Source organism: Dysidea avara, chromosome 4 (genome assembly GCF_963678975.1).
Source record: "Dysidea avara chromosome 4, odDysAvar1.4, whole genome shotgun sequence".
Lineage (NCBI taxonomy): Eukaryota > Metazoa > Porifera > Demospongiae > Dictyoceratida > Dysideidae > Dysidea > Dysidea avara.
Window position 1 is genome coordinate 2,441,118 of NC_089275.1, and position 531,062 is coordinate 2,972,179.

At 37.7% G+C, this 531,062-nt stretch overlaps 20 protein-coding genes, 6 long non-coding RNA genes and 1 other non-coding gene across 37 annotated transcripts; 14 read left to right on the plus strand and 13 right to left on the minus strand.

Moving 5' to 3' along the window:
* Positions 1-2,363: 2,363 nt before the first annotated feature.
* Positions 2,364-12,865, minus strand: LOC136252877 (protein XRP2-like). The gene is made up of 9 exons (XM_066045458.1): positions 12,703-12,865; positions 12,528-12,645; positions 12,380-12,471; positions 11,812-11,984; positions 10,063-10,166; positions 9,897-10,013; positions 8,690-8,773; positions 6,808-6,907; positions 2,364-2,604 (listed from the first exon to the last, which is right to left on the minus strand). Exons 1-9 carry the CDS (start codon positions 12,777-12,779, stop codon positions 2,432-2,434), a joined length of 1,038 nt encoding a protein of 345 aa, XP_065901530.1. The 5' UTR covers positions 12,780-12,865; the 3' UTR covers positions 2,364-2,431.
* Positions 12,844-37,535, plus strand: LOC136252875 (splicing factor 45-like). Its single transcript, XM_066045457.1, has 13 exons — positions 12,844-13,062; positions 13,117-13,190; positions 13,249-13,308; positions 14,529-14,707; positions 15,735-15,808; positions 16,266-16,409; positions 16,701-16,776; positions 34,407-34,462; positions 34,517-34,612; positions 35,911-36,005; positions 36,921-37,019; positions 37,081-37,153; positions 37,367-37,535. The coding sequence occupies exons 1-13, from the start codon at positions 12,900-12,902 to the stop codon at positions 37,462-37,464; spliced, it is 1,287 nt and encodes a 428-aa protein (XP_065901529.1). The 5' UTR covers positions 12,844-12,899; the 3' UTR covers positions 37,465-37,535.
* A 23,776-nt stretch (positions 37,536-61,311) lies between these two features.
* LOC136252610 (TNF receptor-associated factor 4-like) lies at positions 61,312-63,097 on the minus strand. The gene has a single exon (XM_066045108.1). The coding sequence runs from the start codon at positions 62,846-62,848 to the stop codon at positions 61,433-61,435; it is 1,416 nt and encodes a 471-aa protein (XP_065901180.1). The 5' UTR covers positions 62,849-63,097; the 3' UTR covers positions 61,312-61,432.
* LOC136252609 (rab11 family-interacting protein 3-like) lies at positions 62,943-80,458 on the plus strand. 2 transcript variants are annotated; one of them, XM_066045106.1, is made up of 16 exons: positions 62,943-63,202; positions 66,133-66,365; positions 70,142-70,235; positions 70,285-70,385; positions 71,055-71,263; positions 71,471-71,539; positions 71,591-71,684; positions 72,865-72,968; positions 73,607-73,697; positions 74,250-74,299; positions 74,354-74,435; positions 77,372-77,509; positions 78,650-78,769; positions 78,829-78,912; positions 79,874-79,912; positions 80,052-80,458. In XM_066045106.1, the coding sequence occupies exons 2-16, from the start codon at positions 66,192-66,194 to the stop codon at positions 80,163-80,165; spliced, it is 1,563 nt and encodes a 520-aa protein (XP_065901178.1). In that variant the 5' UTR covers positions 62,943-63,202; positions 66,133-66,191; the 3' UTR covers positions 80,166-80,458. The 2 variants fall into 2 exon arrangements, with proteins under 2 accessions (XP_065901178.1, XP_065901179.1); XM_066045107.1 differs by lacking the exons at positions 62,943-63,202; positions 66,133-66,365 and adding exons at positions 68,057-69,970; positions 70,015-70,096.
* A 30,838-nt stretch (positions 80,459-111,296) lies between these two features.
* On the minus strand, positions 111,297-283,341 carry LOC136253260 (leucine-rich repeat serine/threonine-protein kinase 1-like). The gene is made up of 9 exons (XM_066045898.1): positions 283,069-283,341; positions 282,946-283,020; positions 281,093-281,255; positions 280,741-280,832; positions 280,567-280,687; positions 280,262-280,383; positions 278,960-279,104; positions 277,180-277,583; positions 111,297-111,410 (listed from the first exon to the last, which is right to left on the minus strand). Exons 2-5 carry the CDS (start codon positions 282,980-282,982, stop codon positions 280,620-280,622), a joined length of 360 nt encoding a protein of 119 aa, XP_065901970.1. The 5' UTR covers positions 282,983-283,020; positions 283,069-283,341; the 3' UTR covers positions 111,297-111,410; positions 277,180-277,583; positions 278,960-279,104; positions 280,262-280,383; positions 280,567-280,619.
* Positions 116,711-119,108, minus strand: LOC136253258 (serine/threonine-protein phosphatase 6 regulatory ankyrin repeat subunit B-like). The gene is made up of 12 exons (XM_066045896.1): positions 119,014-119,108; positions 118,828-118,926; positions 118,671-118,769; positions 118,520-118,621; positions 118,371-118,469; positions 118,224-118,322; positions 118,067-118,165; positions 117,380-117,478; positions 117,222-117,323; positions 117,066-117,147; positions 116,915-116,974; positions 116,711-116,867 (listed from the first exon to the last, which is right to left on the minus strand). The coding sequence occupies exons 2-12, from the start codon at positions 118,879-118,881 to the stop codon at positions 116,857-116,859; spliced, it is 906 nt and encodes a 301-aa protein (XP_065901968.1). The 5' UTR covers positions 118,882-118,926; positions 119,014-119,108; the 3' UTR covers positions 116,711-116,856.
* LOC136253263 (uncharacterized) lies at positions 140,308-143,353 on the plus strand. The gene is made up of 5 exons (XR_010700037.1): positions 140,308-140,944; positions 140,993-141,053; positions 142,767-142,856; positions 142,908-142,976; positions 143,034-143,353. It is a non-coding gene; the product is annotated as an uncharacterized lncRNA (long non-coding RNA).
* LOC136252787 (serine/threonine-protein phosphatase 6 regulatory ankyrin repeat subunit B-like) lies at positions 146,498-187,119 on the minus strand. Its single transcript, XM_066045354.1, has 16 exons — positions 187,078-187,119; positions 162,182-162,280; positions 155,670-155,768; positions 150,682-150,780; positions 148,818-148,916; positions 148,637-148,735; positions 148,480-148,578; positions 148,329-148,430; positions 148,180-148,278; positions 148,033-148,131; positions 147,876-147,974; positions 147,186-147,284; positions 147,028-147,129; positions 146,869-146,950; positions 146,719-146,778; positions 146,498-146,670 (listed from the first exon to the last, which is right to left on the minus strand). Exons 1-16 carry the CDS (start codon positions 187,117-187,119, stop codon positions 146,657-146,659), a joined length of 1,392 nt encoding a protein of 463 aa, XP_065901426.1. The 3' UTR covers positions 146,498-146,656.
* Positions 187,903-190,099, plus strand: LOC136253266 (uncharacterized). Of its 2 annotated transcripts, XR_010700042.1 has the most exons (4): positions 187,903-188,001; positions 189,746-189,829; positions 189,876-189,969; positions 190,020-190,099. It is a non-coding gene; the product is annotated as an uncharacterized lncRNA (long non-coding RNA). The 2 variants fall into 2 exon arrangements; XR_010700041.1 differs by lacking the exon at positions 187,903-188,001 and having other exon boundaries at positions 189,648-189,829.
* On the plus strand, positions 190,111-191,409 carry LOC136253264 (uncharacterized). Of its 2 annotated transcripts, none has more exons than XR_010700039.1 (3): positions 190,111-190,216; positions 190,268-190,465; positions 191,170-191,409. It is a non-coding gene; the product is annotated as an uncharacterized lncRNA (long non-coding RNA). The 2 variants fall into 2 exon arrangements; XR_010700038.1 differs by having other exon boundaries at positions 190,145-190,212.
* LOC136253265 (uncharacterized) lies at positions 197,581-198,065 on the plus strand. The gene is made up of 4 exons (XR_010700040.1): positions 197,581-197,662; positions 197,709-197,759; positions 197,820-197,904; positions 197,959-198,065. It is a non-coding gene; the product is annotated as an uncharacterized lncRNA (long non-coding RNA).
* On the minus strand, positions 269,702-274,295 carry LOC136253259 (uncharacterized). The gene is made up of 3 exons (XM_066045897.1): positions 273,827-274,295; positions 272,711-272,868; positions 269,702-269,915 (listed from the first exon to the last, which is right to left on the minus strand). The coding sequence occupies exons 1-2, from the start codon at positions 274,293-274,295 to the stop codon at positions 272,735-272,737; spliced, it is 603 nt and encodes a 200-aa protein (XP_065901969.1). The 3' UTR covers positions 269,702-269,915; positions 272,711-272,734.
* On the minus strand, positions 274,523-277,079 carry LOC136253257 (leucine-rich repeat serine/threonine-protein kinase 1-like). Its single transcript, XM_066045895.1, has 5 exons — positions 276,949-277,079; positions 276,388-276,786; positions 275,075-275,335; positions 274,896-275,024; positions 274,523-274,732 (listed from the first exon to the last, which is right to left on the minus strand). Exons 2-5 carry the CDS (start codon positions 276,778-276,780, stop codon positions 274,523-274,525), a joined length of 993 nt encoding a protein of 330 aa, XP_065901967.1. The 5' UTR covers positions 276,781-276,786; positions 276,949-277,079.
* Positions 283,330-298,892, plus strand: LOC136253262 (uncharacterized). 4 transcript variants are annotated; one of them, XR_010700034.1, is made up of 8 exons: positions 283,330-283,532; positions 288,958-289,592; positions 289,639-289,775; positions 293,980-294,116; positions 295,193-295,312; positions 295,372-295,454; positions 298,326-298,364; positions 298,489-298,892. It is a non-coding gene; the product is annotated as an uncharacterized lncRNA (long non-coding RNA). The 4 variants fall into 4 exon arrangements; XR_010700033.1 differs by having other exon boundaries at positions 288,969-289,592; XR_010700035.1 differs by having other exon boundaries at positions 288,969-289,587.
* Trnaq-uug (transfer RNA glutamine (anticodon UUG)) lies at positions 292,975-293,046 on the minus strand. The gene has a single exon. It is a non-coding gene; the product is annotated as a tRNA-Gln (tRNA).
* Positions 298,893-309,745: 10,853 nt separating the features above from the next.
* Positions 309,746-387,737, minus strand: LOC136253268 (CARD- and ANK-domain containing inflammasome adapter protein-like). Of its 3 annotated transcripts, none has more exons than XM_066045904.1 (22): positions 387,623-387,737; positions 375,492-375,593; positions 367,324-367,617; positions 364,724-365,475; positions 353,102-353,206; positions 349,777-349,875; positions 345,774-345,872; positions 341,678-341,776; positions 340,439-340,537; positions 315,405-315,503; positions 312,434-312,532; positions 312,252-312,350; positions 312,100-312,198; positions 311,948-312,049; positions 311,798-311,896; positions 311,651-311,749; positions 311,495-311,593; positions 310,498-310,596; positions 310,340-310,441; positions 310,181-310,262; positions 310,013-310,072; positions 309,746-309,961 (listed from the first exon to the last, which is right to left on the minus strand). In XM_066045904.1, exons 2-22 carry the CDS (start codon positions 375,556-375,558, stop codon positions 309,954-309,956), a joined length of 2,760 nt encoding a protein of 919 aa, XP_065901976.1. In that variant the 5' UTR covers positions 375,559-375,593; positions 387,623-387,737; the 3' UTR covers positions 309,746-309,953. The 3 variants fall into 3 exon arrangements, with proteins under 3 accessions (XP_065901976.1, XP_065901974.1, XP_065901975.1); XM_066045902.1 differs by having other exon boundaries at positions 364,724-365,484; XM_066045903.1 differs by having other exon boundaries at positions 364,724-365,484; positions 387,619-387,674.
* Positions 387,738-387,846: 109 nt separating this feature from the next.
* On the minus strand, positions 387,847-421,169 carry LOC136253267 (leucine-rich repeat serine/threonine-protein kinase 1-like). Its single transcript, XM_066045901.1, has 24 exons — positions 420,872-421,169; positions 417,487-417,518; positions 415,482-415,647; positions 414,813-414,975; positions 411,977-414,460; positions 410,921-411,182; positions 410,547-410,669; positions 409,837-409,966; positions 409,334-409,444; positions 408,556-408,721; positions 408,226-408,317; positions 408,050-408,172; positions 407,707-407,900; positions 405,242-405,386; positions 403,564-404,491; positions 399,047-399,461; positions 398,820-398,939; positions 398,262-398,660; positions 393,961-394,221; positions 393,782-393,910; positions 393,085-393,618; positions 390,551-391,256; positions 389,434-389,591; positions 387,847-388,083 (listed from the first exon to the last, which is right to left on the minus strand). The coding sequence occupies exons 1-24, from the start codon at positions 421,089-421,091 to the stop codon at positions 387,928-387,930; spliced, it is 8,217 nt and encodes a 2,738-aa protein (XP_065901973.1). The 5' UTR covers positions 421,092-421,169; the 3' UTR covers positions 387,847-387,927.
* A 3-nt stretch (positions 421,170-421,172) lies between these two features.
* Positions 421,173-422,484, minus strand: LOC136253269 (ornithine lipid ester-linked acyl 2-hydroxylase-like). The gene has a single exon (XM_066045905.1). The coding sequence runs from the start codon at positions 422,468-422,470 to the stop codon at positions 421,235-421,237; it is 1,236 nt and encodes a 411-aa protein (XP_065901977.1). The 5' UTR covers positions 422,471-422,484; the 3' UTR covers positions 421,173-421,234.
* A 56-nt stretch (positions 422,485-422,540) lies between these two features.
* Positions 422,541-427,040, plus strand: LOC136253270 (AN1-type zinc finger protein 2A-like). The gene is made up of 5 exons (XM_066045906.1): positions 422,541-422,797; positions 422,890-422,944; positions 423,023-423,094; positions 424,451-424,605; positions 426,873-427,040. The coding sequence occupies exons 1-5, from the start codon at positions 422,685-422,687 to the stop codon at positions 426,943-426,945; spliced, it is 468 nt and encodes a 155-aa protein (XP_065901978.1). The 5' UTR covers positions 422,541-422,684; the 3' UTR covers positions 426,946-427,040.
* Positions 427,041-427,581: 541 nt separating this feature from the next.
* Positions 427,582-429,209, minus strand: LOC136252255 (SPRY domain-containing protein 3-like). The gene has a single exon (XM_066044655.1). The coding sequence runs from the start codon at positions 428,991-428,993 to the stop codon at positions 427,755-427,757; it is 1,239 nt and encodes a 412-aa protein (XP_065900727.1). The 5' UTR covers positions 428,994-429,209; the 3' UTR covers positions 427,582-427,754.
* LOC136252254 (membrane-associated tyrosine- and threonine-specific cdc2-inhibitory kinase-like) lies at positions 429,177-439,249 on the plus strand. Its single transcript, XM_066044654.1, has 17 exons — positions 429,177-429,310; positions 429,419-429,681; positions 429,732-429,784; positions 429,832-429,959; positions 430,124-430,249; positions 430,613-430,688; positions 430,739-430,864; positions 431,367-431,458; positions 431,510-431,616; positions 431,680-431,740; positions 431,792-431,834; positions 432,006-432,047; positions 432,099-432,186; positions 435,638-435,779; positions 437,089-437,202; positions 438,720-438,882; positions 439,028-439,249. The coding sequence occupies exons 2-17, from the start codon at positions 429,474-429,476 to the stop codon at positions 439,052-439,054; spliced, it is 1,596 nt and encodes a 531-aa protein (XP_065900726.1). The 5' UTR covers positions 429,177-429,310; positions 429,419-429,473; the 3' UTR covers positions 439,055-439,249.
* A 6,859-nt stretch (positions 439,250-446,108) lies between these two features.
* On the plus strand, positions 446,109-457,171 carry LOC136252252 (protein NLRC3-like). Of its 2 annotated transcripts, XR_010699432.1 has the most exons (6): positions 446,109-446,816; positions 446,866-448,347; positions 450,855-450,992; positions 451,058-451,434; positions 451,487-451,621; positions 457,046-457,171. XR_010699432.1 is itself a non-coding variant. In XM_066044653.1 (5 exons), exons 1-5 carry the CDS (start codon positions 446,183-446,185, stop codon positions 451,529-451,531), a joined length of 2,676 nt encoding a protein of 891 aa, XP_065900725.1. In that variant the 5' UTR covers positions 446,109-446,182; the 3' UTR covers positions 451,532-451,622. The 2 variants fall into 2 exon arrangements, 1 of the variants encoding a protein (XP_065900725.1); XM_066044653.1 differs by lacking the exon at positions 457,046-457,171 and having other exon boundaries at positions 451,487-451,622.
* Positions 457,172-457,633: 462 nt separating this feature from the next.
* LOC136252256 (membrane-associated tyrosine- and threonine-specific cdc2-inhibitory kinase-like) lies at positions 457,634-463,664 on the plus strand. 2 transcript variants are annotated; one of them, XM_066044658.1, is made up of 11 exons: positions 457,634-457,758; positions 458,275-458,366; positions 458,418-458,524; positions 458,587-458,647; positions 458,699-458,740; positions 458,874-458,935; positions 458,985-459,072; positions 460,354-460,527; positions 460,733-460,846; positions 463,135-463,297; positions 463,443-463,664. In XM_066044658.1, the coding sequence occupies exons 2-7, from the start codon at positions 458,314-458,316 to the stop codon at positions 459,008-459,010; spliced, it is 351 nt and encodes a 116-aa protein (XP_065900730.1). In that variant the 5' UTR covers positions 457,634-457,758; positions 458,275-458,313; the 3' UTR covers positions 459,011-459,072; positions 460,354-460,527; positions 460,733-460,846; positions 463,135-463,297; positions 463,443-463,664. The 2 variants fall into 2 exon arrangements, with proteins under 2 accessions (XP_065900730.1, XP_065900728.1); XM_066044656.1 differs by having other exon boundaries at positions 458,894-458,935.
* A 3,910-nt stretch (positions 463,665-467,574) lies between these two features.
* Positions 467,575-487,354, plus strand: LOC136252843 (CD5 antigen-like). Its single transcript, XM_066045420.1, has 6 exons — positions 467,575-467,710; positions 471,431-471,769; positions 481,664-482,026; positions 484,361-484,534; positions 486,476-486,625; positions 487,118-487,354. The coding sequence occupies exons 1-6, from the start codon at positions 467,650-467,652 to the stop codon at positions 487,204-487,206; spliced, it is 1,176 nt and encodes a 391-aa protein (XP_065901492.1). The 5' UTR covers positions 467,575-467,649; the 3' UTR covers positions 487,207-487,354.
* On the minus strand, positions 473,519-475,973 carry LOC136253170 (uncharacterized). The gene is made up of 3 exons (XR_010699985.1): positions 475,637-475,973; positions 474,264-474,335; positions 473,519-473,749 (listed from the first exon to the last, which is right to left on the minus strand). It is a non-coding gene; the product is annotated as an uncharacterized lncRNA (long non-coding RNA).
* An 11,094-nt stretch (positions 487,355-498,448) lies between the features above and the next one.
* Positions 498,449-501,243, plus strand: LOC136253302 (uncharacterized). The gene is made up of 2 exons (XM_066045945.1): positions 498,449-498,691; positions 498,744-501,243. Exon 2 carries the CDS (start codon positions 498,785-498,787, stop codon positions 501,239-501,241), a length of 2,457 nt encoding a protein of 818 aa, XP_065902017.1. The 5' UTR covers positions 498,449-498,691; positions 498,744-498,784; the 3' UTR covers positions 501,242-501,243.
* A 217-nt stretch (positions 501,244-501,460) lies between these two features.
* LOC136252790 (uncharacterized) lies at positions 501,461-504,289 on the plus strand. Its single transcript, XM_066045357.1, has one exon. The coding sequence runs from the start codon at positions 501,461-501,463 to the stop codon at positions 504,287-504,289; it is 2,829 nt and encodes a 942-aa protein (XP_065901429.1).
* The last annotated feature ends 26,773 nt before the right edge of the window (positions 504,290-531,062 follow it).

Here is a 531,062-nt window from a genome sequence, read left to right on the forward strand (position 1 = left end):
CCAAGCTGTAAGTTGAAGACCAAAAAAAAAAAAAAAAAAAAAGGTCACAACCTGCTGACAATGACAATAACTACCCATCATATCTCCTTATCTATAAGCCTGCTATACTGCTCCTCTGAAGAATACTGTGACTGCTCTATTAGAGTATTTAGATCTGACTGTTCTATTAGAGTATATCGATCTTTTAAATAGGTATTCAGGGGCCCCTTTCAGGCTGGGGCCCGGGGAAAAATGCCCCAGTTGCCCCCCCTGTGGGCGGCCCTGCTTATAAGTGCTGAAGGCGCGCCTTCGGCGCTTATAAGCTCCTGGTATTTCATATCCTCCTTCTTCATCCTGATATTTTACACATTTCCTTTGACCTTTTGTGCATTTCCTTTCATTCTTCTAGACCTGGCATATAAAATGAGTTAAGGATAGGACTTGAAATAGTAAACAGATACAAAGAAAGAACATAATTTAGTCACAAAATAGATCAGTATTACCAGTCCTCCATGGAGATGTAAGCGTCAGCTCAGTGAAAGAATGGCTAAAGCCAGAGATGCTAAGCTCCAACACTTTGAAGATGAAACAGAAGATGACATCCCAGAGGCAATTGCAAGTGATTAAATGAATCATGACAGCTGCCACATTTGCTAACTGAGTTAATTCAAACTTATTGCCAAATAGCCATTTGCCTCCTGGGTATCCTGAGTCTATTGCTCCTCGCACTGCTAGAAGATGGCTGCACAATCTTGGATTCTCTCCTCAATCATCCAAGAAAGGTCTATACTTTGAAAGGGAAGATGTTGTAGAATACAGACGAATCTATCTCAACAAAATTGTGGCTCTTCAATCTACCCATTTGCCTCCATCAACTTGTATAAGTGGCTGAACTGAAGAGTTGATAGGAAATGATCAATATGAAAAATGATTGGTCATGATGTATCATGATGAATCAAGCTTTCATGCAAATGAGGGGCAGTCATGGCAGTGGGCTGAAGAAGATAAACAAATGCTTCACCCCAAGAATCAAGGTCGTGGACTCATGATCAGCGATTTTATTGAAGAACATGGAGGATACATGCAACTAGCTCCAGATGAACATGAAATTGCAAAAGTATCTATGCCTGATCTTCCTCAGAAAGCTCATGTGATATTTAAATTTGGTGCACAGGGAGATGGCTATTGGAATAATGAACTGTTTATAAAACAAGTAAAGGTTGCAATGAACATTGCAGAGTATAAATATCCTAAAAATCAGAACTTTTTCTTTTTGACCAAAGTTCTGGGCACTGTGCATATACTGATGATGTATTGATAGTTAGTGATGAATGTTTCAGATGGGGGGAAGCAGCTATTTATGAGAAGCACCAGGTGGGATGGAGAGGATAAACCAATGATTACTTCTGCAGGACTTCAAAAAGGATTAAAAGTTTGTTGGAGGATCGACGAATAGACACAACTGGAATGAGACGGGAAGAAATGATCAAAGTAGTTTCAGAAATGAGGGATTTTAAGTACCAAAAAACTAGAGTGGAAGAGCTAATTTTAAGTAGAGGTCATAGAGTGATGTTCATTCCTAAATTTCATTGTCAGTTAACTAAATCCCATCAAACGTGTATGGTGTCATACAAAACATTATACTTGCAGTCACTGTGATTACAGTTTTCCCCATTTGGAGAAAATCATTGATGAGGTTTTGGATTCTGTCAGTCTAGAATTGATCAGAAATTACTTTAGAAAAATTAGAGAATACCACAGGGCATATAGTGAGGGAAACCACACTGGGAAAAGAAATGCAAACAATTTTAAAAACAAATTTAAAAGTCATTGCAGAGTGCCAGGATTCACAACGTCATAAATTGAGAAATTTAAAAATCCGGTAAACAGTTTTTTAGTTATCTTATGTACTATATATGTGTGCAATATGAACATGATGAATTATTGATTAAACCTCAAATGTCTATTTGAATACAAGCATGTAAAAACGAAAAACTGCCCATAACTTCTGAACGAAACAAAAATTGCAAAATGTGGTAAACAGTTTTGTTGCAGTTGTAAATGTGATGCAGTGTATAAAATTTCAGCTTCATATGATAAGGGATAATGTAGAAATGTCTATTGAAGTAATATCACTGGTTTTACTTTAATACCATATAGCATATGCCACTATCATTTACATGGCTTCACCACTAATTTGTTATCGTAACCATATATCAAAGATGGCTGGAGTATGATGCCAAGTGGGTGTTGCATATTGTGTGGGAATGGTGTAATTTTAAAAATTATGCGTAAATGTGGAAGTTTATGGTGGCCTGCACTATACAGCTATAAGCTACCTGTATAAATTTTGTCCTTCCACCCTATACACAATATTAACAACATTCATTCACACACTATAAAATTAAATTTAGATCAAGTGACCAGGTAGCCTCCTACACAATAGTCATTACTACAGTGTTAAATTGTTTTGAGCTGCATTGAAGAATAGTTCAATTTCCTTGCTGGTCTGTTCTGGATCACATGAGACAAAGATGTCTTCTCTTGTGGGACACACTTCATCTAGGATTGCCATCACAACAGTTTTGCAGTCATCGTGAACCACTTCTAGACCGATCAGCTTAACTACAAAATGAAATATATCTCAGCTGAACATATGAAATTAAGTGGAAGGAGGGCCCAAACAAATACGGTCAAATCTGAACATTAGTTCATGTAATTGGATTCTCTGATTATAAGTGTTTGTAAGAGGCCTACGTTCACAAACTAGGGCTGTAGTGAGTATCAAGCAGATGCCATTATTACCTGTTTATTTTAAAGTATCTGATCACATGTGAAAGTGATACCAGCCTACCACTAATTTTATAATTATAATGCTAACACAACATTTTTCTATGGTGAACTAGCTATTCTGTGAAAACACATGTCAGAGAAAAGATTGGCACTCTAGTAAAACAGTCAATATTTCCAGTAACAATACCATAATGCTACCAACAAAATGTGTTAGCTACATAGGAAGTATGTAGCTGGCTGATACTGACACTTGTATTCCTAAGGAAATACAGTACTCGGTATGTACATAAGTACTGGTAACACGTACATAGGTGAATTAGTGCAGCCCAAAAATGATGGTGGGTAAAGGGACATACATAAATGTGACTGGGTCTGCCAGAATCCCACATGGTTGCCAGGCCTCCAGGTCCCCATTGTAAAGTGGAACAATGTAAGTGAAGCTCTTGCTCAAGGAAACAGCAATAGCAATTTGGCAGAACCAGGCATCAACCTGGAACCTTCGATTACCAGGCCACTTGGCTATGCTGCCTCACACATGTATATCACTTTCCATAGTAGTACAAAATCACACACTACACGTAAGGTTGGACAATAATTTCATGGAAACATTGCATGTAATTCAACAAATTTGACCAATCAAAACATAATATTTACATACAAACACTCCAGAGGTATCTCAGTTGTGTCATTTCATGAACACTATAATCACCATGACTACGGCACATACTAGGTACATCAGCAATATAACGGGTTATATTAATAATGAATACATTCATTAGGGCCCAACCCTATTAAATCAGTAAACACAATAACTCAAAGCATCATTAGACTGTTAGTGTGTAGTGTGTGCAAACACACATAGACTACACACAATATGTGACCGAATCTGCAAAAACCCGACACAATTACGCATTTTTCAAATTCCTGTTTATTAAATATTTATAATCTACTTAGTCAAGTGTACCCTCTGGTAAAGTTTCAGCCTCATATGCCAATAACTTTGGGAGTTACAGCCCTACAAAGTAGTAACAACAGAAAAATTGATTTGTACAGCAAGTATACGGAAAATAAATCACAGGTTCTTACAAAAATGGTTGTAACTTACTAACAGATTGAGGTACAGAGCTAAAATTTTTACCATCGCGTTCGCCATGAACAGAGGAATCAATTACTGGGTAAGTTGTTCCTTTACTCACCCTTTTTCACTGCATACAAAGGTGAAATTCGTGAAGAAAAATCGATCGCGTACGATCGCTTTGACGTGACATAAACAAACACTCATAACTTACATATCCTTGGGTCTACTACAATGAAACAAAGATTTTCCAACTCCTCTTGAGCAGGCGAATAAGCTGAAATCCAGGGCTTTATTGTTAGTCATTTCCTTCACTAAGAAAGAGGCGTTCAGGAATTTTTTCAATAATACACAAGTATTTCACCCAACGTATTCAATGCTTTATACTGTAAATTTAGGCTTGTGCGATTGTGTCGGGTTTTTGTAGATCCAGTCACATATAATTATAACTTTCCATTCATATTGAAAGTGCTATAAATATTGTGCTGTGGTGTGATGATTAAAATAACACACACTCTGACACCTATTTGTCCATACTGTATTAGTCAGTGGCGGATCCAGAGGGGGCACATGCTCCCCCCCTTCATCAATTGCATACAAGATCGAGATACTCTAATAGAGCAGCCAATCACTCTAATAAAGCAATCACGGCGTTCATGAGGCAGTGTAGCTTAACTATGAAGTTATAATAATATACATTTGGTAAAGGACAGCCATTATTGCCGTGACATTTTTTTTTGCTCTTCAACTTTTCAGCAATGTACACCCCCTCTTTCCAAACTCTGGATCCGCCCATGCTAGTGTACACATTTAGACCACTGAAATCAGGACACCTCACTAATAAGGACACCTTGATAATCAGGACACTTGTCCATACTGTACCATTTATATTAGTGTACAGTCCTGTATGTACTAGTATATTAAAAATTTTGAATTTAAAAATGAAGTAGGGATCCAAGCGATAAAAAGTAGTGAAACAAGAGATGAACAATGGTAGTTATTACAGCATAGCTCAGTGGGAAATCCCTACTTTGGCAATGAACACAAAATAATTGTTATACCATGCCAAAGTAGGGATTTCCCACTGAGCTATGCTGTAATAACTACCATTGTTCATCTCTTGTTTCACTACTTTTTATCGTTTGGATCCCTACTTCATTTCTAAATTCAAAATTTTTACTATACTAGTTTGTTTAGTTTTTTGTTAAAGCATACAGCTAGCTATAAATGTGTGACTGTTCTATTAGGGTGACTGCTGTATTAGAGTATCTCGAGTCAGCTTGCAAAAGATGTGTGCTTGTCCAAAAGGGCTCGAAAAAGGGTGTGTTCATCGTGGTTTTGACCACACACCTTCAAGTTAGTAGGCTGATTCGAGATACTCTAGTCTAATAATCGATCGAAACCACGATGAACACACCCTTTTCCGAGCCCTTTTTGGACAAGCACACAGCTAGCATAAAAGGGGCGTGGTCTCGATCCATAGATCGATATACGTAGAATAAAGAATGGGCGTGATCTTGTGGCCTATCGTGGAGTACTGGTACCTCCGTAGCTACAGTAGCGTATTCTAAGCACCTTAAATAATTTTGTGGCGTCTATTATGCTGCTTAAAGAAAGTGTTGATATGGAAAATTAACGCCTCGATATGGTTTCGTTGGATGAAGAAGAAGACAAGCAGTCTGATCGAAGATAAAAGAAAAGACAAGGCGCACAGGGCGTACACTCGTCGGAACCCCAAAAGGCACATCCCACCGGTGAGCTTGTTGTAGTAGCGTAAAATGGTGACCGTGCGCTGCTTCGTTTGGGCTCTAGGCTTGCAAATGTGGTCAGTGAGTGAGGCAGTTGTACTAAATTTGGAGATTTTGGCGATTTTTAAAAATTTTATATCTGGCCACCTGTAAGTGTTTTGTTGTATTTAATGCTGTTTTATGTATTATATGGACTAGTACTATTCCGTAAAGGTGGCTTTCGTCTCGTAAGATATCTCTAGGGTGATTTTTAAAGGCGGAAAATTTGGCGGCGCGCGAAACATTCACCACGATCCCTACTTAAACGGTACGACCATACCGTTTGATATATGACTTTACATAACACACACTACACATCACGCATTCTACAGATGCACACACGTGTACTATAGACACACACACACAACATGCAACACACATAACACACACACACACACCCACACTACACACACACACACACACACATATATACATACACACACTATACACACTATACACACACACACACCACACACACACACACACTACACGTACACGTACACACACTACACGCACACAGTACACGCACGCACACACACACTACACACACACTACACACGCACACTACACACACACACACACGCACACACTACACATACACACACTACACACTACACACGCACACTACACACGCACACTACACACACATATATACACACACACACTACGCACACACACGCACACATACTACACACACACTCACACCACACACTCACACCACACACGCACACTACACACACACTCACACTCACACCACACACTCACACCACACACGCACACTCACACCACACACGCACACTACACACATGCACACTACACACATGCACACTACACACACTACACACTACACACACACACACACCACACACACACATACTACACACGACACACACACACTACACACACACACCACGCACACACACACCACACTACACACACTACACTACACCCCACACTACACACTACACACACACTACACTACACACACCACACACTACACTACACACACACACTACACTACACACACACACACACACAGACACACACTACACACACACACACACACAGACACACACACACTACACTACACTACACACACACACACACACACACACACACACACACCACACACACACATGTAACATGTGCATGTTATGTACATACTATACACACCTCCAGAAGCTTTCTGAGCAATTTTATCATCAGATGAGAATAGATCACTGGTAGCTTGTTTGGTTAATGTCTGCTCTTGTATCTGAACCAAGACTAGCCCCTGTGGGGAGGTACAAACACCATATAAGGATCACATGTCTGTATGTAGATGTAAATGTGCAAACAATTTAAAACCTCACAAGTACAAGATGTATTATATTGGGTACAATACATGTGTGTATTAATAACTGTATAGGGGGAATGGGTGAAAGTTTCGCAGTCCTTAGAGGACAAACTGACTTGTTTGCAGTTAAACTTTCACGGTATACGAAAATATCGTGCGCCCACTCAAAGTGCTAAGCCGTGCACGCACATTTGTTGATAAGTGGGCGTAGCTCATGATGATTATGATGTGTACATACTGATGATCAATTAAAGTGAGCATTGGGAATACACACTACAATGCACATGCCTTCATGCATGCCTTCAGACTGCTGCAACACACCTTACTAAATGGGTGTGGTTCCACATATGTCTAGCTGCAGACAGTGATGCACAATCCCAATACGTGGGCGTGGTTCACTGGGCTGCTGCACGTTGTTAAGCAAATTAACTTATTTCACATGTCGATTCTCATCACAGCTAGCAGCAGCATTCATGGGGAAACTTTTGACTAACCGCAAAATCTGTGAAGATTTTGCCCATTGAAACTTTCCCTTATATGGTACTATGCTTCTCAATGAATGTTGCTAATACCACCAGCCTGAGTAGCTTTAAAGAATAAGGCCAGTGAGTATGAACACTTTCCCCATTTTCAAGCACAAATGATACAAATGTGCATCAACTATTATGCTGAAACATATACAGGTAAGCTATGGTCTTCTGTCTTTGCTATTGAAACTTGAAGAACTGATACATGTAAAACCTTCTCATCAGGGGATTCACCTAAAAAATTAATAGTTCTCTCTGTGGTCGCTCTAGCTACTGATACATTGGTCTGTTTTATAGCTCTTACAGTACAGCTAGTGCACAAAAAAGGTAACAAAGAAATCGCGAAGGGTTTGCGATTGTTCGTGAAGTCTGTTAGGTTGTTAACAGATTTTGAAATAGGTATGCGAAAGGATCACGGAAGGCTTATGAAGTGCTTGCATGTAAATTGTGTGTTTTGGTAGGGTTCACGAAGCCACACATATAGAACTTCTAATAAGAACAGGATCAATTAGTAGTCATTTATTGCAGGCTGTTTGTCTGTTGCTAGGTTACCCTCAGCACCTTTAGGAGCAAAGCATAACCTCATATCAGTAGATTATGATTTACAGACTAATTCAATTAGTAAATACAACACAACAGCAGTTAGCAATTAGCTCACATAGTGTTCGTAAAGCCTATGCGACCAGCTTGCAAACCTCGCATCTAACGAACATACAAACTATCGCGATTACTTCGTTACTCTTTGTGTAGTGTACCGTACCCCCAAATTTTCTCAGTTTGGTATTTGGTAAGACACTTTAGCCAATTGATTGCCTCACATCATAAAAACATATGAAGAAATAAACGTGGACTTTTGCAAACGATCTGGTTGCTAGAAATGTTCAAGGGATGAAGTCCAAAAGTATTTCTACACATAAAGGGTAACAGATTAATGTGACAATTTTTTTGCTGTTTTTGTAACATTTAATGATCTGTTCTAATGGCAGAGACCTGAACTTTGCAAAACTCTTTGCTCACAAAATTCACTGGATTGTTACACCAACCAGATCAAGAAGTGTTCCCATGATCAAGAACATTATTTGATCATTTTCATTTGATTGACACATAGTTTAAATGGAAACAATTTAACTATCGCAGATGATGCATTTGAAGCTTACAAAAACAATTTAATGTCTAACATGTAAAACCACACCTTCTTATGAGCATGTCTGCAAACTTGTACGGCTTGATTGACATTGATCACATGATCCTTGTTGATGAACACCAGTAGACAACACTGTAGAAAACACAACACCAAAAGAAATGTAACAGTGACACAACAAAATAATATACAATTTACTATACACACTACAGTGTGACCTTGACATCATTAAACTGACTGTTCTATTACAGCATTTTGTTAACTGTGTACAATTTGTTAGAGTAAGTGTATGTTCTATTAGAGTAGTTGAAGAGAACTCTGTGTTAAACAAATTATCTAGACACCTTTCTGATCAAAACTGGCACACAAGTGTGGAAATAATGCAGGCCTCACTGTAGCTCACAAGCCAGCTGGTTTTTTTCTTTGCGTATGTGGAAAAAACCCGTCTGGCAACATTTGCAACTTTTTGTCGACACGGCCAAATTTTGGCAGGACCAAAATGACACTTGGGATAGAACAACTGTTGTTGAGGACACGCGATAAATTCTGCTGGTAGAAACATCATAAAATTATGTTGTGCCTGCCAACAAAATACTGGCAAAAGTTACCAGACATTTTCCTCCACGTCCACATACTCTTAAAATGTCTGGCTGTACTGTATGTCAATGTACACATGTTCATAGAACTACTGGTATGAGCCCTGGTCATCTCCCAAAGTAGGATGGTGACTGGTATTCAGTCCAGTTTCTTAAGTGCCACAGTGACTTGATACTGCATAAAACTGCATAAGATATAGTAGAGTGTGCTGTGAGTAGCTACGCTTAATGCATGTGTTACTGTTCTGTAGTGGATCCCAGTTCTATTGTAGTTTTTTGTGATGTGGCTTAGTACGTCACAATTTGATAATTTTAAGCAGTGACTTTTCTATACAGGTGGTAAGATGCTTGAGGACTGACTTTCTTCAGGGGGTTGGTGATGTACGCATTACACAACCAAAGCAATTACAAAGCATTAGGAGTGTTGCATTGCCACCAGAACAGGCTGTACAGTCTGTGGACACTACTTGTTAGTGCTCCTTGGACAGAAGTTGTACCATGCTTGTAAACATAAGTCACAATGGCAGTGACGCTCTTAAAATATAAAGTATATACTGCATATCAGTGTTTGCATGAACAAGGTAATACGTATGCATAAGAGGTCATAAGCTCCAGCCTTCCAATAGGTAGTGTAAACATTACTATAATGGTGTACAGCTCACCTGACCAACAGGTCGTTGATTCACACCCACTGTGACTGGGGTGACACTGTTCTCTGCTACGATACTCAGCCCCACCTCCAACAGTTCTGCACTTCCATTGGGTAGATCAAAACTTGCCTTAATAAGTGACAATTATGATGATCATGTGATCCATTGAACAGCTCACATGATCCAGAAGGGTCCAGTTTATTTCACCAGATGCAGGTGTGAAGTCATGAATGTTACTCCAATTATTGTTCACCAAACTCACACCAGCCTTGTTGAACTGATCTGCATTACGGAGAAACTAATCATGTATCATGATTGGGAAGTGCAGCAACAACTTATACCTGCTTAATATAGCTACCACCGTAATAAGGTCACTGTGTATTAAGATCACCTGTCTAGACCAGTAAACTTGAACATCTACAAATGCATCATTTGTGTACAAGCTTGGCGCTTATAAACTCCCAGTACAAGTGACCTAGTGAATAAAGTTGGCCCACGGTTCTATCTACTTCAATATCCATACCACACATAGTGTGTACATCATGGGCGATGGAGACAGGGGGGCGGGGGGGCCATGGTCCCCCCCCCCCCCCCCCCCCCCCCAACTTTTATGGGACACTGTTTTGCAAGAAAAGATCAAGATACTCTAATAGAACAGTCAGGATCTGGATACTCTAATACTCTAATAGAGCAGTCACAGTGTTCAGAGAAGCAGTGTAGTAAGTTACTCAGCTACGTATGTGTAGATAAGGAGATATAATTGGTGGAGAGCAGCTATATATTGTCAGCAGGCTGTGACCTTTTTTTTGTTTGTTTTTTGGTCTTCAACTTACAGCTGGCCTGGCCCCCTCACTCTTTGGCCTGCTCCACCGCCCCTGGTGTACATACATATTGTATAGCCTTTTGGAGAGGATTTTTTTTCAATTCCACCCTCAAAATTTGTAGCTCAATCAAATAGCATTGTTTGAGTATTATAAATGCATAAACCTGAAGAATCATTCCCACTTGAAATTTTGGATAGTGGGATCTGTGAAAAATTTTCCCTTGAAAAATCCTGCTATTTGGAAATTATCGTGAATGCCTGAATACCTGATGACACCTTTAAAGTCCCAAAGTATGAATTCCTTAGGACATAAACTGACCTGTAAATAAGGACACCTTGATAATCAGGACACTATTGGTGTGTCCATATTACACTGGTGCCAAGGTGTCCATATTACACTGGTCCCAAGGTGTCCATATTACACTGGTCCCAAGGTATCCATATTACACTGGTCCCAAGGTGTCCATATTACACTGGTCCCAAGATGTCCATATAACACTGGTGCCAAGGTGTCCATATTACACTGGTCCCAAGGTGTCCATATTACACTGGTCCCCAGGTGTCCATGTAACACTGGTCCCAAGGTGTCCATATTACACTGGTGCCAAGGTGTCCATATTACACTGGTGCCAAGGTGTCCATATTACACTGGTCCCAAGATGTCCATATAACACTGGTGCCAAGGTGCCCATATTACACTGGTCCCAAGGTGTCCATATTACACTGGTCCCCAGGTGTCCATGTAACACTGGTCCCAAGGTGTCCATATTACACTGGTGCCAAGGTGTCCATATTACACTGGTGCCAAGGTGTCCATGTAACACTGGTCCCAAGGTGTCCATATTACACTGGTGCCAAGGTGTCCATGTAACACTGGTCCCAAGGTGTCCATATTACACTGGTCCCAAGGTGTCCATATTACACTGGTCCCAAGGTGTCCATATTACACTGGTCCCAAGGTGTCCATATTACACTGGTCCCAAGGTGTCCATATTACACTGGTCCCAAGGTGTCCATATAACACTGGTCCCAAGGTGTCCATATTACACTGGTCCCAAGGTGTCCATATTACACTGGTCCCAGTATACACACATACAGCTATACCTTCCAGTTGAGGGTAAGAAGCCGTGAAACATCCAAACTTCATTTTAGTACATGACTCAATGACTGGTTGGGAAGAACAATGTAGCAACACTTCCATCTTGCTGCAGTCTCTACTACGGAATTGTTGACAGGCCACCATCACTCGACACTGACTACAATCTCTTAGGAATATACTAGACAGAGAACAACAAACTGTTATGGAATGTCAAGAAATATTTTCATGAGCAATACCTGTGTGATTTTTGAACCAGTTTGCAAGATAGTTTCAGGTTACCTTAATTTGTATATCACAAATAATGTACTTTGTCCAGCTTGCAAAGAGATTTTACAGTAGGGGCCTTCTGAATCTATTCAGTCTATAGGTCCCCACATAAAACACACACACATATCCCATTATAGTACCAGGGACCTGATCATTATCACAGTCCAGACAAAGCTAAGCGGAGTCAGAATATTGACATAGAAACTTTGTCAAATGCAGAGTAAAATTCCCAGAACTTGCAGTTCCCGGGGAGTCACAACTGAAGATGTAAATTATCTAGCTACAAAGATTTATCAAATATCACACCTTCCTTTGACTGGTCCAACAAATATTTGACAGCTAACACAGTCATCAACAGTTATAGCAGCAGAATGGTCAAACAAAAATATGGAACAATCCTGTAGTAACAATGAAGTACTATCAAACATGTTGATGTATACAAACAAAAACACACCTTGCAGTTCTGTATCAAGAATTGTTGACCATTAACAGTGCCAGGAATTTTGCCCACTGTAACACCTTCAAGATCACTGTACATGTAGTCCTTTGGGTCAGGCCTGTCTGCCCGCTCCCTAATGACACAATGATAAAACGTGGTGTGCATTATTTAGATTAACATATAGCTTTACCAACTGTATGGCTTTCTCGCCGGCTCCTGTGGTGTATCTTCCCGCCGCCGGGATTGCCTGGAGAACCATTTTCCCATCTTCACGTCGGTTCGATTTGTTTATCTGTTACAATGGCAACATCATGTACTGACTATAAGCGCAATATACCAATTGGCGCTTTAATTTTCAATTATTTTCTACGCGCCAACTGGTCCAAGATGTCGCTCTACGACGGTATAGAAGTGGAGACAGCCCCGATATCACCCATCAATATACCACAAGCGATGGAAGTTGATCGGGAAAGTGAGAAGCCGCCAGCAACATCAGCACCAATTGTAACCACTGGCAACAGCAATGTTACAACCAGTAATACAAGCAGCAGTAAGTGTACACGTGTTGATATGAGGTGTTGTATAACGTTGACTGGTTGTTAAGGTGGTTTAGCTAGTAGTTTAAAGTTTATGGCACCTCAGCTACAGAGGAGGAAGGCCCCCACTAAAGCAAGTCAGGTGACCCCAATATATACTGGAGTGTATGACTTGTAAATATCATGTATAATTGTTACAGAGAATTAAAGCTCAGCCGTCCACTGCTGTATTGGGTGGGAAATCATCTACTGTCATACAAGTATGTTTAGTGTTGTGGTATGTAATTTAATTTATAGATGTGTCTAACAAAGGTGTGGTCATAAAAATGCACCACATACACAAATTACCAAACATTTTTGTTGGGCAAAAGAAATACAATGTAAACTAGAACTTATCAATCAAGCAACGATAAAAACGGGTAGTTTGAGGACTAAAAACCATTAGGCGTGGTAAAATAAGTTACTTTTCTGACGTTAAAGTGAGGTAGTTTAAATTTCATGTTCATAAACCACCTGTACAGAAAAGTGACCCCGTTATTGCTTTTCAGCAAATCCCGAGTATTAATAAAGTATGATTACAAGGTTTGTGTTCAGGTAGTGATTACTTGATGCGGTATTGTAGTGCGCAGAAACACTTCGAAAGCGTTTGCCGTACATTGATTTTCCAGATCTTTTTGCCCTACCTAAATGGGGATTGCGATATGCAAGAATGATGTAATAGAGTGCCACACCTTCTTGTTAAACCCATTTATAATGGGTATACAGTGTTTTCAGCAAACCGTCTCTGTGATATTTCGAAAATCTTGATAAGTGAAATGAGGAGTATCAAAGCGCTTTATTCATCTAGGGTGCAGCACTCTGTAACATCACTTGTGCACGGTAAGATTTAATTTTTCAAGGCCAAGAACATATGTGTTGTATGCTTGGAAAATTTTATAAATGCGAATGCAAATGAATTGTACTAGAAGTCAGTGTATTGTTATGTTGCCTGGTAAAAGTATACTACATACTTGTTCCATGGAGAGTCATTTTGCTTAGGAACAGTTTTTGCAATAGGATGCTCTTTTGTCCTCCCTTTCCCTCGTAAAGTATCATGAAATCCAAAGCCATAGCAGCTTTTTGCAAGACTTGGCTAGGACAAAATCTGGCAACAAAAAATATATTTAACAAGATTTTCATTTTTATAGAAGATTATCGAGTCTGTCTAAGCAATTGAGCAATATTATCACATATGATCAGACCTTCACATTTCTGTGATCATGCAATTGAAATAGTTATGCACAAACATGCATGCATGGGGTTTGTGAAGAAGTACTTTTCTCACAGCTTGCATGCCAGCAAACAATGTAATAAATTTTGACTCTTTGCAATAATCAGGTTTCTATTTTTGTGTAGCCAAATATGGTACTATGTAACTTCGTGCATGGAAAATTTCAGACAGTCTAAAGGATACCTTTTCCGATATGTTACTACCTTATAGACTAACATTACACACAGTCAACCATCAGAGTTGGTCGAAGATGAGTTTGCGATGGGTGTGGTCGATGAATATGACCCATTCAACCCCAATGATTACGACCTCATTGTAAAGGATCGACGCAAGAGGGATGATGATGAAGGTGATGATGATGACTTTAGAAGGAGAGGAGATGATAGGAGGTTTGTACTGCTACAATATAGCTAAAACACTACCTGAGGGGTTCATAACTCAGCTACAGTGTGCTAGAAATTTTAAAATGGGAGATCTTATCTGATATTTGTAATGCTTTTGGAATAGTAAAATTATAAATCTCTAGTATCTCTAGTACTGGCACCAGCGAGTTTGTGGCCTGTATCCCCAGTTTCACTGTCCAATGATTTGCAAGATTTTTGTTCTAAAATCTTGCCCAAAAACTCCTCAAGATTTGAAATCTCGCACAAGATTTTTCCAAGTTGTGGATCCATCAATACTATACCTAGTCTAACTGGAATAGGTTAATCTCTTGCTTATGTAGTAGTCTAACTAGATCCTTGCTAACTAGCACTATATATACTTCCAGAATACTTGATGTTTACGATGTAGAAATATGCAGAAATTTTACAGTGTGAAAGTTAACATCTGGCAAAGCATTTTCAAGTGCAGTATTCTGTTATTGATCTTCGTTGTTTTTATGCATTCTTTATCCATTTTGAGCTAGTAGTGAACTATGTGCTGTAAGCTTATCTGGTGCTCTTCAGTGAAGAGACTACAATTCATACTCAGCCGATACAAAAATTAGCAGTACAATCTGAGAGATTCTAAAAATATGAAGATTTCCTGGGGGCATTCCCCCACTACCTTAAGATGTTGTGTGCAATAACACACACCACTGCCCCCCTTAGTGGTCCTTACTCTATATTTTAACTAAATCTCAATGTTACTTAGCTCTCATTAAGAATGCACAGTTTAACCATGGGCCTCAGAGTTACGTAGTTCTGGTTAGAAGGGTCCAGCTATGTTATGGAATAAAGTTACAGTGAAAGATCATTTAATATGTACGTAACTCTCTGAAATAAAGGGCTTACATTACTCCTTAGAACAAAGGTTTTAGCCTCAGGTTCTATACATTTTCATCTCTTGAAAGGATAACATGCCTAATTCTCTTAGTCCCTATGCACGTAAAGTCCAGGGTAGCAATGTTATGATACTGTGTGGTTTTGCTGTTAGACGTGAAAGGAAACGACGTCATTCTAGTGATTCTGAAGATGAGGAGGAACGTCGCAAAGAATCACGACGTAAAGGTCAGCCAATTGTTAGCAGTAAGTGTTGAGTAGAGCATATGTACATATTGAGTGTGTTAGTGCAAAGAATCTGGTGATGTCATTTTGAATGTATCCTCAAGGAAAGCTAACATTTTGAAAATAATCCAATTACACACTGCCTATGTGTCTGATTGTCTGATACACCATTGGTATAAAATGTTATGTATTGTAGTTTTTTATCTTTGTTGTCCACGTTTTACTGTTCCTCTGTTATCCATGTTGTTTTTTGCTAAGCCAACAGATATGTGTAATTTATTGATAGCATGATTGCATGCTAGTGTTATCATCACCATGACGATAATTGATTGATAGCCGGTATCACCCGGCTCTAATGTGTACATAAACTCTGTACATACTTAAGACAACCCCTCAAGTGTTCAGATTGTATTTTTTTCGAAGTTTGCAAAGTTGTGTTATGAGTGCTGTACTACTACAGAAATGGCAGCCATTCCACCACCAGCAGCATTGTCATCCAGTGAAGAGCCACCACCACCAGCAGCTACAGCAGCTAATAACAGCAGTAATAGCTCTGCCCCAGCTACTACTACTAGTACTGATAACAGCAGTAGTAGTGAGGATGGTATGTGTTGATGTAGTACTTGGGGGGGGGGGGGGGGGGGGGTGTAGCACTCTTGATTTATTCTATACAACCTTGTATAGGAATTGTTCATTGTAAATGTACTGTATGCATTATTAGAATATTTAAATAAGCTCAGTAAATTGAACACTTTTGTCATTGCCTTGAGACCATTGAGGTTCAGGTAACTAAGGCTTTGCTCTGTACAGTATATAAGAATTGAGCAAAGTGTATGTAGTTAGCCACACCCTCCTTGCATGTGCATCCAACCACACCCACTTTATCTTCATGTAGTAATGCCAACCATATCCAGTGCTTTGCTGAAGAAGGCTCCCAAGAAGATCACGCCATTTTCAGGCAGTGGAAAATTGTAAGAACTTGTTTATTTAAAATGTGTGGTACAGTGTGTATGTATGTATGTTGGTACTGCATGTGTAGTGTGTAATGCAGACCATAGGTAAGGCTGCAGTTTTAGTTTTCCAATTTGATGAGAGTCTCTGATCATTATATTAGAGTGTTTGACTGCTCTATTAGAGTATTCAAATGTTGAGATGTAATCTCATTGCATCATCTAATCTGTATAGCTAGGGAAAATGAAAGCAACTGTTGGGTTAACAGTTGTTAGTGCTAAACACAATAGTAATATCAATATGCTTTCACCGAAGTTTAGATAATACAATTATTGTTTCATTGTTATACCCTGTATTGTGGTTTTAGCACTGAGTACTGCCCAGCCTTAACCATAGGTTAATTTTATAAGGGAAAATATAAGAGATTGTCCAGGGCTAACAATATACTGTATGCAGCTGCAGAGGAGGTTGGATACGCTTTAAAACAAACATACACTTTGTAAAACAAAGTATATCTCCTTAAAGCTCACGTGAAGAGTGATCTGAATATCGATTCTGCTCCGATCTATCCCACTGTTTGCTTATTTTGTATTGCAACTATTGAGGGTCACATACAAATAAAACCATGTAATTAAGGGTAACATACATGTATTTAAAGCATCCTCTGATGTGGATACGCCTGTAGATTTTGTACAGTTGTTATTGAAATTAGTATTCATAAAATACAGACTGTATCTCATCACTTCATGTAAAGGTGGCTGTAGTTGTTCCAGGTCATACACATGTTGTTTTATTTGTAATCATTTAGTATTGCTCCACATGAGTGCACATGTGTGCATGTGTATAGTAGATCAGTTTCAATTGTTAATAAAGGTTGGAGAGTTTTGAATCATTGAGTATAGAGTAATGAATCCAAATGTATGCAACATGTCAAGAGGTATGCATACTGGCATATGTATATCCCTGTACATAATCTACCTCTTCACCTGTCATCTGTTTGTATATCTACGTCCCACTCAACACCTGGAAGTGGTCACTGTACCTAAAGAAGTAGTCGTCATCTCACTACACCTAGAAGTAGTTTCTAACCACACGTTGACTACAGTGTGTCAAATACAAGGAGAACAAATGAAAAGTTGGGCTGAATTCCTGTCAGGCATACAACTCTGGTGTTAGCATATTGTACTCCCGCATCATACCCTGACCACATACCATACACCCTTATACCCATGCATACTACACCCTTTTCCTCATGACCACATGGGGTTGCGCCACCAAAGTGGTTGGCTATTAATACACATAGAGGGGTTGCGCCACCAAAGTGGTTAGCTATTAATACTGATTACAATGATACATACACATCACACACAAACACATAAATCACCAGCAATACAACGAAACAGCTTGAGTGGTAGAGTGGGGGCTAGCAAACTAATAATAAACTCAACAAAAAAATTTAGAACTACTCAGCCCAAGCAGCCCTGGGGAAAACCTGATGGTGTCCATTTTTTTTAACCACCAGGGAAAAACCCTAAACAGTTCCACTTCACCAGTACAGTTCAGTAAATCCAATCCACTTCATGTCCATTTTATGTAGAATACAGCTAAGGAAAATAGGGAGAGTGGGTGGGAGCCAACCCGTATTACACACGTGGCGTAGAATGAATTAATGCACACTATCCCACCCTTATATACCATGCGTCATGTGGGGACGTGACACATACGATATTCACGTGGGAGCTTATTTTCTGTCTAATTCACTGCGTTCAACTGCCAGAAAATACATCTACTGTAATATGTTATCCAGTACTTACCAACACTTGGTGGCATATAGCTTTTTTGTGTGAAATGTGTGTAAGGTTTATATTCACAATACTTACCACCTGGTTATCACATGTATCAATACATTAAAGTAAAGCACTCGAAGCATATACTGTACATGCTTAAATGCTGTTCTTGTGTATGCAACACAAACCAAGTGATTCCATTATACATTCTTGTTATATGTAGCAGTCCAGTACAGTATGTTGCTGAAGCCACAATGCTGTGATTGCTGTGTGTTTAATTACATCCATGTGATCATTTGTGGCTGTGGGGCAACTGCGTTCACCTTGTTCATCTGCAAATACCTCTTCAGATGCTTAATCATGGACCTGTCTGGCCATATGTAATCAGATTCCAGAGATGTACATGATAACATACGTAACTTGAAAAACTCCTCGTACTCAGTAAAATTCTTCCCAAGAAGGACAAGTTATGAAAAAAACAACGTACCTAATACGTTATAAAGGATGACTAGAGTGATAATAGGTTTCATGTTTCATCTGATGTTGCTCTGTTTCTTCTTCAAGGCTGTAGCTTTTGCAGATTCTCCTGATAGCCTCGTCTCCTTCTCTATCTGCTTGTGTACCTGGATGGCTATTTTGGCTAGATAGACGTTGAGGGATATTGTGAGAAAGTTTATTGTTCATACAGCAAAGCATACGTGAGTTATGGTGCATATTTACGATGCAGCAGAAATAACGTTTACCGTCATTGTCGTTTCTTTGTTGGAATGACCTTCTTTGTCAACACGGAGGAGTACAGGGAAAACACTATACCTTGATAGATTTGCCAGTTCATTATGCACAGATTGAGCCAAGTCCCATCTTTGTAGCTTGTTTCAGTTGTGAGTTGTGAGTACCTGTAATTCATTTGCTGTATTGTTGCTATACAAATTGAGTTTATTGCTGTTCCAAATATAACTCCAAACCATTCATCATAAAAGGCTGAAACTTTGGCTGTCCACTCCTTTGTTGCTATAGATAACAGAGATTCAATAAAGTGTAATTCAGGGAAAGTGCGAAAACGGTTGGTTTTTGTCCAGCCGGTCATATATATTATATTACAGGTGATAATATTTTTACAGTAGCACACGATAAGCACTACTACTCTGTTATGTACAGTAACGTGCTAGTAGTTTGTTAGGTAGTTACTGCATAAAGTAACGCATTATGCCCAACACTTCATTCATGCTTGAAGTGTAAGCACTCATCACTAGTGCTGAAATGAATAACAACTTTTACTATTCGAATGGTTGTAAACAAAATGACCGATTATTCAATTATTCATTAAGCATGAATAAACACTGATATCTTTGTTGGGCAGTAAGGTAAAGCCTGAGAGCTATTTCTATCTCTTCTAGAATGGATTTCTTCAATATAGATGTGCCACTTTGTTCATAATATCAGGCTTCATCTGATCATAGCTTACTACAGTGCTAATGAATATTCGAATGTTGTGTGAATAAAATTGAATAATGTTGTGCCAACTGAATAGATGAATATCTGAGTAATTGTTTCACTACTCATCACCTGACTACCTTAACATTTTTATTATATAAGTGTACTGTCAGTAGCATATATACATTGTGTGCTTACAACATAAGGGATTACATGTGCTCTTTTATAAGCAGTCCAGTTCAGTAGTTGGCAAAACTACATTGCTATGTATACAGTCACATCCATGCTGTCCTTCGTGGCTGTGGAGCAACTGCATTAGCCTTGTTCATCTTCGTAAATCTCTTCAGACACTTCATCATCGGTTCACGGACCTGTCTGAAGTACAGGCCATATGTAATCGGGTTCAAGAGGTGTGCCAAGTACGGGCCATTGATAATGATTACGTAATACAGAAACTCTCGATACTCCATGAAGACTCTTCCCAAAAAGAACAGCACCACAGAAAACAGAAAACCCAATATGTTAGTAAGAGTGACCACGAGTAGAGTAATGATTGGCTTCATGTTTCGTCTGATGTTGTGCTGTTTCCTTTTCAAGGTAGTAACTTTTTCAGACTCTCCTGATAACTCCGTCTCCTTCTCAATCTGCTTGCGTACCTGGATGGCTATTTTGGCTAGGTAGACGTTAAGGGATATCGTGCAAGCAGATTGCACTGTGAGGGGGACTGCGATGGCTAAGACATATCCTGTGTAAGCATCATCTACTAGAACACAGACCCCAAACTCTGGCACACCAGTGAAGCCATTTTTATTTACAGTGGTGGCAATACTGAGAATAGTAGGAACAAGAGCAGATAGCCATGAACCAGTGATAATGGCAGCTACAACTCTAGGCTTCATCCATCTTCTGTACTTGTAAGGGGAAGTGATAGCAAGCGCCTTGTCAGCTGCTATTATCAACAATGACATGCGATTTACCTGAACTGGGAGTATCATAGAGCTGTTCATGGCACAGCTAACAACAGACTCAACCCCCAACTGGTAGCTGATCATCATAGTGCACGAAATCAAGGTATACATCAGAGTAGCAATCATGCCGGATACCAGTAGATTAGCCACAAATATATTGTGAGGTTTGTGTAGACTTCTTGTGGTCTTGATGGTGTAGACCACCCAGCCAGACAGCAGCAAGATGACTATTGTAGTAACCAGCCTGAACACCAAGGATAGGTAGGGAAGGTATCCTGGAAGAGCAGAACCTTGATCATCTATCTCCTGGTTGGTTCCTGACCCAGAGTAACTCATCCCACTCATGTCACTGTCTGTGTGAAGACTGACTAACAGAGTGATGTGATGGTACACACACTAGACTGTGTGTATTAACACTATGTTGTGTTGTTTTGTTGACAGTAGAGGAAACCTGTATAGTTATAACACAAGAAATGTGATTAACACAATACTATTGATGGACCCAAGTGACTTGATTCACATACAGGTGTACACATGTACATACGTATGTTTTGGTACATACTGTATGGTATACAAGTAAAATATTAGAGTTGTTTATTTTATCTCTAGATTTTATTTTGAAATATAGAATGAAATGGACATAGTGATAACAACCCACTGTGTAAACACAGTGGGTGGGCAGATCAAAGGAACTGCAGACCCGGTCCACGTTTGCAGTTGTAGCCCAACTAGGTATTACCATTGTAACTTTTGATTTATCGTAGAGTTGCTTGGCAGTAGTAATAGTGGATTGCTTGTAAAATTTCATGCTAGGACGCGCGCAATAATCTATGATGGTGTAGACGAGATTAAGCCATGCAGTGGTGGTCCACTATTTTAATGTTACCATACAGCTAACACTATTCCATAAAAGCTTTAATCTGAAGAAGATTGTGTACTACAGCAGAACTAAAGATATGCTGATAATGCATTTTTCAGGTTGTACCGACAGAGAGACAATACCAATTACACTGATCTGATATTTCTGACTGTATACGTACGTGACCTAATTTTAGAAAACTGTTGATATCCGAAAATTCAGTTCTTTGTTGCATGTAGGGACAGAGGAATGGACTGGCTAAGGTTCAGCTTCATAAGTTCAACAGTGTGGGAAATACAGCACTAGACAGCCAGACAAGCAAATAAATTGATATGTACAGAAGCCATTGAGAAAATAATCTACAGGAACATACATAAGCTATCATAGCTTACTGATACAATTGTGTATGGTGTTGACTCTTGGCTCTTTCTGTTCAGGAATTTGTGAGTCCACCAAGGTAGAGTTTTTTTGTCCAAGCTATGCTTCTGTGTTCAAGAAGGAAGGTGAATTCACTGAAGAAAGTTTGTTGGTAAATTCTGTTGTCACCGCAGCATAAACTAACGTCTGTAACTCAAACAAAGTTTCACATTTTTATGGATTACGATGAAGCTGCCAGCAAACAGCCCACAGATGAATACTATCTAAGTCCTGCTGCAACTGATCACAATCACTTATGGATTTATACAGTGCTACATCATCAGTGAAGAGCTTAGCAGTAGAATGTTACACAACTTCCTGAATGTCATTTCAAGAACTGTTCTCACTTGCACACTTCCAACCTCTTCTGCTCACTATTGATGGTTTTTTGTCTTAGTAGGCATTATAAGGAAAGTGCTTCATTGTTTAGACAGTGTTTATGTCTTGTGGCCTTTAGCATGCAGTAGTGTTATCCTCTTGGTTCAATACAATTGTAGTATCCAACCTGCATGTAAAAATCAAAGTTAATTGATGCTGGGCATTGGATGATAGTTTTTGTGGAGCATTGCGTCACAAAATTTTAATTGGTTACCAGTTATTTATGGCAAAATGTTGACAGCCAAGAACAACTCATCACAGTAGCAATTTTCCTATTTGCATATTGTGCCATAATCATACAGTACGGTAGTACTGAATGACGTGATCGATTGATTGCAAATGGGCATGTCTGCTATACTGCAGTCATGCATAGGTAAACACCAACTAATGGCTAATAGGACGTTTTCCGTGCAGTTGCAATAAAGACAACAACGTTTATTTGTGATTCTTTCGTAGACTATGAGTGCATTACAAAGCTTCAAAGGATACTTTTATAATTTGAAGTTTACTTAACCTTCAAACCCACGAAACATTCGAAACTTCATCCCAACCCTATTTTTAATACTTGTACATATATATACAGACATTGATTTTGTGCAGTTGCAATTGTAAGTGTTCATAGAGTACAGAGTGTATTCACTTGATGTATACTCTATAGTTATTCCAGGTCATACACATGTTGTTTATTTGTTTATTTGTAATCATTTTAGCATTGCTCCACATGAGTGCATATGTGTGTGTGTATACAATAGATCATTGTCAATTGTTAATAATAGGTGGAGAGTTTTGAATTAAGTATTGAGATATATTAATTGAAAGTATGCAACGTGTCGCATACTACTTATCTGAGTGTGATGTACGTAGATTAATTGAATGGCTGCAGGTTCAAGGTCTAGTCACGGATTTTTTCTCCTTTCTCCACCTTTTTCAAACATACTCAATTTTACACAGGCTGTAGGACCAGGAGTCCTACAGACCTGAAGTCACCACTTGTGCTGGAAAGTCTTAAGTAAACAAACAGACAGTATAGGGATATACATAATTATGATAGTATGCATATCTTTTGTTAAGAAGCAGTCGTCACCTGAAGCTCTATAACCACACGTCGACTACAATTAATGTGACGAATGCAAGGAGAACAAATGAATAGTTGCCTGTCAGGCATAAAGCTCTGGTGCTAGCATATTGTACTACTGTAATATCTTATCCAGTACTTACCAACTCTTTGGTGGCATATAGCTTTTTTACGTGAAAAGTGTGCAAGTTTTATATTTACGATACTTACCACCTGATTATCACATGTATCAATACAAGCACTCGAAGCACATGCTGTATATACTGTACATTTTATATGTTGTTCTTGTGTGCGCACAACACAAACCAAGTGATCCCATTGCATACATTCTTGTTATATGTAGTAGTCCAGTGCAGTACATGGCTGAAGCCACAATGCTGTGATTGCTGTGTGTTTAGTTACATCCATGTGATCGTTCGTAGCTATGGGGCAACTGCATTCACCTTGTTCATCTGCAAATACCTCTTCAGATGCTTCATCACTGACCTGTCTGGCTATATGTAATCAGATTCCAGAGGTGTACATGATAACATAACTTGAAAAACTCCTTGTGCCCAGTAAAATTCTTCTCAAGAAGGACAAGGTTATGGAATGCCTAATATGTTACCAAGGATGACTAGAGTGATGATCGTCTTCATATTTCATCTGATGTTGTTCTGTTTCTTCTTCAATGCTGTAGCTTTTGCAGATTCTCCCGATAACCTTGTCTCCTTCCCAATCTGCTTGCGTACCTGGAAGGTGGTTATTGTGGCTAGGTAGATGTTGAGAGATATTGTGAGGAAAGATTGCACAGTGAGGGGCATATCCCATGCAAGCATTGTCTACAGGAACACAGGCTTCATTCTCTGGCACACTGACAATGACATCTTCATGTAAGCTGATGATGCTGAAAGTATAGCTATAGTAGTAATATGTGACCCGCTGGAAAAAAATTTGGCTGTTTTCGCAAAATTCTGTTTTGCTATAAAACACATTGAAATACACTGGATAAAACTATGTGTGCTACATGGAAATTTACACACATTTTAATCACTTTGGTATGCACTGAAATGAAGCTCAAATCAAGTAAACCTTGATTGCCTGTCCATGGAGAGTAAGAAAATCTTTTGTACAGCAAAGCATGCGTGAGTTATGGGTGAATGGTGTGTGATTAAAATTGAATAGTGTCGTGCCAACCAAATAGATAAATATCTGAATAATTGTTTCACTACTCATCACCTGACTACCTTAACAATTTTATTATATATTATATAAGTGTACCGTCAATAGCGTGTATTATATAGTTATACAACGGGCACGAGTGCATTTATACAGGCAGAGTGCAAGTGCACGTTGTATAACTGTTATGTACCACTCACCTAATAGGTGGAAAGATCCTAGGCTGCAACTACATTTCTTTTATAAGGTAGAATGCTGATATCGATTGTGGCACTCTAAATCTAATGACATTATTACTTATCAAGCATGGCCTTGACCATACAATCACATGGCAATGCCACAATCGATTGTTGTGGTGAGTATCAATTAGAATAACATTATTTTAAAAAGCGATTTGTTAAGGTGGAAGCTTCAATCAAACTAGTAAGGTATGTAACTATGTTTATATATATGTAAATAGAGTTTTATCTGCCGTGTTTGCCTCTTTGATCGCCATTGGCTGCTTTTAGATCGCATGTATAACGTAGTAGTGACGTTCCCTGTATGGCCCCACAATCGAATTTCGCATGTTAGGCTATATAAGAATTCGAGTAAACAGTGTAGCATCTTGTCACCTATTAGGTGAGGTGTCGTAGCGGCCTTAGCCGCCGGCACTTGTGCAATGTAGCACAAAACCGCAGCCAGTGCAATATAAATGTATTGCACTGTAAGTTAATAATTCAGGGCTCAACCCAGAATATTAATCTAGAGGGGGTGAAGTAAGTCGCTTCGGATTCTAGGGGGGTCTGGGGGCATGCTCCCTCAGGAAAATTTAGAAAATTTAGGTGAAATATACTCAATTTTGGTGAAATTTTACTGTGATTCCATTGAATATTGACCATTGGATTATACAACTTTGGGATCAATTAAACCTTTCCATTTCTCTAGGCTTTAGGTATAAACCTAGGGGGGGGGGCAATAGCTAACCCAGGGGGGGGGGGGGGGGGGGGGCTGTGCCCCCTCCCCCTAGATTAACCCCTGGTTATATTGCACTCAATGCGGTTAGTGCAACAGTGCTATATACGAAGTATAGCACTCGTGGCGCCTTTGAACTGCCCACGCAGAGTGATACATACATTGTGTGCCTACAACATAAGGGATTACATGTGCTTTTTTATAAGCAGTCCAGTTCAGTATATGGCAAAACTACATTGCTATGCATACAGTCACATCCATGCAGTCCTTTGTAGCTGTGGAGCAACTGCATTAGCCTTGTTAAACCTCTTCAAACACTTCATCATTGGCTCACGGACCTGTTTGAAGTACAGGCCATATGTAATTGGGTTCAAGAGATGTGACAAGTACAGGCCATTGCTAATGATTATGTAATACAGAAACTCTCGGTACTCCATGAAGACTCTTCCCATAAGGATCAGCGCCACGAAAAACAGAGAACCCAATATGTTAGAAAGGGTGACCACGAGTAGAGTAATGATTGGCTTCATGTTTCGTTTGATGTTGCGCTGTTTCTTCTTCAAGGTAGTAACTTTTTCAGACTCTCCTGATAACCTTGTCTCCTTCTCAATCTGTTTGCGTACCTGGATGGCTATTTTGACTAGGTAGACATTGAGGGATATTGTGAGAGCAGATTGCACAGTGGCGGGAGATGCAAGAGCTATGACATATCCTGTACTATCACCTTCTGCAGGAATACAGGTCCCAAACTCTGGCACACTGGTGTAGCCATTTTTATTTACAGTGGTGGCAATACTGAGAATAGTAGGAATAAGAGCAGATAGCCATGAACTAGTGATAATGGCAGCTACAACTCGAGGCTTCATCCATCTTCTGTACTTGTAAGGGGAAGTGATAGCTAGTGCCTTATCAGCTGCTATTATCAACAGTGACATGCGATTTACCTGAACTGGGAGTATCATAGAGCTGTTCATGGCACAGCTAACAACAGACTCAACCCCCAACTGGTAGCTGATCATCATAGTGCACGAAATCAAGGTATACATCAGAGTAGCAATCATGCCGGATACCAGTAGATTAGCCACAAATATATTGTGAGGTTTGTGTAGACTTCTTGTGGTCTTGATGGTGTAGACTTCTTGTGGTCTTGATGGTGTAGACCACCCAGCCAGACAGCAGCAAGATGACTATTGTAGTAACCAGCCTGAACACCAAGGATAGGTAGGGAACATATCCTGGAAGAGCAGAACCTTGATCATCTATCTCCTGGTTGGTTCCTGACCCAGAGTAACTCATCCCACTCATGTCACTGTCTGTGTGAAGACTGACTAACAGAGTGATGTTGTGATGGTACACACACTAGACTGTGTGTATTACCACTATGTTGTGTTGTTTTGTTGACAGTAGAGGAAACCTGTATAGTTATAACACAAGAAATGTGATTGTTAACACATCTCTATTGGGTCTGTCATAATGTCACATGATTTACATGTGCACTGTGTGCATTGTAAATTACCTGAAGTATTAGAGCTATCTACTAAGTCTTAAATATCCTGGTATAAACTTATTATCTGTGGTCCTTGGTTCTAATTAATTAGTAAAATTCATTGGTCAGTTAAAATGGCTCCTACATCCAGTGGGTGGGTACAGTATTTCCAAGGCATTGCCCATTTTTGTGAAAAGTCTTTGTAGGGTCCCAGGAGATTTTGTAGCATGTAATTGTTTAGCGAGCGCTAATTCTACACTTTCACTACCATTCCTATACAATACATTTTAAGCGGAAAAACCGACACTGATGCAATACTGATACTTTGTACATACAGTAGGCATTACAGCTGACAGCATTAAAAAAATGAAATTATGCCAGCTCACTCTAAACACTTTTGCTAATCTCATAAACTTCAGTTCACTGATTTTGTGGGCATCTACAGCTAAGGAATGATTGTTCTTTATGGCTTTCAATGAATCTTATTGTGGTTTACTCCCTTTCCCACTGTACAAATAGCAGTGCAGTGAAACCTGTCTAATCAGACTGTATAAAGAGGTCACCTGTCTAAACTGGCCATTATAAAAATCCCCACATGTGCCAACTGTGTACAAAGTGACCTGCTCAATGCAGCCACCTCCTCAGAAATTTTGTCCCAATGATTACTGGAATAGACAGATTTTACTGTACTTGTATAGTTTTACTTACTGTAGCTGTCACTCAACTCCTTCAACTTGCTATATATATATAATTAAGTGATGTCATACAAAGTATCAGTTGCCATCAAGGTTTGTAGTTTTACTGATATTTTGTTGATACCAATGCTAGTATCGGTATAGGTGCATCACTAATCTACTATATAAAGCTGAAAAGCTGTCTGTCCGTGATCCAGTTAACTCCTGAACTATAGCATTGATTCACTCCTGATTTGCTGCATATTAATCGCCATCCAGCTGGCACCAGTATGTTTATTTGCAGAATTTTCTAGCATGTTCCATTCACTGTACAGAGGCAAAAAAAAATTTCTAATTTTGTAAACGGGTTTTTTGAGCACAGCTACTTCACACTACAGCTGTGCACATAATGGTGATTGTAGCCCTAAACTGTTGGTTAATGTTCACCCTTTGGTGGTAGTTACATGGTGATTTCTACCACTAAGTGGCACTATAGAATAGAAATATTGAGTGTTTTCTGAAATGGCACACTCACATTTCATCAGAAGTTAATTTCAAACTCCACAAGCCCACTTTCTATCCCAAATAGTGTATCCTATGATGGGATTCATGTCTATCTACTATATAAAGCTGTCTGTCTGTCCACGATCCAGCTATCTCCCGTACTGTAGAACTGATTGACCACATATTAATCTCCATCAAGCTGGCACCAATAAGTTTATTAATAGCAATTTCTAGCATGTTCCGTTAGCTGTATAGTGCCAAAAAAATTGCTACTATCTCAAGTTCATAAGCAAATTTTTCTAGCACAGCTACTTCCCACTACATGGAATGGCAATTGCAACCCTATGCCATTGATCTGTGTTATAATGAGCACCTTTTGGTGTTAGTTACAAGGTGATTTCTACTGCTAGGATTTCACTATGGAATAGCAGTCTTCAACATTTTCTGACAAATGCCGTGCCCATGTTTCGTCAGTATTTAACTCCAAACTCTTCAAGGTAGAGGTGGGCAACATGATACCAAAAGTATCGATACCACCGATACGATGCAATTCAAATTGAGTATCGATACTGGATACCAAAAGAGTTGATACTAACATACACGTAGCTCACATCATCAATTAGTAAGATTTCATTGTAAATGGGAAGTGACTGCCATTTAGTACATCTTCAGATGGCAGCACTTTTTAATGCTATTTAAGACACTGTTTATACTTATAACCAGCAAAAAATGTGTACCAAGATAGCTTCATTTCAGCAGCTTTTGAATCACGCTGGTATCATATTGTATCGTATTGATACTTTACAAGAAAGTATTGAATATTGGATCAAATCAAATATCGTAGTATTGCTAATCCTTACCAAAGGTGGAATCCATACCTATAGCTAGTAAAGTACCCTTACAATTCAGCAAGAAGGCAAACAGACAAAAAATAAATTTAAGGTTGATGTTATGCTACTTCTAAAAACCAGGTGCCTATTCAGTTAATACTATCCTATTGAGCTAAGTAGATACTTGTAATGTTGTTGTTTACGTGTAAGGCGGCCTCTGGCTCTTCTGTAGTCACTCCCCTGACGTTTACTAATCTTCTCCTTCGAGCAATCTGTAATTAAACAAGGGTGTGGTGCCAGGCGTTATATAGAATTACATGTACGGTAAAGTCATCAGCACAAACAGGCGTACTTATTATACGGTTGTACCTTCATTCACAGGCGAATCTATCCCCGCTTAGTTCATGTCTCTAGGCCTCGTAGTTTGCTCAAACATTATTTATTTATTATTTATTTATTTATTTATGTATTCATTCATTATTAATGACGTAATTTTAACCGCATTTCGTATTATTCTTAGTACTTGGTTGTATAATTACTTTAGCTAGATATTTAAATTTGTAAATACTGTAATTTAGCATATTTCATAATTCATGAATTATTTTGTAGTAATTCGGTAATTACGTTACTATGCACTGCTAAGGAAGCATAACTTGAACAAACGCAATTTAAAGCCATACATTATGTACAGAACTATCTTCTCAAGTGTCTCTATCGTGTTTTCTCATAAGAATGTTCAGAGAAAGCCTTGAGGCTGCACTTCATTTTTTGCATAAGTATGGAACATGTCCCCTTTTTCCTTAAAGGAACTTGTTCCTTCTAGTAGTCTACAAAACCAGATGCTTTGTTTTTCGGTTGTTTTATGCCCATATACCCATTGTGAAAGTCATTCATAGTGTCTTCAGAAACTCACTTCATCCGTTTTTCAAGCTGGCACGAATAAACCGTCTCAAAGTGAAAGCATGAGGCATCTCTGCCTGGAGGACGTCTGTTTTAAGACATCCATGTCAACAACACAAACTCATGACTGAAGAGGCTAGATAACTTTGGCCACCTGGATATGAACTCTGGAGAAGCACAGGCCAGAACTGGATTGGATAGTAACACAGCTTTGAGTGAGTCAAAGACAAACGGAAACAATGTAGCTTTGAAAATTGACAAGTCCCTACCTACTGGGGCTAAGGGTGAGTAGAGCTGGAACTACGTATGGTAGAAACTTATAAACTTCCAAGAGAATTACAACTGTAGGATGGAATTTCAAAGCCAAAAGTTCACAAATTGGTGTAGCAGAATAAGAACTCTGGAGAGGGGCAAGAACAGCACAGTGTAGAACTGAAGGGGATAGGAACACAGCTTTGAGTGAGCCAAAGGCAAAAGAATCCATCATACATAGCTTCAAATATTGACAAGTAGCTACTTGAAGTGATGGAGGCTAGGAGCGAGGGGAACTGGAATGACTACACATGCTAGAACTTGTAAACTCCCAAGAGAATTACAGCTGGCATGATGGAAGTTCAAGGTCAATAGTTCAACAGATGGATAACAGTGGAAAACAACAGTTATTTGCAGGCCCTTAGTCTAGCTTTAATTCCCTAAATCACATCATCAGTATGGTTACTTTACTTCAACTTCACTCAGGTTCACTGTATATTCAACTGATCAAATCATATGAGTGCACAAACTATCTCTATATGTTACTTATGTTCTCTTGTAGTACAAATACAGATACGCGTGCATGTGTAAAATCAATGTAAAGATGGTATACATAAACTTGAATAATACGTCAATCAGTGTTACAGTTGTTGAGTTAATTGAATTACAGACATGGACACTGGAATGTATTTTGCTTAAATATAAATGTGTGGTTTAGTACAAAATATATATGTAGGACAACAAGTCAATGCTCATCATATGCATGAAAGGCAGGCACAATATTATATCCTACACAAAGGGCAGGCACCGCAGCTAGTAACTAACAAAGCAATGTTACAATTCAGCAAGAAGACAAACTGATAGAAATAATTGAAGCATAATATAGCATGAATTTACGTAAATATGGTCATCTTGAAGTACCATTGCCAAGTCAATAGTAATGATGTCAGACACGTGTGACGTTGAACTATTCTAAACAATACACTGTGAAGGTTTTTGTGCTTCTAGACTAGGAAATAGAGGATCACAAGCAAAACAACAATGACAAGAACTTATAAATTAACAAGAGAATTATAGCACAGTACAATTAAATCCAATAGTTCACACATGGGTACAACAGATGGGTGAGAGTGGTACACAACAGGTATTTCAGACCCTTTGAATGATCAACATAGTAACTTCAACTTCACTGTGTATTCTACTGATCATTCATATTGATGCACAAACTAATTATGTTACACACTTGCAATTTTTATTTTTACAACAACTGAAGTCAAGACACAAAGTTACAGGGTTGTCCTGGCTTCTTAGTCACTGATGTGCAGTAGAATCAACACAGAAAATGTTTGGCTAACTGTATAGGCCATCCACTAGTGCACCACTTATTCTTGTCACAAGATCAGAGATTGCCATTAGAACTTGCCACACCACCCAGAAAAGATAGCTCTTAAAACCAGCCTCGAGTAGCTTGAGAAGGGTTATATGGATACATCACCATATTGCGATATGCAAGAGAGTGATACAGGTATTAATACAATTTTTAATACATTGATACATCATGTGTTGCAATATATCAGGTGTATCAACTTGAACATTACATACATGTAGCTATGTTTGGTGTAAATAATATCCAAATGTAGATGCTAGTTTATAACTGAATTATAGAGTTTGTATTGCCACAGAGTTAGACTAGAGAAGATATTCTCTGTGTTTTTAAAGAAAATTTAACATACATTTGTTCAATGCCAAAGTAGGAATTTTTCCACACAATATTGTCCCTTGTTTCAATACTTTTTATCCCTAGCATAAGGAACAAAAAGTTGTACACCACAATACATAAGCCATGCAGTGTCCACTTTTATATGATACGTACATACCATCAAAATATATTGATTGACATATGCTGCCTACTGTCTTCTGGTCCTGTTTAATGGCTAGTACATAAGTTGCATGAAACATGCAATCTCATGATGAAAAATGGCACAGGACCTAAATTAGTGAGGTGTTTTGCTATGTGAGACACGATTGGTTCCTGAGTTACAAGATGTACTGACAATGAGGTTTGGAGAGATGATGGTGGGGTACAATCCCCAGGGTAACTAAACCACTCTTTACATACAGTGTATTTACCAACTGTCTTCCTAACCCTGATGGGAGTGGTCATTATGCTAAAGAATGGGGTGCTATTTTACGTAAAGTTGAAACCATAGGCAAACAGCTCTGATTGAGCCAATATCCTTTGTTGGGTTCCCAGTAATGGTTTCACTCTTACCGACACGTTTTGTAATGTACAGGTACTTTTTGTGTGCTACAGTGTTAATGATATTTGTAATATGCTTTCTCACTGTTCTTTGCACTTGAATGAAGTGTCCATTGTTTGATATCACTAGATTTTTTATTGTATGCTTCTACGTGCCCTGTATATGTGTATTTATATTCACAACACAAATCAAGGTATTATATATGAAGCATTGCTACATGGTACAGTACATAGTCAAAAACCACAATGCTGTAATAGTTAAGTATTCTGTCACATCCATGCTATCCTTCGTGGCTGTGGGGCAACTGCATTAGCCTTGTTCATCCTCGTAAATCTCTTCAGATACTTCATCATCGGCTCACGGACCTGTTTGAAGTACAGGCCATATATAATCGGATTCATAAGATGTACCAAGTTTGTGCTGTTGCCAATGATTATGTAATGCAGAAACTGTGGGTAGTGTACGAGGACTCTTCCCAAAAAGAACAGCACTACAAAGATCAGAAAACGTAGTGTGTTAGCAATAGTGACCACAAGTAGAGTGATGATTGGCTTCATATTTCGTCTGATATTGCGCTGTTTCTTCTTCAAGGCAGTAACCTTTTCAGACTCTCCCGATAGCCTTGTCTCCTTCTCAATCTGCTTGCGTACCTGGATGGCTATTTTTGCTAGGTAGACGTTGAGGGATATCGTGCAAGCAGATTGCACGGTGAGGGGGACTGCAACGGCTAAGACGTATCCGGAGTAAGCATCTTCTACTAGAACACAGACCCCATACTTGGGAACGTTGGTGACAACATCTTCATGTATGGTGACAATGCCGAATACAGTAGGAACAACAGCTACCAGCCATACACCACTGATAATGACAGCTACAATGCGGGAAGTCATCATCCTTTTGTGCTTGAAAGGAGAAGTTATCGCTAGTGCCTTATCAGCTGCTATTAACACGGTTGACATATTGTTGACATGGACTGGCAGCAACATACAGATGAACATTGTACAGCTAGCAATAGACTCAACCCCCAACTGGTAACTGATTATCATGGTACACACGATCAAGCTGAACCCCAGAGTAGCAATTGCACCAGATACCAGTAGATTAGCCACAAATATATTGTGAGGTTTGTGTAGACTTCTTGTGGTCTTGATGGTGTAGACCACCCAGCCAGACAGCAGCAAGATGACTATTGTAGTAACCAGCCTGAACACCAAGGATAGGTAGGGAAGGTATCCTGGAAGAGCAGAGTCTTGATCATCCATCTCCTGGTTGGTTCCTGACCCAGAGTAACTCATCCCACTCATGTCACTGTCTGTGTGAAGACTGACTAACAGAGTGATGTTGTGATGGTACACACACTAAACTGTGTGTATTACCACTATGTTGTGTTGTTTTGTTGACAGTAGAGGAAACCTGTCTAGAAATCTGACTGTTAACACAATACTACTGATGGGCTTATGTAGTATAAAGTAGCACAATTCAATTCATACTGTGTACATTGAAGAATCCTATACAGTGTAGGTACACCTTATTTGCTAATCCAGTCACAATTACATATACAAGTATGTATACAGTACATACATACGCAGCTATTGTTATGTGATTTTGAAAGATTTTATTCCCATTTGAAAGGGTGATTATCTTGTCTTTCTAGCGTTAGAAATGATCGTGTCATTGTAATTATGTTACGGTGTATACTAATATCACTTCTAGTGGTTCAAAGGTGGCCTCTCAGATCATGAACAAGTATGGATGGAAGGAAGGACAGGGTGAGCATCAATTAGAAGGATATTTGAAACATGTACCCTACTAATCATTCACAGGTCTCGGCAAGTCAGAACAAGGTATCAGTACTGCACTATCTGTTGAGAAGACGAGCAAGAGAGGAGGAAAGATCATCAACCTGGCTGCTGAGCAAGGTCAGTTAGCACTGTAGCTTGTGAACATGTGTATATGTAGCTTTTGTAAAAGACTATACTTTATTTACTTGGTTGAACACTGTGCCTTCAATAGTAGCTACACTCGATGATCGATTTAGAAAATAAGGGCTTCACATCATTTTTGAGCATTGGGTGGTGGTCAAATTCAAAAAGTTGCTGCATTGACTTTTAGAACTAATGCTGTGTCGTTTAACCAAGTAACTATGGTATTTACAAAGACTGCATGTAACTTTAACCAATATCAGTTATGCTTGTCTGAAGGCATCTTTAAGTGTGTCAGTCTGGTCAGTCAGTAGAAAATTCCACTGAATAAAACAGAGTATCACCTATTAGATTGTACTGAATGAAGGCACTTGGTTATACCTAACCAATACTGCCAAGACACCAAGGTATAATTGTGAGGCTGGTTTCTAGTTAACTTTTTTGTTAGAAAGTCCAAACTTCCCTGATCCCTAACATACTGTACAGTACTACATGCAGTACTCTATGATTTTGATTGTAGGTGTATGTAGGCGGTGGACTATAATCCAAACATTTTTCTTTTTTATATGTTTATTTTTCTAAGTTTTGCGCTACCAGTGAACGTTGTCAATTGTCCTGGCCTTTACATTAAAGTCAGTGTTAATATTCACCTTGTAATCTCCACTCAGGTTTACTCAACTTTTTGGCTTTTTCACTGGAACTGTAGGTAAAGCCCATTCTGAAGTCCCCACTTGAGTGATGACTCCAGAATTGATCAGCTCTTCTTCTGTCTTTTCTCTCATTGCCAATGGTATAGGTGTTGCTCCATAAAATATAGGAGGTTTGACATGGAGCTCTGTCTTGTAATTGCATTGGCCCAACTCATCACGAAGTAGTTAATGTTTGCAACCTCTATCCCTGGCCAGTTCCATCCTAGGAGTGGAGCACAATGTGGAGTCTGACTCCAATACTATCATGTACAGTACTGTATTTTGAACAAAGCTATGCACTCATATTTGAGATAAACAATTTATTTATCTGAACCCTTTTGTCATTCCTAATCAGGTCACCTGTCTAAACCAGTCAGCTTGATAATTCCCACATGTGTCATTTGTGTACAAAGTAACTTGTCTAATGTAGCTACCTGGTCACTATGTAATGAGGTCACCTGTCTAAACCAGCCGATGCCCAAACGTGTCATTTGAGTTCAAATATAATGCAGCAGTTGATTGTTATTTCTGATCAAAGTGACCAGAAGATATATACACGTTTCATTGCATTGACTTGTTACTATTGTTCACTCTATCACACTGTAGCTCAAGCTATAGAACAAGAAGAAGCTCAGGAGGAACAGAGGGTACAGAGCATCACTGAGATCATGAAGAATCCCAGTAAAGTGATCCTGTTAAAGGTATAGTGAACTGTTAGCCACAAGAAGTGTTTGTATTTGCTGTATGTGCTACTGAGGATGACATATCAGTAGGTACTGGCCAACAACAAACAAACTAACTAACTAACAAACAAACAAACAAACTAACTAACTAACTAAACAAAAAAACAGTAACCATAGTAGTAGTAGACACATAGTTTGTCCTTGACCATCTTATAGCTTAAATACTTTTGTTATGTAGGACATTACAATTAAGATTTAGGCTGAGAAACTAATTATTGATATGAAAGATGTAAAGTGTCATAGTTTACTATTTGTTAAGTTCACCACACTCTTTTGTATGCTCTAGTGAAGTGACACTTGTGAAGTTCACTGTACATTTTCCGCCATCACAAATTTTTTATTCGACTTAATGCATTTTGTTGGACAACACTTACACTACAGGCAAATGATCTGTCTCATTAGTCTGGCAGCGCCCACCCATTCACATAGAGTAAGGATCTGGTGACTCTAGTATACTATACTTGTGAGACTGGAATGCAACTGTGGTTTCAAATTGCATGTGATGTGACATATTACTACCATATTCGGTCTTCCTCTATAATGCAAAGGGGCGGGCTAATGGCTCACACATTCTGCAAGCCACCACAGTGTTCCCACTACCTTTAATATATTCCAACACTTTATCCGGATTGTCAGTTGCCAGTGTGCGTTCTCTCACATACATATATATCTCAACACTTGTCAACCTTTAGTCCTGATTACAGATTCTACTGTACTGAAAATGTATGCTTTAAATGCGTCATTTCTCACTGCAATATCAAAAGTTCTGTTTGATAAACAATTCTGGAATTTAAAGGCTTCACAACACTTATTTGAAGTCATTACAGAATAGCCAATGAGTATATAGATAAGTGTCGTTTTTCTTTGTTACAGAACATGGTTGGACCAGGAGAGGTTGATGATGACCTTCAACCAGAGGTCACTGAGGAGTGTTCCAAATATGGAGAGGTCGTCAAGTGTCTTGTTTATGAGGTGAGCTTGTGTCGGGATTTTCATTGGATGCATTTATACATATGTTGTCTTAACCAATCAGATTCCATCATTGCCTGACCACGAAGCAGTTAGGATATTTGTAGAATTCAACCGTGTTGAGTCAGCAATAAAAGGTGTGCTGAATAATTTTACACAGAAACCTGTTAATGTGGACACTTGAGGACATAATCCAGACACTTAGTTAAGGTCCCAAAGTATCCCTTAGTACGTAAAGTGACCTGGACAATCAGGACACCTTGATAATCAGGACAATATTGGTTGGTCCCAAAGTGTCCACATTAGATAGTACCACAAACATTTCATTTAACTTGTACATTCCTCCTCAGCTGTTGTTGATCTCAATGGACGTTTCTTTGGTGGCAGAACAGTCAGTGGAAATTTCTTTGATCACAAACGTTTTGCTAACTATGACCTTGCACCTTAATACATATCCACATATAATATAGAATTGTACAATATACCTTATGTAATAACAAAGTTATAGCTTTTATCCTACGTGATAAGTCTTTTATGTTTCAGCAAGTTATGTAGTGAAACTAGTTAGCATTTCATTCTGACAAAAGGTCTGTTAACCAAAACTTTTGTCTATAATATGGAGGGTTTTTTCTTTGATATCTTTGATTCAGGGAATTTGATATAGTAAGAGAGATTCCATTACAGCGTAGTAGTACAGTCAGTGCTCAAAATAGTGTCACAATATTGTACAGTCAAATTGCCTGGACAAAGTCATCAATGACCTGTCATTAGTTGTGGTTGTCCAGTCACATTCAAAGTGTATTTCCAGCATGTAAAGCATGCTCATTCTAGGGGGGGTATCCCCCCCCCACATGCATACATGGAGATATTCATGATGCCTGCTCACCAATTTTTATACATATTGATGCTAAGTGTAGGGCTGCACCGATTCTAGCATTGGTATCAGGCCGATACTGCTGTTTTCATGAAGTACCGGAATCGGCCATTATATTGTTGCAGACACCGATTCTTATCACGTGCGAGAATAAAATAACGTTCATTTGTACTTGCTTATTTTACTAGCACAGTGGATGCCTAAAAGCATCAAGTATAACACTAATAGCTAACTACCAGCAAAATTACTGACTATGCTGAAACCTACCTGTGATAACGCTTTACTGAGAAAAAATCGATATACTCTAATAGAACAGTCAATAACTCTAATAGAGCAATCAGGTAGAAGTGACTGTTTCAGTATTAGAATATTTTGTGTTTTAGTTATGATATTATCTACACTTCTCCAGAAGAATACTGGAATATCCGCTGGTTTTGCATTTCAGTGACTTCTTTCTTAGTGAATCTTGATTGGCTACTTCATTATAAACATGAACCATACTGAAAACATGTACAAGAATACCATGAAATGCACTATATAATAAATGTGTGCACTATTGAAGTAGCTACTTTAAGGTACTTGGTATCGGTACTTGTACTTGCAGATATATACTTCCCAGCTGAATACTTGGTATTTGAAGTATTGGCAAAAAGTGGAATCGGTGCAGCCCTAGCTAAGTGATCACCATTTACTATTTTTGTATGCTTCTATCTATGTATGGTCATACTGCCGCAATTTGCTTTTTTTTGTTTGTTGCAAAATAATTTTTGTATGCAAAACTTGTACAAAAATTTCTTGTATGGGTCATTCCATACCAAATCAACAAAAAAAAAATCCGGACCCCTTTCGATTTTCATGAAATTTGGCACAAACATGGACCCTTTCAAGAAACTTTCTCGCACCAAAATTTGGCTCATTTCATCGGTCTCCCTTTAGTTATGACCACTCAAAGTTTCTGCTGAAATTTTTATTTTGCTTACATGTCTTCAATAAAGTGGCCATAACTTTGCTTGTGATTCACGTAGAAACTTCTGGTTTAGATTTTTGAAATCCTTATTAAATTCTCTTTCAGGTAATATATAATGTTTTATAATTGCTCAAAGGAAAAAATCAAACCACAAAAATGCAGCTTTTTCCTTTGATCTTAATTTTCAAAAATATATTCTTTAATTACATTTAATTTTGGTTTACATGTTGCTCTAATACCTATCATTCATCACTGTGAGTTTATAGTTGGGACCAATAGTAGATCATGAGTTATAAGTGTTAATGTGTAGCCTTGTAATCACTGTTGTTTGTATGGTTCAAGTATGCAAAGATGCGATACCAATTGTAAATAACTTTATATAATACTATGTCACAATCATTTTATACATTGTTGATTTATTAATTTGTTTATGTTGTGTAAGAAAACCCAGTAAAAGCTATAGTAGTGAAATATTGAACTTGATGACATTTTCACTAGCTACAGTAACTGCTACTGTTAGTATCTAATGCTGATTGTTGATATACAAGTATTGTGACATATTTTGATACACAAATGTATATCTATAGTGGAAACTGTCTAAGCTAGTCAGGGCCAAATTTTTTGGCCTTAATATTCGGGTGGCTATTTATATAGTTTGATGTGTATAAATGTCTTACTAGAACAATTTAAAGTTGGCTCTTAATAGAAAGGTGGCCTTTCGTTACAGGTGATCACTAAGAAAGTTCCAAAATTTGAAACACTTACAAACAAAACATAATATTATGTAGCTGCATTCTTTGTTCTTAACACAGGCATGAAAGTCTGTTCAACTTAAATTCTATTGTGTACTGATATCAACGTATCAGATTTCATTGCATGTCAAAGTTACATGTGAATGATTGTAGAGACCGTCATGCAATATGCACCACTTTCAGTCTCAACCTTTACTATAACACTCTGATTTAATTTTGAAGTTACTTGCCTTGACCCTTTCTTTAATCGATTGTTGATGTATTTCACTTAAAGCTATAGATATGTATCGTGTGCAATTGCTGTAGTGAACCTTTGTACAATGTAATTTCTATGGAACATTTCTATGATTCTCAATTATAGAATCAAATTATGAGCTACATTGCAATTTTTATCATGATACAGTTGATGTATGGAGTTTAAGCCAGTTACCTTAGTGCCAAAATTTCTGGGCTTTAATGTGCAGGTAGCTGCTTAATACATTTGCATAACTGTATAACAACAATAATTTAAAATTGGCCCTTATGGAGTGGTGGCCTTTCTATACAGGTGGCCACTTTCCACTCAATTCCATCAAATTTTGATGAGTAAGACAATGTATAGTGGTTTTAGAAGTGTACATTTTTCCAGCAAAGGCATTGTTTATAGGTACAAACATGTAAAGGTGGCCTTTAAGCAGTGTTGGGCAAGTTACTTTGTAAAAGTAACTAGTTACATATTACATATTACTTGCAACAGAACTATTTAGTTACAGTTACATATTACCCATAAAATAAAGTAACTGTAATAATATTACATATTATATTACTTTGTGCCCACAGCCTTAAGCTGTCACGTGTGAAACTACCACCTTATCACGTGACATGATTGCGTTGTTGGACAATGTGCAAACCTTGGTTATAAGTAAGAAGCTAGTGAATAAGCTTCATTCAGTAGGCCTTGTTACTTCGTTGTGGTTAGGCGTTACTCAGAGGATTACTAACGAGATTAGTAACTTCGTTACTTTTAATAATAATATTACGTCATATTAGACTCGTTACAGTAATTATATTACTTAGGTAACGTGTTACGTTTGTAAGTAAAGTATCTTGCGTTATGTTACCTGTTTTCATAGCGTATTTCGTTATATTACTTTGTTACCACAAAAGTAATAATATTACGTAACGCGTTACATAAGTAGCGCGTTACTCCCAACACTGCCTTTAAGTGGTCAGTAGTAGACTTGCCCTTTCAAAGTATGATTCAAAAGTGATATACAGTGTAACATACCGTATTTTATTGGTTAATAGCCATGGGTACTATAACTTTCAGCAAGGAAAATGATGCAGGTACTATGTGAAGGTGGCTACTATGTGCTTGTGTGGCAGTAGCTGTGGAATATGGCTGGCCTTGTGTAACCATGCATCCTTTAACACTGTTAATCCACTTGGCTCCTCTCAGAAATGCTATTTCCAGGCTTAAAACAACTCCTTTGCTTAGTTTCTCATTCAAATGTGTGTCATCAACACTTGTATCAGCATATTCAGATACAAACCGCGGCTCTTATTTGAGGGCGGCTCTTATGACAGTAATTCAAGGTTGTGCTGCAGCTACTATCCGGGGGAAACTATTATGTGAGCTGCGGCTATTAACGGGTCAAATACAGTATCTTAGCAACTACCTTAAAGGCCACCTTTTTATAAGGGCCAACTTAAAATAGAATATTTCTACTATAATGCAACTATATGAAGCAGCTATCTAGGTATTAAGGCCAAGAAGCTTTGGATATCACTAAGACATGGCATTTCGATTCCACTTTACATGTACATAAGTATGAATAACTGTGTCGTTTGCATCCACTATACACACGTATAAGATTGGAAACTACAGTATCATCATAATCTGTGGCCGAATATTATTATTATATAGTAAGTAAAATTGAAAGAATAGATTGGAATATCATTAGTTGTACAGTAAATCCTTTATAAATATAGCTACCTCTATAATAAGACCACCTTGTTATAGTGGCCCTATTTTATAGGGTACAGCAAAAACATAATCAGTGATTCCTTTATTAGGCAGCCTTATTATTGCTCCAACTTTCTTAGCTTTAAAAGTGGCTCTGTTAGTATGGTTTCACTGTAGTGAACCCTTGTCAATACAAACCCTAACTATTTTAATGCATAAAATGATTTTTGACATACTAATACACTGTATAAGGTTACTTGCAATTGGTATTGGAAATTACACTAAAAATACCATACAAACAACAGTGATTACAAGGCTACACATTAATACTTATAACTCATGATCTACTATTGGTCCCAACTTTAAACTCACAGTGATGAATGATAGGTATTAGAGCAACATGTAACCAAAAATAAATTTAATTAAAGAATATCTATTTTTGGAAATTAAGATCAAAGGAAAAAGCTACATGTTTGTGGTATGACCTTTTCCTTTGAGTAATTATAAAACAGTATATATCACCTGAAAGAGAATTTAATAAGGATTTCAAAAATTTAAACCAGAAGTTTCTACGTCAATCACAAGCAAAGTTATGGCCATTTTATTGAAGACATGTAAGCAAAATAAAATTATCAGCAGAAACTTTGAGTGGTCATAACTTAAAGGGAGACCAATGAAATGAGCCAAATTTTCGTGTAAGAAAATTTCTTGATAGGGTCTACGTTTGTGCCAAATTTCATGAAAATCAAAAGGGGTCCGGATTTTTTTTTGTTGATTTGGTATGGAATGACCCGTATGAAAAATCTTACATAAGATCAAACTACTCTAATGGAGCAGTCATTCACGTAAATCATATGAAAATATTTTTGTACTAAAATTTTTATCATGAAAGTTTTTTTTTTTTGCATGATAAAATGAATTACGGTATATTACATGTGTTGTTGTACTTCCAACTCAAAGTGATTGATTACATACATTCACAGTCTGGCTTCCATTTAAGTTTCTGGTTCAGCATCACAGCTTGTGTGCTATGCATAACTTGTTTTAAGTTCCAGCGTATGTAATTAGAACCACCTGTTGTGTTTGGGCAGAAACACAAGATCATCTGTTATTTGTTCAGCCAGTTCGTTGCCATCTTTCCTTACTCAGAGATTTTTTCATTTCAAGACCACTCAATAGTGGAACAGTCTTCCTGAGGACATCTTGATGGCACAGGATTTCTCCTCCACTTTATTTTCATATTTATTAATCAACTGATTATGTGTATAATTATAATAATATTATATGGTTGTAAGTGTATGTATTTGTGTTTTGTCACATGCTTGTAGTGTATGTATGTTCCCTCGACCAGGGAAGAGCGGCTATGCTGACTGGTTTGAGTTTAAATTACAAATCAAATCAAATTAAGCCCAGTGCAGTACATGGCCAAAACCATAATATTGCTATGTATATAGTGACATCTATGCAAGCTTTCATAGCTGTGGAGCAACTGCGTCAAACCTTGTTCATCCTTGTAAATCTTCATCATTGGCTCATGGACCTGTCTGGCCATATGCATTATAGATTTAAGATCAGAGATGCAACACATAATGAGCTGTTGGCAAAGATTATGAATAGCACAAACTCCTGGTAATCCACGAAGACTCTTCCCATCAAAGACAGTACAACAAGGAACAGAATACCTGATATGTTAGTAAGAGTGAACACAAGTAAGATGATAATAGGCTTCATAGTTCGTCTGATATTGTGCTGTTTTTTTTTTCAAGGCTGTAGATTCTCCTGATAGCCTCATCTCTTTCTCAATTTAATTTGCTTGGTGGCTAGGTGGATGTTGAGGGATATGACAATAACATGTTGCACTGTAAATGTGATGGGAACTGCGATGGTCAAGATGTATCTGATGTAATTATCGTCTGCAACAGCACAGGCCCCATACCCTGGTTTACTGGTGAAAGCATCTTCATGTATGGTGACAAAACTGTAAACAATAAGAATGCCAGGTAACAGCCATGAACCAGTGACAATGGTAGCTACAACTTGAGGCTTCATCCATTGTTTTTACTGGTAAGTTATAGCTAGTATCTTATCAGTTGCTGTTACCACGATTCACCTGAACTGGCAACAACATAATATTTGAACATAGCACTGACTCAACCCCTATCTGGTAGCTGATTGTTATGCTACACACAATTAATTATAAGTGCATTGTGCTGGATATCAGTAGATGAGACTTGTGTAGACTTCTTGTGGTCTTGATGGTGTAGACCACCCAGCCAGATAGCAGCAAGATGACTGGTGCAGTGATCAGCCTGAACACCAAGGATAGGTAGGGAACATACCCTGGAAGAGCAGAACCTTGATCATCTATCTCCTGGTTGGTTCCTGACCCAGAGTAACTCATCCCACTCATGTCACTATCTGTATGAAGACTGTCTAACAGAGTGATGTTGTGATGGTGCACACTCATAATTATATTACTCACTCATTTTGTCTTGCCACACTAAAGTCCTTCTTTGTAAATGGTAGCTAATATTGATAAGATACAAACATGTACTATATTTTATGCGAGCCTTGATTTCATGACTCATAGAAAGGAGTCAATGTCTTCTTCACTCAAGTAATCTGGCTATTTGTTTTGCTTAGTTTGTACCAGAATGTGTCATATAAAAATAGTCCATGCAAGTGAAAAACGAGGTCTCATAAGGAGATGATTACCTTAAGAGCCTAGCATTTTTAGCTGTTTTGATAAAGCCAATAAATAGATGTTTGGAACTGAGCTATTATTACAATTTTGAAAAGCTGGTCTTTGTAAAGAGGGTTATAAAAGGTGACCATGAAGAGAGGGGTCTGCAACTCCCTTGAAATCTTGTACAGCCCTCTTTGAAATCTGAAATTTCTGAAAATTGTTGCAAAGTTCTGTAATACTTCCATATTTGTAGCGTCACATATTTTACATCCAGCATCCCCACAAGTTTGCAGAGAACTCGAGAACAAATTCCACGTATTTCCATATACCACGTATCACATGATGCTACTATTGCGGATATCTAAGATTTAAATGCTTTGAAATCTTGCCATAAATTGCTTGAAATCTTGCCATATCACAAAGATTTTGAAATCTCGTACAGGATTTTTCAGAATTGCGGACCCCCACCATGAAGTGATCTGGTCATTAAGTATGTCTTAGCTATTTTGAAATGTAATTGTAATGTAGTTTTTGTATGGAGGTGGTCTTTGTAAAAAGGTGGTCTTTAAGAGGTGGCCACTAAACAAGGGTTTTACTCTGGGTACATTTAGGCCCCTATTCGGTGATTATTAGTTTCTCATCCAGCCTTTCTGATTATTATGATGCGGGCGGGAGGGTATTACCATTATGCCATTATTTTATAATATTAACACACTGATGTACAGACCTTGTCCAAATTGTCTTTCTTTCTTACTACAAACATTTCCTTCACCAGCTGATTCTACTTTTCGTGATCGCCAACTGTTTTTCGACAGTCAGCTGAAAGCCTGCTTTGATGAAGTCGATAGAGCACGATTGCAACTGGCACTGCAGCAATTTGCTAAGGAAAACAACAGTTCTCCTGGTGATATATAGCGCATTGTAGCGTTCATCAACAAAAATTATAACAGTTTGGTATCACGTGTTCTTCTGAGCATGCGCAGAGTAAATAATGGCTTACCATGCGGTAGCTTAAGAAGGATGCGGGCGGTGGATGAGAAACTAATAATCACCAAATAGGGGCCTTATATGACGATCTCACCATTTCCAATTACCCACTGTAATCGCCATATCCTATTACAGGTTGTGACCTCACTTGTGAATATGATTAAGCTAACCAGTCAGAATGGTAAGAAGCCACAATCAAAGTAGAGAAATCTTATCAGTTTTGAATCTGATTTGGTAACTGCATCATTTCTTGCAAGGTTGTAGTATTTATACAGAACAGGCTAGCCAACAACACACACTTGAACTGCAGCCAGCTAGCTGAGCATCTCATCTCTTTCAGTGGTGGCAGTACACTTGTACCTTAGGTCAGATTCATTGTTTCCAACTTCATTGCATGACCTCAAAAATGCATTTATGTGGGCAGTTCATACTAAAACCTATGGCCCACACAACAGCTCTAGGAGGCATGAAAATGTAGAATGAATAGCTACAGTAAAGGCTAGTGATTTTGAATAAAGTTGTTGCTGAAAAGTAGTATCTGTGTGCAACGTGATTATGCAATCACATGATAAAGCATGAAAAAAAATTAATGTTAACAGCAAAATGAATAAAACCATGCACTACTTTTAGTGGCCTTACTTGCTTCCATACAAAGCATTGGCAGGTGGCACCATTATATGCTGGCATGGTCCTTCATTACAATTCATATTCATTATTCTATAAAAGTTTGTGTATATTAAGCTCTCTCATGCACACTTCTTCAAATATTCTGGCAGGCTTTTCCTGTCAGTTAAAGAAGCTAAAAGGTCTGGTCCAGGATGCTCCCGTGTGAGCCAGCCAAACAACAGCTCTGCAGGTCTCCACATACACACATTATCAGTAATGCAACATTGAAGTTTTTCACACCTACATGATTAATAAAATTAATGGTAGTTACTAAACCATAAAAATTAATAGTTTATAACTGCCTAATAAAGTTTAAGGTTTATATATGGAGATAATGAGCTTTGCTTTTTCAGTATTTGTCATAAACCCTTGTGCTTTGAAACCATCCATTAGTTGATACTCGTACCGATTGTTATCTCCTTTATAAGGTGCTGGTGTACTGTAATACAAATCTTTATACATATCTTTTGAAGCACCGCTGTTGAACGCCATATTTCTCTGAACTTCATGTTTTGTATATATTTTGACATTCCACCAGTTACTAAAAAGTAGGGATACAAAGGGAACACTAAACATTATCGCAAGCTTAGCACCATCAGCATTGTTGTTAGAGTGATTAATGATATCATAGCAAATGCACCCAACAACTCCAGTAGGAAAACCAAGAGCCCGAAAACCATTCAGTCTTTGAGCAGTATATAGCATAACAGTTTCCGTATTAAGAGTATCAGGCAGGCAGGATTCAGATGTTCCACTGAAAAAGTAAATTGTTGCATTTTTAAGCTGAAGTTCTTTTGTTTCATTTGCCACTGCTATAGCAACTCCACGACTTGTTAAAATTGACCGGCGATTGTTTTCTAATATTCTGTCTGCGGCAGACGCAGTAAAATCTATCACTTTCATTGTATTTCCTACAGAACTACATACAGTTCTGTGCGAGACCGGAAGAGATGAGAGCCGGCGTCGCGAGACACCCACATTGACTCTCGGCGGTTCGTTGATTCTTGGAAAATGGAGATACTCACTGTCCGCTTCATCTAGTACTACTTCATGTATACGGCTGTATTGGTCACTTTCTAATTCATCTATTATACTGTTTAGGTCACCTTCCAGTGATCCATCTACATCTAGGCCTACCATACTATCATGGTCACCTTCCAATTCGGCATATTCACATTCTGCCATTTAACTACTGCATAACGGGTTATTTTGGAAGAAGGGATAGGTACTACACCGGATTTCCCGGGATTTCAAGTCCGTTGTCCTGTTTAAACTCGCGCGTATGGCGCGAGCATTTGAATGACTGCAGGGAAAACGGGAACGGGAACGACTCACGGAAAACGCCTGATAGAGGTCATCATGCAATTATATAGGTTGGACAGGTAGAATTTTACAGCACAATATTTCTTTGCAGCATTATTTGGATCCTTTCGCTATAATGATCGAAACACTCTAATAAAGCAGTCACCTGCATTAAAATACTCTAATAGAGCAGCCAAATATGTTTTGCTAACTATCCCACCAGGGACCCATATTGATGGCCTGTGAATTGATGGGCTATAGTTGTCATAGATTAGGTATCTAGACTAACTAAGTCATCACCATTGAAAGTTAGCTACTCCTTTGAAACCATATTTTTGTAAAAAAAAAATAAAAATCAGATCGAATATTAAAATTTGAAACTGAGATTCACAAAATACTGTTGGGAGTATGCATGCAGCACTGGTATGCTTGTCAAGCTGAAGTGGCTCCATGAGGAGTCCCCATGACTGCTCATATAGTCTTTAGTCTCTTCATTGGAGCCATGCACCTACAATACTTCAGCTGCCACATGCCCATCATGCTATAATGGTTTAAATTTTATGATTTCAAGGGAGTAGCTAATTTCTAACTTTCAATATTGACGACTTAGTTAGTCTATATACCTAATCTATGACAGCTATAGTCCATCAATTCACAGACCATCAATGTGGGTTTCTGGTGGGATCATAGGTAGCAAAACATTTTTTGACTGCTCTATTAGAATATTTTACTATAGGTGACTGCTCTATTAGAGTGTTTCAATCGGAAGAATCCAACAATGCTGCAAAGAAAGAAGCATTGTACTGTAAATCAGGCATTTCCCGCTGGTTGTTCCCGTCTCCGCTTTCCGTTCCCGTTTTCCTAGAATTCTACTTACCCTTTTGGCATTGGTATGCTCAGTAATTTGAGCCAGAGTCTGTATGTTCTTGACAGTGAGTGTGTACATGTGTAAGCGTGTGTAGTGCCACTGCTGTAAACTCTCCATTTAGATGACTCTTGTTGAGTAGTAGTGCACATTTAACACTATAGTTAGAGTTTCTCATTGATCACATGTATCTTGTTCCTCAACTCTTGCCAGTAATACTTCTTTGTGTATGCTCTTACGAATTGTAAGGTGTCCATTGACTGTCAAGTCTTTAGTCTGTACATAATTATCTATGGTCTTTGACATTATCATCATGGCAAGTATATAGCAAAGTAGCTACCATCAGCACTTGTTCAGCACGCAAGCCACAGCCATATTTAATATATACTGTATTGCTGACATTGCTATTGTTAGTGGTGAACTGTCCTATTAGGATGTGACCATGTGGGTTATGATATATAGTATGTGTGTGCTTGTGTATAAAGATGACAACAGCTAGCTAGTGCTAAGGTTTCTGTTAACTCATTCTGTGTATTGTGGATCTGCGAAGCATTCACGTCTATACAACGTAAGTAACACTCGTATTCATATCATTTACCAATATAGTTCCAACTTTCCATTAGTCCTCTCCTTCCTGATGCAGATCTTAAATACAGTCACAAGAACCATAAACAACTTTTATGCACTATTTTCTCTATTGTAAAAGGTATAGCTAGTGGCGTTTCTTGTTATGAGACATGTACTATAGCTACTTTACATGCAAACATTTTCTTTCCTCCATTACAATTATTATGGCATATTATTTATGTAGCAATGATCTTCTCCAGTGTCTAACATGATGCATGGTAACCTGTAGCTATACACTTTTACAAGCTGTCTCCATCTCAGAATGAAGTGCCCATTGAACTGTCCATGCATGTCTTAGTCATTAACATCTCATCTGAAATATCTGATATTACTCATGACATGACAAGTACTATTAGTAATAGCAAGAGTAATTATGTACTCTTGGTAATAGTTATATTACAACTGTTTGATGTAATCCATTGTGGATTCTTAAAAAGTAAATAAATTTGATAAATTAAAAATTGTAAAATTTAATAAGGGGAAATAGAGATCGCAACAAAACAATAAGGGTGGTAATGTAAACCACAAATCTCTATTTTGATGTTACTCTCCCTTATTATGTCTTTGAAAGCTTTGTCAAGTCAAAATAGGGATTTGTGGTTTACATTACCACCCCAGTGATCCCTTCTTGTTTTGTTGCTTTTTTTAGCGATCTCTATTTCCCCTTTTTAAATTTTAAATTTTTTTGTTTATCTAGTATTTATATGTATTTAGTTGCCAGTGTACGTTCTATTGCAGTAATTAAACTGGCTTGTTCACTCACATACGTACCTGAACACTTATGTCAATCTTTAGTCCTGATAATGGGTTCTACTGTACTGTAAATGAGCATCACTTCTCACTGCAATATCAAAAGTTCTGTTTGATAAACAGTTCTGCCATTTAAAGGGCTTCACATCGCTTATTTGAAGTCATTACGGAATAACAAATGATCAGTTCAAGTACATAATTTCAGAACATGGTTGGACCAGGAGAGGTTGACGATGACCTTCAGCCAGAGGTCACTGAGGAGTGTTCCAAATATGGAGAGGTTGTCAAGTGCCTTGGTTATGAGTGTCAAGTGCCTTGGTTATGAGGTTATCAAGTGCCGTGTTGAATCAGCAATAAAAAGTGCACTAAATAATATTACCCTGGAACCTGTTAATGTGGACACTTGAGGACACTTACATAATCCAGACACTTAGTTAAGGTCCCAAAGTATCCCTTAGTACATTAACTGACCTGGACAATCAGGACACCTTGATAATCAGAACAATATTGGTTAGTCCCAAAGTGTCCAAATTAAGATAGTACCACAAACATTTCATTTAACTTGTACACTCCTCCTCAGCTGTTGCTGATCTCAATGGACGCTTCTTTGGTGGCAGAACAGTCAGTGGAAATTTCTTTTTTGATCACAAATGTTTTGCTAACTATGACCTTGCACCTTAACACATATCCACATATAATATAGAATTGTACAATATACCTTATGTAATAACAAAGTTATAGCTTTTATCCTATGTGATAAGTCTATTACGCAATGAAGTGAAACTAGTTAGTGTTTTATTCTGACAAGCAGCTACATTAGGCAGTACACTTCATATACCAATAAAACATTTAAGGATTACTGAGTTGGCTGGCTTAAGACAGCTGACCTTAAAGTAAGGAGTGTGTTACAACTAGGAGAATTCAGAATTGTTGTTTTTGCAAGTACGCTTTTCAGGCACTTTATGATGAAATGTAAAACCTATCATGATGCATGGCATACATATTATCCAGTTTGAATAACGTTACAGTATGATACAGTGCGATAGTTACCATGGTTATAGATACACAATTACAGGTAATTATAATTACATGAATATAATTAAAATTCTGGCATTGAAAAATAAATGATAATTTTTAATAATAAAGTTATGTATGCTGTCATAAACACATTATTTTGTGTAAACTATACAATACGTTAAAAAATCTATTAGGCTACCTGTATGGCAATTGAATGTAATAACAAATTTGTTGCGAAGTAACAGGAAGTTAGTGGGGCTGGTGATGACATTGCTTCCCCTCTAACAGTTGACGTAGTCTATCCAGTTAATTATTATATAGCAACTATTTTAGTAAAATCCCTTAATATAAAGCTTTAGTCTTTCATTGATGTCTTCACAATCTGAGTGCTACCATGCATGATCTGTGGGGTAGACAGTTAAGCGGAGGCATCGTTTAATCTAATACTAAGTAGCTATAGTGAATATTTGAAATGATAAAATACTTTGAGAAAACTAGAGCCCACAATCACTTGTCATAATTTGTCTATTATAACAAGTAATGATACAAATAATTAAAGTTGTGAAAAGAATTAGTCAATTTTTTGGCAGCCGATAAGCCAAAAAATTGAGTATAATTATGAGCACAATAGGCAAGCTGGTGCCTAGTCAGTCGCATAAGTCTTGCGGCCATTATCATACACATTTTGCTAATCAATTTGTACTATAGTATACGTACGACAAACAATATTGACAATAGAAAAAATTTTGACATTAAATATTAGATCTTTAGGAGTAATTGACGAAATTAAAATTTATAATTAACTGATTAGTCAATTTCTTTTCGTAAAAGTTTGCTAAACTGAAGATATTTAATAATGTTGCCCTTGGAATTATTTGGCAGCCTTAGATTAATCTGCTCTGACAGCCACAACAGTTACCTGATTGCATCATCCCACAGCTAGGGCATCCTTCATGATGGACTTGATGCTCTCTTGAATCTTTCCATATGTCAGTACAGATGTCCTTTACACATAAAGTAAGGCATTAAGGGTGAATATATGTCCTGCATGCAACCTGCGATGGAAGTAATTTTACATCTTTCACATGTCTTATATTTGTGGGTGTAGAAAAAGAAGGACGTGTAACTCATTAAAATAGTGTGGTCTACAGTGGCCCAATCTCCAGATACATTCTCTACTTCTGTGGCAAATTAAGCAGTTTAATTTATAATTAACCATTGTAGCTACGTACATGTTATGTATAGGCTTGTACCAATTATGCTGGCATACTTTCGGGCATAATAGGTTAGCAAAAGCATCAAGCATTATGCCAGCACATCAGAACAATTTTTAAGAATTTTGTGCAGTGCGCGTGCCAAAAATACTGCAGTAATATGAACACAGTGCACATTATTACTGCATTTCATGCCAAAAATCATTGAAATGTAATAATTTTTACTATTTCTTGGCTGATTATTAACACTTCATGGAAGTAAGATCGAGATACTCTAATACTGCAGTCACTTACTCCAATACAACATAGGAAATCCTGATATACTCTAATAAAACAGTCAGTTCTCGAGCATAATGTTGATTTTGGGAGCATAATTTTGAGCATAATAGGCAGATTTCAAAGCATAATTGGCTCAAGCCTAGTTATGTATAATATTTTGCTTTTTCACTATACAAGATTCCTGATGTTGCCTTACACTATATTACTGATTGTTATTTCAGTGTATTAGTACAGACTTTGTTTAATTAAAGTAATACGTTAAACATCTGTGGCTTCACAAAGCACATACACAGTTCTTTGTACTCCTACACCTCCCTTGTCAATGATCACTTGGATCCATCCTTTGCTTGATAGTTGTACTGTCAATAAAGATGCCTAGGTAGTTTTAGCATATCCGCATTCATTTTTGTGTTGATTTTAATGGCACATACTATGAAGTGAAATAGATTGAACAAATTAACCACCAAGTTGGGTGTATATCAAAAATGAACTGAACTCCTTCGCACCATCATACTCACTATCCTCCAACACTTTAATAAGATCATCAAAACTTCTACCAACACCAGTCATCACTGATGGCTTGATCACATGATCCAGGAGGTGTGTTGCCTTGTCTGCTCATGTGCTCATTGACTTCACTTAATCTTTGACATTACCAGGAAGAAGGTTGACTGAGAACAATTTTGATCAGAAAGTGACATCATTAATTGGTAGCATCTCTACTAGTTGAGGGTAGAAGTGTTGAAACACCTTAATAGCTGACATTTCTCCCACTATACGTAGTTCACCTGTAATGATGTTGGTGTGTAGTGTATACCATGTCACTCCACTAACCTGATGGTGTCTGTTGTACTGGACTATTCTGGTTGTTGGAAGGTGCCAGATTGAGGTAAAGTGACCCCATCAGATTTCTTACTATAAAACTGCTCTCCATAATGGACACCGGTGGTATTTTTGGACAGAAAAACTCAAACCTTCGTGGTCCCTACAATATAGTTTTACTGTATTATAATGATGCAATGAAATGTCTCTGTACACCTATTAGCAGTTTAATAAGAGCACTAAGTGACAAAATCATTTACTTCATGATTAAAGCATGAGTATATAAGCATTATGATTAGCGATACAGTACCACGTATATCAAAATCAAATGCATTAGAGCAGTTTTGGAAACTTATAACTAGCTAGCTATACAAGTGCATTCAAAATTGTCTGTTTGTCTTACATACCATAAAATTAATAATATGTTTTGGAAAATCACCCATATTGGTACATTTGGCATGTAAAATATTAGTACACTTCTTGGTGTAAATCCACTTGTTAATGATTTTAATCAATTCTCAACTAATTCCTTAAATTACAAAAAAGTTTTTGAAGTATTTTTAAAACTGGACCCTGCACTAATCAGCATCACTACACATTAAAATTATAATTATTTCATGCGTGACAATATGGTGATTTTCCAAATTTGTTCACATATTTATTTTAGTGTTACAGGTCCGGTAATGGTAATATAAACTGTTTTAACTCTTCTAAAGGTGCCAATATTAAATTCAGTGTAAAAGTACAGGCACTATCCAATAGAAATAATACGTCACACATCTATAGCTTCATCCTCTACACTTACAACCTAATGACCTGGATGGACACCTCTCTTGATAAGTATTTGGATCTGATCATCCCTTGCTTGTCTATGAAGATACAAAGTTTCAGCACATTTTATTATTGAACGTAGTTTTATGTATTTCATAAACATCTTGTATTGGTTTTATGAGATACACTAATTGAACAGTCACTCAAACGAAAAGGTGTACAAAACTCTAAAATAGTGTAGACTGTATATTAAACCAGGACCATAACCAACTTCCAGTATGCCGCTTGCTTAATTTTCTCCCTCATGAGCCATGAAAGATAAATTACTCCCCAACTGCTGTATTAGAGTGTGTTAGAGTAAATAATGTCAATTAGAGTAACAGACTATCATTTCAAAAAGCTAAAGAAGCTGTCTTGAATAGCATGTACATAGAATGTAGTTTGAGTACTGCAAACATTCTACTTGCCAGGAAATGCACATCATTTTCGACTATTAAGCCTTATTCATTTGGTTCTAGCAATGTGGTTAAGTTTAGTGGGAATTTGTCTGCACATCATTGGGGAATAAAAGTTTATGAAAACCCTGACAGCAATGATAGACACTGCTTTTATAATTTGTGATCAAGACTGCGAAAATAGGGCATGTGGTTTTCAAACTTTAATAATTCATAACTTTTAGCATCATTATGCTTTGGCCACACAATTTTCAAGACCCATTAAACATGTTGGCTTATAATTCAAGTTATAGAATTCTCGGTATCAAGATATAAACTATTTATGATGGAGTATATTTTGTGCCCACATCTCCTATTTGTGAAGGCCTGGTTGTATCATTAATAAGACATTATTGTGGGCCTATAGTATTCAACTCTAATGGCAGCACAAGTTGCTGTCAGACCTTCAGTGTTTCTGGGTACAGCTTTCTAATGTTTGTGTCAATCCTGTAGTCACTGCAAAGCACTAATAACACAATTTCTCTCTTAGCAATTATACAGAAAATGCAATAATATTGCACAAATGGTATTGCGGTATTTTCAAAAAAGCTGCGGTACTCAGTATTGCACATAATGATATTGCATTCAGGCTATAATATTGAAATATTGCCCAACCTTAGTAGGGTTGCAAATGAAATCTGTAAATGACATCCACTTTTAGATGAAATGTGTACCTTTTCCATTACAGTTGATGGTATGTAGCTGCTTGCAGGATTCAGATGTACAGGAAGTTTCATCTAATCTCACTCCAGTAACGTAAGAGCATGCTTCATCTACACCAGCCATGGATTTACAGTGAGCACAGATAATTGTTCCATCTGGTTGCTATAGTCATAGTGGTGGACTGTTTATAAGCTTAACATGTAAGTGTAAAAAGTATATAGTTATGGCTAGATGTACACAGCTTTTGAGCAGCATGCAAATGATTAATAAACACACATGTGATGCAACACATGCACCAAGGAACTGGAATTTATCAGGTTTCCAGAAATAGGTCAAGCATTTGAATTAATGATCAAGCATGCAATAGAACAACTAGTTCATCTGGCAGGCATACTGAATTTACAGCTCTATAACTAGGTTGTTTGGTTGCATGATAACTTTTGAAATTCGTACAGGAAGCTTTAATTCAGGAATGAAGGTACCGTACATTGTGCAACGTAATGATTTTAATATGGCTATAGCTGTGGATGCTGAGGGAGGGTTCACTCAGTATCATTTCACAGCAGCACTCATTGTAAACTCTAGTTAGCTACTTGTCATAAGGAATGGATCCTCATTAACTTTTAATTAGCAACAAGTATATCGGTAATGAATCCAGCCATAATCTTTTTTGCTGGTGATGCGTTAGCATCCAAGGCATTCCTCTAGTCTTTTGTAAGTGGAGTATTTGCATTGCATTTTGTGAATCACAAATATAACAGGAAATTTTTGTACACATACTTTATCACGCACGTGGAGGTGAATAATTTATTTACAATACTTATACTCACTGGCATTTGTATGTATTGATTCTGCTTGAAAAAAAGTGCTTATTGTCTGATATTATCTTATTACATGCTCCTACAGCATGTGTGCTCTTATGTATATGTACTGTATATGTCAATGGCGGATCCAGGATGGGGCATTTGGGGCAAATGCCCCCCCCTCTCCACCTTGTGGAGGAGCCAGCCATGCTTCTGATTAAAACAGCTAGTAAATTTTATGTCAGGCCAACCGAGATCAGTTTAAAACTTATGAAAATATGCACAGTTTACTAGCATTTATTACAAATTCACCTGAGACCAAAGCGAACCGAAGTCAAACTAACTGTAAAATAATCACTCAGCACCTTCGTGCGTACTAAGCGCCTCTAAAATAATTATCGTGTTGCTGTTATTTAAGACATTCAGAGCCTTTTAAACAGTTTTAAGACTTCACAACCATCTGAAAAGGCCAAAATGGCAAATATCAACAGTGAGACACCACTAAGAGGTGATTATTTGCTGCTTTAAAAAAGCAGCACTGAACTATAGAGAATATGGTTCTCCCCATGCATGCAACCACCTACAACTTACCCTATTTGTGCCCCTCCCCTAGCCAGCTCCTGGATCCGCCCCTGTATGTGTATTTACAATATGTTCTCACAAAACCAAGGCATAACATATGAAGCATTCCTGTGTGGTACATAATTGAAAACCACAATGCTGTTATAGTACTTTGTCACATCCATGTAGTCCTTTGCGGCTGTGGAGCAACTGCGTTAACCTTGTTTATCCTCGTAAATCTCTTCAGGCATTTCAACATTGGCTCATGGACCTGTCTAAAGTACAGGCTATATGTGATTGGATTCAAGAGATGTACCAAATAAGGGCCGTTGTCGTGATCAATGTCAATGATCCACAAGTAGAGTGATGATCGACTCCATATTTCTTCTGATATTGTGCTGTTTCTTCTTCAAGATGGTAACCTTTTCAGACTCTCCCGATAGCCTTGTCTCTTTCTCAATCTGCTTGCGTACCTGGATGGCTATTTTGGCTAGGTAGACGTTGAGGGATATTGCAAGAATAGATTGGGTGAATCAAAGGAACTGTTGGGGTCTATATTTACAGTGTATCTTAGCTATACAACTAATCACCTGGATTGAATTGTAGCCTGAACTACAGTACATAGCATATAAGTGCTGTATTACTGTCAATTGTAGCTTTTGATCAGAATTAATATGGTTGCATGATATTAGATGTCTGTAATTGAATTAGATAAAAGATTTGTTTAAGCATAATTATATTCAATAATCTTGTAGTGATTTATGTACAGCTGTAGTAGGCAGAGTAATGCCATGCAGTGGTGTTCCATGTACTATTGTAATGTGGTCTTAGTGTTTGAACATTAATTTGGTATTTGAATAATGATTTTGTTAATTCCTTGTTTCCCATTGCCTATCCCATACCACTTTCCTCTATTACATTGGTAATTATAAATGGATGCTCTTAAGGTGATGGAAAACAAGGAATCCTATTGTGTTGGCCTAAGAAGCTGTACATCACACCACAATGGTACTGTACTTTCAGAGCTCTTTGTATTGGCTGGCTATTGAGACTAGTACATAAGTGTTGCACACTAGACTCTGTGACTTGTGTGATATTTATCTCTTTGGGTTACCTCTCTATAAAGGCCATTTCACAACCTTTAAATTTATACATCATCAAAATCATAGAAATCAAACCCAGGACACTGTGATTACCAATTACGTATTTACTAGGGCTGGGACAGATAGTTTGAAAATTCAACTATTCAATTGATTTCTTACTATTTGTATGCCTGAACCACTATTGAAACATACGTTCTTCTGTTGGTAAGCTGTGTTTCATTTACTTAACTGCTGAACCTATATCCATCCAGGATTAAGGTTTTAAACCCTGTACCTAATTCCTGCTCTTGAATTGGTTTAACCAATGCAAGAGTGGGAATTGATATTTGGTTTGTTATTTGGACTGTTATATTGTTTTCTGTGACTAGAACACCAACTAAGATACAATTCTGTCTTTCGATTTGTTACTTTTTGAATGCTAAAGAATGTTGAAAACTTTGTTCGTTTGTATTGAAAATATTTGGATATTAAGAATCAATATTCGTCCCCAGCCCTAGCTTTAAACCACATAACATGCTATATTAGGTAACATCAGCTCGAGGGTCACACTAAGTTTGTATGCTATAAAATCCCAAACTTCTTGTGAAGTCAGTACAGCAATTTTATGTAGCTAAATTCAGAATATGTAACTAGATTTGCAAACAACAATGCTATCACACATACATCCGTATGTATGCTCTCAACTTGTGCATCGACAAATTAGAGGAAATGATGATTGAATTACAGAAGATGGAGAAAATGTTTTAGAGAAAATGAATGTGTGTGTGTGGAAAGACAATTTGCAATCCACCTGTATTGCATGTAAACGTTTATCATTTACAGCAGATAATTGATAATTAGTTGTTATATTATTTTCACCTCTAGCAAAGGCTGCCTCTCAGATCATGAACAAGTGTGGATCAGACTGAGGAGGGACAGGGTAAGCATCATTTGAATGTCGTCATTTGAAACATGTACCCCACTAATCATACTCAGGTCTCGGTAAGTCAGAACAAGGTATCAGTACTGCATTATCTGTTGAGAAGACCATGAGGAGGAAAGATCATCAACCTGGCTGCTGAGCAGCTATTGGTGGTAGCAATTAGGCAAACTAATCCAAGGGAATTAGCTATTTAGTCAACTGCAAGACACTCTCTCCTGTTAGCGTACTTGACGTAATATTAGTCTCTGACTTAAATATTAACCAATCCAACAGTAACTGTTTAGCACTACCTCATTCAGTACAATGTTAATGGATAGCACCATTAATGTCAATACATACAGCAATTGGTATAATTGGTAAGAACATTATGATCAAAACATAATTATCAATAATTTCAGTTAAAAGGTCCACAATTTTAGTGAAAAGGTCTGACAATTTTAGTATAATAGTCCAAATTTTCAGTAGCAAAAGTCCATTAGCACAATTTACTAAATACCACTAATAAGAATCTAAATTAAGTGCTCTGAGTAGCTCATTCAGTGCTTGTATTAAATGCAATGCAAGATTGAGATACTCTAATAGACCAGTCAACCACTCTAATAGAACAGTCACAATACATTTTTCTTTATGTAACTGCCTAATTTATTTACAAAAACATATTGAGTGGACAACCCCCCCCCCATGCAGAGCCCAGGAGTAGCATCCATGCTTCAACTCCATGCAGTGACATTCCAATATATTATATTTAGACACATGCATGTACAGACAGTATAGCAGTAGAGATACTCATCTATATAGCTGCAAGTTTACCTAAAATATTGTTATTTTCATTGACTAAAATGCCACCTTCTAGTATCCATTTTCAAAAAATTTCCTTGGGGGGGGATGCCCTCAGACCCCCTAGTTTTGGCATGCTGGGTGTGCGTTTCACACCATAATAATTATAACCTGCATCATGCCATATTAAAAGGTCCACTTTTCTGAACCTACCCAGATAAAAGTCTGGCTACAGCCCTGACTGGGTGATGCATGCTATCATCAATCTAGTTTAACAACAATACAACAAAATCTACAGATCTCCCCTCAGTGGCCGTGTTAGCTCATCATCATCATGTGAACCCTTCAAGGTGAGTATCTTGACCATCACCAGTACTAGCAGCATCAACAAGTAGTTGTATCCCTCATCATGAGTGTAGAAGAGAATACTGTACCATTCAGTGTACATGTGCCTGTTACTAAACTGTGGCATCTTCAAGATAACAGGGTAATGAACAGATGCTAAGTGAATGGACCACTTTGTTGAGGTGTAAATTCTTTAGTGCTGACTATAATAATTTACTCTAAATTCTGCATGTTGATTGAAGCTATGGACACTGGGCAAGAGCCAAGAGATAATATCCAACTCCCTCCCAAGGAGGTATGCTAGATGTACTATAGCATGGAGCACGGAGAATTTTCTGTCCATTCGAACATTGTGTACTGTGTGCTCCATGGATAATAATGCTGTATGCAATGCACATTGTTCAAATGGACAGAAATTCTTCAGTAGCTACTCCTACTTATTGCTGGCCCCATGTACATCTATAACTACTCCAATAGAACATTCAATTATTTTCAATAAATTACATTACTTGAATGCTTTAAATGTTACATAATAATGAAACAAATTAACCATGGCCATATTATTGATGAACCATAGCAGAATAATACTATTAATAGAGTGGCTAAGTATAAAAATTGTTTACTTTTTGATAAAAGCACCAAACTTGGTACAACATTTGCTTAATTGCTATTTCATATTAGATATAGTGCCATTAAAATTACCGATCATATCATGCTCAAAGAACCTGAAAAATAAAATCAGTAGAAAGTGTATTGGGGAAGCCGTAAAAGTGCTCTGAGCTTGCTCAATAGTAAATATAGTGAAACTTTGCATCTCAACAGACAGTGTTGGGACAGTTACTTTTAAAATGTAACTTGTTACATATTATTTACAACTGTACTATTTAGTTACAGTTACATATTACCCATATAATAAAGTAACTGCATATTATATTACTTTGTGTCCACAGCTCTAAGCTGTCACATGTGAAACTACCACTTTATCACGTGACATGATTGTGTTGTTGGATAATGTGCAAATCTTGGTATAAGCAAGAAGCTGGTGAATAAGCTTCATTCAGTACACTTTGTTACTTCGTAGTGGCTAGGCGTTACTCAGTGGATTACTAACGAGATTAGTAACTTCGTTAAGTAACGTAAATAACGAAGTTACTAATCTCGTTTGTAACGCCTAGCCACTGAATGAAGCTTATTCAGCAGTTTCTTGCTTATAACAACATTTTTGCACATTGATATTTTCAGTTGTCCAGCACACTTGCTCCTTGGTACTGGGGGTGGTAGGCAAGGGCAGTACATCTAGCCCGGGAAAAAAAAATTACGTAATGTTAGACCCATTACAGTAATTTTATTACTTAGGTACCGCGTTACATTTGCAAGTGAGTTATATTACCTGTTTTTGCAGATATTACTTCATTACCACAGAAATAATTATTACGTAATGCGTTACCCCCAACACTATCAACAGACAAGCAAGGGATGGTCATATCCAAAACCTGAACAGGTCATTAGCTTGCCATGTTAAGAAGCACGGAGGATCATGGTATATGAAGCCATATATGTACAATACATTATTTCTATTGGTAATTGGATCATACCAGTGTACTTTTAACACTGAAATATTGGCTGCATTAGAAGTGATTAAAAACAGGATATTTTACCACATTTAGAAAGATCTTCTGATTACACCTGAGATACATTCATGCTATTTAAACAAAAACAAAGATTTTGGATGCACTTCTATGGTTTCTTGAGTAGCTAGAAATGGGCTAGTTTAAAAGTGATTTTGACGTGGCACCATATCTCAAATGATTTAGTATACCTTACTTGACTTCCACAGAAAATTAGGTGCTACGATTTCATCAAAATTTGTTGCTTTGCCGTAGTATAGCCTCATGATCTAGATCTACTTTCAGGTACAGTACTTTGTTAAATTATATTAGCATGTTTTTTTTTGCCTTGGTTAGGGTTTTTGGCCCCATAATCATGACAGATATAATATTTTATGGTTATAACATACCAGACAATCAAAAGTTCACGCTTCAATGAAAAGTCAAAATCACCCCATCCCTGCTATGTGAGCTATCTGATGTTCCAAACTACAAGTTTAGTCCAGTACAAATTTGATAGTAATCACTATGTAAAACAAGTACAACACTACATATGACACAAATTTGCAAAATATTCATGTACCTTACACTTTGTAATATAATATTATTTTAAACTGTCACAATTTACGTATTTGGAAAAATACACAGTCACTTTTAAGGTACTGGCGATCAGGGGTATTCTTGGAGAGGTCATCAATAGTAATAAACTTTGGGTATCCCCAACCCACTTCAGCTCTACTAGCACTGATAACTCTACCGGAGATGCTAGAAGGGACCGTATCATCAAAATTACAAGTCAACACACGGTGGTCACCATCACAGACTTGATTTAGTAACTTGATTTCAAACTGCTCTCTCAACGGCCATGACAGTTCATCATCATGTGGGCCCTTCATGACAAATATGAATGCTGACATATGACTGTCCTTACCTGCTCCACAACCAGATGCATTAATACCAAAACATAACTTGTATCCTCCACTATGAGAGTAGAAAGGCTCGCTAAACCACTCATAAGCATTATTCTTGTAGCTAGAAAACTCCACCATTTTAACAATGACTGGACAAATTTGTGTGCCTGACACAAGCAGTGATGCTGTTGAAGTGATGTGTATCACCCACTTTGCTGATAAGATAAGCCTATCACCTGACCCTGCACTACTAGTCATCAAATGTTGTACCATCGTGTCCAATAAAGACGTGACCCTGTTTTCAGTGGACATCAGCCTGCTCTCTGTAACTTGTAGTTTGTCTTTGGTAGTTGTTAGTTCGTCTTCAGTTTCCACCAATCTTCGTTTAACCATATGCAGGTGGTCTTCCATGTGATCATCATCATGTTTCTTGCGTTTTCTACGTATCATTGTCTCCTCACAACCCACATTGCGATAATCACATTGGACCATCTCAAGAGGACAGTCCTTCTTGTGCGCTTCCATGTCTTCACGAGGGACACCTCTAACTTTACACTTGTTAGGACAACGTAATGGAAACCTGGGGCACTGATCCTTGTGTTGAGAACTAGTAATAAACTGGTGTTCACCAGAATCATGACAATATTGACAGTCAACCTTACGACGCCGACACTCGGTATTGACATGACTGGTATAACTTTCCGAGCTTAGCATCTTCCCACATTCATTGGGACACTTAACTTCCCCAAAACGGCAACTGTTGCTATCTCCAAGGTGACTCTTAACATCATTCAGTTCACCCTGCCACTCACAACCCCTCTCCTTATTAGTACAGAACACATGAAGACTCCTCACTTCTCGATCAATCTGTTTGTTGGAGAAAGTGACAAACTCCACCTCTTTACACATGGGACAAGCACTGTATCCTAACGCTTTGGTCTCGTCCAGACAAGACTTACAGAACACGTGTCCACAGCACTCACTCAGCCTACAATCTCGACTGGGAAGATGACATATTACACATACAACTCGATCTGGTGGGGTGTTCACAAATCGGTACCCGTAACCTCCTTGGGTAGCGTCACTACTGGCTCCCGGTGCTGACGTGTTATTCACTGCCATAGTCAGTCACTGTGGTTGTCCCTAGAAATAAGTTTGGGTGGTAAGGCCTTTCTTCTTCCTGTTTCTCACGTGATTTCTTGTGGAATTCTTAGCGCGGGTTGTCAGGATGCGCGCTCCCTCCGTTCAAGTGTAGCAGTAATGGATAAAGGCAAGATATTGACCATGGAGAGGAACCTCTATAAATTCAACAATCTTGAGGGGAACAAGTCTCCTTGAATGCCTACAACTTCAACGATATCACGTGATTATTGTGGGTATGACGTTGCCATGTTATCCGGACGTTATTGTAAGTATACGACATTTTGGAAGTTCAAAGCAATGGAGAGGTTGAGAAGGAATGGCTAGCAACAGATTGTAAGTTGATATTTGGTTGTGTGTGATATACATTGTACAGTAATTGTTAATTCCTTAAACGACACTGTCGCTAACTGAGGTGGCAAACACTATAGTACGCAGCGCCATGTTCATATGATTTGCTTTATTCTTGCTGTCTCACGTTCTCAGTCCTGCTTCTCTTTGTGTTAACTACTGTATTTAGTTGCTATAGTCACGGAATAAATGTCAATTGCTTCGCGTTTGTCGGCTAGTTAAGTCCACCACGCCCCCCTCCCCTGTCAGCGAACTTCACAACCATGTGTAACATAAGCAGCATTGATTAGTCCTTTGTTCTCCAGAGCAGTTTAGGTGCTACTAGGGGGTTAGGTGGATTATTTAATGTTTGGGTGATGGAGTGTCTTTGTTTTTTAACAAATTTTAATTAGAGCACATTTCATTCTCTCAATTTATCACCTATCTCACTAACAACACGGAGTAGTCTTGTTAACACTGTATTGTCACCATGTGTAGGGTGGATTGTAGGGGTGCTGTGGTACGTCAGCTGTCTTCTGTTTTTACTGCAGTTATCTTTGTGCAATGCAAACTGGTGTGGGGCTTGTAATCTGGTAGTTATTGTTTTGTAGTAGTGCCGGTTATGTAGTATTTTTATTTTAACAAATAAAACCCTAGGAGTTTATTGCTATATTAAACCATCTCTTGTTTGTGGATGTTTAAAGCAAGATTTGTATGGCTTTTTTGGTGTTCTGTTTTCACTCCTGAATTGTGGACTTTAATGGGTGTGTGTAGTACAATGCTGTGCAAGCAGAATTGTATGAATGAGCTTCCTAGAAGTATTGTGACCAGTGGGTGTTCCAGGATGAGGAAATTGTTATATAGAAGGTGTCCATCACTGTACTCTATTTGTATGTGTTGTATATATGGAGGAATTCCTTCTTAAGAAATGAAGAGTATATGGTAAAACAGGAAAATCCTTTTTAATAACAGCACATTGTAATATAATATGCATTTTCCTCACAACGCAGCAAAATGCAGTAAAGATTTCTCACGGTGTGTGTAATAGTTATACCATGGCTGTGAGGGATTTTGCTGATATATACACCTAAAGCCTTAGGGCTGCAGGTGTATATGTCTGCAAAATCCCAAGCAGCCATGGTATAAGTGATATATATCACTTGGGGCGCACTCACCTAATAGGTGAAAGAACTAACGAGAACTCTTCCCATTTGTTTTATACAGTAGCATCTGAAGATCGATCATGGTTTTAATAGCGTGGGCTAATAGCCATCAAAACGTTGTCCATACGTTAAAACGTCATTAATACGTTACTATGCTTCAACATGCAATGTTAGATAACTTGCGATTGTGGGATGGAATTTATATTGTTATCATTTTTGTACTGAGTTAAGCCAACTAACTTCGTTATTGGGACAGTAAGTAAGTTATTATATTAAGTTAAGTACTTAGGACTGTAAGTTACTAACCTATTTCAACGTAGCAGTAGTAGCTTTGCTGTTCCGTGGTCTGTTCAAAGGCTGATATGCGGTGGGTAGAAATATGCATCCACGATCGCCCAAACAATTATTTTGTGCCTTCATTATTCTTTAGTAACAACTAACTAGTCCATCTTAGCAAATGTGCTAAGCTTAGCAACTACTACAAAAATGAGTCCCACAATACAAAGCCCTATGTCGCTCAATATAACGAGTCAAAGCGCATTGATTCTTTAAACTGGCTGTGTATCAAAGTCATTGGCAAACCGTTTTCCCATGATATTGCCCGGGCAATATGCTAGTTAAACACGGAGCGGTACCTTTGAATGCCCACGCTAAAGTGGTGTATATACCTGCATAGTACAGTGTTTATACAATGGATGTATTGTTCATGGTGTGTTGGGAAACTTATTGTGTTTGTATTGGTACACGTCATGGCTGGTTGACTACACATCAACATTCACTGTTAATGGTGATGATGTGTTGTGGTGATAAATATTATATAGTACTGTACTTGATCATCCCTCATGTTTAGAATACTCTGAATATTGGTAATAAAATAATTAATGTGTCACATAATAAAATGTACCACCTGTACAGCATGTGTCTTACCATCATAAAGTCATTGCATGATATGTGTTTGTGCTACTGTCTACTGACACAAAGGTGATAATTGTTTCAAGGTGATAATTGTTTCAGGGTAATTAAAATGTGATTATGATATTTCTCAGTGTGTATTTCACATTTTTGTTAGAGCACAGATTGATTTTGATTTTGAAAATAATCCTCAACATTGACACAGAATGGCCTAAGACACAACATACATAGAGTAGGGAACGTACATGTAATTGAAGAGGGACTAGGTGATCCATAAATAGCTTTTTTTCTCCCAAATTTTATGCAAGATGTAGTGTTCACACGTACAGGATATCCATAGTGTATTCTGTACAATAGAGACACTGAAAGTCCCAACCATGTTACAACATCACATGTGCAGCCTTATCAAGTAGTAACAGTACCTTACCATATTAGGACATGTCTTTAGTGTGGTAAAGGATGCCAGCTGGGGATTGACCAGTAGAGTGTGTGACATCATTACAATGTAATTAGATTACCTTATTACATGATGGTGTAAAAATATTGTTCTGTCGCTTGAACATCTGTGTAGACACGTATGTATGTACCATAAGATGCATGGATGTATGTGGTATCATTCAACGTGTATCATGATATCCACTTTCTGAAAATTACATGACAGCCTATCCATGCACATGCATAATCTACTCATATCGCTCCACATAAACTATAGAAAAGTTTCAGTTTAAAATTCCTAACAACAGTTACATATAAAGAATTGATTCCCCAATAACACAACGTCTTGATATTGAAACAATTACATATTGTGTCATTTCTGTTAGTCATAAAAGAGTTCATTTCTGTTATTTTACCACATTACAGGACGTTGATAAGACTTACTATACTATTACACTAGTACACTACACACAACAGCTGGTGGTATGGACAGAGAGAGGTCCCCTCCATCTTGCTCTCCCACATGTTCACCACTACACAGTGCTGTCAACCCAATGGAGTACATGCAGTCAGTGTTCAGTATGTGTGATAGTGATGGAGATGGGATTATTAGTGTGGAGGAACTGAAGAGTATTGGACTACAGATTGGCTGGGATGGGGTGAGTGTGTGTACGTGCATGCATGTGTATATGTTTGTGCGTGTGCGGGTGTGTGTGTAGTGTGTAACCAACCGTGTGTATGTTGTGCAAAGTGCACACACATGCACACACACACACTCATTAGAGTACAGTAATTTTCCTGGCGATTAACACTGGTTGGTGATAATATGGCTTTGTTATTTGGTTGTCAAGTATGTTTGGAGGTATTCATTGGCTAAATGTAGCACATCATTTTGTAGTGAATGTACTTATGGAAGTACGTTATAAAGAGTATTTAGTGTGAACCGCCGAACGAAACTAGCTGTTTTTGAGAACTTTATCATAAAAACGTATTGAGTAAAATGTGCATGCTTGATGAAAAAATTACATACATTTTAATCCCTTTGGTATACACTGATCATGAAACAAAGCTCTAATGGATTCTCCTGTTCATGGAGAGTAAGAAAATCTTTGTTTTGTGTTTGTACAGGAAAAGGTTCATGAATTATGGGCACTTATGTCTGTGGTAGAAATAACATTTACCGTCATTGTTTCTTTGTTAGAAAGATCTTCTTTGTCCACGTGAAAAAGTACTGGGAAAACACTACCCAGTTCATGGTGAACAGATAGAGCCAAGTCCCATCTTCATACCTTGTTTCAGCCATGAGTTATGATCGATGAAATAAGCACCTGTAATTTATTTACTGTATCGTTGCTGTACAAATTGAATTGATTGCTGTTTCAACTGTCTAACGTTATAACTCCAAGACCATTTATCACAAAAGGCTGAAACTTTGGCTGTCAACTCTTTTTGTTACTATAGATAATAGAGAAGCAGTAAAATGGATTTGAGGAATGTGCTAAAGCAACCAGGGTTTGATCAGTTTGCTCAGCCGGTCACAAATATATTAACCACTGTATAGCATGAGTGTTTACATTCAACATAAAGCTCTTTATTATTGCCCAGATACATGATACATAGTTATGTGTTAGTGTTATATAAGTGATTGCTATCTGTTTACTGGCTTATGATTAATTAGCCTCCTTCGGCTGGTATCCTAGGAACCTGCTCAAGGCTTCATACCATAACAGACTTGTATGTTGTGATGGCTTACTAATCCAGTTATAGTAGGGTGGTGCATCTCTACATACCTGGTGGTATGGTTTTAACTAATAATTTTGCTGTGATGTTTATCAGTGTCCATATTACTAACTGGATCTTCTGCTGGTGGCTCCTTGAGTATACTGCAAGTTGTCCAGGATCATTGGTCTGGAAATTTTCTGTACCACAGTGTTTCAATACTAATACTACTCTACAGTCAGGGGGGTAGGTCATGATACGTGCATGACGTATGTACGCGTAATGAATGTGCAAGTACTAAAAATATTTCACGTGAGCTGAATAGTCTGTCTCTGTAAAAAAAGTAGAGGAAAAGGCACAATGGGGCGTGATACATATTTCGATTCTACTCAGTTTGCTGTTTACAATGCTGTTGTTATGGAGTAATTAGAATTACAGTGATGACAATGTGTGGTGGTCATGACTTTCACATCAACAGTAGCAGTGATCATCAGACAATCGTTGTTGTGTGATTTATTACTTTCAACAGATAGTATGATTATGTTTAATAAAAATATTTTTGTTAGCGCTTCGTAGTGTGCGTGGTCTTGTCCTACCCCCTCTCCCCCCCCCTGCTCTACAATAACTTTCTGTTGTACAGTAGCGTTCTTGTGGGTCACCTGTAGCTAATAAGTGATTTACAAAATTCAAGTATCATTGAATGGTGATATGCTGTAACTGTTTAATTACGGTATACTAATGTTGGTAGTCTAGGCCTAGGGTTGTCAATATAGAATTGACACCATTTCTATAGCTTTACATATATACATACAGTGCTATGTGTAGTGAATTGTTTTCATCAATTTACCAATTATCATTCATCAATTTTGAACAACGTAATGTAAGAGAGAAGAGAGTATGCAACTACCATATACCATATCAAAAATGTGTGTGCATTACAGGTTGAATTTGTCACCTTTGCAATTGACTTCATCCTGTTTGCAGTAGAGTTCATCGCCTTTGCAGTAGAATTCGTCCCGTTTGCAATTGAATTCATCAGTTTTGCAATTGATTTTGTCGCTTTTGCATATACATTGACTGCAAGAAACCAGCCGCTCATCACAAGGTGAATCATTTTTGCCATCGAGAATACCTTGAGACACTAGAGAGTAATTGAAGCTGGTTATGCGTGAAGCCATTAGCTGTCTGCCAAGTTAATTAGCTTGTTCGCAAGTGACCACACCCATTGCCAATGGCACGACTGTTGAAGAATCATGAATTATTTACAACAGTTGTACTCAACAAGATCACGGAGCAGCTGCTACATCTTGTTTTCATGTTTACTGCAGCTGCCTATCTTGTTATGGATGAATTCTTGTGCAAATGTGATGAATTCTAATGCAAAACCAATGAAATCAATTGCAAACAGGACGAATTCTACTGCATAGGCGACGAACTCCACTGCAAACAGGACGAAGTCAATTGCAAACGCGACGAATTCAGTTGCAAAAATCTGTACTAAAATCATAGATGTGTTGACAACTACCAATTATCACTTTAAACACTAAGGTGCCTGTGTGTATACCACTTGTTAATAGACTAATTTAGCACCTTCTTTAACAAGCAAAGTGCTGCTGGCTCATTGTTGACAAGGTGTAGTGGTAGTCTCTCCCATTATACCTTCACCCGTTATGTTATTTATACTAGACAGATGCAAACAGCATCGTGGGGCGAGCCTGAACATATTTAATGGGAGTATGCATAGCAGCAATAGTGGTCATATACAAATCTGATAACACAACGTAAAACATAAGCAAGCAAACAAAATTATTATGTAGATAAATCAATGTTATTGTTGTGTGACTGATTCATTATTTTACATACTAATTCTGCCTTCTCTGCTGCAAGATTGTGTCCCTTTGCCGAGCATATCTTGTTCTGGAGTATTCTCTGTTTCTCCTTTGTCTTTCTTCAGCTTCTTCTGGTGTTTCTCGGTCCCTTCTCAATCTGTACAGCTGTCTCCTTCTTCTGAGCCGTTCTTCTGCATTCATTTAGCCAACCTTAGGTGATTTTCATATTCACGCGCTGATACACGTGTTTCATACGCTGTAATCTACGTCGTATATTTCTCCGTGACATGGTCGATGAGACGAACATGTATGGAAGTGCTGTAATCTACTTCGTATATTTCTCCGTGACATGGTCGATGAGACAAACATATATGGAAGTGCTGTAATGTACGTCGTATATTTCTCCGTGACATGGCCAATGAGACGAACATATATGGAAGTGCTGTAATCTACGTCGTATATTTCTCTGTGACATGGTCGATGAGACGAACATATATGGAAGTGCTGTAATCTACGTCGTATATTTCTCCGTGGCATGGTCGATGAGACGAACATATATGGAAGTGCTGTAATTTACGTCGTATATTTCTCCGTGACATGGTCGATGAGACAAACATATATGGAAGTGCTGTAATCTACATCGTATATTTCTCCGTGGCATGGTTGATGAGATGAACATATATGGAAGTGCTGTGATTTACGCCGTTTATTTCACGGTAAGTCCGTTTATTTCAGGGTCTCTTTCTGATTTCTTCTGTAGTTTTTTGGGCATGGTCGCTGAGACGAAAGTTACGTGGGCGACTCGCTAGTGTGGGGCTCGCTCAGGCTCGCCCCAATTACAAGTAAACGAAATAAATTTGTTGATTAAATATGTTTGTTACCTCCAGCAAATGGATGACTTGGTACAAGCCATGGACCCTGATGGTACTGGCACTGTGTCGTTTGACTCTTTCCACAAGGGAGTGGCATCCTTTCTGTTGGGTATGTACCTGGGAAACCTCATTGCTGTGAACTATTATTTCTTTATTAGGTAATACATCTGGTGATGATGATGAAGACAAGGACATGCCTGATACTAACAACACCAATGGTTTCCATGACGATTGTAATTCAAATGCTAGTGGAGATGAGGTAAGAGGGATCATGTTGTTTAGTGTATGTCTCCCAGTAATTATTAACTGCTGTCTGAAGACATACTATAAAGTGCAAAATGTTGACAGTGTAAAATTGCTTTAAAAATGTACCACTATCAATCTTGTTGGAAGTGTAATGATCATCATTTGCTAAATTGTGACTTATTTGGCTAACCTGTTGAATACGAAGAATCTGAACTCACTGAATTTGTATATGATGCAACTCTTACTTCTTATGTGGTACAACTTTTGAGGATAAAACATTAACAATTGGAAGCACAATTTGCCAACATTTTTCCACCGCCAACATTTTGCTCTATGTGGTACAGCATAGTTTTCTTATATGTGTACAGTATGAATAATACATGATTAATGTTAAGTTTCTAACACCCTACTATGTAGCCTTGTATAGCCCATGGCCAGAGCAATCAGTAAGGCCAATCTCTGACTGTTTTAGAGCTTGAAATAGATAGGGTTTAGATGCTCAGTCTTATATATAACAATCAGGTGCTGTATTACAGTTCTCTGCATGAATAAATAGGAAGATTGTAATGCCTGGTTAAATGCATAGACACTTATTTACTATCTAACTGGTATAGCCCAAGATTTGCATGTATCTGTTTCTCTATGACAGGGATACACTATTCATTGTTTATTTCAATTACAGGTCAGTTCGGCTGGAGATACGGACAGTGCCTTCTCCACAGAAGCTGAGGTGTACCCTTTAGCCAGTTCCCCTTCACCGCAGCCAGTTGTTAACTGTTACCATGAATATGTTGCCAATGGTGAAGGTGTTAGTGGTCATGAAGAAGAGGTGGACTTTAATAACAAGAGTACCAGTGGTCCGCCATTTGCCAGTCCAACAAATTCTAAAAGGTTTGTGTATACAGAAACTCTTTTTGATTTCTTTTGTGTTTATTTCTTACAATTCACTGATGGACTAGCTTAGCAGTCTGATTGCTACAACATCTTTGAAATTTTTTTTGAAGCGATTAGCAATTTAACTTATGTCACTTTTCGTGGTCCATCTTTTGTAAGATTCTCTGTTTGCTGTTTAAGAGGTATTGCTTTTGTGTCTTCTAGTGGGAAGAAAGACTCACTATCGAAGAGTATCAGTTTTACTCTGGGTTCCACCTCATCCCCCAGACTCAGGTATGCTATCCCATATATGGTATACAGGATTAGAACACTACTGGTTAATAGGCATAGTCCTCGACTGGCCAAACATAATAATGCTGTAGTGTTGGAGTCACTGAATGGATCAGTGGAAGAGTCCTTACAACAACTGACAGCTCAAGTGAGTGGTGTGGTGTGGCTAGTGTGTATGTGACCTTGGTTGCCAGAATTTTGATTTTAGGCATATCATAAATAATGAAAGCTTGGTGAATTCACCTGTAGAAAATATAAAGTACAGTGTAACTAAATGACAATTAAGTTTGGTGAATTCCGCTTGATTCGTCAAACCCTAGCCTCATCAAACTTCCGTTGTTTATGATAACAAGAATTGTTATTGGTTTTTCTAACAGAATTACAGTAAAATATACATTACTGGCTGTAGTAATTCAAAAGTACTCTGATTAAATAGAATGAGGTGATCAGCCTAAGTGTTAAATGATAACAATTAATTCTCATATCTACATGAGCCAGCGAAGGAGCATGAAACTCGGTTCCATCACAATCCAAATTACGTCCCGTTTTTTTGAATAAATTGCTACGAGTGTCGTGCACAATTAGTATACGGCGTCTATTAATGAGATTTTACTTCCCTTATATGGAAACTAATTGCTAATGAATTTGGATTTTGATGGCACCCAGTAGGCTATGTAAGTTTCATGCTCCTTCGCCGCCTTCGGCGACTCATAAGCTCCTGACGTAATATATACATGTAGTATATGCAACTTCTTCAATGGTCATAAATTTTACAGCTGCTTGGGGTGTCTGTGAACATGTCTTCCTCAGGATGTTCTCTTTTACAGGGAAGCCAGTGATCCTTTAAAAATTTTTGTTTACCCGTACCCTCGTTTCAATCTGAAATTGAAAACGACTGTTCTATTAGGGTATTTTGAGTACAAGTGTATGTTCTATTAGAGCATTTCAACAGAACTCTGTATTTATTTATTACTTATTAAGGCTTTACAACATAAGTGCTGAAGGTCTATACGACATGTGTATGGGCTTCAGTTATATGAACAATTCACTTACACGTATCTGAACACTTTTACCTTTGCCTGAGACACATTAAGGTTCGGATAACTGAGGGTTCACTGTACATAAAATTTGCTCACTCTATTTATACCATACAGATTTTCAACCCTTTTTAAATTAGTCAAGTTATAGAATACAGATATTCTATTCGAATACTGAGATATGACCTGTTTTGTGATGGAGTGTAGTTTGTACAGTACCCTCATGCCCTGTATTCACAATCCCCGTCACATACAGACTATACTACATAATGTACACTCTGCCACTAATAGCTGATCAGTGTGTCATCAGAGAGGGATCAGGCTTGTGAGGAGAAGGAGGTTACAGCAGCTCGTAGTAACCAACTAAAGGAGGACAATAAGAGATTGATGCACAGGTCAGTGACCCTTATCCCTTTTACACCTCTATGTGAACACCTTTATGTTCTTTTGTTTTGTATGTGTCCTTTGAAAAAAAAAAACATCCTTAGATAAGGAGTACAAGTAATGTTGATTTAGAGATGTCTTATATGTATTTTTGCATAGTTAAAATATAAACATACAGCTATAGCAAAGTGTAGGAGCCAGTACTGCAGTGCACACCCTAATAACCATCAATTAATCAAATCTACCACCAGACAGCACAGCTCGTACAATTATGACATGTTCTCAAAATGATTTCATGGTCTGGAGTTCTTTGTTACTAATGTTGTGTCAAATAATGAATAGAGAGAGAACCATCATTGTTAAATTTGATGAAACAGGTACAATAGATTAATCCTTGGTCTCGTGTGACCACAATCAGATCACACTAAAGGAAAATCTGTGGGAACGGCAAAGAGTGTAATTGTATACAAATTTGAAACATGCTATTTAGAAAAAAAAAACAAAAACAAACAAACAAAAACAAACAAACAAAAACAAACAAAAAAACGGTTAGTTTGGGCTGTCAGTTGTCCACTCAGCAGTTGTTATATCCAGGGGTTCTACTCTGCCAGCTAACTGTATGCAGTTACCTCACGATATTGTGTTGTAGGGTGTTGTCGTTTGAGGAGAAGCTGAAGGACACTGCTACCAGTTATGAGGACAATCTACAAGTTGCAGAGAAGAAGCATACAGATGCCATAGTATGTTTTGTGTAGTGTACATACATCATGACTGTGTGTTGTGTTGTGTATTGTGAGTAAAGTTTCTAATGTTGCTCTAGTTGATTTAATGGGTACGTGGTCTTAATTGGAGAAGCAAACGCTCAACTGCTGATACTATGGCTAGAACGAATGTATAAATACACCCTTGCCCGAGTTGCTCAGTTTTAGGATGTAAAAAGCTTACCACCATATACTGTGTGTGACCAGACCTGCAATAACAGGACACGTGGGCACATAAAATTTTGTAAACGTAAATTAATGTCATCATGCTACAGGTGTATGGTGATGAAATATTTAACACTTGTTACAAAATTACATAATACAAGTTACAGAATTCAAAAGTTCTATTCCAGTACTGAGAGACATATGTGCAGTTGTCTGATGGGGTGTAGTTCAGCACTTATAAGCTCCTGTGTCAGCTTATACCTTGTTTTCACAAGTTCAGTCACATGTCATATCACTTTCAGCTCACTTATGTGTTTAGTTATTACAAACTGTGTTATGACATATTCTGCCCCACCCACTCTACAGGTAAAACTATCCAATGAGTATGAGTTAAAGTTAGATGATCTGAAGAGCAGGTGGGTGTGGCTGGTGTATAATGTGATCATGTGATGCTGTACCACACTTGTTAGGTTGAGTACTACACAGTTAGAGGTAAAGTCACTACAATCCAGTAATTATAATATGACGGAACAACTGGAGTCATTAGATAAGGTGTGTAGTATACACTATGTGTAGTTTAGTGTAGTCTGTGTGTGTACGTACGTATATGTGTGTGGTTTGTGTAATGGTGTAGGTGTTTGTATGTACGTATGTACGGTGGGTCATACAAGTTATTTACTGAGTGACAGCTTCAACACTATTATCACGTACCTTATAATTTTCTTAGATATCTAAAGAGGCTTAGTTCATTAATGAGGTTATTAAGGTGGAAACCTGTTGTGTGGGTTACCAACTAGTAGCTCATGTTTGTTCAGGAAGAAATTGGCAAAGCAAATGATGAAATCTGTAGGCTTACTGCTAGCTTACTTTGTGGTACAAGACAAGTAGGTGCCATTTGCATTACAATATGGATGGGGACACAATGCTGCCACAGGTAAAGTTAAAAGCTGTATGTATAGCTCATTCCTCTTGCCCTTTCCTCATCTATTTTGCTCAGAAATCATCTAAACCATGTTGACAATGTTCTATGCAATTTAGAGACAATTAGCAAATTAATAAAATATAAACAAGTTGATGTTGTGCTACTTCTAAAAACCAGGCGCCATGCAGCTAGCTAACTCATCTGGAATAACCATAGACAGTATATACTACTATGAATTAACCAACTATGTATTACTACTTTACAATGGGTTGTGCAATAATATAATTAGCTATTTCTCGTATTTCGTAATTCATGAAATATTCGTAATTCGTTCAATTACGTTGCTATGCACTGCTAAGGAAGCGTTTGTTAAATAAACCGCTTTTACCAACATATTACGCACAAAACTATGTTCTAAACTGTTTTATAGTGTGACTAACGTGTTTTTTCCCACAAATTCTCTCGACAAAGCCTCAAGGCTGCTCTTCATTTTCGTTCGCATACGTAAGGGATACGCCCCTTTTCAACTCGAAGCGATAGGCTATTCCTGGCAGTGTACGAGGCCTGCACCATTGTTTTTCAGTTGCTAAATGCCTGAAAACCTCAAGGGGAAGGTAGTCTGAGGAAAGTCACCACACCCGTATTTCAGTCCGCCGAAAAGAAACCACCTCAGAGCAAAGTTCACCTGTGCAGAAGTTTAATACAGACTTCATTTCACTTTTACTTCTTACGTAAAAGCTGCTTTTATCGTTATTAAACGATTTTGCTCACGTGGGTGCGTACGGACAAACATAGGTAGATAGGTAGATAGGTAGATAGATAGATAGGTACACACACACACTTTTACGAAAACAATTTCAGTAAACCAGGCGCACGCCCACAGCCGGCCTTCAGCCGGCTGTGGGCGTGCGCCTGGTTTAAAAATGAAGTCCTACCGAGATTTGAACCTGGATCTTTGGATTCAAAGTCCACTGTGCTAACCATTACACTATAGGACTACTGTTGTATGGCCATAGAAATTTTACTGTAAAAATATCTTGTGTTTAACTCTGCATTACAAAAACATTCAGACATTATATTGGTCTATTTGGTCAAGTAAGGGGTTTCGGTGATTGGTCTATTTGAAATAATGGTGATTATAGCAATAAAATGTATCGTTTTTACAATTTGTGGTTCAAAGAATTTGTCAAGTTTATACCACATGTAGCAGTGAAAGGGAGCTTCTCTCTTTACTGCAGCAACTCTGATTTTTAGGTCTTTTGTTAGCTAAACTTCTCTTATAGTTCAGTGTTTTAGTGCATTCATAAATTGTAGTAAAAATCAGTCTTATTCCAAATTGTACAGCATGTTGTAGAGAAGTTTATGTACGTATACATGTGTACATTACGCAATACATGTACATTGTACTGTACACTGTACTGTACTGTACTGTACTGTACTGTACTGTACTGTACTGTACTGTACTGTATGTATTTGATAAAGCACTACCGCGAGTGCTATACAGGAAATATAGCACAACAAGAGTGGGCTATATTTCATCTCGAGACCACTCTTTGAGTGCTATATTTCCTGTATAGCACGAGCGAAGGCATAGCTTTATCTGGTATAGAGAACTGTCAACTTTAGGTACACACAAGACACATGAAACAATTAGAAACTCACGGAGTAGTGTTATCATCAGTAGAATAGGCATTACACCTGTGTTGCACTGTGCTGCGCCTTCATTAGTTGTTTTGTGAACCTAATCCGTCTTCTCAACTACTAAAAGTTTTCGATTGTGGTACTTTAATAAGCATATTCCTGTGATATTCCTAGAACTCATCCGTTTATGTGAACAAAATGTAGTAAGAACGTTCATTGCTGCTGACCACAAGCAACCATCATTGAAATCTTCAAGTGTGTCTATAAATTAAATCCAGTGGATTTGCTCTTACTGATTAGGTTGACTGGTCAGCCAGCGCAGTCAGGCTATCAGCCTACACTGGCTTGGTTGATTGGTTGTACTGGCCTGATTACTCACTCAAAGTAGGCTATCAGCCTGCAAAATAGAACTGGCAGTTCTATAACTACCTGATATAGAACTGTGGTCTATTAAAGTGTTCTATAACTGCCCAATATAGAACACTTGTGCTTGTATGGCGAACATAAAACACTTTTTTGCTTTGATCCTCCCACACAAAGTTCTTTATGTTATAGTTAAAGCATTTATGCAATGTATTTGTAACTGTAGAATGAACTGGTAGGATTAGTTTGGCTGATTTTAATGATTTACATTGTGTTGTTTTCGTAACATTCCTTAAATAAGGTCCCCGCGTAACTGTACTATATTTTCCCAAGTGTGCTGTTTTTGTCCAATTAGCTGCATAACTGTTCTGTATGACTCATACAGTACAGTTATGCTGCTAATTAGTACTGTATGGACAATGCGATACGCGGCATCGTTTTGATCCTCCCACGCAAAGTACAATATATAGTATTAGCAGGTCTGTGAGGACTTGTAATTCATTAGTGTAGAGCAGTTAGTGTACATGTACTTCACATTCATGTTGTATGTTTGTACTCACAGCAAAAGTTAGACCTAGAGGATCAGCTGGCAGAGAAGGAGTTACAATGTACACAACAACACAAGGAGACACAGAGATTGACTGAAATGTTACGACGAAACAATGAAGCTTGGGCCGATGAGAAAGAAGCCTTAAATCAAGTGAGAGCCACAACTGTAGTGCAAGTAGATAACTAATAGTGTTATGTACTTTAGTTAACCTCTTAAGGGATATAGAACTGTTTGGCTTGGCTAGAGATATGGTAGATGTTGTATATAGATATGGTTCCTGGTCCATTAGATTAGTACTATTGTACATAAAATGGCATTGACATCAAAACACTAACTCTTGCCTCATTTTGTTTCTAAACATTCTCTACTTTGTAACAGATTATTCAAGGTACAGACATTGTTGTTAAGCCACTACTGAAGTAGTTAATGCATACTGAAGTTTTATGCAATAAAAATCTATACAATTATTATTTGCACTACAGTGGCTATAATTTCACTAAAAACTATTTCAAATCTTATAATGCAGTGGTAGGTAATTTGGCAAAGAATGCTTGTCAATTTGTGGTCAGCACTGTATGTTATAGTTAAAGCGCCGCCGCGCGTTCACCTCGTGCTGTATTAGCCTCTCGACATGCCCTCTCGTGTTGTATTTTTTGTACACACAAGTATAGGTGGTGCTTTAAGTGCTATATTGTACTTCCTGGTCGTCTGGCTTGGAGCAACTTTCTCTAGTACTCAAACTGCTCTGATTTTTGGTGATCAGGATATCAGTAAGTGTTTATGTAACCTATTTCTAGTCGTAGAACGAACTAATAGGATTAGTTTGGCTAAGTTTAGCGATGTACAATGTCACGCACATGATCAATCATGTTGTCTTAGTGGAATCTCTTCGTGATCAGATGATCAGTAAGTATTTATACAATCTATTTCTAGCCGTAGAACGAACTAGTAGGATTAGTTTGGCTGGTTTTGGCGATTTACAGTGTGTTGTTTATGTAACATTCCTTAAATAAACTCTCCGCATAACTGTACTGTATTTTCCCAATTAGCTGCATAACTGTTCTGTATGACTCATACAGTACAGTTATGCAGCTAATTAGTACTGTATGGACAATACGACATGCAACATTGCTTTGATCCTCCCACACAAAGTACAATATATTACATGGAGGAATTAGGAGGGCTGCTGGTTTTAAAGGGTATATATACTGTGCACTGTAACTCCCTGACATGCTGTCCAGTATACAGTATGAAATGTATAAATTTACCACCATCACTACTATACTATAGGAATTATCAGAGCAACTCAATAAGGTACAACTACTACAATTTGAATGTGATGAAGCACAGTGCAAACGTGTATCCATGTCAACGTTGGACATTGGTGGGGAAATCACCTCACTAAATAAGGTAACAACTTAACCGAGGGGGTTTGTGTGGTTTACATCTCATGAACTTCACCATTTTAGGAAATAGATCGGTTGAAGGAAGAGAATGCTGATCTGAGGGCTCAGTTTCTTCAACATGGCAAGAGCCTCATCACACAGGGACCTGTGAGTCAATATGTTGCTTTATTTGGAGTGGTATTTATACTTTGTACACTGGAACTTGTAAATGTGGACAGTTGAGGACACCTACATAATCCAGACACTTAGTTAAGGTCCCAAAGTATACCTTAGTACATAAACTGACCTGGAAAATCAGGACACCTTGATAATCAGGACACCTTGATAATCAGGACACCTTGATAATCAGGACACTGGGAGCATTGGGAAATAGTGCAATGGGTGATATCCACAATGATTTTTTTTTACAAATTGTTTACATCAACAAAAAATAGGCATGTTAGTGTGGGGACTTTGTACAGAAAGATATTGTGTGAGGAACAGTAGCATGTATTTATAGGGGTAAAGGTGAGGCATATAGAATATATTGCAATATAAATGTGAATATTTGTGTATGCATATTTCAAGAATTTCATCCTGCTTTCCTTGTGTTTTGCATTGTCACAATACTTCTGTTACTTCTTTCTTTTATTATTTCCTGGTTCCATGTGTAAAAACTACAACATTATTCACTTACATGTACATTCCAAAATCTATGCACTTGTACCACCATTTTGTCAACTATGATATCACATTTTGTCATTGTATGTATCGTCAATTAGACATGCTTCAAGATCTCTATTGTTCAATGGGACCTTGCCAAAAATTATTTTCTTTTTACAAGATTGGTCATGGAGTAAAGATTTGGTCATTCCTTGTTTATATATAGACCAGGTTATAACAAGTGATTGTGGGTTCTAGTTTTTCTCAAATTTTATCACTATGCAATGAGATTATCAATACCTCAAGTGTGTATAGGTGAAGTGATCTTTAAAACCAGCACAATATCACTTTTACACTATGTAGATCAATCTGTGATTTTGCTGCAGCCAGCATCACATGCACAGCTAAAATTCATAGGGTTTCAGGTTTAGTCCATTCAAATATTATGTGATTTTTTTCACTTCAGTCAATTGCATCAGAACTAGAAAGTGCTTCTAAGGATAAGGTGAGGATGAGATTAGCTACGTACTGTGTGTTTGTGTATTTACTTGAATAGTGCCAGTGTGATGAAGGGATAGTTAGGCACAAGTACCCTACAACATAGTCAATAAAGTTCATCATGACCACATGTGCTATTACTACAGGTAATGGCGGCACTCAGAGATTGTGAAGACACCAATCAAAGACTAAAGTTATACATTGAAGGGTTACTAGTAACTATTCTGGATAGACATCCTGAACTATTGGAGAGGAAGTGATGTCATGACCAGCCCCATCCAAGCCCTGTTTTTGCAACAAATCCTCGCTTATCTTTTTTATTCAATTGCCATACAGGTAGCCTAATGGAATTTTTAACATATTGTATTGTTTAAATAAAAATAAGGTGTTTATGACAGCATTCCTAAATTATTGTTTATTTTCAGTACAATAATTGTAATTATATGTAATTATCTGTATTTGTTGTAATTTGTATTTGTAACCATGGTAACTGTTGTACTGTGTCATTAACATTCTGTACAAAATATTATAAAATCTTATTTGCCAAATTTAATACGAAGTGGACAAAACATACCTGCATCATGAAAAACTTTACACTTTACCATAAACAGTATGTAGCTACTTATAGCAACAATCCTATTATATAGTTTATTAGATACAGGCAAGAAGGTGTAGCCTGTCAATAAGGCCACCTGTCTAAACCAGCTAACTTGAAAGTTGTGTTATTTGTGTATGGAGTGTCCTGCGTAATGTAGCCACTTTGTCAGAATACCAACCGTACAGTTGGGTAGGAAACTTTCTTGCAGATTGACAGTATCCGTTGCCCATTAAAAATTTGCAGGTTAATCAAAATGGCATTGTTTACTACTATAATTGCCCTGAAAAAGGGAAAAAATTGGATGGTGGCGTTCTGTGAAAAAATTCTTCCTCGGAAAAAAACCTTGCTCAACCTCACAAATTTTGCCCTTGAAATATTTAGGCTATACAGTATAGAGCTGTACATCAAGTAATACGTGCTATAAAGGGAAACTTGTTAGCAACGTATATAGCTAAAAAATAAAAGTTTCATGGATTTGCAAACAATTCCTAAATGTATTAGACTATATGGAGGTCTAGGATAACATTTTTGCTGTCAAGCCCCAAAACCTCAAAATCTGAAAATTTTATCCCTTGAAATAATTATTTAGGCTATAGCTTTTTTTACAGTAATACAATTATCATATTTTCCACTGCCAATTCCAATTATAACTTATTTTGGTGTTTCTTGTCTGACCTTTAGAAAGTACGGAATTCCGGAATCACAAGACTGTAATAACATACTATAATGAAATTAGGATAAGAACCAATTTTACCAAAAATAAAAGCCTAATGACACAAATGTCATTTAAATTATTATCATCATCAAAACTGATAAGAGTTAAGTGAGGAAGCTTGAACATAGATCTAGTGGTTGATGTGATCAGAGAAAGTCTAAGTGTCATTTTAATGAACAATGTTGTATTTTGTTCCCTTGCATCTGGTATATCACATAGATATATACCTCAACTGAACTGGATCACAAACTTCGAAAAATGGCACAATATCTACTGGATACTGCCTTAAGGGGACATGCTACTAGTTCCTATGGCTTCACATGCAAAATGATTCTGTGAATGCTAACCTGTGAGAAGGCTTAAAGCCTGTCAATACAGGGAGTCAGAAACATGTACCTGAAATGTGAAGAATGCAGAAAAAATCCCAGACCCAGTGGTGACTTGATCCCCCACAACATGCAGTCTAGGCATGCACCAGAGGAGCCACACATGCGTGGTTTTCATTGATCTCAGCACTCTTTCCACTCCCTTTTCTATCAGATGTGCTTGTGGTACTTAAAAAATCATCATCTCCAGTTAGAAGTACTGATATTAACACTCGGTTTTAGTGTTTTAGACCAAAAGTATGGAATTCTACCAATTTTTTAGTTATGTGTTTCTTAAACTTTGTCCTCTTCTACCGAAGTATATTTGTAACAAAAATATGGAAGAAATGTTTTGAAATATTTGTTCAAATGAGTTATTGAATTCTCTAAAATTAATTTTTTAATGAAAAACAGTAATCTCCTTTTTAAAGCCATAGTAGTCACAACCAAAGATCTGTTTCCATACTTTTAAAGATAGTAACCACTACAAGAATTTTTGGGGAGTTTCACAATTAGCTGTAGAGGAAGAATCAATTTCAGTGTAAAATTACAGTGGTTTGTAACAGGAGCTTATAAGTGCCTTCAACTCCTGTTTGTATACACATCATAATTTGTACGTGCTTCTGAGGATTTCACTCAGATTTGCACTAAACAGAAATTCAATATCTCAACTAAGGCATGTGTTATTTATAAGGTGGGGAACAGTATTATATATATATCTATGTTGGGTTTACAACTTCATATATACCACTTTGACACTTCAGATCAAAGGAAATCACAGGGTTATATATCACATATTTCCCTGACCACAGGGCAATATCTAGATATTGCCCTGTGGTTAGGGCAATATCATGATATAGCCCTGACCACAACTGCCTTTGATGCTGAGGCAGCTACAAAGCATCAGTTCCCTTTGATTATTTATATAGAGATGCTTAAAGTTTGCATTTTGGGTTTGAATTAGAGCTGCTTAAAGTTTTGCATTGTGGGTTTGAATTAAACATGTTGATTTAGTCAGGGGCATTGTTGTGAAGTAAAAAGAATGAGTGAGTCAGCATTGCATAGTTCAGTTACTAAGCATCACCAAATAATCATTTTTGTAATGTGGATCGTTTTTCAACAGAGTACATTTCAACTGTACGAAAAGATGCCTCAAACATTCACAACCTATATGTCTAAGTGTTTATTTTAGCACCTTAGGTAACTTTATTCATCCACAAAGTGATTATTTGGTTTAAAATGGTATCACTACAACCAGTGAAACCCACAATCATTTCTTTTTTGTGCCCACAATTTAAACCCACAATCGATTTTTGCAAACCTCTGTATAAAAGTAATGTGGTGAATGCAGGTTTGTCTTCCTTCACCTATTAGGTGAGCATGCCAGAGTGGTATATATTACTATATTACTTATACCATGGCCACTCTGGATTTGCCTGATATATATGCCCGCGCCCTTGGGCCTGCGGCCCTCGGGCCTGGGCATATATATCAGGCAAATCCCTCTTGGCCATGGTATAACTATTAAATAACACATAATTTTATTCACGGAAGCCATAGGACATAGTTGCTTGCCCCCAGAACTTTACAATGTTTGCAGCAGTTTTATGATAGCAAAGAAGAAAAACATGCATTTATTGACTTGAGCATTAGCTGAGCTGGTGTGTTATATTATTGATAATAATACAAGAATAATTATATGTGATCAGGTCTGCTGCAAATAGGGTATGTAGGCACAAACTACATAACAGATCATCATGAGCCACGGTAGTGGTTCATAATAGAGATCACCTATATGTTTTCTGCCAAAATCCTAATAGAAAACATACCTAAACACTAGTTACACTACCTTAGTAAGCTCCCTCAACCACAAAAGAAGCCTTAGAATTTGGAAGAAGTATAGGTCCACTGGAAAATATGAAGTCAAATGGAACCAATTTAAGTATTTTTTAAAATTACTGAAATATGCCATTTTGTTCATCGTCTTCTTATTATTAATTTTTTTCCCACTGGGCTAGAACAAAATGTGAGTATTTTTGGGATAAAAACTACATAACTTAATTTCCTATATCAAACAGTATGGTAGTACTGCTTAAGTAGGGGTCCCCCGAAAATGATGCGAACGCCTAAACTACCGCATTTAAAAATCATGCTAGAGACATCTTACGCCACGAAACTCACCTTTATGGAATAATATTAGTCCATCTAACTCGATCTAACATGAAGTACAGCATTAAAAACAAGAAAACAATTACTGGTGACCGGATATAGAATTTAAAAAAAAATCTCCAAAACTTGAAAGTTTGTCTCACCCACTCACTGACCACAGCCGCAAGCTTAGAGCCGAAACAAAGCAGCGCATGGTCACTATTTTACACCACAACAACAAACATACCAGTGGGATGTGCCTTTTGGGGTTCTGACGAGTTTGCGCCCTGTGTGCATTGTCTTTCCTTTTATATATCTTCGATCAGGTTAGTTGTCTTCTGCTTCAAGCATCAAAACCATACCAAGGCATTAATTTTCTATATCAACACTTCTCTGTAGGCACTACAAAATTATTTCAGAAAGCACTTATGTTGCTGAAAGAGCGGGGCACAAGTGTTGCACGTGAATCAGTGATGCTGCTGAGTTGTCACTTCGACTTTTGCCAATGCCTGGACTGCAATCGACGAAGAGATTTGTTACTTAATAGATGGACTGATACTTGTTCCTCTGAACACACTGACTCAGCCACCCAGTGCCGGACAGCGAGACTGTCGGCAGCAAGTGATTGGATAGTACTTGAGTAGAAATCATTGTATTACTTCATCCTGTTAGTTGAAACTAAGCTCCAGACAACTGAAAGGGCCTGTTCGTTCGAATAACTTCTGGCCCATGTGAATAGAACGCGGACCATCGTATACTGAGACAGGTCATAGATCTGAGCGCCACTGCTACTACGATCAAAGGTAAGCTATGCACGCTACTATGGGCCTATGTACTTCCAATTTTGGCACCGCCACAGTTCATACTTTAATAAGCTGCTGTACAGGGACTTAACAGCTAGCTCACAAGTTACACTGCTACAACAAAAGCTAAAGAAACTAGTATTTTTTATTAATTTTAACAATGAAGTATAGATCTATGCAATAAAAAGTAGTGAAACAAGAGATGAATGATGGTATAGCTCAATGGGAAAGTCCCTACTTTGACACATTAGCTATAATTTTGCTCAATGCCAAAGTAGGGACTTTCCCATCGAGCTATGCTGTAATACCATCATTCATCTCTTGTTTCACTACTTTTTATTGCATAGATCCCTACTTCATTTTTAAATTAACAATTTTTAAAAAATACTGTATGTCTTTCTTTGTGTCCATGACCTATTTTTAAATGCGTATTACAATGATAACACCCATTCTCAAGCAAATTTGCTTCTTGTAGTTTCACTTTTCCACTGACCTAATGTTGTTGTGTATCACTGTGTACTTGACTTACTGTGATCACATCCACAGCATGCTGTACACTGCCTATAGTTGGATATGTCAAAGCTGTATTATATAGTTAACAATACACTGGTGTTTGCTAACTCTGACTGACTACTTTACAGCTACTGTACATGATGAATGACTTAGATATAGCTACATGTTTAGTACTGTGTAAATCAAGCACCACCAACACCTCTTATTATCGATTTATAAAAAGTAAACAAACTATAATTTAAAAAATTAAGACATGGGAATAGAGATCGCTAAGGGTTAATCCATGGGGAATTGCCTGCAGGGGTGGTTCTGTTTTTTGTTAACAAAGCGACACTTTGTGGAATGACACTACATTGAAGAAGGTGGCATTATCAAGAGTGAATGTGGTAGTCCTTAATTAAAATTATTCACACAAAGTGATGAAATGAAAGTGGCAAAGTGTGATATCTACAGTAACACAAGTTGAATAACCAATTTTGTGACCAGCACAAGTACGTACATTTACAGTTTTTAATTATTAGAGCCAATTAGCTATTATGGAACAATATTCATAGGATATGCTGAACATGAACTATACAATACATCACTCTGTTGGCTCTAAAATTAGTACACATGGCTGTGCTTGCAGCCGGCTGTGTTGTGTTAATTTTCAAAACACTATTATATTAGGTGAATGTGTGTGTGTGTGTGTGTGTGTGTGTGTGTGTGTGTGTGTAGTGTGTGTGTGTGTGTGTGTGTGTGTATGTGCACATGTGTAGCTTATGCAAAAAGTAAAGAAACAAGAGTCAAACAAGCCAGTATGTTAAACACACAGAGGTCTCTATTTGGACTCAATGGATATGGTAGAAACTAAGGAAAAAACAGTAGTTTCTCCATAAATCAGGGGTAGATAAGTACTGAGAATGCTTCTGTATAAATGTTTATTTGAGTCCAAATAGAGATCTCTGTGTGTTTATAGTTTTGTGATACTACATGCAAAGAGATTATGTAACAATAATAATTATCTTTACAATACCTAGTCAGGTCACACATTTGCAATGTCAGCTAGATATAAAAAGAAGTAATAAATGACCTTGTCCATGTAAAGGTGCATGCAAAATAACTTCCTTATTCTTAATATTTCTTTGTGATAACATGCTGGCTTCTTTGACTCTTGCTTCTTACTTTTTGTAGCAATCTCTATTCCCATGTTTTAATTTTTAAAATTATTTTTACACTATAGTAATTGATTCTGTACCAGGATGAAATAATTTTTATGTGCATTCGGTATCCTTCAATTATAAAGCTGATTAATTGCTAAGTAAGTGCTAGAATTGCTTGGCAATACCAAAATGTCTAAAGAGACAATTATGAGTCATGAAAGTTTGAAATAGTAGGCAAATTTTATGTGCCCACATGTCCTATTTTTTGCAGGCCCAGTCACATACAAGCTGATACAAGAATAAGAATATGTTTACATATCAATGATGCTCTTGTATAGGGGACTCAGTATGTACATATGTAACATATCAATCACAATGGATACAGACATGATTGCAATCTATATGTGGGATTTGGAACTGGTAATCATTTTAGACATTATGTAATTAACTAAGTCAGCCAAAGTGTTGATGAACAAGCAAGTCAAGCCCTACATGCTTTTGTGGACCACCTCACAGTTCCTTGATAATGGGAATCCTCGAAATACGGTTCAGGAATTATGCCTGAATGATTTTGAGCATATAGTGATGAGGAAAAGGAATTGTGCATAATCACATAAGTTGAGATCAGTCAGAACAGTCAGCAGAATAATTTTTATTCTATTGCAACAGTGACTAAGCATCTATATACATATAATAAATTATATTAAAAGACAACCTTCTTGTGTAACAGAACAACATTATTACTGCTTGCTATACATTATAAACTGTGAAAGTCAAGTATTTTTTGTTAATTTGATTTTTTGACAATTTGTTAGTATACATTTTTGAAAATAGTAGGAACATAATAAAAACTTTCTGTTTTGCAAAAGAGCCAGGTCATTCTTCTAACACAGGTAAAAACTAATGTTTAGGCTCATCCCTGCCCGCATTGCCATTTTTCAAGGATTTTTTGCACCACTGGTGGATAAGGGAGGCCAATTAGCACCTTATATAGTTGGTACCTTGCTAGAGCAGTCTAAGTCATTTTAGCTGGCTAATTCAGCTAACTAGTTAGTAAAAAGTAAAATAAAAATCCTCCCTCCCGCACTGTCTTTTTGAGTAAAAGAGGATGAGAAACTAATAATTACAATAAGTTTATGTGGCCTTATTTTCTTTTCTTTAGTGCGCTCTTCTACAATGCACTACTATAACTGAACATTATACCAGACAAGTATATTGTGACAACATGTTTGCAATCCAGTGGAAAAGTATAAGGATTTGGGTGGAAAGGAGATGACATTTCTTGAGTACTAGTATGGGGACCACTTTCAGAAGTGACAGAATTGATTCAATGTGGATGACTGGATGCAAAGTTGAGCCTTGTGCTCAAGGAATTGCAAATGCCATGAAGTATGATGGGTGTGTTGATGTTTCTAAACTAATTACCAGAGATCATGGATACTACAATAATAATAATCGGTACATAATAGCAATACTTATATGCTTAGGGAAAATTGAACAGTGTTTGCCATAAATATAGTGGCTTTTATTTTCACTGTCAAACAAGTTTTAGGCTGCAGATTCGTGTAGAACCAAGTGATTTGAGAGTGGCACCTGTTCTATAATCGCATCAAAACGAATCAGTGTACTAAATTGGTGCTTTGGACCACAATCAAACCTGTTACAGATCTGTCAAACCAGACTACTGGGCTAGCAGCCATGGAAAAGTTTTGCCCTTATGTTGGAGTATTGGTAGATGGGAAACAAATAATAATGTGGCCTTAGCTATAGCTATATGGTACTTACTCGTCACTTTGAGAATTGTGTATATATATATAATATTATTCTAAGAATTTCCTTCCCACTGTACCGCATAACTAAGTTTTTCATTGTTGATGCATGGAAAGGATCAGAATTTTTCACTTTTGGATCATAAACCTATTACTATTAGCGAACACGTTTAGGACACTAACCACAGATAGCTATGCATTTTGTATCAATTTTATTTTTATTGTTCACAGGGTCACCAACACGCCTAAGATGTTACAAGTGCTAGACAAAAACTGGAATCAATTAATGTAAATCAATGAGCAGGAACTAGTACAAAGTCAAGTTGCTCCTAGTGAAAGTTGACAGCCCTGAAGATGCCATGCATTAATACGTTAATAAAACTCTCTCAAATATTTGAATGCACTATCCACACTAGGCTTGCATGCATCAAATACACCACTATATGATAGAAAGCATAACAGGCTGGAGTGCTATGCCAGCATATTAGGTGGATATTTCAAACTATGCTTAATCCCATACAAATGAATTGATACTCCCTAATAGAGCAGTCATGGAAACTATTGTACACAGTTCCTTAGATTGATACTCTCTAATAGAACAGTCACCTTGTAGTGAAATACTGTTTATAGAGTATTCACTAGTTAAAATGTTCCTAATTAATGTCACTAACCTAGGAGCATAATGCACTGAAGAGCATAATAGGTGAAAATTTTGGGAAATTTCTGAAAGCATCTTTGGGCAAAAATTAATTTAGAGCATACGTATTTGCCTAATCAACACTACATGGAAATCTCACCTCTGTAGCAGCAATCAGTTGCAGTGCAATTTAATTTGAGACTACGAATGGTGACTGGTGTACATGTGTATTAGGATTAATTTTTATGACGTATACAAATTTGATGAGTGTAGAGAGGTCAAGCAACTGCCAGAACTGTATATTCTTAAAGTCTTTTTTAAGTACAAGTATATTATTATTGTTGTTTTTAATGTACATACCTTGTATTGAAGTACATGATTAAATGATTATACTATTCATTAATTGTTTAAAGTTTCTAAACTGTCTGATTCAATCACATCATCAGGTAGATGATTCCATAGCCTATATTGCTCTGGGAATTCTTGAAAGATCAATTCTTGATTGTAAATGTACAAATTTATTCTGACCATGGGTGGAGTACAGCGCAGAGCATAGAAAAGTGTGAGGGATGTCAACAATATCATTAACAATATTAAAGAATATAATATTATTAAGAAGGCTGATCCAGGGTTTGGAATGGAGGGAGCGTCAGGGTAGTAGGTAAATGGTCACCCACCCTCCCCCCAGGAAACTACGCTATTTGTTTCAGACTGAAAATTTTGATGTAGAGTGGTTTTATGCACATTGCTGGCACAAATGTCTAAATCATGTTGCTTTGTAAGGGATAAGTGACAGGCATCAAGACACACGGTAGTGTGTCATGCGGCCCAAGAAGCCGGCGCGCCACACCCGTGAGTATATTGACAGGAAGAACGAAAACGTCATTTTCCCATGCACCTTTGTATCTCAGTGATCACTTATCCGATTGGAACCAAATTTGCTACACAGTTGCCCGCCAGCCAGGGGAGGCTACATTCCAAATTTGAAGGAAATCGCTCCAGCCATTTCCGAGATACGAGCTGCCAATGTTTCGTTTTTTTTCTTCGTCTTTTCGCACACTTGCAAAAATTGCTATAACAAGCAAACGCGTACTCCGATCGCCATGAAATTTGGCACACAGAAAGGGAGTCCAACGGCGAATCCTAGCATCAAATTTGGTACAAATCCGATGAATGGTTCAGGAGTTATGACCGATTAGGCCCCTATATGGTGATTATTAGTTTCTCATCCAGCCTTTCTAATTATTATGATGCGGGATAGAGGGTATTACCATTATGCCATTATTTTCACACTGATGTACAGACCTTGTCCATTCTTTCTTACTACAAACATTTCCTTCACCAGCTGATTCTACTTTTCGTGATCGCCAACTGTTTTTCGACAGACAACTGAAAGCGAAGTCGATAGAACACGATTGCAACTGGCACTGCAGCAATTTGCTAAGGAAAACAACAGTTCTCCTGGCGATATATAGCGCATTGTAGCGTTCATCAACAAAAAATTATAAGAGTTTGGCATCACGTGTTCTTCTGAGCATTCACAGAGTACTTACCATGTGGTAGCTTAAGAAGGATGCGGGCGGTGGATGAGAAACTAATAATCACCGAATAGGGGCCTTATTCGCGTAAAACAAGATCGATTTGTTGTCACGCCTACAGGGTAAACCGCTTCATGGAATGAGTTGAAAATTGCTATGTAGATGGTGTAACTGTTCTATACCATATGCGTATTTTGTACCATACGCGTATGGTACATACCATATGCGTATACGCGTACGGTACAACCATACGCGTATGGTACGGAAAATCGTACCATCTGAGTAAAGCTAACCTGGTATGCGTATAATATCAAGCAGGAGGTTTTTGCACTGCCGTACCTATTGACTACACCTGATGGCACTCTGCTGTTCGGGGAAGAGGGAGGGGGGAGGAGCTAGTCTTTCTGTTCAGTGAAGATCGAGATATAGAGCAATCATATATTATTTTATTATTATTATATAATTGCAAGACCTCGCACAGCGAGTATAAATGCAATATTCAAATCAAAATATATAGCTACAGCTAACTAATTACAATTTTACAGTTCACTTATAAGAAGGTTGTTAAACACGGTGATAGATGAAGCTTCAAAAGTCTCTGGTTGCGGCAAGTTGTTCCATATAGCAGTGGAAGGAAAGAAGCTGAATTTATATGTGTCAATTCTAGTGAATGGCAGGGTAAGTTGATCTGATTACTGCGATTAAGATATAATTTACTTTACCGCATGATGCAAACCTATTTAAAATAAAGCATTCCTTAAAATAAAAGATTACCATGATATCTCACATGACTATATATAAGTGATGAAACTGACATCTTGATTTAGGACAATATATGATAAAAACAATCATGAATTCATCACAGTGTTGGCAGATCCAGTCTTGAATTGTGTTAAGTCCTGCTGATCTGGTAGGATCTGATGAAATTCTACATTGTCAAAACTAATAAAGGTCAATCATCTGGGTTGGAAGCTTTACAAAAAACATGATATCATCTAGCTGCATACAGTATAAGTCTGAAAAGTATAATCAAAGGAAGGGGATTAAATATAATATGTCTAGATTTATACGTAGTCATTGGTGTATATCTAGCTATAACAATGTATCTCGTTGTCTGTTTAACATTTCATTTCATCAAAGCATCTGACAGTTCCACAAAATACATGCAATAGAGCCATCACCCATATAATTATGATGGTTTATGTAAGCACCTGTGGATTATTTTCTTGATGTCTTCTGACTTTTGTACATATTGATTTATTGCCTCGTCCTGCTGTCTACTGCCTTATTTGTCATGGATTTCCATCTTGCATTTTTAAAATAAATGACTTCATTTATCCACAGTGTAATTGATTTGAAAGTACACAAGCTGGTATACTGTATATGTTCTTTAGAATAGTTGAGTTAAAATGACCAGATTTGTGAAAAGGTACCTTTTCCACACATTTTACATACCAGCAAACAAAATGGCGTAACACTTGACTCCTTACACTGATAAACTTGCTCATATAGTATCAAAATGCAGATAGATACTAGTAGCTACTGTACACTCATGGATAATTGCATACAGGCAATTATAAGGTATATGTTCAAAAACTTATGAAACTCCGAAGTTCAAAATATACATGGGTCAAATTTTGTCTGTGAAAAAGGTACCTTTTTGCAAATCTGGTCACAAATTATCTAGCTGTTGCATAGCAACTGCACACACTGTATGGTAAATTTTAATTTTTGTTTCTTCTTCCACACAGTACATTGTGGCTGCAATTGCTACACATATATTGCTTCTTATTGGATTCATGATCCGTTGTTGATACAATGAAAATTCAAAAACTAGGCCATTATTACAAATGCTACTCCTCCTTCATATCTATAATAGAGTTAATGATGTAATGTAATGATGTGACATGATGTAATATAATGTAATTTATGCATACCCGCAAATATTGTGTACTGTAGTTGTAAGAGTTAGTTGTTATTGTGTACTTTCAGTTATTGATTAATAATATTATATACAGTAGCCTGTTTTGCCTATAAATGGTCTGCCTACACTTCCCTACAATTAGAACAATACCCACACATAATATTTATGTGTTTACAAATACTCCTGAAGATAGTCAAAGATTAGTACAATAATTAAAAGCTATATAGAGTGATATTACCCAAAACTCTACTAGGGGTTTCTCTATACTTATATATATGAACTTTGTAAAAATGTGTTTGGGTTTAAAGGTGCCCAATTATCCCTTCAACATAAAACAAGAGCAGTATGCTCCTTGTCTTACTCAGAAACTGAAATTTGAAGTTTGATCTTCTAAAGCATTATTTAGGACAAAAGACATTGATTTCTTTTAGGCTGTAGAATTGTGCCAGCATATTGATATTCACGATTTTTCAATGAATATAACTGGAATGCATAGTGATATAAACGCTAAGCCAGTAGAGGTAGCATTGTAGCTAAATATAAACATAAGATTTTGATATAATTATCCATATATTACATTCTGATTGGTTACAACATAGCAACCATATTAAATAATTTGCATCCATTGGCAAATGGAGCCAATTTTTTCAGGCATATATATATATTATTTCATTAAATATTATATTCTATTGTTGCTACATATAATCTATTGTTTACCTTTAATTTGTTAGTACACTATAGCTTCCACTTAAAAATGGATATTTATGCCTGGTGGCACTAAAGGTGTGTCACAGTTGAGCAGACAATTTTAATCAGATGAGCTCGAGAAGTACAATGTATAATGATTGCTCAAACACAGGAAGACCTGGAGAATGCTGATACAATAACATTGAGGGAGGTAGCTAAGAGATATAACTATAGAGAAAGTAATGTTTTTAGTTTGCTAATTAATGTAAATCTGCATGGCTGTATAGCTTATAGCAATATTAGACATGCTATACTCTAAGACTGCATGATGCGCATTATAATTAATTGTGCAATAAATTTTTTTAAAACTGTAGTTCGCTGAATCTTTGCTATTGAATGAGGCATGTGTATTGCCTGCTAGGAAAACATAACATGGCAGAGATTTTATGGTGAGTTTGTGAGTTCTAATGTATAGTTCAGTAACGAATGTATATTAAGTAGCATTGTTTTATTATTGTTAAGTGCGTTGTATAGCTACTCGCTACTTACTGTATGGGAAGACAATGTGTTTAGCTACTCTTATCTGAATGTACTCTTTAAAGTTAACAACATCCACATTAATTTGGGCTGTAGGTCCAGTGTGATGAATATACTATTTACAGTATATATAAACAAGAAAAGTATACGTAAACAAGAAATTGGATCCTCAAAAGAAGAAGAGTGTACATAGTATATAAAAATGCAAATACAGTGAGGAGCCATGTTGCACAACTGATGACATTTACGAAGTTCATTTTTCCAGTCAGTTATAATTATGTATAATTCATTTAGAACTTACTAGCTACCATGCATGTTGTAATTGCTCTCCTTGCTTATTTACCCAATTCTGTTGTAAATTGTCAGTTATCCACACTTATAATTGAGTATATTATAAGACCATCTGCATGCTTCTGACAGCTACTGTATAAAGTAGCATACATGCACAGTACCATTTATGTAAAGTTCTGCAGACAAAGTGACATAAGATTTAGGTACATTAGTATAGGACTATAGTGGGTATTGCATGGGCACGGCAAGGGTAAAATGCATGTGTGCATGCATGTGCTGATGAATAAATTTATAGTTACAGCTCAGTAGTAAGCAGATTATTGTGTTGAGTTCTAAGTTTGCTCAGCTAGAATTGTATGCTTGTAAAGACAGCCCATTGTAGCTAGGTGATGGCAAGGCTAGAGAAAAGGCATAATACGCATATGGTACGTACCATACGCGTATGTCTATACCGTATGCGTATGGTACGGAAAATCGTACCGTACGCGTATGGTACGTACCATACGCGTATGGTACATACCATACGCGTACGGTACAAAATACGCATATGGTATAGAACAGCTACACTACAAAGGAAACAAGTATGGTGACAAGCTGAATCAACTCAGTCTAAGCAGAATCTAAAGGAATTTTGTGCAGTGTGTGAGGAGCAAACATTCAGATACCTCAAGGAGGCTATATTGTGTGAACATCAATGATTCATTAAAAGAGTAGTGGACTATTGTCAGATATCTCAGCCTGAGTACTGAGTTGAATTCTGGATGGGGTCTATTTTACAGAATGGAATGCTTTCTGAATCAACTTGCAGCTTGGCTAACTGCTATCATTGCTGAAATTGCATTTTATCAGTGGAACCTCCAGGAAAATGGAATGGGATAATTATAAAACATTAATTAAGTGATTGTTTAGGTAATCATTACAAATTCTTCATAATGAAATTGATATCCCATTTTGATTTGTACTTCCACTTTGCAACATATTCAAGAACAAGAAGCTACCACACTTAATTTCCAATCACTGTCATTAATTAACCAAGATCTCACTAGTCTGTAATTCACCTTACTGTAGTGATTTTATTGATTCATCTGTATGTTTTCTTCATTTTCCTTTGAAGTTGTACCAAGAGTTCATAATAAGGTGGAGAGTGTCTAACTTGAATGCATTCACCAAACACCCTGCTTAAAGTAACACCTCGGCCTTATTTCAGAACAAAGGCTTTACCTTCTTCAGCAACACTAATCAACAGTTTTCTATCCCCCAGTAAAGGTGTTGATTTGATGAAAGGTAAACTTTACGCAGGGTGTTTGTACAGGCCATACTGAGAGTTAGACACTCCCCCCCATACAAATCAGTATTACGAACTATTGGTTGTACAGTATAGGTAAACAAAGATAATTTTCTCTCCCATCTTATTCTAGGATTTCTATTGACAAGGAAAATTCAATTATTTGTATACAGGCTCAAAATTGACAAAATATAAAGAAAGTGAATTAATATTATACAGTCAGTTTGCTTTTGGATATTTAATGTCTCCAACCACAACAAAAATTTGATGAATCCATGCATCTCATCACTGGTCGTCTGAACATTCTGAAAGTGATACCTCACTCAATCAACCATATATTCTGTTTATTAGACTGAATAAAGTCTACATAAATAATCTAGCATTACTTGTCCTCCACTTAAACATGCTACAACAGTACTAGTAGTCCAGTAGTCAAATGCAAAAAAAGCCATGTACCCGGAAAAAAATGGTATAAAAGAAGTTTTGGTATCATTCTGTGTGAAATTTAATGGAGAATAACATATTCAAAATCCCAAAAAATCCATCTTGGGGAATTTTTTTTACTGTTGTTTAAATGTTTGCATGTAATTTCTGTAAGAAACGGTTGACAGCTGGTGTTTAATAGAATAGTAATCACCAGCTACAGCTTACTTGTTGAGTTGATATTTGAGGAAAAATGGATCACAAGCACAGTGCTATGGTTGTGCATATGCATTAGTTTGGAATTGGCAAGTCTAAGTGATAGCTGGTGAAAATAAGTTTGTACATGTACATGCAGTGCTTAAAGGACCCTCTGTGTAAAGTACACTCTACATTTAACCTACTTATGAAGGACAGTTTCTGAAGTTCCTGTGAACCTCTATGATTACAATTTTACCTCTAAAAAGGAATAACAGTAAAATTTCAATCCTCTTGCTTCCTCCAACAACTTCATCTCTTATATTTTGTCTTAAAGAAACATGACAATATCAAATCTCATGTAGATGGCCAGCACATTTGTGAGGTTGAACATGCCACTTTTAGATGCACCCATCACAATTAGCTCACGAAGCCATTATCTTTTATAAACTTTAGGGTTTTCTTTTGTCCACTAAGTGAGGGATGAGTATTTGGTAGTTTTAGGTTTGCTTCATAGTTGCATGTCTTGGATTTTCATTGCTTTGATCAGCTATCCACTGTATTTGTAGGGCATGTTCTTCTATTGGTGTATACACTAGGGCTCCACTGTTAGTGGATTTAGTGAGTACGGAGTCCCTTGTCTTAGTAATGTTTGGATGTTGTCTCTTTGATGGTCCTTATGAATATTTTAATATCAGTATCACGATTATGGTAAATTTTATATCGATACATCTGTATAATCATGTACATTCCTACTGGAAAACTGAACAAAGTATATTGTGATAGCTGTACATGGCAGATGACATAAATTATTTTAATGCAAAAATGGCTGGCACAAAGTTTGTCAACAGTAGTGTGAGTACCTCTCCGACACTGGATGTCTCAAGGTAAATACCCACCCATGCCTCTAAGTGCACATCTTTCAAATGTGTTACTGTAAATGCATGATCAGCTTCACCTCCCAGAAACCATAGTAAGGGATTTGACTATTATACAATCAGATTCCCTACGCACATTGCATCATTTGCCATCATATCCCCATGCACTTATATACTTGGGCTACTGTAGGGGCATTGTTTGAATACAGTAGAACACGATAACGAGATTATCACTATGACCATAATATGTACATAGGCTCAGAAGCCATGGCTAGCTACTATCACCCTCTATTATTCTTGTAAGGGGAGAGGAGGGGAATAATATTGATAAGTACATCAATGTACAGATATTCACTTCCTGTTACGAATAAGTGAATGATTGCATTAAACTTTAGCCTGTGTGAGATGCATTCATAAAAAATGTAGTTATGTATGTAACCATAAGCACTGATCTTGTTATAGCTACACAATGATCAAAATATTGATCATGCTTTTTTTGTCATTTTCAAATAAAACTGCAGAGCAAGGGTGTGTAATATTTCTCAAGATCGGAGTATGTAAGTGAGACTCAGTACATATTCAATATCAAATGACCAGAATGATTTTATGGCAAAAGATGGCACCATAGGACCTGTGATTTAAATCAGTCTTTAGAGGCAAACTGTGAGCAATATAAAGGATGAAGGCACATACTGTAGCATCAAACCCTTTAAAGAGAGTGTCGCAGTTTTGAAAGTGTTTTCGTAATCCTGATACTGATAACGACACAGCTGTTGTAAAGAAAGCTGCAGGTAATTAGCTTTTGCTACGTAGTTTAAAAGCTGATGGCACCAGGGAAGGCTGAGATACATATACTCTGAATAACCAAACACCTGTACTACATCTCAGTATGCATTGATCTCAGAGATCCAAGTAAGGTTTGTGAAACCAAAATTTCTATGATTAACTAATGCACAGTTCAAGTAATCAGGAGGATGTGAGATTAGGAGCTAGCATCTGTATTGAGCTAGCAGTAGCTTCTTATCATTGAATGGGAGGCGGAGGCATAAACTGTCTAACTTACACATACATAACATGTTAGCTTGCAGGATTACCTATGTATGTAATGTGCAGCTTTTCTTTGTTGCTGGTATAGTGAAGGAGAACTGTGCACAATGCTATCATTTTGAAAAACAGCTTTCCAATTATCACTATACTAAGAAGTCTTAGCTAATGTTTTCCCTGTAACTTTGCAGAATAAAATCAACCATAATTACAGTATGTCTTTTAGCATCTAATAGACAGGAGTTGTTTCCAAATGAAAAGGTGCAAGAAAGCTTGCAACTGATAGGTGACTACCTATATCTGGTGTAAATGACAACAGCAGAGTGAGGCATCCTATTGAGTAAAACTATTAGCCAGCCACACCATGTCCACATCAGTTTGCTAGTTAAAAGATCAGAATTTTCTTTAGCTGCTTTTTCATAGGAGCCAGATGCTTCAGTAGTATCCTTAGCCACCAATCCAGCTGCAGCAGCCACCCCATGGGCAACACAGGAAGCAGAGAAGGAAAATATATGCAGACTGAGTAGTACTTCAGACAGAGACACCAAAATAGGCAGGATAGCCATGTTGATAATCAGGATCAAATATAACTCCTGCATTCTATAGGTAGCTACTGTAAAATTAGGTTTACACTAACATGTAGGATTCTTGCAGATTCGGTCACAATTTGTCAACACAATTACTACAATCATTTGTGAACAAGTCTCTGCTATTGAACTCAGTGTTTAGAGTAATATATATAGCTTTTAAAAGGAGGTCATTTCATTCCACTAGTTGTGGAATCTTTTGGGGTAAGGACACCTTTTGCACCATTAATTCTGAGATCAATTCTTATACCCATTACTGATTGTAGTTCCATTCAAAGAGGCTAGGAGAAACTTACATCAACAACTTTCAGTGTGTTAATGCTGAACAAACAATGCCAGGATTATTTTTATGATTTCGGGCTCACAAGGTTTGGATGATGACTTCTCCTTTTCCCCATAATTGTACTCTCGTTGTTATATTCATATCATAGTTGTTATACATGTAGCTATAGTTTATAGTCACAATTTGTAGCTTCATGTGTAATCATGAAAATAGCCGCGATTTCCCCCTGATTTATGAACGCAATGCCATTGGGTGAAATATTTGGAATTTTGTGAGCGCTTCTTTCTCAATGAAGGAAGGTGCTAACAGCAAAAACCTTGATAGCATCGTGATCCCCAAAGCAATAGGAGTTTGTAAATCTTTGTTTCATGTCTGTACCCCCAAGGAGACAGAAAGTATGAGCATTAGTCTACCTTGTGTTGAACAAATGGATCACCATAGTTTTGTTCTCACATTGTCAATTTTGCCTGGCGATGGTTGTAGGAAGGGCCTGGAAGACAAAACTTACCCAGCAATGGATTCGCCTGTTCATGGAGAATCTGATGATGCAGTTGCATCTTGATAGAGTACTGCTATCGTAAGTTGTGACCGTTTAAGTAAGTGCCTGTAGTTTATATTCTTTATTGTCACTGTACAAATTGATTTTAGTTCTGTTATTACCACTTTGCAGCACTGTCACTTCAAAAGTGCTTGGCTTCTAGAGCTGAAACTTCAGTTTACCATTCCTTGGCTATCTAAAGAAAATGTAAATACAAAAAAATTAACTAGTACTGACATGTGGGGTTCTTGCAGATCCAGTCACAATTGTTAGCAGCTGCTTGTTCTTTGCACATACTGATTGAAAACACCTGGAAGTTTTAAACTGATATAAAATAAATTCCCCAAGGGGGATTTTTTGGGACTTTGGATATGTTGTTCTATGAGAAAAGAGCTTTTAAATGATACCAAACTTTCTTTTATACCATTTTTTTCCGGGTTACAAGTTTTATCTACTGGACTATAGTGTCAGTACATTGGCAGTCTACCTTGAAATTTCAACTCTAGAGTAGATCCAACACAGGACAGCCCGCACTGTAACAAATACATGTGATCCCATTGTAATTTCATGGACCAGCTGGACTGGGAATCACTTGAAAATAGACGAACAAATTTAACCTGTTTTGTTTGAAGTGAAGCATGTGAAATGTTACACTTAAGAAATCCTAGGATTCTTAGGTGGTATGTAATTAATGTGAGTGTTCCATTTCAGGTCTGACTAGATACATTGAAATTACACACACATCCTGGTCCAAATCACGTTTGCCTGGTGGCTACGGGCATGGTTTCACATGCGGCTTATAATAGAGATTTGGCTGATCTTGGAGTTTTGGCATTTAGCCTGATTCAAGGGTAGTAGTCAGACACATCCTTGAATTGTGCAACAGATAAAATCAGCTCACTATTGAATACGGCATTAGTCCACTGCACCAGCTGTTAATATATAAATAACTCCATGCATACATTTCAGTGATGTTTGCAGAATATACCCTCCTTGCGGTCTGCCAAAATATTTACTCCTCACACACTGCACAAAATTCTTCAAGTTTTAATTCAGCTGGCTCTTTCCTGTTTTTTTTTTTTTTTTTTTGTTTTTTCTTTGTTTTTTTTTTAATTGTTTTTTTTCCCGGGGTAACCAGTACCCCTAGCACTAGGTGTTGAAGTGCTAGACAAAAATTGGACTGAGATTAAAGGGAGCAATTTAAATAATTAGGGGGAAGGCACCCGACCCTCTGATAGTACAAGGTCAAGTGCCCTATGGCTGATGGGACAACCACTGTGGGAGCGCGCCCCCCTAAGGCACGCAATCGCTGAGCGGAGCAACGAGAAGCTGATGCGACAACGTAGCCAAGACATCGCGCTGCTGTAGGGAACTTCTCTCTTCAGGGACAGTAAGTAGGCTAGACGTTTGTAAAAGATGCTGGTACATCCACTGATTCCACCAAACGTTGAAAAGACTAATGGGGTAAATGAACCCATCTCAACCTCCCTAATCCTCTGCTCATATTTCCTACGTTTCTCCTTTTTCCTGTTACCAGTATCTTCCTGCTTGCTTTATTTATACACTGACTTATGACTTGAAAGACCGGCCCAGACTGTTTTCTAAAGCCTAAATAAGAAAAACAGCTCACATAAAGTTCCCTTCCGTATGGATGAACATCACTGATACAGCTCATCCCACAATAATACTTCGTTACTAATGACAACCAACAAAAACCCACAATCGATCCGTTAATTCTTTTTATCTTATGTTTAATCACCCACTGGAGATGCCACTGCTAACTTATAAGGGAAGTTTCAGCAATGGTAAGTTGCAAGATTCAATTTGAGAAAGCGTTCCGTTCCGTGGTTTAGTCCATCATTTCGCTCCGTGCGAATTTTTTTTTTGGGCACACTTTGGACTTAGAAAATTTTCACGAAATATCTTTTCCGGATAATGTTGTGTACGTATCCCGGATACTGACATGTTGAAGACTAGTTAGCCTTGTAGTTAGCAGGGCCATAGATAATAGAGTAAAGGGATAGGAAACGCAATAACGTGACGTCACAAAATACGTACATTTCTATTGGAATTCCGTGTAGTACGTCACGAACATACTCGTTACGCTTGCTGCGCTTGTATCAAAGAGAAACAAATTGTTGTAACGACAGAATTTTGTAACCAACGACTGTGAAACTTCGCTACAGTGAACTCAAGTAAGTAATCGAGGGAATTAGGATGGTACCAACCCTCAAGGAAGTTATACGCAAAAGTAAAGGAGATTGAAAGTGAAAAAAACGGCCCAAAAATTACTTTAAACCACTTTACTTTCTTCGTAAATATATTCTATCCTTTTAACTGTGATAAACCTATTCCTTACCATTTAACAGAGGGAACCAGAGGAAATATCGGAGCAAAACAGGAACTGTTGCTTGAAGAAACGACTAAGTATCTTCCATTTTTAACCAAAAGTTTTAACCACCTTGCAGTACAACGCAACGGTAAAAGACTGTGTTGGTGACACGCCTAGCTTACCACAAGATTCGAAAGTGGAACCGGCTATAAAAGAAGCGGTATGGACGAGGCATGAAGGTACGATGAGCGAAAGTGTGACAGCGTGTAACAATCACGGTTAATGCGATACGCTTTGTTACAAAATCTACGGTCTGAATTCTCTCGCCAAAATCTCTCACATAGGCCTAAATACTTACTGTAGTCTGTTGGATTACTATTTACGCTGCTTAGAACACTAATTCTCACAAAACTGTCTTGTCCTTTCAAGTCACGCGTAACGGAAATCAAACCGGAAATCGCTTGCGTTTCCTATCCCTTTACTCTATTATCTATGGCAGGGCCAACAACGTCGTGTTCTCCGCCAGGCTGGCAGCCGCTAGAAAAGAAGGGCGAAAAAATTGAGCCAGTTTAGAAAAACTCTTTTCTCCTGCCGTTTTTTCAGAAGCACTGTTCTTACTTTGTTTCTCTCACTGGCTCAGCCGTGCCTCACTCATCACTATGAACTGATTTGTCAGTGACGTCTCACATTACCTGGCAGCACAAGGCTATTCACAGCTATTGGCGAAACTGATCATGTGAGTGCACGTGTGAAGCAGCTTGTGGTTTATTCTTGTGACACCACTGTGTGTGTGTGTGTGTGTGTGTGTGTGTGTGTGTGTGTGTGTGTGTGTGTGTGTGTGTGTGTGTGTGTGTGTGTGTGTGTGTGTGTGTGTGTGTGTGTGTGTGTGTGTGTGTGTGTGTGTGTGTGTGTGTGTGTGTGTGTGTGTGTGTGTGTGTGTGTGTGTGTGTGTGTGTGTGTGTGTGTGTGTGTGTGTGTGTGTGTGTGTGTGTGTGTGTGTGTGTGTGTGTGTGTGTGTGTGTGTGTGTGTGTGTGTGTGTGTGTGTGTGTGTGTGTGTGTGTGTGTGTGTGTGTGTGTGTGTGTGTGTGTGTGTGTGTGTGTGTGTGTGTGTGTGTGTGTGTGTGTGTGTGTGTGTGTGTGTGTGTGTGTGTGTGTGTGTGTGTGTGTGTGTGTGTGTGTGTGTGTGTGTGTGTGTGTGTGTGTGTGTGTGTGTGTGTGTGTGTGTGTGTGTGTGTGTGTGTGTGTGTGTGTGTGTGTGTGTGTGTGTGTGTGTGTGTGTGTGTGTGTGTGTGTGTGTGTGTGTGTGTGTGTGTGTGTGTGTGTGTGTGTGTGTGTGTGTGTGTGTGTGTGTGTGTGTGTGTGTGTGTGTGTGTGTGTGTGTGTGTGTGTGTGTGTGTGTGTGTGTGTGTGTGTGTGTGTGTGTGTGTGTGTGTGTGTGTGTGTGTGTGTGTGTGTGTGTGTGTGTGTGTGTGTGTGTGTGTGTGTGTGTGTGTGTGTGTGTGTGTGTGTGTGTGTGTGTGTGTGTGTGTGTGTGTGTGTGTGTGTGTGTGTGTGTGTGTGTGTGTGTGTGTGTGTGTGTGTGTGTGTGTGTGTGTGTGTGTGTGTGTGTGTGTGTGTGTGTGTGTGTGTGTGTGTGTGTGTGTCTCTCGTTTTGTGCTATCTAACTGTTTGTACCTCCTGCAAGGAAGAACAGCTTAAGCCGATTGCATTGAGTTTAAACAATAAATCAAATCTGTGTGTGTCTATAGGTGTTATGAATTCTCTCATGGAAGAATGGCTCTGCCGAATGTGTTGAGTTTAAAATTTTAAAAATTCTGACATTAGATAACTTGTTTGTTTTTATCTGCTTTACCAGTTATAACTGAACAAGGGATGGTCACTACCTATGTGTGGTCCTGTAAAACCATCTGTGACTGTGATAAAGATATTTGATCAACCTTGATTTCATCTCAGGAAAAGGGGACAAAGCTAATACAAGCCACTTGATTGCCTCTTTTAAGTCAGTAGAAACTAACGTCACAGTGTTGATCTCTTGGTTGATCACTGTCGTGGATAGTTTTACTGGAGTATTATATATGTGTGAACAAGCAGTTGTGCTTTTAATGGGTTTAATAAAGAGATGTTTTGGTCCTTGGATGCTATGATATTTGTTGTGTTGGAGATAACTTTGATTCAACCAGTTCTACGACTATGCTGCTGTAGTCTATGGGCCTCATTATTAGGGTGATATTAACAGAGTTGAATCACTTAAACACAGAGCTTCAAAACCAGTTAGTGACTTTCATCGTTATGAAAGACTCCATTGTGTACAACCACCCACCGTAGTATACAGAAAATATAGAGAAGACATGATCACCACATATCAGATGTTTCATGGTAATATGTACCAATCCTTGCAGCTTACTAGATCAACCATTTCCCATTGACATTCAATTGTACAAACATGCAGTGCATGAAAATTTGTGAAGATATTTTCTAAAGAATACTAATTGAACATTGGAATGCTCTACCGAAACATGTTGTAATGGTTGACAATTTTAAGCGAGATTACTATAAAAATAAGTATTAAAGGAAGACATACAAAAGCATGATAATTATGTTTGTTATTTTATTGTTGCAATATCAAGTGACTACAAGTTTAAAGACTGAATTACATCACAATTCACAATATAAAGTAATATTCTTCCCTAATTTTCCACTCAGATGTTCCTTGTACTACAGAAATGTTGCTGTTTTTATGTACGTTATAGGTATATTGTATTAGGTAATGATTCACTACTTTATTATGTGGTGATGATTTTGTGTGATGATCTATGATTAAGTGTGATGTTCTTAATTTATAGGTGGATTCACATTGTTATTGTGAAGCTACGTCTCGTCTAAATGAGGTGTGGAACAATGAGTCCGTATTATGGTGATCTTGTGAGATGACTGATCTATGTTTAATGATGAACAATTTGACTGTGAGCATACAAGGGTAATGGCAACAACAAAAGACATGATTGAAGTTTTGCATTTAGGTGTATAGTACAATAGCACAAGTGTGTGTATTGTAAAGCACCTTTACACAACTAATTTTTGTTGATGGCTGCTACATGTTATTGATATCACCCTCTTTAAGAAAATGGTATATTCTTTGTGCTGGAGTGTAGCCAATCGTATTTTGCTGTACATAGAGTGTATGCTCACCTCAATATGCTAGCTATATCCTCACACCTGAAGGCTGCATTAGTGTTAGTGTAGTAGATTTAGTGCAAGTTATTTGCTATTTTATCCAATGGTAAATTTGCAGAAGTACTTTTATTACTCCATGATTTATAAGGTAGTTGTACTTGAAAAGTTATCGTTCTTTAGTGTCTAGATAATGCCGGCATGGCTGACGGCTGTAAAGAAATATACAGAGTTACTCTAATGGAATGCATGCCTTAAACGAAATACTCTAATACAACAGACACATCTGTGTTGATAGTCAAAGGTCAGATAATCAAGTATTCACTTCTATTAGGTGTGATATATTTAATCTATTGTTGTGACAGCTATACTAATTGTGTCACCATTTCATCTCTTGTACAACTAATGATAGCCTAAAGAATTAAGGGGATAAAAAACGAAGTTGTGAAATTTACTCTCTCCCATAGCCATATACTACTGGTATCAGTTCTCAGGTACTATAATATAAGAGCAAAATTTCCACAATAAAAATCAATGTATACTCGTCAATTTTATAGAGTACATCTACTGTACTTCTTTATGCAATATGCATGTGTGAACTTGAAGTGCTATTGTTATTAACACTTTACAGTGGCCAGCACTGAAGGTCTATTGGTCTATTAGTGCGATAGTGTCAGGTCATTTGGGTTGCATTTCAAGGGACTTAATGTGGAGCCATACTCATGCACCATTTGAGAATGTTTTTGGTGTTTTAAGTGATATATGGAGCCACACCCACATCCTCTATGGTATTATGCCCACTTATTGGGTTTGTGTTATTGTAGGAAATAAGTCTGCATGGCATCAAGAAAAGTGCTATGCCTGCTTATGGGAGCCTGTAGACTATCATGGAGCCACACCCACTTATCGATCATTGGATATGTGTGTTTTGATACCTGTAGCTACTTGTTCATTTTCTTTTGCATACAATTCTTCCCGTTGGTCGACAACCTTGACTTGCACCATGTAGCTCTTACTCCTGAATTTAAAAAGCATTGATGGATTATCTAACTGTAGAACCTCTCTTAAAGTACCCTCCACTATATAGAAACATTTCTGTGGTTCCTATAGAATACAATTTAAAGGACAACCTCTCAGTAAGATTTCATCAGTTGGTCTCAAACTGTTCATTACATACGTACGTAGTGGTTCGGTACATAGTGGTTCCAATAAATAAGTTTATATATATGTACATAATTATACCATACATGCACTAGGTCATTCAACAGTTCAAGTATGCTTGACTCATACTGTGCGGGAGCAGTTCTAATTACCATTAATATTAGAAATGTTCCTGTAAAAGAATCTGTATAAGAGATAGCACTGAGAATTTACAAATTTTTCTATAATGAAACCTCTTAAAGATTGGTAATTTTTGTCCTTTATGAAAAAGATGTACCTTAACTGTATGGTTGAGTCATATACGTAGAACTATGTACTACATCAGCCAGCAAGTAGACTGTCAGTCACTCAATTAAATAGTTAACAGTATAATCACATCTGTGGATCACAATTCTTGCACAGTATGTAACATATTACTACAGTGAGTTTCTTTTCTGTTTTCATCAGCTCCCACATATTTACCCATTATTGCAGATTTAACAATTATTTTGTCTGAATAACAACAAACTTGAATATACAGCCATTTAAAAAAATTTGTAACATTTGTTTTTAGGTACCTAACTAGTCTCACGTGCCGGACAGTTTGTGTGGGGGCAGGAAATAAACTGTCTGGTCACTGTTGTACACTTTCCATGAATAAACTGACATGCAATTAGATTACATCACGCTATTGTTTTGTGGCAAGGATGAATCGTGCCAGTCACGTCTGAGCAAGCTGAGGCGAAAATTGTACTGGTAATGTCATGATGTATTTGAAACATTGCTGAAGATCTTCCTCGACAATTCCACTACTTCACATATCCATAGCGAACCAATGATTATAAGAGCTCAGTACAAGGGGAACAAATATCCTAAGCCTATGGCATTGTTAAGCTTCAGTCCTTTATTACAGTAAGAATTTGAATAATTAGTGTTTGTTTTATCATAGAGTGCGCAAGGCAATCTGATTGGCTCTGCCAACATCCCACAGTGGTCACAGAATGTGTGCAACAATGACTAGAAGGCTTATTTGCCACCCCCACACAAACCGTCTGGCATGGAGACTAGTTGGAACAATGAGTCCTTATTCTCACAGTGATTGCATAAAGATGAGATGACTTCGATCCAGTAAACATTTCTTGGCATTCTGTAGTGTGTTAGGTTACCTCATTAGACGTTAAATTCCCTAGCCAACTAGTTGCTTGCAATATCTGAGTTTCCACCTACAAATAAGAACATCATACCCAATACACACAAAATCATGACCACATTACCACATAATAAAGTGGTGGTGAAAATTATAATATCTATAATGCACCTATCGATGTATTTACAGGGAGAATTGACACAAAACTGTTACCGCACTATAGGGCATTAATTTTGATAAACATTCATTAAGCACACAAGTACTTTTTCTTGTAACTTGTCATATCCCTGTGTGGATAAGTGAGGATTTGAGACAATAGGTTTGCCCTTCTATGGGTCATTTGACATTCAGCTGTTTGAAATCCCCATATATGCCCAAGGGCGGGATAGTGGAGTAATACATTGATAGGTGAATTAACGTATATAAACAGTAGCATCTCTATAGGGCAAGGAACATCTCTAAGTAGCGAAATGTTATTTTCTATTGGGACTTAATGTCACTACAAATATCAGTCACTTAATTGTTACTACAATAGAATAGCAAATAATTTTTCATATTTCTTTCTGAGAAAGTAGAATTTGGTAATACTAATAAGACGACAAAAACCACAACTGATGTTCAGCAACATAATATAGTTCCAATACTCCTGTAGGACCATCTGCACAGCCGTAGATGGTTTTACAGAACCACACATAGGTAGTGACCATCCGTTGTTCAGTTATAACTGGTACAACAGATAAAAACAAACAAGTCATTTAATGTCAGAAAAAATTTAAACTCAACACATTCGGCAGAGCCGTTCTTCCGTGAGAGAATTCATAACGCCTATAGTGACACATACGCACACACACAGATTTGATTTATTGTTTAAACTCAATGCAATTGGCTTAAGCTGTTCTTCCTTGCAGGAGGTACAAACAGTTATATAGCACAAAACGAGACACACACACACACACACAGTGGTGTCACAAGAATAAACCACAAGCTGCTTCACACTCACATGATCAGTTTCGCCAATAGCTGTGAATAGCCCTGTGCTGCCAGGTATAATGCGAGACGTCACTGACAAATCAGTTCATAGTGATGAGTGAGGCACGGCTGAGCCAGTGAGAGAAACAAAGTAAGAACAGTGCTTCTGAAAAAACGGCAGGAGAAAAGAGTTCTTCTAAACTGGCTCAATTTTTTCGCCCTTCTTTTCTAGGGGCTGCCAGCCTGGCGGAGAACACGACGTTGTTGGCCCTGCTAACTACAAGGCAAACTAGTCTTCAACATGTCAGTATCCGGGATACGTACACAACATTATCCGGAAAAAATATTTCGTGAAAATTTTCTAAGTCCAAAGTGTGCCCAAAAAAAAAATTCGCCCGTTCCGTTCCGTTCTGTTCCGTAGAATAGTCCCCACCGTATAAATGCAATATACAAATAAAAATATATAGCTACAGCTAACTAATTACGATTTTATAGTTCATTTATAAGAAGGTTATATATTACAATTACATATTACAATTACAAGGTTGTTAAACACGGTGATATATAGATGAAGCTTCAAAAGTCTCTGGTTGCAAGTTGTTCCATATAGCAGTGGAAGGAAAGAAGCTGAATTTATATGTGTCAATTCTAGTGAATGGCAGGGTAAGTTGATCTGATTATAGCTATTCTATTCTCTAGAGCTAAGATCAATTTAGCTTTACTGTGATTGAGATATAATTTACTTTACAGCATGATGCAAACCTATTTAAAATAAAGCATTCCTTAAAATAAAAGAATAACATGATATCTCGCATGACTATTATATATATATATATAAGTGATGAAACTGACATCATGATTTAGGACAATATATGATAAAAACAATCATGAATTGATCACACTGTTGGCAGATCCAGTCTTGAATTGTGTTAAGTCCTGCTGATCTGGTAGGATCTGATGGAATTCTACATTGTCAAAACTAATAAAGGTCAATCAGCTGGGTTGGAAGCTTTACGAAACATGATAACACCTAGCTACATATAGTATAAGTCTGAAAAGTATAAGTCTGAAAAGTATAAATCAAAGGAAGGGGATTAAATATAATATGTCTTGATTTATACATAGTTGTTGGTGTATAATCTATAGCAATGTATCTCGTTGTCTGTTTAACATTTCATTTCATCAAAGTATCTGACAGTTCCACAAAATACATGCAATAGAGCCATCACCCATATAATTATGATGGTTTATGTAAGCACCTGTGGATTATTTTCTTGATGTCTTCTGACTTTTGTACATATTGATTTATTGCCTCGTCCGCCTTATTTGTCATGGATTTCCATCTTGCATTTTTATAATAAATGACTTCATTTATCCACAGTGTAATTGATTTGAAAGTACACAAGCTGGTATACTGTATGCGTTCTTTAGAATAGTTGAGTTAAAATGACCAGATTTGTGAAAAGGTACCTTTTCCACACATTTTACATGCCAGCAAACAAAATGATGTAACACTTGACTCCTTACACTGATAAACTTGCTCTTAGTATCAAAATGCAGATAGATACTAGTAGCTACTGTACATGCACTCATGGATAGTTGCATGCAGACAATTATAAGGTATATGTTCAAAAACTTATGAAACCCCGAATTTCAAAATATGCATGGGTCAAATGTTGTCTGTGAAAAAGGTACCTTTTTGCAAATCCAGTCACAAATTATCTAGCTGTTGCATAGCAACTGCACACACTGACAATGTATGGTAAATTTTAATTTTTGTTTCTTCTTCCACACAGTACATTGTGGCTGCAATTGCTACACATATATTGCTTCTTATTGGATTCATGATCCATTGTTGATACAATGAAAATTCAAAAACTAGGCCATGATTACAAATGCTACTCCTCCTTCATATCTATAATAGAGTTAATGATGTAATGAAATGATGTGACATGATGTAATATAATGTAATTTATACATACCTGCAACATTAATATTGTGTACTGTAGTTGTAAGAGTTAGTTGTTATTGTGTACTTTCTGTTATTGATTAATAATATTATATACAATAGTCTGTTTTGCCTATAAATGGTCTGCCTACACTTCCCTACAATTAGAACAATACCCACACATAATATTTATGTGTTTACAAATACTCCTGAAGATAGTCAAAGATTAGTACAATAATTAAAAGCTATATAGAGCGATATTACCCAAAACTCTACTAGGAGTTTTTCTATACTTGTATATAGGAACTTTGTAAAAATGTGTTTGGGTTTAAAGGTGCCCAATTATCCCTTCAACATAAAACAAGAGCAGTATGCTCCTTGTCTTACTCAGAAACTGAAATTTGAAGTTTGATCTTCTAAAGCATTATTTAGGACAAAAGACATTGATTTCTTTTAGGCTGTAGAATTGTGCCAGCATATTGATATTCACGATTTTTCAATGAATATAACTGGAATGCATAGTGATATAAACGCTAAGCCAGTAGAGGTAGCATTGTAGCTAAATATAAACATAAGATTTTGATATAATTATCCATATACTGCATTCTGATTGGTTACAACATAGCAACCATATTAAATAATTTGCATCCATTGGCAAATGGAGCCAATTTTTTCAGGCATATATATATTATTTCATTAAATATTTTATTCTATTGTTGCTACATATAATCTATTGTTTACCTTTAATTTGTTAGTACACTAGGTTCCACTTAAAAATGGATATTTATGCCTGGTGGCACTAAAGGTGTGTTGAACAGACAATTTTAATCAGATGAGCTCGAGAAGTACAATGTATAATGATTGCTCAAACAGAGGAAGACCTGGAGAATGCTGATGCAATAACATTGAGGGAGGTAGCAAAGAGATATAACTGTAGAGAAAGTAATGTTTTTAGTTTGCAAATTAATGTAAATCTGCATGGCTGTAGCTTATAGCAATATTAGACATGCTATACTCTAAGACTGATGTGCATAGTAATTAATTGTGCAATATTTTTTTTTAAACTGTAGTTCGCTGACACTTTGCTATTGAATGAGGCATGTGCATTGCCTGCTGAGATGAAGTATAGGAAAACATAACATGGCAGAGATTTTATGGTGAGTTTATATATAGCTGAAAAGGTGTAATAGAAAAGGGGCCAAAGTAAGGAAAAAAATCCCTCCAACCCCAGGAATCGAACTGCAGGTCACCCAATGTCTAGTCGGGGCCACACTCAGTCTCCTCCAGGAGGGATGGATTTTCTTCCTTAATCCTAAAGTATTTATTGTATTAATGCTTTAGCACTGAAGGTCTGCAGCAACATGTGCTGCAGCCTTAGGATTACCTAACCTAATTTCAAGGACTTAGACTTAGTGACTTATAGCTGAAAAGGTGTAACAGAAAAGGGGCCAAAGTAGGTTAGGTAATTAACCTACTTTGGCCCCTGTAAAGTAGGCCAAAGTAAGGAAAGAAAACCCAACCTAACCTAAATTCAAGGACTTAGACTTAGCTATAAGTCACTAAGTCTAAGTCCTTGAAATTAGGTTAGGTAATCCTAAGGCTGCAGCACATGTTGCTGCAGACCTTCAGTGCTGGTCACTGTAAAGCATTAATACAATAAATACTTTAGGATTAAGGAAGAAAATCCATCCCTCCTGGAGGAGACTGAGTGTGGCCCCGACTAGACATTGGGTGACCTGCAGTTCGATTCCTGGGGTTGGAGGGATTTTTTTCCTTACTTTGGCCCCTTTTTTGTTACACCTTTTCAGCTATAAGTCACTAAGTCTAAGTCCTTGAAATTAGGTTAGGTAATCCTAAGGCTGCAGCACATGTTGCTGCAGACCTTCAGTGCTGGTCACTGTAAAGCATTAATACAATAATACAATACAATACAATATATGAGTTCTAATGTATAGTTCAGTAATGAATGTATATTAAGTAGCATTGTTTTATTATTGTTAAGTGCGTTGTATAGCTACTCGCTACTTACTGTCATGCTTGTGGATGGGAAGACAATGTGTTTAGCTACTCTTATCTGAATGTACTCTTTAAAGTTAATAGTTAACAACATCCACATTAATTTGTGCTGTAGGTCCAGTGTGATGAATATACTATTTACAGTATGTATAAACAAGAAAAGTACGTAAACAAGAAATTGGATCTTCAAAAGAAGAAGAGTGTACATAGTATATAAAAATGCAAATACAGTGAGGAGCCATGTTGCACAACTGATGACACTTACGAAGTTCATTTTTCCAGTTATTAGCTTTGCACAAGCAGTATATGCATGTATAATTTAGTTAGAACTTACTATAGCAACCATGCATGTTGTAATTGCTCTCCTTGCTTATTTACCCAATTCTGTGGTAAATTATCAGTTATCTACACTTATAATTGAGTATAAATATACCAGGGGCGGATCCAGAGTTTGGAAAGAGGGGGGGCACCTTTCTGAAAAACAGTTGAAGACCAAAAAAACTTGCTGAAAACCAGTTGAAGACCAAAAAAAAAAAAAAAAAAAGGTCACGACAATAATAGCTAGTTATCCTTACCAACTATATCACGTCTGTTATGTAAAATAAAATCCTATTTATAGCTTCATAGGTAAGCTACACTGCCTCATGAACATTGTGACTGCTTTATTAGAGTAATTGACTGCTCTATTAGAGTATCTCGATCTTGTATGCAATTTCTTGAAGGGGGGGCATTTGCCCCAAATGCCCCATCCTGGATCCGCCACTGTATACCATCTGCATGTTTCTGATATAGCTACTGTATAAAGTAGCATACATGCACAGTGCCATTTATGTAAAATTCGGCAGACAAAGTGAGATTATGTACATAAGATTTAGTTACAAATAGGACTATAGTGGAAAATGCATCCATGCAAAGGATAAAATGCATGTGCATGCACGTGTGCTGATGAATAAATTTATAGTTACAGCTCAGTACTAAGCAGATTATTGTGTTGTGTTCTAAGTTTGCTCAGCTAGAAATGCTTGTAAAGACAGCCCATCGTAGCTAGGTGATGGGAAGGCTGAGAAAAGGCATAATACGCATATGGTACGTACCCTACGCGTATGTCTATACCGTACGCGTATGGTACGGAAAATCGTACCGTACGCGTATGGTATGTACCATACGCGTACGGTACAAAATACGCATATGGTATAGAACATAACCATCGTAGGAGTGCCTTTTGGTGGTTTGAAAGGAATCGAGATAAAGACCATGGAGATATGACACAAAACCCAACCTGTGTCACAATTACGCGATCGATTTTTACGAATACAAAAGTATTAGTTTTCACGCCTACTAGGCAAACCGCTTAGAGCAATGAGCTGAAAATCGGTGTATAGCTGGAATAATCTTCATAGAAAGTCCTTGCAGTAGTACAGAAGAGTCGGATTACAAACCACTGAGTTATGATTCTAAAGCCAACTCCGTGTAGCAAATGCGAGATCGAGATACTCTAATAGAACAGTCACCCTAATAGAGCATTCGGCTAATTTATTTACTCCATTATAGAATTTTATTACATCACAAGTTATTCTGTAGGGAGTTCAGCTGTAAACAGTTAATCTTATAGACAGTTCAGCAAGAAGCAAGTCACCATGTGGAGAGTTAAGCAAATATATCACTATAGAGATTCAGAACATTACAAGTCACACTGAAGAAAGTTCCGCTATAAACAAGTCATGCACCCTGTAGAGAATTCAGCTACAATTAAGTCACTCTCTAGAGAATTCAGCTACACAGAATTCAGCTACACACAAGTCACTGTGGAGAGAGTTCAGCTACAAACAAATTACCCTGTAGAGAGATCAGCTACAAATAAAACACTTTGTAGAGTGTTCAGCTACAACAAATCAACCTTTAGAGCGATCAGCAATGAACAAATCAACACAAATCTACCTGTAGAGAGATAAGCTAGAAGCAAATCACCCTGTAGAGAGTTCAGCTACAAAAATCACCCTGTAGAGACATCAACTAGAAACTAGACACAATGTAAGGAGTTCAGCTACAAGCAATCACCCTGTGGAGAGTTCAGCTGCAAACAAATCACCTTATAGAGAGTTCAGCTACAGACAAATTACCCTGTAGAGAGATCGGCTACAAACAAATCAACCTGTAGAGAGATCAGCTAGAAACTAGACACAATGTAAGGAGTTCAGCTACAAGTAAATCAGCCTGTAGAGAGTTCAGCTAAAACAAATCAACCTGCAGAGAGATCAGCTAGAAACTAGACACAATGTAAGGTGTTCAGCTACAAGTAAATCAGCCTGTAGAGAGTTCAGCTACAAACAAATCAACCTGCATGAGATCACCCACAAAAATGCACCTTGTACAGAGTTCAGTTACAAACAAATTACCCTGTAGAGAGATCAGGTAAAAGAATTCACCTTGTAGAGAGTTCAGCAACAAAGAAACCACCATGTAGAGAGTTCAGCTGCAAACAAATCACTCGGTAGAAAGATCAACTAGAAGAAGTCACCTTGTAAAGAGTTCAGCTACAAAGAAACCATCATGTACAGAGTTCAGCTACAAAGAAACCACCACGTAGAATGTTTAGCTGCAAAAAATCACCTGTAGAGAGTTCAGCTAGAAACAAATCACCCTGTAGAGAGATCAGCTAGAAGAGGTCACCTTGTGGAGAGTTCAGCTACAAAGAAACCACCACATAAAGAGTTCAGCTGCAAATAAATCACTTGTAGAGAGTTCAGCTAGAAACAAATCACCCCGTAGAGAGATCAGCTGGACGAAGTCACCTTGTAGAGAGTTCAGCTACAAAGAAACCATCATGTAGAGAGTTCAGCTGCAAACAAATCACCCTGTAGAGAGTTCAGCTACAAAAAAATCACCCTGTAGAGAGTTCAGCTAGACGAAGTCACCTTATAGAGAGTTCAGCTACAAAGAAACCATCCTGTATATAGTTCAGCTACATTTCAAGTCACCCAGTAGAGAGATCAGCTGCAAAAAAATATCCTGTGGGGAATAATGGGCATGTAATAAATATATGTATATAATTTGTATAATTACTAATAAAATCAAAAATAATTGAAGTATTACAAATCTTATATAAGTTCTTTTCTTCTTCCTGTGGTAAATAAAAAAACACATGGGTTAAAAAAGCCCCAAAGCCAGCCATAGGCCGGCTTTGCAGTATACAAATACAAAAAGAAGTGATATCTAATCAAAAACAGCCAAGCTGTAAAAAAAGGTGCGGCCCCCAAAAGGCCATGGTGAAAAAAGATGTGAAATCCAAGGTGGCGGCCAAGAAATGGCTGTGATGGTAGGTTAATGGTTAAATTTTAATAACGACAATTCAGGTGAATTTGGTGCCATTTTGTGCCACTCGGCCAAGAAATGGCTGTGATGGTAGGTTAATGGTTAAATTTTAATAACGACAATTCAGGTGAATTTGGTGCCATTTTGTGCCACTTGGTCTTGGCACCAAATTCACCTGAATTGTCGTTATTAAAATTTAACCATTAACCTACCATCACAGCCATTTCTTGGCCGCCACCTTGGATTTTTCACTATGGCCTTTTTGGGGGCCACACCTTTTTTACAGCTTGGCTGTTTTTGATTAGATTATTATTATTATTATATTTGTTACTGTGCAGAAATCAAAAAGATTGTTGTGCACAGGTGTGATCATAATGAATGTTCAGGTTAGTACAAAACTCATCTAAGGTAGGGGAGTGAATTACAAAGGGGGAGTGTGTTCCAGAGTCTGATTACAGAGGGAAAAAGGAAAATTTACAAGAGTCCAGCATAGTGTCAAGTTATTTATAATATCCTTCTCTTGATGGACGATGGTTAGGTATAAAATCATTTGTGGGTATATTATTTAGAGTGCCATTAATCATCTTTCAGCTAGCTAGCTATTATGAACCTAAGAATGGTATAAACAACTAACACAAGACCATGTGGATTTCATTAGCAGGCTAAGTGTGCCCATGCATGGGTGGATCCAGTCTTATGAAAAGGTGGGTCAAAATGAATTGAGGCACTACATCATCTGGTTTGGTAAAGTGAGATGATCTAAGATTAAAAAAAGGTCACAGCCAGCTGACAATGACTGCACACCTCACCAACTACGCATTTATAGCTGATAAAGTACATAAAAATCCTTAGATGGTTTGCTACACACTGCACTAATACTGTGAATGCTCTATTAGAGTATCTCGAAATTGGTATGTTAAAAAATTTTGGAGGGTGTCAAGAGCCCCCTCTGACCCCCCTGTATCCGTCTCTGCATGCATGGAATAGTGCCGCAGCTAGTTTTCATATTCAGCAACTGTGGAGAGTGTTGTGTGATGACTGTTCTATTAGAGTATTTGACTGACTTCTATTTTTAAAAAAATGCTGAAAACAAAACAAAAAAAAGTTCTAGAGTATCAGTATCTTGAGTCATTCTTTATAATTTGTGTGTGTGTGTGTGGGGGGGGGGGGAAGAACACATGCAGGCCTGCATCAAATATGCCAACATAATAGTATGCCAAGGCATAATGGGTGGATATTTTAAACTATAGAGCTTACGTCCATTGTACAAGCTACTCTCTGATAGAACAGTCATGTATAATGAAATATTCTAATAGAGCATTCACTGGTTAAATGTTCTAAGATAATTTAGAAATGTTGCTAAATTAGGAGCATAATGTAAGCATAATGAGAACACTGTACTGAAGGGCATAATAGGTGAAACTTTAGGAAATTCCTACAAGCATTTGGGCAAAATTTTGAACCTATTTGACCATATATTATCTATGATTTGACTTGGGCCTAAGCACATTCCCCTTGTGCCCCCCTTGGATCCACCACTGGACCAACTACGTAATTGAAGAGATTACTAGTGAAGTTGGCTTAAAAGTGATGGCACACTAGACTATCTAGAAAATTAACAAATCTGGCTGCTCTCCTTTGGACCATTTCAACTTAATGGATGTGACTTTGTGTACATGGAGACCAAATGACAGAAACATATTCAACAATTGCAAGCACAATTAGCTATTTTAAATCTTGCGAATGATGACAGAGGTTCCTTTGAAGAAATGCTAACACTGAATCAGTAATTCTATTGATATGATCAGACCATGATAAATTATAAGATATGGTTAGGCTTAGCCCATCAGCCACATGATGGTGTGAACAAACAAAATTTGAAAATACTAATAAACAATAGCAATAGCTGATATGTAATGCTGTGCAGTGTGACCAGTGTATGTAGTAATGCAAAAGTTTCGACAAGAATACTAGCTAACAAAACTACGGTGTCCAGCAATAAATTCTTAGTTCTTTCATTCTTCTTCTACAACAACACATTACTATGAGAACACAGTATATATGTTCACTCACCATCTGATGCACCAGATTCATGACCTGAACTTTTATCAGAGTGAGCGTCTGGATCAGATTCTACAGTGTGATTGATAAAAAGTTTTGTTATGAGTTATATTTAATAATTATTTCCCTTTTTACTTCATGTCAGTACTAATACATGACTTACCATAGTCAGGAATTGGTTTACCAGGACTCTTTGGTTCATTTTTGTATTCCTCCAACTGTCGTTCCATCCACTGCTTTATGTACTACAACACACACAGTATGAGTGATATGTACAGGAACATGAAGATGATGTAATCATGTACCACTAAGTGATTACCTTAGTCATATTAGTTGTGTCCACTTTGACCTCCTCTACATAATAATGTACAACACATTTTCGACAATTCCATACTGCCTCTAGTAGTGGTGTCCTGTTTGCCTGTAGTACAGTAGTAGAGAATATCATTGTATTAAACTGTGATGATATGTGCTCACTTTGTTGACAATATTCAGGTCAGCATTTGCATTTGTCAACATTTTGACCACTTCAAGGAAACCTTTTTGAGAAGCAAAATGAAGAGCTGTCTCTCCTTTCTAAACAAGTGGTACAGTGTAATTTAGTACAATGATTTATCATGCTAACAATTCAAATTATTGCAATGTACATATGCTTAGACATTGTGCTTAAAAATTCAACATTACTATTGTAAACTACCTGTGCTGTACGTACTGTTATTTGTAGGACACATTACTCTTTTGTGTAGGATATAAGGTCATTTATTCAAACATGTTATCCTCATGCATACTCCAGACTAATTAAGTTTTTGATCAGACTTTACTGTAGATCACTCACAACTACAGTTATTCTAGTGTACATTTAATTCATACGTCATCTTGTCAGTGATCAGTAGTTACATCCAGCTATTGAATACTTCTGTAATAACCTTGCATTATACAGTGGAAGGGTGCTTTAGCAGCTGTTGCTTTATTTATCATACACTTAAGCTACATTCTCTTTAGTACTTATTTTGTAGCTGTAGTTGTGACACACAAAAGTTGTAGGAAAATTTGATGTAAGTAATTTTACAGTTTTATTATCACATGTAGAATTTTCTGAGCTAGTCGTATACATACTAGCTAACACAAACACACATAAAATCCCAAACTTTAATACAGTCTAACCATATTGATAGCATTCACATCTGCATGTGATTTGATGAGCAATTCAACCAGTTTAGTACTGCCATTCTGAGCAGCAAAATGAAGGGGAGTCCATTGGATCTATATGTATAAGAAGTAGAGTTGTACATGTCTACTGTTAGTGATTTGATACACTCACTTTATTAATAGAGTTCACATATATTCCATGCTTGAGTAAAATATCTGCTATCTGGGTATGGCCATATTCAACTGCAACATGTAGAAGAGTTGACAAAATCTGTGGTTGTTGAAGGCTAATCATATCATTCTTCATATTAATATCTACCTTGTCTGTGACATTGACATTTGCACCAGATTTGATCAACAGCTCCACTTGCTGAACATGACCATTTTGAACAGCAATAAACAGAGGAGTTTGTCCACTCTAAATAGTGGGGCAAGCAGTTATATGCACAACAATATTCTTTGACTTACATTATTGACAGCGTTGACATTTGATCCTAATGCAATCAGTTTCTCTAACATCAAAATGTGACCAGTCTGAGCAGCAAGATGGACAGAAGTTGATTCATTACTCTATACACAGTGAAATATGACTGAAACAGTAATAAATATGTTGGCTCACTTTGACAGTGGTATTCACATCTACTCCAAGCCTAATCAGAGTTTCTAATACAGCAACATGACCATTTAGAGTAGCAAGATGCAAAGGAGTCAGCATGTTCTAAAATATATTTACAACAAGTGTAGCCTGGTGAGTGACAAACTATCAGTTGATTTACTTTATCCAAATGATTCACATTTGCTCCCAATCTAATCAAAGTTTCCACTATCATACTTTGACCAGTTTGAGCTGCAATATGTATAGGTGTCCAATCATTCTGTATTAGACCAATACAACATTTTGTGATAAACTGCAGCTGGTAAACACTATTTATTAAATTGCATCAGTAACCATCACAACTAACCTGTCCAGTACTGTTGACATATGCTCCTAATCTGATCAATGTTTCCACAATTGCAAGGTGGCCATTTTGTACAGCAAGGTGTAGAGGAGTGTATTCGTCCTAAAAACGAGGTGGTACATTCTATTATATATTAATTTTAAAGCTGAAAAGCTATCTGTCTGTCTGCCTGTGTGACCATCCTGAATTTCTTTGGCACTCAACGATTATCTCACCTACCACTGCACGTATCAGTGTGGATTTTGTGTCAAAAAGCTCATTCTCATGCAAACCGCAAGTAAACACCTATTTCATTCTTAAGCATGCCTTTATAAACAACCTTTAAAGACACTCTATACACAATTTACATTAATTTTAATCATGTGGTAAAGCATGTAACTTGAAACTGTTAGGGTGCAAGACCAAATCACAGTAGTATTTGCTGTTTTTTTCTTCTTAACCGAGCATTTTAGTTAGGGTTTTCCTTTTGTTCATATAACTTTGCATGTTGTACCTTTATTCTCTCACTTGGTAGCTACATGTTTCAACATTGTTTTTTCTCTTAAGTACTTTTGTTCTTATACCACATTATTAACTCTTGACAGTAGTTAGTAGTAGTTAACTTTACTGTATGAAGGTAATGACAGTAGGTAATAATAGCCAGGGGTTACGGCAGTGGTAGCTTTTATGAAGGTGATGACAATAGGTATATGCTGTAGGTTGTAAAGGGAACGGGAGGGAGTGTAGTATTGTTAACATACAAAACTCAGCCTTCACCATAGGCAGGTACTGCATGATGCTACATCCTACATTTTTTATTTCCTTTTTGCTGTTGGTAAGCTAAATGTCATGTAGAATCTGATATGTACTATATTACATGTATGGCCTACATGACAGGTACTATACTAACACCATATAATGTAGTTTGCACCTAGGTATGAACAATAGTACAATATTACAATAGTCTTTACTTATGTAGCTACACACAGCTCTGATGTTGAAAATTACCTCAGTGTATTTGCAGGCTGGAATCATGTTTTAAAAAACAACATCCATATACATGCAACATAATTTTTTATGTACATGAATTTTAATGCTTGGTTTTCATTACATTATGTGGAGATGGTCCTGTACATAGCGCTTAGTGCATAACATATCATTAAGTACAATAGTATTTAATAAGTAGGGATTGGTAAGAAATCATATGGCTTTGTAATTTTTTGCACTTAAAAAGCAGCCTTGTGATAAGTTTTACCTCAAAAAACCACCTGGAATACATTATTGCTGCTGTAATGATGTTGTACTTTGGTTATAAACACAGCAAAAAGTTGAACGTTTTGATGTACAGTGAGTTTTAAAAAATTAAAAATTCATCTGGATTTCATGTCTGCCTGCTTGCCTGCTGTAAGACCCAGTTGCGCTAGGTGTATGGCTCCAGAAATTTCAGACAGCCAAGGTAATGACAGCGGATTCACAAATCTGTTGTTGCAATTATGTTCTGTTCACTGCACCATACTGTTTACTTTCATCATTCATCCACTTCTTCATTCTTCTCAAAGGATAATTAATAGTCGTGGCACATGCCATCATTTTTAAAAGCCTTACATTTATGGTGGGTTATGAATGTCTATTAGAGTAGTTTTGACTGCTCTCTTAAAGAAAATACATCTGACTGCTCTATTAGAATATACATCTGCTCTACTTTTGAGAAATCAATATTAGTTTCCTATTACACTGCAACTATACTACCCTGCCCTGTTTTAAATTTATTGTGTATAGTTGTGCTGCTAAACTATGATAGGTAGGAGTTTTGGCTGCAAGCCCACTAACAAGTTGAAATTTGAAAAGGAATTTCTGGAACCCCCTAAATATGCCCCTGCTGGTAGTAGTATAATTATTATAGTAATTGAAAGTACTAACTTACAAATGAGATCATTAACTATTACCTTTCCAATGCTGTTGACTCTTGCCCCTGATTTGGTCAATGTTTCAATAACTGCAAGGTGTCCTTCTTTAACAGCATAATGTAAAGGAGTGTACATGTCCTGAGAAATGACATGGTACATCATTACATGTGTATATATGTATACAAAAAAACAGCCAAACTGTGAAAAAACTGTGCAGCCTTAGGTGAAAAAACTTGTGAAATCAAATGTGGTGGCCAAGAAATGGCTGCAATGATGCTAATGCTAACAATGCACACAGCCATTATTAGCATTAATATCATGAAATGGCTGCCACTTTGATTTTTTAAATTTTTTCACTCAGGCTTTTCAAGGCCGCACCATTTTTTCACAGCTTGGCTATTTTTGTGTGGATTTCACTTCTTTTCGTACTTTATAAGGCCTACAAACCAACCTAACTTTGGGGTTTAGTTGTGACCAAATTTTGGAAATCACCCTTATTTTCATACTTGAAACAATTAGAATATTTGAAACTAGCATGGTGCTGTTATTAGCAGAACACACTTTTCTAAATTTTTGTTGTAATTTAAGGTATCTATGGGTTATTCTACCATTAAATGGGTAGGAAATAAACTTATAATGCTGTGTTTCAGAACTAAATATTTAACTAATATGTCAAATGCACCCATAAGGGTGGTTGTTCAAAATTCAGTTTTACTCAAAATAATTTCTTTTTTCTATACAGATACAATGATGATATTGAAGGCAGACTTATAAATGTATTGTAGTGCTTGCTTTACTTCATTAATTTATTTTGGTAATATTATTGCAATATTCTAATAGAATGCACATTTTGGAAGACTTTCAATAGAACATACAAAGAATGTTCTAGAACAATCTAGAGCTCCCATTGGTAGTTTTACTTTAATATTAATTTTGGTGATGTTATTGTTTAGAGTGCACATTTTTTGAGGGCTTATAATAGAACATACAAAGAATGTTACAGAACAATCTAGAACTTCCATTGGTAGAACTTTAATTCTACTACTCTAATAGAGTTCAGTCACTGCATCTTTTTTGAGGACTTATAATAGAACATACATAAAGTGTTCCAGAACAATCTAATATTTCTATTGGTAGATCTATGAATTACCAACATTTATATATTAGCAGATTTAAAATTTTCATTTATGTAAGTGAGGTGATCAGTCAAGATAGCAGCGGTTCAGTTATAAGGATGCAGGTGTTAGGTGCGGAGGTCCCTGGTTCAAACTCTGGTAAGTATTTTTGACATTTTGTGCACTTTTTAACCGCACGGTAACTGCTCTATTAGAGTATATCGATCATGTGATTTTACACTTAATAATTTTTGCTTTATAGTTTAGTAAATTTTCAAACCATCAAAAGGCACTGCTATGATGATCAGCCTGTGTACACACCAATTTTCAAGTTATTCCCCTACTTGATTTATCCTGTAGCCATGACAGAAGTTTGATCTTTTCTTTGTGAAAAATGCTCATAACTCCTTGGATATACATCAGATTTACAGTAAATTTGGTAAATCAATTCACCTTTATATGCTCTTCATTTGTGCTAAAGATTGAACCAATACATTTGCATTTTATAGCAATTTTGCAAAGCATGCAAAAGTAAATCAAAGTCCCCATAGCACCTGTACAGCTTAAATAATAGAAAAACTAAGAGATTCAATCAAAACTTTGAACAACTATATCTCACAAATAGTTGGTGCAAATTTGTTGTGTCTTGATAATATACATCATTGCAAATTATGTATAATAGATCCAACTCTGTAGCTATCCAATTGGCGATTGCTTGATTTGCTTACATGACTTGTCAGTAAATTAATTTTTAGTTGCCAAAGGGTTTGATTTGAATAGTAACATTGATTTGAGAGTAAGTTAATTTTTATTTAGAATGCATAGCATTCAATCCTTAAACCCGCAGCTGTTTTACAAAATGCTAGCACTGAAAATGCATTATTCAGTAAACTGGGTTACATGCATGCCTTGTAAACTAAATTCCATAACACAAAAACTGTTAAAGCTACCTAAAATGACAAACACCATTAATTTTTACCATTAAATTGTGGTTAAATGGTCCCATACATACTTCGCTGCATCCATCTAATCCAGAGCAAATTCCCACTTCATTTTGAAAGAGCAAAAGAACATCCCTCTTTCTACCTTCTTCACATAACAATGTACAAAAAGCCATAACTTGGCTGTATTTAATCATGTAGACTTAATTGTCTTGGTGTTACGTTGCTCCTCACATGATGGCAATTCAGTTGATATAATGTGACTATATTTTGGAAAACCATGCATTTGGGCACATTGGTCAAATTTCTATTTTATAGCTACAATGAAGCACTGAGTGGTTATCTACATTATGTGAAATTTGCAATGATACAATGAAGCATTCCAAAGATATGGCTGATGTACTGTCTCAAGGCCGGAGGAGATGGTCCGGTTGGTCAGGCCTGAGCCGGACCAATAATCTGGAGTTGAACCTACATTACTCTCATACAATCTTTGGACGATCACATCTACATGTAGCTACGTACATTTTACAGATGTTATTAAAAATGCACGACACGAGTAGTTACCTAGTTTCTCAGCCTAACTAAAGCACAGAACTACACGTACACTACCTCCAATTACCTTACAGTACCGACCGTACAGTACAGCATAGCATTTGTATCGTTTTGTACAGAAATGATTGTGGGTTCTACGTACAGTATCACGTGTGCTTACAGTTGGCATTTACCACGTGTAAGGCAGGCGCCTTCTTTGATTCTAAACCAGCACACTTATATCGCAATTCAATCTTCATAAAATAATCATTAGCATTCCTTGGCTTGTCTCTCTTGGCTTCTTTTACTGGGCGAAGGGCTGGCAGTGACAAACCAGATGATTCGTTCCGTGGCAAGAAGCTGTACACCCATACATTACATGGTGGCCATCTGGATGAGATGTTGAGTAGAAATCACTCCTCTTCAACTACCCACTCGTCCTGTCGAGATACTGAGCAAACTCTCAGTCTCACCCACATCGCGCCATTTTTGAATACTGATTGGTCTCGTGACTGTCCACCAGTATATTTACGTGATGATCCGTTCACACTTCATACAAACCAGTATAGTAGTATACTGTATTTTTGTAGCTGTGTAGCATTTTATTGTAGCTGTGTGAATTCACTGTATAGTAATTATATCCTAGCTAAAGGGGGCCATGCTGCATGGGTTCCCTGTGAACTTTGGGGGGAAAGTTGCAAGTTGCTAGCTAGTTTTACTTTAAAATTTAGCATCAATTTTAAATTTTGAGGCATTTTCAAACCTTTAAATTGCAAAAATTCTGCAGCTCCTGGGGGTTGCACCCCCAGATCCCCCTTGAACTTCTAATTGCTAGCTATAACTAAATGAACAAGTTTCATGCTGTGTCCTCTGTATGTCAGGTCTACAATTATACATAGTATAGAAAGTCTGAGGAACAACAGATAGGCTTGAGCATATTTATACAGCTAGCTAGCAGTGAAATATCACTAAAATTGCATATTTGAATGTCTAATTTTCAAAAATTTCCTGTGGGGGGCATGCCCCCAGACCCTCCTAGAATGCTCGTGCTTCGCACTTCGCAGACCACACTGTGCAACAGCTCCTCTCTCATTGCTCGTCTCATTGGCACGTATATAGTAGCAATTTCAAACATTATAGTCAATGGTCTGACCAACTCAATTTTCCGGTCATACATACATTGGCGTATAATGACAAATATTGTCTTTATGCCTAAAGACAAGATTTTACGCCAATCATTTCTTTAACCCTAAAGGAAAGATTTTACGCCAAGCTTGTCATTAAGTACTTAATGACAAGCTTTTACGCCACTGTCATTGGCATAAAATGCATTGTGAAAGTAACTTTACAGGGAAGTGCACTATAAAGGGAAGATTTTACGCCAAGCAATTAAAAACAAAGAATTCATGTGACTATTCTTACTAATCACATGACGCCTACCTAATATTGCATAACTGTACCTGTAAGTATCCGTATTCTACCGTTTCATCATGCTTTCATTGCTCACCACAAATGTGCTGTCGAGGGGCGGGCGCCGCCATACATTAATGAATAATAATTCGTATTAGTAGCCTTTCTTTAACTGCTTCCTTCAGATAGTACTTTTGTTCTATTGCAATAAAAAGGGTTTAGCAGCTGAGGCGATCTTTAAATAGAACAAATAATTGTGCGCATGCGTCATTTTTGGTGCAATGCTTCAGGCTGTGTGCGAAGCTGGAGTCGAAAAAGGCGATATACAAGGTGCTTTTTAGTGATTACACAGTTGTCTAAAGCCAATTTGTATTATAAACTTTGTAGACCTGGATAAATAATGGGTTAGCTGTAGTAGAGAAAGTGAATTGGTGTACTGCAGTGACTGCTGTGAGACCAGATGCAACCAGTGTAATGTTCTGTGGAATATAAACACCCAAAGCGAGTTTCACACAGTTTCAATTTCCAGGTAAGTATTTAGCTCCTTGCTGGTGCAGTGTATCCTTTGATAATGAACTCCGCTAGTCTTTGCAACGATGAAACATTAGACACCTTTACAGATTCTGGTGTTCTAATGGTAAGCTACTAATATTTCTGTTGTCATTATATCAATATGTAATAAATACATTAATATTATTAAAAGAGTATTAGTCACTATTGTGTGAACATACATACAGATAATGTTTAAGTAGCAACTGTTCTTTGCTAGGCCTACGGTTATAATGATACCACATTTTATGGCCAATTTGTGTGATATTTATTGCCGATACTACTGAGCTGTAACTGAAATTTTAACAGCTTGTAAATAATTACACAGCCACCTTTAGTAGCTGTTATTTTCTAACTATTATTGGTATAGACTTCGTGATATTGGTACCGATACAGGTGTAGTATTGGTATAGCTCTATATTCTTTGGCAAAATATATTGCTAGTAAAAAGCCATCACTGTTTACCCACTTGTAACAGGATTGATTTGAGTCATTAGACAATGGCATACATAAAATACTTTGATAATTGCAAAGTATGCAGGGCTTTATTATTTTTTTTACATGATGAATACCTATTAGGGCTGGGCGGTATTGGAGTTTCGCTTCACGATATATCGTGCAGAAATATATCACGATATTACTATTTATCGCGGTTATTAAAGATGACTGCTATATTAGAGTAGCTGACTGCTTTATTAGGGTATCTCGATCCTAGCTGACTGTTCTATTAGAGTATCTCGATCTTTGTAAAAAAAAATTGACTAGCTAGTACTAGGTCCTTGTTTGCAGTAGTATCACGTGATTATTTGAGGTGCATTATAACAACCTTAAGGGCTTAATAAGCTGTCACAAACACTAAAAATCGTAATAATATCGATATCGTGATATTATCGTTTCACCGAAATCTACGCGATACAGATATCGTTTCATTGCAATACCGCGGTATTACTATAATACCGAGAAACCGCCCAGCCCTAATACCTATAGCCACAAACATGACAAACAAATTGTATTCTTTCAGCTATAATCACAAACCATTGTCTAAGACATGCATTGGTAGGATTCTTCAGTGGATAGACACCCCTCAGGAATGATGTAATAATCACCTCAGCTCCGCCTTGGTGATTATTACATCATTCCTTCAGGGTTGCTTATCCACTGAAGAATCCTAAAACACATGGCAGGTACCAGTACAAATTCATTTCATTGTCAGTTATTTATAATCTCATGTAGAAAACTATAGGTTGTTTGTAGATTGTGGTATGTTAAGTATCTACATGGATTAGTCCCATTGTGGTAATGATATACTGCTAATATGGACTGTAGTTGTTTACTGTTACCATCCATAGTGTGGACCATAGAGCAGCATTCAAAGAAACAATATGATGCTTAGTGATGCACTGATAAGAGATTTTGTCAATTAGCCGATATTGAAATTCACATAATAGTGGCCAATACTGATAACCGATCCGATATTTATGTTTACCAAAATTCTAGGTAAAATTGTGATTTTAAAACACATATTGTTAGGAAAATAGTATTATCCGGGTCTGTAAAATTAATTGGCGAAGTAATCAGCTAAAAGTATAATGCAGAAATGTGGCCGATATACCTATGTCTGAGTATTCACCAATTAATCGGTGCATCACTAAAGATGCTTTATTCTTTTGCCTGATGCCAAACTCTGCACATGTACCAGCATGTGATAGGACAGGTATGAGACTACATACAGTTTGCACCTGTGTGGTAAATTGTCATAGGGATATGTACATTACATGGCTTAGCTATATAGCTACATAAAGTTCTAGTATTCAGTTTACTTAAGTACAGTGAAATCTTGTTAATAGGGCCAACTTTGGGACCCACAATAAGTGGCCCTATTAGTGAGGTGGACTTATTAATGAAAACCTCATTAATCCAGCCATGAACAAATGGCCTTATTATCAAGGTTTTCAACAAATCAACACCTGGCTATAGTTGCTGTAACAGCTATATACATATACTACATGTTTCATCATAATGCTCAGATAGGGTTATTCATTACTTGAGGCATAATGGTGGCTAAAAGCATGAAGCAAATTTCTAAACTATTGTCATAGATTTGACAGATACTCAGGAGCAGCAACTTTTGCAGTGATATGTTGATTGTTTGTTCAGCTGGCCCCTTTATTAAGGGAATATTGTGTTAGTTTTATCAGTTTGATCCTGCAGTATGTGGCCACTGGCCTTATTAATGAGGTGGCCCTATTAACGAAAATTAAATCAATGGAAGATACATCTGGACTTTCTGGACCTGGCCACTATAACAAGGTGGCCTTATAGAGGACAATCCATACTTGACTTCTCGCCAGTTACAATGTGGTCAAGGATTAGGTTATCAACCTGGTTCAGTTGATATGTCTGGCAGTAGTTATGATCGCATTGATCACCACAGGGAGAAAATTTTACGAGACACATGTGTCTTATCAACTGTAGTTGGTGAAATGGAAAAGATTGCTGACAAAGTGGATCGTAAAGATGCTGCTAATGGAGGGTCAAGTGCACTGTCAGAGGCATATAAGAAGCTTGGAAGACCTTACATGAGGGATTATGCAATTTCTTCATCAATCACCTACCAGTTTATAATGAGCCCATTGATGTGCAAACTGTTGGCAGAAGCTGACTTCCTTGAAACTGACATGACATATAATGAAAACACAGAGCTCGCTTACCTTTTCAATGCCACTGTGTTTGACTATACAACAATAAAATGGGCAGTTGCGGCCTGAATGAGGGGTAACAAGGAATCATCTGAATTTAATTGTTTAGCTTTCAAGTTCATGTTTGATAGATGTCAACAGAAGTATTCCCATTTTAAGGTGGGTGAAACTCTTAAAGGAATCATAGTTATTAGTTGATTGGAATGATACCAAATCCAAAGGATTGCGGGAAGTGATTGGTGAAGAAACTGCTGGACTGGTACTGAAAGTCTGTAGTGTTCATGGGACAAGATCTTACCAGAGAGTAGCAGAAAGGGTGTACTGCAGTGTTTCAAAGGGAAACAGAAGAGCAGCGGTTGAGGCCTTCTGCTTATATTAATTGCAAAGAATATAATGATTGTAGCAGAAAGCAGTATGTACTACAATTGCTTGATGTGTTGCATGACACAGGAATCATCAATTGAACAGCTTTGCATACCACTCTCTGAAGAGCAAATTGCAATTGTTTCTGGCTGTGATTGGTCAGATGCCAAGCATTGGGTGGAATGGTGGACAAGAGAAAGCTATTTACGAATGTTGAGCAAACCATTTGCAAAGATGGCTCCAGGTGTATGAAACAAAGCACAAAGAATCATCAATGGTGTAGAAAGAACCAATTCCTTAGCTAAGGATGGTGACAGCGGAAAAAAAGTCTCTGTTTTTTGCAATGCAGTTTTTGTATGAAGAAGATAACATTTTTGTTCAGCAGTATATTGCAGCTGACGGTGGATCAAAAATAACCTATCGATCAGAAGCATCTGAGGAACAGTGAATGAAGGCTGCAGTCAAAAGAAAGGCACGACAATGGTGGTAAGGATAGTGCAGCAAGTTGGGGACCACCAGATAAGAAACAGCATTTTGACAACAGCCAGCAGCAGAAAATAACTAAGAATGAAAATTTGGTAATTGATAATGGAGGGAGGCATGAAGTGGAAGTTCGATATCATGATGGCGTATGGTACAGAGGATGGCTGTCAACTGTTAACCTTATCACAGGAAAATGGGTAGTCCGATTTTACAATGATGATGAGACAACAAAAGTTATTTTCCCTGACAAATATGTGTGACTTGTCAACCAGAAGTAACTTGTGATTTTTGAACAGGACAGTTTACTTCTATCACTTTGTTAATGATTGATTAGTAGTTTATCACCAAAGCAGTGTGCTAATATTTGTATGCATTGTTAACCAAAAGTTGTTTGCATTATAATTAATTGGTCCTCTTATTATTATTAATTAAACTATTGCATCATACCTTAATTAATTGTGGAAATATATATAGTAAGTTGTAAGTTGTATCATGATTAGGGACCCGCCGATTATGCTCATAATTTTACCTATTATGCTATGCTGCACTGCTAAAAAATTCACCTATTATGCTTAAATTAATGCTCAATATTTACCTATTATGCTCGATTATGCTCAATGTTCATGCCTTAGTTCATATGCTTTGCTACTAGTTTAACACTGTATAGAAAGAAAAAAAATGATCATGAGTGGCTGGAACACAAATAATAAATTCTTGCTGCATGCCTGCATGTAAGAGACAAGATCGATATACTCTAATAGAACAGTCAGTTTGATGATTGTTCTATTAGAGTTACTGACTGCTCTATTAGAGTATATCAATCTTATTGTCATTTTTCCAGCAAGAGTTTACACTATCGTACAAATATTTAACCTATTATGCTGGCATTATGCTCAATGCTTTTAGGTATCTATTATGCTCAAAATTATGCCAGCATAATCGGCGGGTCCCTAATCATGATGCTGGAGTGCATAGAAAATTGTTATGAAATAGCATTCACTGACTCCTTATTATTGTATGCGTTTCAGCAGATATACATAAATCCAATGTTTCAGCTTGATGTGTCATATTATGTTTTCTACACTATTTATACATCTTTGGCATCATTACGTAAAAGCAGTTATTATGTTTATTTGTTTTTTGTTTGTGTACTATTTCCCTGTTAAGCAATTAGCTATGTTTCTGACTTCCTTTTATTTACAGGCCTGCATAATAGCCTTATCACATGTCCCTAGTAGGATAGCACCTACTATGTAATTTACTGTGTTTATATGGCTTTTCAAAATGACAGGGTGGAATCAAAAGGCATAGCCTGTACAAGGATGCTTTCCTACATGCAAGTAAAAACAAAGTAGTGTAAGCAATCAATTTTCAACACTCTTATTGCTTCAAACACTACCTTTGCTTTAAAAATTTCTCAGACACAAATTTTGGCAAACATATTCCACTTGATATTGTACAAGTTTTGCAGTACCCTAAGTTTGATGTCAATGGCTCCCTCCTTTGACTAGTACCAGCTGAAAAGGTGAGGAGACAAAATAATCAGTTACCATCACCATGACGCAATTGTGACCGGGCCTGCGAAAATGACATGTAGGTACAAACTACACCCGATCACTCTACTGGTTGTATCTCACTACTGGAAAGGAATATTTGTATTCTGTAACTTGCATCATAAAACTTATTAAATGCTTACTAAGGGCTAAAATTGCATTGTCATAGCAAAATGGTACATAAGGTTATGAGTGATCAAAGTTTGAAAAAGTAGGCAAAAATCATGTGCTCACATGCCCTATTTTGCAGGCCCAGTCACAATTATCGGAGCTCACATATATTTGTGTTTCACATATCAGAAGATTATCTGACCACTGGCTAAAATTCTAAAGCCATCAAAAATTTGACAAAATTCCCATGTAACTATGAGTTCCTAACCGGCATCCATGCAAATTTTCAGCATGTAAACTTGTGTAACACAAAAGTTATGGATTATTTTGTAAAAATGCACACAAATTGTTTGATAGTTCAGCACACAATGATCATTTAACAGTTTCACAGCAACTAACAGTGAAACCAGTTCCCTGCCAATGCTAAATCCTCTTTGCTTTATTCTTGATATCATGGATGCTTTTATAGATAGCGCTATATCGTGTGATGAACGGCTTGCTCAAAGTCCAATGTAGCACACTATGCATCTTATTAATTTACTATGTGGTAGTACATTATTCTGGACTATATTTTCACTAACCTCTGCTTTCAGTACAACTGCTATATCCACTTAAATCACGAGTTAGGCTCAACAGTTCAACCATCAAGTTTGACAGTAGCTGTGCTGTGTTTTACTTTGATATTTTCAGTGAATGCTGGCCTTAATATTTTGCCTTGGCTTGTTTCCTTTATTGTTTGGTGATCAACATTGAAGCAGAAACAGATATTAGACTGCCACAAACTTTAAAGTGACAGACACCAAGTACCATTGAAGGCACAAGGTTCCAAATCCATAATAATGAAAATACATAAACTATCAATTTTCTTTTTCATGAAACGTAATTAGTAGAAGTACAGGGGCGGATCCAGAGTTTGGAAAGAGGGGGGGCACCTTTCTAAAAAACAGTTGAAGACCAAAAAAACTTGCTGAAAACCAGTTGAAGACCAAAAAAAAGGTCACAACAATAATAGCTAGTTATCCTTACCAACTATATCACGTCTGTTATGTAAAATAAAATCCTATTTATAGCTTCATAGGTAAGCTACACTGCCTCATGAACATTGTGACTGCTTTATTAGAGTAATTGACTGCTCTATTAGAGTATCTCGATCTTGTATGCAATTTCTTGAAGGGGGGGGGGGGGGGGGGGCATTTGCCCCAAATGCCCCATCCTGGATCCGCCACTGAAGTATGTAGCCTTTAACACACTCTAATTGGGTCAGTCATAGCAAAGATATTCAATTAGAAATGCAAACATGGATCAAAACTCTGCGTGGTAACCATCATCTTGGAGGGAGGGGGGAGGTTGGTACAAATTGCTAAAATGTGATGGATTTGTGAAAAGGAGTCTCCCATACACATTCAATTTACGAACTTCAGCAATTCATAACTACAGATTGGCACTTGGACAGCACTGAGCACCAACATAGTTTGATGGATGAAAAAAATTCAGGTTTTTATTTGTCTTGAACACTAAGCTATGGACTTCCAAGATCATATAATCAGATGTGTGTGAAAGACACCTTTTCGCAAACCCGGTCACAAATATTGTCAATCATGCCACTATTTTATACCATGGAATTTTGCCATTTCCCATTCAATAATTGAAATGTGCATTCTGGTAATTGAGTCAATCTGATAATTGACTGCTTATGCTACAAGGATGAAAGACGCAGAAAAGAATCCCAGACCCAGTGGTGACTTGCTAAGCAACATGCAATTCTAGGCATGCACCAAGGGAGCCGCAACAGCTGGGATCCGAGATCTTGCCTGCATTCAACCACTACTTAACTTGAGTAGGAAATTTCAGTGTTGGAAACTCTAATAAAGGCACACATTTGTATTCCTAGAGTCATGGTCTTGATCACAATAATTGTAAAACTGTGTTTTCAAGACAACTATTCAGTACACACTCTTTCCATGCACTAAAATTATCTCCAATCTATGGCATGACAGTTGCAATGATCACATGATCTGCTGCAAAAAAAATTATTCTAATAAAAGCATATGCATTCTTATTCTAAACACTGTTATCATAATTATACTGATTTATCTCCTATGGCATAAGAAAGTAAGGAAAGGGACATAAAGCATATAATGAAACAGAAGTGAAAGCATGATGAAATGGTAGAATACGGATACCTACAGGTACAGATATGTAATATTAGGCAGGCATCATGTGATTAGTAAGGATAGTCATGCATATCAGACAATTCAATGTATTTTAATGTCATTCAGCTACAGTATGAAAATGTACTGTTTGTTCAATTAGAATTTTAAAAATAAAACTGATTCTACAAAAACCTGTTAATTTTAGCAACTTTTATATGCTCAGCTGTATAGCACGTATATCATATAGGGGGTGGGTGGGTGGGTGGGAGGGTGTGGAGGGGAGGGGTGGTGAGCCGCCCACGCGAAAAAACAGTCTATAAGTATCATACAACTGTTTAAATATATACGTTCTTTGACATTGTATGTATATGCATTAGTTTGCAAGTGATAGTTATAAATGGCGAAAAGAATGTAATGAATTGCCCGCCCACGCCCAATTTGCGCCTTCGTTAAAATGGCCTTGCTCAAAGACGATTAAATGTCTATGACATAGTTTTCTGTATAAATACTTTGGTTTGTTTATCATGCTGTAATATTGTGCTGCTGTGTTATGCTATAATACTATTAAAGCTTATATTATTTAATGATGTTTGTTTCTATTACTTTAGTGCACGGTGGGAGGTGGAAGCGTCCATGATGATGATTGGGCTATGTGCAAATAAGGTGAGTGTATGCTTTGTAAAAAGAAGCCCACGTAGCTGTGTAGGGCTCATCTTCTGTACAGATCAGCTTCTGTATAGTCTTTCATTATTTTATTTTTCCCGAGGGGTAGCTAACGCCCACGCAAAACACAGAAATGGTGTACCAGAGGGGTTGCCAATGCCCACACAAAGCACCCAACTGGCGTGTAAGAGACTCCCAATCTTTATGTATTTTTAAAAGCATTTAGAGATATTGCTAACTAGTAACTATCTGTACAGTTGTTGATCTACATCTTGTTCTAGCTATTCATGATCGATCATTGTCTACTTTGTTAAACTCACTTTCTCCATTACTTTTACATGATTTTGGATTTAGGATTTGGTTTCTAATATATTTGTGTATTTCTGATTGGATTTCTCACATAGCATACAAGAGTCCCGAGGCATTGGCTACCCCTCCCTTTTTACCAAAAGCCAGTTCATCTCTAGTTGACAAAGATAGTGTGACCATCTAATTATGATATTACAAACTAAATTAAATTCTTGATCACAGATACACATTTCCCTAGTTGCTATATGTGGCACACCACAAAATTAACCAATGTAAACAACCATTACCATACCTTGTAGTGTTTTATTTTTATGTGAATATGTAGTGAAGTGTGTGTGTGTGTGTGTGTGTGTGTGTGTGTGTGTGTGTGTGTGTGTGTGTGTGTGTGTGTGTGTGAGTGTGAGTGTGAGTGTGAGTGTGAGTGTGAGTGTGAGTGTGAGTGTGAGTGTGTGTGTGTGTGTGTGTGTGTGTGTGTGAGTGTGTGTGTGTGTAGTGTGTGCGTGATAAAGATTTTTTTTAAATTCACCAATTTAAATGTGACTGTTTTTTCCACAGGTTTATACGTTGGAGAACTGCAAACAAATAACTTGAAATTTTTATAATGACCATTTTTCAAAATATTTATTTGATTACATGTACAAAATACAAAGATGTATCACGTGATCAAAAATGTTATTAGCATGATGTACAAGGACTATTGATCATTGAAAAGTTGATGAATTAAACATTCAAGAACGGAATACTTCTCCATTGCAACTCGCCCACGCAATATAGCGCGCGCGTCATTAATAATCAGTGCTCAGCCAGGGTATGCGACTATTGGATTGAGATGGTGATTTTTATAAAATTATTTGTACCGTGTAAAACGTTCGTCACGAACGGTATAGCTAGCTGAAGTATTCAAGAAAGGATAGATCTAGCCTGGGATAACCTGGAATCGTTAAAAAGTTCGCGCCTGGATTGTTGGGGTGAGCAAATATTTTCATTGCCAATGGTTCTATGTGTAATGTTAAATCCCCTACTTTGTACCATGAAGAAGGCCGTATTAAGCTGTTACATTTTACGTGAAAGTAGATGTCATACTGGCCATTCCTACTAGAACCTGGAAAGGGATTAAAAGTTATCTGACGCTCCATAACAGAGCCTTGAAAACCTGCTTCCAGTGTAGACGCGTGTATCTTGCCAATAAAATTTTTTGTATTAAAAGTCGCTTAATTGTTGGATATGGTGAATTCTTTGTTTTTAACTGCTTGGCGTAAAATCTTCCCTTTATAGTATACTTTCCTGTAAAGTTACTTTCACAATGCATTTTATGCCAATGAAAGTGGCGTAAAAGCTTGTCATTAAGTACTTAATGACAAGCTTGGCGTAAAATCTTGTCTTTAGGGTTAAAGAAATGATTGGCATAAAATCTTGTCTTTAGGCATAAAGACAATTTTTGTCATTATACGCCAACGTCTGCACAACCCAATTTTCCCTCCTCCGGTCCTGTGTCTACAGGGCCGGTGTAAACACTACGGCCACTACCGTAGCAGATTTTCACAGCCCAAGCCAGTCATGTGAGCGCATGCCTAGCTAAGCTAATATAGCTACACACTAATATTATATAGCTCCGTACTGATAAGTTAGTAGTTATGTCGTCATGACATACACTAATTTATATGTTTCTAGACAGACACTAACCATTCTAACCTTTAATGCAGTAAAAGGATGTGCAACCGACTTCACGTTACCACTTGCTTATCCTCTATTATATTCGTGCGTTTAATGATCGAAGCACGTGATGACCAGTGCGGTGGACGTTCTTCCAGCTCTGCTGAAAGGTAGGTTCAGTTATTATTATTGGGGGTACAGGTAAGAAGGCAAAGCCTGTAAAACTTGATCAATTCTATAAACGAAATTAGACTTTACAACATATAGAAAGGTAGTGTGACAGCTAGGGAGGTTACAAAAGTCAGTGTATGTATGAAACAATATCTTAAAATCAACTCTTGTAAAGTGCTAAAATTGCTTCAGAATGTGGTTTACAAACACTAAAAATTCGAAATTTCCTGGGGGGCATGCCCCCAGACCCCCCTAGAGGGGCATGCTTCGCGGCACAGTCACTCATCGTGCTTCGCACACTCATCACAATCCCTGAATCAAAACCTGGCTTGTTGCCTGACCAACCACTAAGAGCTTCCACTTGCCCTGGTCTAATACAAAACTAAGTAACTTTTCAATATCAGTTTATAGTACTGTATAGTGATCAGGTGGGACAAATAATGGCAAATCATTTTGTTGACATAGATTTCCATTCCTACAATCTAAAATGGATAAAAAGGGATCCTAGATAGTTTAATCATGTATTCTTAGTGCTTTTCTTCAGTTAAAGTACATGTATTGTTGTCTAAAGAGAAAAATGTGCTTGGTTTTATAAATGAACAATTAAATCACCTAAGTTGTAAGTTAATTGTCCCTCAAACGCTGTGAAACTGCTACATAGTCTGATATAATTGAGTATATCTTCTATATAAAAGAAACTATATGTATGAAACTTCACAGCAAGAAGGCTTAATAGTTGCTTCATTAGAATGTGCAAGAAATTAATTTTAACTCTCTGAAATTTAAAATTGAGTTCCGCCACAACTTTTGCTTGTGCCCAAATGTATGGTTTTCCAAAATATGGTCACATATAGATATCAAGTAATTATGTCAATGTTGGATGAGCACAATGACGATACAAAGGTGAAAGGATGCAAAATGATTCAGTGCATTGTAGTGGTTGAGCTCCTTGTTGTATGTTGAAAGTTTATACTCAGTTAGCTTACTCTTCTTTGCCAATTAAATATATCTGTTTTTAAAGCAACTGGATGGACACTTCATGAGATATGCCTGTTTGTAATCACCCATGTAAATTGGCAAAAGTATTGCTTGTTTTCAGTTCGTATTTTTATTTAATCTAGTTTTCTGGACTATGCAGGTGTAATGAATAGTCTTGGAATTATAGCACTAGACAGTTGGAACAGAAATAAATTCGACTTGTATACAGCAATGACAGGTAAATAAATTACACGGACATCATAACTCATGACTGAAACAAGCTACAAATACTTTAATCTGTTCATCATGACCTCACAAATCGATTAAGGTATAGTGTTTTCCTTCTACATGTATTTCTACAGCATCGTAAATAAGTATCCATAACTCATGTGTCGTATATATGCTGCAAAACACAAAAAAAAATCTTATTCCCTGCAAATCTGATGGTGTATAGGTTTTATTGATTTGAGCTTTGTTTCAATATGAATTGAAGCAATTAAAATATACTTAAACTTTAAAGTAACCTAGTTTACTTTAACAAGTAGTCAAGTACACAGAATTTTCAACTAGAGTAGGGACCATAGCACATCGATAAAAAGTACTGAACAAGCTGAAGTAGTGCATGCACGATATTAAATCACAGTAAAACAATAAGAAGTGTTATATCTCTACTGTGCATTTTTATCACGGTATCTTGAGCACAGTAGGGATATAACCTTTCTTATTGTTTACTGTGATTTAATATCATGGACTACTCCAGCTTGTTTCAATACTTTTATTGATGTGCTATGGTCCCTACTCTAGTTAAAAATTCCTGTGTACTTGTTCGTTAACTTTTTTTGTAAATAGCATTATTATGACTGGTGAACCCATTCATACTGCATCTGAAATGGTGACATGCGCCCCAGCTATATCAATTATCATCTGAAAAGTGAAGTATCCATTATGCTTCTCAACCCGTTACACAGCATTTCAGATCCAGAACTGTTCGAAAAGCACCTTTAATTTGCAATACATGCATACCGAAAGAAATGGTGCCGCGCACCCCAGTTATATCAATTTTCATATGAAAAGTGAAGTATCCATTACGTTTTGTTTTCAGCTGTGTTCAACCTGTTACAAAGCAGTACGAATCGAGAACTGTTCGAAAAGCACCTCTGCAATCAAAACAGCTACTATGAAAAATATGGATGATTTCCGGTCTGATATGAAGGGAAGCCATCACGTGTCATCACCAAATCGACACTTTTCGCTGTCAGCAAAGATGAATGGGATGCAAAGGAGGACATTGGTAAGTCCATGAAGAATGCATTGTATGTACTGCGGTATGCCAAAGGCAACTCTCGGGCCAAAGTGACGTCAAACAGTGAAAAATTCAAGCCCATAGCCTCGGTCATTATCGAGTTACGCTTGTCTGAAGACATTAGTCAGTCAGTCAGGCAGTCATTCAGGTAGTCAATCAGTAGAAAATTCATTAAATAAATTATTTTTTAGCAACTTGTTGACAACGTTTCAGGTCAATCTGAAAGCTCATTTGGGCTTAGTTTTACTTAATCAATACTGCCTCATAGTCATCAGGGAAAATTGAGGCTGGTTTTTGGGTGATGTTATTTTGTGGACCACTCCTACTCCTTTGTGGTCCCTACTATACACTACTATCATAGTGTATGATTATAGTTGTGAGCCACTTTTAAGAGTGGCAATGGTATTGTTTTTCAAAGGCATTAATATGTTCTATTTAATTATTTTACTACTATTTTAAAAATTGTTAATTTAAAAATGAAGTAGGGATCTAACTGTGCAATAAAGAGTAGTGAAAGAAGAGATGAATGATGGTATTACTGCATAGCTCAATGGGAAAGTCCCTACTTTGGCATTGAGCAAAATTATAGCTAATGTGCCAAAGTGGGGACTTTCCCATTGAGTTATGCTGTAATATTTCTTGTTTAACTACTTTTTATTTCATAGATCCCTACTTCATTTTTAAATTAACAATTTTTAAAATACTAGTTTTAGTTTTTTGTTGTAGCACAGCTAGCTAGTTACAGTTTATTAAAGTATGTACTGTGCCAAACTTGGAAGCATATAGCTAGGCCCGTAGTAGCGTGCTTAGCTTGCCTTTGATCATAGTAGCGGTAGCGCTCAGATCTGTATGACCCGTGTCTCAGTACGATGGTCCGTGTTCTATTTACCCCGGCCAGAAGTTGTTCGAATGAACAGGCCCTTTCAGTTGTCTGTACAAACTTTTATAACAAGAAACAACAAATTAAAAGTACAAAGAAAGGAGAAAAAATGCAATAAGAGTTACTGCTTAATTAATGGGAGTCTTGAATCAGTTGTCTGGAGCTTAGTCTCCACTAACAGGATGAAGTAATACAAATTCCACTCGAATATTATCCAATCACACGAATCACTCGCTGCTGATCTCGCCATCCAGAACTGAGTGGCTGAGTCAGTGTGTTCAGAGAAACAAGCCGTCAAGTATCAGTCCGTCTTAAGTCTCTTTGTCGATTGCAGTCCAAAAGTTGAAGTGACAACTCAGCAGCCTTAATGTTTCACGTGCAACACTTGAAATTATAAGCGCCCCGCTCTTTCAGCAGCATAAGCGCTTTCTGAAATAATTTTGTGGTGTATACAGAAAAGTGTTGATATGGAAAATTAATGCCTCAGTATGGTTTTAGTGCTTGAAGAAGATGACAACCAACCTGATTGAAGATAAAAGGAAATACAAGGCGCACAGGGCATACACTCATAGGAACCCCAAAAGGCACACCCCACCGGTGAGTTTGTTGTTGTAGTGTAAAATGGTGACCGTGCGCTGCTTCGTTTGGACTCTAGGCTCGTGACTGTGGTCAGTGAGTGAGGCAGTAAGGCAGTAAGGCAGTGAGGCAGTGATACTAAAATTGGAGTTTTGGCAATTTTTTAAAATTTTATATCCGGCCACCTGTAAGTATTTTGTTGTATTTAATGCTGTTTTATGTATTATATGGACTAGCACTACAAAAATGGATCAGATTTACGTATATTACTGTACCTTGTTTTAGGAAACTCATGGAAAGATGATCTTTGAAAGCCCTCTAACTTTCCATATATTTACATTGCACAGTAAACATAATTAAAGTTGTTAAGTTTTTTAATGTATGCAATGGAAGTTATTTAGCTAAGAATTTAATACTGGTGAATGTGCAGTGGCGGATCTAGATGGGTTTCTGGGGTTTCGACAGAAACCCCCTTTCCAATTTAGCTTAGTGGCATTCTCATTACATAAACATTGTTGTATTGACAATTTGTGATAGCAAACAACTATATACCAGTAGCATGCATGCAGTTGCACTTAACTAACACCATTTATAGCTATTAAACCATCAGCAACACTTCATTTTTCATCTCCCACTGCATTAAAAACGATCGAGATACTCTAATAAAGCAGTCAAGTAACTACTCTAATAGAGCAATCAAAGCCACAGCTTGTAGTCACCATATTTGCCCTATAGTTAGCTATAGTATTTAGTAATTATTTACAGATTAAAGTATTGAATTTATTGTAATTACTAACAAAAAATAGCCTAAAATCCAATCTCAGAGCTTCTAAAATCTCAAAATTTTCCGGAGAATTGTTATCAGATGCTTTATTTAGCTATACCAAATTTCAGAAACCCCCTTTTAAAAATCCTAGATCCGCCACTGATGTGTGCACCTCTGAATGAGGCTGACTATGCCGCTACAACTCGCGAACTAGACTGCTAGACGTCAAGCTGCCATGCCAGCGATTACTGGAACAGGACGCTCTGCATGGCCACTGTGACTTAGATCTAGTCTACCTATTTGGCTATTATCACCAGGTAGTCTAGTTGAAGTCGTTATCGCTATTGCAGAGTACGTGGCAGAGTAGCTTTATAATATCCGCACTTGCAATAGCACATTATTGCGATAATACTTCTTGGAAATGTTCGTTTATTATAGTTTACAGAAGTTGTAACTTGGCAAAGAAGAAGTGGATGACGGTGACAGAGGTCTACGTCTACAGCTAGAGCAATAAACGCTCAGATTTAACGCTGAAGTAGCGTGATGGCGGCGCACGAATGGAGGAGAAAGATTGCAGCTTGCCGACCCGAACGCCTGGACCCGAAATTCTGCCGTGGCCTTCAGACTATTGTGGCGCCGCTGTCACCTCTGTTTCCTGACTTTCAGTACCGCTGTGCCGCCTTTTGACACCAAGTACAATAGAGGCAAGCAGTAATTTGCCTGTGTTTGTTGTAGTTGATTTTACTGTAGGAACACCTCGAGCAACATGGATCGCGAGACTTATGAACTAGGAATTAACCCGCGCAGTTTTAGCGAACGACTGAGGGTTATGTATGAGGTAAGCTGTGTGTATGAGATGGCACGTACTCCTTTGCATTTCTTTTAGGGATGAGATACAATTTAAGACAAAGAATGAGCTAACCACATGAAAACTTTTAAAGTTTCAGGTTAGTGGTTATGATTAATGTGATTAATGGTTGTTAGTGTGGATTGTATGTAAAGAAGTGTGTCTCCTCTAAGTGTAAGTGGTATGGCACTTTAATTTGTCTCTGTATCCTCTAATCCAATTCTTGATCCAAAAACCTGTATTAGATGTTAGTGTGGAATGTGTGTCTCCTCTAAATGTAAATGATATGGTACTTTGTGTATCTGTATCCTGTAATCCAATTCTTGATAAAAAATCTGTAATAACACATACCCATGTAATAATACATGTAATGACACATACCCATGTAATAATACATGTAATGACACATACCCATGTAATAATACATGTAATGACACATACCCATGGCTCAAGTATATTATCAACTTTACTGGTAAGGCACTGGAAGGTGAACACAGAAGGTAGAGCTTGTATGAGGTCCTTACGACCAACCAGAGTATTTGTTCTGCTTCACCTTGGCATTATTAGAAGTTTAGGACAGCAGAATTGTTTGACATTTCTGATGCTGATGTATAGTTTTGCATAGTATTCACTGTGCTGTGACATTCGGCTTGATTGCTTGTGGGTACAATGACATGAAAATGGCAGCTATCTATATTATAATCCAACAAAACATTTGCAAGGTGGCTTAAAATCTGAGCCTTTGCATGCACATCATTGTTTACTACACATCAGATAATCGTATCCCTGTTGCCATTAGCCTACGCAAAAACGTAGTGCTACTGTGGTCCAGTGTTAAAGAGGCAGGTAATTTAGGCTGTTTTTTTGTGTAGTACTACTGTATGCAGTTCTATTCATACTCAGTTTATGTTTTAATAAAATTTTTAATCCCGAAAAAACCAAAAGAACTTTAGAAATTGTACAAACTAGGTAGGTTTTCATGAAGATGGTTGCATTTGTGACCGTCTCAGCAAAAACCCGACTTGTTTGCACATTTAATATATATATATTTTTATTTACTCAGCAATATCAGCAGTGTCCAAGGAATGGACCACCAAAGTTTCAGCCCTCTGTGGCATGTGGTTTTGGAATTATAGCGATAGACAGTAGGAAGAGCAAGGTAATCGATTTGTACAGTGGCTATACTGAAAATAAACTACAGGCGCTTACATTCGTAGCCATAACTTCCGTTTGAATAGTCTACAATGTTGCAATTTGGCTTAAAACGTTCACCATAGATCAGCACATCAGCCAAGGTATAGTATTAGCCCTGTAGATACTTGCGCATATGGATATGAAGGCGGTTTGGTAGAAGAAACGGTGACAATCTTGTTTACGTTTACCGCATTGTAAACAAAAGCACGTGACATGCATACCGTTGGAGCTGGAGAAACGGAACAAAGATTTTCACATTCTCCATGAACAGGCGAATAAAATGGTATATAGTTTTAATCGATTTGAGTCGTCCTTCTTCTAGTACTGGCCCGATAAAAACTTGCGTAGTTTTTTTTTGTAGCATGCGTAATTTTATGAATTATTCTTAAATTTCAATTTTCTCAATACGTATGCTTGTGCGAACAAGTCGGGTTTTTGCTGATACGGTCACATTTACTAGGTTGATTATGGTAGCGAGGTATTGCTATAACAACATACTATCAAAATACAAGGACTCCTAATTCATCACTTCGTACAGCTGTAAAATATTTTGTACTGGTATTGTAATGTGTTTTTCTATTGCCAACAGTAGTTCACATGCGTATCTTCTTTTCAATAGCATTCTCTACATCGGACCATTCAGCATGATTGTTCAGGTATTGATCGCTGCCAGGACAAGCTGTTTTGGCATCTAGATTGATTATTTCTGGTGAGTTTCTTGAAGGATAATTCTATAATAGAGTAATATATTTTTTGTTAGATATGACTAGTAGAAGGATACTACTTTAAGAGGTAGAATGTTGTTTGGAAAAAGATACAATACTAATAGGTATTTAATCGTACTGTACAGTGTTTTGGCATTACATTTATTTTTTTCTATTTACAGTACACAGAAAATGTTCGGGCAAGGAGTCTGCCATTGATGAACACCCAAGACAGAACATTTTTTGTACATTGACTATATGTGACTGGAGTTTGGAAAAACGATCCAAATCGCACATTAGAAGTTCCGAGATAAACGGTTTTAAAGAATTGAAGCCAGCATAACTCTCCAAGGATAGCAAGCACGCGTATGAAATTTACACAAAAGATGCATCAATCTGTTACCTTTCAAGCCACTTCCAGTACTTGTAGCTGCTTGTACAGTTTCCCGCCAAATAAGATAGAAAATCTGAGCAGTTGGACGAGCGAAGTAGTATCACGAGTGCTCACAAAGGGGTGGAGGCTGGGGGGTGGCTGGGAGGGCAAAAGATAGACCTCAAAATGGAGGCAGACCACGATTGGAGTCCAGACACCAGATTACAGGGCTGTGCTGGCTCCTTAGTGGCTGATATGTAGCAAAATCAGCAGAGAACACGTCTGGCCAACATTATAAGGCTGTCCACCAGTAAACCACTGACTCTTGCCAAGCCAGGTCCTACACAAGGCCTGAAACCGCCATTTGAGCACTCCACACCACCCAGAAAAGACGTGTGTAAAAACCAGCCTCGTGTAGTTTGAGTAGTGCTGAGGGTCAAAACTTGTAGTACGATAGTGTAGCTATCCACTGGTGGTGTTAGTTTGATTTTGCCTGATGTGCGATTTGGATCGGTTCTGTGAAATCTGGTCACATATTGCATTTTTGTGTATGGATGGATGACCTTTTGTTGATTTAAAATTGGAAGTATTTAAACCAATTAATACAGAATATAGGGGTGGGAAGAGGGTAAAATTGTGACATTTCCTCACATTTACTGTTGGGAAAAATGACCTTTCCTAGCCTTTAAGTGGTAAGGAGATTACTGTTTTTCATTAAATAACATGCAGTCTAGACATGCACCAGAGGAGCCACAACATGATGGTTTTCATTGATCTCTGCTCTTTTTCCACTCCTTTTTCTATCAGATGTGCTTGTGGTACTTAAAAATCATCTCCAGTTAGAAGTAGTGATATTAACACTCAGTTTTAGTGTTTTAGACCAAAAGTATGGGAATTCCACCAAATTTTTGGTTCTATGTTTCCTAAACTTTGTCCTCTTCTACCGAAGTATATTTGTAACAAAAATATGGAAGAGATATTTGTTCAAATGAGTTATTGAATTCTCTAAAATTGTGACTGGATTTTGGAAAACGATCCAAATCGCACATTAGAAGTTCCGAGATAAACGGTTTTAAAGAATTGAAGCCAGCATAACTCTCCAAGGATAGCAAGCACGCGTATGAAATTTACACAAAAGATGCATCAATCTGTTACCTTTCAAGCCACTTCCAGTACTTGTAGCTGCTTGTACAGTTTCCCGCCAAATAAGATAGAAAATCTGAGCAGTTGGACGAGCGAAGTAGTATCACGAGTGCTCACAAAGGGGTGGAGGCTGGGGGGTGGCTGGGAGGGCAAAAGTTAGACCTCAAAATGGAGGCAGACCACGATTGGAGTCCAGACACGAGATTACAGGGCTGTGCTGGCTCCTTAGTGGCTGATATGTAGCAAAATCAACAGAGAACACGTCTGGCCAACATTGTAAGGCTGTCCACCAGTGAACCACTGACCCTTGCCAAGCCAGGTCCTTCACAAGGCCTGAAACCGCCATTTGAGCACTCCACACCACCCAGAAAAGACGTGTGTAAAAACCAGCCTCGTGTAGTTTGAGTAGTGCTGAGGGTCAAAACTTGTAGTACGATAGTGTAGCTATCCACTGGTGGTGTTAGTTTGATTTTGCCTGATGTGCGATTTGGATCGGTTCTGTAAAATCTGGTCACAATTAGTTTTTTAATGAAAAACAGTAATCTCCTTTTGAAACCATAGTAACCACAACCAAAGATCTGTTTCCATACTTTTAAAGATAGTAACTACTACAAGAATTTTGGAGAGTTTTACAATTAGCATTGTAGCACAGGGTGCTATATAATTTTTTTTTTGGGAGGGGGGGAGAGTACATGTAGGCCTGCGTCAAAATCAGTTAATATGCCAGCATGATAAAAAGCATAATAGGCTGGAGTGCTACAGTATGCCAGCATAATGCTGGAATATTAGGTGGATATGGAGCTTACGCTCATTGTAAAAGCTCCTTAGATCGATACTCTCTAATAGAACAGTCATGTACAATGAAATACTCTAATAGAGCATTCACTAGTTAAATGTTCCAAGATAATTTAGAAATGTTGCTAATTTAGGAGCATAAGGCAAGCACAATGAGAACACTGTACTGAAGAGTAGGGACTCGCCTATTATGCTCATAATTTTACCTATTATGCTATGCTGCACTGCTAAAAAATTCACCTATTATGCTTAAATTAATGCTCAATATTTACCTATTATGCTCGATTATGCTCAATGTTCATGCCTTAGTTCATATGCTTTGCTACTAGTTTAACACTGTATAGAAAGAAAAAAATGATCATGAGTGGCTGGAACACAAATAATAAATTCTTGCTGCATGCCTGCATGTAAGAGACAAGATCGATATACTCTAATAGAACAGTCAGTTTGATGATTGTTCTATTAGAGTTACTGACTGCTCTATTAGAGTATATCGATCTTATTGTCATTTTTCCAGCAAGAGTTTACACTATCGTACAAATATTTAACCTATTATGCTGGCATTATGCTCAATGCTTTTAGGTATCTATTATATATGCTCAAAATTATGCCAGCATAATCGGCGGGTCCCTTACTGAAGAGCATAATAAGTGAAAAGTTTGAGAAATTCCTGCAAGCATTAAATTGGGAAAAATTTTGAGCATATTTGACTCAGGCCTAACCACATGCCCCTTGTGCCCCCCTGGATCCACTTTTGGACCAACTACATAGTTGAAGAGATGACCAGTGAAGTTGGCTTAAAAGTGATGGCACACTAGAATATGTGACCGGGCCTGCGATAATAGGGCATGTGGGCACATGATTTTTGTCTACTTTTTCACACTTTCATCACTCATAACGTTTTGTACCATTATGCTATGGTGTTGCAATTTTCAGCACTTAGTAAGCATTTCATTGGCATAATGATGCAAGTCACAGAATGGAAATATACTTTTCCAGTAATGAGATATGGCCAGTAGAGTGATGGGGTGTAGTTTGTGCCCACATGCCCTGTTTTCGCAGGCCCGGTCACATATTTAGAAAATTAACAAATCCATTTCAACTTTATGGATGTGACTCTGTGTACATGGAGACCAAATGACAGAAGCATATTCAACAATTGCACGCACTCAATGTTAGCTATTTTATATCTTGCGAACAATGACAGAGGTTCCATTGAAGAAATGCTAACACTGAATCAATAATTCTATAAATAATGATCAGACCATGATAAATTATAAGATATGGTTAGGCCGAGCCCAGATAGGCCCAGATATTGTTTGGCCACATGATGGTGTGAACAAACAAAATTTGAAAATACTAATAAATAATAGCAATAGCTAATATGTAATGCTGTGCAGTGTGACCAGTGTATGTAGTAATGTAAAAGTTTTGACAAGAATACTAGCTAACAAAACTACGGTGTCCAGCAATAATTATAAATTCTTAGTTCTTTCATTCTTCTTCTTCTACAACAACAACACATTACTATGAGAACACAGTATACGTTCACTAACCATCTGATGCACCAGATTCATGACCTGAACTTTTATCAGAGTGAGCGTCTGGATCAGATTCTACAGTGTGATTGATAAAAGTTTTGTTATGAATTATATTTAATAATTATTTCCCTTTTTACTTCATGTCAGTACTAATACATGACTTACCATAGTCAGGAATTGGTTTACCACGACTCTTTGGTTCATTTTTGTATTCCTCCAACTGTCGTTCCATCCACTGCTTTATGTACTACAACAATACACACAGTATCAGTGATGTGTACAGGAACATGAAGATGATGTAATCATGTACCACTAAATGATCACCTTAGTCATATTAGTTGTGTCCACTTTGACCTCCTCTACATAATAATGTACAACACTTTTTCGACAATTCCATACTGCCTCTAGTAGTGGTGTCCTGTTTGCCTGTAGTACAGTAGTAGAGAATATCATTGTATTATACTGTGATGGTGTGTGCTCACTTTGTTGACAATGTTCAGGTCAGCATTTGCATTTGTCAACATTTTGACCACTTCAAGGAAACCTTTTTGAGAAGCAAAATGAAGAGCTGTCTCTCCTTTCTAAAAAACAAGTGGTACGGTGTAATTTAGTACAATGATTTATCATGCTAACTATTCTAATTATTGCAATGTACATATGCTAAGACATTGCGCTTAAAAATTCAACATTACTATTGTAAACTACCTGTGTTGTACATACTGTTATTTGTAGGACACATTACTCATTTGTGTAGGATATAAGGTCATTTATTCAAACATTTTATCCTCATACAGACTCCAGACTAATTACGTTTTTGATCAGACTTTACTGTAGATTACTCACAACTACAGTTATTCTAGTGTACATTTAATTCATACGTCATCTTGTCAGTGATCAGTAGTTACATCCAGCTATTGAATACTTCTGTAATAACCTTGCATTATACAGTGGAAGGGTGCTTTAGCAGCTGTTGCTTTATTTATCATACACTTAAGCTACATTCTCTTTAGTACTTATTTTGTAGCTGTAGTTGTGACACACAAAAGTTGTAGGAAAATTTGATGTAAGTAATTTTACAGTTTTATTATCACATGTAGAATTTTCTGAGCTAGTCATATACATACTAGCTAACACAAACACGCATAAAATCCCAGACTTTAATACAGTCTAACCATATTGATAGCATTCACATCTGCATGTGATTTGATAAGCAATTCAACCAGTTGAGCACTGCCATTCTGAGCAGCAAAATGAAGGGGAGTCCACTGGATCTATATGTATAAGAAATGGAGTTGTACATGTCTACTGTTAGTGATTTGATACACTCACTTTATTAATAGAGTTCACATATATTCCATGCTTGAGTAAAATATCTGCTATCTGGGTATGGCCATATTCAACTGCAACATGTAGAAGAGTTGACAAAATCTGTGGTTGTTGAAGGCTAATCATATCATTCTTCATATTAATATCTACCTTGTCTGTGACATTGACATTTGCACCAGATTTGATCAACAGCTCCACTTGCTGAACATGACCATTTTGAACAGCAATAAACAGAGGAGTTTGTCCACTCTAAATAGTGGGGCAAGCAGTTATATGCACTACAATATTCCTTGACTTACGTTATTGACAGTGTTGACATTTGCTCCTAATGCAATCAGTTTCTCTAACATCAAAATGTGACCAGTTTGAGCAGCAAGATGTACAGAAGTTGATCCATTACTCTATACACAGTGAAATGTGACTGAAACAGTAATGAATATGTTGGCTCACTTTGACAGTGGTATTCACATCTACTCCAAGCCTAACCAGAGTTTCTAATACAGCAACATGACCATTTAGAGTAGCAAGATGCAAAGGAGTCAGCATGTTCTAAAATATATTTACAACAAGTGTAGCCTGGTGAGTGTCAAACTATCAGTTGATTTACTTTATCCAAATGATTCACATTTGCTCCCAATCTAATCAAAGTTTCCACTATCATACTTTGACCACTTTGAGCTGCAATATGTATAGGTGTCCAATCATTCTGTATTAAACCAATACAACATTTTGTGATAAACTGGTAAGCACTATTTATTAAAATTGCATCAGTAAGTATCACAACTAACCTGTCCAGTACTGTTGACATATGCTCCCAATCTAATCAATGTTTCTACAACTGCAAGGTGGCCATTTTGTACAGCAAGGTGTAGAGGAGTGTATTTGTCCTAAAATGAGGTGGTACATTCTAACATCTATATTATACATTAATTTTAAAGCTGAAAAGCTATCTGTCTGTCTGTCTGTGTGACCATCTTAAATTCCTTTGGCATTCAACGGTTATTTCACCTACCATTGCATGACATATCAGGGTGGATTTCGTGTCAAAAAGCTCATTCTCATGCAAACCACAAGTAAACACCTTAAGCATGTCTTTATAAACAAGCTTTAAAGACACTCTAAACACAATTTACATTAATTTTAGTCATGTGGTAAAGCACGTAACTTGAAACTGTTAGGGTGCAAGACCAAATCACAGTAGTATTTGCTGTTGTTTTTCTTCTTAACCGAGCATTTTAGTTAGCTTTTTCCTTTTGTTCATATAACTTTTTATGTTGTACCAATTCTCTCACTTGGTACATGTTTCAACATTGTTTTTAGTACTTTTGTTCTTACCACATTATTAATCTTGATAACAGTTAATAGTAGTTAACTTTACTATATGAAGGTAATGTCAGTAGGTTATAATAGCCAGTGGTTACAGCAGTGGTAGCTTTTATGAAGGTGATGACAATAGGTATATATATGCTGTAGGTAGTAAAGGAGGGAGTGTAGTATTGTTAACATACAAAACTCAGCCTTCACCATAGACAGGTACTGCATGATGCTACATCCTACATATTTATTTCCTTTTTGCTGTTGGTAAGTTAAATGTCATGTAGAACCTGATATGTACTATATTACATGTATGGCCTACATGACAGGTACTATACTAACACCAAATAATGTAGTTTGCACCTAGGTATGCACAATAGTACAATATTACAATTGTCTTTGCTTATGTAGCTACACACAGCTTTGATGTTGAAAATTACCTCAGTGTATTTGCATGTTAAAAAAACAAACAAAAAACATCCATATACATGCAACATAATTTTTTATGTACATGAATTTTAATGCTTGGTTTCCATTACATTATGTGGAGATGGTCCTGTACATAGTGCTTAGTGCATAACAAATCATTAAGTATGATAGTATTTAATAATTAGAGATTGGTAAGAAATCATATGGCTTTGTCACTTTAAAAAAACAGTCTTGTGATAAGTTTTCCCACAAAATCACTTGGAATACATTAGTACTGCTGTAATGATGCTGTACTTTGGTTATAAACAAAATAAAAAGTTGAATGTTTTGATGTACAGTGAGTTTTAAAAATTTCAAAATTCACCTGGATTCATATGCCTACCTGCCTGCCTGCTATAAGACCCAGTTGCACTAGGTGTATGGCTCCAGAAATTTAAGACAGCCAAGGTAATGACAGCAGATTCACAAATCTGTTGTTCCGATTACGTTCTGTCAACTGCACCATGCTGTTTGCTTTCATCATTCATTTACTTCTTCATTCTTCTCAAAGGATAATTAATAGTTGTGGCACATGCCATCATTTTTAAAAGCCTTAAATTTATGGTGGGTTATGAATGTCTATTACAGTAGTTTTGGCTGCTCTATTAGAATATAAATCTGACTGCTCTACTTTTGCAAAATCAATTTTAGTTTCCTATTATACTGTAAATGTACTACCCTGCCCTGTTTTAAATTTATTGTGTATAGTTGTGCTGTCAAACCATGATAGGTAGGAGTTTTGGCTGCAAGCCTATTAACAAGTTGAAATTTCAAAAGGAGTTTCTGGAACCTCCTAAATATGCCCCTGCTAGTAGTAGTATAATATAGTAATTGAAAGTACTAACATACAAATGAGATCATAACTATTACCTTTCCAACGCTGTTGACTCTTGCCCCTGATTTGATCAATGTTTCAATAACTGCAAGGTGTCCTTCTTTAACAGCATAATGTAAAGGAGCATACATGTCCTGAGAAATGACATGGTACACCATTACATGACTATATATGTATACACAAAAAACAGCCAAACTGTGAAAAAACAGTGCAGCCTTAGGTGAAAAAACTTGTGAAATCAAATGTAGCAGCCAAGAAATGGCTGCAATGATGCTAATGCTAGCAATGCACACAGCCATTATTAGCATTAACATCATGAAATGGCTGCCACTTTGATTTTTTGACTTTTTCACACAGGATTTTCAAGGCCGCATCATTTTTTCACAGCTTGGCTATTTTTGTGTGGATTTCACTTCTTTTTGTACTTTATAAGGCCTACAAACCAACCTAACTTTGGGGTTTATTTCAATTTTGTGACCAAATTTTGGAAATCATCCTTATTTTCATGCTTGAAACAATTAAAATATTTGAAACTAGCATGGTGCTATTATTAGCAGAACACACTTTTCTAAATTTTTCTTGTAATTTATGGTATCTATGGTTTATTCTACCATTAAATGGGTAGGAAATAAACTTATAATGCTGTGTTTCAGGACTACAGTAAATATTTAACTAATGTGTCAAATGCACCCATAAGGGTGATTTTCCAAAATTCAGTTTTACTTAATTTCTTTTTTCTATACAGATACAATGATGATATTGACGGCAGATTTATAAATGTATTGTAGTGCTTGCTTTACTTCATTAATTTATTTTGGTAATATTATTGCAATATTCTAATTGAATGCACAATTTGGAAGACTTTCAATAGAACATACAAAGAATGTTCTAGAACAATCTAGAGCTTCCATTGGTAGAGTTTTACTTTATATTTAATATTCGATCATGTGATTTTACACTTGTTCAATTTTTGCTTTATAACTTAGTAATTTTTCAAACCATCAAAAGGCACTGCTATGATGATCAGCCTATGTACACACCAATTTTCAAGTTATTCCCCTACTTGATTTATCCTGTAGTCATGACAGAAGTTTGATCTTTTCTATGTAAAAAATGCTCATAACTCCTTGGATATACATCAGATTTACAGCAAATTTGGTAAATCAATTCACCTTTATAATATGCTCTTCTTTTGTGCTAAAGATTGAACCAATCAAATTACACATTTGCATTTTATAGCAATTTTTCAAAGCATACAATAGTAAACTGAAGTCCCCATAACACCTGTACAGCTTAAGTAAAAGAAAAAGTAAGAGATTCAATCAAAACTTTGAGTAACCATATCTCACAAATGGCTGGTGCAAATTTGCTGTGTGTCTTGATAATATACATCATTACAAATAATGTATAATAGATACAACTCTGTAGCTATCCAATTCGCGATTGCTTGATTTGCTTACATGACTTGTCAGTAAATTTTAATTTTTAGCTGCCAAAGGGTTTGATTTGAATAGTAACTTTGAATTGAGAGTAAGTTAGTTTTGTTTAGAATGCATAGCATTCAATCCTCAAACCCGCAGCTGTTTTACAAAATTCTAGCACTGAAAATGCATAATCCAGTAAACTGGATCACATGCATGCCTTGTAAACTAAATTCCATAACACAAAAACTGCTAAAGCTATCTAAAATGACAAACACCATTAATTTTTACTATTAAATTGTTGTTTATTGGCCCCATACGTACTTCGCTGCATTCATCCAACCCAGAGCGAATTCCCACTTCATTTTGAAAGAGCAAAAGAACTATCCCTCAGTCTACCTTCTTCACATAATTATGTACAAAAGGCCATAACTCAGCTGTATTTTGTCATGTAGACTTAATTGTATTGGTGTTACGTTGCTCCTCACTCACATGATGGCAATTCATTTGATATAATGTGACCATATTTTGGAAAACCATACATTTGGGTACATTGGTAAAATTTCTGTTTTATAGCTACAATGAAGCAGTGAGTGGTTATCTACCTTGTGTGAAAATTTGCTGTGATACAATGAAGCATTCCAAAGATATGGTTGATTTACTGTCTAATACAAAACTAAATAATTTTTCAATATCAGTTTATAGTACTGTATAGTGTGATCAGGTGGGACAAATGATGACAAACCACTTTGTTGACATAGATTTCCATTACTATATACAATCTATAATGGATACAAAGGATCCCAGATTGTTTAATCATGTGTTCTTAGTGCTTTTCTTCAGTTAAATTACATGTATTATGGTCTAAAGAGAAAAAAATATTTGATTTTATACATGAATAAATCACCCAATTTGTAAGTTAATTGTCCCTCACGTAATGTGAAACTGCTGCATAGTCTGATATACAGTATTTGAGTATATCTCCTAGATAAAAGAAGCTATGCATGTGAAACGTCACAGCAAAAAGGCTTAATAGTTGCTTCATTAGAATGTACAAAAAATTAATTTTAAATCTTTGAGCTTTTAACTGAGTTTCCCCACAAATTTTGCTTGTGCCCAAATGTATGGTTTTCCAAAATATGGTCACATATAGATATCAAGTGATTAAGTCAATGTTGGATGAGCACAATGACGATACGAAGGTGAAAGGATGCAAAATGATTCAGTGTGTCATCGTGGGTGAGTTCCTTGTTGTATATTGAAAGTTTATACACAGTTAGCTTACTCTTCTTTGCCAATTAATTAAATCTGTTTTTAAAGCAACTGGATGGACACTTCATGAGATATGCCTGTTTGTAATCACCCATGTAAATTGGCAAAAGTATTGCTTGTTTTCAATTCATTTTTATCAAATCCAGTTTTCTGGATTATGCAGGTTTAAGGGTTAAAACTACAAAGTTTGCAATACTGTGCAAGTACTACACTATCATTTAGCTCAATGATATTTTAATCAATGTACTCTGTAATACTTTACACACACTCATCATTTGGCCATACTTCCTTAAATATGCAATCAATCCTTCCCACATAGACATCACCATGTGATCTGTACCAATTCATTCTCCAGTTGGTTAACAACAAGGGAAGATTTTGCAATTATAAACAAACTAATTTTGTTGCTAAGAACATGACTGTTATTTGTTGTTTTTCCACCTTAACAGGCTATATGGTATATTGTGCACTCTGATTGTAAAATACAGTGTATATTGTCACTAAATATGTAGTCTCCTAGTTGACATTTGATCTAGTAGTGATATGTGACCCACTAAGCTAAAACCTGTTGTTTTTGTGCATTCCTTGAATTCCATTTTATTGCTTCTCTGTTATCTATATAGTGTGGACAGCCAAAGTTTCAGCCTTTTGTAATGAATAGTCTTGGAGTTATAGCACTAGACAGTTGGAACAGAAATAAATTCAGCAATGACATGGCAAATAAATTACATGTGCATCATAAATAATGACTGAAACAAGCTACAAATACTTTAGTCTGTTCATCATGAACTCACAAATTGATTAAGGTATAGTGTTTTCCTTCTATGTATATTTCTACAACATAGTAAATAACTGTCCATAACTCACGTGTCGTATGCTGCAAAAACACAAAAAAATTCTTGTTCCCTGCAAATCTGATGGTGTATAGGTTTCATTGATTTGAGCTTTGTTTCAGTACAATTAAAATATACTTAAACTTTAAAGTAACCTAGTCTACTTTAACGAGTAAACAGGAATTTTCAACTAGAGTAGGGTCAATAGCACATTGGTAAAAAGTACTGAAAAGTACTGAAACAAGCTGGAGTAGTACATGCACGATATTAAATCACAATAAAACAATAAGAAGTGCTATATCTCTTCTGTGCATTTTTATTATGGTATCTTGAGCACAGTAGGGATATAACACTTCTAATTGTTTTACTGTGATTTAATATCGTGCACTACTCCAGCTTGTTTCAGTACTTCTATTGATGTGCTATGGTTCCTACTCTAGTTGAAAACTCCAAATTTTTCTGTGTACTTGTTTGTTACCTTTTTTTTGTAAACATCATTATTATGATTGTGGAACCCACTCATGCTGCATCTGAAATGGTGCCATGCGCCCCAGATATATCAATTATCATCTGAAAAGTGAAGTATCCATTATGCTTCTCAACCCGTTACACAGCATTTCAGATCCAGAAGTGTTCAAAAAATACCTTTGCAATACATACATACCAAAAGAAATGGTGCTGCGCACCCCAGTTATATCAATTTCATATGAAAAGTGAAGTATCCATTATGCTTTGTTGTCGGCTGTGTTCAACCTGTTACACAGCAGTATGAATTGAGAACTGTTTGAAAAGCACCTCTGCAATCAAAACAGCTACTATGAAAAACATGGACGATTTCTGGTCCGTTACGTAGGGAAGCCATCATGTGTTATCACCAAAATTGACACTTTTTGCTGTCAGCAAAGATGAATGGGACAAAAGGAGGACACTGGTAAGTCCATGAAGAATGCACTGTACATACTGCAGTATGCCAAAGGCACTTCTCCGGCCAAAGTGACGTCAAACAGTGAAAAAATTAAGCCCGTAGCTTTAGCCATTATTGAGCTACGCTTGTCTGAAGACATTAGTCAGTCAGTCAGTCAGTCAGGCAGTCAATCAGTAGAAAATTCCATTAATAAATTATTTTAAAGATTCTGTAGCAACTTGTTGAAAGCATTTTGATCAATCTGAAAGTTTGTTTGGGCTTAGTTTTACCTAATCAATACTGCATCGTCGTCAGGGAAAATTGAGGCTGATTTTTTGGTGATGTTATTTTGTGGACCAGTCCTACTCCTTTGTGGTCCCTACTATACAGTACTATCGTAACGTATGATACATTTTTATAGCAAAATAGAATTCTGTGAAAATGGCCAGCTTTTGTTCAGTGGGCTACATAATTATGACCATTGTATTTTCATTTAATCAATGATATGAAATGTTGGTAACTAATTGTAATTGAGCTCAGCACATGTAACTATACTATTTGTGGAAACAATAATAATGGCCATAATCTCTTACCATATCAACAGCATTAACAACTGCTCTTAATCTGACAAGTGTCTCCACTACTTTAACATGATCTTCACAAGTAGCAAAATGTAATGGAGTCTGTTGATCCTACAATATTACACAAGATATACATGCACGTATGACATCATTGAAATGGATGTACAGAAAACATGTATAAGTCCCAAGCATATAGCTAATGTACTTCATCACTTAGTTAATAAGGTCCAATCTTTCCATACTTTCTTGTCTCCATTTGATGGTGACTAATTAATGATACTTTAGAATACAATAAGTTTGATACTGAAATTTGATTGGCTGAAAACGTGGTCTCTAAATCTCGTAGAGCCACGGTCATGTCCAATAGAGACCACGCTCTGAGGCGATACGAAACACGATAATTACGCACCTGTAACATTGGCAACGCATGGGCGTTTAAATGGCTAGTAACAGCCGTACTGAATTAGAGAGAGGTGTAATGGGCTTGTTTATACTAATCAACACTACATTACTTGCTTACAAGCAGCTGTCGGGGCACAACAACAGCAACAATGAGTTGTAGTCCAGTCGTTGAGTCCAGTACTTCGATACATAGCACGCGCCTGTAACATTGGCAACGCATGGGCGTTTAAACGGGTAGCAACAGCCACGCTGAGGTCCCGCCATGTAGGGAGGTGTAGAGGGCTTGTTTCTAGTAATTAGCCATACATTTCCCATTTACAAGCAGCTGTCAACTCAAGGTACAATAACGAGTTGTAGTCTAAATAAGTTAGACGTCAAGAACCACTAGGTTCTACGGGATTTAGAAAACCCTCAGGCCCTTAGTAGCGCCCTCGCTGCTAAATCCCGTAGAATCCTGGTTCTTGACGTCTAACTATTATTTAGTGTGTGAATGAGCAATAGAGTCAGGAAAAATGGAGTTGGTTGACAGCTATTTAACAAAATATTCAGGGCAAATGAGGACACACAATAATGATACAATCTTCTGCATATTTTAATAAAACACTTATAAGAGTTCTATAAATCTTAAAGCTGGGCTAATAAAATTGAACAGCACATACAACAAACAATGTCCAACTGCTAGCTTGACCTACAATATCATACAGAGTAATATCTAATGTCAAAGCATAATAATCTAAACCAAAACAGCCAAGCTGTAAAGAAAGAGTGCGGCCCCCAAAAAGGCAAGGATGAAAAAAGATGTAAAATCCAAGGTGGCAGCCAAGAAATGGCTGTGATGGTAGGTTAATGGCAAAAATTTTAATTACGACAATTCAGGTGAATTTGTGTTGCCTCCTCCACTAGGATTCCAGCACCAAATTCACCTGAATTGTTGTAATTAAAATTTTTACCATTAACCTACCATCACAGCCATTTCTTGGCCGCCACCTTGGATTTCACATCTTTTTTCATCCTGGCCTTTTTGGGGGCCGCACTCTTTTTTACAGCTTGGCTGTTTTGGTTAAGATATCACTTCTTTTTGTATTGCAAGCCACAAAGCCAGCCATTAACTGGCTTTGGTGCTTCTTCTAACTTGTTTTTTTTCTTTTTTGCAGGAATATTGGAACAAAGGAAGAAATGTTGTTAACAGTTTTTTGTCTGATTAAAAATATTTGTGTATTTAACAATGAAAGATGATTTTGTTTCCAACACATATTTCTACAGTGTGATTTGTTTGTAGCTGATCTCTATAAGGTAACTTGTATCCAGCTGATATCTCTACAGGGTGACTTGTTTGTAGCTGATCTCTCTACAGGGTGATTTGTTTGTAGCTGAATTCTCTACATGATGGTTTCTTTGTAGCTGAACTCTCTACAAGGTAACTTTCTCTAGCTGATCTCTCTACAGGGTGACTCGTTTGTAGCTGAACTGTCAACTTGATGGTTTCTTTGTAGTTGAATTCTCTACAAGGTAACTTCTTCTAGCTGATCTTTCTACAGGGTGACTTGTTTGAAGCTGAACTCTCTACATGATGGTTTCTTTGTAGCTGAACTCTCTATAAGGTAACTTCTTCTGGCTGATCTTTCTACAGGGCGATTTATTTGCAGCTGAATTCTCTACAGGGTGGTTTGTTTGCAGCTGAACTCTCTACATGGTGGTTCTTTATAGCTGAACTCTCTGTAAGGTGACTTCTTATAGCTGAACTATCTACACAGTGATCTTTTCATAGCTGAACTCTCTACAGGGTGATTTGTTTGTAGCTGAACTCTCTACAAGATGATTTGTTCTAGCTGAACTCTCTACAAGATGATTTGTTCTAGCTGATCTCTCTATAGGGTAATTTGTTTGTAGCTGAACTCTCTACAGGATTGTTTCTTTGTAGCTGATCCCTCTACAGGGTGACTTGTTTATAGCTGAACTCTCTACAAGGTGATTTGTTTGCAGCTAAACTCTCTACAGAGTGGTTTTTTATAGCTGAACTCTACAAGGTGACTTCTTCTAGCTGATCTCTCTACAGAGCAATTTGTTTGTAGCTGAATTCTCTACAGGATGATTTGTTTGCAGCTGGACTCTCTACATGATGGTTTCGTTGCAGCTAAACTCCTTGCAGGGTGATGTGATTGTGGCTGAACTCTCTAAAGGGTGATTTGTTTGTAGCTGAACTCTCTACTGGATGGTTTCTTTGTAGCTGAACTCTCTGTAAGGTGATTTCTTCTAGCTGATCTCTATACAATGTAACTCCTTGTAGCTGATCTCTCTACAAGGTGATTTCTTCTAGCTGATCTCTCTAAAGGGTGATCTGTTCATAGCTGAACTATCTGCAGTGTGATTTGTTTGTAGTTAAACTCTCTACAAGGTGATCCTTCTAGCTGATCTCTATACAGGATGACTGGAACTCTCTACAGGGTGATATATTTGAAGCTGAAATCTCTACATGGTAGTTTCTTTGTAACTGACTTGTCTATAAGGTGATGTCTTGTAGCTGATCTCTCTACTAGATGACTTGTTTCTAGCTGATCTCTCTATAGAGTTATAACATGTTTGTATAGCTGAACTCTTTACAGAGTGGCTTTTTTGATTGATTACTGAACTTTCCAGGTACACGGTGACTTGTTTGTACTACGGAGTGACTTATTTTTAGCTGAACTTTCTACAGAGTGACTTACTTGTAGCTGAACATTGTATAAAGTAACTTGTTTGTAGATGATCTAGATGAACTCTATACTGGATAGCTTTTTTGTAGCTGAACCCTCTACGCAGTGACTTGTTTGTAGCTGAATTCTCTACAGAGTGACTTGTTGTAGCTGAACTCTCTACAGGGTGACTTGCTTGTAGTTGAATTGTCTATAAGATTAACTTTTTGTAGCTGAACTCCATACAGAATAACTTGCAATGTAATATAATTCTATAATCGAGTAAGTTATAAACGTAGCTGAATGCTCTATTAGGGTGACTGTTCTATTAGAGTATCTCGATCTCCCATATGCTACACGTAGTTGGCTTTGGAATCATAACTCAGTGGTTTGTACTCCGATTCTTCTGTACTACTGCAAGGACTTTCTATGATAATTATTCCAGCTGCACACCAATTTTCAGCTCATTACTCTAAGCGGTTTGCCTGGTAGACGTGAAAACTAATAGTTTTTTATTTATAAAAATCGATCGCGTAATTGTGACACAGGTTGGGTTTTGTGTCATATCTCGATGGCCTTTAACTGGATTCCACAAAACGGCACTCCTACAATAGTTCAATAGTTACTCCATCTACATAGCAATTTTCAGCTCATTCCTTTAAGCGGGTTACCCTGTGGGCGTGACAGACTTTCGACCTTATTTTACGCAAATAATCGGTCATAACTCCGTGAATGTTTATCGGGTTCCTACCAAACGTTGTACTAAGATTCGCCTTAATGAGCCCTTTAAGTGGCCCAAATTTCAGCCCGATTGGAGCACGAATTCGCGTTGTATGGCGGATTTTGCAAAGTGTGCAAAAAGAAGTTATAAAAGAAAAAAACGAAGAAAAAAACCTCAAAGTGTGGCCGCTAGTATCTCGGAAATGGCTGAAGCGATTTTCTTCAAATTTGAAATGTGGACTCCCCTAGCTAGCGGCACTTCTGTCGCAACTTTGGTTTGAATCGGATAAGGAATCACGGAGCTACAATGGTGTGAAAATCGTGTTACTTTCTTTCTGTAAATATACTCACGGTGTGGCGCGCCGGCTTCTTGGGCTGCACGACACACTACCGTGTGTCTTGATAATAAGAATATTTGCTAAATTTTATTTGTCTTTTTCCAAATATTGATAGTAGATAATTTTCATTTTCCAATTGCACGGATAAATACAAGTACACAGAAAAGTTTGGAATTTTCAACTAGTGTAGGGACCATAACAAATTGATAAAAGTACTGAAACAAACTGAAGTAGTGCATGATATTCAATCACAGTAAAACAATAAGAAGTGTTATATCCCTACTGTGCATTTCCATTATCGTATCTTGAGCACAGTAGGGATATAACACTTCTTATTGTTTTACTGTGATTTAATATCGTGCACTACTCCAGCTTGTTTCAGTACTTTTTATTGATATGTTATGGTCTCTACTCTAGCTGAAAATTCCAAATTTTTCTGTGTACTTGTTCGTTAACTGTTTTGTAAATAAATTATTATGACTGATGAACCTATGCATACCGCATCTGAAATAGCACCTCGTACCCCAATTATCATCTGAAAAGTGAAGTAATCATTATGCTTCATTGTCAACCCGTTACACAGCATTTCAAATCAAGAACTGTTTGAAAAGCACCTCTACAATCCAAGAAAGACATGGTGCAGTGCGCCCCAGTTATATCTGAAAAGTGAAGTACCCATTATGCTTTGTTGTCGGCTATGTTCAACTCATTACACAGCAGAACAAATCAAGAACTGTTTGAAAAGCACCTCTGCTATGAAAATAACCACTATGACAAATACGGACGATTTCCGTTACGAAGGGAAACCATCATGTGCTATTGCCAAATTGACACTTTTTGCTGTCAGCAAAGATGAATGAGACCACTATGACAAATACGGACGATTTCCGTTACGAAGGGAAACCATCATGTGCTATTGCCAAATTGACACTTTTTGCTGTCAGCAAAGATGAATGAGACACAAAGGAAGGCACTGGTAAGTCCATGAGGAATGCATTGTACGTACTGCAGTATGCTAAAAGTCATCTGTTGGGCAGAAGCGATGCCAAACAGTGAAAAATCAAGTCCGTAGCCTTAACCGTTTTGAGTTACGCTTGTCTGAAGGCATCAGTCACTTACTCAGTTAATCAGTAGAAAATTCCGTTAAATAAATTATTTTTAAAATTCTGTAACAACTTGTTGAAAGCACTTCAGGTCGATCTGAAAGTTTTTTGGGTTTAGTTTTACCTAACCAATACTTGGGAAATTGAGGCTGTTTTTCGGGTGATGTCATTTTGTGGGCCATACCTGCTTCTTTGTGGTTCCTACTATGCACTAAAATCGTAGTGTATGATTATAGTTATGAACCACTTTCAAGAGTGGTAATGATATTGTTTTCCAAAGGCATTAATATGTTCTATTTAGTAATCAAACATTATATTATTCAGACATTTTAATCCATATTCATTTGAAATTAATACCAATTATTTGTTTGTGGATATATATACTCAAGAGTACCTAATAGAAGATACTCTTGATAGACTTTATATTGCTGAGTGTTGTGAGGGTTGTTTGACTTTACAAGGTGGTACAGTATTTAAATAATTAAACCACACCTGATATGTGTCTGATTTTAACACAGTTAGCTCACAAAAGAACAATCAGACTATTCATTTGAAATCTAAAGAATATTTGAATATAAAATGACTATTAGTTTGAGCTATAGTTCTAACCACTATGTGTATATAATAATTTTACAGTTACTCTGTTTGAGTTACTGAGTGTTCTATTAGAGTGAGCTATTTCAGACATTATCACCAGCAATATTACAAAAGGATCAAGGACCATGCTTGATACTTTAGGCACCTTATTAACTGTGCCAGAATAATAGGTGACCAGATCTGAATCCCACATTTTAGGACATTTTTCACATTCCTTTACCTAGATAGCCAGAGGAATGGTTTAGCAACGTTTCAGCTCTAGAAGCCAAGAACATTAAGATGTGAAATTACAGTGCCACAAAGTGACAGCAGAAAAATCGATTTGTACTGTGACAATAAGGAAATAAACTACAGGTGCTTAATCAAATGATCATAAAATTAATTATGAATGCAGCGCTTTACCAAAATTCCTAAGTATAAACATTGTAAAAAATGGCTGTAATCCTCTAACAGGCTGTTTAACATAAATTAGACCATAATTGTATACTCAATCAATCTTAAATCAACAATACGAAACACTAGTAATGTAATATGAAGTCAGCTATGCCACTATACTGTTTGCAGAACTAGTTTATGGTCCATAATAACTCCACTGATTATTCTATAATATTACACATGACATGTGATATTATTTTTATTGGTATATATACATGAATCATTGCCTATCAGTTTCATTGCACACACTAACTCACTTTGGAAACAGCACTAACATCTGCTCCTGATCTGACAAGTGCCTCCACTACTTTATCATGGCCATAAAGAACAGCATAGAACAGTGGAGTCAGTTGATCCTATGTACAGTATTACGATATGATATGGATATAAAATTATGCAAAGGTGTATATAGTCAGAACATCAGACAAATCTAATACTGTATAGTAGTTATATTTATCACCATGAGTTGTTTTGCTTATTAATTATCAAATTAGAAGCTTCACTTAGCAGCTGCCTCAAACACGTAGGTCCCAAACTTGACATAGTGTGCTTCACAACTTAGTTAATAATGTATGTATATAATTTCTTGTCTCAATTTGATGGTGACTATAATTAAAGATAATTCAGTGTACGAATGAGCGATGGAGTCAGAAAATATGACGACAATTTAATTAAATATTGAGCACAAATGAATTAAGACACATGTGCACAGTAATAATGCAGCCATCTACAGCATGTAGTTTTATAAAAGTGTTACAAAAAGTTCCCACCCTAGATACATACTGCTGGACTGCAAAAATTAATTAGTACAAAATAAACAATGTCCAGTTTATGATATAATGCCTGTTGGTTTGACCTACAGTATCATATCTAAGGCCACACAAAGTTAATTATATGTTTCTCAGATGCAAAAATTGACCAGGTGACCAGGCTTTTTTTTTTTTAATTTTTTTTTACAAATGATTAATGCATACATAGCTACCAACTGCACTGTAATGTTTAGTATTAATGATGTAAAAAGTTTAAATTTCAGGAATCACAAAATAAGGTACAAGCTGATAAACTCTATGAAAAAATAAACTGAGGATATAGCAGCAAACACGCCCATTTACAATCGATCGATCGCGTCATGCTAAGGAAGCATCTTGGAAAGCCTAACCAGAAAAAAAAACGCTTTGAACCACAAATAACGTACAGAGCTATCTTCTTAACTGTTTTATAGCCTTTCTATCGTATTATTTTACACAAACTTCTTAGAGAAAGCCTCGAGGATGCCCTGCATTTTAATTCGCGTAAGAGAGAGGGCAACGCCCCCCTCTTTCCTCGAAGGAGACGCTATCTCTGGAAGCTTATGAGGCCTTCACCGTTGTTTTTAAAGGTGGTAAATATCTATAAAACAGAAAGGGAAAACCGCTTAAGAAGAGTCGCCTAGGTGCAGACACACGTTTTTACAAAAAACAAATTCAGTAAACAGGCGCGCGCACACAGCCGGCTGGGAGCGCGACTGGTTTAAAAATGACCCAAACGGGGACCAGAAACATATAATTGACTTTGTGTGGCCTAATGTGTATCATGTAGCTACATTTCCACTACTGAAAAGAACATTATCTTGTTAACATTTATTGAAAGTATTAGCTCATTATGCTTTAACCCTCTCACCGCCACAACCGCCATATGGTAGTTTTGATATATAAATGCCCATAGCATCACATTCTAAGCGCTCTGTAATTTCAGTTGATCATTTTAGTAACTCCTGTGCTTATCTTGTAGTGGACACACCCTTAAGCAAATAAGAACAGGGATAGCCGGTCCCACATGGACTATCGCACAGTTAGATGATGTAATCGCCTACTTTCGGAGTGTTGATAACAAACATTGTAGATGATTCTTCAAAGTGATAATGGCACTACTAATGAAGACAAACAGTAAGGAGAAGGATTATATAGGTTGGCGTGGCATGTTGCTACTTTTTTACTCCTTGAAACAGTGACCTCGTGTCTGTATGTGTATGTGCACTTGCTCAAATGCTTGAAAACCAGACTTGGTGATCATCGCTTCAACTGTAAACACGTTAGCGATTTTTATTGTAACTTCTTTGACCAGTCCAATGACTACACTGACAAGCCAGTTGGGTGATTATAAGTAGTCCTTGCCTGTAAAGTAATGAAATTTCACATTTGGTTTCTCTTAGGTTGATTTTTGCACTTTAAAGTTATATAATGGCTTTGTGGTTGCTCTTGTGTAAACAACAACTCAATAATTAAATTCCTTGTTTTGTAGCGAGTAAATTGATATATAGTTTTATAGGTATGATGTGCAAGTTATGGCAGATTAGAAGCAGTAGATTGGAGGCCTCTACAAATTTGGTGGTAAGGGAATTAAATTCTATCCATTGTGCTATACTAAGTATTGGTAAAACCAGGAACGAGGAAATAGGAAACAGGAAATGAGAAATGGGGAAATGGAAATCCCTTATTGCAGAACACATTTCATTTGTCATTGAAGGAGCAGAATTTCTCAAGACATTAATGGCTGAAGTCAGTGACTGCTCTATTAGAGTAGATATGGTAGGTAGCAAATATACTGCCACTACAATAATTAATAATGGAGAAACAGATTTAAATTATGATTAAATTAAATTCATAATATATCAAGACACACGATAGTGTGTCGTGCGGCCCAAGAAGCCGGCGCGCCACACCGTGAGTATATTAACAGGAAGAAAGAAAACGCAATTTTCACACCTATGTAGCTCTGTGATCCCTTATCCGATTGGAACCAAATTTGCTAGAGACGTGCCGCCCAGTTAGGGGAGTCTACATACCAAATTTGAAGAAAATCGCTCCAGCCATTTCCGAGATACGAGCGAACAAAATTTCGTTTTAATTTCTTGGTTTTTTTCTTCTTCTAATTCTTCTTCATTTCGCACACTTCGCAAAATCCGCCATAAAACACGAATGCGAGCTCGGATCGGGCTGAAATTTGGCACACTTAAAGGGCTCATTAAGGCGGATCTCTGTACCAACTTTGGTAGGAATCCGATGAACATTCACGGAGTTATAACCGATTATTTGCGTAAAATAAGGTCGAAGGTCTGTCACGCCTACAGGGTAAACCCCTTGGAGGAATCAGTTGAAAATTGATATGTAGATGGAGCAACTATCGTAGGAGTGCCTTTTTGTGGTTTGAAAGGATTCGGAATAAAGACCATGGAGATATGACACAAAACCCAACCTGTGTCAAAATTACGCGATCGATTTTTATGAATAAAAAAACTATTAGTTTTCGTGTCTACCAGGCAAACCGCTTAGAGCAACGAGCTGAAAATCAGTATGTAGCTGGAATAATCATCATGGAAAGTTCTTGCAGTAGTACAGAAGAATCGGATTACAAATCACTGAGTTATGATTCGAAAGGCAACTATGTGCAGCAAATGCGAGATCGAGATACTCTAATAGAACAGTCACCCTAATAAAGCATTCAGCTGCATGTATAATTTACTCAGTTATATTACATTGCAAGTTATTCTGTAGGGAATTCAGCTACAAACAAGCCACCCTGTAGTCAGATCAGCTAGAAGAAGGTACATAATAGAGAGTTCAGCTACAAAGAAGCCATCATGTAGAGAGTTCAGCTGAAATAAATCACCCTGTAGAGAATTCAGCTACAAACAAATTGCCCTGTAGAGAGATCAGCTAGAAGAAGTTACCTTATAGAGAGTTCAGTTACAAAGAAACAATCATGCAAAGAGTTTAGATGCAAACAAATCACCCAGTACTCAGAAAGTTCTGCTATGAACAGATCACACTATAGAGAGTTCAGTTAGAAACAAGTCATCCTGTAGAGAGATCAGCTAGAAGAAGTCACATTGTAGAGAGTTCAGTTACAAAGAAACAATCATGCAAAGAGTTTAGATGCAAACAGATCACCCAGTAAAAAGTTCCGCTATGAACAGATCACACTGTAGAGAGTTCAGTTAGAAACAAGTCATCCTGTAGAGAGTTCAGCTAGAAGAAGTTACATTGTAGAGAGTTCAGCTACAAACAAATCACCCTGTAGATAGTTCAGCTAGAAAAAGTCACCCTGTAGAGAGATCAGCTAGAAACAAGTCACCCGTAGAGAGTTCAGCTAGAAGAAGTTACATTGTAGAGAGTTCAGCTACAAAGAAACTACCATGTAGAGAGTTCAGCAGCAAACAAATCGCCCTGTAGAGAATTCAGCTACAAACAAATCACCCTGTAGAGAGTTCAGTTAGAAACAAGTCACCCTGTAGAGAGTTCAGCTAGAAGAAATTACGTTGTAGAGAGTTCAGCTACAAAGAAACTACCATGTAGAGAGTTCAGCTGCAAACAAATTGCCCTGTAGAGACAAACAAATCATCCTGTAGAAAGATCAGCTAGAAGAAGTTACCTTGTAGAGAGTTCAGCTACAAACAAATTACCCTGTAGAGGGTTCAACTACAAACAAGTCACCCTGTAGATAGTTCAGCTAGAAGAAGTTACATTGTAGAGAGTTCAGCTAGAAACAAATCACCCTGTAGATAGTTCAGCTAGAAACAAGTCACCCTGTAGAGAATTCAGCTACAAACAAATCACCCTGTAGAAAGATCAGCTAGAAGAAGTTACCTTGTAGAGAGTTTAGCTGCAAACAAATCACCCAGTAAAATGTTCCGCTATGAACAGATGACACTGTAGAGAGTTCAGTTAGAAACAAGTCATCTTGTAGAGAGATCAGCTAGAAGAAGTTACCTTGTAGAGAGTTCAGTTACAAAGAAACAATCATGCAAAGAGTTTAGCTGCAAACAAATCACCCAGTAAAAAGTTCCGCTATGAACAGATCACACTGTAGAGAGTTCAGTTAGAAACAAGTCATCCTGTAGATAGATCAGCTAGAAGAAGTCACTTTGTAGAGAGTTCAGCTACAAAGAAACCACCATGTAAGAGAGTTCAGCTGCAAACAAATCACCTGTAGAGAGTTCAGCTAGGAACAAGTCACCCTGTACAGAGATCAGCTGGAAACAAGTCATCCTGTAGAGAGTTCAGCTAGAAGAAGTTACATTGTAGAGAGTTCAGCTACAAACAAATCACCCTGTAGATAGTTCAGCTAGAAACAAGTCACCCTGTAGAGAGATCAGCTAGAAACAAGTCACCTGTAGAGAGTTCAGCTAGAAGAAGTTACATTGTAGAGAGTTCAGCTACAAAGAAACTACTATGTAGAGAGTTCAGCAGCAAACAAATCGCCCTGTAGAGAATTCAGCTACAAACAAATCACCCTGTAGAAAGATCAGCTAGAAGAAGTTACCTTGTAGAGAGTTCAGCTACAAACAAATCACCCTGTAGATGGTTCAGCTACAAACAAGTCACCCTGTAGAGAGTTCAGCTAGAAGAAGTTACATTGTAGAGAGTTCAGCTACAAGAAACTACCATGTAGAGAGTTCAGCAGCAAACAAATTTCCCTGTAGAGAATTCAGCTACAGACAAATCACCTTGTAGAAAGATCAGCTAGAAGAAGTTACCCTGTAGAGAGTTCAGCTACAAACAAATCACCCTGTAGAGAGTTCAGCTAGAAACAAGTCACCTGTAGAGAGTTCAGCTAGAAGAAGTTACATTGTAGAGAGTTCAGCTACAAAGAAACTACCATGTACAGAGTTCAGCTGCAAACAAATTGCCCTGTAGAGAATTCAGCTACAAACAAATCACCCTGTAGAAAGATCAGCTAGAAGAAGTTACCTTGTAGAGAGTTCAGCTACAAACAAATCACCCTGTAGAGAGTTCAGTTAGAAACAAGTCACCCTGTAGAGAGTTCAGCTAGAAGAAATTACGTTGTAGAGAGTTCAGCTACAAAGAAACTACCATGTAGAGAGTTCAGCTGCAAACAAATTGCCCTGTAGAGAATTCAGCTACAAACAAATCACCCTGTAGAAAGATCAGCTAGAAGAAGTTACCTTGTAGAGAATTAAGCTACAAACAAATCATCCTGTAGAGAGTTCAGCTAGAAATAAGTTACACTGTAGAGAGATCAGCTAGAAACAAGTCACCCTGTAGAGAGTTCAGCTAGAAGAAGTCACATTGTAGAGAGTTCAGCTACAAAGAAACTACCATGTAGAGAGTTCAGCTGCAAACAAATTGCCTTGTAGAGAATTCAGCTACAAACAAATCACCCTGTAGAGAGTTCAGCTAGAAATAAGTTACACTGTAGAGAGATCAGCTAGAAACAAGTCACCCTGTAGAGAGTTCAGCTAGAAGAAGTTACCTTGTAGAGAGTTCAGCTACAACAAATCACCCTGTAGAGAGTTCAGCTAGAAACAAGTCACCCTGTAGAGAGATCGCTAGAAACAAGCCACTCGTAGAGAGTTCAGCTAGAAGAAGTTACATTGTAGAGAGTTCAGCAGTTTAGCTGCAAACAAATCACCCTGTAGAGAATTCAGCTACAAACAAATCACCCTGTAGAAAGATCAGCTAGAAGAAGTTACCTTGTAGAGAGTTCAGCTACAAACAAATCACCCTGTAGAGAGTTCAGCTACAAACAAGTCATCCAGTAGAGAGATCAGCTAGAAGGGTCACCTTGCAGAGAGGTCAGCTACAAAGAAATCACCCTGCTTCATCTTTTCTTCTTCCTGTAGTAAAGAAAAAATGACAGGTTAAAAAGCCCTAAAGTCGGCCATAGGTCAGCTTTGGGGTATACAAATACATAAAGAAGTGAAATCTAATCCAAAACAGCCAAGCTGTAAAAAAGGAGGTGGCGGCCAAGAAATGGCTGTGATGGTAGGTTAATGGTAAAAATTTAATAACAACAATTCAGGTGAATTTTGTGCCAAGACCAAGGGGCACCAAATTCACCTGAATTGTTGTTATTAAAATTTTTACCATTAACCTACCATCACAGCCATTTCTTGGCCGCCACCTCCTTTTTTACAGCTTGGCTGTTTTGGATTAGATTTCACTTCTTTTTGTATTTGTATACCCCAAAGCTGACCTATGGCCGACTTTAGGGCTTTTTAACCTGTCATTTTTTCTTTACTACAGGAAGAAGAAAAGATGAAGCAGGGTGATTTCTTTGTAGCTGACCTCTCTGCAAGGTGACCCTTCTAGCTGATCTCTCTACCGGATGACTTGTTTGTAGCTGAACTCTCTACAGGGTGATTTGTTTGTAGCTGAACTCTCTACAAGGTAACTTCTTCTAGCTGATCTTTCTACAGGGTGATTTGTTTGTAGCTGAATTCTCTACAGGGTGATTTGTTTGCAGCTAAACTGCTGAACTCTCTACAATGTAACTTCTTCTAGCTGAACTCTCTGCAGGTGGCTTGTTTCTAGCGATCTCTCTACAGGGTGACTTGTTTCTAGCTGAACTCTCTACAGGGTGATTTGTTGTAGCTGAACTCTCTACAAGGTAACTTCTTCTAGCTGATCTTTCTACAGGGTGATTTGTTTGTAGCTGAATTCTCTACAGGGCGATTTGTTTGCAGCTAAACTGCTGAACTCTCTACAATGTAACTTCTTCTAGCTGAACTCTCTACGGGTGGCTTGTTTCTAGCTGATCTCTCTACAGGGTGACTTGTTTCTAGCTGAACTCTCTACAGGGTGATTTGTTGTAGCTGAACTCTCTACAAGGTAACTTCTTCTAGCTGATCTTTCTACAGGGTGATTTGTTTGTAGCTGAATTCTCTACAAGGCAATTTGTTATTGTTATTAAAATTGGTCTTGACCTGAATTGTTGTTATTAAAATTTTTACCATTAACCTACCATCACAGCCATTTCTTGGCCGCCACCTCCTTTTTTACAGCTTGGCTGTTTTGGATTAGATAATATCATTCATAGTATCATAATTAAATTCATAATAATTATTGTTAAATGTATGTATCAGTGTAACTACTAATAGAATGGTGATTGTGTACAAATTTTGATGGTAGATAATGCTGGAAGTTCAAGTTAAAGTGACTGCTCTATTAGAGTAGATATGGTAGGTAGCAAATATACTGCCACTACAATACATGCATGAGAATCTCAAATGACATAAAGGCTTAAGTACGTATGTTGCTGTGCATGTTAATTCAGATGGTCGCATTGATGGTATGTCTCCTGTTATCACTTAGTATCATGTTTAGCACTTCAGTATGAGCTTATTAATTTTATTTATGATTAGCTGCTGTGCGTGCATGAGCAGTCACTCATATTCCCAACTTTACAATACATGCCAACCTACTTCTACAATGTAATTTATTATGTTGTAGTGGCAGTACAATTATTATTCTAATAGAGCAGTCACTTCAACTGAAGCCGCTAATACTGCCAGGGTGATCGGCATTATATCCACCAATAGAATTTGACTAAAACACTACTATATACATGTAATCGTCATTCTGTTAGTAGTTAGATGCATTAATGATAACATAGCTGTTAATAAATGTTATAAAACATTCTAATAGAGCAGTCACTGCTACTTCAGCTATCAATGTTTTGAGGAAATCTGCCCCTTCAATTACAAATGAAACATGTTCTGCAGCAAGGGAATTCTGTTTCCACTATTTCCCCATTTCTCATTTCCCGTTTTCTATCTTTCCTCATTCCTAATTTTACCAATACCCTGCCATATATACTGCAGTACCCAATTTTACAAGCCTATTGTACTCACAATTATGCTCAATATACCTGTTTGTCCAAGTGTTTCTAGTAAATTCTCATTTTCTGTTATACTGTTAAGGGTGATACCATACAGTGGGACACTTTTAAAGGTTTGATTTTTGCAAACTAACTTTGAAAATCATGAATTATGGTATTGGCTCATATTAGGGATCATGAAGAATTGGGCTTTTCTGGCCAAAAATATCACCTTAGTATATAGAGTGGCATAGCACCAAAAAGTGGACATTTCGTGCACTTTGTGATACAATTATGAAACTTTCCACACAAATTGTGCTCCTCATGACATGTTTTTTGATATAGAGTCATTACAGATTTGACTTTTAGAGCCATTTTTCACTGAAAATTAATCATTTTTGTCTTTGTCTTCCTGAGGAATTATTTTACACTGTAAAACGTGGTATCAAATTAAAGGTGTTGATCTAAGAACTATATTGACTTTTGTTTGAAGTTCGTATCTCATTCCACTACAAAGTTATGGTCATTTTTCTCTAAGTCTTTGCCCTTGGGGTGTAAATTACTAGTTGGCAAGCAATTCATAGAATTTCATGGTTGTAATTTTACTTCAAATAAAAGCCGAGTAGTTCATTTTAGCAGCACCTTTAATTTGAAACTGTGCAAAATGATGCCTCAGAGAGATAAAGACAAAAACGATGAATTTTCAATACAAAATGGCTGTAAAGGTCACTAAAGGTCAAATAAGTGATGGCTCTATATCCCAAAAATGATGTCACAAGGAGTACAACTTATATGGAAAGTTTCATAATTGTATCAAAAATGGCACACTATATGCTGCTCTACTATCCCAAAACCAGTCCCACAATACATACATTGGATCTTGGCAATATTGGTGAGGTACAATCAAGCCCGAAAATGTCTTCAAAGTGGCCAAAAATGTTTTCAAATAATAGCTACAAAATTTTTAATGTTTAGCAGAATTTTCTACTGGCCGGCTAACTGCTTACCTGCCTGATGCCTTCAGACAAGTGTAACTCAATAACCGTTTAGGTTACCAGCTTGATTTTTTCACTGTTAGATGTCACATTAGCTAGACTAATGCCTTTTGGCATAATGCAGTACCTACAGTGTATGCATGATGGACTTACCTTTGTGTTCCATCACTTGCCTTTATCAGTGCAAGGTGTTAATTCGTGGTAGTATGTGTGACTTCTTTTCTGCAGACTATCACGTTATTACAAAAATGGTCCATGTTTTCTAAAGTAACTGGAATGATGTTTCTCACATTTTTCTTCATTGGTATGGACTGAACATGGCTGAAAACAAAACGTAATGACACTTCTCTTTCTGTAATAATTGATTGTTGGGGCATGCGATTAGGCATATTGCATGTCAGACAAGCTCTTCCTTTGCAGTATATATACATAGGTCCACCAGCCATAATTATGTTACAAAAAAAGTAAGCAAACAAGTATAATACCGTAGTCAGACTTTTATCTGAGTAGGTTCTTTTAGAAAAGGTGGACTTTTTTGCATTGTATGATGGAGGATTACATGATGGTGGTTGAAGCACATTCAACATGCAAAGCATGCTGAAACTGGGAGGTCTGGGGGCATGCTCCCACCAAAGGAAATTTTTTGAAAATGATATACTAAAAGGTTGAATTTGGTGGCATTTCAGTCAGTAAAATAATTTTTTTTAGGTAGCAGATTCAAGCTCAACCAGCTATATTGATGACATCTAGCAAAGTATCTCTACTGCTACTGTAATTATACCATATTTGTCTAAATGTATTGAAACATCACAGCATAGGCGGTGGAAAGGGGGGGCTAGGGGGCTGAAGCCCCCCTCGGTCTGGAATGATATCACACCGAAATTAACTTTCTTGGAGTGGGGCTGAAAACCGTGATAAAGATCAAGATACTCTAATAGAGCAGTCACTCTAATAAAGTAGTCAGTGTGTAGCGAGCTATGTAAGGATTTTTATGTAGTTTATCAGCTAAAAATGGTAGCTGTTGAGGTGGAAAGCTCTTGTCAGTTGGTTGTGACCTTTTTTTAATTAATTAATTTTTTTTTTGGTCTCACCTTACCAAACTATAGAAATAAGTCTGGGTCAGCCCAGCCCCCCCTCATATCAACTACTTGCTCCGCTGCTGCATCACAGTGAGTATTAATTGGAAAACCTGAGCACTCTCTTAGCTTAGCAGGGGAGTGGAGCAGGCCAAAGAGTGTTTTAAGGCAATGAAACTTACATATTTCATGGAGTTAAAGCGGATATTATTCATGGTGTTCTGGCTCCCCTACCCCTATTTTTTCATATTTTAATGAAAGTTCCCATTTAGATGATTTAAATATGTTTTTGTCAATAAATTTAGTAGTTATATAATGAAATGTAAATGTCAATGCTCTATTAGAGTGATCGTTCTATTAGAGTGCATGGTTCACTGCTCTATTAGAGTATCTCAACCTTGCATTACAAGCACTGAATGAGCTACCTGGAGCACTTCATTTAGTTTGATATTGCTACTTATTAGAGGCATGTACAATGGAACCTGTCTATAATGGTCACCTTGGGACCAGATATATCTGGCCTTTATATACAGGTGGCTATTAAAGAGAAAACCTGCATAAGGTGGTCAGCAGCATTTTTGAGCTACGACCATTATAAATGTGTAATTATTAGCTAAAAGGCTCGCACCAACAGTAATGCAGTAAATATTTTACTATTGTTAGTAGCTACAGAAAGGGAAAGGTGAGCTTGTTATGAATGTTGATTATAGCTATTGAATACATTTAAGTAATGAAGCCTAATACATTATATAGCATTCATTGAAAGGCAGGAAGTGGGATAATTACTTGGTGCATTAGTTGAAATGGTGCCATGGTGCCAGACAGTTGGCTTAACAAGCCACCATAAAAGGTAGTGACTGCTATATGAAGGACAATGTTATGTATACAGTGATTCATAGGCAAATTGTTGGTTGGCCATCAGTGTTGGGAGTTAGATGATATCTAAACCAAACCAGCCAAGCTGTAAAAAAAGAGTAAGGCCCCCAAAAAGGCCAGGATGAAAAAAGATGTGAAATCCAAGGTGGTGGCCAAGAAATGGCTGTGATGGTAGATTAACGGCAAAAATTTTAATTACGACAATTCAGGTGAATTTGTGTTGCCTCCTCCACTATAGGATTCGGCACCAAATTCACCTGAATTGTCGTAATTAAAATTTTTTGCCATTAACCTACCATCACAGCCATTTCTTGGCCGTCACCTTGGATTTCACATCTCTTTTCATCCTGGCCTTTTTGGGGGCCGCACTCTTTTTTTACAGCTTGGCTGTTTTGGTTAAGATATCACTTCTTTTTGTATTGCAAGCCACAAAGCCAGCCATTAACTGGCTTTGGTGCTTCCTTCTAATTTGTTTTTTTTCTTTTCTGCAGGAATATTGGAACAAAGGAAGAAATGTCGTCAACAGTTTTTTTGTCTGATTAAAGATATTTGTATATTTAACAATGAAAGATGATTTTGTTTCCAACACATATTTCTACAGGGTGATTTGTTTGTAGCTGATCCCTATAAGGTAACTTGTATCCAGCTGATATCTCTACAGGGTAACTTGTTTGTAGCTGATCTCTCTACAGGGTGATTTGTTTGTAGCTGAATTCTCTACATGATGGTTTCTTTGTAGCTGAACTCTCTACAAGGTAACTTTTTCTAGCTGATCTCTCTACAGGGTGACTAGTTTGTAGCTGAACTTTCAACTTGATGGTTTCTTTGTGGTTGAATTCTCTACAAGGTAACTTCTTCTAGCTGATCATTCTACAGGGTGACTTGTTTGAAGCTGAACTCTCTACATGATGGTTTCTTTCTCTACAAGGTAACTTCTTCTGGCTGATCTTTCTACAGGGAGATTTATTTGTAGCTGAATTCTCTACAGGGTGGTTTGTTTGCAGCTGAACTCTCTACATGGTGGTTCTTTGTAGCTGAACTCTCTACACAAGGTGACTTCTTCCAGCTGATCACTCTACTGGGTGATTTGTTTCTACCTGAACTCTCTACAGGTGATTTGTTTGCAGCTGAACTCTCTACATGATGGTTTCTTTGTAGCTGAACTCTCTATAAGGTAATTTCTTCTAGCTGATCTTTCTACAGAGCAATTTATTTGCAGCTGAATTCTCTACAGGGTGATGTGGTTGTAGCTGAACTCTCTAAAGGGTGATTTGTTTGTAGCTGAATTCTCTACTGGATGGTTTCTTTGTAGCTGAACTCTCTGTAAGGTGATTTCTTCTAGCTGATCTCTATACAATGTAACTTCTTCTAGCTGATCTCTCTACAAGGTGATTTCTTCTAGCTGATCTCTCTAAAGGGTGATCTGTTCATAGCTGAACTATCTGCAGGGTGATTTGTTTGTAGTTAAACTCTCTACAAGGTGATCCTTCTAGCTGATCTCTATACAGGATGACTGGAACTCTCTACAGGGTGATATATTTGAAGCTGAAATCTCTACATGGTAGCTTCTTTGTAACTGACTTGTCTATAAGGTGATGTCTTGTAGCTGATCTCTCTACTGGATGACTTGTTTCTAGCTGATCTCTCTATAGAGTTATAACTTTCTCTATAGAGTTATAACATGTTTTTATAGCTGAACTCTTTACAGAGTGGCTTTTTTGATTGACTACTGAACTTTCCAGGTACACGGTGACTTGTTTGTACTACAGAGTGACTTATTTGTAGCTGAACTTTCTACAGAGTAACTTAGGCCAATGAAACTTGATTATCAGTTTCTCGCTCAGATTTTTGAAAATTTGATGCGGGTGGTTATTATTCATTATTCATTATGCACAACACACATCCAAACATGAAGATTTCTGCCAAAAAACAGTGAGATCTACATTGATTACTCTTGCATTAGCTAAAGTACTGTATGTTACTAGAATATTCAGCTAATTCTGTAACTCCTAAACAAGTGATTTTTCCATTAGAGTATAGCTGATTGCTCTATTAGAATAAAAGTGACTGCTCTATTAGAGTATTTCAATGTGAAATACCAATAATGAAAGTCCATGCGGGTGTATCAAAAGCATGCGGGCGATGACGCGAAACTGCTAATCAAATTTCATTGGTCTTACTTGTAGCTGAACCATCTACGCAGTGACTTGTTTGTAGCTGAATTCTTGACTTGTTGTAGCTGAACTCTCTACAGGGTGACTTGCTTGTAGTTGAATTGTCTATAAGATTAACTCTTTGTAGCTGAACTCCATACAGAATAACTTGCAATGTAATATAATTCTATAATCGAGTAAGTTATAAACGTAGCTGAATGCTCTATTAGGGTGACTGTTCTATTAGAGCATCTCGTTCTCCCATATGCTACACGTACATATGCTACACGTAGTTGGCTTTGGAATCATAACTCAGTGATTTGTACTCCAATTCTTCTGTACTACTGCAAGGACTTTCTATGATAATTATTCCAGCTACACACCAATTTTCAGCTCATTTCTCTAAAGGGTTTGCCTAGTAGGCGTGAAAACTAATAGATTTTTTTCATAAAAATCGATCGCGTAATTGTGACACAGGTTGGGTTTTGTGTCATATCTTAATAGCCTTGAACTGGATTCGTTTCACACCACACAAAGGCACTCCTACAATAGTTACTCCATCTACATAGCAATTTTCAGCTCATTCCTTCTAGCGGTTTACCCTGTGGGCGTGACAGACTTTCGACCTTATTTTACGCAAATAATCGGTCATAAATCCGTGAATATTCATCGGATTCCTACCAAACGTGGTACTGCAATTCGCCTTAATGAGCCCTTTAAGTGGTCCAAATTTCAGCCCAATTGGAGGACCGATTCGTGTTTTATGGCGGATTTTGCAAAGTGTGCAAAAAGTAGAAGAAAAAAATGGAGAAAAAACCCAAAGTTTGGCCGCTCGTATCTCGGAAATGGCTGAAGCGATTTTCTTCACATTTGGAATGAGGAGTCCCCTAGCTAGCCGGAACTTCTGTAGCAACTTTGGTTTCAATCGGATAAGGAATCACGGAGCTACAAAATTGCATTTACTTTCTTCCCGTAAAATTAATCTAATCAAAAACAGCCAAGCTGTAAAAAAAGGAGTGCGGCCTTTGAAAGGGCTATGGTGAAAAAAGATGTGAAATCTAAGGTGGCGGCCAAGAAATGGCTGTGACGGTAGGTTAATGGTAAAAATTTTAATAATGAAAATTCAGGTGAATTTGGCGACGCTTGGTCTTGGCACAAAATTCCCCTGAATTGTCGTTATTAAAATTTTTACCATTAACCTACCATCACAGCCATTTCTTGGCCGCCACCTTGGATTTCACATCTTTTTTCACCATAGTCTTTTCAAGGGCCGCACTCCTTTTTTTACAGCTTGGCTGTTTTTGATTAGATTTCACTTCTTTTTGTATTTGTATGCTCCAAAGCCGGCCTATGGCCAGCTTTGGGGCTTTTTAACATACAATTTTTTCTTTACCACAGGAAAAGAAAAAGATAAAGCAGATTTTTAACTCATTCTGATTTTATCAGTAAATGTACAAATTATATATATATATAATACATATATGTGACCCGGTCTGCGAAAAGGGCTCTTATAGCCTTTCCAATTGCATGTATATGGTAACCCATAACTTGACTGGTGAATATGGTACAAGCCTACAATTTGGTCACTCAACAACCCTAACCTGGCAGTAGCTGTGGGTGTAAGTACATGGTGATAGCGTTAGTAGATTAGGAGTTACGATTAGCCAAACATGGATAATTGGAAAGGCTATAAGAGCCCTTTTCGCAGACCGGGTCACATATTTATTACATGTCAATTAATTCCCACAGGATAATTTGCAGCTGATCTCTCTACTGGGTGACTTGTTTCTAGCTGAATTGTCTATAAGATTTACTGTTTGTAGCTGAACTTCATACAGAATAACTAGCAATGTAGTATAATTCTTTAATGGAGTAAGTTATAAACGTAGCCGAATGCTCTATTAGAGTGACTGTTCTATTACAGTATCTCGATCTCGCATTTCCTACACATAGTGGGGTTTCGAATCATAACTCAGTGGTTTGTAATCCGATTCTTCTGTACTACTGCAAGGTCTTTCTATGATGATTATTCCAGCTACACACCGATTTTCAGCTCATTAACAGCTACTTAAGTATAAGATCCCAGTGTGTCTCTGTTGAAAACCACCAGTCAGATTGCCTACCTGTAATCTCTGGTGTTCCCCAGGGAAGCATTCTGGGTCCTTTGTTTTTCCTGATCTTTATAAATGCTCTTCCATCTACCATCATATCTCAACTACTTGAATTTGCAGATGATACAAGTGCTTTCGGAAAATCATTTCCATACTGGACATACAGCAGCTTCAAGAAGACCTCAACTCTTTATTTAATTGGACTATTAGCAATCATCTGTCATTTAACCTCTCTAAATTCATATTCATGAGCTTCCATCATAAGTTCAACTCTCAGTACATCATAAATGACCATATAATCAATGAATCATCCAGTTGCAAAGACCTAGGGATTATTTTCACTAACTCATTGTCATGGAGAAAGCATTATGAAATGATTTCCTCTAAAGCCTACAAGTCACTTGGACTGGTACGCAGAGTATTCAAGGATTCGCATTGTCCTCAGGCTAGAAAATCCCTAAACATATCATTAGTGAGATCTAAATTGCTATACTGCTCCACATTGTGGAGACCTTATTTGTTGAAAGACATAGAATTAATTGAGAAGGTACAAAGGCGTGCTACTAAATTCATACTCACTGATTACACTTCAGACTACAGGACTAGATTGACCCAACTTGGTATGTTGCCATTGATGTATATTTATGAAATATCTGACATCCTCTTTTTCATCAAATCACTTAAAACTCTTACAGATAAGTTCAATATCCTGAACTATGTCAGCTTCAATACTGGTTCTACTAGATCTTCTGGAATCAAACTACACCACAAGACAGCCCATACCAATGCAGCTATGAACTCCTATTATTTCGCCTACCTAGACTATGGAACTCTTTACCAATAATTGATCATACACAATCACTAACTGTAATAAAACAGAAATTGAAGAAATTTTTATGAAATCATTTCCTAGCTAACTTTGACAATTCACCCTGTTGTTTCCATTACCTTTGTCCCTGTTCCCGTTGTTCCAAGAATCCTGCATCTAACAATTTTAACCACTTGTAACTAAGTATGTAGATGTTAGTGTATAGTTATTTTTTAATGCATGTTAGGCTATCAGTGTAGGTCACTGGTAGACCCTCAGAATTATTATTCTGTAAAGCATTATTATTATTATTATTATTATTACTAGGACCGCGTCACATACAACCAAGTACATACACCAATGTTGCAACCTACCCATTGGGCAAGTATAAACAGTGCCATAGGAAACACTTAGAGCAGTGTGCGTGTACCTGTGGAAATGATATATATGCATGCATACGTACACAGTCAAGGGAGTTTAACTGGCATCAGAAAACCACAATACTAAAACACAACCTACACAAAAACCAAGTTAAGTTAGCTATATTGAAAGTAACTATATACTGTAGGTGTGACATGTCTCTGAAGATGACTCAGCAGTGAAGTGAGGCTATGCAGAATAAGGGATATGATGAAGGCGCACAATTAGCAATTGATCCCAATCAAGCCAATATGGCACAACAGACTCTGTTGTAACTAGAGGCCACTGGTGATGTACCAGTATATCAGCGGTGTGGCATTGGCACAGTGATTACAGTCTATAATATTATGCATACAGCCATGCACAACATACAGGAGATAGTTACACATTGTTGTATATGCAGCACTGCATCGGCTCTTGAGCTATTACAGACTCACAGTAGAGTAGAAGTTAAGCCGAGTCGAGTGGAAAATAATTCCAGCCGCTAGCAAGCCAGATGAAGGATGAAGATGTATAATACAATTACCGGTACAAGTATTACATTACTCATTACCTTGTTGTTCCAGCTGGTTGTTTATGAACGTATCAGCTGGTATCCCAACTGGTCATCAGTTGGTTGTTCACTGCATGGCGCCTGGAGCGCATATCCTGCACACAAAATACACAGTTACAAACATTTAAACATACTTGTAATGTTGTTGTTTACCAGTAAAGTGGCGCCTGGCCTCTCTGCGGACGTTTACTAATCTTCTCCTTCGAGCAATCTGTAATTAAACAAGGGCGTGGTGCCAGGCGTTATATAGAATTACATGTATGGTAAAGTCATCAGCATGAACAGGCGTACTTATTATACGGTTGTGCCTTCATTCACAGGCGAATCTATCCCCGCATAGTTCATGTCTCTAGGCCTCGTAGTTTTCTCAAACATTATTTATTATTTATTTATTTATTTCATTCATTATTAATGACGTAATTTTACCGCATTTCGTATTATTCTTAGTACTTGGTTGTATAATTATCATTGCTCTTAGAGGTTTGCCTGGTAGGCATGAAAAGTAATAGTTTTTTTATTCGTAAAAATCGATTGCGTAATTGTGACACAGGTTGGATTTTGTGTCATATCTCCATGGTCTTTATCTCGATTCTTTTCAAACCACAAAAAGGCACTCCTACGATGGTTACTCCATCTACATAGCAATTTTCAGCTCATTCCCTCAAGGAGTTTACCCTGTAGGCGTGACAGACCTTCGACCTTATTTTACATGAATAATCGATCATAACTCCGTGAATGTTCATCAGATTCCTACCAAAGTTGGTACTGAGATCCGCCTTAATGAGCCCTTCAAGTGTGCCAAATTTCAGCCCGATTGGAGCACGCACTCGTGTTTCATGGTGGATTTTTCGAAGTGTGCAAAATGAAGAAGTACAAGAAGAAAAAAACAAGAAATTAAAACGAAATTGTGTTCGCTCGTATCTCGGAAATGGCTGGAGCGATTTTCTTCAAATTTGGTATGTAGACTACCCTAACTGGCCAGCACTTCTCTAGCAAATGTGGTTCCAATCGGATTAGGGATCACAGAGCTACATAGGTGTGAAAATTGCGTTTTCTTTCTTCCTGTTAATATACTCACTGTGTGGCACGCCGGCTTCTTGGGCCGCATGACACACTACCGTGTGTCTTGATTATTTTTGTGGTAACTATGTAATATAACGAAATATAACTCAAGTTACTTTACTTACAAATGCAACACGTTACCTAGGTAACATAGTTACTGTAACAAATCTAATATTATGTAATATTATTACTACAAGTAACAAATTTATTAATCTTGTTAGTAATCCACTAAGTAATGCCTAGCCACAACGAAGTAATGAAGCCTATACTGAATAAAGCTTATTCGCCAACTTCTCACTTACAACCAAAATTTTCACATTTCCCAACAACGCAATCATGTCACATTATAAGGTGGTAGTTTCACACATGACAGCTTAAGGCTGTGGACACAAAGTAATATAATATGTAATATTATTATATTTAGTTTATTTTATGGGTAAAATGTAACTGTAACTAAATAGTTCAGTTGCAAGTAATATGTAATATGTAACTAGTTACTTTTAAAAGTAACCTGCCCAACACTGTTGGTCATTATATACATTAGACAGGTGACTGCTTAATGCAGACCACAATGCATACATTTGTATGGGAAAATATTTGGGACCTTGTGACCATGGCCGTTATGCAAAGGTGACCGCTTAATCCAGGTGACCATAACACAGGTTCCACTGTAGCTAATGGACTTCGCTACTGAAATTAGGACTTGTCTACTAAAATGGACCTTTTGGTTAAAATTATGAACCTTTTTTGCTAAAATTGTAGACCTTTTTCCAAGAGAATGGTTCTTCAGACCACTCCAAACCCCCTAGCTATGGGCCTAAAAGTAGAAGGATAATTAGGAATTTTAAAGTTGGATTAGAGATAACAAACAAATAAATAGTGAAACAGGGAATAGTTAAAATGTAGTGAAACAAGGGAGGTTGCATATACCTGCAGATAAACTAGTGAACATTTAATCCCTAATTCAGTCATGGTTATAGACTAAAGTATAGGGATTAAACGTCCACTAGTATATCTGCAGGTATAGGCAACCTCTCGTGTTTCACTAGAATTTTGCTATTCCCTTGCTTCACTAATCTAACTTTGAAATTTCTTCTACTTGTACAAATGAGAACAAAATTTCTTAGTATTATGGATAAACAATAAAGTGATAGTCAAGGTGAAAATTACCTAATTACAAGTTGAGGTGAAAAATGGCAAAACAGACTGTATTGTATGGAAGGGCTTTAGTAGTAAGGAACTGAAGGAAGAAGCAGTAGAAGCGATCCTCCTGCCAAAGAACCTTTGCCAAAATCAATGCCTATAATAGCTCTGCTACTGTATATATGAGTACCTCTTAACTAAGGGTAGCATCATAGTGTCTACTGGTGATCAGCATGAGGCACAATCTTCCAATACTTGGCAATACAGCAAGCAGAGGTTGCTGTGGAAAGTGGAATTACATCAGTGATGCAACATGTACTTTTCAAAGATGGAATCTGGTATGTAAGCTAATCAATCACAGAAGCTTTCTCCCATGGCTAGACGTAGGGCTCAAACAAATAGCCGAATATTCATTGAATCACATCCAAATAATAAATCAACCAGCGATTATTCACACGTGATCATTATACAGTGGCATGTGATTAGCTGTCAGCAATTAAGACATGCTAACAAAAGGAAAAGACAGTGGTGACAAAATGAAGAATTAAAATTAGCATTAGCATTATTATTGCTGAAGATGCACCAATGCCATGGTGAATTGACTTCGTACAGATTTGTGGCTTAGTCCAGGTAGCTAGTTACTTCTACTTTGTTATAAACATTTTCTATCACAATATCACTGTTGGTAATCCTTTCAGAAAGGGCACTAAGCCATGTCTGTTTTTTCTCAGTAATATATTCATGGAAACCACAAACCTGTTTGTGGTTATTTATAGGCTTCTTGGTGGTGGCCACCTTAAATACTGGATTGCATTCATAGCAATTAAACATTACACCGAATATCTGAATAATTTTGCAACAGCTAAGTGAATATTCGAATACAGGAAACTACTGTTTGCGGCAGTCGCTGGAACCAAACTACGCACTCTTGGTCTATTCCTCATGATGTGTGCTATAGAAAGCTGTGTTTACCATCCTTATCTGCCAGGTGGGACTATTTGTCAGTGTGTGCTCTTCGAGACATTCGTCATGCTGGTTCTATTAAGTTTTCAAACTATTGTACATACAACACTATGCCTATGCGTAGCCATAATTTTACCCTCATACCCCCACCTTCATCAATCAATGCTAGACAATACTCTTATTTGTCTGTGTTAGTTTTGTGTGGAACAAAGTACCAATCAGTAGTCTGGGAATTGAGAGCCGTTCTGTTTTCACCACGCTATTTACAAACATTTTTGTTGTAATTTTTAAATGTAATTTATTGTTGTTGATTTGTTGTTTTGTAGATGTAATTATAATAGTTGTTGTTTTGTTTTGTAAGTGTTATTTTGTGTGTGTTTTGTTTAGTGGTTGTATGTGTTTTGTATTAGGACAGTACCTTGTACAGGCTTGCCTTTTGTGCTGTTTTTTCCTTCGTGGTAAATTGAAAATAAATAAATAAATAAATACTATTTATTTGAGCCTTAGTTAGAAGTTGAAGCATCTAGGTATGCTGAATAATAAGCATGGATCAGATGAAAGCCAAGTGGATACTGTGTTGCCAAACAAGAAGTAATCTTGCAGCAGCTGTGAGTGAATGGTGTGTTGAACAACACATCTACAGTGATGGGTACGGCAGAAGTTATTATCCGTAATGAAGATGGCTATCTACTGAAAAAAATGGTGATCCCATTGTGATCAGTACATACTGAGCAAAATCCCAAATGATGTGAATAAACTTTGTTAAAGAAAAGTTACAACTTATATACACCTATCAAGTTTACATTTTGAAAAAAAAAGACCCTATAATCTGTCTATGACATGAAGGTAATCATAGAACGTAAGGAAATTCCAGATGACTTGGTTATAAATTGGTGCCATACTGGTATCCATTAAATTCTGTTATTAGTAACTATACCATGAAAGCAGAAGGAAAGAAAAGTGATGTAAATGCTGGCATAGCATGACTCAGCGGGAAATCCCTACTTTGGCATTGAACAAAATGATTGTCACAACATGCCAATGTGGGGATTTTCCTACAGAGATATGCTGTAAATACAATCATTCATCTCTTGTTTCATTATTTTTTATTGCTTGGGTCCCTACTTTATTTAAATAATTTAATAACTGAAGGACTCATCTTTTTCATTATCACTAGGCACTTTCAAATGTGACCAAATTTTGGAAATCAGTCTTAATGCCACATGTGAAATACACAGAAATCTATAGTTTGCTGTGTCACCAGTAAAGCACTTGTGCACCTGCTAAAATATTTCACAGAATTTGTAGTAATTCAAGGTACTGACTAATGATTCTATTCTAATCATTGTAAAGCTGATTGGTATGTAGTTTTGAATGCCTCATTTTGATCATAAATATTTGAGTTGTAAAATGTGACATTAAGGCTGATTTTCCATATATTGATAACAAGCAATGAAGTTCCTAAGCTGGAGGCATTCAGCAGATAAAAGGGAAATTTTGGCAATGAATGTTGCACAGTAGAAAAACAGTCATATACTTGGATGTCATTATTGGGCACCTAGTCCAAGAAAAAGTAACCTATTGTAGACTATGTTCACTGTAAAACTGCTGCTGCAGAAAAATTAAGCAGCAACCGCGTAATTGCAAAAACTTGTGAACATGATATTTTTGAGTAGTTGACTGCTTTATTAGACTATAACTGTTGAAAAGAAATGGTCACCAGCACACACGTGAAACTTTTACAGTGTATTTATATGAAAATGCCAATTGTGTCCAGGTAGCCTAATTGAAAACAATCATTTGTGGAAGGATTGAAGGTAGGATTTTGAATTGCCAGCTTCACAGTACATCTGCCAAAACTACTGGTATCACATAAAATAGTGTTTATATAAATAAAGCAATTACCATAGTAACATTTCAACTGTGATGGAGAGGTGAGAAATTAAGGCTATAATTACTGTATATAGTCCTAATTTAGTGAAGAAAATGATGGCTAACTGGCTGGGTGTTTGCAATAGAAAATCTTCTGACTTCCTTGGAACTAATTTACCTGCTAAAACAGTAGGTGAGTGACTTAGTATGGATACAAGCATTGTTTGTGTACTGCAGCACTCAAAGTTTTACCTGTTATGCTCATAATTGTGCTCAACATTTCTATTGCCACTAACTAGTTTTCATTTTCTGATTGAGTAATATTTCTTACCTGTGAGCCACTGTTAAGAGTGATAGGAAAGTCATTATGCTCTAAGTAGAGATCAAACGTTTCTACAAATATTTGAATTAAATTTTGGATAATATTCCAACTTGTATTTATGTAGACTCTTAACTTTACAAGGTGGTATAGTATTGAAATAGATTAACCACACCTGATATGTATCTGATTTAACACAGTTAACTCACAAAAGAACAATCAGACTATTCACTTGAAATCTAACAAATAACTGAATAACAAAAATGAGCCATAGTTGTTAAAACCAGCAAAGTTTTGGATTAGATGTGTATGTATACATAACATAAAATTTATACTACTACTGAATAGAATACTTCATAAATTTTATTGAAATATAAATAAGCACCTGCCAAATTACCTATTATGCTATATTGCACTGCTCAAATTTTTAGCCTATTACACTCATAACTATGCTCAACTCGCAACTATATATGTTGTGTTGCAGTCAATCAGTGGCCATACACAATAATGTTCATTGTGTTCGGTGGTAATGAAACTCACAGGGATTATTAATATTACCATTAATGTCTTGGGTAATAAAGCTACTATGGTATGTACAACTATAATGAATACAATTGTCTCCATTCAGGGAAAGTATTTTGCAGTGCAAATCTAATGCATAGTGACAGTGTAGTGTGTTTTCTAATGTTGTAAGTGGTACAGTGCATGCTGATGGAACCATCACCACCAGGTAATTTACTGGTGTGCTTGTGGTTCAATGTGGTGTATTCAATTCTTCCTGAATCAAAACAATTCAAAATAAAAGTGTGTTATACTGGTACGAGCCTACCAGTACCATCAAGCTGATTGCTCAGTTGGCATCTCCATCCTGCTTTAGAGTGCGATGTGACAATACAAGGGCTCCATCTAGGTGTCTGTCTATAATTTACAAAATATAGATCCTAATTTGACTTCCTACCTTATCTGATATATGGTTCTAAGGGTATATGTATGGTTGACGTTTCAGCAATATAGCAACCAAGCATCTTTGTGTAGCTGCTCTCACATCATTTGAGCTATCCTGCATAAATAGGTTAACTATCAAGCTTCATGCTGGTATGGTTAATGATCAACAGAAAAGTTGCCAATTAGGGCAGACATAGCCCTTGTACACTATCCAACCCCAACCACAATCGTGGTGGAATATCAGGCACTCTGTAGTGCTGAAAATAAATAAACACAATGCTGAAGAAAGAAGAGTGGATGGTTTGTATGTATAAAGGTGAGTGAAGTAAATTAATTGCTAACAATTGTCATTGTCTGGTTTGCTAATACTTCTTATTTGTGAGTGACTGTTAAGAGTGATAATGATTTTCAACTTTAGCTATGGATCAAATATTTATTCAAATATTTTAATTAATATTTATAATAATTATTTTGATAATATTCTTGTCTGTGGATATTTGACTTTACAAAATGGTACAGTAGTGAAATAGGTTAAACCACAATTGATATGTATCAGATTTTAACATAGTTAGCTCACAAAAGAACAATCAAATTATTCATTTGAAATCTAAAAAGTATTTGAATAACAACAATGACCATTAGTTTGAGCCATAGTTGTTATAAACCAAGTAAGTGTACATAATTATATGACTGCTGTGTTAGAGTCACTGATTATTTTATTAGAATGTGCTAATTTCAAGCATTTTTGCTAGGCATGAGGCTATTATGCTCCAAAAATTGAACATTATGCTTTTCAGTAGTGCTCAAAAAGTCATCTATTATGCTTTTAAGAATTGCCCATTATTCCCAAAATTATTCCACCATAATTTGCTAATAATGCCAGTTTAATGCTGTATCAGTCCATTTTCATTGATGTTTAAGCTTCAAATAGTCTTGAATTCCTTAGCTGGTTGCAGTATTAGAGTATTTCATTTCAATGTGACTGCTTTATTAGAGTAAATAATATTCAGTGACTGTTCTATTAGAGTTTCTGACTGCTCTATTAGAGTATCTCAATCTTTTTTAATGGAATTGTGCAATCTGTAGATTTTCCTACTGTTAAAGCTTTATAATCACCTCAAAGTGCTAGCATAATTCCAGATTGCCACACATACCTATTATGCCCGAAATTATGCTGGCATAATTGCTGCATCCCTAATTTTTGCAGGTAATAATTTATCACCTAAAGTACCTAAAGCTTCAAGTATTATGTTTAATACCTTAGGCATTTTATTACAGGTATGCTCAAATTGTGCCGACATAGTAGGTTGGAGTCTAAAATGCAAACATTGTTGAAAAATCTGTAATCCTCTAACAGAACTATTGGGAGAATTGCAAAATTTAGGCTATTGTACCTTCATTGTATTTTCACTGAACCTTGAATCAAAAAAATATGAAATACTAGCCACTATATTATTGTTTGTGTAACTAGTTTTATGGTCCATATTAACTCACCTTGTCAACGGCACTAACATCTGCTCCTGATCTGATAAGCAAATCCACTACTTCAACATGACCTTTACCAGCAGCAATGTGTAGCGGAGTCATCTGATCCTACAATAATACACAAGAAATGTGATATGGATACATATTGGGCTGTACACATTGTATGGCTATAGTTGCTATATTAATGAGTACTACTACTTGTATATTCTCTTTGTCAATATAATATTATTTGTATTGGTCATAATTTGTGTACTACAAGTAAATTTCTTTTCAGCACTACATACATAAATATTCACTGATAATCATCTGTTGCATAGAACCTTTGCTGTAAAAAAATTTATGACTTTAACAACACTGTTAAAAAGCCTGAGTGCATTTCATACTAAAATTGTATGCATTGCATACTGAGTTGCTACACTAGAAGGTATGAAACAGATCTGCATGCATTACATACTAAAAATGTTAGCATATCACACTAACATATTGGTATGAAATAACATACCCTGTGAGCATACCATGACGCCATAGCTCAGAGATATGCGCCTCTTATATGGGAAGATAAGCACCTCTTATATGGAGCGTTTATGAATAGGCGTATACAAAAGCATTGGTTGCGAGATGGGTTTGGGAGCTTGTTAGAAACTCTCGAGGGAAAGAGGTTGAAGGATCATGATGAGTTGAGTAAACTGAAGCACAGAGTGAGTTCTTAGTATTTGATAAGCAACGGTTTCAGGAAACCATAGATTATAACTCCCCGTGACAAGTGTGGGTTAAATAAACTCTGGTTCGGTTCTAAGCCTTGTTCCAAGCTCTTTTATATGTTGTGTAACTGTTAGAGTTGATAATGAACACCATCAGTCTCATACCCAGACCCAGCTGGGCCATTTTCAGTCAACCAGCTTTGGCATCCAAAGAAAGTTTGGCTGAATCTTAGTCAATCGAATTTAAATTTGGTCCATGTTGAAGCATACATCTACAATGAAACTGCATTGCTTTGGTCACTCCAAATAAATTCTCTGTTCCATTCCACTGCCTGCATCCGTGTCACTAATAACATTATAATTCTTCCGTTTTTTCTTGCATACTGAACAGTTTCAATTTTATAATGTGTCAGCTCACGTGTCAGTGTGCATTGAGTCTCTACAAATTTACATTTTGTTCTACCTGTAACTTAATTTTATGCTGGCTATGCTCAGGAAAAGCTACCAATTTTATAATGGAAATGGACTGCTCACTTGCATAAATGTATGCCCAGTGGAGGATGGGAAACAGAGTCTTTATTTAGAGTGGCCTTATGCTTGGAGCAGTCATGCACTTTTGTAATATAAGTACATCTTAGCAATGGTGCAACTAGCCATTCAGCCCGTGGTAGCCACTGAAGTACTGCAGGTGAGTGTTAATGATACACCGGTTTCTGTCTAGTTACAGTAGAGGGTAACTGTATGCAATCTTTTAAAACTGCATGTTGGCTATTTGCTACAATAATATAACTTGCTATTCTGCTCTACGGCTTTTATTATACAAACAGGAGCTAGCTGGAGTTGGTTATAATAATTATTTACATATGCCTATAGGTAGACCCATTTAGATGCTAATAATGGTCCAGCCATTTAGTCAAACAAAATCAGTCCGGCTAGACCAGTTTAATATCCAAATTTAGTCCAGCTAATTACCTATATTCAAAATACTTGATTAACCGGATTGTTTTTCATGTAATACAACTATGGACCAGTATACCTCAAAAGCAAGTCATGCAAATCAGCAGATGTATACAGATATAGTTATTGTTTATGGGTTCATATATAGTGGTATTGAAATTTTAGATTAATCCTAAGATACACTGTACATGCTCAATTAACGTTCTCACAACTAAGCAAGTGCATGGTTGTACTGTCACCTAATGCTGAATATAACTCACTGATAGACTTTGTCAATGGCCTACCTTAACTACATTAACATAGATTTCAATGATACCTGTGACTAGGGTATGTGTGCATGGTAGTATCAGGTGGAGGAGACTGTTCACACAGTGATATGGGTAACCATTTTAAATTATATTAAATCGGAATATGCTAGATAATATTGTACAGTGTGTGTGTGTGTGTAGGTGAGACTTCGGGTGCCTACACCTTCACCTGTGGGATATGGTACAGCCTCCTGTGGGGTTACTAGTCCTAGGATTTGCCTGCACTGACTCCTGTGCTTGTTCACTGGGTAGGCATGACCATACTAGCATGACAGCTGAAGGCTTTGCTTTTTGTTTGCTTTTGTGTGTGTGTCCAGGGTTAGTTCTAGAAATTTTGCTCACCTGGTTTCAAGTTCTGAACTACAGGGAGTAGTTGCTTTACTTATTTAGGTGTATATTTTCATGTATGGTTAGCTACTGTTTGACACACGTATGCATGACGACTGCTCTGTTGAAATGTATGATTGTTATTTTAGAGTAGCTATGCATATGTTGATTTTATCTGAATAATATGGTTCAGCGGCATCTACTCTACCTGATTAAATGGTTACAGACCCAAGGTATATTCAGTATCCTTGGAGAATGACTGTCAAGATTTCAGTTTAGATGGTGTCTCTGTGATCACATCGGTGAACTCATCCAGGAGACTGGAGGCATACAAGTCCTCATAGTTTCTACTTATGGAAATAAAATATCAAAAGTTAGTTTATATGCAAATAAACTTGTTTATATTATATTATATTGGTACAGAGAGTAAATTGAAGACAAAAGAGGAACTCTAGATCTGTAAAGACAGTTAGAATGCCTGTAGACTCTGACAATGGTATTGTAGAACTTTATAGCAGTCACAATGCATTTCTGCTTCTATTGCTTCATCAGGTGACAACATTCTTAGGGTGGAAAATAAGAAACAGATTGCATGGAGCTGTATGCAAATGTTGGAGTGGGTACAAATAAAGTTTTTTCTTACCTCATGACATGTTATACTTTTCCTTTAGTAATATAACTGCTGTGCTGACGTCATACCCACAGGAATAAGCACCTCTTATCTGGAACGTTTATGCCGGAATAGGCGCTTGCAAGAGCGTCAGCATCAGGGTCTGGGGGAGAAATACTTGAAGGAGTAAGGCTTAGAGACTGAAGGATCATGAAGAAACGAGTTGACTAAATTGCGCGCGGACTGGTATAGTAACAGGGTGAGTTTTTAGTATTTGATATCCGTGTAGAGAAAGTCTATGGTAAAACCAAGGGTCACAAGTGGGATTAATAACCTATACATAAACAAAGGTTCTAAGCCTTGTCTTTAATACAGGCCTTCATCTAGGAAATGACTCAAGGTGGGGGAGGGGGGGGGGGGGGGGATAACCGTGAGTAGGCAATAATTAAAGATCCACGTGTTCATCCTTATGCACACTCCACCTAGGATGTATCTTACACTCTCAGGTGCATTGTTGTGTGCCTGAGGATGACCATGCCACTCCAGAAATTTTAGGCTTTCTTAGATTGCCTCTGGTGCATTCTCGAGTATCTCAGAGTGAAGAAATTTTTGTATTTTTGTTTCAGATTGCTTATGGTGCATTCTCAATTACCTGAGAATAACATGCCATTTTTTTATATTTTAGACTCAAATTACTAGTGGTTCATTCTTAGGTACATGAGAATGCAAAGCCACTCCAGGACATTTTTGCATTTTAAACTCTCATAGGTGGCTTCTTGTGCATTCTCAGGTACCACATGTCTGCCATGAAATTTTTGTATTTTAGACTCTCGGATTGCTTCTGATGCATTGTTAAAAATTTAATGGGGTGAGAATTTGTCAAGGGATGGCGGCAATGAAGCCCTGGTTTATATGCTGTGTGTTAAACTGTTTAGGGTGGTTATAAAGATTTTTTTAAAATAGGTGTTTGCTAACATTGGTTCCTAGAGGGCAAAGTCTGCAAATATACATGGAAAAAGTAGAGACAGTTAGAAGGAAGAGACTGGTAAGTTGTTTGAATTTGAATTGATTGCTGCAATAAAAATTTAGATCTGGGACAAAAATTGTTCCAGCTGGGTCATTTTCAGTCAAACCAAATTTGGTCAGAACTCTGGCATTCAAAATATTATTGATCACTGACCAAAACTGTGGACCTATCTTAGTCAACCAATTTTGTGCTGGCTAATTTTGGACAAGGTGAAGCAGCTTAGACATTGTGTATACATACTTGGTCAGTGACCTCTCACTGTCATTTATTGTATGAGTTCCTTCATTTTGACTCCCTTAGGTCTTGTCATCCTTGCTTAAATCAACTAGCTATTAACCTGTTGGTAGCTACTAAAATACCCATGTTTTATTGTTAGTAAATCACCATAAAATTTGGCTACTGATGATTTACTTGCAGTAAACCAACTAGTAAATCAACAGAAAGGTGATTTACTAACAGTAAAACATGGTAAAACAGCCTTCTTCAAGCAGTGACCGTGAATGTTAATGATAAACCATGGCCAGTTGATATCTAGTTACAATAACTGTAGCTATGGGGTACCGTATGCAAGGAAATGTTGTTTGACAAATTCATACTTCATTAGATTTGAATTACAAAAATCAAGAAATTGTAGATAAAAGCATGTACTTTTTAAAACACTTACGGATATTTGACATTCAATTTTGACAAATTAAACCAATTCATCAAATTTTTCTTAGATCAGAATTTCCTTGCATACAACGACTGTATGCGTGCTTGTAGCACTGTGCATTGACTATTTGCTCTACCATGGACTGAAGCAATGCTGCATTACATATGCAAGAGCTAGTTGTTGACCAATTATAAAATTTGCATATGCTTAGCCCGTCAGTTTAGAATGCTAATAACCAGTGGCGTAACTAAACCCTGGCCTACCCGGGCCCAGGTGTCAGCAAACAAGTCACGCCCACGGAATTAGCAATAGAGTAGTAGAAAAAGACTATTTCACCAAATAATCGATCGAGACCTTGACAATAACACACATTTTTGGCTGCAAAACAGCTTCGTTATAGTAAAATCACTTCAAACTACCAGGTTATCGGTATAAGCGCTTCTAGAAATAATCATCGTTTCGATAATTCCACTACTGTAATAGCTTTACTTGTGAATATGACTTCAACTTATTGCACTGGGCCCTGATGTCGGTACAAGTCTAGTTACGCCACTGCTAATAATGGTTCAGCCAGAATAAATTTTGTTGAATGTAATCAGTCTGACAATGACTTGTTCTGTCAAAACGACAGACCAACATGCAACATGGTTGGCCACTGGTGCATAATACGTAGTAACAGTTTATATATAGTGTATTTTTAAATGCCTATTTTGATAGGTGATAATGTCAGACCATTTTTAATTTGGTCAGTCATTGTGACTTTTGGGTTGGAAAAATGACAGATGACAGGCTGTTATTTTGAGCTCAACCAGTTAATTTAGTCTGGCTCAGTTTACCTGGACTTTTTTTTGTCTGTTTTTGTGGCAGTGTGTCACGCACGCACGCACCACACATGCAGGTGTGTGGGTGTGTGTATTGTGTGTCCAGGACTAGAAATTTGCTCACTGGGTTTGAGGTCTGAAATACAAGACCAGTTCTTTACCCACTCATGCATACTGTATATCAGGAGAATAATTCATGGAAGAAAACATCCTCTATCCTTTCCTCGTTTGTGAGAAAATGTTTGCAAATTATTGTGTGAAGTAATTTACGGATTGGGCACACACCTACAACTAGTAAATCATGGATGCACACTTGATTGTTAAGGGAGGGCTGTGATGTGTTGCGTAGATGGCTGTTTTTCAGCAGAGAAGCAGGTAACATTCGCAATATAAATGGGCAATCAGCCTGGGGGCACATCACAGTGAAATATCCCATTTCTCTTGCATGATTATATAGCACTGGTTTCTTTCTTGCACTGTCACCTTACGTAACTACTGCCACTGAAGTTTATATCTCTGTTCAAATTGTGTCTGACTGTAGTGTCACGCATACATAGCAGTTTAGCAAGTAGCTACAACAAATCTTTAATAGTATCATCCACTCATGCATTCACTATGCTTGTCACTATGTTAGTACTGCATGAACTAAAGTGTGAATCATATGGGGAAGGTTGGAGATTAGTACAAAGGCTTTTTTGGGAAAGAGGGGGGCATTTTTGTCAATTTAAAACCTTTCATGAATGCATCTAAAATTGCAAATTCACAAACGTTATCTTCCACGAATGATTCCCATTATACAGTATTATTTCCATGCATGGTTAACCGCTATTTAACACTCATACTAGCACTTAGCATGACAAATGTTTTGTTGAAAAGTATGACTGCTCTATTAGAGTAGCTATTTGAATATTTTGATAGTAAAATTATTTTTAGAAACTGTGGAAACACTTGTTAAACATTTTTTGTGTGTATTATATGGTGTTGTGCATGCAGAGTGAAAGCTATCTCATTTGATAGGAGCTGACACTGGATCATCATCAACCAGTTGAAACAGTGATACAAAAGATGTATCTTGTTCTTGTATAACTTTGTATGAACTGTACTGTTTGCAATATTAGTATGGAGATAACAATAGAATACGTAGCTTTCAGTTTTGGTATCTTGTTGAGGCAAAGTTTCCCCGACCTGTGGTCAGCGTTTTTATGGATGTACCTTGGACCATACGGGCTTTATGTATGATGCTGGCAACTATGTGTACTCAACATACAGCAAATCTGTACAGGTATAAGTGAGGGATATTCTCTGAATCCCTTTCATCAACCATACAAAACTAAAAACTGTTTTCTCAAGGTGTTCAGTCATATCATCAATGTGCTGTGTTGTGTGTGGCACTCATGAACTTTTTGGTTGTGTACACATACTGTGCAGATAACCACACAAATACAAATACATTGTCCACGAAAGTTAACTATATATGTTAAAATTGTGAAAATGAAATAAATGTATTGCAGTGTTATGTGTATATACATAGAGGTTTTGCAGTACACATTCCTTAGCCATGTATGCACTGACTAGTGGATTGAGGATTCTACATTGATTTTTAAAAGCACAAAGCGAGAAGTTTTACTGGAATATGCTAAAAAGCCATTGTAACAAGTGGCTATATGTATAATATTGAGGGTTGACATGTAGCTATGAATTTTGTAATGTATTGTGGGTTTTGGTATGTACATTCACCGACAATATCTGCGCACATATTATGTGAACATTCCCTGCAAAACCTCTAACGTGCATGTTATTTCCTACCAATACAACTGGAAGACGAAACACAAATAAAGTCTGCACTATACATAATTCATCCCATGTTTGGTAATAAGCTGATCATTCACCAGAGTAGTATATATTCATTGCTGGATATACACAAGCAAGTGCAAGGAGAGTAATTCTGTTGTGTTAGTGTACTATAGCTATATTCCTGGACCAAAAATAATTAATGTTGGTCATTTCATTCTATGTAAATCACTACAGGATATTTGTATGCATTATGGGATTACGTTAGTTGACTAAAACACGTTGAGAACAATTTTTGATGTATACTGTCCAATGGTTTCATTGCACAGTGACAGAAACAAGGTAATGTTGGCCTATAGCCAAATGTAGTCTTGCATCCCATACAGTTTGTGTGGTAATAAACCATCTGGTCATTGTTGTACATTCTGTGACCACTACCCATGCAAATGTTGGCAGACCCACTGTGCACTATATGATGACAAATATTCTTCACATTCTAAATGCAACAAACTATATAGTTAACATTCTGTTTGTATAAAGTTTGAAAATGCATTGGGAATACTTGATTTCCCTACACAGAGCTCTCAAAAGTGCTGGCAAAGGAAGATTTTTATGGTTTGTTAAATAGCTGTACTGTCAACAATGACTAATACATTACCAAGCTGATCACACAAGATGGCTGACAAGATTAGTACATTATTCTTTAGCACACAACAATACGGTAATGTAATATTCCAAGTCAAAGGATCTGCAACTAGAAAAAAAATCCTATACAAGATATCAAACTTTATATCTAGCAAGATACCAAACATGGCAATGATATCAAAAGCAAAATATTCAGAAAAGTTGGACCACAAGACGTTCAGTATTTGGAAATTCTTCACAAGGTAAAGTTTCACACCTCAAATCTCTATAAACTGTACAAGAGTCACAAGGATACAGGGCATAGCACACACGATGTTGCATATATGGAAGTATGTATACAAGAAATATACAAGATTTCAGATCGGAATTTCAACAACATTTCAAAGCTGTGTGAAATTTCAAAGAAGTTGCAGACCATTCATTCCAGGTGTTCATAGAAGTATTATGCATGGCACTCCCATCTGGCATGCAAAAAGTAAGCAAAATATTAGATAGCTAGTTCCCTTGTTCAGATATTATGGTTTAGGACAACCACTGTTGAGCTTGGTGATGTATTTTATGATAAACTGAGTCACCCAGAGAGGAGGGAAACTGGGGCAGGCCTCAGCTTGTTTGAGGTGTGTACTGTTGGGCCCGTATTGCTTCTGGGCAGTCCTGATGGTAAACCTTTATCTGCATTCAGGTAGCCACAATGATCAGGATAAAAATTCTTAAAATACTGTATGAATACTATTATTATTATTATTGTTACTGAGCAGACAGCACAGCTGATATGCTCAGGAAAAAAAGCAATCATAAAATGAATTTAGCTACGTAGTTACAAAGATTACAGTTATTGAGTTCCATACAATGTTTGCAGTTCCGCTGAAAAAGAGTCCATATTGTTGCTCTCAATGATGGAAGATGGTCAGTTGTTCCAATCCTTAATTGATCTGGAGAAAAAGCTCTGTTGGTATGAATAGGTGGATGAGTTTGTTAGAATAAAACGATGTGGGTGATATAGTCTAGTGGAACTTGTCATTGAAATAAAATGAGGAGGAATTGACAGTGAATAATCTTGATGTATAATTTTAAAAAGTGCTTGTAATCTGAATATTTTACGTCTCAGCTGAAGGCTTGGCCAAGAAAGATGCTGTAATATAGCTGTGACTGAGCTGAATCGATTGAAATCATTTAGGACCCATCTAGCTGCCCTACGCTGTACTTTCTCTAGCTGTTGAATATTGTTATGGTGGTATGGGTCCCAGATGACTGCAGCGTATTCCATTGACGGTCGTACTATCGTAAGGTAAGCTGTTGCTTTGATGTTAGATGAGCAGCAACTCAGATTGCATTTCAAGAAGTTTAATGTTCTATTGGCCTTAGCAGCTATATTACTAATATGTGGAGACCATGATAGTTTGTTGTCCAATATAACACCAAGGTAGGAGTGTTGGTTTGATGTACCCAAGTTGTGATTGTTTAGCTTGTAGTTGAAAATGATTGGTGATAATGATCTGGTAAACCGCATAATAGTACATTTGGTTACATTGAATCTTAATTGCCACTTAGTTGCCCATTCGTGTAGTTGATCAAGATCATGCTGAAGTTGAATGGCATCCTCATTGGTGGTGATAATTCTGTAAAGTAAACAGTCATCGGCAAATAACCGTAGTGGCGAATTTACATGTTCTGTTATATCATTAATGTATAGAAGAAACATCAAAGGGCCAAGGACCATACCTTGAGGGACTCCTGAGTGAACAGCTATCGAGTCAGAAAAAGTACTGTCCAAAGCTACTTGCTGTGACCTTCTGGTCAGCCAAGTATTGACCCAGTGACAGATGTGATCGTTGATACCATAGTGTATAGCTATACCTGTAGTAAACTTCTCTGTGATGCATTTATCATTCTTAGTGGTAGTCTCTGCTCTGTATATAAGCTCTGTGCAAGCGACTTCCAAGTGGTTGCTACGCTGATAAGTAAAGCATACAGGACATCCAACTTGAGGACATCTGACACTCGGAGATACTGTACGACACGCTACATTATATATCGCACTATCCCTCGGCTTACGACGAAGTTAGATATGGTCAGGAAACAGACTAGACGCAAAGATATTTAAGCATAGACATTCCATCCAAAAAGTTCTATTTAATTATCTCCATATCACTCACGTGAGGATGTCATAACTAGGCAATGGTACTTTGAGGCAGCTGCTTCTGTTAACAACCGTTGAAGTTAAAAGTTTGTGTAGCTACCTACGCAAAGAGCGAGGCTGTTAAAAGTCTGGTTGCTTCATGGCCGGTAGTGGTGAAAGGCGGTCGGAGCTACGCCGGCATCGACTAATGAATACCAGTTGGGGTTTGTTCACTGTTTCCTGTAATTGTTTAACTGTTACCTTTGTAGGCAACTACGGATTTTATTTGTCATCCATGTGCTGATGGCTTGTTTGTGCTAGTGCCTACTATGCCAGAGCCGGCTATATGCCTAAGTCGAGTTGCCATTCACATTTGCTGGGCTCGGCGTGATGGATGACAGGTTGGTAACACTGTGCTACTTGCTTTAGCTTATAGTTTTCATGTAGGCAAGGTGGCAGAGAAGCAGCAGTAGACAGAAGTGACAGGATAGAGTGATGGTATGTACAAAAGTCTCTCTGAGGCCGAGTTTATCAATGGTCTTACTCTATCCTTTGTAGTTCCAGTGATGTCGACATAGCATGCAGTGATAGACTGATACAAGTATGTACTGCTAGAGAATTGATGGTCAGACTACCAAACATGGTAAAAATTGTAAAATATAATCATGTGTAATGTATTCTCAACTTGACTTCACAGTCGGAACACTATAACTGATTTGGTGCAGTCATATAGACATTATTGAGATATGTCCATATGTATGTACTGTACAATACATAAAATACTTATTGACAGAATTATACGTTGCTGCTAAAGGATGTTTATTACTGACAACTGTGGTAAGAACATCCTTTATTGGTTTCATTTGTTTACAGTATCATACTACCCTATAGACTTGCAACATTGGTTACAGAAATAGGAGAAACTGATGGTTGCAGTTCCCATGGTTACCGTTCATCTTCACATGATTGATTTCTGCTTGATTAACAAGACTTGAAACACTGGAACAATAATTGTAATTGATGATATTTCAAAATGTACATTTCTAATTGTAACGGTATATAAATGGATACAGATCATACCACAATAATGGTGTGCGATACATACATTGGGTAAAATGGTCAGTAATACACACAGAGAATGGTGTGCTCGGTGCGAGGAGGCATATCATACACACTTTGGTGTGATATACAGCCAACTGTTTTAACAGTGTGTTTTAACAGTGAAGGAGGTAAAAGTAACAATCTAAACAAGGCTTTAAAATACACTTTTGATGTGTGGGGGAACTATGAACTTGAGACGGCTACTATACAGTATTTGACCACTTTTCAATTGATATCACAGTGTTTATGATACAACCCTATTTATGAAAGACTGCACAATTTTCATAGTTTGGCAGTTTTGGATTAGATGTGTATGTATATATAACATAATATACTACTACTGAATAGAATACTTCCTAAATTTTATTGAAATATAAATAGGCACCTACCAAATTACCTATTGTACTATATTGTACTGCTCAAATTTATAGCCTATTACACTCATAACTATGCCTGCCCAACTCACCTACTGTCCAAGTATTGCTAATAATTGTCATTGTCTGATTTGCTATTTTTCGTATTTGTGAGCCACCACTGTTAAGAGTGATAATGATTTTCAACTTTAATTATGAAACAAATATTTATTCAAATATTTGAATTAATTTTCATTAAATTTTGGTAATCAAGACACACGGTAGCCCAAGAAGCCGGCGCGCCACACCGTGAGTTTATTTACAGGAAGAAAGTAAACGCGATTTTCACACCTTTGTAGCTCCGTGATTCCTTATCCGATTGAACCCAAGGTTTCTACAGACGTGCCGGCTAGGTAGGGGAGTCCACATTCTAAATTAGAAGAAAATCGCTCCAGCCATTTCCGAGATACGAGCGGCCAAAGTTTGGGGATTTTTCTTCTTGGTCTTTTCTTCTACTTCTTCTTTTCGCACACTTTGCAAAATCCGCCATGTAACACGAATCTAATCCAAAACAGCCAAGCTGTAAAAAAAGTGTGCGGCCCTCAGAAAGGCTATGGTGAAAAAAGATGTGAAATCCAAGGTGGCGGCCAAGAAATGGCTGTGATGGTAGGTTAATGATAAAAATTTTAATAATGACAATTCAGGTAAATTTTGTGAAGCGGCACAAAAATTCACCTGAATTGTTGTTATTAAAATTTTTACCATTAACCTACCATCACAGCCATTTCTTGGCCACCACCTTGGATTTCACATCTTTTTTACCATAGCCTTTCTGAGGGCCGCACACTTTTTTTACAGCTTGGCTGTTTTGGATTAGATTTCATTTCTTTTTGTATTTATATACCCCAAAGCCGGCCTATGGCCATGCAGCTTTGGGACTTTTTTAACCTATGTTTTTTTTTCTTTACTACAGGAAGAAGAAAAGATGAAGTAGATGTACTTTAAATATTTTATCAGTAAATGTACAAATTATATATATGTGACCGGATTTGCAAAAAGGGGTCTTCCACACACATCCAATTTATGAACTTTGGCAGTTCATAATGTCAGATAGGAAAATAGTATTGCCTTGAAATTTGGACAGTGATGAGTAACAACATAGGTTAATACATGAACAAAAGTTCAGGTTAGTGTCTTCTTTGAGCACAAAGGTATGGTCATTCAAGTTCATAGAATTGGATGTGTGTGGAAGACCCTTTTTTGTAAATCCGGTCACATATAATACATATGTGACCGGATTTGCGAAAAGGGGCCTTCCACACATCCAATTTGCCAACTTTGACAATTGATAACTTCAGATTGGAAAGAGCTATTGCCTTGAAATTTGGGCAGAGGTGATTTCTTTGCAGCTGAACTCTCTATATGATGGTTTCTTTGTAGCTGAACTCTCTACAAGGTAATTTCTTCTAGCTGATCTCTCTACAGGGAGATTTGTTTGTAGCTGAACTATCTACAAGGTAACTTCTTCTAGCTGATCTCTCTACAGGGTGATTTGTTTGTAGCTGAATTCTGTACAGGTGATTTGTTTGCAGCTGAGCTCTTTACAGAATGGTTTCTTTGTATCTGAACTCTCTACAAGGTAACTTTTCTAGCTGATGTCTCTACAAGGTGACTAGTTTGTAGCTGAACTCTCTACATGGTGGTTTCTTTTTGTAACTGAACTTTCTACAAGGTGATTTCTTCTAGCTGATCTTTCAATAGGGTGATTTGTTTTTAGCTTCACTCTCTACAAGGTAACTTATTCTAGCTGATCTCTCTACAGGGAGATTTGTTTGTAGCTGAACTCTCTACAGGTGATTTGTTTGTAGCTGAATTCTGTACAGGTGATTTGTTTGCAGCTGAGCTCTTTACAGAATGGTTTCTTTGTAGCTGAACTCTCTAAAAGGTAACTTCTTTTAACTGATCTTTCTACAGGGTGATTTGTTTGTAGCTGAACTGTCTACAAGATAATATCTTCTAGCTGATCTCTCTACAGGGTGATTTGTTTGAAGCTGAATTCTGACCAGGTGATTTGTTTGCAGCTGAGCTCTTTACAGAATGGTTTCTTTGTAGCTGAACTCTCTACAAGGTAATTTCTTCTAGCTGATCTCTCTACAGGGAGATATGTTTGTAGCTGAACTCTCTAAGAGGTAACTTTTCTAGCTGATGTCTCTACAAGGTGACTAGTTTGTAGCTGAACTCTGTAAATGGTGGTTTCTTTGTAACTGAACTTTCTACAAGGTGACTTCTTCTAGCTGATCTTTCAATAGGATGATTTGTTTGTAGCTTCACTCTCTACAAGGTAACTTCTTCTAGCTGATCTCTCTACAGGGAGATTTGTTTGAAGCTGAACTTTCTAAATGATGGTTTCTTTGTAGCTGAACTCTCTACAAGGTAATTTCTTCTAGCTGATCTCTCTACAGGGAGATTTGTTGGCAGCTGAACTATCTACAAGGTAATTTCTTCTAGTTGATCTCTCTACAGGATGATTTGTCCGTAGCTGAATTCTGTACAGGTGATTTGTTTGCAGCTGAACTCTTTACAGAATGGTTTCTTTGTAGCTGAACTCTCTAAAAGGTAACTTCTTATAACTGATCTTTCTACAGGGAAATTTGTTTCTGGCAGAATTTTCTACAGGGTGATTTCTTTGCAGCTGAACTCTCTACAAGGTAATTTCTTCTAGCTGATCTCTCTACAGGGTGATTTGTTCATAGCTGAATTCTGTACAGGTGATTTGTTTGCAGCTGAGCTCTTTACAAAATGGTTTCTTTGTAGCTGAACTCTCTACAAGGTAACTTCTTCTAGCTGATCTCTCTACAGGGTGATTTGTTTCTAGCTGAACGCTCTACAAGGTAACTTCTTCTAGCTGATCTCTCTACAGGGTGATTTGTTTGTAGCTGAACGATCTACAAAGTAACTTCTTCTAGCTGATCTCTCTACAGGGTGGTTTCTTTGTAGCTGAACTCTCTAAAAGGTAACTTCTTCTAACTGATCTTTCTACAGGGCAATTTGCTTGTGGCAGAATTTTATACAGGGCGATTTCTTTGCAGCTGAACTCTCTACATGGTGGTTTCTTTGTAGCTGAACTCTCTACAAAGTAATTTCTTCTAGCTGATTTCTCTACAGGGTGATTTGTTTGTAGCTGAACGATCTACAAGGTAACTTCTTCTAGCTGATTTCTCTACAGGGTGATTTGTTTGTAGCTGAATTCTGTATAGGTGATTTGTTGCAGCTGAGCTCTTTACAGAATGGTTTCTTTGTAGCTGAACTCTCTAAAAGGTAACTTCTTCTAACTGATCTTTCTACAGGGCAATTTGTTTGTGGCAGAATTTTATACAGGGTGATTTCTTTGCAGCTGAACTCTCTACTTGGTGGTTTCTTTGTAGCTGAACTATGTACAAGGTAATTTCTTCTAGCTGACCTCTCTACAGGGTGATTTGTTTGTAGCTGAATTCTGTACAGGTGATTTGTTTGCAGCTGAGCTCTAAACAGAATGGTTTCTTTGTAGCTGAACTCTCTACAAGGTAACTTCTTCTAGCTGATGTCTCTACAAGGTGACTAGTTTGTAGCTGAACTCTCTACATGGTAGTTTCTTTGTAACTGAACTTTCTACAAGGTGACTTCTTCTAGCTGATCTTTCTACAGGGTGATTTGTTTGTAGCTGAACTCTCTACAAGGTAACTTCTTCTAGCTTATCTCTCTACAGGGAGATTTGTTTGTAGCTGAACTCTCCACTGGTGATTTGTTTGAAGCTGAACTCTCTAAAGGATGGTTTCTTTGTAGCTGAACTCTCTACAAGTAAACTTCTAGCTGATCTCTCTACAGGGTGATTTGCTTGTAGCTGAACTATCTACAAGATAACTTCTTCTAGCTGATCTCTCTACATGGTGATTTGTTTGTAGCTGAATTCTGTATAGGTGATTTGGTTGCAGCTGAGCTCTTTAAATAATCGTTTCTTTGTAGCTGAACTCTCTCAAGGTAACTTCTTCTAGCTGATGCCTTTACAGGGTCACTAGTTTGTAGCTGAATTCTCTACATAGTGGTTTCTTTGTAACTGAACTCTCTACAAGGTAACTTTTTCTAGCTCATCTTTCTACAGGGTGATTTATTTGTAACTGAATTCTGTACAGGTGATTTGTTTGCAGCTGAGCTCTTTAAAGAATGGTTTCTTTGTAGCTGAACTCTCTACAAGGTAACTTCTTCTAGCTGATGTCTCTACAAAGTCACTAGTTTGTAGCTGAGCTCTCTACATGGTGGTTTCTTTGTAACTGAACTCTCTACAAGGTGACCTCTTCTAGCTGGTCTTTCTACAGGGTGATTTGTTTGTAGCTGAACTCTCTACATGATGGTTTCTTTGTAGCTGAACTCTCTACAAGGTAACTTCTTCTAGCTAATCTCTCTACAGGAAGATTTGTTTGTAGCTGAACTCTTTACATGATGGTTTCTTTGTAGCTGAACTCTCTACAAGGTAACTTCTTCTAGCTAATCTCTCTACAGGAAGATTTGTTTGTAGCTGAACTCTTTACATGATGGTTTCTTTGTAGCTGAACTCTCTGCAAGGTAACTTCTTCTATTGATCTCTCCACAGGGCGATTTGTTTGTAGCTGAACTCTCTACATGGTGGTTTCTTTGTAGCTGAACTCTACAAGGTGATTTTTTCTAGCTGAATTATCTCTTTCCATAGTTGCATGAACTCCCTACAAGGTAACTTCTTCTAGCTGATCTCTCTACAGGGTGACTTATGTGTAGCTGATCTCTATACAGGTTTCTTGTTTCTAGCTGATCTCTTGAATTCTCTTCAGGGTGACTGCTTTATTAGGATGACTGCTCTATTAGAGTATCTCGATCTTTTATTAGGATGACTGCTCTATTAGAGTATCTCGATCTCGCACTTGCTGCACCAAGTTGGATTTCGTGTTATAACTCCGTGGCTTTAAGTCTGATTCTTCTACACCATTGATGAGCCTTTCTAAGATGATTACTCCATCTGTACAACGATTTTCAAAGCATTACCCCAAGCGGTTTATCTGGTAGGCGTGGTAAGCAGTCATTTTTTTATTAGCCAATCTCGATTGCGTAATTGTTACACACTGTTGGTTTTTTCGTTGTATCTTCCTGGTTTTTAGCTCGATTGCTTTCAAACCACAAAAGGTTTGAGGTTCAATAGTTAACCTATTCATCCACCGATTTTCAGCTTCTTCCCATACGCGGTTTACCCTGTAGGCGTGACAACATATTGGTGTTATTTTTCGTGAATAATCGCTCATAACGCTTTGCCTGTTTATCGTATTCCAGCCAAAGTTGGTACCGAGATGCGCCTTTATATCCCCCTTCTGTGTGCCAAATTTCAAGGCAATCGGATATTGCGTTCGCGTTTTATAGCAGTTTTTGTAAGTGCGCGACAAGAAAAAGAAAAATAAGAAGAAAAAAAAAACGAAGAAACTGAGCCAATTGTTGAAGTCGCATATCTCGGGAACGCGCGAAGCGATTTCGCTCAAATTTGGAAAGTGGAGTGCTGCAGTTGGAGGGCATGTCCACAGCAAAAATCGGCTTGTTTCATCAAGGAAGCACAGAGCTACGGAGGTGCGAAAATTGCGTTTACTTTCTTCCTTTCAATATACTCACGGGTGTTACGTGCCGGCTTCTTGGGCCGCACGACACACTACCGTGTGTCCTGATGCGTGCTCCAATCGGACTGAAATTTGGCACACGTAAAGGGCTCATTAAGGCGAATCTCAGTACCAAGTTTGGAAGTAACCCGATGAACATTCACGGAGTTATGACCGATTATTTACGTAAAATTAGGTCGAAGGTCTGTCACGCCCACAGGGTAAACCGCTTGAAGGAATGAGCTGAAAATTGCTATGTAGATGGAGTAACTATCGTAGCAGTGCCTTGTTGTGGTTTGAAAGGAATCCAGTTACAGGCCCAACCTGTGTCAAAATTACGCGATCGATTTTCATGAATAAAAAAACTATTAGTTTTCACGCCTACCAGATAAACCGTTTGGAGCAGTGAGCTGAAAATTGGTGTGAAGCTGGAATAATTATCATAGAAAGTCCTTGCAGTAGTACAGAAGAATCGGAGTACAAACCACTGAGTTATGATTTCAAAGCCAACTATGTGTAGCATATGCGAGATCGAGATACTCTAATAGAACAGTCACCCTAATAGAGCATTCAGCTACGTTTATAATTTACTCCATTATAGAATTATATTACATTGTAGGCTGTAGGGAGTTCAGCTACAAACAAGTCACCCTGTAGTCAGATCAGCTAGAAGAAGGTACCTAATAGAGAGTTCAGCTACAAAGAAACCATCATGCAGAGAGTTCAGCTGCCCACAAATCACCTTGTAGAGAATTCAGCTACAAACAAATGAACAGATCACCCTGTAGAGCGTTCAGTTAGAAACAAGTCATCCTGTGGAAAGGTCAGCTAGAAAAAGTCACCTTGTAGAGAGTTCAGCTACAAAGAAATCACCATGTAAGAATTCAGCTGCAAACAAATCACCTGTAAAGAGTTCAGCTAGAAAGAAGTACCCCTGTAGAGAGATCAGCTAGAAACAAGTCACCCTGTAGGGAGTTCAGCCAGAAGAATTACATTGTAGAGAGTTCAGCTACAAAGAAACTACCATGTAGAGAGTTCAGCTGCAAACAAATCTCCCTGTAGAGAATTCAGCTACAAACAAATCGCCCTGTAGAAAGATCAGCTAGAAGAAGTTACCTTGTAGAGAAGTTACCTTGTAGAGAGTTCAGCTAGAAACAAGTAGGCCTGAGCCTATTATGCTTTTAAAATTGCCTATTATGCTTTTGAGCATTGCTCCAAATTTTCCCCTATTATGCTCCAATTATGCCCAGTTGTGTCCCATTATGCTCCAAATATGCTCACATAAATTGTGTCTTGACTGCTCTATTAGAGTATTTAACACATCCGTGATTGTTCTATTAGGATATTTCAATATGCGGTGACTGTTCTATTAGAGTATATCGATCTTTAACTAATCTTTTCTTCACGGCGTAGCTGTAAATCTGATTTTTACCATGTTTGCAGACTATCTCGTTCTGAATCATGCAAAATAAGCAGAGTTTCAGCCTATCTGATAACCAATTCAAAAAATTGTGCCTATTATGCTGGCATTATGCCAATGCTTTTGGCTACCTATTATGCCCCAAATTATGCTGGCATAATCGGCGCAGGCCTAGAAACAAGTCATCCGGTAGAGAAATCAGCTAGAAGGATCACCTTGTAGAGAGTTCAGCTACAAAAAAATCACCCTGCTTCATCTTTTCTTCTTCCTGTGGTAAGAAAAAAAATGATTGGTTAAAAAGCCCTAAAGCTGGCCATAGGCCGGCTTTGGGGTATATAAATACAAAAAGAAGTGAAATCTAATCCAAAACAGCCAAGCTGTAAAAAAAGAGTGCGGCCCTCAGAAAGGCTATGGTAAAAAAAGATGTGAAATCCAAAGTGGCAGCCAAGAAATGGCTGTGACGGTAGGTTAATGGTAAAACTTTTAATGACAACAATTCAGGTGAATTTGGTGCCGCTTGGTCTCGGCACAAAATTCACCATAATTGTCGTCATTAAAATTTTTACCATTAACCTACCATCACCGCCATTTCTTGGCCGCCATCTTAGATTTCACATCTTTTATCACCATAGCCTTTCTGAGGGCCACACTCTTTTTTTACAGCTTGGTTGTTTTGGATTAGATATTCTTATCTGTAGACATTTAACTTTACAAGATGGTGCAGTAGTGAAATAGATTAAACCACACCTGATATGTATCTGATTTCAACGCAGTTAGCTCACAAAAGAATAATCAGACTATTCATTTGAAATTTAAGAGTATTGAATAACAAAAACGACCATTAGTTTGAGCCATAGTTGTTATAAACCAGGTAAGTGTACATAATTATATGACTGCTCTGTTAGAGTTACTGACTGTTCTATTAGAATGTGATTATTTCAGACAATTTCACAGGTAATATCAAATAAGGTACCTAAAGCATCAAGTATCATGCTTGATACCTTTAGCATTTTATTACAGGTATGCTCAAATTGTGCCGACATAGTAGGTTGGAGTCTAAAATGCAAACATTGTTGAAAAATCTAAAATCCTCTAACAGAACTATTGGGAGAATTGCAAAATTTAGGCTATTGTACCTTCATTGTATTTCCACTGAACCTTGAATCAAAAAATATGAAATACTAGCCACTATATTATTGTTTGTGTAACTTGTTTTATGGTCCATATTAACTCACCTTGTCAATGGCACTAACATCTGCTCCTGATCTTATAAGCAATTCCATTACTTCAACACGACTGTTACTAACAGCAATGTACAGTGGAGTCTTCTGATCCTACAATAATACACAAGAAATGTGATATTGGGCTGCACACATTGTATGGCTATAATTGCTATATTAATGAGTACTACTACTTGTATATTCTCTTTGTCAATATATTTGTCTTGCTCATAATTTGTATAGTACAAGTAAATTTCTTTTCAGCACTACATACATAAATATTCACTGATAATCATCTGTTGTATAGAGCCTTTGTTGTAAAAAAATTATGACTTTAACAAGGAGGTAAAAGTAACAATCTAAACAAGGCTTTAAAATACACTTTTGATTTGTGGGGGACCTATGAACTTGAGATGGCTACTATACAGTGTTTGACCACTTTTCAATTGATATCACAATGTTTTTCATACAAGCTTTTTTATGAAAGACTGCACAATTTTCATAGTTTGGCAGTTTTGGATTAGATGTGTATGTATACATAACATAATATACTACTACTGAATAGAATACTTCCTAAATTTTATTGAAATATAAATAAGCACCTGCCAAATTACCTATTATGCTATATTGCAGTGCTCAAATTTTTAGCCTATTACACTCATAACTATGCCTGCCCAACTCACTTTCTGTCCAAGTAGTGCTAATAATTGTCATTGTCTGATTTGCTAATTTTCTTATTTGTAAGCCACCACTGTTAAGAGTGATAATGATTTTCAACTTTAATCATGGAACAAATATTTATTCAAATATTTGAATTAATATTCATTAAATTTTGGTAATATTCTTATCTGTAGATATTTAACTTTACAAGATGGTGCAGTAGTGAAATAGATTAAACCACACCTGATATGTATCTGATTTCAACACAATTAGCTCACAAAAGAATGATCAGACTATTCATTTGAAATGTAACAAGTATTTGAACAACAAAAATGACCATTAGTTTTGAACCATAATTGTTATAAACCAGCTAAGTGTAGATAGTTATATGACTGCTCTGTTAGAGTTACTGACTGCTCTATTAGAATGTGTTAATTTCAGGCACTTCCGCATGCAATATCACATAAGGTACCTGAAGTATCAAGTATTATATTTGATGCCTTGGGCATTTTATTAAAGATGTGCTCAAATTGTGCAAACATAGTAGGTTGCAGTCTAAAATGTAAATATTATTTAAAAATCTGTAATCCTCTAACGGAACTATTGGGAGAATTACAAAATTTAGGCTATTGTACCTTCATTGTATTTTCACTGAACCTTGAATCAAAAAATATGAAATACTAGCCACTATACTATTGTTTGTGTAACTAGTTTTTGGTCCATATTAACTCACCTTGTTAACGGCATTAACATCTCCTCCTGATTTGATAAGTAACTCCGCTACTCCAACATGACCTTTACCAGCAGCTATGTGCAGTGCAGTCCACTGATTCTACAATAATACAGAAGAAATGTGATACGGATACATATTGGGCTGCACACATTGTATAGCTACTACTACTTGTATATTCTCTTTGTCAATATATTTGTCTTGTTAATAATTTGTGTAGTACAAGTAAATTTCTTTTCAGCACTACATACATAAATATTCACTGATAATCATCTGTTGTATAGAACCTTTGCTGTAAAAAATTATGGTTTGAACAAGGAGGTAGAAAAACAATCTAAACAAGACTTTAAAGCACACTTTTGATGTGTGGGGGACCTACAAGCTTGACATGGCCACCATACAGCGTTTGACCACTGTTCGATTGATATCACAATGTTTATCATACAACCCTTTTATGAAAGGCTGCACAATTTCACAGTTTGGCAGTTTTGGATTAGATGTGTATGTATACATAACATAATATACTATACTACTGAATAGAATACTTCCTAAATTTTATTGAAATATAAATAGGCAACTACCAAATTACCTATTGTACTATATTGCACTGCTCAAATTTATAGCCTATTACACTCATAACTATGCTCAACTTGCCTTTTATCCAAGTATATAATTATGTTGTTTTGCAGTCAATCAAGTTCAGTAGTAATGAAACTCACAGGGATTATTAATATTACAATTAATTTCTTGGGTTATAAAGCTACTATGGTATGTACAACTATAATGAATACAATTCTCTCCATTCAGGGAAAGAAGTATTTTGCAGTGCAAATCTAATGCATAGTGACAGTGTAGTGTGTTTTCTAATGTTGTAAGTGGTACAGTGCATGCTGATGGAGCCATCACCATCAGGTAATTTACTAGTGTGCTTGTGATTTGATGTGGTGTGTTCAATTCTTCCTGGATCAAAACAATTCACAATAAAAGCGTGTTATACTGGTATGACCCTACCAGTGCCATCACCTGATTGCTCAGTTGGCATCTCCATCCTGCTTTAGAGTGCGATGTGATAGTACAAGGGCTCCACCTAGGTGTCTGTCTATAATTTACAAAATATTCATCCTAATTTTACCTCCTACCTTATCTGATATATGGTAGGGTCCGCAATCCGAAAAATCAACTTCTACAAATCAATCCCCCTACCATTGTGGGATGTTCATTGTAGTATCCCATTGCTTGATCTACCATGAAACCGGAGGCATGATTGTTGTCTTCACAGAAATATTGTTTTCAGTATCTTGCAAGATGCAAAGTTTATTTTTAAAATTTTGTGCTCCACACAAAGGACCGGATGAAACTTGCTACTTAGCCATATTGTATCCAGAGTTGTTGTAGTTGGAAAGTACGCACAGAAATAAGTAAATGATTTGCTGGGTGTCCGGCACAGGGTTGCTTTCTTTGAAAAAAAAAACAGACAAAGAGATATGCAGTTTCGAATTCAAACTGCCCTACCACCCAGGGCAAGAGAAGCCAACTCTTCCTCATAGTGTTTCGATATGGTTGGGTGCATAGTCTGTCTATGCTGTTAGTTTGGAAAAGATCTGAGACTTCTCACCATCTGGTGACGAGCGTCAAATTTTTCTGCAGCATCAAAGAATTGTGTTGCGCTTTCTAGCCATTTCCAGCGCTTCTGCAACCACAACAGTCATCAATTATAAACTAAAACTATGGCAACAGATGTCCCTGAACGTTTGGTAGCAGCGGTTGTCAATTATTATTTCATCCACGGCTTCCACGTCTCGCTCTAAGCTATGCATCAAGGGAGGCAGCAAAATCGTCCAAATTTGACTTCATCACTCACGCTCCACAGCAACTTCAAATCTTCACTAGATCACTCTACATTACCATTATGCTGCAAAACATCCAAAAACAAACCGAAAAAAGCACAAAATCTTTCACTTTTGATTCGAGCTGGGTGGAGCTCCTCGTATACTACATCATATGAAATCACAGAAACACCAACTACTACTCATATCAAAACATTTGTCAACTTTTACCATACATTATAAAAAACCGTAACGTAAAAATACGCAAAAATTACACCGACTGCTGAATACGGCACCATAACTTCTGCATAAGTTCATTTACGGAGATCTACTATGGCTCATCAAAATCCTTAATCAATTACGATTCGAGTGATATATAGGAGTTTGTGAAGTAACTAAGAGAAAAGGCAGGATAGAGCCTTGTATCGCTAAATTATGTGTTCAGATACATAATAATTTAGCAGGGAAAAACAGTTTTTTTCGTATGTTTCGCAATGTAACTCCGTACAACAATTAGTTAGGCACTTACTTCGGGCAGATTCTTAATCAGCAAGTGTTGATACATAATGATACTAAGTTTAGCGAATTTGGCTGAGGGTAACACGTTGCTTTTTTGGGGTTTTCACACCCGAGTAATTAAATTTTCTATAGGAAATTGTATGGGGGCACATATTATGTTGTAATCAACAGTAAATAACTTTTACTATGGTAACAACAGAGGGTTACTTCAGGCGGAATCGTGTAGAGCAATTCAAGGGCTTTATTTTGTTGTATAATGTCCTGTAGAGATTATGGGTGCTAATGGTTGCTTTTTTTTGCATTTTTTTTTATTTAGTATAAAATCCATGTATTTTGCATGGGGGAAGAAATAATGGCTGCCAACAAGGTTTTTCAATCAACTGGTTTGACTAAGCTATGAATACCAAAATGACGTGGAGTTGATTTTATTACATAATTCATAAGATGTAATAGTAAAACTTTATGTTATACAATTTTTTTTGGACTGCTTCAGTTTACAATTCCCAATAGAATGTTTTGATATGTACTACCAAATGTTTTGATCCACCATTTATCGTCATTCTAAACAAAATTAAGTGACCAGTGTGGCATCAGAAGTACTGGAAAGCACTTTGGTACCATTGAGAGAATCCCTTGAAATCATGCACGAAAATTTTGACGTTCTTCACCCAGATGGTGAGAAGTCTCAGATCCTTTCCAGACTAACAGCATAGACAGACTATGCATCCAACCTTATCACATCACTATGAGGAACAGTTGGTTTTTCTTGTCTTGGCTGGTAGGGCAGTTTGAATTCGAAAATTTGTGTTTCATTTTCTGCTTTTTGAGAGAAAGCAACCCTGTGCCGGGAACCCATGTGAGTCATTTGCTTATTACTGTGCGTACTTTTTAAATACATTAACTCTAGATAATATCTAGCTAAGCAACAAGTTCTATCCTGTTCTTTGTGTGGAGCACGAAATTTTAAAAATAATTTTTGCATCTCATGAAATACTAAAATCGATATTTTTGTAAAGACAACAATCGTGCCTCCGGTTTCATGGTGGATCTAGCAATGGGATACCACAATGAACATCCCACAATGGTAGGGGATTGATTTGTAAAAGTTGATTTTTTGGATTGCGGACCCTATATATGGTTCTAAGGGTATATCTACGGTTGCTGTTTCGGTGATATAGCACCCAAGCATCTTTGTGTAGTTGCTCTCAAATCATTTGAGCTGTCCTGCATAAACAGGTTAACTATCAAGCTTCATGCTGGTATAGTTAATGATCATCAGAAAAGTTGCCTATTAGGTTAGATGGAGCCGTTGTACACCTTCCAACCCCAACCACAATTGTGGTGAGAAATCTGGCACTCTGTAGTGCTGAAAAATAAACACAATGCTGAAGAAAGAAAAGTGGATGGTTTGTATGTATAAAGGTGCACGTGAGTGAAGTAAATTAATTGCTAATAATTGTCATTGTCTGGTTTGCTAATACTTCTTATTTGTGAGTGACTGTTAAGAGTGATAATGATTTTCAACTTTAACTAAGGATCAAATATTTATTCAAATATTGAATTATTATTTATTATAATTATTTTGGTAATATTCTTGTCTGTGGATATTTAACTTTACAAAATGGTACATAGTTAGCTCACAAAAGAACAATCAAATTATTCATTTGAAATCTAGAGAGTATTTGAATAACAAATATAACCATTAGTTTGAGCTATAGTTCTAATAAACCAGCTAAGTGTATATTGACTGCTCTGTTGGAGTTACTGACTGTTCTTTTAGAATGTGCCAATTTCAGGCATTTTGCAGGCAAGGTACCTAAAGCTTCAGGTATTATGCTTGATGCCTTATGCATTTTATTACAGGTATGCTCAAATTGTGCCAACATAGTAGGTTGGAGTCTAAAATCTAAACATTATTGAAAAATCTGTAATCTTCTAACAGAACTACATATTAGGAGAATTACAAAATTTAGGCTATTGTACCTTCATTGCATTTTCACTGAACCTTGAATCAAAAAATATGAAATACTAGCCACTATATTATAGTTTGTGTAACTAGTTTTATGGTCCATATTAACTAACCTTATCAACAGCACTGACATTTGCTCTTGATCTGATAAGCAGCTCCACTACTTCAACATGACCTTTAGCAGCAGTGAAGTGAAGTGGAGTCCTCTGATCCTACAATTATACACAAATGTTATATGGATACATATTGGACTGCACATATTGTATGGCTATAGTTGCTATATTAATGAGTACTACTACTTGTATATTCTCTTTGTCAATATATTTGTCTTGCTTATAATTTTTTTTGTGTAGTACAGGTAAATTTCTTTTCAGCACTACATACATAATCATCTGTTGTATAGAGCCTTTGCTGTAAAAAAAATTATGGTTTAACAAGGAGGTAAATGTAACAATCTAAACAAGGCTTTAAAACACACTTTTGATGTGCGGGGGGACCTACAAACTTGACATGGCCACTATACAGTGTTTGACCACTTTTCAATTAATATCACAATGTTTTTCATACAACCCTTTTATGAAAGACTGCACAATTTTCACAGTTTGGCAGTTCTGGATTAGATGTGTATGTATACATAACATAATATACTACTACTGAATAGAAAACTTCCTAAATTTTATTGAAATAAAAATAGGCACCTACCAAATTACCTATTATGCTATATTGCACTGCTCAAATTTATAGCTTATTACACTCATAACTATGCTCAACTCGCCTTTTACCCAAGTATATATGTGACTGAATTTGACAAAACCCAGCTTCGATGCACAAAGCTTCATAAGGAGATATGGCGATTTTAAGTAATCATTGTGTAGTAACTTCCCAGTGCCTACAGCTGTGCAGACAAAAGTTGCACCAATTATTCATCTATTTACTAGCTATCACTGTGTGGGCGTATAATTTTCTGATATCCAAAATATGCACTGTTTTGGGCAGCTTTTTTCAAGCGGGTAATAATATCACAGGTGGTAGTAATAGGAGCGGAGGTTGGGGAGTGGTGGGTGGACTTAATATAGGAGTATAAAATGGAGCAAGAAGACAAATGGAATCCAGAGGCCAAGTTTGAGCCCTTTATGGCCCTCCATGGCCCTAAAATCACTCCAAATTGATTGAGAACACCATTGGCGAGCTCTCTGTGAAGTCCCAGCTCACTACACACCATTACAACAAAGCCATATGCATGGTTATTTAATGGCACCAATCTTCCACTCATGGCTTTGACAGGGTCAGAAGAAAGCTGCTGCAGAAACCAGACTTGCCAGTCCTGAAGGAAAATTAATACAGAGTGGAAGATGATAGTGTGTTAGACCAGCAATCCATTTCTGGTAAAAACATAAGTTTGATTTTGTGTATGTGGAAGCCTTGTTATGTGAAATCCGGTCACATAATGTTGTGTTGCAGTCAATCAATGGCTATATACAATAATGTTCATTGTGTTCGGTAGTAATGAAACTTACAGGGATTATTAATATTACTATTAATGTCTTGGGTTATAAAGCTACTATGCTATGTACAACTATAATGAATACAATTCTCTCCATTCAGGGAAAGAAGCATTTTGCAGTGCAAAACTAATGCATAATGACAGTGTAATGTGTTTTCTAATGCTGTAAGTGGTACAGTGCATGCTGATGGAGCAATCACCACCAGTTTATTTACTGGTGTGCTTGTGGTTCAATGTGGTGCGTTCAATTCTTTCTGGATCAAAACAATTAAAAATAAAAGTGTGTTATACTGGTACGAGCCTACCAATGCCATCAACCGATTGCTCAGTTGGCATCTCCATCCTGCATTAGAGTGCGATGTGACAATACAAGGACTCCACCTAGGTGTCTGTCTATAATTTACAATATAGGTCTTAATTTGAGTCCCTATACCTTATCTGATATATGGTTCTAAGGATATAATATGTATGGTTGATGTTTCGGTGATATAGCACCCAAGCATCTTTGTGTAGTTGCTCTCAAATCATTTGAGCTGTCCTGCATAAACAGCTATCAAGCTTCATGCTGGTATGGTTAATGATCAACAGAAAAGTTTCCTATTAGGTTACTCCCAGGCAGATGGAGCCATTGTACACCTTCCAACACAATCGTGGTGGAAAATCAGGCACTCTGTAGTGCTGAAAATAAATAAACACAATGCTGAAGAAAGAAGAGTGGATGGTTTGTATGTATAAAGTGAAGTAAATTAATTGTTAATAATTGTCATTGCTAATACTTCTTATTTGTGAGCGACTGTTAAGAGTGATAATGATTTTCAACTTTAACTATGTATCAAATATTTGAATTAATATTTATAATATTTATTTTGGTAATATTCTTGTCTGTGGATACTTAACTTTACAAAATGGTACAGTAGTGAAATAAATTAAACCACAGTTGATATGTATCTGATTTTAATGTAGTTAGCTCACAAAAGAACAATTAAATTATTCATTTGAAATCTAAAGAGTATTTGTGACTGAATTTGACAAAACCCGGCTTCGACGCACAAAGCTTCTTTAGGAGATATGGCGATTTTAAGTAATCATTGTGTAATAACTTCCCAGTGCCTACAGCTGTGCAAACAAAATTTGCACCAAGTATTCATCTATTTACTAGCTATCACTGAGTGGGTGTATACATTTCTGATACCCAAAATTAGCCCTGTTTTGGGCAGCCTTTCTCGAGCAGGTAATAATATCACAGGTGGTAGTAATAGGGTGGTGGATGGGCTCAATATAGGGGTATAAAATGAAGCAGGAAGACGATTGGAATCCAGAGATCAAGTTTGGGCTCTCCATGGCCCTCCAATCACTCCAAATTGACTGAGAACACTATTGGCGAGCTCTCTGTGAAGTCCCAGCTCACTACACACCATTATCACAAAGCCATGGCCATTCAATGGCACCTATCTCCCACTCGTGGCTTTGACAGGGTCGGAAGAAAGCTGCCACAGAAACCAGACTTGCCAGTCCTGAAGGAAGTACAGTGTGGAATATGATAGTGTATTAGGCTAGCAATCCATTTCTGGTAAAAACGTAAGTTTGATTTTGTGTGTGTGGAAGCCGGGTTATGTGAAATCTGGTCACATTCGAATAACAAAAATAACCATTAGTTTGAACCATAGTTGTTATAAACCAGTTAAGTGTACATAATTATATGACTGCTCTGTTAGAATTACTGACTGTTCTGTTAGAATGTGCTTACTTCAGACAATATCACATAAGGCAAGGGCGTAGGAACGATTTTTAGAGTGGGGGGGGGGGCAAAGGCATCCAAAATCAGCTAACTATAAACTGATCAACACCCATGCAGGCTCGCAGTGATAGGGCTCCTGTAGCTCAGTTCATACGTGCGTTTATACATAGGTGTTGTGAAGTGTTATCACTAGCTAATAAATATAACCCTACAGCTACAATGTATGCACAGCTATCTGCTCACTCCCTATTCTGCTAATGGCTGCTATACCTACTGCACGTGCTCAATACATGTATATATCACGCGAGAAATCATGGTCACGTGAAGGTCTTTCCTTTATGTTTATTGTACAGTACCTCCACTAAAAGGATTATAACAGTGTTATCTGCTAAGCAAAACATCATACCTTGAAGGAACTGGGTTATCTGCTGTAGCAGGTTCCAACTGTGAGGATCACATGAACCCCCACACCACTACTGCGTTCATGGCTGGCTACTCTCATTTACATATCCTTGTATGCCTCTCTTTTAGACTACTTGATAAATTAACTCTTCACCAAATTCAATAGTCAGTACTCAGAAGTCAGCAACTCCTGTACATTCACGCACTACAATTAGTCTCACGTGGCCAGACCACTATTTCAGTGCAGGGGCTTATCGATTGGAGATTTTAAGTGTCCGCACTGAAAAGGGTCTGATCCAGTTCATATAGGCAAGTCGTCCTCAGTACCTTCGTCAACACTTGGAGTGCTGATCAAAGGTACGTCATCAGACATTCACAATTATCCATATGCGGCATTCAAACGGGTAGACCAATGATGTAGTGACCATTGGGATGACGTGGCCCCAATCAACACTCAACAGCACGTTATTGATTCTGTGAACGACTTGCCTATACAAACTGGACCAGACCCTTTTCAGTGCGGGCGCTTATAATCTCTAATCGATAAGCCCCTGTGCTGAAATAGCGGTCTGGCCATGCGAGACTACACTACAATGAGACTGCCCTCTTAGATCTGCTGCTATCCTTCTATTCGAGCGTAACCTTTCCCATCATAATACCACCGATGTGGCATTCTTTCCACTATTTAAGTTTCTCACTGCACAGGCTCCAGGAAAATATTTGAACAACAGATGTCACGTGCAAGGACTAATCATAAATAAAATTATAGGCACTTTTGGGTGTAACAGTGCATGGCTTGACAGTTGTGGAGGACTGGAGGGGGGACTGGTGATGCCAGTACTGGTATGTGTTGTATGGTTTCTCGTATGGATGTATGTATTTCTGTGTATATAGCTTTGGCTGATTGTTTCAACCTGAGCTAGTTGGCCCCAAAAGTGGGGGGGGGGGACAAAACATGCTTTTGAAAATAGTGACGCCCTTGACATAAGGTACCTAAAGCATCAAGTATCATGTTTGATACCGTATGCATTTTATTACAGGTGTGCTCAAATTGTGCCAACATAGTAGGTTGGAGTCTAAAATGCAAAAATTGTTGATAAATCTGTAATCCTCTAACAGAACTATTGGGAGAATTGCAAAATTTAGGCTATTGTACCTTCATTGTATTTTCACTGAACCTTGAATCAAAATCTATGAAATACTAGCCACTATATTATTGTTTGTGTAACTAGTTTTATAGTCCATATTAACTCACCTTGTCAATGGCACTAACATCTGCTCCCAATCTGATAAGCAACTCCACTACTCCAACATGACCATTAACAGCAACATAGTGCAGTGGAGTCCTCTGATCCTACAATAATACACAAGAAATGTGATATGGATACATATTGGGCTACACACATTGTATGGCTATAGTTGCTATAATTCATTCATGAGTACTACTAGTATATTCTCTTTGTCAATATATTTGTCTTGCTTATAATTTTTTTGTGTAGTACAAGTAAATTTCTTTTCAGCACTACATACATAAATATTCACTGATAATCCTCTGTTGTACAGAGCCTTTGCTGTAAAAAAAAATTATGGTTTGAACAAGAAGGTAAAAGTAACAATCTAAATAAGGCTTAAAGCACACTTTTGATGTGTGGGGGATCTACGAACTTGACATGGCCACTATACAGTGTTTGACCACTTTTCAATTGATATCACAATATTTTTCATACAACCCTTTTTAAGAAAGGCTGCACATTTTTCACAGTTTGGCAGTTTTGGATTAGATGTGTATGTATACATAACATAATATACTACTACTGAATAGAATACTTCCTAAATTTTATTGAAATATAAATAGGCACCTGCCAAATTACCTATTGTACTATATTGCAATGCTCAAATTTATAACCTATTATACTCAGAACTATGCTCAACTTGCCTTTACCCAAGTATATACGTTGTGTTGCAGTCAACCAATGGCTATATGTGACCAGACTCGATTTTACAAAACCGATCCAAATCGCACATCAGGCAAAATCAAACTAACACCACCAGTGGATAGCTACACCATCGTACTAGTAGTTTTGACACTCATGATCAGTATCACTCAAACTACTCGAGGCTGGTTTCAACAGATATCTTTTCTGGGGGGTGTGTAGAGCTCGAATGGCAGTTTTATACCTTGTGAAGGACCTGGCTTGGCAAGAATCAGTGGTTTGCTGGTGGACAGCCTGATGATGTAGGCCAGACATTTTTTCTGTGGATTTTGCTACATATCAACCACTAAGGAGCCAGTACAGCCCTGTAATCTCGTCTCTGGACTCTAATCGTGGTCTGCCGCCATTTTGAGGTCTAACCCTTGCCCACCCCGACACCCCCACCCCACCAACTCCCACCCCACCACCCCCCCTGCCATCCTCCACCCCTTTGTGAGCACTCGTGATACTACTTTGCTTGTCCAACAGCTCAGATTTTCTATCTTATTTGGTGGGAAACTCTACAAGCAGCTACAAGTACTAGAAGTGGTCTGAAAGGTAACAGATTGATGCATCTTTAGTGTAAGTTTCATACGCGTGCTTGCTATCCTTGGAGAGTTATGCTGGCTTGAATTCTTTAAAACCGTTTATCTCGAGACTTCTAATGTGCAATTTGGATCGTTTTTCCAAAATCCAGTCACATATACAATAATGTTCATTGTGTTTGGTAGTAATGAAACTCATAGGGATTATTAATATTACCATTAATGTTTTGGGTAATAAAGCTACTATGGTATGTACAACTACAATGAATACAATTCTCTCCATTCAGGGAAAGAAGCATTTTGCAGTGCAAATCTAATGCATAATGACAGTGTAGTGTGTTTTCTATGTTGTAAGTGGTACAGTGCATGCTGATGGAGCCATCACCACCAGGTAATTTACTGGTGTGCTCGCATTTCAATGTGGTGTGCTCAATTCTTCCTGCATCAGAACAATGCAAAATAAAAGTGTGTTATACTGGTACAAGCCTACCAGTGCCATCAACTGATTGCTCAGTTGGCATCTCCATCCTGCTTTAGAGTGCAGTGTGACAGTACAAGGGCTCCACCTAGATGTCTATCTATAATTTACAAAACATAGGTCATAGTTGGCATCTCCATCCTGCTTTAGAGTGTGATGTGACAGTACAAGGGCTCCACCTAGGTGTCTGTCTATAATTTACAAAATATAGATCCTAATTTGACTCCCTACCTTATCTGATACATATATGGTTCTAAAGGTATATGTATGGTTGACGTTTCGGCGATATAGCACTCAAGCATTCTTGTGTAGCTGTTCTCAAATCATTTGAGCTGTCCTGCATAAACAGGTTAACTATCAAGCTTCATGCTGGTATGGTTAATGATCAACAGAAACGTTGCCTATTAGGTTACTCTCAGGCAGACATAGCCCTTGTACACCTTCCAACCACAACTACAATCGTGGTGGAAAATCAGGCACTCTGTATTGCTGAAAAATAAACACAATGCTGAAGAAAGAAAAGTGGATGGTTTGTATGTATAAAGGTGAGTGAAGTAAATTAATTGTTAATAATTGTCATTGTCTGGTTTGCTAAGTGTAGGTTATTGCACAAATCAAGGTATCTTTGCTATGAGGAATGGCACAATAATCACCGAGGGCAAGGCCTGAGGTGATTATGTACCATTCCAAAGGTCTCTAAAATAGCAAAGATACCATGAATTTGGGTGATAACCAATTTAGAGTATGGCTCATACCGCTCTGGTCACTGCTAATAATGGTGGCTTCCTGATCGAATTAGCGTTAAAACAACTCACTGGTAGGCTTCCTAGATGAATACAATCATCTCTATTATCCAGTGTCGCACTCTAGTGATGATTTCTGATGGCTGCTGTGACTGGAATCCAGCTAAACATGTGACACATGTGACAAAAAAATATGTCACAGGTATCTAACCACTTTAGATACCTACCCGCGGGTATCTATTGGATTTTAAATACCTCATTAATGACCAAACTTCAAAGCATACTCTGCGTACTATAGTCTAATACTTCTTATTTGTGAGCGACTGTTAAGAGTGATAATGATTTTCAACTTTAACTATGGATCAAATATATATTCAAATATTGAATTAATATTATAATAATGATATGCATAATTGCTAGATCTTTGCAAGATAATGAGCTACTGGGTAGCAGGGGACCATTGACCACATAAGCAACAATTTAGTGTATATTACAGACATTCATACTTGTCCTTAAAGTATCCTGATAAAATGGTCACCAAAAAAACTGTATCCATTGTTCATCATCTGGTCCCACTGTTAAGTTTATGTATTTTAATTAAATTCCAGAACATGGATGCATGTTTTTGCTTCCCTACCACAATGGTGCCATGTGGTTGACCACATAATAATATCTTTTTACCATCACTGTGCAATATAAGTGTAGATAAGCGTGTGTATGTGTGTGTGTGTGTGTGTGTGTGTGTGCGTGTGTGTATTGTGTGTAGTGGTGGTGTTAATTAAATTAGTGATGCACGTACTTTCAGGCTTGACTGCTTGTGTGTATTGAGCGTGTGTGCGTGTGTCTGTATGTGTGTGTGTGTGTATTGAGTGTAGTGGTGGCATTAATTAAATTAGTAATGCATGTCATTTCAGGCTTGAATCCTTATGTGTGTATTGAGTGTGTGTGTTTGTGTGTGTGTATTGTGTGTAGTGGTGGTGTTAATTATATTCGTGATGCATGTACTTTCAGGTTTGACTCCTTATGTGTGTATTGAATGTGTGTGTGTGTGTGCTTGCGTGCGTGTGTAGTGATGGTGTTAATTAAATTAGTGATGCAAGTAGTTTCAAGCTTGACTGCTTATGTGTGTATTGAGTGTGTGTGTTGTATTGTGTATTGTTTTTGTGTAGTGATGGTGTTAATTAAATTAGTGATAAATTTATTTTCAATTATACCAGTCTTGACTACTTGTGCGGGTGTAGATCTCAATTTTTATAACACAAAGCACATAGGATTTGTGCTACGCTGTATGTGTGAGGGTATTGATAATTGATGTGGTGTTGATTCAATTAGCTGTGTATTTTTGGAATTTTAATTAAACTCTGGTTCAATCTGTTCAGTAGTAGTATGCTCGGATTTAGTTTTTTGTCTTGTAACTCTAGTATGATTATGGAGTTGGTTTTATGTACATTTAATTGAATTAAAATTCCACACTACACCACTCATTGAATTTTAATGCCATTACCCAGTATTCACACACGTAATACCAACACTTGTGCATATGTGCATGCATGTGTGTAGTGTGTGTCATGTGCATGTGTGTGTGCATGCGTTCTTGCCATTTGTTCATAATTGATCAAAGTGATGTTTCTTTCCGTAGATGATCTCAGGACAGATAACATGATAGGGACAATACGGCTGCCATATCTGGAGATAGCATAAAAGCTGAAAATATATATATTTTTAAAGTAATTACTGCTAATCTGTAATGCAATCATGTGTTTCTTTTTTTTTCATGTAAACAATGATTTATTCACTTGCCAGTTTCAAAAAAATTAATAACGAGATCACGTGATCTGGCCTGACTTATAAATTCCATCACACTTTCTATCTACTACGTGTTGGGTAGCACGGCTAATACGAGAGATGATAAGTAAATGCAGCACTGGGCATATACGCATTCCCACCCTATGGTTATAAAACTGCATCACGTGATCTACACGTTTACACATTCCACCAGCTTGCAATTTGCCATTACTCCTCAGTAAGGCATAGTTTGATTGCTTAGTACCTTGCTTATTTATTCTTTCTAACAAACAAAAAAAAAAGAAGAAGTTTTTTGGTGGTAGAATCAGCTAGCTACCCTTTGTATGCCATCATACACTAACATCTACAGTATAAAGGCAATAGGTGAAACACTTGCATATTATTAAAATCCATAAACGTTTAAAATACTTTGTTCTTAGTGAAGACAGGGCTTAATAATAATAACCTGGATACCTTTGTACTTGCCTACTCAACAGGAGCTTGAATATCTTTGTTTTGTTGCACTAACACAAGATACGGATATTTGTTCATGTCACTTGAAATGGTAGTACATGATTGATCTTTCTTCACTGATTTCGCCTTTGCATGTCCAAACAGCTATCATTTGCTAGATTGAGCTTTCATTTCCACGCCAGAAATGTGTAAAATTGTGCACGCGTCGTTATTAATGATAGTCCAGCCGGACCACTAATGTAGTGTTCGACTGTGGTGTTCCATTAGGCATGTGTTTACATCCAACAAGTATGCAGCTGGCCACTACGAGAAGACTTGGAGATATCCTGTTGTTGCTCTAAATGAGTCTACCTAAGTTAAGAAAACGTGAGGTGGATGTGGTACGTTTGTTCGTACCGTGTGACAGTATTTTAGGGCGATTTATCTGCAACAGCCCTATCCTACATGTACTTTAGTAAGATGCTCAGTTGGCGGTACGTGGAAGGATACAATCCTACCACCCAGGGTACCAAAACCTCACTGGTGGTGTGTATTACTCCACCAGCGATGCGCATCCGTACTATCATGGCTGTCTTTTTGTGTGCTCAATTGGGCTCTGTACTTACAAATGATTAGTGCTGCTTAATGCCATGTCGGTTAATAGTTGGGTATGATCACACAAGCCCAGACATGTTTATTCACTTTATACACTTGCCTACATACAGTATAATAAGACTGATTATGAGAAGTACATATAGTCTAACATTACAGTTACGTATTATTACGATGAACAGAAAAGTCATAATAATAAGAGTATAATTCTGAATCTTTAATGAAAACGGAAATTACTGTCTGTATGTATTAAATAATATGTATAGGACAGTTCTCCGTACAATGACCAGCACCCACCAAAATTATGCTGTTAAAACCATCATAGAAATATTATACATAATGAAATTCATATTATTTTATGGAATAGTCTTAGTACATCTAACGTCAAATCCATCATAAAAACAAGAAAACATTTACAGGAAGCTAAATATTAAATATTAAAAAATGCCAAAACCCATTGTTTAGTTTGCCAAAGCGTCTGCCTGACTACAGTCACAAGGATGAAGTAGTGCACAGCCACTATTTCAAGTCACAATAACAAACCCATGTGTAGCATGTGACTTTTCTGGATTTCAGGAGTGTATGCCTTCTGTGCTTTGCCTTTCCTTAATCTTTAAGTTGGCATGGCCATCTTCTTCATCCAAGGAAAACACACCAAGGTGCTATTTTCTGTATCAATACTTTCCTTAGAGGAGCATGTTTAGATGCCACAAAACTTTTTGAAGCACTCACATTAGGGAGTATAGATGCAGAAAATATGTGATCAGATCTGCAAAATTGTGCAAGCCTAAATGAGTGAAGAATAGTGCTACATGAAAACACTTACCAAGTAATTGACTCCTCTATTAATGGCAAACAAAATGGTGCAAAATTTAGCTCCATATAACATTCTGTCCATAAGTTATGATTGTTGTAGTAAGCATTTGTAATTTATTTTAAACCCTATTTTTCCTGTACAAATTGATTTTCTGCTGACGCTACTATGTAGAGCTGTAACCCCTAAAGTTATTGGTATCACCACACCCCCATCACAAAGTTACATACTGCACAAAGTAACCACTCTACAAGCAAGCTTACCTACCTAGGCCCTTAGTAAACTCCTTAATTATTCCATAAAATAATAGTAAACATGCATAATTGTGATATTTCTAGGATTTGTCCATTCATAGTAGCTTAACACAACCAGAACACATAATCAAAAATTTTGGCCATGCATATAATAAAAATGTCCACTGGTTGCACTTGTATTGGTTTGGGTGATTGGTCACCATGTACAAGCTACATGTATCAACCTCATACAGATGGGAAGTGTTACTTATCAATTGTAATGGGGCATTCAGGCTTTTGCCTGATATGTATGTCCTCTATCCTCAGGTCTGCAGTCCTTGGAAAATTGGGCATACATATCCAGCAAAGCCCTCGTGTCTGTGTAACAACTATTATATGAATGATGGTAGCTATTACAACATAGCTGTGTGGGAATATTCCTACTTTGGCATTGAACAGATGGTGGTAACATGCAAATGTAGGGATTTTCACGCATAGCTCAGGGGAGTAGGCAGAATTTTTTAAAGGGGTTCCAACAGCAGTATTGAGTTACTAGCCCCCAGCCGCTGAGAGACTTTCAATATTTTAATGAATCAATATTTTATGCAAATAACAGTAAATTAATTTTAATGTGTATATAAAGTGCCCTTGGGATGAAGCTAGTACTAGATAAAACTACCAAGTGGAAACAGACAGCATAACATAGACATCTGTAACTGATAGTTATCCCACTGTTATAGGAACCATGAATCCACTGATACAAATGGAATGACTTACAATCAAACCATTATAACTACAAAATATGCATAACATGGATTCTTTTTCCATACACAAGTGATACGTTACTGGAGTTCTACCGAAGCTATTGTCTATAGCAGTATAAGGTCATGATCAGTTTTGCATTTTATGTTAGAATGTCTGAAAAACTTCACTAATCAAGTTATGTAACACATGGATATTTACATTTATTTGATACTGGGCAGGCAGCGCTGCTGATTTTGTCCAGGGGACTAGCTTTTCCCAAACAATTACAAAGAAAATATTACATGCATGTTCTATTAGAGTATACGTGAATGCTCTATTAGAGTATATAGCTGACTGCTATATTAGATTATTAACAATTTTTCAAAAGGGCTCATGTCATGTTACCTTTGTAAATCCTTCCCTAAGAGATGAATGCAAGCTTTATAGATTGTTGTGCTGTACTATTACTTACTCATTTTGTCCTGCCACACTAAATGGTGTTTTAGGGTCCTGCTGTAAACTCATAAGTCTAAATTCTACAGGGGGTTCCTGAACCCCTTGGAACCCCCCTCCCTATGCCCTTGTAGCTAAGTATGTAATAACTACAATCATTCATATATCTTGTTTCATTACATTTTGTTGCTGGGACTTTACCCTACTTCATTCATAAATTTTAATTGCTCTACAGTAGTTGCCAAGTGCCTTAGCGTAATGCAAGTAATCTTGCAATTTTGAACTTTCTGTGTATTTATTTATTCGTACTAGCTGTGTTTGTCTAAAACAGAAGTAGATAATGGGTGTAGTTGTATATGTTATGTATTGTGATTGTGGAATCAAATACACAATGGGTCTTTGGAGCCACGAATATTGTGACTGAATACCTTAAAGCAACCTTACAAGCACATTATTATTTATGATTTTTGGTGCCACAAGACTATACTTCAATAGACTCTGAGTTGTCAACACCAGCCTACTTGTGCTTGTCAGCTATGAAAATACAGAATGTGTTTATAACCATGTTTATCAGTGTTACTTTGACTTGTAAGCATCATAATTTTAATAGTGCCTCCCTGGCGCCTCTACCAAATCTTGAAGATCTATGGTACACAGCAATGAAACTATTTTAGGAACTGTGAGATTGTGTGGCTTAATAGAGTGCCCTCCTCAAAGAAGTAATTAGCTATGTGATGACAGCTGGTGTTATTCACTGTGACTTTTACAAGTTAATGATGTTAGAATGTGGATAACGTTAGCAGGGCCGCCCAGAGAAATTAAGGGGCCCAGGGCAAAGAGTTAAAGTGGGGCCCTTGATCCAAGTTGTAAGGTGAAGACCAAAAAAGGTCACAACCTGCTGGCAATGACAATAACTACCCATCACCAACCATATCTCCTTATCTATAAGCTTGCTACACTGCTCCTCTGAAGAATACTGTGACTGTTTTATTAGAGTATTTAGATCTGACTGCTCTATTAGAGTATATCGATCTTTTAAACAGGTATTCAAGGGGCCCCTTTCAGGCTGGGGCCCGGGGCAAAATGCCCCAGTTGCCCCCCCCTGTGGGCAGCCCTGAACGTTACTTGTATCAACAATAGCAGACTTACTTCCTAGTGTTCGTATTACTTTGCTTTGTTCTGTAGTTTTCTGTGGTTTTTCATGTATGAACACAAACATGCTGTTTCATAAGGCTTCCCATAATTTTATCTGTTACTTGACTAAAAACAGGGTGTACATTATGTTATGACATGGATACACTATACTTTTGGCACCTTTCCATGTATTAGTGTAATAAAGCATCTGAGTGCACAATGATGGAGTAACTATACTGACTGGTTCTGTGCCAGCTGCTAAAAGTTGGGTATGAGTATATGTCATAGACGGTACAGTATAGTCAACATGATATTGCGGTATGACTAAATTATTGGCACACCTTAGTATGATGCTATTTTAGACATACAGTTCTAGATTTAGACAGAAATAACCCTACAAATTTTCCGTTAATGACAGAATTGTGTTGAAAACCAATTGCAATATATTTACTGCAGTACATATCCATTCATATGTGCTGTAAGTAGACTTCTTCACATAGGATATGTTATTTTAGCTACTAAAAGACTTATGTTTCAGAATTCACGGTATTTGTGGTAGTTAAAAATTGGACAGTATCAAAACAGATATCTCGGTTTTACTAAAATATTGTCATATTGCTCAGCACTAGTTATGAGTTATCACCAAGTCTCCTGGTGGTTTGGTAAAAAATTTATTATCATCCACATCATTGCAGCTATTTCATGGCCACCTCCTTTGATTTCACAACTTTTTTGACCCATGTTTTTTGAAAGCTACACATTTTTTATACAGCTTGGCTGTTATTGCGTGGATAAATGTATAGCTACAGGAAATTATAGTTGACAATTTCAGCAGCACTATACATAAGCTAAGCTTACCTCATCTGATATTTTCACATTCACATATTTTGTGAGTGTTAACTTCTTCACAACACCAACATATCCAAACCTTGCTGCTGTAAATAGTTGTTGATGTCTCCTACCCTGTATTTCCATAAACATACATTGTTGTAAAAATGTATTAAAATCTATTATTACTCATAGAACTACAGGTTGGCATAAATTTCTATTCAGGTTTCTGTTCAGGTTCATGCATGCATAGAATAATTTGTAATTACACACATTTGAGTGCAATTAGGAAATACTTGCACAAGCAATAGGTAGTATTGCACAAAGTTCGTGTTTGGCTGTTATGAGTACAATTATTCCAAAATTACACAAAACTGTGTATGATTGCCTAGTAATCACATAGTAACCACCCTCCATGCTTTTTAGTACACATCTATCCCATTCTGTGTGACCATTATCTCTAACTGAAGATTGCATCATACTTTCAGCATTTTAAAAGATTAACTGCTTATGCTATCACTGGTTGTTGCACTTAAAGAATAAGTATTTCTGATTAGCTACTTAAAATACGTATCAGGCTTTGATAGTCAGCCTATTTGATTGACTATTTATAATAACACTTTCTTGTTATATTTAAATGTGGTTCTATCATTCGGTTACCATATACAACAGGAATCTTTGGTGGGAGGAAACTTTGATGAATTTACTGCTAAATGATATTGATGAGAAATAGTTTGGTGAATTCGTTAGTAGCTAATACAAATTTGTATTGGACAATTTGATGGATTTTAGTCTTGCAAAACCTTACTCACTCACTCACCAAATTCAGCAAACTTTCCTCCATCAAAATTTTCCTGCTATATGGTGATACTCTAATAGAGTAGTCAAATAGTTTATGTAAAACTAGTGTGTATCTTATACCACTATACAGTGTATCCTATACCACTATACAGTGTATCTTATACCACTATACAGTGTATCTGCTTTAATGCTAGCATATTAATATCTTAGGCAGTAGTTAAATGTGTCCCAATCTAGTACTTAGAGTTAGATTACATAACTATGCATTTCTGCCCAACCAGCCCAAATACTCCTGCCTCACATATCTACAGCCAAACATCAACACCAAAGATGGAATGTATGCCCCACCTATGTCTATAATATATCATGTAGTCTAGTGAAATGTATAAGCTTCTTGAGAACTAACTACAATCTGTGTAGGTATAAAGACTACGAACATTATGGTAATAATAGGTTAGTTGTGAGAATAAAATAAGTAATATTTTGGGAAATGTTGGAAGAAGCAATCATTAAATTTTTAATAGGCTCAGTCTTAATACACGTACAGGTACAAGTCAGCAGTAGTGACCTGGTTTCAACACTGGTACTACAGATACAAGTAGGTTGGATCAGGCAGTTGTAATACTTCACTTAAAAGTAGCCTTTGCAGAAAACTTACATTATCTCTCTTGTCAAAGATCACAGTCATTGCAATTCTCATGTAGACAAAATCATTCTCAAGAAATATGGCACTGTTCCTGGTAGCTGTTTCCACCATGTGTGAGACAGCAGTCACAGGAATGATAAACTCCAGTACAAGGGAAGATTTAGCTGCCTTGTGAAATGGAGGAATGACATATGATTGAACTCCACAATGTTGAGCAATGAACTCTTTTAACTCATCATATTCCATCTTGGTAATACGGCAAAATATTTTATTTTGCACAATGGCAACCATTTTCTCATATCCATCAGGTATTTCTTGTTTATCTTGTATACAGTGATTATAGATTTGTTGTAATTTCATTTCACTATCTAGCTTTTGTTCATATTGGCCTAACATTTCTTCACAGCGATCAGAAGATTCTAATGACTGGATAATTTTTTTAAGAAAAGACAAATCATCCCATCTCCAGCAGTAACGAAAGTACTTGGTAAACATTGTTTTAAGCTTATCACATGCTTCTATGGCTTCCTGTTGTTTTTCATTAAACAAAAAGACATCTGGATCATCTTTAATTGTTAAAAAAGGACATATGTTCTTTATGGTTGCCAAATTGTCGTCTTCGTTTCTCTGTAGTTCTTTAATGATGTTGGCTAAAAGAATGCCGAATTCAGTACCGGCTTGATGTGGTGTGGTAAATTTAAAAGTTGAAATCTCCTTGCTATTACTAGTTGTACTTTCTTTAGTTGGAACCTCTTCATCTAGATGTAAATAAGCAAAACATTTTTTTTCTGTACTACTTGTATGCATATACATACAAGATAAAACATCATAGCGATTATTTGCATGAGACAAGAAATATTCTATACCACCTAAATCCATAAGAGTACACACACCACTATAATTCCTACTTCTACCCATGTATCATGCACGACAACTTATCCATTACACATGTTACAATTACACAGGTATTGATCAAATGTAATATTGTTATGGTCAGTACTTGCATAGTGCAAGCCTTCAGTCATACTATCATTGATTTTCATGCACTTTTTACCCTGCGGTAACTGTTCTAAAGGTCAAGCTATTCTCACAAGTATTTTACCCGGTAGACATGACAAAAAGTAATTACTTTTAATGTCCATAATGCCATGGATATTTATCAGAATCATTGAAAGCTCTTAGCACATGAATTCACCTTAATAATATGTTCTTTATAATGTAAGGTAGCTGAAGTACGCATTTTCTAACAAAGTGTGCAAAAAGAATAATCATTCTAGACCCCCATAGACACTTTAAGAAAAAATGATGAAAAAGTCAAAACTTTGGCAGCCTATATTTCACAAATGGCTGGAGTAAATTCAATCAAATTTGCTGCCTACCCTACCTTGCAGACAACTATAATGCAGAGATGGTGTGCTTTGGAGATTGGACAATAGAGCTATCACTGAAAAAGAACTGAATTATAGTTCTGCAAGGCCTGCAAATGTGCAGGACATACAAGTGAGCAGATTTCCAGCATATTATACTAGACCTACCACATGACTTCCTCCTCCACCTTTTCGTTGCTGTAGGACATTAATACTAGACGTAATCTTAATGGGAATACCATAAAATAAATTCTTGCATTGCAGTTCAAATCAAATAATTTGTTTACCTGCATTAATTTTTATGGGCAACATGTCTATGGAATGAAATTCTCTTGCATTTTTCCTTGATTATAGAATGTCTCTATTAGACAAGAACTAAATCTTAGTGTAGAGAATGTCATAAATACTCGCATTGCACTACACATTAAATTTACCTTTATTTTATGTGTGAATGAAAATGTGATCTACCACATAACTACATCTGTATAATTGAAAATTTCTGATACAGATCTACACTAAACAATAATAACATGTGACCGTATCTGTGAAAAGTGTTCTTATAGTCTTTCCAAGTTTGACAAGTCATAACTCATCATGTGTTTAACCTATTGTCTTAAAATTACATTCAGGAATAGAGCACTCCATTGTGAAAAGTGGTCTTAGTATAAGTCGCCAATTATTGGCAGGTACCAATTATCTCACTTGTACACTATAGAGACTACAGGGTATATGGAGGCTACCCAATACGACAATTGGCTGTTAGGGACCCGCCGATTATGCTCATAATTTTACCTATTATGCTACACTGCACTGCTCAAAAATTTACCTATTATGCTTAAATTTATGCTCAATACTTACCCATTATGCTCAAATTATGCCTAATTATTTATGCCTTAGTTCTCATACTCTGCTAATAATTTCCAATTTATGGATAAATAATAAGTGGCTGCAGCACAAACTTACTTGTCAAAGTGCATATCACAGAAAAGATTGATATACTCTAATAGAACAGTCAGCTATGTGATTGTTCTATTAGAGTTACTGACTGTTCTATTAGAGTATATCGATCTTTCTGTGATAGCTATTTTGATAAGCAAGAATTCATACTATTACACACATATTCTACCTATTATGCTAGCATTATGCTCAATGCTTTCAGACACCTATTATGCTCATAATTATGCCAGCATAATCAGCGGGTCCCTATTGGCTGTTATATCCTCTAAAACATTTTTACAATCGTTTTCATTCAGTGATTATTGTTGTTTAAGCACTACACAAACTATGCTGGTTAACCATGGAAATGCATAAAAATTATTTTATATTGGAAACCAGTATGCTTTTGTGTCTAACCTGAATATCTCTTAAACGGCTGGCCTCATCTTCATAAAACTTTCGTGAAATGGAGTTATCCAAGAACTGCACCTCTCATAAAAATTTCACAAAGAACCAATGAGGCATCATACAGCTACACACAAAATTGCACATTGTGCCAATAATTGGTCAATCATGGAAGTACAGTTGCCGATAATAGGTACCCAATGCCAATAATTAGCACATGATAGGTATTGCGATTTTCCTTATAACAAGATGCTCACTCATATAAGATAATTAAAATTGAGTGTGCTAAGAGACAATGGAGTGGTCTGTTAACTGGCTCAAACTGGAAACTCATACATCACTGAATTAAGGAATTACAGTTGTGTGATGAAATGGCGCTGATATGATTAGTGACTTATGCTATAGCCTTTCCAAATTTCCAAGTTTGACAAGTCATAACTCATCATGTGTTAACCTATTGTCTTAAAATTACATCCAGAAATAGTGTTACAGTACAACTCACAGGTAACATCACGAGTATACACATGCGAGTAATGCTTGTGTCTTCTCACGGGACCAATCCTTTGCAATGTACTGTACAAGACCTGTGGAACATTTTGTGAATGAGCACTAGCCACGCAAGAAACTCACCACGCATGAGAACACCTGACTCTGAGTTTAGTAACTTCATACAACACTTCAATCACATAAATAAACATTGCAACCAAATCTGCAAGAATCTCATATGTTTGTGCAAGCCTAGTTACCTAATTTTACTATAGAATGCAACAAAATGCAGGGCCCTGCAGAATGCAATGGATGAAATAATTACAAAATTGATTTTAAAATCTGTAAATTTTAAAGCACTTGTTTCACAATGAAGGAAAGTGATAACACCAAAAACCTTGGTAGTTTCGTGATCCCTAAAGCAAGAGGAATTCCATGTTTTGTGCCAGTACTCCCAAGGAGAAGGAAGATATAAGCGTTAGTCTACCTTGCATTGAACAAGTGGTTCACTATCACTTTTTTCTCACATTTTTATCTTCGCCTGTTCATGCTGGTTGTAGGAAAGGCCTGGAAGACAAAATTTGCCCAGCAATGAATCTGCAGCGTTAGCTAGTTCATGGAGAAACTGATGGAGAGAGCATAATTTTGAGCATAATAGGCTGGATATTTGAGCACTGCTCAAAGCAAAATAGGCAATTTTCAAAGCATAATTGTGACTGGATCTGCGAAAACCCAACATAATAGTGCAAGCCTAAATTTTCAGTATAGACTATTGATTGCAGTGGGTAAAATATTTGCATAAATAAAAATATTTGTAAAATTTTAAAATGCTTTGTTCTTTGTGAAGAAAGGGTGTAATGATAAAACATGGATATCATCTCATTCGCCTACTCAAGGAGAGTTCGAAAACCTTTGTTTCGTAGCAGTAGCCTAAAGGATATGTGAGTTATGAGCATTTGTTTACGTCACATTGAAGCGATCATACATGATCAATTTTTCTTCACTGATTTCATCCCATTATGTAGTGTTATTATTATTATTATTGTTGTTGTTATTATCTACTTTACCAGTTAGGCACTGGAAGGTGTACACAGAAGGCAGAGCCTGTTCGAGATGTTTACCCATAGTGAAAAAGGTTGTAGGAGAAACCTACCATGTAATGGACTCCCCAATTTATGGCGAACATGTTGGTGTAAGTTGCAACTGTGTACTACATTGCATTTGTAAGTTACAGTTGTTTTTGTAAGCACCTTTAATATATTTTCCCAATACTTGCTGTACAAATCAATCTTTCTGTTGCTGCTAGTTTGTAGGGCTGTAACTCTAAAAGTTGTTGGCTTACAAGGCTGAAACTTGGCCAGAGCATGCACTTGGCTAAGTAGATTATAAATATTCAATAATAAAGAATTTGAAAAATGTGCCATTATGTCAGGTTTTCGCAGTCAGTCAGTAGAAAATTCCATTAAATAAATTTTTTAAAATTCCATAGCAACTTGTTGGTAGCATTTAGGGTCAATCTGAAAGCTTGTTTGGGCTTATTCTTACATAACGATTACTGCCTCATCATTGTTAGGGAAAATTTAGCTGGTTTTTGGGTGATGTTATTTTGTGGGCTATGCCTACTCCTTTGTGGACCCTACTATACAGTATGATACTCTTGACTGTAGTTACAGTATTCATTTAACCTTCTCCAAGTACCCCAGTGAACAGACTATTAATAGATGTATATTTGTAGGCTGTAACAATTAAGTCAACCCACCTAGTGTTACCATGTGTGCCATATTGTGTAAACATGCATTTCCCAAAAGTTCTCTGCCGGTTTAAGGGTATTAACTTGTGGGAGACGTAGGTGTTTATTTAGTCAGAGTGAGTAGTGCAACTGTATAAGTGGAGTTCAGACAAGTGAAAAATATTTAATACATTTTTAGTATCATACAATTAGGGGAGAGTCCATTATGCTTTCAAAATTTCCAATCGTTTTTTTTCTGGAAATTCTTTTTATTAACCTACGTATCCACATGGGTCACTTGAGCTGATTTTACGTATGTCATGTGTGTATGTACGAATTTACCTGTGAGCTGCACTGTATGTTAGGAGTGTAAAGTAACCAAATTTCAGGCTGGTACCATACTCACAAATCAAGTTATGGATTGCCAAGTACATGCATTGGAAAGGCTATAGCTAAGACTCCTTTTGCAGGTTATATCGTGGGAACTTGGTTTGCTGATGGCTTTGATTCCCAACCATTTCAAAGATACGATATGCTTTGACTAATTTTATTAAGCAACACACTGGATTAGTTTCTTAGCCAGGCTGAGTAAAGTTCCACAAGTTGCGCTTTGAAAGAGCTGTGATTGCCAGCCCAATCCATTAATTAACTATTATCTGCTCATTTCATCCACTCCCATATATGCTTGCAAACTAAAATAAACTATCAGAAAAAAACAACAATAGGGGCTCCAGCTATGCCTATGCATTTTCTTGATTGCCACCTTTGATTTCACGACTAACACAAGTTTTTTTAAAGGTGGTCCTCAATGATGTTGACACTATGTGACTGCAAAGACATATATAGCAAGGTATTATTTTCTGATAGTGGGCTCTGTTACTTTCGTCATAACCTGGCAGTTTTCCATAAATTTCATTTATTTTGTAATTATATGGCAGTCCCATTGACTTGGCTTTGAGGTTTTTTTTACCTAAACTTATTACCTACATGCACAATAATGATTGTTGAAGACGAAGTTAAAAATTTGCTAAAAGTGCATGTTTTTCTGACTATTTATTAATATTCTGTAATACTGTAATAGAATGACTTCTTTCTATAGCATACATAGAATGTTCTAGTACAATATAGACATTCCATTAGTAAATCTATGAAATGAAATAAGTATATTTACATTTTTCATTTATAAGCAGAAATTAAGCAAGCTGAACAGCCATGGCAGCAGTGGCTCAGTGGCTAAGGGTTTGGTTCTTCTTGTTATTTACTCCTAGGTGACTGTTCTATTAGAGTTTTCCAGCCCAGCAATACACACTTGTTTGGTTTTTGCATTATATCTCTGTAGATGCTACTTCAATTACTTTTAAACCATAGAAAGATTTGGATGGTTTATCTATGTACAGTACAAAAGTGGTCATCAACTGCTGCAGTATGCTGAATACATCTTGGGAATGGCTATGTGGGATGCTTACTTTAATAATAATCAAAATAGTGGAAGTAAGTGTTTGTTGACATGTTAGTCTGACTATATGATTACATGTTTTTAGTTAGCTGTGCCTTACCATACTGTATCCCTTTCTGCATATGCAGGGTGGTTACTGATGTTGTGACTATTGGCGGGTGAGTTTATGGTCAATGGACAAATCACGCAAATGGTGAAGAAAAATTAATACGGGGTACCAAGACCCCACTACTATATTATGAACTCTTGATGGTAGTTCATAGCCAAACACTAGTGTATCTGGCTTCTTGTGCTATTGTAGTCATTTTTTAAAAATTTTATGGGATCAGCACAATGTAAATGTTTACTATTACAGTATTATTCATGCTGTCATTAAAGAGTTTCTATAATTGTGGGTGGTTGCATGAGGGTCTACGAAGTGCTGTGACTGAACGGTGATGCTGGCATTTTAAGTGAATACTGAAGTTTCACAGGAACTGAAGGGCTGGGGCGGGATTAGAGACTTGCACAGGTAATGTAGCAGTAAATTACTTCAACTGTATCACTACAGCGGGAATGAAACAGCTGGCTATAGCTATGTATGGCCCTGCATGGGCCAGAGTCACGCTATAACGAGTCCCTGAGTGGAGGCATACCGTGGCGAATTTAAAACAAATCAGTGACTGGACTGACCCACAATTAAACCAAGAGTTGACAGCACAGTGTCTATCAAATCAATCAGCTCACTATGGCTAATGACCTTGCCCACTTTGGGTCTGGGGATTGAGGCGGGCGCCTCACACCTCAACGTCATGCAGCAAGTTTGAATCTTCAAAGAGTACGAAAGCGATCTCATAAACTAACAAACAATTTTTAGCAAAATTAAATGTACAGATACATTGTGTAAAAAGCCCTGATAGCCGCAGCCTTTTTACAATACGATTTCATGGTTAAGAAAATCGCTCCAATGGGATGCGATGATGAAGGAAATGAAAAAAAGAACGATGCACATTCGAATGAATAATTTTATTAATGCATTGTAAATGGTTGGGAGACGGAACAAACTACTCCAACAATCTACTTGACTTTTCAGGTGGTAGTTACTCATTATACAAAGGTCACATGCCCCTGGTTTCAAGGTGGAATCTTTTAGTAAGGCTGAGATTTCGCCATGCGGATTTTAAAAGATTGCATAATCGATCCCAGATGTAAATGACTCACACTAGCGGTCGCATGTTTATTATTGTGGGCGTGCGCTTTGTGCTTCTTGGCCTCGTGACTCAGTCTTGATTAGCTAACGAAGTACTAACGCACTACTTAATTAGCTTACTATTACCTAACGAAGTACTTCATATAAATTGTGTAATGTGCAATGTTGCTAGTTACTTTTAAATTGAAGTAATCATACAGTGGGGCGATCCGTGATATAATATAACCCAAAAACTTGACTCGATTTTTCCTCACAATGACTGACAGTATTGGTCGGGTAAAACCAAGCCCAAAAGTGTCTTCAGATTGACCCAAAACGTTTGCGTCAAGTTGTTACAGAATTTAGAAAAAAATTATTCAACAGAATTTTCTACTGCCTGCCTACCTGGCGCCTTCAGTCAAGCGTAGCGGAAAAGTGGCTACAGCTACAGCCCTAATTTTTTCACAGAAACGTTTCTAGTTCACTTAAGGGTGCTCTGTACAGTCTGCCTATATTGTTTCCCATGAAATTTAATCTGTTCTATAACTTACTAATGGTTTTAGCAAATGTTCTGTACTTTTTTACTGGATATAAGCTAACACTAGTACACAGTTTAGCCCAAACCCAACTGCTAAATTTGCTTTAGAACATGAGTTACAGTTTTCCCATTATACTAGAACTAGTCCTATAGTTTATGCACAAGAGCCTTGATACTTTTATGATACACTATGCTAAACAGCAGAAACCATTGTGTTTTTATTTTTGTCCTAGCTTCTCAATCATCACATATTTATCTTTCAGGTTGACACTCCCAGAAACCCTTTTCTTTACTTCCCTGTTATTTATCATCTGGACTTGCTATTTCAAAATGGCAAACACACTTCTTTGGCAAAATTACTAAAATAGCTCGTGTGAAAATTTCATGTCTATTGCATTTAAAATGACGAAGTAGTTCTAATTTAAGTGAGAGGGTGTAGAATAGCAAGATACGTGTGCTTGTTGCTATGGGATACCTAATTTACAGGTACTAAAATGCGTCAACATGTCACAGACTAATTAAGTGATCATAATATTTCTTTTAGTACAAAACAGACTATGTCTTGGGAAGCCTTGTACGAACTGTACAGAGCACCCTTAAGAAAAAAACCTTTGGTATATTGATAAGCATACAATGCTTGCGTTATTGTCTTACCTTTTATCCTTCTTTACCATGGCCATCAGTCAAGGTTCATCGCAAGGTTCTACCGCTGAGTATTAATAGACTACAGTACGGCTTCCATACCAGTGTATGTTGCATCAAACTATTCGAATACACGTGGTCACCGGTTGCACTAGTCTCGTGCCCAGACCCCACCCACTGCGTTTGAGTAGGGTCTGGTGACTTACGCTATGTTTTTGGGCCTGCCGCCATATTGTTTACGCATTTGTATCCATAGCTGTAGTCGGCCATTTTCCTAGTTCCAGCCTATCAAATCGCGTTGTACCTGAAGCAAGACGTCCGATTGGTCAGAAAAGAAAAATGGCGTAGGGCCCAAAACTCCTGCGAATGTCACCAGACCCTACTCAAACGCAGTGGGTGGGGTCTGGGCACGAGACTACGATTGCACCAAAAACACACGCGTACGTGACTCGCTGTTGATATTGATCAGAGAAAACAACTCACGGCGAACTACATAATTATAGCAATGAGTAAGCCAATAAATATAGTTTATTTAGTAACAATGTTAAACCTAGTCGGGTCATCCAGGTCCTGCTTTACAGATTATTCGGGTCTGATCCCACGTGCTAAATTAAATGTGGACGAGTTACTACACGTCATAGCGTAGCTATGCTTCTTTCGTGAGCCACGCCCACTTACGTAAATCACAGTCTAGAGACATGGTAGCCACGTCCAATCATCAGTGTGTAGGTATGCACGGATCCTCGTCCACTTACGTAAATTACTGTCTGTAGACATATGGTAGCCACGCCCATTCATCAGTCCGTAGGTATGCACGGATCCACGTCCATTATTGTTTGCAGGCTTATGTAGAGCCACACCCGCTGATCAGTTGTTATCATTATTATTATTGTTTACTGTTGTATGAGTCAATCCAGTATAATAGTGCTGTAAGTAACTCAGCAGATGTTTAGTGGTCATGAGCTTGCAAAAAAACTTCACAAACATGTATAAGAAAAGGTTTGGAATTTTAAATTGGATTAGGGACAGTGTATAATACTGCAATAAAAAGTACTGAAACAAGCTGGATCATAGTATGTAATGTCCAAATACTGTAAAACAATAAGAAGTGAATATCCCTACTGTGCACTGAGTGTAGCACAGTACAGATATTCACTTTGTATTGTTTTACAGTATTTGGACATTACGTACTACTCCGATCCAGCTTGTTTCAGTACTTTTTATTGCAGCATTATACACTGTCCCTACTCTAATTTAAAATTCCAATTTTTTTCTTATACTTGTATATAACTGTAATGTATTTCATTCCAGTCGTAGTAACGAGCAATAAGTAATCTAAACCAAAACAGCCAAGTTGTAGAAAAAGAGTGCGGCCCCCAGAAAGGCTAGAGTGAAAAAAGATGAAATCCAAGGTGGCGGCTAAGAAATGGCCATGATGGTAGATTAATGGCAAAAATTTTAATTACGACAACTCAGGTGAATTACAATAATTCTGGTGAATTTGCATTGCTTCCTCCACTAGGATTCGGAACCAAATTCACCTAAATTGTTTTAATTAAAATTTTTGCCATTAACCTACCATCACAGCCATTTCTTGGCCGCCACCTTGGATTTTGCATCATTTTTCATCCTGGTCTTTTGGGGGGCACACTCTTCTTTTACAGCTTGGATGTTTTGATAAAGATATCACTTCTTTTTGTATTGCAAGCAAAACACTGACTATTGGGGACTGGAACTAGAGAGATTCTCTACTGCAAGGACACTTAAAGAATTGCCAAGGATAAAAGTGACCATTGGGGACTGAGACTACAGAGGATCTTTACAACAAGGACACTTAAAGAATTCCCAACATGTCCTAGGATAGAAAGGACCATTGGGGACTGTGTCTTTATAACAAGGACACTTAGATAATTCCCAACATGTCCTAGGATAAAAAGGACCATTTGGGACTGTGACTAGAGAGAGTCTTTACAACAAGGACATTTTAAGAATTACCAACACAACTCAACCCAGTAATCAACAGCTTATAGTCCACAGAAAATAATTATTACTAATACGCATGTCATGATGCAAACCTAACTACAGGTATGTATTTTATACATAATCACTCTTGTACGATACCTTGTTTTAAGGAATTTAAATGATTTGTAACACTACGATATCAACGCATAGTGATACTCAAGAAAGTAAAAATAGTCTCTCAATAACAAGCAATATAAAAATGGAGGATTTGCATTGCATTTGCTGAAATTAAGCTTACCAAACTTTACTTGTTTCTTAAGATCTTCTGCTACAGAATTCATACCAATCTTAGTAAGTGCGCTAACTAGTTGACTCCAAGTAGCACTGGGCTCCAATTGCAACCACTTAACAAACATCTCATTACAACAAGTATTGTTATCATTGTGATGGTCAGCTTTTATCAAGTTCAGCACACCAAGGACAACATCATCATCCAACAATTGTATTCCAAGGTCATACCATTTTACAGCTACTCCACTAGTGTGAGGTTTTAAAATGTTATGGATTTGTTTTGGAGTGGGATAATCTGTACCTGTACATAACATATGCGTTAAAAGCAATTGAATTTCCATTTACCTATAAGATTTGATTTATACACATACACAGTTATACTGAAGCACCCATACCAGTACAAAACAAACACAAAGAATTATTATACACAAGGTAACATAATCACACACCATGCAATAACTGATCACATGAATTGATATGGAAAGAGGATGAGTTTTCAAACAGTTCACAACAAAGTACAATAGTATTTTGCTTGACTAGTTACTATATATGATGGAGTGCACATTTATAACAACTTCTACCATACAGTACAGTAGCACTGTATAATAGGGATCATGGAGATTTGGGTATTTCTGACCAAAAATTACCCAAAAACCAGCTTCACAAGACCATCATAACGCCTTGGCATTATTGGTTAGATATAACTAAGGCCAAAAGTGCTTTCAGTACAACCCAAAATGCTTTCAATAGATTGCTACAAAATTAAGAAAATTATTTTCTACTGACTGACTGCCTGTCCACCTGATGCCTTCGGACAAGCGTAACTCAATAATGGCTAAAGCTAAGGGACTTGATTTCAACATCGCCTCATCTTGACAAGTGCCTTTTGACATACCAAAGTACATATAACGCATACATCATGGACTTACATACCTTTGTCCTCCCATTTCTTTTTGCTAACAGTCTAAGGTGTTGATTTAGGGTAGTACAATGGCTTCATGGCACACTTGTAGCAGGAATCATCCGTATTTTCTATGGAGACTAGATTTATTGCATAGGAGTTTTCCTACTTTCTTTGCTTGTAATGCTGTGTAACGAGCTGAACGTAGCTGAAAGCAAAGCATAATGGCCATTTCATTTTCAAAGCAGTAATTGATATTTGGGGTGCAAGAATCATGGGTATTTTTTGGTGACTAGATTGATTGCAGAGGTGCTTCTCTTGCTGTTCTTCATTGTAGCATTGTGTAATTAACTGAGCATATCTCAAAGTGGAACGTAATGGCCATTTCACTTTCCAGTTGGTAATTGATAGTTGGGGCACATGTGCACACTGTTGGGTGTAACACATTACAAAAGTAATGCGTTATGTAGTATTATTACTTAAGTCACTAACAAAGTAATAAAATGCACAACGTTTCTTATGATAATCTAATGGATCATTACTTTAATAAGTAATGCATTACTAAAGTAAAGTAATGCATTACTACTCATTACTGTAGTACTAGTGCGTTACTTTAATATCCTGGGCCAAAAACAGCCCAGCTGTAAAAAAAGGCGAGGCCAAGAATGCACAAGTACATGTTCATGGAGTAACTAAAAAAAATTTACAATTGGTTTCTACTTGGCCATCTTTTTATTTTAATATACAGTGCAAAAAGATGGCCAAGAAGAAACCAATTGTAAATTTTTAGTTAAATTAATTTTGGTAACAAATGCAGTGTAATATCTTTTATCATCTCAGTAGTATTGTTTATATTACAAACACACATGTACAACTAGCTGGATGTGATAATGTGAAGCATATAGAAAATGAATGCACAAAAGTGCCTATACTGTAAATGCTTTCTTGGCCAGATTTTAATATCATGTCTTTTGATTGTAGTTACTCCATGAACATGTACTTGTACATTCTTGGCCTTGCCTTTTTTTACAGCTGGGCTGTTTTTGGTACAGGATATCACTACTTTTTGTTCAATAGAGAACATACAGTTAGGTATTATATTACATAGGAGACACTACATGCATGCATGCATAATAACAGCTTCAGCAATAGATTAACTAGCTAAATTAGTTAAGTACGGGCTTAATCTACTTACCCCTGTAGATGCACCATATTATATATAACGCATGTATCAATGTATTGCCCTACTACCCCCCTCGGGCTATAGTGGGCACAACCGAATGTTAAATGCCCCATGGTAGGGTAAACCTATTGTGTCAAATCTCCACCATTGGCTCCAATTGCAACATGGGGGATTTGACATAGCGTAGAAAAAATACTTGGGTGCTTAATGAATGATTGTCAAATGTCCCAAAGTGTAGCAGCAGTTTCATGTCAATTCCCCTTGTTAAGCCCCACTTACATCCAAGGGGGTGGTGGGGTAACACATTGGTATAGGTGCATAATGAGTTTGCGTCATAAACCTTGTGTTAAAATTTAATCTGTCTTTCTTTTTTCATGCTTATAGCAGCTAATGTGCTTATTCTCAAACAATCAGGACTGGAAAACTACAAATTGTCTTCTATTTTTATCTATCAACTATCCAATCACTACTTATTTATTAAAATTTCCTTTGCTGTTGTAACTTGTTTACAATTATGCTATAACCATTAGTCCCTCCTAGTTTATATGTCTTCTAGCAACAAAAATAATAATGTGACGTCACAAATACGTACATTTCTATTGGAATCCCGTGTATTATGTCACGAACATACTTGTTATGCTTGCTGCTCTTGTATCAAAGAGAAACAAATTGTTGTAACGACAGAATTTTGTAACCAACAACTGTGAAATTTTGCTACAGTGAACTCAAGTAAGTAATCGAGGGAACTAGTATAGTACCAATGATATGGAGTAACCATCATAGGAGTGCCTTTTGGTGGTTTGAAAGGAATCGAGATAAAGACCATGGAGATATGTCACAAAACCTAACCTGTGTCACAATTACGCGATCGATTTTTATGACTAAAAAGTATTAGTTTTTACGCTTGCCTCGCGTGGCCAGACCCACTCTTCGCGCGGCACTTATCGATTGATAATTATAAGTGCCTAGCTACGAGAGGGTCTGGTATAGTTCGAATAAAGTTGTTCTGACACCCTGAGCTTTTTCAGGGTGATAATGAAACACCTGGTTAACTTTCATCACGCACGTCATATTATGGACTTGTCAACAGAGAACCTTGTCCAAATATGCTATACAAAATTCTAACTAGCTTAACTACCAAACTAAGTACTTTAGCTACAAAACTAGCTACCTTAACTACAAAACAACCTTAATTAATAACTTAGTTCAACAAGTCTATGCCATCTTCTGGGCATAAGCCATAATGCCTCAGGATCATTTTGGCATTATATTGCCAGAGAGTAACTGACAAGCGCTTAAGCAATTGTTTCCTTGCTAACTGTCTGGCAATACCACTTTAACAGTGGTACAGTCGGCAATCGTGGATAAGGTTGATAAAGCAAAGGGTGTCCAAACACCAAACGACTCGCAAACTAAGGGAAAAAATTCACCACCATGGTTGTTAACAGTTTCCAAATAATGGTCATCCTTAGCCTTCTCACCGGCAGCAACAGCTACCCCAGCCTTAGATGCAGCAGCAGATATAAAGGAAGGCTGAGTTGTGCACCTGACAGAGAGGTCAAAGTAAGCAGGATGGCCTAGAGTAAAATCAGGATGGTAAATGTCCCCAGGACGAGATTGATCAGAGGCAATGCTTTGCTCACGGAGAACACCAGGGTGATCTTGCAGTAGAGCATGATGTACTATAGAAACAAGAGCATCATGGCGTTGGATACGTAGTGGGCCATGAGAGCAACCAAGGAGATGGTCACCAAACTGATCTATGACAGACAATTATGTACAAAATGGTAACAATGGGAAAAGAGGAACACCCAACCATAAACGGACAGCGATAACAAACTCATGTGGAGAAAAGGCCAAACCCAATGTTGGTTGAGGGATGGCCTTCAGCCAGCCACTGCTGACACCAGAGGAGTGAGCAACAGCACGTAAACGAGCCTGGTCACGGATTGTGGAGGTGTTGAAAATGCTTGCAAATAATTGATCATCAAGGGAAGCCTGTAAGTCATTTTGGGAAGGTAAGTTAGAAGGCAAGATGAATAGACTTTGGAAATAGGAGATAGCACAATTTTCACCTGGAAAAAAGGAAGTCACATCAAAATTTGGTGCTAAACGGGACACCAAAATCCGGACTGAGTTACAGGAACCCAAAAAGGCTGGATGTGAAGAGCGTTGGGACTCACGCAAACCCAAGCCTCCTAACCGGAATGGCAAAGTAGCTTGAGACCAAGCATTATCAGAGATGCTACAGCACAAAATTCTACTAAGACAGTTGCGTAGGTTAGAGTCAAACACAGATGGAAAGCAGCCTAATGATGAAGAAGGGACACAGCGCAATATGTGAGTGATCTTACAAACGCTGAGACAGCTCCTAAGCAAATTCAATTCAATTTGAGGATCTCCAAGTTCTGCAAGCTTCTTCTGAATAGATGTGGTTTTTTCAAGTTTACTAGACAAAAAAGAATCAAAAAAGTAGGTGGTCCCCGCACAGGAGACCCTAAAAGCTCCAAACCACTGCTTTCAGGATTAATTCGTTTTATTGCATGAGGAAATTCAGGGAAAGAGCTATCTCCAGAAGGCCAATACAACTCACATTTAGATAGATTGATATATAAGGCAAAACTTGGCCCAGACTGAGTAAAGCATGATAGTAAAGCAAGGAGAGAAGACCTAGACCCAATAAAAGTGCCATCATCTAAATACCACAAACTTAGGAGACAATTTTCACTAAGAGGATTGGAACCAAGAAACTGAAGCAAAACTGATGAGAATAACAAAGGACCAAGTGGATCACCCTGCTGTACACCAGTGGAAGCAAGAATACGACGGTGGCCAAAACGTAATTCTGCAGGCTGGTTATAACACCAGTACACCCAACGAGATATTTCAGGAAAATCCTTATAAACACGGCTGAGAAAAGCAGTGCGGCTGCATTTATTAAAAGCATTTTTCATATCTATCTTCAGAAGAGCTAGTGATTCATCACCACCCAACTGAGATAGAGCATGACGGACAGCATGAATAGCCCCTTCCAAGCCACCTGCAATGCCAACTCCAACTTGGCCATGAGGAAGGAAGACATCTGGAAGAAACGGACGAACAAAGTGACAGCACAACCGACTGGCAAGGCGACAAAGAACTTCACCAACAGCAATAGGCCGAACACCCCTGTCTTTTTCAGAAGAGCTGTTAAAGGGGCACCACACAGCCAGGGAGCTAGCAGAGGAGATGCTTTACCAGATAACAAGAAGTTCATAAACCTAGTGAGAGCATGAAGACAGTCCTCAGCAGATGAAATAGTATGTCCACTGACTGCATCAAGAATATGCTGAGCACGCAAACCAGAAGCACCAGGACTGGTATCCCTAGGGAACCCTTTCAAGCACATGAGCACAGCTGATTCATCAACAACCAAAGAAGCTGACTCAGGAGCAGAACAGGAAGGAGGATCAGAAGTTGGGTGGCGTTCGAGCGGCTCTTGAAAAGTGCAATCATCATTCTTATCAGCTACACCAGTAGAAGTGAGTGACTGAACAGCATTACTATATCATCCTTCACGTGCCCAAAACAGAGCTTGAGAAACATTGTATGATTTAGACTGAGGACCACTAGTGGATTTGTGGACACAAAGATCATCTTGTAAAGACTTCCATAGAGTGTACAATCCATCAGAGTGAGACCAAACATGTAGGCGTTCCATCAGCATAGAAGCTAAAACAAAACGACGATGGCATTGACGGAATGGTGGCATACGCAACACAACTTTAGCAAACAAGAAAAGACACACAAAGCCCCAAAGTGAGGAAGTTCCATTGCAAAGTTCAGTTGACAAGACTTTTGCAAGCAATGGATGAACACTACGGGGGATGTGCACAATTGTAGAAACTGGGCAAACCATGACAGCTTCCATTAGCACTGTGAGGCCCCCTGATTCTAGATTGGGTGGGCCAATAAATGAGCAAGCTGAAGCAGAAAGAAGGGCTAACTCTAAAGGATCACTGGGTATGTTGGTGGAGGTAACCAAAGGAGGTGATGGAGAACTAGGAGGAAGCTGGATACTAAACACAGCAGGTAGGTCAGAAGCTGAAACCAAAAGAGCATTACAGTGTTGGCCAGGCTTAAGGAGGCATCGACATCCTGTCTTACGATAACGATCATGAGAGGCCCAACAGCAGGAAGGAACTGAGCAAATAAGACGGTTGCATTTGGCAAAGAAAGCAGCAGGTGGAAAAACCGCTCTAGAAATATGCACCGAATTGGTGTGTTGCCACAATAGAGAACAAGAAGAGCAAGACTTAGTACAGATGGGACAGGTTAGAACGGAAGAACACTCAGGCACGGCTGAGGTATCCACAGCCACCGATGAGGAGGGGGCCGGAGTGACAACATCAGGACTTGCTGGAGCGCCAACATCAGGACTAGCTGTGGAAGTAACTATAGGATCAAGACTTGCAGGAGTGGTAACAACATCACCAAAACCTGCTGTGGGAGGAACAATGAGATCAAAACTTGCTGGAGTAGCAACAACAACAGGACTTGCTGAAGTAAAAGCATCAGGACTTGCTGGAACAGTGACAGACACATCAGGACTTGCTGGAACAGAAACAGATACAACAGGACTTGCTGAGACAGAAACAGACACTTCAGGACTTGCTGGAACAGATACATCAAGACTTGCTGGAACAGTAACAAATACATCAGGACTTGCTGGAACAGTGACAGATGGGCTTGCTGGAACAGTGACAGATACATCAGGACTTGCTGGAACAGGAACAAATACATCAGGACTTGCTGGAACAGTGACAGATGGGCTTGCTGGAACAGTGACAGATACATCAGGACTTGCTGGAGCAGGAACAAATACATCAGGACCTGCTGCAGCAGTGACAGATACATCAGGACTTGCTGGAACAGTGACAGATACAACAGGACTTGCTGGAACAGTAACACATTATCTGGAACTGCTGGACAAGGCACAACTTTAACGGGATTTTTCAAAGTGACGATTGAGCCATTGCCAGCCAAAGAAACCGCAGACACCGACAAAGACTGATGATTTGCTGAATCTGCGATACTCGAGCTGCACAATGGCGGATCCGAAGAAACAAAACGAACTTCTTTTTTACCATATTGATTCACCACACCCTGAAGAAACTCACCAATGGGTTTCCCAGCATAACGAATGGTTCTCTTCCAGTTCTTGGACGAAGAATGCCCAGCACGACACTCAAAATCACAAGGAGTCATAAACGAACCGTTCGAAGTAAACGAAATACAACGACTAGAACCATCCTTAAGCTTATCAGGAACAATGTGGATATTTAGCCGGTCAGCGGTCATGGTGCAAATATTTATTTAGCCGGTTGTTGTTGGGAAGTATCACCTATAACTCTAGTATCAAACACACTAGTTGTATGAAGGTAAGTTTTTGGGTGAGTTCGAGGCAAGCTAGGGTTGGCCCGGTTTCGCCGGGATGCTTGCTTCACTCGCTCCAACCCTAGCTCGCCTCGAACTCACCCAAAAACTTACCTTCATACAGACAGTGAAAGCCATCATTACGTTTAACAGGCAAACGTCAGGTTAGCATTAGGGTTAGGGTTGGGTTCAGCTTTGGTTTCTTTTTCACTGGTATGGGTTAGACTATTTAGTATTTTATATTTGTAACATTTAAATAATACTGTAATATATATATATATATATATATATATAGACTGACTCTAAATGCATACACTTTGTGATGTAATTGTTATGATGTAATCTTATACCACATTTCCTGTAATTTACTGTAATACAACACTTCCTGTAATGCAGTATATAAGGGCGTGCAATTGTTTTGTACATTGCTTTTGCTATTATAATTGTAATAAGAGTGCCACACTGTGTTTGTTAATACGTGATAGTTACATTGGTAGCAGAAGATGGCAACGACGACAGCATCCGCGATTAGTCTTCCTAAGCCGTTTGCTGAAGGAAACCCAGTTGAGAAATATGATATTTGTTGCACTGCCAATGGTTGGGAGAACGAGGCCAAAGCTAAACGACTGCCAACACTTTTAGAGGGGGAAGCACTAGCAGTGTGGCTAGAGCTAAGCGAGGCTGAACAGAAAAGCTATAAAGATAATCGAGCGAATGGGGCCAATGCAATTTACATCAATGGACAATTTTCATTACCGCCGCCTGCTCCCAGGAGAATCCCTCTCCGTGTTTGTGCATGAACTGAAACGTCTACTGGATCACGCAATGCCCGAAGCAGATGCTACCACGCGAAAGACACTGTTGACACACCAATTCTTAACGGGCATCCCGGTGGAAGTCAGCAAACAGTTACGTGCCGCTGGAGACATTGATGACCTAGACAAGCTTATTCAAAGAGCTAAGTTACTAATGGCATTAGATTGTGGTGAGAAAACCGCAGCAGTGGGACTGAAGCAACAGACTGACGCTGTTGAAGCCTTGCAACTGAAGATGACCACCCTTACTGAACAGGTGGCTGCACTGACGACACAACGCAGGAATCCTCGTCCGCCAGCTAGTCTCCTCTGCTTCCGGTGTAATCAACCTGGACACGTGCAAAGAAATTGCACCAATAAATTACGACGATGTTATACGTGCGGAAGACCAGGACATATCGCCAGTGAGTGCCGCTCGGGAAACGGAAACGGGGCGTCCCGGTCGGGCTTCAGGCGCCCCTGAGAACTGTAAGCCCTTTGTGTGAACTTAACTATGATAATAGATATTTTAATAGTGATGTATCTGTATTAAGTAGTAGTAGTAGTAGTACTAAGTGTGGTTTACCTAATGTAGTAGTAGCAGCAGTATGGTCACAGGGTGCTGTAATAAAGGGGGTGCTTGGTAATATGTGTGTTGATGTAATGATGGACTCAGGAGGGTCATCTATTTCATTAATCATGGAAAGTTTTGCTAAAAACTATAACCACCAGCCTCCTACAGACCTTAACTTAATATCAGCAGCGGGAGAACCCATACCAGTTATAGGACAAGTTGTGGCACGTATTAGTGTTGGTAATTTGCTAGTTGATCACAATTTTATTGTTGTTCACTCCTTAATTACACCTGTGATATTGGGTTAGACTTTTTACATAAACATCGAATAGTTCTTGACTTTACAACAATACCAGTAACAATACACAATTCATCACAGCAGACTGACTTACCTGAGGAATTCATGCCAATTTTGAACTCTGCAAGAAACACTTTGAAGAAAGTTTGTGCTGTGACATCAATTAATGAGCCCGACGAAGATGTTGTTGATTCCTGTGCAATTCCCCTGTTTCATGCAGTAGATGCATATGAAATTCCCAACTGCCAAGATCCAGACTTCATGAAGTTCCTCGAAAAACAGACAGTTGTTCCGGAACATGCCTGGCAAGACAAATGTGGCAGAACATTTTATTCCAACTGAAGGCAACCCTGTAAAGATCCCTCCACGTAGAATCCCAGCCAATTATCGAGCTGAAGTTGACCATCAGATATCGTCCATGCTACAGCAGGGTATTATACGAGTCATTTCTAGTCCATGGATGGCACCTGCCGTATTCGTGCGTAAGAAGTCTGGTGAAATCCGACTGTGTGTTGACTATAGAGAACTCAACAAGAAGACACTTAAAGATGCCTACCCCCTGCCTCGCCCAGATGAAGTCCAAGATCGTTTGATGGGGTCCACCATATTTTCAACCTTTGACCTCAAGAGTGGATACTGGCAGTTGCCTGTACATCCAGATGACCAACCCAAAACAGCCTTTTGTCCTGGTGCTGGCTTTGGATTATTTGAATTCTGCAGAATGCCATTTGGTCTTGGTGGTGCTCCCACTTCATTCCAGAGACTTATGAATACAGTTTGTGCAGACCTTCCATTTGTCACCACATACCTGGATGATTTACTTGTTCACTCAGCTAGTAAGCAAGAACATGCACAACACCTGGAAATTCTCTTCCACAAGATGTCCGCAGCTGTACTAACATTCCGGGGATCCAAATGTCATGTAGGTCTTTCACAAGTGTCGTACCTTGGCCATGTGTTCTCATCAGAGGGAATACAACCAGACATGCAGAAAGTTAATGCTATCAGAGATTGGGGTACGCCAACTGAACCATCAGCTCTTCGAAGTTTCCTGGGACTTGCATCTTATTATAGACGCTATATTCCATGTTTTGCAGACATTGCAGCTCCCCTCTACTACCTAACCAATAAGATGTACCATTTGAATGGAATCCTTCTTGTCAGTTGGCATTTAACAATCTCAAAGTTGCCCTCACTCAAGCACCAATTTTGAAATACCCTGACTTCACACCTTCCGCTAAACAATTTCACCTCTATACAGATGCTAGTGCTACTGGGATTGGTGCTGTGTTAGAACAATCAGGCCATGTTATTGCATATATGAGTAGAACACTCACCAAGTCAGAACAGAACTATAGTGTAATCCAGAGGGAATGCTTAGCTCTTGTTTATGCCTTAAAGCAGTTTAGGCACTACCTTCTAGGGCGGCCATTTAAGATTTTAACTGACCACGCCCCACTACAGTGGCTCTCTGCTCAGAAAATGGAGGGCCTACTAGCACGATGGGCACTTGCCATTCAAGAGTACGAATTCACTATCCATTATCGTAGGGGACATGAGAATGGTAATGCAGATGCATTATCCAGAAAGGTTTACCCAGATACACAGTTGATTGCTGCTACCTCACAGATTCCTGTACTTACAGAGAGTCTTCATGAACAACAGCTTACTGACCCAGTCATACAAGAACTTCATTCAGCCCTCGCACAAACATCTAGCGATCATGTCTTACCACAGGGCCCCAAGTGGTGCCAATCCCCTCTGTCACGATACAAACAGTTATGGTCACAACTTTGCATTACTGATGGAATTGTTTGCCGTCATTATGCACCAAACCCACAATTACCTGCTATCACAGTTCCACTCATCCCTGCTTCCCAGTGTTTAAACCTGATAAAACAGCACCACAATGCCCCGTCAGCTGGGCATTTGGGATATGATAAAACCGTTTCAAAAGTACGCCAAGTGGGCTATTGGGTTGGAATGCTGCAAGATATTGATAAATATTGTTGAGAGTGTATTATTTGTCAGCGTACCAAGCCTACAGCACCAGTCAAAGCCCCATTAACTAACGTTCCCATTGGAAAACCATGGCAAATGGTTGCAGTTGATATCTTAGAAGTCCCGACATCTAAGCACAATAACCGTTACCTTTTAGTAATACAAGATTATATGACCAAGTGGGCTGATGCTATTCCCATTCCAAACCAAACTGCACGTCGTATAACTGAAGAGTTAATAAAAGTATTCAGTCGTTATGGGATTCCTGATATTTTACACTCAGATCAAGGTAGAAACTTTGAGAGTACTATCTTGTCACAGACATTAGAAGCTTTTGGAATAAGTAAATCCCGAACTACTGCTTATCACCCAGCTAGTGATGGGCTAGTGGAACGTTTTAATCGATCTCTGCTCCAACTACTCGTGCTTATGTCCAGCGTTACAATGATTGGGAGCAATATCTTCCACTGGTATTGTATGCCTATAGAACAGCTGTTCATTTATCCACAGGTGTGTCACCTTTTGAATTGGTGTATGGACGCTGTGCACACAAGCCACCTCTTCCCACAAGAGCAGCACATGATGTGATTACCTACCAAGACCAACTTCGTGCAAAATTGGCACAACTGTATGACTTTGTTGAACTGAGCAATGTTAAGGCTAGTGGCCAACAGAAACACCATTTTGACCATGTCACCCAATCAAGAACATTTATAGTTGGTGACTTAGTGTGGCTATCTATCCCTACTGCAGGCAAGCTAGATCCTAAGTGGGAAGGAGGGTGGGTAATACAATCAGCCCAGAGCCCAATCACGTACACAATAAGTGACGGAAGAAGAACTAAGACTGTTCACATTAACCGACTAAGACCTAGAGTACAACCAATTAATGATAACAGTGCCACTGACAGCAGTAGACATGAACAACCATTACAGCAAACCTGGGAGCCACCAGCAGTCGAACACATTATTGTTCAGGACAGTTATCAGCCACGATACCCATCTCGTGTAAGACAACCACCAGAATTTTATCGACCTTAGCTTAGGGACAAGCTTGTACTAGGAGGAGCGAATGTAATATATATATATAGACTGACTCTAAATGCATACACTTTGTGATGTAATTGTTATGATGTAATCTTATACCACATTTCCTGTAATGTACTGTAATACAACACTTCCTGTAATGCAGTATATAAGGGCGTACAATTGTTTTGTACATTGCTTTTGCTATTATAATTGTAATAAGAGTGCCACACTGTGTTTGGAATACGTGATAGTTACAGTACAAAAATAATAAGAATAGCCAGCAAGCACCGGTAGTACAGTGGTAGAGCATTGGTACTCCAAACCTAGATGTGTGGGTTCGAGTCTAGGTCATGTCACACTTTTTTGTACGTTTCTTAAACCTTTTTGTGTCACAATTTTTTCTAAGTTTTTTTTTATAATTGCAATGACCGGCTTAATATCAACAGCCTATCAGGAAACAGTTTGGCCGGTAAGGAACCACATATAACGTCAATAGGATGGTCGGGAGAGAGAGTAGATTTCTGTACCACAACTGCCATATTGAACCGTATCGAGGCAGGAATTTGTTAACAACCCGAAAAATGACGTGGCATGATGAAAGTTAACCAGGTGTTTCATTATCACCCTGAAAAAGCTCAGGGTATCAGAACAACTTTGCTATTCGAACTATACCAGACCCTCTCACAGCTAGGCGCTTATAATTATCAATCGATAAATGCCGCGCGAAGACTTGATCTGGCCACGCGAGACTATTTTTATGCTACTAGGCAAACCGCTTAGAGCATGAGCTAACAATAGGTGTATAGCTGGAATAATCTTCATAGAAAGTCCTTGAGTAGTACAGAAGAATCAGATTACAAACCACTGAGTTATGATTCAAAAACCAACTCCGTGTAGCAAATGCGAGATCGAGATACTCTAATAGAACAGTCACCCTAATAGAGCATTCAGCTAATTTATTTACTCCATTATAGAATTCTATTACATTACAAGTTATTCTGTAGGGAGTTCAGCTGCAAACAGTCAATATTATAGTCAATTCAGCAAGAAGCAAGTCACCCTATATAGAGTTCAGCTACAAATATATTGCTGTAGTGATACAGAACATTACAAATCACATTGAACAGAGTTCAGCTACAAAAAAGTCATGCACCCTGTAGAGAGTTCAGCTACAAACAATTCACGTAGTAGAAGTTCTGCTACAAACAAGTCTTCATGCAGAGAGTGTAACAACCAAAATCCACCATGTAAAGACTTCAGCTTTACTAGCAAGTTACTCTGTAGAGAGATCAGCTAGAAACAAGAGAGAGCTCAGCTAGAAAATGTCACCTTGTAGAGAGTTCAGCTACAAACAAATCACACTATAGAGATTAGATAAAAGAATCCACCTTATAGAGGGTTCAGCTTTGAAGTGATCACCCTTGAGAGAGTTCAGCTAGAAAAGATTACCCTATAGAGAGTTCAGCTACAAAGAAACCATCCTGTAGAGAGATCAGCTAGAAACAAGACACCTGTAGAGACATCAGCTACAAAGAAACCATCCTGTACAGAGTTCAGCTATAAACAAATCACCCTGTAGGGAGTTTGGCTGCAACAAATCACCCTGTAGAGTATTCAGCTTCAAACAAACCACCTTGTAGAGTGTACAACTAGACACAAGTCGCCCAGTAGAGAGATCAGCTACAAGAAGTTACATTGTAGAGAGATCAGCTAGAAGAAATCACCTTTCAGAGAGCTCAGTTACAAAGAAACCATCCTGGAGAGAGTTCAGCTACAAACAAATCACCCTGTAGATAGTACAGCCACTTCACCCTGCATAGAGTTCAGCTACAAAGAAACCATTATGTAGAGAGTTCAGCTGCAAACAAAGCACCCTGTAGAGAATTCAGCTATAAACAAATCACCCTGTAGAGAGATCAGCTAGAAGAAGTCACCTTGTAGAGAGAAGCTACGGGCTTGACGTCACTTCAGCCAGGTTGGCATACTGTAGTACATACAATGCATTCTTTGTGGACTTACCAGTTTCCTCTTTTGTGTCCTATTCATCTTGGCTGACTGCAAAAGGTGTCGATGTGGTGGTAGTGGGTGATTTCTTCTATTCATAACATTTTCATATTGGCTACTTTATTGCAGAGGTATTTTCGGACAGCTCTTGATTTGTAATGCTGGATAACAGGTTGGACATAGCTGACAATGAAGTAGAATGGATATATCTAGCTACATGCACAACTTACGTATGCTTTACGAGGTGTGGCTCAAAAATAAGAACTTTTGGCCAAAATGTCATGCATAGGCATAATGCTTTGCTAAACACACAGTCCAACAAATCAGAAGTCCTACAAATCATAAATCCTACAAAACGTAGTGTGTTAGATGGTGAAGGTCTAAGCTATCAACGATACAAAATTCAAGCAAAGTTGCTGCGTACAAGCATCTGAAAGTTCTTGGTGTTCAAACATTGGTGGCTTACTCTAGTAAAGAAAGGTGATACAAGTGACCCAGCAATGAATCCCCCAATTCACAGCGAACATGATGGTGTAAGTTGCAACTCTGTATAAATTGTGACCCTATTTTGGAAAACCATACATCTAGGCACATGCAAAATTTGTGGGAATTCTCAATTGAACATTTGACTGATTTTTTTACATATTCTGATAAAGCAACTATTAAGCCTTTTTGCTGTGAAATTTCACACCCATAGCTTCTTTTATCTAGGAGATATACTGAATTATATCAGACCATGTAGTAGTTTCACAATGTGTGGGACAACAATTAACTTACAAATTGGGTGATTTGTTCATTCCCAAAACCAAACATTTTCCTGTCTTTACACAATATTACAAGTGATTTAATTGAGAAAAAGCAGAAAGAACACATGATTAAACTCTCAAGAATCTCTTTTCATTAATTTTAGATTGTAAGAATGGTGATCTTTGTCAACAAAGTGATTTGTCATCAATTTGTCACATCTTATCACTATTCAGTTCTATAAACTGATAATGAAAAGTTAGTTTGTAATGTATTAGACAGTAAATTGGCCATATCTATGGAATGCTTCAATGTATCGTCACAACATTTTCACACAAGGTAGATAACCACTCAGTGCTTCATTGTAGCTATAAAAAACAAAATTGGCCAATGTGTCCAGATGTATGGTTTTCCAAAATAGGGTCACATATTGTAAGTTACTAATACAACTGCTTTTCAGTATTTGATTGTAGAGGCAAACATTCAGATGCAAGATGACATGCCTGGCACCATTCTTTCTTTTGATGCCGTACTAATGATCTGTAGGTATTGACAACCTCTCTTGTTTCACTACTTTTTCTTTGATACTTACTTCATAGATTCTCTATAATCTATGCTTAATTATTTTGTTCTATTTCTATTTGCAGTGTTGGACAAGTTACTTTGTAAAAGTAACTAGTTACATATTACTTGCAACTGAACTATTTAGTTACAGTTACATAATACTCATCGTACAGCAACTGTATAGTAGGGACCACAAAGGAGTAGGCGTGGCCCACGAAATAACATCACCCAAAAATCAGCCTCCATTTTCCCTTACAATGATGAGGCAGTATTGGTGAGGTAAAACTAAGCCAAACAAGTTTTCAGATCGACCCGAATCGCTTTCAACAAGTTGCTACGGAATTTAAATTTTTTTTATTCAATGGAACTTTCTACTGACTGACTGACTGACTGACTGATACCTTCAGACAAGCGTAACTCGATAACGGCTAAGGTTACGGGCTTCATTTTTTCACTGTTCGACGTCGCTTCAGCCCGACAGGTGCCTTTTGGCATACCACAGTACGTACAATGCATTCTTCATGGACTTACCAGTGTCCTCCTTTGTGTCTCATTCATCTTTGCTGACAGGGAAAGGTGTTGATTTGACGCGAGCACGTGATGGCTTCCCTTCGAAATAGAAATCGTCCTATTTTTCATCGTGGCTATTTTGATATGCAGAGGTGCTTTTCAAACAGTTCTTGATTCATACTGCTGTGTAACATGTTGAACATAGCCGACAGCGAAGCGTAATGGATACTTCACTTTTCAGACTATAATTTGTGACCCTATTTTGGAAACCATACATTTGGGCACATTGGCCAATTTTCTTTTTTATAGCTGCAATGAAGCACTGAGTGGTTATCTATCTTGTGTGAAAATTTTGTGATGATATGTTGAAGCATTCCAAAGATATGGCCAATTTACTGTCTAATACGTACATTACAAACTAACATTTTGTTATCAGTTTATAGAACTGTATAGTGATCAGATGTGACAAATTGATGACAAATCACTTTGTTGACAAAGATCACCTTTCCTACAATCTAAAATTAATGAAAAGAGATCCTGAAGAATTTAATCGTGTGTTCTTTGTGCTTTTCCTCAATTATATCACTTGTATTATTTTCTAAAGACAAGAAAATGTTTAGTTTTGGGAATGGACAAATCACCCATTTTGTAAGTTAATTGTTGTCCCACGCATTGTAAACTACTACATGGTCTGATATAACTGAGTATATCTCCTAGATAAAAGGAGCTATGGGTGTGAAATTTTACAGCAAAAAGGCTTAATAGTTGCTTTATCAGAATATGAAAAAAAGTTAATTTTAAAAAATTGCTGAAATTTTCAATTGAGACTTCCCACAAATTTTGCATGTGCCCAAATGTATGGTTTTCCAAAATAGGGTCACAATTAATATGATTGGGGCATGCGGCACAATTTCTTTTTTGGTATGCGTGGATTGTGGAGGTGCTTTTCGAACAGTTCTTAATTCGAAATGCTGTGTAACGGGTTGAACATAGCTGACAACGAAGCATAATGGATACTTCACTTTTCACATGATAATTGATATATATAGCTGGGGCGCGCAGTGCCTTTTCAGATGCGGTATGCGTGGATTCACCAGTCATAATAAAATTATTTACAGAAAAAGTTAACACGAAAAAATTTGGAATTTTCAACTAGAGTAGGGACCATAGCACATCGATAAAAAGTACTGAAACAAGTTGGAGTAGTCCATGACTATTTGTTTGTTTAAATAGCTGGTACATGCAGATGACCCCTCTTACTTTTAGCTATTCCCTTAATTGCTTCACTATTTTTTTCCTTTATATTTGATCCCTAATCCAACTTATAATTTCTAATTCTTCATTCTATTTATTATACTCTGTACATATTCTCACTCTTTATATTTTCTGACAGTTGCTGCTGTAGTTTTTCAGCTATCTTACTATCTGATTCAGTAGTCATGGTTATATCCTTGTGAGTATATCATGTCTATGGATCTAAAAATGAAAGTTGAAGTACAGAATTTAAACAGCATGCATGCAAAAGCATTCACATAAAACTGATGATATCAAACACAAGTACAGGTAGACTGTGTACATACAATTTCACATAATTATTAGAAGTGTATACAATGACTATATCAATGTAATCCAATTATACATAGAACATGCAAAAACAGAGATTTGTGTTATGTTATCTATAGCAAAGCCTATGGCAGCCATGTGAAACACAGCTAGAAAAGCAGCACTGGGATGCCTGTGCACCAATCAGGCATCGGCCTTGTGCAGACAAATCTTTCTGGGGCAGTGCTAGTAACCCACAGTAGGACAGTCCGGATCTCACTGAGAGCGGTCATGGAACCTAAAGTTCCGCAACAACCCCAATACCACTAAATAAGACAAGCGAATTTGCTTTCTTAGTAAACAGCAGGTACCCATTGATGTTACAGCTGGGTGAGCTGCTTCCCCAGTTGACACAAGGCCACCAGGTCCCCAATCCATCCCAATAATTATACAGCTGGGTAGACTGCAACAATATGAGTAAAGTTTCTTGCTCATGGAAACAACAACAACAAATTGGCATAGCCAGGTTCAATATTACCAGGCCGATACTTGGCTATGCTGCCTCACACAGCTACATTAAGTGGCTATAGTTCCAACTTTGCACACAATACTCACAATATAAATTGAAAACATGACCTACCACAGTACTGTTCACAAAATTTAATGTGGTCTTTTTCCAAACTAGTAATGGAGCCAAACTGCACATGTTTGCTCTTGACACCTTTGCTGTCAACATTAATACCAATTTTCTTGGTAAAAATCCACTTTTCTTTTATGTAGCTGTTTTCTCAGGGGTCACACAACTTTTACAAAACGCAACCTTTAGCTCCCTCCTTGTGCATTTGTCTAACCAAAACTTCATTATGGTCAACAGACTACAAGCCACGTGACCACTTTAGGCTGCCAAAAATGGTCAGGAGGTGCCGGGATAATAGAGGTTCGGATAAGGGAGGTTCCACAGTAGTTACGTACATTGTAACTAATGTAATTAGTTACTATTGAGTTATTTTTCCTACATTTACTCTTAGTTACAAGTTACTAGTTACAAAACATGTAACTAGTTATATTACTAGTTACCTTACAAGCAACTAGTTATGCAACCTAGTTACAAAAGTAACTAGTTACCCTCAACTCTGTGTATACACCAGACTGTATAGCTATCTCCTCAGATTGGCTTCCCCTTTTTAATAGTCTGGATCTGAACTTGTTTGTTCCCTCCCCTTGCCAGCTCCTGGATTTTCCCCTGAGTAGTTCTGTGAATTAGATAGTTAATATGACGCAATTTGGCAATTCGGCCAGTGGCATTTTGGCTATCAATAGGTTTACCAGCAATGCTTTGTGTCTGATCATTAGTTCATATTTAGTGGCAGGGGCATCAGAGTAAAAGTGAAAGTGGTAATGCTCAGTCTGGAGGCATGCCCCCTCCACATCCCAAGGAAAAGTTTGAAAATGCACATTTGAGATGCTATTTGGAGGCAACTTTGGGTGGTAGCACTGTGTGCAAGGTGCTAGCTATCCAGCTACCTGACAAATGTTTACTGGACACTGTCAAAAAGCACCTCCATAATATTTTATTTAATTCTCAAAACTCATTATTAAACTGTGAGGAAAATTTCCAAAGTAGCTACAAAGAGAAACAAAGCCAAATCTAAATAATAACAATAATTGTTTTTAGAGATGCTTAACACAATGAAGTCGACATGCTGCTGTCTTGATTATGTCAATACACATGTTGTACTGTATGTGACCTAGTCTCTGAAAATTGGTTTTATAATTTATTGAGAAATGCCAGTTTTATGTATTCAGTATTTTGTAGCTCACCAAAGGTTAAAGCTACACGTACCAAAATTTCTCATGTTTTACATCAATTCCTTACCTTCAAGAGCATCCAGTATACAAGTTGTTAACAGCTAAGTTTCATTTTAGATAGCTATTAACTCAGTGTTGACTGTATCAGGTGAGCTCCAAACAGGGTAAGTGGTGAGAGCTGGAAAAAGGCAAGAAGCTGTTTACAAAATTAAAGAGAAAGGCGTAGGGATGGACTAGGCCACATTGGGTGTTTGTACTTGCTATAGCTGAGGAGCACTGCAGGAATGTATTGCATTAGCTAAGATAATGTGGTGTGGGATATTACACTGCGTCTATACCCTATATCAGTGTGGTCAGCTTTTCTTGGTCATCTGGGTCTGACCCGCTTTACAAGATATCTGGGTCTGATCTTGATTGGATCATGTGTGAAAAGAAGCAATTAGTTTTGAAAATATGACACACCATTGTGTAGTCCCTTCATGAGCCACACCCACTTAGTAGAATTATGTATTACTGTCTGTAGGCATACATGAAGCCACATCTATTTATCAGTAGGTGTATAAGTATGCATGAATCCATTTTCATTTCTATCCGCATAATTACATGTTATTAAGAGTTGTTGAAGTTTGTATGTTTGCACAAAGCCACACCCATTTATAGAGTTTGTCATAATTTAAACTATTTTGAACCAAGCCTAATAAATGATTGTTAGTTATCTGTATAGATATCGTTAAGCTAATCATTATAGTAGTAGAGCATCTGAAATGGACCACACCTTACATTGTATTAATCGGGTCACATCTGGGTAAAATTTGGATCTGACTCGGATTGTTATCCAGGTCAGTGGACCGTATAGGTCAACAGTTAGTAACCCAGTTTCAGCGCTGCCCTACATTATTCGTACAGGAACTTTGCTAAGTATGGTGTGTGCTGTGCGATACTGTATTGCATCTGTAACCTCGTGCTCTTTTTCCACAGGCTTAGTCATGTATTGTGTCCAGATTATGTGTTTATAGCCTAGGAGGTAGACAGAAATGTATGCACTTTCAATACACAAATGAGTATTAACCAGCACTAACTGTCTAGGGAAATAATGCCCATTGGGCAGGTACCAGTACTTTTCTCTTGCTGTGTACCTTTTGTAAAACACCTATATACGTACATTTTCTCTTGGGGTGTTGTACTTGCTATAGACGGGGTATAAAAGTATAATATAGGGAGTACTATACAATGGCGGATCCAGGATGGGGCATTTGGGGCAAATGCCCCCTCCCATCCCTCACCTTGTGGAGGAGCCAGACACACTTCTGATTACAATAGCTATTAACTTTATGTCAGGCTGAGAAACTCATGAAAATATGCACATTTTACTACAAATTCACACGAAACCAAAGTGAACCAAAGTCACACTATACTAGCTGTAAAATTGTCACCCAGCACCTTCGTGCATACTAAGCGACTCTAAAAATATTTATCATTTTGCAGTTGTTTAAGACATTCAGAGCCTTTTAAACAGCTTTTAAGACTTCACAACCATCTGAAAAGGACAAAATGGCAAAAATAAACAGTGAGACACTGATTATTTGCTGCTTCAAAAATGCAGCATTGAACTAGAGAATCTGGTTCTACCCAACCACTTACAACTTAGTCTGTTTGTGCTCCTCCCCTTGCCAACTCCTGGATCCGCCCCTGCTATAAAAAGTGTAGGCATTGTATTCATATAGGCTAAGATATATGTTATGGGATATTAACATGGGAACAAGGACTGTGCCTGATATCATTATTGTATATGCCTGACAGATGCCATACCTATCAGGCAAAAGCCCAGTCGCCCTGGGGTTACAGCACTTCCAATGCGTAGCAGGCTAATAGCCTATGCCAGGTGACCGATATCAATCACCCAAACCAATACGAGTGCAACTATGTATTATGTATAATAATGCATGCCTGAAAACATTAATTATGGGTCAGCAGCTACTACATTTGGCTATGATGAATGGACATCTAGAGATATCATGGAGAATTTTGGTTACATGATTTAATCAGTTGTTTATGGCATAATTACAGAGTTTACCAATGGCCTAGATGCAGAAGCTTGCTTGCAGAGTGGTTCTTTCATGTTATCAGTAATGTGGATGTGGTCCATATTCAAAAATGTGTAAATGCTTATGAACAAGCTGGAGCTACTGTAGTTGTCACGTCACCTTAAGCCCAACATTTTTCAAATTATAGGATAGCAAGGATAACAGAATGCTTCTGTCTGAGTAGTTTTCATGGCTAAATCCAAGTCATGCGTACTAATTGCATACATTTTAATCAATCCCCACATAATCAATTTTGGCCTTATATAATTGATGGGCTAGTTGTAGCCGGGACACGTCACCAACCAGGCTACATTGCAAATGTACTTTGGGAGGCTCCTTTTATCCATGGTGTGAAAGTGATACACTATATATATTTCGTAATTATAACACAATATGTGATCCAATTTTAGAAAACCGTCTTTTTTGCATGTGCAAAAGTTGTGGGAATATAGTACTCAATTAAACATTTCAGAAAATTTTGTTTAAATTGCAACTTTGGATAAAGCAACTATTAAGCCTTCTTGCTATGAAGTTTCACACCCATGGCTTCTTTTTGCTAGGAGATATGGAAACCATGGATACTAATTAACTTACAAATTAGGTGATTTGTTTAGGTGATGAAATGGCTAAAATTAGGTCTTTAGACAATAATACATCAAATTGGTCATCACTTAATCACTCACAGTACTCAATGTATCAATCTATGTAAAAAGTTATGTATTAGACAGTAAATTGGTCATATCTTTGAAGTGCTAATAGATATCAAGACACAAGATGGATAAACACACAGTGACACATTTTAGCTTACAAAGAGAAGTTTACCAATGTGCAGAAAAGGATGATTTTCCAAAATTGGGTCACATATACGTAGTTTGAAAGTACATGTACTGAAGTCTGGCCAACATTGATGATAACCATTGTTACAGTATCAGAATATACTGTAAATGCAATTCAGTACAAAGTTTAATGTGTAACTTTTTGTCACTCTAAGGCTGGTACACTGAAATACTTACTAGGGAAGCACAGACCTACGTGTAGGAGAGGTACCAATGCTATAGTAAAGAATGATTACTCACAACTAGTTTTATCAAGCTGATAACATTCATTACATTAATCATAGAACCAAACACTTCAATCATTATTATTTTGCCATGATATGGTGCAGACACATAACTCTATTAAAGGTAATGGGAATATGAACATTACAGGCATTCTCAACTGTAAGCAATTGCAAGAAACATGCACATTACTTCCCTATTGCTGATAGACATTCAACAACAGTCACATAGTTACATACATACATTTCTTGAATTGCCTGGCCAGCAGTATGAGAGTTGTGCTACAAAGTTTTACTAAAACGTCCTATGCTTTGTAATACCAAGAGTTAATACTTTCAACCAGTCAATCTTAATTTCCAGAGAATCGTACAAGCCAATCCATAACATAGTTTGTAAACCAGTTTACAACTGGTCATAGACAAGTTATCTCCCAGTACATGCCACAAAATTCTGACCATTAATTAGCACACAAATTATAATATACCACATCGCTCAGTAGTACCTATATCACTTTGTGAATGTGTATCTCAAAAAATGGTGAGTGAAAAACATGGACAATGGGTACTAAACAAATATAGCTCAATAGTGTTTAATACGTACATGCACCTAGACAAATGCAAACTATGGAGTGTACTCATGCATGCATTAACTGGACAAGATAATTAAAGATCACTTGGTGTATAGTGATGTCTGATAATAGTGTGTGCAACTCACAATTAATCAGTAGCTACAGTCCATTTTCATACATATAGCTAAGTTGGCATTGATACTTCACAGGAGCAATAAACACAGATAGTGTTTATCAAAGACTTGTAGTGTACTAAAATGATTAAAGCCAGTGCTTTGTATCTCCCCAGTGTTATAGATATGTAGACACCTTTAATTCACACACGCATACACTATCACAAAACAGCTTGCTTTCGGGCCTGCAGCTCTTGGTTACCATGTTTCAAAACTTCATGAGTACTGGTATGTCATAACTGTTATTTATTTTTGAATATAGTCTCACAGCTATATTCAACTCATTACACAGCATTATGAATCAAGAACAATGCCACTGTAATGGGGTGGCTTTGTTGCTGCCTGTCATTCTCATTGTTACATTCTGCCATCAGATGTGTAAGAGGCTCCCGCTCTTCTGCTGGAAGCTTTTGTCGACCAGTCTTGACAAACTCAGTTGGGTTGGTTCAGGCAGAAACTGGACTGACTTCCTTAGTTTTATAACTGTTTGTGTAAATTTTGTAGTGTAAAAAAACTGTTCAAAAAGCACCACTGCAATCGAAGTAGCCACTACAAAAAATACGGACAATTTTGCTATGAAGGGAAGCCATCTCGTGCTGCCTCCAAATTGATACCTTTGGCTGTCAGCCAAGATGAATGGGACACAAAGGAGGACACTGGTAAGTCGATGAAGGATACAGCGTACATATTGCGGTAAGCCAAAAGGCACTTCTTGGGCCAAAGCGACGTCAACCAGTAAAAAATCAAGTCCGTAGCCTTTACCATTATCGAGTTACACTTGCCTTCAGCATCATTCAGTCAAGCAGTCAGTAGAAAATTCCGTTTAACAAATACACAGAAAAATTTGGAATTTTCAACTAGAGTAGGAACCATAGCACATCGATGAAAAGTACTGAAACAAGCTGAGTAGTGCACGATATTTATAAATAACAGTAAAACTTTCAATAAGAAGCACGTGGCGCCATTTTTTGATGTGGTATGTGTGGGTTCACCAGTGATAATAATTCTCAAAAGTTAACAAACAAGTAGATGACCACAGTAAGCATATAACACTTTTTATTGTTTTACTGTCATTTAATATTGTGCATGCACTACTCCAGCTTGTTTAGTACTTTTTATTGATGTGCTGTGGTCCCTACTACTCTAGTTAAAAATTCCAAGTTTTTGTGTACTCATTTTATTATGAAAGGAACTCGTCACTAAAATACTTAGTTACCTTTACAAAAGTAACTGCAACAGATAAAATAATTACTTGTTACTTTTATTCATTGTAGTTACTTTTGTAAAGGTAACTAAGTACTTTAGTGACCAGTTCCTTTCATAATATAAACAAGTGAACAAAAAAAATTAGAATTTTGAAACAGAGTAGGGACCACAGCACGTCGATAAAACAAGCTGGAATAGTGCACAATATTAAATCACAGTACCAAGCAGCTAGTAACTAGTCATTTTCTGAAGCAACTACCTACCCCAACTCTGTGGGTGAGTTACAAGGGCATAGGCAGGGGGTTCAGATGGTTCGAACAAACCCCCCTTTTCAGAGGTAGAAATTTTTTAAATGAAAAAATCACACCAAACTCACAGCCTTGGAGCTCTCCAGCAGCCACTTATACACTGGCAAGGCTCTGCACTAGTCTTATTGGGCAAATCCTGTATTCATCAGGTAATGCATCACATGATCAACCTTGCACATGATGGAGACGTATAATGGAAATGGCGGAAGACTACCGTGTGTTACAAGGGAAGCAGTACTGTTGTAATATAATTTGATAGATCATGTTACCAATGTGTCAGGTATGCACTAACTGTGAATGGTTGATGTATATTTACATGATAAACGTATGTTTGTTACATATTGTGGGCACGTGATGTCTCTTGAATATATTGGAGTACAAGACTACAAGTCAAGTCTGAAGTTGCTGACCATCAACAGTAGGACCAAGAATAATGTTGATTTTTAAAGCCACAGATTCAAGTGTGGAAAGAGCCTGGAAATGAAAGTTGGCTGTCAGTATCTAGGCACCAGCCTATTATGCTGGCATAATTTTGAGCATAATAGGTGCCTGAAAGCATCAAGCATAATGTTAGCATAATAGTCAGAATAACTGTCATACTGTAAGCAAAAATGGATGCCACAGAAAAAGGTTGCCTTGCAATAATAGAACAGTTGATGCCACTGATGATACCACTGTTATTATAGTTTACAATGCAGCCAAATTCTCAATGCACAATAAGTACTTTTTACATTTAACCAGTTGTTCATAAGTCAGTTTATCATTATCCATAGAAAGTAACAAAACATGGGAATTGTGGAAAAATTTTGAGCATAATTATGAGCATAATAGGCAAACGTTTTGAGCACTGCAGCATAGCATAATAGGCAAAATTAAAAGCATAATAGGCTGGTGTCTATCAGTATGCTGATTTGATTTCAGGCGATGCCACAGAATACTAGTCTTTGAAGTTACTGGCCATCAAAAGGACATGCAGGATGACCAGTAATGTTTATCTTTGGACTAACGTTCTGCTAAATCAGGTGTGGAGGTCCAGGTGTGTCAGTTGGTGCCAGTATGCTATTTGAAAGTAAAGATTAATTAGAAATACAGTAGTTTTATAGTATCTATAAGAGCTGCATAAACAGCAGTGTGTACTAATTAGATGCACAAACCTTTTAATGTTACTGCCTAAGGGCACAATTTATGTATGCATTATTTATGGTCTAGGGGAAAACCCAGGTATTCCCCAAGACATCTTCGAATCTGAACTCCCTTCGAGATGATCCTGGCTAAGCCCCTGAGTTATGATACCATGTCACCATGGCAGCAGTGGCCATTAACAATATATAGAGACATGCACAAGTTGAATAGCACAGGTGTTTTGTCCATGGAATTTTCAGAAATATTTCAGGTCTACTCTATGTACTATAAACAATGAATGGCAGCAGCTAAAAGTGTGGTGCTCGCTGTTGAAGGAGTGTGGTTGTAGTTGATTGGATAAGCACAGCTTCAGCCAACTGATAGTAATACAAGGGTACAACATATTTATACATAAATGGTTACAAAATAAAAGGATGTGTGCACTGAATTCATGTATGAGGTGACATCTAGTGTGGCTTCTGTTGGTATAGCAATGGTTATTGTTGTTATGTTATTGGTGTCAGTGTTACACTGAACCAACATTACAGCATGGTCAGCTTGCATCTTATCATTAACACCAAGTATTAAATAATAAAGCCTTACAAATCTATATGCCATCACATATTAAAGCATGAGACGGTGACCTCGCTATTTGTTGATGATAGAGCACTGCATGGTGCCATGGTAAAGTAGCGTAGATAGACAGTGACTAGTAAGGATGCAGCAACAAAATACAGGTTATTTTAGGGGACTGTCTAATATCAAAGATCTGAAGCCTTTTGTGACTAATAGACCCTGGCCAATTATACTGGTATAATTTAAAGCATAATAGGTACCAAAAGCATCAAGCATAATCCAACAACTGAATGTGTTACTATATAATACTCTCAATAGCAACTTGACGTATTATATTGAAATATATCTAGCGATTAGCCAATAGAATTAGTATTACCAAGATCCCTTGACAAAAATCTATAAAACTAATTTGATTGGCTAAAATAGTGTGGTGTGTTTATATTAGAAGTAAATGTCCAGCTTGACAACTATTGTTACCATAGTGATATATGCCCCAAGGCATAACAACAATATGGTTGCTTAGTAACGGTTGCTAGGTATGGTTGCTAGATAACTGTTGCTAATGTATAAGTCATTTTGAGACCATAACAACAGTTACTAGGCGATGGTTGCTAAGTGTGATTAATCTTTTGCAGCAGTTATTTTTGAATTTTTGTTTCCTAGCAACAGTTGCTATGGTTGTCGGACTAATTTTCAATAGGACGGATGGCTGTGGTATTCAGGATTAATAGTTCTCACATTGTAAACAGGAAGGAAATAGTGCTCGGCTTTGCCTTGCACTATTTTACTCCTTACTGTTTACAATGCTCACACTATTAATCCCAAATGCCACAGCCATCCATCCTATTACATATACTAATAGGGACGATATTTGAAAATTTAATTAAATTGTACAATGAAGAAAGCAAAGATCACCACTAATACACATTATTACTGCATTTCCTATAAAGAAGCACGTATAATAACTTAATTAACCATTTCTTGGCTGTTTATTACACATTATAAAAATTAGATCAAGATACTCTAATAGAGCAGTCACTTATTCTAATGCAGCAGTCAGGAAACACTAATGTGCTTAATAAAATAGTCATTTCTAGCATAATCTTGATTTTGAAAATATAATCTTGAGCATAACAGGTTTGATTCTTGAATACTGCTCAAAAGCATAAGTAAAATTTTGATGATAATAGCCCGGGGCTTTAAACTTGTAAAAACAGAACGGAAAAAATTGTAGAGATTCTAACACATTCATAATACATCAAAGTTCTAACCAAATACCACAGCTGCTGTCTCCCAGAACCCTGATAGTTAAATGTAAGATAATAATATTGTGGTGATATAAACTACAGGTGTTGAAGAATTTGTTTATGTTATTTACTGGACACACACACAGACAGACAGTGTCGGATGCATTCTTGGGACCAGCCCGATAGAATAAAAATCATAATACATACATCAACAGTGTTATTTGCTATAAAAATTGTCAATCAAGAGTTGGGTAGTAATAGCAACTTGGATGTTACTGAACAGAATATGGCTGAACCCAAGTTGCCTAACCCTAAACTGGATTTCCAAACCTTAATTCTAACTGAACCAAAACTAACTTCAAGAATACTAGTAGCTATAGTGTTGTGAAAATTAGTTCCCTAGATATTAAGGGGCACTAATATTCCCTCTACTATGTATATATGTAACAATAATATTGACATCTAGTCTATGCAACTATGATGACATCAGATTTCTGACAATATTAGTAGCGAATCCCGATCTTTCTGGTTCAGTAGTCTCAGACCTTAACATGATTGAGCGTGGGAGGCTGGGGACAAAACTACCATAGCACGAGCACCTATCAATGTCAATTAACCCCCACCCAGAGATCCCCATACATCTACTGGGGATTTGACATCTACATCTTTACCCACCCTTGGGGCTTTTCACACTAGTAGTTTGCTAAACCAAAAATTATTTTAATAGATAAATCAAATCCCCTGTAGAAGCCCCTGCTTTGAGGTGGGGACACACAGTAAAAACTAACTAGTGAAGATCACTACTAATGTCTACCACAATACTCACTATTTTTGTGTAGTGACGTCTACTACTAATTTTGTAGTGACAAAAAGGGTAGTGAGGGTCACTACAAAAAGTAGTGAAGGTCACTACACAAAAAAAAGTGAGTATTGTGCCAGAAATTAGTAGCGAAATTCACTACTAATTTTGTACAGTGCATAATGGAGTTTAGACAAGCTTTTTAGCTCCAGTACTGGAGAATTTAACCCTATACTTTTTCAAATCCCACGTATTGTCCAGGGTGGATGACATTGATAGCAGACCTTTCAACTTAGAATTAGAGTTAATACCTCAAGCATATGGCCTCATGCAACACACCAATTATTAAGTGGGCTAATGCACAAAACAGTTTTCATTCATAAAGAATGTCAACTAGCTATACTGCAGTTATTTCTCTACTCTATGGCATTTGACAATGTAAGTTGAATAACTAGCTAACGCCATGAGAATCCCATCTAATCCATGAGAAATTCTGACTTCACAGTGAGATCATGAGACAGCTGTGAGTCTCACGGTGGGACGGTTAGAGTTGAGAGGTCTAGATCTGTGATAGGTGCATTATGTGTGTGAGGTCCAATTTTTCTTGCAACTATCTGCATTCTTAAGCTTCCATAGTATGCAGAGATGTATACAATTATGGAGAAGTCATTCGTTTCACAATCGCAGAAACCGCCCGGCAGAAACTTATTCTTAGAACTGACAGCCTCAGACCTCACGACAAACCAATACCTACAAATGATTTTATGCCTAATCATCGTCCATCAAGGGAAGGATATTATAAACAGCTTGACATTATGATTGACTCTTATAAATTTTCCTTTTTCCCTTCTACAATCAGTCTCTGGAACACATCCCCTCCCTTTGTAATTCACTCCTCTACCTTACCAACCTGAACATGCATTATGATCACACCTGTGCACAACAATCTTATTGATATCTGCACAGTAACAAATATAATAATAATAAACCCGACCCGCTGCAAAGTATAATTGTAGTCGCGCGAAAGTGTAAGAGTATATAACTCTCATGGATGCCAGAGGCGTTCTCGAATCTGATTGGTGATCCTTGTGGTTTGGGGGCGAAACTACGTTACGCCCAGGTAGATAGCTGGGAATCCACTAATGTTGACTTGTATGCAAAATACATCATGGAGGACGGATAATTTTTTTTAGAGTAGCCTAATCGTACTGTACATAATCGTTTCAGATGACGTGGAATAGACTCCGTATGATCTAATTAGTTACAACACTTATCTTCGTTTTAGCTACAACTGATACAATACGAATAACAAATAGTTAACAATATGTAAAGTTACGCGAAATAAAGGTCACAAACTTACATACTTCAGATTGAGTCCGCCCTACCAGTGACGCAAGATTTTTAATTACAAGAGGTATGCACGGCTGCCTACAGCCACGCCTCTAAATAAACTAACACAACACCTGGATGTAGCACAGACATTATAATCACAACATCTGTGCACGTGCTACTTTAAGCTGCAAAAAAAATCCAACAAGAATTGCAGTAAATCTAGCAACAGCATAGCTACATGCTCAATAAAAACATTTGATCACAGTTGAAGGGAAAAATTATTATGTCGATATATTATTAAGTTGTGATAGCAGTAAAAATTAAAAACACAATAATTGTAGCTACACTAAAGCCGGTCAATATCCCAGACCAGTAACTGAATGGGTCTTCTCAGTACTGAACTATCCTCTCCACCAGTAGCAGTCTTGAAATATGATCTAAAGCCACTGCCACAACTCATCAGATGATATTTGGTTTTGTGTTGCCAACTCCCACTGGTCACCTAAGGAAACAGAAAAACACAACAATAATATATGCTATGGCAGTATTAAATATATATTGAATACATCCAGCAGGTAGACAGGCATACAAATATTATCTGAGCAGATGCACACAGCTATCACTAGTGACTGCACTTTGCATGAAAATATGTCAACAAGACATCAAGTGTGGAAATTGTACAAAAATGGATCAATTTGATTGGTCGAAATCTTGTGCACGTTATTTTGCTTGTTTCCGACCAGATCCTTACTTTTTGCATAATGGTAGGCGGTGCCAGACTACCGTATAGAGGGAAAAATTGACGCCGGTTTAAATTTGACGAATTTGGCGAATGCAAAAATTCGCCAAATTTTTCCTCAGCCAAAATTTGTAAAGTCCTGCACGTGATATTTTAAGAAAGCCGCGTGGTGATGTCGATATGGAAGTATTTTAAGCGTGTCTCTTCTGAACCGGTGAAACGCGATGAGGGACTTTCTGAACCAACAGGTCCGTTGAGCAAGTCTGTGCCAGTGAAGGCTATTGAACTCGCTAACGCTGAAGTTAAGAAAGTACAGGCGCGTGACAGCGGAGGCTTGGCCAGCAAGTGGAGGTAAAAGAGGACCGTATCAAATCCTGACACCTGCCCAGAGATATGAAATTGGAAAGAGGGCAGCGGAACGCAACACAACGGTTTCCTTACGTTACTATGCCCATAGATACTCTATGCCGCTATGCCGAAACTGCGAATAGTATCCGAAGCTAAAATTAACACACCTAGTGTGCGGAAGTTTAAGAACTTGTACAAAGAGTTATCAGGCAATCCGGACCAGCAATGGGCTTCCAATTACTTATTTCTGTGCGTAGTTTTCAACTACAACAACTCTGGATACGATTTAGCTAAGTAACAAGTTTCATCCATTCCTTTGTGCATGTGGAGCACGAAATTTTAAAAATAAATCTTGCATCTTGTGAGATACTGAAAATGATATTTCTGTGAAGACAATAATCGTGCCTCCGGTTTCATGGTGGATCAAGCAATGGGATACTACAATGAACATCCCACAATGGTAGGGGGATTGATTTGTAGAAGTTGATTTTTCGGATTGCGGACCCTAACTGTAGGAAGGGCGCGCGAAACCCGGATAATTCGTCAAATTTTATTCCGCCAAAGATCATCAGGAAAGCAATTCGTCAAATTTTCCCTCCGTCAAAATTTCCCTCTATACGGTACTGCACTTTATAAAACTTCAAAGCCTTACAGCTGCTCTAAGAGATCTTGCATGACTACAGTCCCATATCATTTCAAGGAATTCAATCAAACAGAGTATGTAACTGTTGGTTTTGTGAGATGATTGCCCTCCAATTCAAACCAAAACATTACATTACCAAAACAATTTGTGTGTGAACATCATTGGCATGCATTTAATGGACTAGTGCGAAATGGCACTGGGATTTCACCAGACTGTTACTTTTAGTGAAGGGACGGGTGGCACAGACCAAAAGTATAGTTGGTTGGACTAGTACTGTTAACACATGTTAACACATGTGAGTATACATACAACGAAGTAAAATAATTTAAGAATTACTACTGTACAGTAAGAGGTGTGTGGCCTTCACCTGGAGTTTTATTACATTGAGGCCAAGCAGGTGACACACTAAAGTGTGCACCATCATTGAAACAGGATCACTACTGCTGACTTGGATGATCCCACTGACCCAGATGTGACTCAGATTAATAAAACGTGAGGTATGTGCCAAGGGCTACATCGAACTCCACTAGCATAATACGTAAACATGGGTACTGATACAATAACCAAATACGATAGTTAATCAACTAGATTAATGAAAGGGCAAGCCCAATAGTATTGTATACCAATCTAAGTTGCCAAACTAAAAGAGCAGGTAAAACCCAGGTATTCTGGATTCCCAAACATAATGTGACCCGCATGACCCAACCTGGTTTCAATGCTGACACACACTACACACAAAGAGACTTGATCTCATGCCTGTCTATTGAACCAGCACTAGGACACTTGTGTGCTACTCATGTGCTAGGAGTTGGTGTAGTCAAATCCTCCTGCAGCTAGACTAGTAAGCCACAGGAGGCTATACCATGTCTCACAGGTGAAGATTTAGGCACCCGCAGTCCCCTCACCCTGGATTTCACCCATTATGTGAGACACAGACAGCACCTGCAGACTAGCTTGACCTACCTACGTATACCTTGACCTATCAGCAGTGTTGGGCAAGTTACTTTGTAAAAGTAATTAGTTACATATTACATATTACTTGCAACAGAACTATTTAGTTACAGTTACATATTACCCATAAAATAAAGTAACTGTAATAATATTACATATTATATTACTTTGTGACCACAGCCTTAAGCTGTCACGTGTGAAACTACCACCTTATCACGTGACATGATTGCGTTGTTGGACAATGTGCAAACCTTGGTTATAAGTAAGAAGCTAGTGAATAAGCTTCATTCAGTAGGCCTCGTTACTTCGTTGTGGTTAGGCGTTACTCAGAGGATTACTAACAAGATTAGTAACTTCGTTACTTTTAATAATAATATTACATCATATTAGACTCGTTACAGTAATTATATTACTTAGGTAACGCGTTACGTTTGTAAGTAAAGTATCTTGCATTATATTACCTGTTTTCATAGCGTATTTCGTTATATTACTTTGTTACCACAAAAGTAATAATATTACGTAACGCGTTACATAAGTAGCGCGTTACTCCCAACACTGCCTATCAGTGCACGCACGCACGCACGCACACGCCACATATACACACACTGAGTATTACCTTTAAACTAAAGATTGGCTTTACTCAATCCTCATGACAGTGAAACACAGCAGTTGGTGACATTGTTATAAGGTCCACCATCAACAGTTTACCATTGAGAAGACCAACAAACAAGTCCATATCAACAATGTGTAGTGATGAGATGTGTGGGACATCACCTGATAACAGATACACACAACAAAACATTGTGGTGTAATCATCAAGATCACAGAACGCTCTATTGTGTACAGAGTAGTTACAACATTACCACATAATTCTGAGTAATACATCCTATTATGTACCTACTTGATGAACAGTGAAACATCATGGAAACATAACCAAACTCCCTAATCATAATGTATGTCAATAAACTTTAAAAACTTCATAAATGGCCAACAATATTTAATATCTTTAATAATTCCTCCATATGTTTCAGGGAATAATATGTGACCCGCTGAGTGAGAACTGGCCACTTTCGCAAAATTCTAATTTATATTGAAATACGCATGCTACTTTTTAAAAAATTACTCACATTTTAATCACTTCGGAATGCACTGAAACAAGGCTCAAATCAATAAGCCTACATATACTCCATCAGATTTGCCTTTTCATGGAGAGTAAGTACTGCAAATCTTAGTGTTCATACAGTGTAAGGCATGTGTGTGTTACGGGAACTTATTTACGATGCAGTACAAATAAAGTTTACCATCGTTATTTCATTGTTGGAATGGCCTACTTTGTCCACATGGAGTATAGGAAACACTATAACTGAATTGATTTGCCAGTTCATGAGAAATAGACTGAGCTGCTGGGCTGAATGGTATTGATACATTACACCTTCATTAATGCTATAATGTATTACCTACGCATCTGTAAACAGTTCTGTGGCATTGCCAAAGCTTTTTCTGTGTTACAAATGGTGCCTTTGATCCATGCATGTACTATACCACAACAAATTGATAACACTGTTTTAGTTGGTAAACATTCCATCCTCCGTGCTGTGCCTGTGCTGCTAAGACATCAAGCTTACAAATTAGACACAAACCTCACAGCTGCACTATATGCCACTACAGTATACAAGTAACTAGGTCAAGTCTTTCTGTACTTCACTATCACTAGATGTACACAAACACTTACCTGGGTTATCCTTCACATAATCACTACAATTCAAAATGTCAATGTTCTCTCTTGTGTTGGCATCCCACTGAGTTATAAACTGACCATGGTATAGAGCTGCAAACACTGACACTGACTCCCTCCCTCCCCAAAAATCACCTCCATTTCTGGTCACATCACTATCACCCATAGCAACAGTGGGGGCTGGCATCATTGTACTATGACACACCAGGTTAGCTACTGTGAGGTGGGCTACATAATGGGGAACCTTGGATGTATCATTAGTCACTTGTAAACTGGCTACAGTGTCTAGATCTTCTGCATTTAATACAGATATGTGTCTGTCTTTCTGTCCAACCCATACTTCAAATGTTGACTCACTAGTAGGCACTGCAGTTAGACAAGCAGATATGGTGTTAAACTTCTTGTGCTTGGCTACAACAGTGAACATCACTACTAGACACCCACACTTCATGTTTATGTACAACATCCACCTTCCTCTCTAGTGTTGATGAGCTAAAGGACACATCATCTGATGTAGTTTGGTCAGGAGGGTGTAACATTGATCCATAAAATGACTCAAAGTCATGATGATCATCACTATGACCTGTATTGATATCTCTTTCACTCAGTGGTACTGACGTTGACCTATCACGTTTGTTATACGATGTAGACAAGTCTATAAAACCAGATGAAGCATTTCGTTTCCTAAGGTCTCTAGTTTTTTTGACGCAATGTAATAGGAATTTCACGATGGCACACACACAAAACTCGACCATCATTATCAATGCGAATACCATCAACCAGACGACAGAATTGTTGACTTCTTGCAACTTCAACAACCTGAGTTGCTGTTGGTCTCATCTCAGGATCCTGTTGCCAACACCATATCATCAATTCTCTCTGGAGAATAAGACTGTTGAGATCCTACAGGAATACAATACAAGTCAATCACAAAACTCATACAAGAAATAAATGTTTTGCAGCAAGAAAACATCAAAAACCAGTTCAAGTGAATTCTCTAGCCACCAAGGTTTAGTACCTGATATGCAATGACTTCTACTACTTATGTTGTGCAGTCACATCTCACCTTTTTAGACAAAGATGGACGTACTCCACTCTCGATTGCCTGATTGGCTTGTTGTTGATTGAACTTATCATAAGGAGGATGTAGAGTGATCAGTTCATATATTACCATCCCCAGTGAGAATATATCCACCTAGAACAGTAACAATCTAACTATACAATAAGGTTATTATCACACTGTACCTTGTTAGAGTACACTTCCTTCCCGTGATATTTTATGATTTCAGGAGCAATAAACCCCGGTGTTCCTGCAAAGCCACGTAATCCATTGATACTGGCAAACTGACCAATCCCATAATCTGATAATTTGATTAGTACTTCATTGTTGGTAGCTACCAATGGTGGGTTGTTAGGTGTAGGGAACCTCCACACCAACACATTGTCACCCTTCAAGTCACGATACACTATTGACCTCTTGTGTAAGAACTCTATCCCTGATGCAATCTAGAAGATGAAACAATATCGAGATACAAGTAGCTTGTTGTGTGCCAAGCAATTCATCAATGATACATGTGATAAAATGTGTTTAAATAAGTTGTTATCTTTAATGTATTTGTATTTTCTTGTAGGTTTCAGTATATATGAAGGCACAAATGCTCTTTAACAGAGTGAATAAAGTAAGTACACAAAGAAGCCCCAAAATCAGCTGCAGGCCAACTTTGCCGCTTGCACATAACAATTGTATGCAAATACTGTATTATATTAAGCTGATCTGTGAAAATAATACAGCCTTCAAAAACCTAATTGTAATAAAGATGTTGTATCAAAGGTATGGACGTATCAATCAAAAAGCTGCAATGAAATGACTTTGATATCATTGTCATCATTTCTAGGCAGACATCTTTGACATCACAATTAGCGTTGAAACCGGGCCGGGTCATCCACGTCACATTTTCTCCGGGTTATCCGGATTGGATCACGTGAGAAACGAAATTGTTAGTTTGACAACGTGGAAGCTTATTAACACTAATCACGCAGCTCTACGCCCACTTATCACATTACAAACATATGCTCAGCCATGCCCATTTATTAGTAAGTGCAGTCTGTAACACAAAACTGCATCAGTTGCTGTCTGCAAGCTTACATGAAGCCATGCCCACTAATCGCACAAGTTGTACATATATATTGGGAAATTGTAATACTAGGTATGCACGAAGCCACACCCAATTGCTGTCTGTAAACTCACAGTAGCTATGTGGAACCAAACCCACTGACTGATTTTTGAATTATAAACTTACCGGCTTAGTTATCACATAACTACTCGTTCACTCAACACGAATCGAACGCTCAAAACGTAGTCTCGCTCGCTTGAGACTACCCAAAACATAGCTCTTATCGCACGCTTAAGCTTTAAGTAATCCGGGTCACATCCGGGTCTGACCCGGATTGCTAGTGGGTCATCCAGGTCAGCAATAGTGACCTGGTTTTAACGCTGATTACAATGATAGCTGTATTTTAATTAAAGGTTGCACTTTATGTTATAGTAGTTACCTTACCTGTACAATAGTGATCTGGCTGACACAAGGTGATAGTCTTTGAGAACTCTGATGGTAAGTCTCATACATCAGCTTCATGGTACCCATTGGAGCATACTCTATTAGAATAGATGGTGGAGTCACCACCACACTCAAAAGACTTATAATATTCTCATGTTGTAATTGTGAGAGTACAGACAATTCATTGAGCGTATTCTGGTGTGCTTCAGCCATTCTCCCCATTGATATCTGAGGTCTCTTAGGGAAGACAACAGATACTGATGAGCTGTCATTTGACTTATCCACTTGTGTACTGGACTCTGTCAGTGCTTCAGAAACTGCTGATTCAGCTATCAACTCATCAGCACTAGTCCATTCCTTCTTTGTGAATGACTTCATTGCGGCTGTTTTCATATCAACCTGTGTGAATATGTGACATGTGTCAAGATACAAACGTATGAATCAGTAAAGAATTCAAAAATGTCAGGATTTACGGATTTAGTTACACAATAATGATGATGAAGGTTCCACATACTAACTAGAATCCTTGTTACACAAAGTATGTAATGACAGATGACTTACAGAGATGTCTTGTGTTAAGGTGACCTTGAGCACTTTAGCATAAGTCCCTTCCCCTAGTAACTCCAGCACTGTTATCTGATTATGTTATCTGATCACGTTTCATGATCATGTTGTCACCCAAACTAGAAAACGCAGAAATTAGGAACACATGAACATATAACAAAAAAAATTCATAACATAAAAATACATATGACACACATAAAGGAACATTATAGATGTAGTACTACCTACCACATCAGGAACAAAATACTTCAGTGGAATATCTCCATGTGCAGGACAGTATACAACAGAAGATGTTTGTGAGATCCACACACAGTCATCAGTTATACACAAATTCATTAGTCACATCTGGATCAGTCCCTCCTTTCTGTACAGGTAAAGTCAGTCCCATCATTACAGCAGGGCTGGCATATGATCGCTGAATATATGGATGGGTTGATTTCTGTAGTGTGGGGCTTGGACTCCATACAGTATGGACAAGGGATCAGTAGTTGTGGTTTGATACCAGAGAACCACTCATGAACAAGTATTGTTATGTGTTCTATCACTTTTGTGACTAGTCCAGCCCTCATCCTATCATGTGCCACTTCATCAATTCCTATTGACTTCAGAGGTTTAGGAGTCATGGCAACCTCCTGTGAGAATTAAAAAATACAGGGATTTTTCTAGAAAATAAATTCAGGGGGGGCAATCCGAGTTTTTCAGAAATTGAGGGGGGGGGAGCAGAACTTAAATTTGTTTTATAGTAGCTAGCTAGCCATCGACTAAATTTTATGATTTCAAATCAATTTATCATTGTTTCATCATTGGGCTGGTTGGGGCAGAGTTCAGGGGGGGGCAAAATCATTTTCAGGGGGGCAAGGGGCCCCCTTTGCCCCCCCCCCCCCCCCCCCCCCTAGAAAAATCCCTGCAATATTTTATATCAAGACATATGGTAGTATGTCATGTAGCAAAATGAACTGGCATGCCCCACCAGTATAACATGTGTGACCTGCCGAGAGAAAACCCAGCTAATTTGCATAATTCTGTTTTGAAATAAACTGCATAGAAATACATATTATTATATTAGGCAAAATGTGTGCTGCAAAAATAGCTTTACATACAGTGTAACTGCTGCAGCATTTTATACTGAGTGGGTCACATATTACAATTATCAGGATATGTTTGTGTATAGCTCTGTGTCTACTTCATAATTTCATAGTGTAATTCCTGGCATAGTACATTGCCCAGGCATACAAACCCTCCAATTTCTCTCCAATTACATCATTTTCACTCTTTCTTCTTCTCATTCACTTCACCAACTCAACAAAACACAAAGACATTAACAATTCAACTTAGTTTGGTATGCTTAAAGAAGGTACACCCAATGACATACAATATTTTAATAACAAAGTTAATTTGATTTTAATAAACATTTGCAGACATAGAACAATTAGCAATATAATATATTGTCATGACTAACAGGTAAACTGTTTATGATATGTAAGTTAAAGTTAAAATCAGTCTGCAGATTGATGTACATTAACCATCATAACTGTACGTAAAATAAGCCATAGAATTAACATGAAAACAAAACAGGCACTATTGAGGTAATTTAACTGCCCCTTATTAAACAGTCTGTGAATCAGATGTAGTTGTAACACATCAACATCATAACTACACTCGCCTGGCTTAAAGATAGACAAAAGCTCTCATATAGAAATATGATATACAAATCTAATCCAAAATAGCCAAGCTGTGAGAAAGGGTGCGGCCTTTCAATAATAGGTTAGCATAAAGAAGATGTGATATCAAAGGTGGTGGCCAATGATATTACATTAATTAATGTAATGTCACAAATTAAATGGTGGTATTATCATTGTAGCCATTTGTCAACCGCCACCTTTGATATCAAATCATTTTGGAAGGCTGCACCTTTTCACAGCTTAGCTGTTTTGGAATAGATAAAATTATCTGTGATCACTAACACAAATGCTTGAGAACATTTGATCCATGTTTAGCAGCACCATACCTTCATTACTCTTTGTAACACCACAACCTTCTTTAGCCAGTAATGTGATGGAGGTGTCAGCAAACAATCGTGACATCAGTCGTGACCAGAACCCAACAGGAACAAATGTTGTCATTAAGAAATAACAAATTGGAGGAAGACACACCTACACAAGAGTCAACAAGTAAACTGTAACATAATGTACAATAACAATATTATATAGAAAAACACTTTGTAGTAGACTTTTAATTCATACATATACTAACTACTCTTACAGTAAGCAATTGTAGAAAAATATTAGGAACTCTTGATTGTGTCCACATTTGAATGCCTCAATCCTCACATGTTTGCAAGCAAAAGGTTCAAATAATTATACAGTAAAGGAAGAGAAGCCATGTGGAAATGGATTGTTTTGCATTGGACCATTTCATCATACAATACAGTGTAGTACTGTATATGTAGTAGGGATCAGGAAGAACTGGGCTTTTCCAGCCAAAATTATTATCCTAAAACCAGCCTCAATTTCCCTTTATCTTGGCAGCATTGATTAGGGACAGCCAAGCCCAAAAATGACCTCAGGCCAACCCCAAACCCTTACAAAAAGCTTTTATGAAATTTTAAAAACTTACTATGATGCCTCCAGCCAAGCATAACTCAACAATGGATATGGATAAGGCTACAAGCTAACCGCAGTACATACAATACACACATCATGGATTTGCCTTTGTCCTCCTTTGTGTTCCAGTTCTTTTAGCTGACAATGCAAGCTGTCGATTCGTGGTGATAGCGCGATGCAGCTTCCCTGTAGCTGTGTTGGCTATTAAGTTAATGTTTATCACCCGTACGTATTTCTGTAGTGACTGGATTGATTGCAGAGACGCTTCTCCTACAGTTCTTCATTTGTAACACTGTGTAATGTGCTGAAATAGGTGAAAGCGAAGCATAACGGCCACTTCAATTTTGAGTAGTTGGAGCTTGCAAAGCGTCTGTAATTTTTTTTGACTTGAAAATGTAGATTAAACACACAAAAACACATTCTGCAATTTTGCTGGTAACTGGATTGATTGCAGAAGCACTTTTCTTCTTGATCAAACTTTAAAATTCCTAGCTTTTCCTTACGCTTAAAATTGAGTCTCCAAAGCGTCCACATTAGTTATTTCCAAAGAATCCGCACACATTTCACCTAATCAAATAATGGTATAATGTTTTAATTTTTGCACAGCTACAAATTGATTGTAAAATTAGAGTGTTTGACTACTCTAGGTTCTGTGTGTATGCAACTTGTGAGATGTGGTGAAGTCTCCCCTCTTCCCCTGACCTTACCATACATTCCAACTGAATTGCCACTTCAAATCTTGTCAACAAGTGGAGATATTCTTTCTGCCATCTAATCGGAAACTCTTTACTATGAAATATCTGGCTGAGATCCTTCAGCATCATTATGCCTAGGAGACACAGAAAGATACACTGTAGACCACACACAAAGAAGTAGCTTAATGTATGCCATCACAAAGAACAGCAAGTTTCCAACTTCAAATGGCAACAATAATGAGCTTGCCTTATCAACAAGTCAGTAAGTAAGGTCACACACTAATGTTCAGTGGTGTAACTATCAACACTGCACTTACCATTTATTACAAACGGGTTGATCTGTCGGACAGTCACAATATGAGCTAACAGATCACAAAACCACTGAAGGACCAACAAAGAAGTCATTCAGTACAGTATCCTCATAGTGCAGCATGGTACCTAGAGTGGGAGGGGCTAGTAGCAAACCAGCCACACCCACCACATCACCTGACCATTGTCATGAAGGAACCTAATGGCTTGTTCCAACTCCTTATCATTGATGTCCTTACTGATACGAACATTAGGATCCTTGAACACCTCCCTCCTACCACATATGAGATAATTTTCAGATACAGCAACAATAGCGCATAAACAGTAAAAATAATATTTAAAATGTAACAAGTGATGTAATAAATACAGTTATAATATGCAGAAAAGTTTAGTGAAGTAAATGTTAACATAGGCACATAGCTGTAGTATTCCATCATGCCACAGGTTCAAGTCACTACATAAATTTCATTAAATTAAACTACACTGTATGTACACATATTTCAAAACAGTCGTGTATGTACATACATTACATACCTGAACTCCTGGGCTGATAGTACTGGAGGTTTCTGGTTGATGTGATACTGGTGAGCTATCTTATGTATGGTGTCCTCTAATTGGAGATAACTATGTGGTACCAATTGGTCCATTAGTAATCGACCTGTTGTGGTCGGTCTGTAGTGAATGTTATGACGATGATCTGAGAATAGTACATGGATCAATGTGCATTTCAATGAAGTTGAGGCATTATTGACATTTAATCATTATACAAAATGTGGTCTTCTCAATAAGGTCATATTAATAGTAGTTGGCACTCATTTGTCATGACCAATATAATAAGATAGCCTAACTAATGTGGTCATCAAAGACACCTTAATATGTTTGTAACCTACTTGACAAATGGTTAGTATGTAAGAGTATTATATTTACATGTTATCAGCAGACAGTAACTGCAGCCATTTCTTAGGCTCTTGTACCAAGAATCAATTACGGAATTAGTTCTGAGGGACGATACAATTTACGTAACAGTAGTACCATACAATAACTAGGTTAATGGAATAAACTCATACATACACACAACAGTTTACAAAGCAGACAGGTAAATTCATTTCTGTGTTAAGATTAACTGCTTGTATTATGCCTGAGTCAGAGTGTCTACAGTAGCCAGCAACTTGCTGCAGTCGGCCTGTAACCATAGCACAGTTCACTACACATGTATAATTTTCCACATTTTATAAGTTTAGCAAACTTTGGAAATAGCCCTGGCGGCAAAGGTATGCTATAATTTGTTACAACACAGCACGTTTCAGGTGTTTTAGTGACACTGTACAAAGCGTGGTATACTTGCAGGCATCATTTGTGTTGAAAATTGTTGGCGTTTGCCTGCGGGTGTTGGTTTCCATCAAATAGTCATGCCTGTGATGCCAGAAGAGCTGGGAAGGTTGAACCTCTCTCAGTTTTAAGGTGGATGCGGCACAGTTGTTGTGATATTCTTTTACCCTATTTTACCAATAATTAGCCAATACCTGATTGTGGGTCTCTACAAGTTACACTTGTGCATGCGCCACTAATTCCCACACTAGTATGCATTGCACAAAGATAACTCCTCCCTCCCTCCTCCCATACTAGTCCAATACTGCCACAATGCTTACTTTTATACTTTGTACTTAAGTTCACACCTCTGAGTAAATCAGAAGCAGTGTTGGGAGTAACGCGCTACTTATGTAACGCGTTACGTAATATTATTACTTTTGTAGTAACAAAGTAATATAACGAAATACGCTATAAAAACAGGTAATATAACTCAAGTTACTTTACTTACAAATGTAACGCGTTACCTAAGTAATATAGTTACTGTAACGAGTCTAATATTATGTAATATTATTACTACAAGTAACGAAGTTACTCATCTCGTTAGTTATCCTCTGAGTAACGCCTAGCCACAACGAAGTAACGAGGCCTACTGAATGAAGCTTATTCACCAGCTTCTTACTTATAACCAAGATTTGCATATTGTCCAACAACGCAATCATGTCACGTGATAAGGTGGTAGTTTCACACGTGACAGCTTAAGGCTGTGGACACAAAGTAATATAATATGTAATATTATTACAGTTACTTTATTTTATGGGTAATATGTAACTGTAACTAAATAGTTCAGTTGCAAGTAATATGTAATATGTAACTAGTTACTTTTACAAAGTAACTTGCCCAACACTGATCAGAAGTAACTCAAGATACTATGGACAACTTGAGTTATCCATAGTATGGGCTACTCTGGGGTACCTCCAATATTAAGTATTAAGTTACTTAGCAACTAAAGATACTATGTTTAAGGAATTAACAATTACTGTACAATGTATATCACACACGACCAAATATCAACTTACAATCTGTGACTAGCCATTCCTTCCTCAACCTCTCCATCACTTTGAACTTCTAGCGTCGCATACTTACAATAACGTCTGGATAACATGGCAACATCATAATTGCATCCCACCATCCACCAGTACTTGATCTTAATCAATCTTTTTCACTACAGTTGGTTACTCAAGATCTTCTGGCACAGGCATTTCCCTGCAGTGCCTGCTCCAAGTCTCGCCCACAATGATCACGTGATATCATTAAAATTGAAGGCTTCTCAAGGACTTGTTTTTACCACTCCAGAAACACCTCACTCAAATGAATTAAGAGTACTCTCTGTAGTCAACACCTTTCCCCTATCCATTAAGGCTACATTTCGTACGGAGGGAGCGCGCATCCTGTCGAATCACGTGACAAAGAAGAAAGCCTTATCACGTGAACTCTTTTAGGAGCAGTCACAGCACAGTGCTGAACTATGGCAGTGAACGGCATGTTAGCACCGGGAGCCAGTAGTGACGCTACCCCAAGAGGTTACGGGTGTCGATTTATACCCTAGGAGTGCCATTAAGGTCTTCAACCAACAGATCGATCCGAGGCCTCAGATTGATAACAAGTGAGGAGTCTTCATGTGTAATGCACTAACAAGGAGAGAGGTTGTGAGTAGCAGGGTGAACTGAATAATGTTAAGAGTCACCTTGGAGGTAGTAACAGTTGCCATTATGGGGAAGTTAAGTGTCCCAATGAATGTGGGAAGATGCTAAGCTCAAAGAGTTTTACCAGTCACATTGAGACCAAATATCTGCGTTGTATGGTTGACTGTCAATAGACCCATTGCAGGTGAACTGCTGCCATAGCAACCTCCAGCATCTAGGGAGTACAACCCATTGTGCAACCAGAGAGCGTAGGTTTAAATTAGTCAATCTTTGCCGTAGAATGCAGAAGGGGCTTACGATGGAATACACTTAATGACTCACTAGGGTTTATAGCTAAACCATTTTCTTCCTTAACATCTTGACCATTAACAACCAAGAGAGAGATACTGCATGACTCGGCTCAGATCTATGACCCACTGGGTCTGCTGACTCCGATTACAGTCAAGGCCAAGCTATTGCTACAAGCTTTATGGAAGCAGAAGGTAGACTGGGATGAACCGATTGCCCAGGAGACTCAAGAAGAATGGCAACGCATAGCCTCTGACATTCAAAGCGCAACAACCCACGCCACCAATCACATATGTGGCGTGGGTTGTTGCGCTTTGAATGTCAGAGGCTATGCGTTGCCATTCTTCTTGAGTCTCCTGGGCAATCGGTTCATCCCAGTCTACCTTCTGCTTCCATAAAGCTTGTAGCAATAGCTTGGCCTTGACTGTAATCGGAGTCAGCAGACCCAGTGGGTCATAGATCTGAGCCGAGTCACGCAGTATCTCTCTCTTGGTTGTTAATGGTCAAGATGTTAAGGAAGAAAATGGTTTAGCTATAAACCCTAGTGAGTCATTAAGTGTATTCCATCGTAAGCCCAATAAATTGACAGATGTGCTGGAGTCATTCGTTTGGTCACGTTCAGTGGTGGCTCGGAGTTTGCTGTTGTTCGATGCCCATGAGCGCAAGTTGAAACTTGCCTGATTCATAATAGATCTGGATTGGATATAATAATCCATAAGTTGCTGCTCCGAGTCACAACCAGAAATAAGATTGTCAACATAGAGGTTAGACTCCATATCCCTAGCCACTGATAAGGGGAACTTCTTGAGATGCAGGTCAAGCGTGGCGTTCAACATAAATGGTGAACTGGACGTTCCAAAGGGTACCACCTTGAAGCGATAGGTTGTTAGAGTACCAGACGGGTTACTAACATCCGAAACCCATAAAAAGCGAGTTGAGTCCCGGTCTGATTCGTGAAGCTTGACATGTAGAAATGCCTTCTCAATATCAGTGGCAAAGGCAAAGGTGTGGGTCCTAAATCGTAGCACAACTGAGCAAAGATCATTCAAGAAAGGTGGGCCTACCAAAAGACAGTCGTTTAAACTTGCATGTTCCTTACTTTGACGAGAGCTGCAGTCATAAACGATTCTTATCGGTGTAGTTGCAGACTCCTTCTTGACTGGGTGGTGTGGCAAGTAATGAACATTAGCTGGATGGTCAGTAGGCTCAACCTTCTCTATGAAGCCACGTGCTTCCTGATCAGTGATGATACTATGATACAACTGTAAAAGAGATGGTGTTTCTGATAGACGAGATACTAGCTGCCGTGTTCGTCTCATGCGGGTTGTGAAATTGGATGGCAGTGGGAGATGATCGGGTTTCCATGGAAACCGCGCTGTGTAAGTGCCATCGGCAGCTTGACTAATGCTGGTGGCCTGATAGTGATGCATGAAAGTGTCTCCCTGTCCAGAGATAGATGGGGAAGTGCCAGCTTCTTCTATAGACCAAAATCTGTCAAGGTCAGGTTCCTCACTGGTGGCTATGGCCATAGAGGCAACATTCAGCTGTACATGTGTCATTGGGAAGGATATGGGTCCTGACAGAAGGAACCCCAGTTTGGACTGCTGGGTAGTTGGCCCGTCACCTCGCACAATCTTGTCCTCCACAAAGGTCCAGTAGTAATCGGCCCCTATCAAAATAGATATGTGGAAACTGTGTTCACTTGTGATAGGGTGTGCTAGCCTCAATCCACGCAAGTGAGGAAAGCTCTCAATGGATGCCCGTACTGACATCTTCAAAGGCGCAGCAATAAACGGTACTATAAGTACGGATATGGGTATTCTGTCCCCAGCCTGAGTCTCAACACTGACTTGGCCCACTGCTATGGGTTGGGGTGAGGAATATTCAGCTCCAAACGGTGCTATGGCAATATTTTCAGTGCCAACTGGTGTTAGTCTAAGCTTGGTGGCTGTCTCCTCGGTGATGAAGGAGCGTTGAGAACCTTCATCGAATAAGATGTTACCCTGTATGCGTATACCCTCACCAACAACAGGGGCAATGGCTGTCTTCAACAGGCTGACAGTTGGGGGAGAAGCTTCCTTGTTATTGTGTGCACTACGTAAAACGGGAGCTGTGATGGTATTAACCTGTTGGCTGGGTGGCTGTGCCTGTTTATCTGTGTTCTGTGCAGTAGTAGTAGGCTTGGGGACATCACCATCAGAGGGTTTACATAAACTAGTGTGGTGCTTGTGTTTGCACTGCTTGCACCGAAACTTCGAGTTACACTGTGAGATCTTGTGGTTCCCCAAGCAGTTAAAGCAAAGATTAGCCTTGCGAACTATTTCTAGCCGCTGTTGATAGTCTGTAACGTGTGTGCATGTAGTAGGAGAATGTTCGCCCTTGCAATAGGCACATAGTGTCTTCTTCTTACCACCACCACCACTTGGGTGTCGTCCTCCCTTAATGCCAGCATAGAAGGATGCAGTGGAACGTGTTCCGGGTTCACTTGACAAGTCTGTGGTGTACAACCCACGTTTATCCAAGACGCTACTTCACGCAGTACTTCCCTGTTGCCACCAAACAAGTTCATGTTTTTTCAGATGCGAGTTTATGTGCTTATGGTGCAGTGGCTTACCTCCTACAGAACGACCAAGCTACTTTGGTCATGTCAAGGTCCAGGGTTGCACCAGTGAAGTCTATCACCCTTCCCAAATTGGAACTAATGGCAGCTGTCATCGCCACTCGTCTTGCTAAGTTTGTCATACAGTCGCTACACTTGACAGCTGATGATGCCACTGTACATCTGTGGAGCGACAGTCAGATTGCACTACACTGGATCTATGACATCAAACAGACAGCCACAAGAAAGCCATTCATTGCAAACCGGGTAATGGAAATTACAGAATCATTCCATGCTTCTGTCTGGACATATGTGCCAACTAGCGACAATCCAGCCGATCTCTTGACAAGGGGTATTTCTGCAGAACAATTGAAGTCCTCTCAACTGTGGGTTCGTGGCCCTTCCTGGCTGACGTCTACTGACCAGTGGCCTACATGGTCACCAGCTAATGTGCTCCACATACAGAGTACTGATGCTCCTGAAGAAGAGACCATTCAGGAAGCCACCATTAACCCTACTGAGACCTGTGGTATCCACCTTGTCATTAATGCCTCCCGTTATAGCAGACTCACCAGACTATTATCAGTCTCTGTGTATGTTCGTCGTTTCTGCCACAATTTGAAGCACCCCGAAGATAAGATTACTGGCCCCATCACTGCTAAGGAAACGTCAGATGCCACTATGCTCTGGATTAAGACCTCCCAACAATTAGACTACTTTGAAGAGATTGTGAACACACAATCGAAGTCACTCAAACGTACTAGACTTGTGCATCAACTGAGGTTATTTCTGGACAACAAAGGATTTTTGCGCTGCGGGGGGAGGATCCACAATGCGCCCATTAGTGAATTGGCGAAGTTTCCGTATTTGTTGTCTCCAAAACACCAGATTACTAAGCTTCTTGTATATGCCATTCATGAGAAGATTCACCATGCCGGAGTGAGTTGTACAGTAACAGCGATACGCCAATTGTACTGGATTCCAGCAATTAGAATGTATGTTAAGAAATTATTGAGGAGGTGCGTCACATGTCTAAGAGTGACAGGTAAACCCTACAGACTGCCTGATCCTCCACCTCTGCCGAAGTCTCGGATTGAAGATCCAACCCCATTTTCAGTCTGCGGTGTTGACTTTACGGGAGCTATGTACATTCGTGAAGGAGAGAGGGAGAGAAAGGTGTATGTCTGCCTCTTCACATGTGCAACAACGAGAGCAGTACACCTAGAAGTGGTGTTGGACCTAACTGTGGATAGTTTCATGTTGGCATTTCGGAGGTTTGTGAGCAGAAGGTCGTTACCAAGGACAATGATGTCCGACAATGCCTCAACGTACTTGGCGGCAGCAGATGAATTAGAGCAACTTCTCAACTCCACCTCCCTCAAGCAGGCTCTGGAAGGCCACAGCGTCACCTGGAAATTTATTCCTAAGAGGGCGCCCTGGTTCGGTGGATTTTGGGAGCGGCTAATAGGCTTAACTAAGCAGGCACTCAAGAAGACCTTGGGCAGAAGCTTCGTTACCTTGCCAGTTCTTGAAACAATTGTTGTGGAGGTCGAGGCGACCCTTAACAATCGTCCTTTGACCTATGTATCCTCCGATGTGAACGATGTTGGTCCTCTAACCCCGGCACACCTGCTGTATGGCAGACAGATGACATCTCTACCCCATTCCCATAATGAGGATCCGAAGGATCCAGAATACGTGATATCAGACACCCAGATGAGGAAACGTCTCACCAACCATGCCAGACTACAGCAACATTTTCAAACTAGGTGGAAGAAGGAGTATCTGACTAGTTTGAGGGAATTTCACAAGGCGTCAGGTACAAATGTTCAGAATGTTAAGGTGGGAGACGTTGTTTTAATTCATGACGATGGTCCAAGACTGCACTGGAGACTCGGTGTCATAGAAGGCCTCATTGAGGGGAACGATGGTTTAGTTCGTGCAGTAAATATCAGAAACAACAACCGTGTTACGTCCAGGCCAACCAGCCGATTGTATCCTCTGGAAGTCTCACTTCCACCCGATGACCGGGCAGAACTGAATGATGTGACTGAGACCACAACTAGCAGCATGGAAGGTGATGTAAGGGATCGACCACAGCGAGCAGCAGCCAAAAGGGCAAGAACCCGTCTATTGGAGTGGACAACTACATTAAGCTGCCCCCCGGAGGATGTCGAGAACTAGACATTATAAGTAATTGTATGTAGTTAATACTCAGGCCATTTTGTTGTATTAGGTTTTTTGGGTTCGCGCATGCGTGTAATTGGCGTTATGAATAATTAAGATGGCGTATGTGTAATACCGCGTGGCCAGCAGTTAGTCCGATTCTCGATCGTCGTGGACCCTTCGAACCCCTCTACAACAAGCAGTTATACTTCCTCTGTATTACTTTGTTATGCTATCAGGGTTGCAAACAGGTTGTACTCTAAGGCGTATGTTGCTATGGCAGCAACTCACCTGCAAAAGGTATATATTGTCATGATTTTGGTGAACACCAGTTTTTTACTAGTTCTCAACACAAGGATTGGTGCCCCAGATCTCCATTACCTTGTCCTAACAAGTGTAAAGTTAGAGGTGTCCCTCGTGAAGACATGGAAGCACATAGGGAGGAGTGTCTTGAGATGGTCCAGTGTGATTATCACTATGTGGGATATGAGGAGTGTTACATAGAAAACACAAGAAACATGATGAAGACTGCCTAGAAGATTGGTGAAAACTGAAGATGAACTTACAACTACCAAAGATAGCTATAAGTTACAGAGAACAGGGTCACATCTTTTTTGGACACGATGGTATAACCTTTAATGACTAGTAGTGCAGGGTCTGGTGATCAGCTTACCTTATCAGTAAAGTGGGTGGTACAGATCACTTCAAAAACATCACTGCTTGTGTCAGGCACACAATCTTGTCCACTTTTTTTAATTTATATACACAGACTTGAGCATGAGTCAATTGGACAGAGAGAGCTTTCCCTCACAAGAAGTCAGTGAGATTTCTCTGGGGCTGACCAGCAGTGGAACGGCTGCCATGAAGACACATAATAGCTGAGCATAGCAGGGAGAATGACACTCTGCAGCGAATAAAAGTGATCACAACGTTACATTTCTGGTCCTGCTTTGTGGCAAGAAGTGAGGTATGTATAGTTTTCTCATTTTCACCTAATGCTGAAAATACAATAGGTATGAAAGATGCTCTCTTCTATTTCACAAACATGCTCATAAGTCCTTCACTTTTCTCGGTCATGGGATCAGAAACAGCTGGCAGAAGAAGTACAGTGATTTGTAGCTGCCAAAAGATTAAAGATACAAACATCAAAGTAAGCTTGTTGATGGTGAACATCCCAGAAATCAATGGCAGATCCAGGATGGGGCATTTGGGGCAAATGCCCCCCCCCCCCCCAACACACACACACACACATATACACACACCTTGTGGAGGAACCATACTTTTGATTAAAATACTAAACTTCATGCCAGGCCAAGATCAGCTTATAAAACTCACGAAAATATGCACATTTTACTAGCATTTATTATGAATTTACCTGAAACTAAAGCAAACCAAAGTCAAACTAACTATGAAATTGTCACCCAGCACCTTCATGTGTACTAAGAGCCTCTAAAATAAATTATCGGGTTGCTGTTGTTTAAGACATTCGGAGCCTTTTTAACAGCTTTAAAGATGTCATAGCCATCTGCAAAGGCCAAAATGGTAAAAATCAACAGTGAGATACTACTAAGAGGTGTATTATTTGTTGTTTCAAAAATGCAGCTACTAACAAGAGGATCTGGCTCTCCCTAACCACCTACAACTTGCCTCTTTGTGCCCCTCCCCTTGCCAGGTCCTGGATCCGCCCCTGGAAACCTTAAGCTCTTACGTCCAAGTGAGCACCACTGATATATTGACAAGCTTATATTCACAATATGATTAAATATTGAGTATAATTAAATTTGTCAAGCAGTGAGACTAGTAACATTACAAAACACATTATTGCATCGTATTATATCATAGAATGTGAAATGGTGACAGACAACAGCTGGAATTAGCCCATAACTGAATTGCCTTTCCTTGTAGGTATATAGCAAGTGCAAGAAACATAACCACTAGCCAGATGTAATAGGTGATATTGGTGATTATGTTGTCTGGACGATATTATTGTGGTTCTATAATTTACCTTGATACGATATATTGTGTTGTTCAATATCGTGATATTGCCAATATATTGAAATATTGCCCTGCTCTAATGCTAGATTTGATTAATTGAGGGTGTATACTGCAGTACTGGCTCCTACACTTTGCTACAGCTTTAGTACAATCATTGTGTAACTTTTAACTACATAAAATACATGAATGGCAGCTGCCACAACTAGGATACTTGAGCAACTGGTTTAGCATGTTGGTCTCCATGGTAATGAAACTTTGGAAGGGTAAAACTGCTTTCGTATGTAGTGAAACCAAACGAAGCTTCGAACTGTCTGTGTCAGCCCTTGTTGATGCATACAGAGGGACAATGAGGCATGGTGTAGTCCTTCTGGGCATAGTATTTCAGTCCACGGTCTGATGCTTGAAGTGACTTGCATACAGTAACTTCTATAGTGCACGAGTTGCTCAGTTTTACTATGTAAAAGGTTGCCACCATATGTGTATGTGACTGGGCCTGCAAATGCATGGCATGTAGGCACATAAAATTTTGCTTACTTTTTCAAACATAGCATTAATGCCATCATGCTACAGGTGTTTGGTGATGAAATTTTCAACACTTGTTACAAAATTGCAGAGTGGCTGTATAGTACAAGTTACAGAATTCAAATGTTCTATTCCAGTACTGAAATATGACGAATTGTCTGATGGAATGTAGTTTGTGCACACATGCCTTGAGCTCATTCACATGTTGTAAAGTCGATTTCAGATTGTTTTTGAATGCAGTTGAACAATTCGCACACGTGATTGCTTGAACACGTGAGCTGTTTCCTTTCAACCAAGTTCCTTTCACTGGCGCAACTACATTATTCGCCTACTAAGTTCGTTAGACAATGCCAGGGGCATACTGAGGTGGTTATCACACAGTATGATAGTACTGTAAAGTAGGGTGTAGGCATGGAACACAAAAAAACATCACCCAAAAACCAGCCTTATCTTTCCCTGACAACAATGAGGCAGTATTGGTTAGGTAAAACTAAGCCCAAACAAGCTTTTAGATCGACCCAAAATGCTTTCAACAAGTTGCTACGGATTTTTTTAAAAAAATAATTAACTGAATTTTCTACTGACTGATTGCCTGACTGCAGACAAGTGAAACTTAATGGATTTTTTCGCTGTCCGACGTCAAGAGGTGCCTTTTGGCATACCGCAGTAAGTACAATGCATTCTTCATGGACTCACCAGTGTCCTCCTTTGTGTCCCGTTCATCTTTGCTGACAGCAAAAGGTGTTGATTTGGCTTTAGCATGTGATGGTTTCCCTTCGTAACAGAAATCGTCTGCATTTTTCATAGTGGCTACTTTGATTGCAGAAGTGCTTCTTGATTCGCACTGTACTGCTGTGTGACGAGTTGAACATAACTGACAAAGAAGCATAATGGATACTTCACGATATACCTGGGGCGTGTGGTGCCATTTCTTTCTTTTGATGCAGTATGTGTGGGTTCTTCACCAGTCACAATTATTTTTATTTAACCATACAAGCACACAAAAAAGTTTGGAATTTTCAGCTAGAGTAGGGACCATAGCACATCGATAAAAAGTAGTGCACGATATTAAATCACACAGATACCATTGTTTGTTTTATGGTACTGCTAACCCAGCTTTGTAAACAAATCGAACCGATCTTACTTTGGTGAAGCATAGCAAAGCATGAGCTTCAATAGTGTGAAGCACACAGGCTAAGCTGCTACAGGCAAATACAGAACAATTCTGCTATTGTTTTCTAGTAGAATCTTGGAACACTATGAAGTTGAAAAGGAGAGCTTGGTATTGCCACCCGCACGTTAGACTTTCACAGTTTAGTAAACAGTGAAAGTCTAACGTGTTTGCCTACATGTACCTTTCCCATTGCAATGTGTGTAATAACAGTACTTCCGGTTCTTTGTCTTGCATCACAACGTGACGTAACTAGACTTTGTGGCTTAATATCTTGGTATAACAACATAATTGAATTATTAAAAAGGTGTTTTTGTGCATTGCATGATACATACAACCTATTTATTCAATAAAATGGCAAGTGAATTTTCCATTTCAGTGGACCTTTAAATAATTAATAAGGTTATTATACACATCTAAGGTAGTAACCTATTATGGGGTTACTAACTAGCCTGTCGTGTTTGAAAAGCCCATGATGAAATGTGTGAGCTTACTGCTAGCTTACTTTGTGGTACAGGATAGGTGTCAATATGGATGGAGCTCTACGTATAGCTCATTCCTCTTGTCCTTTCTTCATCCTTTTTTCTCGTAAATCGTTTAAACCATGTTGACAATGTTCTAAGAGACCTTTTTAATGCAAATTTATAAAGTATAAAAAATGAGGTCCTTCTGAGATTTGAACTCGGATCTTTGGATTCAAAGTCCAATGTGCTAACCATTACACCACAGGACCATTGTTGCATGGTTATAGAAATTTTACTGTATAAATACCTTGTGGTTAACTCTGCAGTGTTTTGTTTGAACAAAATCATGCAGACATTGGTCTCTGAAAGTACAGGAGTTTTGGTGATTGGTCTACTTAAAATGTAATAGTGATTTTGTAGCAAGATGATAAAATGTATACAGACAGTTTAGTTTTACTATTAAAGACAAAGAAGTACAGGTCATAATAAGAACAAAGAATTTGTCAAGTTTGTACCATATGTAGCAGTGAAAGGGAAATTTCTCTATGCTGGGGGAAATTTGTAGCATATGTATGTGTAGTGAAAGATCATTCATCTTGAACTCTGTTTTTAGTAGAACTGGGACAAATATTGAAATTTACCTTCGAATGTTCGCTAATAAAATGTTTGAACATTCGAAGCTTCGGTGTTAGCTTTCAAGTTACAGGTTTTTTTGTATTTACGTATGCACATTAAAAGTACGCTTCCATGCATTATCTATCACCTTATAAGGTGTTTAAAGGCTGCAACTATGTAGCAAGCTGAACTGTGATGGTCTAAAAGTGGGCGTGGTACACGAAGATCAATCATGAAGAGGTGAACATTGATCACGCAAGAGGAATAAGCAGCCGCAATAAAGATAATGACATTTATATGTAATTCTTTTATAGATTATGAGTGCATTACGAGGCTTTGAAGGATAATTTTATAATTCGAAGTTTACTTAACCTTCGAACCCATGAAGCATTCGAAGCTTCGTCCCAGCCCTAGGTTTTAGGTCTTAAACTTGTCTTTATAGTTCAGTGTTTTAGTTCATGCATAAATTGTTCTTGTTCGAAATTGTATAGACTATGTTATGGAGGAGTCCCACCATGTACATATACATGTGTACATTACACAATACATGTGTACTTCACATTCATGTTGTATGTTTGTACTCACAGCAAAAGTTAGACCTAGAAGATTAGCTGGCAGAGAAGGAGTTACATGTACACAATAACACAAGGAGACATAGAGACTGGCTGAAATGTTACGACGAAACGATGAAGCTTGGGCTGATGAGAAAGAAGCCTTAAATCAAGTGAGAACCACAACTGTAATGGAAGTAGATAACTACAGTAGTAGCGTTATTTTAGCTAACCACTAAATGGGTTGTAGACCCGGTATAGCATTGTTTGGCTTGGTTAGAGATAGAGTGGATGTGGTATACAGATGTGGTTCCTTATCCATTATAATAGCATTATGTGCATAAGACATCAAAACACTAACTCTTGTCTCACTTTGTTTCTAAAAATTCTCTTATTGTACTACTTTGTAACAGAATGTTCAAGGTACAGAAATTTGATTTTAGGAGACAAAAGTCACTACTGAAGTGGTTAATGCACACTGAAGTTGTATGCAATAACAATCTATACACTTATTGTCTGCATTTCACTAAACACTATATCAGTAGCAAATCTTATAATGTAGTGGTAGGTAATTTGGCAAAGAATGCTTGTCAATTTGTGGTCAGCCCTAGTATGTTTGTATATTACATGGAGGCTGTAGTCTCGTACCCAGCTGGGCTCGCGCTAATGTGCAAACCCTGTTTCTTGGGCCTGCATGGAAGTGCAATCCAGCCAAAATATTGGCTGGCCAATCAGAATTGGTGAGTTGCACAATCGCGTGAATGTATTGGAAGTTAATGAAAAAGCAGACAATTCAAAGCCATTTATTGAAAGTTGTTCACCTAGTTTGTTCAAGAGGTTTGTTGTCATGTTGTGTTTTCCGTTCTCACCTTATAAGACCGAAGAATCATGGCTCAACATTCACCAGAAATGAAATGATATTCTTTACCAATACGATAAATGAAGAGATCACATCTAGTAAATGCCCTATTTTACTTTGTTCCTGGCCATTTTCGAATGGTTTATAAACAACTATGTAACTCCTCGATTCTGATTGACCAGCCAATATTTTAGTTGGGTTTCACTTCCGGGTCCAAGAAATTGGAACATTGTCACCAGACGGTGTTTGTGCATTAGCACGAGCCAGGCTGGGCACGAGACAAGGAGGACTGCTAGTTTTACATGCTGTATAACATAGTATACTGTAACTCCCTGACATGCTGTCCAGTATACAGTGTGAATGTAATTTACCATAACTACTATACTATAGAAATTATCAGAACAACTTAATAAGGTACAACTACTACAGTTTGAGTGTGATGAAGCACAGTGCAAACGTGCCTCCATGGCAACATTGGACATTGGTGGGGAAATCACCTCACTAAATAAGGTAGCAATTCAGACAAGGGAGTTTATGTGGTTTACATCTCATGAACTTCACCATTTTAGGAGATGGATTGGTTGAAGGAAGATAATGCTGACTGAGGGTTCAGTTTCTTCAACATGGCAAGAGCCTCATCACACAGGGACCTGTGAGTCAATGTGGTGCTTTATTTGGGTTTTTTTTTTTTTACAATGGAACTTGTTAATAAATTATGGACACTTGAGGACACCTACATAATCCAGACACTCAGTTAACCTTTAAACCCGCACACACCGATATATCGGTGTTTTTTTATAAAGCTCGAAATATACACAATTATTATTATTACTAATGGATAAATGCGTGATGGGTTCTAAACTGGCAGTGTATGAACTAGTGCTGAAACGAATAGCAATTTTTACTATTCGAATTAGTTGTGAACAAAATGACCGAATATTCGATTACTCTTTAAGCATGAATTTCTGTTCAATAAGCACTGAAACCTTTGCTAGGGAGCAAGGTAAAGCCTGAGAGCTATTTCTATTTCGTCTAAAACAGAACCTTTATGCCACTTTTTCAGAATCTAAAGTTTCAAGACTGGCTTTATCCATCTGATCACAGTGTACAAAGTGCTAACGAATATTCAAATGGTGTCTTAAGGTGGCTGGGAACAGTTTCCGTATGGCTTCACCATGAAATTTACAGGGCCTAAAACAAGCAAGCTATCTTCATGAAGTGCATTGTACTAACAGAAATCTATGAAGCAATTTGTTCTCTACTGTTTACAACAAACAGGAGCTCTCTGGGATGCGTGTAGCGCAAGTTACAAATTTAGCCCTTCAGAGTGAACTCTTCCTCAGCGCTTGGCGTTATGGGGCTGGATTCGCTGTTAGACGCTATTTACCTGATTATCTATCATTGTGCGGAGCTACTTTTCCTACCAGGTCTTTAGTTCATGCGTTAATTCTACCCATGTCACACAAAGATTTGAAACAGGTTTTTTTTTAATTCGCCACTGCCAGGCAGAAGCTAATATTAAAAATCGGCTTCCCACAATTGCAGCTTATTTACTACTGCGTGCCCATCCAAAATTCAACAGTCGTATCTTGAAAAACTGGCAACTAGTTCACTTTTGTATGGAGGCTTGTAGTAATAGCGCGCGGCGATCTTGTTAAATGCTGTGATGATGTGAGCTTACACAACATACATGTAATTATAGTCATTTGCAAATGACAGGAACTGGTGGTCAACCACAGTAATGATTATATTTAAGCCTCATAGCTAAATGTGATTGCTTGCATAACACTGTTGAAACCTTATGAAAACTGTTCCGAGCCACCTTAACGAATCGAATAGTGTCATGCCGACCGATTAGTCAAATAACTGAATAATCGTTTCAGCACTAGTATGAACAAGGGGGTGTCACGTAGGTACGCATTGTAGGTAGATCTGCGACCGCGGTCAAAGTCTTGACCGGTCGAAATTTCGCTTTGACCTGTGACTAGGAGCCTTTTTCGACCTTTGACCGGTGACTTAGCGACGATATTTCAGCACTTTTCGATTGTGAGTTAGAAGCTTTTACCCTTGACCGTTGAATTGGCACGATTTTGGTGGCCTTGACCTTTGACTTAGACTTTGACTGCGGTCGCAGATCTACCTACAGTGAGTGCCTGTGTGTCACCCCCTTGATGAAGCTTGTCTAACTACATTAATTTAGTCCCAAAACCACTTAGCACTGGAAAATATGTTTATTGGGCTACTTAGACAACGATGAATAGTCATTGTAACAACTTTCACTCACTTGTTATGATGTGCTGGAGATTGACGTCTGGTTTCCCCTACCTCGTAAACGCATGGTCTGGTAGCCATTTTTAAAATGTGTGACTTTTGTGAGCTTTATAAGCCATGATTCTCCAATGAATGACGAAGCTACTAGTGTTTATTTCAGCTTGATACAGTGAACTGGGACAAGAGTTATGGTCCTTTTTCTGAAGGTATGCAATGGCATGTATGTTTTAATTGTGTACACGTTGTTTCTCGGCAAGTTTTGGCCTCATGCTTTTATCGAAGGGTAAATCCCTAGGTACCGTTTTACTCCTTGTTACATCATGAATATAATGGCACAAATTGCGTAGCGGTACCTTTCTTGGTTCGATAGCTGCAGGATTTTGTTTGAAGCTTTGCGTAAAAGCCAATTTATCGGCGTATGCGTTTTCAGTACATTGTTCCTAAAAATTACGTGCAGGTTTAAGGGTTAAGGTCCAAAGTATCCCTTATTACCTGGAAAATTAGGTAATCAGACTCTATTCTAAGTAGTGCTGGGAAATAGTGCAATGGACGATATCCACAGTCACGTTTTCAACGAATTGTTTATATCACTAAACAGAATGACCATGCTAGTGTGGCGACTTTGTATAGGAAAATATTGGGTGAGGTACTCTGTGATAGCATTTATAAATGTGAAAAAGGGCGAGGGTGAGGCATATAGAATATAAACACACAAATGTGAATATTTATGTGTACAATTAATAAATTTGTCCTGCTTTCCTTGTGTTTTGTATTGTCACAATACGTTACTTCTTACTTTTATATCTCCTGGTTCCATGTGTAAAAACTACACTTCCATTCCAAAGTCTCTGCACTAGTATGGCCATTTTGTTGACTATGACATCACATTTTGTCATTGTATATATCATCCACACACTTCAAGGTCTCCATTGTTTTGTAGGGTGTTGCCAAAAAATTATTTTCATTTTACAAGATGGATCATGGAGTAAAGTTTGGGTCATTCCTTTGTATATATAGACCAGGTGATTGTGGGTTTTGGGTTCTCAATTTTATTTTTAATACGATGTTTAATAGTCAATAACTCAAGTATACAATGTAAGGGTGAGGTGGTGTTCTTTAAAACCAGCACATTATCTTGAGAGATTAATCTGACTTTGCCACAGCTAGGATCACATGCACAGCTAAAATTGTGTGTTGATGCATGCATAGGCTTTCAGGTTTATTGCATTCACTTTTTTTTTTTTTAATTCAGTCAATTGCATCAGAACTAGAAACTGCTTCTAAAGATAAGGTGAGGAACATACTTACTGTGTCTTTGTGTATTTAATTGAATTGTGCCAATATGATGAAGGGGTAGTTAGGCACAATAACCCTATAGAGCATGGTCAATAAGGTAGATGTGCTAATTTCTACAGGTAATGGCAGTACTCAGAAATTGTGAAGACACCAATCAAAGACTAAAGTTATACATTGAGGGGTTGCTAGTTACTATTCTGGATAGACATCCTGAGCTGTTGAAGAGGAAGTGATGTCATGATCAGCCCCACCCACTTCCTGTTTTGCAACAAATCCTCGCTTATCTTTTTATATTTAATTGCCATACAGGTAGCCTAATGGAATTTTTAAATAAAATAAGGTGTTTATGGTAGCATACATAAATTATTGTTTATTTTTTATTGCAATAATTGTAATTACATTGTTGTTATTATAATTACCTGTATTTGTTATTTGTACCTGTAACCATGGTAACTGTTGTACTGTGTCATTCAAGTTCAGTATTGTATGTGGAAAATGTTATTAAAATCTTATTTGCAATGAAGTGGGCAAAACGTAGTATACCATGCATCATGAAAAATTTCACATTTTACCATAAACAGTATTTGTAGCAATAATTGTTTAGACACAGACAAGAAGGTGAGACCTGTTTAATACAGCCACTTGTCTGACTTGAAACTCTTTACTCTGGTAGTTGAAAGTTCATCCCTGTGTGTTATTTGTGTACAGAGTGTCCTGCCCACACCTTGTCAGATTGAGTACCTACTGTATAGCAGGGATTTTTTTGAGGGAGAAAAGTTGTGCGGATTGGCAGTTATCCACCCCCTTCAGGTTGATCAAAATGGCATTTTTGAGTATTATAAATGCCCTGAAAAAGCCTAAAACTCCCCTTTTGAAATTTGGATGGTGGCAATATGCAAAAAAATAAAATTCCCCTCAGAAAATACCTGACTAGTTTCACTTTATATCATGTATTATAAGGTACAATTCATTACTGTATAGCCTAAAATATTTTGTGGGACAAAATTTTCAAGGTTGAGCAATGTAGCTAAAAATATAATTTTCAAAAATAAATGATGTATTAGGCTATATGGAGGTCTAAATATTTCAAGGATAATTTTTTTGCTGGTAAGCCCCAAACCACAAAATCAGTGAAAGTCTTCTCCCTCAAAATATTTGGTAATACAATTATTTTGTACTGATAATTTCAAGTTATGATATTAATATTGGTGTTCCTTCTCTGACCTTTTTGCAATCTTTAATTATGGAACTGCCCTCCTGTTACCATATGAGTAAAAAAAAAAGTTTGGATCTAACGGTCTGATCAGAGAGTCTAAGCGTCATTTATCAACAAAATCAATTAATGTTGCATATTAATTTTTGTTCCCTTGTATCTGTTATCAATGTACCACAATTAAACTGGATCTCGAACTGCAAATAATGGCACAAGTTCAACAAGATATAACTATACTGCTTTAAATGCACAGCTGTCAACTTGGAGCCAAGTATCACTACTAGTACAGCGCCTTAACTTAGAGAAGTTGTCACAGAACTTTACTACATTTGTAACAGTCTAATAATAGCAAAGAAGAAAAACATGAAACTAGAGCTGGAGTGATATAATATTAATACAAGAACATGTGACTGGGCCTGCAACAATAGGACATGTGGGTACAAACTACATGCACCCTATCACATAATAGGTCATACATATTTTCAGTACCAGGATGGAAGGTCTATACATTCTATATACCCTTCATCATAAAGCCAATTAAAAGTTTAGTAAATGCTGAAAATTACATGGCAATACTACACTGCAGTAGGCAAATTTTATCTGCCCACACGTCCCATTTTTGTAGGCCCAGTCATATAGAATACAGGAATATGTTTACTGGGGATTACTGCTCTTGTAAAAGGGGCTCGTAACATCTTATATGACAGCACAGATGTTGTTGTGCATGTGATTAGTGACCACTTATTGTACTTTCAGCTTCATAATATGATTGCAAAGTAGGCATGGGTGGAATTTGGAACTGGTAACCATTTTAGACATTCTGCAATTAACCTGACCTGTCAGTTGGTTAACAAACAAATCAAACCCTACCTTTCTTTCATGCTTTATGGGATGTGTTACCGCCTCTTACCACCTCACAGTTCCTTGGTGATGGGAAAAATCAGCTTGGGAATCCCGGAAATAGGCTTCAGGAACAATAATGATGGGATAGGCATAAGCCATAATCACGTAATACTGTAATAGAGCAACATTATTATTGCTCCAAAATCTTGCTAAACATTGGTGTGAAACTAGTTGAGTACTTTTGTATATTATTAGATATTTTGAAAAGTTTATTAATAATTTTGAGAATAATGAGTGCATTTTGGGAATAATGAGAGCATACTAAAAAGCACTTTTGAATAATCTAAGGAAAGAATTGTTTTACAAAAGAGCCAAGTCATTCTTCCAACTCGGGTAAAAAAAATGCTTTACTTATCCTTATTAATTTTGTTTTTCTCTTTCAAATGATATTCCCTTCTACAACACACAAACAGAGTATTATACCAGGCAAGCATGTGGACAACATGCTTGCAATCCAGTGGAACAGTACAGTCCTCAGACAGACGTATATATCACTTGGGTACCAGTGTGGAGACTACTTCCAGAAGTTGCAAAACTAGCCGAAATTTGATCAAGTGTGGATGCAAAGTTGAGCTTTTGTGCTCTAGGAATTGCAAATGCCATGAAGCCTCTCTTAGTCTCTTCGTCAATGTACTTTTTGTAGTTTTAACAACTCTAATAGAACAGTCACTATACTCCAGTTTTTTTGTATTTCAGTTAACCGAGAATCCCGATAAGTGGGGTTCGAGGTTCCACTGCATATGCTCTTAATTACCAATTCCTTAAAATATTTAAAAAGTATTTTCTGCTATTAATTTTAATAGCACAATGCTAGTTTCAAAAATTCTAATTGTTTCAGGTGTGACCATAAGGGTGATTATTCAAAATTCAGTCACATCTGTAAAGAATCACTGGCAGCAGGGAATCTGGGGAGATGCAGCTGTAACTTTTATGATGTCTTAAGAGTTCATCAATTTCAAGTAAAACACGAACTTATGTATTAGTCATAACACTGCTTGAAGGTTCTTAGTTTACTAATTCGTTAAGTTGTTTTACTGTAGTTACACTGATAGTAAAATGTCAGTAACTTTAAGTATATGGAACATAATTGTTTTACTAAGTTTTAAACTCTCAGTAAAACATCAGTGTACTGAAAAACTACTAAAATAACAAACAATTAACTGTTCCATATACTGGGGATATACCACTCTAGTAAACTAAGAAACTTCAAGCAGTGTAAGTATTTGAAACAGGTTATTTGCAGTTAATAAATGAATAAAAAACTGCTTTGAAAAGTTTATAGTGATATTCTAACCATACAGAGGTAATGAGGTGTATATGTGGCATTAAGAATTAGAGACACACCTTGTGTGGTGGTAAGATACCAACTCCTATACATGCACAGTAAGAGGTCAGTAGTTTGATTTCTGCTATAGGCAAACTGTGTTGATTTTAGACTATATTTATGAAACATGACTGCTTTATTAGGGTGTTTGAGCATTCTATTAGCATATATCAATCTTTTTCACAGTTTTCAGCCCCACTCCAAGTATCCATAAGGATAATTTTAGTGAGTTATCCATACAAAGCTGCTGAAGCCCCCTAATTCCACCTAGGATTGTATACCAAAGTTGATAAAGAGCTACACAAGGCTGGTGAAAGTATCATTCCATGTGTGGATAAAAAATTAATAGTGAATGAATGCATAAGATGTTGAGAATAAAGGGAATGTGGTGTGCCAGCACTGTTAAATCATAAGTATTTATGATTGCTATATAGCACATAATAGTCTAAATATCTTACAGTTAAACATCTTGTACATTAAAAAATTTACAAAACTAGAGTGTATTGTACTTATATGTATATATTTAACCATTGAATACTCTGCAGGCTTCTAATTAATTAAGGTGCAGTCCAAAGAAAGGTATCTAGCAACAGCTCCACAAATGTACAGTATTAATTAACCACAACAAGGAATTAGCTCTTAACAAATAAATTGCTAGTTTGTGTGTCAATTTGAAGAATATTTGCTTGAAATTAAATTTGAATTTTAGAAAGAACATAACAGCAAGTGTAGAAGTAACTAATGAGGCTTTAACTGTGACACTGAATAAAAAGTAGTTGTATAATATTATCTAATCAAAAACAGCCAAGCTGTAAAAAAAGGTGCGGCCCCCAAAAAGGCCATGGTGAAAAAGATGTGAAATCCAAGGTGGCGGCCAAGAAATGGCTGTGATGGTAGGTTAATGGTTACATTTTAATAACAACAATTCAGGTGAATTTGGTGCCAAGACCAAGCGGCACAAAATTCACCTAAATTCTTGTTATTAAAATGTAACCATTAACCTACCATCACAGCCATTTCTTGGCCGCCACCTTGGATTTCACATCTTTTTCACCATGGCCTTTTTGGGGGCCGCACCTTTTTTTACAGCTTGGCTGTTTTTGATTAGATATCACTTCTTTTTGTATTTGTATACTGCAAAACCGGCCTATGGCTGGCTTTGGGGCTTTTTTAACCCATGTGTTTTTTTCTTTACTACAGGAAGAAGAAAAGAACTTAAAGAATTTTAGTACTTCAGTTATTTTTGATTTTATTAGTAATTATACAAATTATATACATATATTTATTACATGCCCATTATGCCCCACAGGATATTTTTTTGCAGCTGATCTCTCTACTGGGTGACTTGAAATGTAGCTGAACTATATACAGGATGGTTTCTTTGTAGCTGAACTCTCTACAAAGTAACCTCTTCTAGCTGGTCTCTCTACAGGGTATTTTGTTTCTAGCTGAACTCTCTACAGATGATTTGTTTGCAGCTAAACTCTCTACATGGTGGTGTCTTTGTAGCCGAACTCTCTACATGATGGTTTCTTTGTAGCTGAACTCTCTATAAGGTGACTTCGTCTAGCTGAACTCTCTACAGGGTGATTTTTTTGTAGCTGAACTCTCTGCAGAGTGATTTGTTTGCAGTTGAACTATCTACATGATGGTTTCTTTGTAGCTGAACTCTCTACAAGGTGACTTAGTCCAGCTGATCTCTCTACGGGGTGATTTGTTTCTAGCTGAACTCTCTACAGGTGATTTGTTTGCAGCTAAACTCTCTACATGGTGGTTTCTTTGTAGCTGAACTCCCTACATGATGGTTTCTTTGTAGCTGAACTCTCTACAAGGTAACTTCTTCTCTACAGGGTGATTTGTTGTAGTTGAATTCTCTACAAGGTGGTTTGTATGAGGCTGAACTCTCTACATGGCGGTTTCTTCGTAGCTGAACTCTCTACAGAGTGATTTGTTTGCAGCTGAACCCTCTACATGATGGTTTCTTTGTAACTGAACACTCTACAAGGTGACTTCTTCTAGCTGATCTTTCTACAGGGTGAATTGTTGTAGCTGAACTATCTACAAGGTAACTTCTTCTAGCTGATCTCTATACAGGGTGATTTGTTTGTAGTTGAATTCTGTACAGGTGGTTTCTTTGTAGCTGAACTCTGTACATGATGGTTTCTTTGTAGCTGAACTCTTTACAAGGTGACTTCTTCTAGCTGAACTCTCTATGGGGTAATTTCTTTGTAGCTGAACTCTCTATATGATGGTTTCTTTGTAACTGAACTCTCTACAAGGTAACTTCTTCTAGCTGATCATTCTACTGGGTGATTTGTTTGCAGCTGAACTCTCTACATGGTGGTTTCTTTGTTGCTGAACTCTCTACAAGGTGAATTCTTCTACTTGATCTCTCTACAGGGTAATTTGTTTGGAACTGAACTCTGTACAAGTGCGTTTTTGTGGGTGATCTCACTGCAGGTTGATTTGTTTGTAGCTGAACTCACTAAAGGGTGATTTTGCTTGTAGCTGAACTCCTTGCATTGTATCTATTTTCTAGCTGATCTCTCTACAGGGTGATTTATTTGTAGCTGATCTCTCTGCAGATTGATTTGTTTTAGCTGAACTCTCTACAGGGTGATTTACTTGTAGCTGAACTCCTTACATTGTGTGTAGTTTCTAACTGATCTCTCTACAGGGTGATTTGTTTGTAGCTGATCTCTCTACAAGTTGATTTGTGTGTAGCTGATCTTTTTACAGGTTGATTTGTTTGTAGCCGATCTCTCTACAGGGTAATTTGTTTGTAGCTGAACTCTGTACAAGGTGCTTTTTTGTAGGTGATCTCACTGCAGGTTGATTTGTTTGTAGCTGAACTCACTAAAGGGTGATTTGCTTGTAGCTGAACTCCTTACATTGTGTCTAGTTTCTAGCTGATCTCTCTACAGGGTGATTTGTTTGTAGCTGAACTCTCTATAAGGTGATTTGTTTGCAGCTGAACTCTCTACATGGTGGTTTCTTTGTTGCTGAACTCTCTACAGGATGTTTTGCTTGTAGCTGAACTCTCTACAGGGTGATTTGTTTCTAGCTTATCTCTCTACAGGTTGATTTGTGTGTAACTGATCTCTCTACAAGCTGATTTGTTTGTAGCTGAATTCTCTGCAAAGTGTTTTGTTTGTAGCTAACCTCTCTTCAGGGTGATTTGTTTGTAGCTGATCTCTCTACAGGGTGATTTTTTTGTAGCTGACCTCTCTTCAGGGTGATTTGTTTCTAGCTGATCTCTCTACAGGGTGATTTTTTGTAGCTGACCTCTCTTCAGGGTGATTTGTTTCTAGCTGATTGCTCTGCAGGTTGATTTGCTTGTAGATGAACTACTTTGTGTATAGTTTGTAGCTGATCTCTCTACAGGGTGATTTGTTTGTAGCTGATCTCTATACAAGTTTATTTGTGTGTAGCTGATCTCTCTGCAGGGTGATTTGTTTGTAGCCGATCTCTCTACAAGGTAATTTGTTTGTAGCTGAACTATCTATAAGGTGATTTGTATGTAGCTAATCTCTCTGCAGATTGATTTGTTTTAGCTGAACTCTGATTCGTTTTTAGCTTATCTCTGTACAAGGTGATTTGTGTGTAACTGATCTCTCTACAAGCTGATTTGTTTGTAGCTGATCACTCTGCAGGTTGATTTGTTTCTAGATGATCTCTCTACAGGTTGATTTGTTTGTTGCTGATCGCTCTAAAGGTTGATTTGTTTGTAGCTGAACTCTCTGCAAAATGTTTTGTTTGTAGTTGATCTCTCTACAAGGTGATTTTTTGTAGCTGACCTCTCTTCAGGGTGATTTGTTTCTAGCTGATCGCTCTACAGGTTGGTTTGTTTGTAGCTGAACTCTCTACACAGTGATTTGCTTGTAGCTGAACTCCTTACATTGTGTCTAGTTTCTAGCTGATCTCTCTACAGGGTGATTTGTTTGTAGCTGATCTCTCTACAAGTTGAATTGTGTGTAGCTGATCTCTCTGCAGGTTGATTTGTTTGTAGCCAATCTCTCTACAAGGTAATTTGTTTGTAGCTGAACTGTCTAAAAGGTGATTTGTTTGTAGCTGAACTCTCTACAGGCTGATTTGTTTGTAGCCGATCTCTCTACAGGGTAATTTGTTTGTAGCTGAACTCTCTACAAGTTGATTTGTGTGTAGCTGATCTCTCTGCAGGTTGATTTGTTTGTAGCCGATCTCTCTACAGGGCAATTTGTTTGTAGCTGATCTCTCTACAGGGTGATTTTTTTTGTAGCTGACCTCTCTTCAGGGTGATTTGTTTCTAACTGAACTCTCTACAGGGTGGTTTTTTGTAGCTGACCTCTCTTCAGGGTGATTTGTTTCTAGCTGATTGCTCTACAAGTTGATTTGTTTGTAGATGAACTCTCTACAGGGTGATTTGCTTGTAGCTGAACTCCTTACTTTGTGTCTAGTTTGCAGCTGATCTCTCTACAGGGTGATTTGTTTGTAGCTGATCTCTATACAAGTTGATATGTGTGTAGCTGTTCTCTCTGCAGGGTGATTTGTTTGTAGCTGAACTCCTTACATTGTGTGTAGTTTCTAGCTGATCTCTCTACAGGGTGATTTGTTTGTAGCTGATCTCTCTACAAGTTGATTTGTGTGTAGCTGATCTCTCTGCAGGTTGATTAGTTTGTAGCCGATCTCTCTACAGGTAATCTGTTTGTAGCTGAACTCTCTATAAGGTGATTTGTTTGTAGCTGATCTCTCTGCAGGTTGATTTGTTTTAGCTGAACTCTCTACAGGGTGATTGCTTGTAGCTGAACTCCTTACATTGTGTCTAGTTTCTAGCTGATGTCTCTACAGGGTGATTTTTTGTAGCTGAACTCTCTACAGGGTGATTTGTTTCTAGCTTATCTCTCTACAGGTAGATTTGTGTTGATTTGTTCATTGCTGATCGCTCTAAAGGTTGATTTGTTGCAGCTGAACACCCTGTAAAGTGTTTTGTTTGTAGCTGATCACTCTAAAGGGTAATTTGTTTGTAGCTGAACTCTCTCCACAGTGACTTGTGTGTAGCTGTATTCTGTGTAACTGAATTCTCTAGAGAGTGACTTAATTGTAGCTGAATTCTCTACACAGTGCATGACTTGTTTGTGATGTAATAAAATTCTATAATGGAATAAATAAATTAGCCGAATGCTCTATTAGGGTGACTGTTCTATTAGAGTATCTCGATCTCGCATTTGCTACACGGAGTTGGCTTTCGAATCATAACTCAGTGGTTTGTAATCCGATTCTTCTGTACTACTGCAAGGACTTTCTATAAAGATTATTCCAGCTATACACCGATTTTCAGCTCATTGCTCTAAGCGGTTTGCCTAGTACACTGTGCAAAACGTGGGATATAATATGGTATTTCCAGTGGCTTATTGAATACAAATAAGCCTTAATATAAATCCTGTATTATACTCATTTTATACTTTAGTATAATCCATACTATACTATTGCATCTATGGTTTCAGTTTATTAACCACATTACCTTAAATAGCTTATATCTAGTATAATGCCCACACTATACCATCACATATATGGTTTCAGTATATTTAACACATTAACTGAAGTCTTACATGAGATTGTTAGTATAATACAGGTTATACCAAGCTTTTTTGTATTCAATAAGCCACTGGAAATACCATCTTATATCCCTCTTTTTTCACAGTGGTAGGCGTGAAAACTAATACTTTTTTATTCATAAAAATCGATCGCGTAATTGTGACACAGGTTGGATTTTGTGTCATATCTCCATGGTCTTTATCTCGATTCGTTTTAAACCACCAAAAGGCACTCCTACGATGGTTACTCCATCTACATAGCAATTTTCAACTCATTCCATGAAGCGGTTTACCCTGTAGGCGTGACAACAAATCGATCTTGTTTTACGCGAATAATCGGTCATAACTCCTGAACCATTCATTGGATTTGTACCAAATTTGATGCTAGGATTCGTCGTTGGACTCCCTTTCTGTGTGCCAAATTTCAAGGCGATCGGAGTACGCGTTTGCTTGTTATAGCAATTTTTGCAAGTGTGCGAAAAGACGAAGAAGAAAAAAAAAAAACGAAGAAAAAAAACGAAACTTTGGCAGCTCGTATCTCGGACATGGCTGGAGCGATTTCCTTCAAATTTGGAATGTAGACTCCCTTGGCTGGCGGGCAACTGTGTAGCAAATTTGGTTCCAATCAGATAAGTGATCACCGAGATACAAAGGTGTGAAAATGAGGTTTTCGTTCTTCCTGTCAATATACTCACGGGTGTGGCGCGACGGCTTCTTGGGCCGCACGACACACTACCGTGTGTCTTGATATGCATTGCAATAATATTGAACTTGTGTTATGTTCATTCAAATCATTTGAAAACATTCCACATAAAATTACCCAAACCACAAGCTCATAAAAATAATTATTATATGTAACTGGGTCTGCGAAAACAGGGCATGTGGGTACATACGTATAGTTCTTTACTTATAACAGCTGTTGCACTATAACCATACAACTTGTATATTTAACATTTAATGCAAGTTACTGAATTAAAATTCCATTCCAATATTAAGATTTAACTTTCTATGTGATGAGGTGTAACTTGTGCTCACATGCCCAATTTTTACAGACTCAGCTGCACTGTCATAATACAATATACTCAATACACTGGGAATTCCTAAGAAATGCACAATGGCTATTTCTACAATTATACTAGCTGACTAACGCTTAGTCTATCTAGAACTTCACTACTAGCTAGTGTCATAGCATAATAGAATGATTGTGGCTGGTACATGTACACTTGCACGTACTGTGTGCACAGAATGTTTTGTTGCCTTATAGATACACTTTCAGTTTACATTCTCAGTCAACTTTTTCTCACTTTCTTAGGTTTTTTAGTCTAAGTTTTTTTGCAAGTGGCTGCCAGCACTGTATAACTTTCCTAGGTCTATAAGCTGCAAAAACAGCAGTCTGTAGATTTAGTTAGTTAGATGCACAAACTGCATCTTTCAATGTTACTGCCCAAGGGCACATTTTTGTATATGCATCATTTTCGTTTAAACGTGGTTCCCAAGCCTTCCCCCAAAGACATTCACGCACTTTAAATCTGAACCCCCTTCCACAAAATATTGGTTACTCCCCATGTAAAGCATGAACATATCGGAATATCAGGATAGTATCGCTATTGGTATTGCCTATCATTTGAAAAATTACTATTGGACAGTAATACATGTAATAATATGCAAATATTACTGCAAAATGCTATTTAAAATAATAATTATTAAATAGCCTAAAAAGACGGTTCAGTCTCTTAGCGAAAACATATATCCATAAGTAACAACCCTACTTATGTATCTCTTTGAAGGTAATAAGTACACTATCATTGTGCTTTCGTCCATTGTGAACAGTGTCTTACTATCGTTCAGACATTGAAAAATCCACTATTTCCCAGCCCTATTCTGTAGCCACTAACATAAGCATCACATGAAGATTTTCAATGTAAGTAAAACCTACTAGCCTGCGTGAGTTAAAAGGCTTAGGGGTTTACTTGTGCTTCACCATGTGGTTTATATAAAGAATTTCAGCAAGCTTTGTGAACTTTAATTTGCTGCTTTCATTGCATAGTAGATGGAAAACAATAGCAGTTAGAAACATCTTTTAAATTTGGTGAAGCCAGATGATGAGCACTTTATTTGAAGCAAAAAATGCTTTGATACATGCACTGGTTGGCAAGATAGCTGTCTGACATCACAAAATGGATACAGTCAGGCAGCTTTTCAACTTGATATATTAAATAGGTTACAAAGATTATACTATTTATATTGTTTTGTGTCATGGTAAATACTGTTAGAGCAGGTAGGGAATTGGGTGGTACAATATGGTAAATACTTATACTACTTAATACTACTAAATTAATTTCTTAGTTACATACTTAATTTGCAAATACTTATACTACTACATAATATCAATAATATGTAATGTTGTGCAGTCAACCAACGTATGTAGTGATGCAGTCAACCAACATATGTAATAATGCAGTCAACCAACGTATGTAGTAATGCAAAAGGTTTTGACAAGAATACTATAATAATAGCTAGACTAGCTAACAACACTATGGTGTCCAATGCATGAGTAAATTCCTAGTTCTTTCACTCTTCTACAACAACAACAACACATTACAATGAGAACACAGTATACATTTACTAACCATCTGATGCACCAGATTCGTGGCCTGAACTTTTGTCAGAGTGAGCATCTGGATCAGATTCTACAATGTGATTGATAATAAGTTTGGGTATGAATTGTATTTGAATTATTTTTAAAAGTAAAACAATTATTTCCTTTAACTACATGTCAGTACTAATACATGGCTTACCATAGTCAGGGATTGATTTTCCAGGACTCCTTGGTTCATTTTTGTATTCCTCCAACTGTCGTTCCATCCACTGCTTTATGTACTACAACAATACACACAGTATCAGTGATGTGTACAGGAACATGAAGATGATGTAATCATGTATCACTAAGTGATCACCTTAGTCATATTAGTAGTGTCCACTTTGACCTCCTCTACAAAATAGTGTATAACACTTTTTCGACGGTGCCATACTGCCTCTAGTAGTGGTGTCCTGTTTGCCTGTAGTACAGTAGTAGAGAATATCATTGTATTATACTGTGATGATGTGTGCTCACTTTGTTGACGATGTTCAGGTCAGCATTTGCACTTGTCAACATTTTAACCACTTCAAGGAGACCTTCTTGTGAAACAAGATGAAGAGCTGTCTCTCCTTTCTAAAATAAATGGTAGATTATAATTATTTAGTACAATGGTCCATTATGCTAGCAATTCAAATTATTGCAATATGTACGTATACTCTTAGAATCTGCATGTGCTTAAAATTTCAACATCATTGTAAAATTCCTATGCTGTGTGTACTGTTGTTTGCAGGACACAATACTTATTTCTGTAGGGTTCTATGGTTGTTTATTCATAAATGGCATCCTTATGCAGACTCCAGACTAATTGGTAAGTTTATGATCAGACTTTACTATAAATTATGTGTACATGGCATGGGGTTAGCCTACAATACAGCTGAAACAACACTCTCTATCCAACAGTTATGATACAATAATTATGTGTATCACATCATGGTTTTACAAGTGTAAGGAAAAATTTGACATTTTAGGGATATAAAAGCAAAGAAACAAGGGAGGTCATCCACAACTACAGCTATACTAGTGGACAATTATTTGTACTTCATCCTGTCAGTAGTATAGCTATGATCAGTACTTACATAAGCCTATTGCATACTTCTATAATAATGTTGCATTTTACGGTTGAATGTTCATGAGAGGGTGTTATAGCAACTTTTACTTTACTTACAATAGCTTCTTTACATTTTCTTTAGTACTTATTTTGTAGCTGCAGTACTGACACACACACACACACACACACACACACACACACACACACACACTGTATAACTGAATGACATCTATTGTACACTCTTTATATAGAACTACCAAATGACAATATCAAGTATCCATGAGTGATAAAACATATTCAGGTGTTTAAAACACTTATAGAGGTGAGTAACTTTACATTTGATACTATCATATGTGAGCTATCATATTAGCTAACACAATATGTACGCACAAAGCACAAAACTTCCCAAATTTATAACCTAACCATATTGATAGCATTCACATCTGCATGTGATCTGATGAGTAATTCAACCAGTTGAGTACTGCCATTCTGAGCAGCAAAATGAAGGGGAGTCCATTGGATCTATATGGATAAGAAGTGGAGTTGTACATGTCTACTGTTAGTGATTGATGCACTCACTTTATTAATAGAGTTCACATATATTCCATGTTTGAGTAAAATATCTGCTATCTGGGTATGGCCATATTGAACTGCAACATGTAGAAGAGTTGACGAACTCTGTGGTTGTTGAAGGCTAATCATATAACTCTTCATGTTAATATTTACCTTGTCTGTGACATTGACATTTGCACCAGATTTGATCAATAGTTCCACTTGTCGAACATGACCATTTTGAACAGCAATAAACAGAGGAGTTTGCCCACTCTAAATGGTGAGGTAAGCAGTTCTATGTACTGCAATATTTTCTTGACTTACGTTATTGACAGCGTTGACATTTGCTCCCAATTCAATCAGTTTCTCTAGCACCAAAATGTGACCAGTTTGAGCAGCAAGATGTATAGAAGTTGATTCATTATTCTATACACAGTAAAATATGCATTGTATCAGTGTGGAATATGCTGGCTCACTTTGACAGTGGTATTCACATCTATTCCAAGTCTAACCAGAATTTCTAATACAGCAACATGACCATTTAGAGTAGCAATGTGCAAAGGAGCTAGCATGTTCTAAAATGTACAACAAGTGTAGCCTGGGATTGCCAAATTCTTAGTTAGTTTACTTTATCCAGAGCATTTACAATTGCTCCCAATCTAATCAAAGTTTCCACTATCATACTTTGACCAGTTTGAGCTGCAATATGTAGAGGTGTCCAATCGTTCTGTATTAAACCAGTACAACATGTTTGTGATAGACTGGTAAGCACTACTTACTAAAATTACATCAGCATCTATCACAACTAACCTGTCCGGTACTGTTGACATAAGCTCCTAATCTGATCAATGTTTCCACTACTGCAAGGTGGCCATTGTGTACAGCAAGGTGTAGAGGAGTGTATTTGTCCTTAAAATGAAATGGTATACTCTATTAAGTTATACATTTAAAGCTGTCTGTCTGTCTGTCTGTCTGTTTGACCATCTTGCTTTCCTTAGGCATTCAATGATTATCTCACCTACCACTGCATGTATCAGTGTGAATTTTGCATCAAAAAAGTGCTCATTCTTTAAAAATTGTTCTAATGAAGCTTTTAACTGTCGTTGTTCGTCAGTGTGCTAAATGCAAGGGAGTAGCTAGAGCAAAACTCACTTAAATTCTTTCTATAAACCACTAATAAACTGCAAGTAAACACCTATTTCATTCTTAAGAATGCCTTTATAAACAACTTTTAAAGACACTCTAAACACAAGCTACATTAATTTTAGTCATATGGTGGTAAAGCATCTACCTTAAAACTGTGAGAGTGTAAGACAGAATCCCAGTAGTATTGCTGTTTTTTAAATATATATTTTCTTTCTAGCCAAACAATTTTCCTTGTAAAACTTTTTTTTTCATTTTGACAGCCTTTTTCATAACAGCTTTTCAGTTATGTGCTTTTCATGCTATTTTTCATGCTATTATTTGCACAATATTACAATTGTCTTTGCTTATGATTGCTGCTCTGATGTTTAAAATTACCTCAGTGTACTTGCAGGATGGCATCATGTTCTTTAAAAACAATGTCCATATACATGCACATATGTACATGAAATTTAATGCTTGGTTTCCATTACATTTTATGGAAGTGGTCCTGAATATAGTGCTTAGTGCATAACACAATATGGCAAGTTTTGCATTGTAGGGCAGGTACCAATACTATGGAAATAAAGTACAAATTAATTTATTTTGTTGTCAATATAAGTTAAATGTCATCAAATGATTCTACATGTATTGCCTGCACAATAGGACAAGTACTACCAGAACCATGCATATCATTTACACCTGTGTGGTAAACATCCTGTATAAGCATATAAATTACTAAAGTTGTCTTAGCTTAGCTACTGCAACTCCTTAGGCTCAGGAGTACCTGCATGCTTCGGTATACTTGATAGGATATGGTTGTATAAGGCTCATGCACTTTAACGAGATAAACTATGATTTATGCTTCTTAAATATCATTTTATGCATGGCTTAAGCATATGGCTTAAGCATATGGCTTGCTGGGTATTGTAGTGATCTATGAACATACAATGATACAAATTCTCAATACATAATATATGCATTTAAGGTTTAACTGGGCTAAATCATTCTTTAAAAACCTTACATTTATGGTGGGTTATGAATTTCTATTAGAGTAGTTTTGACTGCTCTATTAGAATATACATTTGACTGCTCTATTAGAATATATATCTGACTGCTCTATTAGAGTATCTTAATACAAGTATAAGAAAAAATTAAAAATTTTAAGTTTGATTAGGAATCATACAAACAGTAGGGAAACAAGGGAGGTTGTCTACACCTGCAGATATACTAGTAAACATTTAATCCCTAATTCAGTCATGGTAGGTAGACTGAATTAGAGATTAAATGTCCACTAGTATATCTGCAGGTGTAGGCGACCTCCCTTGTTTCCCTACATTATTTTTATACGATTCCTAATTGAACTTAAAATTCTTATATACTTGTTTCTTTACTTTTTTGTAACATTATTATGGCTGGTGAGCCCACACATACCGCATCAAAAGAAAGGATGGCGCCAGAGGTAATGATTTCAACTGAACGCGTGCCCCAACTAACTCGAAAGTGATTCGAAGTATCCATTACACTTTACTTTCAGCTATGTTCAGCCCATTACACAGCACTGTACAGTATATAAAGAACAGATAGGAGAAGTGTCTCTGCAATCAATCCAGTCAAAACAAAAACTACAGACTATTCCTGTGCCCCAATTACTGAAAGCTTGAAAGTGAAAGTGGCTATTACGCTTCACTTTCAGCTATGTTCATCCCTTTTCACAGTGCTACAAATGAAGAACACTAGGAGAAGTGCTTCTGCAATCAATCCAGCATCACAGGAAATACGGATGATTCAGCCATCACACTACTGCAAATTAATGCCTTTTGCTGTCAGCAAAAAGAAATGGGACACAAAGGAGGACAAAGGTAAGTCCATGATGCATGCATTGTACGTACTGCGGTATGCAAAAAAGACACATCTCAGGATGAAGCAATGTCGAACAATGAAAAAACCAAGCCCACAGCCTTAGCCATTACTGAGTTATATATGCTTGTCTGAAGGCAGGTAGGCAGGCCGGCAGGCCGGCAGGGAGGCAGGCCGGCAGGCAGGCAGGCAGGCAGGCAGGCAGGCAGGCAGGCAGGCAGGCAGGCAGGCAGGCAGGCAGGCAGGCAGGCAGGCAGGCAGGCAGGCAGGCAGGCAGGCAGGCAGGCAGGCAGGCAGGCAGGCAGGCAGTAAAAAATTCCATTGAATTAATTTTTTTAATTGTAGCAATCTATTGGAAGCATTTAGGGTCGTGCAGAAAGCACTTTTGGGCTTGGTTATACCTAACCAATGCTGCCAAGGCACAAGGATGGTATAGTGCAGTTGGCTTTTTGGGTGATATCTTTGGTCAGAAAAACCCAAACCTCCATGATCCCTAATATACAGTATTATCTTACTGCATGATATTTCATTGTATAGCTACTCTTGTTTTCTCTTCATCCACTTTAGAGAAATCAATGTTAGTTTGTTATTACACTGAAACTATACTGCCCTGCCCTGTTTTAAATTATTTTTGCTGTCAACTACAATAGGTAGGAGTTTTGGCTGCAAGCCCCACAAGTTGAAAGTTCAAAGGGGGTTTCTGGAACTCCAGGAAACCCCCTTAAATATGCCTCTGCAAGTAGTATATGTAATAAAGTACTTTCATCAAATGACATAATTGACTATCAATCACACTAACCTTTCCAATGCTGTTGACTCTTGCTCCTGATTTGATCAAAGTTTCAATAACTGTAAGGTGTCCTTTTTTAACAGCAAGGTGTAAAGGAGTGTTCATGTCCTGAGAAATGACATGGTACACCATTGCATGTGTATAATATGTATACACAAAAAAAAAGTAGCCAAGCTGTGAAAATAGGTGCAGCCTTAGGTTGATTTCAAAGGTGGCAGCCAAGAAATGGCTGCAATGATGTTAATACAAATAAATTTTAATAATGGCTGTGTGTATTGCTAACATTTATTAGCATTGCAGCCATTTCTTGGCCACCACCTTTTGATTTCACAACTTTTCACCCAGGCTTTTTAAGGCCGCACCATTTTTTCACAGCTTATATGTGTGTAGATATCATTTCTTTTTTTACTTTATAAGGCAGCCTATGGCTGACTAGGGTTTGTTATCACAGACATTTCTTTTCTTTTTACACACACACTCACACACACAATGATGATTATTGAAGACAGACTTATAAATGTATTGTGCTGAATGCTTTATTTAAAAAAATATTTTTACAGATTAGGTGTGTCGTGCGGCCCAAGAAGCCGGCGCGCCACACCGTGAGTATATTGACAGGAAGAAAGAAAACGTCATTTTCACACATTTGTATCTCGGTGATACCTCATCCGATTGGAACCAAATTTGTTGCAGAGTTGCCCGCCAGCTAGGGGAGTCTACATTCCAAATTTGAAGGAAATCACTCAAGCCATTTCCGAGATACGAGTGGCCAAAGTTTCGTTTTTTCTTCTTCGTTTTTTTTCTTCTTCTTCGTCTTTTCGCACACTTGCAAAAATTGTTATAACAAGCAAACGCGTACTCCGATCGCCTTGAAATTTGGCACACAGAAAGGGAGTCCAACGGCGAATCCTAGCATCAACTTTGGTACAAATCCGATGAATGGTTCAGGAGTTATGACCGATTATTCGCGTAAAACAAGATCAATTTGTTGTCACGCCTACAGGGTAAACCGCTTCATGGAATGAGTTGAAAATTGCTATGTAGATGGAGTAACCATCGTAGGAGTGCCTTTTGGTGGTTTGAAAGGAATCGAGATAAAGACCACGGAGATATGACACAAAACCCAACCTGTGTCACAATTACGCGATCGATTTTTAGGAATAAAAAAGTATTAGTTTTCACGCCTACTAGGCAAACCGCTTAGAGCAATAAGCTGAAAATCGGTGTATAGCTGGAATAATCTTCATAGAAAGTACTTGCAGTAGTACAGAACAATCGGGTTACAAACCACTGAGTTACGATTCGAAAGCCAACTCCGTGTAGCAAAATGCGAGATCGAGATACTCTAATAGAACAGTCACCCTAATAGAGCATTCGGCTAATTTATTTACTCCATTATAGAATTTTATTACATCACAAGTTATTCTGTAGGGAGTTCAGCTGCAAACAGTTAATCTTATAGACAGTTCAGCAAGAAGACAGTCACCATGTGGAGAATTAAGCAAATATATCACTATAGAGATTCAGAACAATACAAGTCACACTGAAGAAAGTTCAGCTATAAACAAGTCATGCACCCTGTAGAGAATTCAGCTACAATTAAGTCACTCTCTAGAGAATTCAGCTACACAGAATTCAGCTACACACAAGTCACTGTGGAGAGAGTTCAGCTACAAACAAATTACCCTTTAGAGTGATCATTTTTTTTCTTCCTTACTTTGGCCCCTTTTCTGTTACACCTTATTCAGTCAGTAAGTCAAGTCACTAAGTCAAGTCACTATGTCTAAGTCTTTGTAGGTTAGGTAATCCTAAGGCTGCAGCACATGTTGCTGTTAGACCTTCAGTGCTGGTCACTGTAAAGCACTAATAATGATCAGCAATGAACAAATCAACACAAATCTACCTGTAGAGAGATAAGCTAGAAACAAATCACCTTGTAGAGAGTTCAGCTACAAAAAATCACCCTGTAGAGACATCAGCTAGAAACTAGACACAATGTAAAGAGTTCAGCTACAAGCAATCACCCTGTAGAGAGTTCAGCTAAAACAAATCAACCTGCAGAGAGATCAGCTACAAACAAATCACCTTATAGAGAGTTCAGCTACAAACAAATTACCCTGTAGAGAGATCGGCTACAAAAAAATCAACCTGCAGAGAGATCAGCTACACACAAATCAACTTGTAGAGAGATCAGCTACAAACAAATCACCCTGAAGAGAGATCAGCTACAAACTAGACACAGTGTAAGGAGTTCAGCTACAAACAAATCACCCTGTAGAGAGTTCAGCTAAAACAAATCAACCTGCAGAGAGATCAGCTACACACAATTCAACTTGCAGAGAGATCAGCTACAAATAAATCACCCTGTAGAGAGATCAGCTACAAACTAGACACAATGTAAGGAGTTCAGCTACAAGCAAATCACCCTGTAGAGAGTTCAGCTACAAACAAACCAACCTGTAGAGCGATCAGCTAGAAACAAATCACCCTGAAGAGAGGTCAGCTACAAAAAATCACCCTGTAGAGATATCAGCTAGAAACAAATCACCCTGAAGAGAGGTCAGTTACAAAAAATCACCTTGTAGAGAGATCAACTACAAACAAAACACTTTGCAGAGAGTTCAGCTACAAACTAATCAACCTGTAGAGAGATCATCTAGAAACAAATCAACCTGCAGAGTGATCAGCTACAAACAAATCAGCTTGTAGAGAGATCAGTTACACACAAATCAACCTGTAGAGAGATAAGCTAGAAACAAATCACCCTGTAGAGAGTTCAGCCAAACAAATCAATCTGCAGAGAGATCAGCTACACACAAATCAACTTGTATAGAGATCAGCTACAAACAAATCACCCTGTAGAGAGATCAGCTACAAAGTAGACACAAAGTAAGGAGTTCAGCTACAAGCAAATTACCCTGTAGAGAGTTCAGCAACAAAGAAACCACCATGTAGAGAGTTCAGCTGCAAATGAATCACCTTATAGAGAGTTCAGCTACAAACAAATTACCTTGTAGAGAGATCGGCTACAAACTAATCAACCTGCAGAGAGATCAGCTACACTCAAATCAACTTGTAGAGAGATTAGCTACAAACAAATCACCCTGTAGAGAGATCAGCTAGAAACTAGACACAATGTAAGGAGTTCAGCTACAAGCAAATCACCCTTTAGTGAGTTCAGCTACAAACAAATCAACCTGCAGTGAGATCACCTACAAAAAAGCACCTTGTACAGAGTTCAGCTACAAACAAATTACCCTGTAGAGAGATCGGCTACAAACAAATCAACCTGTAGAAAGATCAGCTACACACAAATCACCCTGTAGAGAGATCAGCTAGAAACTAGACACAATGTAAGGAGTTCAGCTACAAGTAAATCACCCTGTAGAGAGTTCAGCTAAAACAAATCAACCTGCAGAGAGATCAGCTACAAATAAATCACCTTATAGACAGTTCAGTTACAAACAAATTACCTTGTAGAGAGATCGGCTACAAATCAATCAACCTGCAGAGAGATCAGCTACACACAAATCAACTTGTAGAGAGATCAGCTAGAAACTAGACACAATGCAAGGAGTTCAGCTACAAGCAAAATCACCCTTTAGTGAGTTCAGCTGCAAACAAATCAACCTGCAGTGAGATCACCCACAAAAACGCACTTGTACAGAGTTCAGTTACAAACAAATCACCCTGTAGAGAGATCAGGTAGAAGAATTCACCTTGTAGAGAGTTCAGCAACAAAGAAACCACCATGTAGAGAGTTCAGCTGCAAACAAATCACCCAGTAGAAAGATCAGCTAGAAGAAGTTACCTTGTAGAGAGTTCAGTTACAAAGAAACCATCATATAGAGAGTTCAGCTACAAAGAAATTACCCCATAGAGAGTTCAGCTAGAAGAAGTCACCTTGTAAAGAGTTCAGCTACAAAGAAACCATCATGTACAGAGTTCAGCTACAAAGAAACCACCATGTAGAGTGTTTAGCTGCAAAAAATCACCTGTAGAGAGTTCAGCTAGAAACAAATCACCCTGTAGAGAGATCAGCTAGAAGAGGTCACCTTGTAGAGAGTTCAGCTACAAAGAAACCATCATGCAGAGAGTTCAGTTACAAACAAATCACCCTGTAGAGAGATCAGCTAGAAGAAGTTACCTTGTAGATAGTTCAGCTACAACAATTCACCCTGTAGAAAGATCAGCTAGAAGAAGTCACCTTGTAGAGTGTTCAGTTACAAAGAAACCATTATGTAGAGAGTTCAGCTGCAAACAAATCACTCTGTAGAGAGTTCAGCTACAAAGAAACCGCCATGTAGAGAGTTCAGCCTCAAACAAACCACCTTGTAGAGAATTCAACTACAACAAATCACCCTGTAGAGAAGAAGTTACCTTGTAGAGAGTTCAGCTACAAAAAAACCATCATGTAGGGAGTTCAGCTACAAAGAAACCACCATGTAGAGAGTTTAGTTGCAAACAAATCACCTGTAGAGAGTTCAGCTAGAAACAAATCACCCCGTAGAGAAATCAGCTGGACGAAGTCACCTTGTAGAGAGTTCAGCTACAAAGAAACCATCATGTAGAGTTCAGCTGCAAACAAATCACCCTGTAGAGAGGTCAGCTACAAAAAAAATCACCCTGTAGAGAGTTCAGCTAGACGAAGTCACCTTATAGAGAGTTCAGCTACAAAGAAACCATCATGTAGAGAGTTCAGCTACAAACAAACCACCATGTAGAGAGTTTAGCTGCAAACAAATCACCTGTAGAGAGTTCAGCTAGAAAAAAATCACCCTGTAGAGAAACCATCCTGTATATAGTTCAGCTACATTTCAAGTCACCCAGTAGAGAGATCAACTGCAAAAAAATATCCTGTGGGGAATAATGGGCATGTAATAAATATATGTATATAATTTCTATAATTACTAATAAAATCAAAAACAATTGAAGCATTAAAAATCTTCTTTAAGTTCTTTTCTTCTTCCTGTGGTAAAGAAAAAAACACATGAGTTAAAAAAGCCCCAAAGCCAGCCATAGGCTGGCTTTGCAGTATACAAATACAAAAAGAAGTGATATCTAATCAAAAACAGCCAAGCTGTAAAAAAAGGCGTGGCCCCCAAAAAGGCCATTGTGAAAAAAGATGTGAAATCCAAGGTGGCGGCCAAGAAATGGCTGTGATAGTAGGTCAATGGTTACATTTTAATAATGACAATTCAGGTGAATTTTGTGCCGCTTGGTCTTGGCACCAAATTCACCTGAATTGTTGTTATTAAAATGTAACCATTAACCTACCATCACAGCCATTTCTTGGCCGCCACCTTGGATTTCACATCTTTTTTCACCATGGCCTTTTTGGGGGCCGCACCTTTTTTTACAGCTTGGCTGTTTTTGATTAGATCTTATTAACATGACCACATTCAGAACCAAACACCATATCTCACAAAGCAAGTTATTGTACTACACTAATAGGATCCCATATGTGCAGCAATTAATAAGCAAGTGTGAATTAATGTAACTGTTACTGAATTAATTTCCTCCTTATACAGAACAATGTTAGCAATTCACTTGATTTGGGTTCATTACAAAATCAAAAAGCAGAGCACCTGAAACACTATTAATTTTATCAGTAGAAGAGATATGAATATGTCTAGCAGGTGGGGTGAATTATAACTGGAAGTTGGTGATAGTTGTCCACAAACCCCACATAAGAGACGTTTTCAAACCCAATGTAAGAGATCGCTGTTTTTAATGAGCACTATTGCATTATCTGCCTATGCACCCTAATGTACTGTATAATGTACTGTAACTACATCGTACAAAAATATAGGCTTCCTAGATGGCTGGATTCCAATACCATATCAGCATAGTTGCGGTGTGCCAACTGTGGTTTACCCTTACAAAAGACATTAATTTTGGTGACAAAGGAATGCAATAATGGTTATAGTACAGCCTAAGTGGATGTTTTACATTCCTTTGCACCTTGTGGCAGCACTTTATGGCTCCTGGTATTAACAAGGTCATGAGTAGGTCCAACCCACCCACCCCATCCCAAAAAAAGGAAACATCTTTGCTGTAAAAAAAAGGCACATCCAAGAAACTACAAGTATCTGTAACCCTATGTAAAAACAGATAAGTTGTAGAAAACACTCCATGAAATTAACTGGTAACTGAAAGAGCTGATATCTAGAACGGCCAAGAATCAATGTTATTACAACTGACTATAATTACCAAAGAATACCTTGGCTGTAAACAGGCAAATAAAAGCAATTATAACTGGCAACCAAAACAGCTGATATCTGAAACGGCCAAGAATAAAAGTTAAGTTGATACAACTAACTACAATTATTAACTTGCAACATTGAATCTTAATCATTCAACTGTGTTCTATTTAGTTTTAATATATGAGGAGTAGTAGGAAGTTTTTATTTAATGCTGGCTCATGGCTTGATTAGTCCTGCCTTGTTTATGATAGACATAAGACTAGACTGATTAAATATTATCAAGGGATAGGAATGCAAATGCCTCTTTTTAGTGTATTGTTTTTGTTACTGATTTTGGCAAATTTTGACTTACCTTTAAATTGAGGTTTTATAGGAGAGTGTTTTTGTTTGTTTGCAGCTTTTTCTTATAGTGTATAGGTGTTCTTGCTTTGTGAGGTGGTGTTCTCTCAGTAATTTATTCATTATCTATATAAAGCTGAAATGCAATTGTCTACATTCCATTTGGGTCACTCAGCTATCTCGCTAACCACTGCACGTATCAAAGCAGTCTGTTTGCTTCATGAAGCGCTCATCATCTAGCTTCACCATGTTTGCTAAAAGATGTTTTTAACTGCTGCCATTTACAATCTACAGCGGATCGAATGCAGGGCTAGCCCTGTAGAGCAAAACTCACTGGAATTTTGTACAAACCACATGGTGAGTTGCAAGTAAACACCTAAACCATTCAACTTACACACACCTTTATAACCAGGTTTTACTAACCCTAACTGCAAGTGCTGTTTGGTTAAATGGGTAGGGCGTATGCTTCATAACTGTCAGGTAGTGAGTTCAAGTCCCAGGTAGAGCAGCTTCTTTTTTCGCTTTGGGAATCTTTTTTGCTACTTCTTTTTTTGCTTTAGGCTACAACTTTTTAAAGTATACTTTTTTGATCTTTTCCTTCTATTCTGAAGCATTGTTAAGTGTACTTTTTCATGGTATGTAACTATAGCTAAATATACCGAGAGCTTTTATGGTAGCATACAGGTGAATAATGATGACATTAGAAAATATAGTTGTATAGGGCTTAGGGAACTCTAAGTATTCCTTTAGTGCATTAGCTGGAGTTTACATGGTTCAGTGCTGTACACATACTTTTTAGTATGTTTGCTTAGTATACTAAAATAGTGTAACTATATGGGCAATAAAACTGGACATGCACAGGTGACATTCTATCACCCCACTTGAATGTGTATTTATGTTCACTGACTAGGGCAAACACCACCACATTTTAGTGTTTTGGTATGTACTTGAGATAATTTTCAGCTTGGTACAACCGGTTTTGTCTTCTTTCGCTGTGTAGATTTCATGTTGCCTTTCCATCTTAATTTGCATGACTGTACCTTTTTTCAGTTTTAAGTGTTTGCAAGCTTTATGTCACTGTACATATAGCTGTGTCCAGTGCATGTGCATACATTACTGATTCATTTTGGATGGTACAAATAGCTACCAAACTTTTAAATACAAAGTCTCATGTTACAAAGCGTAGCTACCAAGTAGAGCAATATAATCATACATGTATAGGATAAGATTAAGTTTCCTTTAATGTCACTGACACAGTTCTCTCTTCTGCACTTATGGTGGAGGGCCCAGTAGCAGAGGACAGCTTAGCATTGTATCTCCAAAACGGTAGAGTTTCAAACTTGCAAGTGCTCAGTCAGCAGATCGAATCCTGGTTAAGGCAATAATTATCTTTTTTTCCTTTTTACCTGACCTTTTTGGTTACAACTTTTTCTTTTGCTTCCAACCTTTTTGAATACAACTTTGGTTGCTTCAACAACCTTTTTTGGTTACACTGTACTTTTTTTGCTTCAACAACCTTTTCAACCTTTCAGTTACACCTTTTTTCTGTTACATGTATGTGTTCTTTACTGCACATATATGCCATAGCTACCATTATTCTCTCACTGGGCACCTGCTTACCTGTTTCAACATTGTTTATGCACTTGCAATCAATACAGCTTATACTTGACTGAAGAAGGTGTTGAGGTGATGACAAGGTAGTATTGTTTTGTAGGCTAACACGAATTGCTTCAGTGCTTTGGCCCATTTTTTGTTTTACCTTATTGTTAGCTAAGTTAAGTAATTGTAAAGTTCAAGGTAATCCAAAGGATGCAGCACATGTTGCTGTCTGACATCAGTACTGGCCACTACAATTATATATTATTAAGTATATATGTACAGAATTTGATAGAGTAACTAATGGCATGTAAGGAATACACAGGTATCAGTCACAACAATCTATCACCTTACATGAATGCCTAACATCAAACTCCTGCACCATAGGACAGGTACCAGTGCTGTTGGGAACCGTATACCAATGCTACATGCTGCATTATGTACAAATTCATTCATTTTTGTAGTCAGTAAGTTATAAATGTCATGTAGAATCTGAAATGTTACCATTACAAGTATAGCCTGTATTACACTACTAACACTGCATTTATAGTTTGCATCAACGTGTGGGATAAGGCTTAGCGTAGCTAAACACAGTTCACATTCTTTAAAAGTGGCATCACCTATATCAAGACACACGGTAGTGTGTCGTGCGGCCCAAGAAGTCGGCGCGCCACACCGTGACTATATTGACAGGAAGAAAGAAAACGTCATTTTCACACCTTTGTATCTCGGTAATCACTTATCTGATTGGAACCAAATTTGCTACACAGTTGCCCGCCAGCCAAGGGAGTCTACATTCCAAATTTGAAGGAAATCGCTCCAGCCATTTCCGAGATACGAGCTGCCGAAGTTTCGTTTTTTTTTCTTCGTTTTTTTTTCTTCTTCGTCTTTTCGCACACTTGCAAAAATTGCTATAACAAGCAAACGCGTACTCCGATCGCCTTGAAATTTGGCACACAGAAAGGGAGTCCAAAGGCGAATCCTAGCATCAAACTTGGTACAAATCCGATGAATGGTTCAGGAGTTATGACCGATTATTCGCGTAAAACAAGATCAATTTGTTGTCACGCCTACAGGGTAAACCGCTTCATGGAATGAGTTGAAAATTGCTATGTAGATGGAGTAACCATCGTAGGAGTGCCTTTTGGTGGTTTGAAAGGAATCGAGATAAAGACCACGGAGATATGACACAAAACCCAACCTGTGTCACAATTACGCGATCGATTTTTATGAATAAAAAAGTATTAGTTTTCACGCCTACTAGGAAAACCGCTTAGAGCAATAAGCTGAAAATCGGTGTATAGCTGGAATAATCTTTATAGAAAGTCCTTGCAGTAGTACAGAAGAATCGGATTACAAACCACTGAGTTATGATTCGAAAGCCAACTCCGTGTAGCAAATGCGAGATCGAGATACTCTAATAGAACAGTCACCCTAATAGAGCATTCGGCTAATTTATTTACTCCATTATAGAATTTTATTACATCACAAGTTATTGTGTAGGGAGTTCAGCTGCAAACAGTTAATCTTATAGACAGTTCAGCAAGAAGACAGTCACCACGTGGAGAGTTAAGCAAATATACCACTATAGAGATTCAGAACATTACAAGTCACACTGAAGAAAGTTCAGCTATAAACAAGTCATGCACTGTGTAGAGAATTCAGCTACAATTAAGTCACTCTCTAGAGAATTCAGTTACACAGAATTCAGCTACACACAAGTCACTGTGGAGAGAGTTCAGCTACAAACAAATTACCCTTTAGAGTGATCAGCTACAAACAAAACACTTTGCAGGGTGTTCAACTGCAACAAATCAATTACCTTTAGAGCGATCAGCAATGAACAAATCAACACAAATCTACCTGTAGAGAGATCAGCTAGAAACAAATCACCCTGAAGAGAGTTCAGCTACAAAAAATCACCCTGTAGAGACATCAGCTAGAAACTAGACACAATGTAAGGAGTTCAGCTACAAGCAATCACCCTGTAGAGAGTTCAGCTAAAACAAATCAACCTGCAGATAGGGACCCGCCGATTATGCTCATAATTTTACCTATTATGCTATGCTGCACTGCTCAAAAATTTACCTATTATGCTTAAATATATGCTCAATACTTACCCATTATGCTCAAATTATGCCCAATTATTTATGCTTCAGTTCCCATGCTCTAGTAATAATTTCCAATTAATGGATAAATAATAAGTGGCTGAAGCACAAACTTACTTGTCAAAATGTATATCACAGAAAAGATCGATATACTCTAATAGAACAGTCAGTTATATGATTGTTCTATTAGAGTTACTGACTGTTCTATTAGAGTATATCGATCTTTTTGTGATAGCTATTTTGATAAGCAAGAATTCATACTATTACACAAATATTCTACCTATTATGCTAGCATTATGCTCAATGCTTTCAGACACCTATTATGCTCATAATTATGCCAGCATAATCGGCGGGTCCCTACCTGCAGAGAGATCAGCTACAAACAAATCACCTTATAGAGAGTTCAGCTACAAACAGATTACCTGTAGAGAGATCAGCTACAAACAAATCAACCTGCAGAGAGATCAGCTATATACACACAAATCAACTTGTAGAGAGATCAGCTACAAACAAATCACCCTGTAGAGAGATCAGCTAGACACTACACACAATGTAAGGAGTTCAGCTACAAACAAATCACCCTGTAGAGAGATCAGCTACAAACTAGACACAAAGTAAGGAGTTCAGCTACAAGCAAATTACCCTGTAGAGAGTTCATCTACAAACAAATCAACCTGTAGAGCAATCAGCTAGAAACAAATCACCCTGAAGAGAGGTCAGCTACAAAAAATCACCCTGTAGAGAGATCAGCTAGAAACAAATCACCCTGAAGAGAGGTCAGCTACAAAAAAAATCACCCTGTAGAGAGATCAGCTACAAACAAATTGCCCTGTAGAGAGATCGGCTACAAACAAATCAACCTGCAGAGAGATCAGCTACACACAAATCAACTTGTAGAGAGTTCAGCTACAAACAAATTACCATGTAGAGAGATCGGCTACAAACAAATCAGCTTGTAGAGAGTTCAGCTAAAACAAATCAACCTGCAGAGAGATCAACTACAAACAAATCACCTTATAGAGAGTTCAGCTACAAACAAATTACCCTATAGAGAGATCGGCTACAAACAAATCAACCTGCAGAGAGATCAGCTACACACAAATCAACTTGTAGAGAGATCAATTACAAACAAATCACCCTGTAGAGAGATCAGCTAGAAACTACACACAATGTAAGGAGTTCAGCTACACATAAATCACCTTATAGAGAGTTCAGCTACAAACAAATCACTCCGTACAGAGATCAGCTAAAAACTGGACACAATGTAAGGAGTTCAGCTACAAGCAAATCACCCTTTAGTGAGTTCAGCTACAAACAAATCAACCTGCAGCGAGATCACCTACAAAAAAGCACCTTGTACAGAGTTCAGCTACAAACAAATTACCCTGTAGAGAGATCGGCTACAAACAAATCAACCAGTAGAAAGATCAGCTACACACAAATCAACTTGTAGAGAGATCAGCTACAAACAAATCACCCTGTAGAGAGATCAGCTAGAAACTAGTCACAATGTAAGGAGTTCAGCTACAAGTAAATCACCCTGAAGAGAGTTCAGCTAAAACAAATCAACCTGCAGAGAGATCAGCTACAAATAAATCACTTTATAGACAGTTCAGCTACAAACAAATTACCTTGTAGAGAGATCGGCTGCAAATTAATCAACCTGCAGAGAGATCAGCTACACACAAATCAACTTGTAGAGAGATCAGCTACAAACAAATCACCCTGTAGAGAGATCAGCTAGAAACTAGATACAATGCAAGGAGTTCAGCTACAAGCAAAATCACCCTTTAGTGAGTTCAGCTACAAACAAATCAACCTGCAGTGAGATCACCCACAAAAACGCACTTGTACAGAGTTCAGTTACAAACAAATCACCCTGTAGAGAGATCAGGTAGAAGAATTCACCTTGTAGAGAGTTCATTTACAAAGAAACCATCATATAGAGAGTTCAGCTACAAAGAAATTACCCCGTAGAGAGTTCAGCTAGAAGAAGTCACCTTGTAAAGAGTTTAGCTACAAAGAAACCATCATGTACAGAGTTCAGCTACAAAGAAACCACCTGTACAGAATTCAACTACAAACAAATCACCCTGTATAGAGATCAGCTAGAAGAAGTTACCTTGTAGATAGTTCAGCTACAACAATTCACCCTGTAGAAAGATTAGCTAGAAGAAGTCACCTTGTAGAGTGTTCAGTTACAAAGAAACCATCATGTAGAGAGTTCAGCTGCAAACAAATCACTCTGTAGAGAGTTCAGCTACAAAGAAACCGCCATGTAGAGAGTTCAGCCTCATACAAACCACCTTGTAGAGAATTCAACTACAACAAATCACCCTGTAGAGAAGAAGTTACCTTGTAGAGAGTTCAGCTACAAAGAAACCACCATGTAGAGAGTTTAGCTGCAAACAATTCACCTGTAGAGAGTTCAGCTAGAAACAAATCACCCCGTAGAGAGATCAACTGGACGAAGTCACCTTGTAGAGAGTTCAGCTACAAAGAAACCATCATGTAGAGAGTTCAGCTGCAAACAAATCATCCTGCAGAGAGTTCAGCTACAAAAAAATCACCCTGTAGAGAGTTCAGCTAGACGAAGTCACCTTATAGAGAGTTCAGCTACAAAGAAACCATCATGTAGAGAGTTCGGTTATAAAGACACCACCATGTAGAGAGTTTAGCTGCAAACAAATCACCTGTTACAGAGAGTTCAGCTACAAAGAAACCATCCTGTATATAGTTCAGCTACATTTCAAGTCACCCAGTAGAGAGATCAGCTGCAAAAAAAAATCCTGTGGGGAATAATGAGCATGTAATAAATATATGTATATAATTTGTATAATTACTAATAAAATCAAAAATAATTGAAGTACTAAAATTCTTCTTTAAGTTCTTTTCTTCTTCCTGTGGTAAAGAAAAAAACACATGGGTTAAAAAAGCCCCAAAGCCAGCCATAGGCCGGCTTTGCAGTATACAAATACAAAAAGAAGTGATATCTAATCAAAAACAGCCAAGCTGTAAAAAAAGGTGCGGCCCCCATAAAGGCCATAGTGAAAAAAGATGTGAAATCCAAGGTGGCGGCCAAGAAATGGCTGTGATGGTAGGTTAATGGTTACATTTTAATAACGGCAATTCAGGTGAATTTTGTGCCGCTTGGTCTTGGCACCAAATTCACCTGAATTGTTGTTATTAAAATGTAACCATTAACCTACCATCACAGCCATTTCTTGGCCGCCACCTTGGATTTCACATCTTTTTTCACCATGGCCTTTATGGGGGCCGCACCTTTTTTTACAGCTTGGCTGTTTTTGATTAGATATATATACATGAATGGCACCGATTGACTCCCATTGCTTAGTTAATATAAATATGGTTCTGTACATAGGCCTTAGTACGTAACATACGCAGTATGGCAAGTGCTGCACTAGTACTGTGAAGCAAGTACCAATGCTACAATGGTATGTACAATTTCATGCCTTTTGTTGTCAGTGTTTTAAAGGATTTTACATAATTACTTAGTGTGCATAATAGGACAGGTACTACCAGCACCATTTGTACTTGTGTGGTAAACACTCTATATAGGTATACACAATATACCACATATTATATTATGTTTAAAGTATAAACAATGCAAGTGATCTTTCATACTTGGGTTCCAATGCTGTGTAGAAATTTTTGTCACTAAATAGCCACAAGATTAAACTTAGCATAAAGTGCATGACTAATTGTAAGCAGTCCTGCACCGTAAGGCAGGTACCAGTGCTAGTATTTATATAATAGAATAGTTTGTGGAAAGTCCTCTTTTTATTTAATGGGGGGACGAGATTTGGGGCAAAAAGAAATGTATACTTTAGGAATGCTTGTATTCCTTATTTATATGTTAGGGATTTTCCCTTTTTTTTGTTTAATCCTTTAAATTCATATTTCTAAACTAGCAATTAATATATAAACTTATGATAAAAGGTGGAAAATTGTTATTACTTTTAAGTGTTTTGCTCCCAGGGGTTATGGTTATCTATGCGAGCCATTCTGTATACTCTGTTTTGTGGTTGGGGTTAGCCTATCTTTGTTGTGGGGTATTATTTTTGGGAGTGGGCCTAAACTTTTTTGCTCTTGTGTTACAATTTGGGGGCCATTATGATTTAGTTATTTTTTTGTTATTATGATGTTATTTTTGGAGCAAGAACACATTCACCCTTGCTACATCGTAAATTAATTCTTTGTAACTCTAATTGGCTGGTAATTTGGCTGCTTTTTACAACAGTCAGTGTAATGGGAAAAAAAGGCAGCCAAATTACCAGCCTATTAGAGTTACAAAGAATTGATTTAGGATGTAGCAATGGTGAAGATATGGAACACAGTTGAATGATAAAGATTCAATTTTACAAATTAATAATTGTAGTTAGTGTACCAACTTAACTTTTATTCTTGGCCACTTCAGGTATCAGCTGTTTGTTACTTTTATTTGCCTGTTTTACAGCTGAGGTATTCTTTGGTAATCATAGTCAGTTGTAGTAACATTGATTCTTGGCTGCTCTATATCAGCTCTTTCAGTTACCAGTTAATTTCATGGAGTGTTTTTCTACAGCTTATCTGTTTTTACATGGGGTTACAGATACTTGTACTTTCTTGGACATGCCTTTTTCTACAGCAAAGGTGTTTTGGGCAATATCACTAATTTTCGTCAGTTGTATAATTTATAGACTCGATGTTCAATCCATGGGGATGTATGATGAATTCTGCCTTGTAGAGGTGTTGCAACCAAACACAAAGCTGCTGATAAGTGGTGAGCATGTAACATACAATCCTATAGTAGCAGTTAATTTTTATTAGGACAAGGGCCAGTGGAAATTACTGCAATTTATTGTGCAGGCCAAGTAATGGCTACAGTCAGGGTTACCAAAGATGTGTGTAAAGCACAAAGCATGCTTTTCTAGGTGATCTTGGAGAATGCCACCATCTTTAAATAGCAACTCTGTGATTGCATCTGGGATCTGGGAGTGCTTTCAGACAGAGATGTAAATATTCAACTATACTGTTCAATGACTGTTCTATTAGAGTATTTTATTTCCTGACTGTCCTATTGGAGTATATCAATCATTCTGTACTTATCAATGAATAAAACCTGCTATGGCCACTGCCATAGTGGCTGTAGTGTCCTGAGGACACTTGGTTTGCCACTTGTAGAGCAAGATGCTTTGCTGAGGGTTATGAAAGAGATCACAAACATCATACTATTATTTTTATTTCACTACATACAAACACATGCTTACATCATATACGTACAAGCACAAGACAAACACAAAAATGTTCAAACACTATATACATGTTCACACACATACACCACATGTAGCGTAAGCAACCAATTATCGTCATATATATAGATTACGAAGCGCTGTAACTTTGGAAGCGAAAGTCACACGGATCTCCGACTTGGACCAAAAATAAAGTTATAGGCTCCTTTAACTATGTGTAGTTTTGTAGGCGACTAGCATATTTTGTTTAGAAGCCAGGGGCATTTCATTGCAAACAAGATTTACGTATTATCATCAGCCGTAACGTAATATCTTCACCGCAATCAGTATACTGTATCAATTATTGTCAGTTACCAGTAGTGCTCTATATCTTGCTTACAGTGAGTGATAAAAATTATTCAAAAGTATCCTGGTGTTCTGTACGCATTCTAAACCTTTTTATCTGTAATTTGAAAGCATTAGCACCAATTACCAGGTAAGAGTAATTTTTCAAGTGAAACTGTTACATACGCACATACACACTACATACATTTAAATGGGTACAAAAGTTCCCTGAACTTAACTTAGCTATCATATCAGCTGCAACTTAATAATGTTAGTGTAGTACAGTGCTCATGAATCCATTGCTAGCACACACACATAGCTAATATTTGCTCCATATTTTGTTCATACAAATCAAACATCACATCTCTTTCAGCAAATGGCGAATTGTTCTAGTGGCACTTGAAATACATCTAAACAAAGGCTGGATCTATTATTGAATGAGAACAGTTCTGTGGTATTGCTACTCAGCTACTTTACCTCGTAACTGCTGGATTGTGGTAATGCAAATCAAAAGAAGTAATCGACTGTCTGCTGGTAACTGCCGTGACTCTCTACTAGATTTTTCTTCACCCATTAAATTAATATGCATCCACCCACTGTGTTACTTGAGTCATGCAGGTACTTTTACTATCTTTTTCTTTGGCTGGTAGCTAACAAGCTTTGTTTCGTTTGCATATCTCTCCATCCAAGATGTACAACCAGCTTTTGGCTCCTGTTATAACCAACTGTGGTTGTTTCCACTAAAATATTGCTCTCTTCAAGTATGGCTGGGTCCAGGATTGCTGCCATGCCTCACTACCCTTCCAAAATTCCGTCTTGCATTGTCATCCTTGACACAACACACTCATATGCAGCACTAAATCCATTCCTACTACCCTCCACGACTTTATAGGTGGAGTTAAATTGCTCTACTGTCTGTATCCTTTGATTCTTTGAAAGATTGGTGACTATTGGTGCTGGCGAGGATCTACTTCGAGGCTTCCCACATGGCCTTCTTTCTGTTTGTTCAAACCATCTAAACTTTCATATCTTATAAGATCGCTTCACAGTATTAGCCCATGTACTTCACCTATAGGGACAAAAAAGAGAATATTTGTAGAAAAAGAATGGAAAATAATCTAGATTTACCTTGCATTGTCTAGGCAAGATATCCGAATTTCGAGATCTTTACCGTAAACGCAGCCAGTTTTATTTTAAGTATTGTGACGATAATAGGTTACTGACAATAATTGGTTGCTTACGCTACTTGATATAAAAACAAGTTAATATCACATCTCTTGTGAAATGCTCTAAGACTTGTAGATGAGCTGGTAATGCCCTTACTTGGTGTTAAAAAGTTCTTGCAGAAAAGAAAATTGTGTTGTACATTCTGTTTAGAGCCCATTAATTGTACATGTTACTCCACAGTTAAACCATGAGGATATCCAAGCAAGTGTCTTTGGTGTTGCGACCGATGTTCCAGGTTATTTGCATTAATTTTGTGTTTAATTAAGGTTACGTTCAGTGCCTGCTTGTTCTTTTACAGGTCTCACTTAATTTTGTGTCGTCATGCAGACATCCATGAAATTGAATATTGTGCAAGCTGTGTGGAACAACCCCAACTCATATACACAGTCACTGGTAAACCACGAACCATATTCCAGCAATCTGTTACAAACTTTATTGTACCATGGTATGTGCATAATGATTCACACCACAAGCTTCATGGTGAATTGATGGAAATAAATAACTTCCACTTGACCGACAATTATCACGTCACATACTTCGGAGAAATCTCTTGGTAAGTCCCTGTATAGTAACACCTCAAGTGAAAAGTGAACACACGTGATACATGATTTATACTATTATTGATGGCAGTCCATGGCTTGAGAGAGAAGTACAAATAATAATTAAACACTAAAATTCATAAAGTATGCACACCGCATTGTAGAGCCATAACTACTGCAAGAACAAGTACCACCTGACTGACAATGATCATGTGACCTATTTAGGGGAAATATTTTGGAAAGTCCCTGTAACACCTCAAGTGAACACATGCAATACACAGTTTATATTAATTATTGATGGTAGTCCATGTCTTGAGATGGAAACACAAATGATAAACATTTGTCATATTGTAACTGGATTTCAATGGAGTGGTGAAGCGCACTTTAACTGATTTGAAACTAAAATATGTATACCGCTTGAAGAAATTAAATGGATATTAAAGAGTTGAGAATACTGATGTACTCAGCTTGTCGTGGAGGTTCAGCAACGAAAAGAGGAGTGGAGGTTCAGTAATAAAAGGAGGAGTGACGAAAGATGAGGTTAGTATGTAAAGTGCCACATCACTTCACACTGATTAACTGCTTGTATGCGATTGGTTTTTAGACTGTCAGACATCTGCACTGACTAGTGCAAATTCAGTGAGACCAAACTGAAAACTTCTGATGGTACCAACTTGAATAACAGCAAATACCAGTATTATCTGGCTTGGAATTATCTCATGGATGGATTGTTGATAAGGGTGTACTCATACAGACCAAACAGCTTTCAGTATTACCAGTTTAGAAGTCCTGGAACTGTAGGTGAAAGAAGTAAGGCAATGTACATGATGCTTGTAGAAAATAATACCCATTCACATTGCATACTGGTCTAAATAACTAAATTAATGTACAGTGAAGCCTGTCTAATCAGGACACTGTGTAGTAAGGTCACTGCTGGGCCAACTTGTAAATCCTCAAATGTGTTATTTGTGTAAAAAGTGACATATGTTTTGGGTGCGTTGTATTTAATGCCTGCCCGTCAGTTTTTACAGGTAATCTGGTCATAGTATGCAGTAGCAGTTGGATGTGGTTATAGTACATACATAACTTGGGACCAGGTATGAAGTCATGAATTTCAGGTACGTTTACATACAGAGGAATTCTATTATCTTGTGTATTCCTTTTATAGCTCTCAATTGTCAACTGTACATGTGTGTAGTGACATCAAGGGTGTAGTGAATTTCCAGGTTGGTCTATGTACGCACTAAGGAATATAGTTGTTTATTATTTCTGGATCAAGGGTACTATTATGATGGCACCCCCTGTCATTTACATGTTGTGCTTATAAAGATACAGTACTTTACATACAGTATCCAGATTTTAGGCATATTGTATTTAATGCACACTTGTTGATTTTTGTAGGCCAATTGTGTTGTCAGATATCCAAGCAAGTGTCTTTGGTGTTGCAACCAATGTTCCTGGTTACTTACATGTATGTTTAATTTAAGGTAAAGTTTAGTGCCTGCTTGTTCTTTTACAGGTCTCACTTAATCTTGTGTCATTATGCAGACATCTAAGAAATTATCATTGGTGTTAAACTATTTTTAAACCAGGCGCACGCCCACAGCCGGCCGAAGGCCGGCTGTGGGCGTGCGCCTGGTTTACTGTAATTGTTTCCGTAAAAGTGTGTGTGTGTACCTATCTATCTACCTATGTTTGTCCGTACGCACCCACGTGAGCAAAATCGTTTAATATAGGTGAAAGCAGCTTTTACGTAAGAAGTAAAAGTGAAATGAAGTCTGTATTAAACTTCTGCACAGGTGAACTTTGCTCTGAGGTGGTTTCTTTTCGGCGGACTGAAATACGGGTGTGGTGACTTTCCTCAGACTACCTTCCCCTTGAAGTTTTCAGGCATTTAGCAACTGAAAACCAACGGTGCAGGCCTCGTACACTGCCAGGAATAGCCTATCGCTTCGAGTTGAAAGGGGGCGTATCCCTTACGTACGCGAACGAAAATGAAGAGCAGCTTTGAGGCTTTGTCGAGAGAATTTGTGGGAAAAAACACGTTAGTCACACTATAAAACAGTTTAGAAGATAGTTTTGTGCGTAATGCACCTATCAATGTTAAGCCCCACTACCCCCCTCCCGGGCTTACTAAGGGATTAGTGGGGGATTTTCGCCGATTTGATCAGAAATTTTGCCCCACTAGTGGGGCATTTGACCGTTCGAAATTTTAGGCGTTTGCTTTAGCTTGCGAGCTATGAGAATTGATCTGTTTCCTAAAGTTTATTCCAGCGATACTACATGGAGATTTGACCACTAGTTGTTCCCCAGTGGGTGGAGAATTTGATTTTTCAAAAAGTCAAATCCCCACCATTTCCCCCACTATGCCCGGGAGGGGGGAGGTGGGGGATAACATTGATAGGTGCATAATATGTTGGTAAAAGCGGTTTATTTAACAAACGCTTCCTTAGCAGTGCCATAGATAGTATATACTACGTAGTATATAATATCATAGATAATAGAGTACTTAAAAGGGATAGGAAACGCAATAACGTGACGTCACAAATGCGTACATTTCTATTGGAATTCCGTGTAGTACGTCACGAACATACTCGTTACGCTTGCTGCGCTTGTATCAAAGAGAAACAAATTGTTGTAACGACAGAATTTTGTAACCAACGACTGTGAAACTTCGCTACAGTGAACTCAAGTAAGCAATCGAGGGAACTAGGATGGTACCAACCCTCAAGGAAGTTATACGCAAAATTAAAGGAGATTGAAAGTGAAAAAAACCGCCCAAAAATTACTTTAAACCACTTAACTTTCTTCGTAAATATATTCTATCCTTTTAACTGTGATAAACTTATTCCTTACCATTTAACAGAGGGAACCAGAGGAAATATCGGAGCAAAACAGGAACTGTTGCTTGAAGAAACGACTAAGTATCTTCCATTTTTTACCAAAAGTTTAAACCACCTTGCAGTACAACGCAACGGTAAAAGACTGTGTTGATGACACGCCTAGCTTACCACAAGATTCGAAAGTGGAACCGGCTATAAAAGAAGCGGTATCGACGAGGCATGAAGGTACTATGAGCGAAAGTATGACAGCGTGTAACAATCACGGTTAATGCGATACGCTTTGTTACAAAATCTAATGTCTGAATTCTCTCGCCAAAATCTCTCACATAGGCCTAAATACTTGCTGTAGTCTGTTGGATTACTATTTACGCTGCTTGGAACACTAATTCCCATGCTTGAGCACAAAACTGTCTTGTCCTTTCAAGTCACGCGTAACGGAAATCAAACCGGAAATCGCTTGTGTTTCCTATCCCTTTACTCTATTATCTATGATAATATCTATGGCAGTGCATAGCAACGTAATTGAATGAATTACGAATATTTCATGAATACGAGAAATAGCTAATTATATTATTGCACAACCCAAACTACCATATTGTAAAGTAGTAATACATAGTTGGTTAATTCATAGTAGTATATACTGTCTATAGTTATTCCAGATGAGTTAGCTAGCTGCATGGCGCCTGGTTTTTAGAAGTAGCACAACATCAACTTGTTAGTAATGTCTTGATGTTGATTAAAGTTGTGTGTCATGTTGTAATAGCATTGTTGCATGTCAGTTTACCATAAGACAAGAAATTTCATGGATTTTGTGGCCTTCTTATCCGTGAAATTTGAATATTATGCAAGTTGTGCGGAACAACCCCAGCTCATATACACAGTCACCAGCAAACCACGAACCACATTCCAGCAATCCATTACAAAAACAACAGAAACTCATACACAGTTACTAGCAAGCCACATTCCCTTACAAAATATTGTTGCACCTTGGCATGTGCATAATGATTAATGAAAGCCACAATACAACTGCATGGTGTACACTACATAGAGGTGGTAGATGGTAACCCCTATAAGCTTGTTGCCTTTTGTATGCAACACATAGGTTGCGGAAAGGGGGCTAGGGGGATGAAGCCCCTCTTGCTCTTAAGTCCCCCCCAGAATGATAACACGCTGAAATATCTTTCTTGGAGTGGGGCTTGAAAACCGTGATAAAGATCAATATACTCTAATAGAATGCTCAAATACCCTAATAGAGCAGTCAAGGCCTTCATAAAAATGTGTTCCTAACAGTAGCTTAGAAAAAAAATGAAAAAGTTTCCTACAGTGAGAATCAAACCAGATACCTCTTAATTTAAGAGTTGGTGCCTTACCACTGTATCAAGTGTTTCCAGGTGGCTATAGGCTGTTTTGTACTGCTTATATATGCTATTATGTTCATTAACTCTGTAGTCAACAGCTAAAAGCTTTGCCAAAGGAAGTTTTTAACTGGCAGATAGTCTGTATTAAATAGTTTTGGCTAAAAGTTGGTATTTTAGTTAAAATACTTTAAATTGTACCTATAAAATCGCTATAAATTAATTTTGGTGAACTTTGAGACATTGTGAAAGCTAAAATGGCTATAGCTTCTGGGGGGCTGTGCCCCCCAGAGCTCCTGTTTCCAGAGACTCTATACTCCAGTCAGTCCCCCTCATATCAACTACTTCCTCCACCACTGATGCACCTTACCTTTGCATGGTCAATCTATTAAAAATTAAATAAAGAATTTGAAGATTATGACCTTTCCTTAGTGACTTTGTTCTTCACACCTTCAGTTGTTTATAAGGCACCTGGCAATATAAACGCTCTTCACACCTTGTTTATAAGACATCTGGCAATTTTAATGCTTGCATGGGGAATGGGACTGATTGGAAACTAAAAGATTTCTGCAGGAACTTACAGTTCTGCACGCTTTCACAACTTGTTTATCAGGCATTTGAGTTTGTGTCAACATCGTGTCTTTAAAAGTAATTGTACAGATTAGAGGTTTGATCAAAGAAAATACGCGTATGGACAAACCAGAATTAGATAATGTCAGTGCCAGATGGACTAAACAAACACAGCTATGTTGACAGGTATAACGTGACGCTAGGTGTAACTTAAGGTAGAGAAATAAATTACGTGTAAATTGTGTAAATACTCCTATTGTTTATTTTAACGAAGCCTACTTTGTTACTTTAGCGGGGTCGCAAAACTGTGATGACTCCTAAACATTTTTTAAACATGTAACATAATACAAATCTATTGAGAGATGCTGCATAATCCAGAACTAACATTGCAAAACCGACCCTACAAGTAAATAACTCACAATAGTGGCCGCACATCTTTTATATGGGCATGCACTTTGTAGTTTCTTGGCTGCGCGACTCACTACCATGAATCTTGATTACACCAATGATAATAGGCTGGTAAAAGCATCAAGCATTATATATATACCAGCATAACTAAATCACGTTTAAGGATTTTATTGAGAAATATGCATCATTCATGCCAAATGGCAGCATCGTTTCATTAAAAAATCAATTTATTATTACTTTAAACTTTACAGAAATAAGATCAACTACACTAGTAGAGCAATCACTTACTCTAATTCAACAATATAGGAAGTACTGATTAAACTGTCAACACTTCACCATAATCTTAATTTTGAAGGTATAACATTGACAACAAAGCTAGAATTGATTTTTGAACATTGCCCAAAAGCATAATGGAAATAAGCTCTAATTATGGATCAAATATCTATTCAAATATTTGGATTAATTTTAAGATGTGCTTTAGTCTGAGGGTAGGTAAAAACAGTGGACCTGGGGATCAAGGACCAGGACCAGGGGACCCGGGGACCCATGAGTATCCAACTATTCTTGGGATGTTTTGCACTTCACAATATTCTATACTTGTACAAGTAGTCTTGTATGGCCAATTCACTTTTTCCCCGTTACAGTGTCTCACATGATGTTTAAACCAATTAGATATACCATAGGGAGGGAAACTTTTGTATCATTAAAATTTGGAAAATTTGGTGAATAATCATGAATTTGCCAAATGTTCTCCATTTCAAACAATTTGTTGGTGAAGAAAACAGCAAACCAAGCCTCGAACTAAACAATTTTCTATTCGACCAAGGGCTACTGGGTCAGGAATCAACTAGAGCCAAGCCTACCTCAACTACTTCACTAGGCAGCTACTGCATCCATGATCCTCAAGCCTCACCTCAAAACGGGCATGACGAGTAGCAAATGCTACTGTATCAAGTATGATATTCACTATTCCAGAGGGTGTAGATCTACTGTCTATATAGTATTAACTTTTAGTTGATCCAGGCGCCAAAGAAGTGTGGCACTCCAGATCCTTGCTTCAGGCATAGTGATTAGTAATCCAATTAATTAAATAGGACTTGCACTTTGCTAACAATTTGCCAAATTTTATTTTACCAACAGTGATAATTATTTTGTTCAATTCGCCAAATTTTTTCTCCTCCAAAGTTTCCCTCCATACAGTAAGCACCTCTGAAAAAGTGTCTGAAACCAGTGTGAAACTGACTGCATTTATAGACCACTCGCCTGCTGCACAATGAACATACTAGTCTATTATGTCGCCTAGCCACTGAAGTTTAGAAACACTATGCAAACAAATATTCAGCAATTACTAGGTAAGCAAGTTTCAGCTCATCAGTTCCACAACCAGACTTCATAAATTGTGGTGCATTTGCACAATGTTTCCAAAGTTTAGTAGCTAGGTGACATAATAGGCTGGTATGCTCATTGTGCAGCAGGCGAGTGGCCTATAATACAGTCAGCTTTCAGAGGAGCTTATAATTTATAATTGATAAACATCATGCAAGACACCATGATGGGGAAAAAGCAGATTGGCCATGCAAGACTATTTGCAGAAGTACCTAGTAAAAGCATAGAATATTGTGAAGTGTATAAAACTCCATAAAGAGTTGGATCCCCGTGGGTCCCCAGGCCTCTGGTCCTGGGTCCTTGGTCCCTGGATCCACTGTTTTTACCTACCTACCTACCCTTTGTCTGAGGAAATTAATTTTAACTTTACAAGGTGGTAGGTACAATAGTGAAATAGCTTGACTAAACCACACCTGATATGTACATATCTGATATTAACACAGTTAGCACACAAAGAATAATAAGTCCATTCATTTTAAATCTAAAGAATACCAAAAACGACTATTAGTTTGAGCTATAATTCTCTTTGTGCATACAGAACAATAATTATATGACTGCTCTGTTACAGTTACTGACTGTTCTATTAGAAAGTACTAATTTCAGGCATTTTCACAGGCAATATCACAGAAGGCACCTAAAGAATCAAGACGTATTGTGTTTGATGATTCAGGACAGGTAGGCTCCAATTGTGTCAACATAAAAAAATGAACCCTAGGTGTAAACATTATTGGAGAACTCAAATCCCTAAACAGATCTTTTTGGAGCATTGCAAAGTTTGAGCTCTTTTACATACGGTAATTGGACTTCTATTGTATTTTCATTCAAACTTCAATCACAAATATAAACTATAATTGTTTGTGCAACTAGTTTTATGGTCCATATTAACTCACTTTATCAGCAGCACTAATATCTGCTCCCAATCTGATAAGCAACTCCACTACTTCAACACCATCATTAGCAGTAGCAATGTGCAGTGGAGTCCACTGATTCTACAATAATGCACAAGTAATGTGATATGGATACATAATTATTGGACTGCACACATTGTATGGCTAGTTGCTATATTTATGAGTACCACTACGTATACATGTACATTCCATTTGTCAATAAATTTATCTAGTTCATAATACAAGGAATTTTCTTTTTCAGAGTTACGTATATAAGTATTCACTGATAATCCTCTATAGTGTAGAGCCTATGCCATAATAATTTTTATATAACAAGGAGTAACAATCTAAACATTGTTTTAAGCATACTTTTGATGTGTGTGGGGACCTAGGAACTTACTGTAATATGGCCACTATACAGTACAGTACATCATAAGGTGTATGGTATTATTGAAGTAAAAATGTCTTTCTGTATAGTGTACATAATTCAAAACAGCCAAGCTGTGAAAAGGTGGTGTGTGGTCTTCAAAAATTAGTTAGTTTGAAAATGTTCTGATATTGAAGATGGCAGACCAGAATTTCAATATTTCTTGTCTGAGAGCCACTGTTGAGAGTGATAAAGATTTTTGTAAGAATCAACTTTAACAAGCTCTAATAATCGTTATGGATCAAACATTTATGGATCAACATTAATTTTATTCAAAACTTTGATTAAAAATAATATGTTTGTCTGAGGATATTTAATTTTACAAGGTGCCAGGTACAGTAGTGAAATAGCTAGATTAAACCACACCTGATATGTATCTGACAGTTAGAGCACAAAAGAATAATAAGACTATTAATTTTAAATTTAAAGAATACCAAAAAATGAATATTTGTTTGAGCGATAGTTCTCTTTGTGCATACAGTAATAATTATATGGCTGCTCTGTTACAGTTACTGACTGTTCTATTAGAATGTGCCAATTTCAGGAATTTTCACAGGCAATATCCCATAAGGCATCGAAAGGATCAAGGAACATAGTGTTTGATGCTTCAGGCATCTTATTACAGGTATGCTCAAATTGCGCCAACATAAAAATGAAGCCTAGGTGTAAATGTTGTTGAAAAAACTTTTATCCTCAAACAGAACCATTGGAACATTGCAAAATTTAGGCTCTTCTACATAATTGGACCTTGCAACAAAAATATGAAATACTAGCCACTACATTGTTCGTGCAACTTATGGTCCATATTAACTCACCTTTCCAACAGCACTAACATTTGCTCCCAATCTGATAAGCAACTCCACTACTTCAATACGACCATTAAAAGCAGCAATGTGCAGTGGAGTATGCTGATTCTACAATAATACACAAGAAATGGATACATATTGGGCTGTACACATTGTCTATATTATTAGTACCACTACATGTATACTCTCTCTTTGTCAATAAAATTTGTCTTGTTCATAATTTGTGTAATATATACAAGTAAATTTCTTTTCAGTACATTACATATTCACTGATAATCCTCTATAGTGTAGCGCTTATGCCATAATTATTTTTATATAACAAGGAATTAAAAGTAATAATCTAAACAAGGTATTAAAGTACACTTTGATGTGTGAGAGACCTATGAGCTTGACATGGCCACTATCAGTGTTGGGCAATTCTTAAAAGTAACTCATTACATATTACTTTCAACTGAATTATTTAGTTACAGTTACATATTACCGATAAAATAAAGTAACTATAATAATATTACATATTATATTACTTTGTGTCCACAGCCTTAAGCTGTCACGTGTGAAACTACCACCTTATCACGTGACATGATTGCATTGTTGGACAAAGTGCAAGTTTTGGTCATAAGTAAGAAGCTGGCGAATAAGCTTCATTCAGTAGGATTTGTTGCTAGGTGTTACTCAGTGGATTACTAATGAGATTAGTAACTTCATTATTTGTAGTAATAATAATACATAATATTACACTCCTTACAGTAACTTCATTACTTAGGTAACACGTTATGTTTGTAAGTAAAGTAACTTGAGTTATATGACCAGTATTTATAGTGTGTATTTCGGTATATTACTTTATCACCACAAAAGTAATCTAAACCAAAACAGCCAAGCTGTAAAATAAAGAGTGCGGCCCCCAAAAAGGCCAGGGGAAAAAGATGTGAAATCCAAGGTGGTGGCCAAGAATTGGCTTTGATGGTAGGCTAATGGCAAAAAGTGTAATTACAACAATTCATGTAAATTTGCATTGCCTCCTCCACTAGGATTCGGCACCAAATTCTACTGAATTGTCGTAATTAAAATGTTTGCCATTAACCTACCATCACAGCCATTTCTTGGCCGCTACCTAGGATTTTACATCTTTTTCCCCCTAGCCTTTTTGGGGGCCACACTCTTTTTTTACAGCTTGGCTGTTTTGGTTTAGATATCACTTCTTTTTGTATTGCAAGCCACAAAGCAGGCCATAAACTGGCTTTGGTGCTTCCTTTTAACTTTTTTTTTCTTTACTGCAGGAATTATGGAACAAAGAAAGTAACTGTGTGTATAGCTTTTGTCTGATTAAATATTTGTATATTTAACACTGAATGATTATCACATACTGTAGTCAATAAGGTGACTTCTTACATAACTGAACTGTAGCTGAAACTCTCATTGTTTGTAGCTGAACTTTTTCAGGGTGATTTGTTTCTAGCTGAACTTTCTACAGGATGATTTGCTTCTAGCTGAACTCTCTACAGGGTGATTTATTTGTAGCTGAACTCTCTATATGGTGGTTTCCTTGTAGCTGAACTCTCTACAATGTGACTTCTTCTAGCTGAAGTCTCTACAGGATGGCTGAACTCTCATTAGGTGATCTGTTTGCAGCTGAACTCTCTACATGGTGGTTTCTTCGTAGCAGAACTCTCTACAAGGTTACTTCTCCTAGCTGATCTCTCCACAGGATGATTTGTTTTGAGCTGAACTCTCTACAGGGTGATTTATTTACAGCTGAACTCTCTACAGGGTGATTTGTTTGCAGCTGAACTCTCTACATGGTGGTTTCTTTGTAGCTGAACTCTCTACAAGGTGACTTGATCTAGTTGAACTCTCTACAGGGTGATTTGTTTGCAGCTGAACTCTACATGATGGTTTCTTTGTAGCTGAACTCTCTGCAAAGTAACTTCTTCTAGCTGACCTCTCTATAGGGTGACTTGTTTGTACCTGAACTATCTGCAGGGTGATTTGTTTGTAGCTGAACTCCCTTCAAGCTGTTTGCAGCTGAACTCTACAGGGAAATCTGTTCGTAGCTGAACTCTCTACAGGGTGATTTGTTTGCAGCTGAACTCTCTACAATATGGTTTCTTTGTAGCTGAACTCTCTACAAGGTGACTTCTTCAAGCTGTTCTCTCTACAGGATGACTTATTTCTAGCTGAACTCTCTACAGGGTGATTTGTTCATAGCTGAACTCTCTACAGGGTGATTTTTTTGCAGCTGATCTCTCTACATGGCGGTTTCTTTGTAGCTGAACTCTCTACAAGCTAACTTCTTCTAGCTGATCTCTCTACAGGGTGACTTGTTTGTAGCTGAACTATCTGCAGGGTGATTTTATTTGTAGCTGAATTCTCTACAAGGTAATCCTTCTACCTACAGGATGACTTGTTTCTAGCTGAACTCTCTACAGGGTGATCTGTCTGTACCTGAACTTTCTACAGGGTGATTTGTGTGCAGCTGAACTCTCTACATGATGGTTTCTTTGTAGCTGAATTCTCTAGAAGGTAACTTCTTCTATATAGCTGATCTCTCTACAGGGTGACTTGTTTGTAGTTGAACTATCTGCAGGGTGGTTTGTTTGTAGCTGAACTGTCTACAAGGTGATCCTTCTACCTGATCTCTCTACATGATGACTTGTTTCTAGCTGAACTCTCTACAGGGTGATCTGTCTGTAGCTGAATTTTCTACAGGGTGATTTGTTTGCAGCTGAACTCTCTACATGATGGTTTCTTTGTAGCTGAACTCTCTACAAGCTAACTTCTTCTAGCTGATCTCTCTACAGGGTGACTTGTTTCCAGCTGATCTCTACATGCCTTGTTTCTAGCTGATCTCTCTACTGGGTGACTTGTTACTATCTGAACTGTCTATAGGGTTATCTGTTTGTAATTGAACTCTCTACAGGGTGATTTCTTTGCAGCTGAACTTTCTACAAGATGATTTGGTTTCTAGCTGATCTCTCTATAGTATAACTTGTTTGTCTAGTTAACTAGCTATAATACTCTTATTTTTAAATATGTACATGCTTATGATTTCTGGTTACAAGCCATATAATAGATCAGTTATATGCAGACCTATCAAATCTCTTCTAATGAAAAATGGATAAACATAGCTAGTAGTTCGTAGTAGTTCAATGAGCATTGTACTGATGCTATCATAGATTTTCTTTGCCAGGGGTGAGGAACGTGCTGGTTTTACACTAGCATTATATTTGAAATCAAAATTGTACCAACTGACTGTTCTATTAGAGTATCTCGAACTTTTGCAGCAATTTTTAGGGTGTCATGTGATCTATTTTTTTCTTTTCTGAATTAAAATCTGTGCAAAATTGGGTTGGTCAGGTCCAAGCAACAGCTTTTCAAATAGGTATGGCCTTAAGAGTTAAAAAAGTACAATACTTTTATCAGGTCCTTTTGACTTCATCTTTTCTAGTGGACCTAACAAATTAACTTCTAAGGCTTATTTTGAGGTTGGAAAAGATTTCTAAAGTGGTGTTTAGTTGAGTGTTCTATTAGGATTTTGGAAAAAGATAGGTGATATCTATTTTGAACCACTACCATGGTTTATGACAAGGTGGGTAGGTACAGTAGTGAAACAGCTAGATTAAACTACACCTGATATGTACATGATTTTAACACAGTTAGCACACACAAAAAAATAAGCCTATCCATTTTAACTCAAAGAATACCAAAAAATGACTATTAGTTTGAGCTATAGTTCTCTTTGTGCATATAATAATTATATGACTGCTCTTTTAGAGTTACTGACTGTTCTATTAGACTGTGTCAATTTCAGGCATTTTCAAGGAAAAATCCCATAAGGCACCTAAAGGATCAAGGTACATTTTGTTTGATGCTTCAGGTATCTTATTACAGGTATGCTCAAATGTGCCAGCATAAAAAATGAAACCTAAGTGTAAACGTTGTTGAAAACTCCAATCCCCAAACAGATCTTTTGGGAGCATTGTAATTAAGCTCTTTTACATAAATGTACTTTTATTGTATTTTAATCCATTCAAATTTCAATAAAACTATGAAATAGTAGCCACTATAATTGTTTTTGCAACTAGTTCTATGGTACATATTAACTTACTTTGTCAACAGCACTGACATCTGCTCCCAATCTGATAAGCAACTCCACTACTTCAACATGGCCATAACTAGCAGCAATGTGCAATGGAGAAGACTGATTCTACAATAACACACAAAAAATGTGATATGGATACATATTGGGCTACACACATTGTATGGCTATAGTTGCTATATTCATGAGCACTACTACTTGCACATTCTCTTTGTCAATAAATTTGTCTTGTTCATAATTTGTGTAGTACAAGTAAATTTCTTTTCAGCACATTACACACATAAATATTCGCTGATAATCCTCTATAGTGTAGAGCCTATGCCATAGTTATTTTTATATAACAAGGAGGTAAAAGTATGTACTAGGGTTTTTCATATTTTTCTTATTCTTATTAGTACTTTACAGTGTCCAGCACTGAAGGTCTGACAGCAACATTTGCTGCAGCCTTTGGATTATACTAACCTAACAGGAACTGGAGACTTTTGTAATGATTACTTAACTTAGCTAACAATAAGGTGAAACAGAAAAGGGCCAAAGAAAGGGAAAAAATTCCTCCTACCCCAGGACTCGAACTGCAGGCCACCCAATGTCTAGTCAAGCGCCACACTCAGTCTCCTCCAGGAGAGATGGATTTTCTTCCTTTAAATCTCATTTTTTTCTTATTAGTACTTTACAGTGTCCAGCACTGAAGGTCTGACAGCAACATGTGCTGCAGCCTTTGGATTATCCTAACCTAACAGGAACTAGAGTTATAAGGCACACTTTTGATGTGTGGGGGGGGGACCTATCAGTGGCGTAGCTACTATTGAGGCAACCGAGGCAGCTGCCTTGGTAAAAAATGCTCAACAATTCAGGCCTGAGTTTCAGCACCCAAAATTTTCTACTCAAACATTACTATACAGCATTAATGAACCACAATAATAGAATCTATGGTTGTAGTACTAAGCAGGCCAGAGTTCATGGTGACACGGCCCTGGACCACTAATCAGCTACTTGAATTAGTATGAAGAAAAGATTGAGATACTCTAATAAGCAGTCATCGTAATATACTCTAATAGAGCATTCACTGTAAATTATAGTGCTATGCAATTGCTCCGCTCAGTCTAAATCGTTTAATTGTCTTTACATTACTTTTCAAAAGTGTTCCGATGAATCAACTTCATGGCATTGCATTGAGCTCATTGATCAAGTATATCATGAAATTGCCTCCACATGCCATTTCAAAGCATATATTTTCAAAAATTTCCTTGAGGTAGCATTCCCCCAGACTCCCTAGCTTGATATACTTAGCACATGCAGTTGAGTATTTCATGAAAAAGATATCTCTGACTTAAATATCACATTAGATCAATAAAAAGTATAGTGTGCATAACTATGACCTCTGTTGCAGTCCATGGATGGCCTGACCACTCAAAATTTCTCCTCTAGAACAATTTTTCTGGTAAAGAGTGGAACACTAATTTGGTAAACTACTTATATATATCGTAGCTTATAATTTTATTTTTGTATTTTCCCTTGCCATGCCCAGGTTCCATTCGTGGTCCTATTTGTGGCCGCATGTTGCCCGAGGCTTATATATACTGTTGTTTGTTGTACATATTATCATTATTCATGATGGTTTCTTTCTGGCAGGAGTAAGTCAGTTTTTTTGTGTGGAGTACAATTAAACTAGTCTAATAACTGAAGCTTGATATACTGTAGCATTAACTAAGCTGGAGCATTAGCTACTTATGAATATGACAAATGCTCGGAGTCTTCTAAAACAGTTTCTTCCATCCAACCAGAAAAATCAACCTGCAAATGCTGTACCACCCTTGCTTGAGAGTGTCTGTGAAATCAGTTGAGTCAGTAGCAGACCCTCTCAATTACATCAGTGCACAAACTTAGCCTCGGTAAAAAATTTTCCTGCCTATGAACTTGACATGGCAACTATACAGTATATGATAAGGTGGTATTGAAGAAATGACTGCTAAAAGAGGTTTCCTGTATAGTGTACATTATTCAGAACAGCCAAGCTGTGAAAAAGGGTGTGGGCTTCAGTGTGAAAATGTTCTGATATTGAAGGTAGCGGAAAAGAATTTCAATATTTTGTATCTGAGAGCCTCTGTTGAGAGTGACAAAGGTCCACAGTGGGGTAACATTCACAGAATAAAGATTTAGAACAGTCAACTATTAACAAGCTCTAATAATTATTGTGGAACAAACATCTATTCAAATATTTGGATCCATATTCATTAAATTAAAATTTGCTTTTGTCTGAGGACATTTAATTCTACAAGGCGGTAGGTACAGTAGTGAAACAACTAGATTAAACCACACCTGATATGTATCTGATTTTAACACAGTTAGCCCTATTCACAAGAATACCAAGAGTCACTATTAGTTTGGGCCATAGTTCTAATAAACCAGCTATGTTTATACAAAAAAATTATACAGTACAATAGTACTGTATAGTAGGTGTAATTGTAACATACGTATTGTTTGTAATTACTTGTTGTATATGTGTACTGTAACTTACTGTTTATAATTAGTAATTGTAACATGCATACTATAATTTACTTTCTAAAATTAGTAATTGTAACATACGGACTATAGCTAACTTTTTTCATGTACCACATACATACTGTAACTTTTTGTTCATATTAGTAATTGTAGCAGCGTACGTACTCTTATTGATTGTAACATACACTGCACTACTGTTGATTTACATCCTAGACAAACCAGCTGTGCTGTCTGCCTAGTAATTAACAATAAAGAATAAAGAAAACCACAAAGGTCTGGGCATGGCCCATGAAATACATTACCCAAAAACCAGCCTCATTTTTCTCTGACAACAATGAGGCAGTATTAGTTAGGGGTAAAACTAAGCCCAAACAACCTTCAGATCAACCCACATGCGTTCAACGAGTAGCTACAGAATTTAAAAATATAATAAACATAATTTTCTACTGACTGAGTAACTGATTGACTGTGATGCCTTCAGACAAGTGTAACACGATAACAGCTAAGGCTACGGGCTTGGTTTTTCACTGTAAGATGTTGCTTTAACCGGACACATGCCTTTTGGCATACTGCAGTATGTACAATGTACTCTTCATGGACTTACCAGTGTATTATTTTGTGTTCCATTCATCTATGCTGACAGTGAAATGTGTCAATTTGGTTGTGGCACATAATGACTTCCCTTGACAACAGAATTCGTCCCTATTTTTCATAGTGGCTGGAGGTGCTTTTCAAACAATTTTTGATTTGTAATGCTGTGTAACGGGTTGAACATAGTTGACAGTGAAGCACAATGGATACTTCACTTTTCAGACAATAGGACACAAGGCACCATTTCTTTCTTTTGATGTTGTATGCATGGGTTCACTAGTGATAATAAAGTAAAAGGGTAACAAACAAGTACACAAAAAATTGGAATATTCTAATAGAATAGGGACCATAGCACATCGATAAAAAGTACTGAAACAAGTTGGAGTAGAGTATGATAGTAAACAATAAGAAGTGTTATATCCTTATTGTGCTCAAGATACCATAATAGAAATGCACAATATAGATATAACACTTCTTATTGTTTTAACATTGTGCTACTCCAGCTTGCTTCAGTGCTTCTTATCAATTTGCTATGGTCCTTACTCAAGTTGAAAATTCCAATTTATTGTGTACTTATAATTATATGACTGCATTACTGACTGTTCTAGTAGAATGTGTCAATTTCAGGCATTTCCACAGGCAATATTACATGAGGTACAGGGAGTACTGTTTTATTCAGGCATCTTATTACAAGTATGCTCAAATTGTGCCAGCAGTAAATGTTGAAGCCTAGCTGTACACAAAAGAACTCCAATCCTCTAACAGATCTATTGGGAGCATTGCAAAGTTTAGGCTCTTTTACAAAATACAATTATGCACTTTCATTGTACACTGTATTTTCATCAACCTTCAATCAAAAATATGAAATACTGGTCACTATATTGTTTGTGCAACTAATTTATGGTCCACATTAACTCACCTTTTCAACAGCACTAACATCTGCTCCTAATCTGATAAGCAACTCCACTACTTCAGCATGACCTCTATTAGCAGCAGTGTGCAGTGGAGTATGTTGATCCTACAATAATACACAAGTAATGTGATATGGATACATATTGGGCTGCTTACATTTATGGCTGGTTACTATATTTATGAGTACCACTACATGTGTATTTGCTTCTCAATAAATCTGTCTTGCTTATAATTTATGCGTTTAAAGTAAATGTTTTCATCACTACATAGTTACATAACACTCATAATCCTCTATAGTATAGAGCCTTTGCCATAAAATTATGGTTTTAATAAGGAGGTAAAAGTAACATTATAAACTTTTTAAGAACATTAAATGTTGTGGGGACCTACATATTTCACATAGCCACCATGGTGGACTTATTGAAGTAATGGCTCTACCGTAGACTCTGGTTATTAGGCTCACATGGTTATTAAGTGCATATTGCCTGTTAAGTGCATATGATAGACTTGTGCTAGACACCTGCTTGTTAAGCGCATATGGTTGAAATCACCTCTGCCACCTCGTACTATGTAGAATTGTTGTGAAGTAATGGCTCTACCGTAGACTCTGGTTATTAGGCTCACATGGTTATTAAGTGCATATTGCCTGTTAAGTGCATATGATAGACTTGTGCTAGACACCTGCTTGTTAAGCGCATATGGTTGAAATCACCTCTGCCACCTCGTACTATGTAGAATTGTTGTCAGAATGAATCAGACATGTCACAGCACACTCGATGCCTCGCCAGGCCCATGTCTAGCAGATACTTCTGTCTGTAATAACGATAGCTGTAGCTGCTACCTGGCTTCTAAGGATTTCCATTTCCACAACTGAAGCAAACTATTAACTGGTGTTCAAATCGCTTGAAAACTGTAGTGGGTACAACTTATTCCCTCCTAGCAGAAATTCCTTACCGTAATTTATAAGCGCATGCGCTTAACAAGCATAGTAAATTTTACAAATAATTCCTCCAAAAAATATAAGCACATGCGTCTAATAACCAGAGTCTATGGTATACAATTATGCATTGCCTTTATCTAATCCAGAACAACCAAGCTGTGAAAAAGGTGGTGGCCTTCCAAAAGTTGTAATATCACTGCTGACTTGTTTGTAATTGAACTCACAACATGGTGACTTGATTACAGCTAGTCTCTCTACAAGGTAACTGGTAACAAAGTTGAACTCTACATGGTGAATTTTGTAGCCAAACGCTCTACAGGGTGACTTGGTTAGCCGAATTCTCTAGGTTGACTTGTGTAGTTAAACTTCTTACAGGGTGACTTGTTTGTGATTGAACTCTCGACAGGATGATCTTTTTAGCTGAATTCTCTACAGGGTGACTTGTTTGTAGATGAACTATCTACAGGATGACTTCTTTGTAGCTGAATTCTCTACATGGCCACTCAATTGTAGCTAAACTCTCCACAGGATGCTTACTGAAGGTTCTAATACAGCGACTGCATAATTTTCCTAATACTCCTTGAATTCTTCTAAAGCACTGAAATGTTTTTTTTTCTAGAATGCTAAATCCACCTACATGTACTTGTAGTTATGTATGTTGTATATGTAACACTCTATGGCTAGTCAGAATGCTGTGAATATAATTAAAAATCAACCAAATCTTTCAATCACTGCTATGCGTATTATTATGAACAGACAAGTCATAATAATTACATTTGATTAGGGATCATAGAAATAAAAAGTAGTAAATACACCTGCAGATAAACTAGTGGGCTACAGTAATTCAGTCTATACACCCGTGACTGAACTAGGATTAACTATCCACTAGTATATCTTTGGGTGTGGATGACCTTACTTTTACAGCAGAACCTCCATCAATGGACACTACTCCGACACCTTACAATAATGGATGCTATACCACGGTCCCCACTATAGTGCTGTCATTGGGTACAATGCATTAGTAACCTCCGTACAAAGGACACCTACATATATATAACAGCGAACGGACAATCTATGAGTACCCTAGCCATGCAATGAATGCACACCTTACAGCTCAAGTTGCAGTTATTAAACTCAACTTCTGCACTATTAAACTTGAACTAACACATAACTAAACAACAGTATAAAACTGCGTACATGCAGGTAAACATGCAACTTTACTGATTTATTAGAATACTCATGTATCTTAAGTGTGCACAAATATTAGGAAGACCTGTTGTAGGCCTGAGCATTTAAGCTGTGATTTTGAATAAAATAGGTACATAATAGAGATGCAACACTGTATCGATGCGTATATCGTGTATCGTATCGTATGAAGACAATATCGCTGTATCAATACAAAGTCAAACTGTATTGATATATTGTGTATGATGATATATCGACATATCATGGCTTGTTAACATGGCTGACAATCAAATTATTGTACATTGTGGTTAAACTGAATAGTATGTAATGCTTCTCAAAGAAAAATCACCACACTTATTTCAATTTTTTAGAAAACAAAGAAACAACATTAAAAACAGCAACATAGACCATTGCTTAGACTCCACTTTGTATCATGCAATATATCGCTGTATTATGCAATATATCACAGTATCATGATACACCAGAGGCAATATATCAATACGTCTACACAAGTAGTCATGCTATCTTGTTAGTTGCTGTCTAAGCCAATGCAATCTATGCATTGAGTGCATGCTTCCCGGCCAAGTTCTGTGTAGCTATGTAACCATCATAAAAATAGGATTTGCTGTTACTATATAGCTAGCTATATACTATTAATTTTAAAACTAACTATAAAAGAAAGTAGGGGGCTGTCTGAAATTTCTGGAACCGTGCACCTAGTGCAACCAGGTCTTACAGCAGGTAGTCAGGCAGACAAAATCCAGGTGAATTTCAAACTTTTTAAAATTCACTGTACATTGCAATTGAAACGTTCAACTTTTCGCTTTGTTTAACCAAGGTACAGCATCATTCAGCAGTATTAATGCATTCTAGTTGGTTTTTCAGGTAAAACTTATTGCAAGGCTTTTTTTAAGTGCAAAACTTTACAAAGCCATATGATTTTTACCAGTCTCTACTTATTAAGTATGATGAAGTACTATTGCACTTAATGATAATGTTAAAATAGCTGCAACCTTCTTCCATAATAAAACACAAGGACAAGCATGGTTTCCCAACAAGTATATATTTTAGAGGTTCCACTGTATTATTATGGGTCCCTACTATACGTAGTTGAAATCCAAAATTTTTTTGTTTACTTTTCATTATAAATGTATACAAATTACAGGATTTGACAATTTCAGCAGCACTATGCATAAGCTAAGCTCACCTTATTTGATATGTTCACATTCACATATTTTGTGAGTATTAACTTCTTCACAACACCAACATATCCAAACCCTGCTGCTGTATATAGTTGTAGATGTCTCCTACCCTGTATTTCCATAAATATACATTGTTGTACAAAACTGTACTAAAAAACTATTATTACTCATAGGGCTACAGGTTCAATCCAAATTGGCATAAATTTCTGTTCAGTTTTATGAACATTTACATACATGCATACAGTGTGCAAAATGTCCTGACATACTGTCAGAATAGTATGAAAGTTGAGTGGACATCAAGCAATTTGACTGAAAATTTAGACTTTTATATACTATTTCTCCTTTCCTATACTTCTACCACCATAGATGTTTGCTTCTGCCAAAGATTGGGGCCACCCATGCACCGTAGAGCTGATTACTACTCAACCACTCACTAACACTGATATTACAGTAGTTTCTATGGAATCAAAGAAAGGAGTCATAAGGACTTCTGTCAAGGCTTTCTACATGCTTTTACATGTATATACCTACATTATGTGATCAAACTTTGCTAATGCTGCCATGGTTTAGAATACACTTGTAGTGGCTTTATCCCTAATACAGAGTAGGAGCATAATGTGATATCTTGTGCTCAAAATATAAATTGGTTGTACAGGTGATCAGGAATACCACAAGTAAAAGTACTAATGGCAATGAGATTATAAATACATTTTATTACTGCAGTACAGGTGAATGAGACAAGTATAGGCTGGCACAGCATAGTACATTATAAACTTCACCTCGGGCATGCCTTTATAGTCACCACAAGCCAATTAACTTAATTACATTGAATAGCTACTTGGCCTCCTCCTAGCCCTATACAAACTCTGCTACACTTTGAAAGGACACTACAGGGGATTTATTACTTCTTGCAACACCGAAGGTAAAATTCAAAAGCGTAGAGCATCACATGGCTTCTTTAACTGACCAAAGAATGTTGTTCTATAGTCCATATTAGGAATGACAACAGTAAACAACCACCATAATAAGAGTTAACTAGGGGCGGATCCAGGAGCTGGCAAGGGAAGGGGCACAAACAGGCTAAGTTGTAGGTGGTTGGAGAGAGCCAGATTTCCTAGTTCAGTGCTGCATTTTTGAAGCAGCAAAGAATCACCTCTTAGTAGTGTCTCACAGTTGATTTTTGCCATTTTGGCCTTTTCGGATGGTTGTGAAGTCTTAAAAGCTATTTAAAAGGCTCTGAATGTCCTTACTTGACCTAAACCAGCAACAGAATAATTATTTTTAGAGGCGCTTAGTATGCAAGAAGGTGCTGGGTGGCAATTTCACTGCTAGTTTGACTTTGGTTCGCTTTGGTTTCAAATGAATTTGTAATAAATGGTGCATATATCTTCATGCGTTAATCAACTGATCTTGGGCTGACACAAAGGTTAGTAGCTAGCTTAATCAGAAGCATGGCTGGCTCCTCCACAAGGTGGAGTGGGGGGAGAGAGGGAATCATTTGCCCCAAATGCCCCATGCTGGATCAGCCATTGTTAACTATAGATGTTTGCGGCTAGTTAGCATGTAAGAAGCCATACCACGCTCTACACTTTTCACACTCCAATGTTGCAAGAAGTAATAAATCCCCTGTATTTCCAGACAAATTCAATTATGGCCTGACGCCTGCTGTAATTGACCAAAATTGTCCATTGTCTGGTTGCTATTTCGCACACTGTGCATAGAAGAATTTGTACACATTTGAATGCAAATTAGGAAATACAGTGAAACCTCAGTTATCCAAACTCCTTGGGACCTGGGCTAGTCCATAAGTCTGAAAAGTCCATTTCTGAAACTGTGTATAAATAACCTTAAAATAGCATAAAACAGTTTTTAAAATTTTCAGTAAGGTATAAATTATGTGGATATTATGAGTCACCTAATTTAAAAGCATTCCTATATTCCTATCACTAACAATGTGACCCCAATTTTACATACTACTTGTAGGTAGTGCATAAACGAATACTAGATTTGAGAATTCCAATGTTTGAATGAAAAACTGCTAATTATTCAAATATTTCTAATATTTAAAACCCACAATCAAAATTTTTAATTTATTTAATCTAAAGAGTGTGACTTGTTGTGAGGATTCTATGCACTTACTTGTTCAAATACTCTTTGATATAGACAGTAAAGTGAGTGTAAACAGTTGAAAAGTAGCAGTTTTATTGCTGTAATCAACCTCACACCTGGCAGGCTAACAGTTGCGTGTAGCATTTTTGGCTTCACATGCACCTGACTGCAGACAACAGGCTATAAACTAAGTTTAAATCTTGTAGATTTACGAAGAAATGGATTATACTGGATGATACTACTTCAGATCAAGCGATTATAAGTTATCCACATATCCGATTAAGAGATAAGTTCTCTAAGCAGGAATACCGTCCCAGATTAGCTAAATGTACCTATTACCATGTAGTAAGGAGTATGAAGATATAACGTACAAAAACCATGGTGTTTTGAATGCCACTAGAGTGCCTGTAAATTAACATTTCCACAAACTTTACCATAATTAGATATAAAAATGATGAACTTATGAAGTAATGAATATTGTGACTCATAATAACCCTTATGACTCGTAATAGGAGCACTTACAGTGCTTTAGATCATACAGCCCACCACATGGTAAGACAAATTTTGAAATTTAGAATAGCGTAGTTTATGGTTGCACCTTTGCCTACAAGTATAGTGCATAAAAGAATGTAGTTTGAATGCTCTTTTGTTTGGGAGCATTCGAATACAAGCTCATATAACAATCCTAGTAATCACATTGTGACCACCCTTCATGTTTATTAGTGCACATCTATCCAGTTCTGTGTGACCATTATCCCTAACTAAATATTGTATCATACTTTCAGCATTTTCAAATCTGATTGGTCGCTAGTTGTCACTGGTTGTTGCAACTAAAAGGTAAACAATTTTGAATAGCTACTAAAAACATCTGCATTTAAAAGCCTCTATTGTCAGCCTATTTGATTGGCTTTTTATAATATCACTTTCTTGATGCATTTAAATGGCTTTTATGATTCTGCTACCATTACTAGCTATTTAAATATAATTTCAAAAGGAAGTAGGGGTTGATATAATATACACACTACAAAAGTTAGGAAACAAGCTCAAAAATGTTACAGCTGAAATGAGAAATGATCCAGTACTAAAAAGTAAGGAAACAAGATTAGACGACTACTTGCTAAAATGAGACGTACTTTAATCCCTACTTTTGGCTAATTTGATAGTCTCATTTCAAGATGCTAGCCAAAAGTAGGCATTAAAGTGTCTCATTTTAGCAAGTAGTCGTCTAATCTTGTTTCCTTACTTTTTACTGCTGGATCATTTCTCATTTCAACTGTAATATTTTGAGCTTGTTTCCTTACTTTTTGTAGCATGTATATCAACCCCTACGTCCTTTTGAAATTTATAATTTTCTAAATAGCTAGTTTGTTTACTTTTTTCATCTAGCTAGCTAGTTATATTATACTCTTTGTTTTCCACATAGTATAAATATCACTTGAAGCAGCTATCTTTTACCTTCGTATGCAATAAGCACATCTAAAAATAATTATCATTTTGTCTTTTAAAGCTATTATAGCAACTGTTTAAGGCTTCTGCTGCATTTCTAATGGCCTAAATGTTGATAATTTTACTGTAAAACACCACTGGAGAGTCCACCATTATAAGAGTGGAACCCTCACTTTTAAAGGTCTGGATCCCGAAGTGGATCCCACGCCCCTCAAAGACATTATTAGTTAGCTACCTCACAAAAAGCTAAACTGGTAATTAAGACTATAATTATAAAATGACTACCCAGCGTTAACAAATGCTACAGACAACTCCTTGGGTACTACACCCGTCCACCCTCATCTTTCGCACACATGTATTCACACTTTAGTTAAAATCATGTGTTTGGGTTGTAGCGTGCGCCGCAATATTAAGTGCTGCAATTATCAATTATTCTTCGAGAAGAACAAAGAAGCGGATGAATGATGAAAGCAAACAGCATGGTGCAGTGGACAGAATGTAATCGGAACAACAAATTCGTGAATCCGCCATCATTACCTTGACTGTCTGAAATTTCTGGAGCCGTACACCTAGTGCTACTGGGTCTTAAAGCAGGCAAGTTGGCAGACGAAATGTAGGTGAATTTCTAAATTTTTAAAACTCACTGCACATTGAAGCATTCGACATTTCACTTCGTTTACCCAAGGTACTGCATCATTATAACAGTACTAATGCATTGCAGGTGGTTTTTTTCGGGTAAAACTTATTGCAAGGCCATTTTTTAAGGTGTGAAAATCTATGAACCATATGATTTCTTACCAACCCCTACTATACAGTACGATAGTACTGTATGATATATTGGTGAATTTGTTGCAAAAGAACTTTGGCAAGAAAGGGCTTTATAATTTTTTTAGTACTGTAGCTAATACAGATTGGTATTGCACAAAGGATTTGACTGAGTTTAGTGACAACACACTGCTTGCTCACTTCCCAATAAATTTTCCTGCTACTGTATACGGTATCTGCTTTAAAGTACAGTTACAAAACAAAATACTTGCAGTGTTTTTTGAGATTTATTGTGCTCCACTGGAACTAATGTACTGTATGGTCACTACATGATTAGCATAACAAGTAAAGCTATTTCACTGAATATCACCTGTAGATTTTAAATTATAAATAAATCAATGATGGATACAGATTTTTAAAGAACAGCAGTATATGGAGGGAGGCACACTGCCCATGTGCTAAAAAATAGTGAAGGACGAATAGACATCATTGCACAAAACACATACAAGAGGGAAATCTCTACTTTGGCATTGATACAGTATACATACATAAAATGACAAGCCAAAGACTCAAAGTAGGGGATTTCCCACATATAGATTTGCGATCAAGTCTCTTGTTTCACTATGTTAATACACTCATAAAAGTCTTTTAGATGATTTTCTGCCTTGTTGACTTAGAAACATTTTCAAGTATACAGTATGTTAGGCTTGTGCCTACTATACTGGCATAATTTTGAGATTCATAGATCACCAAATTGGTGTATAGAATGTTTACAGGCATAATTGTGACTGGATTTGTGAAAAGGGATCTTTCACACATCCAATTCTATGAAGTTTGAAGACCATTAACTAGTTGTTGTTATTTTAAACATATAAAACAGAAATTTTCTCCATCTGCTGAGTCATGTTGGTGGTCACTACTAAGAAGGAGATACTACTGAAAAAATTGTGCATCTGTGACAGCAGGATGAGATCTAGAGCCACTAAAATGTTGCTGACAGACCAGTGGAAGATCTGGATTATTAAAAGGGGGTTTCTGAAGTTGGTATAGCTGAATAAGGCATCTCTCTGGAAAAGTTTGAGATTTTAGAAGCTCTGAGACCGGATTTTAGGCTATTTTTAGTTAGCAATTACAATAAATCCAATGTTTTAAACTGTAAATACTATAGCTAACAATACAGTAAATATGGTGACTACAAGCTGTAGCTTTGATTGCTCTATTAGAGTAGTTACTTGACTGCTCTGCTCTATTAGAGTATCTCGATCATTTTTAATTCCAGTGGGAGATGAGAAGCTAAGTGTTGCTGAGGGTTTAATAGCTATAAATGGTGTTAGTTAAGTGCAGCTGCATGCATGCTACTGAAATACAGTGGTATATAGCTGTTTGCTATGACAAATTGTCAGTACAACAATTTTTATGCATTCCTACTGCCACTGAGCTAAATTTAAAGGGCAATGCATCACAAACTGTTTTGTTGTGAAGCCATTCAAGATTGCAGAAGCACATGATTATTTTGTGTACAATAAAATCATGTGTGTGTCAGTGGATGGGGAACAATCTTAAAAACTATTGTTCCGGCAGCTGGAAATATTGTCAGGGCTATTGTTCCAGCAGTCCACTAGATTTTTCTCACTATCAAGCACACTAGTTGTATGCTATGCCCTAATCATTCAACTTTAGGGGACGCGAAAAGTAGTATTAACATTAGGTTTAGGGTCGGATTCAGCTTTGGTTTCTTCTTCACCTTTTTCTTCAATACGACAACAGAAATTACTCCACTCGGAGACATATACTGTAAAGTAGAAACTGAGGGAATTGGGTAGCTGGGAGCCACATATGTAACACAATGGGTAAGACTCTGGGCTCAAGCACTGGAGGACTTGGGTTTGCTTCCCGATCAAGGATACTAAAGAAGCTAGCTCAGCTAAACAGCTCAGGCTGAAATTATCATATAAAAAATGGCCAGATTGTGTGGAGGGAGAATTGCTAACTTCCCTCCACCCTCTCAATTACAATACTATAAATAATAATAACATTAGTAGTAATTCAGATTTTCATGTTAATCCTTGTGACAACAATCATTAAATGCAATATAATTATTATTATCATTAAATTTTAGATGTTTGCTTTCAAAGAGGGAATCTTTTTTAAATGTCATCCAAAGTGAAGCTCCCCATTTCATCGCTGGCACCGAAACATGGCTATAACCCTCAGTTTATTCTGGTGAAATCTTCCCCCAGACTATGAACTTTTTCGTAATGATAGATCTGATGGATATGGGGGTAGGTGCTCTCTTTGCCTTTCACAAATCTCTTTGCCTGTGTAAAAATTCTTAATACAACTTGTGAAATTTTGGTGTGAAACAGGGGCGGATCTAGGATTTCAGAGGGGGGGTGCTAACATGGACATTTATATATGTGGCAAGAAAGTTGATACAATTAGTGTGCAAAGCACACTCAGCATGCGGAGCATGCTCTATCTAGGGGATCTGGGGACATTCCCCCACAGGAAAATATTGCAAATTTGGCCTATTGAGATTGAATTTGGTAGTAATTTTGAGTGAAATATGATGTCACTTTGTTTATGTGATACCATTATTCCTCTACAGCTTGTCAATATAACTAAAGGGCTCAGCCATGTATATAGCTAAAATTCAATCTTAGACTAACATCTTAAAGAACTAGTAGTGAAACATATGGGTATCAGATGCACATGATCAAATTTAGTGTTTTGAAGTATAGCATAATTTACAGTCTCATGGCTCAAACTACACTAGCTGTCCAAACAGGAGAGAGGGTAAGTGTGAGTGGAGAGGGTAAGTAGACTGACTCACCAGTGTGTGGAGTGCATGTGTACTCAGCTGTATAGAATTCTCCAGCTAGGGGGGCTCTAGATCTGGTGGCATATATACTCCCGGACCCCCTGGAAATTTTTGGAAAATGGCTATCACAAAATTGAATCTAGAAGCTATTTTTAACCAAATGTGGGTACAAGATGAATAAATTCAGTTGGAAGTAATTTTAATTAAAAAACAATGTTTCTTGTTAAGAAAATGTATAATAGTGGCCTGTCAAAGAGAATAAAGAGTATAATAGGTAAGGCCAAGGAGAATATTTAACACACAGGATTGGATCAACTTCATATATAGCCACTGTTCTGTGGTGCAGGTTGCAATTTCAATCTAACTTTTAAAATGATGGATCCATCCATCAACTAGTCTTTGTCCACAACTAACCCCTTTTTACCACACAATGATCATGACAACATAAATGCTGCAAGGGAAACAAGATCAAGTAAGGGAAAAAAAACAAACAGCTCTCAGATGTTGCAGCCTTGTAAACTTTATAAATGCTAAGAAATTCACTATTATATAAAACTATTGTTTTACTTTCAACCCAAGAATCAAGTTTGTAGCAGAGCCTAAAAAACGTAAACAGAAAAGGTTATTTTCAGAATAGATTTTCAATTAATGATGTTTTATGCAATTTATAGTACATTATAGGTATAAATCTTTTACCTAAAGTGATTGGTATCTGGCAGGGTGTTTGGTACAATGGTGAGGGTAGCAGTACACAGGTCTAGAAGAATAGGTTTAATTTCAGCTTACACTCTGGTAACTTATTGAAATTTATAGTTTAAATGATGGATGTTCTATTAGAGTAGTTGACTGTACTTATTAGAATATTTCGGATTTAGCAGCTTCTAGGGTAAGACTTACTCCAAAAAGTATAATTTTGAACCCTTCTTAGTAATTCTTGGATAAGATTAGCTTGCTCTTTCCATCTTTTCATTGCCCATACATGTGTACAAAATGTAACTACACCTGTACTGCAGCTTCTAGAAGCTTCCTAGCTTGCTCATTGTAAAATTTTGGAGGGGGTGCTTCGGCCCCCCAAAATCCGCCCTTGTAAAATTTCTCTCTCCAAAAGTAGAGTTTTCATTATTGTATATAACATTTTATAGACTTCCAAACTGAGACATTGATTATATTATGCAGAAACTCATCAAATTATTGAAGAATTGTATATTAGGTATACGAATTCCATTATTTGGATAAAAGGGGATGCTAATCTGCCACACATTAACTGGGATAATGATTCAGTTTCTCATGCTGTTTATCCAACAGAAACATATTTGATACATTTAGTTCTGGTGGGTTCACTCAGCAAGTCAACTCTCCTACAAGGGGTAATAATATATTGGACATTTATGCTACCAATAGACCAGCTTTAACTCATCTGGTTGGTGTCATTCCAGGAATAAGTGATCATGAAATGATCAAGGTTGCATCCAATTTATCACCTCACTTACTTAAACCAGAGGAATGCAAAATATACTTATTCAACAAAACCGATTTTAATCAGCTAAATGATAATATGATGCAGTTTGCGGAAACATTTCTAGACCACTACACTATTGATACTCCTATTCAAGACCTATGGGATGTTTTTAAAATGCAGTGTAATGACTACCTAGACCTTGTATCATCTATATCATCTTCTAAATCTGATAAAGCAGTTAACAAACAAACAACAACGCCTATATAATACAGCACGATCAACTCAACTCCATACTGATTGATAGTTTATAAAGACCTCAAAAAGCAAGTGCAAAGAGAATGCAGGAAGGCTCATGACAAATATGTGTCAAATATAATTAACCCTGATACGAAATTCTGGTCATATATCAAATCTAAAAGAAGCGAGCACTGTGGAATATCTTCATTAGAGAAAAACCAACAAGTTGTTACAGATAATTTGGCTAAGGCCAATATTTTGAATGACAAGTTTACATCTATTTTCACTATTGACAATGATGACAGCGATCAAATACCAGCTCTAAAGGTACCTCCTAGTCCAACCATTCAGCATATCCATATTAGGCACAAGGAATTTGCACACTCTTATCTGAACTAGATTCCCACAAGGCCTGTGGCCCAGATGGCATACCAACAAGATTGTTAAAGGAATTAGCGTATAATGTTGCACCAGTTCACGCTCCCGTATTTAATGCATCACTTCACCAAGGCAAATTACCACTTGACTGAAAGTCTGCCATGGTGGTACCTGTGTTTAAGATGAGCTCTTGTACTGATCCTTTTAATCACAGGCCTATATCTCTAACATGTGTATGTTGTAAAATTTTTGAACACATTATCTCTTCAGCAATATCTAAGCATGCAAATCTTCATAAGATCATATGCATTGAGCAACGTGGATTTAGAAAACATCGATCTTGCAAAACACAACTATTGGAGACCATTAATGATGATTTAGTTATGTCATTGAACAGAGGTATACAAACGGACCTACTACTTCTGGACTTCTCCAAAGCTTTTGACAAGATGTCTCATCCTAGACTATTGTACAAGCTCCAACATTATGACATCAATGGACCCTAGTTTAACTGGATTAAGGATTACCTATCTAATAGGCAACAGAAAGTCATTTTGGTTGGTGCTTCCAGTAGCTCCTCAAAAGTCTTTTCATAAGTAGCTCAGGGTTCCGTCTTAGGGTCTTTGTTATTACTGCTTTATATAAATGATTTACCGACAAAAATATCCTCTACCATAAGGCTGTATATGCCGATGATGTCAATATTAGATCTATAGTTTCTACTGAAGATGTGCTACAGCTCCAACAAGATTTAGAGCTATCATCACAATGGGCTAAGGTCTGGCTAATGACTTTTAACTTATCAAAATGCGAGCATTTAACTTTAACAAATAAACATTCACCTATTTTATCTGATTATCACATTGATGGCTGTACTATTAACAAGGTTAGCTCCTGTAAATATCTTGGAGTCATTATTACTAATAATCTAAGCTGGAGTAATTCATATTGCTAATGTTGTGAACAAAGCACACTCAGTTCAAGGTTTTCTTCAAAGATATTTAAGGCAATAACTTTTATCTGCACCCGTCTAGACCAATAACTTGTGGTCATCAGCTAAGGTTTAGACAACTTCAAACAAGGGTAAACTCATATCATCACTAATTTTTGCCAGCCTCTATATATACATGAATGGAGCTCTCTACCAAGAGATTTAGTAATTATCTCTTCTTGTTTACATGAATTTACAAACAATTTGTCCAATTTACATATACACACATACACTCATGTTTGAGTTCTGTGCATTACAAATAAATAAATTTATAAAGACTACCACTGTAATGACACACATGATCCATAAAAATGATACAATTTGTTTATGATTACATCATAAACTTGAATGGCTTCATGTATAAACAATTCACGACACATTGCCCCTTTAAAAGGGGGTTTCGACAAACCGATCTAGATCCACCACTGCAGACCTTTAGCGCTGGCCACTGTAAAGTTTTAATAATAATAATAATAATAAAAGGTCTATAAATTCTAACAGAAAATTCATCGTAACATTGTTGATCTGCCGCTATCACTATAGTATGTTCACGTTGAGCTGAATCCTGAAAAATGGCTAAAAATTAAAAGTGGACTTTTTCTCAACAGAGTTAACATTTCAGCCAACCAGATGATTATTGGTAACGGCAAAGGTGTCAACAACAGACACATACAGTTTGGCTCCATTACAAGTTCGGGAAAGGACTGTATTGGATACTGTACTTGTATGGCTTCCCATGGGAAATGTACTGTGAAAATTTTGATTGACCGTAAATATTATGTCTAACATTTGAACAACAACATTTCAAAATATTTTTAGCGGGTCAAGCAGTACTACAAATGAGCTAAATTTCAAGATCGTGCGTAATTGTATCCATGAGTTATTAAATGTTTTTGAGGGTTCAGCTCAACATGAACATACTATAGTGAATCACATAATTATCTGAAATTTTAAACTTGTGTGCTATATCTTCTCCAATGCAAGCACGTTAGTACATGTATCATTACAAATCTTAGTAGTAGCTAAATGTCCTAACCCACTAGCTACATACATATAGCTAGATTTTATTATAACAATTTCTGCCGAACCAGGACAAATATTCCTGCCTAACATACTTACAGCCTACATATTAATTTTTAAGACAGAATGCATGCCCATATATATTATTATCTAATTCTAGTGAAATTTATAAGCTTTTTGAGAAACTGACTAGCTACAATCTCTTTGGGTACAAAGCAAATTAACATTATGGGAATAATAAGTTAGATGTGAGGTAAAAGTTTGGGAAATGTTGGAAGTAATATTCAGTGAAATTGTGAGCGCAATAGGCTCAAGCCTAACACACATACACATACCAGTAAGATTAATTATACTGTGGATATAGGCAGTCAATATTTCAGTTAAAATTTGCAGAAACTTACATTATTTCTCTTGTCAAAGATCATAGTCATTGCAATTCTCAAGTACACGAAACCATTTTCAAGAAATAAGGCACTGTTCCTGGTAGCTGTTTCCACCATGTGTGAGACAGCAGTCACAGGAATGATAAACTCCAGTACAAGGGAAGATTTAGCTGCCTTGTGAAACGGAGGAATGACATATGACTTAACTCCACAGTGTTGAGCAATGAACTCTTTTAACTGATCATATTCCTCCTTGGTAATACGAGAAAATATTTTATCATGGACAATAGCAACCATTATATCATATCCTTCAGGTACATCTTGGTTTTCTTGTATGCAATGATCATAGATTTGTTGTAACTTCATTTGGCTGTATAGCTTTTGCTCATATTGACTAAGCATTAGTTCACAATGACCACAAGATTCTATTGATTGGATAATTTTTTTAAGAAAAGAGAAATCATCCCATCTCCAGCAACCACGTAAATTTTTAGTAAATAATGTTGTAAGGTTATCACAAGCATTTATGGCATCTTGTTGCTCTTCATTAAATAAGAAAGCATTTGGGTCATCCTTGACTGTCAAAAAAGAGCACATGCTCTTTATTGTTTCTAAATAATCATTTTCATTTTTCTTTAATTCTTTAATTATGTTTGCCAATAAAATACTAAACTCACTACTGGCTTGATCTGGTGTGGTAAAACATGAAGATGAAATTGCTTTACTACTTCCTTTTGTTGCTTCATTAGTTGGTAGAAGCATATCTTCATCTACATTAACTGAATTAACACACATGATTTTACCAACTAACCAACTAACTAAATTGTGTGAAGTCATCACTGAAGTGGATATGTGTATCATTAAGCATATAAGTGTATACTACTATAATAGAACCCTGAATGAAATGAAAAGTGTACTTTATTTTCCATAAAATACAGTTCAGGTGTGAACTGTACTATATAGCCCACCAACTGTCTTTATGGAACTTCAAAGCTTAATAAAGCACAGTTATGACAGTAATAAAATGCAAGTGCCAGTATAGTTTGCTGTCAACAACCTTCAGGACAGTTGAGTGGGCAATTAGCCTAAATAGATACGGAAACTGAACAGAAAGTGGAAATGGAAAATGGGAATGATCAAATTGTCATATAAATGTACCCTAGAGTAAAACCCCAGTCACCTCTTAAAGACCACCTACTTATAAGACCACCTCCATACAAAGACCATTTTGTAGTTTGATCTCAAAAAAAGCTAAGGCATACTGACTTTATAAGACCATTTCATGGACACCTTTTATAAAGACCATCCTCTTTACAAAGACCATTTCTCTACATTGTAATAATGTCTAGGTTCCAAACATCTATTTGATGACTTATCAAAACAGCTACATCAGCTCTAAGGTCATTATCTCCTCATGAGACTTTGATTTTAAACCAGGCGCACACAATTTACTGAAATTGTTTTCGTAAAAACGTGTGTGTACCTATCTACCTATCTATGCTTGTCTGAATGCACCCACGTGAGCAAATCCCTTTAGTAGTAAAAGCAGCCAGCCTATGAAAATTAAACACAAAGTGAAACCAGTAGTAAATTTGAACATAGGCAAGGTTTGCACTGAGGTGGTTTCTTTTTGCCAGTTTGAAATACGGGTGTAGTGACTCTCTACACACTTTGTGAACTACCTTTCCATTGGGCTCTTCATGTATTTGAATATCGTAAAACACCATAGCATGCCACTTAGGCTGCTAGGATATGCATATCTCTTTGACTCGAAAAGGGGCATGTCCCTACGTATGCATACGAAAATGAAGGGTAGCCTTCAGGTTTTATAGAGAGGATTTGTGGGAAAAAACACTATAAAAATGGTTGAGAAGATAATTCTACGCAGTTGGTTCGAAATGCTCTTCCTTAGCGATACATAGCAATGTAACTAGAGAATTACGAAATAATTCGCCAATTACAAAATCTGAAATTACAAAACCACCATGTATAATTGCAATAATTATTATATTTCCACCAATATATCTAGCACCTGGTTTTTTAGAAGTAGAACAACATCAACTTGTTCATTGATACCGTAAGTTGTAGTATACTAGCCACATTTCACTTGCATGGACTTGACACATTCTGGTACAAACTAAGCGACAACGGTACAGTAGATGACTTGAGTGAAGTGTGGACCAAAATATGGGAGATGACATTGACCTCCTTTATGAGATACATGTTTGAAGCTTATCAAATATTACCATGTAAACAGCACTCAGCTGAGTGCTGTCAACAACCTTCAGAACAGCTGGGTGCTGTCAACAACCTTCCCAACAGCTGAGTACAGTCAAAAACCTTCAGGACAGCTGGGTGCTGCCAGCACAACCCATTAATCAACAGCGTATGGTCCACAGAAAGTTACTAATATACATTTCATGATGCAAACCTAACTACAGGTATTTTAAATATAACCACTCTTGCACCTTATTTCAAGGAATTTAGATGATTTGTAACACTATGACATGAACACATACTACATGTAGTTATAAACAGGAAAGCAAAAATAATCTGTCAAAAACAAGCACTATAAAAATGGAGGATTTATACATTGCATTTGCTGAAATTAAGCTTACCAAACTTCAGTTGTTTCTTAAGATCTTCTGCTACAGAATTCATACCAATCTTAGTAAGTGTGCTAACTAGTTGACTCCAAGTAGCATTGGGCTCCATTTGCAACCATGTAACAAACATTTCATTACAACAAGTGTTGTTATCATTGTGATGGTCAGCTTTTATCAAGTCCAACACACCAGGGCCAACACCATCATCCAACAACTGTATTCCAAGGTCATACCATTTTACAGCTACTCCACTGGTTTGAGGCTTTAAAATGTTACGGATTTGTTTTGGAGTGGGATAATCTGTACCTGTACATAACACGTGCACTAAAAGCAATTGAAATTCCATATACCTAGAAGATTTCATTTATACACTGAAACTTTGGGATTCAGTCAACTTCCATTCCACAGTATACACATACACAGTTATATACTGAAACTCCCATACCAAAATTATACACTAGGTACAACATAATCACACACCATACAATAAATGATCATATGAATTAATATGGAAAGAGGATGAGTTTTCAAACAGTTCACACAGAATTACAATAGTATTTTATTTGACTAGTTATTATGATAGAGTACACATTTTACCAAAACTTCCATCATACAGTACAGTAGTACTGTATATAAAAAGTATCATGGAGTTTTTCTGACCAAAAAATCACCCAAAAACCAGCCTTGTAAGAACATCCTGACACCTTGGCAGGATTGATTATGTATAACCAAGCTCAAAAGTTCCCTCAGTACAACCCTAAGTGCCTCCAATAGATTGCTACAAAAAATTAATAAATTATTTAATGGAATTTTCCACTAACTGATTGACTGCCTGCTTACCTGATGTCTTCAGACAAGTGTACAGTGTAACTCAATAATGGCTAAGAATACTGGGTTGATTTTTTCACTGTTCAACGTCGCTTTAGCCCAACAAGTGCCTTTTGATCCATTCATCATGGACTTACCTCTGTCCTCCTTTGTGTCCCATTTCTTTTAGCTGACAGCCCAGGGTGCCGATACATGGTAGCATCATGGCTTCCCGGCTGTAACAGGAATCATCCATATTTTCCTTGGAGACGGGACTGATTGCAGAGGCACTTATCCTATTGTTCTTTATTTGTAGCACTGTGTAACAGGCTGAGCATAGCTGAAAGTGAAGGATAATGGCCACTTAACTTTCCAGTAGATAATCAATAGCTGGGGCATGCATTCAAATAAAAACATTAATACCAGTGCCATTCTTACAGTACGCAGTCATAGTAATGTTACAAAAAGATATATAACAAATGAGTATAAGGAATAACTTGGGTTTTTTAATTTCAATTAGTTATCACAAAAAAAGTAGGGAAACAAGGGAGACTTGCAAATATGCTACTTAACAACATTTAATCCCTGATTATAGACTGAATTAGGGATTACAGAGTGTAATGTCCACTAGTATATCTATGGCTGCAAGCAACCTCCCAATCCCTTGTCCCCCTACTTTTTCTATGATGCCTTAAAATTCCTAAATTTTCCTTATACTTTTATATACATACATATATGTGACCCAGTCTGGGAAAATCGGGCTTATCGCCTATTTAAAAGTATGGAGAAACGCCGGTTTTAAGTATTTAGTGTGTTGTAGCTTGCCAATGGTTGAAGCTATGTGTACCAAACTTTCACACGTTTTACACCAACTCCTTACCTTCCAGAGCATCCACTGTGCAAGTAGCCAACAACTAAGTTTCCCTCCATTTTAGATAGTTTTTAAACCGAGGTTGACTGTATCAGGCGAGCTGCAAATTGGGTGGGAAGTGGGGGCCTTGGAAGGCGGGAAAGATGGTGTTCAAAATTGAAAAGGAAGGGCAAGGGATGAATTAGGCCAAGTTTTGGGCCATTGAAGTCTCAAAACTGGCTAAAATGAAAGGAAATTCACAGCAGAGGTACTTATTCAACACCACAGAGCTGTACAGCCACATATAGCTATCCCCAGGCTGACCAGAGCTCCATTAAGGCCCCACACCACTGTGACACATACAGATTGCCATTGGACTTGGGAAAAGCAGCCAGCAAAACCAGACCACTCAAGTCTAGCTGATTTTGATTGTGGAATTAGATAGTTTATTCATGTAGCTTTGTGTCCTGGGCGAAAATTAAATCTGCTGACATGAGCGATAAGACCGGTTTTCTCAAACTGGGTCACATATTAACAATTATAAATATTTAAGTAAAGATCATCATACAGTACAGTAGTACTCTATAGTAGGAGTCACCAAGGATTTGGGAGTGGCCCATGAAAAACATCACCCAAAAACCAGCCTCACTTTAGCCTCACTATTCCCTGGTGATGACGATGCAGTATTGGTTAGGTAAAACTAAGCGCAAACAAGTCTTCAAGTCAACTATAGAAATGCTTTTAACAAGTTGCTATGAATTTTTTTTAAAAAGTTTATTAAATGGAATTTTCTAGTGACTGACTGACTGACTGACTGACTGACTGACTGACTGACTGACTGACTGACTGACTGATGCCTTCAGACAAATGTAACTTGGTAACAGCTAAGGCTACAGGCTTGATTTTTTCACTGTTTGACGTCACTTCAGACGGAAACATGTCTTTGGCATACCGCGCTACATACAATGCAACCTTCGTGGACTTACCAGTGTCTTCCTTTGTGTCCCTTTCATCTTTGCTGACAATAAAAGGTGTCAATTCATAATAGAGTGTGATGGCTTCCCTTAATATTGGAAATTGCCCATATTTTCATTGTGGCTACTTCGATTGCAGAGGTGCTGTTTGAACAGCTCTTGACTCGTAATGCTATATAACAGGTTGGACATAGCTGACAATGAAACATAATGGATACTTCACTTTTCAGATGATAATTCATAGCTGGGGCAAGTGCAAGCAGCACCATTTCTTTCTTTTGTGTGGGTTCACCATTCATAAAATTATATTTAAAAATTTTACAAACAAGCACACAAAAATTGGAATTTTCGACTAGAGTAGGGATCATAGCACATTGATATAAAGTACTGAAAAAAGTTGGAGTAGTGCACGATATTAAATTACAATAAAACAATAAGAAATGTTATATCCCTCCCTACTGTGTATTTCCATCATGGAATCTTGAGTACAGTAGGGATATAAAACTTCACTGTGATTTAATATCATGCACTACTCCAACTTGTTTTAGAACTTTTTATCAATGTGCTAGGGTCTCCACTCCGTTGAAAATTAAAATTCCAATTTTTGTGTGCTTGTAGAAATAAAAAGCAATCATTAAACAAGGGAGGTCATCTACACCTGCATGTGGGCATTTAATTCCTTGAGTGTGATTAAAATTTATTAAAGTACGTAGGGTGAAACAAGATATGTGAATAGCACCATTGATTGTTCAATGGAATTTTTCATATATTGTAGCTATGTTACAATAGCTACATATTTCTTATTGACTACGTTTTATCACTGGAACCCTACTATGTGACTGGATCTGTAAATCCTGGCATAATGATTCTTGATTGTTGAATATTACATAGTCAAATGTATGCTCTGGCAAAGTTTCAGCATCACATGCCAATAACTTTTGGAGTTGCAGCCCTACAAAGTAGTAACAACAGAAAGATCAATTTGTACAGCAAGTATAGGGAAAATAAATTACAGGCACTTACAAAAACAGTTGTAACTTACAAACATAATGGTATACAGAGTTGCAACTTGCAACATCATGTTCGCCATGAATAGGGGAATTCATTGCTGGTAACTTGTATCACATCCTTCACTAGAATAAGCCACCAATGTTCGAACACAAAGAATTCTAAGATGTTCGTACACAGAAACTTCTCTTGAATTTTGCAACATTGTTAGCTTAGACCCTCACAATCTAGCACACTAAGTTTTGTAGGATTATTGATTTGTAGGACTAAGTGTTTAGCGAGGCATTAAGCCTATGCATGACATTTTTGGCCAAAAGTACATATTTTCGGACCACACCTCACATAACACAAAATAATTGTGCATGTAGCTAGGGTAGTCACTCAAGGTCTAGCCAACCAAGTACTACCAAGTATTAGTTTATAATTTAACGCTATGCCTCAGCAATTATTAAATGTATGAGTGTATGTAAGCCAATCAAATTTGATAATTCACTGGTGCATATAATTACAACTGCTGGTGGAATTTATGAGCAAATTTAGATGCCAATAACATCAAAGCAAATCAATTTGGGCACTTAGTATGTTTTATAACTGGGCTGTTACCAAACTAGCTACACATGAAGAATCAGAACAACTGCTACAAAGCCATAACCTCCTTTTCAAAAAATCTTCACTCACAAAAAGTACGGAAACATTTTGAAACGGGTTCCATTAGGGTAGTTAATATATCTTATTAGATTATCTCAATTTATTTACCTGAATTATAGTTTGGTAAATTGCTGCGAGAAACCAGATAAAGCAGTCAGGATATATCAACTACTCTAATAGAACAGTCACTTATAGCTCCTGTTGAAATTCCATTTCACAATGCTTCTATACTGTATCATTTTTCATGAGAGAATATTCCAAGATTTAAGGAAAATTTTTTTCTTGCAGCTTCGTAGTAGATGTTCTAACTCTGGGTGTACAGTTAGTTTGGCCATCTATACAGATTATCATAAGACATACTAAGCTGACTTGATTTGTCGAACAGCTGAAATCATTTATATTTGCTCATAAATTTCATGAGCAGTTGTAGTTATATACACCAATCAATGACCAGAATTTGATTGGCCCACGTACATTCATATATTTAACTGCTGAGGTGTAGCATTGATTTTATAAGCTGATACATGGTGGGTTACACCTTGAGTGACTACCCCAGCTACGTACACAACTGCATTTCCTGTGCTTTGTGAGTACTTTTGGCCAAAACATCATGTGATTCAGACATAAGCTAAATGCCTCGCCAAACACACAGTCCATGGATAAATCCTACAATACTTAGTTGTTAGTTGGTGAGGGTCTAAGCTAAAAACGATGCAAAATTAAGGGGAATGTTTTATAGCTTCTGTGTACAATTCCTGGAGGCAAAACATCAGTGGCTTACTCTACATAAGTACGTATATGTGACCGAATTTTGGAAAATCACCCATATGGGTGCATTTGACACCTACTGTAAAATATTTAATGATCAAATCACAAACTTTATAGTGTAATTCTACTTGTTGATGGATTTAAGCCATTCTCAATACCTTAAATTACAAGAAAATTCTTGAAATATTTTCAAAACTGTTCCCTGTTCTTATTAGCATCCCACTAAACATGAAAATTCTAATTATTTCATGTACGCCCATATGGGTGATTTTCCAAAATTCGGTCACATATATTGGCAAGTCCATTAACAAAATTAATCATGTACATAATTACAATAGGAGAACAATTGTAAGTACGGAGGTTTGTAGACGTTTCACAATTGTAAAAGCGAATTACAAAATGTTGCTTTTATTTTGACGCATATTGTATACCAACCAAAGTTATGCAAATAAATAATATAAATTGGGTACTAGAGTTTGATTCTTCTCTTCTTAGTGCTGAATGGAATAAATACTGCCTGAACCTAAATCTTCTTGCCCTCCCCCAGCCAATCTACAACCCCCCACAGTGCCTCCTACATCTGCTTAGTGATTATACAGCTGTTAAATAGCTACAGACACACTCTTTCAGATGTATCATACATCACTAAACACACAGACACGCACACACTTTAATGTTCAAAGCCACTGCTTTAGTATACAGTAGCACTGTATATTAGGGATCTCAGATATCAGCTCACTTTTCCTTCTTGACAGCTTGGCAGTGTTTGTTGGCCTGACCAAGTGCAAAAATATTTTCAGACTGACCCTAAACCCTTCCAAAAAGTTTCTATGAGATTTTAAACCTTTTAATTTAGCCACTTTTACTAACTCACTGCCTGCCTGCCTGCCTGCCTGCCTGATGCCTCCAACCAAGCATAACTCAAAAAATTGATAAGGCTATGGGTTGATTTCTTCACTGTTTGATGTAACCTCACCCCAAAATGTCCCTTTTGCTTTTTGGCAACCACAGTACATACAATACACACATCATGGACTTACCTTTGTCCTCCTTTGTGACCCAGTTCTTTTTGCTGACAATGCAAGGTGTTGAATTGCTATGACACAATATGGCTTCATTGTGGCTGTGCTAACTATCACAATAAAACTCCCACATTCTGTAGCAACACAATTGATTGTAGAAACACTTCCTCATACTGTTCTTCATTTATAACGCTGTATATTGAGCAGAACATAGCTGAAAACAAAGCATAATGGCCATTTTGTTTTTCAGTACCGTATAGCTGGTAATTTTCGAAAGGTTTTTATTTTCGGATATTTCAAAGAGGCCCTTCTCTTCGAAAATAAATTCCCACGTCCGGTTGTTTTTCGAAAATAAATTCCCACAAGTGAAAGCAACCGTCTAACTTTTGGTGATTCGTCCGTGTATTCCTCGAGTTTTAGCTCAGTATTGCTGATGATGATGGGTAAACTGTATCATTACTGTACCAATAACCAGAAAACAGGTGATCCAGAATGGGAATTGATGCCGTCTGCTCTACAATCTATGGTGATTAGGATACTATGAGCTAGCTATGATCGTGCGTGATCGTGCCAGTGAGTTCACTCCACCCGAGACTCCCTCAGTCTCCTCTCCAGTGCACAGGAATGGGGATTATTCCATCAGTAAGTCAGTTTTCGGCAAACATTCACACATCTTCATAATTTATGACACGATTTTCCGTTTATTTGAAATCCATCCGGACTTCGAAATATGCACTCTTCGAAATTAAAATCTTTCGAAATTCATATTTTGCTTCTTGTACGAAAATTTCTGTTTCGAAAATAACCCGCTATATGGTATTTGATTGAAGAGGCAAAAGTTCAGACACAAAATGGCATGCCTGGCACATGCACCATTCTTTCTTTCGATGCAGTTCAGCACTCATAATTGTGTTAATATAATATGTAACACTTTGCGTGGGCAGATCAAAGGAATTTTTGGATATACATATTTGATATTACCCTGTGGTCAGGGCATTATCTGTACAATTCCCTGCAGTCAGGGAATTATTTTTATAATGCCCTTTAGCTCACGAGGTAGCGGTACCGCCTGGTTTGCTTTTAAAAAGCTCAGACAAAAATCGAATATGGGAATAAATTAATGCTCAGGTGACTATTATCCGGAGTTGCATATTGACAACAAGGAGCACTCAGATGGAGGTGTTTCCACAGTATCCTTGCCATTCTACAAGTTGAAAAACAGTACTTGAAGGTGAGAACTAGTCTTATTATGCATACATGGATTTTTTCTTCTATCTCCTACTTTTCAAACATACTTAGTGAAGTTAATATAAACTTCTTAGGCCTTTATAAGGCCTTCTGGTATAGAGGCTCTGCCTTTACCAAGTACTTTAATCAAACACAACATGTTTTTGAATAGGAACCATACCCACAATGCAGATAACATGAGTTAACCATGCTACAACAAAGATTTACCCTTTAGGTCTTTAGTATATGTTGTAACAAGTCTTTAAACAACTTGATAGCATTAAAACACTTGTAAAGTCTCCGCAATTCACAAAAACTCAACCTTTTTGTGATATCTTTAGGATTCCTCCATTTATTATAACAAATGTAGTTGCAACATTACATGCTGTCTAGCCACAATCGAATCTTTTAGGTATGTATATAAAATGAACCCAGTGGTCTCACTCATATTTGCATGGGTGGTTAATCACCTGGGGGGCTATCAGTCTGCAATAGTGTTACATAATAGTTGTAACATGGGTACTCATGGTCTGCCTGATATGTCCACCCTCTGCCATTGGGGCCTGCAGCCCCTTAGGAATCGGGTGGAAATATCAGGCAGACCACTCATACCCATGCTACAACTAAAATACGTATATATTAATCTGTAGGTATAGGCAATCTTTCTTGTATCACTACTTTTTCTTTGATCCTCAATCAACTTAATATTTTTGTTCTATTTGTTTGCTTAAATATGCAGGTATAGATGACCTCTCTTACTTTTTAGCTATTTCCTTGCTTCACTACTTTTTTCTTTAAATTTGATCCCTAATCCAACTTAAAATTTCTAATAACATTATTTTCATTCTACTTATTATACTCTGTACATATTCTCACTCTTTATATTTTCTGACAGTTGCTGCTGTAGTTTTTCAGCTATCTTACTATCTGATTCAGTAGTCATGGTTATATCCTGGTGAGTATATCATGTCTATGGATCTAAAAATGAAAGTTGAAGAACAGAATTTAAACAGCATGCATACAAAAGCATTCACATAAATTGATGATATCAAACACAAGTACAGGCAGACTGTGTACATACAATTTCACATATTATAAGTGTATTCAATGACTATATGAATGTAACCCAATTATACATAGGACTCTTAAAAATAGAGATTTGTGCTATGTTATCTATAACAAAGTAAAGCAAAGTCTACGGCAACTGTGTGAAACACAGCTAGCAAACCAGCACTGGGATGCCTGTGCACCAATCAGGTACTTGAGCCTTGTGCAGGCAAATCTTCCTGGGGCAGTGCCAGTAATCCACAGTAGGACTGAGCTGTCCGGATCTCATGGAGAGAGGTTATGGAACCTAAAGTTCTGCGACCACCCAAGTACTGCTAAATGAGACAAAGGCATTTGCTTTCCAAGGTACCCCACTGCTGATAGGTAATACAGGGAACACTACAGAAGTATATTTAATTTTATTGTTACATTGTAGCTACATGACAGGCAGCTGGACCTTAGAAAACAGGGAATAATGTAGGTACAAACTACACTCCATCCCACAACAGGTCATATCTTAAAACCAGGATAGAATATCTGTATTTTGTAACATAATAAAGCCAAATAAGGGCAAAAAATTATCTGGCCATAGCATAATTGCACTAAATATCATGAGTCATAAAATTTGAAAAGCAACTTTTATGTTCCTCGTGCTCTTTTTTTCACAGGCTTGGTCATGTATTTTGCCCAGATTAAGTATGCACTAGGGGGTAGACGGAAATGTATGCACTTTCAATACACAAATGGGTATTAACCAGCGATAAGGGCAATAATGCCCATTGGGCAGGTACCAGTACTTTTTCTCTTGCTGTGAACCTTTTTCTAAATACCTAGACATTTTCTCTTGGGGTGTTGTGCTTGCTATAGACAGGGTATATAAGTATAATACAGTGAGTACTATAAAGAGTGTAGGCATTGTGTTCATATAGGCTAAGGTAATATATGTTATGGGATATTAACAATGGAACAAGGTCCAGATATAATTATTATGTATGCCTGACAGATGGCATACCTATCAGGCAAAAGCCCAGATTCCTTATGTTACAGCACTTCCAATGTGTAGCAGGCTAACAGCCTGTGCCAGGTGACCAATATCAATCACCCAAGCAAATACAAGTGTAACTATGTATTATGTATATACATGCTTGAAAAAATCAATTATGGGTCAGCAGCTACTACATTTGGCTATGATGAATGGACATCTAGAGATATCATGGAGAATTTTGGCTACGTGACTTAATCAGTTGTTTATGGCATAATTACAGAGTTTACTAAAGGCCTAGATGCATAAGCTTGCTTGCAGAGTGGTTCTTTCATGCTATCAGTAATGTGGATGTGGTCCATATTCAAAAATGTGTAATCATTTATTACTGTAGTTGTCACCTTAAGCTCAACATTTTTCAAATTGTAGGATAGTAAGGATAACAAATGCTTTCTGTCTGAGTAGTTTTCATGGCTAAATCCAAGTCGTGCGCACTAATCGCATATGTTTTAATCAATCCCCACAATCAATTTTGGCCTTATAAATTATATAATCGGTTGGCTAGTTGTAGCCCGAACAAGTCACCAACCAGGGTACATTACAAATGTACTTCAGGAGGCTTCTTTCATCCGAGGTGTGAAAGTGATACATTACTGTATTATATATTTTTCATATAGTTATAACACAATACTGTATGTGACCCAATTTTAGAAAACCATCCTTTTCTACATATGCAAAAGTTGCTGAAATACTCAATTGAACATTTCAGAGGATTTTATTTAAATTGCACCTTTGGATAAAGCAACTATTAAGCCTTTTTGCTATAAAGTTCACACCCATGGCTTCTTTTTGCTAGGAGATATGGAACCCAAGTAGTAATTTCACATGCATGGGATACTAATTAACTTACAGTGTTGGGAGTAACGCGTTACATAAGTAATGCGTTACGTAATATTACTTTTGTGGTAACTAAGTAATATAACGAAATACGCTATAAAAACAAGTAATATAACACAAGTTATTTTACTTACAAATGTAACGCATTACCTAAGTAATATAGTTACTGTAATGAGTCTAATATTACGTAATATTATTACTACAAGTAACGAAGTTACTAATCTCGTTATCTTCTGAGTAACGCTTAGCTACAACGAAGTAACGAAGCCTACTGAATGAAGCTTATTCACCAGCTTCTTACTTATAACCAAGATCTGCACATTTTCCAACAACGCAATCATGTCACGTGATGGGGTGGTAGTTTCACACGTGGCAACTTAAGGCTGTGGACACAAAGTAATATAATATGTAATATTATTATAGTTACTTTATTTTATGGGTAATATGTAACTGTAACTAAATAGTTCAGTTGCAAGTAATATGTAATACGTATGTAACTAGTTACTTTTACAAAGTAACTTGCCCAACACTGTTAACTTATATACAAATTAGGTGATTTGTTCAGGTGATGATATGGCTAAAATTAAGTCTTTAGACAATAATACATCACATTTGTCATCACTTGTCACACTTAATCACTCACAGAACTCAATGTATCACTCTACGTAAAAAGTTATGTATTAGACAGTAAATTGGTCGTATCTTTGAAATGCTAATAGATATCAAGACACAAGATAGATAAACACACAGCGACTCGTTTTAGCTTAAAACGAGAAATTTACCAATGTGCAGAAAAGAATGGTTTTCCAAAATTGGGTCACATATATACAGAATACATGTACTGAAATTTGGCCGACATTGACAATAGCCATTGTTACGGTATCAGAATAATATTGTAGATCCACTTCAGTACAAAGTTTAATGTGTAAATTTTTGGAACTATAAGTACACTGAAATACTTACTAGGGTAGCACAGACCTGCACGTAGGGGAGGTACTAAAGCTATAGTAAAGAATGATTGCTAACAACTAGTTTTATTAAGCTGATAGCATTCATTACATTAATTATAGATACTTTCACCAAACACTTCAACCATTATACTTTTGCCATGATGTGGTACAGGCACATAACTCTATTAGAGGAATATGAACATTACAGATATTCTCAACTGCAAGCAATTGCAAGAAACATGTACATCACTTCCCTATTGCCGATAGACATTCAACAACAGTTACATACATACATTTCTTGAATTACCCAGCAGCATGAGAGTTGTATATACTACAAAGTTTTACTAAAACACTCCATGCTTTGTAATACCAAGAGTTAATACTTTCAACCAGTCAATCTTAATTTTTCCAAAGAAGCGTACAAGTCAATCCATAACATAGTTTGTAAACCAGTTTACAACTGGCCATAGCCAAGTTATCTCCCAGTACATGCCACAAAATTCTGACCATTAATTAGCACACAAGTTATCATATACCACATCACTCAGTAGTACCTATATCACTTTGTGAGTGTGTATCTCAAATGGTAAGCGAAAAACATGAACAATGGGTACTAAACAAATATAGCTCAATAGTGTTTAATACGTACATGCACCTGGACAAATGCAAACTATGGAGTTTACTCATGCATGTATTTAACTAGACAAGATAATCAGAGATCACTTGGTGTATAGTGATGTCTGATAGTAGTGTGTGCAACTCACAATTAATCAGTACATATAGCTAAGTTGGCATTGATACTTCACAGGAGCAATAAACACAGATAGTTTTTATCAAAGGCTTGCAGTGTACTAAAATGATTAAAGCCAGTGCTTTGTACCTCCCCGGTGTTACAGATACGTAGATGCCTTTAATTTGCACACGCATACACTATCACAAACAGCTTACTTTCGGACCTGCAGCTCTTGGTTACCATGTTTCCAAACTTCATGAGTACCAGTACGTCATAACTGTTACTTATCTTTGAATATAGTCTCACAGCTATATTCAACCCATTACACAGCATTATGAATCAAGAACTATGCCACTGTAATGGGGTGGCTTTGTTGCTGCCTGTCATTCTCATTGTTACATTCTGCCATCAGATGTGTAAGAGGCTCCCGCTCCTCTGCTGGAAGTTTTTGTCGACCAGTCTTGACAAACGCAGTTGGGTTGGTTCAGGCAGAAACTGGACTGACTTTCTTAGTTTTGTAACTGTCTGTGTAAATTTTGTAGTGTGAAAAAATATGTTCAAAAAGCACCTCAGTAGCCACTACAAAAAATACGGACAATTTTACTATGAAGAGAAGACACCTTTGGCTGTCAGCCAAGATGAATGGGACACAAAGGAGGACACTGGTAAGTCCGTGAAGGATGTAGTTTACGTATTGTGGTATGCCAAAAGGCACTTTTTGGGCCAAAGCGACGTCAACCAGTAAAAAAATCAACTCCGTAGCCTTTACCATTATCAAGTTACACTTGTCTGAAGGCATCGTTCAGTCAGGCAGTCAGTATAAGAAAAATATGGATTTTCAACTAGAGCAGGGACCATAGCACATCGATGAAAAGTACTGAAACAAGCTGGAGTAGTGCACGATGTTTATAAATAACAGTAAAACTTTCAATAAGAAGTGTTATATCCCTACTGTGCATTTCCATTATGGTATCTTGAGCACAGTAGGGATATAACACTTCTTATTGTTTTGCTGTGATTTAATATCGTGTACTACTCCAACTTGTTTCAGTACTTTTATCAATGCGCTATGGTCCCTACTCTAGTTGAAAATTCCCTGTGTGCTGGTTTGTTAACTTTTTTTGTAAATATTATTATTTTGACTGGTGAACCCGCACATACCATATCTGAAATGGAGCCATGCACCCCAGTTATCATCCAAAAAATTAAGTATCCATTACACTTCGTTGTCAGCTATGTTCAACCTGTTACACAGCATGTCAGATCTAGAACTGTTCAAAAAGCACCTCTGCAATCCATGCATACCAAAAGAAATGGTGCTGCTCGCCCCAGTTATAGCAATTATTGTCTGAAATGTGAACTATTACGCTTTCTTGTTGGCTGTGTTCAACTCTTTACACAGCAGTACGAATCGAGAACTGTTTGAAAAGCACCTCTAGATCTGCAATCAAAACAGCCACTATGAAAAATACGGACAATTTCTGTTACGAATGGAAGCCATCACATGCTATCGCCAAACCGACACTTTTTGCTGTCAGCAAAGATGAATGGGACACAAAGGCGGACACTGGTAAATCCATGAAAAATGCATTGTACATACTGCAGTATGCCAAACGGCACCTCTCGGGCCGAAGCAATGTTGAACAGTGAAAAAATCAAGCCCATAGCCTTAGCTGTTATTGAGTTACGCTTGTCTGAAGGCATCAGGTAGTCAGTCAGTCAGGCATTCAGTCAGTAGAAAATTCCATTAAATAAAGTATTTTAAAAATTCGTAGCAACTTGTTGACGGCATTTTGGATTGATCTGAAAGCTTGCTTGGGTTTAGTTTTTCCTAACCAATACTGCCTCTTCATTATCAGGAAAATTGAGGCTGGTTTTTGGATGATGTTATCTCGTGGGAAACGCCTACTCCTTTGTAGTCCCTACTATGCAGTACTATTGTACTGTATGATATTCTTTTTAAAATTCTGTAGCAACGTAAGTTGTTTAAAGTGTTTTGGGTTGATCTGAAAGCTTGGTTTTACCCAACCAATACTGCCTCATCATCGTCTTAGAAAATTAAGACTGGTTTTTGGACGACATTTTTTTGTGGGCCACGCCTATACCTTTGTGGTCCCTACTATAATACTTGTTTATGAGCTTTTGTAATGATAATTTTACTCAGATATGTGTCAGCAAGGAAAGAAGAGAATATACAGTACATATGTGCACTGAAAATAATTCTATGACCATGTCAATATTACAACATCTGTTACTCAAGTTGAATCATGATGAACAGTACACAGAATGTGTCTACTTAATGTGGCTGTAGCATGTATGGTACAAAATTGAGGCATAAATTATCTATACAGTGGAACCTCTCTTATCCAGCCAGTCTGGATCTCAGAAATGTCACTAATTAAGAAATGCATGCTAATAATAATTATGCTGATGTAACTGTTTTAAATGCTAACAATGTACTTTTATTATTGTCATGAATCTGCTCACTAAACTGTATAGTACAAACTGATACAGTTTAGTGAGCAGAGTGGAAGTCACTACAAAGTATTTATGGTCACTCTCCTGAGCTGTAAAAAATGTTTTATCACTTAGCATTCAATTGGGTGGTAGTAAGTATTAGTAGAATGAACAAGCCACCAAGCAGGTAGAGAACAAAGCATATTGGATACTTCACTTTTCAGATGACACTTGGTAGCTGGAGCACGTGGCACCATTTTTTGATGCGGTATGTGTGGGTTCACCAGTGATAATAATTCTCAAAAGTTAACAAAAAAGTAGATGACCACAGTACGCATATAACACTTTTTATTGTTTTACTGACATTTAATATTGTGCATGCACTACTCCAGCTTGTTCAGTACTTTTTATTGATGTGCTGTGGTCCCTACTACTCTAGTTAAAAATTCCAATTTTTTGTGTACTTGTTTTATTATGAAAGGAACTAGTCACTAAAATACTTAGTTACCTTTACAAAAGTAACTGCAACAGATAAAATTATTACTTGTTACTTTTATTCATTGTAGTTACTTTTGTAAAGGTAACTAAGTACTTTAGTGACCAGTTCCTTTCATAATATAATAAAACAAGTGAACAAAAAAAATTTTGAAACAGAGTAGGGACCACAGTACATCGATAAAACAAGCTGGAATAGTGCACAATATTCAATCACAGTACCAAGTAGCTAGTAACTAGTCATTTTCTGAAGCAACTACCTACCCCAACTCTGTGGGTGAGTTACAAGGGCATAGGCAGGGGGTTCAGATGGTTCGAAAGAACCCCCCTTTTCAGAGGTAGAAATTTTTAAAATGAAAAAATCACACCAAACTCACAGCCTTGGAGCTCTCCAGCAGCTACTTATACACTGGCAAGGCTCTGCACTAGTCTTAATGGGCAAATCCTGTATTCATCAGGTAAAACATCACATGATCAACCTTGCACATGATGGAGATGTATAATGGAAATGGTGGAAGACTGCCATGTGTTACAAGGGAAGCAGTACTGTTGTAATAAAATTTGATAGATCATGTTACCAATGTGTCAGGTATGCACTAACTGTGAATGGTTGATGTATATTTACATGATATTTGTCACATATTGTGGGCATGTGATGTCTCTTGAATATTTGGAGTACAAGACTACAAGTCAAGTCTGAAGTTGCTGACCATCAACAGTAGGACCAAGAATAATGTTGATTTTCAAAGCTACAGATTCAAGTGTGGAAAGCTTTGATGAGCCTGGAAATGAAAGTTGGCTGTCAGTATCTAGGCACCAGCCTATTATGCTGGCCTAATTTTGAGCATAATAGGTGCCTGAAAGCATCAAGCATAATGCTAGCATAATAGGCAGAATAATTGTCATACTGTAAGCAAAAATGGATGCCACAGAAAAAGGTTGACTTACAATAATAGAACAGTTGATGCCACTGATGAAAGCACTGTTATTATAGTTTACAATGCAGCCAAATTCTTAATGCACAATGAGTAATTTTTACATTTAACCAGTTGTTCATAAGTCAGGTTATCATTATCCATAGAAAGCAACAAAACATGGGAACTGTGGAAAACTTTTTGAGCATAATTATGAGCATAATAGGCAAATTTTTTGAGTATTGCAGCATAGCATAATAGGCAAAATTAATAGCATAATAGGCTGGTGTCTATCAGTATGCTAATTTGATTTCAGGTGATGCCACAGAATACTAGTCTACTTTGAAGTTACTAGCCATCAAAAGGACATGCAGAATGACCAAGAATAATGTTTATCTTTGGACTAAAGTTCTGCTAAATCAAGTGTGGAGGTCCCGGTGTTTCAGTTGGTGCCAGCATGCTATCTGGAAGTTAAGATTAATTAGAAATACAGTAGTTTTATAGTATCTATAAGAGCTGCATAAACAGCGGTGTGTACTAATTAGATGCACAAACCTTTTAATGTTACTGCCTAAGGGCACAATTTATGTATGCATTATTTATGGTCTAGGGGAAAACCCAGGTATTCCCCAAGACATCTTCGAATCTGAACTCCCTTCGAGATGATCCTAGCTAAGCCCCTGAGTTATGATACCATGTCACCATGGCAGCAGTGGCCATTAACAATATAGAGACATGTACAAGTTGAATAGCACAGGTGTTTTGTCAATGGAATTTTCAGAAATATTTCAGGTCTACTCTATGTACTGTAAACAATGAATGGCAGCAGCTAAAAGTGTGGTGCTCGCTGTTGAAGGAGTGTGGTTGTAGTTGATTGGATAAGCACAACTTGAGCCAACTGATACTAATACAAGGATACAACATATTTATACATAAATGGCTGCAAAATAAAAGGATGTGTGCACTGAATTCATGTATGAGGTGACATCTAGTGTGGTTTCTGTTGGTATAGAAATGGTTATTGGTGTTATGTTATTGGTGTCAGTGTTACACTGAACCAACATTACAGCATGGTCAGCTTGCATCTTATCATTAACACCAAGTATTAAATAATAAAGCCTTACAAATCTATATGTTATCACATATTAAAGCATGAGATGGTGACCTCGCTATTTGTTGATGATAGAGCATTGCATGGTGCCATGGTAAAGTAGCGTAGATAGACAGTGACTAGTAAGGATGCAGCAACAAAATACAGGTCATTTTAGGGGACTGTCTAATATCAGAGATCAAATGCCTTTTGTGACTAATAGGCCCTGTCCAATTATGCTGGTATAATTTAAAGCATAACAGGTAACCAAAAGCATCAAGCATAATGCAAGTATAATCCAACAACTGAATGTGTTACTATGTAATACTCTCAATAGCAGCTTGACGTATTATATTGAAATATGTCTAGCGATTAGCCAATAGAATTAGTATTACGTTTGTTAGTCAAGGTCCCTTGACTAAAATCTATAAAACTAATTTGATTGGCTAAAATAGTGTGGTGTGTTTATATTAGAAGTAAATGTCCAACTTGACAACTATTGTTACCATAGTGATATATGCCCCAAGGCATAACAACAATATGGTTGCTTAGTAACAGTTGCTAGATAACTGTTGTTAAGGTATAAGTCATTTTGAGACCATAACAACGGTTACTAGGCAATGGTTGCTAAGTGTGATTGGTCTTTTGCAGCGGTTATTTTTGTTGCCTAGTAACAGTTGCTATGGTTGTTGGATTAATTTGCAATAGGACGGATGGCTGTGGTATTCGAGATTAATAGTTCTCGCATTGTAAACAGGAAGGAAATAGTGCTCGGCTTCGTCTTGCACTATTTTACTCCTTCCTGTTTACAATGCTCACACTATTAATCCCAAATGCCACAGCCATCCATCCTATTACATATACTAATAGGGACGATATTTGAAAATTTAATTAAATTGTACAATGCGTGTGAATGAAAGAAAGCAAAGATCACCACTAATACACATTATTACTGCATTTCATATATAGAAGCACGTATAATAACTTAATCAACCATTTCTTGGCTGTTTATTACACATTATAAAAATTAGATCAAGATACTCTAATAGAGCAGTCACTTATTCTAATGCAGCAGTCAGGAAACACTAATGTGCTTAATAAAATAGCCATTTCTAGCATAACCTTGATTTTGAAAGTATAATCTTGAGCATAACAGGCTTGATTCTTGAATACTGCTCAAAAGCATAAGTAAAATTTTGATGATAATAGTCCGGGGCCTTAAACTAGTAAAAACAGAACGGAAAAAATTGTAGAGATTCTAACACATTCATAATACATCAAAGTTCTAACCAAATATCACAGCTGCTGTCTCCCAGAACCCTGATAGTTAAATGTAAGATAATAATATTGCGGTGATATAAACTACAGGTGTTGAAGAATTTGTTTATGTTATTAATGGACACACACAGAGACAGACAGTGTCTGATGCATCCTTGGGACCAGCCCAATAGAATAAAATCATAATACATACATCAACAGTGTTATTTGCTATAAAAATTGTCAATCAAGAGTTGGGTAGTGATAGCAACTTGGATTTTACAGAGCAGAATATGGCTGAACCCAAGTTGCCTAACCCTAAACTGGATTTCTAAACCTTAATTCAAAACTAACTTCAAGAATACTAGTAGCTATAGAGTTGTGAAAATTAGTTCCCTAGATATTAGGGGGCACTAATATTCCCTCTACTATGTATATATATAACAATAATATTGACATCTAGTCTATGCAACTATGATGACATCAGATCTCTGACAACATTAGTAGCGAATCCCAATCTTTCTGGTTCAGTAGTCTCAGACCTTCAGATGATTGAGCGCGTGGGAGGCTGGGGACAAGACTACCATAGCACGAGCACCTATCAATGTCAATTAACCCCCACCCAGAGATCCCCATACATCTACTGGGGATTTGACATCTACATCTTTACCCACCCTTGGGGCTTTTCACACCAGTAGCACACCAGTAGTTTGCTAAACCAAAAATTATTTTAATAGATAAATCAAATATCCTGTAGAAGCCCCTGCTTTGAGGTGGGGACACACAGTAAAAACTAACTAGTGAAGATCACTACTAATGTCTGCCACAATACTCACTATTTTTGTGTAGTGACGTCCACTACTAATTTTGTAGTGACAAAAGGGTAGTGAGGGTCACTACAAAAAGTAATGATGGTCACTACAAAAGTAGTGAAGGTCACTACAAAAGTAATGAACGTCACTGCACAAACAAAAGTGAGTAGTGCCAGAAATTAGTAGTGAAATTCACTACTAATTTTTTTACAGTACATAGTGGAGCTTAGACAAACTTCTTAGCTTCAGTACTGGAGAATTTAACATTACACTTTTTCAAATCCCACGTGTTTCCCAGGGTGGATGACATTGATAGCAGACCTTTCAACTTAGAACTAGAGTTAATACCTCAAGCATATGGCCTCATGCAACGCACCAATGGGCTAACGTACACAAAAGTTTCATTAATAAAGAATGTCAACTAGCTATACCGCAGTTATTTGCAGTTTATTTCTCTACTCTATGGTATTTGACAATGAAAGTTGAATAACTAGCTAACACCATGAGAATCCCATCTAATCCATGAGAAATTATGACTTAACAGTAAGATCATGAGACTGCTGTGAGTCTCACGGTGGGACGGTTAGAGTTGAGAGGTCTGTGATAGGTGCATTATGTGTGAGGTCCAATTTTTCTTGCAACTATCTGCATTCTTAAGCTTTCATAGTATGCAGAGATGTATACGATTATGGAGAAGTCATTCGTTTCACAATCGCAGAAACCGCCCGGCAGAAACTTATTTTTAGAACTGACAGCCTCAGACCTCACGACAAACCAATACCTACAAATGATTTTATACCTAATCATCGTCCATCAAGGGAAGGATATTATAAACAGCTTGACATTATGATTGACTCTCCCTTTTTCCCTTCTACAATCAGACTCTGGAACACACCCCCCCCTTTGTAATTCACTCCTCTACCTTACCGACCTGAACATGCATTATGATCACACCTGTGCACAACAATCTTATTGATATCTGCACAGTAACAAATTAAATATAATAATAATAAACCCGACCCGCTGCAAGGTATAATTGTAGTCGCGCGAAAGTGTAAGAGTATATAACTCTCATGGATGCCAGAGGCGTTCTCGAATCTGATTGGTGATCCTTGTGGTTTGGGGGCGAAACTACGTTACGCCCAGGTAGATAGCTGTGAATCCACTAATGTTGACTTGTATGCAAAATACATCATGGAGGACGGATAATTTTTTGGAGTAGCCTAATCGTTTCAGATGACATGGAATAGACTCCGTATGATCTAATTAGTTACAGCACTTATCTTAGTTTTAGCTACAACTGATACAATATGAATAACAAATAGTTAACAATATGTAAAGTTACGCGAAATAAAGGTCACAAACTTACATACTTCAGATTGAGTCCGCCCTACCAGTGACGCAAGATTTTTAATTACAGGAGGTATGCACGGCTGCCTACAGCCACGCCTCTAAATAAACACCTGGCTGTAGCACAGACATTATAATCACAACATCTGTGCACGTGCTACTTTAAGCTGCAAAAAAAATCCAACAAGAATTGCAGTAAATCTAGCAACAGCGTAGCTACATGCTCAATAAAAACATTTGATCACAGTTGAAGGGAAAAATTATTATGTCAATATATTATTAAGTTGTGATAGCAGTAAAAATTAAAAACACAATAATTGTAGCTACACTAAAGTCGGTCAATATCCCAGACCAGTAACTGACTGGGTCTTCTCAGTACTGAACTATCCTCTCCACCAGTAGCAGTCTTGAAATATGATCTAAAGCCACTGCCACAACTCATCAGATGATATTTGGTTTTGTGTTGCCAACTCCCGCTGGTCACCTAAGGAAACAGAAAAACACAACAATAATATATGCTATGGAAGTATTAAATATATATTGAATACATCCAGCAGGTAGACAGGTATACAAATATTATCTGAGCAGATGCACACAGCTATCACTAGTGACTGTACTTTGCATGAAAATAAGTCAACAAGACATCAAGTGTGGAAATTGTACAAAAATGGATCAATTTGATTGGTCGAAATCTTGTGCACATTATCTTGCTTGTTTCCGACCAGATCCTTACTTTTTGCATAATGGTAGGCGGTGCCAGACTACTGCACTTTATAAAACTTCAAAGCCTTACAGCTGCTCTAAGAGATCTTGCATGACTACAGTCCCATATCATTTCAAGGAATTCAATCAAACAGAGTATGTAACTGCTGGTTTTGTCAGATGATTGCCCTCCAATTCAAACCAAAACATTACATTACCAAAACAATTTGTGTGTGAATATCATTGGCATGCATTTAATGGGCTAGTGCGAAATGGCACTGGGATTTCACCAGACTGTTACTTTTAGTGAAGGGACGGGTGGCACAGACCAAAAGTATAGTTGGTTGGACTAGTACTGTTAACATATGTTAACACATGTGAGTATACATACAACGAAGTAAAATAATTTAAGAATTACTACTGTACAGTAAGAGGTGTGTGGCCTTCACCTGGAACTTTATTACATTGAGGCCAAGGAGGTGACACACTAAAGTGTGCACCATCATTGAAACAGGATCACTACTGCTGACTTGGATGATCCCACTGACCCAGATGTGACTCAGATTAATAAAACGTGAGGTATGTGCCAAGGGCTACATCGAACTCCACTAGCATAATACGTAAACATGGGTACTGATACAATAACCAAATACGATAGTTAATAAACTAGATTAATGAAAGGGCAAGCCCAATAGTATTGTATACCAATCTAAGTTGCCAAACTAAAAGAGCAGGTAAAACCCAGGTATTCTGGATTCCCAAACATAATGTGACCCGCATGACCCAACCTGGTTTCAATGCTGACACACACTGCACACAAAGAGACTTGATCTCATGCCTGTCTATTGAACCAGCACTAGGACACTTGTGCGCTACTCATGTGCTAGGAGTTGGTGTAGTCAAATCCTCCTGCAGCTAGACTAGTAAGCCACAGGAGGCTATACCATGTCTCACAGGTGAAGATTTAGGCACCCGCAGTCCCCTCACCCTGGATTTCACCCATTATGTGAGACACAGACAGCACCTGCAGACTAGCTTGACCTACCTACGTATACCTTGACCTATCAGCGCACGCACGCACGTACGCATGCACACACACACACACGCCACATATACACACACTGAGTATTACCTTTAAACTAAAGATTGGCTTTACTCGATCCTCATGACAGTGAAACACAGCAATTGGTGACATTGTTATAAGGTCCACCATCAACAGTTTACCATTGAGAAGACCAACAAACAAGTCCATATCAACAATGTGTAGTGATGAGATGTGTGGGACATCACCTGATAACAGATATACACAACAAAACATTGTGGTGTAATCATCAAGATCACAGAATGCTCTATTGTGTACAGAGTAGTTACAACATTACCACATAATTCTGAGTAATACATCCTATTATGTACCTACTTGATGAACAGGGAAACATCATAGAAACATAACCAAACTCCCTAATCATAATGTATGTCAATAAACTTTAAAAACTTCATAAATGGCCAACAATATTTAATATCTTTAATAATTCCTCCATATGTTTCAGGGAATAATATGTGACCTGCTGAGTGAGAACTGGCCACTTTCGCAAAATTCTAATTTATATTGAAATACGCATGCTACTTTTAAAAAAATTACTCACATTTTAATCACTTCGGAATGCACTGAAACAAGGTTCAAATCAATAAGCCTACATATACTCCATCAGATTTGCCTTTTCATGGAGAGTAAGTACTGTAAATCTTAGTGTTCATACAGTGTAAGGCATGTGTGTGTTACGGGAACTTATTTACGATGCAGTACAAATAAAGTTTACCATCATTATTTCATTGTTGGAATGGCCTACTTTGTCCACATGGAGTATAGGAAACACTATAACTGAATTGATTTGCCAGTTCATGAGAAATAGACTGAGCTGCTGGGCTGAATGGTATTGATACATTACACCTTCATTAATGCTATAATGTATTACCTACGCATCTGTAAACAGTTCTGTGGCAATTGCCAAAGCTTTTTCTGTGTTACCAATGGTGCCTTTAATCCATGCATGTACTATACCACAACAAATTGATAACACTGTTTTAGTTGGTAAACATTCCATCCTCCATGCTGTGCCTGTGCTACTCAGACATCAAGCTTACAAATTAGACACAAACCTCACAGCTGCACTATATGCCACTACAGTATACAAGTAACTAGATCAAGTCTTTCTGTACATCACTATCACTAGATGTACACAAACACTTACCTGGGTTATCCTTCACATAATCACTACAATTCAAAATGTCAATGTTCTCTCTTGTGTTGGCATCCCACTGAGTTATAAACTGACCATGGTATAGAGCTGCAAACACTGACACTGACTCCCTCCCTTCCCAAAAATCACCTCCATTTCTGGTCACATCACTATCACCAATAACAACAGTGGGGGCTGGCATCATTGTACTATGACACACCAGGTTAGCTACTGTGAGATGGGCTACATAATGGGGAACCTTGGATGCATCACTAGTCACTTGTAAACTGGCTACAGTGTCTAGATTTTCTGCATTTAGTACAGATATGTGTCTGTCTTTCTGTCCAACCCATATTTCAAATGTTGACTCAATGGTAGGCACTGCAGTTAGGCAAGCAGATATGGTGTTAAACTTCTTGTGCTTGGCTACAACATTTAAGTTAATAAGAGCTGGTTGTACCCCAGCCATGCTCATTTCTACCGAGATGTCATCTTTCACTGCATAAACACTACCATTCTCCAGTGCAATGTAAACAAGTTTTGTATCTTTCACATGTAAAATGCTAAGGATTGGAAATTTGTCTTCTAGCCAAGCTTGAGCCATAGGTAGTCTCCTATTAGCATTATAAATGTACAAGTAGCCAACCTCAGACCCCATCCATACCATATCATGGATCAGACAGATTGACAGTATTGGACTAGAACTAACATGGAGGTCCTGCAACAAGAATACGATAAACAATAATATTGTAGATACTACCAAGAATTACATTAAAGAGTCAAATTATTTTGATCTCTTACTAACCATTGTCCATCAGCATTTCATGCAAGAAATTTTCATGATTTCAGTGAATTGACATTTATATGTGATTAGAGGTGTACCGATACCACTTTTTACCAATACTTCCGATACCAGTACTTGTACTGAAATCATCTGCCGATACCAATTCCAACACCGATACTAAGCATTGAAGCCTAGACAAGTTTAATACTGAGTGATATAGAAATTTCATTGTTATGACACATACGTAGCTAGCTATTGAAATATCACAGTGCACTTTGATTGAGAAGTGATGATATCTCAGTTCAATCAAGTTTCAAAATATTCATTGTATTATACTAAACATGATAAACACCATTGTGGATTACTAATTGCTTGATATGAGGTAGTTTTCTTGAAAGCTCATTAATTAGGTAATTAATTGCATGGTCAGCTGATAATTCTACAATGTTTGTTACAGCCGTGCAACTAAACCTTTTTATGAAAAAGCAAGCCAAGTAGTCATAAACTTACTTCTTTTTGAGGAACAACTTAACTGCACCATCATATAATCACAAAGGATTCACCTGTTTTAATATATTAGAATACACATGGAGCAGTTGTAGCAATACTTGGAAAAGAGTAACAAAGGCTTTGTATTCGCTACTTTGTTAGCCCAACTAATATATTTGCAACTGGAAACTTAGCTATAGATGGTTGAAGATGTAATAAACGTGGTGAGTGTCTACTAGTAGTATCTGTAGCTTTGTATTACCGATACTGATATTGGTATCGGTACACCTCTATTTGTGATGTACATATATCACCTTGAAATATTTACTCAATGCATTTGCATTGTTCACATGAGTGCCAAATTCTAGTGGATTGTTAGGTCAGCTAGTTTATCAGAATAGGCCTTGACATAAATAGGATACAGAACATAGTGCCAAAAACTGTAGATACTTAAGATAACTGTCATGCCAACTTAAAACATTGCCATAGCTTAACTATCTATAGAAGCTTTCTTGTTGACAGATTAGGGTCAAACCAGTTGCAATATCACGTAAACATGTAACATCGAGTAAAAGACATATCTTCAATGGTTATGAAATTAAACTGTTGGCTACTTGTACAGTGGATGCTCTGGAAGGTAAGGAACTAGTGTAGAACTGGTGAGATTTAGCTTTAGTCATTGGCGAGCTACAATACACTAGATATTAAAACTAGCTTTTTAAAAATAAGCAATAAGACCGGTTTACCCAGACTAGGTTGACTATATCACGGGTGTGGTAGGAGGTGGTGTGGAGGGGAGGGTAAGAGATTGCTTTAAAATGAAAGAGGAATATGTAGGGATGAATTAGATCAAATTTTAAGCCATTCAGGTCTCAAAAATGACTAAAATGAAAGGAAACTACTCTTTATTCAACACCACGGAGCTGTAAAGCCATCTCCAGAGCTCCATTGAGGCCCTAGACTGCTCATACGGCTTGCCTCTAGGCTTGAGAATAAAAGCAGTTACCAAAAGCAGTTATCAAAAGCAGCCACCAACTGAAGCCTTGCTGAATTTGAGTGTGATATTTGATAGTTTATTCATGATATTGGTGAAAATAAAATCTGCTGTCATGGGCGATAAGACCGGTCAAGTCACATATATGCATGGGGTGTGAAAATCCCCTCCCCCTCACTTCAAAAACAAGTAATTAGTGAAACGTTTCTACCTTGAAAAGTGAAATTTATACCCTTAAAAACCAACAATATGGTACGTACGTAGGTACTCATCACAAACCTGAACTCCTGTAAACCTTCCACAATAGTCTAACAATGTGACACGAGAACAGTGAACATCACTACTGGACACCCACACCTCATGTTTATGTACAACATCCACCTTCCTCTCTAGTGTTGATGAGCTAAAGGACACATCATCTGATGTAGTTTGGTCAGGAGGGTGAAACATTGATCCATAAAATGACTCAAAGTCATGATGATCATCACTATGACCTATATTGATATCTCTTTCACTCAGTGGTACTGACGTTGACCTATCACGTTTGTTATACGATGTAGACAAGTCTATAAAACCAGATGAAGCATTTCGTTTCCTAAGGTCTCTAGTTTTTTGACGCAATGTAATAGGGATTTCACGATGGCACACACACAAAACTCGACCATCATTATCAATGCGAATACCATCAACCAGACGACAGAATTGTTGACTTCTTGCAACTTCAACAACCTGAGTTGCTGTTGGTCTCATCTCAGGATCCTGTTGCCAACACCATATCATCAATTCTCTCTGGAGAATAAGACTGTTGAGATCCTACAGGAATACAATACAAGTCAATCACAAAACTCATACAAGAAATAAATGTTTTGCAACAAGAAAACATTAAAAACCAGTTCATGTGAATTCTCTAGCCACCAAGTTTTAGTACCTGATATGCAATGACTTCTACTACTTATGTTGTGCATTCACATCTCACCTTTTTAGACAAAGATGGACGTACTCCACTCTCGATTGCCTGATTGGCTTGTTGTTGATTGAACTTATCATAAGGAGGATGTAGAGTAATCAGTTCATATATTACCATCCCCAGTGAGAATATATCCACCTAGAACAGTAACAATCTAACTATATAATAAGGTTATTATCACACTGTACCTTGTTAGAGTACACTTCCTTCCCGTGATATTTTATGATTTCAGGAGCAATAAATCCCGGTGTTCCTGCAAAGCCACGTAATCCATTGATACTGGCAAACTGACTAATCCCATAATCTGATAATTTGATTAGTACTTCATTGTTGGTAGCTACCAATGGTGGGTTGTTAGGTGTAGGGAACCTCCACACCAACACATTGTCACCCTTCAAGTCACGATACACTATTGACCTCTTGTGTAAGAACTCTATCCCTGATGCAATCTAGAAGATGAAACAATATTGAGATACAAGTAGCTTGTTGTGTGCCAAGCAATTCACCAATGATACATGTGATAAAATGTGTATAAATAAGTTATGATCTTTAATGTATTTGTAATGTCTTGCAGGTTTCAGTATATGTGACCGTCTCAGCAAAACACCAACTTGTTTGCACAAGCAATCGTATTGAGAAAATCGAAATATTATTTTAAAATAATTCGTAAAATTATGCATGCTAAAAAAAAACTACGTAAGTTTGTATCGGGCCAGTACTCAAAAAAGGAAGACTTAAATCGATTAAAACTATGTACCATCTCCTGTTCATGGAGTTTGAAAATCTTTGAATCGTTTCTCTAGCTCCAACGGTATTCATGTCACGTGCGTTTGTTTACGATGCAGTAAACGTAAACAATATCGCCATCGTTTCTTCTACCAAACCGCCTTCATATCCATATGCGCAAGTATCTACAGGGTTAATACTATACTTTCGCTGATGTGCCGATCCATGGTGAACATTTCAAGCCAAATTGCAACATTGTAGACTATTCCAAACAGAAGTTATGGCTGCGAATGTAAGCACCTGTAGTTTATTTTCAGTATAGTCGCTGTACAAATCGATTACCTCGCTCTTCCTACTGCCTAGCGCTATAATTCCAAAACTACACACCACAGAAGGCTGAAACTTTGGTGGTCCATTCCTTGGACAATGCTGATATTGCTGAGTGAATAAAAAAGTTTTTTTTAATTGTGCGAACAAGTCGGGTTTTGGCTGAGACAGTCACATATATCAAAGCACAAAATAATGCTCTTTAACAGTAAGTACACAAAGAAGCCCCAAAATCAGCTGCAGGCCAACCTTGCTGCTTGCACATAGCAATTGCATGCAGATACTGTATTTTATTAAGCTGACCTGTGAAAATAGTATAGCCTTCAAAAATCTAATCGTAATAAAGATGTTATATCAAAGGTATGGACGTATCAACCACAAACTGCATTGAAATGACTTTGATATCATTGTCAACATTTCTAGGCAGCCATCTTTGACATCATAATGATAGCTATATTTTATTGGGATCAGTTGGAATATACGGCACCTACCTAATATTAGGAGAAGCACTTGTAGGATTAGGAAAAGCGCCCCTAGGATTTAGGTTAGGGTATGGGTTAGATATATAGACCAGGTGCCATATACTCCAACTGATCCTTTTATTGAAGGTAGCACACTTTATGTTATAATAGTTACTTGAGATGCAACAAGATATTCATATATCGCATATCGTATCATTTTAAGCAGAGGTGTACCGATATAACGATACATATCGTATCGGTGACCGATATAAACATTTCTACTTTATCAGTGGGAGCCGATATTGCTGCTAAAAACCGATAGGATACACCGATATACAACTGAACTATCTTGAGGACACCGTCCAATGATCAAGCCACATTATAAACTCTATTATTTAGCTAACAAGGGCGGGAAACAGTAGTTATCTTCCTCGTCTAAAAGCAGTACGCTACGTGAAAGCCATCTAAGTGCATAGATACTTAGAGTAGAGGCTGGTATTGTGGGACAGGGGGCAATGTGGGTCACATAGCTTAAAACCAGTTGAGCGGGTTAATTCCTGCAGATTTAGGAGTAAAGAGATAGTACCTATTCAGATCATCACAGATAGTGATTATAAATCAACCACAAATCTAATTATGGGATGATATAGCTCCTTAAATTTACTACATCATATTGGCATACTGTCGATGATTCTCTTTGTACCACTCACTATGTAGTTAAGAGTACAAAGATGTAAAGTAGACATATGAAGTCAAATAATCTTTTTTGACTGTCTGCAGTGTCCCTGCTACCCTTTACATATGAAATCTACTGTAATTAAATCTGAAATAGTCAACTTTCAAGTACAGCGTCTCATAATACCCCCATATGTCTCATAATACACACATCTACAGTGTTCCAGAAAAATTATCATACAGACCACCACAAGGCAGAAACTTTTTTTAATTTTTAAGTTAATGTAGTTTAGCAGTGGGAAATACCAGGGTTACAGTTTTAGGTAATTTCAATGCTTTGAAGTTAAGTGTCTCATAACTACCACCACTACTCTACTGTTTTGTTGTCACAAAGCTTACCAATCATATAACAAACACTCACAGTGGTGGGCCTGGGGAAGCAGCAATAAGATGAACCAAGAGAACAGCATAAAACAACCAGCAACCTCTACAAGCCATTAAAATGCAGAAAAATCCGGACTAATCTTGGCAGGGGCATGTATTAAAATATTTGTGGGTGCCTTATAGTCTGAGCTATCAATAGAGGCCACACCACCATGGGTAGCCAAGCATAGCCAATAATCTTAAGACTGTCTTCAGTAGTTTCTTCAGTAAAAATAAAGTTGAACATGGCCAGTGACATAGCTACCATTGAGGCAACCGAGGCAGCTGCCTCAGTAAAAAGGCTCAACAACAGGCTGAGCAGGCCAGAGTTTTGGCACCCCAGATTTTCTACTCATACGTTACTAGACAGCATTACTGTACGAAACAAATGGCTGTAGTACTAAGTACGGCTGGAGCCTATGGTGACATGGTGCCTTGCATGGTGCTAGACCACGTTTCAGCTTCTTGAATTTGTAAAAGATTGAGATACTCTAATAGAGCATTCAGCACAGATTATAGCCACTGTTCTCATTACACTGCTTGATTATTTGTGACCAAATTTTGGAAAATCACCCATATGGGGGCACGGGAAATAATTAGAATATTCATGTTTAGTGGGTTGAGCAGTGCAAAGTTATAAAAATATTTCTAGAATTTTCTAGTAATTTAAGGTATTGAGAACGATGTACAGTTATTAACAAGTAGATTTGCACTATAAAGCTTGTTATTTTGTCATTAAATATTTTAAGTGTCAAATGTGCCCATAAGGTTGATTTTCCAAAATTTGGTCACATTTACATTCATGTTATAATTAATTGTCCTTACATTACTTTTCAAAAGTTCCAATGAGTCAACTGCATGGCATTACATTGAGCTAATTGATTATGCATATCATGCATTAGCAGTTACAATCAAAAAGTAGCCTCCACATGCCATTTCAAAGCATATATTTTCAAAAATTTCCTTGAGAGAGCATGCTCCCAGACTCCTATAGCTTGACATGCTTAGCACATGCAGTTGAGCATCACATGAAAGAGATAATTATCTCTGACTTAAACATCACATCAGATCAATTAAAATGTAGTGTGCATGACTATGACCTCTGTTGCAGTCCATGGATGGCCTGACCACTCAAAATATCTCCAGAATAAGTTGTGTTGCATGCAATTAAACTAGTCTAATAATTGAAGCATGGTATACTGTAGCATCAACTATGCTGGAGCATTACTTATGACATGTAGAAAAACGTTCAGTGTCTTCTGAAACAGTTTCTTCCATCCAACCATATAGGCAACCTACAAATTCTGTACCACTCATACTTGAAAGTATTTGTGAATCTGTTGAGTCAGAAGCAGACCCTCTCAATGTACAAACTTTACCTCGGTAAAAAATTTTTCCTGGCTACGCCACTGATGGCATATGTGGTTCCTCAAATATAAATAGCTACACTTACTTATATCGGTATATCGGATCGGTATCGGTGTTCAGACTCAGTATATCGGTTTATATCGGATCGGTTTAAAATTTCCCTATCAGTACACCTCTAATTTTAAGTCAATATCGTTGTATCGATACAAAATCAAACCGTATCGATATATCATGCATAGTGATATATCGACATATCGTGGCTTGTTAACATGGCTGACAATCAAATTATTGTACATTGTGGTTAAACTGAGTAGTATGTAATGATTCTCAAAGAAACATTGCTCACTTATTTCTCTTAAAAAACAAAAACAACATTAAAAACAACATAGACCATTGCTTATACTCCACTTTGCATAGTGCAATAATATATCGCCGTATCGTGATATACCAGAGGCAATATATCGATACGTCTACATACTGTATCGTTGCAACTCTAGTAGTTACCTTACCTGTACAATAGTGATCTGGCTGACACAAGGTGATAGTCTTTGAGAACTCTGATGGTAAGTCTCATACACCAGCTTCATGGTACCCATTGGAGCATACTCTATTAGAATAGATGGTGGAGTCACCACCACACCCAAAAGACTTATAATATTTTCATGTTGTAATTGTGAGAGTACAGACAATTCATTACGCATGTTCTGGTGTGCTTCAGCCATTCTCCCCATTGATATCTTAGGTCTCTTAGGGAAGACAACAGATACTGATGAGCTGTCATTTGACTTATCCACTTGTGTATTGGACTCTGTCAGTGCTTCAGAAACTGCTGATTCAGCTATCAACTCATCAGCACTAGTCCATTCCTTCTTTGTGAATGACTTCATTGCGGCTGTTTTCATATCAACCTGTGTGAATATGTGACATGTGTCAAGATACAAACGTATGAATCAGTAAAGAATTCAAAAATGTCAGGATTTACGGATGTAGTTACACAATAATGATGAAGGTTCCACATACTAACTAGAATCCTTGTTACACAAAGTATGTAATGACAGATGACTTACAGAGAGGTCTTGTGTTAAGGTGACCTTGAACACTTTAGCATAAGTCCCTTCCCCTAGTAACTCCAGCACTGTTATCTGATCACGTTTCATGATCATGTTGTCACCCAAACTAGAAAACATCTAAACACAGAAATTAGGAACACATGAACGTATAACAAAAAAAAATTCATAACATAAAAATACATATGACACACATAAAGGAACATTATAGATGTTGTACTACCTACCACATCAGGAACAAAATACTTCAGTGGAATATCTCCATGTGCGGGACAGTATACAACAGAAGATGTTCGTGAGATCCACACACAGTCATCAAAGTTATACACAAATGCATTAGTCACATCTGGATAAGTCCCTCCTTTCTGTACAGGTAAAGTCAGTCCTATCATTACAGCAGGGCTGGCATATGTTCGTTGAATATGGATGGGTTGATTTTCTGTAGTGTGGGGCTTGGACTCCATACAGTATGGACAAGGGATCAGTAGTTGTGGTTTGATACCAGAGAACCACTCATGAACTAGTATTGTGACATGTTCCATCACTTTAGTGACTAGTCCAGCCCTCATCCTATCATGAGCTACTTCATCAATTCCTATTGACTTCAGAGGTTTAGGTTTAGTTGAGAGTCGTGTCGACCTCCTGTAAGAAGTTGGGAGAATTAAACAACATTATATATCAAGACATATGGTAGTGTGTTGTGTAGCAAAATGAGCTGGCATGCCCCACAAGTATAACATGTGTGACCTGCTGAGAGAAAACCCAGCTAATTTGCATAATGCTGTTTTGAAATAAACTGCACAGAAATATATATTATTATATACCACTTTAGCGTGGGCATTCAAAGACGCCGCTCAGTGTTTAATTCGCATATTGCCTGGGCAATATCTTGGGCAATATCATGGGAAAGCGGTTTGCCAATGACTTTGATACCTAGCCAGTTCAAAGAATCGATGCGCTTTGACTCATTATATTGAGCGACATAGAGCTTTGTATTGTGGGACTCGTTTTTGTAGTAGTTGCTAAGCTTAGCACATTTGTTAAGATAGGGTAGTTGGTTGTTACTAAAGGTTAATGAAGGCATAAAATTAGAGCTGTACCGATACAAGAAAATTAAACCGATCCGATACCGATTCGATATATAAAAATAAATTTAAAACCGATACGATACCGATACGATATACCGATATAAATTTATGTTGTATTATCATATTATTTCATTTTTTGTTATAGGTACTGTTGAACTGGAGACAACTATAGTTACACTAAGAAAACAATCACAATGAAATTGACAGTATAATATTTTTGTTATAGGTACTGTTGAACTGGAGACAACTATAGTTACACTAAGAAAACAATCACAATGAAGTTGACAGTATAATGGTCTATTGTTGAGGCATTGACATCAAGTTTCGCTTAATGAAAGTCTACATTTCTAGTTTTTCAGCTAGCAAGCATCGTCTTCTACTGCTATCAATTATACCAGTGTCACTAAACAAACTTTCTGAAGGAACAGAGCTGGGTGGGGCTGATAGATATTTCTTGGCCATCACTGCTAACATAGAGTAATGTTCTTTATTTTTCCTCCAGTAATCAAAAGGGTTCATAAATTTTTTATCTTCAGGATTGTCTATGACAGGTTCACTTACGTAGTCTGTTACCATTGCTGACAGACTTTCCTCAATGTCGGCTGCTGGGGTTGAACTTGCAGGTGCTAGTTTTTAATTGCCTTTTTATATGAATCGTAAATATTAAATCCTTTCTTTTTTAAGGGTAGGCTACTTGGGTTTGTAGCCCTAGGCTCGGTAGGCTGCTCTGATATATCACAGTTGTGAACTTGTAGCTGTGCGAACATGGTTGAGTGTTATCCTGTTCATTCAACACTAATGTTGGCTCTGTTCGACATACTGCAATTAGTCTTTGCACTGCTAATTCACTAGTTGCACTGTCAAAAAACGAGGCTTTGAACCTTGGATCTAATAGGGTGGCTATAATGTAATTGTCTTCTTTATAAACATGACTGAATCGAGATTGAAGAGACTCCAGTAGTTCCTCTTTAGTGGATAGTATACCTCTAAACTTCTCTTGTGTATCACCAGATTCCTCATTTAGCTCAGATTTTAAAATTTCTAAAAATGGAATCACTTCTGAAATAACAGCCCTTTTAACACTTAATTCTTTTGTGATTCGCTGCATAGGCTCAAGTAGTTTGACTACCTTTTCTGCTAGCTGCCACTCATTTGAATTCAACTTCTCTGGAAGCTCAAAATCAGTGTCATAAAGGTTGATTGCCCTACGTTGTTCAACTAAACGATCTAGTAAATAGTAAGTAGAATCCCAACGAGTAGGCTCGTCCTGTACAAGCTTATGCTCAGGCAAGTTTAGCTGCTTTTGAATGCTATTTAAACGCTCTACAGCTAGGTGAGAATGCTTAAAATGTCCAACAATTTTTCTGCACCTTGCTAACATGTCAATTACAGCACGTTGTGTCATAATACAGTCTTTGATGACCAGCTGCAAGGTGTGTATTGTACAGCCAATAGCAGGTAAATCAGACTGCTCAATGCCTGCCACCATATTAGCAGCATTATCCCTTACCACAACGTGTACCCTGGACTTCTCGATACTCCAAGAGTCTAACAGCTTGGTGATTGTCTCAGATATGGCCTCAGCTGTGTGAGAGCCAGGAAATGGACATACTTGAAGTATCCGCTCTTCCCTTGTGAAACTCTCTGGGTTGATAAAGTGGGCTGTCCAACTAATTAATGAATCTCCACCAGCCTCCCTAGTCCAGATGTCTGTAGTAAAACTTACAGGGAATTTACCTCCATAAGAATGAATCTCTTCGTGAAGCTTTGTTTTGATAGTAGAAAAAATGCGAGGTATAATTTTTTTGAAAAGTATTTTCTCGATGGCATGACATATCTAGGACATACATTGGCTAATAATCGAAGAAAGCCAACAATGGAAAACAGCTGTGAGTCGAGGGCCATCATTTCTGCAATCCAATTCGTTATTTTCTTGTGTTGTGGATGGTCGTACGTCCATGCGTCTTTGTTTTCCTTCACTTCGTTCAGCGTGAGCTGACGCACATCAGCCTTTCTCTGCTTCGTGTCCTGTTCTGCTTCCCTTCAGTCGTTTCTCTCGGCTTCTTTTACTTCCAATTCATCAAACTTTACACGGTGTTCTCGTTTCAAATGGTATTGTAGATTACTTGTATTAAAATTCTTCGCGCTCGCTCCACCTCGGCTTACAGCTTCATCACAAGTGTTACATATAGCGTTTTTTTCATCTTCAGGGTCAATATTAAAGTACTCCCAAATCACACTCCTCTTTTTCGACACGTTTTTCGCCATGACCTTACAAATTTATATTTCAAATTATACGAATAAAACTTTTCCGAATGCACACGTGCATATATCGGTATATCGAATCGGTGTTATTGTATTTTATCGGCTTTTTCGATATAGGGTTAAATTGTTATATCGGCCACCGATACGATATATATCGGTTTATCGGTACACCTCTACATAAAATAATCGTTTGGGCGATTGTGGATGCGTATTTCTACCCACCATGTATCAGCCTTTGAACAGACCATGGAACAGCAAAGCTACTACTGCTACGTTGAAATAGGTTAGTAACTTACAGTCCTAAGTACTTAACTTAATATAATAACTTACTTACTGTCCCATTAGCGAAGTTAGTTGGCTTAACTTAGTACAAAAATGATAACAATATAAACTCCATCCCACAATTGCAAGTTTTCTAACATTGTGTGTTGAAGCATAGTAACGTATTAATGATGTTTTAACGTATGGAGAACGTTTTGATGGCTATTAACCCACGCTAACCACGATCGATCTTCAGATGCTACTGTATAAAACAAATGGGAAGAGTTCTCGTTAGTTCTTTCACCTATTAGGTGAATGCGTCCTAAGTGATATATATCACTTGTACCATGGCTGCTTGGGATTTTGCTGACATATACACCTGCAGCCCTCGGGCTTTGGGTGTATATATCAGCAAAATCCCTCGCAGCCGTGGTACAACTATTACATATTGGGCAAAATGTGTGCTGCAAAAATAGCTTTACATACAGTGTAACTGCTGCAGCATTTTATACTGAGTGGGTCACATATTACAATTATCAGGATATGTTTGTATGCAGCTCTGTGTCTACTTCATAATTTTATAGTGTAATTCCCAGCATAGTAAATTGCCCAGGCATACAAACCCTCCAATTTCTCCCCAATTATATCATTTTCACTCTTTCTTCTTCTCATTCACTTCACCAACTCAACAAAACACAAAGTCATTGACAATTCAACTTAGTTTGGTATGCTTAAAGAAGGTACACCCAATGACATACAATATTTTACTAACAAAGTTAATTTGATTTTAATAAACATTTGCAAACATAGAACAATTAGCAATATAATATATTGTCATGACTAACAGGTAAACTGTTTATGATATGTAAGTTAAAATCAGTCTGCAGATTGATGTACATTAACCATCATAACTGTATGTAAAATAAGCCATAGAATTAACATGAAAACAAAACAGGCACTATTGAGGTAATTTAACTAGGTACGTAATTTAACTGCCCCTCATTAAACAGTCTGTGAATCAGATGTAGTTGTAAACACATCAACAACATAACTATACTAACTTACACAGTGAAACAGTTATTCTACTAGAGACAATGTTAACTATACAATACGTACATTGTTAGAATTACCTGCTTCTAGGTGCAAAAGTTGACAATGACCGCTGACTACGACCTGAGGCAGTCAACAGATCATTACTTTTAAAGCTAGATGCTGGTGTTTGGCTACTACTATGACCCTTTGATCCTTGTCTTCGGAAATGAAAATTTGGACTACCAGATGCATCAGTGGAAAATGAAGGCCTCAAGGAGACTCCTGTAACCCCACCTGTTTGAGAAGATGACCTGGTTGAGCTGTGTCTGTAAGTGTTAGCAGAGGATAAACTAGTAGTTGATGGATGTCGTGACTGTTTATCTAAAGCAAGAGCATCGACTGCTTGTGAATCAACAGCAAATGATGCGGTCATAGAAGGCCGATGTGATTTGAATGCAGCAAGATCTAAAGCTTCATAAATGGTGTTATAATAATCTTTGGGTCCCTTGACAACTGTTTCACCAATAATCTCATATTTATGTTTCTTCGGTCTTTGTGTTGGATCCAAGTATGGAGGGACTTCAACTGTAGTCTTGTTGTCATTGTCACCATTTTGAGTTTCAACAGTGTTATGAACTTCAACAGTGGTTATTCCAGTATTATTTTTCTGCAGTGTTGCTGGTGGGTTGTTAGCTGCAAGCAGACGGTTGGTACGATCCTCAGCCATCTCTTCACATTGGTGGGGTTGTTCCGATCCTTTCTTATCACTAGCAGCTAAACGTTCTAAAAATTTTTGTTCAGCATGTTTAATGACTGGGTATATGTCCATCACTTCCAATGAAATACCACAAAATCCTTTGTTGAGACGTTTACGAAATGTGCTATTCTTAAAGACTGATACATGAGTAACAGTGGGATCTGAGAAATAATTGTCCTTCACTTCTGCCAAACGGAACAGTGTGAGGTTACCATACTGTAGCTCCAAACTACATCGAGACTTGATCCAGTTCAGTGCAGGAGAATTGGCTACAACACAGAACTCTCACTGATCAACACACACTTGGTATCACATAAACACAACTAGACACTATAAGACTGAGAACTGCATGAACACATTAAACATTATTATGATTTATAAAAAGGGTGTATGTTCTATTAGAATAGTTTCGACTACTTATGGCTAATAAGGACACACAATAGTGTCGTCCGACTAAGGAAAGCCAATGTGTTCCAAGTGTGCAACAAAAAAAGTGTGTATTTTGAGTTTCACGCATTCGTACCTCAGTATGAGCTGAACAGAAACACTTCATTTTTGTGCAAAATCTCTCAGGATAGGATATTTTCCATATATACCAAATATTAGTTAAATTTTGTTCAGTCATCTTTGAGATATGCTTCTTCAAAGTTCGTCTTATTTTCTTAAAAGATAGACAAAAGCCAGCATAACAAGTACAAAAAAGAAACGATATCTAATCCAAAACAGCCAAGCTGTGAGAAAGAGTGTGGCCTTCCAGAAATAGGCTACCATGGAAAGGTGTAATATCAAAGGTGGCATCAAGAAACGGCTGCAATTGTTATTTCACTTAATTTGTAATGTCACAAAGTAAGTGGCGTTCATATAATATCATTGCAGCCATTTCTTGTCGCCACCTTTGATATCACATCTTTTTCATGCTAGCCAATTTTTGCAAGGCCGCACCCTTTTTCACAACTTGGCTGTTTTGGTACTATTGCAAATGCTTGAGAACATTTGATCCATGTTTAGCAGCACCATACCTTCATTACTCTTTGTAACACCACAACCTTCTTTAGCCAGTAATGTGATGGAGGTGTCAGCAAACAATCGTGACATCAGTCGTGACCAGAACCCAACAGGAACAAATGTTGTCATTAAGAAATAACAAATTGGAGGAAGACACACCTACACAAGAGTCAACAAGTAAACTGTAACATAATGTACAATAACAATATTATATAGAAAAACACTTTGTAGTTGTACATAGTACTGACACAGTAGCCAAAATGGTAAATTATTAGGTACCCTTGTGTCCTCATTTGATACCTCCTCACAATCTTGCAAGCAAAAAGTTCAAATAATATACAGTGAAAGGAAGTGAAACAGGTGGAAATGGATTGTTTTAGTATTGGAAATTTCAGGACTGTTATTTTTCATTTTTCCTAAAATTGTGTTTTTAAAAGTTCACGTTAGCTTCTTCAAAAATCATACACATTTTATCAAAATCAAATCATGGTACATTAAATTCATGTTTTATTTTGTGCACAGATTAAATAAAAGAGCTACAGTACTACAAATTGACTGTACTATTAGAGTGTTTGAATGCTCTACTATATAACACACTAGTATTATAAAAATTATTGTTAATTTAAATGAAGTAGGGATCTATGTAATATAAAAGTAGGGAAACAAGAGATGAATGATGGCATTACAGCATAGATTGATGGGAAATCCCTACTTTGGCATTGAACAAAATAATTGTTATAGCTAATGTGCCAAAGTAGGGACTTTCCCACTGAGCTATGATGTAATTTTCACTACTTTTTATTGCATAGATCCAAACATCATTTTTAAATTAACACAGCGACTACATAATAATGTAAGTGCATTTGTCTTAACCCTTAAACCCGCAAATAATTTTTAGTAACAATGCACTGAAAACGCATACGCCGATAAATCGGCTTTTACGCATGGCCTCAAACAAAACACTGTAGCTGTTGAACTAATAACTCTACAGCTATGCAATTTGTGCCACTATATTTGTGATGTAATAAGGAATAATATGATACCAAGGGATTTACTCTTCGACAAATGTATGGGGCCAAAACTCACCAAGAAACAACATGTACGCAATTAAAACATGCATGCCAATACATACCTCCAGAAAATGGATCATAACTCCGTCCCAATTCACTGTATCGAGCTGAAATAAACGCTAGTAGATTTGCCACGCATTGGAGAATCACGGCATTTAAAGGTCACGTGAGTCAGACATTCATAAAAATGGCTTCCAGAACATGCATTCACGAGGTAGCGGAAACCAGACATCGATCTTCAGCTTGTCATAACAAGTGAGTCAATGTTGTTACAATGGTTATTCATTGCTTTTTAAGTAGCCCAATGAATGTACTTTCCAGTGATAGGTGGTTTTTGGACTAATGTAATTAGACAAGCTTCATACACTGCCGTTTAGAAGCCATCATAGATTCATCCTTTAGTAATAACAATTGTGCGTATTTTGAGCTTTATAAAAAAAACGCTGAATGCGGGTTTAAGGGTTAATAAATAAGGAATTTATGAAGATATGGTACAACATTCAAGTGTTTATGGATGTATGGTGATCTCATTTAAAGTCCACCTGTCTAATAAGGACCATTTTTAGATCTGCTACAGTGTAACTTGTGACTGTTCTATTAGAATATCATACATGATTGTTGTATTAGAGTGACTATTGTATTAGAGTATCTCGAGTCAACAAAGTGGTGTGCAACTAGCTAGACCAATAAGAGGTGAGGTCATCTTGTTAAGTAAATAGCTAGATTGTGGTCTCCATACTCTATCACTATTAGTCAACCTAGATCTTTATTTGATGGGTGTAGTCACGAACCTATCACAAACAGGATCCCAATCACAAAGTTGCAGAGTATCCTATAGTAGCGCCGGGACTGAAGCACTTCTGAAATCCAGCTCTGAAACAATTCTGTGGCGTCTAAATATGCCACTGAAAGAAAGTGTGGCTATAGAAAATTAACACCTCGATATGGTTTCATTGGCTGAAGAATAAAAGCAACCTGATTGAACATAAAAGAAAAGACAAGGCGCAGATTATCAAAACCTCAAAAGGCAGGTGAGTTTGATATTGTGACGTAAAATGGTGGCTGTGTGCTGCTTCATTTGGCCTCTAGCCTTGCAACTGTGGCCAGGCAGTGAGGCAGAAAGGCAATGAGACTAAAATTCAAGTCTTGGCTTTGTTTTATTTTAAATTTTATATCCGGCCACCTGTATATAATATATTATGGACTACTGCTTTTCCGTAAGTGATTTTCGTCATGTAAGATGTATCTAGGATGATTTTCAAAGGCAGAAATTTGGCGGTGCATGAACTTTTGGGGGCAATTCCTAATTAAACAGTACTACCGTACCATTCGATAGGTCCTGTGTGTAGGTGTGTAGGTAACTTAAGATGCTGTTAAGTCCCCCACCCTTACCACATGACCTCTCTTACCACTTCAGGAGGTATCATTGTTCTGGGTAGTGTTGGTGGTTTCTCTGGTAGGAAGGATGGGATGAGGATGGATTCATTGTCTAATTGAATTGCCACCTCAAATCTTGTCAACAAGTGGAGGTATTCTTTTTGCCATCTTATCGGAAACTCTTTACTACGAAATATCTGGCTGAGATCCTTCAGCATCATTATGCCTAAATAACACCAAAAGAAAAAAATTCAGACAACATACAATGAAGTAGCAGTAATTTATGCCATTATACAGAACAGCAAGTTTAATGGCAACAATAATGATCTTGTCTTTTCAACAAGGAAGGTCACACTATCAACACTCCACAGTTACCTTCAATTACAAACGGGTTGATCTGGCGGACAGTCACAATATGAGCTAACAGGTCACACAACCACTGAGGATCAACAAAGTAGAAGTCATTCAGTACAGTATCCTCATAGTGCAGCATGGTACCTACAGTGGGAGGGGCTAGTAGCAAACCAGCCACACCCACCACATCACCTGACCATTGTCATGAAGGAACCTAACGGCTTGTTCCAACTCCTTATCATTGATGTCCTTACTAATACGAACATTAGGATCCTTGAACACCTCCCTCCTGTGTACACAGTGTATGTGATAATTGTCAAATAACAATAGCACATATGTAAACAATAAACAAACTGGTGTATTTGAAATGATGTAAGGATCCATGCACTAAAAACTAACAAATCAAGTGACAGCTACAGTATGAATAGTTTAGTGAAGTAAATGCTAACATAGGATGCCACAGGTTCCAGTAAATAAATTAAAATTTTATTTGTAGCTGTATTTCAGTTATAATGCACACTACATACCTGAACTCCTGGGCTGATAGTACTGGAGGCTTCTGGTTGATATGGTACTGGTGAGCTATCTTACGTACAGTGTCCTCTAATTGGAGATAACTAGCTGGTACCAGTTGGTCCATTAATAATCTTGCTGTTGCAGCCGATCTGTAGTGAATGTTGCTATGACGATGACCTGAGAATAGTAATGTGAGGTAGAGGTATAAACAGATTGACATTTTAATAAATTATACAAAAATGTGGTCTTCTCAATAAGGTCATATAGTGGTTAGCTACATGCTCACTTACATGACATGTCTACTATAATAATAATGTGGTCATCAGACACCTTAATTACGTTTTTAACCTACTTGACAAATGGTGGGTATGTAATAATAGTAGTATATTTACACACTATAAATCAATCAGTACAGAATAACTGCAGCCATTTCTCAGTGCCACTGCCTGTTGTACCAAGTAAGATTACAGCATAACATACATATTGCCATGTTTGATACCAAAATACAACATCACCTGTGAGAATCAGTTTTGAGATTTACGTAGTTCAGAGTAACAGTACAATTCATGCAACAGTAGTAACTATGTACACTGTAGGTTTGAGCAATATCCACCAATACACTCACACATACACACAAACTGTAGTTAACAAAACAGCTACACACATTTGTTGCTGTGTAAAGTTGCACCTTAAACATATTTCCTATGACTAGGACAAGGCAAAACTTCCTCAAAACAAGGGTATTGTACATTTTTCACTTCCACATTGGCATATCACTACAGTACTAACCTGACATCTCCTTTAGATCACTGGCTATAGTAAAAATCTTCTCCCTGAGATCCTTGATCCCTGCACCTGATACATTACTCACTGCCACATTGGCCATTATCGGAGGATACCCTGTAATCGTGATAAATTGTGATCTGTATACTATTAATGGTAAGCTAATTATCAGCAATACGATGATGATGGTCACTTAAATCAAAAATAGTGTTCATTAGAACACTACAGGTGTATGTGACATTGTATGCACACCATACACATGCATTAAGTAAAAAATTACAAGGCCAATGGCAGCTGTATCAAACACAGCTATTGCCGCCCAGCGATCCATACTGGGATGCCTGTGCACCACTCAGGCACTTGAGCCTTGTGCAGGTAAATCCTCCTGGGGCAGGGCTAGTAATCCACAGGAGGATTGTCCAGGTCTCGTGGAGAGAGATCACACACATACATCTACATACGTACACACACAGATGTGCACACACACGCACACACACGCACACACACACCTTCTAGCTGATTATCCTTGTCCCCATACATTGTCTTAACTAGTCTCATGTTCTCTGTTAGTGTGTTCCTATCAGTCACTCTGTCAGCATGAGTACCCACCACAATCACTGGTGAACAAGGAGCACGTGCCTACAACATGGCAGCGATACTGTATGGTATGGTGAATGTTGAGACATACGCATGATCAGCAGTTGTATATAAATTTATACAATATTGATGAAAGATTAGTGACCGGATATGTACGAATCCCACATGTTAGCACTAGCCTATAGAATGCAAGAAACACGGTGGGTGAAATAACGTATGAGGAATTGATAGTGTAAGTTGCATCTTGGTAGAGGACTGCATTCGTAAGTTATGACCATTTAATAAAGTGCATGTAGTTTATATTCCGTATTGTCACTGTACAAATCAATCTTTCTGTTCACGCTAAGTTTTAGTGCAGTAACTTCGAAGGTTCTTAGCTTCTAGAGGTAAAACTTTGGTTGATCATTGCTATCTAGATAACACAAATGTAATAAAATGAAATTTGAAGAAGTGCTAACAGTTGGGTTCGTGCAGATCTAGTCACATACGTATGTGACAAAGTTCAGTAATTTTTTTCAACTTAAAATCTAGTAGGTGTACTCTTAGTCTACACTCAGGCCAGTGTGCATTTTATTCAAGTATTTAATAGTTCAGTTATGGTGGATATGTTATAATACTATACCTGTATGTTGAGTAGCCATGACTTGAGCTCCTCAACACCTTCTCTGCCATGAGTGATATTCCATACAGCCAAGTAGAGTGACCTCTGAGACAGGAAGTACTGGTGAGTAGCATAGTAGTCTTCCTATGGGTAGAGTGTGTGTTACCACTAGTACATGTACTGTACAATGTACATATCTACACTGCATCCATGCACGCACACACACACACACACACGCACACACGCACAAATTAAAACAAAAGTGAATTCTTATACGTATTACATACCTACATACACATCACTCAGGGTTCAAGGTGTTGATGGTAAATTACACATATACACACATACATACACACTTACGCAAACACTACAACATAACAAATGTACTGACTTACTTGGCCAGCAAAATCCCAGGTCTTAAAAGTAATTCTCTTCACTTTACCCTTTACTGTAAGCCGACTACCATATGTCCAATTACTGACAGCAATTCCCACAGTCACGGGAGCTTCACCATTTTTAGTGGATGGTTGATGGTGCTCTCCCCAACGAGGCATCTTACTGGTGATTCCTTTCTCTGTGATCTTGTTGAGTAATGTTGTCTTGCCCCTTTCTGACCTCCCCACCAACATGAGCTTCATACGATGGTAAGGTTGGGACCTTCACAAATTAAACAAAATAAAATTACATGTTATACAGTGAACTAGTCATGTATTATATACCACACAATAATCAATACATTGTTGTGTTATCATCCAACTTACATACACTAATTATACTACAGCCATACTACTAGTTAATAAAAGAGCTTCTCATTTTATTTGAAGTGTATACATAGTTTAAGCTTACACAAACATCACACGCAAATGACTTTTAGAGTATTCGTTATCCATAAAACCAAACATCCACCTTGAATATGTATTTAGGCTATGTAATTATTATGTCAGAGTATAATATACATGTATGTTCCATTAGAGTAATTCAAACACAGTTACACAAACATATTATTACAAAGAGCAGAGAATCACAAATACTGTCATGATGTGATCCCAATAACCACCTTAAGCCGTCATCAATCCTCATTTATGCAGCTATGCACTCAACATGTTAAGAAATGATAAGTAAATTTTTTTTTTTAAACAACATCATAAAGACATATTTGTGACTGAATTTTGGAAAATCACCCACGTGAAACAATTAGAATTTTCATGTTTAGTAGGTTGCTAATAAGGGCACAGATTTAAAAATATTTCAAGAATTTTCTTGTAATTTAAAGTATTGAGAACGGCTTACAACCATCAACAAGTAGATTTGCACTATAAAGTTTGTGATTTGATTATTAAATATTTTAGGTGTCAAATGCACCCATATGGGTGATTTTCCAAAATTCATCACATTTGACTACAGATTACAGTGTAATAATTATACAAATATTCGACATAACACTAGCTAACCTCTTCAACAGTGAGGCCAGAAATCCCACAATGTCCTTGGTCTTTCCTCTAGCAAGAATATTTTGAGGAGGAGAAATCAACTGAAGTCCTTCCAAGGGGAATTCCCACAGGTTACACAACTGCCCCATTTCCTTGTCAAGTTCGATAATGGGGTTGTGACTGAGGTCGAGGGAGCTTAGGGCAACCATATCACAGACACTATCAGGAACAGCACGTAAGTTATTGTGCTTTAAGAGTAGCCTGGAGAGCAGTGGGAATACAAGCTTGGCTAACGGCTCAATTTCATCAAATTTCTTAGCAGAAGATGAAACGGCAGCTAATAAGGGAACCTGTTCTAACTGCTTTGCCTTCGGCATCCTAGCATATGTTCTAATCTTATCATGTAACTCCTTCTGTGATTGTAGTGGGGTATAAAAATTAACTGCTGACAAGTTACAATTGGACAGATCCAAGAATTGCAATTTAATTAGTTGACTGTGCGACCGATGTTGACACAAAGCAGTGTAGTTCCAATCAGTTTGAGGGGTATGAGGGTTGGTACATGGTAGAGCCATAGTGAGGTTACTCTCACTGTTAACAATACTTAACGGATTATGTGAGAGATTTAGATGCTTCAAATCAGCTGGAAATCCTTTAGGAAAGAATACAGAGGTCAGCTCATTATGAGAGAGATTAAGTCGAACTAGTTTAGGTGCCAAGCATGCTAGGTCAGGTGGAATACATGTCAACTGATTATGGGAAAAGTCTAGCATCATCAGAAACACTGACTTGTCATCAACATCTTGTTCCTTCTCCCAGTCCACCACTAGGCCACTACTACTGGTAATAATCATCCTATTCTGTAATGTCGTATGACTGCTGTAGGCACACGATGATCCAGATTCATCCTTATCTTCTGAATCACTGTCAGATTCAGTATTGTATAGGTAACCATGGGAACTTTTGATATTCACTGGAGGAGTGAGTGAATAATTCTCAGAGTCTTCTGTGATTGTGCTAAACCTGGCATCACCTGATACCATGGATGACAATGACCCAGACAATCTACTGTGGAGCTGATGTCGATTATTCCTGGCTCTATAGCTTTGAACAGGAACATCTTGTGCAACTCGGTCCAAACACTCTTTCCAGTCAGATGGAATGACAGTAATTTTGTTGTGAGCACAACAAAACTCACACAATTGTGGAGTAATCCACAGCCTGACACTTACTGTAGTTAAACAATTCGAAGACACATCCAAGGATTTCAGTTTGGGAAGGCCAAACAAGAACTCTGGGATCTTAGCAAACTTGTTATTAGAGAAGTCCAATTTGGCTAGAGTTGTACAGGTCCAGCCAGAATTCTCCAATAGCTCACAGTTTTCCTCAGCTGCTGGTATAGTAGTGATCTTGTTATTTGACACATTTAAAGACACCAGTTCTGGTAACTGGAATAGTTCAAGAGGCAAAGCAGTGAGGGAGCAATTAGAAATCGCTAGTGAAGTGACATTCTGAACAAGACTATCTGGTTTAGGTGCAGAGAAATTTTGATTGTGCTGTAAGGCAAGTTTCAACCAGCTAACTTCAATGATTTTCAGTGGAATATTGGACCAGTCTACTGAGACAGCCTTTGATATACTAAGACCACCTTCACGTCGATGTGACTTTGCTACTCGGGAAAGCTCATCCCGTTTAATAAACGTTGCCAGAAGCTTAACAAAAATTTCTTCAGTCGCTTTATCATGTTGATGACAATTCAAGCACCACTTCACAGCGACAAGGTCATTATCAGTAGCACCACCTTGTAACAAGGTGCTAAATATGTCTTGATGGCATAAACCACAAGCTTGAGCCAGTGGAGTCCTGAACACATCAGTGTAGCTAGTCATTCCACTAGTAGTGTTAGGGTTAGCATTACACTGTAGCAGCAAAGCAACAGCTTCTGTGGCCTTCGAAAATGTGGCAGCATGTAGTGGAGTGAACTCCACCATGTCTTTAGCTTCAATATCCACCTGTAGTGGATCAAGGAGTGATAGTAGATGGTCCAATAACATCACGTGGTTCAGTATGGCAGCCAAATGTAATACTGTATGTCCAGTACTGGTGACTGCATTAATTACTCCAACAGCTCTCACTGCAGCAGCAGGAAGATTGGCAGATGATCGTTGTCGTTTCCATTGTGGTGGAAGTGCCTGGTCCTCATTAAGTGCCATAGAAACTGAAGTTGAAATGTTAATGGAAACAATCTTGTTAAGCTCCCTTAACAAACTATCCACTACAATTTGCTGGTCACGTATCACGGCAACATGTAGCGGTGTGTAGCCTTCTATTGACTTGGAGAATAACATTTCTGAATAGTTTGACAGCAGGTATTGTACCACTTGAGTTTTACCAAAATAGCACGCAATGTGGAGTAGAGTGCAGTCTGTGAGAGTTTTGAGTTTATTTGAGATGGCATCTGGAACTTTAGACTTAAGCTCGGTGTGACAATTGATATGATATTTCCTGTGGGTGAAATTAAGTGTTTATATGGTGTTTGTAAAGTGGTAAATATGGACACACCACATGTGCATGTACACATTATATCCCTACCCAACCACATCAAAATGTAGTGTGTACACACATGCAAACATTAGGATATGCATGCATACTTGTATCACACACATACACATACACACACACGCACCCACACTACACACACACGCACCCACACTACACACACGCACGTAAACACAGTAGTCATTTGAACTTCCTCCACAATTATGCAATCCAAGAAACACTAGTGCTGCCAACACATACACACACACACACACACACGCAACACTACACACAAACACACATACATGGTTCCACTCACTTATTTACAATCTCATCATCACCCATTTCAGATATAGCACTAGTAAGCATGTTCTGAGTGATCACCATATCATATGAGCTGAGTAGAGGGTCTCTCGCCATCACTATCTCTAGCTCATCCATCAAGTTACTGAGACTACCTTCATAGCTCTCCTGTATATGAGCTATGTGCATAGGAAACAGAATATACACTTCTTACTGTACTCTCTGTGTACTCTATTAGAGTATATACCAGTGTGTGTTTGATGTGTGTTCTATTAGAGTTCTAGTACCACAACCAAATTCTGGATTCTTAAAAGATGTGATTCTGTCGTGAGTACTAGAATTAACACTTGGATATTTTAAACATGATGTTGATATTATATCCATTAATATAATAAACCCTTTGTTGTACACCTGTATGGTTGTACTAATGGTAAAATGGTCCATGAATTAAATGTTTCTTCTTGTGTTTTAGAGAGATGTTAAACTGACTTATTTCACAGGCAGACATAGCATACACGCAAGCATGAACACATGCATCCACACACACATGCACGCACACACTACACACATTATACACTCTACACACACTACACTACACTACACTACACTACACTACACTACACTACACACACACACACACACACACTACACACTACACACACATCACAGAGTACATGTCACTTACCAGAGTATTTTGTTAGGAGGTGAACACATAGATTATGGCCCTCCTGCTGGGCATAGTCAAGAGGGGTTTTCCCTTCATTATCTTGGCACTCATGACTTCCACCATAGTCAAGGAGAGCATGTAGACACTCCAACTGGCTATTACGAGCTGCCAAGTGAACTGGTGTCTGTAGAGAATTCATTATGTGCAAGAGAAGAAACTACACATACCTTATTGTCATATAGAAAATGGCTAGTCTTACATTAACACACAATATTCCGGCTACATTTGTTACTTTGTACACTACAAAAACACATTCAAGGTTGGCTATTGATAATTCTAGTGGACAATGCCCTCGTCCTGAAAGTGTACAATAACTTCATTAGAATTTAATCTTAAACCATTGTATAGTGAATGACTTATACAGTGAACTGTACCTAGTACTAGTGGTAGGGGTGAAATAAGGCAATGTGCATGACAATGATATTAGGCACAAGTGAAATTGTATACAGTAATTTAGAGATCATAGTGACTCCATGACTAATAATTGTAATTGTTATGTATCATCATTACCATTATGTGACCGTCTCATCAAAAACCTGGCTTGTTCGCACAACTTCTGAATTTTTTTTATCACCTCAGCATTATATACAGAATACAAGGAATGGATCACAGTTTCAGACTTTTGTGGTAAGTGGTTTTGGAATTATAGTGCTAAACAGTAAAAACAGCAACAACAAAAAACAGTGACTATATTGAAAATAAACTACAGGCACTTACATTCACAGCTTCCATATCTTCTGTTTGCATTAGTCTAAAACACTGCAATTTCGCTTACTTTTCAGCATAGATTTGCATAATTTTATAAGTTTTAACTTTGTTTCCTTCTCAAATTGCTGGGTTTTTGCTGAGACGGTCACATATGAACTATAAAGATATGGTACTGCCCAAGTGCAACGTCGCACTCGCAACTTTGCTCGAGATTTTAAAAATCGTTAATTAAGGGGCATGGCAACTGTTTTGCTCACAATTTTCGTGAACGAAACAGCTGCCATGTTGTCTTACAAGCAAAACAGTTGCCACGCCCCTCAATTAGCGATTTTTAAAATCTCAAGCAAAGTTGCGTGTGCGACGTTGTGCTTGGGCTGTACCGTATGTACAGCACTCATATCACTGTAGAATACAAATGAGGCACAGCCCCAATATCTAGTGAGCCCCTCTTCCTACAATTGCCATTATCTAAATTTCACTCATTTTTCACCAGAGATACTAAATAATAATACCAGTGCACATGTGCCATCATATGTACACCCCTGGGGAAATTCCCACAGCTAACAGTGTTGGGAAAATTACTTTGTCAATGTAATGTATTACAAATTACTCTTTACTTTTGGGCAAGGTAATAAGTTAGTTACATATTACTCCAAATGAAAAGTAACTTACTTTTGCTCTGACCATACACCTTTCCTTTACACCTTGAATGTTAGTTACTGAGCTAGCATATAGTAAACACTCCTGTAAATATAGCTACTGGCTTCTTGCACCTGTGTAGAGCTGCTCATTGTTTTTACCACTTCAGCCATACCTAAACATTGCTGGCAAATCACGTGACCAGTTGCGTGAGGTGTGAACTAATATGGATAATCATATTATAGGGATCAGGACAGCAGCCACTAGCTGTTGAGTAACACTAATTGGTTAGTAATGGACCTGGTAATGTGTTATGAATCTCGTTACACATCACTAAAGAAGTGTAATAGAAACGCGTTACGTGATATAACAGGTTACTTTCATTACTAATATAACGAACTATGGGTTCCTTGAAAGTAACGTAAGTTATATTACTAGACTATGAATAGTAACGCATTATATTACTTGAAATCACAAAATGCATAACTATTACATGTTATTCCCAACACTGACAACTAACTAGCTATTTATTCATTGATGTCACATGATAAGAACTGATTGTTATGTAGTTCTATATTTACATAAAATATTATGACTTGTCAGCATTATCACTCACCACTTGAAGGTGTGACCGAGCGTTAGCATCAGCTATAGTGGAAATACACACAATGTGTTAGTATTGACAAATTGTATTGTAAGCACACATGAATACACATTACAGTACATACATACACTACCATACGGACATACACGCTTACAAGCAGTCAAGCAAGACAGATAATAGCAGAAAGCAACTAGGCATGTGGTGCTGTCATTCAAAGATCATGGACACTCAATTTCATATCCAGTGGATTTTTTAACAGTTTGACAAACATAATATTGTACATACAATTCACCTGGTGTGGTTCACAGTTCACTCAACACGTACCGGTATGTCCCACATGCAACCTACTTAAGACTTGGTGTAGCTATACATGCACCAACATCCTGTCAATATGTAAAGTGTAACTTCCCTAAATATCCAAATTCAGAAACCCAATTAAATTAACCAGTTATATTTTTATAGCAACTGAAACTACCTGAATAAAGAATAAAAAAGGGAAATTGCTATCATCCCCTTATGTGTATGGCAACTTCAACCTCATCATATGACTCAGTCATATTTTTCATTACACATTATGTATATGTGACTGGGCCTGCAATAATAGGGCATGTGGGCACATGATTTTTGCCTACTTTTTCACATTTGCATCACTCATAACTTTTTGTACCGTTATACTATGGTATTGCAATTTTCAGCTCTTAGTAAGTATTTAATTGGCATCATGATGCAAGTTACAGAATGCAAAAATACTATTCCAGCACTGAGATATGACCTGTAGAGTGATGGGGTGTAGTTTGTGCCCACATGCCCTGTTTTCACAGGCCCGGTCACATATATTCTATTTGAAGAGTTAGCAAACAGATGATAGGGAATTTTGTAACAACTTACTGGACAGACAGACAGACAGACAGACAGACAATGCCTGATGCAAATGTACCCAAAGCAAAAATGTCATGTTTCGTAGATTTCCACAATGACCCACACACCATTAAATCTCGTACATGTAAAATGTTTGGAGATAGAAAATTTCTGTAGATGAGTAAATACATATGGTAAGATTTGCAGAAAACTTTCATAGCTAGACTGCTATCATTTTTATGTATACAGCAAGTCATGGGCACTATCTTCCTAAGCTACATAACACCACAGTAATATCAATTTTATTTCAGACTGATGTTTGAGAATGGATCATACCATATGTATATCATACAAGCAACATTATTGTATCTTACACTGTCTTGGATTTTTCAACCTGTTATTTTACATACCATACTAAACAAATGATTATGATAATGTTCTCTAAAATAAGACACAGATTTTGCAGAATGTGTACTAGAATTTGTAGTTGTGGTTGACATTAGCACAACATCCACAACCTTAAAATAATTTTTTACTAACATCACAAATATCAAAATAATAACCAATGGTACTATAGACCTTCACAACTTTTCACCTTGATGTTGACAAAGGCCTCACCACTTTTAGAGCTTGGGTCACTCCAAATAAATTCTCTGTTTTCCATCTACCACATTGACTGTCAGTATGAAAACATTTAATTTATTCCGTATTCTTCCATTCATAAAAGATTAAGGCACAAACTTGAGTATGCTTCTATGCAGTTAACTATGGCTGTGACCAGGTGTGTGAATAATGGAGTGAAAATCTTCCTATCTTATACTGAATACCCAGATTTTTGCAATTTGTATATTAATTCTTCATGTTCATGCACTTTTTCAGGATTTTCGCATTTTACATTTCTTAGCCCAAGATTTTAGTATTTTAAATTTCATGTCAAAATCGCAGATCAGTGTTGCTAAATTCAAAGATTTTTGCTTTAAACCACACGGCTACGAAGGGTGTGGATTGATTCTATTTCAAGCATCATACCAATAATATTTGGTTAGGGTTAGTGTCTATGCGAGCCATAGTCTAGTCTTGCAGTAAGTCTTCATGAGCCACAACCACTTTAATATCAGAAATGTGTGATACTGCTTGTAAACATAGGTGGAGCTGCACTAATTTATCGGGGAAGTTTGTAAGTATGCATGAAGCCACACCCACTTATAGACACCTATCTCTTGCTGTCTGTAAACTGGGAATGATGAATGAGGCAGTAAATGTGATAGATGAAGAATGAGGCAGTAAGTGTGATAGGTGATTATCAAAGTGACTGATGGGAAGCCAAACATCCTTATACCAGTAAATGTGATATCAAGTCTAAGAATTGCAGTCATTTTTCACTACAAATTTCAACACACAAAAATTTTACACGCAAATAAAATGTCATGGTAGCTTTGTTAACTGCAAGAAACCATGAAATTACATACCATGAACGCATACGCTAAATTGGAACAATGGAAATGAATTGTCTGTTAGTATGCAAGGATCAAGACGAAGAAACAAAGAATTTATTGGCTAGGACAAAGAAGCAGAGATTTCATCTGGCATGGCCTTGGCTATGTTGATTATCACTACAGCCATATCTTATGTTGTACAGGCCCAACCACCTTTTTTCGTAGTCACATGATAATAGGATCACATACATGTGCCAAGATGGCTACATGGCTTCAGTATCATGTGTGTGAGTGAAAGACAGTTTTTAAAGTGCAACTAGAAATGTGGATTAAAATCTAAAAGTCCAGACAAATCAGTTTCTTACTACTCAAGCAGGGGTTAATCTAGGGGGGGGGGCACAGGCCCCCTCTGGGTTAGCTATTGCCCCCCCCCCCCCCCCCCCCACCCCCCCCAGGCTTATACCTAAAGCCTTGAGAAATGGAAAGGTTTAATTGATCCCGAAGTTGTATAATCCAATGGTCAATATTCAATGGCATCACAGTAAAATTTCATCAAAATTGAGTATATTTACACTTAAATTTTCAAAATTTTCCTGGGGGAGCATGCCCCCAGACCCCCCTAGAATCCGAAGCGACTTACTTCGCCCCCTCTAGGTTTATATTCTGGGTTGAGCCCTGTCAAGAGTTCTTTTCCAGTGTGGTAACACATTACAGCACTATGGAACACCCCACTATGCTTCATGCAAGACCTTTTGTAGTTGTAGCTCACGGTAAAATTTTATTTCATTGGTTGTACTATCACTATAAAAAACAACATAACTACCTACCCATATTTTCTGATATTTTGCCAGAGCAACAGAATATCAAATAATAATTATGCATGGTCAACATACCATTTTATTAGTTTAACTATTAAAATAAATTAAATAAATTAATGATCACTAAGTCAGTTTTAACACATTAGGCCATAGTGACACACCCACCATAATTAATGTATAACTTAACCTGAGGTCAACGTGACACACAGCATACACCAAACAACAGAACAAACGTGTTGACAAACCTCGTGACAAACACAAACAAATAGCTACACAATCGCGTACCGCCTTTCCCCAGCAGAACGTTCGCTGCTTTGACATTCCCGTTTATTGCAGCATGATGTAGTAGCGTGTAGCCATTACTGTCTCTTGTCTCAACTAGCGCTCTGGCTGGATGTGGTGCGTCAAGCTGAGCGATCAGGGCTGGCAAGTCATCAAGTAGTGACACATCTAACATACAAGATGCCCCAAATAGTCCACCAAACAACCCGGACTTCCTCGCCATGGTCCAAATACACAGAGGTAGTCAGTCACCCGTGCCTATATATGTTCACCTCAAAAGCTCACGTGTTGATTAATTTCGAGATTAATTTACAACCGCGCAACCTTTGATATAGTAATTACGTAATGCAATATAGTTTTGTCTAATTAGTGAACTACTCTAGATTCTGGGGGTAATTCAGGATGCCATATATCCATGATTAGGACCACTCTCATGTCTTCTCCAGTATGGATGACTTCGTGTTCCCATGAGTCGTCAAATATGATGGCCTTTCCTTCCTCCCATGTTCTCCACTCTGTACCAACTCTAATCCTAGCTCCTCCGGTGTGCACTAATGTGAGATGTAGTCGTAGACGTTCATTTGATGGACCCGTGTGAGTACGAATGTGAGTCCCAGGTTGGATGGCTGAAAATTTGATGCTAACAAACTCTTCTCCACAACCTTCGATCACTTTCATCGTATTTGAAAAGAGGTCAGTATGTTTCTTGATCATTCCATGTCCACTAGATTTAATTCTGAGCTCTGTCCATTCACCGCCGACATGTAAGTTTTCTGTTTCTCCAGTAAACATATGCCTTTTCTGCTTGAGATTGTGCAGCAATTCTTTCTTCACTTCATCTGCGCCAGCTTCCAGCTTGGCAATAAAGGGATAATCTTTCTTATCATGCCACGGCTTGGCTGTTAGTCCTTTAACATATTTTGACACTGGCCGCTGGAGGGGGTTCCCCCACAGTCCCCTAACAACAGCATTAGCAAACAATGCCCGTGCTTCCTCTTCTCTGTCAACAAATATCAATGCTAGTCCAAACTGATCCACAACAAACAAGTTTGTAGGTATCAACAAAAGAGCTTTTCTGTAAAGCAACACTTTTTCAAGGTCACTGAGTTCAAGTTGATTTCTACGAGTGTTAAATAATGCAAGTGCTCGTTCATCTTTCTGCATTGCTTTCTTCAGATGATTGAGCAGTTCATGTATAACAGCAGTACTGTTCCTTGTGGTACCTAAATGAGCTCTATCTACACTCTTGATGTACTCCTTAGCATCAAACCTAAATGGGTCACACTTGATGAAAAGTCCTTCATTGATTTTGAGCTTCTGGTGCAGACTGGACCACAGCTGACCAATCTGTGTACTTGTTTTTGCATGTAGTAATTCAAAGCATTTCTCGTAAGGGAACAAACGAGTTAGCCCCTTGCAGTATTTCTTAATCACTTTGCAGGGATCGTCTCCTTCATAAAATTGTATGTCATCCTGTCCCTGTACCGCTATAGTAAAAGCAATCTGCTTGTCTTTCTTAGCATCACTGTTGGATCCAGCAAATAACAGAATCAGAACGATAAACAATTCTGCTGCCTTCATTACTAACCAGCAAAAACACATGGGTGGAGCTACTATTTGCGCGCGCCGTAGGATGATCTGGAATATTCTTGATGACGCGCGTAATATTCGGAAATAGATATCCGGTGCTAGGTGACAGAAGTGAATGTTGTCATACAGTCAGCAGTTCTTTATGGACATAAAATGTCATCATTTCCATCGTCCAGTCATTTAATGTGTACCAGCGGAAACCTAGTGAGGTGTTTATATTGTTGTGATGGCGGCCAATTCGGAAGAAATCGACTTGATGGGCATAGGAAAACATTGTAGCTACTGTAGGCGACTAGACATACTACCGTTTACGTGTACAAAATGTCAAGAAGTATTTTGGTACGTGCTTTAACTTTGTATATTGATGTTTGAAATTAGTGTTTTCCCTCCATTTTTCATCAAATTCCTTGGAACTACTGTTTGTGCTATAGTAAAGAACACATGAATGAAGTAGCTCACGAATGCCCCAATCAACAAATGGGAAATGTAAGAGAGTAGTGTGCGTCAGTATTTGGTGTCCATCTGTCTGAGTATAGTGTATTCTAAGTATTACACATTTTACAGGTGGTGTTACCAACATGTCCATTATGTCAAGCAGTCATCTTACTAAAGGATGGAAGAAATGTTAATGATCAAGTGAGTTGTATACAATACCACTTCAGTTGGTGTACTAGGGCTTGCTTTTACCCTAATACATTGTCAATGGGGAGGACAAGCCCACATGAACTGGTAATGAAATTACGTTAAGTCTTTAGCTCTACTAAAATATACTCTATAAAAAATGGATTCATCTATCTCTCTATAGGGATATATCCAACTGGTAATCCAGCCTAGACAATTGTTTGTGGTTGCAATTGTTTGATAAATGTGGGGGGCCGTTAGTGGTGAATCACATGTAGTCATCCGGAACGCTGAGTTTCTTCATAACAGTTTTGTTTATCAATCACATTTTGAAACACAAACAAAGTAGAATTAATCTATCAAATTTTATCTAACCTCATTGTTGATATTTTATCAGTAACCATTGGATCACTTGGAATAATGCTTTCAAGCATCACTTAAGTACATTGCGTAATGTACCGTAAATCGGGAAATTTTCGTTCTAGATAATTTAGTTTAAAAATAAATTCAATGTGTTATATTTTCGTGGATAGCCCAAGCCACAAAAATGTTTTACTAGCAAATTTTTCTGTACAGCAAATAATTTCGTCAGTATGCCAGAAATGAACATGCAAGATACGATAAAAGTTGATATACAGGTACCTGTTGTACATGGAATGGGCAATTGTCACGGAATCAGGATGCCCAGCTGTGGCTGGCCACGTGAGACTAGATATTGGAAGCCTTACGGTAAGCCATTAGTCTTTCTTCTCCAACAGCATACTCACTCCTCAGGTGCTTCAATCTCGGTTTTGACGGCTCAGCCTCCAAGAAATATTTCGCAAATAGAGAATATTCAAGAGCGAAATTATTGCACGTAATTTATTTTCGTTGGTAGAGGCAACCACGAAATATTCTTACTGTCGAATATTTCCTGATCTATGGTATATTAGTTCACGCTGGCTTCTTCTGAATATTGGGTGTCAGGAAAATTTTTATATACATCCTAAGTACAAGCCTTCGATTAATTTGTAATTTTAAAAGTTTGTGTGCTTGTGTTATGCATGTACTGCAGTGTATAGTGTATGTGTGTGTGTGTCTGTACTGAATCATTATGTACACAAATGGTAGGCTTGTTATTGTTGCTTGTTGTTTCAGTTTATAATGACTTGACCCAATACATTCTAACGTCTTGCACTTGTGTTGTGGCAACATACTGCTCTGGCTAAGCATTTTTGCATAGACAGCTCCTCTTGTTAAGTGGAGCTCTACTAAGACACCACTCATGGCTGGTAGTTATTAGCGCCTACTGTAGACTACATCCTGACCATATTGTGCCTTACTATAATTCTTTTGTCGTACACAGTTTACCTCGTGTGTGTGTATGTGCAGGTAGAGAAGCACATTATCAGTGGTTGTCAGGATCTCATAGCTACTAATAGACCAAAGGAGAGCAGTTTGTTCCATCGGTGTACATACCGCAAGTGTAAACAGAAAGAGTTAGTACCGATATGTTGTGACAAGTGTCATCGAAACTTCTGCATCAGGTGTGTTGTATGTGCGTGCGTGCGTGCGTGCGTGCGTGCGTGCGTGCGTGCGTGCATGTGTATGCGTTTGGGGGGGGGGATGCACAAGGATAAGTTATCCGACTGCAAAATGCCTTGCCTTCTCTTGGTAAGTCAAGTGTATGTGGCCTCAGCTGAAACTGCCTAAAATCTTATAACAGCCTGAGTTCCCCTCACACACCTCCCAAAAATACATTATCCCTCTCGTATATACTTTGGGAACCTTACTGGCTATGTCTGGCTTGTGTGTTCTGTACCTGTGAATGTGAAATGTGATGTTGACCTGTAACCTTTAGAACTGGGTACTCTGACCCCTAATTGAAGTCTTGGTGAACCCATAGAAGTTTAAAGGTCACATGCTTCTCAACTTATGCTATGGACCTTATCCATAATGATGTCACAAGCACAAGATGGCCACATTATTTGGGGGACTCTTGTGTAGGCGTTTATGGAGAAATTATGAGATCGATCATATTTCAGCCAGGGAAGGAGATATCGATCTCCAAGCAACAGGTATGGTTATAAGACAACACAATAAACTATTTGTATTGCATACTGAAAATTTTTCGAGATAACGCTCATTTGTAATGGCTTTTGTTACTTTATACCCATACCTGTTGGCTACTGATCGGTATCTTGCTTAAATATGATTGATCAAAAGCAATTTCTCCCTAGACACCTGTACATTAGTACCCTAAATAATGCTGCCATCTTGCACTCCATGACATCATTGTGGATAAAGTCCATTCAGATATGGAACAGACTGTTCTAATAGTCCACCCCTTGATCACTAGAGACTGTGGCATTCCAAAAGTCAGTGGTGTCATATAATAAACAAGCCAATGGATGAGTTCCTAATCAAATTGTGAAGTAAACAGTGGTTTTAATTCAAAGGAGGCAAAATGGGATTTCAAGAGGGGAGCATATGATGAGAAAACAACGCGTACTGCTGGCAGCATATGGATGGAACACCAACTTCTCAAGAAATTTTACAACATGGCCATTTGGCAATTTTTTCGTACTACTAGATGCTAGTGCTTTTGAACAGATGGTAAGAGCTTTACCCAACAGAAAGACCCAGCATCTTCAGGTCAATTTCATAGGGAACTGCCCTCTGGCCTCTACCTAGAAAAAATCCAATCCTGATAATAAAGCTCCATGACTACAAATATGCAATCTGAAAATACCAATAGTTAGCTTGTACTGTATGATATGGTTGATCTATACTAGACACATTCCAGACACATCCTTACCAGCGCTACTAGTGCTACTGTGATGCAGCTAAGTATACCTTGTTTAGGCTAATGGCATGCAATATGACCAATTCTCTACAGGTCTAACCTGTTGATGTGGACACTTGAGGACACCTACATAATCCAGACACTTAGTTAAGGTCCAAAAATATCCCTTAGTACTTAAACTGATCTGGAAAATCAGGTAAATATTGTTTGGTCCCAAGGTGTCCATATTACACTGGTCCCAAGGTGTCCATATTACGTACACTGGTCCCCAGGTGTCCATATTACACTGGTCCCAAGGTGTCCATATTACACTGGTCCCAAGTAGTGATGTGCGATATATCGAAAAAATATCGATTTTGTGATAATTTTGTCGATATCGTTATCGTATCGATTTTCGATACTGCTTTAGCAGATTTCGATATTTATCGAAAAGGTAATAATTTGCAATAATTATCGAAATATCGAAGAATATTTCTATAAATCTACAGCATTTAGTGTGTGATTGTGCAATCACGCTAGAAATGAAGGTTGGTTCTGTACTATCTAGCCACTTTAAAAACTTGTCTGCCAGTTTTGCTTATTATTAGTTTTATGCAATGGTTTGTGTGCAAATTGCATTTCAAGCATATTTATAAATATCGGCCGCCCACGCAATTACACCACCCACACAATTAAAAATTATCAAAAATCGTATCGAAATCTCGATATTTACCCCAATATCGTATCGATATAATATCGAAATAAAAATCCTGATATCGCACACCACTAGTCCCAAGGTGTCCATATTACACTGGTCCCCCAAGGTGTCCATATTACACTGGTCCCCCAAGGTGTCCATATTACGTACACTGGTCCCAAGGTGTCCATATTACGTACACTGGTTCCCAGGTGTCCATATTACATTGGTCCCAAGGTGACTGGTCTCAAGGTGTCCATATTACATACACTGGTCTCCACATGTTATGATAGTAACTACATGTACTCATATTCACTATCATATTGTTCTAGACACAGACACTATCAGGATCATCACTGTAGCAACGTCACTCAGTCAACAAGGAGACCTATTGCTGTACACTGACTGGATCACTTAACAATTATTAATAGTACTTGTAGTTGTAATGTGAAATGGTTGAATAAATGTTAACAATTGTCAGTTAATAACATTTGAAGTAAGACCACTGGTAAAGCTAAAGTGTACCTACTTTGATGAACGCTGCAGTCCCAAGGTACTGTTTTCGTAACTTAGCAATACTTTATAAACTGAAGCCAATAACAAAAGATATAGGGGTATTCTCAGTATTTGACTTGTCACATATTTGGAGCAGAGGTGTATCTAAATATCACCAATCTGGCTTTTCAAGTTCCTGGCTCATAACAGTACATGGTTAGACCTGACAGGAAATATTAATGAATTCCATTAATATTTCCTTTCAGTTACAGTAAAAATCGTAATTTGTGAATGAGGAAAAAATTATATCACAACTGATGAAATTAAAATGTTGTGGGCACAAAGATTTGTTACAGATGTGGTCAGTGGTGATACACAAGGTTTCAATTAAGACATACCTGATATTTAAATATTGCCTTACTGCATTATACAGCAGTAATAGTGGTCCCATTCTCACCCAAATGTCCATCAATTGTTTCAGTGACGTGCTTATCTGATGTTCTCCAATCAATGTACTCACAGATTGTTCTTCAATGCACTCAAGAATACCTGACTTGCTCAATGGCTATTAATTTCAACCCAAAACACATCAACATACATACATATTGCAAGCATGTTCAAAGTTAAGTATAGCATATACACAACTGTCTTTCTATATAATGACTCTATTCTTTTAAATAATAAAAAATCTCTATACAACAGAGCTACATAATTAAAATCTACCCAGTTAAAGCATTGAAATCTACCATGACCCTCTCTCCCACACTTAACATGGCGACCATTGGAAAGAAACCTCCTTTTGGAAGTTTAGCTTTTGTCTCACCAACTTTGCTACCATTTTTAGTAAAGAAAACCGTCACTTCATGATTATTGTCTTTCTTACTACCACTAGAGTTCTTGAAAACAAATATATTTTGTTGTCGGTTATCGCCATAGTAAAAGTCATCATAGAAGTTCACTGGTGGTAAGTTTTTCTTTTCCCAATCTTCATCTTCCGATTCTTCTGATGAAAAATCAGCTTCGTCATCTGTAAATTGTAAACCACAGCCCATTGTGTCACCTGTCGTACAAGTGGGACCAAAGTCAACTCCCTGACCACGTTCTACATAAAGCTGTCCATTGTCAGCATGATAACCCACGCCGCCAGGATTCCAGCCAGGGTGTCTGTGTAGTGGATAAGTGTTTGAACCTAGACCTATTGCTAAACAGCCATCTTTCCCTGCGTTCTCAATTTTCATCTCAAAGTAGTGTGAAGATTTGGTGAGCGGGTAAAGTGACTGAGCAATTCCAATATCCTGACCTTGTTGCTGATTTCCAAAATACTCTAAAACAGTCCCACCACGTAAAAACTTGACTGCATTACAACGTAGCCATAGGTCACGTGGTGCATTGTCAATTGACATAGCGTCATCATCGACTCCTTCTAAACTGGTGCACACAGAATGGCCGAGGTACTCCACACTTTCTCCTAGACTGTGCATGCCGACTATCGGGTATAACCCATGTAGTGGCCTTTTCATTTTAACTCTCTCACCAACTAGCTTGCCATTCTTTGTGAAGAAAACTTTGACGTAAGCCGGCCCCTCTTCAACATCAAACAGGGCACCACAGCCCATGATGTCCCCATCTGTACAAGTTGGGGCACCCATGTTCTTTCCCATACCATTCTCATGAAATAGTTTGGCATCATCTGCATGGTAACCTACACATTGAGAATTCCAGCCAGGCATGGCCGACATAGAATAACCCATAGTACCCATACCGATACCAATAGCACTACGACGACCTTTGCTCAATATCTTAATCTCGTAGTAGTTGTTAAGAGGGCTCATTGGGTCCATGATCTTCACGACTCCGACTGGGCCATCTCGGCTGTACCTCCAGACATCTCCGTTCACCTCAACATTTCCGCTAAATTGTAGTTTAGACGGTCTGTTTAGCTTAATCTTTGCAGCCATTGCTTCGACAATTTGGTTCTAATTAATTCGCACCAAGGAATTCCCTTACATACGTACCACCTGTCCAGAAAGAATGTAAAAACGTCTCTTACATCAGACACTAGTCAAGGTTTTCTGATGACACGCTCAGTATTAGGCTATGTTGCCACGTAATCCTCTTCCTGGATGCACACCTACGCAGAGACTGTAAACACGTGATGCAATATACGCGCATTACTCGCGTGAGGTTTAGATAGTTGGCGGGAAAAATGCTTGTAATGGCACGCTCAGCGAAACCCTTTGTATAGAGACACACTAGAAAAGACGCATTGTTTTGGGTGAGTCCAGTACTTAGAAGTAATAGTAAACGTATACAGGTATTAGCGTATTGTGTGTGTTAATACTACACGACCCCTTGCCAATTAATGCGGTATTGTCACTTTCAGAGTGGTCCATTGAAGTGGTAAAGTGGTTTGTAGTGGCGCGTACACTGAAGACAAAATGAATGCGGCAACGTTACAAACGCCAAGGCCTATCCCTTTATTTTCAGCCAACGCGTCGTTCAGCCAGCGAAGGAAGACGCCGCTAAGGACGCCACGACCTCCCAAGCCTCCTATCAAGTCTTGTCCACCTGTCAGCAGAATTTTCCGCACCCCTGGCTCACTCAACCAACCACAAGTTGTCAGCTTCAAACCAAATAATGATAATGGTAATTTGGTGTTACTTGTAAAGGATAAAGCTAGACTTGTTTCCATGTAGCGTTACAGTCACCAATGTACAATGTCTCATCTCAACAACTCTATTTTGAACAAGTATGTGTAGTGTGTTCGTGAGTTTGTTTCACCATGTTGTGTTCTAGTGTTTTGTGATAAAGGATAAACTTGGAGCAGGGTCATTTGGTGAGGTGTACAAAGTTGAGAGCAAAGAAGATAATGAGATTTATGCTGTGAAAAGATCATCACAAAAGTTTCGTGGTGAATGGGACAGGTTAGTGGGCTTACTTCCCACACTAACATTGAGTGGGTGTAAACACCCAATTATGTCAATTAATTTGCTGCTGAAACAGTGTACTTCCCTTATAGAACATGTTCAGTAAATGTACTAAACATTTGTCAACTAAGCTTCCACAATATTTGTGCTGCTAATTTTAGGAAGAACAGACTAGCTGAAGTCGAGAAACATGAGAGATTACCACCTCATCCCAACTGTGTACGATTTGTCAAAGCATGGGAGGAACGTGGACACTTGTACATTCAAACAGAACTTTGTAAAATGAGGTAGGTGTGCATTTGTTACCATACATGTGTGTGTGTGCGCACGCGCGCGCGCGCATGCTTCATATTGCATGTGTGAGTGGATCACTATGTGTGTGGGCAACCTACCTGACTGATGGTGAGACATGGGACAGCCTCCGGTGCAATACCAGTACTACGTATCTCTGAAAGGATTTGCAGCATCAGCTCATAGTGCCTACGTAGTGCACAGATGTCCCAGCATTTCACTGAATAGGTGTAACCATGTATATGGCAGCCATAGACTATACTCATAAGCAATGCTGGCTCCGTGTGTGTGTGTGTGTTTTCCTTGTGTGAATGTATGCTAGTATATTTGTCTTCATGTATTTTTTCTACTCCATGTAGTATGTCCGAATATGCTGACCTTCATGGTAAGATAGCAGAGTCACTAATTTGGGGCTTCTTACTGGACCTAACAAAGGTACATAGTCTATGTGGTAATGTTTGCAGCATAATGCTGTGATTGATTAGGGCATCAAACATCTTCATGATCATCAGTTGTGTCATTTTGATATCAAACCTGCTAATATCTTCATTGCTCAAGATGGAGTGACATGTAAACTAGGGGACTTTGGATTAGTTGTGTCCGAAGACCAGGTGTGTTGTGTCTGTCTGTTGTTTCCTTGAACAAAACACTTTGCTTCAATTTACCCAGCTGTTTGAATGTTGACCTGGTGGTGTCGACTGAGGAAGCAACCCACCCAGCTGTAACATTAATGGGTACCTAGGGAAGCACATATATGCAAACTATCCATGTATACACATCAAGATAAGACTTTGGGTGCTCACGCCTTCACCTGTTGGTCAAAGCACTGCCTCCTGCTTGGTTACTAGTTATGGATTTACCTGCACTGACTCTTAGCGAATGAGTAATGCACAGGTGTCCCAGTGCTGGTTTACTGTGTAGTTGCTAGCACAGTAGCCGTGTGTGTTTAGTGCATGTGTTAGTATAAGTCCCGTGTTCTTTGAACAGTTTGCTTGTGTTGCTCTATTCTACTCAGCTATATTATTCAAGATCCAGTGGTAGCAACCCAGTGTTTCTTTGCGTGTTGTGTGCATGAGTATCTATTTTGATCTGTAACATCCATTCGCATTACAGCTTGGTGGTTCAGATGTCCAAGAAGGAGATCCCAAGTACATGGCTCCAGAGTTAATGCAAGGACGATTTGGAAAACCAGCAGACATTTTCAGGTACTAGTGTGACATGTACCATATAGCCTGTAAGTGTGTTGTGGTGTGTAGTTTGGGAATTAGCTTACTGGAGATGGCTTGTGATATGGAGTTACCCAATGGTGGTAACGCATGGCATCAACTTCGTTCTGGCTACCTACCAGATGAGTTTACATCTCGTAAGTGTCTTTGATAGCTAGGACAGCAGGGTAAATGTCATTATCATGTTATCCATACTGTAGATTTGTCAACAGAACTACTGGACATTTTAAAATGGATGATGCATCCTCAACCACAATCAAGGTATACACCATACAAAACTACACATCTTGTTGACTATTATGTGTATTACAGGCCGACAGCTGACCAGTTACTAGCTCACTCTTCTCTTTATAAGGTTTGTATGTATAGTGTGTTTGTGATTGGCTGCTGTGTGGTGTGGGTTAAATTGTGATTAGTTTGACTCACAACACATACACTACACAGATGGACGCTATTATGTAGTGTGTGTATGAGCCTACCTGTTAATCTGTCTTCACTCCTTTGAGTGGTTATGTCCATCATATAGATATCATCAAGGAAGAGTTATTATCATATTTATCACAAGACAGTAAGTACACACACCTATAATAGTAATATAACATGATGTTGATGGTTACAGACTGCCTTCATGTCACACTGGTGTAGCGCAATGTGGGGTGGACTAGTGAAACTGGTAATGTTAATTGCAACCATCTTCCCCAGTAATGGTGAGTATGTATCCTGTGTGTAGTACGTTTGTTTGCCAGTCAAATGTGTACAGATAAATAAATGACACAGCTCACATCCATCACCATAGCAAACATGCATGTGGTATACTTTTGCCTTCTTACAAAGCAATGCTGGTGGATCTCTAGAAGAGCCTCGGCCCAGCCAAAGAACTCTTGTTCCCTTACCCGAGGTGTTTGTGGGCAACATCAAGCAGAGTTCTCCCTAGCAAAATATAAAGTAGAGCGGTAAAACTGTCAATTTGCTACCAACATCAAAGTCATTTTCTTAAATTTACACATTCCTATACCACATTAAAGGAACTTTGAACAAAGTGGAGCAGTGTCGTGCCACCTTACCACTCTTTAGGAAAGACCCTGTCAAGATATACCTACCATATAGGGAGAATGTTTCGATAAGCAGAACTTCATAGCTGCAAAAAAAAAACTGGACCATTTCGAGTTAATCAATTATCCTGCCAGTTGTCCAAGTATCAGTATTTTTGCATGATGTACTGAGGTTTGGGTTTTCCTGGCCAAAAATATCACTCTAAAACCAACATCCTGGCATCTTGGCAGTATTGCTTAGGTATAACCAAATGCCTTCAGTACGACCCTAAGTAGATTGTTCATTTTTATTTATTTATTTGAAATTTCTACCGACTGACTGCCTGCATGATGCTTTCAGGCAAGTATAATTCAATAGCAGCTAAGGCTACAGGCTTGATTTTTTTTTCTGTTCAACATCACTTCTTCCCGAGATATGCCTTTTGGAATACTGCAGCATGTACAATGTATGCATCATGGACTCACCTTTGTCCTCCTTTGTGTCCCATTTCTTTTTGCTGACAACCCAATATGTCAATTCATGGTAACGCGATAGCTCCCCTACGTTTGTAAACAGAAATCGTCTATATTTTCCGTGGTGACTGGATTATAGCAGAGGTGCATCTTCTACTGTTCTTTGTTTATAATGTGAAACAAGCTGGGATATAACTGGAAAGCAAAGCATAATGGCCACTTCACTTTCAAGTCAGTAATCAATAGTTGAGACATGCAAATTGTCTGTATTTTTTGTGGTGACTGGATTGATTGCAGAGGCACATATCCTACTGTTTTTGTTTGTAGTGCTGTGTAACAGGCTGAACATAGCTGAAAGCAAAGTGTATTGGCCACTTTCGAGTCAATAATTGATAACCGAGGATAGCTAGGGCACACGTTCAGACAACAACATTGCCAGCCTTTCTTTGCGCAGGTTCACCAGTAATAGTAATGTTCCAAAAAAAAAAAGAAACAAGTATTAGGAATTTTAAGTTCGATTTTAGGATCAGAGAGAAAAAAAAGCAAGGTTGGTCGCCTTCATCTGCAGGCATTTAATCCTTAATTCAGTCATGGGTATAGACTGAATTAGGGATTAATTGTCCTAGTATATCTGCAGGTGTAGGCGACCTCCCTTCCTTTTTTTTCTCTATGATCCCTTATAATTCCCAATACTTGTCAGTTATTTTTGCAGTTAACCATACTCTTCTTGTACTTTAACATTTTTAACCCTTAAACCTGCATAATCCAGAAAACTGAATTTACACTTAATAAATATGCATGCTTTGCACAAAGCGCTGTAACTTTCGAAGCGTCCATCCTACAGCTATGCAATTTATGTCATTCTGCTCGTGATGTGACAAGGATCAAAATGATACCTAGGGTTTTACCCTAACGCTAAATGATGAAGCCAAAACTAACCGTGAAAATAACTTTTCGGTAAGGAAACACGCAAACCCTTTACATACCTTTATAAAATGGCCGATGACTCAATGGTAGTTGATCCTATCACTTTGCAACAACTTTCATTCAACCCAATGTGAAGTTCTGCATCAGGCCATATATGATTCATGTGAGTAAACCCACAATCGAAATTATACATGTGACAAGAATTTAAAAGCACGATGACGTGACTCGTTGCTGTTCACCGCTTCATAACAAGTGAGCCACTGTAGTTAGTGTCATTAACCTTCTCCAAGTAGCCCAGTAAACACACTTTTAATCTATGTGTATTTGTAGGTTGTAAGAATTAAATTACCCCACCTAGTGTTGCCATGCATGCCCATATTGTGTAAACACACATTTCCAAAAAAACCAAAAAGTTTTCTGCGGGTTTAAGGGTTAAACCAGGCACACACCCAGTGTGCACCTGGTTTGCTGAAATTGGTGTGGCTAAAACCATGTGTCTGCATGTAGGTATGTATAACACCCATGTGAGCAAACAAACTTTGAGCTACAGAAAATAAATCTTTCAATGAATAAAGGATGTTTACGTACTGTATTGAAGCAACATAATACAACACAACAGGCCTTGAAAGGTGGCATATCTTCTTGAGTTGAAAGGGGCATATCCCCTTTGTATGCGAACTCTCCAGTTTTACAGCTCTAACTTTCAGTGTTGGGCCTTAAACTTTCCTACTTGGATTTTTTTTAAAATTAAAGTTGCAGGGCACATTCTCAGATCCTTCTTTAGATTAAGGTAACTGTTCACAGCAGGCAATCCACTCTGTGCCTTATCAACCAAACAGTTTAGGTACACCAATAAATCTCTACTCTCTGTGTCTTATACTATGTTCTTTTTCTGTCATTGAATATGCTCCATAGTGGCTGTTTTCAAAAAAAAAAAAAAAAAAAAAAAAAGGTTTTGTACTATTTTCAGTCTATGACCACTGGTATATCAAAAATGTATTATTACTTGGTATTGGCTACAATATGAAAAGGCTGTATATACCTATAAGGTAAAGATACTCTGATAAAGTAGTCACCCTAACACATACAACAGTCAGGTAACTTGCCACAGCATCTTAATACAGAAAGACAGTGTGGTCTTGGTGAAACAGCAACTCATCTGTAGCTATTGTTTTTGAGCTAGGCTTTGAGAAATATTAGCAGGTAAATAGCATTGGAAGAATATGATGCTTGTGCCAGATTTTCACTTGTAAACAAACTTATTTCAATTTTAGTCTATGAAAAAAGTGTGTCAGTCAGGCCTGTGAAACAACTAATCAAGTTGACATGGCTTATTGTCATATTTTAAATCTAACTACAAAACATGTATACATTGTACTTCACAAGGTGCTTCCATCTGTACCACTCCGCTATTGTCTGTAACCTTTCCAGTGCCTCATTGATATTCTAATCATATGCATAGGTTAGTGAACCTCCCATGGGTAGCAGTGTAAAAGTTAAGTCAATGTGCATGTAAAGAACCTTCGTGAACAACATACTTGGTTACCAGCAATGGCCATAGTGTGGAAAATCATTGTACATGTTACTCCAGCAATAGCAGGTCCCCCCTGGCACACAGACCATCTAACAGTTTTTGTCGCACATAAACCTGACACTACACACACTGTACTACACATACAGACTATGTGTATAGCATAGCACATACAAACATATTATGTTTTATTAGATAAGGTAAAAGCAACCCCAGTGATCAACAACCAACAAGTATCTGCACTGTCTCTGTCATTCTCTGATACTGAAGAGGACAAGGAAGAATTGGATGAGTCTTTCTCTGATGATGGCAAGGATCATAATCAGTCATGGCTCAAGTAAGTATCACTGCTTGTGTTATGTAGTAATTTTCCCTAAGAACAGCAATACTTACTAGTATATTAAAATTTATAAAATTAAAAATAAAGTAGGAAAAAGTAGTGAAACAAGAGATGAACGATGGTAGCTATTACAGCATAGCTCAGTGGAAAATCCCTACTTTGGCATGATGTAGCCATTATTTTGTGTTCAGTGCCAAAGTAGGAATTTCCCACCGAGCTATGCTGTAATAGCTACCATCATTCATCTCTTGTTTCACTACTTTTTATTGCTTGGATTCCTACTTTATTTTTAAATTTATAGTTTTTAATATACTAGTTTGTTTAGTTTTTTTGTTAAGACATACAGCTAGCTATAAACATGTGACTGTTCTATTAGGGTGACTGCTGTATTAGAGTATCTCGAGTCAGTCTGCAAAGATGTGCACTTGCCCAAAAGGGGCATGGTTTTGATCGTTTATAGAGTATCTCAAGTCAGCCTTCCAAATTGAAGGTGTGTGGTCACTGAAATACAGCTAGTACAAAAGGGATTTGTCATCGTGGTTTCAATCAATAGATCGATAATGCGTAGAATGAAGAATGGGCGTGATCTTGTAACCTATCGTGAAAGCTATCTAATACTGGTACCTCCGTACAGTAGCCTCCGTCATAGATTATATAAGTAAGGAATATATAATCTATTCCTCTGTACAGTAGTGTAGTTTTCAGCGCCTTAAATAATCTTGTGGCGTCTATTATACTGCTTAAAGAAAAAATTAACGCTTCAATATGGTTTCATTGGATGAAGAAGACAAGCAGCCTGATTGATGATAAAAGAAAAGACAAGGCGCAGAGTGCACACACTTGTCGGAGCCCCAAAAGGCATCCCACTGGTGAGTTTGTTGTTGTGGCGTAAAATGGCGGCCATGCACTGCTTCGTTTGGCCTCTAGGCTTGCGACTGTGGTCAGTCAGGTAGTCGGTCTAAAATTCCAAGTTTTTGGCGATTTTTTTAAAATTTTGTATCCGGCCACCTGTAAACGTTTTGTTATATTTAATATATTATATGGACTAGTACTATTACGTAAAGGTGAGTTTCATCTCGTAAGATAACTCTAGGATGATTTTTAAAAGCGGAATTTTACAAAAATTTCACCTGGATTCCTACTTAAACGGTACAGTCTACTCTTTATGTAAGTGTACGTAATTGCAAAAAAAAAGGACTTATTGGTAACAAAATTAAATTAATCGCTCTGCATATTAAAGGGGAAATTTTTTGATCTAGTGTACCTATATTTAGAGTGAAATATTACCATGTATGGTGTGTTACAGTGACAGTCCGGTGAGGTTCAAGTCACCAGTATACAGTGGTCCACCCATCCCACTGAACTTTGGAGACAATGATGATCACAACAGCTCATTTCATATTCTTAATACTTCTCTAGAGTGAGTGTATGTGATGTATAGTGGTGAATGTCTTGTTATCAAACAGTACAGTACAGTAGTACTGGTTAAGTAGGGGTTGCCCCAAAAAATGAATGGCACCCGTCAAACTGCCGCCTCTGAAAACACTTTAGAGGGGCAAAAAGTACTTTTATGGAAAAGTCTTAAGGATGTATCTAAAGTAGACTAGAGCATTACACCTGCAAATAAAAACTACATACAGTGTTCACTCAATTATCCAACCAACCACCTTGGGAGGACAAAGATAATCAAATCCCATTCAAAGCCCATTCATTTATATACAGAGCATTGTTCAAATACTCTAATAGAACATACATTTCAGACAAAACACTCCAATGGAACAGTCATTTCTGCTGTTTGGGTAATTGAGGGAACACTGTGAAGCCCTAGTATTTGAATATTATAAAAGTCACTCACACACAACAGGGGCGGATCCAGGAGCCAGCAAGGGGAGGGGTACAAACAGGCAAAGTTGTAGGTGGTTGAAAACCAGATTCTCTTGTTAGTTACTGCATTTTTGAAGCAGCAAATAATCACCTCTTAGTAGTGTCTCACTGTTGATTTTAGCCATTTTGGCCCTTGGAGATGGTTGTGAAGTCTTAAAAGCTGTTAATAGGCTCCAAACGTCAACAACAGCAACGCGATAATTAATTTTAGAGGTGCTTAGTATGCACGGAGGTGCTGGGTAACAATTTAACAGCTAGTTTGACATCGGTTTACTTCAGTTTCAGGTGAAATTGTAATCAGTGCTAGTAAAATGTGCATATTTTCATGAGTTGTATTGCTAAACTGATCTTGGCCTGACATAAAGTTTAGTATTTTACTTCACAAGTATGGCTGGCTCTTCCACGAGGAGGGGGGGGGGGGGGGCATATGCCCCATCCTGGATCCGCCATTGCACACTTTAGTCTGCCAACCTGACCACATTCACTAGGCCTAGAAGCTAAATGATAAATCACCATTTTCAGCTGCAATAGCAAACTCACCAGTGGCATGTGCCTTGTGGTGTTCCAGTGAGTAATTTGCCCTCTGTACCTTGTTGTTCCTTTTATCTCTAATCATGCTGGTCATCTTCATTCTAGGAAACCATAGTAAGGTGTTGATTTTCCATATCAACACTTAAAGACCACAAATTTTATTTAAAATCCTCACAGAGGCCATGAAGATATTTAAAGCGCTCACTCTTTACCTGCAAGACAGAACTAGCTGGAGCAATAACCAATCAAGTAGCACATCACTTAATGATCTAGCTGTACTTTTAGTGACTGACCATTAATACTTGCTTTTGTACTATGATAAACAAAACATGCCATGATTATACCCATTAAATATTGTGTATTCGGAGGCCCACTTGAGATACTGTAATAAAGCAGTCACCCTATACAGCAGCCACGTTTAATAGTCTAATAAAACATTCATGTGTGCTAAAACATTGAACAAACCAGTATATTAAAGAATCAGTATACAAGGTGTGCTGTATTATTCACTACTCTCCCTAGGAACAGTCCATCCTCAAGACGGAGTCCCTCCTCAAGACAGAGTCCCTCACAACGCAATGATGATGATGGGGACACACTAATGTTCACTCCTGCCACAGGGCCTAGTATTGATGAGGCGTACACCCTCAAACCTGGTGTGATTGGTCCACGTAACCTCATGAATGTAAGTGTATACTGACAGTACTGCTTGTGAACCAGGCAGCCATACATGTATTCTATTTGATTATGAAGTACCTGACATAAAGTTTAATGTTGTTTGTATACGCTGCATAGAATTCATAATTCACTGTGTTTCACATTATTTATAGGTATTTGCTGAGGCTGCAGATAATTGATTTTAGATTTATAATTATTATCGTCACTGCAATTTGAAGTTTTAATGTATAATGACTAGTCAGTTGTATTTTCACACCTTCCCTGTTCCCTCCATTTTTGTCTGTCCTCATTTTTGCAATTTATATTGTAATAAAATGTGTGTACATTTGATGTGCTGCTTGTATAACTATGTCTTCATGTAAACACAAAAATGATATTTGCTGGTACAAACCCTGCTGGGTAGTAGTACAACTCATTACACAAACCTAAAATATCAAGGTGGTCTTATTAATGAGGTCATAAAGTACACCTTAGCTATGTTTTGGGGTCCCCTACTTGACATGGTCACTAATAAGGTGATCTTACTAAGAATTGTCTGCTCTAAGTTAGCCACTATTTGGTGATTCTCTGTTTTTCGTCAGAATGTAGAGTGCTGGTATCCCGAGTACATACTGGCCACAATATAGCTACCTTAGACTCATTCTCATACCAGGGCCTGATACTCTGCATAGCAGACAATTTGCAAAGTTCAGTAACTATCCTATTCAGATATAGCTGCAGTCATTGTAGTCATCCTTTGTCATGTGATCAGGAGATCAACTTTTTATACCTCGTTGCACCAATCTTTCACATTATTTTGGCTACAATGTACAAGGTCACTACTGCATGAGTGCAGTGATCTTGATAACTGAACTGCACATCAATATTTGGTTAATTAATGATTAAACCTTTAAAAATGGGGAAATGTGTGCAGCAATAATACATGCAGGCACTGATGAAAAACAGAAAATCATTAAGTGACCATAATGTTTACCTCACTAGCTATAAAAGTGGTCATGTTTTGGAGGTGTTCTCATAGTCATGAAGTACATACAGAGCTTCAATACATCACTATAATACCACCTCATTATAGTGACCATAGGTGCTACAGTATACTTATTATAAGACTACCTCATTATGGTGACCATTAATGAAGTGGTCCCAAACATACAACTAAATTCATCACTTATATTAACACTCTCCTACTAATCCAAACCATTCAAGTTAGCCATTACATCAGCTATAGTATGAATACCTATGAAGTTCAAATCTGCAAACATATATGTACAACAAATTAAACTGCTGACTTCTGAAGCTATAAAACTATTCCCATACATTGCTGTTGGACATCCTGTTTACCCAGGGGGGGGGGTAGAACATGATGTCACAACGCATATTTTTTTGCGGAATTTAACTGAATTGAATATAGCTGATGGGACTGTGAATATAGTTGTGGTAACCCAAACAAATCAGATCAATGCAATGAAGTCTCTACATATATGATCTAAGTAACATCAGATTTAAGACTGTTTACAGCCTTACTGGGCGGCTCTATATTATAAGTTTAGCTACACAAGTCAGAAATGGCTACAATTGAGGGCTAAATGTAATTTAGTACATACGTATTTTACTGATGTGCTGTATATCATAATTCCACTGTATTGAGTATCATTCATTATGTGAGCATATTTTGGAAAATCACCCTTATCGTCATGCCTGAAACAATTAGATTTTTTGAAACTAGCATGGTGCTGTTAATAGCAGAAAACACCTTTTATTTTTTCTTGTGATTCAAGTTATCTATGGTTTATTCTATCCTTAAATAGGTAGGAATGTAACTTATAATGCTGTGTTTCAGCACTAAATATTTAATGTGTCAAATGTACCTGTAAGGGTGATTTTCCAAAATTACCGTATAGAGGGAAACTTTGATGAGGGAAAACTTCAGCAAATTTGGTAATTTGTGCCAAAGTTTAACCTGTCAATTTACTCGTAACACCTGAGATTGGCAGGTTAGACAGGCTAGGCAACCTCCTAACTCAGGCTATGGCCATATTAAACTCTTGTAGTCTGCAAGTCTTTATTGATACTCTGATTAGATTAGATTATCAAGTTAGTCAAAGACATAGGTAAACAGAAGGTAACGATAAACACACACACACAACACACACAAACAATTACAACAGAAGACACAGAACAGTTTTAAACTTTACAACAACACCATGCAGCTTGAAATGCTTTAGCATTTGATAGCTGTAGGATGTGGAAAGGAATAGTGTTCCATAGGAAAGGAGTGTTGATGAAAAAGAGTAATGATAAGGAGTGATAGTCAAGACACATTGTCATTTGATGGGATCTATAGATGGTGGAGGAAAATTGAATATATTGGGAAAACGGAATGGCTACTCTGTTGTGTAGAATATCATGGGCGGGCTACTGTAGAAAAGAAAGATCTTCTTGTGAACAATTAAGTTCTTGTAGGCGAGCATCTCAAGGCTTAGTCCTGTAATAGTTCAGCAGAATTCCATCTACTACCACACCCAACATGTAGCATGGCACTGGACCAATTCTAGTTGTCACCCATCTTTTGAGTTATGTAGGCAGACTAGGCACCAAACCAGTGAAACGTATTATGGTAGCTATAGTTGCTTTAGCTGATGAAGAATACGACAATAGTGTGTGACGCAGTAGTTCAGTGAATGGGATGCCTTGGCTGCTAGGTGCTTCACATAATCACCCCCATTTAAGCTTGGAAGTAACGAATACTGCCAAAGTACCCGCTGACTACTGATTCTCTATTGACCACCTAGAAAATAGCATAATAATATTGGAGGAAGATGCTTGTATGAGAAAGAAATGCTTTCACACTTCATAGGATTCAACTTTGATAGCCACTTTTTGCACCATTCGTATATCTTGGTTAGATCATCTTGTTCACGATTAGTCTGGCGTAGCCGACCCGCGCGCGTAGGCTACGCCAGACTAGTTCACGATCACAAGGGGATTGACAATATTTCTTTGTAAAGCGCAATATCATCGAATCAGCAAAGAGTTTTCTGGAGTCACAGAAGTCTCAATATAACTTAATGCAAGGAAGCACTCCACAACTTAAGACAAAAATCAAGAAATGATCAAATCGCGGATCCCCTATCCAAAGAAATCAAACCCACAATCACAAATTTTTGCTCGTTTATGTTAGATACATATAAAATTTGATTTGTTAGTAACTAATCCAAAACAGCCTGTAGTGTGAAGCTAGTTGCTGTGTTACTCGCAGTAAATAGCAGAATAATAAATAGTAAGTACAACACACAATATATATAGAGGCAACCATACAACTACACATGATGTCATACCTCATTACAGTATAAGTCAATTATAGCTAGCTAATACATTACACTTAGAAGATTACATACAAAGTATGTGTGTGCATGTTGTTCAGTATCGGATCACACCACACAGCCAAGCTGTAAAAATGTGTGCGGCCCTTAAAAAGTCTATGGTGAAAAAAGATGTGAAATCCAAGGTGGCGGCCAAGAAATGACTGTGATGGTAGGTTAATGGTAAAAAATTTAATAACGAAAATTCAGGTGAATTTGGTGCCGCTTGGTCTTGGCACAAAATTCACCTGAATTGCGTTATTAAAATTTTTACCATTAACCTACCATCACAGCCATTTCTTGGCTGCCACCTTGGATTTCACATCTTTTTTCACCATAGCCTTTATAAGGGCCGCACACTTTTTTTACAGCTTGGCTGTTTTGGATTAGATTTCATTTCTTTTTGTATTTGTATACCCCAACTATGGCTGGCTTTGAGACTTTATAACCTATCTTCTTTTTCTTTATCACAGGAAGAAGAAAAGATGAAGAAGATGTACTTTAAATATTTTATCAGTAAATGTACAAATTATATATATAATACATATATTGATTACAGAAATCTCCATGGTGGTTTCTTTGTAACTGAACACTCTACAAGGTGACTTCTTCTAGATGCTCTCTCTACAGGGTGAATTGTTTGTAACTGAACGATCTACAAGGTAACTTCTTGTAGCTGATCTCTCTACAGGGAGATTTGTTTGTAGCTGAATTCTGTACAGGTGATTTGTTTGCAGCTGAGCTCTTTACAGAATGGTTTCTTTGAGCTGAACTCTCTACAAGGTAACTTCTTCTAACTGAATTTTCTACAGGGCAATTTGTTTGTGGCTGAATTTTCTACAGGGTGATTTCTTTGCAGCTGAACTCTCTACATGGTGGTTTCTTTGTAGCTGAACTCTCTACAAGGTGACTTCTTCTAGCTGATCTCTCTACACGGTGATTTGTTTGTAGCTGAACGATCTACAAGGTAACTTCTTATAGCTGATCTCTGTACTGGGTGATTTGTTTGTAGCTGAAATCTGTACAGGTGATTTGTTTGCAGCTGAGCTCTTTACAGAATGGTTTCTTTGTAGCTGAACTCTCTACAAGGTAACTTCTTCTAAATGATCTTTCTACAGGGCAATTTGTTTGTGGCTGAATTTTCTACAGGGTGATTTCTTTGCAGCTGAACTCTCTACATGGTGATTTCTTTGTAGCTGACCTCTCTGCAAGGTGATCCTTCTAGCTGATCTCTCTACCGGATGACTTGTTTGTAGCTGAACTCTCTAGAGGGCGATTTATTTGTAGCTGAACTCTCTACAAGGTAACTTCTTCTAGCTGATCTTTCTACAGGGTGATTTGTTTGTAACTGAATTCTCTATAGGGTGATTTATTTGCAGCTAAACTGCTGAACTCTCTACAATGTAACTTCTTCTAGCCGAACTCTCTACGGGTGGCTTGTTTCTAACTGATCTCTCTACAGGGTGATTTGTTTGTAGCTGAACTCTCTACAAGGTAACTTCTTCTAGCTGATCTTTCTACAGGGTGATTTGTTTGTAGCTGAATTCTCTACAGGGCAATTTGTTTGCAGCTGAACTCTCTACATGGTAGTTTCTTTGTAGCTGAACTCTCTACAATGTAACTTCTTCTAGCTGAACTCTCTACAGGATGACTTGTTTCTAGCTGATCTCTCTACGGGTGACTTGTTTATAGCTGAACTCTCTACTGGGTGATTTGTTTGTAGCTGAACTCTCTACAAGGTAACTTCTTCTAGCTGATCTTTCTAAAGGGTGATTTGTTTGTAGCTGAATTCTCTACAGGGCAATCTGTTTGCAGCTGAACTCTCTACATGGTAGTTTCTTTGTAGCTGAACTCTCTGCAATGTAACTTCTTCTAGCTGAACTCTCTACAAGGTGACATGTTTGTAGTTGAACTCTCTACAGGGTGATTTGTTTGTATTTGAACTCTCTACAAGGTAACTTCTTCTAGCTGAACTCTCTACAGGGTGATTTGTTTGTAGTTGAACTCTCTACAATGTAATTTCTTCTAGCTGAACTCTCTACAGGTGGCTTGTTTCTAGCTGATCTCTCTACATAGTGACTTGTTTCTAGCTGAACTCTCTACAGGGTGACTTGTTTGTAGCTGAACTCTCTACAAGGTAACTTCTTTTAGCTGATCTTTCTATAGGGTGGTTTGTTTGTAGCTGAATTCTCTACAGGGCAATTTATTTGTAGCTGAACTCTCTACATGGTAGTTTCTTTGTAGCTGAACTCTCTACAATGTAACTTCTTCTAGCTGAACTCTCTACGGGTGGCTTGTTTCTAGCTGATCTCTCTACAGGGTGATTTGTTTGTAGCTGAACTCTCTACAAGGTAACTTCTTCTAGCTGACCTTTCTACAGGGTAATTTGTTTGTAGCTGAACTCTCTACAAGGTAACTTCTTCTAGCTGACCTTTCTACAGGGTAATTTGTTTGTAGCTGAACTCTTTACATGGTAGTTCTTTGTAGCTGAACTTTCTACAATGTAATTTCTTCTAGCTGAACTCTCTACAGGATGACTTGTTTCTAGCTGATCTCTGTACAGGGTGACTTGTTCCTAGCTGAACTCTCTACAGGTGATTTGTTTGCAGCTGAACTCTCTTACATGGTGGTTTCTTTGTAGCTGAACTCTCTACAAAGTGACTTCTTCTAGCTGATCTATCTACAGGATGATTTGTTTCTAACTGAACTTTCTACAGTATGATCTGTTCATAGCGGAATTTTTTACTGGGTGATTTGTTTGCAGCTAAACTCTTTGCATGATTGTTTCTTTGTAGCTGAACTCTCTACAAGGTAACTTTTTCTAGCTGATCTCTCTACAGGGTGATTTATTTGAGCTGAACTCTCTACATGATGGCTTCTTTGTAGCTGAACCCTCTATAAGGTACCTTCTTCTAGCTGATCTGACTACAGGGTGACTTGTTTGTAGCTGAATTCTCTACAGAATAACTTGCAATGTAATATTACTGAGTAAATTATAAATGCAGCTGAATGCTTTATTAGGGTGACTGTTCTATTAAAGTATCTCGATCTCGCATTTGCTGCACGTAGTTGCCTTTCGAATCATAACTCAGTGATTTGTAATCCGATTCTTCTGTACTACAGCAAGGACTTTCTATGATGATTATTCCAACTACATACTGATTTTTAGCTCGTTGGTCTAAGCCGTTTGCCTGGTAGACACAAAAACTAATAGTTTTTTTATTCATAAAAATCGATCGCGTAATTTTGACACAGGTTGGGTTTTGTGTCATATCTCCATCGTCTTTATCCCGATTCCTTTTAAACGCAAAAGGCACTCCTACGATGGTTGCTCCATCTACATGTCAATTTTCAACTGATTCCTCCAAGGGGTTTACCCTGTAGGCGTGACAGACCTTCGACCTTATTTTACGCAAATAATCGGTCATAACTCCGTGAACGTTCATCGGATTCCTACCAAAGTTGGTACGGAGATCCGCCTTAACGAGCCCTTTAAGTGTGCCAAATTTTAGCCAAATCCGAGCACGCATTCGTGTTTTATGGCGAATTTGCGAAGTGTGCGAAATGAAGATGAAGAAGAAAAAAACGAAGAAATTAAAACGAAATTTTGCTCGCTCGTATCTCGGAAATGGCTGGAGCGATTTTCTTCAAATTTGGTATGTAGACTCCCCTAACTGGGCGGAACGTCTCTAGAAAATTTGGTTCCAATCGGATAAGGGATCACAGAGCTACATAGGTGTGAAAATTGCATTTTCTTTCTTCCTGTTAATATACTCACTGTGTGGCGCGCCGACTTCTTGGGCCGCACGACACATCAATTTTGCTACACAATATTATACTCATTGTGTGGCGCGCCGACTTCTTGGGCCGCACGACACACTACCGTGTGTCTTGATTTCACAGGTAATTGTCTATGGTATTCTGCCCGATAGTTATTAGTATTGAACGATGGCCACTAGTGGGGAAATGAGCGTACAGGAACAGAAGACAGTCTTAACTAACAGACGCGAATTTATTGTGGATAATCTAGACGCTGACGATGTGATTGACGAGCTAATTCAGGAGAAGATGATCGGCCGTAATTCCGCGCAACGGGTACAACTGGTGGGGATGAGTAGAGTGGACAAGAATAGAATTATTGTTGATCAGCTAAGTATCGCTGGACCAGGCGCGCTGAAGAAGTTTTGTGAGATTTTGAGAAGAAACAAACGACAAGTGTTCATAGCAGAGGAACTGGATAAATTGTGTCATTTGTACTCTACAGGTGTCCACTCGACGATAGCTAGTAGCAAATATGTATGTCCTACTGTGAAGTACAGTCCCATAGTTGTTAACAGATTAAAGGCCAGGTACCTCAGATACTTGTCCACTGACTGGCCACACTATTATGTTCAACTGGCTTTGGTGAAAGGAGAAAAGGTGACAAGAGCAGATAAGAACTTGAAAGAGATAACAAGACTAACATTACAAGGACAAATCGATGAAATTTTGTTGAAGAAGGAGCAACTTGGTGAGCTGAGAGATATCTTCCACTATGAGAACAAACCTTGTCCTCGACTGATACTAATTATGGGAGGCCCAGGTGAGTATTACAAAGTATTAGTAGTAGTGATGTAATATGAGTTGTGTAGGTATAGGCAAGACAACCCTTGCCAATGAGATCTGTGTGAAATGGGCTAAGGGGGATGGGTTTTTATCTGAAGACTTTGATATAGTGATCCTGATACCATTAAGGTCAGTCCAGCAAAAGTCAATTGAAGAAGAGATTATAGAACACATTGGAGAGGAGATGTATGGACAAGTGAAGAAGTCGGCAGGTAGCAGATGTCTACTGATCCTGGAGGGATTAGATGAGATGGCAGCTGAACATCGAGAGAGTGATCCATTTTTAATACGGGTGATGAAGTGTACATTGTTGGAAGGAGCCACAATAATGATCACATCAAGACCACATGCTTGTCAAAAGCTAGACGCAGGCAGGAGAGTAGAAGTGATAGGATTCGGGAAAGAAGAAATCCGACTGTTTGTAGAGAAATCATTTTCCAATGATGTGAGAAGTGTTAAGGAATTTATGCGGCAGCTACAGGAGTATCCTCATTTGGAAAGCTTGTCATATGTGCCTATGAATTTAGTGATGATAGTTGATATATTTGAGTGTAGTGAGAAGAAGCTTCCATCCACCATTACACAACTGTACCAACAGTTCATTGTGATGACACTAGAGAGACAATTTAGGAAGGAGAATGAGAGGAAGCAAGTGTGTTCAACTATAATAGTGCTTAGTAGTGTTGAAAAGAAATTGTGTAAAATTTTAGCCTGTGTTCCCAAAGAAGCATTGAGGACATTATTGTTGTTGTGCAAGTTAGCGTATCATGGCTTCTTCGACTGGTACTCTGATATGAAAAGTGAAAAATATAATCGGGCAAAGTGGAAGGATCCAAAGATCATCTTTGCTGTGGCAGACCTGAAGGAGTGTGGTATAGAGATAACAGCTGAGTGGGACGGGTATGGCCTTTTGAAAGCTACACATACTCACCAGTTACCCACAGACACTATCACCTACAATTTTTCACATTTAACCATCCAGGAGTTTTTGTGTGCTGTTTACATTTCAACATTGTCACAAAAAGAACAGCTACATCTTCTGCATGAAAACTTTGTTGACTATCCTAATGTTTTCATATTTTTGTGTGGACTAACAGGATTAACATCCAGTAAAATGTTCCAGTTTGTGTTCACCAAGCTACCACAATCGGCTTTTGAATTTGACCCACCTGGTTCTCAATCCAGATTGTACCGTAATGTAGCACTGAAGTGTTTGTATGAGGGTAAACCGACTAGTCCACCCCATTTAGTTACACCCATCACATTGGATGTGAACTATAGGAAGTTACTGCTTTACGATTGTTTGTGTATCTCCCATGTGATGTCATGTTATCCAGTATCAGAATTGTGTATGTCAAGTTGTCAAGTTGGAGACAAGGGAGCTGAATTGTTAGTAACACATTATCCCAGAAAGAATACTACTAGTCAACTGCTGGAACTGTTAAATCTCAATTACAATGATCTCACAGTTGACGGGCTGGTACACATAATGAAGATTGTGAAGAAAAGTAAGCCCCACTATGATCATTAAAATTGTGTGTTAGTGAATTGACCACACCTCACTTGACTGAGTGAGTGTGTGTGTGTGTGTGTGTGTGTGTGTGTGTGTGTGTGTGTGTGTGTGTGTGTGTGTGTGTGTGTGTGTGTGTGTGTGTGTGTGTGTGTGTGTGTGTGTGTGTGTGTGTGTGTGTGTGTGTGTGTGTGTGTGTGTGTGTGTGTGTGTGTGTGTGTGTGTGTGTGTGTGTGTGTGTGTGTGTGTGTGTGTGTGTGTGTGTGTGTGTGTGTGTGTGTGTGATACCTTACTAGACCTGTGCCAATTACGCCAGCATAATTTGGGACAAAATAGGTAGCCAAAGCATTCAGCATAATGCCAGCATAATAGGCACACGTTTTGTGCATTGAAGCTCAAATTCTGCATATTTTGTACAATGAACAATGGGATAATGTGCAAACACAGTAAAAGAAATCAGCTACTGGTGGAAGGAAAGATTAGCTAGCTAAAGATCAATATACTCTAATAGAACAGTCACTGCATGTTTAAACATCCTAATAGAACGTTCACAGATGCATTAGATAGTCTAATAAAGCAGTCAAGACACAATTTAAATGAGCATAATGGGACACAACTGGGCATAATTGAAGCATAATAGGGGAAAACTTGGAGCATTGTTCAAAAGCATAATAGGATAGACTCACTGACAGGCCTATATCTCACAGTATAGTAGTACTGTATAGTAGGAATCCCTCTCCCCCAAACAAATACAACCAATAAAACCATCATAGGCAATGAAAGCACCTTTACGGAATAATCTTAGTGTTACTAATTCCAGATATAGCGTTAAAAGTGATACAGAAGAATGAACACTGAATTTAAAACTATAAACTGTTCAAAGCCTACTGCCTTGTCTGCCTGCCTGGCTACCTGCCTACCCACCTGCATGACCACAGTCACAAAGCTAGAGGCTAAATGAAACATCGTATGAACACCATATTATGCCACAATATGCCTTTTGTGGTTCAAACAAGTGTGCCTTTCCTTTTATCTTCAATCATGTTGGCTGTCATTGTCTTTGAAACCATATCGAGGCATTAATTTTCTGTATCAACACTTTCAGTATTGGGCACCACAAAATTATTTAAAGCGCTCAGGCTGCTGTATAGACACAAGTTCTCTTAATATATGGGTCCCCAATCCAAAACATCAAATTGATCCCACTACCATTGTGGGATGTTATCATCATAATATCCCACTGCCACGAAACCAGAGGCACAACTGTTGCATTCACAGAAATATCTATTTTATTATCTCAAGATATGGAAATTTTATTTTATGTGCTCCACATGAAGGACCAGATGAAACTTGCTACTTTACCTCTAGAGTTTAAAAGTATGTGCAGTAATAAGCAAATGATATACAGGGTTCAGCACAGGGTTGATTTATGCAGGAAATGAAACATGAATTTTCCGTAGCTCTACCAGCCAAGATAAGAAAAGCCAACACTTCCTCACAGTAATGTGATAAGCATAGTCTGTATATGTGGAAAGGATCTGAAGCTTCTCAAGATTTTGGTGACAAGTATCAGATTTTTCATGCTTCATTACATGGGATTCTTCAATGATGCCAAAGTCCTTTCTAGTACTTCTGATGCCACACTGGTCACCTTATTTTATTTAGAATGATGACAAATGATGGTCCAAAACATTTGGCAGTAGTAGAAGTCGGTGTTTCTGTGATTTCATAAGCCATTATGTTGTAGTATACCAGCAGCTCGGCAGGAGCACTACCTAGCTCAATTCAAAGTGAAGGGTTTTGTGCTCAGAGAAAGCAGCCCCATGCCTTGCTTTGTCGCAGAAACATGGTTTTATATTTTAGCAGCTATACTTTTAGAGTCCAGGGCTTGTTTCTTATATGAAAACACAATGTCCTTTTTTACAGCTATACAGGGACTAAGTTTGTTACAGAACATGAACAGCTGGCCTGAAATGACAAGCTTTATTACAGCTAGCCATCAAGCAACAAGGTTTGTTACAGCTGGCCACGAAGTGACAAGTTTTATTATATCCAGCATGAGAGCAAGAAAACCTTGTTTACAGCAAACAATATGGTTTGTTACAGCCACAGAGGGACAAGGTTGCAACAATGACTAATACTAGCAGAGCTGTAAAACTAGACAACAGTTTAAAATGTACCATAAATGATGAGCATTTGGTGCATTTGATGAAATTTGTCAAGCTATATTTTATATTAGCTGCACGGTATATTCACCGAACTTTTATCCACTAACCTGTTTTGCATGCTGATTCGCCAAACTAAATTCACACCAAACTTTCGTCATTTACAGTGGGTTGTGCTATGCTGATAGACTAGCTATCACTGACTCAGTGGTGCCACATTTGCCACAGCATGTGACAGCAGGTCACTAAGTGACCAAGTCTTTAAATGATATGTAGAAACCTCACCTCAGTGTATTGGTAACCTCATTAACTAATTATTCGTGTTGCTTTATAATTTCAGGTAGTACCTCTTTAAGAGTATTAGCTGTTAGTGGCAACCACATTAGTGATGATGGTATGGTGTTGATATCAAGTGAACTCCAGTACAATAACACCCTGACTGAGCTGTGGGTAGCAGGATGTGGATTATCAGTAAAAAGTTTTGATTATTATGCTTACTTATTTAGTTAATTAATTACTGCATTACTGTTATGACCACTACAGGTGCTATCTATATCAGTGAGATCTTGGGAAAGTGTTCACTACAAGTCCTTAACATGTCATACAACACAATCGGTGATAATGGCATCACTGCCATTGCAGGAGCATTTGGTAACAGTCAGATTAGTGAACTGTATGTTATGAGGTGTGGTATTACTTTTACTGGAGCAAGATCACTTGCAGCAGCATTACTAGTCAACAACAGTGTTAGGATATTAAATGTGCAGGATAATCCCATCACTGTGGAGGGAGCTCGTTTGATATTACAGTCAGCTGTGGACTATGGAATCTGTCAATATGTGAACATTGATAATGACTACGAGAATGATGATGGAGTGAAGAAGATGATGATGATCGTATTACGGAGGAAGAGACAAGAGGTAGGAAGTTGTGTTGTGTGATGTAAAATGTTTGTTGTTATGATAACAACAGTTAACAACAACAACAACAACAAGAGATCGTAAAGCAGAAAAGTAATAAAGAATATGTTAGCAGTGAAGATGATCACCAGAGGAGATTGTAGTACTGAAAATGATGATCAACAAGTAAAAGACGAGGAAATCACAGGTAAGTATTAGTAGTCTGGTACTGCCTGTCCCTTTTCACATAAAAGTAATGTCTGCCAATTAGAGAGTATGTTGATGTCATCAAGTGACATTATTACTTATTACAAGAATAGGAAATCTCAGGCTTGGTATGTACTCGGAATGCAGTGAGAAGCAATACAAATGGCATTTTGATGTTTGTTGGCTAATGTTAAATGCAAGCATGTGAATGAACTACAAAAGCTAAATACTCTGAGGTGCATATTACACTAATGGACATGCTAATGGTTGTGGTTAATAACATTTAGTATTAAAGCATGAAATAATACCCTGACAGCTAAAACTGATAGTACATGACTGGCTGAGTAAAAACCGATCGTTTCCTCAAGTTCCATTTTATTGCTCGAGGCTTCTCTGTTAAGTAAATGAGGAATGGACGGTCAAAGTTTCAGCCTTTGTGATGAATAGTCTTAGAGTTATAGCACTAGACAGTTGGAACAGGAATAAATTCAATTTGTGCAACAACAACACAGCAAATAAATTACAAACACATTTAATTAATCAGACAGTAATGCACAACTGAAACAAGACAGGCAATCAGTCTGTTCACCATGAACTGGCAAATCGATCAAGGTATAGTGTTTTCCCTGTATGCCTCCATGCGAACATAGAAGAAGGCCATTCCAACAATGAAATGACAAAGGGTAAACTTTATTTCTACCACATCGTAAATGCATTCCCATAACTTATGTTCCTTACACTGTACAAACACGAAACTAAGATGTTTTTTTTATTCCCATGATCAGGCGAATCTGATGGTGCATACGTTCTCGGTTGTTTTTTTTGGTGCATATACCGAAGCAATTAGCCATTAAACCCACACATGCTTATAAAACTTGAAATACGCACAATTATTATTATTATTATTATTATTACTAATGAATAAATTCTAAACCAGCAGTGTGTGAAGCTTGTCTAATTAATCCAAAAACCACCTATCACTGGAAAGTATATTCATAGACAATGATGAATAGTCGTTGTAACAACATTCAGTCACTTGTTATGATGTGCTAAAGATTTACGTCTGGTTTCCCCTACCTCGTGAACACATGGTCTGGTAGCCATTTTTATAAATGTGTGTGACTCACGTGAGCTTTATATGCCGTGATTCTCTGATGAATGACAAAGCTACTAGTGTTTATTTCAGCTTGATACAGTGAACTGGGATGGAGTTATGATCCATTTTCTGAAGGTATGTAATGGCATTGCCTACACATTGTTACTTGGCGAGTTTTGGCCTCTTTTTTTATACAAGGATAAATCCCTGGGTATCACTTATAACAATACAAATATAATGCCACCAATTGCATAGCTGTAGCATTATCGGTTCGATAGTTATAGCATTTTGTTTGAGGCCATGCATGAAAGGCAATTTATTAGCGTATATATGCGTTTTCAGTGCATTGTTACTAAAATTACATGCAGGTTTAAGGGTTAAATTAAAACATGCGTAATTTTTTATGTAAGGTGTATTTTTTATTTCAATACATTTTTATTAGGGCTGAGCGATACTGCTTTATGTGTGTGTATGTGTGTGCAGGAAGGTTGGGGGAGAGGAGTGGCCTAACCATATGAGACTAGCATTCTCTACATTCCAACCAGTTGTCTAAATATTTGGTTGGAAAGGGAGTCCAGTGATCCACTAATCCAGTCCAGCGATTGTATACAACCACCTCACAATGCCCCTCGGTAGTATTGGTTAGGTACGTATAACCGAGCCCAAAAGTGCCTTCAGTACAACCCAAAATGCTTCCCATACACTGTAGGTTGTTACAAAATTTGGAATTTTATTTTAACCAACTGACTAATTTACTAATACAAGACATAACTTGATAATGGCTAGACTATGGGATTGATTTGTTTTCACTTCTAGACATTGATTCAGCCTAATGGTATACTTCACACATCACGGACTTACCTTTGTCCTCATTTCTTTTCGCTTACAGCCTGAGGTGTCAAATCACACTAGCATATTATGGCTTCTCCATGGTTTTGCTGACACTAGCTATGATGCCGGGGTTGCATTTTTCATTTACAAAGACTGGAATGATTGCAGAGATGCTTCTCATACTGTTCTTCGTTTGATCACTGTGTAACATGTCTCTTCACTTCACAGCAATACAATTTTTGCTGATAACTGCCTACGTAGCTACATGTTAACTAAATTCAATTCATTGCACAGGACCATTTCAGGGTTTTGACAGACCTCTCCCCTAAAAAAACCTGTGCCCTCGGGTTGTCAACCTACTAAAAAACCTCCAGTGGGTATCTAACATACACATAAGTACATGCCAAGTAACTAAGTCAAATAGGCTGGCACAACATGTGTACTGTAACCTGTTGGACTCTTGGGCATGGCTTTGTGGCCACGCCACAAACCATAAAAACAAAACTCAATTACATGCCAATGTCACTATGTCTGGCCTTCCTCCTAGCCTAATATCACACTCTAAACTCAGTGCTAGGACTCCATTTCTGGACAAATTCAATTATGACCTGACAACTAGTGTAATTGACCGGAAATTGTCAATGTCTGGACTGTTATTTCGTGCACTGTGTCTAGTCATCCGATACCGCTTATAGTTGATCTGGCCTATTCCAAGGGTTGTCTTGAGCCTGACACCCTCGAGTGAATTGTTTCAGTAGCTGGTACCCTCCAGCTGTCCAGCACTTGACAGCCAATGCCGGGGATGGTAGGTAAGGGCAGCCCGGAAAATAAGGGTGAACATGACACACTAGGTACAGTATAGTGGGGTGAGCATGACACAATAGACAGAGAACATAACAACATACACTTGAACTCAGAACTGACTGCTATATTAGAGTATTTGACTGTTCTATCATCATGATAGTAAGTTTATTTACTTATTGTTACTGGGAAGATGACATGTTACACACGTACACATGATTACAGTACAGCTATATTAAGTTATATGTCTAGGAATCGGTTAGTAAATATGTCAATGTTTTCCGACTCAATCACTGAAGTTGGCAGTCGACAATTGTTCTTGGAAAGAAGTGCTGATAGTAACTGGTTCGAGTACCTGGATGTGTAGAGTGGTTATGGTGGTGGTATCTAGTAGAACGTTGTGTGGTTAAGAAATATGATGGTATTGATAGGCCTGATAAGTTCTGGATTCCCTTATAAAAGGTTTGCAGTCTGCTAATATTACGTCTTGATTCAAGGGTGGGCCAGTTAAAATTTCTAACATGTTCAATACACTACTAAATCTGTCATAATCACACATAACCTACCGGACAGCTCTATGTTGGACTTTTTCTATGATTTGGATATCAATTTGTTGATATGGATCCCAATCTAATGCTACATACTCCATGATGGGACGAACTATGGTGAGGTAGGCAAAAGCTTTAACAGAAGAAGAACAACAGTTACTCAAGTCACATCTTAGAAAGTTAAATATACTTGAGATGCTTTGGTTCAGTAGTTCGTTCGTCTAGATTGCTTTTGAGTCCACCTGCAGCTGGTCAATTAACTGTTTTATAGTGGGCGTCACATGCTAGCTATTTTGATCGGTGTTAAATAGAATTGTCATATCATTTCTATCACCTCCATGAAAACACACACCTATTATACAATTGTCTTTTTGGTTAACATGGATTCTATTCCAAGTGAGTGTGAAGCCTTAGACCTTGTAGTTTTCTCAAACATTATTTATTATCAGTTTATTTCATGATTTGCGATGAAATTTTAACCGCATTTCTAGTACTTGGTTGTATAATTATTATTATTATTACTATTATGGAAACAAATTCAAAGGAAATATTGAGATATGTCTAAATTTGTCATCACACACTCCTAATATATGTTGAATCAGTTCACCTGAGATCATGAGATGAATGACGTGTGACCAACCTTGTCTGATTTCCATATGTATGTAGGTACAGCTGTCATCAAATGTTACCAGATTTTACAAAACCGTTCCAAATCGTACATCAGGCAAAATCAAACTAACACCTCCTGTGGATAGCTACACTATCATACTACTAGTTTTGACACTCAATACTACTAAACTACTTGAGGCTGGTTTCAACGGACATCTTTTCTGGGTGGTGTGTAGAGCTCGAATGGCGGTTTTAGGCCTTGTGAAGGACCTGGCTTGGCAAGAATCAGTGGTTTACTGATGGATAGCCTGATAATGTTGGCCAGACGTTTTTCTGTGGATTTTGCTACATATCAGCTACTAAGGAACCAGCACAGCCCTGTAATCTTGTCTCTGGACTCCAATCGTGGTCTGCCTCCATTTTAAGGTCTAACCCTTGCCCACCCCACCACCCTGCATCCCTTTGTGAGCACTCATGATACTACTTCGCTCATCCAACTGCTCAGATTTTCTATCTTATTTGGTGGGAATTAAACTCTATGAGCAGCTACAAATACTGGAAGTGGTCTGAAAGGTAACAGATTGATGCATCTTTAGTGTAAATTTCATATGCGTGCTTGCTATCCTTGGAGAGTTATGCTGGCTTGAATTCTTTTAAACCGTTTATTTCAAAACTTCTAATGTGCAATTTTGGATCTTTTTTCCAAAATCCAGTCACAAATGTTTAAAGTCAACTGAAAGAGATATCGATATCTACTTGCAGCAACAATGTGTAACATAGAGAATGTTGCCGCAAAGTTATTTGTAACACTCAGGGTGGATCTAGGATTTTTCCAAAAGGGGGTTGAGCTGGATGTGGACATGGGTGATAAGAAGCATCTAGTGTCTACAGTCAAATCATGGTATACATTAGTGTTTGAAGCACACTAGCATGCTGGTCTGGGGGCATGCCTCCAGAAAATTTTTGAAAATCAGGCTCTCCTGTGATGAATTTGAGAGCATTTCAGCAGTTTTCAGACCATGTCATTTTGCTTTTGTAGCTAAGCATTACACATTACAGTATTAATGAACCAGCTCCACTTTGCATCTTCTAATTTAATCTGTCTCAGTGGTGGAAAAAGGTATATCTAAGTAGCCATAGGTAGCCATGGGGAAGGTACCTGTTACAAATAGTAACTTTAATAGACTACGGTGGCTCAATAAATTATGCTATAGCTACTTTATCAGACTGTTGACTGACTACTACGACTACACTTTTGCTAGTTGTGGCTGAGTTGGTATGATGTAACCAGTGGCAGCTGTAGCCAACTAACATTTTGAACCATATAATTCACTCTAAAGTACAAGTTAAATAGATCGATACTTGTTTTTGGCTTACTTCCCACACTAACATTGAGTGGGTGTGAATGAAAACCACATGACGATTATGTCAATTAATTTGCTGCTGAAACAGTGTACTTCCCTTATAGAACATGTTCAGTAAATGTACTACTAAGCATTTGTCAACTAAGCTTCCACAATATTTGTGCTGCTAATTTTAGGAAGAACAGACTAGCTGAAGTTGAGAAACATGAGAGATTACCACCTCATCCTAACTGTGTACGATTTGTCAAAGCATGGGAGGAACGTGGACACTTGTACATTCAAACAGAACTTTGTAAAATGAGGTAGGTGTGCATTTGTTACCGTACATGTGTGTGTGTGTGCGCATGTTTCATTGTGCATGTGTGAGTGGATCACTATGTGTGTGGGCAACCTACCTGACTTTTGGTGAGACATGGGACAGCCTCGGGTGCAATATCAGTACTACCTCTAAAAGGATTTGCAGTATCAGCTCATAACGTATATGTAGTGCATGGATGTCCCAGCATTTCATTGAATAGGTGTAACCATGCATATAGACTATACTCATAAGCAATGCTGACTCTGTGTGTACGTGTGTGTGTGTGTTTTCCTTATGTGAATGTATGCTTGTGTATTTGTCTTCATGCATTTTTATGTAGTATGTCAGAATATGCTGACCTTCATGGTAAGATAGCAGAGTCACTAATTTGGGGCTTCTTACTGGACCTAACAAAGGTACATAGTCTATGTGGTAATGTTTGCAGCATAATGCTGTGATTGATTAGGGCATCAAACATCTTCATGATCATCAGTTGTGTCATTTTGATATCAAACCTGCTAATATCTTCATTGCTCAAGATGGAGTGACATGTAAACTAGGGGACTTTGGATTAGTTGTGTCCAAGACCAGGTGTGTTGTGTCTGTCTGTTGTTTCCTTGAACAAAACACTTTGCTTCAGTTTACCCAGCTGTTTGAATGTTGACCTGGTGGTGTCGACTGGGGAAGCAACCCACCCAGCTGTAACATTAATGGGTACCTGGGGAAGCACATATATGCAAACTATCCATGTACACACATCAAGACTTCACCTGTGGGTCATGGTACTGCCTCCTGCTTGGTTACTAGTTATGGATTTGCCTGCACTGACTCTTAGTGAATGAGTAATGCACAGATGTCCCAGTGCTGGTTTACTGTGTAGTTGCTAGCACAGTAGCCGTGTGTGTTTAGTGCATGTGTTAGTATAAGTCCCGTGTTCTTTAAAGAGTTTGCTTGTGTTGTTCTATTCTACTCAGCTATATTATTCAAGATCCAGTGGTAGCAACCCAGTGTTTCTTTGCGTGTGTGCATGAATATCTATTTTGCATCTGTAATGGATGTACCATCCATTTGCATTTGTAATGGATGTACCATCCATTTGCATTACAGCTTGGTGGTTCAGATGTTCAAGAAGGAGATCCCAAGTACATGGCTCCAGAGCTAATGCAAGGACGATTTGGAAAACCAGCAGACATTTTCAAGTACTAGTATGACATGTACCATATAGCCTGTAAGTGTGTTGTGGTGTGTAGTTTGGGAATTAGCTTACTGGAAATGGCTTGTGATATGAAGTTACCCAATGGTGGTAATGCATGGCATCAACTTCGTTCTGGCTACCTACCAGATGAGTTTACATCTCGTAAGTGTCTTTGATAGCTAGACAGCAGGGTACATGTCATTATCATGTTATCCATACTGTAGATTTGTCAACAGAACTACTGGACATTCTAAAATGGATGATGCATCCTCAACCACAATCAAGGTATACACCATACAAAACTACACATCTTGTTGACTATTATTTGTATTACAGGCCGACAGCTGACCAGTTACTAGCTTACTCTTCTCTTATAAGGTATGTATATATAATGTGTTTGTGACTGGCTGTTGTGTATTTTGTGATTTGTTTGACTCAACACATACACTATACAGGTAGACACTGTTATGTAGTGATGAGCCTACCTGTTGTGTGTTTTCACTCCTTTTAGTGGTTATGTCCATCATATAGATATCATCAAGGAAGAGCTATTATCATATTTATCACAAGACAGTAAGTACACGCCTGGAATAGCAATACAACATGATGTTGATGGTTATAGACAGCCTTCATGTCACACTGGTGTAGCACAATGTGGGGTGGACTAGTGAAACTGTTCATGTTAATTGCTACCATCTTCCCCAGTAATGGTAAGTATGTATCCTCTGTGTGTAGTACGTTTGTTTGCCAGTCACATGTCTATAGACTAAATGACGCAGCTCACAACCATCAGTTTAGACCACTATAGCAAACACGCGTGTGGTGTACTTTTTGCCTTCTTATAAAGCAATGCCAGTGGATCTCTAGCAGAGCCTCAGCCCAACCAAAAAACTCTTGTTCCCTTGCCTGAAGTCTTTGTATGCAACATCAAGATATACCTACTAGTGGTGTGCGATATAGGATATTTTCCTATCACAATTATAGCACACAATATATCGCGATACGATATATATCATGATAAACAACTCATCACTCAGCTTGTGTATTTACACTGATGACGCTTGTAGCACTGATGTACTAGAAGTACAATACAACATGGTACATGACTAGCATACAACATTGCAACCTCTTTTATCAAAAAAAGTACAGTGTACAATGACATCTCGGGTACATTTTTCTGTAATTATAGCTAAAATCTATACCTAGGATTACATCACGATATAAAGATTCTATATTATATCACGATATAGAAAATTTTATCGCGATATTTCGATATATATCACATCACACATCACTGATACCTACCATATAGGGAGAAAGTTTCGATGAGTAGAATTTCATACCTGCAAAAAAAAGTGACAACTGTGAACCCTTACAGGGTAAATCAATCATCCTGCCAGTTGTTCCAAGTATCAGTTATTTTTGCATGCCTTACTGAGGTTTGGGTTTTCCTGGCCAAAACCAACATCCTGGTGCCCTGGCGGTATTGCTTAAGTACCTTCAGTACGAGATTGTTATTTTTTGAATTTTCTACCAACTGCCTGCCTGATGCTTTCAGGCAAGCGTAACTCAATAACAACTAAGGCTACAGGCTTGATTTTTTACTGTCGACATCACTTCGTCCCGAGACATGCCTTTTGGAATACTGTAGCACATACAATGCATGCATCATGGACTCGCCTTTGTGTCCCATTTCTTTATGCTGTCAGCCCAACATGTCATTTCATGGTAGCGCGATGGCTTCCCTACATTTGTAAACGGATATTGTCCGTATTTTCCGTGGCAACTAGATTGATAGCAGCAGCTACATATCTTCTACTGTTCTTTGTTTGTAATGTTGTGAAACAAGCTGGATATAGCTAGAAATCAAAGCGTAATGGCCACTTCACTTTCGAGTCAGTGATCAATAGTTGAGGCGTGCAAATTGTCTGTATTTTGTGTGGTGACTGGATTGATTGCAGAAGCACTTATCCTACTTTTTTTGTTTGTAGTGCTGTGTAACAGGCTGAACATAGATGAAAGCGAAGTGTAATGGCCACTTTCAAGTCAATAATTGATAGCTGGGGCACACGTTGAGATGAATTCTCTGATACTGAAGAGGACAAGGAAGAACTGGATGAGTCTTTCTCTGATGATGACAAGGATCATAATCAGTCATGGCTCAAGTAAGTACCACTGCTTGTGTTATGCAGTAATTTTTCATAAGAACAGCAGTACTTATTATCTTTTTTTGTAAATGCACATAATTGCAAAAAAAAAACTAATTGGTAACAAAATTAAGTTTTATCACTCTGCATATTGAAAGAGAAAAAATTTGATCTAAAGTACCTATATTTAGAGTGAAATATTACCATGTATGGTGTGTTACAGTGACAGTCCGGTGAGGTTCAAGCCACCAGTATACAGTGGTCCACCCATCCCGCTGAACTTTGGAGACAATGATGATCACAATAACTCATTTCATATTCTTAACACTTCTGTAGAGTGAGTGAACGTGATGTATAGTGGTGAATGACTTGTTATCAAACAGTACAGTACAGTAGTACTGTTTATGTAGGGATTGTCCCAAAAATGAGTGGCGCCCATCAAACTGCCGCCTCTATAAACACTTTAGAGGGGCGAAAAGTACTTTTATGGAAGAGTTTTAAGGGTATATGTAAAGTAGACTAAAGCATTACACCTGCAAATAACAACCACATACAGTGTTCACTCAATTATCTGACCACCTTGGAACCAAGACAAGTTCAGTTATATACAGAGCCTGTTCAAATACTCTAATAGAACACACAACTGAGACAAAACACTCTAATAGAGCAGTCATTTCCACTGTTTGGAGGCTAAATGACACAGCATTTTCAGCTGCAATAGCAAACTCATCAGTGGCATGTGCCTTTGGTGTTCCAATGAGTTATTGCCCTCTGTGCCTTGTTGTTTCTTTTATCTCCAATCATGCTGGTCATCTTCTTTATGCTAGGAAACCATATTAAGGTGTCGATTTTCCATATCAACACTTAGAGACTATAAATTTATTTCAAGCGCTCACTTTGATATATTACTAGTAGACGCTGTAAATGCAAGATGGCCTACTTTATTCCACGGACTGGACTGGACTTGCAGATTGAGCTGGAAACCAACTTTCTAGAAGTAAACTACTCTTGCAATGCTGGAGAGACCCTATCTGAGCTACGCGTACGACTGCTGATAATCTCAGTTCTCTTGTTGATGAAACATAGCGAAATAACTCATGCACTAATTAATTAGACTATAGCCCACTGAACTGTATAGGTATACATTAGTCTCACGGGCATGCGAGACTAGTATACACTCACCGTAGCTAGTCACAGTACAACACTGAGGACTATCTTTCACGGAGGGAAAACGTAGGCCATATCAAGTAGCTCATAAAGTTCAAGTTAGGTGCAAGCATTGTACCAGTTTGTTTGAATAGCTACAGCAGACGAGAATCACGTCAACAGTGTTGTGTGAGCCATTCTTTCTTTCCTAGTCCCAGTAGTCCTTCCATATCATGTTACGGTATAGTAGCTAAGGCTATTCACTGCATGCTTAGATCTGTGACGATGTTCAAACTCTGTTATACAGACTACCCATGCTTGAATGGTCTGCTTTTCCTAAATCCCCGGGGAAGCCCTGTAGCAGGGCCCTGTAGGCCGCCTCAATTAAAACATGACTATTTACGTGATTCTCGTCTGCTGTATTCGAACAAATTAGTACAATGTTTGTGCCTAACTTGGTGATTATCAGCAGTCGTGCGCGTAGCTCAAAGATAGGCATCTCTCCAGCATTGAAAGAGACAGTTTACTTCTAGAAAGCCGGTTTCCAGCTCAATCTGCAAGTCCAGTCCAGTCCGTGAGTCCAGTCCGCGGAATAAGGCCCCTATTCGGTGATTATTAGTTTCTCATCCAGCCTTTCTAATTATTATGATGCGGGCGGGAGGGTATTACCATTATGCCATTATTTTATAATATTAACACACTGATGTACAGACCTTGTCCAAATTGTCTTTCTTTTTTACTACAAACATTTCCTTCACCAGCTGATTCTAATTTCAGTTCGTGATCGCCAACTATTTTTCGACAGTCAACTGAAAGCCTGCTTTGATGAAGTCGATAGAGCACGATTGCAACTGGCACTGCAGCAATTTGCCAAGGAAAACAACAGTTCTCCTGGTGATATATAGCGCATTGTAGCATTCATTAACAAAAATTATAACGGTTTGGTATCACGTGTTCTTCTGAGCATGCACAGAGTAAATAATGGCTTACCATGCGTAGCTTAAGAAGGATGTGGGCGGTGGATGAGAAACTAATAATCACCAAATAGGGGCCTAAAGTAGGCCTTGCAAGATAGAACTAGCTGGACCAATAACCAATTAAGTAACATGCCTCTTAATGATTTAGCTGTACTTATAGTGATTGACCATTATTAATACTTGCTTTTGCACCGTGATAAACAAAACATGCCATGATTATATTCTTTAATATTGCGTATTCGGAGCCCACTCGAGATACTCTAATAAAGCAGTCACCCTAATACAGCAGCCACATTTAATAGTCTAATAAATACATTCACGTTTGCTAAAACACTGAACAAACCTGTATATTATATGAGGTAAGGATCTAAGATTAAAACTAGTGAGACAAGAGATGAATGATGATGTTACAATATACCTTGTATTTATCGCTTAGAACCCTTCTTCATTTTTAAAATAATCAGTATACAAGGTGTACTGTATTATTCACTACTCTCCTTAGGAACTGTCCATCCTCAAGACGGAGTCCCTCCTCAAGACAAAGTCCCTCACGACGCAATGATGATGATGGGGACACACTAATGTTCACTCCTGCCACAGGACCTAGTATTGATGAGGCGTACACCCTCAAACCTGGTGTGATTGGTCCACGTAACCTCATGAATGTAAATGTATACTGGCAGTACTGCTTGTGAACCAGGCAGCCATACATGTATTCTATTTGATTATGAATTACCTGGCATAATATTTAATGTTGTTTGTATGTGCTGCGTAGAATTCATAATTCACTGTATTTCACGTTATTTATAGGTATTTGCTGAGGCTGCAGATAATTGATTTTAGATTTATAATTATTATCGTCACTGCAATTTGAAGTTTCAATATATACTGACTAGTCAGTTGTATTTTCACACCTTCCCTGCTCCCTCCATTTTTGTCTGTCCTCATTTTTGCAATTTATATTGTAATAAAATGTGTGTACATTTGATGTGCTGCTTGTATAACTATGTCTTCATGTAAACACAAAAATGATATCTGCTTAACTATGTGTTGGGACCTACTTGATGTGGTCACTATATAATGAGGTGGTCTTATTAATGAGGTCGTGCAGTACACCCAGCTATGTTTGAGATCACTATCTATATGGCCAGTCATGAAGTGCACTAGCTATTATGTTTTGGCTACTAGACTCTAAAATTATGGCATGGTCACTAAAAGGTGGTCTTTTTAAGAAGTTAGGTTACACTACAAGACCACATTAAAATTGGTTAATTGATAGAAGCCAAAGAGCCTAAAATGACACTGCACGGATTATGACCATGTGTGTTAATGATGTTGTGTCACACTGAATTTCGTTCACTGCATTATAGCTGAGAGCTTATAACTATAGTGTAGTCTCATGCTACAGATGGTTTGTGTGGACCAACTGAGGCTGATACTGTAGTAATACTGACCCACAACCATTACTCAAAAATTTGTACATATATATAATTATAGAGTAAAAGTTATGTTACAATATGGCATGAGGAAACTAAGATTTTCACAAGACAAAATTTCAATGTTTGGTAGCATTCTGCTTCTTCACCGGATTCCTTAATCTCTTCTGTTTATAGTGGATAAGTTGACACTTTGAACTACAGACTGTATAGCTATTTAGCAGCACATGATTGAACTACAAAATTTAATGCTTGTGCACGTTGTACTTTTATTGCACAAATTTAATGTGCTTTACAACTGGTTAATAATATTTGTGGCCGGGTCTGACTTACATACAATTGGCAAGACTTGACAAATCATAACTTGTTTTGTGGGTAAGGTAGATCCTTGCAAAACACTAACATGCATGTCTGAAAGTTTCAAGTAGATTCAATTAAAGCATGGGAAGTTATGGGTTGTCAAACTTGGATATCTGAAAAGGCTATAAGACTAGACCAGATCTCATAATAACTATATATAGCTAAGACTAACAATTTTATGCACAATCTATAGCTATGATGAATATACACTGCAAGTCATGTGCTGGAATATAAAATAGTCACATTAACTGATGTGACCTATTTTACCAGACCCTAGCTAGCCCTTCCTTTATTATAAGAGGCAGATGCATAATTATAATTATGGTGCCCAACAAATAATGTGATATAACAATAAATGAGAGTGTTTATTTGATTGGGGGACTATGAATATGTGTGTCTTTGTTGTCACAGCAATTGCTGTTGTGATGGTAACAGGAATCTTCCATGCAGCATCTTGTAGGTTGACCACCTATCCGATTAGATCATAGCTAGGAGCTACACTAATAATAATATCTACTTATAAACATGTTCTAATTACCTGTAAGAAGGTGTTATCTGCATGCATAACAACATGTGACACAGATTATATTGTCATTTGTATTAGTATTTATTTTTCACAGCTACAAACTATACTGAAACTAAAACATAGCGAATTCTGATGTGGTATGCATTGTATCAGAACTTGTCTGCACCTGATCATGAGCTGTGTATATGAAAAGGATCTCAATCAAATTTAATAATAATACATCTAAGAGAAACTATATTATGTGCTCATATATATAATATTAATTTTTGGCCTTATTTAGGCAGCAGCCTTGATCCAAGAGATGTTTCTGCAAACCCATTGGCCAGTTGAGTGAATGACTGCAGTTTGATTACTATCTTATATACCATTAATATTAAACCACTTGATTGTTGTTGTGAGGTGCAGAGGATCGACAATGAAGTAAAAACTGCACAGAGTATCAGAAACAAAGAAGTTACAACTTTGTCAAATTGTCATACTTACCTTCATCATGCAATTTCTACTAGCGACAATTTGCTAAAGCACTACCGCAACCTAAAGCCATACTTCTATCTCCTTGTCTTTTCAACAAGTCACCAGAAAAATCACTACACATGTAAACTGTACATGATAGGGTTCAGTTTACTGTCAAGCCCCTAACCATCATCAACTTTAGCTATAAGTTATAGAATATCACTATCAAGAGTGCATACTTCATCAAATGGCTGTTCATCACCAAGACTGACAGCCTGTTACTATGCCTCCATAAACTAAGTCATAATTGATACGAACTTCATCCATTGCTATACACCAAGGTGGCATACCGATTGTACGCTTTCTAGAGATTATAGATGGCTACGTGCAGTGTGTAATGATTTTCTTCAGCAACAGAGATCACATGATTTGTTTGTTGCAATCAAGCTTTGTTTACTACCACAGTTGATAGCTGCTATAATGATGTATTGCCTTTCCTGATGCTATAGACTTTATTGTTTACAACATCAGGTTTTGGCTGTTTTGCACAATTGCTTTTAAGTTTTCAAAGTATCACACCCTGTTTCTTTATAAAGTGCAATTTTTATAAATTTCTTAGCCAGTTTGCTTTCATAATATTATAAGATAACAAAACCTTCAATTTAAAAATCTACTTGTTTTCAAAGTGGCCACATAACCATGCATCGAAAATGCACTCATATAAATCTCAGAATTAGGAGTCATCCCACCCAGTTTTTGATAATATATCCTGACATTAATACTGTGGCATGATGTCTCACACAAATTGATTGCCATAACATATCAACACACACACGCGCGCGCACACACACACACACACACACACACACGCACACATATGCATGCATGCACGCACACATACACACTGCCAGACAGTGTGCTAAAAAATTGTAAAGGTTATATATATTGTACTGTCATCATTACAACAAAAAACTCTGCAAATTTGTTCATGTGTGATCACAATAATTTAACACCAGCCTCAACTACAGTGAAAGATCTCAATCAGTAGTAACTCAACCATGTAATGCATGTCACATAATAATTCTAGTTTTACATAACTTCATTAATAGTGTCCACCTCGTTATAGTGGTCATATGCATGTAGCTAATAGAGGTGTTCTTATAGCCGGTTCTGTATAGCTATACCTGCACCACTCCCAGTGAATGAATAATAGGTCCCCTAATTTTTATTGAGCAGATTGAGTAGCACATTTATATGCATCACAGATTTGAGGAGAGCCTGAAGTAAGTATATATTTGCAAGCATTTCCAGAAACTTGTAGAAACCCTATGGGTATGCATATGGTCTTGGATATTATTGGATGATAATATAACTATTGGGTAAATTGTACTGGGAACATCTATACCTATTGAGTTTTGTGATTCATACAAAGTCAACAATAGTGAACACATTTAAAAAAAGTAACTCCTGTGAATTGATAGTCTTTATAATTTGTGCACTACAATGCTAATAAAAAACACTATGATGTGAGCCACTAGCTATAGAATTACTATAGCTATAAATAACTTTCTGATGAGTTGGGTAACAAGATCCTTAATAGAGCAAAATCCTGTGTATTTCATTGAGAATGACAACAGCTAGAGGCATTCTTTTCCAGCCATAGGATCTATAGTATTGAGGAGGCACGTACCTATCCTTGTCAAGTCATGTGTATATGCTTGCATGTAGTAAAGTGATGTGAATAAACCAGAAGAATTAGGAAGTGAGCATATGAGATGCATAGCAGCAGATACGCAACATGACACAAGTGTACATTTCCTAATTCCTGAAAGCATCTAGACATTATAACATGCATAAAATTGTGGTGAACTATATATAAGCTGCAAATAACTAATTTAAATAGCTGAAATTATTATCAGCAGAGTTGTTCATCGATATTTTGTATATGATACACTTACTTATAATTATCACGATGATATAATATCACAATAAGTATATAAATCTGTGTGAATCGTCGCGATGCTACCTAGCTGTGAAGAAAGTTAGAGAAATGGCTTTTATCAATATGCCGAGGGTCTGGCAGGCATGGCTACGCCCCTGTTGGGGTGATAACATCCGGCACAAAAAAAAAACCGGGTGATTCCAATCCCGTGTGATGAAACTCATAGATAGAAAAAAATCCCCCACCCAAACACAAAGTGGTCTAGGCACGAAAAGAATAGTGACATACTTGCTGTGGACAATGCCAAGTTTATGGAAGAAATTATATATCATCTGTATCTTTGTGATATTATTTAAACAAGGTATGCATTATCTGTACTACAGTTATTCGCGGCTTGATCACGGCGAAGGTCACGCCCGGGCGTCTGGTGACATATCTTTGTATATGCCTTTTGTGTACCCATGTCTTGACAAAATGGATAATCTAATGTGGTGGCAACATGCTTTTGCTAAAATACAAACATTCAAGCCATATAACTATAAGTGTTACTTTGAAAATCGCCGGCCGCTTGCTAGGGTTTCCGGGCCAACTCAAAACAGGAAACCTGGTAGTTAGCTCAAGTATTTAAGATGAACCATAATGGATAAGATATGGGGTTTTCACTGCAAAATAGGGAGATACCTCTTTTCATTGTTTCTCTCACAGATTTCAGTGTGGGGCAGTTACTATAATTCATTTACTTTTTACTACATATAGCCATTATTTCAGCCAAGAAATTATGTAGTTACAGTTACATATTACCCAAAGTAACTAATATTACTTTGTGTGCATAGCCCTAAACTGTCATGTGTGCAACTACCACCTTGACATGATGGTGTTTTGTTGGACAATGCGTAAATCTTGTACAATTGCATGTATTCAAGGAAAGAATTATTAATGATTAATATACCTAATCATGTGCTCATGTATGAGGTGTGTACAATAAAAACAGCAATACCGTATAGTAAAAAACTTTGGCGGTAAGAAACTTTGGTGACTAACATTGAAATCACCAAAGGTTTTTTTGCCAATTTCACCAGACCCATTCTTCACCATTGTTGGCAGTATTACTAGAGGACATCATCAGAAAATATTTAAGCACCACTCCAGGATCAACCCAAGATTAAATTTCTTTACTAACCGAATTGTAAATCAGTGGAATTCCCTCCATTATGTGATCGTGTCAGATAGTTCAAATAAGTTTAAGAACATTTTAGATGGACAGACATGGACAGACTAAAACTGGCTTCAAATTGGACATGGACAGACTAAAAGGCCCTCGGCCTATTAACTTTAAGTTACCTGTAATGATTGTACATTGTCCATAATTTAATACATAAAACTAAAACTAATTATTTTAGATGATCACATGAGCACATTGAGTGACTAGGTTGAGTTGAGATTGAACTTGAGATAAAGGTCAGCTTGTACCACCACACAGTAAAGATCGAGCTGACTTTGGAAATTTTCCTAGGAATGTGTCCCACAGTTGTAAGCACTCCTTCGGATAGCATTTCCAACTTCCCATTCGCGCATCAGTTCATCGTCTCACGATGAATTTGGGCAAATATACTTTGATATACGTGGTAAAACTCTGCTACTGGAGTTCACTGTAAAAGTAAATCGGCATCGCAGGAGATAGCGAAGCACGCCTTTGCTAGCATGTCGTTAGATCAGTAGCTATTACAAAGTTAGTACTGCTAAAACAACAATGCTAATTACCTATATACTTACTACGCTACTTAACTGATGAGTTGACACCTTGTTGTTATCCATACATACCGCACAGTAAAAACTTTGGCGAATAGTATTTCAATCGCCAAAGTTTTTCCCACTAATTTTTCAACAGAAGGGTTTCGTCACACTTTTTACCGTCAAAGTTTTTTACTATACAGTTATCTTGTCAGTAAACAGCTAGGCGTTACTCAGTGAATTAGTAACTTCATTATTTGTAGTAAAATAATTTCAAATAGTTATACAGTAACTATAGAAGGTGTCGATACAGAAAATGAATGCATCAATTCGGTTTCATTTTATGAAGATGATCTGAAGATTAAAGGAAGACAAGGCACAGAGGGAAGATAGTCGTCGAAATCACAAAATACGCATTCTACACATAAGGTATTGTGGCAAAAAATGGTGGCTGTATGATGCGTTGTAGCCAGACAGACCAAAAATTGGGTTTCAGTGCCTTTTAAAACTTCAATATTGGCACGTGTATTGGGTTTCATTTAAATATATATATATATTTGATGTTAGATACTCTAAGACTATTCTGTTAAGGTACTTTTGATATTTCTAGGGTGAGGCGATATTTGGCAGGAGCTCTTCACTATTAAGGCGATCCATACTAGTCAGTACTAATGTATATACAGCCTTATAACAGTAACTAGCTATTTAGTCTAACATGGCTAGACCAGATGATAAATGCTGCGTGGAGGAAAAATGGTATATTTAGCCAAGCAAGATTAGCATCTCCAAAACGCTCAACATCCTAATGACGTTAAGAGGGAGGGGTTCCAGCCCATGATGTTATTAATCTTTATTACGCAGCTATCGTGTAAACAACTAGGAATTGCAAGAAACTGAAGTGAATAAGCAGCAATACTCCTTATAGACTACACTTTGTACTTCTATAGTTGATACATTGTTTTTATAGTATGACACTAATGAGGGGGAGAGAGGAGAATCTAAAGTTAGTGTCATTATGCTGTTAAGTGTAGCAAAATCAGTTTGGAGATGCCTGTAACTAATTCCATGCTAGATCCTTCGAATGATTGTTGACGTTCGCAAACCTGAACCATCAATAGGGGCTCATTAATGAAATGGCAGGATAAAAACGCCAGTAACAATCAGAGTGCTTTTGATCCAATTCACTATGATGTGCGGCACTAACCCAAGAAGGTCCAGTTATTAAAGTTTGCCTGTACATACGTGAGCTACAGGCATACAAGTGTTCATAGCTATACCTAGTCTTATCCCCCAGCCGCCCATGTAAAGGTCATCTTGTTAGAACAATAAACTTCAAAGAAGAGCAATATACAATTAGTTATTCAGGTATAATGTATACTTCCTGGAACAAAAGTTTGAGTGTAACCTTTTTCGCACATAAATAGGTTTTTCATTCAAAATTTGATATTACAGTTTCTGGTAATTTTCAGGCTTTTAAGATAAAGCAAACAAGTGCTAATTCATTATTGAATTGTTCGTAGCATTTGATATTAGCATACGTAATTTTAATACATGTAAACATCCAAAAGTGGTCATGTGACCAAAAATCTAATAATAGCTGCATTGGACAGTCTATTGAAAAATAATTGTATTTTTGGGTGCTTTAAGAGGTATTAATAACTGGTAGACACTGTACCTGCACGACAGGACCTTTTAAGAACTAGCTGGACCAATCCCAATTGAGCAACATAACCCTCTAAATCTAGCTGGACCAATAACATTGAGAAACACTGTACCTATAGCGATTGATCATTAAACTTTCATTGGTAGCATGGTGAAAAACAAGGCAAGTTATGACCACGCCCCTTAAATATCATGTATAGTTTGAGGCCCACTCAAGATACTATAATAAAGAAAAGTCAGCCAGTCACCCTAATACAACAGCCATGTTTGATATTGTAATGAAACAGTCACATCTGTAATGAGCTAGTAATCTTGTGCCCAGACCCTATTTCCTCTGGAGTGTTGCTTATCCTCTGTAGTGGTGCTTATCCTCTGGAGTGGTGCTTATCCTCTGGAGTGGTGCTTATCCTCTGGAGTGGTGCTTATCCTCTGGAGTGGTGCTTATCGATGACAAATATATATATAAGTGCTGCCCCCCCTCTTAGAAAAGGTGTGGTTGTTTGCCCATCCCCTTTTTGTTCTGAAAATTTACACATTTTGTGGGCCTTTTGTGAAATGGGGTACTGAACACATGCACTTTGTAGATGATATCTGCAAAATGATATTTTTGACGACTTAGGTAGCCTTTTAGCTATATAAATCAAACAATGGTGAAGGTGATTAAAGAAAAATCATGTATCTTTTAAAGGCGATTCTCAAAATCTTCGTTTGAAGGATGGTAGGGATTCTAGCCAGGGCAGATTGGAAGTCAAACACAATGGAGAATGGGGAACTGTGTGTAGTAAGAACTTTAACCAAAGTGCTGCAGCTGTTGCTTGTACACAGTTGGGATTTCCCAGTGTTTGGGATTTTCCAGCATCAATATCGTTATCATTTCCTGGTGGCCCAACTGGTGGAAGAATTTGGTTGGATAATGTTCAGTGCAGTGGTAATGAGTTATCATTATTTGATTGTGACCATAATGATTGGGGTGACATATCATCAAGCTGCAGTCATGAAGATGATGTTGGAATCAAATGTCACAACAGTAATTTATATGTACACATACGTATATGTAATCTTAACCAGCTAATACTGTAATATGTAATTTTTGAGGTATGTAATTTTCATGAATTGGTATATTTCAGGGTATTATATTTGTTTTTCACTCAGACTTTATCTGTTACTTACATGTATAATCCTTACTTTTTGAGGATGAAAATTTTGTGACAATTATGAACAATCGTGAAATCATGAAAATTACAAAATTACATTCCTCATAAAATTGTATGTATATGGTATTTTATAAGTTATAGTTAAACCCCTCCATGAGTAGGATATTCTAGTTATCAACTTGAGGCCAAGGCCAAGGTGTTGATAACTTGATATCCTACTCATGGTGGGGTTTAATTGAAGCAGTCAAGTTTACAAATAATGTGTCAAAAAGGCTAGAGAGGCATGTCAGTTGTGTATTGCTTCAAGTTTTGCTGGATTTGTGGTTTTATAATGTGCAAGGCTTCAATTTGCTTTGATTGCACTTTCAACTGAATGTGTAAATATGTGTTGTTTTCCATACATGTACTGGGATAGTGCTGAGTGGTTTTGACATTTTGTAGACGGTATGGTATTGTCAACTTGATATTGTGGTATGACTAAATTATTGGCATACCTTAGTTTGATGCTTTTTAGATACAGAATAACCTTAAAAGTTTTCAGTTAATAACAGAATGAAAGCCAACTGCAATATATACTGTATCAAGACTCACGGTAGTGAGTCGCGTGGCCAGTAAAGCAGAAACGCGCGCCGCAGACAATAAATGACGCAACCACTACGTGAGGATTTTACAAGAACGAACGTTGTCAAATTCGGCCTTCCTGTAATCCACCCGTCACTTACGCTATCCCTCTGAAACTCTGGAGTTGAACTCATCGTGTCACTAGTAACTACCACACAAGCAGTGAAGCAAATCCATGCCGATTGTTTCGTGATCGAGGTTGCCGACATCAAAGGAGAAGTTTCATTTTTTATTTTTTTTATCGCATGCAGTTAGACGCAACCGCAGGTGTATGCCTTGCGTTCCTTTGTGCATTCCGAACATTCATCGCCCTGTTATCGCTTCAGTATTCACTCAATCACCTCAAGATTCACATCATCGATTTCACCATACATGATTACCCTACAGTCGTGATTTCAGCACCAAACGAAGTTTCAGTCGTCCTCAGTCGACCTAGAGGTCAAATACAAATCCCAGATTGTTGTTTTCCACAATACTCGCTTGGCATGTAGGGCAATGTGTCTTTAAACTGTTCTGAAAGTTTCGTTCAGATTGAAACATTTGTTTTCGAGAATGGCTAGTTTGAAATTTGAATTTAGTCGCCCCCACGTCATTTGCTCTCTAAGAATTTTACTCGAAATTTAAAGAATGACGCAGAGCACAACAGCGGTCACTGGGTATTGATGAACTGTCGCTCTATGTACTTAATCAGTACATATAGCCACCAAGAAGTGTGCTGCCATAGATTATAGTCCATAGATATAATCTATGGTGCTGCATACCATCCTTCGTTTTGAAATTAGTCGCCTCCACATAATTTGTCCTCTAAGGGCGCGGCTTAAAGAATGACACAAGAGTACAACTGTGGTTACCAGTTGTTGACACAAGCTGTGAGTAATTAGCACATGTAGCTAGCTTAAAAGGAAGTGTGCAAAATCGCCTAATACAATTGTCACCATGCATTATTGCATTTTATAGCACCCCCACACAAAATTACACATGTAATTACAACATACAGAGGAGACACATGAATACCAAACACTTTTCACAACAATAATGTAAGAATTGTACAATAATGACTGTAATATAACTGCTATGCAAATGTTTTCCAGTGGCCCGCCATGGTAGCAAGTCTCACATGACGGCATGTATATTCATCCAAACACAATGGGAGTAACGAGTAAGTATGATGACAACAAGTTGGTATGACTCCATTTGTAGAATCCAGATGAGTGGGTGTGGCTCCAGTATGTCTAAACAGTTAACAAACATTCCTGTTATAAATACGTGCTAGAGTTGCAATATAATAGTATAGTATTTAAATGTAATAATACATAGTCTCCATTGCATCACTATCAAACGACACTAAGTGGAGGATATCGTTGCACATCTAGTATGTACACTCTATCAGTACAACCTATCTTAATGGCCACTAGTATAGAAAGACAACCACTCTTGAAAAGCTAATTCCAATTGAGAATTTATACACTGTTACCTGCTGAATGAGTGAAGGTGGCAATAAACAAGTTCCACCGTAATTTATACACGTGATCTGATCCTGTATATTCTGTCAGTGGATGAGATCCACCTGGCCAGGACAAAATGTGACTCAAGTGCCCTGGATGATCCATACTCAACCAACTTATGACCCAGTGGCACAATGGAACTGACTATTTATAGAGAATACAATTATATTTATTTCTAAGATGTGTGGATGTGTGGACACATTACAACACATTACATGTACATACAAGACATGCTACGTACTGTTTTAGCATTTCAAGTCACCACATTATACACGTACCAGTCTACAATGCTTCATAGTGCCCATCAGTAAACCTGAAGAAAAGTTACGAAAAATAAAAATTCACATAAGTACAATGAAACCTCATTAATATGGCAGGCTGTGGGACCAAACAAATTGGCCTGAATAACAAGGTGGCCTTATTAATGAGGTCATAAGTAATGCTTAGCTATATTTGGGACCTACTAGAGGTGGCCAATATAATGAGGTGGTCTTATCAAAGAGGTGGCCACTAAGTGAGGTTTCACTGTACATATAGTTCACAATATTGTGAACAATATTAATGGTTAACAATATACACTGAAACCTGCAGGTCACTTCTTGTGGAAGATTGCTCTCTACACAAAATGACACATTCAGAGATTGTATTTAGATGGATGATACAGTAACGCATTGTGACTTCAATACTCGTGATGTGTCACTGCTAGGCAGCAACCATATACACGGCACTGCCACATCGCACTTGCTCGCACACACAATTTTGCTAAAGATTTTACAAATTGATAATTAAGAGGTGTGGCAACTAGCTGTTTCGCTCGCAAGACTGTGTGGCAGCTGTTTCCCTTCTGTACAAGTGTCCACCAAGACAGGTCCACTGTGGATGAAAGCCAGGCATTAGATATTTGGTATTTCATGTGTTGAAGACATTCCAGGGCTTCTGGTAGTCTCAAATCTCACCACAGTTTAACTCAGGCGGTGTTGTGGTCACCACTAAACAACTGGGATGCTGTGTTATGTTCATCTTATGCTTGGCTACTATATTGTAGAACTGAAATGGATACTCTGAAAAATATATCCTATGGATAATGACTTCATCACTTTCTTCATCAGGAGCTTATAAGGACCAATAGTGAAACTTTTTACACTTGGGGCTGACAGTCAACTGCCTATGTCTGAAGCAGTGCTTTTGGTGCTCTAACACATTGGCTGCCCCCTTGCTGCCATCACTCACCGTCTCATACGCTGTCATACACTAAATCCATCTCTATAGCCAGTTAGAACAGCATGCTTCTTACCTTTTTTTAAGGCCGCATAATGCAGCCACCTCTTTAAAAGGCAAGGTTAGAAAATTTTGTCCCTACGGCCTGAATAATGACCAGTTTTCACTGTACTATTAGTGATTAGTGATCATGGGGGATTATTTAAGATACTAAGATATGCAAACGCTACAACCTCTAAATATAGCAGTAAATTTTTTACCCTGGTCCAATGTCTCGTAATAATCGTGACTTCGTGAGAGACTCTACTATGACAAATACATGTTTATCATGATATGTGCTAATCGCCTTTTTACAATTAAGTTTTACAACACAAATACATGTATAGTTAAACTCACCAATTGCGACTAAATTCCTTCAACACGAAAAGACAAGTAATGAGACAACCTTGGACTCGACCTTGGAGACAACAGCCACACAAGCCTATTCTGGTGCGTTTATTTAGTAGTAATATAAATTTTAAAGGCGTTTATTTACAACAGGACATAATTACGCGCCCCTCTATTGTCTCTGTACATACTTGCCTTTTCTTTACTATTCTCATTTCATTTCACAAGATCTCTTGGCAGGGGCGTAGCTTCTTCACTTGAATTAGTCAATGCTTGAAGTAGATCGAGATACTCTAATAGAACAGTCACATTTCTACAAGTGCCATATTTTTATATTGTAAAGTCTGTAAGTAGCTAGTAATTTAAACTATACAATCCGATGCTAAGTAGAAGTTGTAACTATGCTAAATATTGATTGCTGTGTTACAGCTGTTTTGTGACTGCTCTAATAGAGTATCTTGATCGTTTCAATGCAGTACAAGATGAAAGGCAAAGTGTTGTTAAGGGTTTACTAGTTAAAATGGGTGTTAGTTGACTGCAGTTGCATGCCACTAACAGGGCCGTCCAGAGAAATTAGAGGGCCCAGGGAAAAGAGTTAAAGAGGGGCCCAGGGGCAAGGAAGGGTCTAGATCCTGACTGCTTTATTAGAGTATATCGATCTTTCTTTAAACAGGTATTCAAGTGGCCCCTTTCGGGCTGTGGTAGGGGGCAAAATACCCCAGTTACTCCCAATGTGGGCGGCCCTGGCCACTAAAATTACAGTTATATTTTAATATTCTGTCACTGTAGTCTGGGGTTTCTGTCAAAACCATGGAAACTCACCTACTGTTATCAACAGTGCATTGCTTATTCTTACAAAAAGTATTGAAATCCCATCCAAAAACAGCTTATAGCTGTAAAAAAAGTGCGCGTCCAAGTAAAGCAGAGTTAGCTGCGACAAAAAGTAATGATATCATAATGCGGCCATGTCCGAGGTGTGCAAGTTGTAAAATTAATATTAGCTAATCAGATAATACAATGTTATTGTTAAAGTGTTAATGAGAACTATGTGATGCTGCTAGTTTTTAAGTGTGTGAGCATCTTCATAAATGCCACATAAATTTAATTCTCAATAAAGCAATGTGTATAGATTCTCTGATAGTAATAAATAGTTTGAGTTTGGCCGCCTTTCCTGTATACAGCAATGCTACGAACAAAGGAAAGGTGGCCAAACTCAAACTATTTATTACTATCAGAGAATCTATACACATTGCTTTATTGAGAATTAAATTTATGTGGCATTTATGAAGATGCTCACACACTTAAAAACTAGCAGCATCACATAGTCCTCATTAACACTTTAACAATAAAATTGTATTATCTGATTAGCTAATATTAATTTTACAACTTGCACACCTCGGACATGGCTGCATTATGATATCATTACTTTTTGTCGCAGCTAACTCTGCTTTACTTGGACGCGCACTTTTTTTACAGCTATAAGCTGTTTTTGGATGGGTATTTATTACAGTACTTATCCATTCATAATTGTTTTAAGTAAACTTAAAGTACTTTGCGTCGGCGAGATCAAAGTGAAAAGAGTGTTCTATTTTCGGTAATGCATTCAAGTGTGCTATATTTTCCACAATAAAGTACAGCTATGGAAAATGAAGAACAGTTATGTATTGATTGGAAAATAAATACAAAAAACAAGATCACGTGCGTAACATTTCTAATTGCCAAAAGTAGCCAAAAAGATACCATTTGCTTGTATTACTACCACAACTGTATTACATAGACACTTACTGATTGTCTGATGGCTGAAAACTGATGTGGTTTGAATTCATGAAACAAACACTCCAAGCAAGATGACAGGACAGCACTCTAAACCAGTTAAAGCACCGCTACGCTTGTACAACATGAAAATAAAAGCACTTGGCTTCATCTCATGCTATAATAGTCTCTCGCCCATACCCTTGTGCTTTTATTTCCATATTGTACGTGCAGCAGTGCTTTATCTAGTATTTCTTCACACAGGGTATGTTATTTTAGCTACTAAAAAATTTGTATTTTAGAATTCACGGTATAAAAATCAGATGGCATCAAAAACAGATACCGCAGTTTGACTAAAATATTGTCATATTTCTCAGCACTGTACTGTAGCTTAACTAACATTCCCAAGATTAACTACCATATACTCCCAGTTTATCATATCGTAGTGTAGTCTGGTACATCGCAGACCCTATCAGCTGGGGCTTTATAATCTCTAATCAATAAGCCCCAGCAGATAGGGTCTGTAATGTACCAGACTAATCATAGCGTAAGTCGCCAATTATCGGCAGGTACCAATTATCAGCACTTGTAAACTATAGAGGCTACAGGGTATATGGAGGCTACCAAGTTCCACAATGGACTGTTATATCCTCTAAAACATTTCTTAGAATTGTTTTGTTCATTCTGTGATTATTGTTGTTAAAGTGCTACACAAGTTATTCTGGTTAAGCATGGGATTGCGTAAAGATAATTTTATATTGGAAACCAGTATACTTTTATGTCTAACCTGAATATCTCTTGAACAGCTGGCCTCGTCTTCATAAAACTTCTGTGAAACGGAGTTATCCAAGGACTGCACCTTCCATAAAATTTCACAAAGAACCACAAGCCATAACACAAAATTACACATTGTGCCGAAAATTGGTCAATCACAGAAGTACAGTTGCCGATAATAAGTACCCCATGGCAATAACTGGCACACGATAGGCATTACGAGTTTCCTCATAACAAGATGTTCACTCACGTAAGATAATTAATATTTGGTGTGCTAAGAGATGAAGGACTGCTCTGTTAAATGGTTCAAACCGGAATTTCATATGCCATTGAGTTAAGGAATTACAATTGCATAACGAAATGATGCCGATAATTGGCGACTTACGCTATTACATATTATATGATAAACTGGGAAACATGCTAACAAACTTATAAACTGATACAATCTGATAGAGTAAAAAAAAACTATCATATCATATGATACGATATAATATGATATGATATAGTTTAAGGAAAAATTAAGAATTTAAGTTTGGTTAGGGATCATAGAAAAATAAGTAAGGAAACAAAGGAGGTCGCCTACCTGCAGATATACTAGTGAACATTTAATCCCTAATTCAGTCTATTCCACAAGACGAAGACTGAATTAGGGTTTAAATGTTCACTAGTGTATCTGCGGGTGTAGGCAACCTCCCTTGTCTCCCTACTTTTTTTCTATGATCCCTAAAATTAACTTGTTTGTTAACTTTTTTGTAACATTATTATGGCTGGTGAACCCATCCATACTACATCAAAAGAAAGGATGGCGCCAGAATTGATGTTTTCATCTGGACGGCACGCGCCCCAGCTATCAAATACTGCTTCAAAAGTGCAGTGGCCATTACGCTTCACTTTCAGCTATGTTCAGCCCGTTATACAGTGCTACAGACGAAAAACAGTAGAATAAGTGCTTCTGCAACAATCCAGTTACCACGAAAATATGACAATTCGCACCCCCAACTGCCTTGAAAGTTCAGCCACCATTACGCTTCGCTTTCAGCTATTTTCAGCCTGTTACACACTCAGTGTTACAAACGAAGAACAGTACAGTGTTAGAATTGTCTCTGCAATCAATCTGGAAAATACGGACGATTCCCGTTTACAAATGTACTGTAGGGAAGCCATGCATTGTGCTACCACGAATTGATACCTTGGACTGTCAGCAAAAGAAATGAGACATAAAGGAGGACAAAGGTAAATCCTTGATGTGTGCATTGTACATACTGCTGTATGCCAAAGTCTCAGGACAAAGTGACATCGAACAGTGAAAAAATCAAGCCCGTAGCCGTAGCCTTTATCGAGTTACACTTGCCTGAAGGCATCGGGTAGGCAGACAGGCAGGGCAGGCAGGCATTCGGTAGAAAATTCCATTGAATAATTTTTTTGTTAAATTTTGTAGCAATTTATTGGAAGCTATTAGGATCATACTGAAGGCACTTTTGGGTTTGGTTATACCTAACCAATACTGCCAAGCTTCCAGGATGGCATTGCGAAGCTGGTGTTTGAGTGAATTTTTTGGCTAGGAAAACCCAATTCTCCCTAGTATACAGTACTACCATACTGTATGATGATAGATATCATATCATATGTGACCGGATCTGCGAAAATCCGACACAATTGCACATTTCAATTTCCTGTTTATTAAATATTTATGATCTACTTAGCCAAGTGTACCCTCTGGCAAAGTGTCAGCCTCATATGCCAATAACTTCGGCAGTTACAGCCCTACAAAGTAGCAACAACAGAAAGATCAATTTGTACAGCAAGCATAGGGAAAATAAATTACAGGCACTTACAAAAGCAGTTGTAAACGGATTAAGGTACGGAGCTAAACTTTTCACCATCGTGTTCGCCATGAACAGGGGAATCAATTACTGGGTAAGTTTTTCCTTTACTCACCCTTCTTCACTGCATACAAAGATGAAATTTGTGAAGATAAATTGTACAATTGCTTCAACATGACATAAACAAATGCACATAACTTACATATCCGTGGGTCTACTGCAATGAAACAAAGATTTTGCAACTCCTCTTTAGCAGGCAAATAAGATGATATCCAGGGTTTTATTGTTAGTCCCTTCCTTCACTAAGAAAAACACATTCAAAAAAATTTATGGAATTTTTCAATAATATGCAAGTATTTCACCCAATGTATTCAATGCTTTATACTGTAAATTTAGGCTTGCACGATTGTGTTGGATTTTTACAGATCTGGTCACATATCATATATATCATATGGTATATATCATATCCTAATATGATATGATAAACCATACGCTTATCATAGTACATACTTTTAAAATTTGGCATATAGTAGTTAAGTACTCACAGAGTCAAGAACAATTATTCACATAAACCAATTTGTTGTCAAGCTTAGCAACAGGGTAAGTTATGAACAGCTAACTTAAAAATTAATTCACTAATATAACTCACCAACCTACAATATATTGGATTATGATATGCAAGAACCACATATGTGTAATATGCCCTTTATATTTAATTTACTGGACTCACAGACTGAGCTGGAAATATCTTCTTAGCCATAATCTCTTTTAATGCTGGAGACACCCTATTGAAGCTACAACTGCTCATTCTTACAGGTCATGAAAGTTGCACGTGGACTAATTTATTAGAATATTTTCAAAACACGAGTACATTTGTGCGTACTTGTGCTTACTAGTAGTGCTAGCGTCTATTGTAGTAGCATAAATTTTTTATTCCTTTGTTGCTCCATGCAGTTAGGCTTTAGCTAGTGTGAGCGTATTTGGATAGTTACATAATCTCATGCCACCCACCTGCTCAGTATTGAATAGTAATTTTATGCCAATCTGCAGGCATAATTATGGCTAAATCATGTAGAAATAGCCATGCCTCCCTACAAAACTCTATATGCATAGCTCGGCTACTGTCACATGATTATGTTAGCTATGTACCTTATGTCTGTGTACCAAAATTCATTACTATTGCTGTAAGTTTGGCTGAGAAAAATGAACTTGTAATTATCCTTCAATGTACATTAAAATAAAAGATGACATCAAAATCCATTCCTAGAACTCCTTTCCTACCAAGTGTAGCTTGCACTCACAGGGAGAAAAGTGAAGAATTTAAATTACTGCACCTAATTTAGATATTACATCATTGTGCAACTATTTCACATTGGTACTATGGCTTCAACCTTTGTTTGTGTGTAACCACAATGGTTACATGCTCACCCGTCCAAAAGTTCAATGATATTGACCAACCCACCAAATAGTTATGGCATCACAAACATAACATATTCTATTTAACAATACAGCTACTTTACTGTGGATAAAGTTTAGGTGAACCAGTTGACAAAATACGAGCAACTCAGAATAAAGTACATAAATAACAAAGTTGGGGCTATATACATTGATTATAATTATGTGCACCCACATATACTACAGGAGTAGTGTAAGCTGCACATCTCTTTAGTCTTCTGCTAATTTACAGGTGAACAAGGAGCTGTAGCATTACCTGAAGATATAAGTAGTCAAAATGACTTTGTTGTTGGAAGAATTCTAGTGTTATATAACACTGAGTTTGGATACATCCACAGTAATGGCTGGGATTATGATGATGTAAAGGTGGTTTGTAGACAACTGGGATATTACACTGGAGGAAACTACTCTATTTGCTCTGCATGTGATCCTACGCCCTGTTCTAATTCACACTCACACTCAACCTCATGGGATGTTTCAATTGACTGTGATGGCAATGAAGAATATTTGTTGGACTGTACCAATGCATCGTCCTGGATGCCTTATAGAGATGAATGTACACATCCATATATTGCAGCAAGTGTTAGCTGTGCAGGTAATCGTATAATATATTATGTAAGTTAAGGTGCATATAATTATGACATTTATTCCTACATGAAAAATTCTTATTAGCTTTGTTTACATAATCACATGCCTGCTTGTATATCTAGCAGTCTTATCATTGACATTGAATCATTATGGCCTAATGTTTTTGCATTTACAATATTGCAAAATTACTACGTATACCTATAAATTGTTGTACAACGTGCATACCTACAAACCAAGTGTAGATATGTATATGGCTTCCTTTTTTAAAGGAATGAGTTGTCTGTGTAAACCTGTTGCACCTATTTTATACTGTACGTGTGTGAACAAACGTTTGAGCTAAGAGAATACTGCATGCATATAATGCAATATGGTAACAGTAAAAATATTAGGGTGCCAGGACAGTAATAATAATAACTGAATAAGGATTAGCTGTATCAGGTTTTTGTGGTGTTTACCAGGGTACTATGGACAAGATCACCACTTTATATTACAGGATTTTGCTATTGGGTTTGTTACTTTTGCTATTGACGTCTGTTTGCAATAGAATTTGTCATTTTAGTAGTAGAACACATCGTTTTTTATTTACAATGATATTTCATCATGATCTTTATAATTGTTTGTTCTACAAGTCAAGATAGAAGTGAATTTCTTTCAGTAAATGTGACCCGCTGAGCAAAAACCGCAAAAATTCTATTTTGCCATAAAACCGTATTGAAATACACGTGCTAACTACATGAAAAATTTACACATGCTTTAATTGCATTCATATGCACTGAAATTAAGCTCAAATCAATAGAGTGTATACACCAATGGATTTGCCTGATTTTGGAGAGTAAGAAACTCATTGTTTTGTGCTTGCACAGCAAAGGATTCGTGAGGTATGGGCATTTATTTATGATGCAGTAAAAATAACTTCACCATCATCATTTCTTAGTTGGAACGGCCTTCTTCATTGTCAACATGGAGGAGTACAGGGAAAACACTATACCTTGACTGATTTGCTAGTTCACGGTGCACAGATTGAGCCAAGTCCCATCTTTGTAGCTGTTTCAATCATGAGTTATGATCGCCTGTAAGCACCTGTAATTTATTTTTCTTATTGCTGCTGTACAAATTGAGTTTATCACTGTTCCAACTGTCAAACGTTATAACTCCAAGACTTTTTTTCATAAAAGGATGAAACATTGGCTGTCCACTCTTTTGTGGCTAGGTAAAAAGAGTGGACCAGGGAACGAAGGACTGGGGACCCATGGGGATCCAACTCTTCTTGGAATTTCACACTTCACAATATTCTATACTTGTAACACATGGAATAGGGGAAAATGGCTACAGAAATCATCTATGTATAGAAAATAATGGTTTGCAAAGCAGTGATTGTTGCAGTAGATATTGTATGTGCAGATATGGAAAAGCTGAGTATGACTGAGCATGCAATTTGCAGGAGCGTAGGAAGTATGGGTGCTTGTGCACCCATAAATATTTCTAGCTAACCAGAATCAAAATCACTAAGGCAGTATCATTCTTCCTATTCTAACTTGCCAGTGATTCCATCTGCCTTGATCTGGCTTCAGCCATAATCCATAGGCTTAAACAAAGGTCCTGTACAAGTGCACTAAAATAATAGAATACAAGTCTGCTCATCAAAGATCGAGATACTTTAATAGAACAGTCATATACCCTAATAAAATAGTCAAGAGTAGCATTAGTGATTTAACTGTTTATCTATGTATAATATATTCTAAACAGATCAGAGTTGCTGATTCCATCCTTCAGTACTATTTTTAATGTGACTAGAAATTCTTTGGAGATGAAAATCAAGTTAATGTTATTAGTACTATAGTAGGACACCCTTGAGTTAAATATCTTCCTACGCCCCTGATTTGAGACAAGCAAGTCACAAGCATGCAGCAAATACTGCAACCAACTGTGATACATAAATTACCCATGGTCTTCTTGGAGATAGTAGCCTTGTGAACAAAAGTTCTGGTCATCACCATCACAGTCCCACCGTAAGCATCAGGTTTCATGGCCTCCTCAGTATGGCACCACACCTGAGTAGTTCTGTTTACCAGGTATACAGTAATTGTCTGTTTCCAAAAGTACCACACTCTTGACCAAAACAGGTCTTTTGAGCCAAACATGTTAACAGATTATGCAATTGATGACATCAGTGCATTTAGTTCATCCTACTGGTCATATTCTACACCTATTCACTAAGGTGTATTGACTTCAGTTCATTGTAATATGATACATTATATGACAAAACAGGTTGTGCACCCCATACCAAAGATGTTTATGTTAACCTGGAAAATATAAATTACATTTTAATATTTTTCTGTAGTACCAAAGCAAGGTGGGTGGTCTGGATGGACTCCAGTTGGTCAATGCAGCAGTCCTTGTAGTGATGGGATACAGAAATTCACAAGAACTTGTAGTAGACCTGCTCCAAAATTTGGTGGAGAAGATTGTGTTGGAAATTCTACTTATGTTGCTTCTTGTGGATCTCCTTCATGTGGTAAAAAATTAAAATTTATACGCATGTGTGTGATGTGGTGTGTGTGTGTGTGTGTGTGTGTCTGTCTGTCTGTCTGTCTGTCTGTCTGTCTGTCTGTCTGTCTGTCTGTCTGTGTCTGTATGTGAGCATACATACACACATGAAAAATAAGATTGTTTTTTATGATTTTAATCCAACAAGTGAATGTGTTACTGTATAATACTCTCAATAGCAGCTTGACATATTATATTGAAATACGTCAAGCGATTAGCCAATAGAATTAGTATTACACTTGTTTGTCAAGGTCCCATGACAAAAATCTATAATACTAATTTGATTGGCTAAAATAGTGTGGTGTGTTTATATTAGAAGTAAATGTCCGATTTGACAACTATTGTTACCATAGTGATAGATGCCCCCAAGGCATGACACAACGTGGTTGCTTAGTAACGGTTGCTAGGTAACAGTTGCTAAGGTAAAAGTCATTTTGAGACCTTAGCAACGGTTGCCAGGCACGGTTGCTAAGTGTGATTGGTCTTTTGCAGTGGTTACTTTTTGAATTTCTGTTGCCTAGTAACAGTTGCTATGGTTGTCGGATTAATTTGCAATAGGACAAATGGCTGTGGTATTCGGGATTAATAGTTCTCGCACTGTAAACAGGAAGGAAATAGTGCTCGGCTTCGCCTCGCACTATTTTACTCCCTCCTGTTTACAATGCTCGCACTATTAATCCCGAATACCACAGCCATCTGTCCTATTACATATACTAATAAATTCAGATTTCAGGAAATTGTAATAGATTCAGTACAGCTACAAAGATTAGTGTATATAGCAATTGTTTGAAGCAAAGAGCACATCTAACCTGACTGCGTGTAAGCGAACATGTGTGTATGTCATGGTACTACAACCTTGTCCTGGCTCTTAGCACCTGCGTAGTGCACAGGTTTCCCAGTGCTGGTTTACTGGGTAGATATGACCACATTAGTGTTAGCTTTGGCTTTACCTTGCCCTTTTATTTTGTGTGATCATGGTATTATTCAAAATGTGTTCACGTGTATATACAGTAATCAGAGACTTGGTATTGACTCAGGAAGCAGGTACATCATACATACATACATTATATATACATACCATGTGTCTAAATTAACCCGCACTGCACAACGTACTAACAACCTAAAATAAAGCAATGATTCACAAATAGTTTGGCATGCGCTGATAGCCTTCCTCTCATGAATCAGCTCTCAAAATGATAGTAACAATCATTGTGGGACTTAGTAATCTCCGTCTATGTGACTGGGTCTGGGAAAACCAGTCTTATCACCCATGTCAGCAGATTTGATTTTTCACCATTAACACAAAGCTACATGAATAAACTATCAAATTTCATTACCAAAATCAGCTAGACTTAAGTGGTCTGTTTTGCTGGCTGCTTTTCCCAAGCACAGTGGCACTTCATATGAGTGGTCTGGGGCCCTAATGGAGCTCTGGCCAGCCTGGAGTTGGCTGTATGTGGCTGTACAGCATCATGGTGTTGAATAGAGACCTGTGCTGTAAATGTGCTTTCATTTTAACCAGTTTTGAGACCTGAATGGTCCATAACTTGGCCTAATTCATCCCTATGCATTCCTTTTCAATTTTTGGCATGCATAGTTTCGTCACATATATATCCTCGGGACTTCTGCGTTTTTCATATCAACGTAGGAGGAGCAATGTTACCTATCAAGACACGCTATCATATGTATTGATACCATAAATAGTTTAAACACCGAATGAAATTTTTATGCTTAGAGATTCTTAACAGCCAATGAATGCAAGCTGTCCACATGTCAATTTTTACTTCAATGTTTTTTGCAACAGTAGTTGATAGTGCATGTCTACAGATGGAATAGCTAGTTGACACGCATCCATTATACTTGCTATTGGTTGTTTAATTGTTCTATTTAAATGTGTTTTCTGCTATAGGGAATGACTCGAATGAGAAGCATCAATTATGGAAAATAGTAGCATTAGCTGCTGGACCTGCAGCTGTAGTTGGGTTTACAGCTGGGTTGATAGTATTACTTACTATCTTGATAAGGAATCGTAGAAGATTGAAACATCTATGTTATGGAGGTATGCTATCCATGTATTCATACAAGCTATGTTATGGAATATTTTATGCCTTGTTCCTGTGTACATTTTGTAATATTATAAATTTAACACAACTTCCCAGAAATTTAGGTAAAGCATTAAAATTTATTAATCCTTAAATATTTGGTGGAATGTAGACGTTGATTTTTATTTATTTATATTACTTGACTAGATCTATATTGTTTGGTTTCTTAACAAACTGCAGTTGTATTGTTGTAACTACACTCTAGGCAGTTGCCTTGATAAAATTAATTAGGAAACTAACTTTCTCTAAACTTTTCTGGCTACACCTTTAAGTGGGTAAACTAAAAGTATACAACAGTACTGAGTCAGGACACTGATTTTATGTAGAGTGATCATACTGCTAAAGGATCAGAATATAGAATCCCCTCAGATTTTTGAAGTGGCTTCGAAACATGGCAGTTAAATACACTCACTGTTGTTATAGTTGCTTATATGTGCACATACATGCAGGGGAGCAATTACCAGGTGGGCAGCATGTACAAGAAGAGAGACCACTGGTTCATAGTGGCAATGGAGGTCCTGATGGGGGAGATAATTAATGTACAAACTGACACATTCGTATTAGCAAAATTTTTGCTTTTAAAGATACTATTGCATTATTGATTATAGTTATTAATTACTGCATACACTTTCGTTATCCACTTATTAACTGTATGTGTATTTACATATAAAACATATCTATGCTTTGCTGTGAAAACGTATGACCCCCCTGAAAAGCCAGGGTGAAATAAAGCTTAGGTGTTGCCAAGAAATGGTTGCGGTGATATGCTAATGTTGATATAATAGAGATCATACCTTTCTAATTTGTAAAATGTAATTTCTACTAACTGACTGACTGGCTGAATGACTGTGCTTTAGCCAAGCATAACTCGACTATGATTAACTAAAGGCTATGGGCTCACTGTTCAACATCACTTTGGCCTGAGATCTGCTTTTCGCCAACCACATCCACAATAAATGAACTTGTTACTGAATTTGTTACTGGGTCAACTTGTTGTTGGGTGTGACAGTTACAGTACAGTATGACAGCACAGGACAGTACGACAGTACAAGACAGTACAGTATGACAGTTAATAAAAGTAGCTATCATACTGTAGAAGAGTTCAACTATGTCAAATCACTCTGTAGAGTTCAGGTCACTCAGTAGTCAGTTCAGCTACATTACAATTCCCTGTAGAGAGTTCAACTACATTATACACGGCTCAAATTAAAAGGTTTTCTCTTCCTACAGAAAAAAAAGAAGTGAAAGTCCAATTAGAAGAAATGGCTGCAATGATGTTATGTCAATCATCACACCATCATTAATAATGATTGACAGTTGCATCATTGCAGCCATTTCTTGGCTGTCACCTTTGATTTCACACCTTTTTCATCTTTTGGGGTCCGTACCTTTTTTACAGTTCAATTGTTTTTGGGATATGCTAATAATATACTGTATTCAATTGTATAATTATAGCCTGTTCACATTCACCCAAGCCCTCCTTTCTTGTTAAACATATAACTTGTTATATGTGCTAGCTGCCCAAATATTTATTTTATAGTGCTAGCTGCCCAAATATTTATTAGTGCTGTGAAGCCTTTTAAATGTCGGAACTGTTTATCAAAAAAGTATAGTTAATCAACCAACTTAATCAACATCAACCTATTTAAATTGGCCAATGTACAGGGTGTTACAGTATAGTGACTGATCACTGAATTTGAAAATCAATGCAGCAACTGCAGGCCATGGCCAGTATTTTGTCCAAAATCACATATATAATTAAGTGTTGTAGTATTAATACACTGGTATGAATCCCTTGGGCATTGAAAGTGTGTGTATACCTATATTTGTCTCTCCGGTACATAAGCTTTATGCCAAAAGCAGCCAGAGCATGAGAAATGAAGGTTGTATATAAACCTTCCACAATGGTAAGCTTTGCTCTGAAGTAGCTTCTTCATGCCAGTTTAAGTTATGCCAGAGTGTGACTGTAAGGAGTTACTAAAGAAACTGTTTATTCCTCCCCCAATGGCTATACAGACATTTAACAGCTCGTGCATGGTCTTCTAGGCTACAGAGTTGAAGTGGGTGTCACTCAGTTACACAAGCAAAAATGAAGGGCAACTTTGAGGCTTCTCTAGAAAATCTGTGCAAGAAAACACGGTAAACACTAAACTAAGAATCAAGAAGAAGAGCCAAATCACAAATACTACCTACTACTATGATGAATAAGTTTGCAGTAGATCATCAGTAAAGACTAAAAGTATGGAAGAAGTGCAGTAGCTACCCACTTGGTCACAATTGATGATGGCTGATGCATGACTCCCATAAATTATGTGAACAGCACGTAATGTTAGAATATCCACTACTATCATTTGTAGTCAATTGTTGACTAATAGACTTTGAGCATCTTTCTTTTAATGAATATTGTATGCTCACAGCTGGTGTTATAAAGTAATTTTCCAGGAAAATACACTATGAGTGTGGGACTTCCTTACTTTGTTACCATTGTGTATATATACTGTTTAACCTAAAGCTATGAATATACTTTAGGGAGTAGTAAGTAAACAGTGCTACCTACTAATAAAAGTATTTCGCCACACGTACTAACTAATAGCCAATATACATAATACCAGTAGTTTTCCAAGAAATCTGATCATGAATTTCATGTGATTGGTGTTTTAAATAATAAAGTGTTTTATTAGCTAGCATTATTTACTGCATTTGTGCATGGAAGTAACAGCTTTGTAAAATTTCGTGAGGTTGGAAGTAAGAAAACATTTTGTATTAATCTATGCATATTGTACAAGTAATTAACCAGTTACTAAAGTGCATTATCATAGGTAGGGTTGTATGCATACATATAATTATGCATTATTGACTATTCATGCATGTGCAATAGTTGCTTGCATGCATTGCGTATAATGTCACTCATTCATCTGTGCCTTGCATCACACGTTCATGCTATATACAAACAACACAAAATTTGTTTTGTCTTAGTTGTGAAGGTTTTTGTTTCAGTAATCACTGTCCTCTGCTTCTTCATTATAATCACCCCATCTTCTTCAATATCTATGACAGTTTCATCAAGATTAACTTGACAATTTTGATTGGAATCCGTGTTGTTTTCTTCTTTGGGTTGATTGCTATTAATCCCTGTTTTAACAAGCTTGAAGAGAATAAGTGACAATTATAAAACTCCAAGCAGAGAAGGAAGTATCAAAGTTTGAAAGTTACTAAAACTACCCAGTGTAAACATATAAATGATTACAACTAACATGTATATAATCGATATCACAGCTGCTCAGCATGTAATAAAGAAATCACCAATTGCAAATTTGCCTTTGCTGTCAACAAGCACATTAACGGCACCATTAACAAAGAAGAAAAGGCAAACTACAACAATTGCCACTAATAGATAAATAAAGCTGGTTTTGCAGTGGATCATCAATAAAGGCCGAAAGCATGTAAGGAGCAAGATACAATCCATATAAATAATGTTAACTGCAATTCCTGCTTTAGCTGAAGACTGAAAAAGGTATATTTGAAAGTCTTTGTCCATGAGTGTTTCTATTACGTTTTGCTTCATGTTATAGTTTTTTTCCCTAACATGATCTCTAATTAGGTTTACAAATTGACCTAGCACTAACAATATAGAAGCTGTTAGTGTAAGAAAAGAAATAATTGCATGCCACATTGGTATTACTTGCTGATCACTTTCTTTGATGTCATCTCCAAATTCATATTCTCCATTGTCCAAAATTTCATTGCCATACTGAATATATCGAACCTCTGATATAATATGAAAAACAATTAATGCTATAGTTATTATCACACTGGTTACCTATGGGGTGCCGTTTGTATCACAATTATAACAATATAATCAGTATAAAAAATTAGGTTATATATGTTTGCTGTAAATGGTTTATATTTATGTACATTTTCGTAAATAAATAATGACTCTTTTTACATAAATAATTTACATTATTTAATTTATAATGTTCAAATGACTAGTATCTTCTCTATTATGTGCCATTTGTTGTCCTGTTACACATTTTGGCACAAAACCTGAACTTTGAGATGCCATTTGTATCAAAATTTAGTTTTTAATTGCATTGCCAAAAAAGTAATGGAAGTAATTTTCCTTGATATTATTTACCCAAAAATGTGCAAGATTTGTAAGGTACTTTTCATTATTTATTAAATCATTAAATTCTTTACTTGATGTACATTAGTATACCATTAATCTTAACAACCTTGCAATCAACATCTACAACAGGCTACACAAGGTCACATGAGGCTACAAAGAGTTACATGTGGTTACACTGGTTTTGTGGGTTACATGAAGGTTTATAGGGTTACATGAGGCTACACTGGGTTACATGAGGCTACACAAGCTTACATGAAGCTACACAGAGTTACCTGAGTCTACACAGGGTTACATTGAGTTACATGAAGCTACACAAAGTTACATTGGGATAATTATATGAGCCTACACTAGCTACACAGAGTTACCTGAGGTTACAAAGGTTTACATGAGGATACATTGGGTTACATGAAGCTACAAAAAGTTACATTGAGATAATTATATGAGCCTACTGCAGTGTTACATGAGGCTACACTGCTACATGAAGCTACACAGAGTTACCTGAGGCTACATAGGATTACATGAAGATACATTTGGTTACATGAAGCTACACAAAGTTACATTGGGATAATTAATTTAGCCTACTGCAGTGTTACACAAGGTTACATGAGGCTACACTGGATTACATGAGGGTTATAGGAGGCCACATGAGCGTAATTACACCATATTGGGTTACATCATGAGGCTACACAAACTTACACAAGGATACATAGGGTTACATGAGGCTACACAGAGTTATACATGAGGCTATAAATTGGGTTACTTGAGGCTACAATAGGTTATATGAGGCTACATTGGATTACATGAGGTTACACAGAAGCTGCACAAGGTTGCATGAGATGGCAGTTACATGAGGCTACAAAGAGTTACATGAGGCTGCACAGAGTTACATAATGCTACATTGGGTTACATGAAGCATGAGGCTACAAAGGGGAAATTACATGAGGCTGCACAGAGTTACATGAGGCTACAAAGGGTTATATGAGGCTGCATGCACAGAGTTACATGAGGCTACACACATTTACATGAGGCAATACACAAGGTTACATGAGGCTACACAGAGTTACATGAGGCAATACACAGGGTTACATGAGGCAATACACAAGGTTACATGAGGCTACACAGAGTTACATGAGGCAATACACAGGGTTACATGAGGTTATGCAGGGTTAATGAGGCTACACAGAGTTACATGAGGCTACAAAGGGTTAAATGATCATGAGATTACACTAGGTTACGTGAGGCTAGACAAGGATACATAAGGAGACATTGGGCTACACAGAGTTATAATACATTAGAATACATAAAGTTGCAGGAGAATACATCAGGTTACATGAGCTACACAGGGTTACATAAGGATACACGAGGCTATACACAGAATTACATGAGGTTACATGCTTGATACATGAGGCTATACAGAGTTACATGAGGCTGTATTGGGTTACATGAAGCTACATTAGGATACATTAGAATACATAAAGTTACAGTAAGATACATCAGGTTACATTAGCTTTGCATAAGGATACACAAGGTTGCATGAGGCTATAGCTATACACAGAGTTACATGAGGATACATTGGGTTACATGCGGCTGCACAGAGTTACATGAGCCTACCAGAGTTACATGAGGCTACAATAGGTCAAACAGAGGATTATGTTTATAGTCTGGGTTATATGTATGAAGGTACACAGGACTACAACAGGCTACACAAAAGGTTACACCTTTATAGTGTTACTATTACTGTCTTTGCAGTGTCCAGCACTGAAGGTCTGACAGCCTTTGGATTAACATACATGAGAATTGATAATTTACAAATATCTTAGTTTACACAGGCTTCTGACAGACTACACAGGGTTATATGAGGTTACAATGAGCTACACAAGGCTGCTTTGGGCTACATGAGGATAATACACATGACTACACTGAGGCTGCAGTAGTACAAAGGGTTACAATAGGCTATGCAGGTTTACAACATGCTACACTTACTGGGTTACCTGTGGCTACACAGGATTACAACGGGTAACACCGGGTTACATGATGCTACACCAGGTTACATCTGGAATAAATTATGATGCATGGGTTAATTTACATGAAGGTATACATGTGGTTATGTGAGGTTACACAGGATTGCAACACAGGGTTACATGTTGATGCACGCATTAGGCTACACAGGGTTACAGCAGGCTACACATAATTACATGAAGCTACACAGCTTTACACCAGGTTGCATGAGGATACACAAGGCCATTATTATTCACAGAACTACAATAGGCTATACTTGGTTATTATGTGACCAGATTTGCGAAAGAGGTCTTCCACACACACACATCCAGTTTGCCAACTTTGACAATTCATCAGCTTCAGCTGAGAAAAAGCTAGTTACTTGAATTTTGCTCAGTAGAGACCCAGCATGGATTAACAGTTGGCAAGAATTTCAGGCTTATATGTGATCTAATGATCTTCCCAGTTCATAGTATTGGATGTGTGTAGAAGACCCATTTTTGCAAATCCAATCACATGAAGCTATATACACAAGGTTGCATGATGATACAAAGGGTTAAATAGTTACATGAGGATGCACTGGGTTGCATGAGGATACACAAGTTTTCCTGAGGCTACACAAGGGTACATGAGGGTACACATGGTTACATGAAGCAATAGCTACACAGGGTTACATGAGGCTACACAGGGTTACATGAGGTTGCACAGGGTTACATCGGGATATATACACTCAGTTACATACATGAGGCTATACACGGGTCGCACAGGCTACACCTGCATAAGCTGGTTACAGATACCCATGCAGGGTTGTGTATATAGTGTATTAAACTGTGTTTCAGCTTTAAATATTTAAATGAGCTTTAGGGTTTCTTTAAAGTCTAAAAAGGTTGAGTAAATTTATCAAGGGTTGTGGTTATAAATTTACAGTCACAAATACCTAATGATTGATGTGATTCCACATACACTACATAAGTCATTCACAGTTTTCTTATGTATTGTAACAGTGTTGTGTACTGTAATTTGCCTTACTCGTATTTGGGCTTAACATTTATGATAAATTTTTCACCTTTTCACTAAACAAATTTACTAATTCTTCATTGTTTCTTTTACATGACTATCATTTACATTGAAGTTTTGTGATAGATACATGCTGAGGGGAATAACCAGCTCAAAAATTAAGTGAAGAGTAGCTATAGAGTTAAAGTTGATCATGAATATACTGTGTAACTGGTCTATTAGAGTAACTAAACCTTTTCCACTGGTGTATCAAGGGTATAAGATAAATCTGTATTCTTATTATGTACTTGTTTAATTTACAATACTTAAACTAGTATCCTGTTAAAGCCTTACAACTTAGAGCATATGGAAGAAACAAATTCATTACTAACTACAGGTAAATAACTGTGCTAAAAACCCATTGAAATTGAGACTATAGCACAAGTTTACCATGAATTACAACTTACACTATATTAGGAAAAAATACTGAATATATGTATACACCCAAGTAGTATTGCTATTACTACCTTTGCAGTGTCCAGCACTGAAGGTTGACAGCCTTTGGATTAATTATTCTAATAAATAGAATGCTTGAAAATTGATAATTTACAAACAGCTCAGGTTATGTAGGATTACACAGGCTTCTAACAAGCTACACAGGGTTACAAGAGGTTACTATGAGCTATGTACACAAGGCTGCATTGGGTTACATAAGGATATGCACATGACTACACTGAGGTTACAGCAGTACAAAGGGTTACAACAGGCTATACAGGTTTACAACACACTACACTTGGCTACTACACTGAAAATATACACAAGGTTACATAAAGTTACACCAAGCTACATAGGGGTTCATGAGGATAAGCTTGATAAATGTGACCGGATTTGCGGAAAGGTACCTTTTCCACACACAAAATTTGACCCATTTTATGAACTTTGAAGTTTCATAACTTTTGTATCTTTGCTTATAATTGCCTGAAATTTTCCATGAGTGCAGCTAAAGTATATGGCTACATTTTGATACCAAGAGCAAGTTAATCAGTGTAAGGAGTCAAGTGTTACATTATTTTGTTTGCTGGCATGTAAAATGTGTGGAAAAGGTACCTTTTCGCAAATCCGGTCACAAATGAAGCTACACTTGGTTGCAAGTAGATCTGTGGATAAGTAGATCTGTGAATAGTGTCCTTGTGTATATCCTCAGCGTTGTAGCCAAGTGTAGCGTGTTGTAAACCTGTGATACACTGGGCTACAAGTGCACGTTAATACACAGTCACTTGTATAGAGGATACACTGAGTTACATCAACTGGATTACAACAGGGTTTCACATCGATCGGTACACAGTAGGTACACTTTGTTACATGAAAAGACACTGGGTTACAAGTAGACACACTGTCATGCAACCTTGTGTACCCTTATGTAAAGCTAATGTAACCAGATGTATCCTCTTGTAACTTTATGTATCCTAATGTAACCCTGTGTAGTGTCATGTACTATAACTCTGTGTAACCCAATGTCTCCTCATGTAACCTTGTCTAGCCTCATGTAACCTAGTGTAGCCTCATGTAACCCAATATAGCTTCATGTAACTCTGCAGTGCAGCCTCATGTATCCCTTTGAAGCCTCATGTAACTCTGTGTAGCCTCATGTAACCCAATGTCTCCTCATGTAACCATATCTTGTCTAGCCTCATGTAACCCAATGTAGCCTCATGTAACCCTGTCTAGCCCTTATGTAACTCAGTGTAGTTTCATTTAACCCTGTGTAGCCTCATGTAACCCTGTGTATTGCCTCATATAACTCTGTGTAGCCTCATGTAACCCTGTGTATATATTACCTCATGTAACTCTGTGTAGCCACATGTAACCCTGCTAAATTGGGTTACATGAGGCTACACAGAGCTACATGAGGCTACAAAGGGTTACATGAAGCTGCACAGATTTACGTGAGGTTACATTGGGTTACATGAAGCTATACTGGATTACATGAGGCTACATTGGGTTACGTGAGGCTAAACATGATAATTATGGTCTACATGAGGTGACATTGGGTTACATGAGGCTACACAGAGTTACATGAGGCAATACACATGCAGGGTTACGTGAGGCTACACAGAGGGAATACACAGGGTTACATGATGTACACAAGGTTAAATGAGCTACACTGAGTTACCTGAGGCTACAAAGGCTTACGTGAGGCTGCACAGAGTTACATGATGCTACATTGGGTTTACAAAAGGTTACATATATAACCTAATTTTTTATACTGATTATATTGTTATAATTTTGATACAAACGGCACCCCATAGTTACCAGCAATGAAATTATGTGTGGTTTTGTAAAGGTAAGCTGATCTTTCTCATATGTGAAATAATTTCTATGTTTGTATTCATGATCTTCAGGGGTTAGATGGTCATTTTTTGTGGCTGCTTGTTCATCTTCAGGAGTTGGTTGGCCATCCTCAAGGGTTGGTGATTCTTCATCACTTTTATGCTCCACCTTGGAGTGTTTTTTTTCATCAGAATAGAATTCAGAGGTTTGGATGTAGAGGCTTGTAACAATTACAAATATGACTGCTGATGTTATTGGAAAAGGTATTGAGATAATAAAGATAATCACAATGCTCCTGTAGTGATCTTTGCCTCTAGCTCGAAAATAATTTGGATTGGTAAATTCCACAAACTGGTCACTGCTGTAACCTTTAATTGAAATAACTTTGATCTATACAAATATTTATAACTAACATGTACATAAGTACACCTCATTGTACTTACCATATATGTAAGCCAAGACAGCAACCTGTTGTAAGCACTCCTACAAAGACATGGCAACTCAATTGTAACACTGGCCTCAGGCACATTTATAGCGAATAAGCTAAACCAGAATAGTGGTTTTGGCCCAAGAAGATACAATGGTGATTCACTCCAAATATAAACATTTTGGAAACTGGTGCAATTGTAGTCAAAATTCTCTTCTGTTTCATTGCTGCTATTAACTGGATCAGAAATCAGAAAGTTGTATGTTATTTTAACATATCTAGTTGGATGTTTACCAGTTCTAAAGAAGGTCTCTGAGAGATTATTCAGCAGGTCATTCTTACTTAACACATGTCTCTAATTCTCTGTATTGCCAAATACACTTAGTAGATTCACTACATTCACCAGCTTCATAGCAATCATCTTCTTTGTCAATCATATCTTGAGCATCACAGATACACAGGAATGTTGCCAAAATGGCAATACACTGGCAAAGCTTGAACATAGCAACTAAAAATATAGTTGCATGCAGGTATTGTTATATATGTGCAGACAGGAAGTAAGTAATATATGACTATCATGTGGAAGTTCTAGAATATTAAGCCTTACAATTTGGATATATATTGATTTACATAACATGTATATATCTATACATATACTTGCATGATAAGCTTTGTGCTCCTTTATTGACAATCACTTATGTGTATTGTTATAGTGACTTTCAATATAGAGAGGAATTTCATGATATTTAGGTGGCACTATATAATTTGAAATAAGGACAAATTGTCATAATTTGATGGTCTACTAATGTTAATGCCTATTTTTGTGATGGCTTTTAGTCAATTTTTTGGTAGTAGTGTAGGTAGCATAATATGTTTAGCTCTATTTGCACTTTCAGCCTTAAATTTTAGCCTGCCAGTTTGTCAGTCACAAGGCTTGAGGCTATAAACGACACATTGTACATGGTACAGCCATATTTCATCACAATATTAACTCATGTGCTGTATGTGCCTTTTGGGGTTCCAACGAGTGTCTGCCCTCTGTGCTGTGTCTTTCCTTTAATTTTCAATCATACTGGCCATCTTCTTCATGAAACGAAATTACATTGAGGTGTTTAGTATTTAGTACCATACAGTATGGTACTACTGTATATTAGGGATCATGGAAGTTTGCATATCAGTTCCCACAAAAAAAATATTAACCAGATCCCAGCCTCACAAGGTTGTATACAATCACTGGACTGATGGATAGGACTACTGGACTCAATTATTTTTTTTGTTTATTTAAAGTACATACGTACAGTATTCGGTTACAGACTACACAGGTGGACCTGTCTACTTAGTATTGTGTGCAATTACCAAATTTAGTTGAGCAGATATTGTTTGTTAATCAATATTGAATTCTGAGCAGCATTGTTACTGACTTGATATTAATTTTATTGATGAAAGATCCGTTTACTGTTTCACAGTCAAACTTTTCACTCTTGGAATAACCTCCATTGTATGACTACCATTCTTCTTATCATGGGGTATAAATTGTACGGTACATGTTTATGTCAGTAGTAGTATAGTAGTAACCATGTTAACAGCAAAAGTAAGTGGTAACAGTTAACTGTTTTGTCATTCCATCTTTGGCATGTAGTTGATGCATAGCTGTAGCAACAAATGTGGCATGGCCATACTACTTTCTCTGTGTGCGCATGTGATGAGCACGTGCGTGTATGCACGTGCATGTGTGCAGGAAGGTTGGGGGAGAGGAGTGGCCTAACCATATGAGACTAGCATACTCTACATTCCAACCAGTTGCCTAAATATTTGGTTGGAAAGGGAGTCCAGTGGTCTGCTAATCAGTCCAGTGATTGTATACAACCACCTCACAATGCCTCCATGGCCTGTTGGTGTCGTGACGACTGAACAGTAACTTCCCTATTTAGAACTCTAATTATTTAGTTATTATATTGTGCGCATGTCTGTACTGCACGTGTATGTTATATACTTTCGATTGTGGGTACAACACGAGGTGTTCAGATTGTACGTGGCTCGAATCCTCCTCCACTCCGCCAATCCCGAGTCGGACCTGTCCAGGATAGGAACGTTCCGCAGCATTTTGGTGCTGTGACCAGGTACAGTCCACTATATTATCATAACCTCCACCTCATTTTGGTGCTGTGACCAGGATAGTCCACTATATTATCATAACCTCCACCTCATTTTGGTGCTGTGAGCTGAAGAAGACGGATTATGGCGGACATTAAGCGAGCCCAATGTTCACGGAGAGGATACAGAACACACCTTAAGAAGATATTGGCGAGCGTCGACGAAGTGTTAGCGAACCCACAACCCCTCAGCGAAGATAATACAGCCACTCTGAGGGATCTCCATGATCAGCTTATACGTAAGCACGAACTTATAACCCCATTAGACGCTAAGATACTTGAAGCTACCGAAGAAGACGAGGCCATTGAAGCTGAAATACTGCAAGCTGAAGAGACCAACGCTGCGATATCAAGAGCAAAAGCCAAGATAACCCATCGCCTAAGTTCTATCACTGCAAGAGACACAACAATCTCTCCACGTGCACCTCCCCCACCTGCCACCGAGCGTCAGGCAGATCATGCAAGCACTGTTACCCGTCTACCTAAGTTAGAATTACCACAATTCAGTGGCAATCCCATTCTGTGGCAGTCATTCTGGGATACCTTTGAAGCATCTGTGCACAATAGCACCTCCTTAACTGGAGTACAGAAGTTGAGTTATCTCAGAAGCCAACTACAAGGAGAAGCAGCTCGTGTTATTGCAGGCTTCCAACTGACTAATGCTAATTACCAACACTCCATTGACCTGTTAAAGGAACGTTTTGGTCAACCACATAAACAGATAGAGGCTCACATGCAAGCTTTAATTGATATCCATAGTCCTAGTGGTACACTCGCCAGCCTACGTGAGTTTCATGACACTATTGAAGGGCACATCCGTAGCCTGGCTTCACTTGGAAAATCACAAGACACTTACAGCAGCATGCTTGTCACTATCATTCTTGGGAAAATTCCACCCAAGATCAAACAGAACCTAGCCAGGGCACATGGGAGACAAGAGTGGAAAATTGATGAACTGCAAGAAGCCATCCTCACTGAAATTTACATTCTTGAGGCAGGATCATCGTCACAGACAGATGCTCATAATTCTACCTTGCCACCGACTGCACTGTTTCATGCTGCAGCTACTAACAAGTCTATTGGTGGAGCCAGAGGTAAACCGCAGTGTCCATTCTGCAAAGGCCCACACTCCCCTTCTGTGTGTGATGTTATCAAGGACCCAAAGCAACGCTCAGCTGTAGTTCGTCAAGAAAAGCTCTGCTTCAATTGTTTGGGTCATCATAAGGTCTCCTACTGTAATTCCAAGCACAGATGTCACAATTGTAGGCGTAAGCATCACACGAGCCTATGCAGTTATGAGCCGCAACCCACTGGCCAACATGCTAAGCCACATACTGGACACTCCTCACAACCTACGCACGTTGGACAACACCACACTGGTGCAGTCTCAGGTTATCCCATTCCACCAGCTAACAATACACAGCCGCAGATCTGTAATCTCCCACCAACAAATCCTGTGAGCTCTAACACAACTGACACTACCTCATTGTCCATGACTTTGCCACCATCCTGCACTACACTGAACAGAGTATGCTTACTCAAGACTGCTATAGCAACAGTCTCACATGGGAACAGAAGTACAGTAGCCAACCTGCTATTTGACGAGGGATCCCAGCGATCATTTATCACTCAAGATCTGGCCTGCTCCTTAGTGCTACAACCTTATCAACAAGAAGACATCAACATCTCTTCCTTTGGAGCAAACTGTCAACTTAACCGCAAGATGGATGTTGCCATGATCAACTTGTTGACCAACGATGGACATGCTATACCGCTGTCAGTGATAATTGTACCACGTATCGCTACGCCACTACAGAACACTACTAGCATCAGTATGACTCACCTACCACACCTACAGAACCTCCAGTTGGCTCATCCACTTTCCGCAGAATGCGAATTTGAGATTTCTCTATTAGTTGGTGTGGACCACTACTGGGACATTGTAGGAGATCACATTGTAAGAGGAGTAGGAGGAGGACCTACTGCAGTGGCTTCTAAACTGGGCTACCTTCTCTCAGGACCAGTGCAGCTGGCTAACACTCAGCACTCAAACATCAGCACCATGATGTTAACAGTCAATCAACAATGTGACTTTGACCTTGAACGTTTTTGGAACCTGGAATCTGTAGGAGTGTCAATGAGTGATCTCAGTGCTGAAGAAGATATGCTTCAACACTACATCTCTTCGTGTATCACCAGAGACCCTGATGGGGCTTACGTTGTCAGGTTTCCTTGGCGACCCAATCCTCCCACCTTACCCAACAACCTCATTATTGCTCAGAACAGAACACGTCAAATGCTTAAACGGCTGGCTAAAACACCAAACCTACTAATGGTATACAATAGCATCATTGTCGAACAAGAGGCTAGAGGATTTATTGAACGTGTAAAGTCAACAGATAATGAATCCAGTATCCACTACATCCCACACCATGCAGTTGAGAAAGACTCGCCAACAACTCCTATACGGATTGTTTTTGATTGCAGCTGTCGGCAATCGTCTGGATATCCATGTCTCAATGACTGTCTGTTGATCGGTTAACCCTGTGTTAGTGATATATGCTCTATCCTCGTTCGTTTCAGGAGTCATAGCTTTGGAGTGTCTACTGATATAGAGAAGGCGTTCTTACACGTCCGTCTACATCCCGATGATAGAGACTATACTCGCTTCTTCTGGTTAACCGATCCCACTGATGTATCCAGCCAGTTTTGTATTTATCGGTTTAATGTCGTTCCATTTGGTGCAACAAGCTCACCTTTCATGCTCAATGCTGTTTTGCAGTATCATCTTCAGCAGCAAAACACAGCCGTTTCTGATGACATGAGATCAAACTTGTACGTAGACAATGTCATAACTGGTGGTGCAACAGAACAAGCAGTCATAAGCTACTACAGAGAAGCAAGAGCTATAATGTCCAGTGCTAACATGAATTTGCGCAGTTGGTCATCCAATAGTACTGAGTTGATGACAATTGCAGCTCAAGACAACGTCAGTGATGACAGTCAGTCAGTCAACATACTAGGTCTGCGATGGAATACTACAACAGACAAGCTCTCCCTAGCAGCCAAACCCACTATTTTGGCACATGATCATCTGGTGACTAAAAGAGAAGTCTTGCAAGATCTTTCCAAGATATTTGACCCACTAGGCCTTGCAGCTCCAGTAGTTATTAGAGCTAAAATACTGATGCAGAAGCTGTGGATACGTAAGGTTGCTTGGGATGAGCCCTTAGATGAAGAGATCCATAAAGAGTGGATAGATGTTGCCTCTGATTTGAAGTCAGTCACTCAACTTTCTGTTAGTAGAAGGTACTTTTCTTCAGCTTTCGTGCAACCAGTACTACACTCATTTGCTGATGCAAGCCTGAAGGCTTACGGTGCTGTAGTATTTCTCACACAGGGTGATGAAGTATCGTTCATAGTGGCTAAATCTCGTGTGGCACCCCTGAAAGAACTCACATTACCACGCTTGGAACTCATGGCGGCATTGGTCGCAACACGTTTGACCCACTTTGTGGTAAAGGCAATTCCCCTCAAAGACCCATCTATCTTCGTTTGGTCGGACAGCCAAATTGTATTACACTGGGTGAATAGTCGCAAGCAACTACCAACATTTGTTCGTCACCGCATAACTGAGATTCAGTCACTACTACCAACAGCTGAGTGGAAATACTGCCCCACCCTGGAGAATCCAGCAGACTTGCTCACAAGGGGAATCACCACAGAGGCACTGATGTCATCCACATTATGGCAGCACGGACCAGCATGGCTCACTACACCTAACAGATGGCCATCCTTTGATCAGCCAATTCTACCTCCCCTTCTTGTTGCAGCAGCAGTAGCAACTGAGTTTGTTCCAGCTGAACCCATCACACCTACAGTTGGTTTACATTGTGTCATCATGCTAGATCGCTTCAACACTCTTAGTAAGCTATTACGTGTAACTGCTTATGTGTTCCGCTTCATAGATAATGTAAGAGCTCAACCAGACCACCGACGTTATGGACCAATCAGTGCCATGGAGTTCACTACAGTGAGGTTCAAGTGGGTGAAAGATGTACAGCAGGATGTGTATAAGAAGGAGATAGCCAATCTGAAGCTTGTAGCCAGGCAACCGAAGACATCTAGACTACTACTTGTTCGTCAGCTTAGACTGTTTCTGGACGAACATGAATTTCTACACTGTGGTGGACGCATCCACAACGCTCCGGTGAGTAAAACAACCAAGTTCCCCTACCTCATACCTCCTAGACATCGGTTTTCCTATTTGATTATCCATGATGTACATGTGACACTGCACCATGCTGGCACCGGTGCCACACTAACTGCCTTACGCCAGACATACTGGATTCCAGCCGCACGCCAGTATATCAAATCAATTTTACGCCACTGTGTTACCTGCTTACGAGTGATAGGGCAGCCATATTCAGCACCAGATCCACCTCCACTACCTTGTTTGCGGACACAAGATGTTCATCCCTTCACATATACGGGGGTAGATTTTACCGGAGCACTATATGTGAAACGAGCTGAACAAGAAGTGAAGGTTTATTTGTGCCTTTTTACCTGCGCTACTACCCGCGCAGTTCACTTGGAAATTGTACAAGATCTATCTACTGAAACTTCCCTTTTGGCCTTCCGCAAATTTGCTGGCCGGAGGTCACTGCCGAAGTTGATGATATCTGACAATGGCTCTACATACATGTCGGCAGCTGAGGAACTTCGCTTACTAATGGAGAAGACAGAAGTTAAGGAGGAGTTAGGAAGGAGAGGTGTCACTTGGCAGTTCATACCCAAGAGAGCCCCCTGGTATGGTGGCTTCTGGGAAAGGCTAGTGGGGCTCACAAAAACCACCATTAAGAAGGTCCTTGGAAGGCGGCATGTATCTCTCCAAACCCTAGAGACTATTGTTGTGGAGATTGAGGCCATCTTGAATGATCGTCCCCTAACGTTTGTGTCATCAGAGATGGGTGACCCTGAGCCACTGACACCTGCTCACTTGCTGCACGGGAGAAGAATTACTTGCCTTCCCCATGAGATGGTGGATGTCGATGAGCTTACTGATCCCACATTTGGAAATGCCACTTCAATGAGGAAGAGTGCTAACACTCAAGCAGCCATAATCAGGGACTTTCAAACAAGATGGCGTCATGAATACTTGACTTCGTTAAGGGAACATCACAAGTCCTCAGGTAATAACATTCAACTGGTGAAGAAGGGTGATGTAGTGCTCATTCATGATGATGCTCCCCGAGCTACTTGGAAGATGGCTGTGATTGAGGACCTTATCATTGGAAGAGATGGATTAGTGCGAGCAGCAACAATTAGAACAAATAATGGGACAACTAACAGGGCTATCACAAGGCTCTACCCTTTGGAGGTAACTGCTGGACAGGAGGATACTGATGGGAATGTGCAGCCTACTCCAGGACCCAAGTTACAACCTGAGCAACCGGTGGTACGGACAGATTCAGAGACTGGGGGGTCTCATCCGAGACGAGCTTCAGCGAGAAGGGCAACTGAACAGTTCAAGACTTGGGCCAGAATCCTTGCTGCCCCCCCGGAGGATGTCGTGACGACTGAACAGTAACTTCCCTATTTAGAACTCTAATTATTTAGTTATTATATTGTGCGCATGTCTGTACTGCACGTGTATGTTATATACTTTCGATTGTGGGTACAACACGAGGTGTTCAGATTGTACGTGGCTCGAATCCTCCTCCACTCCGCCAATCCCGAGTCGGACCTGTCCAGGATAGGAACGTTCCGCAGCATTTTGGTGCTGTGACCAGGTACAGTCCACTATATTATCATAACCTCCACCTCAGTTGGTAGTATTGGTTAGGTACGTATAACCGAGCCCAAAAGTGCCTTCAATACAACCCAAAAGCTTCCCATAGGTTGCTACAAAATTTGGAATTTTATGTTAACTGACTGACTAATTTACTAATGCAAGACATAACTTGATAACGGCTAGACTATGGGATTGATTTGTTTTCACTTCTAGACATTGCTTCAGCCTAATGGCATACCACAGTATGTACAGTTCACACATCATGGACTTACCTTTGTCCTCATTTCTTTTCGCTTACAGCCCAAGTTGTCAAATCACACTAGCATATTATGGCTTCTCTGTGGCTTTGCTGATGCCAGGATCGTATTTTTCATTTACAAAGACTGGAATGATTGCAGAGATGCTTCTCATACTGTTCTTCATTTGAAACACTGTGTAACATGTCTCTTCACTTCACAGCAATACAATTTTAGCTGATAACTGCCTACATGTTAACTAAATTCAACTAATTGCACAGGACCATTTCAGAGTTTTTACAAACCTCTTCCCTACAGAAACTATTTAATAGCATTCATATTCAAAAGCTATGATATATACAATAGACCAAATGGCAGTATACACCTACTCCCTGTAGATATCAAGCTGCATATCAATGCATTAAGTGCACACGTATTTGGGGACTGTACTGTTGCTCTACCTACATAGCAGGAAATGCAAGTTGTAAAGAGCTATCTAATCCAAAACAGCCAAGCTGTAAAAAAAGAGTGCGGCCCTGAGAAAGGCTATGGTGAAAAAAGTTGTGAAATCCAAGGTGGCGGCCAAGAAATGGCTGTGATGGTAGGTTAATGGTAAAAATTTTAATAATGACAATTCAGGTGAATTTTGTGCCAAGACCAAGTGGCACCAAATTCACCTGAATTGTTGTTATTAAAATTTTTACCATTAACCTACCATCACAGCCATTTCTTGGCTGCCACCTTGGATTTCACAACTATTTTCACCATAGCCTTTCTCAGGGCCGCAATCTTTTTTTACAGCTTGGCTGTTTTGGATTAGATTTCACTTCTTTTTGTATTTGTATACCCCAAAGCCGGCCTATGGCCGGCTTTAGGGCTTTTTAACCTGCCATTTTTTCTTTACTACAGGAATAAGAAAAGATGAAGCAGGGTGATTTCTTTGTAGCTGACCTCTCTGCAAGGTGATCCTTCTAGCTGATCTCTCTACCGGATGACTTGTTTCTAGCTGAACTCTCTACAGGGTGATTTGTTTGTAGCTGAACTCTCTACAAGGTAACTTCTTCTAGATGATCTTTCTACATGGTGATTTGTTTGTAGCTGAATTCTCTACAAGGTAACTTCTTCTAGCTGATCTTTCTACAGGGTGATTTGTTTGTAGCTGAATTCTCTACAGGGCAATTTGTTTGCAGCTGAACTCTCTACATGGTAGTTTCTTTGTAGCTGAACTCTCTACAATGTAACTTCTTCTACCTGAACTCTCTACAGGGTGACTTGTTTGTAGCTGAACCCTCTACACGGTGATTTGTTTGTAGCTGAACTCTCTACAAGGTAACTTCTTCTAGCTGATCTTTCTACAGGGTGATTTGTTTGTAGCTGAATTCTCTACATGATAGTTTCTTTGTAGCTTAACTCTCTACAATGTAACTTCATCTAGCTGAACTCTCTACAGGGTGACTTGTTTCTAGCTGATCTCTCTATAGGGTGACTTGTATCTAGCTGAACTCTCTACAGGGTGATTTGTTTGTTGCTGAACTCTCTACAAGGTAACTTCTTCTAGATGATCTTTCTACAGGGCGATTTGTTTGTAGCTGAATTCTCTACAGGGCAATTTGTTTGCAGCTGAACTCACTACATGGTAGTTTCTTTGTAGCTGAACTCTCTACAATGTAACTTTGTCTAGCTGAACTCTCTACAGGGTGACTTGTTTCTAGCTGATCTCTCTATAGGGTGACTTGTATCTAGCTGAACTCTCTACAGGGTGATTTGTTTGTAGCTGAACTCTCTACAAGGTAACTTCTCCTAGATGATCTTTCTACAGGGTGATCTGTTTGTAGCTGAATTCTCTACAGGGCAATTTGTTTGCAGCTGAACTCTCTACATGGTAGTTTCTTTGTAGCTGAACTCTCTACAATGTAACTTCTTCTACCTGAACTCTCTACAGGGTGACTTGTTTGTAGCTGAACCCTCTACAGGGTGATTTGTTTGTAGCTGAACTCTCTACAAGGTAACTTCTTCTAGCTGATCTTTCTACAGGGTGATTTGTTTGTAGCTGAATTCTCTACAGGGCAATTTGTTTGCAGCTGAACTCTCTACATGGTAGTTTCTTTGTAGCTGAACTCTCTACAATGTAACTTTGTCTAGCTGAACTCTCTACAGGGTGACTTGTTTCTAGCTGATCTCTCTATAGGGTGACTTGTATCTAGCTGAACTCTCTACAGGGTGATTTGTTTGTAGCTGAACTCTCTACAAGGTAACTTCTCCTAGATGATCTTTCTACAGGGTGATCTGTTTGTAGCTGAATTCTCTACAGGGCAATTTGTTTGCAGCTGAACTCTCTACATGGTAGTTTCTTTGTAGCTGAACTCTCTACAATGTAACTTCTTCTACCTGAACTCTCTACAGGGTGACTTGTTTGTAGCTGAACCCTCTACAGGGTGATTTGTTTGTAGCTGAACTCTCTACAAGGTAACTTCTTCTAGCTGATCTTTCTACAGGGTGATTTGTTTGTAGCTGAATTCTCTACAGGGCAATTTGTTTGCAGCTGAACTCTCTACATGGTAGTTTCTTTGTAGCTGAACTCTCTACAATGTAACTTTGTCTAGCTGAACTCTCTACAGGGTGACTTGTTTCTAGCTGATCTCTCTATAGGGTGACTTGTATCTAGCTGAACTCTCTACAGGGTGATTTGTTTGTAGCTGAACTCTCTACAAGGTAACTTCTCCTAGATGATCTTTCTACAGGGTGATCTGTTTGTAGCTGAATTCTCTACAGGGCAATTTGTTTGCAGCTGAACTCTCTACATGGTAGTTTCTTTGTAGCTGAACTCTCTACAATGTAACTTCTTCTACCTGAACTCTCTACAGGGTGACTTGTTTGTAGCTGAACCCTCTACAGGGTGATTTGTTTGTAGCTGAACTCTCTACAAGGTAACTTCTTCTAGCTGATCTTTCTACAGGGTGATTTGTTTGTAGCTGAATTCTCTACAGGGCAATTTGTTTGCAGCTGAACTCTCTACATGGTAGTTTCTTTGTAGCTGAACTCTCTACAATGTAACTTCTTCTAGCTGAACTCTCTACAGGGTGACTTGTTTCTAGCTGATCTCTCTATAGGGTGACTTGTATCTAGCTGAACTCTCTACAGGGTGATTTGTTTGTAGCTGAACTCTCTACAAGGTAACTTCTTCTAGCTGATCTTTCTACAAGGTGATTTGTCTGTAGCTGAATTCTCTACAGGGCAATTTGTTTGCAGCTGAACTCTCTACATGGTAGTTTCTTTGTAGTTGAACTCTCTACAAAGTAACTTCTTCTAGCTGAACTCTCTACAGGGTGACTTGTTTCTAGCTGAACTCTCTACAGGGTGATTTGTTTGTAGCTGAACTCTCTACAAGGTAACTTCTTCTAGCTGATCTTTCTACAAGGTGATTTGTTTGTAGCTGAATTCTCTACAGGGCAATTTGTTTGCAACTGAACTCTCTACATGGTAGTTTCTTTGTAGCTGAACTCTCTACAATGTAACTTCTTCTAGCTGAACTCTCTACAGGGTGAGTTGTTTGTAGCTGAACTCTCTACATGGTAGTTTCTTTGTAGCTGAACTCTCTACAATGTAACTTCGTCTAGCTGAACTCTCTACAGGGTGACTTGTTTCTAGCTGATCTCTCTATAGGGTGACTTGTATCTAGCTGAACTCTCTACACGGTGATTTGTTTGTAGCTGAACTCTCTACAAGGTAACTTCTTCTAGATGATCTTTCTACAGGGTGATTTGTTTGTAGCTGAATTCTCTACAGGGCAATTTGTTTGCAGCTGAACTCTCTACATGGTAGTTTCTTTGTAGCTGAACTCTCTACAATGTAACTTCTTCTACCTGAACTCTCTACAGGGTGACTTGTTTGTAGCTGAACCCTCTACAGGGTGATTTGTTTGTAGCTGAACTCTCTACAAGGTAACTTCTTCTAGCTGATCTTTCTACAGGGTGATTTGTTTGTAGCTGAATTCTCTACAGGGCAATTTGTTTGCAGCTGAACTCTCTACATGGTAGTTTTTTTGTAGCTGAACTCTCTACAATGTAACTTCTTCTAGCTGAACTCTCTACAGGGTGACTTGTTTCTAGCTGATCTCTCTATAGGGTGACTTGTATCTAGCTGAACTCTCTACAGGGTGATTTGTTTGTAGCTGAACTCTCTACAAGGTAACTTCTTCTAGCTGATCTTTCTACAAGGTGATTTGTCTGTAGCTGAATTCTCTACAGGGCAATTTGTTTGCAGCTGAACTCTCTACATGGTAGTTTCTTTGTAGCTGAACTCTCTACAATGTAACTTCTTCTAGCTGAACTCTCTACAGGGTGATTTGTTTGTAGCTGAACTCTCTAAAGGGTAACTTCTTCTATCTGAACTTTCTACAGGTTGATTTGTTTGTAGCTGAATTCTCTACAGGGCGATTTGTTTGCAGCTGAACTCTCTACATGGTAGTTTCTTTGTAGCTGAACTCTCTACAATGTAACTTCTTCTAGCTGAACTCTCTACAGAGTGACTTGTTTCTAGCTGATCTCTGTACAGGGTGACTTGTTCCTAGCTGAACTCTCTACAGGTGATTTGTTTGCATCTGAACTCTCTTACATGGTGGTTTCTTTGTAGCTGAACTCTCTACAAAGTGACTTCTTCTAGATGATCTATCTACAGGATGACTTGTTTTTAACTGAACTCTCTACAGTGTTATCTGTTCATAGCGGAACTTTCTACTGGGTGTTTTGTTTGCAGCTAAACTCTTTGCATGATTGTTTCTTTGTAACTGAACTCTCTACAATGTGACTTCTTCTAGCTGATCTCTCTACAGGATGACTTGTTTCTAACTGAACTCTCTATAGTGTGATCTGTTCATAGCGGAACTTTCTACTGGGTGTTTTGTTTGCAGCTAAACTCTTTGCATGATTGTTTCTTTGTAACTGAACTCTCTACAATGTGATTTATTTGAGCTGAACTCTCTACATGATGGCTTCTTTATAGCTGAACTCTCTATTAGGTACCTTCTTCTAGCTGATCTGACTACAGGGTGACTTGTTTGTAGCTGAATTCCCTACAGAATAACTTGCAATGTAATATAACTATGTAAATTATACATGCAGCTGAATGCTTTATTAGGGTGACTGTTCTATTAGAGTATCTCGATCTCGCATTTGCTGCACGTAGTTGCCTTTCGAATCATAACTCAGTGATTTGTTATCCGATTCTTCTGTACTACTGCAAGAACTTTCTGTGATGATTATTCCAGCTACATACTGATTTTCAGCTCGTTGCTCTAAGCGGTTTGCCTGGTAGACACGAAAACTAATAGTTTATTTATTCATAAAAATCGATCGCGTAATTTTGACACAGGTTGGGTTTTGTATCATATCCCCATGGTCTTTATCCCGATTCCTTTCAAACCACAAAAAAGCACTCCTACGATGGTTGCTCCATCTACATATCAATTTTCAACTGATTCCTCCAAGGGGTTTACCCTGTAGGCGTTACAGACCTTCGACCTTATTTTACGCAAATAATCGATAATAACTCCGTGAATGTTCATCGGATTCCTACCAAAGTTGGTATGGAGATCCGCCTTAATGAGCCCTTTAAGTGTGCCAAATTTCAGCCCAATCTGAGCACGCATTCGTGTTTTATGGCGAATTTTGCGAAGTGTGCGAAATGAAGATGAAGAAGAAGAAAAAAACGAAGAAATTAAAACGAAATTTTGTTCGCTCGTATCTCGGAAATGGCTGGAGCGATTGTCTTCGCATTTGGTATGTAGACTCCTCTAACTGGGTGGCACGTCTCCAGCAAATTTGGTTCCAATCGGATAAGGGATCACAGAGCTACATAGGTGTGAAAATTGCATTTTCTTTCTTCCTGTTAATATACTCACGGTGTGGCGCGACGGCTTCTTGGGCCGCACGACACACTATCGTGTGTCTTGATATCGTGCTATACTGAAGCAGTTAGCAGTTACTGTTGCAACATAATTCATGAAGTGTAGGATACTGATAGCTTATTATTAATTAACATATCCTGCTAAACTGCATACTTTCACACAACTTGGTCAGAACTGGACAGGTTGCCTTTAACCTTTTAAAACAAAGTTTCCACTAAACTGCATGCTTTTACAAAACTTGGTCAGGGAAAACAAATGATGACTTGATAGGTTGGCATTGCTGTGAATAGTGTACTATACAATGGATACTTGGAACTTGTTTCTTTCAGATATGAAGTATCAAGTGGCCTGTAGCCTGAGGAACTCCTAAGAGAACATGCCTTTAGTTAAGCAGTATTGTTCTGCATCAGTATCAAGACACACGGTAGTGTGTCGTGCAGCCAAGAAAGCCAGTGCCCCACACCGTAAGTATATTGATAGGAAGAAAACAGCTTTTTCATGCGTGCATAGCTCCATGGCCCCTTCTCCAAAGCACACCATTTTTGCATTATAACTGGCTTTATATCCAATGTGGAAGATGGTGCTCTCTGTTAATGGATTCTGGGGAGTCCTCCTGCGGGTTACTAGCCCTTCCCCAGGAGGATTTGCCTGCACAAGGCCCAAGTGCCTGAGTGGTGCACAGGCATCCCAGTGCTGGTTCACTGGGCAGCAATAGCTATGTTTTGCATGGCTGCAGGAGGCTTTGCTTTGCTAGGCTCATGTGTGTGTGTATGTGTGTGACGTGTGTGTGTGTGTTGATATGTTATAGCAATCAATTTGTGTGAGACATCATGCCACAATATTAATGTCAGGATGCATTATCAAAAACTGGGTGGGATGACTCCTAATTCTGAGATTTATATGAGGGAATTTTCGATGCATGGTTATGTGGCCACTTTGAAAACAAGTAGATTTTTAAATTGAAGGTATTGTTATCCTATAATATTCTGAAAGCAAACTAGCTAAGAAATTTATAAAAATTGCACTCTATAAAGATACCAGGTGTGATACTTTGAAAACTTAAAGCAATTGTGCAAAACAGCCAAAACCTGATGTTGTAAACAATAAAGTCTATAGCATCAGGAAATGCAATACATCATTATCATTATAGCCGCTATCAACTGTGGTAGTAAACAAAGCTTGATTACAACAAACGAATCATGTGATCTCTGTTACTGAAGAAATTCATTACACACTGCACGTATATACCTCTTGGCAGCCATTTATAATCTCTAGAAAGTGTATAATCGGTATGCCACTTTGGTGTATATACATGTGATGGATGAAGTTCATATCAATTATGACTTGGTTTATGGAGGTACAGTAACAGGCTGTCAGTCTTGGTGATGAACAGCCATTATTTTGATGGAGTATGCACTCTTGATAGTGATATTCTATAACTTATAGCTAAGTTGATGATGATGAGGGGCTTGACAGTAAACTGAACCCTATCATGTGCAATTTACATGTGTAGTGATTTTTCTGGCGACTTGTTAATTGATCTTGTTTGGTCAGGGCTGAAAAGACAAGGAGATAGAAGTATGGCTTTAGGTTGTGGTGGTGCTTTAACAAATTGTCGCTAGTAGAAATGGCATGATGAAGGAAAGTATGACAATTTGACAAAGTTGTAACATCTTTGTTTCTGATACTCTGTGCAGTTTTTACTTCATTGTCGATCCTCTGCACATCACAACAACAATCAAGTGGTTTAATATTAATGGTATATAAGATAGTAATCAAACTGCAGTCATTCACTCAACTGACCAATGGGTTTGCAGAAACATCTCTTGGATCGAGGCTGCTGCCTAAATAAGGCCAAAAATTAATATTATATATATGAGCACATAACATAGTTTCTCCCTAGATGTATTATTATTAAATTTGATTGAGATCCTTTTTATATACACAGCTCATGATCAGGTGCAGACAAGTTCTGATACAATGCATAGCACATCAGAATTCGCTATGTTTTAGTTTCAGTATAGTTTGTAGCTGTGAAAAATAAATACTAATACAAATGATAATATAATCTGTGTCACATGTTGTTATGCATGCAGATAACACCTTCATACAGGTAATTAGAACATGTTTATAAGTAGATATTATTATTAGTGTAGCTCCTAGCTATGATCTAATCGGATAGGTGGTCAATCTACAAGATGCTGCATGGAAGATTCCTGTTACCATCACAACAGCAATTGCCGTGATAACAAAGATAGGGTCCGCAATCCAAAAAATCAACTTTCACAAATCAATCCCCCTACCATTGTGGGATGTTCATTGTAGTATCCCATTGCATGAAACTGGAGGCACGGTTGTTGTCTTCACAGAACTATCGATTTTAGTATTTCGTGAGATGCAAAAATTACTTTTAAAATTTCTGGCTCCACACAAAGAACAGGATAGAACTTGCTGCTTAGCTAGATATTATCTAGAGTTAATGTAGTTAAAAAGTACGCACAGTAATAAGCAAATGATTCACTGGGTTCCCGGCACAGGGTTGCTTTCTCTCAAAAAGCAGAAAACGAAACACGAATTTTCGAATTCAAACTGCCCTACCAGCCAAGACAAGAAAAGCCAACTCTTCCTCATAGTGATGTGATAAGGTTGGATGCATAGTCTGTCTATGCTGTTAGTTTGGAAAGGATCTGAGACTTCTCACCATCTGGGTGAAGAACGTCAAAATTTTCGTGCATCATTTCAAGGGATTCTCTCAATGGTACCAAAATGCTTTCCGGTACTTCTGATGCCACACTGGTCACTTAATTTTGTTTAGAATGATGATAAATGATGGTTCAAAACGTTTGGTAGTAGTAGTAGTAGTTGGTGTTTCTGTGATTTCATATGATGCAGTATACCAGCAGCTCACCAGGAGCTCCACCCAGCTCGAATAAAAAATGAAAGATTTTGTGCATTTTTCAGTTTGTTTTGGGATGTTTTGCAGCATAATGGTGATGTAGGGTGATCTAGTGAAGATTTGAAGCTGCTGTGGAACGTTCGAGGTGAAGTCAAATTTGGACGATTTTGCTGCCTCCCTTGATGCATAGCTTAGAGCGTATGGAACGCCGTTTGTAACAAAAATATAGAGGAACTCACCTAACATCGGACGGGCTCCAAAATCGGACGCAATTACTCGAGCTACAACAGGAATTTTTTAACAACTCATATGTCTTTAGATAGTTCAAGGCTGTGGGACTTTGGGCACCAAGTATCAGCTTTCTCGACTTCTTTGTCTGGTGGCAGCATCCCTGCAAAGTCATTTCCGATTAATACGTATAATCGGAAAAACAGTCGATTCACGGACACTCACCGTCTACATATCAGACTTGCATTCAATCAACAGTTTTCTACCTTAAAGTAGTAGAGTAACTCATCTTCTTTCTAAATATCCCTGGTTTATTAAATCAAATCCTTTTAATCACGAATTACAAATCAAATAAAATGAGACGTCACTGGAGTAATAATCGCACCATAAATTTAAGTATACGGAAACTTGATTAAGTATACGTTTTTTGAGATACGTATACGGGAAATGTTCACCGTATACTTTTACAAACACCGTTTACTTCCGTATACTTAAATTCATAGTGCGATTATTACTCCAGTGACGTCTCATTTTATTTGATTTGTAATTCGTGATTAAAAGGATTTGATTTAATAAACCAGGGATATTTAGAAAGTAGATGAGTTACTCTACTACTTTAAGGTAGAAAACTGTTGATTGAATGCAAGTCTGATATGTAGACGGTGAGTGTCCGTGAATCGACTGTTTTTTCCGATTATACGTATTAATCGGAAATGACTTTGCAGGGTTGCTGCCACCAGACAAAGAAGTCGAGAAAGCTGATACTTGGTGCCCAAAGTCCCACAGCCTTGAACTATCTAAAGACATATGAGTTGTTCAAAAATCCCTGTTGTAGCTCGAGTAATTACGTCCGATTTTGGAGCCCGTCCGATTTTAGGTGAGTTACTCTACCTGACTCCAGCTACCTTATTATCGCCGATAATAAAACACCATCCTTATTATCGCCGATAATAAGACCTCATTTTATTATCGCCGATGATAAGACTATAGCTTATTATCGCCGATGATAAGACTCCAGCTTATTATCGCCGATAATAAGGCGGTGCTTATTTTCCTAGGAAATAAGTAAGACAGCGCTTAAATTATGTTTTCGGGCGCGTATATTTTAGCGCTTTAAAACTCTATTTATATCACACTAAGTTAGTCATAGAAGGCTTACATGGCTGCAGCTACTTCGCGTGAATCTCAACTATGGGGATGGGAAGCATTTTTTGACAAAATTGCAGTTTTTCTTCGCGAAAGCGGTCGCCAATTTGGAAACTGCTCGGAAAATTTTGCTAATTATGCCATAGAAAGGTTGGAAATCTTCATTATTACTGTCTCTCGCCTTAAGGCACATTTGGAAAATGGTGCAGTACTTGTCCAGCCCCAGTACCATGAAGTTGTGACCGGATATAAGAACAGTATGGAGAGCTTGGTAACATATTTGAGATCATTGTCTGGAGAATGGGAGAGATACATAGCCTCAATGGAACGTGTATCAGAATCTTTGCGATACAGAGTTGCAACAAGGGAAAGTGTAGGTAGAGGAAGACCTCCATCTATCGTAGCAAAGGAACAACTTGAATATTTGTGTTCATTATCATTTTCATGGACCGACATAGCATTGTTGTTGGGTGTTTCCAGGATGACATTGTATAGGAGACGTCAAGAATTTGGAATGTAGGCAGGGAACTGACTGATACAGAACTTGGAACTAGAGTGTCAGAAATTAAGAATACACTTCCTGGGGTAGGAGAAAAGTTGATTCTAGGCCGACATAAGTCAATGGGGTATTGGGTGACTAGAGCTCATGTTCGAGATGCACTGAGGTCTGTAGACCCCATCAACACTGCTCTTAGGTGGCAGGGGGATTACAACTCGAAGACCTTACTCATTTCCTGTACCTAATTCCCTATGGCATGCATATAGGTATGCACTTATAGTTGTCTATGTGCTATGTTGTATGTTGCAACATAAATATATTATTATATTAACTGTACAGCACAAAATTTTGAAGGATGCAGAATCTCTATACTGCATGATTTGACAAAGTTTTTGACAGATATAAGAAGAGTATAGCTATAATACATATAACAACTATCAGTTTTTCTTTGCACCATATACAGAGGGTATCAGTTTGATTTGCATGACTGTGTTTTGAATCTGCATGACACTATATTTGACCGGATTAGCGAAAAGGGGTCTTCCACACACATCCAATTTACCAACTTTGACAATTCATAACTTCCGACAGGAAACAGTTATTGCCTTGAAATTTAGGCAGTGGTGAGCACCAACACAGGTTAATAGATGGAGAAAATTTCAGAATTGCATCTTTCTTGAACACAAAGTTATGATCTTCCAAGTTCATAGAATTGGATGTGTGTGGAAGACCCCTTTTCGCAAATCTGGTCACAATTATGTTGTGCAGTGAAACCTCTCTAATCTCATGCACAGAGACATCAACTTTGTCAAGTCACCTGTGTAATCCGACATTGTACAATATTTTTGGATTGTGCAGTAAATTAGGAACAATGCTTTTTATTTTTATTTTTTTGAATTTGCAACTATTACAGCTTTTTTCTTTTATGAAAAAATGCTTGGATGCTCAAAACTTACACTCTGTGTTAGTTGGTAATGCAGCTATTAATCTTTGCCATATTGCAAAGGTTGAAAACAATGTATTTCCGAGTCTAGGGAATCCAATTTTTGTCAGATTACGGAGTACAAATGTGTCAGATTACGGAGTACAAATGTGTCAGATTACAGAGGTTGTTTTCTATACAAAAGTGTTGGTAAATGACAGCTTGGTTAGATTAGAAAGGATCCTGATGAAATAGCTGTTTAGTTAGAGTAATTTGGTATGGTCTAATATGGTTTTAGTATTACAGTGTGGTTACGACATGTTGTAACTGAGAATAGTTTACATTACATACACATTAGGTTGACAATATATATGATAGTATTATCCCAGAAGACAGAAAAATTATTGAGAGGTATGTGATATGGTATTAATTTACAAAATGTTACTATATAGCTTTGTATGTTGTAGCGGAAGACAAACGTTTGGAGTTTGTGAACCAAATTTGTCCAGTGACACCTCCAATTCTGACTGCTCATGTGATACGATGAAAAGAAGTGTTTCGGGATACCATGGAACTTTTGAGCAAAGATAAAGTGTTTGAAGAGCAAAATTCAATTTGCAAATGAGCAGGCAATAGACTATGGTGGAGTGTGTCATGATATGTTTTCTGCATTTTGGAAGCATGCCTATTTCCACTTTTTTTAAGGATCAAACCTGCTTATTCCATGTCTGCATGCAAATGGCTAGCATTGGCTGTGCAATCCCTTCTAATGAGAAGCAGTTTTGGGATAGTTTCACTGTTGAGGAACTATATTCTCTGTATGATTCACTTAGTGTGACTCCAGAAAAGGTTTTGGCTATACTAGATGAACCCATTGAGGAGAATTCTACCCAAGCAACTGTTTTTTGGCTATTTAGAGCTTTATGTTGGGAACATGAAGAATGAAGAGGCTAGGTGTTTCTTGAGGTATACCACAGGGAGTTTAGTGTTGATTGGTCAACATATAACTGTTGGCTTTAACAGCTTATCGGGATTCACCTGGCGACCTACTGCCCATACATGTGGGTGTGAATTGGAACTGCCTTCAACCTATCTCAGCTATCTTGAGTTTGAGAAAGAGTTCAATGCCATCAGTTTTAGCTGATCGATAACTATGCTTGGGACATGAATGCTTGTTGACTGTCAGTACACCAGTTGTAGCCAGGACGCTGTGTATATTGCTTTAATGATTTTTGCATGTGTGTTATGTAGTTACCATTTATAACATGATCTGTTAATAAACATTGATGATTTGGATAGTTGCATATGATGCATGTATTAGGTATTGTACCAAATACTTTGAGGGGAAAATCAGTAGTTTTCGCGGTTTTGCATGGGGGTAGTTATCAGCGAGAAGTTTATTCTAGACCTCCATATAATCTAGCTAATACATTTTGGGAGTGTTTGCAAATCCGCGAAAAAAATTTTTAGCAACAATGCTCAACCTCGAAAAATTTGCCCCTCGAAATAATTATTTTTGACTAGATCAGCTGGTGTCTGCCTACGACCTTGTTCAACTCCATACTGCAGCTGGTCACTGATGATGCCATGATTCACTGAAGCAGCCATGACTTAGCTAGCTAACATTATTATTAATAATAAAAGCTAATAGATCTATATACGCGCCCGAGGACATAATTTATAAGCGATGTCTTAATTATATCCTAGGAAAATAAGCGCTGTCTTATTATCGGCGATAATAAGTTAGAGTCCTTATCATCGGCGACAATAAGCTGTAGTCTTATCATTGGCGATAATAAAGCTGTAGTCTTATCATCGGCGATAATAAGGTGAGGTCTTATTATCGGCGATAATAAGTGTTATTATCGGCGATAATAAGGCGAGGTCTTATTATCGGCGATAATAAGTGTTATTATCGGCGACAATAAGGATGGTGTTTTATTATCGGCGATAATAAGGTAGCTGGAGTCAGGTATATTTTTGTTACAAGCGGCGTTCCATAAGAGCGAGGCGTGGAAGCTGTGGATGAAATAATAATTGACAACCGCTATTATCAAACGTTCAGGGACATCTTTTGCCATAGTTTTAGTCTATAATTGATGATTGTTGTGGCTGCAGAAGCGCTGGAAATGGGTAGAATTCGCAACACAATTTTTTGTTGCTGCAAAAAATTTTGACGCTCGTCACCCAGATGGTGAGAAGTCTCAGATCTTTTCCAAACTAACAGCATAGACAGACTATGCACCCAACCGTATCGAAACACTATGAGGAAGAGTTGGCTTCTCTTGCCCTGGGTGGTAGGGCAGTTTGAATTCGAAACTTCGTATTTCTTTGTCTGTTTTTTCAAAGAAAGCAACCCTGTGCCGGACACCCAGCAAACCATTTACTTATTTCTGTGCGTAGTTTTCAACTACAACAACTCTGGATACGATTTGGCTAAGTAGCAAGTTTCATCCGGTCCTTTGTGTGGAGCACGAAATTTTAAAAATAAATCTTACATCTTGTGAGATACTGAAAATGATATTTCTGTGAAGACAACAATCGTGCCTCCGGTTTCATGGTGGATCAAGCAATGGGATACTACAATGAACATCCCACAATGGTAGGGGGATTGATTTGTAGAAGCTGATTTTTCGGATTGCGGACCCTAACAAAGACACACATATTCATAGTCCCCCATTCAAATAAACACTCTCATTTATTGTTATATCACATTATTTGTTGGGCACCATAATTATAATTATATGCATCTGCCTATTATAATAAAGGAAGGGCTAGCTAGGGTCTGGTAAAATAGATCACATCAGTTAATGCGACTATTTTATATTCCAGCACATGACGGTGGGGTCTATTCTACGGAACGGAACGGAATGATGGACTAAACTGCGGAACGGAATGCTTTCTCAGATTGAAGCTTGCAGCTTACCATTGCTGTACAAGTTATCAGTGGCACTTCCAGCAGGTAATCAAACGTACCCCAAGAAAGATAAAACGAATTTAAGGATCGATTGTGGGTTCTTGTTGGTTGTCATTAGTAACGAAATACTAATTGTGGGAATAGCTGACTCAGTGTGTTCATCTTCGGATATATCAAGTAGGGAACTTAATGCATGACTTGTTTTTACTAGTATGTGAGTTATTTTTACTTACTTGACTTTAGAATGTACAGTCTGAGGCCCAGCCTTTCTAATCGGCATAAATCAGTATGTGTATAGCTACACTACAAAGGAAACAAGTATGGTGACAAGCTGAATCAACTCAGTCTAAGCAGAATCTAAAGGAATTTTGTGCAGTGTGTGAGGAGCAAACATTCAGATACCTCAAGGAGGCTATATTGTGTGAACATCAATGATTCATTAACATAGTAGTGGACTATTGTCAGATATCTCAGCCTGAGTACTGAGTTGAATTCTGGATGGGGTCTATTTTACAGAATGGAATGCTTTCTGAATCAACTTGCAGCTTGGCTAGCTGCTATCATTGCTGAAATTGCATTTTATCAGTGGAACCTTCAGGAAAATGGAATAGGATAATTATAAAACACTAATTAAGTGATTGTTTAGGTAATCATGACTTTATTCAGTCTAATAAACAGAATATATGGTTGATTGAGTGAGGTATCACTTTCAGAATGTTCAGACGACCAGTGATGAGATGCATGGATTCATCGAATTTTTGTTGTGGTTGGAGACATTAAATATCCAAAAGCAAACTGACTGTATAATATTAATTCACTTTCTTTATATTTTCTCAATTTTGAGCCTGTATACAAATAATTGAATTTTCCTTGTCAATAGAAATCCTAGACTAAGATGGGAGAGAAACTTATCTTTGTTTACCTATACTGTACAACCAAGAGTTCGTAAAACTGATTTGTATGGGGGAGAGTGTCTAACTCTCAGTATGGCCTGTACAAACACCCTGCGTAAAGTTCACCTTTCATCAAATCAACACCTTTACTGGGGGGTAGAAAACTGTTGATTAGTGTTGCTGAAGAAGGTAAAGCCTTTGTTCTGAAATAAGGCCGAGGTGTTACTTTAAGCAGGGTGTTTGGTGAATGCATTCAAGTTAGACACTCTCCACCTTATTATGAACTCTTGGTACAACTTCAAAGGAAACATACAGATGAATCAATAAAATCACTACAGTAAGGTGAATTACAGACTAGTGAGATCTTGGTTAATTAATGACAGTGGTTGGAGATTAAGTGTGGTAGCTTCTTGTTCTTGAATATGTTGCAAAGTGGAAGTACAAATCAAAATGGGATGTCAATTTCATTATGAAAAATTTGTATACATAAATAATCTAGCATTACTATTTCATTTGTCCTCCACTTAAACGTGCTACAACAGTACTAGTGTCAGTACATTGGCAGTGAGTCTACCTTGAAATTTCAACTCTAGAGTAGATCCAACACAGGACAGCCCGCACTGTAACAAATACATGTGATCCCATTGTAATTTCATGGACCAGCTGGACTGGGAATAAACGAACAAATTTAACCTGTTTTGTTTGAAGTGAAGCATGTGAAATGTTACACTTAAGAAATCCTAGGATTCTTAGGTGGTATGTAATTAATGTGAGTGTTCCATTTCAGGTCTGACTAGATACATTGAAATTACACACACATCCTGGTCCAAATCACGTTTGCCTAGTGGCTACGGGCATTTGGCTGATCTTGGAGTTTTGGCATTTAGCCTGATTCAAGGCTAGCAGTCAGACATATCCTTGAATTGTGCAACAAATAAAATCAGCTCACTATTGAATACGGCATTAGTCCACTGCACCAGCTGTTAATATATAAATAACTCCATGCACACTTCAGTGATGTTTGCAGAATATACCCTCCTTGCGGTCTGCCAAAATATTTGCTCCTCACACACTGCACAAAATTCTTCAAGTTTTAATTCAGCTGGCTCTTTCCTGTTACCAGTATCTTCCTGCTTGTTTTATTTATACACTGACTTATGACTTGAAAGACCGGCCCAGACTGTTTTCTAAAGTCTAAATAAGAAAAACAGCTCACATAAAGTTCCCTTCCGTATGGATGAACATCACTGATACAGCTCATCCCACAATAATACTTCGTTACTAATGACAACCAACAAAAACCCACAATCGACCCGTTAATTCTTTTTATCTTATGTTTAATCACCCACTGGAGATGCCACTGCTAACTTATAAGGGAAGTTTCAGCAATAGTAAGTTGCAAGCTTCAATTTGAGAAAGCGTTCCGTTCCGTGGTTTAGTCCATCATTCCGTTCCGTTCCGTAGAATAGTCCCCACCGCACATGACTTGTAGTGTATATTCATCATAGCTATAGATTGTGCATAAAATTATTAGTCTTAGCTATATATCAAGACATACGGTAGTGTGTCGTGCGGCCCAAGAAGCCGGCGTGCCACCCGTGAGTATATTAACAGGAAGAAAGAAAACGCAATTTTCACACCTATGTAGCTCTGTGATCCCTTATCCGATTGGAACCACATTTGCTAGAGAGGTGCCGGCCAGCAAGGGGAGTCTACACACCACATTTGAAGAAAATCGCTCCAGCCACTTCCGAGAAACGAGCGAACAAAATTTTGTTTTCATTTCTTCGTTTTTTTCTTCTTCTACTTCATTTCGCACATTTCGCAAAATCCGCCATAAAACACGAATGCGTGCTCGGATCGGGCTGAAATTTGGCACACTTAAAGGGTTCATTAAGGCGGATCTCTGTTCCAACTTTGGTAGGAATCCGATGAACATTCACGGAGTTATGACCGATTATTTGCGTAAAATAAGGTCGAAGGTCTGTCACGCCTACAGGGTAAACTCCTTTGAGGAATCAGTTGAAAATTGATATGTAGATGGAGCAACCATCGTAGGAGTGCCTTTTTGTGGTTTGAAAGGAATCGGGATAAAGACCACGGAGATATGACACAAAACCCGACCTGTGTCAAACTTACGCAATCGATTTTTATGAATAAAAAACTATTAGTTTTTGTATCTACCAGGCAAACCGCTTAGAGCAATGAGCTGAAAATCAGTATGTAGCTGGAATAATCATCATAGAAAGTCCTTGCAGTAGTACAGAAGAATCGGATTACAAACCACTGAGTTATGATTCGAAAGGCAACTACGTGTAGCAAATGCGAGATCGAGATACTCTAATAGAACAGTCACCCTAATAAAGCATTCAGCTGCATTTATAATTTACTCAATTATATTACATTGCATAGGGAATTCAGCTACAAACAAGTCATCCTGTAGTCAGATCAGCCAGAAGAAGGTACCTAATAGAGAGTTCAGCTACAAAGAAACCATCATGTAGAGAGTTCTGCTCAAACAAATTGCCCTGTAGAGAGATCAGCTAGAAGAAGTTACCTTGTAGAGAGTTCAGTTACAAAGAATAACCTGTAGAGTTCATCTAGGAACAAGTCACCCTGTTCAGAGATCAGCTAGGAACAAGTCACCCTGTACAGAGATCAGCTACAAACAAATCACCCTGTAGAAAGATCAGCTAGAAGAAGTTACCTTGTAGAGAGTTCAGCTACAAAAAAATCACCCTGTAGAGAGTTCAGCTAAAAACAAGTCACCCTGTAGAGAGATCAGCTAGAAACAAGTCACCCTGTAGAGAGCTCAGCTAGAAGTTACATTGTAGATATTATTATTATTATTATAGTTCAGCTACAAAGAAACTACCATGTAGAGAGTTCAGCTGCAAACAAATCGCCCTGTAGAAAATTCAGCTACAAACAAACCACCCTGTAGAGAGTTCAGCTACAAACAAGTCACCCTGTAGAGAGATCAGCTAGAAACAAGTCATCCAGTAGAGAGATCAGCTAGAAGGATAACCTTGTAGAGAGGTCAGCTACAAAGAAATCACCCTGCTTCATCTTTTCTTCTTCCTGTGGTAAAGAAAAAATGATAGGTTAAAAAAAGCCCTAAAGTCGGCCATATAGGCCGGCTTTGGGTATACAAATACAAAAAGAAGTGAAATCTAATCCAAAACAGCCAAGTTGTAAAGAAAGTGCGGCCCTCAGACAGGCTATGGTGAAAAAAGATGTGAAATCCAAGGTGGCGGCCAAGAAATGGCTGTGATGGTAGGTTAATGGTAAAAATTTAAATAACGACAATTCAGGTGAATTTTGTGCCAAGACCAAGCGGCACCAAATTCACTGTGACCTGAATTGTCGTTATTGAAATATTTACATAAAACACGAATGCGTACTCGGATAGGGCTGAAATTTGGCACACTTGAAGGGCTCATTAAGGCGAATCTCAGTACCAACTTTGGTAGGAATCCGATGAATATACACGGAGTTATTACCGATTATGTGCGTAAAATAAGGTCAAAGGTCTGTCACATCTACAGGGTAAACCCCTTGGAGCAATGAGTTGAAAATTTATATGTAGATGGAGTAACCATCTAGGAGTGCCTTTTTGTGGTTTGAAAGGAATTGAGATAACGACCATGGAGATATGACACAAAACCCATCCTGTGTCAAAATTACCCGATCGATTTTTATGAATAAAAAAACTATTAGTTTTCACATCTACCAGGCAAACCGCTTAGAGCAATGAGCTGAAAATCAGTGTGTAGCTGGAATGATCATCATAGAAAGTTCTTGCAGTAGTACAGAAGAATAGGATTACAAACCACTGAGTTATGATTCGAAAGGCAACTATATCGTGTAGCAAATGCGAGATCGAGATACTCTAATAGAACAGTCACCCTAATAGAGCATTCAGCTACGTTTATAACTTACTCCATTACAGAATCAAGACACACGGTAGTGTGTCGTGCGGCCCAAGAAGCCGGCGCGCAACCCCGTGAGTATATTGATAGGAAGAAAGAAAACGCAATTTTCGCACCTCCGTAGCTCTGTGCTGCCTTTATGAAACAAGACAAATTTTGCTGTGTACATTCCCTCCAACTTCAGTACTCCACATTCCAAATTTGAGCGAAATCGCTTCAGGCATTCCTGAGATATACGACTTCAAAAAATGGCTTAGTTTCTTCGTTTTTTTTTCTTATTCTTCTTATTTTTCTTCCTCTTTTCGCACACTTACAAAAACTGCTATAAAACGTGAACGCGTTATCCGATTGCCTTGAAATTTGGCACACAGAAGGGGGGTATAAAGGCGCATCTCGGTACCAACTTTGGCTGGAATACCATAAAAAGGCAAAGAGTTATGAGCGATTATGCACGAAAAATAACACCAATATGTTGTCACGCCTACAGGGTAAACCGCGTATGGGAAGAAGCTGAAAATCGGTGGGTGAATAGGTTAACTATTGAACCTCAAACCTTTTGTGGTTTGAAAGAAATCGAGATAAAAACCAGGAAGATACAGCGAAAAAAGCAACAGTGTGTAACAATTACGCAATCGAGATTAGCTAATAAATAACGACTGCTTGCCACGCCTACCAGATAAACCGCTTGGGGTAATGCTTTGAAAATCGCTGTACAGATGGAGTTATCATCTTAGAAAGGCTCTTCAATGGTGTAGAAGAATCAGACTTAAAGCCACGGAGTTATAACACGAAATCCAACTTGGTGTAGCAAGTGCGAGATCGAGATACTCTAATAGAGCAGTCATCCTAATAGAGCAGTCACCCTGAACAGAATTCAAGAGATCAGTTAGAAATAAGTAACCTGTATAGAGATCAGCTACAAACAAATCACTCTGTAGAGAGTTCAGCTACAAACAATTCACCCTGTTCAGACATCAGTTAGAAGTTTTCTTGTAGAGAGTTCAGTTACAAACAAATCACCCTGTTGAAAGATCAGCTAGAAGATGTCACCTTGTAGATAGTTCAGTTACAAAGAAACCACCATGTAGAGAATTCAGCTACAAACTAGTGACCCTGTAGATACATCAGCTAGAAGAAGTTACCTTGTAGAGAGTTCAGCTACAAAGAAACCATCATGTGGAGAATTCAGCCGCAAACAAATCACGTGTAGAGAGTTCAGCTACAAACAAATCTTCCTGTAGAGAGATCAGCTAGAAGAAGTTTCCTTGTAGAGAGTTCTGCTACAAACAAATCACCCTATAGAAAGATCAGCTAGAAGAAATCACCTTGTAGATAGTTCAGCTTCAAAGAAACAATCATGTGAGAGTTCAGGTACAAACAAATTGTCCTGTAGAGAGATCAGCTAGAAGAAGTTACCTTGTAGAGAGTTCAGCTACAAAGAAACAATCATGTAGGTAGTTCAGGTACAAACAAATCACCCTGTAGAAAGATCAGCTATAGAAGAAATCACCTTGTAGAGTGTTCAGCTACAAAGAAACTATCATGTAGAGAGTTCAACTACAAACAAATCACCCTGTAGAAAGATCAGCTATAGAAGAAATCACCTTGTAGAGAGTTCAGCTACAAAGAAACCATCATGTAGAGAGTTCAGCTACAAACAAATTGGCCTGTAGAGACATCAGCTAGAAGAAATTACCTTGTAGAGAGTTCAGCTACAAAGAAACCATCATGTAGAGAGTTCAGCTGCAAACAAATCACCTGTAGAGAGTTAAGCTACAAACAAATCTCCCTGTAGAGAGATCAGCTAGAAGAAGTCACCTTGCAGGGAGTTCAGTTACAAAGAAATAAACCATGTAGAGAGTTCAGCTGCAAACAAATCACCTGTAGAGAGTTCAGCTAGAAACAAGTCACCTTGTAGAGAGTTCAGCTAAGAGAAGTCACATTGTAGAGAGTTCAGCTACAAAGAAACTACCATGTAGAGAGTTCAGCTGTAAACAAATCACCCTGTAGAGAACTCAGCTACAAACAAATCACCCTGTAGAAAGATTAGCTACTGTAGAAGAAGTTACCATATAGGGAGTTCAGCTACGAACAGATCACCCTGTAGAGAGTTCAGCTGCAAAAAAAAATCAATCACTCTGTAGAGAGTTCAGCTAGAAGAAGTCACCTTGTAGAGAGTTAAGCTGCAAATAAATCACCCTGTAGAAAATTCAGCTACAAACAAATCACCCTGTAGAAAGATCAGCTAGAAGAAGTTACCTTGTAGAGAGTTCAGCTACAAAGAAACCATCATGTAGAGAGTTCAGCTGCAAACAAATCACCTGTAGAGACTTCAGCTAGAAACAAGTCACCCTGTAGAGAGATCAGCTAAAAACCAGTCACCCTGTAGAGAGTTCAGCTAGAAGAAGTCACATTGTAGAGAGTTCAGCTACAAAGAAACTACCACGTAGAGAGTTCAGCTGCAAACAAATCACCCTGTAGAGAACTCAGCTACAAACAAATCGCCCTGTAGAAAGATCAGCTGGAAGAAGTTACCTTGTAGGGATTTCAGCTACAAACAAATCACCCTGTAGAGAGTTCAGCTAGAAGAAGTCACCTTTTAGAGAGTTCAGCTACAAAGCAACCACTGTGTAAAGAGTTCAGCTACAAAAAAAATCAATCACCCAGTAGAAAGATCAGCTAAAAGAAGTTACCTTGTAGAGAGTTCAGCTACAAATAAACCACCATGTAGAGAGTTCAGCTGCAAACAAATCACCTGTAGAGACTTCAGCTAGAAACAAGTCACCCTGTAGAGAGATCAGCTAAAAACAAGTCACCCTTTAGAGAGTTCAGCTAGAAGAAGTCACATTGTAGAGAGTTCAGCTACAAAGAAACTACCACGTAGAGAGTTCAGCTGCAAAAAAATCACCCTGTAGAGAACTGAGCTACAAACAAATCGCCCTGTAGAAAGATCAGCTAGATTAAGTTACCTTGTAGGGATTTCAGCTACAAATAAATCACGCTGTAGAGAGTTCAGCTACAAAGAAATCATCATGTAGAGAGTTCAGCTGCGAACAAATCATCCTGTTGAGAGTTCAGCTAGAAGAAGTCACCTTTTAGAGAGTTCAGCTACAAAGCAACCACCATGTAAAGAGTTCAGCTGCAAAAAAACAATCACCTTGTAGAAAGATCGGCTAGAAGAAGTTACCTTGTAGAGAGTTCAGCTACAAAGAAACCACCATGTAGAGAGTTCAGCTGTAAACAAATCACCTGTAGAGAGTTCAAGTCACCCTGTAGAGAGTTCAGCTACAATGAAACTCCCATGTAGAGAGTTCAGCTGCAAACAAATCACCCTGTAGAGAACTCAGCTACAAACAAATATGCAGTGTAAAAAGATCATCTAGAAGAAGTTACCTTGTAGAGAGTTCAGCTACAACGAAACCACCATGTAGAGAGTTCAGCTACAAACAAATCACCTGTAGAGAGTTCAGCTAGAAACAAGTCACCCTGTAGAGAAATCGGCTAGAAACAAGTCACCTTGTAGAGAATTCAGCTAGAAGAAGTCACATTGTAGAGAGTTCAGCTACAAAGAAACTACCATGTAGAGAGTTCAGCTGCAAACAAATCACCCTGTAGAAAGTTCAGCTATGAACAGATCACCCTGTAGAGAGATCATCTAGAAACAAGTCACCCTGTAGAGAGTTCAGCTAGAAGAAGTCACATTGTAGAGAGTTCAGCTACAAAGAAACCACCATTTAGAGAGTTCAGCTGCAAACAAATCACCCAGTAGAAAGTTCAGCTATGAACAGATTAGGCATGAGGCTATTATGCTCCAAAAATTGAGCATTATGCTTTTGAGCAGTGCTCAAAAAATCACCTATTATGCTTTTGAGAATTGCCCATTATTCCCAAAATTATGCCACCATAATTGGCTAATAATGCCAGTTTATTGCTGTATCAGACCATTTTCATTGATGTTTAGGCTTCAAATAGTCTTGAATTCTTTAGCTGGTTACTGTATTAGAGAATTTCATTTCAATATGACTGCTTTATTAGAGTAAATAATATTCAATGATTGTTCTATTAGAGTTTCTGACTGCTCTATTAGAGTATCTCGATCTTTTTTAACGGAATTGTGCAATCTGCAGATTTTCCTACTGTTAAAGCTTTATAATCACCTCAAAATGCTAGCATAATTCCTGATTTCCACACATACCTATTATGCCCGAAATTATGCTAGCATAATCGCCGCATCCCTAGAACAGATCACCCTGTTGAGAGTTCAGTTAGAAACAAGAAATCGTGTAGAGAGATCACCTAGAAGTATCACCTTGTAGAGAGTTCAGCTACAAACAAATCACCTGTAGAGAGTTCAGCTACAAACAAATCACCCTGTAGAGAGATCAGCTAAAAGAAGTCACCTTGTAGAGAGTTCAGCTATAAAGAAACCACCCTGTAGAGAACTCAGCTACAAACAAATCGCCCTGTAGAAAGATCAACTAGAAGAAGTTACCTTGTAGGGATTTCAGCTACAAACAAATCACCCTGTAGAGAGTTCAGCTACAAAGAAACCATTCTGTAAAGAGCTCAGCTGCAAACAAATCACCTGTACAGAATTCAGCTACAAACAAATCACCCTGTAGAGAGATCAGCTAGAAGAAATTACCTTGTAGATAGTTCAGCTACAAACAAATCACCCTGTAGAAAGATCAGTTAGAAGAAGTTACCTTGGAGAAAGTTCAACTACAAAGAAACCATTTTGTAAAGAGCTCAGCTGCAAACAAATCTCTTGTACAGAATTCAACTACGAACAAATCACCCTGTAGAGAGATCAGCTATAAGAAGTTACCTTGTAGATAGTTCAGCTACAAACAAATCTCCCTGTAGAGAGATCAGCTAGAAGAAATTACCTTGTAGAGAGTTCAGCTACAGAGAAACCACCATGTAGAGAGTTCAGCTGCAAAGAAATCACCCTGTAGAAAATTCTGTCAGAAACAAATTGCCCTGTAGAAAGATCAGTTAGAAGAAGTTACCTTTTAGAGAGTTCAGCTACAAAGAAACCATTCTGTAAAGAGCTCAGCTGCAAACAAATCACCTACACAGAATTCAGCTACAAACACATCACCCTGTAGAGAGATCAGCTAGAAGAAGTTACCTTGTAGATCGTTCAGCTACAAACAATTCACCCTGTAGAGAGAGCAATTAGAAGAAGTCACCTTGTAGAGTGTTCAGTTACAAAGAAACCACCATGAAGATTTCTGTAATCAATATATGTGACCGGATTTGCGAAAAGGGGTCTTCCACACACATCCAATTCCGTAAACGTTGGAGACCATAATTCAGTGTTCAAGTAACATATTAACCTGAAACTTTCACCATGTATTCAGATATAGTGGTGCTCACCACTGCCCAAATTTCAAGGCAATAGCTCTTTCCATTCTGAAGTTATCAATTGTCAAATTTGGCAAATTGTGTGTGGAAGGCCCCTTTTCGCAAATCCGGTCACATATGTATTATATATATAATTTGTACATTTACTGATAAAATATTTAAAGTACATCTACTTCATCTTTTCTTCTTCCTGTAGTAAAGAAAAAAAACATAGGTTAAAAAGTCCCAAAGCTGGCCATAGGCCGGCTTTGGGGTATACAAATACAAAAAGAAATGAAATCTAATCCAAAACAGCCAAGCTGTAAAAAAAGTGTGCGGCCCTCAGAAAGGCTATGGTGAAAAAAGATGTGAAATCCAAGGTGGCGGCCAAGAAATGGCTGTGATGGTAGGTTAATGGTAAAAATTTTAATAATGACAATTTAGGTAAATTTTGTGAAGCGGCACAAAAATTCACCTGAATTGTCATTATTAAAATTTTTACCATTAACCTACCATCACAGCCATTTCTTGGCCACCACCTTGGATTTCACATCTTTTTTCACCATAGCCTTTCTGAGGGCCGCACACTTTTTTTACAGCTTGGCTGTTTTGGATTAGATAGTTATTATGAGATCTGGTCTTTTCAGATATCCAAGTTTGACAACCCATAACTTCCCAGGCTTTAATTGAATTTACTTGAAACTTTCAGACATGCATGTTAGTGTTTTGCAACAACTTCAAAGATCTACCTTACCCACAAAACAAGTTATGATTTGTCAAGTATAAATACTTTAGGTTTAAGGAAGAAAATCCATCCATCCTGGAGGAAGACTGAGTGTGGCCCCGACTAGACATTGGGTGACCTGTAGTTCGAATCCTGGGGCTGGAGGGATTTTTTTTCCTTACTTTGGCCCCTTTTCTGTTACACCTTTTCAGTCAGTCAGTAAGTCAAGTCATTAGGTCTAAGTCCCTGAAATTAGGTTAGGTATTCCTAAGGCTGCAGCACATGTTGCTGTCAGACCTTCAGTGCTGGTCACTGTAAAGTGCTAATAATAATAAAAAAATAAATAAAAAGTCTTGCCAATTGTATGCAAGTCTGACTTTGTCAGACCCGGTCACAAATATTATTAATCAGTTGTAAAGCACATTAAATTTGTGCAATAACAGTACAACGTGCACAAGCATTAAATTTTATAGTTCAATCATGTGTTGCTAAATAGCTATACAGTCTGCAGTTCAAAGTGTCAACTTATCCACTATAAACAGAAGAGATTAAGGAATCTGGTGAAGAAGCAGAATGCTACCAAACATTGAAATTTGGTTTTGTGAAAATCTTATGTAGATTCCTCATGCCATATTGTAACATAACTTTTACTCTATAATTATGTATACGTACAAATTTTTGAGTAATGGTTGTGGGTAAGTATTACTACAGTATCAGCCTCAGTTGGTCCACACAAACCATCTGTAGCATGAGACTACACTATAATTATAAGCCCTCAGCTATAACGCAGTGAACAAAATTCAGTGTGACACAACATCATTAACACACATGGTCATAATCTATGCAGTGTCATTTTGGGCTCTTTAGCCTCTATCAATTCACCAATTTTAATATGTGGTCCTGTAGTGTAACCTAACTTCTT

Bases quoted from the DNA above. Each gene is read 5' to 3' on its own strand.
- LOC136252877 (XM_066045458.1), bottom strand. From the start codon at position 12,779: ATGGGAAAATGGTTCTCCAGGCAATCCCGGCGGCGGGAAGATACACCA. The intron at 12,472-12,527 runs GTGTGTTTTTGT...TTGTTACTACAG, and splicing joins TCTTGATACAGAACTGCAAG to GATTGTTCCATATTTTTGTT. The intron at 10,014-10,062 runs GTGAGCTGTTCA...TCACTTATTAAG, and splicing joins ACTGGACCCTTCTGGATCAT to GCAAGTTTTGATCTACCCAA.
- LOC136252875 (XM_066045457.1), top strand. From the start codon at position 12,900: ATGTCGCTCTACGACGGTATAGAAGTGGAGACAGCCCCGATATCACCC. The intron at 13,191-13,248 runs GTGACCCCAATA...TAATTGTTACAG, and splicing joins CCCCCACTAAAGCAAGTCAG to AGAATTAAAGCTCAGCCGTC. The intron at 37,154-37,366 runs GTGTGCTGAATA...ATTCCTCCTCAG, and splicing joins TGTTGAGTCAGCAATAAAAG to CTGTTGTTGATCTCAATGGA.
- LOC136252610 (XM_066045108.1), bottom strand. From the start codon at position 62,848: ATGGCAGTGAATAACACGTCAGCACCGGGAGCCAGTAGTGACGCTACC.
- LOC136252609 (XM_066045106.1), top strand. From the start codon at position 66,192: ATGGACAGAGAGAGGTCCCCTCCATCTTGCTCTCCCACATGTTCACCA. The intron at 71,540-71,590 runs GTATGCTATCCC...ACTGGTTAATAG, and splicing joins ACCTCATCCCCCAGACTCAG to GCATAGTCCTCGACTGGCCA. The intron at 72,969-73,606 runs GTCAGTGACCCT...ATTGTGTTGTAG, and splicing joins AATAAGAGATTGATGCACAG to GGTGTTGTCGTTTGAGGAGA.
- LOC136253258 (XM_066045896.1), bottom strand. From the start codon at position 118,881: ATGATAGTGGAAACTTTGATTAGATTGGGAGCAAATGTGAATCATTTG. The intron at 118,770-118,827 runs GTAAATCAACTG...AATATATTTTAG, and splicing joins ATGTGAATCATTTGGATAAA to AACATGCTGACTCCTTTGCA. The intron at 117,479-118,066 runs GTTAGACTGTAT...CCACTTGTTTAG, and splicing joins ATGTGAATGCTATCAATATG to AAAGGAGAGACAGCTCTTCA.
- LOC136252787 (XM_066045354.1), bottom strand. From the start codon at position 187,119: ATGTCGGCACAATTTGAGCATACCTGTAATAAAATGCCTAAG. The intron at 148,917-150,681 runs GTAATAGTTATG...ACCTCATTTTAG, and splicing joins GAGTCAACAGCGTTGGAAAG to GACAAATACACTCCTCTACA. The intron at 148,736-148,817 runs GTTAGTTGTGAT...GGTTTAATACAG, and splicing joins ATGTCAACAGTACTGGACAG to AATGATTGGACACCTATACA.
- LOC136253259 (XM_066045897.1), bottom strand. From the start codon at position 274,295: ATGTTGTACATAAACATGAAGTGTGGGTGTCTAGTAGTGATGTTCACT. The intron at 272,869-273,826 runs GTAAGTGTTTGT...ATCTGTTATCAG, and splicing joins TTATGTGAAGGATAACCCAG to GTGATGTCCCACACATCTCA.
- LOC136253257 (XM_066045895.1), bottom strand. From the start codon at position 276,780: ATGAAAACAGCCGCAATGAAGTCATTCACAAAGAAGGAATGGACTAGT. The intron at 275,025-275,074 runs GTACAGTGTGAT...TTACTGTTCTAG, and splicing joins AGGAAGTGTACTCTAACAAG to GTGGATATATTCTCACTGGG. The intron at 274,733-274,895 runs GTGAGATGTGAC...GTATTCCTGTAG, and splicing joins GTCCATCTTTGTCTAAAAAG to GATCTCAACAGTCTTATTCT.
- LOC136253260 (XM_066045898.1), bottom strand. From the start codon at position 282,982: ATGGAGAGGTTGAGGAAGGAATGGCTAGTCACAGATT. The intron at 280,833-281,092 runs GTATGTAATGTA...CATATGTGGTAG, and splicing joins CTATCAGCCCAGGAGTTCAG to GAGGGAGGTGTTCAAGGATC. The intron at 280,688-280,740 runs GTCAGGTGATGT...CTCCCACTCTAG, and splicing joins TAGGTTCCTTCATGACAATG to GTACCATGCTGCACTATGAG.
- LOC136253268 (XM_066045902.1), bottom strand. From the start codon at position 375,558: ATGACTACTGAATCAGATAGTAAGATAGCTGAAAAACTACAGCAGCAA. The intron at 312,050-312,099 runs GTGAGCCAGCAT...TACTGTGTATAG, and splicing joins ATGTGAATACCACTGTCAAA to AATAATGAATCAACTTCTAT. The intron at 311,750-311,797 runs GTAAATATTAAC...CAACAACCACAG, and splicing joins ATGTCAATGTCACAGACAAG to AGTTCGTCAACTCTTCTACA.
- LOC136253267 (XM_066045901.1), bottom strand. From the start codon at position 421,091: ATGGCGAGGAAGTCCGGGTTGTTTGGTGGACTATTTGGGGCATCTTGT. The intron at 393,911-393,960 runs GTACAGTGTGAT...TTACTGTTCTAG, and splicing joins AGGAAGTGTACTCTAACAAG to GTGGATATATTCTCACTGGG. The intron at 388,084-389,433 runs GTAATACTCAGT...CTGTTTCCTTAG, and splicing joins AGCCAATCTTTAGTTTAAAG to GTGACCAGCGGGAGTTGGCA.
- LOC136253269 (XM_066045905.1), bottom strand. From the start codon at position 422,470: ATGTGTTTTTGCTGGTTAGTAATGAAGGCAGCAGAATTGTTTATCGTT.
- LOC136253270 (XM_066045906.1), top strand. From the start codon at position 422,685: ATGGCGGCCAATTCGGAAGAAATCGACTTGATGGGCATAGGAAAACAT. The intron at 422,798-422,889 runs GTACGTGCTTTA...TTTGTGCTATAG, and splicing joins AAATGTCAAGAAGTATTTTG to TAAAGAACACATGAATGAAG. The intron at 424,606-426,872 runs GTGTGTTGTATG...ATATTGTTCTAG, and splicing joins CATCGAAACTTCTGCATCAG to ACACAGACACTATCAGGATC.
- LOC136252255 (XM_066044655.1), bottom strand. From the start codon at position 428,993: ATGGCTGCAAAGATTAAGCTAAACAGACCGTCTAAACTACAATTTAGC.
- LOC136252254 (XM_066044654.1), top strand. From the start codon at position 429,474: ATGAATGCGGCAACGTTACAAACGCCAAGGCCTATCCCTTTATTTTCA. The intron at 431,617-431,679 runs GTAAGTGTCTTT...TCCATACTGTAG, and splicing joins ACCAGATGAGTTTACATCTC to ATTTGTCAACAGAACTACTG. The intron at 437,203-438,719 runs GTGAGTGTATGT...TACTCTCCCTAG, and splicing joins ATTCTTAATACTTCTCTAGA to GAACAGTCCATCCTCAAGAC.
- LOC136252252 (XM_066044653.1), top strand. From the start codon at position 446,183: ATGGCCACTAGTGGGGAAATGAGCGTACAGGAACAGAAGACAGTCTTA. The intron at 450,993-451,057 runs GTTTTGATTATT...TGACCACTACAG, and splicing joins ATGTGGATTATCAGTAAAAA to GTGCTATCTATATCAGTGAG. The intron at 451,435-451,486 runs GTAGGAAGTTGT...TGATAACAACAG, and splicing joins TACGGAGGAAGAGACAAGAG to TTAACAACAACAACAACAAC.
- LOC136252256 (XM_066044658.1), top strand. From the start codon at position 458,314: ATGGCTCCAGAGCTAATGCAAGGACGATTTGGAAAACCAGCAGACATT. The intron at 458,741-458,873 runs GTATGTATATAT...CACTCCTTTTAG, and splicing joins GCTTACTCTTCTCTTATAAG to TGGTTATGTCCATCATATAG. The intron at 458,936-458,984 runs GTAAGTACACGC...TGATGGTTATAG, and splicing joins ATCATATTTATCACAAGACA to ACAGCCTTCATGTCACACTG.
- LOC136252843 (XM_066045420.1), top strand. From the start codon at position 467,650: ATGCCAAGTTTATGGAAGAAATTATATATCATCTGTATCTTTGTGATA. The intron at 482,027-484,360 runs GTAATCGTATAA...ATTTTTCTGTAG, and splicing joins AGCAAGTGTTAGCTGTGCAG to TACCAAAGCAAGGTGGGTGG. The intron at 484,535-486,475 runs GTAAAAAATTAA...TTTCTGCTATAG, and splicing joins TTGTGGATCTCCTTCATGTG to GGAATGACTCGAATGAGAAG.
- LOC136253302 (XM_066045945.1), top strand. From the start codon at position 498,785: ATGGCGGACATTAAGCGAGCCCAATGTTCACGGAGAGGATACAGAACA.
- LOC136252790 (XM_066045357.1), top strand. From the start codon at position 501,461: ATGCTCAATGCTGTTTTGCAGTATCATCTTCAGCAGCAAAACACAGCC.